Here is a 521,666-nt window from a genome sequence, read left to right as displayed (position 1 = left end):
ATGGCAAGTTCCACAAGGTCTGAAAGAGTGCTCTGAGAAAACTGTATTCCTAGTGGAAATGCACAGGTCAGCCTACTCCTAATTTTATTTATTTATTTTGCTATTGAATTTGACTTAGATTTTTGGAAAACTACTGAAGCTAATCAATTGTATACTAAGACTCAGCACTACTAAAGTTGACGCTATGGATCACTTTCTGTAGTTGGGAGCTGTTTTGCATGTTGATTATTGTTTACAGGGGGAAAAAAAAAGGATGTGGAATTCTGCTTCCACTGAAGAACTGTCCACCTTGAGGGCCAGGGATAAATGGAGCACACATAATATTAGTAATGTTCTTAGTTATAATTACGTAATTTGAATTTTAGCATCTGCCTCTTTTTTAAATTGGTAAATTACAACTGATACAAATTATTATGACAATGACAGTAATTGCAGATTGATGAATTAGAGGAACAAAGATACTGAAACTAATTTGATCACTCCCCTAAATCATCTCAGGCTGCAGTTGTTGAAACGCCGCCATTTCTTCATTTTGTCAAAGTTGTTTTTTTCACTTTCAAGCTGCTTCTCAATATTCTGAAATCAGCCCGTTATTATCTTGGCATGACATTTGGCCTGCAGTTCCCAGCTAGGAATGAAAAAGGCTATCATTGGCCCTCACTGCACAAAATAGCTGGGCAGAACATTTCTGTATACAGGAACTGTTATTCTCACCTTTTGAAGAGCAATTTTTTTGACTCGGAGAATCTTTGACCTTCAAAGTAAAAGCTGCAGGCAGTACAATTTGCCTTTATAGCAGCTGTATGGAGTTTTTTTTTTTTTTTTTTTTTTTTTCCCTGCATGTCTTCCTGGCTAGTTTTAAGAACGATCTTTACTGTAAACTGTAGTGATCCTTGCTGAACTGGTTAGCTCCATGCGGACTTAAGACAACAACTGGTAGAAGGGAACAGGTAATATTTAAGTAAAATTCCTTCTTTGGAAAGCTCATCTAATTCTATAAAGCCTCTTTAGAATTTTATAAGGAAGAATCAAGTTTCTTGTTGCTCATATAAAATGTACAGTGACTTTTTTTTTCCTACTAAAAATCCCCTATTACAGCTGCTCAACTCAGAACTGAAGTAAGATGAATGGATGGAAAACCTGTACGAAGGGTGAATGCAACTCAACTGCAGGTCTCACTTTTTCTTGTACTTCAACACACTTGCCAACTGACAGACAAAAAAGCTCACCTTTCAGAAATCTGAGGGTGGCTTGTGAGACTGGTCAGTAGAGAGGTCAAAGCAGACCCTAAACTCTCAGAACTGTTAGGGTGCTGTTTGTTTATTGCTTTCTCCTATCAGAGGAACTGAAGGAAAGAGTTCAGTGGAATTTGGATGTATTGTTCTTGGCAAACTTAATCTGGAATTTGTGTTTCTAAATTCTTGAGCACATTTGAAAAACTTTTCGCTTATTTTGAAAAACTCTGGAAAACTGTAATACAAGCAGACATCAGCGATTAACGATACTACAGTTAGCAAAGAACGTTGTTCTTCTATTCAGAAGATTTTCCACTAATGTTCAGTGATTTCACAGAAAGAATAAATATTTAAACTTTGCTCTGTATGCCATTCTGTCAACTATTGAGCTTATTGATGTGGTCTCTAATTTTGACCCAGAAAATTCAATACGCTGGGCTGGGAGAATTAAAGGTTCACAGATGCACACCGCAGGGAGTCAAATTACTGTATCAAGGCAGTAACTGTTCTTTTTTGGGACCATGGTATTTTCTATGAGAAGAGTAATTTCTAATGAAAATTATGGTTGGAAAAAAAAACAGGGACTAAGCTACATAAGGAGGACTGCTTATTGTGCAATGCTTGTCTGTATTGCAAGATGTATATTAATATATACTTAAGCTAATACTAAGGTTTCCGTTTCAAATATAAGCAAACACAGAATTCAGTTTAGTATTTTGGATTATTCTGTCTGAATACTGTGTATTAACAAACAGTGCGTTTGATGTGGGTAGTAATTTTTGTGGGCTTGCTTTCTCATTCTGGGAGACCTTTTGAGGGTAGAATAGGCATCCCAAAGTTTTAATAACTTCTCTGAACTGCCACGGCTAGTTTGCCAAAGAAATAAGTCTGTGAAAGTCTGTAGCATTATTCCAGATTAATGTAATATGGAGAAAAATGTGGGATCTAATTAGCAAAGCTGGGCACAGAGTCTGCTGTACAGTATTTCTGTGGGTAAGAAAAGTGATGGGTTTGTAGGGTAACTCTGCTAGGAATACTGCTCACTGAAGTGTGTGGAGTCTTGCTAGGTCTGTATCACAATAAGTGAACAGAATAACTCTATTTTATTAGTAAACTCTATCTAGGCATATTTTCAGAGTGAGGTCTAGTTATTTGGACATCTGTTTTGAGGAAAATGGCTATTATGGTATTCTTATGTAAAGATGACTTTGGAAGTGCTTTTCCCAATTTGGTACATCTGTAGGAGGCTTGGGCATGAGGCTGAAAGCTGCATTTTGTGGGCTGTGCGTGCAGTGTCATCTGACATTTGGATGCATCTTTGGACAAAGTGGTGAGCTTGTTCTGTGTCTTGGTTTCTGATACTGTGCTCCACGTGGTGGAAGCAAAGTTGATGGTCTGCCCCCTGATAATGTAGTGTGATTTTTGATACATTGATGTCCTTATTTTGATGCAAAACCTTCAACTCTGTTTATCCATTGTGGGAATAAGTGTATCAAGCTAATCAACAGGCTAGAATAGCTGACCTTTGTAGCAGCTGGCAACAAATTCCTGGAAAGCAGTGCTGGTTTTATTCAGTCCCTCCTGAATTGTTTTCATGAATTATTTTTATTCCCAGTAAATTATATATAACCATAGGACAGCAAGTACTTGTTTAAGGAGCGCTAGGGTCACTCACCTTTGCTCACATAGTCTCGTTGATGAGAGCCTGCTGCTTCAAAGTGCCGTGCACCCCCCTCTCCGCGTGGACGGAGGATGCGCATTAGCCTTCCATGAGATTAGGGACTGCGAGAGCAAGTAACTGAATACAACTGTTTACTGCTAAATAAAAACACGTGTTAGTTGTCCCCTCGTATAGAAAAATCCAATTTCGTAAAGCCTCATCCTTGGAAAAAAAAATAAAAAAACACTTTACAGAAGATTAGGAAGAGATTGTGTGGGGGAGATACTCGACGCAGTAAGCTCAGCTTAAAACTGTAAGTAGTATCAAGTGTCTTTCGTAGCTGTGAAGTTATGAGGTAAATTCATAACTACTGATACAGAGGAGAAAGAAAACGTGCACTGGGAAGAGATTTATTTATTTATTTAGGAGTACTTGAGTAGTTTAGTTAGAGATGAGACAACTTACAAATAACATGGTAATGACATTTTGTGGAGTTTAATTACTCAAAATAACTTTTTGTTTTTTTCTTCTGACAAAACCTTATTTAATTTGTAAGGATGGTCATTACAGAACAAAAATCTCTTTACCTGAATGCTGGGGATATGTTAATATTTAAAGCAGTGATTACGCTGTTAGCAAGAAGCCTTAATTACATGATTCTAGCCCAACAAAATTAGTCTTGCCTATGTGCAGTCATGGTCACTGGGAGATGTGCTAAATTTAAAGATAAGACTTCTCCCTGCATCCAAATATTGTCACTGTAATGAAAATGTTTCTAAAAGCATGTACTTGAGGGAATTTGATGTTTGCCCCTGCATACTCCTCTGCCAGGCAGTTTTGTGATAGGCTGTGTGAGTTTCAGCATGTCGATGAGGTCCAACATCTCAAGTACATTTATGTGCCTGGTGCCCTTTGAAAGATAAAATCACCCACACAAATCGGCTGTTGTTCTAGGTTATTTTGGTGGAGTGGTTTTGGGGAAGCGTGAGTTATCAAGAGGTGTAAGTGATGTGAATAGTAACGAGCATGACAATAATGATCCTTTCTCTTTTCTGAGGTGTTAGGGAAAGTCCACAGCACTGTTGGCTGTAGAGCACGAGGTGGATTGGTGCCTCCTGCTACTGACCTGGTGCCTGGCGGCACAAATGGGTGCAACTAAATGCAGCTTACAGCAGCAGCCTTCTTGCTCAATGCAGTGAAGCTCAGCAATGCTTTTGGAACAAGGCAGAGGGCTGCAGCCATTCCTTAATTGCTGTCAGCCACTTGGATCGTGTGCTGTGCCCAGCCTGTGCACTTGCGTGCTCTCAGTTAATCTAGAGCAAGGTAACTTCCATGGGTGGCATACCCTGGAGATAGCAGTTGAATAACATCATTCATTTAAGGAAAAAAGAAAAAAAGAAAAAAAAAAAAAGGAAAGAAAAAAAAACACCACAACAACAAAACCCAACACCAACAAAAATCCTACATGGTCTCCGCTGCTTTTCATTTTGAAATAAGAAAATGATCTTGGCACAGGGCAGTTCCTGGGGATTAATGACTGGCTGGGGTTAATGGCCCTTGGCTGCGCTGTGGGCCATCAACTCCTCCCTGCTGGTCATTAATCTGCAGGAAGCGCCCTGTGCCAAGATCATTATTGTTGTATTTGGGTTCTTTGAGAGCTGAATTCAGGAACCCACACTGCTCTAATGTGTGAGGGCCTGCTGGGTTTTCTTACATTTAGGCCCTACATTTTTATTTTTTTTCCCCTAAGCTTATCTGAAGTTTCCAAATGTTTCACTTAATGGAAAGTGACTGTAATACTTCAGGTCCTCTTAAAAAAAAAAAATTCACTGAGAAGTGACCAAGGCAATGCTGAACTTTATATGGTGGAAATAGAAGTTCTGTCTAGCAAACATTTTTGGGGAAAGTATGTACTTTGGGGTAGCCTGCGCCTTTAGCTTAGCCTAGAGCAACAAGCTGCGTATTGGCCTTGGCACAGGAACATGAAGGTTGGCCTGGCAGATGGTGCATGGGTGGTTTCTGCTGTGTGGGGCTTGGGGTCTTTGTAATCTGTACACTGCTTTTCAAGCAAAAATGATCCCCACTTTTAAGAAACGCATTTTCCATCCTGGAAAATCGAGAGTGAGAGGAGATGCACTGAAAGGGAAAGTTAGCAAGAAGTGGGTTTTTCATTTCATCTCCCAGGATGCTTCAAAGTTCTTAAATGGAATCTGCACAGTGAGCTCATGAAGCTCTGTTGTACTCTGCACTGAAATCAATTTAGGGTTGGATACCACGTTTTTGGGAGAAAAATACCTGAAGTAGGTCAGTTCAATACAACATTCTGGTCCTGAAGTGGCAATTCATGGCTTCCGTTATATTTCTTGGTCAAAAAAGTCTACCAGTCTTTCTCTGGGAATAAACTGCTCTCTATTAAGAAGCTACATATATTTCGTCTTACTAGATCATAGTTAGAAGAGATCTTATAAGGAAGTAGAGCTCGTGGCAAGCAGTAAAGCAATGTTAGCGTACTCAAATGGTGATTAAATTGATACTGTACGTGCATCTTATGTTCCTGGATGAATATTTTTATTTCAGTAAATTACTGAAAACTAGCATTTCGCTGTTTTTGTGGTGTGGGTGTTTTTCTTTAAATTTACTTGGCTTCTTAAAGGTTTTTTCCTTGCTGCTGTCTTTTGTCTCCGATTCAGGCTTGACAGACAGGTGTGTAATGTCTCCTGCTCTTTTCTTCAGAGGCTTTGCAAATAGGCAGCCGTGCTGTCCTGCTCTTGGTTTTCAGATGTACCATGCTGTGAAGCTTCTTTGGGTCAACAGAAAACCTTCACAACATGCATTTCAGAGCCTGAAAATGCCACAGTACATGAGATTTGAAGACAGCAGCAAGCTTAGTAGAGACTGTCATGTCTGTAGACCTTTTGATGGATTTTCTAGGATTTCAGCAAAGAGGGAGAGACATTTCATGAGGAGAAAAGGTCCTGGATCAGGTCTACATACAAACTTTTACAGATCATCAAGTTCTGGAATTTTTGAGATGAAAGTACACTCACAAACGAGTCCTCATGCCTGTGTGTCATTCCCATCATCCTAGAGGAAACTCTGAGAAACTATTCCCTGTACTAGTGAATAAGAACTGTGAGTCTGAGATATTTACCTAGAAAACAACGCAACAAAGAAAAGTGTTGTTAATACCTTGTAAGCAAATAATACTATTATAGCTACTTAAGCTGCATTTTTATTTCAGAAAGAGTAATTCCTCATTTGTCAGTAAGCCTGTAACAAGGAGAAGACAGCGTACCGTGGTCCTAGCTTGCCGTGTGCTTTTTAAAAGTAAATGTTTGTTGTGCCACTTACCAGTGAACTTCATGAAAAATGTCTTCACTGTGAGGGTGGTCACACACTAGAGCAGGTTTCCTGGCAAGGTGGCTGATGCCCCAAGCCTGTTGGTGTTCAAGGGACATTTGGGTAATGCCCTTAAAAATGTGCTTTAACTTCTGGTTAGCTCGCAAGTGCTCAGGCACTTAGAGTAGATGATCTCTGAGGGTCCCTTTCAACTAACTAGTTTATCTCTACTGTATGGTTAGAAAACCTGTCAGAATTAGAGTAAATACTAATTAAATATTTATTTGTGGGCTGCAGTTACTTCTTCAATTAAAATCAATTTTAAATAGAATTTTAGAACTGTTTTATTCGATCTGGAGCCATCAGTATCATAAAACTGGTCTGGGATTTTCTGAAGTATGTGGCTGAGTGCTGATATTTGATGGCTACCTACTGTACTTGGCTGTTGTGGCTTCATATCTGTTTTCAGGAATCATAAAGAGTTTTTGTTTTACCGTAATGTTTTTCTAATGGGCTTAACACATGTAGAGCATTACACATCCTCCAGCTGTGAGGGCAGGACACTGCAGAAGTGTGGAAGTAGGGTGATGCCCCTCTTTTACCTACTTCATGCAGTATTAATTCATTTGAAAATAAATGATGCATTTTTCTTATTATTTTATACTAGAAATTAATAGGCATCTCTGTTTCTTAAATTGTAGCCACTACATTTTTTTTGCCTCTTACTTTGCACCTGCCAAACATTTGAATGTGTTATGTCAATAAAGAAATTGAGTGTGATAGTGGCTTATTAATTGTAGAAAAACAAGTAACTGTCAATAGCACTCTAAAAACTTGGTGAGATACTTGTCTATATGTATGTGTTGCTTAGTTTTGTTGGCTTCAGCAGAAATTTATCATTCTCTTTGAAACGTGGAACATCTTAGAGGAAAGAAAAAGAAAGGCTCTTTGCATTTGCAAACCCCATGATACCAGGAGAACTCAGTTTGCAATCATAAAGAGAAGCAGTTGTGCCCAAGAGACATCACTACTGGACTAAGAAAAATGTTTGCCAATCAGCAATATATAATGAATAATGAACAATATTTGTCATCTCCCCAAAAGTGGGGCATTGCAATGCAAATGACACAGCTGTTACTCTTTAATTGCAGCTGGATTAATAAAATGTAATTTTTACAGCCCATTTGCAATATACCGCTGGGGAATACATTTTATTACCACTTTGGGTATCTTTTAGTTAATAAATTTGTGCCTTTTGAGCATAAGTGTTTGGCTTCAAATCCCAGATACAAGTTTATTAAAAATTGTAATAGTTCTTGGAGACTATAAAATGAAATGAAGTGCACAAAATGTGCATTTCCAGTGCTTGAGTTTAAAACCATTTTTACTTGACTAATTTCAATATTTCTAACACTAAAACGCATTGGATTTAAATAATTATTAAATATTTAACCAACCATATATATAGTATTATCAAGAGATGACATGGGGGAAAAAAATCTGATTTATCTTTGTTAGTACCTGTGGATTCAGAATAGCACTGATAGGATGTGGTCATATCTAATTTAAAAAAAATAATCTTGAGCAATGTTTATGCAAAGCAGTGACACTGAAGGGCGGCAGAACTAATATTTGCAGTCAGAAACAAGAGATGCAGCAGTTAAATGATCTGATTTACAGAATGAGGTTGCCTTGGTCAGAAACAGTTGAAGCCTTTTAAGGACAAAGCGGGTCTCACTGCTGGTTGAATGAAAACTTCCATTGAAGCCAGGGATAAATCAGTTCTTGGCTGTTGGCTAATTTCCCTTTACGTATCAGAGTCAAGCTCTCTGAGCATCTGTTGTACACTCACACCCCTGGACAAAAACCCTTCTACAAACCGTACCACTCAAGCAGGTTTCAGTTACCTCTGAAATTACCCCATTACCTACTGAAAGAAGCACCACTCAGGATGCTGCTCTCTCTTGGATCTGTTTGCCATCTGTCTCAATCCATCATTCCCATTCAGCTAGTCTGAAAATTAGTGGAAATATATTGCTTAATTTTGGAATGCGAGATCTTTGCTTCTACTGTAATCGCTTTCAAGTTTGCAGGATGCAGGGGTAAAAAAAGAACCACAGCACAAATGCTGCTTAGTGACCCTGTAAGAGAGGTGGAGATAAGCTTTCTTCTGCTCTTCTCTAGGCAATCCAACTGAGTAAGTGTAAATAAAGTTTTGATATTTCCTCCTTAAAATTTTGATGAAGTTCCCCTAGAATTGGGACAAAAATCAGTGGACTCTAAGTTGATTAAAGCAGGGTACCTGGTGATTCCTGTCTTGTTCTTTTATAGCTTACTATCATAATTGGTTAAATTGAGCAAATGTTGCTAGAATTAAACAAATCAGTTCTACTGCTAACATTTTAAGGAAAGCTACAAAAACTTTGCCTGCTGCCTTCTATGTTCAAAATTAAGTTAGACATAAATATTCTGGCAAATGGGATTCACAGAAATCTTAATCCAAACCCTGTCAGCTTCATGGGGAAGATCGAGAGGAGGAGGCCTAGAAAAGATGATGCTTTTCATTGATCAGAGAGCCTCAATTTCAGTAGTTTTGAAAAAAAAAGAAAAAATTGATTCTGCTTCTCATTAGAGTAGTGCTTATGAGTGCAGATGAGCCGTATGCACCAAGCAGCCCTGCTTCCTGCAAGGTGTGCTGTGATCGTGCAGCCAGGATCTGGCATCTCTATGCAATTACAAACAACAAGCTAGCTTTTAATAATTGGCAGTATTTAGTGTGGTTGTTTTAGTAGTGACGTGGAAAAACAGTTTTGCTGTTGTGTTTAGCCATAGGTTCATGGTAGCGTTTAGCTATATTTTAGATCTGATATGGTCCTGTTATTCTTTCATCCTTTTTAAATTTTATTCTGAAGACTGAAATTGGTCACAGCCTGAAGCAGAGGTATAACTGCGCAAAGGGAATCATCTCTTGTCCTGTTCACTTTGGTCTTGTCCAGAATAACGAGTGGCAGAGCAGAGGATGAACGCAGCCCCCTTACAGATGAATGTGCTATCTGGGACGGGACTGAGGTGAGAAAGGAACCCAGCTCAGAGCTCACTGAGCATCTGCTGCTCCAGTGGGTCTTTGTGATCCTCTGATGAATATCTTCCCAGAGCCCAGTGTGCCCAGGAAGGGAGAAATGAACCCAGCCCTCAGTTAGGGGAATTGGCTTGAATTGAGAGGAGCACTAGAAGGGGCTCTGGTGAATTTGACCTTTATTCACTGCATCTGTGTCAGGGTTTGAAGGATCATCCACTAATTGTTTTTATGTCATTAAGGATATTGAACTTGGAGGCTCCAACTGAGCAACAGGTATGAGTTAGTTCCTTTTGACACAAAGTATTTTCTCTGAATTTAAATTTGAAGGAGCAAAGCAGAAAATGAGCTAGCCTTAGGACATTACCACGTGTCCTGCAGCTGTCAGTAAAACCACATCTGTCTTGCACAGGCACTTGTTAGTTAGCCTTGACCATGTGAGTCATGGGCTGAAGGCAGGCTTTCAGTTAGACACCCTGACATATGACTTCTTAGCTACTCAACAAAAAATCCATAGTGTTTGATTTTTAATCAGGTGCAGTGGTACAGACAGATGCATGCTGTTTGTATCAAGTAATATGCCAATGGAAATGTTGCTGAAGGATTTCCTGTGAATTAAATTCTCCTGGTATTAACTGTCTGTTAACTTGAGTGTAAGACTTAAGAGAAATTATTTGTGACTATTGCATTACTTGGTAGAGAAGGCTAAAATGTAAAAAGTCCATTAAGCTGCAAACTCATGTTTGTGTCTTGTGAAAATTCTCCCTTCTCCCATCTCTTATTTCTGCAGACGCAGTAGGAATTGGCAGTATGACTTAAAGCAGAAGTGTCATTTGGATTTGCTTGTGCTGTTAGTGATCAGACATGTTTTTTGGTGTGTTCACAGCTGCAGTATTGTAGGATACTGTGAGTACAAAGATGCTTATGAAACGTTGATTAATTATAATTAATTTCACTTCAAGACTCCTGCCTTAGTGTTCAGCTGAGCCATTGTGAATAACCCACAGCATTGAACACCTCTATAAAGCCCTTCCTTTTCGGAATGTGTGTTTGTGGATTCAAAACCTGTTTTGTGTATCTTAAATTGCAAACCCAGCTGGGTTTTCAGCCATTCAGAACTGTCTGAGCGGCTTGGCTTTGCTGCTGTTGGGGCCTGCTGTTTGGCACACAAAGCCCTAGGTCTGTGACCACTCTATAAGGAATATCTGTGGACCTTAACAGTCCCATTTTTAACAGTTCCATATTTATACATATACAAAGTGTTTATATTTATTAAAAAAGCATGTAGATGGCTTCAGTCATCAAGCTTCCTTATTAATGTGTTTCATAACACAATTTCTTGTGTCACTGTCACTTGAACTCTGTGTGAATGAGATTTCTGTAATATCCTTTTAATATTAATAGAGTGTTTTGTAATAAAGTCAGCAGGAAGATAAAATTCAGGAATCAATTTGGCCACAACTAAATTAGGAGGAAAAAGTACAATTCTAACTACTAAATCTAATCTGATTCTTGTTTAAAACACATGCAGTGGAAGGATGTGGCAATCTTCAGGAAGCATAAAATGCAGTTAACCAGCAACAGCATTTAGTCACTCGCTAATACTGTGTGTGATTTCTAATTACTCCTGTAGTTTGTCATTGTTCAACACAATCAAATCTAATTGGCCAGAAAATTTTTCTTGGATCGTCATAGTCTATGGCTATGTTTTTACTGTTATTGTTCCAGCTTCTTTTTCATCACCGCAACCTTTACTGCTTCATTAAGTCTTAAATTAGACTTTGATAATCAGCCCATTTTATTAGATTTATCAAAAGAAAGAAATATACATAGCAAAGTCAAAGGGGAGGCATTGGCATCATATTTTATTTCATGCTTAGCAATTCCGTGAGTGTTACCAAATGCAGCGATCTTTTATTTGTAATTAAATACTCCTCACTTTAAAATCATGACTAATAAATGTCAAGTGTGAGAAGAGGCACTAGTGTTCAGTGAATGTCCTTGGATGTGTTTTAGGGTGAAAATGTGTGGGCACGAAGGCTGTCAGTTTTTAAAATGTTGTAGGGCTGCTTTCATTACAAAATCCTAAAGTTAACCACTTCAGATAAAGCTCAAAAATCATTGAAAAGTTTGGGGAGCTCTTCTTACCCTACAGGAAGCTCTTGACATTTATGGTAATTAAAAGTGAAAGTATCTATTAAATACTTAAGTTTTTCAAATAAACACCAAACTGGTGTGCGGATTTAAGAGTTACATGTACCTTAACTAGAGTAGGTCAAAATTGCTCAGTGAAACTAACTGTTTTTTGGTTTGGTGGTGCTTGGGTTTTTGTTTTAATGAGACCCAAACCCAGACATAAATGCCTTGGGAAGCGCCTGGCATCAGGTTTACTCCTCAGAAATATTCTTGTGGTGGGCAGATCCAGCATGGTTTTTGTGGGGTAAGGTTTGGATGCCTCTTCTCCCCCTCCAGCTCTTGGGTATGCCTTATAGTCTGCAGGAGGCATTCTATGCTGCGTGGGATTTTCTGTTGTTGTTAATGAGGACTTGTAAAAGAGTTGTCCCTTTCATTCCCTTTTCCAAGCGCTGTATCTCTGTGGAAGAGACACATTTCTCCTGTTGATCCTGGCACCAGCATCATGGCCGGCTTATCCTGATGCCGGTTTATCAGCGTTAACTCTCGTTTTAGGATTTAAGATAGTATCTAAAAGAATTGTGGTTAGGGACAAATTTCAAAATGTTACTTTCCTATTTGGCAGTATTAGCAAAGTACAATTTATTGTTAGTACAAATTTAAGGGCTGCAGGGATTAGGTCTAACCTGTAGAGAAAAACATTATTGCTGTTTAACGTACTCAACTCTGTTAGACAAAATTGCAGAGTGCATCTGTTTCCTATTCTGTTCCTGGCCATTACTATAATTTTTGGGTGCTCTCGTGTTATGTAGTGAGATAGTCTCTATTATTAGGCTTTTTTTCTTTCTTTTTTCTCCACTTGAAGAAAAAATGTGTGGATTTTGGTTGATGTAATAGTTGTATCTGGTTGAACTAATGTGGAGCCTGTGCTTCAACTATTGTTTTATCTAGCAATACTGTTGAAAATGAAGTACAGCAATAGCCATATCATGGTAATTGAAAAGGCATTTTCTTTTCAGTGATAAAAATCACTACAACATACTGAACTCTCTTCCTTGTGTGTAGGGAAAGCTATGGCAATTTATCATAACTAATGTATTAAAAAAAAATACGTTTTTTAGGTATCATTCTTAGTTCAGCTAAGAGTTACTTCAAAGGATGCTATGAAAATGTGTTTTCAATGCATTTCAGAAAAGATTCTGCAACTTGTGTTTTCTGATTTTTTTAATTTATTTTTATAAATACCATTGGCAACCTGCCTCTCTTTAGCAAGTGCAAACCTCCGCAGTGTACTTCCCATGCATTAGGGTTTTGATACTTTTCCTCACGTGCCCTGGAGAAAAGCATGCACTTCATTGCTACTCTGAGGTAAACTGGATTTCAGTGTAGTCTGTTTCAAATTAAATGAAATGGTTTATTAGTTTTGCAGTTCTGGAGAGGAGAGGGCACCTCTGGGTTTTTATTGAGCTGCTGTGGGATATGTTAGCCCACACATCCAGAGAGGACTGATGCTAATTGGATTTTCCTCTTTGATAAAGTCCTTGGTGTAAATGATGATACACAGGTCAGCCGCATCTTTTAATTAAAATAAATAAATAACAAAACTCATTTAAAAAAATCTTATGCGGGAATTACCTAAGTGATGAGCAGTTTATATATGCAAGTATGCTCTCTTGTGGTAAACCATTTTATTGAATCCTCCACCTGTTTTAAATTTAGACAAATTTGATTTTAAAACTACCATTTTTCTAATATATTATTTTTCATCACAGCAGTGTTTAGTGTGATACAAGCACCGAGCGGTGGGTGTGATAGCTGTGTGCATTTTGAACTTAATTCAGCTCAGGGAGTGATATTCAGCACTTGGGCAGCACCTGGCTTTTCTGGTAGCACCCATCTTGCTGTGTAATGAGGTGCTGTTTGACTAGCAATGATTGTGAGTTAAGATAATAATCAAGTAATCCAAATTATTCTTGCTAGGTGGCCTGAGCAGTGCTCTGGAGGTGCCTTTCTCTCCAGTCAGAAAAAGATTGCTTGCTGTAATCTATGTGCTCCAGACTTGGGCCTATGTTCCTTTGCTCAGCGTTACAATAGCACTGTCACAAGTAGACAAGTAGATTCAGGAAGCATAAAAACAAATGCATTTCAATTGCTGCCTCTTGAAAAAGTCAGAAAGACTATTTTAATTTTCATGATTAGCCTAACATCCAGGAAGTATAATTTAATGAATATTTAAGGTACATATAATCCTCTAAATGTTTCTCATTGCAGTTGGGATTTCTCCCCACCTTCTTTACTTACTGAATTTACATATAAATTTCCTTACTGTTGCGCCTGGAGGTGAGGATAGCCAAATGTCAGTAAAAATATGAGGTTATGTTCAAGGAAGTAAATCTCAGTCATGCAAGTACCGATATATTGTTACCTTGAAGGGAAATAAGGTCTTAAAGAATTTCAGAGAATGTTTCTTGAAGACCATGAAGCTCAGGAGTCAACTTTAAAACCCGCACACTTTGGGTAAGCAGAAGTGCCATTGACTTCTGGGGAAGTTTTGGCAGCCTGGCAATGCACAGATCACATCTCTGTGGTTGCAAAGGTGATTCGGTGCCTGCTGCTGTCCATGAACATTTAATGTCAAAGCAATCAATTATTCAGCAAGTGTGGGCTACAGCAGAATGATCTCATTTAGCACAGATGTTGGATAATATGTAGGGGAGTGAGAGATGGGATAAGAGCGTGGTGAAGTGATACCTTCCATTTTCTGGAGCTTAATTTAGCTGGAGAGGTGAACAGCATTTACAAAATTTTTTGATGCACGCATGCATATTTCCTTTGATACTCTTCAAACTACAGTTGTTTTCACTAATGAGGACTGAAAAGAGCAACAGTATCATCTAGTTTTCTACTATTTCTACCTAACCTGAAAGAAACAGGGAGTTTAAAAGGTTGAGTACGTGACATGTTGACTCAGCTCCTTATGAGAGCTTAATAGGACCTTGAGCAGAAACCTGTGCTAGAAGCTTAATATAAATATTTTATGGAGAAATTGAGTAATATTTTAAGGGGCAGAAGTTGGTTAAACAGCATCAGCAGTTTCAAACTGTAGAAGGCAAATAAGAAAATGTGCTGTTTACTGTGATTATATGAAAGTTGCATGTGTGAATCTAGAGTATTAAAATAATGCTGTATTACTGTACTTTTATGCATACGCTACTGATGCTTTACTGTGTCTTATGCATACCCTTCCCATGAAGAGTCTGTTTTACCTGTAGCACTTGAGTGGTTTTGGACTTTTTCTGTGGGACTGATTGCTGTGCTGGGCAGTTGTGGGCTCTCTACAGCAGTGAATTTCAGCTTCTTCCAAGTTGTCTTTGATTCTCGCTGTCTCCCTCCATGCTTCTTTCTCCTCCAAGTCCTCATCCACACCTCTTCCAATACTTAATGTTCCAAAACAAAGAGGTTTTCATTTTGAAGTTTCAAAAATTGATTCAGCTTTCTGTAGTATGTGTTTTAAAATATAAGATGGAATACTGTGGGTTTTTTTTCTTCTGCTCTTCTTGGTTCAAGGTGCTCTCTTCAAGCTTTCATTCAGCTGCTTTGTTGTTGGATCAGATTTTCTCTCTTCTTTCTCACCAGAGCATATTGACAAGATAAATAAAGAACAAGGCAACAACAGCTTCCATTCATCCCCAGAGTGGTGTCAAATTAGGTCACGGAATGATGCAGGGGTTAAGTAATAATAAATATACCTGATTGTGTTTCAAATTCCTAGTTGTTCAGTGCTTGACTTTGTAATATTAATACATTTTTGTTATTGTTCAATTTTCTATGCAGGCTGAATAATTGCATTCAATTATGTGACACAGAATTATAGTAGAGCCCACAGAGTTGACCAGCATCTAGCAGCGCCTGGAAACGATAGATCTGGAAGCAGACCCTTCATGCTATCTTTGAAAGAGCAAGACCACTGGTAGTTTGTCTTGTCAACATGAGATAAGGATGACGGATGCACTACTTGTTAGCACAGTTGACAAATGCTTCCAGATGAGCGAAAGAAATTTATTGTTTGGAGTATGTTAGGATTTGCAGTTAGATTTTGGAGAAGATTACTGACCGTGAGTAACTGCTTTCTGTATCTGTTTCTGCTCTTTGGCTTCTCCAAGTTTTCTTTTTCTTCTGCCTCAGCCCTTCTGATCCCAGTTGGCTGTTACTGTGCTGTGAACTCCGTTTCCCAAGCTTTTGGGTTTGTACACTCTGAATTGTGCTGTGTTTTTTCCTGTCCCTGTTGCTCAGGATTTAAAAGTAGGCATGCTATTGCAAAATTCTGTGTGTGTTATTGGTGAATTAATGAAATCACCTTTCAGAAACCTGTGGAAAACATCTGCTCTTGGATTGGGAAATTCAGAATTTTAACCCACAGAACAAAACTCTGGCAATTAAAGGTGTGTGGAAACAGATGTCATGCAGTGATGAGTTGGGCAATGCACAGACAGCACTATCCAGTATGACTGCTAGCCATGTAAGCTATGTGCAAACAGCTGTCATTTTTTTCCACTCTTTTCTGTCTTGTTGAGAGTAGAGTTTTTAGGTGTCCAATGATCAGAACCTGCATTGCTTTGTCATTTTTATTTTCATAACATGATGGTGAGCTTCACAGTTCATAGTGCATATTTTTTCTGTCTAGAAGAATAACTGCTCAAAGAAGAGGGGGTAGGAACTCTCAACAGAAACTCCTTTCTGTAATAGATTAATGTATGGATTAATAGTAGGGATCATGTAATGTTTGGGTAGAAGGAGAATCATACAGGAGTTGTATTGGTATTGCAATTGAAAATGTCTTAAGGCCTGAAGACCTATTTTAAATGGATGATGTTTTATATCTTCTTTAGACCCTGCATATTTATTTTTACCCTTCAAAAGATGGAAAGCATCAGTTAACCTCCTGTTCCACAAGAATAAAGTTACTTTGTGCTGGAAATAAATAGCCAGTCACCAAAGCTAAGTTGGGGATTTTCAGATAACTAATTGGTTTAGCCATACGCAGAATACGCTGGTCCTTGGGAGCATCCTGTTTTTTTGCACGTCTACTGGCAAGGTTTTCTGTATGTGATCCTTGAAACAAATTTCACATTTCAATTTTCCTAGCCACGCTTACCAGTTTGGCAGCAGTTTGTTCCTGAGCTTGATGCTAAACATGAGTACTGTAAGTTATGAACTTGCTTACTGTAGACAGCACAGACCTCCCCAAATCCTCTACCAAGTGGTGTGTGGATCACAGGGTGATGCTGCTACATATATTTAAGTGACATGCTACTTCTCAGAAACCATCTTGATTTTCGTATTATCAAGAAAGAATACTGTTGGTGTGGGAGGGGATTTTTTTTAAGTGTTCCTCTTGTGAAGGAAATTATTGAGCATCTGGAGTCCCTAATGTTTCATTTATGTCTTTTTTTAAAAATTGAACTGTTTCTCTTCTCTGATCTCGTAAATCAATCCCTCCTTGAAAAACATGTAGAAATAACTGCTTGTTATTTGTATTTAAAACAACATTTAGAGGCTCCAGCTGGGGGCTGGCGCCTTTTGCGTTTGGTTGCTGCACGTTCACAGCCCAGCTCCCATCCTGGTCCCTACACCAATGAGCCTAAAATGGCAGCGATGGCAGTGCTCCTAGCTGGGGGAGCGCCTGGTAGCAGCGAGATGGCTGGGCTGGCACAGTGAGCGGCCATCAGCAGCCACTCACCTGCTGCCAGGGGTTTCACAGGCTTTAGAGCAGAAATGGGGTCATATGGGGCAACCTTCCACGCAGCCCCGTACAACAACTAATGCCTCCATCAGCTTCCTCCTGAGAAGCGCTGGGTCAAGGCAGGCGCTGGCTGAATTTTATGGTATATCCCCATGGGTGGGCCCGGTGGGGAGAAGGACGTGTCAGCAGTAGAGCCACTGCTGCTGGAGGGAGTGGGGAGTATGAGTAAGGCCCTCAAAATCTTGAGGGGAGGAGAAAAAGGGAGCTAGTTTTTAGTTTGTTTATTTATTAAAGCTATTAATCCCAATAAAAAAAAAATAGCATGGCATGAACTTCAGAAACTGTAATGTCCATTGGAGAGGGAGAAGAAGGTGCATAGAAGAGGCACCACATACATCTTGCCCAAGGGGGATGTTTGGTGGGAGCTGGTGCTGTGCAGCACAGCAGAGACCTGCCCGCAGGCCACCGGCTTGCCTTGGTTTCACATATTTGTGGCGCATACTGGCAGCCCCTGGAGAACTCAGTATTGATCTGTTTTTCAATAATGCATAATAGGCAATCAGAGCTTTCCTGATCTGTTCACAGACATATTATCAGCGAGGGTCTCAAATCGCCATGCTGCTAGGCTGTGTGTGACCTGCGTTCCACCAGCACAGGGCAGCTTGCTGCCCCAGGCCTACTGCTGGCCTGCCCGGGGAGAAGCAGTGGGGCATCGGGCTCTGGGTTTGGAGCAGTTGTGAACTGCCATTCTAGCAAGACAGAGCTGCTTTGTGTTGAAAATTTCCCTTTTCAAAATAAATTTAGTACATATACTAGATTACTTTTTTCTTGCTTCCTGCCTGAGCAAGAATGTTCTATGTCTTTAGCCAGGTTCTGTCATTTCTTGCTTTCATTTATAAGTCTCTTGTGGATTGGTTTCTAATAGAATAGTTGTTTCGGATGTTGAACTAAGCAGGACTCTGCAATTCTGGTGTCACCTCTATTCCACCTATTGGAACATGGATTTTTAGCGATGTATGCTCTTAAATCAATATGGTCTCCGGCAGTACTTGCTTATGACGTAGATAAGTCTGGCAGCTGCAAACATGCATTGCAGTAATATAGTGGGTTTAATTAGAAACCAAGCTAATGAGATCTCAGAATTAGTTACTGTTGTTTGAAACAACGTGTGATTTTTGTCTCCTGGAACACAGGAATTCATAATTGCTGCTGTAAAACAGGAATTTTATCCTTTGGCTTTGAGAGGATTTGATAGCATAGACTAATAGATACTTGTATAAGAGAGTTACCACTGGTATTGTCTGTAAATGCTCAGTGTATTAAATAGTTATTTGATTATTTGATACTGTGTTTGAGAATGTGCAAAGTTAATTTTTGCCCCAGCAAAACAACACAACAGCAAGAACAGCGAAGCCTTGTCTTACAGCATTACAATACAAGAAGTTGGACCGGCTTCCTTATTTACTGGTTGTTCCTTTTTTTTTTTTTGACCCATAAACCTTTGTTACTCAATAATAATAATAAAAAAAAAAAACAAGAGAAATTTTTTTTTTTTTTTTTTTTTTTTTTTTTTTTTTTTTTTTTTTTTTTTTTTTTTGCACTGGGGTGCTGCTGTCAGGGTAGGGCAGGTGTGACAAATGGGTCCCCTGTCTGCAGCATGGCCTAGGCACAAAACCCTGGGCCAGATCAGGTGGAAATTGCTCTCTTTTTTCCTGTGAAGGTGGGCTGTTGGGCTCTGGAGCAATAAGCAGTGAGGAAGAGGAGCATGACATCCCCAGGGAGTGTCCCTCTGGAGCAGTGCTTCATCAGTTGTGATGAAGGCAGGGGAAAAGGGGCTTTTTTCCCTATCCATTCCCTGTGCGAAAACACGAGATGAGTTAAATAAATCCTGAGTCTTCTGAAAGATTAGCCTAGAGAGCAAAGTTTAGGGCTGGGCAGAAATAGCTAAAGTAATTGAGGATAAGCTAGTTGCCTGCAGTCTGGTTTCATTAGCGCAGCTCTGAGTTACTGTAGCGTGAGGAACATCCCTAAGCCAGCTCATTGATCACTACTTTGTGCACCTCTGCACCTCAAAACATTTTGCTATATCAAAATGTATCAGCCTCTACACTCTTCATCAGCCCTGAGGCCAAGTCACTGTTTCCTGGGCACATCATCCCTGCCTGCATGGTTCCCTGGCTGCAGGAGGAGATCTTCAGGTTGTCAGGTGCTCCCAGATTGTCTTTGCTCCTACAGCCTCACAGCTCCTGGTGAAGCTCCTGAGCTGTGCACGCCCCCAGGGGCAGGTGGTGGTGGTCAGAATTGGAGGGTCAAGACTGAAGATTTGGTAGTGATGTGTATGGCTAAAATGGCAGCTCAGCCCTTGCAAATAAACCAAGAATTGCTTTAAATTAAAAATAAAAATAATAATAAAAAAATTAAAAATAAAAAATGGCAGTTTGCTGGGGCAAGATGGAGAGGTACAATCTAGTTTTTAGACTCTCCTCACTTAAAAATAAGTTTGACACCAAGTATGGTAACTTTCTTTTTGGAAGGTATTTTTTTATTGCCAATTTATAAACTCTGCTGATATAAGGAGTTTAATAAAAATGCTGACAGACCATTATCTATAGTTGTGCTATAATAAACCCTGTTTTGGTGAGGTTTATAACTTAGCAGTTGCAAAATACAACGAATTATTAGATGAAAATAGTTGTAAAGTCTGGAAATTGACTTTTTGCTAGCTTTATGATTTTATCTATTTATAGAGAGAGACATACTTTTCACAACTGGAATGAATCTTGATGAGAATGCGAGTAAATACATATATATGGCTCTATATAAATAAAAATCTGACTTCCTTGCTAATGGAAAAAAATACAAAGGCAGAGCAAAATACAGAAATACAAGCCACAGTTTAAGGTCAAAGTCTCTTTTATTGTTGAGAAATCTGCAATTCCTCTTATTTGCTTTCTTTTTTTTTTTTTTTTTTAACTTGTGTCTGAAGGCACTGAGTGTATGAACATTCCTTCTCCTTAATGGAGAGAGGCTTAAAAATAAAATATGGCACATGTGCCCCCTAAAGCTGATAAACTGATAGTACCTTCCTGATGTAATTTCTGAGGGCATAAAGTGCATATTCCAAAACCTCTTAAAATCAGCAGAAGTTTTGCAAACTTCAGTGCATTTTGGACCAGGCTGGAAGAAAAATGTGTCACTAGGTAAATCATTACAAGTTATTTTGTTCTCCTTCAGAATATTGTTCTGCCTTGGTCATCTTGCACTTACCCACCCCTGCTGCAGCATTTGCTGCTTTGAAGTACTGAAGTGGCCCTTATTCGCAGTTTGGGGTGCTCTAAACCAGCAAATTTCTTTTATCTCGGTATCAAAGACTACACTGTGGCTTTAACATTGGCAAGAAGCACCTGGAGACAGTGTCTGACCTTTTGAAATAGTTTTTTTAAAAAAGCCTCCAGGGAATCCCATTAGGAGCAAAGAAAGTTTCTTTGCTTCTCTCACCCCCAACAGCTCCAGCAATCTGCTGCTTGGTGTTGGAGCCTTTTGTAAATAAAACCAGTTTGTGTGTCCCTCTTTCAATTCAAAGTAGCTGTTTTTGTCCTTTAATTTAAGTGGTAGATTACATATATCATTCTCTGAATATTTAAAGGAAAACTGGAAATTTTTATTTCACAGAAAAAAACGTCATGCCCACTCAGGATCACTGTTTCTCACCATGTAGCCCCTTATTTTGTCTCCTCCTCCTTTCCAGCCCTTTGAGGACTAGAGATGCAGGTGGAGCAGTCGGTGCTGTATTGGTGGCAGCACTGAAACTGTGTGTGGCTTCCTGGCTGCACCCTGGCACTAGTTTCGAGCAGCAGTGTGCCTGTCAAATAGCACATGCTGCTGAAATATGAGTTGCACTTCTTGATTTTGAGTGTTTTTCTCATACGTTTAATATGCTGAAATTTATTTTTTAACTGAAAAACAATTGGAGATGGTTGTCTTTTGGGTGGGGGTGTTTTGTTGGTGTTGTTGATTCTCCATAGAATTTGTCGTTTCCTGAACTTGTGATTCTTTTATAATTGGTTAAATTTTCGTGACTACAAGATGGCAGGATCCTGGGAGACAATTGCTTGTGTTCCAGACTTAATCAATCTTATCTTTAGGTCTTTGAACCTGGGTTTGAAATAATTAACTAGGAAGGCTGATATAAACAGCTGTAGGTATGAGCTGGTCATTTCCAGTAGCAAGGCTGCCGATTTGTTGTGTTTGTTTTTCTGGATGATGAAAGCATGAGCTTGGGGAGGCCTCATAAAAATTAAAAAGATGCAATAACTTCTCATTCATGCCATGTTATGATCTCTGTCGAATTTTCAGATCATTCTCTAGTTGTATTTGCTCAGGGTTTCTAATTTGACAGCTTACAGATGTGGTAATTCTGATTCCAAGGCTGACGTTTCATAAGAAACAGTGAATCTATCCCTACTTCCAGCTTATAGTAAGTGAAGTGATGACAGCATGAAGGAAGGAGAACCTTTCAGTATTTATTATTTGATCTGATTGCAAGTTGGAGATCTTGTCATACATCTTTAATAGAGTATCAAGAATTCAAGCACTGAATGTTGAAATAGCTTTGAGGCTAACTTTTAAATTACTTCTAACACTGTAATAAAATAAATAAATAAATATTATTTTAAGGTTTGGGGTTAGGAAATTCAGATTATTAAGTTCACAAAGGTCATACTTCTTTTTCTTCAGTCATCTACAGTCATCTTGCTTTTCAAGTTTTATGTGCAGTCTTTGGATTGAGAACACCACCTCTTTAGTGGTTGAACAATGTTGTGGGAAAATTGTGGTTTTCCTTAAATTCTTCTTTTCATCAGCCAGGAATAACAGTGCATGGTATTGCCTACAGAGGAGTGTGAGGAAATTGGAAAGATATGTGGATGAAAGGTTTTTCTGTAATGCTTTTCATTGAGAGAGTGAGAGAAATCCATGGTAGTTATCAAAATTTGCTGCAATCAGGCTTCTGTGTTTTGTTTCAAAATCAGAAAAGTAAATGAAAAGAATCAAAAAGGATGTTTCAGAACTGTTGAAAATCCGTGCACGTAAGGCTATTGTTCTAATCTACTTTTAGTTCTGTGTTAGGTCATAACAGTGGGTGAGTAATTTAGATATACAACAAAGCCATCCCATTACTTCTTGGAAATAACAGAATATTTTGAGCTTTTATACTTAGACAAAGACAACTTAATTGCAGTAAGCCCTTCTGCAAAATGATATTTAAAACAAAAAAAAAAAAAAACAAAAAAAAAAAGTCGATCAAACAAGAAAACATTGCTTTTGGAGTCTTTAAAGTAGAGGGTAGGTCTGTATTTCTTACCTGCAACCAAATGTGCAATTTCTTCTTTTAGTGCAGGTACTTTGAACACTAAACGCCACAACAGGGAGCGCAGAGCAGAAGCATATACTTGATCATGCTGATTTGTGAACCGTCTGCTTTTACTGTTTACTTTCTTGGAGGTTGTGATAGCTGCACATCTGGCTTGGGTTCATATTTTAGGGCAGGGGTGAGACTGCCAGAAATTGTATCTGTTATTTTACTCCCCCAAGGATTTCACGCCACACAACGCTTGCCTGACCAAATGAACGTGGCTGCTCAGGGCAGTCACACTGGGCAGAGGGCAAATCAGAGAAGCAAGTATGGAGGAGACATCTAGTGATGAGGTATTTGAAAAATTGCTGTGTCTGCCTGGAACCTGCCTGCTGCTCAGAATGCAGATGTTCCCAGGGAGCAGCTGAAGGTGATCTGGGCTGCTGCAGGTGCCTCGCATCTGCCTGCACAGCTCTGCCCTTACCAGCTGCCTTTGTACTCTGCTCTAACCCTTCTCCTGAAATACACCGGGCGTGTAATGCTTACCTGACAGGGTAGACCCACTTGCTGAAATATTAAATGGCTTGAAATGCCAATGCAGAAAGCTAAAAAAAAATATAAAAATAAATAAATAAAAAGAGAGAGAGAGACAAAGGAGGAAAACAAACCACAAACAACAAAAAGCTCACTGATGTGCTCTAGACCCTACAGACTTTTCAGCAGATGGCCACATGCTGCAACAACCTCTGTATCTCCAAGGTCATGCATGTTTCTCCACGTGTGGGAACACCCTCTCTCATCTACAGTGGTAGGATTCAAAGACCACCCTAACACCTTCTTTTTGTCAGCCTTTTAAGAGAACCGCTTGGTTACTGCTATCGTGCCCCCAAATAACTTGTCAGATGCATTACTGTTCTGTACTAAAGCAGCAGTATAAAACAGTGGAAGTAAATAAGAGTAAGATGATGAGAATAGAAGTAATTTCTGCTAGTTCCTAAGGGTAATCTAGAGACCTACTGCTACCTCATTAAGTACAGTTAAGTGTTGATTGGGCCATGCCCTGTTTGTCAGAGAAGCCATGTGCTACTTTGTCCTGGACGTATTTATTTGTTTCTAAGGTGGATCCCAGCGTCTCACCTGGAAGAAATGTAAGGGGAAAGGTGTTTTTTTTCATCCTGTTTCCAGCAGAATGTCGTACTGAGAAAGGACCCTTTACTTTTTGTTGCTGATTACTTCTGATACTCTGCATCTCTGTGTTTCTCGTTATATTGTGCTCACGACTCTTCTTGGAGTAACATATCTTGATATCTACTGTGTGAAGTGGCATACAAAGAAGCTGTCAGCACCAGCTGGGTAGAAGACAACAGAAAAAAAGCACCAATAACTGTTAAGAAGCAAATGAAAATGTCTCTGCTGCCCTACTGAATTTGACTTTGAGGGCTGCTTTTTCGCGATTTCTTTGCCTTGGTTCAGCACACTTAAATACTCCCAAAGAGAAACATTTTGTTGGCTGCCTCTTGCATGCTCTCCAGGTGCATAGGCCTATGCCCAATTTCCTGTGATGCAGAAATAAGTCAGTTGATTACATTTCTGTTGCCTTTCAGAAGCCTGTAATCTTTAGGCTCTACTAATCTTTAAGGCATACCAGGATAGGTTATATCTGTGGGTCTAAACGTTTTAGATTGAGAATAAGTGTGTAGCTCTTATCAAGAATAATTTACTGTTCTGTTAAGGAGGAAGAATAGGAAGTAAGCTATTACCAAAGAAAATTTCACTGCAATTTCTTTTGCATAAGCTTAAATTCTTAGTAGAGAGGTTGTCAATTAGTGTGCAGATTTTTTTAATTGGCTATAATAAAAAGCTAATTGGTGTTTTGCTTAGAGTGAATTAAGAAAGTGTTGCTATAGAAACTTTGCATGTGTATAATGCTGTTCTACATAACAGTGAATATAATAGTCTAATGACCTTTCGGAGCCAGCTGTATAGTCAAGGGAAAAAGTGTTAAATTCAGGCTTGCTGAAGTGATCATTACGGAGTTTGTAACTTCACCCATTTCATTGCCTGGAAGTGTCGGCGGCATTGTCTGCTTGAATGTTTCTCTTGACTTGTGTCAAGCCATATAATAAATGACGGTCTCAGAAGACCTGAACTCTTGTAAAATTGGAGCACTCCAGTTTCGAATGTGTAAACTGATCTGTAATCTGTCAAGCATAAAATGTACTACTTGGAAAAATTCATTTTCATAATCTGAGGAAGTGTGATGATGGATTCATAAGTGACAACATCTAATCCTTTAGCTGTTGTATTCCTCCCTCCTCTTCCCGCTCTATCTGCTGATTGCTGAGCCTCATGTGAAACATAGCAGCTATGCTTCTAAGTCAAAGGGGATTTCTGTTCTAATTTGCCACATTCTCTTCCAGCAAAACTACTGATCTCCTTGAATGTAAACTTTGTCTGCTGAGAATAGCATAATTTCTGCAAGGTTGTGAACAGGAGTTTTTTCCTTCGACTAGTACTTGCCTACTTAAATTACTTTGGAGTCCCCATCTGTACGTTTTGCTAATTGCTTGAAAGTTAGGTACAGGTGGCATGGACAGAAAATAAGCTGCAATGATTCTGAACATAATCATTGCTACCCAGGAAGGTGGTTCAGTAATGAAATGTGTCCCTGCGTAGCAAAGGGGAAAACTGAAACAAGACTTTTTCAGTTCCCTGATTCTAAATCTCATAATTACTGTGAAAATGGACAAAAAAAAATCTTTCTTTTTTTTTTTTTTTTTAAAGCTTTATATCTAGAAGGTGGAGAGAGGGTGACATCCTGCAGTAATTAGTCATAATGACAGAAAAATCTTAAAATGTTCTGCATTTTTTAAGTAATAGTGTAAATGTTTAAATACGGAAAACCAGGTAAAATTACAATCCATTGACCTTTTTAAATTCTTATTTCTTCTGGTTTTCAATTTAAAAACAAAACAAAACAAACAAACAAAAAAAAAAAACCACCAAAGAAACATAACTTTCTGGATTAACTAAATTTGCCACAACACTTGTTCTTCAAACTTTTAAAAACATTGATTAAAAAAGTCTTGAGTTTTTTTTATTTTTTTTTTTCTTTTCCCTCCTCGTAGATGCTTAAAAGCGAGACTCCTCTAAGTGGGCAAATTTAGGAGAACTTTTTCAAATTGTCAGGAACTGTAAAGTCAGCTTCTTCCTATACCTGTGGATCATGGCTGAATAGTGTCATAACTTAGCGGCTATCTTTCCCTTGATGCACGTATGTAAGCTGTATTAGTGTTAATGCCTTTCTGAAATGCTTCCCTCATATATTCCATATCTACTACTGATGTCCAGATCCTAAAGTCTTATGAGTTGGATGGGATGTGACTATCTCCAGAGCTTAATAGAAAGTTGGATTTAATCTCAGAGTTCATCTTTTGAGCAGTAAAACTGTAAGACAGATAAAATGTTTTAACGTGAAGCTTTTATCTGTGATCTGTGAGCAAATAAGTCTGTAGCTGGTCCAGGGAAAAGGCAGATTTTTTTTTCCTTTTATCTTGCCCAGTAAGACTGCTAATACATGCTTACATGGGCATTTATAGTTTAAAGGCATTGTTTTGAAGAATAGTAGTGCAATATCGTATTTATGACTCTTGAGGAAATGTTCTTTAGAAGTTAGTAAATCTTACTTCATTCTAATTTTTTTTTTTTTTTCTGTTTTACTATGGTTCATTGGGGACCAGGCCTTTGAAGGGCAAAACATAAAGCTACTTCAGGACTGTGATATTTCCTTTTTAATTTTACTTGACTCTGAGGTTCTGAGCATCCTGATCTGGTGTTGATGTCATTCCTGCTTTAAATGGGGGGCAACCAGGCAACTTCCCAGGACCTTCCCAACCCAAATTATTTTACCTATCTCTGACAGGGTTCAAACCTATAATGATAAAGGAGCTATATCCCTGTTGCTCTTCCATTTTGATGAATTCTAGCTATGTAGGGTTAATCTGAAGGCAAATATAATGGCAACTGAAATCTGAATAGCTTTAGTACTGTAAGTTGTGTGTGTGTTTTAATTTATCTCCAGATGATAAATTTGGTCATGTCTTTTTACATCTTATTTTCTAGCTTTTATTCTCCCCATTAGCTAAAAGACAATTTTGGTCAGACTTTTGAATTAATACCTAGGAAAACCATGGAAAACCCCATTCATCTTCCATCCACCTCTTACCCATCTTCCTGTCTGTGCAAAGAAGTTTGTTTCAGTATGGCTGCTACAGCATTACACTGAATCAGTAAAATTTATACAAAACCATACTGTTTGGTAGATGGAAACTGCTTCTGTTTGTTCAGTGTATTTATCTGGAGTAGTGCTGGCTGCAGTCCTGGAAAATGGTGTATTGGAGGGGCTTCTTAGGTTCTGCATTGGGAATGTCAATGGGAGGCCTTGGAAAAGAAGCTGCAGCATCAGCATGGCTTTTTTTTTTTTTTTCTTTTAGGTTTTCCTCCACCCTGATTACTTCTTCATTGCCACAATATGATTGTGTTTGTAGGAAATTACATCAGCACAACTTGGTTACTATTGATCCTTTCTTTGTTTTGTAATTTCTGTAGTGCAGCAATGGAGCATTATTAATGGAGTTATCGGTAGCATCTTCATAATAAGCTTTGATTAGTTCTGAGTTACTTTGAAATACATGGAGATTGCTTTAATGTGTACTGCACTGCCTTATTTTACTTGGAGAAGCAACACATTGACACCTTTTGCATTTCATTGAAAGGAGGAGGGGGATTTGGGGATTTGCATGGATAATAGATTGCTGGTGGGAAATGCTTCCTAAGTACCAGCATGTTTTACAAGTAAATTCTACTTCACTGCTGCATGGTCAGGAAAATGCATCTTCTATCTGTATTAGGAAGTTAAATCGTTGTAAATAGTTGGATTTTTCTTTCAATGGATGGTATTATGAAATGTGATCTGTTCTTTTGCAGAGAATTAATGTCTGGTCTTTGAGGCCAGATGGAAAATATGCCTACATGAGAGAGTCTCTACAAAGCTGATCCTGTCTTGGCTTTAAGGTAAATTAATATCATGTATAGAATACATATTCTAACCTTTTATCCCACTGCAATTGTTCGATTTGAAAGACACCTGAGGATATTACACAGTCAGAAGAAAGTATCCTAAGGCATTAAGTTGCAAAACATACTGTTTAGTCAAAATAAAGTGCAAGTGTGAGCCAATAATTTGGACCAGGCTTCACTAATCAAACAGAATGGCAGTCAGTGGCCTGAATGCATACCGCCTTGGCAAGTGTCTGTTTTTGTCTAAAAATTGAATATGCATATGAAGGAGAGATCACTATAGTGGAATGGAAAATGTGAAATTAGAAAGGCAGCAAAGTATAAATAATTGAAAATCAGGTTGCAGCTCTAGCTTCTGTATTTCACGAGCTCAGTTGCAAACAAAATTAGTAGAATGGGAATTCACATTTTTGTTCTTCTAAATTTTGTTTTCATGGTACCATACTCTGGTGTGGAGAGCAAGGGAGTGAAAACGATGAAGGGGTAATTGAATATCTGCAGGAAATTAAGAGCCAAACCAGACACTAATTTTCAGCAGTCTGCAGCTTTCATTATATATGTACATACTTTGCTTTCTCATGTATCTGGGAAATGTATTCTCTAACACTGCATGATTTTAGTCTTTCTCCTCCAGAACTGTTCAACTAACTGGGTTCCATGGTACAATACAGCAAGCTTGTTTTTTTGTTTTTGTTTTTTTTTTTTTAATGAAATAATTGTAAAAAAGTAGTTATTTTAGTAAATTTCTTAGCTACACTCACAAGTAATTAAGTGTTAAGTATTCTTAATCTCTACTGAATACTTTTTTATCATTGCCATTCTTCATTTGACTGTTTACTATGGCTTGTTCATTCACTGATATCATTCAAATGTTGTGAAACTTTATGGATCTACTTACCTTGCTGTGTCTCTGGAAGAAGGGATTGGTGAGATTACTGTACTCAGGAAAGTCTTAATTTCAAGTGTTCTTTTTTTCCTTCAAATTTAACCAATGCTATGTGATGCAATGGAAATTCAGGGGTTTTAATACTGGGACATGGCAGCTGGAGAGACTAATGTGGCTGTCCTGTCTGGAGGCAGTAGGACTTCCTTGGAATAATTACTTCTGTGCTCAGTAGCTATACTTAAAGCAAAAGCCTCTGACCCTGAAGATTCTGGTGATGGAAAAGTGCTCGTGATTCTAGGAAAGATGCCTGACAGATTACACTTTTGAAAAACACTTGCCCTGCTTATATTTTAAAATTACTCTATTTAGCTTGAGTCTCATGAAAACCAGCAAAGTAACAAGATTGTGAAATAGCAAGAGTGCATGCAGGATTATTCCGTGATTCCGTGGTAGCATTAAGGTGATAAACATGACACTGGAAAGAGCCATATTTTCCCTTCCATCCTCAGCCATGGTCACGCAACTTCCCATGCTACCGTGGATGTTTGAGCTGTGGTGTGAGGAGCTGAAACTAACCTGGGGCTGGGGAGGGGAAGAGTTTTCGTTTGTGCTGTCCAGCTCAGTCTGTAGCTGTATGATTTAGCTGTGGGTGCCTGCAAGTGGAAGTCAGCCTGTAGCTGGGGGCTAGGCAGGCAGGGACACTGCTGCTTTGGAGGTAGTGCATATTTATGTTGATGGTAAGGGCAACGGATCGGTAGCTCTACTGCTTGAAATATTGCTTTGCTTCCACGGAATACAATAAAGATAACACATTTCTGCTTCTGAGATCAATTGCTTTTTATTTATCTTGACAAGCTTTAGAATAGCATTTCCTCGTGTTGAATGCCATTCTTCTAGAGTTAAAAGGCTGTCATCTGATATTATTTATTTATTTATTTTACAAATTCAAAGGGCATTTCAGTAGCATCAGCATGAAATCATTACTGTCTAATAATAGGAATTTCAGAAGATTTCTATTAATGTCAACTTTTAACAGAGCCCTTTTACTAAAAGAGCTGTAGCTCATAATCAAGCTGTATCTTTCACTATGAAACTACTATCTGAATTGTCTGAATTGGTTAAAACATATTAGCTGTTAAAACTCAAAATGTTACTTTTGACCAGAAAGGAAGTCATCTTGTTTAACTCCCCTCCACCCCCTTCCCGTTCGTATATCAATGAGAGTGTGAGCCAGTGTCAGGGAGAAAAGAAAGGAGACCTGAAAAAATCTTTCCTGTCAGTACAATCACCACTTGCATAATGCTTTGTTTCTTTTTTTTTTTTTTTTTTTTTTTTTTTTTTTTTAATTATTGGGTTTTATTATTGGGTTCATTGTTCTTGTTAATTACTGTTAAAGCTGAAACTTCTTACAACATTTGGCATACTGAAACCTGACCAGCTGTCAAAATACAGTGTGCGTGTCTATGGAAATGTTTCGATGGAAGCTGTGAAGAAGTCCGTTATGTTTGCTAGATAGTTTGTAATTATAAAACTCTGAATAGTCTAGACAAAAAAATCAATGTTTTCCTCTAATCGTGTTTGTTCTGCACAGCCTATTTTCTTTTTCCCTCTGACCCTTTGCAAAAGCAGGCGCAGGATAGCAGCAGCCAACTGTGTAGAGTTACTGCCTTGTAAGTGGAGACACTCAGAAAATCAGGTGAAAACGTTTGAAATGCTTTGATTTGTATAGTCAAAGCCTTGAGGCAGTTGTCATTAACAAAATTGTCTTTCTTCTTTTTCTTTATGTTGTAAACTGCAGCTTCTGACTTACTATTTGTCTTTATAATGGTCTATACTTACATTAGGAGTCCTAAGCTTGCTACAGGGTATTAAGAAATGTTTTGTGGCTTGTGATGATTCATGGGAAAGCTTTGAGTAAAGTGTTCTAGATGGCATTTTGTGGTAACTTTCATTCTAGAGGACTGCTTTGGTCTGTTGCTAAGATTGTTCCTTCCCATCACCTGCACGTTTAAGTATCTGCTGGTACAGGTGTGTTAATTTAAACATAACTGGAATGCTTCAAGGAACGATGTGGTGCACTGGTGTCACAAACTTTGATTCCAAGTATTTGAAATTGTAGCTTAATCTACTATATAAATGAAGGAAAGGATTCCAAGCGTAAGACTCATGAGTGTGTTCACATCTGAGCGTCCAAACTCTTGGGTATTTATTCCCCCCATAATAGGTTCTAAGACAGCAAAATACATTAAAATATTTTAATTGAACCAAGAAGATGAGTAAGGAACGATATGTTTAAAGCAAACAAAATCTTATGGTAGCTTTTCTGTCTCTACAATACAGTGACTTTTTGCTGTTCAGATGGTGCAGGGTGGGGATTATAAATCTGTCCAACTTCCATAATATTATGGGATGTGTCCTTTTATTTACAACCAAATTATATAAATTTAAACTATAAATAACTGTGTGTTTGCAAGCTTTGGTAAGGAAATGCAGAAGTAACATTCGAGGTTTTCAGAATTCTATTGGAACTCCTGCTGACTTCTTAGGAAACTTCAACACTACTACTTATGAATTAGAATATTGGTTGAGAAGATTTATATTATGTAAATTGGGTTTTCAAATGATACTTTAAATCAACTAGTTTAGACACTTTCAGTGTTTCTTTTTCATGGGTCTTCTCTACATTTCTACTGCCTTATTCCACAGTAACTTCTGTTGTGTTTTTGTTTTTCTTAGAGGACTCAAATATAGGAAGTCATGGAAAGATCAACCCAGAGCAGAAGAGTTAATTCTGTGTGTGTGTGCCATGAGCATTATTTGAAACCAAGATTCTGATTCCTTTTCCTAATTACATATACATAGTTAACTTCTCATTTTTGTTTTTGGCTTCTGTGCTGTTTCATTTGCCTTACATATTACCCTGTTTGATACTGAGACAATTTATTGATTAAAGCATATGAAACAAGCGCATGGTGTATAAGCAGGGAAAACAAGCACGGATAATATATTTTAGATCTCATTTCTTCTGGTGGTTCTGTATTAAAAAAAAAATAATCCATGTGAAGATATATTAAGTAATGCAATAACTGCATACTAGTAAATACAAAGCCAACAGATGTGTTTTCCAAAAGTATATCACCACAAGTGGAATTGGGGAAAAATAAAACTTCATTGCAGATTTGAGGAGAAAGGGAGAACAATGCTAATTTACAAATCTTTTTTTTTTTTTTTTTTTTTTTTTTTCTTTCCCCCCGCTCCATCTGGGGAGAAAGAATAAGATTTTTGCTGCCTATACTCTCACAAAAAAAAAAAAAAAAAAAAAAAGCTCCTTTTGGTTTTCAGGATTACTGCATAGACGACTGAAAGATGCAAATAGCAATGAGGAATTTTATTCCATACTAGAAATTCTTTACATGCAAGGTTATAAGTAATTGGAGTAGTTTGGGAAAAAAAAGAAGAATTTATTCAGTCTGAAGCCCAGTTCAGTTGTGATGCATTTTTCCTGCTGTCAAAGAAGGTGCACCAGGCAAGCACTTGAGCCTTAGTTTGTACAGTCCAAATGCCATGTCACCAACCCATATGATTTTGCAGCGTAGTTGTTAAAAACTAATGAGATGTGCTTTGGTACAGACTAATGAGATGTGCTTTATCTGCAGAGGGCTGTAAGCAGACGAAATGCTTGTAAGCAGTGAAAGTGCCTCACTGGAGAAGAGGGGATGGTAAATTACCTCCAGAGTAAGCATGTGCTGAGCTTGGGCTACATGTGTACCTCACGGTGCTGCAGGATTAAAGAGGCTGAGCTCACCTAACAGCTTGTCAGCACCAAAAAAAGCTGTCAAGTTCCCATGTTCTGCACTTCTTTGTGGTCTGATTAACATCTTTAAAGTGGCAGAAAGCAGAAGTGACAGAGAAAGAGTGGGTAGCCTTCTGCTGGTGAAATTGTGGGGTTAGTGAGTTGAATCGGCTTATCACAGCTTCAGAAACCCACAGCTGGTGCAAGTAAGCAGCAAGTCTGCTGGCTATAATAGGAAGGCGTGGGTTTAGGAATATCATTTTAGTGGCAACCTTCTGTCAGTATGCCTCCTTATTTATCAATTGGCATGCATGTATCAAAAGCGTCTGTTGGACAATCCATGCAGAGGCTTGCTGTTTTACCTAGCTGATGACAAGCAAAAGCTGAATCTTCTCTCTTTGCTCAATTCTGGAGGGAGCTCTGCCTGCTTGCAGCACCCGATGTGGTGTATGTGCTGCAGCTCCCTACAAGTCTCAAATGGCTGCCTTGCAGTTAGGTGACAGTCTAAGAAAGTGAGGTAATCTGTTAGCAGAGTGTTTCTCCGAAACACGTGCACACATTTTACTGCTCTTCTGTTGGAAAAATCATTATATTTGAATATTCAATCACTAGGATTCCTTCTGGTTGTTCTATATTTGCTTGGACTGAAGATACTTCTGAGTCCAAGTCTTCGTTGGCTTGACAATCCATCACCATATTCAATCACTATTTTATGCAGTATATTTTTTCACAAAAGTTTACCAATGTGGCTGGAATGCAAGCTGACCTACTTAAACATCAGTTCTTCCCAGCTATTCTGGATGGATCTAGTGGTAGGTGTTTATCTTCCCAAAATCTAAACTCAGGGTCACCCATTGTAGTGCTTTGAAGAGAAACTTGCTCTGAAATATAGAAAAAAGATAACATACTGACTTTAAAAAAAATCAGCTTTTGATTCCCTTTATCAGTTTTTAGGCTTTGCACTTCCTAATGTGATCTTAGAGTAGTAAGATTTACTTCTTAGTTGTGCAAGATAGAATTCAGTATTAGTTAGCATTTATAGTATTAGATGTCTTGCCAACAAATTGGAAAAACGCTTTTCACTCCCTCACTCCTATGCTCTTCTTTTTTTAAGCTGCTTACTTTAATCATTCATTTTATCCTTTGCTTTCAATTATAACTGCAAGATTCATCAAAAGTAAGGGTGGTAGAAATTAATCGTGCAGGGATTTTAAAGTAAAACAAATAGCATATTTAAAAAGTGCTCGTTTAAGTCCAGTGCCTTAATAAATAATTAAGTGGATGGAAGGGCAATAAAAGTTGTCACCCTTTCTACTAGATCTCTTATACTCTGCAATACTATTGGTTGCAGATGCAAATTATAAAGTATCTCCCATGCATGCATCATATTTATATATTCGTTTGCGTAATTTGATTTTGCTTAACACCAAAGAGATGAAATTACAAGGGAAAAGGAGAAACTAACTTTTTTTCTACCTTCTATGAACTGACTTTGTACTGTATGTGTAGCTTTGGCATTTGTGCTCTCATCTCTCAGTTGCTGAAGTCAGCTTGAGCTGATATTTATTTTCGACACTCATCTATTTTTGCATTAAGTAGGATGACTAAAAACAGTAGAAATGAATTAGGAAGCCATTCGTGATTTTGATTCCTAACCTCTTTTTGAGATTTTGTTGCTAAAGCTGCGTGAATGAAAATAGGAGCAGGAACGGATTAAAAACTTTGTAAAGAAACTTTACAAACAACATTTTGACAAAGCAGTTGTTTTCTGTGAAGAGAAAACTACTGTTTTGGAAAGCTGTCAAGGTGTTCTTGTTTCAGTTTTACAAATTCGGATATTGAGTAGTCATTGTTATGGCATGTGATTTCCTCCCTGAGAAAAGGGATCAGGCAAAGCTTGAACTGAGAGTTATCTGTTTTGCTGAAGGTGCTTTTAAAAAATGAGATCCCTGCTCTATGGAACAGTCCTCGAACAAAGCACCCAAGGGATAAAACGTTTATATGGATATGGATATAACCAACACTTGATGGATATGGAAGACCTAATTCTTAGTTTTGTTCTGCCCAAGTAAGTAGGTTGCAGATTCTAGTGGTGTTTTGAAGCCTCTTGATTATTATTATTTTTTTTTTTTTTTCCGGGGGGAACCCTTTGACACTGAACACTTTTTGACTGAAAAAACTTTCTGAATGGAAGACTCATTAGAACTGGATCATTTCACAATAAAAACAGTTGTTTCAACAATGTGATATTTTTCTGATGGCAAGTAATTTTCTAACAAAAAGCTCTAATGAGCTGTAATTAGTGCTTAGAAATAAATGAGAACAAATTGACTTTGTTTCCCATTAAACTCCAGAGTGGTGATGAAGTTATATACCACTGCTGCCTAATAACTGGTGAAAAAACTGTTTACCAAAATCGGAACTGGAAAGCAAAGAAACAACAACAATCAAACCTCAGCCAAGCCAGAGGAATGAATGTGGGATGAAAATCTCATCCGTGATAGAGCAGATTTTTTTTTATTATTTTTTTTTTTTTCCCCCCTCACTAGTCAAACATCCAAACATCTTGCCTGGCCTTGTTACTGTTGGTAGAGAGTACTCTGTTTCCAATAACATTGAAATTATGCATGTACTCATTAGTGACATTTGCAGCATGATGCAGTTACCTATTTGGCACAGTTCTATGTGAAGCATAAGATTTAGCTTTTCGCTCTTGTAGCCTGGAATTACTATCATCATCAAATTATATTTCTGTACATTGTCTTGTCAAATGAACTTGTTGGAATCAAGAAACATTGCGGTTTCTGTGTTGTAAATATACAGAATAACATTCTGTTTTCTTCTACAAGTAGAACAAAGACCCCATTATGTTTCTACATTTGGGCCTTTCTTAAGGAGTGAATGAATTAAGAGTTATTCCTTTGGAAAGCACTTCATTTGAATCATTTCGCACAACTGAGCACAACAAACAGCTTTAGGAGAACGTAAAACCAGCCTGGCCATTTCTCACCATTAGTCACTGTTGGAAGTGTGAAAAATCAGTCCTTTTTGCACTATTCCTGCTGGAATAGTTCTTTGCAAAGGAAGAAGTATTTTCAGCATTATCATTCTCATCTCTTGAATTCTTAAAAATAAATTTGTGTTAATTGAAGGAGATGTGATAAAATGCTGCAACTTAAACTACAAAATATTTCTATAGGTGCTAAAAGCCTGAAATCAGAATCTCGTTCTTTGAAGAGTGTGTTGGTACTCAGTAGCTAAGATATTTTTTGTTGCCTCCTTAAGCTTCTGTTTTATTGAAATTAGTGGCTTTCTTTATATGGAGGAGGACTTCTTGGAATACAACATTGAAGATAAAAACAAATCAGTATAATTTCTCCTGTATTAAGTATTTGTTATAACATAGTAGATTTAAGGCTTGCTGTCTTTGAAGAGAGAGACAGTTTGTGTTTGGAGAGGGCAGAAATGCTTTAGGTGTCTCTGTCTCACCAAATGTATCTTGCTTTGTATTGTAGATCTTTGTTGATAAATAAACTTTTTTTCTTAATTATGTCTTTTAAATGTCGAGCGAGTCAAGATTGTATGTTCAGAACTCGGTACTAGATCATCAACTTCCCCAGATGTGGTCAAGAAGAAGCTTCTGAACTGGCTCCTCCATGGTCCCCAGGAAGAGGGTATGTGCAGCTGCTTAAAATCTGGGGTATCTGACTTAACTTCTGTAGGTAAATTCAGTTATTTAATTATGGCTGAGAGCAAGCTGTGCATGGAAATGAGGAAGTTTCTTAGTTATGTGCACACAGAGTTGCCACAGAGTTGACAATGAATCACTAGAGGACAAATATTTTGTTACTTCCGTCTATGTGATAATAAGCTTAAAGAGTGTTACCAGCTGTGAGGATGTTCTTTTTCATGATTAATGGCTTTGTTTTAATGGTTATAGTTTGCTTCAGAAACTTTACTTTAAAAGTACACTTTACCTAGTCTAGATAAATTTTCTTGAAAGGCTGCCTGTTATTTTCTGAAACTTAATGTAACTGGAAAAAACAAAACAAAACAAACACACAGTAGTGCAGTTTATATCTAAACACAGACCTAATTTCTTCTGTTTTAAAGAATAAAAAGTAAAAAGCAAGTCTAAAGCGATTGATTTGGACCATTTTGACTGTAATCCAGACAGAGGTTAACCTTGTGAAAGCTATTTAGTTCCTGTAAGATACTGCTATGGCTTCTCTTTGATTTCTCTTGTTGATAGTTGAAAATGTAAATGTTAAAATAAAACTAACTTTGTTGGCGGAGACAGGTGTACTTATTTAACAGATTGATCACAAAAGTACCAGAAACGTGTTATTTGACTACTACAGCAGAAAAGAGCAAATATTTCTTTGGAACTCAACTTGAAGTCAGGATAAGATTATCTGGAAAATTTTGTGTTCTTGTGCTGGAGCAGGATGGGAAGTGAAATAACCTTTTCTTTTGTTTATAATCCCTCTCTGTCACGCAGTCAAAACAATCTCAAAATTACAGTGTTCAAATCGAGGATCTTCCCTGTAGATAATCTTTGTGAAAGACGGGGGGAGGGTGTTCTTGTTTTTTAGGTTTAGAGTTCTTGGCAAAGATTTTGGCAGTGGGACCTGTATTGGCTGCAGCCCTTTCTCCATGGTGAAGAACTGTGGCTGCAAAGCTCCCATCCTAGAGAGACTGGCTTGATGGTTAACATTTACTCTCAATTCTCCTATAAAATGCAAATTCAAAGAATCTTTAAATTCGGCTGCAAACTTTCTGCAGGCTTTGGCATTTTGACTAAAACACCTGCTGCGGAAGATAAATGTTGTTCAGGTAGCTTTCTGCATAAAAGTGAAAGTAAAGGGTGGGGAACAAATGAGCAGGAGAGTCCAAAATAAGACAAAGCAGTGTAGCCTGAAGCACATGTTAATCAAAAGAGATCAAAGGATATGATGTCAGTTTATAGAGAAACAGGTCAGGCAAGCCCAGGTAACTCAGGAAGCAGGATACTAATTATTCACAAAAAGTCAGGTATACTGTTACCACGCTGTAGTTGGAAGTCAGGAGGTCAAAACTTGCACAGCAACCGAGGCAACTTGGTAAAAACAGCTTGGCTCCTAACAGAGGAGTTGATCATTTTTAGAAATGGGAGAGAATGAATCTAGTTTACCGAATACGTCCCCACAAGGTAAGAGCATGCAACCTACTTCCATGCTAAAAACTTTTGGGCACTGTTAGTTGCTGCATGTGGGAGCTTGTTTTGCTTTCAGCTATTGCAGTGTGTGCTGCATGTCCACAGAAGTGGACTTGTTTTTGCACGTGCATGTATTTTTGGAAAAATGAGGAAATCCGCATCCCTCGTCTTTGCAATGCATTGTTTTTTAAAAACAAAGCACAGCGAGCAAACATAAAAAAACACTGCACTAATTAGAAAAGTAAAAGAAAGTGCGATAAGATCGTGTGAGTATTTGGCACTCTATTGTCAATAAAGGTTGCTTTAAACAAGGTGATCTGTGGATATTGAGGTTGCTGTTCTGTAACAGTTCAATCTGCTGCAAATATTTTTGGGATAGGAAATGCTTTACACTGCTGTTTTGCACAAACTGAGTACCTGTTGCATGTGAGCAGGGCATGGCAGATCCATAAAGATTAAGGAGGTTCTTTCCCTTGTTCATTCTTGGCTTATTCCAAGTTGTTTTCTTCCTTCTGTGGGCTGTGCCAAGGTAACACCAACGTCTATGGGCTAAATAGCCCTTGTAGCACTTGTGTGGCTAACTGTGAGAGCAGATCTTTCTGTCCTAGGTATTTTAAATTTTCAGTAGAAGCCCTAAACACAACAGTTCATAAATCTTGCTTAGTCCTTCTTTTGCTACATTAATGTCAAGTTTTTGCTTCGAAAAAGAATGTTTTTCCGGTAGTCTTTTTTTTCCAAGAGACAGTTTTAATGTCCCAGGAAATATCTTCCTGAGAAATTACTTTCATTATTTTATCTTCTTAACACCCAGTGTTTCTTTCCCCTGACACTCAACCTGTGTTTTTCTTTTGCTTGGCTTACTAGTCTCTTCTTGGCCTCTTTCTCATGCTTTGCATAATAGCAACAGATAAAGCTTTGTAACTAGTTTGAGCTCTGCAAAAATCTTTAAGCTATTAAAATTTGCAAATGGTTTTGTGAGAGCTGAAACAGTGACTTTCTAGGCATTGGGAAGCCCTCTTAACTGCTTTTCCCCTGAAGTTATTCTTCATGCGTATACAAGCATGTTATACTGAGATTCAAATGTGTGTCTCCAGCCTGAGTTAATTGGGAATAACTTCGTTCGTGCTGAAGCAGATTTCCTTCTTGGAGAGCTTTTGAGAGAGGAAATACTTTTTTCAACCCTGTTTTCCACATTTTTACGTTGTGGTAGAAAGTATGTATATACTACACAGAAAATTCAGTTTTCATCCAGATTTTAACTTTGAAAAAATAACTCATTACATAGTATACAGGTCTAAATACCATTTATGTCATGTGCTGATGAGAGATTTTTAGTGTTTTTTCTTCTTTCTTCATTCAGGATCTGGCTTGAGTTTACAGTGGTATGCTGTTCAGAAACGCATTCAGCCTAATAATGGTCTTTGTTTCCATGTTGCAAGTGAGGAGCTTTTTCACTGCTGCCAATAAAATTATATTGGTAAAACTGATATAAATGAATCAGGCCCATTGTATCACGTACAACTCCTTTGGGGGCCTGTGATCCTGAATTGTACCTTTTCTTCATTAGTGTAAGTGAGTTTAGTCAAATGAAATTTCTTTTGATGGTTTGCATTAGGGCAATGGGATGAGAATTAGGGCTGCACAACAGTGTCTTAGATTAAATCGAAATGTTCTCCGTACATATACACACACACCAGTAAAAGTTTTTTTGGTGGTTGTTTTTTTAGTTGCTGTTAATCTAATGTGCTGTGTTATTCTGATGTGTGCTTGTTTTTAGAGACTTCAAAATCGGTGATTTAGCTGGTATTTTTAAGGGGAAAAAAAGGTGGAGAAATTAAAACAATTCAAGATACCTGTCAAACCACTGCTAGTGAGACAACTTGTGTTTCTTTTCATGTTATTTATTTTTAGAGAACTTTGGGATTGTATGAATTACTAAAGGTGCCAGATTGACAGCCCTGGAGGCTGGCTTCACTTATTCATTAGCAAAAGGGATGCAGCCTGGACAGCAGGTGCATGAACCTACTCGCTGTGCCATACCTGCGTGTCTCTGTTCTGCTGGGGAAAAAAACAAAACAAAACAAAACACACAACCTTTTTCAGGAACCAAGGATTTCAGTCCTGTTCACTCCTTGCCTTTCCCTGCAGCATTTTCTTCTAAGGTCTTGTGCTGATTAGGTTTGTGCACTAAGGACTATGCAGAGATGTTTGTTTGATTTCACCTAGCAGCCGTCAGATGGTGAAGAAGGCTTGGGGCTTACATAAGTCACTAATTCTCGCCATCTGGTCCGGCAGTAAATATAAGGTCACTCTGCCATCGCAGCTCTTTTGTTTTTGCACCAAGTACAGTAGGCTCTGAGAATAACTTAGCTCCTGGTTCGGTTCCATTGTAATCATTTTACTGCTTCGGTAAATACTTCAGCCCTCAGTTCCTACGAAATTTGCAGCGTGGGTGTGACAATTGGAAAGATCAAAGCAAGCCCAGAACAATCGGCCTTTGACTGCCGGCCATGAATTGATTCCTCCTTCAAGTGAGCACACTGAGAGCCCTTTAAAAATGCAACTGCAGCTGACAGGATATCTTGGGGTTTTGTTGCCTTTTTTTGAATGTGAGTCAAGTTCTGTCCCTTCACATGAGTTGTTGTTTTCAGTTTTCCTGTGAATTAAGTACTGTTTTGGGGAGACTATGACAATAGTAGCCCCACAGGATGCAATTACTGTAAATGTTAATTGTATATTATACATGAGTTATAATCGATTTTACACTGTGTTGTGTTGCTAGATGACTGTAGTAGCCTTGCTTGCCTGCTAAGCGTGTACAATACATACTTGCCTCTCTGCCCCGCAGAGGATGGAGCCAAACTGACAAGTTCGCACTGGGGCAGCTTATTCTTGCAGCTCTTGAGAGGCGTTGGATGGGACCTAGAATGGGAGAAGTCATTCAAGCATTATTAATGTACCACCCTGATTTTTTTCAGAGCTCCTACATGTACTCTTTATTAACATACCTAAATCATTTTTTAAATTATTGTCGCTTCATTCTATAAATCCTTAATATAAACACATGATTAAATAAGAGTGTTATTATATTAAAGTAAATTTCCAGCAAGTTCAGTTACTGTCTGTAATTAATCTGGGCTTTGGATCAGCTCCGAAGCTGTTCCTTAGGGTTTGGATCAGTTCCTTAGGACTTGTTCTTGTGCTGTGATGTTGTTTTTTTTATTAGATTAATATATATGTAGTCTCATGAAACATTTACAGACCAAGTCTACAAGAAGCAATGAGGCCTTTTTGCTGAGAAAGGCAATCGGAAAACATCAAGAGCATACATAAAGAATACAACATGTTTACATCAGGACCTAGAAAGGGAATGTCCCAGAAAGTGACTTTCAGAATGGTTTCTTTTCCATCTTGAGCTTCCCTTTTCTTAAAGAGAGGACTTTCTGGCCCCAGGCCTCCTCTACTTGCTCGGCTATTTGAAGGAACAGCCTTGTTTCAGTTTAGTGTTGGAGGGGAGCTTTGAATAGTGTTAACGAACGCTGTCATCAGTTGCAGTTATTAACTGGGGTTCTGTATTATAAGGTGGTAGCTCTGAAGGTCCATTGTAAAAATTTTTTTTCTCCCCTCCTCCACTTTGCATTTGATGACCTCAGCCCTCAGGATTCAGTGCCTGTTTGCTGTCTGGACAATTATCAGCAGAATGTCCCTGGGTCCCTTCTCAGCTCTTTTTAAATGGTAATACTGAGGGTTTTCTGTGACAGCATTTCTTACATAGATTGGCTCTATTCACCAACGAGGTACAGTGACAATGGGTAATTTAAAATAATTCATTTTATTGCTGCCTCCTGTAGATTCTTGACTTCCATTTCAAAGTAGTGAATCTAGAGAGCTAGAGAAGTATGCACTGATCACTGTCCTGGTGCTGTGAAAAATAAGAGATTCAGATAGTCCTGCAGAGCCATCAGCAGCTAGATAAGCACAGAACACTCATTTGACTTCAGCTTTAATCATTCTAATTTTTTTCTAGTTGCTTTTAACTCCTTTATTACAGGTATTCTATTTTTTTTTTAACTTTGATTTTTCCAGTTTGTGTTCATGAAGCAGGGCTTGAAATTTTAGTTCTACAGAAATATCCTCAATAACACAATCATATTAAAACTGAGAAAAAAGTATAAATTGAAGCACAATAAATCTGTCTCCAGTGGTTATGAATCTAATGCAGAAACTTGATATCAAACCAGAGACTTCCAGCTCCCACTCTGCATTATTGTTGTTTTGCTGTTAAAATCATCTCCAGTTTTTAGAGGGGTGTTGCAGATGATTGCTTCCTAATATATATTCCTGAAAATGAAACAAGATAGCAACATCTTGCTGCAATAAATATAGCAAAATTGAAAATGTAGTAGATGTATAGAAAAAGGATGATGTTTGCAAAGTGTCCAAAAACTTTTGCTTGTAATCTTGAGCTACTTTAAACTTTGAAATTGTGCTGAATGGGAAATAACCTCTACTCAGCAGTAGGTTCTATCAGATTTCACGTTTGCAGCTCAGGGAAGTGATCCAAGTGAGGTTGTTGGCTTTTCCCCCAATACATCATTCTTCAGAATGCATGTCTTAGTGAACAGCAGCGAGGTAAGCCATGTATTTATTTTGGCCACTCCTGTACCTCTTTTCTCTGAAATTCTGTCACTTACTGGAGAAAAGTAAAGAACTGAGATTGACGCAGAGGGGATATCAATGTGGTTTTAGCAGTTGAGGCAAAAGAAGACAGGGTTTGTGTAAACTTCTTGTGCAGATATGATGCTAGTTTGTAATGGAGAGTACTCTGCATTCATAGCAGGTCCTAACAAGGTCCCTTTTTCCTCCTCTAATTACTTGGGGTTTTCTGGAAACGCCTGGAAATTTTTTTCACTTCTGCACAGGGATAGGATACCACTGTTCTAATGGATGTTTTTTCTTTTTTCCTTTGCGTGAAAAACACTATCTTCACTGATTTCTGCCACAAAAGAGGTGGTGTAATATTGGGATGCTATCCTATAAACAGGAAGGTCCAACTTGCTGTTAGTTGTTGAGATGTGCTTCCTGAAGATGAACAAGATGGTTTTCTTCATTGAAATATCACTGTGATCAAGGTACTTAGATTTCTAAGGGGTTTGTTTGTTTGTTTTGTATTTCTTTAAGGCCTGGTCTCTAATTAGTCCCTTCATACTTAGATATTTTTAATATCCTATATTAGGCTTAATGGAGATTTCCTGCATGTAATGTAGTATTGTGGCATAGCAATGTAGTATGGTTAAATAATGATGAAATTCTCTCGGTAAAGTCTACTTTATTCTACTTTTTCTACTTCCCAGTGATTTCACGTAGGTATCTTTTTTTGATACTAGGTAGTTTTTTCTATATATTTGTTATTTAAGTCAGATTCAAGGCAACAGGAGAAACATGAATTACTTAGGCTGTATAAAAAGAGTACTGGCACAATACCTGTGCAAGAATGCTCTCCTGGGTAGTATCTAGTGAATTCTGGAAAACTTGAAACAGGCCATTGGAGAACTGGACCAAATCTGCAAACTTAGTTTTCTCGGTTCTCTTGCTATTCCTAGTGGTTTGGGGTGGCTCTATGCATCTTCACATTGTCATAACATAGGTTTTATGCATTATGTAGCCCTCGATGCATGAAGCTGCTCTGTGTTGGCAGAAGAAAATTTTAATGTGTGTTAGTCATTTTCCATCTTTCACTCACATGTTTTTAATCTTAAGGCCAGGCAGCGTATTTGGGGGAGGAGACACACTGCTTCAATTTAGCCTTCTGAAACTGAGTTCTAGAAGGCAGTCCGAGTGTCCTAGACACAGTGTTTTTTGTCAGATCATTTGCAGAGGCAGTGACCGGAGATGAAGTGCATTTCTTTAGTTTTGTGCACTGTTAGCGATGTTGCTTATTGTCATACAAGTTGCAACCATTATTGCAAGCTTCCATATTCACAAGTAGTTAAATTCTACCACGTGCCCAAAAGCTTGGGAGATTTTACAGTGAGAGTGCTGTAACAGTGCTATTTCTGTCAGATGAACTTGAGGACACTCGGGCAAATTTCAAGTGTTCAGATGTTCTTCTGGAGGCATGTCTTTCCAAAAGATTTTCAGAGACTAGTCAGCTTTGGCATCAGGAAATATATTTGAAGATGTGCCCCGGGGGCATGGAAAACAATCAGGTTTACTTATTTTTCCATGTTTTAAGATTGTTATATCCCATGTTTAGTATCTAAGCAAGAAATGGCATAAAGCTGTGCCATCCTGAGCAAGTGTGAATGTGTCACCACATACAGGACAAAATACTGCCTGGCTCACTAAAGAAGAGCATATGTCTGTCAGAAATACTGTGATTTCATTTCATATTATGGTATTTTCTAGAATCCATTGTCTCCATTATTGCTTTTACCTCTGGATTGTATTTCAGCTGGTGCAGAGTCGCGTGGTGCCCTTGGACATGCATTGGTGCGATCGCCCACTCCCACAGAGTGGTGGTGCCGCTGCTTGTGCCCTTTTCCAGTTTCATGTTTCTGGTTATGTTTTGGTAATATATTGAAACCTTTCTTGGTGTTTAAGAGATTAAGAAGCCCAACTTTATCTAAATGCATCTCTCTGGAAACAGCCATGGAAAGTGGAGCTGAAATTTTTAGCCTGAATGTCACCACAAATATATAGTGCTAGACATAGTTTCATAATAGCTGCCTTTGACAACTTGTGTATATATTCATCTTTTTCTTCAAATAGTGGTTGTGTAGAAGTGGCATTCCTGCTGTCTGTTTAAGCTCAGACTTCATGTGCTTTCATAACACAATTAAGTTTACTGCATTTTATTCCAACTAGCTCTGCAAAGAGGGGCTGAGTCAGACTGTATTTGTTCTTGTGCTTCTTCAGCAGAAATATATAACTAACTTCCTAGTTATATTTTATTTGTGAAAACACAACGAAAATAATGGGCTTGTATGGGTATTGGGGAGTTTAGTTTGGCCTGTGTTATGATTAGCATTGATTGAGACGTAGGAGCAGGAAATAATCAAGTTTGATATCCAAGGGTGAGTGAGTATTCAGAGCTGAACATTAGAAAACAAATATACAGCTTTTTGCTTCTAAACTGAGCATATTTGACCTGAAATTCTGAGACATACAGTAATTCTGAATCATGGCAATGATGGTTGTATGGCAGAATCCAGGTTTCTCTCCTCATAGAGGAGATGTGTAGTTGTTCTGGATCAACTGTGCTCTCTCTTGAAGTCTTTTCTCTTGTCCTTTCTCTCTTGAAGTCTTTTCTTACTATGCCTGGGTTGTGGAAAAAAACCACATAGGTATATAGTTCAGATTATAAATATAAAGCCACTCTAATATTCCCGTCAATTAGATAACAGCATGTTTTTTTTCCAGCTACAGGCAGTATTGACTACTCGGATGCCCTGCATGCAATCCCTGTAGTGGTGCCTCTCTATAACAGAGGCTTTGTGGCAGCTGAACTGTAAGGACAGTAAATTCAGTGTTCTTTTAATTCATGGGCATTCTAGTCATCCACCTGGAAACTGTAGTTTAGCTGATGGTTAACAGATAATTATATAAATCCATGTCCTCTACATACCTAAACAATAACAAAATATTTTTAACTGTTGCTTTGCTGATATAGAGAATGCATCCTATTTACTGTTTCTATAGTTACCAGAATACATGTAAAAACAATTAAATCTTTTCTATTATCCATAAACATAATAAAAAAAAATGTTATACTACATAGCTTTGACTTAGTCAATAATTCTAGGCTTAGCTTGAGGGGTTGAAAAGAAAATTATTCCTGTTACAAATTTTAATTATGCCATAAACTTTGGGAAACAGCTATTGATCTTCAGCATCTGGCACCAGAAGTGTTACCTTGTTTTTTGGTTATTTAGTTTGTGAGTAGCATTGCCGCATAAGATTAAAAAAAATAAATAAAAAAACACCAAAGGAGATGATGTACCATATGCAAATGAGAATATTTTGGTTTGTTTATGTACTAAAAATAGTTTATTGCTGAAGAGTTTTTTTGTTTGTTTTTCACCAGATTTATTTTTAGCTATCTCCAGAGAAATTTGCATTTGAGATGCAAGAAAGCAAATTCTAATTCTATCAAAGACACTTTCTCACCATGGGACCCTATAATCTAAACAGTATGCTTCTTGTCTTAGAGGTGCATTCACAACTGCAGTTCAGCTGACTTCTTTTGGTGTGGAAAAAGCATGATCCCAAGGACCAGATGAGACAGCCTGAAAATTAGTGTCTCACATTTTCCTTTCAACATGGGTTCTCAGAAGATGGGTGTCAGTGTAAAAAATATTTAGAGTTTTGTTTAAAGCAGTGAAAATGAAATTCTGATCTGTTGCAAAGCTAGCATTGTTCTTCAGGAGAGTGAGAGTTCTTCAGGGGATTTAGGAGACCTCAGATGTCCCTGTGGTCGGAGGATAGTGTCACTAAGTGTAACGATGTATAACCCAGATAGAGCTAGAACCTCCTTTACCCAAACTGGAATGCTCATTTTTGTGTTGCACATTACTTTAGGCCAATAGGTGAAGTTCACCATTAGTTCTGAGTTACAGATCTCGCCATCAAACGGGGTGTAGGAGGAAGAGTTTTTCAACATATTTGAATTTCAAAGAGCATGTAATGAGTGCAGCGTTAGAAATACAGGCTACCTTTCTTGATCCTGGTAAGGCCTAGAGCCAGTGTTGTTTCATGTTGTGGTCCTTGAGGTTTGACTGTAGGTGAAAGAGAGGAAGAACTGAGGTGATCTTCAAAAGTAGTAATTTTAGGTGACTGGAAGTAGAGCCTACTCTTTCATTACAACTACACATCACATTACATTACAGTACAAAATCCTTGTAGGTGGAGTAGGGTAAGTCTCCCTTTTTTTTTTCTCCTTCCAAAGTGGTCTTTGAGGAGGTGCTGATTTGCGTCCTTTTGTGGTAAATGAAGCAAGATTTCTTTCCTGTCCATGAGAACTGGAAATACATAAAGAAAACTCAGGGGAGGGGGTTAGAGAGCTCCCAAGCACTCTCCCATGAAAGAAGGACGATCGAGGGCACCTCACCATGAGTGTGTTTGCTTTCTGTTTAAGTGTCTACATTGTGTAAAACAAGGAGGCAAGTATGCATGGTTCTGAGGACTGTGCCATGCTAATGATGTTTTAGTTGGCCCAATACAAAGATAGCGAACCTAGTCTTCATGCCAGCTACTGTGTCAGTGCAGATGATTCAAAAAGATAGGATGTTCATAAAGCCTGTGGGTACACTGCTCTGGAAAGGAAACTCCCAGAGCACGTTTGAGAAATACTGTACTGTTTTCCATATTTCAGTGTGGAGTGGATGTTTTTCTATTAGTTCTGCACGTTTGTTTGTTACATATCTTTGTATCTTCAAGCACCCTGTGGTGAGAATTGATACCAAACAGTATCTGAAATACTTCAAGCGTTGTGCACATTATAGTGGTGCTGTAACCTCTTCTTGAAGAGTGAACTAAGTGAAATAGGACAAAGATGACTTCAGAGAGCCAGCTTTTAGGTAGTTGTTGCCAGTTCTGCGGGAAATTGCTCCCTCATAAGGGTATCTGCCAGCTGCGTGTTGCTGCTTGAGCCCTTCCGGCTGACCTTACTCTGCACAGCCTCGATCAAAAGAGGTAGCACAATATCGCTGAGGCTTGCAGGCATCTGAGGTGGCCAAAGTGACAGGTTGCACTCCAGCAGGTAAACGGTAGCCTATTAAGAGCACACAGAGACAGAATGTGTCGTGTGAGAGGCAAGTGTTTTGTTGCCCTGAACTTCAGCGGGGAAGACAGCTGGGGCTGTTTCAAGGACGGGGACGATGATGCGGTTTCTGAAGGCTTTCTATGGCAAGTTTTGGCTTCTTGGCTTAAATATTTTGTTATAAGGCTAAATGCTTAAATCAAAAGAAGCAGATGGATTCTCTGTGGCGCAGGACTAAAGGTGGAGTCTGACTGCAGAGCCCTCAGTAAAAATAACGACAAAAATTTGGCTTCTCTGACGAACCCTAGCACTACTTGAATAATATTTTTTTTCTGTTTTCATTTTTTAAAAAAGTATATATATGTGTGTGTGTGTATATATATATTATTATTATTTTTTTTTTTAACGGGGGAAAATCCATTTAAATACTTTCTCTCTAAAAACTTCAAAGAGTTTGCGATCCTAAAGCTGCCTTGATTTTCTTTCTTCTGCAGTAACCCTCTAGCCATTTAAATTTGGCCTTGTACTCCAAAAAAGTTTTGGATATGTTGAGCCATTTATTTTAGTGACAAAAGGAAGCTTAATACCTTGAAAAATGTAAGCTGGAGTTTTTAGGTACTGTGCATGTCTTCTGGCTGGCAGGTCAGATATGTACCGCTGCCATATGCAGCAACTTAAAATTCACATTGGTGTCACTGCAGTTACTACGCTGAAGCCACCATGCGAGGAGGCTATTAACTTTCAGTTAATGATAACAGAAAATGTTTTATAATAAACCATGAAATAACCTAAACATCTGTAAGAGGTGTAAAAATTTTACATTAAAATGTAATTAGCTTTTATTTTATTTGACTCTTATTAACAAATTCGTTAAGACTTTTTTTAACATGAAAGACTTGCTTTGGAGGGAATTTGTCTTTTGTCTTTGCTCTAACAGTAGATGATGAAATTTTCTGGTGCCTACATGTAGGGAGATAAGCTCTTCTGGTAGGGTAAAAAGCTGTAGCTTTCACTTGTTAAAGCTAGGTGCGGGGTTATACTCAGACTTGAAGCCATGTGTGGGCTAAGATGGAAGAGAACTAATTTCAATTTTTGGTTGAGTAAGAGATTTTCTCTATGGGTTTGCTAAACCCCATGGCTTGGTTTGTGCAAGTCATTTGTTTCACACTTCACCTTAGAGTCTCATTTGAGATACTCAGATAATACCACCTGAGCTCTGCAGGCATTGTGGGGTTAACATCTGTCAGTAAATCAAGAAATGCCTTTGCCTTAGCAAAGGTGGTAAGAACTACTTACAGGTATTTCTGTGGTTTTAAATTGCTCATTTCTAGCAGTAGAAGTGTTCAAATTAAAAAGTGGAAAGGAAAAAAAAATAAATTTCCCAGAGTTTTACTCAGAAGTGAGGTTAGAACATGCTGGGCTATTAAAAATCAGGAGATAGAATACAGCTCTTACCATGAAGGGTGGGAACTGGAAGGTTGCAGGAGAAAAAAGAATGAAATTAAGGTGATGGTTTGTTCAGTAACCACTTCTGCAGTTCTGGTCAGTTAGGAAAACTGGCAGCATCACTCAGCTTCATTTGCATTGATGGCAAAAGGGTATGGAAACCTTAAATCAAGGAGTAAGTTTCCACCTTCCTGAGGATGTTTCTTGTTTCAAGACAGATTTTTCAAACAGCTAATTGGCTGTCCATCTGAAATGCTGTAGGCGCTGTACTAATAAGTGTTATAAAACAGGTCTAAATGCAAGTCTTGATGTAATTATTCTCATTACCTCCTTCCTTTGTCATGCAGAACATCCAGGACAGGCCTCCGGGTGAAGGAGGGAGTAGTTACTTCAGTGCCATGCTCTGTACAGCAGTTAGGTGAACATTGTTCCTTTTTTCCCTCATGCTGTAAAAGCTCCATTTCAAACTGAGCTTCTCTGAGCTCTCTGCAGAGATCATCTAAAAGCAAAGGGTTCCCCGTTTGTTATTTCGGTGTTGGTCCAGCCCCCCGTCCATTTTACATTAGCCAAATATTAACCAAAATACAAATAACCGATTTCTTAAATGTGGAAACCAAGATTTGGCTTATAAATTCAATATATTTTTTATTTTCTATGATATTGTTGCGTTTTCAAAGGCAAGGGGACATATATTGCATGAATGTCAGGAGTCACAAAACCACAGGTACTGATGCTCATGATGGAGTCGGCAATGCATTCACAGGCAATAATCACGCTGGTTCTCCTGTCACCTAGCTTAGTCAAGAAGCCTTTTTTGAACGGAGTTGGCAAAGGTGGTCGAGACGTTTTCTTCTAGAGATCTACCCAAAAGCAAGAGAGAAATCAAATCAAATCAAATCTAAAAAGAAAAGGAGTCTTAGTGTCAACATGTATGCTGCTTTAGGGTATTGTCGTCTTTGGTTTATTTCGTGTAATGAGGAAGGCCCATTGTAGCTTTATTTCTGTTTATTGCTTTGTCTTTAGTGCAGGCCGAAAGGAAATATTGCACTGAATTTAATGCCTGTGTCCCAGTTCTGCAGCATCTACGATTACTGCTGTGTTCTTGCTAAATGAGTGTAAGGGCCAATAAAAAAAAATGTTTTTGTTTTTGTTTGTCTATTTGTGAAGTCAGCTGTTGGGTTTAAGAAATTTGGATTGTTTTTTCCTCTGTTGGTGTCAGCTGTAGCTATTTGAACTGGATGGACTCTTAAAATGCAATTATGGCAAAATTGAAAGATGCTGGAAAGAAAAATTGCCTTCATATTTCTGAAGTGATTTTTAAAAAATAAAATAACACTGTTTTCTATTGTCTCAGGAAAAGACTTTTTAAAAACTGAATCATAAACTTGGACTCAGATCTAATTTATTTAATTTTGTACCAGTCTTCTGTAAATGATCTGCCCTAGGGCCAAGTGAGTAGTTTTCTATGTGCTGGGGGCTTCGAATAGGGCTTTTTTCAGTAGAGAGTTAATATCTCAGGAAAAGAAACAAAACTGCTGATGAAGCAGGCTCAGTATATAGGTATTTGTCAGGTCTTAAAAGATGCAGTAACTTCATCTTGCAGCACATTTCTAGTTGAGTGAGTAATTCGGTTTTGAAGACAGACCTAATTCAAACCAAACTGGGACTTTTTGGTTTCTTTTTTTCAGCTGTGAGAATCTGCGTCCTTGGCTACATTCAGATGCTTCATGTGCACAGCATCTGAGGGAAGACAGGTTTTAAGTGGAGGTGATGAGATTCAGCTGGGATGTTTAGATTGCTTTTGCCCAGATGTGAAGTGGGCCCCTGAGTCAACCTTCAAAACCTTTTCTGAATTTCAGTCCTATACTTTAACAGATTACAGGTATTATAAGCACAAAAATACATGCTTTTTACTAAATCACTTTATCTTATTTGTCCTAGGTATCGTAGTTGTGGACTTGACTTGAATTCTTCCTGTTAAAATTTAGAGATGTGAAATGCATTCATATATTCCTGCATTTCATTTAATTTGTATATTTCTTCTTCAGAATTAGGGGAAAGAGCACCCAGTTACCCATGCCTGGCTTTTGAGGAAAGCAAAGAAAAAAAATGTAGTGAAGCGGCCACAGCTATATCTATGCTGTGAGTTGTCTTTGAACTGGTTATATTCAGACCTGGAACTTCTTGTGTGTGTGTTGGGGAGGGTTGGAAAAGGAGGGAGAAATTGTACCGTCTACTTCAATTATTACCTAAACAATAAATACAAACACACACACGGTTCTGGTACATACATTTGTAATAAGTAAATTACAGTTGATCCTATACTAAAAAAATGAATAATCTTTCTGTTGGTGTGCTTTGGTTTGACAAACTGCTTTTAGCACACTTTTTTTCTTGTTTTCTGCTTTATGGTGTTTATAGGCTAAAAAGTTGTAATTGGCACTATTTTTCATTCTGCATTACTTTTATTTTAGTGTTTGTTTTAGCAAGTTGGCTTGTTTGGTTCTTTGAATATGCACATCTGTTGTAAAGATGGAAAACATAGAGGCATGATTGGTTACTGTAATAGGAGAAAATTAAAATCCTATATTCCATGGAATAGAAGAGAAGCAGGATGCTTAGATGAGGTGTTTGAAAAGTGGTGTTTTAAACCGAACTGGATTGTTCAGTTATCATTTGTAAACCCTGTAACCGTGAGGCACTTCAGCCATTCTAAATTACTAGCGTATAAATGTTTAAATTATGCCAAGTATAGAGATAAACATTTCTATTATGCTTCAGAATTTGAAGATCATCAGTAACTTCTTATTCTTCATAAAGTTCAATTTCATGCAAGAGTAACTGATGTTTTCAGATGCAGTCGGTGACGCTGTGGCTTCAGCAAAGCTTCTAGGTGGTAAGGGAGAAGAAATAACAAATAATTTTGAATAGTTTATGGTTGTTTCACGAAGGCTTTTGTGACAGCATTTTCCATATTGTGTTATTAAGCTTGAGCGTTACTTTAGTCCGTTTATGTGTCATAACTGTATAATTACTTTGTATTATTTTGTATATCCTAGTTTGTTCCTCTTAGCTTTTAGTCTTAAATTATTAAAGGCAGATTTTAAATTCAATGTGAATTAGAATACATTTTTTCTTAATCAGGTCACTTTTGCTAAAGCACCTATAGATTTTGACATCAGTCATTATTACAGATTTTCTTTCTCAAAAACAGCATTTTAAATAGCCTGTCTTTTTATAATTAAGACACAGTGAAGATGTGTTTTTAACTATTTTAACTCCTATGTGAATTTTTCTTCTCATATTGAATCAGATTTCTAGTGAGTCTTAGTACTTTCTAATTTACATTGTTGTTTGGCTTTCTTGCATTTAATCAGCAAGATTAAGCAGTTAATGTATGACTAGGAGTCTGTCAGGAATATGTACGGAGCGCTGACAGCTGACAAGGTATGGAAATTCACTGGAAATGATGGCCTCAGTCCACTGGGGATTTCATCTCTTGTCAGAAACACAATGACTGGCATCTCAAAATCTTGAGGTATAAGATGCAGTAACCCAACTATGACGCGGGGCATTGTGCTTATCTAGCGAACCACCTGTTTTCTGTTTAGATTAGTATTCTGTTCTTATTTTGCTGTCTAGCAGTAACTGGAAGAAATATGTTTATTTTAGCAATGGTTTTCCAAAATGTCCTTTTTTTTTATATTGTTGGTTTACCTGTACTATATTAATAGGAGGCTATGAGTTCAGTTGAATTGCATTGCATGATTAACAGCAAAATGAAAGTTTTCAGCTAGTTTGGAAAAATAAAATAAAAAAGCACTTCCTTGTAAGAACTTATGACTTAACACCAAACTTGTGATTTTTTTCATGTATTAACAAAAGTAGCAGTGGTGCAATTCTGTTCTCCCAGTTTCCTTGCTGTGCTTATTGCCAAAGACGTTTAAACATTGATAAAAGGTTTATGCGTTAAAAACGTAAAATACAAACAAATTTTAGCATTACAATTTTTTGGTAGAAGCCCAGAAACTATTAATGTACTGAAGTTAGAGCAATGATTCAGCCTTCATCTGATCACAGTAATTAAATCCATATTTAAAACAATAACTAGTCATCTTGGAAAAAAATAATAATAATTTCAAAGATCTAGAAGAAACAACAATAAAGTGATTATTCTAAAAGTAAGGTTTCCCATCCTCTGTATGTATTTCTGATAAAGGATGGAATATTTACTGAATGTGGAAAGACTTAACTTTTTTTTTTTTTTTTTTTTTTCACTGAAAATGATGGTAACCATGATCTCTGTGTGATTGTATGTCATTAGCTGTCCAGTTTGGCTGTTGTGCCTGCAAACTATTCTAAATCATAAATATTTGGAGTAGTCTGAGGTTGCCAACTTGTGCAATGCTACAACAAAGACAATTTGGTAAGAGCTGCTAATCCTTGTGGTATTCTCCCTCCCCCTCAATCCTCTCCATTTTAACCACTTCTCATCCAAAAACAAAATCTTAGTTTTCAAATGGAAAATGAAATATTTTGGGGATAAGACTTTACTCAAATGATAAACTCTGTCCCTACTTGTTTGTTACCAGGTCCCTGCCTGTCACACCACAAATGAATAATGAAATTTGAGTGGTTTCATCCATCTGGTTTACACCCTTCTAACTAATTCTTAGACAATGTTACGAGGAGAAATAGAAAAATAACTCCTCTCTGGTGTTGTACATATTCCACAAATAATTAAGGCTTAGCCTGTCATCATTTCTTCCAGTTTAATTTTGCAGCTGACAATATCGGGGCATAAAAACTGTGAAAACTTTTTTTTTTAGTCTTACTCTTACAAAAAGACTTGTTAGTAGCAAACCCTCAACGCCATTTGAAGTTTGAAATGTATTAAGTCTCTCTGCTAGTGATGTTGCTGTGCCCTTTCAGTCCTAACTTTTGAGCCAATTTGGCTGTGTGTTGTGTTCAGAGGACGAAGGAAGAGCTATATGAACTTCAGAACCCGATTATAAAAATGATTATTGTGCACTGCATGCATTAGGAACCATTAAACACTCATTAGGGCTCTGAAGTGTTAGTCATTAGGAGCCTGGCTGCAGTTGGCATACAACTTGTATCTTGCATGTTTTGCTTTGACACAATAACAACAGTGTAAATAAGGGAATGGGAAGATCATAAGAGCAAAGAGGACAAAAATAGCAGTATTTTAAAATCCTTTTCTGGAGCAAAATGTTTTTTTTTTCTCTCTTCATGTTAAGAAACAGAAAGCTAATCCTACCGAAGATGTTCTTTTAAGTGCTCGTGGAAGAAATGGCACCACAGGGACCCAACCTTCTGCTATGGCTCAACATTAATGTGATAACTTAGATTAAAGTGGTGAAGCTGCACTGAATCACAGCTGAGTGGTGTGTCCCTGTAGGAAGGGCAAATATGTGGTCTAAAGTTGTGTGTTTTTTTTTTTTTTTTTTTAGCAGAGTCTGAAGTGACATACTTGGAACCTAACTGGGTTATCAGTGATCTGTTTTCATTTTAGCAATTCATCAGTGCATTAAGGCTCAGAGTTTGTGCTTTGTCAGGTCTTTGCTTGTGAAATTGTGTTTCTGCCCCCTTACGCTTCAGAGGTGCCTTCGGGAGAACCCAGCAGTCATCCTCGTCCAGGCTGCTGCAAGTCAGACCTGGAAACACTCAGATCTGTGAAAGTGAAGTCTTTGTTCCCCTTTTTGCCTTTCTCTGATTTTTCTTGAGTTGTGTTTTCAGTCAGATTTAGGATTATGGTGTCTAGTAAGTGTACTGCTAAGTAATGAACCTGTTCATGTAACTTTAACAATGCAGGAATATGTTAAGACTACTAAAAAGTAGTTAGAGCTGATGTACATATGGCGGGTATAAAGTTGGTTCAAACTCCAGCATCTCCAGGCTGCTGCTATTCAAATGCCTGCGAGACTGTTCAAAGGTCGCCATGGGTTGTTCTGCTCCTGAGAAATGTTTTGTGTGCTGGGTACACAGTATTACATAGACTTTTATTCAGGAGGTGCTGATAACAGACCTGATTTGCCAGTTTGCTTGATGCTGGATCATGCTTCCTGCTTTGCTGTGTAGAAATGGGTCTAATTTACTCCAATTTAAATGTTAATGATCCTCTTTCTTGAAGGAAAAGGAAACACAACTAGTCCAAAAATAAAGATTTATTCACTTGATGATCCCAGTAATAATTTTATATCTAAGAATCTCCTTTAATTACTTGTTTTGCTATTTGGCATTAAACTATTTGTTATATTGACAACTTTCTAAAGTCATTGATCAGAGATTGGAATATTTCAGACTTGTTCTGACAATCTAGCTGCTTATTTGAAGCCAGTAGAATGCCATCGTTCACTTTTCTTGCTGTCATCTGTTTTTTACTAGCTCCATAACAATTGTGGAAACTTCAAAGTGTATTAGGAATTTTGGAGGTGGAAATGTCAGTATGTTACCACATTTAGTGAAGTTTTATCGTATGCTCTATTTGGAAAAATTTGATCATCTATAGTTATATAATGGTATGCTTTAGAACCTTTAATTAAATTGTAATGATTAAAAACGGTGCTACTCTAATACAAAACAATCCTTGCCTTGATGAGCTTCCTTTCTAAATACGTATTGTAGGCAGGAGAATCGGGTATAAGTGGTACAAACAAATGGATGGAGGGGAAAAAAAAAAACAACACAACAACCACCACCAAGCCTGTGTATTGTTAGAAAATTAATAGGGCTTTGGAGGTGTCGGCTTGTTCCCCATGTGAGTGAGCGGCAGTGCCCTGCCCAGAGCACTCGTTCAGCAGTGCCAGTTGTGAGTGTGATGGGGTTGGGACGAGTGTGAGCACACTGTCAACACAAAAACATGAAGGTAGCCTGCAGATGACTGCGTTCTGCTGCGCTGTGAGCAAGGGAGCTGGATGTTAACTGTTTTTCTGGACTGTTGTGATTATTGGGCTCTGCCTAGTGCATTAGAACAAAACTCAGCTGCAGAACTGATGCTGGAGGTGAATGGCAAACAGCACCTGTTATGTTTTTAAAATCTTGAAGGCGGGCTGGCCTTTCCAGTAAAGAAGTTAATGAGAAAGTAACTCTTTTGTTTTTCAAAATGCTCACAGAATTACTGATGTTACATTTGAAGTGGTTGTTGGTGCCTCGCTGCCTCCTCTTCCTTTCCTTCTCGGCCCCGCTCCCTGGAAAGAAGCAGGGGGTTAGGCTGGCTCCAAAGTCACATCCCCTTCTTGTCAGTCACGTAATGAAGAACAGAAATGATTTACCCACTGCATCCAGAAATCATGCTGGATATAATTAGACGAACGAAAATATGAATGCAAGTAATTTACTCTGTCAGGGCTCTCGTGTACCTTTTGTGTCTCTCCAGCATGCTGTGGGAAAATCTCATCATTTTGCTTTTGCAACCTTGTCCTTACTTTGTAATGCAGAGGAAGGTTCTTCCCTCTCTTTTGGGGTCTGTTGAAGTTTCATAGTGGCTTGTAAATTCCAGTCATTTGAGAGGGCTAATTGTTTAGTAATGGGACTGGGTAGGCCTGTTTGGTGGTTGGACTTGGTGATCTGGAAGGTCTTTCCAGCCTACACGATTCTACAGTTCTAATTCTTCAGTAGACAGGTACACATCTCCAATCTTGTATACAGGACTATAAAGTAAGCTGCATGCTCTAAATTAAGTGAATGTGGATATTACAGAAAATGCAACGTGTATTCTGAACCTAGGAAAATGTCTGTTTTCTTTTAAAATGAAAGTACTGTTTCTGTTTATGATAACATCTGGGGCTGCCATTAGTTTTTATTTGGTTATTCAAATACTTTTTATAGGCAAAGGCAATAAGGCACTAAAACTGCTGCAATTACATCACCGCATTTGCTGCTAGGAATATCATTTATTGGTTTTGGGTTAGGTGTCTTAATTATTTGATTGCTGTATCTTGGAATTGGGTAAAAGTCTTCTCGTTTTTGTGGCATTCCAAATGTGATTAATATCAGCAAAAAATATTGAAGTCATTAGCCTTTGGTGCTTAAAATTTTGCTTTTTTTGCCAAGATAGAAAAAAGTGTCAATAATAAAACAATTTTCATTTCAAATGAGTGCTCATAAATATGTAGAAATTAAACAGCTATGAATTGTTTTATGAATGTTAATGGGATGGGATGGTTACCACATTATGTAAAGGAAATAAACGGCATAAATTGCAGTAGCATATTAATTCACATCTTCTTCCTCTAACTAATGTCATGTGTGCTGGTTGTATCTGTGTGAAGCCTAGACAATTCATTGCTGCAGACATTGTGGGTCTTTCCCTACAACACTGAAATTCATCCGTTACTGAACTGGAATATGGAAGCATTTTCAGTGGTGCTGATCCAAGCCACAGCGCTGCTTCAGAGAGGCAGGGGAAGTTTACTCTGTCTAGTAGACAGTGTAGGAGAAGCAACATAACAAAGTACCAACTCGTTAATGCTGAACTGGCATGACTGGGATTTCTCATTACCTTTTAACTACATTAAATTTTTCAGTAAATTAAATAAATGTTAATGCAAAAAGTAAGTAAGTAATGATCTATGTTTTATTTTGTATCTTTCTTGTTGAAAAGGATGAAGTGGTGTTATTGCCTTCTCTGTTTTATATTGGTGGTAAGGATAGAGCGTTGTGTGCAGTCAGTGTGAATTTGTGGATAATGTTAGAAAACATACTACACCACTTGTAATAGACACCATCAGACAGGAATCTTGTTTGTTCCTCTAAAATCTATGATCAGAGCAAATTGTGGTGTTCAATGACAGAATAAGGCAGTGGGTATAGCCAGGCATGTATTCAGGATAGAAAGGTCAGTCATAGCTGCTCAAAAAAAGTAATAATAAAAAAAATAAATCACTCAAGTGTAAGCTCCAGAAATAGTCAGAAGGCTACAGAAAAGCCTATTTGCTGAATTGTGCAGATAATTGTTTCTGGCCAGCTACAGTGGCTTTCTTTAGCTGTGTGGGGAAAACAGGCTCACAGCAGAGTCCTGCTGAGCTTCAGATAGGCAGGTGCTTGTAGGGAGACGGTATAAAGGAGCAGAAGTAGCTTTAAGTCTCATTTCCAGCAGAGGCGTGTTCGACCTGGCAACTGCAGGCTCCAAGTCAGCGGACTGTGTGCTGAGGATCTGTGAAGGTAACAAAGAAAATACAAACTTGTGCCAGTTGGCCTAAGCTCCCTATACAAGAGTCCGGACTACCAGGAGGAGAACTTCAAGGACCAATAACCTGAAACCCCCTGAGTTGGAATTCAAGTGCCCAGACCCATCCTCGGTTTGAATTGCTGGCAGATTAATTACAAATAACTGATTGAATACTAGATTAGTTCCCTACCAACGTTTTAATTAACTGTGATTAAAATTTTAAGTTTAGATTGCACTTCGTACTGATGGCTTCCTACAAAGCTTTATTGCTTCTAAATGATGCCGTGCTTTTTTTGATTAAAAATTTTAATTTCCTGTCAAATAGAAAGCCCAGAAAGAAATCTGTCCAGCTGCTTTTTATTTTAGCCATCTTTGATGGGAAAATTTAGGCTTTGAAAGGTATCTGAATTTTGCAAAAAGCAGAACCTAGATTCTCTAGTGTATTCAAATATGCACAAATGGGCACTGTAGAGCAGGTAGCTGAAAATCAAACATTGTCTCACAGCTATAAAAGGATATCACACAGTCGTTGTACAAGATCCTTTCAGAACTGATTTCATTAAAGTATTAACTCAAGACAGGATTTCAGATTGTTCCTAATTTCAAAGGTAGTTAAAATAATTTGTTAGAAATTGAGAATTGAAATTGATCTATGGATTTGAATTAGTAACTTGCTGAAGTCAGGGGACTCAACAGTTTCGCTAACTTTTCAGGTACTGCCTGGAAATAAACCTTCGTAGTTTCTCACACATCTGAGAAAATATCAAGCCGCGATTTTTCTGTTGACTAGTAAACAAAAATTTGTCCCCAGATGTATTGCTTTGGAAGTACAAACTATTCATTTACCTCCCATCCACCTTGAACAATGCAATGCGGCTGCCAAGCTGGGAAGCATGAAGTCTGCTGCCAGCTTGTCTTTTATCTATTTTTTTTCCTCCTTTCTTTCCCCCGTCTTCTGTGCTGGTGCCAGGCTTTTGCCCTGGCAGATGCTAAATCCTTGTACAGTTGATCTAGCTGCCTGCAAGCTGTATGGACGAAGGTGTTAAGAAATGCAATATCAGGTAGCAACCCGTGAACAGTTCAAGTGGAAGCCATGCCTAGCTGTGAGGCCGGTATGTCCTGCACCAGGCAGTGGCAAAGGTACCAGGTCACTCAGGGTTCATTGACGTGTCGCCATGTCACTTCATATGATGTCAGCATCCCTTTCAAAATTGCCAAGACAAATTTCTTTCAATTAAATGCAAATTTACATAGTGCAGGAAGCAGTGCTACTGGACACATTTTCCAAAAATAACTATACTTTCTTCTAGATATGCTTATAGAAGGAGTCTTTCACTTGAGAAAAACTTTTAGTTTCCTTCTGATGTGCTATTTAAAAACAGATGTGTTTTCTTTGTACATGTTGAGCAAGACCAATAATCAGCTTTGAAGTCAGCGGTGTAAAGGCATTTGTTTATTCTTGCAGCAATTTTCAGATATTTCATTGATTCCTGGTATTTTGGACACATGTTCTCTGATGTCTTCTGCCCAGAGTCCAGCTAACTTCTTATATCAAAACTACTCTCCCTCCTTGTCCTCCTAATTTCCTCTATGCAAATTGTAACCGATAGAAGAATAACAAACATACAGAAGAGTCGAATAAAACAAATCTACAAAGAAAATCTGTTCGTAAATGGGAGACTTAAAATAGACTTTAGAAAAGAGACTGTTTTTCATTATGCTGGTGCCTATTTTTGTGTTTCCTGAAATGGCTAGAACTAATATCAAAGATTACATGCAGTATCAGTAGGCTTGTGGGGTTTGTTTTTAGAAAAGAAAAAGCTCTGCAGCTTAGAGATAAAATGTAATGTAGTAGTTGCTAAGGTAACTGCATGTTTTTGTGAATAGTGGAACAAATTAGGTGAGCAAAACATCTGTAAATTGTCAATAGATAGGTTAGAGCTGCCCTTGAGCTGCAGAAATTAACCTCTTTGGACCTGCTAGTGAAGCCAAAGAAGGGGAAGGAGGACTGGTCATGCTTATCAGTTTATAAAGCTTGTACTCCCGTGAATGCTGTCACCTCTTCCCGGAGGACAGCTGTGGTGGTGGTGATGGGTCTTCAAAGGGTCTGTGAGCGGAGATGAGTCCAGCCTGTGTGCAAACATGAAAACTGACTGCTTTTATTCAGTCCTGAGTGATACCGTGGATTTGTTTGTCTGCTCCTCTAAATATGCTAGTCTTATCTCCTGGCTCTGGCGACTGATCTGGGGCTCTGCAGGTAATCCTGGAGCAAGATGAACTGAGCAGTTCTGCTTTGAAGGCAGAGACCCCGTGGTGGTTGCTGTACCTGGCTGGGTGAGGACTGGTGAGTGCCCTGAGGAGTGTCAGAAATGGACAGTTCTCATCTTCAGCTTATGCTGGCAGTGTTGTCTGGTCAAGTATGCTCATAAAAACAAAATGCAGATTTGGTGGCCTGCACAGACAGTGGTATGGACAGAGCATCCTTAGCCCCATCCATACAGTGCTGTGCTGAGAGTACGCAGCATCTGAGTGCATATAAAATTCCCTTTATTTAACCTCACACTTCTTTTACAGCTACAAGTAGATGAAACCTAGATGTTGTTGCCAGCTGTTTTCTATGCAGAACCAGCTAGCTCTTTGCCAACTCCTGGTGGCCAGCAGGACATGGTTTGTAAGGGGCTGAAACAACATTTACAGGATGAAAGCCTGATTCTGTTTGGCTGTGGTCAGGATGTTTTGTGACTGCTTTTAAATGGTGATGGCTTGTGACTCCAGCAAAATCCAGCCCATTTCTACAGGGAGGTGGGTATTATTTTACTACGGAAGAGAAGACTATTGATTCTTCTCGAGTACATCAGAGGCTAAAGCCTAAAAATGAGAACAGTAAGAACAGCAAATACCTTAATGGTTCTAAATCCTTTAACGATCAGAACGATAGGCCTTGTTGCCATTCAGAGCAGATGTTATTTTGCAGAAGAAAGTCACAAAGTATGTCTGGATCTAGGCTTTTCAATTTGTTTTTATTCTCTGCTAGTGTTTTCAGTGCCTTATGAACAAGGGAAACGTCATGTATTCACGGAAGTGTTCAGGTGTATATGTATATACAAATGCTAAAGCTTCAGAGCAAGGTCTTTATCCCTCCAGTGATTTTGTTTGTACACTTTTCTGAGCAGCTATCTCTGTGTTTAAAAAAGACCTTTCTGGCTTTCTTCTCCTGGTGGTTTGTCTTCCAGAAATTGAACTGAAAGTGTCTTTATAAGCAAGTAAGCTGCAGTCATCTAAGTCTTCCTAAATCCAAAGGACTAGAAAGGAGGTCTTTTTTCATCCTGGGCTCTTGGGGTTAATTGTCCAAACTGCAAAATCATCTGAGTTTGGCCTGCCAAGATTGTCATTTTCTGCCTAAAATAGGAACAGAGGAAATTAGGGGATGAGAGTAATCTAAAATGAAGAAAGAAAGTCTTGTGTAATTCATCTTCAGTGTTAGTCCTTTATAAGCATAAACTTCTTAGTTGTCTGGGATGAGAGGTGGGGGGAAAGACCCAGACATTGTGAACTGTGTTTTTTTCTTCTAGGTAAAAGAAGATAAAAACCCTACAAAATATCAAAACAAGCTCTTAGAAATACCTACGCATCTTCTAGAATTTGAGAATAGACTCTGGCCCTGCATATTTTAAAATATCTCAACTGTAAGGAAATAAAGTTATGTGTGAAGGTATACTGGATTTGGTTCAACCCTGTTAGTGTTCCAGTTTAAACCTGTAGTTTTAACAGGTAATTTAAAATGGCTTTGCAGAAGATGATTGTTATGATATGAGCTTGCAAAAGCAGAAGTTACAGCAAGATTTTGCTGTTGGAATATCATTGTGGAATTTGTTGGAAATGGTAGAGAAGATGGAAGGGAAAAAGTTACTGTGATTGGAGCGGAGTTGATTTATGCACACAGATGTAGTTGTGCTGTACATTTTAGCAATGAAGATGGAGATGTGAACATTGCTTTGGACATGCGGTCGGTCATCCTCACCTTACAAGGCAGGATTCAAGCCTTCTCCTTAGGCACAAAGCACGCAGCTGAGCTGAGGCCCAGGGAGCTCTGCAAGCAATTTCATTGAGCACCCATTGCACTGATGGCTGCCTGGCCTGATATAAGGGCAGCTCGGCCACAGCAGCACCAGATGCTCGGGCTGGCTCCTTTCCTCCCGCCCCCAGAAGCTCTGACTAAGCTCTAGCAGCCCCACCAAGTGCCATTGCTTGGCATGAGAGCAGCTTCTGCTTGGTTGTGCTCTTAATGTCTCAGAAGTCATCGCTGTGCTTGTGGATGAGTAGGTACCAGGAGAGCTGCACCTAATGAGGATTAGATTTAGCCTAATCTGAACACACAACTTCTTTATTCAATAGATCTTAATTGCGTGATGCAGCAGATGCTTTATTGCTAGTGAGTCAGAGTCTTAGTTAAGAAAAGAAATAAGTATGTATTAACTTCATTTAAGACCGTGACAGTAATTACCAATTAGTCATGAGTAAACCAGTTGTAGAATTTCATTATTTGTTATAGATTTGAATTACAATTGCAAAGATTGATGCCATTTTTAATTTTATCTTTTTTTTTTTTTTTCTTTTTTTAAGTTTTATTTTAGGAAACTCCTGCAATTGCAGCTATTGAATAATTTTAATGAGTAAATTTTTTAAGCACTTGAAAATTTTCATTACTGGGTTCTGTATTTAATAGTGCAAAGTGACTTTCGCTAATAAGGCCTGGTGCTACAGGTCGTTAAACTATTTGTTGAATCTGCCTAATCAGGAACTAGGAAAGAAAAAAAGAACTTTAAATTGAGAAACAAGAGACAGATGGAACTACATGAGCTTTGGGTTTGTTGGTCCACACACAGGATCAAGATAGTCTACAAAGTGCATCTACACAGAAAGGGAGAAATATTTTGAAATTAGGCAGGTAGTATTTTATACAGGATTGTTTCGTCTTTGAGTATAGATCTTGCACAGATGAAAGAAAGCTATTTGTCCCAGCTCGGGACAGCTCCCCCACTTGATTCCTTCTAGCTCACTGATTGCTAGAATCTCATTTTGGACACGCTTTCAAGTCTAACCACCTGTGTTCAGAATAGGAGCATGGGAGCCCTAAAGATCTTACGAAAGTGAAAACCATGTTCATCTGACATTACTTGCTTCCGTTCCCATGGTGCTTTCCACTTCATCTAACTAACTTTTGGTGTCTCTTCAAGCTAGTTGCAATCAGAATTGCTTGAATTTTAGACTGAGATTGAAGACCATATAAGAAGCAACATTTTACTAGTAGGGGACCTCATGCAGCCCCATCAATTTTCATCTTCACTTTGAAAAAGTGAGAAGAGGATAATGCTGAGAGCTCTCCCATGGAGGGTAGGACTTCAGGCAGTATTTTTTTTTTTTTTAAATACAGGCAGATGAAGAAACAAAACTGTGTTTCCTGCAGCTCTTAGGTTTTGTTGTTTTAGGTGGTAAATGCTTATTATGTACAGTTCAAAACTGCACATTTCAGATCTCCGTGCCATGTAGTGTGCACTTCCAAATAGCATTAACGGAGTGGAGAGATAAATGCGTTCATAAAATATGGATCTTTATAAATATATTATGGTTTGCTTTCTCTTTTAAAACACATTTGTCCAGAGAATTTACTTTCATGACATCCTTTCTCTCCCAATGAGAACAGATTTTTCCTCTCTAGTCCTTCCTTAACAGCAATGGTTTGCTTTCTTTTCAGTCCCTATGTTCCTTACCCCAGTTGTTTTGTTAAGCATTCCTCAGTTTCCTTCTAAAAATCTCTTAATTAAAAGCCATGAACCTTTAATTATTCTATAATTCTAGCAGCCTCTCTTGAGGAGATAAATCCTGTCAGTTCATGGCAAATGTTGACACCTGCATAATTTCTACAGTCTTTTGGATGAACAGTGATTATTTCTCCAAAGAACAATCTCTAGGCTTTATTGGAAAACTGTTCATGATATCGGCCCCTAACAGGAGGATCCAGGCTGTTAATAGCTGTCAATCTTAAACACATTTGGAGCCTGTCCAGAATATGCACTTTTAGCCTATTAAACAGAACGTATGATTTTAAATGAAACCTTGCCATGTATATGGCAAAACTTATTCAGAAGAGTCTGACCTAAAAGGTGGAATTAAAATCAAGAATTTCCTTTTTTCTTTTCTGCCTTATTGTAAAGTCTATTTGAGATCTGTCAGGGGAAAAGTAGAGTCGGTCAAACATTAGGATTTAGACATATAGTTTAAAAAGAAATTCTATTTTTTTTGTGTACTTAATTGGCATTTCAATAATTCACGGAATCAAAGGAAAGACAGGTGGAACAAACCCACTGCCACTGAAAATGTAGCAGAACGATCGTGCACTGATGTGCTAAATATAAAACATGTGGGTGGAGGTATGGATGGAAAGGGAAGGTGTTTCCATGCCTGATGACAAGGTGCTGTAATAGCAAAGAGAAGGAGTAACAGATACATCTCTCTCCAAATCATATACAGTACCTTACACTGTAAGGGAATGTGTGGTTTGTTTTCCCTTCGTAGGCTGGCTGTAACTACTGAAGTGCCTGGAAGTTCTTTGGGTCAGGCAGATTTTTCTTGGCTTCTAGTATGTAAAAAATAAAAATAAAAATAATAATAATAAAAAAAAATCAGGCCATTAGCCAGAGACATGATAATCATGACAGCAAATTGGAAAAGATGGCAATTATAAGAGAATGCAGATGAGTAGCTGTGCATTTAAACCACAATGAGAATCCGGGCTGTTTCTGACAAACAGGAAAAATAAATTTGAGATGTTTGTTGGCGACATATACTAGAACAAATTCTAGGAAAAATAACTTTGTTTTTGAAAGTCATTTTTTATAATTAAGAATATGAAACTGGAGGAAGAGATACTTAGTAATATTGGAGGTGGGCAGGATTTCAGAGAATTTATCAGTAACTGTGTTCTTTCGTCCTTAACTGGAAGAGTAGTGTTTTCTAACAAAAACACTATTTGAGGTGGAGCCATAGCGTTTATGAAGGCTAAAGCACATAAAAAGTTGATTTTGTTTGAATATAATGTACTGAAAAAGGGATGTTCTTAATGTCTGAATTGGCTGCTAGTTAGGTTCAGATTAAATAAAGTATGTGTGCTTCTGTTTTTCTCTTGATAAAGAGAAAAACAGGGAGTAACAGCAAGGGCATGTTCTGATTCTGGAGTGATATTCCTGGAAATGCATTTTATGTATTAGTAATTGGAAAATGGGAATAATCCAGTAGTATTAACTTACTGACAGGCTGACATTCTATGTCTGATCATTTTATATTGTTGAGATACGTTTAAAAATAGCTGAAGAACTTGTGTTAATAAGGCACACCTGAAATAGCTTTCCAAAAGACGTAGAAAGCTGAGGCCTTTTTGCTCACCATACCATATGCATATGGAGACAAGAATCTGACCCTGAATTCAGGATGCTATGTGCTGTGAATGCAAGAATCAAGTGGTTTAGAATAAGCTCTTGTAGACTGATAGCTATTGGAGACGTATGTTTGAGAGTTGTGATGCACATATGTGGAGTTTGACATCAGTCTTTAATCATCAGTTTAATTTTAAAAGCTGAGACAAACAGGTCTACATGTCATGAACCCAGTGTGTAACTGGACTTCTAATTGCATATGCTCCTGGGATTTTAACAGTTGTCATACCTCAAATCATTGGCTAAAAACGTAGAGCTAAGTGGAGATCGAGATAGGGCTGTGCAGCCTGTGGAAGGACGGGAAGACTGCTTTTAGCTGCAACTGTGGTGTTATTTGTGTTGATGTCCGTATATTGCTGATATTGAGGGATACATACCGCATTCAGAGAGGTTTTGTTGGTAATGGAGGCCCAAGAAACTTGATGGACAGAGAGCAATAACTGTTAGGATATTTAGCACATATTCTTAATAAACTGTCAGCATGGCTATGCAAAGTAAATGGCTTTCTGAAGAGAAATAACTGTGGGTGATAATTTAAAGGAGATTTTAGTGTAAAAGGATATATCACTTAGAAGGCCAAAATGCAGTATTAAATTCAGAATCTCCTCTTTAACTGCTGAAAATTCAGACACCCTGTTGCTTTTCCACTGTTTAATGGCTATCAGTGCCTCAGCTGTTACATTCAGATGCAGTTTTACAGTACATATTACAATGTATCACCTATTTATATTAATACCTTCCTACTACAACGTGAAGCCCAGCTCCTTTATAATCAAACATTCAGTTTCAGGTGGCCTACAGAAAAGATTAATGAAATGCAGACTTTATTAGCCGCAGTTGAACATATAATTTGACTATTGAAGTTACTACTACTGCTCACCTAAACCCACACCTTTGACCACAGGAATTTAATGTGTTTGATCTGTGAGAGTGCTTAAAGAGGATAATTGGCCAACGCAGAGGATAGGAGCATCCTGAGCGAGGTGGTACCGTGTGTGCCACGAAGAAGGTCGGAGGAGCAGTCGCCTGGTGACACGCATCCTTTTCCTTTTTGTTCTGCGGTCCTTTTGACCAGGTTGCGGGTGGAAGCATGCGTCAGATGGCATTGGTAGCCTATGCTGATGCACAGCATCGTGCGTGCTCAGCAAACATCCGCCCCCCAGCCCGCAATTATGTGTTAGTCAGGTGAACCCACGCGCTGCCAAGGAGAATTTAGAGGGGTTAGAAGAAAAGCAGTCAGGCTGCAGTTTTAGTCTTTCCCATGCAAAATTTATAGGAATAACCCAAATATGGCCTTCCAGTAGGAACAGCAATTCGTTGTTTAAATACTGATCCAAGTAAGAAATAGTTGCATTGTGGCATAGATTTCTATTTTTTATTATTCTCCAGACAATACAGATCTTCAAAGACGCATGCAAGCCTGTGTGGCAATCCTTGCTCGTTGTTCTTTTATACTTCCAGGCCCTAATGAAAACAGACTAGAGCAGTAAATCGCTGTTCTGTCTCCTTCTGACTTGCCTTCTGTTTTGTGCATTCTCAGTCCAGACTTTTTAATAAAATGGATTTATGTGGTGAGGCTGTCTGTAGGTGCATGTTTTTGTGTTTAGCAGTAGTGAGAGCAAGCTCATGGTTTGCTCAGGAAAAGGATCCCAACAGCAGGTGGAGCAATGAACTATTTACATTGCTGTTCTGACAGCATGTGCTTCTTCATTTCTTACTTGCTCTGTCTCCTTTGCTCAGGCTGTTCTGATCAATTGTCAAACATCTGCCTGCCAAAAAAAAAAAAAAAAAGTTTCTCTTCTCTGGTTGGAAGATTGTGTTATTTCAGTTATAGGAAATTTACCAGCTCTTGTAGAAATGGAAGGAGAAGGGGCACAAATTCTAACAGCTATTGATTGATAACAGATGTATGTTCAACAGGATGGAAGATAACCCCTCTTCCCATGGCTGTGATGGATAGGGTGCTTGCTCTTTCCTGTTTTCTCGGGAGCAGTGCCGGGCACCTGCGCTTGGCTGCAGTGGATGTTACCCGAGCATTCCCACTGCCAGCACGGCAGTGAGCATGGACCAGGTCTCTGCTGCCAGTCACGTCCCTACTCCTGCTGCTGCTTCCTCCTGCCTTTCTGCAGCAGCAAACAGCCATTTCAGAAGGATCCTTTTTCCCCTGTTTCTTTTATTTTCTTTCTTTGTGTGGGCTGATTTGAATTGATGTATGTTCCTAGAAAAGAACAGATCCTAGAAAAATCAGCCCAACAGGCACAGTCTCTATCAATTACTCTGCTTAATGTTGAAAGTATCCAGCAGAGTGTATAATCCAGTGTTTCAGTCTATTAGTAAATCAGTGTAATCCAAAGCAGACATAAACTGCACAGGGACAACGTGGGGAACGGGATCTTTAAAGCCAATGCTTTAAATTTATGTCTTTAAAGCCATAGCATCAGCCAGCACTTAAGAAGTTATAATGAAAAGTACTGCTAAGAGAGTAAACCAAAGGCTGGTTTGCTTTTTAGTGTCATTGTGAATAAAAGGGACTCCACTTTTATAGACAACATCATGAAAAAGTATCGCTGGCCTACCGTGGTGCTATTGTGATTTTGTGTGCCTTGGCTATGTGTAGTTAGGTAGCTAACTCTACTAGGAAGGAGAGAGGAAAAATACAAAGAGGCGAAAGAAGAGATTGATAGTAGAACTAGCAGGGAGCCTCACAAAACAGAGTAATTCCTAATCTGCTCGCAGAGGAATCCTGAAGCGTTTCAGATTCTATCTGCAGAACACAGGCAGTAAGATTGGTTCAGGTTTTTGTACTCTTCTTTGTGCTTGTCTTGTACAAGTCATTGTTGCTTAGTAGGTTTTTTTTTTGACATGTATTTGATCCATTTTGTTATTTGCTTTTGGATGGAGAAATCTGCATTTATTTTTAAAGGCTCTCTGTCACTTTTCATCCCCGTTGTGTCCTGGTATTTCTCTTCAATTTCACACTGGGTTTATACATAACTACACTTTAGTATTAGAGCAGACTTCTTCATACAAAGGCCACGTTACTTGCAGAGCATTTGAACTGTCATGAGCTAGACAGGAACAGCTAGCTGGATGTTTACTTTTGGTGGGCTGGCAGGTGTTTTCCTGGGTTAGCAATAAGGACTAAACTAACATACAGGTTGTCTTCCTTCAGGAAGTATTGTGCTTTTTTGGTTTGGTTTGTATTGTGCTCAGCACCCCCAGCAATAGCCAGTGGCCCAGCAGTGCAGTGAAATCAGAAGGGCTGGATGCTCTCAGGGCATTCAGGCCCAGGTAAGTCATGCTAGTAATTACTGCAAGCATTCAGTGAATTAAATGCTTTTCCAAACTTATAAAGGACAAATTTAATCCAGATGGCAAGTAGCTATTTGAAATCCATCTCGTCACTGCATGGTGTGGGTTGCGTAGCATTTTTTGTTTGGTGGTTGTTGGTTTTTCTGCTATTGCATACTTGAAAACCATATATAAAGATGACTGACTGCTGCTGGGTTACTGCACCCCAGAGGAAAGACATAAAAAAGAATATCTGATCAGCCTCTGAATCCGTTTTTGACCACATTCCCTGCCAGCTTCGTTTCTGGTAAATGTGCTTCCTTGGTAGCTGCTGCAGCAGCCCCAGGTAGGGTGGCTGAGTCGCGGTGCTCCTGGCTGACAGGCCTGCGCGTGAGGGGAGAAGGCCGCGCGGGGACAGGGAAGTAAATTTGTTCATCTCATCAGTCACATTAAAATTACATAAGTATTGATATTACAACTTCTAAATTTCGGTAACAGTGCAGCTGAAAGAAATGCCTGCCAGCAGCAAGAAGCTAATTTAATGAAATATTTAAGCATTCAACTTAACCTTCTGATGTTGCCCTTAGATTTGGGCACTGCGCGCTTGTTGCTGGGCTGAGACTGCACTTCTGCTACCAGCAAAAAGTTGACTGGAAAGTCAAGAACCGCTCAATCCCTCAGACTTCTGCTGCTGAAAGTGAAGTTCTTCTCTTTAAATGTGAAAATGATATAGAGAATAGAAGTACAAAAAAGTATTTGTTTTAATTTGACATATCATAGCCTGTACAGGATTATTTTCGAACCTGGTACTGTTTTAAAGAATTTTCCTTGTAACTAGAAGCTGAGAAAATAACAGTGGTTGTCAGACTTTAGACAAAGATAAATATTAATGAAATGGTTCATAAAAACTACAGTAAAGCCTCCTTGGAAATTCTGTCACATTGGTTCCCTCAGTACCTGGGAGCTATTTTGTCATCCATGCAGTAGCTCAGTGTTCGGGAGGAACATAACTATGCTTTCCAGTGCAAGTTTCAAGAAATGTCTGTCCTCTGTAACGTGTCTTCTCTAACTCATTTTATAGGAAGAACTCCCTCAATTAATTTTCAAAATTACAGAATTATTTTAAATTGTATGTATTGGTCACAAACATTCATTCTGGTTTAGAATACACATCAGTGAAGGTGGTGTAAAAATCTTAGATATTTTCCATTCATGTACAGGAATGTAATGTACATGTATTATGCATGTGATGAAAATAATTACATTACCTTTAAATTTTTGGGCTTAACTATCTTTGAATGCCTCCTTAGAGCATTCCCATAAGTGTCATCCCAACTGGGTTCCAGCCTGGTATTGTTTAAAAGGTGCTGCCCTATTGTCGATCGCTTGGCTGCTTCATGGTGTTTTTCCTTCTCAGCATATCCATACCTGTACTTTGAAGTTGCATTGTGTTAACTTAAGACGTTGTCTTCTGATCTTTTACAAAGAAATAATAATGAAAATAGTTAAGTCTTCCTGATTCCAGCTCCTCGGGCTAAACCGCCTGCTAGCTGCCATTACCTGAGGCTTTCAATCACTTGTATTTTCCCATACCGCCAAACATCAAAGGAAGTGTATTAAATGCTACTCTGTATTAATGATTAATTGTAAAGTGTAATGTAGTTTCTAGCTTTTCTTGTCTTGCTTAGAAATTCATGCACCTTTGCCTGTTTATTTGTTTAGAAACTTTGACTTTTTTAATTAAAAAAAATAAAAAATATTTTCAGGAAATTCCTATGGAACAAAGTCCGAGTAAAAGTTTTCATCTGGTTTTGGTCAAAAATCTATCCAAAATCTGAATTTTTTCTAAAAGGAGTAATTTTTTAATCCTGTGAGATGTCTCATTTATGTAATAAATATGTAATCTTTTAATTTTTTTTGAGAATGTAAGCAGTATGTATTTGCTTACATTGTTCAGTGTACTCAATCAAAACACACTTTCTTTGTAGGCTGATTCTGGCTGTATCCTTGACTCTGCTTCTCTGTGTTTGATTTGCCTTTTTTTTTCCCCTTCCGTTGTCCTCCCTTCTCCCTTGAACACACATCCCTCAAATAAAGCCTCTTTGTGCACACAGTTAACAGTATTGACAAGCCTGTGTTTTGGGCAGAGATGTGTCCCTTGTACTTTGAGAATGCTGTCATTTCAGCTACCTCCTTCACAAAGAGACCAAGCAGTGCCTTTGCAAGTATGGTGGTTAAAAATCTCCCCGTTAAACTTCAGGGGAATTTTGTGCAAAATGCAATAGTACTCTTGGTTGTTTTATTTGCGCAAATTAAGAGATAACCACTAGGTTTAGAAAAGTCAGGGTTTTTTATTTATCACTTTGAGGCATGTGAAATGCCATTAACTGAAGGAATAAAAATACAAATATATGATTTTATCAGTAAAAAATAAACATGAAATAAAAAGGCTTGTTGATAACTATATAGAGGGAAAGCAGCAAACTGCATTTAAAAAAAAAAAAACAACACACACACACACACAAAAACTATCAGTTTTATCAAGTAAAACACACTTCAAAAGTTTGCGGTGTTTTTGCATCCTAAGATCTCATTCTAAGACACTTACATAGAGATAGGATCAGTAGTACTATAACTGTATGTAGACCTGAATTTAATTTACTGCATTTACATCTTTCATCCACTCATCACTGAGAAATTGGTCCAACTTCCATGTAGTTGTGGTGAATTCAGTTTTTAGAGATAATTACTTTGCCATTCTAGAGATGAAATCGAATGGTGAATTAAACAGGAACTCTGAATTTAAATTGTAACCTGCCTTGACACTGAATGTTGCAAGTCTTTGGAGAGATAAATTTTATCTTTTTTTTTTTTTTTGTCCAGTTTTTATAAATTTCCTCAGGAGCTTTATCTCAAAACTAAAACAATACTGGAACAATACTTCCCAGAACTGGAACGTTTTTTTTTTGTTTGTTTGTATTTTAATTCTTCTTTGGAAAGAATCCCCACTGCAAAGTTGCAATTGTTGCAATGAAAGCTTTTTTGATATCATATATATTTTTGCTTACTTAGTCATCTTTTGGAAGGTCTGACTCTTTTCATGGGATTCAAGATGTCCTCTGTAGTTCTAAAGTTGTTTTAATTTCACCTAAAAATAATAATTAAAAACAAAACAAAGCAAGCAAACAAACAAAAACAACAACGAAAAACAACCACCACCATAAAACTCTCTAGGAGCATAAAATTGAAACTCTTTTCTTACCAATCGCATATACATGTTTTTCATTTGCCTACAGATTTTAATACTAACTGCAAGAACAGCAAGCTAAGTTTTGCAAATGTTTTTAATAATGTATTGAATCAAGTTTGAACCAAAAGGCTGCCTCTATTGGAAATTTTTAGCTTTATAGCATTCAATTCTACTAATGTCCATTATAGCAACATTTTACAGCACACAAGGCTTTTACCAAAATAAGCATTTTTCCAGTACTCTTGTGAAGTATAGCATTTCAGTATGCTGTGTAGAGTGTTGTGCTTTCCGATACTTATATTTATGCTTTTATATTTATTCTGCTTCAATCTTCCATCTTTTGCCATTTGACAGAGGTTATCATTGTTGTGCAGATTGTGGTAAGATTTGTGTGTGTGTATAGCCTGGTTTGCTTTCTGTAGCAGTCAGAACTTCTCTAGAATAGCTTGTTTGTGCCTTAATTCTGGAAGGTTGGTATTGTTGCATTTAGGAGGAATTTTTCATTTCTACATTTAATTTTCTCCTGGTTTCTGTTGGCTGTACCTGATACCATGTTATTTCTTAGATCTCCTATTGGTCTCCTATATTGGTCTCCTATATTGGTCTCCTATTTCTTAGATCTCCTATAATGTTGCTGTTTGGTACTGTCCTTTTGGATTTATCCACTGCTGTAGAGGAGTAACCTAGAAAACAGTCGATGGTAGGTCAGCTTCTTCTAATAGGTGCACAGGAGCCTCAATATTGCTGGAGAGACGTATCAGATCTGAACAGCCAGAGCAGCAGTCACTGAGCATCTTCTCATTGTTAGCAGTGTTGTACGAGCTTTTGGTTTTAGTCTGGCTTGACAAGCTTTTGCTTTTCCTTCTGTTTTTGTCACTGCTGAGCCTTTCTTTCTTGAATATACTCATTACTCTGTTCATGACAAATTGAATTAAGAATTTTTGCTAAGGCCAGACTTGTAATGGTGTCTAAAAATAATTTCAAGACCAACAGTGTAATGTCTTTCAGTAATTGTTAAATACTAGTGAACTGACTAGGCTAAAATAAGAATCAGGCCAATTAAACCTCTGTTTGAGGATAGTGATGCTTGTAATTAGAGATGCACAGGAAATGTTTCTCCCTCTCACTCCCCATCACTTTCCTCCTTTATTTTTTCCCCCTACAAGACATCAGAAAGTGAAGGGATATATATCCTATATATCCTTTTCTTCTCAACATGTCGTTAGCACAAAAGCCTTAACAGAGCAAATGGAGAGATTACTTCTAATTTGAGATCACCTTTTCCTCGTCAGCTACTGCTAAAGCTGTTATTTGTACTTTTAAATATTGTTCACTTAATGAAAATTCACAGTTACAGAAGAAAGGTGAATGGCTTTGATGTAAAAAATAAAATATATTTTATATATTAAATATTATATATACACACACACACACACACACTACCAGGCTTAAATGTTTTATGAACTTGTGTCATATGAAGCCTTGGGAAATCTTGTGCTCATGAATGCTTTCACAAATTATGTTTATCTTGTATGTGCACAGGAACAAATTATTATTATTATTTGTCTTCAGGGTATCTGAGAGTGGGACTATTCTTGCCAGTTCATTTTGAGCTAAGAAATATATCAATAGGACTTGAGACTTTGCAAGGTCACTTCAAATGGGTAGAGTTGTATGAAATTTCTTGTTGAGACTTGAAAGTGGATGAAATTCAAGTAGTTTTATCCCTTCAGTGTGATGTGAATTTCTTACTAGTTCAGGATAAGTAAATAAAAAGACTAGTAGAAGTGTCACAGAAGTGATTAAAATTTTCTTCCAGGTTTTGCTGTTACAGAAAGGGAAAGAAAACCATAGTTTTGGAAAAAGTAAAGACCAATTACATTTAGTTAAAATTTGCACTTTCCTTTTTACCTCTTTCCCCACAGAAAAAGTGTTAGAGTTACATTCTGTTGAATGAGTTGTTCGGAAAATATGAGAGTGAAATATCTGAGCCAGTTACATGCAGCTTAATTATAGCATTATATGTTGGATGCTTTCCAATACTAGCAGCAATGTCCCTGTCCCTCCCAGCTGCAACTCAGGAACCTGTAAAACACAATATCGAGTCATTTTGAATTTTAGGATATGTTTCTTTTTCTGGTTCTGGAGATGGTGCAATTCTTAGGAGGTTTTCTCACTTCTCATCTTCACGTTTCAAAACCAGGGAGATGATCACTGTGAAATAGCGGATTTGGGAAGTTTTTATAATCTCAAAAAGTTTTTGAGATTTTTTTTTATGGTACTTAATAGTTCTAGTGTTTCAAGCAATGACAACAGAAGCAAAACCATGCAGCTATGAGTAATTTGCCATTTCCCAATAACTTCCAAACAGATTCCAGTGGGTTTGTCATAACTTTCACAATGACTTTGAAGAGTATTCAAATGTACCTCTCATGTTGAAACACTGTTAGGCTCAGGTTTCCCACACATCTGCCAGTAGTGTGTCCTAGTTAGTCCTCTGCAGGGCATTCCCAGACTGATGTGTGAGAATTTGGTGGTTAAACCACTCCTGTTTCTCCCATGTGGCTGCCAAACCAGTTGTTTTAGCTATCAACTTTCTCTTTTAATCTTCGCTGTCTTGGTTATCCACATGTACTAAAAAATGCATGTTATTAACTCAGATGATGACAGAAGTACTGAACGTAAACTTGTCTAAACTGGGTATGTAATTTGAAATTTGTAAGGGGAATTTTCAAGTGGAAGCAAGTTTTCCACCAATGCTGTTGTAGGTTCTGTTAGCTTTTCAATCCATATTTGAAAATGAAAATTATATTTTCTCTTCAATCCTGTGTCAGAGGGACTTTTTAAATACAAATAATATTACATTTAATTTATTGCCAATAAGGAAGTAAGATTTACAGGGAACACCATATAAGTGGAATCTAACTTGGTATAACGATATGGAGGAATGCTATAGGCAATAAGTCCTGGAGGATCTGCTGAAAAAACACTCAGCATGACCCCACATATAGACCACAAAAAACTTGCAGTACAAACGCGAGACCTGTAGTAGAAGACCAAATACTGCAACTATTACACGTTATAATGCCAAAAGGAAAGAGCAAAAAAGCAAGGGCATTGTTCTGGTTACTTGCAGTAGAAGCACGTTACATAGTTTTCAAGCCACCCTAGGAGTGGACAATGGAGATGGAAAACGAGAAGAGACATCAGTGCCCTCTGCAAGTCTTGAGATACGTGTTTCTTCTCTATAGCATTGACCATATTAATAAATGTCAAAGGCTAATTCTTAATGAGCAATCCCTAAGACTCACTGCAGCTGTGGGGAGCTTTCTCATTATGATCATGCAGGGCTGTTTCTAGTTTGGGGGGTGGTGAATAAAAGCTTTACTGATTAGAGATCTTGGAGAAAACCACTGCTAGTGAAGGTACGCTGAGCTAGAGCTATCAAACCTTATGTAGAAGAGCAGATGCCACAGTTTCAGTTTAGACACCAAAGGAAACTGCCATTCATTTCAGCATTATTGAAGGGCTTTCTTTTCCTCTCAGCCCATGATATGGCATCTCGATGCCTGTGGAGTACATTGACTGCCTCTTTGCAAAGTAATGGAGTAGATTTAGTCCTTAAAGTAGATGCCTTGTTCAAGCTGTGGGTGAAGCTTTTTTAGGGTTTTGAGAATGGTAAGGATGAGCGAAGATCTTATTTTCCATTAGTTCATTCCAATTGTGTTTGTGAGTTGGCTTTAGCTCAGACTTGGCAATTGTTTTCAGACGTTGTTGGGTAAAACTGCAAATCTATAAATCAAATCTAGGGTTGTTAAAGCTAAAAATATTTTATACTTCCCTTGTGGATTTGATAAGACTACTCTTATAGTCTTTCTTGCTTGCAAATTATATAATTAACTTCGTTTGTGTGATCAGCTTTCTCTAATATTCTTTAAAATCACTGCAAAATAACAGACATAGGAGTAGTAATCACAGAAGTAATGGGGAATTACAATTCCTGTAAGTGTTCTAGCTAATGTATACTTAATTTGGTGATATATCTTTGAAATGTTAGGAGTCTTTTTTTTTTTTAACTCATCTTTTGATATTAAATGGAGAATGTGTCCTTTAAAAATGAGTATTGGTGGATAATAGGAGTAGCAATAGAGGAAACCATAAAATATATGCTCAAGATGCAGTGAGAAAAACAATAGGGCCACAGGTAGCACTCAACTCTTGAAGGTCCATTTCTACATTATTAAACTAAGCATGAGACTAGGCTAAAGTGCAATTTAAACATAATTAATCTCAAATAAATACTTGGTAGCAGCTATGCAAATCTATGTAAATAGGTAGTTATGGTGAATTAGAATGTAATAGTACTGAATGGACTACTCAGGATTTCATTAACTAAAAGAGACTGAAGACCCTCTTTACTAAGAAAAAATACCCTTCTTTCTATACCAGTTGATTTAGGTTGTTAATTTGAGAAGCTAATCATTAATCATAATAATTAGAGACAGATTTAGTGAGTTTTCGTGCATTTTCAACTAGACTACTAGTTATGTAATCCAATGTTTATTAATATAAACAAAGTAAATTAGAAGCATGCTACTATAAAGAGGCAAAAACTTGAGGAACTTTCCGTGATCCTCCCAAATTCCATTAATTTAACAATGATATGTTGTTCTTGGTAGTTTTGCTTTTTCTGATCTGTTTCCTTCCTTTCCACCCACTGCATTCAAAGTGCCACAGTTCAGCCCAGATGCACAGAAGGCTGTGCCATGGTGTTTAACTGTGCTTCCAGTTACGTAATCTGCACAGATTGATATTTGGGTGGAGAAGTGAGTAGAGAGAGCTTATCAGCCATTGGTAGCCGTACATTCTTATTTTGTACGTAGTCCCATGAGTAAGCTCTTGTCCTTCATTCATCTGGAGGCTTTGAGCCAGGATTGCCAGCACATCTAAGACTTGACGTGTATGGAGGCTCCCACCCCAGTGTGGCACAGCAGCCTGCCTGCGAGAACAGAAACGCCGGGTACAGCCATGTCTCTGTGCTGCTCACAGGTAGGGGGGAGTGAATTTTTAGTCTGCTCAAGGTGTGAAAAAGGTGTGAAAGCTAAGTCTCCATTTCTAGCTTTGCTTCAGAGAAGGTGGCATGTGATGGAGTAGTGAAGTGAAGAGGACAGAGGTTTTCTCACACTCGTTAGTGTTTCATATTTGTTCCTTTCCTAAGGCCTTTGGCAGTCTGGGTTTTCCCACTCTGTGGTTCACGTGTCAGATTAGCACTTGGTTGTAGCAAGATGTTCACGTGCCTGGACTCCTGCTTAACCTTTCCCTGGGGTTTGGGCAAAAGTTCTGTGGGTCCGTATATGCATGTCTGCATGTGAAACAGATCTTTCCAGGGGTTTATTGGCCTTGTGAGCTGAAGCACCTTTACTGAGACATGTGGGAAGTGAAGGGGGGGAAGAAAATAAATCGGATTTCTTGAGATTTAGAAGCATTAAGATTTAGAATCAGTTTCTCATTATAAACCTTGTTTCAACACTTACTGAAATGCATGGTTCCTCTGATGGCCTGCTTGACCCATGGGGATTCAAATTCTAGTTTATCTCTTTCATAGTTCTCTTTTTAAAAAAATAGGAATAAAATAATGCAAGTTTCACAAGGTTGGAAGATTGCTGGTGCCTGAAGAGTCCAAACTGAAATAAATTGTAAACCTATGTGCATGTAGCAGCTGGGGAAATCTACAAGTATGTTCATGTCGCTTTCCTACTTCCTCCTCCAAAAATCACAACCCAAACTGATGCACAAATCTGAAAGAGTTGTCTGCTTTTCATTCTTTAAAGTATCTTTTTTTTTTTTTTTCTTTTAAAAATTCCCTTTGTCTGCCCCCCCCTGAAATTGAAGAGACTTTTTTTTATTAAGGGGTGGTTCTTGACATCTTCTCACTTTTTTTTTTTTTTTTTTTGGATATACATGCTTAGCTCTGTATTGAAAATGACATTGCAAATCTAAATACTATTAGAAAACTTCAGAACTCACTTGGGAGGAGAAAGTGTAAGGAAAGCAGCAACTGCTGTATTCATGGCTTTTGAATAGCAGTTTCTTATGATGCAAAATAGTAGACGGTGGTAATAAAGAAAATAATTTCCTATCCAATCCAGCCTCCTTCTTTTAAATCACCTGACAAAAATGTTACGAAGAAGTAGTTGCGTGACATGTGTTCATCAGTCACTCCAGTTATTCCGCAGAAGCTTTCCAGCGAGCAAGTTATGAAATAAGAGCGGCTTTGCAGTGGAAGCTCCTTAGGGTAGGTGGTTTCAGTTTTGCCTCCCTTGATTTGAGTAAGGCAGGCCTGTTTGCAGTCATGAATTCTTGTGGAGCATGCCTTCACATGCAACTTTTTCATACCTTTTTGGATCATCTTGAAAGAAAGAAATACCTGTAGTTGACCTACTTAATCTATGTAATTATTTTACTTTGCTAGGGTGTATGCACATCTTGTTCTCATCTCCATATTTTTTTGCAGCTTGGCAGTTGTTTCATAAGTTGTTAAAAATACCATCTGGCTAGTAATGGGAACTTGGGCTTAGCGTTTCTGCTGTTACAATTACTGGCCAGAACAATAGAGGCAGAAATCAGACTACTGCTTTACAAAGTCAAAGCTCAAACACTGCTTCCTCAGAAATCCTATTGGATTAATTGAGATCTTTTTAACAACAATTAGTAAGGCAAACTGAGTCCTGCTGAAAGTGAGTGAAATGTCAGTGGTTATTGGTTCTAGTTAAAGTGCACACATTTCTCAATAATCAAAGCTTAATGGTGCAGCATCTCTTAATTTATGAATTTATTAAGAGACTTAGATCCAATGACTATCTTGTGTTTCTTTTTTTGCAATGTCAGTTTTGCATGTTTCTTGTTTCCTGACTCAAAAGCAACAATATTATTTAAATCTCCAGAGTCAAATTCTGAATCAAATTGCATCCAAGTAGGGTTAAATAAAGAGGGCGCAGTTGTGTAAAATCCTGTATACCATAATCAAACAAAACTTGCATTAAAATATAACTACTTTTTAGGTATGCAGACTCTAATGGCATCTAGTGATTTGGTTATAGCACTTTTGACCCTGGTGCTTTGCTTCACATTTTTCTTCTAAATGTTGCTTTCATGAAGTTGCCCTAATATATTCTTTCCTCTGTTTTTGAAAGTGTCGCTTTGCCCCTTAGCTATCATAGGGAAACAGCTGTGATTTAAGACATCAGCTTTGCTATTAACATCAAGTGGCTGCATAACAACTATGAATCATTTTTATGAATGTGTTCTGACTAAATCATAGGACTCATTAGGTGTGGATGGATGGGTATCTGAGAAAATGATATAGGTAATAGGCTGTCTTCTAAGATAATGAAAAAGTTTTCACCTTCACTTTCCTTTATATGCTTTGCCCTAGGAATGGTCGCTTTCTAATACAAATAGTTGGAAACACACAGCTGAAAATGAGTCTATCATTTTAAAGGCAGTCATATTCACAAGAAAAATCCATGTGATTGAGTGATAATTATTCACAATAGGGATTTCTGTGACAGAGTATTTTATCAGACAGGCAAATTAAGTTTTTTTGTAGTGTTTTTTTTTTTTTTTTTTTTTTTTTTTCCCTAGTTGGAAACTCTCTTGCATCTGTTGGCCTGGAAAGAATTGTCCCTGGTGTTCTCTTAAGAAGGCATGGAGATTTATTGTAGTGAACTGCACAGAAATGTGCAGAAAACAAATATCCTGAATTTCGGTTTTGCCGTAACAGCCCCTTAAATAGTATGTGTTCCTTCTACATACTGTCTGCGTGGGGGAGTAATCTTTTCTGTGTATATATGTGGGTTTTTTTGTTTGTTTTCTCAGGGATATTATTTTGTTCTTCAGTAGAAGAATCCAAAGATGTAAACAAATTGCCTCTTGGCCAAGACATATCTTCTAACCCAACAAACAGATTTCACCCCCCAAATGAATCAGGTTAATCTGCTTTTCTTGATAATTTTTTGCTATAGTCAGAATGTTCATAGTTGCTCTCTAAATACTAATCTTAGTTTGATAAACTTTTTAATTTGTTTGCTGCAAAGAATGCTTATTTAAAAACAAAACAGAAAAGTCTGAACGCTAACTGCCTCAGGACATCACCTCATTAGAAGCACAAATTCAGATTGATTGGGTTGATACTGATGGTAATGATGATAATAATTGCATTGCAGTAGTGCCTTAGGATCTTAGCTGTGAATGAGGTTCTCACTTGTACAGAGTTAAGATCAATTCCGGGCCTGAAAAAAGATTTAAAAGCAGATGTAAAATGTGAGAAAAATAAGAGCTTATATTCAAGTCCTCTTTTTCTTTTTTTTTTTTTTTTTAATTCTTGTTGGGAGGCGGTTGGGGGAGAGGAAAAGAAAAAGGAGGAGACCCATCTGTATTCTAATCAGATATGTTAAATTTTCTTAAACACCTTCAAAAGAAAAAAAAAAAAGGCAAAGCAAAATATCTGTCAAGATGATAAAATGTTTAAAAGAACTTAAGCAGAGCACTTGTATGAAAGGCTGCCATGCAAGAATATGGCAAGTTCTGCCCTTAGATTTGCAGTAAGCAGTTAATAAAGAAATAAATTAATGCAGGTTTCAGCTGTATCAATGCACATAGTGTTAGTAATAAGCAGAGAGTACATATGCCTGTTTGAAGGATGAATTGGGGTTTATACCGAGCTATTGCTTTTACAGTCAAGCAGATGTCAGTGGCTTGCTTTACAGGATATTATGATATATGAAACTGAAGGCTTTTGAGTAGTAAAAATTACTCCTGTCAATTCATCTTTGTGTATGGCGCTTTGATATATCATTCATGGCTTAATTATATTGTCATAGTTGAGGGATTAAAACAAAAGCCAGGTTGACTCTTGCTTAAACCTCTCTCTGAAATAATGCTGGTAGGTGAACGGGAAGAAGAAATCCATAAGATCTCTCTAAAATTCCATTATAATGTATTGTGCCATCAATAATAGGTGCCTTCCACGATGCAGTTTCACAAAGTGCAGTTAGGGAGATATTCATCAGCTATCACTCACTACATAGGAGTACAAACTACTAATGTCAGACTTACCAGGGAAAAAAAAAAAAGAGAGAGAATTGTCTTTTGTGCAAGACTTGAAGCGGTTGGGTTTGGGTTGTGCCAAAACCGACTGGAATTCAGGCAATGGAACAAAGAAACAAATCTGTCAGTGCAGGTTTGTCAGGCCTGACTGTAAAAAGGGGTTGATAACCTCGTCCGGGAAGTCTTCGTTGTCACCTGCCCAGAAATGGGGACAGTTAAGGTGGGTGATGGGAGATGGGGCTGCTCAGCTGCCATCGGAGGCGCCAGGAGGGATGCCCGGTCCCGTCCTGGGGCTAAACAGACTTTTTTTGGATATTGAACCGGGTGCGATTTGTTACCAAGGAGACGTTTGGTTCTGTATTTGTATATTAAGTGGAGAGTTAAAAATGACAAAACAAACTCCGTAATCAAAATAAATTGCAGGGTGTCATTTCGGCATGCAGCTTTTGGGGGCTTAATTATTATCAACTACCGTGATTAAAGCAAAACCCAAAGGAGAGTTTTCTGTGTTCTCAGACTTTGTTGGTCTTCTTGCTCATGTATTTTATCTGCATACAATAGGTTGCTCTTACACGAAGGTGATAGTTGAAGTGCAGATGGGTGCCTATTAAAGATCTACGTGGTATTCGAAAACTGTGCATTTATATCAATGCTAGAATTTGTCAAGATGGATTTGGCATTTACTTCTGTAACTCATGTTTCTGGATGATACTGTAATGCAAATACAGCTTAAAGGTAATATTAATGGTTAGTTCCAGATGCTGCAAAAAAATACGATTTTATGCCAGATGAATAAATGTAATTTAGGATTAAGTTAATACAGGTGTTTCTCTTATTTGTTTCACATTTCCTATGCGTGAATTCAAATGACCATCAAGGCACACATTTCACTGGTTTAACAGCCTCCTGCTGTAGCTGTGGAAAGCCCATGGGAGCTTTCCAAAGTGACAGCTTTAAAGGCAGAGAAAGGTTGGTTGTCTTTGAACTTTGGGTTGGGGAGGTAAAGGTGTGGACAAGCAGAGGCGCAGGTGATGAAGCCAAGCGTTCAGTGGTTGGAAAAGATATGGCTATTGAGGATTCTTTCCATAAAGTGATCACTTCCAAACACTGGAGCTGTTTCTGGGGAGGCAGAGGTAGAGCTGCTCTGTATTCATCTGCTGTGGGATGTGGCACACACTGACAGGAGCCTTTACATACATGCAGGCAAATAGACTAATGAAACATCAATAAGAAGTTCAGACCAAATCTTCTTTACTTACTTTACCTGGAAAAGATTAGATTGTCTGTCATAAATTATTAATCCACGTCTTGCAACTGTATCAATTTAATACCTTTGCCCTTCTTTTCTGTTTTAGCTTAATGAAATTGCCATTGCTCCTCTCACATATTAAAGAATCTGTTTAATGAAGTAAAAGAAATAAATGGAAAAAAGAAACCAAACATGATTCTGGACCTAAGTGACTGTAATGAAATAGTTTTGTATTTAACATTTTCCAATATTTGCTTTATTAAAATAAATTGTTTTCATATATGAAAAGTGCCTGTACAATTTCAGTAAATACCTTCTTACCCATTTTGCAGGTTTAAAAAAAATCGTTTCATATGCTATAATTTCTGAAGAGTGAGATAGTGAACTGATAGACAGCCACAGATTGGCTTATAGTGTGTGGCATGCATGTAAGTGAGAAAATCTTAGGAAAGCTTCTGTTTTAAGTCAGAAAACAAATTTTCAGCATTCAGAAAACCAACATTTTAGCATTTTAGGAAAATAAACATTGGGGAAAACAAACATTAGGAAAATAATACATAAAGGGAGGACCTCACAAATTCCCTTTTTATTTAGAAATAACCTGCTGTCCATGAATGCATAGAAGTTCACGTAAAATGTATTTAGCATTTGTTGTGATTTGGGTTCAGTGAAATAAGAATTTATTTTCCAGTACAGCTAGAGACTTGTTGAGAACTGCAATCTTTTTTTTTGATAAGCTTGAGCTTTTCATGTCTTATCTTACTATTTTAATTGTCTAGTGGTATGTCTGTATGCAAGGATTCATTTGTCTTTCCTATAATAAACTTACATAGGATGCTGCTGAATAATATTGTTAGTGTGGAATTGCCTGGCTTGACCTGATGGTACTAAAGCTCACCCAACCCAATAGGCATTCTCCATCTGACTAAGGCATAATAAAATCAGTAAATGCTTTTTTTGGTGTGTGGGTAATTTATTTTTTTTAAAAAGGAAGAGGTGGAGTCCAGTGTTGTGAGCTGATGGTTGGCATAGTAATATTTTTGTTCCTTTATAAAAGCATTCACTGGGCATGAGACCAGAAGCAACAGCTTACCTACTATTAATCTCTCTGTGTAATATTTAATCTTCTGGTTTTTTGGAGGGATTTGCTAATACAGTGGTTCGCCTGAGTAAGCAATGTCATCTGAAGGAAAAATAAACAGATTTGTTTATCTGTAGCAGGTGGTTGAGATTTTTTCCTTTTCCTTTGTCCATATACATTTATTATACTTCATATGTAATAGGTTCTACATTCAGAATGTGACATTACACCATGAAATTCATTTGATTTGTAACTTTTGTTTTAAAATTTTGATTTCAGAAACCTCCTGCTATGTATGTAATTTAAGGTGATGAGTAATTTAAAGCCTTGAGAATTGTGGATTGCATACAGCTTCAATGCGAACTGAAACACCACGTGTGCAGAAAGCACAGTTTTATGTAATACAGCTATTACATTAACATGGGTTAAAAAAAAAAAAACAAAAACAAACAAACAAACAAAAAAAAACACGAGGCTGTGTTCTTAAGACATGGCTTTCAGCTTACAATGCTTTTGTTACTTGATTTTTGGCAACAACTTGACTCAAAATTCATGATGATGATGATAAGGACTCCTTTGGGTGGGGTGCGTTGGGTTGTAGTTGGCATAAAACTCTGTTGACTTGCAATGCTAGTTTGGAGGTAGGAGAACTCAGAAAGAAAAATCTGTTACTCTAATTTGAACTTGAATGCTGGTACACAATGTGGCACTCCAAATTTGTGTTTTGTCTGCAGAAGTGCGTGATATGAGACAAACACCTGCTGGTCCACTAGTTAGTGATAATGTCCTTTGCCATTAGGCTAGCATCCATTAAGTAATGGGCTGCATTTTGACAAAAAGCTTACATTTGCCTAATTCTTTTTTTCCAAAAAGAAAATGGCTGTAGAGTTTTATGGACTGTATGCTCAGCTGTTTGTCTCATGCTGTAGAAATAACTGTGATTTTATTTGCATATGGTGTTACTTATGAGAATACCTATTGTTTTGTGTATCTGTCGTTCTTTAAGGTATTGCTTTCAGTACTTTGTCTCTCTCTCTTTTTTTTTTTTTTTTTTTCTACTTTCCGTTCTACCCTGGTGGATGCTAAAGGAGGCTGCTGTTTGAAACACAACTTGCATCACACTTGACCAGCTTTGCCAGTCCTTCTTGCGTGCCTCTTTGGGAGGTGAGGAGATAGCATGAGTCTGGATCTGCTTGACCCTCATCTCAGCTGTTTACCTGAGCAAAGGCTAGATGGTTTGAAGGCTTTGGGGCTGGTGGAGTATTTTTTAGTTCAGGTATTGCATTAGCTACAGGTGAAGGAAGTTTGGGACTACTTTGTCCAGAAGTGATCTGATCTATCTATTTCCTTCATGCCACACCATCTTTTGCAGATTTGGTTAATTGTGTGTTTGAAAGTCACTTTAAATATCTCTTTTATAAGTTACAAATTAAATAATTTTCTAAAATATTCTTTCTGATACTATATCTAGGTAGAATTAAAGGTTCTTAGGTGTTGTTTAACTTCACTGTTTAGTTGTACTTTGTAAAGGGTCATGTTTGTTTCCCTTTTGGAAATCTTATTTGATTATCTTAAAGTTCCTATGAGTTTTAAATCGTAATGTGATCCTTCTGATGTTAGGTTGTCCTTGCTGTCTGTGGCCCTATCGTTTCCTTTTTTTTTTTTTTTTTTTTTTTTGAATAATGGAAGATGAATAAATTTGTGTCATTTTATAAGTAACATCCTTGATTATTTTGATAAATGAAGTATTTCTACTGTACAAGACTTCAGTAGAAATTTTAGAATAGACTGAAGTATAAACAGTAACAGTAAACATTTTGGTGGCATATTGCAGGTTCTTGCGGGTTACGTAATAGGGAATCTAGGTTCATCCCAAAGTTTGCCCCTAAACTTTTTGGTGAGCAGATGGTGTAGCCTAATTTGCCTATAGGGTCAATGGAAGTACTAATCTTCTCTCGAAAAAAAAAAAAAAAATACAAAAAAACAACCGTGATAGTTAGCAATATTTTCAGATATTGAGAAGAAAAATAGATTGTTGTTGTCTGGATACACTTGCAAATTACTGTGCTTGTAAATTACTGCGGAACTGCTACAGTGAATTACTGCAATGTAAAATATGGCTTCTTAGTGGTTTAGGAAGATTTTTTGTACATGCCTCACTTAAAGGATACTGTAACATTAATCAGATTTATTTGAAAGGTATTATTAGATTGTGTGTACTCTGTACTGAATGGTAGCGTATCCTTAGCAATGATTACTCATAAATCCTGCAATTATTCAAAGAATAACCTCATGATTAGTAGCATTGACTGTATTATCCTGTGTTATTACAACAGTATGGAAGCATTTTCATAATAACAAGGGATTTAATTGGTATGAGGACTTATTTGCAGAATACTAAACACATTGGTAAGTGAGGCATTTGAATTGTACATTACAGGCGCCCGGAGTATTATCAGCTAATTAGGTACTGGAGGGGCATATGTAGTGTTCGCTAAGGCTGCTCAACTTTCCAACACAGTTGTTTCTCAGTATTAAAATGATTGGAACAATGATTGGAAGTTTTATGTGACTTTACATATGTTTTATTACCTTCTGTGAACTGTTTTTAAAATGTGCTTTTGAGCAGTTTTCAGGGAACAGCGCATGGTTAAGTTTTGCAATGAAGCTACTGATCTGTATCTAGAAAATCCTGTTGGGGAAGTGTTTACATCAGGAACAGAATGGAATAAATACTTAACTTGTTTCCAGGAAAAGCTATTTTTCAAACTAACAGCAGATGTATTTTGTCAGGTGGTGGAGAAAGCATGAATGTAGACTGACTTGCCCAGGTAAGGTGGAGATGCATTAATGGGAGTTTGATACCCTGGGGAATTCTTCGTTATGGATCCACCAGTCCTGGCTTCCATCTGAAACATGCTTATCAAATGCTAGTGACAGTCTAAGCTTTACTGTCACCCATAAACCTTTAGAGAAAGAGGATTTCCTCTCAAATCTGGTCCATTTCTTGCACATCTGCTAATTATGCATACTGATCTATTGTGTTAACTTGTGCTTCCTTCCAGGCCGGTGTTTTCTACAGGTTTTAAACTCCGTGGTATTTTATCCTCTTTCCTTGCACTTCCTCAGCTTTCACAGAATTTCTTTGCAGGTTTGGTAGTCCACACAAATACGTTATCATTTATTCAAACCTTTGACGGTTTATGACCAGTCAGCTATCAAACCCATACATCTGCTGGCATGCAGCTGAAGTTATCCTAGCTAGAGGGAGAGTTTATTTTTTTAAGGAATTAAACATTTTATCATATAGGTGTGGTGTTGAAAGTAGATAAAAGATCTATTATTAATGCTTCACGGAGAAGGAAAACTGTTGCTAAGCAGGACAGGGTAGGTGGTTTGTGTTTTCAAGAACAAATGCCTTTTACTTAAGTGTCAGTGCGAGAGACAGAGGTGACTCTCATTGCCCAGAAAAACACGGGACAACACCGAGTCCTTGCCCTTTTGGGAGCACAGCAGGGACGTGACGTGCCTGATGCTCATGTGGAGGGGACTTGGTGAGCTGGCTGAAGAGGCATGTTCCTCTCTCCTTTCTGTTCAATGAAGACTTGACTTGAGCCAGCTCCCTGTTATCATACTCAGCTGAGGACCTGGCTGCAGCAAAGCCACTAGCAAGCTGCTGCTGCCTCTGCTTTGGCTTCCCACAGAGGGCTGCCTCTGGTGGAGTTCGTGCACCACTACTGCCCCAACACCACGTGGTTTTTGAGCCTCATCAGCTTGTCACTATCCCAAATCTTAAGCAGTGCACTCACACGAAAGTACCCACTTAATTTATTTTAAGACCTTTTTTTTTTTTTCTCTCTGTGTACAACATAAAGAATAACCTTGAAATGCCTGAGTTAGTTCTTCATTGTGATGTTGGTGGGTTTACTTGTCTGAATGCAGCTTAAGGAGTCCTTTACTTTCCCATACCCAACTTGCAAAGGCCTTTTTCACCATCAGACCATGGAGTGCTGATGGAGAGAGATTCACAAGTACAGCTGAAGGTAAATGGCTGACAAAATGTCGTGCTATTGTGTTGCTAGTAGACCTCACTGAGGAAAGATCTCCCAGATTTAACGTTTTTATGTTCTTTCAGCACTTGCTGTGCCAGCCTTTCAGGGCATTGTGATACAATTTACATATCTAATATCTGTAATTAATGTGTGAATGCAGTATCATTTTGTAGATAGAAGATGATGAACTGCAATAAGGAATTTTATTTTTATTATGTATAGGACTCCTTAGTGAGATTTTTCTTAAACCCAGATGTTTTATGACTTTTTGATGATAGTATAGGGTGTTTTATTTGTGGTATTAATTGGAGTTACATTTTATAAAGTAGAAATGCATTCTGTTCTTCATTAAATACGTTAAAATCGCACTATGTGGCAGTTTATGATTCTAGCAGACTTTTTTTTTTCTGAGAAAAGAAATTTGTATAGAAAGAAATTCAAATTTATGTCCTGTATGTTGCTAGTCTGGGACAGCCATAATTAGAAGGCTGAAACATCACACACAAAGCTTAGCTTCTTGCTAGAAAATAAGTCCAAGACCAGTATGTTTTTACTATTTTGATTGAAGAAGCTATTAACTGGTAGTACATGAGAGAGTTTTAAAAGAAATTGATTTGCTTACTAACAGTGTTTTCTTGCCTGAATAAGAGTTTAATCATATTGGTGGGAAACAAAATTGATGAACCTTTAACATCAGATGGTACAGAAATAGTGATTAGAAACCATTTGCCTACAGTTTAGAAGACAGAAATTTAGATTAAGCACAACTGAAACATTAATTTAATCTAATTCTGTTGAAGTCATGGGGAAAATCTGCTGCTGTAAAATTAATCTTACTCCTCATTTGCAGTTATCAGAAAAGTAAAATAATGTTAGTATAATTCTAGTGTGAAAGTTGCCAACATGCTTTTTTTTTTTTTTTCTTCACACCTGATGCAAGTGTGTTTCTCATTTACAAAACCTCCTCCTCCTCCTGTCATGTAGCTTGCTTTCTGCCATTCTCTGTCAACAAACAGTCTAGATTTAGCTTTCCAAAGCCAAGGAAGTGAGATTCCCAGCAATAGAAAGCCTGCTCAGAACAAAGTTTGACAGAGAAGAAAAGTGTCTGTCCCAGCTGGTCTTACAGGCTCTAGCAGGAAAGATGGATCACGGTGTGCTTGGAGCTTCTTCCTGAAAGAAATGCAGAGAAGCTCACATCACATGTGGTCGTTTTCCTCTTCTGCCAGGATTTTGGTCTGGGCATCCACATCACTCAGACTTGAACTCGGGTTGCATTTTCCCATTTTTTCACTTATTCCATAAACCATGGCTAGAAGTCACTTCACCTCAGTCTCTTCTATGGATGCTGTTGTGTGTTGTACAAATACTTCAGTACTTATTGCACTGTGTAGAGAAAAAGTGTTGTTTAATTATTTTTTGAGAGAAACTCTTGCCAATTGAGTCAAGCGCTTACTTGATGGGAGGGGCACTCTCATTCCATGGAGAATTCATTTCTGATTCACTGGAAAAATGTTTATGGCTGCCAAAACCAATAAGAAAAAATTAGTTCAGTCTCTGAACTAAAAATCTGTTACTGCATACTTTATTATGCAACACCAGAATGAGTGCTATTGGCTCGCAGATTTCAACCCCGTCCTTCCCACACCTGTGCCAGTGGGTCTGTTAGAGGAACCCTAGCAGTGACCAGGTATAATTTACGGTCACCTTTTCCAATAGGAGTCCCAAGAGACATCTGGTGTCTTATAACGCCCGTGAAATCAAACTATTATTTCTTACTACCAGCCAGATCAAATGCTGCTAACATTAGTAACATGTTTGTACTTAGTGTGCCAATCTGTCCTTCTGTCAGGCCCGTGAGGTCAGGCTAGTTGGACAATTGCTGTTCCAGGCTTGTAATTAGGGGTCTATAAACCACTTCCACATAGATTAATAAGGTAGGCGAGTTTTTCACTGTGGTTTAACCTCCTCTCTCCTAGTCCCAGTTCAGCAGCTGCTCTGAGGACAGTCACTTATATACTTGTGTGCAGAACTTCATGTGGTCATCTTTTAGCAAACCAGCAATTCTTGTAAACAGCATCTACTGGGATGTTGGAAGCTGTTGGTGTGTGTTCTGTGCTGAAGCATTTATTCAACTATAGTGGGATGTCATCCTTCTAACACCTGATTTATATTCAGTTATGAGCTTGTTCTAGGGTGTTTCTTCAAGCTTTCTATGAAAGCTTACAAACTCAGAAGTCTGATACAGTGATAGCTTTGGAACAGACATGGTGAGAGCTGAAGTGTCACTGGTAAGTTAGCTACTAAGCAAATAAGCCTCTATGTTGTTTATTGAAGGTCTACCAAGGTTTATGCAAGATACTTCTAGTATGGAGCAATTCTTGGGATAGCAGCAATGTATCCAACAACTCATACACATACCGAGGCTTACTCATTCGCTGTGGGTTAGCAGAGATGCAGTAATTGTGCATGTATGCACAAACACGAAGATATTTGAATTAGCTTAACCTGAAGAGAAAGAGGGCTAAGCTAATTCACGTTTCCTTGCATTTTATGAGCTAGGATCAGGTGACTGGACACTTACCATGGCTCAGTTGATGTCCATAATATATTAATCTATGATAACTTTGTCATGTGTCTGAGGTCCCACTGCACTGTCTGACTAAATACCTTCTCTAGTGTTTGCAGTACACTGTACAGACTTGCATACTAATGTCTGGTTTCCGGGAGTCAGATCCATGGTAGATTATGATGCCTATATATACTGGTACTAGGGCAAGTAAAAGTTAAGCAACAATAGCAGCTTCAATAATGCTGTTTGTTTTTTACAAACTGAATGCTTTTGTGTTTGAGTGGAAGTTGCATTACAGTAGAAATTGTGCCCGGGGAGTAGTCCAGAAATGAGATATTCTAGCTCGCTAATGCCAAGGCTTCCTGTTGATGATGTCTTTCATTCTGTTGAACAGAGTACCTTCATTATGCATCTGTTTTGGGACTTGAATCCATGAAGAACTTACCTGCCAGCCGTGCTGTGTAGTGCTTTCAGATAACTTACTGATATGGATGGGTTTGTTTTATGTACAAAAACATATCTCAGAAAAAGTATATTGTTATAGTAAGACAGTGCAGTTACTCATCTATGAATTGCATCAACTGTAGAACTCCTTTAAAAGGAAACATTATCTCATTGTTCTCATCCACCAAAAAAAAAATAAATAATAATCAATGTGCCAGGATAATTAATTTTATAAAAACTTACAGTCAAATACAATGCATTTACTCCCAGAGGAGCACACAATACTTGTGAAGGTCACCATTTAGCTGTACACCTGCTTTTATTACACTTTCTAAAAAAAAAAAGGAAAAAAGGTGGGGGGATTGAAGGCTGAGAACTCAGATCTCTCTAATGCTTAATAAACTTAACCTTTAGCATGGTATTGAACTTGACGATCCTGCCTGAAAGAAGAGTGTGTGCTGCTTCAGAGGCATTTGTGCGGACTGTTAGTTAATCATTTTTATTTGCTTTATGGATACCACGTGGAATATTTATTAAAATTCTTTGGAGCATAGTAAATATAAAGAGATTAAAGCAGCAGAGCAGGAAGAATAGCTCCTGTACAAAGAGGATGTACGTGGATACCTATGACCATAGGGGATGTTGACTCCAAAAAGATTTCTTCATGAGCAGTCATCCTGATGTCTGATTCTGCACATACCTAAATTCTTAAGTACAGAGAGAGCTAGATATTTGATTTATAAAATACTTGTATGGAGGGCTCTGCACTGTAATAAATGGTTAAAATTTGAAATAACAGAAAATAATTTATTTTTTTTTCTGCTTGTATGCTTATATTAGAAACTTATATCAGAAAGGCTGTAGAAAAACAATAGTTTTGAAAAGAAAAAGAATCTAAAATATAATACTTAATGTAAGGATGTTCTCAAAGCCCATCAAACTCAAAGCTTTCAAATTTCATCTCCGATCAGGCATTTTTTATTGCCACATTGTTAGGAGTTAAGTATCTTTGCTCAAGTACGCTATAATTCTTCATCATATATGGTATGCTACGTTGCTTTAGGAGGTAACTAGAGAATGTTTTTTTTTTTATTGCTGATCCCGAAGTAGTGCCCAGAAACTCATAAGTTCCATAAGCTTTTCTAATGATCTGTTAAAATCCTGCTAACCATGATAGATTGTAGGATGCCATGTTTTACGTCATGATCCTCATCTGTACTAAAATTTAAGTTCTTGTTACCATAACTGAATATTAAATTTACTGTATTCCTTAGAAGACTAGATCCTTAGCAAAAATAGATCTGGGTTTTATTTGCATCAGATGCTGATCTTGCCCCCAGTACATGTCCTTGTTATGGCTCTTCTACTGTACTGACTGTGCAATACATGGGCACAACCGCAAGCGTGTCCTCTCCTCACAAGGATAAGTAAATTTAGAGTAGAAATATGAGCTCTTGGAGGTGGAGGAAAGCAGGGAAACAAAGTTGGTATTTTTTTCCTCTCCTCCTCCCTGCCTTTCACCACTGTGGTGGTTTCTTACAAATAGGGCAGCAGAAGCATTTGATAAAAATCACTTAAGTACATTTTCTGATAACCAAGGATAATGCAAAAGTGTTGTGGTGGTGGTTTTTGTTGTTGTTTTGTTTCTTTGTTTTTGTTTGTCTTGTTTCTGGAAATATGAATAGGTGATTTCTAACTTCAGGCAACGTTTTGGTCTTCTTGGATGTAATCTGCTTTTCCTTTTCAATACCTACTTCATTTGTGTAACTCTCCTATACATGCCCGTACTGTCCTTGATATATAATGAGCGTATCTTTTCACAGAGCACCTTACCAACCAATTGTAAAATAAATAAATAAAATACATACAACCAATAAATTAGAGCAGATAAATAGTATCATCTGATATGCCTAGTAGTAGAGGTTAATTAAAAATAACAGATACCTATGAGATACAGGAGGGAAGGAAAAGATCATTTAAATATGTATACTTGAAAATGTCTGTTGGGAATAACAACTGAAGGCCTGATTCAAGAAAGCATTTCCACATCAGCCAATTTAACTCCAGTCAGGAAAGAGATCCCCTCTCCAGCAGAAGTTTTTGCATTCCCAGTATATGCAGGGGAGAAAACACTTAAAAGAGAACCACAAATCCCCACTGTTCAGTAACAGGGTTGACCTTGTTCACCCTCAGCCCTTCTGCCCTTTCCAACAGATTTGTCTCAAACTTTTCAGAAAAAGTTTCATTTTGCGACAAACCGAAGCCTATTGTGTGGCTTTGATCTTGATGACGCAACTGAAATGTGTGTAAAACCTGAACTGCTAATGGCGGATCAGCTGCAGGAAGGTGCTTCCTGTACCAGGGAAGGATTAGAGCTCTGCAGGTAACTTCTCAAACGATGTGTACCGTCACTCTCAGTTGAGAGAAATGTAAAAGGTGCCAAATAGTTTTTTTTGTCATTTCTTGTGTTTTTTCCCTGAGAAGAGAGAAGACCAGGCATTGCTGAAAATAAATGGAGAAGAGATGGTGGAGATGACAAGAGTGCATTTACCAGGCAGTAATGGAAGAAGGAGCATAAGAGAGATAATGAGTCTCCTACAATTTTGTTGCTTTCTTGGATCTGCCTATGGTTTCCTCTGTTTTTGCATCTTTTCATCTTTTCCAGTCTTGTTTTTCTTTTCCATAACACTGGTATATGTAGTGAGCAACATCCCAGCTCAAGAAAGCCTGTTGGCTACTTCAGGCAGCACAGCATAACCCTTCTTGATAGATTCAGGATGGGAAGCAAGTGCCAGGAGGGCCAATGCTGGCAGTGGGGAAGGCTAGGCAAAGAAGCAGCTGTCCTGGCAGCTGCCTGCAGCAAAACCAGTTGCTGCAACAAGTGTTAAAAGATCCTATCAGTGATGGTAGCGGTTGCTCTTTGAAGATGCCCCACCTCTGTATTTGTTTTAGGGATGTCAGTCGCAATGTTTGACTCAGTTGCCAGTTAGTACCAGCCTTCCCAGATGCACAGAGGACTGGCAAGGCTCCTTCACATTAAAGCCTCTTTTGTCACTGTCAGTTTAGGTACGGAAAACATCCATCAACACCACTAGTGAGAGGAAGTTATGCTGTCTCTGTCAAAATCTACTGCTCCTGGTTAGTGGATTTTTGTTGTTGTATTCCTGTGTTCCCCCAGGAAACCCATAGGATCACCTGTCTGACACTGCTGGCTTCCAGGGACGTAACACGTAGCTTCCTCTGAAAGCTGTAAAGCCTGATGTTTGCTCTCTTCAGAAGTCAGAAAGCTGCTTCCTAGCTGAGTTTATTTTCCTGAGAAATATGTGCAAAACTTTTTGCTATCTCGCCTTCCTTTGTAGATGAAGTAAAATGTGCTGGCAATAGTTGCTTTAATTTTTGTGTGGGCAGCTGTTCCATTTATGTAAATAGTACTCCTTTTGAGAAATGGCTAGAAGATATAAAAGTTTAAGTTCTCTGCTGGAAAATAATTCTAGTGCTCATAAAAGACTCATGTCTCCCAGCCTCTGTCAGCATGCAATGCCTGTCACTTGCGTGAATGTACGTTGCTGCTGTTTTCCACCAGGCAGGCCTTTTCCTAGAAACCTGGGGAAATAAGTTGCAATGGCAGTGTGCTTAATGAGGTCATCTGTCAAATCCCAAACAATCTGTTAAACAGATTTAATATTACTGGCAAGAGGAAGAAAGGAAACATGGTAATATCTCAATTTGGGATGTTTGAACCTGACTGCCAGCCCCGATGGGTACACTGGGTGCATATGCCTAATATGCCTACAGCTTTGAAGGACTGCTTGAGGTAGCTACCTCCTCTACAAACACCTGCCTTGTTTGTGTTTTGGAGCCCATTTGATGGGCTATGTGGTACCTGGTGTTCAGTGCCCAGCCTGTGCCATCCAGGCCTGGGTTTCGCCACAGGTGGCTCTGGACTGCTGCCCTTCAGGGTAGTCTCATTTCCTGGTAGCCAGATCTTCTGTGAGCTGCTCCAGTTCTCTCCCAGATCCTTGTTGCACATCCTTCTTGGTTTTATTGCAGTGTTTTTCATTAGCTGTGCTCCTGCTGGTTGAGGGCACAGCGGCACTGGTCGGCCTGTCTCACGCCAGCCCTGCGCTCATGCAGTGCCCTGGAACAGGCCCCCAGCCTTTCCTCAGCCCCACTAGCACAGAAGAACAACTCACTGAATATTTCCCTTGCTTATTCAAAAGAAAATGCAAACCAGACCCACCACTTTGCAACTAAGCCAAAGCCATTCTCAGAATCCTGTTTGCCTCTCAGTGTATCCCCATTACAGCCTGAAGAGATCAGTTTCAGTGACATGACAAACGTGGTTGTTTCAGGTGTTTTTTTTCCAGACAGAAAATTCACTAAATGTAAATGCACATGAACCCATTTGGGCCTGATCCAACTGTACAAATTCCTGTTGTCTGGTGTCCTCAAGGAGGGCTGACTGTCCTCTGCCTAGTTCCCACCACAGGATTTATGCAAACCGTGTCTCTGTTGTGGTCACGGCTAAAAACAACTTTGTTTGAACTTTCTGGATGGCAAATGTATGTGATGTTTTGCTGGTGCATTAAGTGCCAAGTGGCCTGTGTTAAAAGCAGATAGGAAGGCCTATTATTTTTGAGGTTGCCTTCGGTGACTTAAGGGTGATGTTATTGAACGTGTGAAAGAATTAAACTGATAACTGTGAAACTGGAAATGTGTTTTTCCTGTTAGATATTTGGGTATGCAATTAAGTGGCTGTTTATATAATAAACGTTTGAGTAACGTCGTTAAACATCATTGTGTCCAGGCTTTATGTAAACGGACTAATTTTTTTCTAGAAAGGAACATACTTATCAGAGTGAAAGCTCTGCAAAATGTGAACAATTTGTTTGTAACTTTCTTATAAGGAAAGGTGAAGCTGACTGCATGCAGAATATACTTTTTCATCTGCTGCAACTATTTTATACAACTCTGGCTGCCAGACATCAACGGCTTTTTCCCATGGCTTACTACTTATGTGAATAATCAGCTAGCAGTCTCTTTTGCAGTGGGTTTGATTTTATAAAATTCACTACTGGAATGGTATTACAGCTTGCAAATATTTCAGAGTCAGCTTTAATGTAATTTTTATACTATGCTAGAGTGAAGCTGTGGTCTGAAATAATTTTACATCATAAGTGGTTCTAAATGAAAGTACTTGCAGATTATTTCCATCACATTTGTGGAGGAAAGAATCTATTTCCGCCTAAATAATATTTAAGTCCATTACCTTATGAGAAAACAGTCATTTCAAGTTTTAGCACCTGAGTGAACTTCACTGACAGTAATAGGTAGGTGAGGGTGTTGGAGAACAAAGCCACTGCCTTTTCAGGAGAAACCGCTTGTGGAACAAGCCTTGGGAGTCCTGCACATCGTCCTAGAGAGGTATGGGCTGAAGCTCTGAGGCCTAATGATGCAGTACCTTGCTCTACCTAGTTCTTGGATGTGTATATAAAAATTGTCTGTGTTTGTTTACATACACACATGCATATGATAGCCATTCGTACAGAAGTCACCAGTGTGGTTTTGTGTTTTCTGAATCATAACCCTCACACTCAAGTCTTTGCCATGGAGGGATCGGGACAATGGGAGCTGGCAGAGCGGAGTAGGCTGGCCGCGTATCTCTCCCGTGTGTTGCTTGTGGAAGGTGCCACTGATCTGGTCCCTCTGGGCTTTGAGGGATTGTGCTGGCAGATGGGGTAGCAGCCCTCTGGAGTTGCCTTGGTTTTGTTCACTTCATGAAGTTTTAGGCTTAAAACCTCTGCAATTTTTGTGTGTTTGAAGTAGGTTAGGTCTGGGTCATGGGCAGACTGCAAATACATCTTGTATATGGATAAAAGTCGTAATATGTAAGGGAGAAATTTTATTTTAGTTACCTCTTCTTTACGTGTTTTTTTTTTGTTGTTGTTTTTTTTTTTTTTTTTTTTTTTTTTTTTTTTTTTGTCTGTCTTGCTTTCAATCTTTTTGGAGAGAGGATAGAGCAAGGAAAAGAGAGCAAGGACTGTTATGCATTCTTGCTAAGGACATTCATGCCAGAAAAAGTTTTGGCAGGGGTGAAGAGGTTTCTTTTCATCACTTATTTCAAGGGGGCAAGTGCTGGGCAGATACCAATTCTTTCTTTGTCACAGGACATTGTCTATGTGTGTACTGACATTCGGAGGAAGCTAATTGAATCATTGGTCATTGGAAAAATGACCAAGCAATACAGGCCCAGTTAGAAATTTGTTTATTTAAGTTCATGTGGGCATTTCTGAGTTGAGGTTGGAGAAGGTAATCTGTGTTTGTGTGTGTGCTCAACTATTTATTGCTGTGTCATTAAATAAGGTTATTGGTCACGGGCTTTCAGGTATTCTGAGCCACACACCACTGTATTTTGAGATTGGATTTTTTGCAAATGTCTGTAATTTTCTGTAATGCCAATAATGGCAGTGGAGAGGGAAATAGCTATTTTTTTTTTTTTTATAGGATTTGGGAATTCCTGAATGAATCTTGCAGTGCATCTTTTAATAACATTTAGGATTTAATGCAACTAAGTATTGAGGTGTGGGATTTTTTTAAATTTTTTTTATCTGTCACGTGGTGAAACCAGTTCTAGGGAAACACCATCACATGCTTGTCCTGTTCTTTTGCTGTACTTAACCACATGCTATTGGCTCCTTTACAGGTTGTACACGTATCTGGCCAGAACTGCTACAACTCCTGTATTCTTCCTGGCCTGTTGTGCTCTCTCCTATATCTTCTTATGAGGGCTAGGCAGGTTCTGAATTGCAGTCGTGGCTTTCTGAAAAGTCACAACGTTCAATTTAAGGTATCAGATTAATTTTGTCCATTTTCAGCATAGGTATAATTGCAGTGTATTTTGGAACATTGCTTTGTGTTAATAAAAAAAAAAAAAAAAAAAGTATTAGAGGTAGCAGAGCTTTAATTTCTCATTATTTTTTGTTAATCATAAACCAGAATACAAAAGCAATAGAGGGTAATAAATAGTTCTAATTAAGGCAAGCAAGGTCTTCATTCCGCATATGAAAGCTGAAACAAGCTTTCTTAGATATTCAAAGTTTTAAAAACTTGACTATCTTAAGAAATGAAAGAATACATGGAAAAGATGAGATTTTTTTTCTCTCTTTCTGTACTTTTGTTTTGTAATAGCTGCTAACAGGTTGTCTTGTCTGACAAAATTATATATACGACAGTAAAAAGTGCAGGCTTTCGGTTGTCAGAGCAACCTATATATTTTGGAGCAATGGGTAGTAGGGTGGATCCAGTGAGATTTCTAAGTGATGTACAACAATGAGTGAGGTGAAAATTGAGCCAGTGTTGCCACCCACATGAGACAGACAAATGGATTTTAAGGAATATGTTGTGTTGTTTTTTTTTTTTTTTTAAGTGTGTTTATTAAGGTATGAGAAAAGAGGAAAGTGAGGTGTGTGATACCTTTTAAAATTATATAGCCTATAAGTTTTTAAAAGCAGTATTTCAAAAATAGCTTCAGGACATTATTCTTTAACTTTCTTTTCAGCCAGTAATGATGATTGCATATAATTCCCTGTATCTGAAAACTGTCTTTAAAAGAGGAAGAGAAACAAAAGTAGTGTTTGGAATATCTCAGCTGCACATGCCAGGCTCCTTCTTTAACGTCTTTTATTGGCATCTGCAAAAATACTTTATACATGTTCTAGAAAGTTGCCTTTGAACTTGCTGGCACAGCAGCCCTGGCAGAATTTAGCATGGTGCAGAGCCACCGAGCGAGCAGTTGACCCTCAACCACAGCACAAGCAGAGCGTCTGGTTTTTTTCAAGGCTTTTTGGCAGTGGGCTTGTTACTGGTGCAAGACCTGCACAAGTCCTAAATCATCTTGTTTGTGGGGAAACATCCATTGGGGGATACAATATTACTGTGAGAATTGGCTCTGGAAATGGGGCATTCTTTCCTATTAGCAAAGTTGCTCTTTTATTAAGTCTTTGGGATGGGTCTTTAAACTGTAATTTATATTTTTCCCCTATCAAATATCTCTGAAGTGTTACATCATCTACTTGGGGCATGGAAAAGCTGAGTGAACAAAGGAAGGTTTAGGAAATCTCTGGTGCACATACGCTTCAGATTGAGTGAGCACTTCTGCCCACACTTTTCTGTTCCCAGGCTCTTACGATCCTCCCTTTACATACTAAAAACCTGTTAATTACGCTGGGTATGTCTGTATTGCACAATACAGCATTACATATCTGGATGGGTAGCTATGCCAGTTGCCCTCCTGGCCCACTCGCACAGCCCGCTCCCAAACATGTGAATGTGTTTTGCTGATATATAATGGGTGTATGTGAAATCTGCCAAGAAGTTTGTGCTGTTTAGTATTCTTAACTTGTAGTTTGTCCCTACAAATGGGTATGTCTCAGTTTTGGATTTGTCTTGGTAATATGAAAGTATGAAGATCATATTAACCTATCAAAAATACATTTTTTTAAGATGCGACGCTTTTTTCTTTGTCTTCTCCAAATATCATGAGAATCACTGGAATTCTATTAAGTGGCCTCAGTATTTTACTGTGCTTTAAAAATTACATTTTAAAGAAGAAAAGAGGCTTACTTGAATTCCCCTAAACCAAGGTAACATTTACTTTTTCAGAACTTAGTGATATTAACTACTCAACTGCCGTATTTAAAAACAAACCAACCTGCTGTTACCGACTTAACTATGCCCCATCATATCCAAAGCTAAAACACTGAAGTAAAATGTTTTTCCTTATTTCTTTATGGCATATAAAGAAACATATTCTGTGTGAATATGGAATGGTACTAGTCTGAACATGTTGTTTCACCATGAAATCTCACTGAATTTCTTGGACTACTGAAAGGGCTGACACTGGGCTTTTGGGGGCGGTGGTTTTGTTTTCTTGTTGTTTTACAAGAGCATGGTGCTTTTTGAAAACCATTTGCTGGGTTAGCAAAAATGAAAAGCTCTGGATCTGTAGACACATTGCCAAAAATTGCTGCCCTTGTTGCTGAAATATTCCCTTTCATGAAAGTGAATATTGGTTTATTACTCCAGGAGTTCTTTTGAAGATGATCAGTCAGTCAGATCAATTGGAAAATGTCCTCATCCATATAGAGTTGGAAAGATATGCGTTGGTCTTCAAATCTCGTGTTTTGATGAGTTTTCTTGAATCCTCCCACTCCCAGCTCAGAAGGTGGAGGACTGAGGAGCTCTTCTGTGATTTTAATTACCCCAGCATCTTCTGTTTGTTTGTTCAGTGTTAAAATGGGTGATGTATGCATCAACATAAAGCAACTCTTGGATCATGAGATGTGACAAAGTAATAGTTCTAGTCCTGGAGCTGCATGAAAATCTTCTTGTGAAAGGAGATAGTGCAAGTAGTTTTTATTGCTCACAAAGTATAGCTGCATGTCCTGCTTACATCTATTACAAATAGGGATGCTCAAGCTCCTTACCCACCTTTTAAGAACTGAATTTGCCTGTTTTTCTGCAATTAAAAACATTGTCTTTTTTTTTGTTTTTCCTCGTGGGATTCCCAGTAAGTATTGCGGACAAAAATATCTGGTGTTTGCTAAGTATAATGCATGCAAATTTATGTAGAATATATTAGTACTGGAGAACCATCGTGTTCAATGCAAGTAAGTTGCCCACATTCATATCTGGAATGTGGGCAAAATTACATGCAAGAATATTAGAATGCATTTTGCTACTTCATGTTCACAGTCACTGTTGCAGAGAAATTTAAATAAGATTGAATACGATAACAGCGTATCTTTTAAAAAGTCATGATGGCATTACAGCAATTGTGCTGTATGCTATTTTTATCACTCTTTCTTTATTTTCATGTTCACGTGCACACAATTCTAGAACAGTGTGCCAGAAGGGGATACAGAAATGTAGCTGGTGTTCACAGGAGCAGCGCAGCATAGCGCAGCTCAGCTCCTCATGGAGCTCCAGTGTGCTCAGTCCTTCCCATGCTGCCCCAGAGGCTGTGGATGCCTGTGTTAGTGCAGTGTAAATGTTAACAAACATAATAAGGAAACATTGAAACTGTGTGTACATAACTTTATTTATATATATATATATATATATATAAGCTTTTTAAAGTCTGTTGGTTATTTCCATTATAAATGTTATTTTGAGAAGTTTTTTTAATGGTTCAAAATGCTGTCCTTTAAAATTGCACCATGTTTCCTTTATGTGCAGAGCCTCTCTGCTCCTAGAAGGCTCCTTTGCCCTCAGAGGAGGTAGCTGCCTTCCTCAGCTTCATCCCCACGTGCCACCTCTGACCATTAATGCAAATTGGAGGCCGGATGAGAGTTGCTCTGGATTTAAATTGGTGCAACTTAAAGCAGAATCTGTCTCTAGTTCACGTTAACAACTGCAAGCGGGAGAAGCCGCTTGAATGGATAGAGAGCTCTAATGAGACCGTGCTCCTTCACCCGTGGCCATATCTGTGCCACCTAATCTCTCTTCTATGCAATTAAATGAACTTGATTCAGCAGTTAGTATTTTCAGTTAAATTCAGAAAAGAGTGGAGATGAGAACAAACGAGGAATCATATTTGCATGTTTAAAAGTCTTTCTCTCTAAAATCAGTGCGTGCTTTTTTTCTTGGCAATTGCACTTAATCGTTCCGTGGCATGCACGGCTGCCCTTCAGGGACGATGGAAGGCACTCTGTCTTTTTAGTCTTGCTTCTTGGAGCACCTGAGGCATTACAATAACACACGCCTGCTGATGCCTTTTTATTCAAAGGAAGTTCAAATAAACACCAAGAGATTATCTGCTCCTCCAGACAGCAGTTAGTGGCAGAGTGAGATTTCCACGTAAAGGCACTGTCTGTCAGAAAAGCAAATAGAGGATGCTGTGATTTTTGTATGCTTGACTAAGGGCAATATTTATTTCATCATTTGAGAGCTTCCATGAAGGACGTTATTCCCATTGTGAGTGTCAAAAGGTATCTTCAGCGTCTTGCAGCAGATACCCTAAACTCCCTTCTTTGATAAAGTACCTTTTGTCAGCAAGTGTGTATGTTGAAAATTAGCAGTTCCTTCAGTACTAAAACCTTGACATTGAATATAATTGAGGAGGTTAGTGTCAGCATGTTCATAAGTATTACCTGTCATTTGAAATATGACAGCGCTATAACTGCGGGACCTTGGGGACTTCAGTGTGCTGGCACTGCCATCTGACTGCCGTGGAGTCGGTGAGACAGCCTTCGCAGCGACTTTGACCCTGAGATAATTAACGTGGCCCTGGAGGCTTCTGCCTTTTGCTTTTGTGCACTTGTTGTTTAATAAGATGCTTGTTGCTCTGCTCGCCTCTGATGCGGTAGTGTGCCTTTAGGGACACGGGGTCCTTCAACTTCTGCCACGGTGGGTTCAGGTAACGTGGTCTGTGCATCCATTTCGTTCATTTCTAGCGAATTAAAATATTATTGTCAATTAGCCAACTATACTTGGTGGCTTGCTTTGTTTCTGAGAGGATGTGTATATTTACGCAGTATGAAAAGGCAAAGGGGAGAAGGGAATGTTTGAAACCTGAGTTGTCTTCTGGCACTTGACTCATAGAATGATGTCGGATGGTAAAATGGCATAATGGGATCCTGAAATGAAAGGCCAAACGCAGAGCTTCAGGGCAGGATGAGTGAGGTGGTGGCACTCGCTGTCCTAGCTGCATGGCCTCGGGGTGGGACGCTATTAGCAGCCTCTGGCATAGACATGTCTTTAATCACGGTCCTTGGTTGGGACCACAGACTGTGCTTCATAAATTCTTTTGTGGTGCATCACTGAAAGCAAAATGAGCTCTTAACAAAAAAAAGGCTAAAAAACAGAGCTGGAAAGTTTGAAGTATCTATGTGAAGAAAAGCTGAACAACAGTGGTTTTTTTTTTTTTTTTTTTTTTTTTTTTTTTTTTTTTTTCCCCTCTTCTGAATACTTTTTCACTCTGAAATGGCACTCTGCAAAGGGTTTTGCAGAATTTGGCTGCGTTGTTCCAAATACATTCATGCTAATACATCGACTCACACGGCTGAGTTTATTTTTGAGTATCTTAAGAACTCAAAGCAACAACAATAAATCTAAATAATCAATTTCAGTGGATGGCATTATTGAGCTAGAGTGCTTTCACAGTGGTGCATTTTCAGCCATATCAAAAGCCTTGCAAGGTCATCTTGCTTTTGGGGATTTTTTTTTCCTCCCCCAGTTAAACAAAGCTTACAATATTCTCATTCAGTTACTTTAAAAATCTACTTTTTAAAATGTATTTATATCCAAAAGATACAGCAAGTACAACTAGTATATCCTGGAATGTACAACACCCGAGAGCTGTGGTTATGGTGTGTAACTTTGATTTTATCAAATAAGAACAGACAAAACTGGAAAGATGTCTCATTACACCCATTTGTTTTGAAATACTTCTGATTTGCCTTGCTTGTAGGGAATATCATTCATAATTAGAACTGGGAATCAATGGAAGGTAATATTGAACTGTGAATTTGGCCATTTTAGAGAAATGCTTTTAGTAAAGCAGCTTGGAAAATACTATCAAATAAATGCAAATACTGAAAAGATTACGATATAAAACACAATACATCCGCAAGGACTGGCAGTGTAGTAACATATTTCAAGTTCCTTAGTGCATTATTTCCATTGTCGTGCATGATACAGAATGAAAGAGGGAAATACAGCAGTCCTGTTCTAATAATCCAGCGCTCGTTCAGGAGTTAAAGCCAAGATGACTGAAAACTACAATATACTAAAGACTCATAACACAAAAGAACGGCAGAATGAATATAAATATCTTTTCGGTTATAGACATTAGGCTTTTATTGTATAGTCCACCATTAGGCATAAAACATATGAGAAAACTGTCTACATTAGGTTATTGAAATTGTACTGATTTACAGCTCTTCTGTACTCTCTTTTGCAAATATTAAAGGAAAAAACTGAAAGTGTATTGAGAATTTTATGTTAGTACATTCGTCTTTGACTTTTGCTCAGGACTGCTGTGTGTTTGGCTGGCGTGAACTTTTTTTTGTTTGTTCTAAAGCACAATTCCAGCATTTATTGTTTAGTTGTGACTTGGCTGCCTAGAAAAGCGGGAGTGTGATGCATCGTTCTTTCTTAATATAATGCTTTCATTTCCCCTTAAGAATAGTGCTGTAGGTTTAAGTATACATCTTTAAAACTTTGGCTCATGTGGAAGAGAATACACTGAACAAAAGAGTTCATGTTAAGCGGGAGTGTTGGTAAAATAGAGTTGACTGAAAAAAAAATCTAAGTATTCGAATCATTCCAAGTTGATCCCTTTTTGCTGAAAAACTATTTTATTTTTTTTTCCTGTGAAGGTAATTATGGGAAATAAGTTGATCAACTGTGGCTAATTGAAATTAATTATTGCTTGGATTTCAATCAGCAGTGACAGAAGACTTAAATGTTCAAAAGAATATACAAACTCAGGGTCTACTGGACCTTATCCAAAGCTCATTGAAATTGGTGGGACTGTTCCCACCAGGCTCAGTCAGCTTGGAGCCCAGCTGCTCAGCCATCTCAGGTCGCACACTGCTTTAATTCTGCCTTGGCTTCTGTTCTGAGGCTGCAGGTTCTTTAGTGGGGCTTAGTCAAATAGATAAAGAACATCATAGGATCTCAGAGGACTTCCAGTGGTAGAAAGAAACACTGTACTGATAGATGCTCTTTTTCACAAAACCGCTTATCTTTTATTTATCTGAAAACTATGAAGTTCTTGCTATTTTCCCAGTAAATGGTGGAAAATAGCTAGAATTAAATGAGTAAAATTAACAGTAATAAAGTTAGGGAAGCATGAAATTAAAAAAGTGATTGCAGTAATAAGGTGTAAAAGTTTTCCAGAAAGAAATAATACCCTCTTGATTTGGTGAAAAACAATATTAGTACTACTTATTAAAGAGGAATGCATTTATATTATCAGTATCTCATCTCCAAGGTCTATATACTTTTTGGATTTACCTGCTCCGTTCTATTTGACTACCTCAAATTAACACACTTAACAACTGCTAATCAATTTGTCCTCCTCATTTTAATAATAGGTAAGTATTGCTTGCTTTGTTTTAGAGTTGAGGCTTATGAGAAAAGTAGTCAGGATCTGTTAAAAACGCTTTAATTTTAGGTGCTTGAAGTAGTGTAGGCCTACTGGTTAGGTGCTTGCCATTACATCAAATACCTTCGTTTACTGCAGTGTGCAGTCTTATCCAGTGACACCTCAATGCAAAATATGTATGCAGTGCTTGCAACAGGGCCTCAGCCCCTCAAGGGACAGCATGCTTCCAAGGACACAGGGAAATGCTTATTCTTGCTTTCTCACTTTTGCCCACAAATACTGATGTGCTCTCCACAAAGCAGAATGACTTTAACAAGGGGTGGAGCAGCATGAGTGAAGGAAAGGGAGTGTGGGGCAAGGCTGAATTTAGAGGTTGCAGTTTAGTAGTTCATTGTTATTGCAAGAGATGGGGTTGGGTCTGAATTTGGCTCTGCAGAAACCAGAGAACTTTGGGGGCTTGTGCTTAGGTCAAGAGAGAAGCAAACCAGCTGAGGGAGATCCTTGTCTCCATCCGTCCTAGGGTTGTTTCAAATGGCACCTGGCATGTCAATCCTGCCCAACTGTAACTTCCCCCGACGATATCTGGGATTTACCAGTGGAAGGATCAAAGTAGCCCAGTGAAATTTTGGTCCGAGAATGGTCAGAAGAACAGCAAGAAAATCCTACCTTGTGTTAAACAAACCGTGTGTCTTATGGCAGTGTTAGTTTTTTGTATACAAACATGATTGATTACCGTTTCACTAAAGTAATAATAACTGAGTAACTGCTGAGATTCATTTTCCCAAGGATCTTCATTAAAATGCAGATAGAAATATCCCAATAAACTTAGAGAAGATATTCAAGGGAGTATTATTTTAATAGACTGTTTTCATGAAAATAACTTTTCCTTGTGAATTAGCAATTGAGTTCCCTTGAGATGCTCTCCTTTTACAGCTCTCTAGTTGGCTGGTTCATTTGGTTTTGAACAGCTCTAACAGATCTGGAGAAGTTGAAAAGCTTGATAAGGTCAGAATAGTGAATGCCTGCTGAAAACAAGTCTTATTCACTAAAAATGCATCTAGTTCTTTGAATGCATTTCTATTCATCTTTTTATCTCCATGTTAGAGTTTCACATCTTATATAGAAATGTCATCACATATTTTTTTTTGAATATTGAGCTTTGCAGAGCTGATCTTTATTATTTTCTTGGTTCTTGCCCTTTTAATAACCTTTAAATATAGGTTCACTCCTTCCTGGCATACCAGTTACTTTGCCATGAGGATTTTAAAAGGGACTCTTACAGAAGGAATACTGTGTTCTGGGCAGCCTTACATTTCCTGTGTGCTATTATCTGAGTCGCATCAGCTCAGTGGCACATTAAGTAATACACTGTCATATTCTGTTGTTATGGAGCAGTTCCCATGAACTAGCATTAGTTGTATCTTATGTAATAAGCCTATCTTTAGACTGATGTGCAGGCTTTCACATTCAGAGCCAGGCGGGAACATAGGTGATGTTTCATTTGTACCATTATGTCCATTTTTTTATGCACATAATGTAATCAGCACTTGGGAAGTGAATGCTGTCGCTTTTCACGCGTGTTAAAAGAAGATAGCATTTCTTCAACAAAACGTATTCTGAAAAAAAAAATGATGGAGAGAGGCAGAATGCTTCCATTTGTGCAATTGTAGTGGCCCAAGTAGAGATCTATATGTATTTTTAAAATCCTAGTCTGTAACAAAATATAATAGCTTGCTGCCATGCAAGAGCTCAAGACTTTTCTTAGATATCTACTGCCATTGGCAAAAAGTAGCACAGTCTGTGTGACCTTTGCAGATCACTAATTTCTTTGTTAGAGTGCAGAGGGCATAGATGTCATAGAGCACTTTCTGTTAAACGGCACATATTACTTCAATATCAATGTCACGCTGTCAAAAAGTGGCACTTTGTTAAGATAATGTGACCTTTAGAATAATAATCTTTCAGTCCTTTATTCTGTCTTTAGTACTGTGAATCTGTACTTTGATTCTTAATGCTTTTGATAAAGTAGAAATAACACAATTGAAGTATTTTTGTTATTTTCCTTCAGCTATATAAGATACATTTCTTCATAAATGGCACAGGTGTCATTTTTGTGTGTGGAAAACTTTTGTTTGCTTACTGGAAAATGTGCATCTATTCTAAAATGTAAATTGTGTAAGCATTTACATTCTTTAAAAGAGAGGGGTGGGGGTGGAATCTCATCTAATAATGGGTATCAACTGCCTTCTGGTTTTTATGGAGAGGAGAGAGGGGCCAAAATTGCCCTGTGAGATTTGTGCAAGGTTGTGTGTTGCAGGAACAGAAAGATGCTGTGCTCAAATGGTAGGTATTTTAAATCAGAATATGAGACCAGGTCCGTGTTAGACATACAGGTTTGACCGAATGCTAATGAATCTGCTATTGTTTTTAACATTAATTTCCAAAGGTGTTTTTAGTGCGTTGTGGTTATTCTTTGAGTAACCCCAGCTTTAAGATTTTTGTCCTTAATCAGTCCTGATTTAGCACTCTCTGAGTCAAAGGTTTGGCTCGGTTGATTTCCCATTTTCTTGCTTGGAGCTGCTCCATTGAGCTTGAATCACACAATATGCTTTGGGTCAAGGAAGCAGACTTCTGTGTTTCAATATATGTGTTGGTTTTATAAGGGTGTCCCCCTGCCCCTCTTTTTTTTTTTTTTTTTTTTTTCTTTTGAATAACAACCAAAAAGACATAGCTGTCTTGCCCTGCTTATCTGATGAGACTTGTATTTTAGTAATTTTTTCCTTCTATTATGAGGCCTATAGTCATAGAATAAGATCCTACTACTAGAAGTAGGAAGCAGAGGTATGCTTGATGAGTTCTTCAACCTCGATGTGGTGATATAATTCCAGACGAAGTAGAAATACAATAGCAAAACACAGGTTAGTAGCTGTACTTTTTAATTTTTTAAACAAAATTCTAGAAGTATTCACATCGCCGGAGATAAAAACATTTTCAGAATACAACCAGCTGTTTAAAAAACATGGTTCTCTGCAGCAATGTTAAAGTTGTTTTGTTTTGTTTTTCAAATCTCATAATTGTACATAGGCCTTAAATTTCAAATGCAAAGATATTTATAAGCTGACATTTAAATACCATTCTGAATTGTCACAGAATCCCCATATAAAATTTCAGCATTGTTATTGTACTTGTGTAACTGAGTAAAAACTCATGCTGAAATTTGAAAAGCATATTTTGTTCCTTCTCAAAAATGTTAAAGAAACAAAACCAAGTATAACATTTTATTTTGTGCGTGCATAAAATTTGAATGTTGGGTCATATGTTTAACAGCAGCTGTTTAAGTTTTACATGACTTTGACACTTGTTTTTTCCCTTCAATATGTAGTAAAGTTTAGTAAGGTTTCTGAGAAAGACATTCACTTTTTAAGCTCCTTTATGTTTTAAAATTACGAAGATTTACAAAGTTGATCTTGTATTTCAGTATCAAAAACAATCCCCACAAGGATGGGTTCCTGAGAGGAAACTCTGCTAAGCTGTCAACAAAAATTTCAGAAACAAAGCTTATCAGGAACCTTGATTTTTTATTTTTTTTTTATAATTTATTATTTTTCCAAAGGCAGAGAGATTATATAATGCAATTCAAATACAAAACTTAACTTTTTTCCTAATGGTTATGTGTGTGATTATTGCTAACAGCAAGCTTTTAGGCCTTCTAACATCTTCGATACAAAAAAAATCTCATATCTGTAAATGTTTCCTACTGTTTCCGAATGTATTGCAGGACCACAAAAAGTTCTGGAGAAAGAATAGGCATGAGTAATAATAGCTTATTCTCATAAACCTTTTAATATCTTAAACAAAAATACTGGACACCTGGTACATGTATAGATTTTGTGAAACGTAATATTTTAGCTCAGGGAACCCATTTGGCACTTAAAGTGAATCTCCCAGATGGTAACAATATCATTTAAAAATTCATCGTATAACCACTGGACCTGCCTTTAAAGACTTTTGAACCGCTGAGGCTTTCTAATCGTACATTGTTGCTCTAGTTCACCAGTGAAGCGAATCCAATGACTTTTTCAGCATATGGCCTACTTCTGCTAATGAAAGTACAATTTATTCACTTCAACATATAGATTGTAAAACTAATCTTCTGGTTGACACATTATGCTCTTCCGCATGTTTAACTTACACTTCTTTGGCTTAGTGAAGATACAGTAAATCAGAAGAGACACATCGATCAACTAGGCATCATTTAACATGCAATTAGTGTTTCGGACGGGAGCTCCGCCGGCATCGGGCAGTAGGCCGTGCCGCTGGGCCTGCACCGGGCATGAGTTTGTTCCCTCATGCTCTGTAGGGATCTTTAGTATTCAGGGGCTAAGAAACAAAGCGACAGAATTACGAATAATGTTGTTTTGAAAAAGAAGCCTGTTTATTATTTTCATCTTTTTGAAAAATATTTTTTTCCTCAACTTTTGTATCTTATTTTGAAAGAAGGCAGATCTTACCTCTTCCAAACACTCTCCGGCTGCTACTACTTCCAATGTAATCATGGTGCATCTTCTTGTTTTGTGATGAGAAATATAGTTGTGGCTCTTGAGTGCTTAATCCAAATAGTTTTTGAAACCTTGGTGTTGCTATTTCATTGTGTGTTTAAGGTCTATATGCTACAGTAGAATCTGCTTCACCAGTTCCTTCAGTTTAAAGGTGGCCAGCTTTCAATTTCAAGGTTTACACAGCATGTGATAAAACCCAGAGTGGGAATGAAGTGAGGAGTGTGTGTAACCCAGTCCATTGCCTCACCATTCCTCCATCAGGACACAGCAAGCATCTCGTTTGTCGGAGTAACAGGCGCTCAGGCTATTGCCAATGGGGAGAAAGGGAGAAAACTGGCAGGCTGAATGGCATCAGTCATCTGCTAAAGGTATAGGAGGCATTGGAGAGACACTTTAGACTTGGAGGTAATAGGAATTGCTTTTTAGATATTGTTTATTTTCTTGGTTTAGGGGTAGCATTACCACTTCATTACCAATTCATTCACTGATGGAGTTTTTACCTTTGGGCTTTCTTGTTCCTACTTACTGCTATTCACTTTCCTGAAATAACTTTAGGATGGTGAAATTCATCAGAAAACACTGGGACCTTCATTTGTATTGGACCTGTCGGTGCTGAAGGTGGAAAAATAAATCAGCCACCTCTTGATTTACTTTTCACTCACTTTTGTGGGCAAACTAGCTCATTTTGGCCTCCTGCCACAATAAGGTGGTGTTGAGGCTGGTATTGCAGCCAGGGGAGCAAAGATGCCATCAGCCCCGGTGCTGCTCTTTGGGCTGCGTGAGGGACGGTCCTTGCCGCCTGTAATGCAGCTCCACTGGGCATAGGCTCCTCACAAATAAACCGTGTGGCTTCATGCTAGGAGGTCTGTGTGTCCTGTTGGATATCTGTATTTGCCACAACTGCCTATATTCATATATATGTATATCCTCTACATAGGAGTCTCGTACTTCAGTCCTTCTGGAGAAGGAGGCTGTTTCTCAGCCGGCTTTATGATAGAAAGCACTTCTCTTATCCTGTTCCTCTGCTGTCCGGCTACAGCAGCTTTAAGTGTGTTCAGGGGCATTGTAATAATCAGAAACACAATATGTTAGCACTAAATACTTAATTCTAGCAGTCGTTACTGTCAATATTATGTCTGAATGAGGCATTTGTTGCCACAAAAATAGTTCAGCAGCCTTCGTAGCTTTTTAAGTAAATACGGAATAAATACAAATTATCTGATATATAGTTATAGAAAATGTATGCATATAGTTGTATATAAATTTGTGTGTACTTCAGTAAATTGAATAATTTATGCACAAAGTATCAGACATTCTTTTTAAAAAACAAACAAAGCACAGCACAGATGCAGCAGGACATGCAGAGGGTTCTAATTAGACTCTCTGACTTCAGACTCTTGTCTTTTCACAACACTCCGTTGTAGACAGCATTGAAAGGTAACTTAAAGGTTCATTAAGCAGCTTTCAATTAAAAAAAAAGCTAATTGTCTTACGTGGCCAATGCACCATTACACTCTGAACTAGTATGTCATATTTATTAAAATTTGATGTTCACTGCCTTCCTTTTCAAGTCACAAGTGTAAAAAATAAAATAAAAAATACAGAATTTATACATCTTTTTCATTGGGAGGTTTATTTTAACATATTTTTCTCAGTTTATCTAGCATTTCAGGCTACAACTCATAAACCTGCCTGGAATACCTCTGGGGATTTTGATGTTTCTACATCAAAGTGACCTTTTCTGATGGTTTTCCCTTCCCCTTCCCCTTCCTCTTCCACTTCCCCTTCCCTGTTTTTTGTTTTGTTTTGTTGTTGGTGGTGGTGGTGGTTTTTTTTTTTTTGGTTTTAACTTATAGGGGAACAAGCTGTAAGAATCAGAACATAAAATTAAAGGAAACAGTTGTAAATACTTCTTTACCCCACTTATTTTATGCCATTTACATATACAATAAAAGCTAGAAGAAAACAGTGTCACAAAGGCAAGGTGATGCTCCAGTCCATTGTGCTGCTGTTTTTCTTCTGTGTATTAAAAAAGAGAAGTAGAGGCCAAGCTGGAACTGATTGGGTGCACAATTTGGAGTTATCTTGGATTATGAAATTTAACATTAAATAACAAAATATGTTTAATTTGATATTTACAGTATTCCACAATCACAAAGTCAACTTTTATAATCCATTTATGTTTTGGAGTTTTTTGAGAAATGGAACTGATCAAAAGTAATGCAATGAAACTTTGCATGTTGAGCTATGTAAATCATAAGACTATTTTTTTTATTTGAATCAGGCAACCAGTTATGGTATTTTTAGTCAGGATTCAATTAGTGACTTTGTTTCATAGATAAATGTCTCTATACATAGTATTAGTAGTAATTTGTGAAAAATAAATAAATAAATATATTGCGGTTTACATATAATGGCCCTTGAAACTACTTGACCTTTGAATAAAACAAAACAAAGCTGTTTTATTACAAAATATAAATACTATGTGTATGCTTATATTATTGTGGGATAAACATTTGGCAACCATTAATTCTATGCTGTCTTCCATCCATTTTTTTGTGTGTATCTTAATGTCTTAGAATACATAACATAAAGCCAGCAGTGACTGGGACATGCTATCTTAGTCTCACAGTGCCAGTTCCCTGAATATTCAGATTCATTTGCATTTACTTCCTTACACATTTATGCTTCAGTTTCGGCATAATGCAAGGGCTGATTCATCTGTGACGTAATTCCAAGCCCTTAACCTAAGATGACTTCCACTGACTTAGCATATTGCCAGTCAAACCTTATGTATTTTATCTCAGCATCTTTGACTTTTTTTTGAATTAACAGTTTGTTTTCTGAAACTGTGAAGTTGCTATAACAATCGAGATCCCGTTTTCTCCTTCAGCTTTCCTTTCCATATGTAGTATGTTCAGTAGACCAACACAATCTAATCTTATTTTATTCTCTTATTTGCATCTGTTTCTTATTTATCTCTGGTATCATGCTTGTATCATGCTTCTGCAATATGATTTTGTATCATTTATGCTTCTGCATAAATGAAGAATTAAGATGACTAACGTTTCTTTAATGCTTTCACACTTCAGCAGTATCAATGGTCTTTTCTGATTCAAGGTCATATCTTGTGGATACATATTTCTGACCTCGTTGTACCTGTAGAGCTAATGATAAGTTTTCCTGTTCAGTTACATAATTATAGTTATTTTCTTGTCTTAGAGAGCTTGTAGTTTATGCTGCTATTTTTTATTTTATTTTATTTTTTTGATACCTGAAATGTTTTGATAGGAATAGAAAGTGGTATAAAACTTCTTGTTTATTGCTGCTTCAAACTATACAGTGCTTCAAACTACACATGTGGAAAATCATTGCAAATTCAACAAAAACTATTACACTGCATTTAAAAGCTTAGGCTGGACATTGCTTGTTCCCTCCTTTCTTTTATTTGGAACATGAATTATATTTTGCTCATGTTTGGAATACTTTGTTCATGTTCTAGGAGTTGCGTAATTAAATTATTACCTGCAGTATCGCCATCTGCTTACGTGTTTGTGAACCATTTCTAACCTGTGTATGTACACTTCATGGTTTCAAGGAAGTGCCAAAAAAGCAGCGAATGTACTCAGCAGATGGACTGAGCATCTCACTCCCTCAAAGCAGTCAGTCTTGACTTTTCTGGGTGTAAGTAAGCATATTCTGTATGAATCTAATTATTTTCTTTCAAAACATAGTGTGGAGGTTTTTATAGTTTTAAAAATAAAATATACCTTCTAGGATGAAGGCACATTCAAGTTCGTCAGTGGGTAAATGTTTCAGAGGCACACAGTCAAGCATGTTGTCCAGCAAAAAGAAGTGCTTGACTTTAGTATAGAGGAAAAAAAAAATACAGATATGAAATCTGCATGGAAGAGGAACACGAGACATAAAATCTGGCTCTAGTGAAGTAATAGAAGAGCACGCTCCCCAGCTGCAGTACAGGTGGTGGTTAATTGTATGTCTGTAGAGAGCTGTTCATGAAGATCTTTGGAAACGTCTATTGGTTCCAGGTCTGTTGCTGAGTGAATTATGGTTTATAGGGGTATTGTTGTAATACCAGCCTGCCTTACAAGGAAACTGGATGCTTGTTAATTGACTGAGTACTTGCTGCTTGCAAAATGCTGCATGTGTTGCCAACAGACTAAGACTTCAGTCTTAAGTTACATCTCGTCTCAGGCCAGAATCAACCTTCATTTTTCATTAAAATTAAGAAAGTAAATAGTGAAAAGTCTTGGTGAGGATAGGCTTATTAGTTTAAGCGACCAAAACAGAAAACACTTTCAGTTGTTAATTATAAAAGCTGTGATGCATAATGGAAAATTATTGCTGGGTCAATTCTGCTGGACTTAGTGTATGGCTCAAAGAAACGGGGCGTACTAATTTCCCTTAATACTGTCAAGAGTTAAGGAGCCCCAGCTCACAGGAGGAGTTTGTTATATGTCAAAAACAAAACATGATCATCTCAAACATACGTGGGCTAGGAATTTCATAGATCGGGCAACCTGTGGAGGAAACATTATTAATCTTGCACCTTAGACCCAAACTGGAAATTCTTAATTGACTCACTAAGTGACAATTAATTCTGTTTTTTCTTTGGCTGTATGAATAATCTAAGTTGTGATGATGCTGTAAGAGGTTTTTGGTCACAGTACTCTGTTATGTAACACGTGCAATTTCTTGCTCATTTTGCAGTCATTTTGACCTTGATAAAACGGATGCTGTTTTCAAAGCCATCGAGCCCTTTCTTTCAGTGCTGTATTTAAAAACTCTGAAGCTAATACCCTCTCCATATTTCATACCCTTTATATTTATTTTTCAGTTTCTCATTAATTTAATAGATTGAAGTCCTCCTTTCCTCTTTGCCTCACTATGGAGGACAAGCACCTTTTCACTTTAATGCCTAATGTTAGATGTGTACTTACAGGTACCCACTCAGTAACAGTGCCTGAAGTGTTCTCCTTCCCCACACACAAAGTTCCATATGCAGTCATTAAAACTGTCAGGAGTTTTTTGATAATCTGCATCTATAATGAGAGAGTCATCTCTTCATTTCAATGATAACTACAAAATGCTTTTAGAACAGAGGTCAATGTCTTTTATCCAATTTAGCATTTGAGATCACCCAGCAATTTAACAACCAGCCTGGATATAAATTCCCATTTTCCAGCTCTTTGTGGTAGTCCACTCTAGGTAGCAAAGCTTATGGGCAATTAGCCAACCATCTTTTGAAGTGTTGCATCTGCCTGTTTTGACATTAATCCATAAAAATAAATTCCATATGTAGCCCAAATACTGGTCTTTGTGGGTCCCAAATTACAATGGGAATAATTAAAATATTTACTTTCATGTCCCAGATGGTAACTGTGGTAGATAATTTCATTCGCTGCAATTATTTTCGACTAAGTTTAGCAGTGGAAGAAGAAAATCCAGGATAGTTTTGTAATGGCATGCAGCCTTTAATTGGCTAAACTGGAGGCTTAATTATTTCCAAGATGTAAAAGCAAAGGAAAAACAGAAATGGATTCCAGGTCTGAACAGGTTTATGGAGAGCTTATGCATTATTTGCATGGTGATGTGACATAACGGTTGCTTTGGTGTTAATTGTCTTTATGTTCAGTGTGGTAGCCTTTTGGTGTGACCGTAACAGTTATATTTGGGACTTTTTTTTGGCAAAAATTATGAAGATAGGTAATGGTACTGACTGTTTTTGTCCAAGTAGATTCTGACCATGCATTTTAGAGTAGATAGCTGTGAAGTTAGTCTTTGAATCTTTATTCAATTAAATCAGGCAGAGTTGTAATTTCGATGCGTTTTTAAAGAGAAGAAATAAAATACTAAGTAATGTAACAAATATACGTGAAAGGTAGTGTAATTGTAATTATTTTGTTCACATTATTGGAATAAACCAAGTTGTTTCAGGCTGTGTTTTGGTGGTATAAATATTTGGTGATGAAGCAGTGGTTAAAGACTTACTGAGTTTTACATTTGCATACCTTTTGTCTGACATTTAGTCTCAAAACAGTGCTATGTTTAAGTGCTATTGAAGGTCTTTTATTTTTAATAATGTCCTTGTTCATCAATAAATTATGAAAGCCATGAGCTGTACTTAAAATAGCTCACTGTGTTTCTATACACAGAAAGTATAGGTATGCCTCTGTATCTAAAATAAAGGGGATTGAGTGTGTACACTGCTGGAGAAAAAAAAAAAAAAGCATTCACATTTTGCTCTTGAATTTTTCTTAATATACAAACTGCTTTCTAATGTGAGTTCTTGCTTCATCTTAATTATAAATTTAGTCATTTTAAATTTTTCATTAGCTTGGGTGACTTTTCACTGGAGACTGATTTGCCTCTCTCTCCTTGATGTAAATCATGGAAAACTTTGTAGTATGAAGCTCAGTGGAAGACAGTTCATTGCAAAAGCCAGCATAAATGAAGAGAACACTTCTGTTTTTTTAAATAGCATGGCCTGATCCTCCTTCCATGGAAGCTCATGGGCATCTTTTGACTTCACTTTTTTCTGAGCTTGAAATTAGGTCACGTATAAATAAAGCCGATGAAGTTGTTTCATGATGGGAACATTTTCTCTAAAAAATAAAAAATATATATATATAAAAAAATAAATCTATTTCATCAAAATGCATATTTTTTATTTATAAGAGGAATAATTGACATGTAAAATAAAGCAAGGGATGTTCAGTTTTGAATGACATTTCTGGGGAAACTAAAAATTAGTTTTCTACTTCTGAAGTTGAAGAAAATATGCATAAAGCTGTAGAATTGTTTCCCTCTTTCTATACTTTTTGTTCGTATAGTTATATTTCATAATAGAAAGAAAAGCTCAGAAGACCAGGGTCTTAATAATAATAATAACTATAACAATTGATGCAATTTCTCAGAAGCGGCCTGAAAGACTAAAGAAGTATGTGAATGATGATCAGTTACAAATTTATTTATTCTATGAAGTCTTTTCTTCTTCCTTCAAGAAGAAACCTAAGTATTGTGGTAGAAAAGAAGTCAGGCAAGGAGGCTATTGTTCATATTCTGATACATATATATATATATATATATATATATATATATATATATATATATTTTTTTTTTCTAACATTGTGTAAATATATAGGAATTTGCAGAATTTAATAGGTTATATTATTCAGCCTCACTAATAGCAATGTTTCTTGCACTCCTATTCAGTTACAGATAATATTTTTGGTTTTTGTAGAATTGTATCCTTTGGAAATTGGCTTATTGATTCTCTTTGTTTTGTGGATTGTTTTTTGAGAACATTGGTTTCTTAATGGCTCCTAGCTCTGTACAAACGGTGATTTGAGAACTGGTGATTGAGATGATGTAGAATTAGGCTGGGAATAAAGTCAATAAAAAGCGTTACAGATCTAATGACATTGAAATTCCCTTTGAAACTCTCGAGTGTTTTTAAAACATGCTTGTCTCGAGTAGGGAGAGTTTCCATCTGTTCCTGTCACTGGGAAAACACAGCAGATAAAGCCCAAGCTAGGAAGCAATTAAATGTATTACTGCCAGATGAAGGAAAGCTGAAGTCCTGATTTGTTTTCCTCCTCCTACTGGCTGAAGGGTTCACTTAATAGGGCTTCCTTAAAAAGGAAAAGCTTGCTTGCTCGAGTCTAGATCCAATCTTGTTAGACCTTTGAAGAACTGGTATATTCTCATACACAAGCCTGCTGAGCTGCTGCAGAGTCCTGGTAGGAATGCTTGTATTTCTGTCTTCTTGCTCCAACCCTGCTGAAGTTACTGAAAGGCTTTATAGAAATGTAGGAGAGCAATAGCAAAGTATTATACAGGAAGTTTGTGTGACAAAGTCTGAGTAGACACAGTCCTTACTTGTTTCTTTATTCTCTACTTTCTCACATAAAGATGCCACGAAGGGTATTTTGTACACATTTCGGTGACGTGTAAATTGAGTCAAAGGCTGCAAATAATATTAACCATGTAAATGAAATGCTTCCCCTATTCGTGGTTCAGGAAATCTGCACCATTCATGTTTTTCAAGGGTTACAAGTCAAGCAGTTTTTAGCAAACTCCTAATCTGCTGTGTTTGCTATATAGCTCTAGTTGCTTGCTATCCCATGAGTTTCTGGCAAATGCTCACACAATCTGATTACCATGGTTCACGTGCAAAGGGCGCTGGCTTGGGGACTACCTTGTCTCATTAATGGAAATGAATTTTGTATGCCATGGCTGTTACGTCTCTGTGTTAAGGCTTTTGTTTATGTTTCCGTTTGTCTTTTTTGTGTTTTTTTTTTTTAGGCAGAAATGCCTGCATGGATTTTAAAGGCTGGTTCTATTACAGGTTTAAGGAGTTTTATTTTTGCATTTTTGCGTAGTGGTGTTATTTTTAATAAGAAACAGATGTATGAGCAGTAGAGAAAAAGAGAGAAATTGCATAATCCATGTTCCTATTGAACCCTTTAGCGCTGGTTGCATGCTCAATGAGTTCAGCGTAAGGACCAGGCGCTTCAGCGTGCTCGTGGCAGCGGTCCCAATGTGAGTGGGAGGTGGGACCGGGGGCGCCCCAAAGGGCCCCGCCAGCCAACGTTTCTATGATCTGGGGACTCCTGTCAACTTTTCCACGTAACTTTCCAGAATTAAGAGAATTGGTGTAACTGATGCATCATCCCATCTTCTTAAGAAGCTGTAACACGTTCTACTGTGAAATGAGTGTGTTTTTTCTTGTTATTTTTCTTTGTCCCAAACACAGAGAAGGTAGGACTTATTCTCCTCTCATGGCTGTCATTGGAAAATTTTTGGATTAATGTTGCTATCTAAAGGAAAATCGAGAGGAACTAATTGTACATGTTAGCTGGTATGCAAAGTATTCTTAGTGACTGGCCATTCACTGCTGCTCTTTTGTGGCTTTTGCTATTTAAGGATTCTGGTATCAGCAATTTGTCACTTTTTGATTCACGCTGCTTTGTTGGAATGAAACGTTGTACAAGAACATACATGTTCCTGAACATGGGTATCCAGCAACTTCTCAAAGACCACCAGCACACATTTAGCTGATAGTATAAAGCTGCAGTAGTGCAAACCATTGGTCCTTCTGCTCATGCACTATTCTTGCGATTTAGGTGGCAAATGTTGTAGCATTTTTTAGCATCAGGATCTGTTATGCAGTTATTGCTTACTTTAACTCAGTATCTGAAGCTATATGTTTCTAGAATATTTCGTTCATCTTAGTACTTGTCTTAATTCACACTGCTTATCTTCAGTTATCAATGTCTTTAACTGAAAACCAAATATTACTGTGTAAACATTTTAAGTTTTAATAGCTATGCACAAAATGTGGCCTACTCTGAAAGATCAAGGTTTTTGAAAACCTTTTCCTCTAAAGGAGCTGATATGTTTATTTTACATTGTGAAGTATTTATTATGCTCTCTTGAAGGCTTCTCTGTTTTTGGTTAAGTACTGTGTTTACTTTTTAAGAAAATATGACTTTAAGTTCGTTAGAGCAGACTCACAGTATTAATAAGAACTGCTCAGAGTTCAGTCTAGTAGCAGTCTGAATTTTGCATGTACAAAAGTTGATCTGTCAATTTGTAGGTGTCAAAAGTGACTACAGCAGTCAGAAATGGACAACTGAGAATTGAGGTATTTAGGATAATGGGCTTCTCTAATTTATTCAGTGTAATTACCCTCATCTTCATCCATCTCAGCAAGGCTGAGAAATGTGTGTAAGTGATGACTGGGAGTCCATAAAATAGAGGCCAAAGACAAAATAGTGAGCAAACTGAATACCCTGGAAGCAGCTGTCTCTCTTCTCCCAGGGCTGTGGTTATAGCTGGGTGGAGCTTGGCAGAGAAGAGCATCAGGTCCAGCTGCTTTTCGTGAGTTAAATCTGGAAGGGCTAACACCAAAGTGCAAAATGCACCTGCAAAGGTACTGCAAGCATAGATACTCCTGATGTATAGAGCTTTACATACAGATTCACTTCATCATAGGTCTTAAATGTGTTTGCAAAATGAGCGATCTTCAAGCTAAGCGAACAAGTCAGTTTTTAATGTAAGATGTTTCCACACTGAACTCATGGCTGGCTGGTATGGAAGGGCTGCGTCAAGAGTGTGGCAGAACTGCCTAACAGGTGTGGGTGCAGACAAAAGCATAAAGAAGGGATGCTTGCTTTTATTTTTTTGTTCCTAGGGATCTATTGAGGATTCCTCTGTTGACCTGAACTAATGCATCTTGGGTTTTGCTTTAAAGAGAAATCATAAACTCATTTCAGCATGTAGACATTGGCGCATTCAGGATGCTGAATGTCACACCATGTTGACTATGTGTGAAATAACACGTTGTGATAAATTCACAGGAATTGTACACCATGCAAAATTACACCTCCAGGCAGACTCAAATGACCAAACTCTGACATTTCTCAAACTTGACAGCTTATTTCAGTGGAGATTTAGAGGAAGAAAAAAAAAGTCAAAGGACACCAAACATATTACCACTCCACTCTTTCCCTGTAGCTATAGTGACACTAAATCTTCTAATATTGCATCATATGGCAAATTAAGGTCTCCTTCTTGAGGTTCTACAAACAAGAGTAATGGCTTGAAGGGTTCATGCATGGCCACGATATGCAGAAACCTGGCACTGTGTCGTGCACTGGGTTGCTACAGCTGGATGGCTTCAGCAAACGTCGTCCTGCCTTGCCAGGAGCAGGATAAGGCCCGATAACAGGTGAATAGGTCGATTACCTTCTGCCATGTTTGTGGAGTGTCAGTGTGCCTCGACACGTGTGTATGGGTATTTAAATGTGCTTTCATAAATACGTTCCCATCTTGGTTTGCAGAAGCAGTTGCTGTGGCAACCTTACTCTGTGTACTTGAGCTTTAACATTCACGAGTTCACCCAGAAAATAAATTTGGCGTGATTGTGAAGTAAACTTGCTTATTTTCTGAATTCTTTGGATACAGATTGTTCAAAAACGCAGAAAATTATGGTGCTGCCTTGCTGTGTTTTCTGCTATAAACCATGCACAGAATCATTAAAGCTGTCATTCATCAAAATATAGAAAAATCCCAATAATGCTAAATTGTAAATGTTGCCATCTTCAGCTCTGTAATATATTATTTGTAAGGGCTCCATGTCATTGTTGAAATTGATAAAGCTCAGTAAAAGCCCACTGAGCAAGAAATGGAAAAAAAATTATATAAAATACACTCTAAAATAAGCTTTTATGTCTTTAAGTACTGACCTACCTTTCTACAGCAACTTAGAAGATCATAGGATGGTGATAATAGAAACAGTTTTTTGTGTATCAACCTTTTAAATATTTCATTTACAATATGATTTATCCAAAAAACTACTCTTAATATACAATATTGGGGCTTCATATGTCCTTTATCTCCCTGATTTGCAGGTGAAATCTTACTGATAAGAAGATTTACATTCAAATAGGATTTACTTACTAATTTACTTACAAAGATTTGCTTACTAATAGGAAGATCATAGAACCTCGATGAGATTATGATATATCTCCTGTGACCAGGTAGATCTGTGAAATTCATCCTAAACTCTGAGAACCAGCGTAGAGGAGCTGGTTTTATGTTGTATCACCAGGAGTAACAGGGATTTTGTAGATGGGCTCTGTTCTGCCCTCCTCCAAACCACTGTCGATTCTGGTTTTACTTTCTGGTCTTTGAAACTACTCACCATCTTCAGCTGGAGCCTTAGCTCGTTTATGGGAACAAAAATTATAGGAGCTCAGTGACACATGCAGGTTTCATAGAGAAAGCCTCTGTCTGGAAAGTTGTTTTTTAAAATAGATTTTGAATGTTGTCTTACTGGGGTTAATGGATACCTTCAGGTGATAGACTGAAGTTGTAGGGCTGAATCATGTCCACCTCTTATCTTTGGACTATGTTAAGGGCCCAAAATCTTGGATCCCAGCTGCTCAGGGGGTCATCTTTTGTGTCTCTTCCCCCTCAAAAAATGTGTTAATATTTTCATTGCTAGACTAAAACCAGGAATTCAGACTGTGTTGTTTATGATGTTGTATCTCATCTGTAAAAGTGACATTTTTTTCCTGTTAGCCAAATTTCCTTAAAGTGTAATAGCCTGCAAGCGTACAGTTTTCAGATTTTTAAAGTTAAAATTACTAAGTTATTGTTCAAGAAAAAAAAAAGTTAAATATGACCGACTGTAATTAGAGCAAAAACTGTTTGGGGAAAAAAAAAAAAAAAAGAAGTGAAATATGCCCAAGCAAGTGACTGGCAAAATTAAGAAAAAGAAAAAATAATCTATAGCACATATTAGTCATATAAAATTAACTTTCCTAAGAAGTGCTATAGCCTCTTATTGCAGCTATTGCTGTCAGCATTTTCAAGTTAAACACCATTTACAATAATTTTATTTCACACAAAATTCAACTGTAAGCCTAAATGCAAATACCCCAATAATAGTTTTTTTTGTCTTTGTAAAGCTTTGTGTACTTTTTTTTTTTTTTTTTTTCTTTCAAAGGCAATTATTATGTCTTGGGAAATGCGATGCAAAATGTATTATTGATAAAACCTTGAATCTGAAAAACATGTTCAGGGAAACTGAACATTAGGTTAGCATATAGGCAGTTTGTATGAGGGGAATGGTGTTCACAGAAGAGTTCTGAGTGGGTTGCTTCTTATGGGGGAAGAGGAGGTTGCTGCTAGCCCCCCGATCCCACTAAGAGCAAGGGGCGAGAGGTGTACAGCTGGTGGCTTCACCCTGGACCCAGTGGTGGCTGCATTTAAACCAAATTACGGCAAGGACTGGCTGAAACACAGACTTGATTTCTTCTTTTGTGGGCAACGTTTTCTTGTTGGTAGGCCCCTTCCAAATATATTTTGTTTGTTGTGACTGCACAATGTCTCCAAGTTCCTGAAATGCTGAGCAGGGATGAGAACTACAGCACTTTTGCTCAGAGGACCCCTTGGTGTGAGGTGAGCTTTTCCCACCTTGGAGCAGCAGCTCCAGCAGTAGGCAGGGCTCCGTGTCCGCGGCTTCTTAGCAGGGCTGGGGTTGCTGCTGGTGAGCACCCCAAAAACTGAGCCAGAACCCACCAGAAACAGGGGAAAGCAGTTCTGAAAATGGAAGCCAAGCAAAGGCATGTACGACAAGAAGTGCACAGCCTCTGTAACTGAGCCATTTATACCGATCTGCTTAAGCTGAAGTTTTAATAAACCTCCTAGGTAGGCTCTGTGTATTTCATGGATGCTGTTAGCTCCTGTAAGATCAGTAAATATTTCTGAGTTTTGTTTCACCAGATACGTGTTTAAAAACTAAACGTGTCAGAGTGGAGAAGATCTATGTTAGTAATACATGCCCAGCATATTGGAGACCACACATCCTCCGCTGCCTCTGCTTTAGCTTTGTGATGCTGAGCCAGGAGGAGCTTCCTGGCAATTCTTCTTTCACCAAGCCCCAGGACTTCAGAGGCTCTGAAAAGGCAGCAGGCTGACAAATAGGTTTTTGTCATTTGTTTTTTATACAGTTGTTGTGCGGAGTGACAAAGAACTTAATTTTCCTCCTGTAACTAAACTGGTTGCCAAGCATGTATCCCAAACATGAGGAAACGAAAAATCATTACTGCGGAAAATTACAGAAGAGATGATGGAAGTATGACATTTTTTTGGTATTAGAGTGTAGTGTAATGTTGCTGTTGACAAGGGCATCATAATCTCTTCTGCAAAAAACTTTTTTTTTTTTTTTTCAGGGACTTATCACTAGAGAAATTTGTCTGGGCCTGAAACTTGTCATCATCTCATTTAACAAAGTACTAAATTGTTGTCAAATACATTTGATAGACTTGTAGGTGTTGTGGGTGTTGATTTCTGGAACAAATGCAGCTATTTGCCCTTCCAAGAGATGATGATATATCTGTTTTGGGGGTTGAACACTCTGTATAGGGAATACCAAGAAGACATTTAAAATGATAGAGAATCATTAAAATTGAGATTCACTAACAACCCCAGATTTTTCTTTCTGTGACTATACAGAAAAGTCACAACTCATTTAGTACATTTTGGAGGTAAAAGTTGCCTTTTTGGTAACAAATGCTAAATGGCCCAAGAAGGCGTTCTCATGTTAACGCTTGCCTCTCTGCCTGCTGTGAATGAGCCTGCTAATTGTTTCAGCTATCTGTAAGCTGACAACTACAGCACCACGCACAAAGCTAGGGGAATTTACCATAACATATTCATACTGGTCTTTGTTGGTTTCATGAAACATTCGTATAAGCTGATCTTTCTGTTGTGGAGGTATTAGAGGTGGTGATACAGATGCAACACCTTTCATGTAGTCCTTGTTAGATTGTTTTCAAAGGCTTCATTGATAAGGGATTCAAGCAGGAAAGACATCACAAGAGGCTTCTGATGGTTTCATAACAAGATGTACCTATCAGGTATGATATAAATGTGTTATTTTAAGATCAAAGGCATGTAGATAGCTTTGAAATGGACTTGCTAAGGCAGTAATGATCTGTTATTGATCTGTTAAGGTTGACTTTCTTGATTTCATGTGTATGCCTAATTGAAAGAATATTTAATATGATTAATACTTCGCTACAAACATTCTACCCACAAATAAGTGGAAGTATAGAAATGGACATCAGCTTTATTGGTCATCAGCTTTGCTATGTCCAGTATTCCACAATTTACAATCCCCTTTGCTGTCCCTGTAAAACAACTTTCAAGCTTGCTTTGTGCACATTCAGACTTCCGGCATTTTGCAATTGCTCTTTTATCTTATAATAAAACATGTATTTAACAACAATTAAATGTTGAAACAGCTTGCTGGCAGATGGGTTGGGTTTTCTGTCTCCTGAAATTTTCAAAAGTATCTTTCAAAAATATGTTCTTTTTATGGTCTGTGTTATTGGGAAAACTGAGCTAGAGCATCAGAATAGCTTTTCATGACTTTACAGTTTATCCATCCTTCTATTGTCTTTAATGTTGTTATTCTCTGTGTAAAGTTTTCTTTATCTTTCAAATTCTTACCTAAGATTACATTTAATACATAATCTTTAAGTCATGGTACCTCCTTAACCAGCCAAGTAGTAAATAGGACTGTTAATATAAGAAGAATATATGTATTATTCAGAATTAGGAGACCACTTTCTAAAATCACTGTTGGCAGAGCTATACACATTATGGGCCCTAATCTCCGTTTTTCTTGGTAAGTTGTGTCTTTACACTCAAATGATGAACTTGGCAATATTACTAGAAAAATGAAGACATTAACTGCAGCTTGCCTTCTTCGTGTTCCTTAACTAAATCAGATGCATTGCTAAGCAGATCCATTACACCAAAGACTGGTCTCAAATACAAAACTGAATTAAATTATTATTTCCTTTAGTTCGTTTAGCTTTTTTTCCTGACGTTTTGTAACTGATTTTGGTGCTTTATGTGAATAGTGAATTGCTGAGATTAACTACGCTATGGTTACTACTTGTCTGCATTAACAGCCATTAAAGAAATTTCATAGGAATTCTTATTATGTGCTTATGTGTAGAGATTTAAATAACGTTTATTAACGCACTTCATTGAACAATAACATATGTTTTTAATATGTCATAAATGCAGAGAAATCTTAAGTACCACTGAAATGCAATGGTCACCATTTATACGCTCAGCAAGATCATTTGCCACGCAACGGCATCTTAAAGCTGCCTTTAATTCCTATGCTATGGGTAATACCGTAGTAACCTGATAAGAGATAATTCATTTGATTAAAGCCTTGTGTTAAATGACTGTAGGAATTCTAGAGTCAAAATTATGTAGTAATGATTTTTGCAGGACAAACCACTCTTTCAATTATTTTCTAATAAAAAGCAGTATTAAAATGGAGTTGGAAAGATGTGGTTGTTGAGCAGTTGTTATCCAATAGTGACCTCTGTCATTCATGGTCTGCAAGTTAATCCCTTCACCAGCAAAGAAGGAGAAGACAGAACGAAAGGACAGATAAATAGTTTCAAGATTGGTTAGCCCAGTTTTCCAAAGGATATTTTTGAGGAAGAAGTTGACCCATTGAATTGCAGAGCTACAGTTCAGAGAGACCTTCCCAAACCTGAGGGTTGAGCAAACAGAAGCTTCTAAAAGTTCAGCCAGACCAGCAGGGTTGTGGAGCAGGGCCATCACAACCGGTCCATCAGCGCAGGTGGGCACCTCACTGAGCAGCAGATAGTGGTGAAGGACCACTACAGGAGGCATCTAACTGGGGGCACGAGGCAAGCGCTGCACTTGTGAACGAGTCAGGTAGCTCATGGGCTACCAGGATTATGGCTCAGCAGATCTAGGACAGCTTTTGCTCTCCTGTACTCTGAGGCCGCAACTGAAATGTTGCATCCAGCTTTGGATTCTTCAATTCAGGAAGGATATTGAGAAACTGAGGCAAGTCAAACATCTGATTTGAGCCTTGTTTCTTCTGCCGAAAAAGGGAATCTGATAGCAGCAATAAATCCCACTTTGAGTGAGATACTGGACAAGATAATCTCCAAAGGTTCCTTGGAGCTAACATTTTTATGAATACATGATTCTATTCACCTGAAGGAATTAAGCATGTATTACTTTATAGCACTCTAGCTATATTTTTTTTCCATTTTTTTCTCTGATCTACAAAGCAATGAAGCATATGCATAATTTTAAGCATGCATCATGGCAAGATGCACAAAAGTACCTCAGCACTGCAGTACTTAAGTGATTGCTAAATTGACCAGAATCTTTAAAGATCTGAACTATCTACGTATTTTCAGGCAAGATATTTTTGATAACAATTTTTTGATCCTTAAGGACACTAACATGATTTTGAAAGGTTCCCTGTGGGTTTTCCAGCAACACTTGGATAACATTCAAGGCCATGGATTCAAATGTGCTTGAAATTATGCAGTGTGCTTTAACTTTTTGCACAAAGTTTCACTTCAGGCACTCTGCTACACCAAGGGCAAAATAAAAGCTTTACAGATTTAAGCCGTTTGTTGATTCAACTAGAAGTTAGATATAAACATTTTTTTTTTTATTATTTAAATAAGTTATTTGACTTAATCACACAAAATTGGATGCTTTAGTTCAGCTTACTCTAAACTCTTCCATTCACTGCATATAGAAGAACTGAGATTGCAGGTAGGGAATTGATTTGCAAAGTGTATACAATAGGTACCCTGGAAACACATACCTCAACTAGATGCTCTCTTGGCTGTTGCTGGACTGCCTGACAGTTATAGACAGGGGATATTTATATGGCTGCACAAGGATCTGTAAATTGTGGAGAGCAAGATAGTCTTTCAGTGGACAATAGGCTGTTTCATTATATCAGTGTTTTCTAATGGTTTGTTCTCTTCAAAGAGCTGCACAAAAGCTAAATTCTACTTTGCTGTTGAGTAGCTTAATCTATTATGTGGCCTCAATAATGTTATCTGGATGTAAGTCTTAGAGAAAGAAAATGCCTTAAAATGTAAAAATGGAGGGATAATGTGGTGTTGTAGGTGTCAGTTTGATACCTATCACTGCGAGAACTTTAATATCTTAATCTTCAATTTATTCTAATTGATGAGTCTGCCTGATGTTTGAAAAGCCCTAAATTACAGATGCTTATGTGATGGAATAGCTATTGTCGAAGTATGGAGGAAAATGGCACCCTATTGTTGCAGTCCGTTGAAAACGATTTGTTGAAAATTGACTTTGAATGTTTGTACTGGAGGTCAGAGTTCCCTTTAGAGGGTTCATGCTTCCGTAGAAATATCTAGAAGTGCCACAGATAGTGCCTTGCTATTAAAGGAATGATTTTGATATAAATACGTACCTGCCAGTGGTTTTGATTCATTAAAATGGCAAAAAATAAGTGGAGCAAAACAGCTGGGACAATTTCTAAGTAAATTCATCAGTCATTCAGGAGCTATGCATTTAAAATAGCTATAAATAATAGAATGTTCCATCTAAAAGGAAGTCTTTTATTGATGTGTAAGTACAGTGTCACCCTGAAATTTCTTTTTTAACTTAGTGTTTCCATGTGTTTAGAATCAGATCAGGCAAATTAGTTATTTTTATTTTTTCAACTTTTTTTTAACAGCATTATTTTGTATGGTGTGTGCAATGAAATTGATACACGCAGTTAAGCTTTAAAATGACTTTCAGGTGATAAATAATTGTTTTAGAAACTGTGCATTCGCTCAAATTTTTATTACTATCTTGGAGATTGGAGACTGACAAAATAATGGGCTAACTTTTCTGTTTGCTACTGGTACTTGTCAATTCCCTTTCCTCATATCCTTGCAATATATTATATCCCTTTAAATATCTTATTTCCTCACTGATGATTGTGTGACCACTGATCCTACAAAGGTTAATAGGAGGATGGAAATGGGCAGAGTGAAACTGAGAAACCAGGTTTTGTGTTTTAATATGTATTTTCATTTCTCTGAGGTTTACAAAGGAGACATAATAAATTGTTTACGTGGACATAAGGAAGCAAATGTTTATGTTTCTGTGTTTGTTTTTAATTTATTTTAATAGATAAAAAGATGGCCTATCACAAAGTGAATGCAGACCAGAGAGCACAGGGGCACTCTCCATACCTTGACAACGATGACCTCCAGGCCACAGCATTGGAACTGGAATGGGACATGGAAAAAGAGCTGGAGGAGCCTGGCTTTGACCATTTCCGACTGGATGGTGCAGTCCAGCATCATCTGGGAAACTCACAGAGCCCTGACCTTGATCTTGAGCCCATCCAGCCATCGACTTCTCCTAAAGGAAGATTCCAGCGACTTCAGGAAGACCCCGACTACATCTCACACTACACAAGACAGGCACCAAAGAATAACCGCTGCAACTTTTTTCAGATACTGAAAGTATTTTGCACTGCTTTGATTGTATTTATTTTTGGAATTGTGATAGGATATTATTCAGGCAAGAAATGTCCTTCTCCCCCAGCATCTCCAGAACCAAATAACCCTCATACCTACCATGAAATCCTCAAGGAAATCAAAGCTGAAAATATTCAACAGATTTACAGGTATGTACCTTAGCATTTTTTCTCTACGTGCCTTCAGGTGCTAATATTAAGATTTGCTTTGATTTGTTTTACTTACAAACCTTGAATTTTTCTACATGTGTTCAGTAGTCTCATGATACTTGGGGGGTGAGAATGAAACTCAAATGATTTTCATAGTGGTGTGGATTTGTATTAGTTGCACTGTTATGGGATTATTCTTGTTTTAAGAGGATGATCTTTTTTGCTCCAATAATGTCATGTTGCTGAATATATTAATAGTACCTTTAATGTACAGGAATTGAAAAATGCAAAGTGAATATAAATACAGAAGGTACCAGCTTTCCTAGATCTTGTCAATCGTCAAATAATTTTGAAAAGCAAGGTTATGGATTATGACTTGCAATATTTGGTGCTTTCAGAAATTTCCATGTAATGTCTGGCAAATAAGTGAATCCTTGCTTTTGTTTTTTTTTTCAGCGTGAATCCTTGTCTTTGTTTTTCAGTCTATAAGGGGGAATTAAACCTTTACTCTGCGTGTATTTAGAGGGAAAATTGAAGTCTGAACTGTGAAAGATTGCTGTTTGTTTTTAGAACACAGGCAGATAACTCCTTCTCCCAAATAGTTTAAAATAATTGCTGAATTGAAAAAGCAATGTTTTAATCCATAGTACCTATTTTATGGATGTGGATCTGAAGTGTTATAAAATGTCTACTAAAACCCTTAGCTGGGTTTTACCTTATTTTTTTCTTCCATACAGAACTTTTCCACTGATTTGAAAGTTTATAAAACACTTTGATATGAGTATGAGAGTACACTTTTATTTAGCAGTGAATGGGGATAAAACTAGATTCTTCTGTTTTCCTGCCAACTTTTGAAAGTGCGGTCTGTATGAAGGAGGAGTTCAGCTTATTTCTGGCTTCTCAAAGTGACCCAGAGCAGTGAAACTTCCTTTTTTACGGTAAAGGAAATGCACTGCAGATTTTTTTGATCGGTATCTGTTCAGAAGTGGCAGAATTTATATACTCAAGATTAGGAAGGATTGCTGTAGAGGATATCCGAAGAGTTGGTCTGGATATTTCAGAAGTCAATTGAAAGTAACCGATGAAGTATTCTAATATAATATATTGCCTTTATTTTTGATAAACCTGATTTGAAATCCTTGAAGGGGTCAGTACCATGTTTTGAGACAGCACTGTTACTAAATACAAGTTAAAGGACTTTGTCAGTTTTCATGTGCTGATCTGACTCTACTTTATGGATCCTTTTTTTTTTTTTCATAATGAGAAACTTTATAATGTGACAAGCAATGGTTATTTTGAGTGATAAAAATTTAACCTTCTCTGCTCAGAAAGGAAAGTAGATCAAAGTCTGTCATTAAGCTTAGTCATGAACAAAGTATTTAAATAAAGTGGATTCTACTGATGGAGTATTATGTGAAGATTACAGAGAAGTCTATCAGTCTTGGGATAGTATTCCAATACTTTTGGTTTTGATTTGGAATCATTTACCATTTTAGTATTTTGAGAAGTCATTTAAAAACATTCTGTTGTTTCATCTCTTTTCAAATTACTTCGGCTAGGGATTGAAGTGTTAATAAGAATCTCAACTTATACGAGTTATATAAATACTTTGCATCTTACAAAACTGACATAGTTGCCAACATTTAATTAATGTAGTTTGTAGAACTTGGTTATTTTTTTCAACATAATAGCATGATTTGCGCAAATGTAATCAAGAATTGTAATTAATTTCATTACTTATCAGTTTTATGTATAAGTATATAATCAATGTGTTTAGTATACTGCATTACCTACAAGATTTTTTCTTCACCCAGCATTTTGATCTGAGAAAGGTTTTATTGCATGTTCTGTTAAGCTGCTTTCCCTCAACATCTGTTTGGCTAGAATCAGAGCTGTTGCAATGAAACCTGCATATATGTAGCCCCACAAATATAGAACCTGCAACATATGTTTCTTGAGGGGGAAAAAAAAACAATTGACAAGATCAATATATGTTATTGTAAAACTTCTTTCAAAGTAATATACTTTGAATTACTAGGAATAAGTGGCAGCTGCTTAGCTTGCAATTTCTAAATGTTACTGAGAATGACATTAATTTAATTTTCTTAGCTTACTACTTAGATCAGACTCAATAAAGGTAAGAGATTTTGCTAACAGTCCTGATAAAGGACTGGGAAGAAAAATGCGTAAAAGACACAGCTGTACCAGTCCTATTACCCAAGTAGACATCAGCTTAATGTGCTTAGAAGTCTGGAGTGGGAACTTTCTGCTGAGATGAACTCTGCTACAGTCAGATGATGTTTTGAGTATTGGGCTGTAAAAGGCTCTAGGCTATAAAAGAAGTTAATGAAGTGCACCAGGGGACTTCTTTGATTTTGCTGGGATTTGGACTGGATTCTGTGCAAGTTGAATGGAGGATCACATAGGGTGACAGTAGTTTGTCTACAAAGTTTGATGAAATGGGAGATATAGGCATTCCTGCCATCTCCCTTTTTGGTTCTTTGTGAGAGCTCATTTGCTGCTCCTCTGTCAGTCCCATGAGCCATTTTTTCCTGCCCTACTTTCAGGAAAAGACAAGGGAAAATGAGACAACGATAATGTGCTGGTCTGGAGTTAGAGGGAAGATCATTACTAACTTCAACGTTGCTCTCATTAACCAGCAAGATTTTGTTCATTAGAGGGAAGATTGTCACTAAATTCAATGTAGCTCTCATTAACAACCAATATTTTGTTCACCATAGATGTGAAGCATTTATCTTTAAGAACGGCAAACATTTGAATTTTGTGCAAATTGAACTTTGGTGGGTTGTCAGTTAAGACTTGAGTTGAGTATTATTAACAAACTAAAGGGATGAGACAATGAAAGCACAAAAAGGAGCATGAATACAGTCTCTCCAAAGACCCCTAGACTTATAAACTACTACTGACATCTTTTTCTTAAAGAAAACACATTGTTTAACACTTTAAACAGTACAAAACACTTCAATAGGGGAAATAAAAAGATGGTATTTTTATTTTTGAAAGAAATCATTTTAATGGTGTTGCTCCAAAGACAGATAAAAATGAGAGAAAATCCTAATTTTCTTGGGAAATATAGGGTTGCCATATTTATTTTATTGCAAGTTGTAATTTTTGGGTTGACTTCTGTAAATTAACTCCAGAGAGGGATTCATGTTGAAAGGTAAGTGTAAAGAAAACTGTACGGTTGTGTTGTTGTCAATTATAATTCTACTTATACCTTATTTATCAGATTAGTTAATTCTCAAACACTTTAAAAATTCTCATAGCCTTATGATGCTTTAATGTGCTGATCCTTTCAATAGTAAAAGGTCTCAGTTACTATCAGTTTTGCAGTCATGCTATGGCAAAAAATGGGTATGTTTCTCCATGATTAAGAACAGAGGCCTATAGACAGAAGACTTTTGCTCTTCTCTTCATCCAGTCCATCAGGCTGCTCTTACATTTTAGCTCTGTGTTTCATTCTATATATCCTCTCTCAAATGCTTTCTTCACTACGATTTTTTCTCCCTCGAGCAATAGGGAGGTTTAAATCCCTTCGTAATGCATCTAGTTACAACTAACTGTCCTTTGGAGACATATCTGTTCCTTCTTCCAGCTGGTAATATCACCTGCGGAATCTCACAAATCCATCTCTGGCAAGAATTGATTTGTCACCTGTGTCTGGTGCTATCCATAACTTCAGCTTAATTCTTCAAAGGGCTGCAGGAAAGTAGACAGCAGCAGCTCTCCTACACGGTCATTGCCAAAGAAACAAAAGTTCCCTATGCGGTGAGAAAAGGAGTTTATCTGAAAACGAGGTGGGAAACTTCTTTCCACACCCAAGTGTTTGTTGTCCCTCAGTAGTTATATTCAGTGCTGTTAAAACCTTGGAACATCGAGCCTTTTTATTGCGCCAAGCCTGTGAAACACCTGGGAAGCAGAGACCAGAACTTCTCAGAAAAGTTGAATTGTCGGTATCTGGACATGAATTAAATTTCCAAGCTGCTTCTTGGAAAAACTGAATTTGTTGTTCCAGGAATGAGAAATCAGGCCAGGAGTAGACCATCACCTTCCAAAGTGAAGTGTGTGAGGGGAAAAAGGAGAAATAACATCTTGTGCTCAGGGGCTCCAGTGGCTGCTTCCCCTAGCAAAGGCCCATTCCATCCCCACTGTTAATAGCTATGTGCTGATGTATTCATGGGTAAATAGCAGGCCTAGACCACTGCTTGCTTTACCTGGGATTTGCTGTTTATGCTGCTGTCTTTCTGTCCTCTGTATGCAAACAAATTCTCTGATTTTTGTCATGCCAGCAATTGAGAAATGTATTGCAAAAAGAAAGTCCATGGGAACTCGTCCTATTTGCGTCTACGTATCAGTCTTGGATATTTATTACATTGTTAGGCTGAATCTGAAGTCCTCCGTACTACATCTTTAGAAATTGATATTGCCACATTCCTGGGTAACCAGGAGCTGAGCGAACTCTGGATTTATGTCCTTCCCACAGTTTGTGTAATCACTTGGGATTTTCTTTATTCACATGATAATTTTCAACATGTATTTATAAGTACAAAGACCTTTTTGAAAGGAGATAAGAGTGACATCAAACAAGTGAAACCCTTATCCTCCTGCTACCTCACCAGTAAAGAATGGCTCTGAGAACGTGGAGAGGTATCTTTTGTGCATGAAAGATGCCCTGCATGACCTGAACTATTGTCTGTGGAACAGTAACCTGATAAATTTAGGCTTCAGATACCCACTTAGGTCTAATATGATTTTCCCCTTGCCTCAAAATAGTTGGTATCTGTACTTCAGAAGTGTTAATAGAAAAGCTTGTCTATTTTATAGTTTTCATTGGTTTCACTTGATTCACCTTTTTTATTTTTTTGAAATTGATGAACATAATTCTTTCATTTGTTTTTCTGTAGATGGAAGAAGGATGCATTATATTGATATATAATGCTTGACAAGGAGGTGTAAGTTTGTTCTCTTAGTGTCAGTTACAGCATATGCTTATAAAATTCCTTCCTCTTGGAAGAAACGTCTTAGCTTATGGTTTATTCAACATCATAAGGACATATTTTATGTCTCAAGTCCACTGTGTGGTTCACTGAAAACAATTTTTCCTCTCAGTTGATTATTTTTCTTAATGGTAACCATAAAAAATATATTGAATTTGAGATGTTTGATTTGGGAAATCATTTACAGTAAAGCATGATTTTTGTATTATAACTGTGTCCTTTGTAAATGAAGTACACAGTGTTGCTTTAAAATAATTTTTCCAAGCAATACACCAGTGTGATATAGTAATGAATTAGATCCAATAAACTGTATATTCACATTGGCATAATAAGTAATGAGTCCCTTGATAAATTTCCTTATCTGTCACAGCCCACATGAATGGCTTCTGCCTTATTGCTTTTCTCAAAAAACAACATACAGTTCTGTACTAGGAAAAATAGAAAGAAAATCACAACTGCGCCAACTTGCCAGTTCAGAAACTCTTTGAAAGACAAAAAAGTATTTTATTTTGTCTTTGAGCTGCAAGGAAATGAGAGAGATTGCCAAACCTTTGAGACCTTTTAGCAGAAGAAAAGCGGCAAGATTTGTGTGTTGTGTATGATGTCCTGCACGGCTACAAACTGAAAACTGAGAATGATGCTTTTGGGCATTTTCTTATAACAGTATCATTCCAGGATGTTTATTTTGTAGAAATGTGTAGATTAGCTAATTGGGAATTTCTGAAGTTTTTTTTTTTTTTTTTTTTTTTTTTTTTTTTAATTATTGTTTTTTCTTAAATGTCTTTTTTTTTGTGGTGCAGCCTCTGTTTCAATGCAACATTCACAGGCTCAGGGTGGAAACCTGAGGGGGGAAGATGAGGAGCAGGCAGTCCAGTCCTGGTGAAACATTACATGGGGATATGAGGGACTGACGGTCACAGTCCTGCTCTGCTTTCATGCCTGAGCGTTGGTCCGGTGCCTCACATTTTCTGGTAAAAAGCAACACCTGTTTATGATAGGCATTAGAGTGGAAATGAATTTTACTCTGATGACTTCTTTTTGGACTGTGTAATCTTATATTTTAAAATTAGAGGTTACCTTGCCAATTTGCCTTGAATTCATTAAAAGCAGGAGTGTGGTTAGGGTTTAGAGAGAAAACCAATTTCCATGGCCATTAGATATCTGCCTCTTTACCCTGACTGCTGAAAAGTGGGGGGCAATTTAGACCCAATTAGAAACAGCAATTCCGAGCAGTGACAAGTACTACTTTTTCTAATAGATGATGAAATGAGCTGTGCCAGCATGGGCGGGGGAGTCATTTGCTTTTCAAAGGTTTAGCATACCTCACTCTACCCTGCTCAGGCTACCGGATGGAACAGGGGAGGGACTCACAATTCCTTCAATCTTCCTGTTCTCAGATTTTCAGGACAGCCCAATGTCCCCCAAGTCTTGTGCTCCTCTTTACCTGCAGCTGTTTGGTAGTCTTTTGGAAAGCTGAGGATTTCTGAGGGTTGTTTCTGTTGCAGCATGACAAACTGGAACAGACTGTAAATCATCCATGTATCATGAAGCGGTATCAGTTCTTCTACTGTTTGGTGTACCTTTTTAAAAACTTCTGGTAAGTAGTAGGCTCAGTACTAGCCTCTACCTGAAAAAGTAATTGACTAGACGTTTCTGAGTGATGCTGACACTAACGCTGGCTAAAAGGCAATATTTACAGGCAAAAATCTTATTTATGTTGCCACTCATCAGTTTTATAGGCATAACCAAACCATACTTCTTTCAAGAGAAAAATTCTGAAGAAAAGAAATCATTCATCCTGTTGAGATGACAGCCCGTTTTTATTGTAGGCCAATTACTTCCAGTGTGGAAATATAGGGGATGTAGAAATTGGACCAAGTACTTCTTCAGTGCCCAGTATTTGCACCTTAATACAAGGAGAATCTGCAATTTTGGCTAGTGGTCCCAGGGACATACTTACAGAGATACTGAGAAACAAACATTCCAGAACAAAAACTCTTGACAGTTTAATTACTGGCACTAGATGCGTTATCTACTAATTGCCTGAACAACGGGAAGAGTTTGTTCCTGCTGAGGTAACTGTATTGGCGCTCAACATCTCAGCGTGATGCTGTGCCTGGAGGGTGGCTGTTTTCTCCAGGGAGAAGACAGTGGCACAGGGCATTGCAAAGTCTAAATTTTGTAAAATTTCTAAAGCACCAAGCACTAACAAATTCCTGTTTAGGATGCATCTCTCATCAGCACACTGTAAAACTGAAGTCTATTGGTACTCTTGAGATGCAGGATTTGAGTGGAGTGCTGCAATTCCATGGTATGCACTGCAACAATTAGCAATTAGTTTCCTGCCTGTACACATAAATCAAATTAACAAAGCCTCGAGGGGAAAGAGTTTTCTCAGCCCTGTTTGGTGGTGCTTTGACATCCAGTTCCCTACAGTCAGCACCTATGACAGCTATTTACTAGAAGCCTGCTAATAAGTCAGGGCTGTTACCAAATTCACTGAGACCAGCAAGACGGCAATTTGTTGTGCAGTATTGGGTTACTGTTCATGCAGCATTCATAACTGAAGGCTGCTAAGGAGCAATGCTAGGAATCGATCAGAGATAATGAAATTGATATTGTCTGAATAATAATCAATTTTAATAATCGTCTTCTACAATACTCTTGCATTAAGGGGCTTCTATTCTCAGTGCAATTCTCTTTGAAAGCTGATGAGTTTCTGAAGTGTTGTAGTTGCTGTACAAAAACAAATAAAATGTATTAAAAAGTTCAGCCTTTTCCCAGTAATATTGGAACTTGCATGTTGTTAGACTTTCAAAATTAAACACATTCATGTCATGGTGTTTTTTTGTTTTTGTTTTTTCCAGAATTTCTTGAATACCATTTATGGACAAAAAGATAATTTAGGAGGTCTATATGTATGCTTGGGTTTTGTTTGTTTGTTTGGGTTATTTGGGTCTCATTAACAGATAATCTTTAAACATGCATGAAGTCTCATCCTTCATATAAGCTAATCTTTCCCTTGGTCACATTTAATTGACAAATTTAAATACAGATGATTTCTTGATGAACTAGTGCCTGTCCAGGGTAAAACATTGTGTCACAGTCCACTTATTTGCTGACAATTTTTTTTTAAAGGGTGAAAAGGTCGAAATATTCCAGTTAGATGGAAATTTCCCAATTCTTTGTTTTTTTCTTGTAGTACAAAATAAAAAAAAAAAAAAGTGAAAAACAAACTCAAGTATCACTATAAAAACAGTATTCTAATGTATCAGTAGTAACATTGTTTGGAAATCATGAATTTAGTATTTTTATTCCTAGCTGGGAATTTTGTATGTTCACTGATATTTCCTACCAAAGCAAACTGGTCTTCAAACAGCTTAATGTCTTAGTTTATCTTATGTGAAAGTAGTTGTTTAAGAGAATGGAGAAAATTTAACAACTTCCATCTTTTCAGCTGTTGCAACGTTTTCTTTTCCTATAGTTTCACATAGACTCCCTTCTACCAGTGCTATCAGAATCATAAAAGCTCAATATATGCCAGAGTCTGCAGGTTTTTCAATTTTAGTGATCAGGTTAACATTTGAGGGGTTTGTTTAATTATTTTTAATAGGTGTTCAAACTTCGTTAGCTAGCAGGCTAATAACGTAGGTTGTGAGGCTTAAGGGAAATGGTGACTATGGCTGTGATATATACTTAATACACCCCTATAGTATGCTCTGTGCAATAACACATTTTGTTTTTGTTCAAATGGTGAACTGGAGCCTACAGACTGGAGAAGCCCAGGGGTTCTTCAAAACGTGAAGATGGGAGACAGTGGGAGGAAGCACTGATAGTTTAAAATGAATAAAGAGTCTGTGAAAATGTCACCTTTCATGGAAATCATTTTCTTTATTCCAGCAGGGCAGCTGCAATTTAGCAGAGAGCTCACATATTTATGGTTATGATTGTGGCCAAGGCAGGAGCATGTTCCCAGCGGTTCTGGAATCTGTTTCCTGTCGAAGCATACGTGAGCCAATGCTGATGCAGTGCAGATTGAGACCATTTAATTATTTAAATAACTGGGTGAGTGCAATTTTGAGCAAAAAGTGGTAGCTCTGGGAAATTGCTTGTTTCATGGCCATTTGTTAGCAACAGTTACTGAATGCTTTTACTTTTAATAAATGCCAACCTAGGTGATGGGCCTGGTGATGTGCATTATTAAATACGTAGACAAGCTTAAAAAAAGGCCATACGGTCATGAATAAAGTTACCATTCCCTGTCAACTATTTAGGGAACAAAGCAAGAAACTGAATTATTCATAATATGCTCAGTGTAAGGCAAATGGAACCTGCTGCTGTGTTGCTAGCAATGCAAGGAGTGACTTAAAAATACAAATGGTTTTCTTCTGTATCATCATGCTTGTTTTTCTTTGCTAATATTTCTAGAAACTATTTAAGAAAATTAAACTGTAACAAAAACGAAGAGTTAAGTCTCTGTAGTTCCTCAGAATCCTAACACAGATCCTCTAGGGGATTTTGTTTCTGAATTATTCAGCCTACATGCTAAAAAGATAGATAAGACATCGTATTTTGGAAGTGAATACAGTTATTCCTTTTGTTCACATGGAAAACTTGAAAAATTTTTTGAAATATGTTTTGTAATGACTGTTTCCTATAGACAGAAATGTAGACATATATCACTACCTATTTGTATATGAGGTTTTGTGTGTATGTGAACACATACATCTACTTTTGCATAGTAGCTGAAGTTCTGTCACACTCAAAACTTTCATATATTTATTCTAGTGTTCAGTATCACTTCTGTCTGTGGTTGTGGCTGAAACCTGATTTCCATTCTAATCCCAGGCCCAGAGGTGTTTCAAGTATTTATAAGTCCTTTGAAACTGCTACGATGATTGTGTTACCATAGTCAGAGGCCAGACTGTTATTAAGGATACACTTCCGCAGAGGAGGTTAGGTCTCAACTCCTTAATTCTTTCATTTTTATTTTTTAAAGTTGGTAGTATTTGTTTAGCACTAGATGAGAAATAAGTTGAACATAAGTTGAGGGGCTCATCTCCTTCATATTGAAATGGGTATTATGTAACATAAAATATTAAGTGCAGAAATACTTCCTTGTAAAAATAGATATGTGGGCTCCTTTGTCTGGTGTGGGAAAATAATATAGCAAGAACCAATGGGTGAAAGAGGGAAGTATTAAATTAAAAATAGAAATAGTAGAATCGTAGGAAGTCTTGTGTTGAAAGGGACATATACATTTATATGCACATCAAAGGCTTAACACTACAATCTCTGCCTCTGTTTTTTGTCATTTGTGGTCAGATAAGATCAGATTCCGCAATTTTTCATCAATTGGCTTCTAAAAAAAGGCAATGAGAATTCTCTGATAGAGGGTGTTAGCATTAAACTTCTAAATTTTTGGAGTTACTGCTTATTTTCCTTTATTATTAAGCTACTTTAAATAGGTTGTCTGAGAAGGTTCGATATTAATATTCTCTTTTGATTAATAAACTGTACTAGAACAGAGGATTTGGGGCTTGGCAGGAGCAAAGCTGAGGCCGAGCGCAGTGCTGTCACACTTCTGCTGGAACATGCACAGAGCTGTTTATAGCACCACAAGGCCTTCGGGGCATTATCTTGGATTTGCAGCTCTCAACTGGCAAAACTTTTTTTTTTTTTTTTTTTTTTTTTAAAGAAAAAACAACAAAACAGACACTGTTAAAACAAGAATCATTTGGAATTATTTCAGAAATACAAAGCTAAATAAATTAAATCCTACTTCAGTCTTACGGATTTGGAAATTGGTTTTACATGCTTTCGTCACATCCTGACTGGATTAATCTAACTCTTTTTACAGTTCTGCCAGCATTGCCATTGCAGAAATTGCAGCATGTACAGATTGTGGCTGTAGCAATGATCTGGGCTTCCCTGAGGAAGAGGCTCACAGAATTTTAAGTCTCTTTTGTGTGTGTCTCATTTTCTCCTGACTTAGTATGTCTGGAAGTTAAAAAGGTCTCACAGTCTGAGAAACAGTTAATTGGATCAGGATGAATCATTCCCTGGATTAAATGTTGGAGGTATGTTTGGATCCTATCCCCTTTGTTAATGTAATTAAGGCTGACATGAAAGACCAAATTATCCCTCACAAAATTAGGGCCTCAGGTAAGTGAGAAACACTTCAGGGATTTTCCTGTGTAGTGCTGTCCTTGCCTTGCTGAGAAGGCCTCGAGAGCCCACCAGAAAAGACGAGACCTCCGTGGTGCCCTGGCCTGCAAGGCTGTCCTCTGAGGTTCAGGCTTGAAACTTGTGCCATCCTGGTGCCTGAAGCGTGCACGCTGCCATCACTGAGGCACAAGGTGCACGAGGACTCCCCTCAGGGAGGCGTGTTGGCTAGAGCCGCCATGCCATCACCTTTTTTCTGCTCATCGTCACAGACAGGGATGGTGTGCTGGGACACAACAATGAGAAGATTATTGTGTTATCTTGTAAAATCATGAAAAGCTGTCCTAGCAGCCTAGTAAGGTACAGAGAGAAATGTTTGCTGAATCCGATGAGTGTAAGGGGCCTCTCCCATAGGGACCTGCTGCTGCTTTGGCAAATTGGCGATGTTCAAGATTGTTTTTTGTTTGGGTCAAGTTTTTTTTAGTGGAAATGAAGCATTGCCATTCCCAAATTTAAATATCTTGCAAGTGGGCTGCCTTTTCTCGTCTACTTGTTCTGACCCACGTCAGGGAAGACCTCAGGTCTGTCCAGGGTGCCAAGGCTGAGTTCCTCCGTGGACAGGGCCAGCCACCACAAGGGCCTCAGAGAGGCTGCTCCTGAACCACCTCTGCCAAAGGCTGTTTGTTTTCTCCTCAACAGCAGACTCTTGAGGTCCAGTCCTGTTTGCTTCCTCTCAGATAAAAGCAGCAAACATTTCCACACCATCTTTCAGCTTGGAAAGGTAAATTTCTTTATAAAATTACCCAGAAATTATTTTAAATTCAAAAAAAAAAAAAAAAAATCAGGATATTTGAGCTTGGGTTAGTTAGTAACAGCGCTTCAGTCTATCCTCAGAAAAATGATGTTAAGATTAGGTTATGTACTGGGTCTTTTCGTGGATAAGAACATTTTAACTTCTTTTATATGTTGTATGTTAAAAGACTGGTTGCAGGTTGCATTATATGATGCGATTCTTAGGTCAGCAAAGATACAAAACACATTTATCAAAAGATGAATAAGCATTTGTTATGTATCGTGCTATTCATTAATGTCACGAATAATGACTGGGATGAGAATGGTGATATTCCACCAAAAAATGGAGGTCTCTTACCTCAACGAAAAAGTTGTTAGTTCTTCTGGAGTGAGGGGAAAGTGATTTTACACAGAGACATTTTGTAATAATTGTTATAAGGCTTACTGTAGTTTGTAAGCAAACCACTTCCTGGTTTCTTGTGGAGAACTACAGTACAGCTTGTAAATAGTTCCGCTGAAATAATAAAAAGACAACTTCAAAGAAATAATGCTGCCTTACAGAAAATGACAGGGAGGTTATTTGAGAAGCAGTGAAAGTGTATCATAATACTGCTTAGACATAATCCTTTAAATAGATGACTCAATAGTAATGGAAAATTAGTGTTCTTTTCTAGATTCAGCTCCAGCTAAAGGATGAATCTTTATGCCTTGTGTATTGCAAACAATATATTAGCTTCTCATTAATTGAGAATGCTAAATGAGAATTAAAGGTTGCCAGAAAAAATCTTATTTATCTTTGTATCTCCCCCACTCTCATACAGTTTTTCAAATCATGGAAGTATTGAATTTAATCAAGTTTTGTTCATTATTATTGTAGCTGTAAGGGAGATGATCTATTACTGTTAGCATATGTTTGAGGCAGTATTTAAACTGGCCTGGTAATAATTGAAAATACATGGTAAAATCAAATGATTTTTACTTGCACTCTTATTTGAGCCCATAAAGCTAGCACTAACTTTGAGAGATACTGTATTCTATTAGATATGGAAAATTAAAGTGAATATTTGCTTACAGATAATTATATGGCTCTGATTTTATGTAGTAAGGCTCTGCAGAGAAGTCCTTATTTGATCTTGAAGGCAATGTAACAGAAATTGCTTTTCAATTGCTTTTTCTCTGTTTGTCAAAAGAATTCCAGACCTACTGTAAATGTTACATCTTATCAACCCTGAATACGTGAAAATGTTAAAATACAACTTAAAATAGTACAATGGATTTAACTTAGTTCTCTGTTGAAGTAGATTTAAACATTTGGTTTTGATTCCAGTTTCTGGTTGCGTAACATGCACTTTGCAGAATTTCCCAAAATTTCTGAATTTACAAGAGCATAACTGAGATCAGTCTCCTATTTCAATTTTTCAACTTTAATAGTATTTTTGGTGTAATGGTGTGGCCATCCAGATTCTCTCCCCCCCACCCACCCCAAAAAAAAAAAAAAAAAAAAAAAAAGGGGGTAGAGGAGGAAAGCCATGACAGTACATAATTTTGAGACAGGTCCCAGGTAGAGCAAATCAGACGGCCTTTAACATCGGTATGTGATTGTTTTTTGAAATCTTTAGAAGAAGAGTTTCTGTGCATAGAAGGACAGAAATAACTAAGACCATGGAAGTACGGATTTTAAAAGTCTGTTTTTTTCAGATATATAGGCTGTCAACTCTGTGGTGGTGAATGCTTTTCATACCTGTACATACAGTGGCTGTTCTTACAGAGTCTTGAATTCCAATTCTGCTTCCAATTTTGAAGTCCTAAAATGCCAACAACCAATAGTAATGGTGTCTTTCCTTAAGAAATAAATGGCACATCAGACCTCATTTGGTGATTGTGAAAAACGCTCTGGGACAAATTATAGAAAAAAACTTTCTGTAAATGTAACTGTCCTGCTGCATGCTGGTCAGCGTGCTGCTCATGTGGTTCCCAAAATGTTTCTGCACCCCTGGGGATCCAGTGTCTTACCGAGGAGGCCAAGGTGCTCTGTGCACTCCTGGGAAAGCAGCAGAGTGGCAGGACTGGGTAGGCAAAGGAAGGGGTGTCCCAAGCTGACATGAGCAGAGGGAGGTGCAGCCAGGTAGGAAAGGGAAGGCTCGCCTCTAGCAGGTTCTGGAAAATAAAGGGTGAAAGAGTCGTTCTGTATTAAACCTCTTGATTTCCTAGCTGGGGAGAGTGACATCAAAAAAGTTCTGCATCAGGAGTGCTTCAGGCATGTTTTTCAAAGATTGTTACCCTCTGGCTATGGTTAATTTCATTTTAAATATGTTTATTTTTACTTTGACAATTCAGCTAGCATTTGAATTGCTTCCCAGTTGAAGATAATTTGATTTCAAATTGCGGCAGTTTAGAGATGCATAGATGGAGGAAAAATTCTTCCATAAAAATTGTATCACATACAAATCAGCATACTCAGGCAAAGAGTTTGGTGCTAAGTTACAAGTTATGTCTTAAGAGTGAATGATTTATGGCTTTGATATAATATTTTCGAATTCTACTGCACATGCCTGTTTTTTAATAGCTTGTGTGTCATCCCGCTGGCAAAAACTTCATCTGGGTACAAAAGTGAATGTTGAAGTTAAAAACAAGTAACCAGATCCTAACGCAAGAATTAGACAGAAATCAGTTTTCAGAAACATGTAGTGACATTAACTTTTTTATGTCAGACAAACGCTAAAAACTGATCTGAGTTCTCAGTAGGCTGGCAGAAATGTCATTCCCAGTCAGACTAAAGTGATTACGTTGAACCTGTTTGGATATGATGCATTATTTGCTGATGCTGTTTTCTTGTTTACATAAGTGGATTTGCATGGGTTGATGCTCCAAATATTGGGCTACTGAAAACCACCTGCATCTGCTGAGGTATCGAGACAAAAACTCTGGAGGCTGGCCAGGTTTCTGCAGTGCTTTTGCTTACGTGTTTGACAGTAACATCTGGTAACGCAGATGCTGAATTCTAGAGAGCCATAATTATTTTGAGAGTAGGGAGAAGTTGTCACACGTTGTTATTATCATGCTACTATCACAGGTATTAGAATCAAAGAGATCATTTTGTTCTTTGCTGACAGCATATGTTTTCTCAGCTTTGGAGAAGTGCTATTTTGATGCCATGCAATATGCAGATTAAAAATTATCTTGTTTTTAAGCTGCTTGAAGGTTAAAGAAGAGCAAAAAAATGTAAATGCAAAATGTTTTGTTTCTTCAGAATATCAGTTCCATTGCAATTGTGAATGCTGCCAAAATATGTCAGGCTGTGTCCCCCTATTTATGCCTCTCATAAATAATACTGTTGGATTTTGTGGAGTAAAAGAAAGTGTCTTAGCTCTGTTCGTCTCAGGTGTCAGTTTTTTGTTTTGTTTTAACTCCCTGCACATTTTCAGGCACAGTATTATGGGAAAGAATGTGACAGCTGGAATGTGGGGAACTTACATATTTACAGAGGCATTGTAACAAATATTTGTATCTTTACTGAGAGATTTAAACTCTATTAGTGGAATAATTATGGATTTTTTAATTCAATTAGCCAGTTTGATAACAGGAATTTCCATCCAATTGTACTAGAACCGCTTCTCACTGAAAACAGGAAAAAAAATTGACATTTGTTACTTCTTGATTTGTTTATAGTAAACAGTGGATTTTCTTCTTAAAGCTCTGTATTTGGACATCTGCACGAGTGGAAATGAGCATCTTGTGAAATTTCTCAAGTCTGGTCTGATGCACGGTAATGTTTTAACATTTTTTCCAGGCTTATGTTTGCAGTAATAACATTTAAAAATTTCTTAGATGAGACAAGTTTGTAATGGGGCTAGGAAAGAAATGCAGACACAAACTAAATTTCCTCTCTAGGTCTAGGAACTCAATCAAGGGTACTTAAAAATCTTTGCCCTATCTAGGACAAATGTGGTTTGTCTTACACCTCCATCGATATAAAGAGAATTTGATTAAATGGAATTGAATTGAAATAAGAGTCCCTGGATTAAGAATATAAGTACTCTAAAGTCCTCCTAATATCTTATTCCACAGTCTCAATCTGAAATTAGTAGTAAGAACAGTTTTATAATAATTGTATTTATTCAGCATTAAATGCTTCATTTTCTTTGAAATACTACTTTAAAGGTCTTAAGGAAAGTGGACATTCATTTGAATGTCTGCATCATTAATTTTGTTTTTCTCTGATCATGGTCTTTCTGGTTTTAGAGTATCAATCCAGATCATGCCATTCATCTTGTTCTCTTGCCAGCTGTGGGAAAACAGGACTTGCTGCATTGTTGTATTTCTTGTAATGCTTGTGGCTTTGCATGTGGGGAATGGTTGTAGTCTGACCCCCCAGTCCCTAAACACATGCACACTCGTAGAAAAATGGCTTAATTTCTTCTGAGGTTTTTCTAGCCTACTTTGAGAGCTTGGATGTTAGTCATAGGTGGGACATGACACAGGACAAGAGTGGAGATGCTCCTAGAGATGGAGAATGCTTTCGCTTGTGCGTCCTTTACGTGCTCAGACATACAAAAATTATTCCAGCGCTGGGAAGTAATTTTCTCCTTGGTCAGGGTGCTGGGGAACTACTTGTTTGTTTGGGCTTTTCATTGCACTGGAGAATGTGGGCTTCTGGAGTCTTCAGGGCAGACTCCTGGGGTCTCAGTGAAGAATTTTATTTTACCAGTTACCAATTGTGGCTAGGAATCACAACGAGTTCAAGCAGATATGATCTGAGGTGGGCTGTCTCTCTTGCCTCCCCTTCCCAGTGTCCTGTCCACTTTCTCCCTTGTGCTGGCACCTCACTGTGGCAATTTGGCCAAATGATTGAAGGAGCTGATCTATCTGAAAACTACCTTTTGGTTAAAGTTACTTGCAGTATTATTTTTCAAACTCATTAGCTTTCCTATCCACGTAGCTCTGCAACTGCTCAGGTGGCCAAGAAGAATGGGAAATCATGAAGATGTCATCCCTTAGTTATATTTACAGTTATCTTATTATTCTTTTTTAGCATTTACATCTTGATCTGTGAGGAAGCATAAGCTGCTCCTGTTTCTAAAATCTTAGCTATTCATTTTAACAACAGATTCAATGTACATATATTGAAATTGGATTATAATCAGAAGTATAATTTTTCAATTTCATGAATATTTCTGAAATTATTTTAATTACCTTAAAATTCTTCATTTATGGATGGTTAAACTTCATTATACATAATAATTCCTTACCTTTTCCATACAAATTTCAATGTGGATAATGTCAGTTTTAATACCTAGAAATATAAACAATGGTTATTATACTCAGAAACCCAGAGCGTTTTGTTTGTTTGTTTGTTTTTTAGTGATATATTTTGAGATCATAATTACAACCAATACACCATTATCCCATATTAAACACTTCTTAATTTTTGGTCACTTCTTTAAGAAGACCACACCTGTAGGAAATAAAATCCTGTACTCGTACCTTGAAAATTCACATGTTTCTCAACTAACAAAAATGTTAATCATTTAAGATGGTTTTTCTTTAGATGGTGTAAGGTAAAGCTTTGGCAACGTGATTATTTCTGCTATGCTATTTAATTAATCTACTGCCTTAAAATATTAATCTATTTTTTTTCTATTTTCTTTGCTTGTAATAGAAATCACACAATGACCTGAAAGTTGCTTTTCATTAACCTAGTATAAATTTTGAACATTTTTCCTGGAGTCACTTTGGAGTCACGATGGAAAGAATTTATACCACCTTTATCCTTTGGTATCTGATTGCTGCTATAAATATTGGTTATTTTTGTGCTGTGTATAATTGTGGCCCATAAAACTTTTTTTTTTTTTTTAATTAAAAAAATATATATATTTTCCAGGTTTTTTGCATTTGTTTTCAGCTATGTCTTTTAGGTTATGTTGTCTCGAGCGGACTGCTTCTTGCAAATCAAGGTGGGAGGGGGCACTTGCTGAATTCTGAATGTGCATTTACTATTTTAGTTGGGAAGTGTGAAGAGCATGTTTATTCTTGAGAACTGTGTGCAAATTGCCAGTGAAAATGATGTAAAAACTCTACTATGAATTGCTCTGTATCCGACTCCTTGACAGAGAAGCACAGTTTCACTGAAGAGCATAACAAAACATAGCATTGTGCCCATTCACTGAAAGTAAGTGGAAAGTTAAAGATAGCTGTATATCTTGGCACATAAAGCAGTGCCGCACACTTCTATGTATATGGGAATATAGCCTATGCAGTTTGCTTTGATTTACAATACCGGCTTTGGTTTTCCTGCTTTGTTCAGGTGCGCAGTTCAACTATGTTTTTTGCATGGATTAGGAAAAGCGGCTTTTTTCCTTCCTTAAGAAGATATTATTGCAGATGAAAGCAAGTGATGAAGCTTTGAGTCATTGTATTATGTGCTTAATCCATGTGTGGCATCAAAAGATACAGTTAAGCGATCCCGGGCGTTGTGGGATTTCTCCTTTGAACGATATAAATTAGGTCTTGATCGCGGATGCGTTTGTATGGGGTTTAATGCATCCCGAGAGGGAACATGGGCAAAAAAAGGTTACATTGCAGCTGGCAACTTGTATTGAGAAATGCCAGGGATCAAATTCTGCATGTTTTTGAGGTCTGATCATGATGAATCAGTTGAAGAGGAGTAGCGTCACTGTTCTGTAGCAGGACAGGAGAATTCATGGCCATTTTGTAGCTTCTGAGGAAGTAAGTCATGACTAATGGTGGATAAGCATTTCTGCTTACCAGTGGAACTGCAGTGGAACATTACTATCCTGTGCCTGCCTTTACTTGCCCTGCTATTGCAGACAAGGATGCTGTCTTTATGTGGATAAAGACTTGCTGAAGTTCTAAGTATTTTGTGTGAGTCAATGAAAGAGTTGTCTTCTGACTTGGGCTGCTAGGAGCGTATTACAAATGAGTACCGTCTAGGCCTTCTCTCTACTTTTGACTTATTTATTTAATTTAGATTTAGATTTACATTTTAAGCTGCACTTAAAGTAATTTAGATTTACGTTTTAGGCTACACTTACTTGCCTGATGAACACGGTGAGCTGCAAAATGTGCTGGAAACTTGCTGAAGTCATGGAATACTCTTCATCTTTTGGAGATGATGCCCTTCAGTAGTTAAGATGGCTTTTTACCTACTTTACTAACTCATCAGTGCTCTAAGTTTCTTGCTTTTCCACTGTGGTGTCTGCACATTGTGCTGCTTTCTAGTGGTTTGCATTCCTCACGTACTCATTTCCTTGTCTGCCCACTGCCAGTGCCCAGGTTTCCCAGGGTGAGTCATTATGTAGGTTGAGTTTGGCTTTGATGCCAGTGTTTTATTATTTTGCTTATATGTTGCATAGGAATGGTTACCACGAGACACATATTTTGTAACTTCCTGATATGGTTTGTTGATGCAACAAGCGTAAGCAATTTAAAATCGTTTTCTGCCCTCTGGTTTTACTGTTGCTGGATGAAAAGGTCTGTTTAGTTTTATTCTCCTTTTTTATTTGTTGAGCACCTTGTCTTTGAACTTTACTTATGCAGTGCACTGGGTCAATTTTTAGTTTTAGATTCTTCTCAGTGGCTCTGATACAACATCAGTTAACCCAGGAATAAAAGAAACGTGTCGTTTTTACGTCTTCCACAGAACTTTTTTCTCTCAGCTGCGTTACTGTAGGTAACCAGGTGAATTCCCATGCCACCTGGCTGGCTGGCATGTGAGCATCCTCTGGGGACGATTTTCTTGCCCCAGTCCACTCATGGCATTCTCTGCCGGCTTTTTCTCCTGGAAAGTGTAGTGACCGTTACTTAATTCTGTAATAAAATCAACATTTGCTGAGCTTCTATTATTAAAACACTGCAGATAATTCCTATTCTACCTTTCTTGAAAATATTGCAGTATTTAAGAAATACATGAAATGATTGGCATGCTTATAAATGATTGCACATTTATATTTTAATAACTGCAGATAAATTATACTTGAAAAATGATCCCAAAGCATCATTCATAATGTGTTCCTGTGAATTACAGGTGTGGTTGACACCAGAGACTTCCTTGTGTCAGCATGATTCAGATATATATTTCCCCATTTCCTTTTTCCTTTCTTCTTAGTTTGGCCTTTATTTCTGACTTGGTGTTTGAAATGTTCTTTCTGCAATGGAGAAACAGAACAGCTCAATACAGCGTCAGAAGAGCTCAATACAACTGCGACCTCACCAGCGAGCTGCTCAGGCAGTTTTACTGGCTGGCTGTAGTGCTGGAGTTTGTACTTCTCCAGAGAAAATTTATATTAGAATTATTAGTATTTAGGTCAGAAGAAGTTGTTTGTGAAGCCACTCTTCAGTTTGCATATTGGGTTGGGTTGAGCTTTGCTTTTCACTGTAGCCAACAGATTCAAGCCTTAGAGTGTGATCTGAAATACTTTATGAACTTGAGGCTTCCTGTGAATATATTTTAACCAGAATTGGGCAGGGTTTTTGTTCTGGGATGGCACTTACTATATTACAAACATTTTTTGAAATACAGTAGGAGTTGCTTCTGTGCAAACTTTTTCATGTATACCAGAGATTATTTGAGGGCTGTTTGTGAAGACTAGATTTTGTCGGCCTTGCTGCAGTGGGCCTGCTAATTTATCAGTTATCCTCCCTCAGGGGTATAATTGCCAGATGCTGTCTGACAGTCATTAAACTGGAATCAACATCCTTCTAAAACCTACGAACACGGACTGTAATACTGTTACTTCAAATAGAGGAAGAGCTGTCATCAGCACCAAGGCATGTGGTGGCTATGTCACAGCAGATGTGACTGCAGTGGTCTTCTATGAGAAAATGAGGCCTAGTGAAGAAAACACATTTTTCCAAAAGCTTTAAAAAAAAAAAAAAAAAGTATTATTCTTTTATATGAGAAAATGTGAAGACGTTTTCAACAGCAGCAATGTTGAGTAATTTTCTGTAAATTGTACCCAGTGAGCACTGATCTTTGTATTGCGAGAGGGAAACGCAAGAGTCCCACTTGCCATAGCTGCAATTTCAGTCTCAGTTATGGAAGGCACGTTCTGAGCGTGGGGTAGCAGAGCAAGCTCTCCTGAAGCCAGGCTCTTGGTTGTTGCTCACTTAAAAAAATTTTCTCATTTAAGACACAGATTGGACAAGAATCTTGAAGCTTAAAAGATAATACAGGATAAATGTATGTCAATATCTAACTTTTTAAATATATTCTACTTTCATATACGACAAATGAAGGAAATAAAAAAATTAGAGATAAAATTTGAAACACATTTAATAATTTAGCTATGTCTATTAATATAAAAAGGTGCTGACTCCAGTTTAGCCACCCCATAACACTGTTAATTTATTAACAAGAACAGCAGGAATTAAGATATATGTTAGACAATTTCAGCATCCTAACTATCACAGTTAGGACTCTGTAAGTTAGCCCCACTTCTGAAAGATCAATAAACTTCACAGATCGGGCGTGTAATTGAATTAGCTTACTGCCTCCTGTTCCGTGCCAATGCCAAATGCATCAGAGCATACTGTAAGAATTCACAGTCAATAATTATGGCACAGTTAATGGTTGTATTATGCCTTGAGGTAAAGTGTTTGTGACTCTTCTGCAAAAATTTTTATTTTCTATGAGGTAAACACATGCTTTCACTCACCATCTAAATGCGTAGATCCTTCCTAAATGTTGCATAGCTCCTCGTCACAATTCTCTATCATCAGGGAGAGGTCCTCTAAATGCCACAGTGTTCTATATTTTATAAATATATATATGTATGTATATATATAAGCTTTAATATATAAATGCTTTCATGCATCATTTTTCTGATAATTCTGTATAGAGAGATTATTGGGTGGAGAGGAGTAAGTGTGTGCAGCTGCTTGCAGTGGCAGATTTGGCATTTTTGGGTCTGTTGGCACCTTGACGTAGCCCATGCACCATTTGTGGTTACAGGTACCATGAAGGAAACCTCAGAAATACTTCCTTCAGAGGAAGTTTTACAACATTGGTTACCTAGCCTTTATGTGTATATATTATATATTTAGTTATTATGTACGTATATATAAGTATATTTATATTATACGTGTGTGTATATATATATAATTATTTTATCATCCAAGCATTTTCATTCACCAGGGGACTGGTTTCCGTTTTCATGCTGACATGCAGCCTGGCTTTTGTTGGAAGCAGAGAGATGTGAGCGGTGTCTGAAGTGACAGTTAGAAATTATTTCAATGTCATCTGAAAATCAACACACAAACCCAGTAAACCTGGGAAGAAGGTGAAATATGTAGTTAGTGATGATGAATAAGATCGGTTGCTCAGAGGAAAGCACATGCATGCAAGCTGCTGCACCTGTGCAGGGACATATGTGGTCAGCTCCCTCCAGGGGCTCTGGCTTCCAGCAGATAGAGCAGGTGAAGAAGTGAGCCCCTCCTGGAATGCCTTTATGCTACTGACAGATTTATTTAAAGATCTAATCCAGATAGATCTCTCAAGTATTTCCTTCCAGAGCTTAGTTATTTTAGGCTTTCAGGCTTTGGTAATGATAGCAGTTTAGCCATCTCCCTTTGCTTTTGCAAATGAAGCTGGAATTGCAGATCAGAGAGAATCATAATTTAATAAAGAACACTATTTAATAAAACAAACTTTTTCATCACTGACCTTGCCATATTCCTTTAATATGAAGCTGTTCCCTTCTAAAGCTCACAGTGGTTCTTGTTTATTAATGCTGTTTTAAAAAGAATACAAATGTCATTCTTTCTAAATGTAGCTTACAGCTTCAATTCAAATGGATTATTTAAAAAGAAGATGAGAGGCTATTTATTGCACGTTCCACTCGTGCAGTAGAGGATGAAGGAGCATTGTCTGCTTTTGAGTTAGCACTTGCAGGGCAATCAACAGCACAAATCCTGTTCATTCTGTCTAAAACTGGACTGCGTTACTAAAATCTGTGTGCTTGCACGTGGCACATTTTGGCGCAAAACTTTTAATTGAAAAATAGAGAATGTTCAGTGTATAACAGCATCTGCGTTTAGGGTGAATGTGTTTTTTCAAGTATTTGCTTGTCCATGCTAAGTCCAAGAGGCTGCCTGTTTTGATGGAAACAAACTTTATATGGTGTTTTGAAAATTTGTTTTAAACTATTTTAAGTATAGTTACTTTTAGCAATGGAGATTAGATTTTTGTGGATTTCAGAGGGATTTGATTTTGTTTCATAGCTTATAATGTAATTGTTAAACTGCCTTTGGTGATCCATAAATCTGAAAACCTGAGATCTTTTATCTCCTTTTTCTGCCTTGAGTAATATTGGCACTAAAGTGAAGAAAAGAAAAAAAAAAGAAAAGAAAAAAAAAAAAGAAAGCTTAGTTTAATGAATCAGCGGAGCTCAGGTGAATAAGCTTGAAAATTTTTCAGCAAAGCACACAGCAATCAGTTGATATGTCATTGTAATATCAAAATTTCAAATATACGTATTGACAAAACCTAGGTTGATTGTTGCATGCCCTCTTCCAATTTTAATCATAGGCTCTCGCTGTATGTGTATAAGTTGATGTTCTTCTGCTATTAACTTGAATAAAGTAATTGTTTTTAGGTAGTACATTCATTGAAAGCTTTATTTTCATTTTATTTTTTATTATTTGTTCAGTGATACCGAATGTGTCAGACTGACAGCCCTAGAAGATGACATCCTCTACTGTAATTCTGTGAAATTGGTTGTTATAGTTAATGAGTGGCACTACTCTGAAAGAAACTTTAGTCACCAGAAGGTTCAAGGATAGTTTTGGTAGACTTTTTTTCCCTACTTCTTGATTCACTTACATTTGTCTGATGGTCTTTTGAACTTAATGGGCAATGAAAACCATTTTGTTGACAAAATGGCTTGTCAGCCTTGCTTTTTGTAACTTGTTGGTGATGTACTGAATATTGAATTCACTGTCAGGCTATTCTGGAGTAATTATTAACCTTTTTAGCAGACTTTGTCATGCAGACTGATTTTTCTTTACCAAAGACCATATCTATTAAGCTGATACTGAATAACTGCTTGTTGTATATGAAGTAGGGATAGAATTTGGATGGAGGAGTGCTAGAACTTTCAGCACCTAAAAATCCGAACAGGCATTGATTGTTCAAACCCTCTTTGATCTCCTGGGTTTTTGAAGGTAGAGCCTAGGTTTTGTCAAGACATCAGATATCAAGACACTCATTTCACTGATGCAGAGAATAAGGAGCATATGTGTAAGAGCTTTGATGTGATTGATCCTGATTTCCAAGAGACATTTGGGGGTGGAGAGGGGGGGGGAGGAGAGAGGGAAGTGTTCGTATTTTTTGACAGGACTACTCTTATTTTTCTGCCTGTAGAAGAACTGATGGGAATTTTCAAAATTTATATATTGGAGAAAATAAGTGAAAAAGGATAACGTGTCTTTTTAATAATGCTCAGTTGATATTTTCAATTCAGATATTGATTGAAATGAAGAATTTTGTCTACCCTTTGGATCTGGACTGACTGAATCACTAGCTTTTTCTGTCTGTATAAGATACACCGTATTGATAACTAATATCCAGTGATGCTCTTAGGAAAGGTCACAGTGGAAATCTTCATGTAAAAGTAAGAAAACTTTTTCCAGTTAGAGTCCTTAGGAGTGTTCAGATGTAGTTGTACATATCTTTAGCTCTGGCGTGCTTTCAGTGCAGATGTCATAAAAAGTGAGGCAGAACCTGTCAGACACCTGCATTGAGGATATATCTGCTTTTGAAACTATCAGTCTGGAGGAGACTGATAAGGCGGCCAAAAGTAATCTTGAGTTGAGAAAAGACAGAATAGTAGGATTTAAGATGATAGGGGAGAGGTGAGGTAAACAAGAAAGACAGGCTCGTGGATGACAGATTTGTACTTTTAGTGTTACTAAATAACATCCCACATAACGTGGCAAAGTATATATCTGGTAATCCTGTAATGACATCCTGGGAACCTAGCCTAAGTCCAGATGCCTTTTTCCCTGTTGGTGGCTTTTGTTCTCCTACCACCTCCCTCCCGTGGCAAGTGCAACCAGGTTTTTTTCAAGGTTTGGACATTTTGTCATCCATACTGTGCATCACATTGCCTGTACCAAACTTCCCTGCTGCTCTGCTGCTTAACAGTAGGCATCCTGTCTGTGCCGAAGCTCCGATACCTTTCCAAAGGCAACAGACACCCAAGCAGAAGAGCTATCTCCGTGAAGGTGCTGGTCACATTGAGCAGGCACTAGCAAGTCATGATGGCTGGAGAGAAACATAATCATCATCATCATATACTCCTCTGATCCTTATTTGCTTCAAACCATAACACCAGTCCTGGAGCTACTTGGACAGTTTGTGATCTGAGGTGGGATGTACGGGACAGTGATACAAGCGACACCTGTGCTCCGGATGAGGCTGCCTCACAGATCCTCAGGGACTGTCATCTCCTGCTCGCTTCCAGGAGGATTTCCTCAGCTGCCTCCTTGCAGATCCTGAGCCTCCTGAATGTCTCAGGTGTGTGACACCTAAGGATAGTGTGGGATTGCAGACAGTGTTTTATTTTTCTAATCAATTTCTGTTTTTCTCCTTACTCCTTACTTAGTATTTTAAGTATTTTTGTGTTGCTTACGTTTATTTAATGACTAGTGGTGAAACACTGTCTTGTGCTGTCATGTCACACCTTTTAAAAAATAACACTTGTTTCTTATAGATAAGGCAAGAAACAAATTACTCTGGAGTAGCTCTCTGACATTTCATATGCCTTCCAGATTGTGCAAGGGTAGTTACCTTCATGCCAAAGTTAATTATGGACAACTGTGGAATTACTTAATCTGTCAGAAGCAACAAGAGAAAAAAACATCTGTTTGCTGAGCCAAAGGGCCGGGTGAATATGGACTGGACAGTTTTCTCACTCCTACCTGTATGTTCTGCTGATTTTCAGAGTTCCTGCTGAAGTTGATGTGGTTTCTGCTTTCATCAAAATTGCCTGGCTGTGTCTTAAATTAGCAGGGTCTCACTAGCAGACAGTTGAAGAGTCAAACTTTTCCTATTTTCCACAGAAAGTTTATTTACAACATGTACAGTGCCTACAAGAAAACTATACCCTCCTTGGGTTACTTTCCCTCTGTTTCAAAAAGAAACTGCTGCTCAAAGGAATAAATCTTGTGTCAGCTGGATATCTTCTTGTAATCTAAAGAATGTAACAGGTAACTACAAAACTTGCTGTTATATTCTCAGCACAGTTTCAAATGAATGACTTCATTCCTCTTAAAACTGTATGTCTTTTTCAGCAGTAACAGTTTTTTGCCGGACCTCTTACTCTGTTTATGCTGGTTTGCCAAATACTTCCTTCGGTTTAAGTGCAGACAGTAGCTTTGAGCTGTATTTATTTGGAACGTGTTGAAATCCATACACGGTTTTGTGGTTTTCATTGGTCTTTCTCCTGTGACTGTCACAAGATGTGAACTCCATCTGGTGGCAGAATTACAGCGGAAAAGGAAAGGATTGGTAATGCACTTACAGGAGGAAGTAAAAGCCTTTCACTGACTGTTGATTTAACAAGGTAATATCTCTGTAGTCAGAAATTAAATTGTTAGCCTGAGGTTTTTCCAGAATAGGCTTCTTGTTGCTTAGAATAGTTTTCTTTATATTACAGCAAGCAAGTAGGGCTTAAACATATCTGGTTATGTCCTTTTCCCCTCATCAGTTTAAATCAAAGTGGTTCATGGCTCAGTGTTCATAATACTCTGGATCCATTTGTTTTTCTCCATCTCTTTTCAGAGATATAGATCCTGTGGTGTGGCATGCAGCAGCTATCCAGTCAGCATGACGTGTAGGGTATTTCTATTTCCTATACTCCTTTTATTTATGGTAATTGGGATCTCATGCTTGGTCTAGAGGAGTGTGGCTGTTGGCAGTGCCCAAAACAGAATGTATTGAACATCACCTAGTGCATCTGTGTTTGCTGGAGCCTCTGAGCTGCCACCATGCTCCTGCATGGATGGGACCCTGTGGGCAGCAGAGCTGGCTGGCAGGGAATTGTGTTTCTGCCTGGGCCCTGCAGTGGTGGCCCCAAACCTCCCCTCCTTGGCTGGGTCGTGCCACTGCAGCTTGCAGAGCATCATGTCAGAGAAGCACTATGAGGTGGTGACACCACTGTCCTTCTGTGTGACTGTTTTTCCATCTTAATCTATTTTCATATCACATAAAGCAGAATTGCCACCACCACGTGGCAAAATGATTCATCTTCCATTGTCACTTACTTAAGCAATAAAAGTAATTATATTAAAATAGGAGTGCATTTTTAATTTGTTAGCTGACTGCCGAGTGTTCTTGGGTCAATCTGTCATGTTCTCCTTCATAAAACGAAAAGGTAAAATATTTTTTAATAAAAGCTGAAAATCTGATATCATCACAGTACTCCAGAAGCTAAGGTTTGAGATAAATGTGAATTATATTTGCATGGCCAGAAATCTTTTATCTGTTGCTGTAGGTTTTTCTATAGGTATTAAAGAATAAAGCTGGGGGGAATGATTTGTTGTGAACCGTGTATATAATTTCAGGTAGTCCTTGCTTTGTTCATTAAATAGTAAATGTATTCTATAAAATTCCTGCTGATAGTTTATTGCTGAATAGAACTTTTGAGGGTAGATGCAGGATGTATTCTAGCATGTTTGTTTGCTACAGTCAGGAAGGGTCCCCAAACCCTCTAAATTTTTCAGTTTTCATTTCTTCCTGTGAGTGCCTGGGTTAGGAGACAGAAAAAAAATTGCAACATTAAAATTCATGTTTCATTGATAGTCTCCTGCCCTCAAAAATAACTAATTACATATTGCTTCGTTATGATCGTTTGTATGATGTCATGTTTATTATGCATTCATCAGCTGAAAACTGCAGCCATTAATTTTAATAATGTTTCTAATGCTATGCTTAGCAGGAATTATTTGATAATCCAAGCTATAATAATTGGAAATACTTTCCTGGAGGTGGGTAAACAGATTATGTTCATCTAACCGTCTGTTTCAGATTTTTTTTTTTAAGCTCTTTATATAAGTGACTTCTATGATTTCAGGTGTATCATTTCTGTGTTCTCAATTATATAGGGAAGATGCATAACAGCTTATGGAGTAGCCTACTGAAGGGGACTACTGTAAGAAAAGATTTTGTATGTTATTGGTCCAAGTGTTTTTGGAGAGTGGGGAAAATACTGGTTTGGTTGCTCAAAGGAGCTTTGTACAATAAAGGTTCACACATGTATTTACCGACAGAAACAGGTCTCTGAATTGAGCACTTCATAGGAGTAGTGCCAGAGCAAATTACAGTTGTTTTCAGCATTAGAGGATTTTTGAAGCATACTGCAAATAATGCTGTCCGTAAGTGTTGACATTTGATAGAATTTTGTAACAGAGGCGTCTTTGTCAGGTTGTGGAACCAACAAATATGAAGTTTGTATTATTTTTTTTTTCACTTGCATTTAACTTTTCACCCTGCTGGACAGTAGATTTTTAGTGGCTCTAAAAACGTCTGTGTAATTGTCTTAGCTCCAGAAGATATGAAAAAGCCATAACTTAAATACCATCACTAGACTCAGCAGTTTCCCAGGGTCTTGGATAATACAGGTCTTCAGTGTGTTAAAATATAAATATTCAAGGAAGAAGAATCTTTGCAAATGAGAGAAACAGGTGATGCTTTTGTTTACTTAAACTTTTTAGTTAATAACAAAACGTCTATTCCGATCTGCATACATCTCTGACAGCTGTGACCCTGCAGACTTAAAGTGGCATTTCACAAAGAAGCCTGGAGAAACAGGTGAGTATGTTTACCCAGCAGGCCAGCCTAATGTGTGTTTTTCCCTCTGTAATATGGGAGCTAACAGCAGCTGGAAGCTGTTGCGAGGCTTTCTCCCAGGCTTTCTCCCAGGTGAATGACACTGAGTGCAGACAGCTGCCCGATGGAAGGAGCAGCCCGTTGTAGCTGTGTCTCCTGGGTTTCATGCTTCATCTAGCCGGAGACAAGTTCAACTGTAGTTAGACGCGTCCAGGGGTAGAGAAAGCAGGTTGTGTTCCAAACATCTTGTTTGTTCACTGTCATTAGGAGTTGCAGTGAACTCTGGTGGTGTTCCTGCAGTCAGCTCTGAATTGGAAAATAACAGATGCAGATTAAGCAGTTGTCAGGGTTCTTCCAGTACAGCTTGCACTGCGTGTACACGCGCTCACATACATGCTTATGTATTTGTATACTCCTCTCTGACAAAGAAAACATGATTTTTAAAATTGGGTTCAAAATTGCATGTTTATGATCTATGTAAGAGACTTGCTAGTTTACAGGAACAAAGGTAGTTATTTTTTGCTTGCAGTTTAACAGTTTGGGGCTTTATCCTTAATTCAGCAGCATGTGGAAGTGTGGATATTAACAAGCATTATTTCATGCATCATTGTACTTCAAATATGAACTAATAGAAACAATGCGCCTTTGAATTTCTTTAACTGTTTTCTTCTCTTCATTCAGCAATGCAGTTGTATCTTTATTGTGAAAGCACGCATGGGTTCTTGAAAGCTGCTTTAGTTGCAGGAAATGGTGTACGTCATTAAGTCACATCTTGTCTCATGTTATCTTTTGGCTACTTAGGGAGCCTTTAACCTGGTTGCTGGAGTAGTGCAGTTTATTTTACCTTTAAAATAGCAAACCTTTAAGGAGGTATGGCCCATTTGGCTAAAAAATGTAGATGTGGTGACCTCATTTCAGGAAACAGAACAGCCAGTGCTTACTATGGGTACAAGAGAAATGATGGAAGCAGACTTGTGTTGGATGGTGGCTTGCCAAGAGATTATCATTACTCTTAGGGATAGGGCTTCCTACAGAAAAAATATTTTGGTAGCTGGTTGATGAGCTTGGACTAACAAATATGTAATATTTAAAATGTGTAAATAAACCGAGCTCACTTTGATTGAGGTCAGTTTGTTCATTCCATCAGCAGAGCTGAATAAACAGTAATTTTTAGATGGAGGGCAAAGGAGTCAGGGAGGGCTTGGGACACTGATGATAATCCCTTTAGCTGAAACAGCTGCAGCTGGAGAGCCACATGAATTTACGGGGTGAATTGAGATTACTGATAAGGTGGCATATTTGAAGGCAGAATATTTGGTAGTCTCTTGAGACTAGGGCTCAGGCCTGAGTAGGTGGAAGAGGAAAAAAAACATTCAGGTGCCATTCTCTGTGAAATGTCTTGTCCTCAGAAGCACACAATGCTGCTGACTTGTCAGTCTTACACGAGAAGGTTTTATAACCGAGGAGGAAATAGGCTTCTGAACCAGATTCTTAACTCTTTAACAAAGCTCCTACGTATGTAAACTAATTTTCAGTGCTCATCATTTTATATTCCAGATTTTATTTGTTTATATGTCTAAATGTGGATATGGGATTCTAATGTTAACCATCCGTTTAAAAAAAAAAATCTTGGCTGTGGATAATTTGATTAATTCAGTTTTCCCAGGTGCTGATAGGTACACTAAATATATATCTGGAGAGAGTAATTTTGTTGATGATTTAAGAAGTGCATCCTAGCAACATAGCATAGTAAGCTATAAAGCTATTATTGTCTTCATATAAATGTGTCATTAAGCTGCATATCCTAATATAGTGGCCAAGGTGAACAGAAGATGAGATAATGCAGAGCAAGATTATTCTCACTTCCTATTTCTTAACTCTGGAAATGTTAAAATCTTACTCTAGATAAAAGACTTAAACAAAATCATCTCATAATGATTATTTTTTTTCCGAAACCACCTGCTCTTTTGCCCCTTCAAACGAGCGGTGGCATATTAGTCATGAAGCATATGAGTAATATTTTAAAATAAAATTTAGAAACTAATTATCATGGTGGTAAAAGATTTCATCCATTTCTATAAGCATTTGTGCATTTGTTAGCTCAGAGAGCAAACTTGTAGACACAGAATGCCAAATCATCTCAGGTGATAACACTTCTCTAAAATTTTAAAACCTGTGTACAAGGTGACAAAACACTTTCCTAGGTTATTCCTCTCCTGACTCCCCAGCTGAATATCGTGACTAAATTATTGTCATAAGCCCATGTTTCTGGGGTATTTCCTCTAAGTGCTTTCTCTTGTGATATGCAGGACAAGGGCTGGGGGAGATGTGGGGTCAGTTTCCTTATCAGATCAAATTTGTCCTTTCTGTCTTCACTCAAGATCCGATTGTTACACCGGGTGTTTCTTCCATCCCAAGGCTCAAAGACATCTAATTATTTGCTAATTCTGTCTGCTTGGTACGTAAAGTAACACATTATGTTGGGAGCAGTGGGTTGGAGTTAGCAGGGGACACTGCAGGGGTGAAATGTGGTAGAGGTGGAGCCACCCAAGGCTTAGGTTGCCAAAGTATGGTTTGTAGTAGGACGAGGAAGATGTGGGGGAGAGACCCTTGAAAAAATCTAACAAAGAGCAGTGAAAAGAGTTGAGTATGCAATTTATATGTTAATGTCACAAATACTTAAGAAACTTGGGATGAAATGCTGTGGTTGCATAATCAATATAGGTAGTTTGTTACTGGTAATATTTGTGTTAGTCATGTTAATAACAAATTGAGCTTCTGGCTCCTAGAGTTTCTCCACCTAGGAGACAGATGATGATCTTTATAGGAGACATAAGAAGTAATACCAGATGACCATGCCAACACTTTTACTTTCTGCAGTGTGTCTACATGACCACGCTCAGTACATGCATACCCAGTGAAAACCTGCACTTACGCCGAATTTTGAACACTTGTTTGTGTCCTCATGTCTGTACGTAGCTTATTTAACACCACGTTAGGGGCAAGCTAAGACTCAAAGTCATAATATCTTTATGGGGAGAGAGACAAGAAAATATACTGAAATTTACCATTGATGTGTAATGATTCTTCTTTGTATTTTTTTTTTTTTTTTCCAAAGATTTAATTGATACTGCAGCTTTGGAATGGAGCACTTTTCTCTTTACTGCCTAGCAACAGCCACCCCCCTCTGGCCTTCAGGTTTAACGTTGCCATCCTACAATAGCCCATTTGTACTGGCAGTAAGCAATTCAGGTGATTGCACATTAAAGCGCACGGAATACTAGGGGGCATTTTTCAGCCTTGATTCTAATTCCTGAACATCTGCATATTGCTGTTCTTTTTGTCTTTTATTTGTGCTTTTTTTCACTCAAAATTGGCTTTGAAATTTCAGTTGGAACAGAAGAGATGCTGAAAATGAATTAGAACATCTAAGTGTTACTCCATGAAAACACCACCTACTGTCCATGAGATACTGCACTTTTTAATTTCATTTTCAGCTAAAGAAGGGCCAGGATTCTGAGAGAAATCTAGAGCAGGAAAGAAAATATTGGTGAATAGGTTGCTTTTGGGGAATGAGTTACTCTCTGGGGATTGCAAAGGGAAAAAAAGGGATGTTGCATGCTGAAAGTCTAGAAACAGAAAATGGTGGAGGGGAGGAGAAGGTTCCTTGTGACTTGTTTTGGAAGACTACATGGTTGCGCCAATGTTTTGCCATATACACATAGGCATTCTGAGGCAATGTGCTTTTGTGAGTATATTTGATGCTCTGGGAGGACTCACTTCAGTGAAAGTACACAGGCAGAGCTTCCTCAGAGTTCTGGCCAGGTTGCTGTCTGCACATACTGACGTATGATAAATATGGTGTGAGGCAGGCTTCAACAACTTTGTATCTCTTGCAATTAAGCTTACTTATTTATATGGGAACTGATTTTTTAGGTGAAAAAAGATACCCAGTCCTAACAGTAGGTTTTCTGCACTTTGAAAATCTGACCTATTTTCTACAGTATATAATGATGTGCTCAGGACCATTCTTTCTTAAAGTAAATGAGTAATGAAAGAGGAAGGCCTTTTTGAAATTTGAGGTCAACAAAGCTGAAGGACTTTGTGAACTCACTGGAAAGCTATATGGGTGAAATCAGAATAAGGACAGTTGAGGAATAATAATTGACTTCATGAAAGCAAACAGTAATTAGATGCTAATTATTCATTTTAAATGCATGTGACATATTTGCAGAGTCCATTTTGTGGAACTGAATTTCAGGAGGATTGAAGCAGACCAGGAGATCAGGGAAAGCCATCAGATTTCAGGGGTGGGGACTCTGAGAAATGGATGAAAGAATGTTTGGCTTAAAGTGAGATGAGGGAAGGTGATAGGGGCAATCTTCAGGTCTGGGAGGAGATAAAAAAAAAAAAAAATGCAAAAAAATAAGAGATTAGTCTATTCTCAACATCAGTGGTAGAAGGGAGGACATACAGTGTGCTTAAATGTAGCAGGATATCAAGATACAGTGGGATTATTTAGGATGGACGGGGACTATACTTGGAACAGGGCAGGAAAGCATCTGCCTGCAGGGACAGCAGGGTGAGCTGAGTCTGCCTTGACCCAAATGTGGTCTCGTCCAAGCCTCTCTTTTTTTAAGATTTTATGCTTGTTCCTTTGTAGAGAGCATTTTGTATATCCACAAGCAATTTGATCTGTGGTATAGCATAAATAACTTCAGAACAATGTTTTAGTTATCAGTGGTGATTTCCTCAGTTGTATATTGGAACTGAAGGGTGAGTTCAGAGATGTAAGTATTTTAAGATAAAACAAATTCAGCTGAAACAGAGTTTGGCTGGTGAGATGGTGATTATCTGAACTAAGCCATGTGATATGACGCTCATGATAACATTTTTCTTGCATAAATATGTAAAACTGGTATTGTGCCCTTTCTCCCATTTTTTTTATCTGCAGTTTTCATTTTAACTAATACACCTGACTGGACTTGTAAATGTTTCCATAAAATGTCTAAGCTAACACAGCTAGAAATTTCAGCTAGAAATTTCTTCACTTCTAATAGAATTGCACTGGTAAATTAACATACAGAGATAAGAAAGTGAAGCTGGTAACAGAAAGGTTACATGGCACTGTCTTCTGGTTGGCTGAGGTTCTCCTGTATGTAGGGTTAACTTATTGAGATCCATCAGGTAAAATGAAGCTTTAATCTTCTTTTTAGTTTTAAAAATTAAACATTTATTTGGGGATTTATCTAATTCTGTATCATTCTTAATCTTCAAATAATGGATAGCTTTTCTAAACATTGACAAGTTTTTCTAGGATTTCAGGTTAGGATGCTCTCTTAATTCCTTAGTATCCTTTGGGAAATGGGATTTTATTTAAAAATTGAATCATATGGTTTAAATAAAGATGTCCAGTGCTGTCAGAATAACACTTAGTGTTCAATCTAATTGCTTTTCAGTTTGTGGTATAACACAATGATTGGGAAATGAAAGGAATAAAATACTGCCAGTTGGGTAGTATTGAGATTTTTTTTTGATCAGCAGATTATATAAAAAGCAAGGTTTCAAGTTTTTTGATCAATAGGTTTTCCTTATAAAAAAGCATTAGTGAAACATCCATTGCTATTCACATCCATATAGAATTTGTCTTTTGCCATGAGTAAACATGATTGTCTCAGACAGTAAAATATATCACTGGGGCTTGATTATGCAGCTGGCCCCGTTTTATCGAGATATTGGCATATTTCCTGTGGTCTGTGAAGAAAAGGAGATTATATCATAGTGAAGTTTTGCTGGGTCAATACTCAACCTGTGAAAACATGGTTATACGCAGCACTTTCAAGGTGGGAGACTTAATTTTTTGGTGTCCTTCAGCTGCAGTATGCCTTGTGCTCCACATCGTGACCTGTTAGAAGATGCAGGGTACTAATGTTTGGAGCTTCAGGCCTGGATTTCCTGTTGCATTGGGAGAAGAGTACTAAATCCCTCTGTAAAAAAAACTAGACCTATAAATTTCAAATAAAATGATATTCCCTTTGCTATCTTTAAAAGGAAAACTAAGATATCCTTGTATGTCTAACATGAAGGTTTAGGTTAAGGCATACAGAATACTGTTGTATTTTACGACATAGTGTAAATTTATTTAAAATACTTCAGATAAAATTGGATGAAGATATAGATTGTGATGTTTCCTCTCACTCCATATATTATAGAGGAAAACCTGTCTTTTGTGCCTGGAAACTAACAATTATGGAAGTTAATAGGAAAAAGACAATGCTGCTGATTTTACTGATTTTGAAATAAAATGGCATTATTTTGAGAGATCTTGTAAACAGGATTGTTTAATGAAAAAAAGAGGTTTCTTGTCTATGTATCTCCATTCTACATACACTTAAAAATATTGTCATTTCATTTGTAGAAAATAATTTGCTATATTAAAAACAATAAATACATGAAGGAGTGGATCAGTTCTCTTTGTGGTAAGCATTTGAAGACAGAAGATTCATTTACTTCCTTTCACCTAAACCTTTCTGTAAACAAGAGGAACAGTGAATCATGGCAATGAATTCTTTTATGCTGAAGTATGCGATTTAAAAGGTAACTTCCCACTCCGTTGGCATCTGGCATTAACGGTCTTTGGGATTTTGAATAATGGCCTATTTCGAGGGTCTGGATCTGTCACTCTCCAGATTAAGGTTTCTGTGGTTCATTAACTATTCTGAAAATGGATAATGATCACCATCCTTTTTTTAGTGTGTCTCCAGAATGATGGGGGAGAAATGCTAAATGACATTCACATCTGCCTCTATGCTAGTTAATTAAGCAAGGTGTGTCATATAAAACTGAGTGATTAAAAAAAAAAAAATTAAGGAGGATTTTAAATAAAGTTTAAGATACTTCTATAACTGAAACCCTCAAGTGTGAATCAGGCAACTTGGTTGGTAGGTCTACTTCTGTAATTGCCTACCTGTTTGTCCTTGAGTGATTTGCTTATGCTAAGCATTTTCAAAAACTTTAACAGATTTGTGTTTTTCAGTTCTTAAGCATCTGGCTTAAAATCAAAGTCAGCTGCCTTTCAGATTTTGCAGACATCATTACAAGTGATCAAAAACTGATAATTTCTTATGTTATTGCATGGCAGCAGAACTTTAGCTGATTACTTGTGACTGTAGTCCATTGCTACTATAGTAAAATGAGCTCAATTAAACAACCTTCACTCTGGCCAATGCACTTTACTGTATTTTGATGAGCTCTGTTGATAAACCAACTCATTTGTAAAGTAATGCAGTAACATTGATCATTTGCTATCCATTTTCTGTACTGCAAGTAAAGCTAGTATGAAGGTAGTCTTTTTTTTTTTTTTTTTTTTTTTTTTTTTTTTTTTTTTTATGTATTCAGAACAGATTCTACCAGATTTATAACCCAGATAACACATTTTACATATATTCAGATCTTTTTGGCTGACTTGTAAAGAATGTGAATCAAGTAAACTCTTCAGTTCTTTGCCCAGCAATTTCTGCACTCAAACACTAGTGTACACATGCAGTATGTTTTAGACTCTAAATAAGAGATGTTTATAATTGGTATTTGCTGATACTGATGATTCATGAAATACTGGGAATATTAGCTCCATTGCTGTAAAAGACTATATTTAGGAGAATAGAACAAAAGCCATTCTTGCGCTGGGATGCAATTTATTCCTACAGTTTCCTCTGAAATCATGACTGTGAAGAATTACTAAAAGTAAGAGTAAAATGACTCTAGTTCCAAGTAGATATAAACTCGTATGGTTTAAAACACCAAAAACAAAAAAACAAAAAGTGCGTGCTCACCATGTAATGTAATATATTTGCAAATGGAGTACTTGGCAGATACTTAGTTTTCAAAGTTTGGAAGCCAGTGGGGGTGATTTCCACAAATGTCAGCTGATGATTTGTTGGTGGATCTGGCCACATACTCTGTGGCAATTTAACTCATGAAATAAACTCATAAGTCATATGATGACTTTAGCTTGTGTACTGTTCAATAACTGCTCTCACCAATTTTCTTTCTCCATCAATAAAAAGATGCAATTGATAGTTTTCCATTAATAGACCATTAAAATATGATTTTGTGCATTAAAAATATTTTAAAGTACTGTTACTCTGTTTGTCTGATGTTGGAATCAGTGAGGCATTGGGTATTGCCACTGGTGTTTATTTCCACAGTGAAAGATTCCACAATAAAATAATTGCTGTTTGTTAAACAAATAGGTCTAAGAAGAACATGTTTAGCTTAAAATGGCATATTATTGCTGAAAATTAAGGTGAATGCTCTCAAAGAAGTCACAGGTATTCAGAGCTATAGATTACTCAAAAGTCTTCTAAGCTTAAAATAGACTAGAATAGCAGTAGGGAGATTTTGTATGTGCTTGCCATGTTTTTACTTTTTTTCTGAGCAATCATTTGATGGGCATTTACTGGAAGTAGTATTGGCATTCTTATCTTCTGAAGCATTTAGAAGATTTGGATGCTGGCTAGATTTCATATAAATGACAGCCAAATCTCTTAGAAAACTTTGGAAAGCTCACCTACGGTCAATTTATGACTTTGCAATGTTTAGTGTACAGGAACAATGAATTGCTTGTTTTGCAATAAAATGTAGAAACACGGAATGAAAGAATTGGTCATTTTTCAATGCCTTTCACCATCTGCCTTGAATGCAAGTTTGGCTTGCATCCTGATGTTGGCAAGTGAGGTTTGAACTATCTCCGTTACTTTTATTTAAAACATATAAAAGGGATTTGACTGTCTGTTGCAGCAGGGAGTAGCAATATGCTTAGTAGTCCTGCAGTGAACAAAACAATGTACAAAATAGCCACGTTTGGAAGCCAGCAGGGGCTGAGATTTGAGTGTCTCCAATCCCATGACAAAGAATTCGGCAGAAAAATGAGAGGTTTGACCTGCAACTGTTGTGCATGTAATTATACCATGATAGGAGAGGGTACGTATGCTTGGGTACCCCTGCAAAAGTTTAATAGCGAGGTGGACCTAGACATAGGACAAAAAAGCTGTGAAGTTTTGTTGAAAAGTACTTTTGTGCTTACTCATGGTATCATATTCTAAACAGATGATGCAAATCCCCCTTTTTTTTTTTTTTGTGTAAATATGCAAAAGCCATAGTGCATATGATGTTAAAGTAAATGGAGAAATAAACACTTCTTTTTGCTATAGAATTCTATGGCCACATCTAGAGCTGGTATTCTATTGTTACATGTTATGTATTTTAATGGGTTTATGAATTACTTTTATTCTGTGGAGAATGAACTGTCATTAAAATACTGCTTCATGCCAATAGCATGTAGCACCTCTGTGGTGCAGATTACTACTACTGTGTAGTGTCCATAGACACGCTGGTGCAGATCAAGAAGCGCTTTGATGGCAGAAGTGATAGATGGCTACCCAAGACTTGAACATGCTTTTGGCTGTCCTGTTAGTAGGACAGTCCAAGCATTTGTCACTGTATCGAGATGAGCTGTGTGTAGGTCCATCAAGCAGAGCAGGTTACAGGGAGGGACTTAGAGGTGGTAGGTCCTGCCTGCAGAGGCTGCTGCAGTGGCTCATCCACCCAGCCAAAAAACAGGCGTACATAAGAAGGAGCATCTTGTCATGTAGTGGCTGTATCTAGTGTCCAGCTGTTATGTTTAGCCATACCTTTGCATTGTGCTCATGCTCTCGGCCTGCATCACCTTGTCTGTGTATGATTTAGGAAGTGGTGTCCCCATGGTCACTGCAGTCCCCATCGTGTGACATGAAAGAACACAGCACTGCATTTCTTGTGACCCATGGCTACCGCAAAAATAATGTCAATATCACTGTGAAATATATGCCCAGAGCATGCAGAATGTAGAGTGATGGCAGATGTGAAGAGAACGTGTCATGGGACTGCTTCAGCAGCTGCTGGAGGCCTTGCAAGGTCCCCTAAAGAACCTGATATGGTTCTTGGTACCTTCAGACAACTGCATCCCCTCTGCACCAAGCTGCCTGCAGTCAGCTGCTTACACCACGAGAATGTTTCTCTTAAATAATTTAACATGCTGATAAATATTTTTCCTCTCTTGTACTTGGAAGTTTTCTTTTGGAATCAGCAAATTTGTGGCAGTCAGTCTGGACCACGAGAAATGCGATTGGGCGGGCTGGAGACTGGCCAGTTGAACCCACCTAATTAACAAGAACATGTAATTAAAATGCAGGCAGATGTGGCTTGGGCAGGTGGTATTTCCTGGAAACATTTGGGTCGCTGTGTCTACACACAGTAAACGTGATGGATGCAAACAGATACTGTATCAGCAACTGGGAAAAATGCTTGTGCATATGCTGAACAGTTGGTCCACGCGAGTGCTGTGCACACGTCCAGCACTTTTGAAGCAGCAACATCTCTGCTTGTAGCGGAATGAAACCACAAGAAAATATGAAAATATGTACTCAGCATATGTACACATTTTTAAAACTCGGCCTGGACACGTTTGCAGGTAGGAAAAAAAGACATATGCATGGAAACCTATAAATATAATAACCCCATATGATGTGTTTCTTGCATTCTTTTTGATCATCTGCTACCAGTTACTGTTGTAAACAACATATTAGCTGAGATACCACTTTGATCTGACATCGGTTTGAAAAAAAATCTTGTATAGTGAATTCGTTGTGACCCCCAAACTTTGAAAACAGCTACCCAGACAAAAAACTGGCACATAAAAACTCCAAAATTATATTTGTTCTCCTTCTTAAACCCTAATTTCAGCAAACTGGAAGGAAAAAAAAAAAAAAAAAAGTAACATTTAAAAATCGTGAAAATAAAAATTGGATACACTTCTAACTGGAAAAGTGGAACTCAAAGTTGTCCGTTAATAGGCCAGGAAACGTAGGCAGATATTAGTCTAGACATTAAATCGTTAAAGAAAAAAAGCAACTTTTTCATAGAGGAGTTTTTCATATATGAGGGAAATTTTTCTCCCTGGAGATTTTTAAAATTAAATTTGTAGAATTCTGCTGCAGGCTTAGACTTGTTTTTATTTATGGATTGATTGATTGCATTGGGTTAATACGATTGATAAGGAGTGGTTGTACTATTAAATCGATCCATCTTTTGATTCTTGCAGTGACCTGTTGCAATTTGTCAGTACCTTTTTGAATGGTGTTCTGCAGTGTCCCAGTATATCACCAGCAGCAAGCAGCTGGTTTGTTTGCAGTATATTGTTCTCTTCTTTAGGAAATTCTTGTACAAAATGCTCTAACAACAAATGGTTCTCCATTAAGCTGCTTCAGCTCCATGTTTCCCATGGTTACCAATTTTAAAATGAAATTTTTGTATTTTGTGCCTGCATGTGCCTGTCCTCATTTATCTTTTATAATCATCTGTTAAATATTGGTCTTTTGAAACTGCAGAGGCTGCGGAAAGAATGGATTCATTACAGATGTATCTTCAGCTTATTTCAAATTATTCCTGTAGTTACAGAGCTTTGAACCTTCAGCAATACTGGCGTGTTTGTCTTAACTCACCAGGACATTCAACTGATCAGGCAGTAAAATAATCTTGTTTATATTGGAAGTCAAAGATTGTGTCTTCAGAAACGTTTTCTTCATCTTTTCATCATATCAAAGTGGAAAACTGTATCGGAAGTAAAATAGTGTATGCTTTCAGAGTTAAGTGCAATTATATTCTTTTTTTTTTTTTTTTCTTTTTTTTTTCAATTCAGAAACCAAGCATACTTGAGATGGAGCAATACATGCATGAAAACAAGTTTATGGTCCGTTTTGATCTGTTAGTTCAATATCTTATCCAAATCTGATTTGTACTAGAAAGTAAAAGAAAATAACTTGTAGAAATCCCTTGGAGAGCATCAGATAAATACACAGTATTATTCTGATGGTTATTGTTATTAACATTGATTCTAACTTGAGACCAATTCTTACACCCTTGGTGGCTCCACTTCAATAAATTATGCAGATTTACAGTAACTGAGATCTGACTATTAACTTTGCGGTTATTCCCATTGACTGAAGCTAGACACATAGCTGAATAAAGGGCTGTTTTAATGTGCGGGAATACAAAAATTTGGCTGAAGTTATTAAAGGTCATACTGTAAATGGAAATTGGCAATCACGTTGCTATTGATTCCTACTGAGTATGCTTGCAGAAGTGAGAGGCATAATTGTCTTCAGGGCCTGTTTTGACTGCTTAAGTCTTACTGCTATGAATCTTAATGCTCTGGCAGTTTTAGATGTAAGTTATGGGACATGATGTAGAGACTGACTATGAAGTGTGTGGAAGTGTTGTGTTTTTTTGTTTTTTAGCAGCCAAGATGGACTGGCAGACAAACTTGATGCTCTTCTAAATTTGGTCTGTCTTAGGAAATACTGTTTTTACATTGCATTTGTTGTTGAGATGGTATGTAATAAGAATAATGGGTTAAATTTGCTTTGGGTTTTAAGTCCATGAAGTCAGCAGAATTATATCAAGGGTAAGTGCAGGACAGTCATTGTAGGAAATCTGTAAAACAACAACCCTTGGTACTGTGTTGCTTGTAAGAGCTATCAAAATAGTCTTATATGTGCTGATTTATTTTAATATAAGGTTTGCTTGTGATTTGCAATTTGATTTTAACATCCTATAAAGAAATTATGGAGTGAACAGTTAATGTGCTCATTTCTTTAACTTAATCAGTTCTGTTGTCGCAAAAGTTTCAAAGACACACTTACTTAATTACAAAGTAGAAAGTAACTTTGCTTGTATTACTGAGGGAGTAGCTTCGTTATTGTATCCCTGTCTTCTTTCAATGCTTAGTTCCTTTTATTGAAACTGGTTCCTTCTTGTTGCAATGTGTTATAACCTTTTTGTCCTGGGATAAGATTCTTGAAGTTGTAAGTTATTTATCCTATTAATGGTTCCATCACCAGTGGGATATGTGAATGTTCTGTTAATGATTGTTAATCAAACAACTTTCTGTGTTTCTGCAGTGCCCAAGTTTATGTCATTGCATTAGTGGGAGCAGATGAAATTGGAAACTTGTAATATACTACTGATTGGTTTAACTTGTTCATTTTCTGTAGATTTTTTGAAGACTTATTTTACATAATTTAAAAATATAATCTCTGCAAGAATAACCTTTGCCAATTACTCCTCCTGACATGATCTCTGAAGTCTTTAACATAAGTCCAGGGTTTTTGTAAAGGCTGTGAACTTCGTACATTGATAACCTGGTTACTGTGATGCAGGCAGTGATACAACACAATTCTTTAAACTTAAAGAATTGAAATTTATTTTTTAAATTTGTTTTGTAAATCCATTGTATATTGGAATCTTTATTTAATCCAGATTATGCACACCGATCACACTGGTGTTTTTTGAGTGTTTTGAAGGTTATAACATATTTTAAAACTTCACTTTTTTTTTTTTTTTTTTTTTTTTTTTTTTTTTTTAAGGCTTTGTTGTGTTGGGGTAGATGAGGATTCTTTGTGCTTTCTTTCCATCATAATTGTTCCTTGGTGGTGTATTCCTTGGTGCTGTTGCAGACCCTGGCATGGTCAGCCTGCTCTGCCCTGCCTGCAGTTTCTGCAGCTCATGGCTCAGTGTCACAGGGTGTCTATAAATGCAAGCATGCACTTGGTGGGATTCTCAAATATCTATCACCTGCAGTAATGGTTTTAAAATGAATATACATTATCAAATATTGGTTTTAGTGTGTGCAGGATGGCTGGGGTACTTTTTAAAGTTCTAAGGGTTTTTTGAGGATGGTAAAGCATCTAAATATCATTTTGAAAATCATCTTTCTGTGAAGCAAAGTTTGTGAACAGGACTTCCTGGCAGTATCACTGTATTTGTGCTTGAAAACCATTACCTTTAATTTTGTCCCTCAATCCTGAGAGCTTCCAATCTAGCAATATCAACAAAAAAATAGAACATGTTCAAGAAACTCAACAAATATTCCTTAAGTTTTTGTACTGCATTTAGATAGCACATTTTTTTTGAATAATGCTGCTTTTTATTTGTGTCCTACTTTGCTTACGTAAGTAAGTCATCTAAAATTATCCATAAAATACTTTCTACATCTGGGACTTTCTAGCACTTGCTAGCAGGAGGATGGCCCTTCCATGCTGTCACCATTTTTGTCCTACATGTATGATCTGTCTGGTAGCAGGTGTTGTACAGTGATACAAGCCCGGTAGTGATATAAACCCAAACCAACCTACCTCAAGGCCCTGTTGGCCCATCTGGTCAATACTGCCAAATTAATTTTTAGGCTCATGTTGTGTGCATGCCAAGCTGTTGGCTCAGGTGGGAAGTCTGAGGAACGCCTTTGCACAACTAACACAATATTTGGGGAAACAGTTTCATTCTGCTTAGCAAATATGCGTTACTTGATGATTTTAAGCCAAACATAACTAATTTTCCACACCACTCGCTCCCTGAAGTCACTGAAATATTACTTCAGACTGCATTCTTTTCTACTAAATGGTTGATTAAATTGATGGTGTCAGAAATTTAAGCAGATCCATGGAGATGAATTTTGAAACAATTGTTATGATAATTTCCATTGATTCTTTACATTTCAATTGGGTGTGTTTCCTATAAACATTTTTTCCATACTTTGATTTCCCCCAAAGTGGTTATGTTTGCCTTTTAAATGGTAAGAAATTATTTGCAAAGAAAAGGAAAGGTGATTCATTTTTTATGCACGTTTGATGATCCATCATGAATCCCATGTTTCATTCAAGTAATGTAGACTGCTGCATGTTAAGGTGCAAGTGTCTTGGTGGGAAGTAACGTGAAAACTGTTTGCTTGTTTGTTCCCCAGAGATTTGTTACCGTTCTCTAGAGAAGATGATGTAGACACTGCAACGAAAATTCTGGTTCAATGGACTTCTTATGGCCTTGAAGATGTCCAGCTGGTAAATTATTCTGTTTTGCTTGACCTACCGGGCTCTACTTCAAACACAATAACTCTGAAAAACAGCGGCGAATGCTTTTATCCTGATGGACAGCAGTGCAACAGAGGGACCAAAACTCTTCATAGCCAAGACCTTCTGTACTCATATGCAGCTTACTCTGCCAAAGGAACACTTGAGGTAACGCAACTGTTTGTCATTTGTGTTGAAATAGTCAGCTTCCATTGAACTTGGCTGGCAAAGTAAACGTGACAATTGACCAGCCTTAAGTTAACTGTGATAAATACCAGTAAAAATCTCAAGTCAAACTTAAAAAATAATCAAACCTGAAGGTTTCTTGTGTTGGTGTTAGGTTTATGTTTTTTGTTTGTTTGTTTGTTTTGTTTTTAATAAGTATCTCAGTTGATGAATTGGTACTTGTTGTTTGGGTGTGAAAATATGAAAGCTGTCATGATCTACATTTTCTGTCTGAGCATAAACCTCAATGTATATTTCTGAAATATAAGAATTTCAATGTAAATGTACTGTTGTATTTCTCCTTTTTAAAATACTATATATTACCTTCAGTGATGCAGGGGGGTGTGAGTGGTGACTATGTCTTAGTTTTCTTTATTAGTTTTCTTTTTTAGTTCATTTTCATGACTTAAAAAGTTAAAAGACTATGTAGGAAAAGTTGGTCTTGATTTTGGAGGGTAGCTCTTCCAAAATATCTTTATATTTTATGAATATTTTATATTGCATATCAGTTACTGAATTTCGAGCAGTAAAATTCAACTGTTATTCACTTTGTTTTTGCTTGTGACAGTGTTTGCCCATAATGTTTATTGATAAAATGTAATGCATTGTGAAAATCTTGGAATGAGTAAAAATGGTGAAAGTTGCATCATGTTAACCAGCCCATTTTATGGACTACTGACATCATTTTGAAATTTGGACATTCAGAAATTTGAGGGCTGGTAGAAATTCATATCCTCCAGTTTCTCATCCTGCTTCAGTTTGTCCTTCTGGAAAGTATCAAAGCCTTTTGGTCCAAAGGATTTAGTCCAGAGACAAGGAGGACTGGAGTTCTCATTTTCCTCTGGGAGAAAGACTTCTCTCCATCTTGTGGTTTTGTGCACTGTTTTCCAGATTGAGTTTCATGCTCATTATCACCGTAGAGCCTCTGTACTAGGGCTCTATCAATGAATAAACCCATAAAATAATAACTTCGTATTGAGGCTTGATGTTTAGAAGTGAAATGAAGTAAGCAATGGTAAGTCTTAACTTGCATCGTGTACAGTTCAACTTTTCTGTGGGCAAGTAAAAAGTACTAATGAATGGGTTTAGCTTATCACATTTATCACTCAGTATATACTTTCTCACAGTAACCTAATAAGAGTAGCTGTAATGAGATAAAAGTACAGTTGTGGCCTTTGAGATTTATTTCATGAAAATAAATGCGTTGCTAGCAAATTCATCAGATTAAAGGAAATTGAATGTACTAGGGAGAATCTTTGACGTTATTACCAGCAACACATGTACCACTTCTAGACACTTTTCTCTGTGATTGAATTCTGAAGAAATGACCACATACACTGCCTGTATACTATCAACAGGGATGTTCCTTGGCTTTGACAAAAACCTTGGGAGCTTGCATTTGAGTCAAAGGATGGCTCCCTGTGCACAATTTTACAGTCAGTTTTTGAGATACCTAGCACCCTCAGAGATGTTTTCTTCTATTCTTTGAAAAGTCTACCCTAAATGTCTTTAAATCAAATTTTGTCTAAAAGGGAAATTTGCCTGTTTATTTAGTCTACAGAGAAATTAGTAGCAATCTAACCTTTGTTTTTTTTTTGTTTTTTTTTTTTTTGTTTGTTTGTTTGTTTATCATACACAATAATCTTTACTATTTAAAGTAATGGAGGTAGAAAAACTTCGAATGAGGTGTAGCAGGTGGTGTCTGTTGTTGGATTCAGCCATCAGAAGGTGACTTGATTGCTTGCAGTGGAACTACAAATTGTGTATTTTGAATATGTTGCAGTTGGTCGTGATTGCAAAATCACGAGGGTTTTCCTGCAAAAAAGATACTCTTGTAACAGCTACTCATAATCTGAATAATTTTCTTTCAAATGTGACACATCCTTAGTAGAAAATTTCTATTATGTGTCACATAATCAGGTTGAATTGCTAATATTGCTTGAATGCCGCTGCTCCATTGTACTTCATTTGTATATTTGGTTTGCAAGAAGTTCAAGCACGTAAAACCATTAGCTCATTGCAGTCTGTCTACCAGCAGAGGTACAGCTCTACTTTCATGTTGACAAGGTTATTTGTAGAATAGCGGGACTCATTTTCTTTGACGACCTGTCATGTCCATTCATCACATGGCCATTGTATATGAGCCGTCCAATTTGTGCTTTCTGGTAACAGTCTAAACAGCATTTGTGATATCTGAAATCTACTTCAAAAACCTACTTAGTGCCATTGTGATGGATGGTGCACTTTACTACTTCTTTATAATTCATTGGGCCCTGAAAAGGTGACACTGTTTACCCATCACGGTGACAGGCAAGGCAGCCTACAGTTCTGGAGAGAGCTGTCTTGTCAGTTTTAAAATAGATATTGCAGTGGTTATGTAAATAATATACCATAGACCAGGTCAGCCTAAAGAAAGAGTGATATACCTGAAATATATTTTTATGAAAAGTTAAATACCAACCACCTTTTATAGTGTTTAAGCCTTTTGTCTGCTTAATGAAAATGGGAAAGCCACTCTGGCCCACAGTGCATAAAAAAGGGACACTGCACGGCATCGAATGTATGCGTTAAAGGAAAATGTGCTGTCAAACAGCACCTAGCCAGCCTCCAAGCAGGTGCAGCGCAGTGCATCTGAATGTGCTGTTCCCTGCCTGTGTTGTGTGATCATCCTCACGAGCTGAGCCGTGTGTGCTGTCCTTGTTAGGTGCTGGAAGGACAAGCCAGAGAGCTGCTGTTGTGGTCCGAGGAGAGGTTTGGGGAACCTGTGCAGACTGTGCGCTTCTTTGGGTACCAAATTTGTGAGTCGTGCCAGCGCAGGTGTGCCTTGTAACCAGCAGGCAGTGGTGATCCTCCTGAGTGCAGAGAAGCATGAGCGCAGTGATGCCTGGGATGGATCCGCGGCAGAAGGTGCATGGCTGCGAGAAGGCCCGCAGAGAATTTCAGGCAAAGACAAGCAGTCCGTGCCCATTCTGCAATGCCCCCTGTTCCTTTAGTAACAGTAAAGAGAATACTGGCAGATGTCATGGTGTGCTGAGACAGTATTCGAGGCTGGACTAATTAAAGCAAAATGAAGATGATCTTTACTTTGCATTCTCTATTTGTAAAGTTTTATGCAAGTTGAAGTTTTCCTCACATTCACTTCAAGGATTTAAAGTTTATTCACTTTTTGCTTTATGGAAGTGTTCACAGAAACTTTAGCAATCCTAAATCTGTTTTAATATCTTAAACAGATATTTAGTATCCTTTGTTGTGTAGCATTACCTTATGCGCTGCTGTATTCCTCTAATTCTTCAGGAAAAACATCTCCCTGTGGGCTGCACCAGCTCCCTGTTAGGTCTTTGTTGTTCCTGTTTTTATTTATTTTTTCATTTTTATCATGGACACTCTCAGCAAGTCTGGGAAAACATTGCTTTCCGTTCCTTGGACCTCACACCCTGAAAGGACCATGCTGGTTCAAGAAGCAGGGGCAGATGCAAGACCAGCACAAGTATTGGCACGTGCTGCGTGAAGAATCCTTGAAACGGGAATATAAATGTGGACAGGAATCTGAAGACTTTGTGGATGGAAGTGAATCATACCCATCTCCAAAGCAGCTCTCCCAACACCCAGCACCTCTCCTTTATGATTCAGCCTCTCCTCCATCCCTGTTCCCTGCCTGCTTGGACTCCAGTGCTTCACCTTGCTTCCCTGCCATCATTCATGTGCTCTGACTGACTACCCATGTCTCTGTTCCAAATGTCTGCTGCTTTTAGGCATTTTTGTTCCCAGCTCAGCCAGCAATATCTTTGTTTTGGAGGGGCAGAGAAGTGAGAATGCCGACTGTTTGCCCCTGTGTCTGCAGTATGCAGAAGAGATGCTCTACATCTGTTGATAACATATCAGCCTGCTCTGGTTCATTTGTTTCAGTGACGTTTTCTCAGCTAAATGAGAACCCACCACAGAGATTAATGCAACCTGGAATGATACAAGAAGTGCAAACCCATATGTTAAGCTCATTTAGTGGTGATCTCACCATTTTTCAATCCTGGAAAGGCAGGAATAAGGGTAGCAGTGTGCAGATTCCCACCAGATTTTGCATAAGGAGAGGGGGTTTGCTCACTCCATCAGATAACCCATTTTCCCATGGCTGTGCTGAGATTTCTATTTCCCCATCCGTCCCTTTCTTTCACAGGTTCTCCACTCTGTGCAGGAAGATGGGAGTCTTCGTCTCCTTGGACACCAGTTCCTCTAATCTTATTGACTGTGTGCCCTACAGTCCCCTTCTCTCTCTGCTAAGTCTTTGCAGTACTGCAGCACTCCTCTGTTGCCTTGCAGTACTTAAATTGTCTATATTTCTAGCTCTGTAACAAAAAGTTATGAGTTCCTCTGGAGGGACAAAGCATCAGGAACTCCTTGACCCAACAGCTTGCTTTCATTTGATTTGGTTTCTTTGTGCTGCAAATGTTATTAGTGCACCCTTATTATTTTTTAATCTTCCCTCTAGCTAATCAGTAGTAATTTCCTTAACAGTATTTCTGAATTAAGATTGGTTTCAGCAGTTTGGTTTTAGAATATTTTAAAAATATTCCCAGGTTATTTTATCCCCAGGCAAAATTTCCAAATGAGCCTTCTGCAGCATGCTTACTTGCACTTCTTGAATTCCAAAGGCAGAGAGTGCATATAATTCAGATTAAATAATCACAGCATCTCACCCTAAGTCTTCCAGTCATTTGTGATGGCACATTGGTGAAAAATATCAAGCTAGGGGGAATCTTGATACAAGTGTATACTTAATTCTTTTAGGCATGCCAATTTAGTTCATTATTATCTTTATTAACATTTTCTAAAATTTCTTCTCCAAAGAGACATGCACTAGCTAAAATGAATCCCTAGCAACTGCAGTCAATTTGCAGATGGCTAGGGCTATAGGTTGAATAACACATGCACACAAATGAGAAGGATCCTGTGATTTTTGTAACATTTAGATGGTTTAGAGGAGCTTTATTTATCCTTTATTTATAGAAGAGTTTCTTAGAAACCTCTTCCACAAATAATCATAATTTAGACCACTGCTCTGCATACTAAGTAGATACAGCAAATTTTCAAGACAATCTCACTAAGAATATGGATTTTAGAATAGACTTGACCTTTAAACAGAAAACAACAGTCAGCATTAACTACAGCATAGCTGCCACTCCATTTTAATTACATATAGAAAGCTGTGAAACGCAATGTGAAGGTTATATAATTTAAAATTGCAGTCAAGAACTACAGAAATGATCATTGAAGAGATTTCCTGCAAAACATCCTGTCAGTCTTCTGGCATATATCATATAACCATTCATAAATAAAGTTTTACAGTTCCCTAAAATAATAGTGGTTTATCACGCACAAGAGCTCAGTTAATACTGCTGCAAGACTTTTGTTATCGTTGAGGGGTAGGGTTTGAAAGATGCAAATGGCTACTGCTGCAAAACCTTCTGCTGTTTTATAATTAAGTGAATGCTCTACTGATGTTTTAGTAATAAAATATTAGTAATGGCATTTCAATAATAATACCAATAATAAATGAGTATTTTAAAATGCAAAATAAAGCTAAAGGTGTGAGGCATCTTGACATCTACAGATATAACAGATCACTGAGCACTTCCATGCCATTGCACATACTCAGCTAAAGGCACTTTTCAATACATACTAAATTTGAGAGGGACAAATATCAACCATAAACATTATGTTATATTCCCATATTGTGGTAAAAACTAAGGGGCACAAACAGTGAAAACATGGGAAATGGATTTGGTGCTTTATTTGGGTTTCAGTGTATGTATAACTCCTATTGAAATTCATGAGAATTGTATCGTTTTTAACCAGAGTTGAATTTTGTCTGTTGACAAAGCTGGTGAGGGGCCTGGAGAACAAGTCCTACAAGGAGCGGCTGAGGGAGCTGGGCTTGTTCAGCCTGGAGAAAAGGAGACTCAGGGGTGACCTTATCGCTCTCTACAGGTACCTCAAAGGAGGCTGTAGCGAGGTGGGGGTTGGCCTGTTCTCCCACGTGCCTGGTGACAGGACGAGGGGGAATGGGCTTAAGTTGAGCCAGGGGAGTTTTAGGTTGGATGTTAGGAAGAACTTCTTTACTGAAAGGGTTGCTAGACATTGGAACAGGCTGCCCAGGGAAGTGGTGGAGTCACCATCCCTGGAAGTCTTTAAAAGACGTTTAGATGTAGAGCTTAGGGATATGGTTTAGTGGGGACTGTTAGTCAGAGGTCAGAGGTTGGACTCGATGATCTTGAGGTCTCTTCCAACCTAGAAATTCTGTGATTCTGTGATTTTAGTCTTCAGTGCAGCATGATATAACAGTTAAAGTCTTCACAAAATGTTTTATCTTAAGAGTTACCTGTATCTACCGGTGTAACTTGTACGGTTGAAATTGGACAACATTTTGTCAGTCTTAAAAATGCATTTCTTGTAATGTGGTTTCAGCTCACTGAACGCTTTTCTGCAGCATGGTTTTTTTTTTTTTTTTTTTTTTTTTTTTTTTTTTAACCGTGAAGATCTTCTTGAAGTGTTTTGAAATGAAATAGCATTGAAAATCCAACAGAAGTCTCCAGTTTTTCTTTCTCCGTCTTAGGATGTTGTGATATGAAGTCCAAATACAGTCTTCTAAGATGACCACTTGAAAACAGTGGAAATAAAAATAATAAATAAATAAACATGCCTGACATGGTTAAAATGTAATTTAAGCTAGTTGAGGATAAAGCTTCATATAATACGAAAAAATTGGTAAGGACAGATTTTAGCTAGTTTTGTGAAAAATCTTTGTTGAAGACTTGTGGTGTAAAAGAGCAAAGAATGGACTGTTTTAGAGACTGCTTTCAGGAATGGTATAATCCTGGACACAGAGCCTTAATAATAAGAAAGACCAAAAAGCTTACAAAATCTCTCTTAAGGAAAACCCTTTGAAGCAAATGCGTTTTGAAAGCCTTTCAGAGCTGGATGAAAAAAGTCTGCAGAATAGTTTCAGCTCTGATACAACTGGTTCAAAAAACACAGAACTGAACAATGACCTAGTTACTAACCATAGGCAAGTCTATGTCTGGTATCCAGGTGCGATTGTAGAAGTGTATTATGTATGTATGTGACCCATCAAAATGCCAGAGCCTGTTTCTCTGGCTGGGCTAAAATGTCCCAAGAAAAAGCTTTCATTCAGAATTTCATTTTTGAGCTGGTTGGAGTCACAGCACTTGACTGCACCCAGCACTTCAAGCTGCTATCCCAGGATCCTTATATTTTTAAGTATCCCCTTAAAATTATTTTAAAAATAACAGTTGTGAGCTAAACAAAGATGAAAGTAAATTGGTCTTCCCTTTTTCTAAAATGAGGAATTTCTAGTTTTTTGTCTGATGTGCAGTCTCTTCCACTAAATTTAAATACATCTAATGTCTGACATCTCACGTAATATATATTAGTTACTGTGTTTATCTCATTCATTAAGACAGCCTTAATGTGAATTAATCATGAGGAATATCTGTACTGTCCTCATAATTATTTCTTATGATCTTGTGCTCTGCAGTTCAAAGAGAAGGTGAACGATCAATCACCAGCTTGTGACTGGCCCAAGAGTAGGTGTGTGTGAGAAAGAAGATGCTTCAAGGAATTTATCTTCCTTCCACTGAATTATGTTACCATATAGAGTTAGTCTTGTCTCCTCTAAGATTCACTGCTTTGCACTGATATCTTCAAGGGGCAGACAGAGGTGAATGAGGATAGAAGAGGTCTGGCAGCAGCTTCCACTGTCACAGAGCAAAGCTTCTTAAGTATGCAAGAAAGCTCCTGCTGCGTTGTCATCAGGGAGAGATGTTCCTCTACTGCGGGTCACTGCTTGCCAGGCACGATCTCGGCGTGTATTTTAGAAGGTGAATTAGTATGAAAAGCTAGAAATAATATTACTGGCAAATGAATTTTTGTATCATTCTTTTGATCAAAATTTTTTATTTCAAATTTTTTTTTTGTCACGTCTTCATACATGTTGTCCTTTCACCTACAAAATTCTTGCATCGTAAGACTAGAAGAAAATCTTACAATTGTGAAATGGAGAAATTTTATCAGCGTGGACAGTGTTAGGCTCAGGATCTGATGGGCAAGACTGCCTGTTTCTGTTCAGAAGTATTCCTGGTTATCTTACTGCTGTTGCCTTAAGGCACGTAGAGCTGCTCTGCCTGGAATGAGCTTTCGTAATTTTTCAATTTTCTTCACAGACAACAAAGATAATTTCTTCACAATGTATATTGTTTGTAAAATAGGTACCAAAAACGTAAAGAGAAATGAAGCAATGCTGAGGGGAACCTTTTTAGTAGATGGTACAAACAGCAATACTTTTTGAGGATGATGATTGTGCATTTTTTGTCTTGTCTGTTGAATTGTGTTCATTGAAATTCCATAAATGAGTCTCTTGTTGGAATAGCGAGAAAAACTGTAGTTGATTGAGAGTGCATGCTGACCTCTCAGTTTCTAGGATGTTTTGTTTTGGTGGTTGTTGGCTGTTCAATATCCTGTGCAGGATAAATCATACCAGGGGAAGAGAAAGTTGAGTGCAGATTTCTGTAGCATCTGGTAGTTCAGTAATAATGTCCTTAACTGCTTTTGTTGAAAACTATACTGTAAAGTACTATTACTACAATAATACCGAGCATCTCTCTCTTGCTGTAAAAGAGGCTGACCTGGATCCCAGGCTGTGGAAGATCAGGGAAGCTCTGTTCAGCTCCAGAGCTCCAACAGGGCTGCAGCGATGGTGAAGCTTTTGTGGTACCATTGAAATCAGTTGTATGATGCCAGAGGCCAAACTACTCCATCCTCTCATCAAATTGCCCAGATTCCAGTTTCCCTGCAGACTTTCCTATATGTTTTTGGTAATTTAAACATTTTTCCATCTTTCCTTTTGAGATACAGTTTAATGGGACCCCCCTGTACAAGCTGAACAATTCACAGGTCCCTTTTCTAAAATAAAGCAATTCCCATCTTTTGCACAGCATCTCCTCTCTTTCTATAGGATTTTCTGTCCCTGCTGAGAGCATAGGAACCAACTTCAGAAATTCTCCATGGTGTTTCTGCTGACACATAACAGAGATGAATGCTCAGATGTCTGTGTGAAATTTGGCTCAATTCAGAAAAATCATCACCCTAACCTTTGCAAAAGCAAGCTACTAATTGCTCTATAGTGAGGATGCCTGGCAGGGCCCTATCCTAAACTCCCATTTAATTACTGCTGTTTTTCATAAAAATAAAACTTTTTAAAAATGAAGGGTAGCTATTTTTGAAACAAAAGATAGATGGAGCTGCCATATAAAAATCTTCAGATTACTAAAAAGTGCAGGATATAGTATCACAATTAACGATCCACTCACAATTCCAAAGTATCGAGTTCATTTAAAAAAATAATAATATCTGAAAACCTGGAAGAATGAAGAACTTGTTTTTCTTTGTGGTACAATTTTATAGTATCTGATACCTGAACCACGTGCTTACCTGTCTCTTGTAAGGGAAGTTTGATTTCCAAAATGCTACCTACTTGAAAAATAGAAATGTCTACTGATTTAATCACAGAACTATGGTATTCTTATATACTGCCTTTTATTTATTTATTTATTTATTTATTTATTTCAAATAAATTTGTGTAAAGATTCAAGGCATCAGAACTCACATCAGATATGAAAGATGTCATTTTCCTTTTCACGACTGCATGTTCACTTCTGCAAATTAGATAAAATGCTGCTTTAACTCTCTGATGTGTTTACAGCACTACATGATTAGGCATCTCTATGATTATGTTCAAGTGTGTGATGTTTGGCCAAGTGAAGGCTACAAGTACTCTGTAAAAGAGCATTTATTATACTCTGGAAAATTGAGTTCTCACTGACATTTCAGAAAGTTCAAGTGTTCTCTAGATGCAGTGGATGACCTCCTCTTGGGCCTATATTTGCTCATCTGCATTTTTGAGGTAGACGTCCACTCATCTTCCTGTGTACTTGCACTAAGAACAATATGTTTTATGTTTGTGTAGAGCAAGTGTGCAGAGAAATAAAGCCAGTGTATGTAGTTGAGTGCACTATGCATGTACAGGAATGCAAGTTGATTGGGAAACAATCTTCTCTTCCATTTAAAAATTGTGCCGTTTCAAAATGGCAAAAATTGGAAGCCTGAAAATTGTAAGGCTATTTTCTAGATATATTTGTCCGTGCACAGCCAAACTAACTCTAAAGATGAAACAATTTAACAAAGTTGAAACAACATACTCTAAGAAATTAAAATATTAAATATAGTTATAAAAATTAAATATTTGAATTGCTCTTGAAAAGATGCAGAAGCACTTCATGTAATATTTCACGTCAGTTGGCATGCACATTTTGTCTTTGATAGTGTTTGCATTCTTATGACACCGTTCTTGATGAACGTTCTTGACCTGCAGGAGGGAATGCCTGCTTTTCTATTCCCTATATTATAAAAATCCCATTGAAGGAGGACAGTCTCTAACTTCTGGATATTCATATTTGAGACAAGCCAATAAAACCTTTGCTTTGCTGCAATATGGCCTTGAGAATTTTGGGGTTCTGACATCATGGGAATGGATTCTGATACAAAGGAGTTTCATTGAAAATTTTAAAACCAGGTTTGAATCGCACCATTCTAACTCATTATGTACAGAGGTATCTAATGATTTATTTTTTTTTTAAGATGTAGCCTTACAGGTGATCAATTCTGTATGTTTTTGTTAGTTTTTCCTCAGTCGGAATAATTTGTAAATGTGTGTTTACATGAATAATTATCCCTGAATAAGCTAAACTAAGCAGGTTGGTAAATACTGATTACTGTTTCTGCTTAGAAAAGTATGATCATTGTGGCTTTATGCTTTAGCAACTATTGCTAATATTTCCTGTACAGGAAAGAAACATTAGAATTTAAAATTTTGTCACTGTCGAGTTTTGTGAGATGACAAGTAATCAGCATCACTTAATGACAGCTTAAAATAATGAAATTTCGGATAGGATTTTAAGCCATAAATGATGACGTGTCCTTCAATGTTTTATAAACAAATTAATATTCTTAGAGACTTTAAAATAAATACCAATTTAATATGCCTGAAAAAAAATAATATACATATATATATATATTTCAGGATACCCGAAGAACTAGAGTAGCATTTTAATGTAATTAAAAAAGATGAAAAAAAAATAGGTTTGCCTCACAGGATATCTTGCTGAATATCATGAATTACGAAGTTGCCCTCATATTAGTTTTGTCTTCTGCTTAAGGGAAACTGGAAGAATGTGATTGGGGGCAGAGGGGAGAAAAAGTAGAAATGAATTAAAAGAAGGAAAAATAAAGTTCAAAATAGATATAGAGGGAGGAGTCTACTGGATAAGCATTATCAACAGGGAACAGACTATGTCAGCTCAGATTTATCTGGGGCTCTGTAACCATAAAACACAGAAGAGGTTCTTTTCTGTAGGCTATAAAAAGGCTTCGATCTTAATTCAGTCTCCCTGGGAGATAGCAGGGAAAGAAAAAAAAAAAAAAAAAAAAAAGTGCTATAAACTGCAAAAAGCAAGCAAGGAAAGAAGTTAAACTCCAGTGTCTTTCTAAAAATGCTGCTGGAAGAGCAAAAGCAACCTGTAGGAGAAGCCTAACCTGAACCCTGCCTGGAACAGAGATGTGTCCCCATCCATGGGAGAACGGGCAGATGGGCATGGCAAGGGGAGAAGAAGCACGTAAAGTATGTCTGTGACTAAATTTGCTCTGCAAAACTCTGAGGTTAAGGGACAGAATTGTTCTCTCCCGTTTTGGTATTGCAGCACTTCAACAAATTACAGTTTTAGATGTCATTGCAACACAGCATGCAATTTTATGTAATAAAAACTAGACACAAAGAATCCTTTTTGACTGTAAGCTGACACTGTAAATCATATTGAATTACTCCAGAATTTCACTGCGTGAGTAGGAATATTGAAGTAAGAATAGAAAACTTCTAGAGTAAGGTGCAAATAACGATGTAGAAAAAAAGTAGAGAATCTATCTGAAGGAGGATAAATACTTCTAGGTAAAAAGAACTAGTTATTTAATGAACAAGTAGGCATTTATTGATGTCCCCAAACGTACCTCCCACTGTGTGAAGCAATATTGAAATTCTGTGATTGAAGTCTGCCTAAACATCACGTGTAAGGTGCAACTCTAAATATCATAAGCAAGGTAAAATCAGCTTCAGTTAATCCAGATATGGCATAATTGCTTTTTTGGGCTCAGAGAGCATCTTCAAATTCAAATTGCACAATTCATCCATTTTTGGTTTGCCTCGGATAGGATAGGATAGCTGCTTGGAAATGCATTAGGTTATTATTTTGCAATATTATTTTTCTCTTTCCAGTTTCCTAGTAAGACAAAAAGTAGCACGGGATTGCCAATCCTTGAGCTTCTAGAAAATAAAGTCTGGATAAGCAGCGTCTGAATCTGGCCAAGAGGGCAGGAGGATTTACATAGTTTGTTTACTTGACATAGTTTGTGTTTTTTGCAGGATTTCTCAAAGACATTTCTGTGTAAGTACCCCAGAATTTATTTACAGGGATTCCCTGATGACTTGGGAATGTCCAGGTGTCATGGGACACACAAAGCATAGTAAGTAATACTTGCTACTGAAAAACAGCATGCTTGGGTTTTGAGGCTCTAAGCCAAATTGCTTATAAAGTAAACAGACAGTGGAAAGCTCACTGGGGATTTTGAAGATAGTGTCATTTGGAAACTCCTGTAAACAATGGATATGGTGCCTCGTCTGCATACAAACCAAGTTTTCAAGAAAGGATTTTTTGTTACATAGTAAAAGCAGCTCAGTAGGAAATTATTGTTTCATGTGAAAAAGAGAACTAAGAACTCTCCAAAAAATCACTGTCATCTGCATCAAATTATTTCCTGATTTGTTCCTAGCTTGTCTCTGACTTGTATGTATTTTACTAAATGTTGAATTACGCGGTCATGCTGCACTAGTTCTTGTCTCGTTTTGGTAATACTGAACCTAGTAACAGCAACAAAATTTACAGCAGTTACTCTTGGCTCCTGTGAGTCCTAAGCAGGAAGGAACAGACTGACAGATCCTACTCGTACCAAGTACCATTGCTGTAGAAGTGTTTGAACTGCACATTACTTTCTTAGTTCAACCTTCAGCTCTTTAGTTGAGCTAGATGTGGTAATCATGTCTGCCACAAAACCCGTAACACAGAAGGTCTTGTTATTCTCTCTCTGCCCTTACTCTCACCACCTGTTTACTCTTGTGTGTGTGTGCCTAGAGCCGAGGGAGGAACAGAGTTTGAAAGAGAACTCTGAGTATTAACGTTTTTGTAGTTCCTACCTTGGGTGGTAGGAATCTCAGGCAGACAGCTGTGCTCCCCTGATTATTGGCCAGGCACTTTTGGCAGAAATGGGAGCAGCAGCTCCTGTCAGAAAGCATAGCAGAGTGTACACTAACAAATGATTTAGCATACTTGGGCACAACTCCGTTATCTCTCGTTTTCCTTCTTCCTTTTCTCTAATTTTAGAGAAGAGCTGGTTTTATGTTTGCAGAATTTTCTTTGCATTTGTGGTTGTCCAGCTTTGATCTACAGCCAGCTTGAGTTTACTTTTATGCTCTGCTGAATGCTGCCTTCAGCCTCAATTTCAGCGCTGTGCAAATAAATTATAGTGAAGTGTTTAATTAAAGTTAGGCTTGTGTCCTGATCACAGACTACTGTCTTCTCAGATACAATTTGCAAATATATTTGGGAGTTTTTACTTCAGGCAGGATGAATACTTGAAGGTTATTTACCTGTGATGCATCACACATTGGATGTTTCTGTTATGTCAACAACCAGAAAACGGCAGCCGAATGCTGAAGGACAAATGAAGGGCATTGATCTGAATGAAAGAAGGGGCTGTAGTAAGTGTAAACAGTGGTGTTGAACTGAGGTGTTAATGCTTCTAGAATAACCTATCTGCTCTTTGGACAAATCCTCTTGATTCTGAGGAATAGTAGTTCTCAATAAACTGCATTCATAGCGTTTAGTTTTCTAAAATACGGTAGAGTTTCTTCTATTTCTGTCATTCCTTGATGTATTTCTAATTGCCATAGTATTTGCAAAGAAGGTGACACTTTAAAATTGCATACACCACCTTCAAGACTCCAGCTGCCACCTACTTCATACAGCTATTCATACTTTTCCTTTCCAAGTCATCTTTCTCTTTTTCACCCACGCCTGGATGAAGTATGGTGTTTTATTCTCTTTAATTCTGGGAAGAAGCAGAAGAGACTGCGAAAAGACCCTTGACTGCCTTGATTGGGACATTTTTTTTAAGTCCTTGATTTCTCAGGTTTTATGGGATTTTTATCATAATTTCTAAGATAGAATGTTTACAACTCATTGAGCATCATCTTGGGGCTTAGAAACTAATAATAAGTCTAACATAAAATGATTACTTTTCCTAAAAATGTTTGTTTTATTACCTACCCCTACTTCATTTCATGCATGGGGGAATACTACTGAACACCATATTGCACATCGCAATTTGTTCCTAAATAGTTATATCTTTCTAACAACATAGCACGAAACAATTTGAAGAGTAAGTACCCAATTCAAATGGGTAAAACAGCTCATTGTTTAGTCATTTCCTAGTTTTAGGGTAAGAGGATTTACCCTTCCATATCTAAATCAAGTACACAAGTGCTCTTTTTTCAGCACTTGATACAAATCCTTTTATCTCCTACCAAAGGAAAGCACTTAATCAAATTTGGGTGGGGTATTTGGCTTTCTTAAATCTGGAATGCGTAAGATGAGAATTATGTCACGTTGTAAACATCTCTAAAATAGAGTAAGAAAAAAAATATTTGTTGTTTTTGGAGTTATGAATGTTGTGACTAAAACAGAACTTCACACACCATAAATAGCCATTTCTTGGTGGATTATTGAGAAGGCAGCACTCTTTGGATTAATATAGGATTATCTAACATTATTTTAAAAGTATACTTTAAAATCTTTTATTTTATGCTAGAAATAAAGGATCCAATTAATTGAGCCCCATTGCATATAGTAAAAACAAAACTGACTACCCTTGAGCTAGTGTTCCTGTACTGGATGCAATAAGATGTTGTTACTAAGTACTACAAAAAATATTTTGCTTTTTATCACAAATTTTACTTTAGGTGTTCAAGTGTAGAAGAAAAGAAGGGATATGAATCTTTTTTTAAAAGTGTTGTTATAAATTTAACGTTCATTAATTTAATAAATGTAATAGTTTCTAGACTGTCCAGCCAAAATGTTATGATTTTGTTCTAAACTCTTACACTGAGTTAGTTCAGGAGGGGAGGAGCCATATGTAGTTTTACTCGAGATAATGTTTTATTTTGGTTCTTTGCAATTTTAACTGAAGTCTAGATCAGATTAACCATGCAAACCTCCAGCAGCTATCAGTAATGTTACCAGACTGAACTTGGACACATACATCATATGGAAGATGTGTAAACTCTTTGTTTTATAGACTCAGCTGCTTTTTCATTTTTTAATGACTTCTTGCATGTAATCTCAATATATAAAAGTATTTGATAGCTTTGATGTTGGGATTTTTAACATTTGGAGCAAAGAACATGGCCTGCAGTGTTTGGGGTAACAAGAAGTAAAATTTGAGTTCTCACTGAATTAAAAAATGAGCTCTGTTTTTTTAGGGCCTTTTATTTAGTCTGCTCTTGTCAAGTGCATATGTTGGCTGGGAAGGACCGGTGAACAGCTCTTGAAGAAGCAGTTTGTATCCATAAATTAACAAAGAATATCCAAGGGCAGTTGCTAAATGTATTAATAATTGTGCAAACGTAGTTTTCCTGTTTACAGAGTGGTGGATAGCACCCTGGAGGAGCAGCTAGCAAAAATGATGCAAAGAGAAGAGGCACATAAATGTGGGCAAGCATCTCATTTTCACACAGGCATACTGTAGAAGCAAATGGTTTGATACTTCATTATGTCATATCTTTGTGTATTGATTTTGCCTCAGGAAAAGTCAGTGTAGGTTCTCATATGACTGATGAAAGCTCTGATTTTCAGTTTGCTTGAGGGTAAGTGGGAAAGGCACTGGGTCCAAAGGAATTAGATAAGAGGTCTCCCCAGAAATCATCCTATGCATAACCTCTCAAGCTGTAAGACTTTTGAGACTAATAATTATTACGCTCCAGTGTACGTATTGATACAGCTGTAGGTACAAATTAAAATAAAGCTGAGATCTACAAAATAAAGCAAAAATTTTGTCAACTTCAAGGAAGTATGCCAATTAATTCCCTTTCCTCATTTGAGATGAACTGTGTATAACCAGGTTACTTCTGTGAGATCTTTTCGGATAAGAGTATTAAATTAAGTAAAATATAAAATAGTTTCCAATAGTATAATTACTAATTCTCTTGATTTTTTCATTCATTTCAGATACAGTAATCACACAGGAAAATTTATATTGCATTTTAGCCTATAGTCATCATTTGAATTTTATATGAAATAGTTTTCATGTTCTTCAGACGTTAAAACCCCGTATATTTATAAAATAATAATAAAACCCTGTATGAAGTGCCAGATTTTATGTGCCTATGTTTCAGTATTTGGTGTTAAATCGGATGTTTGCCTGTTGCAGAAGCGTTTTATTACTTTGGCTGAGCTTTCTGAATATCTGGTTTACACAGTAGTGATGACATGTTACAGACTTAGGAACTTCCTAACTTGAAAATTTTAAAGAATGCATTTAAGTACACAGACTTTGGAAAAAAAAAATAAAAAAAAATAATATATATATATATATATGAATTCATCTTAAATGTTAAAGCACAAACTCATAATTGTCAGATAGAATTGTATAAGGATAAATACTTTCCTAAAACACCCATCTTTAGGAATCTAGTAAAATTTCGCACATCCTACATAGCCAGAATAACTGTTGCTAGAATTTAAATAGCTTGTGTGAAATGTCCAAAGCCAGAACTGTTGCCTTTGGCAGTGAGTCCATAGTTACTGAAACTGAACTGAAAGAGAAGCTTTTCCATCTTGCACTGCTCATCTCATTTTAAGTTTTAAACACTCATGTAAGATTCTTGTGTTTTCTTGTGTTTGTATTTCATATGAACACTGTGTAAGGAATTTAGAGGTACCAGAATTTCGTTTATGATGTACTGAAAACTTCACAACATTCTAAAAAAAAATGATTATCCTCATACGTGGTTTTTGCCAGAATTTAGTGCTATAAATGTATGAGAAAAATGCCCTTGGTGATTCTTAAATTTTGTGTGTATATTTATTAATCTATATGTATACTTACATATTTATAAATCTATTTATGTTTACTTGTAAATCTATTTATGTATACATATTAAATCCTTGAAAACTCCTCTTGGAGTTTTTTTTTCCTTTACAGCCAATGCTTGACACTGAATAATAACTTAGCCTACATATTCTTGCGCTGTCCAAACTGAAGTGCTGAACATCTTCATGCTTTAAAGATTTTGCAGTTGGTTGGAAGTGGTTCTACGTTAATATAAAAAAAAAAATAAGTATTAATAGAAAAGTTTAAGCATCGGAGTGGTGTAATCAGTTGTAAATGTGGTTATCTAATGCATGGATAACTGATAAGAAAATACGTCATCAATTAAGCAAGGTTGTTTAAGGATCATACGAGATCCCCTAATTAAAACTTTGTATTGGTAGAGTGTGTATCTTTAGATGTTGTCACATGGTCTGTATAAACATTCACTCTCTCCTGAAATGCTTTACAAGACTCCATCTCCTTTTAAGAAAATAAGTAGAGGTTAGTTATTATCTCTTACGTGGTTTTAAATGCATTCCTGTAGCTAATGAGGGGAAATTTTCATCATAATCAGCACCATTTATGGGGGGTGGGGGTGGAAGGAAGGTATTTTCTTTCACAACTGAGGAATTGTGATTGAAAACCAGAAGGCAGCAATGTATCTGTCAGATTTAGTTCTCAAGCTCTTTGCTATTACAACTATTGCCATAACTAGGAAATGGGATTAAGATACTCACAACTTCAGTTCTGTGGAAGGAGCACCCTCACTGATGCATGGTTGTAGGCATAATCTGAATTTTGTCTTCTCTTTACAGGCAGAACTTGTTGATATACAGTATGGGACCGTAGAAGACTTGATCCGGATTCAAGCCATTACAAACGTGACCAAAAAAATCGCACTTTTGAAGCTAGGACAATCACCTTTACTTTATAAGGTTAGTCTTACACTTGCTGTATTTTAACTGATTTATTTATTTCTTTTTTGAGTTTCAAACTACCAAAACTAGCCTTTTTCATTCTACCCCAACAAGTCAAGATTTACTAGCATTCAGATTCTTTGTTAATGCTAGCCACTTGGATTCACAATGTCTCTTACATGTTACAGTTACTTATTTTGCTGCATATTGTACAGTGCCCCAGTACGATGCTGTATTTTCCCACGTGCCCTATAAACCATTTGGCAAATAAAGAAATCCTATGGGGGGAAAAAAAAAAGGCAGCTGTGATTAGGAGTAGTTGGATCTTTGTTAAAACTGTACATGTAATACTGTGGAAATCTTGTTTCTACATTATTATATGTGGTGCTTGGCCTGCTGGCTGTAGGTTAAGCGTGCTGGGAGAAGAAGCAGAGCACAGTGTGTGCTTTCCTGACCTTCGGCTTATGGGGTCTTTCCAGTCCCTGTGGGCTGTGTCTAAACCCCAGTGCTTTTGGTCTCATGACAGATACATATATGCTGCTGCAAGCACTGAGATTGTGAAGTTGTAAGCAATAGAAAACACTACAGGAGGAGTAATACTGTTGGTTATGGATTTGTTAAAGAAATTACATCAGAACCAGATTATAGTTGTGCTTCGTGGAGCAGGTGCTATTGCCTTCCTAGCTCTTTCTGCCATCCTTACCACCTCAGAGGGAAGAAAGCATGAGCTGGAGAACAGCACTAATTTCTGTGGCGTTTCTGCTGTGTACCCTGAGATGCACGGATAGACATTTATCCTCCCTGCCATGAATGACCAGGCACTCCTGTAAAATCACAGGGATTTACTGGTCTGTGGATGGGCTACCAGCAGGTCAGAATGAGCACCGTTTTCTTCTTTTCTTTCACGTTCTTTGGTTGCAATTATGTGGGGAGGGCTGCATGTGTATGTGTCTGCTCATTCTTCTGTAAGTCCAGCCCTGGCAGACAGCACAGAGGTTGAGCTCAATAGTCCACTGGCACATTAGATATAATAGACTGAACATATAAAACATTTAAACTCTGAATGTCAACGGCCTTCTATTGCTAATATTTTATAAACAGAATGCTGTTTTGCCTTTCAGAAAATACACTAGCCCAATAAATAATTAAACAATTCATTCCCAATCCACAGAAGCAATTATAAAACAACAATAACTCCAGATCTTATAATTAACAGAATTAGGATCTGCTTTGTCGGCCATAGAAAGCCCAATCGGGGACCACAACACAGGTTCAGAAAATAAGCACTTAATATTTTTTCTATAGGAATAATATTTGTCTCAATAAAAAATGCCATTTTCAACTGAGCAGCTTTAGCTCTTTGTCTAAATTATTTAGATGCAATCTAATTATGCTCGTGAAAGGTCAGTTATCATTGTTGGAACTTGGCTGTTGTGCGTTATTTCCACCCATAGATCTTGCACTGCATTTCAATGCTGACTGACAAAAATAATGAAATAGCAGTTGGGGCTCATAATGTAGGAATTTGATAGAGATGCAAAGTTTGCTGTAATAGCATTGTCTACAGTGTCTTTGAAATGGACTTCTTACCAATTTAATTCTGTTCCTGTATGTACTTGTCAAGTAAGTACTTGCAGGACTGAATTACCAAGTAGTGCAGCTGAAGGAGGGCAAGACTGTTGGTGCTGAGGACTGGGCACATCTCAGGAGCTTTTACTCTGGATCCGCTGCAGTCTGGTCCAAAGGAGTAAATGCTAATTGGTAGCTGAAGTAGATGAGCACCATTAGTGCTCATCTACTATTCCAAAAGCATCCATTTTGCATGTTCAGAGAGTGTTAAGCAATATGAACCAACGTGTGGGGAGTGGTGATGATCAGAAAAAGTTCCTGATCTGAACTAAGATGGCAGGGCACCCAAACGTATTTGATGTCAGTTTAATAATGCTTACTGGAGTCTTGAGGAGAAAACAAACAAACAAACAAAACAGCAATCCCTCAAACCCATGTTTTGTGTTCTGCTCATGCAGGTGGCAAGTTTGCCCTTTATTTGTTATTTCTTCTTTTTGAGGTTGTAAACTGTCTTTTTTTTTTTTTTTTTTTTTGGGATATAGATTGTGTCTCTCTGGTTGTGAAATGGCCATAATCTTTTAAAAGTATGAGGAAAATATGTGGAGGATAGAAATAGTCTTCTTTCATAAGGAATATTTGAAATAAAAGAGAAAGATTGCATTAAACAGCAAGTTCTCCTAGTCTTAGTGGGCCCATATCTCACCGCTGAATCTACTTTTTGTCTCTTTTCCCCCTAAATTTTGTTTCTGTATTTACCGAGTCTATTTTAGCAGATGCTTCCCTCTGCCTATATTTTCCTTATCTCTGTAGTCCACGTGCTTGGTTTTACATCACATTAAAACAGAACACTACTTCATAGCTGAGCTGTCACTATATATATATATTATTATTTTTTTTAATTTTTTAACCGGTTTACTTTCCAATTTCTGTATTTAACTTGCATCTTTCACATTTTAATGCTTTTTAATTTTTCATTATTATTACTTTATACAAATATCTTACTTGGGATTTGGGTCTTATTTTTATAGATGCTGCACCGAGGTGCCTAAAGAGGTTTTTATCTTTGAAACACAATTTCTTATCTTGTCTTTGTTTTTCAGTTTTGCATTTTCCTTTGCATGGGCATGCCTTTTGCTTCTCTCTCTTTTACTGCCTTCTAGACTGTTTTTCTGTGTTCTTCCTATTCTCACCTTTTGTTTTTTCATTTTATTTATTTATTTTTTAAGTCTCACCTATTCTTTCTCTCCCTACTGTGTCCATTGGAAAAAGGCTGAAAGAAATGGTAAACTGCTGCTGACAGAAAGTTCACCATGAAAACTGAAGAACACTTCAGTGCTTTTATCATGTATGTGAAAAAAAAAAAGGCATGTGGTGGTAAAATAAATAAAATAAAAAACAGCTATCAAGGGGATATTTCATAGAAATATGCCCAAGTGATAGAAATTTGAGTATTTTGGGATAAATACTGGCAGTATTTATCATGTTTATTTTAAAATGAATGCTAAAACTGGGAGAAAAGAATGATGGATGTGATAACCCTTCCTCAAGGGCTGGAGAAAGTTATAGTACGGAAAAGGCAGACTCATTTTCAAAGGTAACCAAAAGGTTTAGGAATTTATGACTCCCAGCATTTGTCTGGATGCTTTCCTGTAGCAACACAAGAAAAGGCAGCTGACTGAAGAGGGGGACATACAAGCAGTACTCGCATGATGTGCTACCTTGGTATGGCTGTGATGCTAGTAGTCTTTTGCTACCAGGCACAGCACTGAGTAATTGATGGACAATTTTTAAACTACCATGGCTACTCCTAAAGTGATTTTGTGGCTACAGACCGAGACACTTTTAAGAGCCAGATTATTGCTGAGTAAAGAGGGGAATGGATTTGGAACAAGAAAAGCTTTCTTAAGGAGAAAGCTGAAACTAGACAAATTTAAAATGGAAATGAAGCTCATCTTCTGGAACCAGCTTTTCCAGAGAAAAGGTGGAATACTTGTTTTCTCACACCTTCCAATTCAAAGTGACGGCCTTCTGGCATTCTGGCTATAAGGAAAATGTGCCACAGTCACAGAAATTATGTTCTGGTGGAAGTCAGGGTATTGGGGTCACTGGTGAACTTCAGGAACTAGTTACATCCAGTAGTAGGTCAGGGCACACTCGCTATGTCCTTGAATAAGAAGAATCCATAAATGTGGGGGAAGATAATGAAACTTATTACCAGTGGTTAAGCAAATCACTTTTGTGATGTAAAATACCTTCCTTGGAAAGAGCAGCTTGAGCTGCCTGCTGTGTTTGTAGACAGAAACATCCTCTTCCAATAGCATAAAATGTGTGGTGACAAAAAGACTGATTAAACCACCTCACTAGCACACAGCTGCTCTGCCCTAAAGCTTGTCTGAGTATATGTCATGACTGTGAACACATAAAAGAAGCCAGAGGAGGGTGTCTTTTTTCAGGAAGAACTGCACAGTAATTTCAATATTCACCCTCTGGAAATATCATGACTGGATTCATTTTTTGAAGAATGTGGTGAGTCTTGATCGTGATTTAATCTTTTGGTTTTGGGATTCGAGGAAAAGACATAATTTCTATCCTAAATTAACTTTTAATAGAGTAACAAAAGCCCTGAAGGCCAAACCACTTCATCTTTAGAGTGTTCACATATTAACATTTTTTTCACATCCATTAAATGAAGACGTTGTTCTAATGTGTAAATATCTGTATTTATTTTAATAATTTACAGTCTTCATAAATATTCATACAATTGATTTTTATCTGTCATAAAGTTTAGAAGCATGGATGCTTGCATCGTTATGCAGAAGTTATTGGTAGGCATTTACAAGGATTTAGGAAATGGAAAAGAATCTTAGAGTAAAAGCCATTTGCAAAAACGTTTCTATTTAAAAATTGCATTTTAAATCAATTTACTTTGGAAAAAGTCACTGCACATTTCTACTGTCTACATTGTTTTATTTCTTTTTTCTTTTGAAGTTTGTATTTTTCTATCTGGCACGTTTTATGGCTAGCAGATATAACTGTAAAGATGACATTTGAAATTGCCATTTAACTGAGACTCCCTCCCTCCCTTCCTTCCTCCCCCCATTATATACATATGTGTATATGTGTATCCATATGAATGAATATACATGCATGTGTATATATTTATAAACTACGTAGTTTTTCAGGGATTCTAAACACCTGGTATATGTTTCATTATAAAGGATGCTGGTTTTTTATTTTGTAGGATGAATTTTTTTTCCAAGGCATATAAAGAGTTTATATACCTATTTCCCATGTGAGTGCTGTGGGATATATAATGATATTATATCCCTTCGTGAAGCCCTTCTTGGAAATTGGGGCCAGAGGTGTAGGTAGTATGAATAAAAGTTATAGAAGAGTATAAAACTGGACCTGGCGATTTGGATTTGAAGCATTTATATAGTCCATTCCTTAGGGGAGATGAGCTTGTATCTCATTCCGGATAATTCTTTATCTATTTTAAGGATTTCAAGTATAGAGATCTGATAATTTTCCTCAGTAATGTTTTCCAGGACTGTACCATGCAACAGTGCATGTGAAGCCTGTTAATTTTGCCCTTTGTGCTTGAAATGTGCCCAGCAGGGGTTTCCACTAGCCTTTGTATGCCCTGAGTTTATAGGAGATACCCTCCTTCAAGTCTCTTGCGTTTATTGGTGTTCTTTATCCCTCCTCCCCCCAAATACTATCAGGTTTAGATCACTTCTGTTCCTAACCTTCCCGTTCTCAGCTTCTTTCATCCATTAGAAACGCTGTAGTCTAAAGAAAGCTACCTTTCATTTTTTTCTTCACTTCCTATACCAAAAAACCTTCTGTTCCAAGGTCTTTGCAAAATTTACTGGAAAGCAGTCTGTATGAAAAAGCAGTTTATGTAATTGAGTTTTCACACTGCCATCAATCCTGCTCCTGATGATGCTTTTGGTCAGCTATTTACCTCTTCCTGATGTCATGACTCATGGAATGATAACACACAAGCTATTTTGTTCCATGATTACTGAGAAGTTTTGTTTGTTCTGAAGAAAGAGCATGGCTCTTCCTTCATCTGAAAGTGTATCAAATTTAAATGATTGATAGATATACTTCAGTTATATTCCTCCTGCTTTGACTGATAACAATACTTCCTTGTTTTTGAACAGAAGGGACAAGCTGTAACAGCTAATTAGAAAAACGTGGAGGCGCCCTACCTTGATGCCATTAATCTGTTCTGGGTTTGGGTGACTGAAGAATTCGCCCTCAGCCCATTGAGTTACACATACCTGAGGTTAAAAAAAAAAAAGTATCTCCACACAGATTTACCACTTAATGTTTCAACCTGAAGTCAATAATTTTAAAATATTATTTGCAAACTTATTTTAGAGCAGCTTAAAAAATACAAATATGAAATATTTGACAAAACTTTGCTCTTATCTCTTTAGTCACTGCAGCAAATAAAAGTAGAGAAAGAATTCCTTCTTTAGGCAGCCAAATTGGGGGAAAGTAATTGACTCTTGTAAGCAGAAAGATGAATATGTGAGGGGTGGGGTAGGAGAAGAGCAATCAATGTCCAGGAGGAAGCACAACTGTAGCACAGCTTGTCGATATTCTCTAGCAATTAACATTTTGGTTGCATCAGTAAAAGGACTTCGGGTTACTACTCATTTCATTTTCATTACAAAACCCTGGGTATGTTTGAGTGGAAGGAAAAGTGTTCTATTAGCAGAGTAAACAAGGAGGCACACAAGTTAATAAGAAAAGGTAGATATTGATTATTCTGCAATTCTGATGCCACAGAATTTTTCCAGAAGGTTTTGAGTTGTCGCTGCTGTTTTGCATGCATACGTGTATTCCCAGATCTAGTTCCCATTCTCTCTTTTACTTCTGGAGTGATACAGAAGTTCCTGAGCTCCCAGGGCTGAATCAAACACTAAATTCTTAGCTATTTTAATGGCTCTGTAGTTCTGTTATTTTCAGTAATGCTGACCATGAGTTTTTCTCTTCTGCAAATGATTCTAAATATTCACATATTAAATTGGCTGTTTAATTGCAGAATTAAACAGCCAATTCATCTGTTGAAAAATTAGTCCATCTCCTATTATAAATCACTGCTTCGTGAGGGAGTGGGATGACCATTTTATAGCAGGTCTCATCCGATTAATACAATACGCTTAAATTGAGTGAGAGTGTAAGTGGCTGCCTCCATTAAGAAATGGAGGATGGCTGACTCTCATTAAAAAAATTTGATTCTGGGGTCTTCTGAAGCTCTTGTCGGATTTTAGAGGTGTGAATCCCAAGCATAATTTTCTATTTTATCAAGCCCTTAAAAAGTGAGTAGTAAATGCAATCATCCAATTTACTGAGTGCTGTGACCTGATAAATGGTGCAAAGTCAAGTGAAATGGCTTTGCTGTGAGGCAATTGTTCTGAAGCAAAGCCGAGCAAAGAAATCCATTGCCTCAATTTGTACCTCACAGCCTTAGATCCACACAGCTGATCAGCCGCTTGTATGCAGGGCAATAGGAAAGATGTACACACCTTCTCTTTCCATTATAAAGTCTAAACCTTTCGCATCTGGTTTTCTGCAGATGCAGTATGCACTAGCCAGACTTCTGCAGTGGCCTTGGACTTTTTCTGCTGCTCATATATAAGGAATTCTAGGTCATTGATGTTTTTTTCTGCCCAAGCCACTAATTGAGCTGGCCCTTCACATTTGTTGAACTTGGGCTTCACAAAAGAGCCACTGACAGACAAATTATCTGTGCCTATTTTCATCTCAGGTGTTTCCAGGCCATACTGTTTGATTTCAACAACAGATGAAAAAGCGCAAAAGAAAGTGGGAGTGTATAAAAGCTCTGAGTAGAGATGAGGAGTGAATATACAGAGCCTCATTCTGCCTGGCCTAACTGCCTGGAGGTTCTCTGAAAGCACCAGATACTGACGGAGGTGGAGCAGTGCAAACCATGCCCTTCGTCATCCCAACCACCCACCCAAACAACTCTGCAAGGGATAATTACAGCCCAGCAGTGTACATGCTGGTTATTTCCTAAATTTATGGTGACCAGAGGACAAGGTTGTCTTTCTTCAGACAAGTTTTCTTTTTCTTTATAAGTACACCCCTCATTGTACATTTGCATTGTACAACATGTTCTGTAGTAATTACGGGTTTATGGTTTTATTAAAAAGAGGTTATGCTGTTTAATGGATGGCCTTTTCAGGCTTTTTTAGCCTTTTTTTTTTTTTTCTTGTTTCAAAGTAATTATTTCTTCATAACCACTTTCTTCATTTACATATCTGAGAATTGATTTGAAAGGTATCAAAATCATTACTGTTGAAGAAACTATATAAAACTGTTATTTAACAGAGTACGGAATTAAATAGTTCTGTTTCTGGTGTCAACATTTTGTTTGATAAATCAGGACATTGCAGATTGCAGATTACTGCTACTTAACTACTCATGCCTTGTTGCTTTTTTGCCTTTTTTTTTTGCCTTTTTTTTTTTTTTGTCTGTACTTTAAAATTCATCTAAGTTAACATAGTTAAGCAAAAATTGTTTCAGTAAGCCTGAGGGTTCTGTGAATAGAAATAGCTTTGAAGCTGGTCCTACAGTTTAGGAAATGTAGCCAGGTCCAGAATTTGGCTGGAATGGCACTTAGGTTCTGCATGGCTTTAGAAATTCATCTGTGAGAACTGGTTCACAAAATCAGCACTCGTGATTTATGTATGAAAATCTGAATTCTGCCCTTTCAAATACACCCGTAGTTTGCATTGTGATCCGAACTTTGAGTAAAAACGCGGTCTTGCTGAATGCTGATAGCCAACCTTTTCATTGGTGTCAGTGGGATTAGGTTTTTATACTTTATATTCTATAGCCTATAGAATTTTTTGATTATTTTCCCTAGGGTTATTTAATGCACTCCTTTCAGATCATCTGTAGCTGAATTTTGTGGAACATATCTGGGTAAAATACATAACTGCTTGTCTGCAGGGTTTTAGGAGGTCTTTTTTTTTTTCTTCTTTCAAGAGGTGGAAGGGTACTTTTGGCATTCTATCTTTTCATTTGTTCTTTCTTTCCCTTGATGGTGCATTTCAATATGAAATTTTAATTCATATTGGATTAAAGGCAATTTATATTAAATTGCACTTTAATTTCATCTTTAGGTCTGAGTGGTTAATTCCCAGACAATAACATGCCCAACAAAGTTAAATTTATCTTCTCTGTTCCTCTAGATCCAGGTCTAAATAAATGGCAATTTGCTCAAGCTTACATGTCCTCCTGCTATGTTTTGATGTTTCTAAGTGGGTTTGGCTTTTGTGTTTTGTTTTGTTTCTTTTGTGCTGTTGTTTTTTGTTGTTGGTGGTAGATTTTTATTTTATTTATTTATTTTTTCCAGTATTGAAGCAATTCTAAGCAACCTGCTAAACACAGTCAATTCTCCGTATTTGAAATTGAAATTGTGATAATTCATGGTGATATTGTATGAAAAAAAATAAAATAAAAATCCAGTGTTTTTTGATACAGACAGCCAACCATGAATGTTGCATGCAAAAGGATTCCTGGGCTTCCTGATGTTCATTGGGAGATGAATATAGAAGTTGCATCAGCACAGTCTCTGTAATGTTAAGTTAAAATTGGTGGGGGCTGCTTCCCCAAACTAGCTTAAGATTCCATACAATAACAAGTAACTTTTCATTGATAGTTGAAAATTTCACATTGCTTTTACACTTCAAATTGCTCTAAAAATCAGGTTCTTGATCGGGTTAAAAAAAATATATAAAATGTTGTTGCTGGTGATAGCCTTGTAATTGTAAATAACCCTGGTATGTGCGTTGGCCAAGGTTTGTCAGGGTTATGTCTAGATACAGGTAATAACTTAAGAGTAGGACAGAATATTTGCATTCTGCGAAGGTTGGAGGAGTGCCTGCACTGATGGTCCAACGTGTTATTTATGGTTTTCCCCTGCAAATTGCTATGCAGCCATCATGAGAGTTCCTACCACGCAGCCTCAGAAGTGACCTTGGGGTGACCTAGCGAGACCACCCTTTCACTAGCAGGAAGCGTATTTTTCATTTCTAAGTCAATCTTGGTTTTCCTGAGAGTAGGAAGTGATTATGTTGCCTTTTATAGCTGTATTCAGTTATATGTGATGGTTTTATGATATAAACTGTCCACTGGGGAACTGACCTGACAACTCATTTCAGTCTGGCCTCCTACTGTGATCTCAGAGTAAAAAAAGATAGCACTTAATCCACTTAACCGCCCGACCATGTCCCATCCCTGTTTATCATATTATGGTGTGTAACAGAAAAAGGCAAGTCCAAATCTGCTGGTTCAGGTGATTCTTGGATTCCAAGTTTAAGAAACCTTTCTGACAGATTATAAATTAGCATACATCTGCCTACTGTAGATGTTTCTCTCTCTCAATAACCATGCACTCCTAGCAATGCAAGGTGTCATGGACACGTGTGGTATGCAGGATCTGCTGTTTACAGGTATCAGATGCAGGTTGTGCCCAGCAATGTAAGGTGGCTCCAGAATAAGAGACTTAAAACATGAAGCTTAAAAAGTGAGATAAAGGGAAGACATTCATTCTGCATTAGGAGAATTGTAAACTAGCCTCCTTTTTCATGTGAGAACTACATGGAACAGCAATCCAATTTAATGTTGTGTTAAAAGATCCGAGAAATCAAGTATTTTTTGCACAGTACTTCACTTGGCTGTAGGGGGAGCCTTAGCCTTTTGCCTTAGCCAAAGTGTTGGAAGGGTGGGTGATACAACATCTGGTAACAAGAAATTTTCACTACAAAGTATTTAATTTTTATTTCATTCCTTCTCAGTGTGATGCAATTCATCACAAATTTGCTAATTATGAGAGGCTGAGATCCTATTAATATGACAAAGTTTATTTCTCAGTAGAGGAATAAGCTTTATACTGTGAGGCTTCTAGCATTCTGCTTTTGCTTCAGAATAATATAGAAACATAGCCTTAACCTTAAGGACATGAATATTCCCTTTATGTGACATGAGGAACATAGTTAAGTGTGTTGTTTAGTATGTTTTACAGGAACAATTCACCTTTAGCAAAAGAAACCATGTCTTCTGTTTTTATTCAGGTAAAGCTCTCTGATGATAATGAGGTCATGACCATAGCATAGTGCTGTTACTGGTGAAATATTGCTACCTGAGACTGTGCAGTGAAATGCACAGACAATCACTTCATAAAAAATGATCATCTGCTTAGTCTTCTGTCATGAAGTTTTTATTAAATTGAAAAAATTCTCCATCATTTATGATGAGAACAGGGAAAAAAAATGTTCCCTGTCAGCCTGGTATTCTTCTCCGACATGAACCATATGCATGGTTCAAGTACCCAGTCATCTTTTCCTTTGGTATGCCTTTACCAAAAATGTCAGCCTGTGGTGGTATGACTTCCTGAAGTGGAGAATGTTAATCTGGCCCATCTTGTTTAATTATCATTATGAGTATTTCATGGACTGGTGTATTCCACTTCTAAACTTCCACAACATCTTGTGGTGATGAGTTCCACTACATACTGATAAATGATTTCTTGATACAGAATTGCACACCCAGGAAAGCAGGTACTTACAGTTCTGGCAATGTTTTACCACTTATTACAAACCCAAAAGAGATGTAACAGCCTACTCACAGAGTATATCAGACATGTAAATGATAGAAGTCAGAGGGTACCAGGTATATGGTAAGCACAAGTCTTTTCCCTTTAAGAATCTTAGAAGAATATGAACTTTTCCTCCTGGTCTCAAGACTAAGAAACAGTGTAATAAAACTCAGTGCTTCAGAAGTCTGTGATCCCTAAATAAAAAACACGCATGTAAGTGGATTTTTTAAGCTTTATTTTTCTGAAATTATGTTAGTTGATGTCTCATGGCCAAGTTGTGTTATATGATGAATGGCTTTGCCTCTGAAAAAGTTTATAACTACTAGGAAAAAGGATACCTTTAACGTTGCTATTAGCTATTATCATATTATTTTACTACACTTCAAGAGGGGAAAAAATCATATTCAAAGGCAGATGTGTGCTTTATGCTTGAAGAAGAAACAACACTTCCTTGTAGATCTCCTGGTGTTGACTTAAGCCCTTGGAATGGTGCCTTCTTAACATTTTGGTCAATTTACACACCTTCATTTTGGAAATCAAATCTTTTTTTTTTTTTTCTGGACAAAGCTTATGTATCTGGGAATCCATGTACTTCAATTTCCTAGCTAAAACCATCTGGGATTTTTATGCAGATGAGTAATACATGATGTTTATTGCTTTATAGAATTTAGAGGAGAAAGGATGACATGAAGTCATAATGCAGTATTACAACTGTGATAATTTATAATAAATAAATCTAATAAGTAAAAGAGTTATATTCAGATAGTAAAATTCAAAGCCATATATTAAGTTGAACACAAGCTGCATATAGACATAGAAAGCATATGGCTATGGAAATTAATGACTGAATAAATAAGCAATATACCATAATTTTGGCAATATTAAAGAATATAAATAGAAGAAATGTCATTGGCAAAATATTTTTTAAGTTAAAAAATGTTCTTTATATTCTTTAATATGTACTTCATCTACAACTTCTGGAGACAAATAAAGCAGCAGTTATTCTCTTCTTAAAGAGGGATCTGTATATTGTTTAAGGTATGCACTTATTAACATAGAAACAGTACAGTTCAGATCCACCTCCTACACAGTAATGAATGCAACCTTCAAAAGTTCATATCTTCTTTTTGCATGTCTCAAAAGTGGGGCTGAGGGAGAGACTTTGGAAAGACCTCACAGAATTTTCTAGGTTGGAAGAGACCTCCATCTAGTAGATCCAGATTTGTAAATTTAGATCTGAGTGTAATTGAGCAAATGGCTTGAGAGGATTTCTCAGACTTTGTGTTATCACCTGATCCCTGAACTCAGATGTGTATTGCTGCTGCTTTTGAATCATGGATGTCACAGAATCATTAAGGTTGGAACAGCCCTCCAAGGTATCTTGTCCAACCACCCCCCAACCACCATCACCCACTAAACCATGTCCCCAAGCACCAGGCCCAACCTTTCTTTGAACACCTCAGGGATGGTGACTCCACCACCTCCCTGGGCAAACCATCCCAGTGCCTAGCTGCTCTTTCTGAGAAGAAATGTCGCCTCATTTCCAACCTGAACCTCCCCTGGCGCAACTTGAGGCCATTCCCTCTAGTCCTATCGCTAGTTACCTGTGAGAAGAGGCCAAACCCAAGCTCCCCACACCCTCCTTTCAAGCAGTTGTAGAGAGCAATAAGGTCTCTTCCTGGGAGAGCACCATGTTAAGTATCCTCCTTGAAATTAGATGTTTCAAAATTTAAACATTTAAAAGAAACATACAATATTTAAATGTGTTCTTCATGGAATGTCACGTGAACATTGTTCATGTTGTCTACCGAAGCCTTGTTTGAAAGGGCAGTTTAATAGGTGCTGGCAAAAAAAAAAAAAAAAAGTTTGAAAATCATCATCTTTAAGACTTGCAACAGAACTATTCAGCTGTTCAGCATCTCCTGTTGGCATATAGGCCCTTGTTGGAAACATGGACATCATTATTTTGTTTCTCTGAGTAGAGTTTTTTACTCATACAGTTGGCCATTCTTTACATTCTTGTCTATTTTAGGATTCACCTTTAGCATGTACTATCAAAAAGAATTATAACATATCAAGTATTTTCCATCTCCTGAGAGTGTAAGGTTCACAACACATGTTTATAAAGCCTGATTCTTCTGGTTTCCTGTCAGTGTCAGTTTACTGAAATTTAGCAAGTTAAATTGGTGTAAAGCTGATGCAGTTTTATGCAGACCTAAGCCAAATTATGTAACTGTTAAAATATTAATGTAACTATATCCTAAATATAATAGATGTAGTTGTACTTTCCATTAATTAGTGATGCAAAAGTAAGGTTGCTGTTTTTAACCCTGAATTGGCTTTCTTTTCACCTTTTTGAACAGTTGCAAGCAATGGTAAGTGCAAAGATTACTCCTCACTGCCAATCTGTCACCAGAGAAAAGGAATTAATGGGTGAGAACAGAAATTTCTATTTATGCTGTTTTCACTCCTTGCCTCATTTGCAAAGATGCTGCATGAGAAATTGCTTGTCTGAACTTGGAACCGTTCCCTGTTTTTCTATATATTCCTATGCTGTGCTAAACACCTGGGAATATGTCATCTTCATTTCTGTGTCAGACCATTCATTCATTGCATGGCCTTGCAGCATAACATTGTGTTGTGCTTAAGCTTTTGTTTGTCTGGGGGCTTGTTGTTGTTTTGTTGCTGGTTTTGGAAGGTAATGTATGCTTTAAAGGCTTTTACTGAAAGTTCTGTCTCAAGAGAAAACAGGGATGTAACAGCAATTGATTGATCATGGGTTTCACTATTTCTTTTTCATTCTTCTTCTCAGTACAGTATTCCGTGTTTATGCTATTTAGAAGTCAGTTTGGTGGAGTTCTAGGAGCTGTAAGTGGTGCTAAATCTTTTCAGTGGGTCTATTACAGAGAACTGTATTTGCTTTTAACATGGAAGGTTCTGAAAGACATTTTTTTTCAGTCTTTCCTTACCTTCCCCAAGTAATTGTCAGAGAAAGACAAAAATGACCTAGTCAGTCTCTCATATGAATTTACTGTGGCTGCTATCCGTGACCCAGCTGGGGAGAGGAATGACGGGGAGCAATAGCGTTGCTCATGTATCTTTCTTAACCACCCTTTGAATGACCTTGTTTTGGTATTGGGGTCTTCCGTTCCTAATCGCCACATAAAAAGATATTTATGACGATAACTTGGGCAGATTTTTTTTTTTACCTTTTTATATTTTTCACTCCATTTTTTATGACAAGGCAAGGGCATCATTTTGGATTGATGTTCTGGAACTAATTGTATACTAGTCTTACTGCTTTTTTGTTGTTTTTGGAGGGTTTTGTTTTTAAACTGATGGTGAATGAATGACTTTGTAGTGCTTCGTGATTGCCAAAGTAATACAACTGCCTTCCTTGTTCTCATCAAGTACTTCAACCTTGGACCTCCTTCATGTAGCTCTTTCCACTATTTCATTTTGGTGAAATGGGCTATTTAGCTGGTCACAGGAGGAGCCCAAGCTCTGATTTACTGATGTGCTGAATGGAAAGTAGTGAGAAAGAAAGGACCTCGGAAGAAAAAAACAAACAAAAACCCCTGCATGTGAAATGTGAAAATTTTCCATTTGCAAAAATGTCAGTCTCTGAGGGGAAAAAAAATAATAAGGAAACTAGCCTAATTTTGGATTTGGGGACTTCCAAGGGAGTTTAGGATTGGAGGTTAGTACTGTGATATTTATAGGAAACTTTTATTGCTAACTTTTTAAATAACTTTTTATATTTATGATAAAATAATATACACTGGGACACATTCTTTATGATCATGTCTTTTATCGTTCCTGGCTTGTGACTGTTTTTCTAATAAGGAAGATAAAATAAGTTCATTTCAATTACTGATTTACTTAAAGGGATGCTAACCAAGTAGTTAAACACTGCTCTCTTCTATGAATGAAAGTAAAATATTCACCAACCAATTAATAATCTGTAGTTTTCCAAGATTATATAGATATATGCGTGAGGCTTACATATAGCATACTTTGTATCATTATATGTTCCACTTGGAGACATAAAATTAAACCAAAATAAATTTAAAAATACCTAACAATTGTTTTATACAATGTCTAAGGAGACTGTTACATTATGCTCAAGGCATTTTAATCCATAAAACCTGATACAGTGTAGTGCCCCGGAACATACACTCCATGAGCAGAGAACATGTTTTGCACTTTTGAAGAAATAATGTAGCTTTTCATAGAATCTCCCAGGACAGTAATTGTGAGAATAATAAAATAATTGAAGACTTTTTTTTTTTTTTTTTTTTTTTTTTTTGCACAGGTCTAATGAAGGCAGTTGTATTTTAACAATCTAGCAGATGCCCTGAGATGCAATTACTGAAGGCAGCAAATGTGCCTTAATTAAAAATCTACGACTGATTGTTATGTGGGTTGTGAGAACATCTGCTAATATCTTGATAGATTCAACATAACATCCATGCTCACAAAGCTAGCTATGTCTAAATCCTACTTTTATCTTGGAGATGATTGAGCAGAGAATGACTTGGGCTGTTTGCATTTCAACATTACTAACTTTGAGTACTGAAAAATATATACTTGAGGCACGCCAAGGATATCCCAGATACGGGCTTCATCTCTTATACAAATTGACAAAGATTGTTGAGAGAATCAAAAATTGCAAATTTGTATTGGTGCGTAGTTCAGTACAACAAAGTCATAATTTGTGCTTTCTTAAGATTTCTATTTTCCTGTGTGCTGTCCAGTTATCAGTTTTAATGTGATGGTTCTGTGAGACAGATGCCAATGCACTCTAGGCAGGATACAGTCTCACTCTTTTCCAAATGGATAGTGGATGTTCTTGAAGAAACACCAGTTGGTGTGAGGGTATTGTACCACAGTGGCATTACTGAGGCTCTGTAGGTTGCTGTGGGTTTGGATAAATCACAGAATATTTTAAGTTCAAAAATAGATATGTTCTCAAAGTATCTATTCCTTGAAGGACAGAAAATTCTCCAAAATTAAATATATAAATTCCTCTTGCATGGAAGGTAAAAGTTAAATGGATGAGCACCTTTTTTTTTTTTTTTTTAATTTGACACAATATATTTAATAGTCCTTACATTAGAGACAGTAGAAATCCCTTAAGTGCACCTATCTGCACTTTTTTTGTGGTACTGTTTACTGAGGTTAAACTATTACTGCTCATGAACATGACAACTTCAGTCTTGAATTGAACTTCTGCGTTCAGTTTGGATCTGAAGAGCTAAATTCTGAGCCGCTACCACACGCGCTGGGAGTTCGCTCCTGCCCTCTGTGCTGACGCACAGGGGACATCTGCTTATCAGCCCTTTATAAAGCCCCAGGTATTGTGGGCTAATCTTGCCACTTAACAGTATGGAGTTAGTATGTCATTATGGCAATGGTTGGAAGGACAGTAGGACGGAGGAAAACACTGCAAGCTGAGCAAGCTCGTTTTCTGACGCCCCACTCAACAGCGCTGTGGTACCAGTGCAAGAGACCCCAGCTGAAGCTTGGTACTGCAGCGTGCAGCCAAGCTGAAGCTAAAAACCAGCATCACATAAGTTGTCAGGCTTTGTTCCATGCATGCCGTGTCTCCTGGCTTCCACATTCAAAAATGGTGAGGAGAAACAGCCTGCAGAGACCTGAGGCATCCCTGCAGGAGTGGCTAGGTGCATAAAATGTTTGCTGTGAAGAGCATGGCCACTAAAGGAAAATCATGTCCTCCTTAACATAGAAAAACCTCTGCCATTCGTGCCCTGGACAAGGTGCATGGCAGTGGTGTACACTGGTCAGCATGGCTTTCCATAAGCGAAGTGCCCTGTGCAGGGGTATAGTATTTACAGATTACGTGCGCTGACTTTACAGCATCCTTTTAGAGGTAGCAGAACAAAAAACAGACAAAAAAACAAACAAACAAAAAAAGGAATTACACACAGTTGTCTCAGGGCTGTGGTTGCATTGGTGGGTGGATTTGGATTAAAAGTTCTGGAGAACGCATGAAAAATAACCTAGAGTCTAATCAGTATATTCTCAATGATTTACCAAGATTTTAATTATATGCTTGTGTAATTGTGTTTTGTATGACAGATCTTCAGCTCTGTTCTCTGTGTAACAGAGTCTAAACATAGCCTAAAATAACTATAAATGTCATCAGAAACAACAGTTTCAGTATGAACAAGGAAAGGATATTGGCTTTTTGGAGGTCACTTATCTGGACATTCATCCAGACTGTTTCTTATTTTTAATGTTTACTGAATATTTAATGATACTTATTATACACACAGTGTTTTTCTACGTGCTTATTTAAAAGTGAGCAGTATTTCGTGAAGATGTAGGAATGCAATAGCAATAGGAAAGCCTTGGTGTTATATGCTCATCAAATAATGAAGCATTTTTTTTTTCTGGACTGTAAGCAATTCAATTATTTTCTTTCTGGAATAAATTAAGTAAAGCTTATTGAGTCCAATCGGCCCTTGTTTCTAGGGAATTGTAGTTCAATTTCATTTTTAATTAGACTGAATGTTGTGAATTTCTTAGCAGTGGTAAGCAAGATCTGGCAATAAAATATGCACTCAATTTGTATTAAAAGTTCCTAAAATCTAGTGCAGGGAACTGGCAATATATCTGGCTTATGTTTAATTGTCCAACTACACTATTGTGAAAAATTTCTTTTTTAGAAACGGCTGTGTAACTAATTACTTTTCTCTGATAAAACTGTATTGAAGATGAGCAGACAGCAAACAGGAAAAAAGTATGGGACAAAACATTCAGTTCATTTTAAACTTAATACCGTATTTAAGACCATATTGTTAAAATATTGCTGTGGAAGGACTGCAGGATTAAAGCAAATTGCTTTTGGGTTTGGAGATGGTGGCGAAAAATAATCTCAAGAGGCTTTTCAACTCTGACTTCTGTCTTAGGGGCTAGTGGATGACAAGCTGAATTGTAATATCAATGCTTGGGAGCTCTCAATCCACACAGATCTGCCAGTTTGTAGTAGCTCTGTTTTTATTCAACACTTTATCCCTTCTCTTCGTGTGAGTTGCTCCCATCGTAGCACCAGAGAAGCTGCTGTTCTTTGTATGTCTACTGTGATTCCAAATACTCATTGCCAGTCTTGCTTTCCTTTTTCTTTTGCTTTGTGGTTATATAGCATCTTATCCATGTTCATACAATGTTGATGGACTTCTGTGTGAAATTTGAGTGCTCTAATAGCGCCATTCCTTAGAACAGGATAGTTTTGAGCTGAACTGGAAAAATACATTTATTTCATCATCCCCTTGGAGTCAGCCATTAAACTGGTTATGTCCTCCATCTCATTTACTATCTTAATACACTGCCTTGAGAATGGATCAGCAAAAGCCAAAACTTCATGGGATGGTATTTTGCCTGTAAATTATTTTCACCATTGCTCCTGGACCTCTGACGAAAAATGTAGCAGCATGATTAAACATGGAGTAGTATTCAAAAATTAAGCTGAAGCCAAAATGGACCTTTGTTACCTTATTTGTTAGAAATATGGAAGTTGGAAGAGCTGTATAAAAATGTAGATGTGTATCTTTTTTTTTTTTTTCCTAGAGTCTTGATTGTGGTACCATTGTATCTTCCAAGTAGCCTGTATTATTGTAGGTAATTGAGAGGACAGTGGCATCTAATTAAATCTGCAGTATGTGAAGTCGTATTTTTCTACTCAAGCAATCTGCTTCAGAAATAGAAATACTTTATGTCAGTGAGGTCTTCCAACAGTTTAAATGGCCCTTTACCCTTGCTTGGTAATTTTACTTACTGCCAATTAGTAAAATGAGATGGGATTTCCATTCAGAGTCTCATGATTTTAATTGGAACTTCAGTAGAAAAGAATAATTAATAACTTGTAGCCTGTCCAGCTAGTAAAGCTGTGTCTCAGATTAATGAACCATGTCTTCTGCACATTGCTCTACGAATCGAAAAATGCACTAGTTAAAAACTGGTTAGTTATTTCTCTAATTAATGTTGATCATTGCACTGAAATATAATTACAATAGGAGATACAGCTCCTGGTAATATGTATGAACAAGTTTGATTTTAAACAGAGAGTAGTTTAAACAACTTCAGGAAAAATTGAAGCGTGTGTGAGGTTCTTCTGGATGCTTATAAAAGGTTAAAGCCACAAAATGCTAACCTCCTTTTTTATAAGATACATGTTCTCCTCAGTGCTTATTGAAGGAGCTATTGATTCTTGGAAACAACTCTGAGTTATTTGAATATTATACAATTGTATTATTCCAACTATAAACACCATACTCCAAATGTGTGCATAATGATGAGCTTACTTTAAATTAAAATAAAGGTCTATGCTTTTAAAATTTAAAAAGATACATATTTTGATCAGTCAGGATTTTGTAATAGATTGAATTGTGACGTTTTTCATTTTTTTTTTTTTTTTTTTTTTTTATAATTCCTCAGAATGTTTTGCCTCCCATGTTTCACATATTTATCATCTCCCGATTGATAATCTTCATGCAAATTTCTCTTCTGGTAGAAAACTTTCTCTTCTGTAATACATCACAGGTTCATATATGTTGTTTTTCCTATTTCTGTTATTTTCTCTCTTATGCTGAAACATGGTTGTATAGTGTGTATGGAAATATGTGAAAACTAGATCAAGAGGAATCTTACCTGTATGGAACAGATTTATACTGTTCTATTTACTGATACTTTTTAAGCATTATGTAATGACTGAAAGCCTGTAGGCTTGTGTAATACAGCTGAAAGCAGAATTAAATCTAATAAGAAAATGTCAGTGGATTCAACTTGAACATAGTATTGAGGAGAAGTAAAAAGTAACAGAAGGGAACCTATAGCAAAATGAAGAGATCTATTCCATGTTTTTCCAGCACCAGTTTGCTTTATCACATGCTGAAAAACTCTCATCAGTGTATATACAAACTGTGAAGTGCACTTGAAAGATGCTGTATTTTAAATTAGCTTTTCCAGATATAGCGGTAGTACCGCATCCTTTGAATAAGGGTAGAATTGTCTGTGATGCCAAAGCCAGTTTTTATATGGCATCGTAAGGCAGTATGGCTGGTACTCAGCTGCGTTACCTTACATAACGTGTCCTTTGAGGAAAGACCAGGGTGTTCCATGGGTTGGTGAACAGGATTTTCACAGCTTTGTTTGTCACGGTTGGATTTTATGGTGTCTACTTTGTGGTCCAAGTTTCTGTAGTCTTTTCCATCAGTCACTCTTCTTGTGATTTCATATGTCTTTCCCTGTTCCTTTAAGGAGTGAATGCCAACTTCTATTGACACCTTCTTAGCGTGGTGCGTTAGCAGGATCTGCCTCTTCTCTACTCAGTATCCCATTTTCTGTGAATTTGCGGGCATATACTGAGATAGCTCCTCAGGTGAAACAAGTCTTCTGTGCCAACTGATCAGTTGTTCAGTCATTACTGTGGTTCAAGACTCACAAACAGGCAAGCATAGAAAGCAAACTAAAGACATACAGGGAAGTATTTATGAGTAATGGGACTGATGCTATACCCTGTAAAGCGCATCCATTGCAACTTCAGGGGAGGGATAAGGGTGGGAAAGAGAACTTTCACCAAAAAACAGAGGAAGACAAAACACAGTGCTGATACTGTAGATGTCTACGTATGTCAATGGACAGCTGCACAGGAAGGTTCTTGCATAGTTTGGCCTTATTTGACACTATTATTATAGGAAGAATTGCTAATAATGAGCTATTTTAACACGTAATTGGTTGGTTGGTATAATCCAGTTACATACATTATCATCTTTTTTTTTTCTCTTGTTTATTCATAATCATCAGTAACCATCTTAGGTAAAAGAAAGACTTCCAAAATCACTAGCCACTACTTAAAATAAATGTCTTTACACTGCCTCAAACACATCATCTTTAAAAAGTGATTTAAGGATGCCTTACCAGGTGTATAGTTTACAAGGCTGATCACCATCCCCAGTAACAAGGCAGAGCCTTTGATAAAGCAGCATTTCATACTAGATTAAACTGAGTCCAGAACATTTATGGGGCATTTTAATACACTGGATTGAAATAGTTACTTTTTTAATGTGACTCTAAAGCCTTGTATAAAAAGGAGGATGTAAGCAGCCATAGACAACAAAGGAGTTATCCATGGGCACCAGCATCTGATTTATCTTCAAGTGTTCTGATGTTTCCATTTTATTCTGAGACGTTTGTGGCTTTGGAGAGAGAGGAGGCATACAACGAACATCATCAGGGGCAAATTCTGCTGTTAGTTCCTTCTACAATCTAAAATAACCCTTTGCGTTGAGTAGTTGTGTAACAGTTTACCTGAAAGATTTCATCTACAATCTTTAGCCATGTGAAAAACACAGCACCTTCCTGAAATGTTTTGTGTTAGGACACCTTATGGCTGTTACAGTGTTGATTTATTTAAGATGAAAATGGAAAGAACCGTAAGTGTTTCTTGTTGGCATAGCTGTGGTGTCACTGTTGGAAAGTTAAAAAGCAGTAATTATAGCTGAAATCTGAAAGCTGTTTTATCATCTCACATGTACAACACAACTTCTCAGTAGAGATTGTAGCCATGGCAACATTGGTTGCTGCATTTTGTGAATAACTGTAGTTGCCTTCTCTGAGTGAAACAGGAATTCAACAGTGATTTTTATTAACTACAAAGTTCAAAAAATATATATATATTTTTAACTGCATACTTTTTTTTTTCTATTATCTGTGCTATCAAGTAAGACTACAGATGAATAAAATGGATGCTTGAAAGGAAAAAGCAATTGATATTTTCAATCCTGACCGTTGTATCACTTAGCTACAATGCATCTTCCTCTTCTTGTTGTGTCCCTACCCTTTTTACTGTGCTATCAAATTCTTGCTGAATATCTGAACATGATGTGGGAACAGCATGATACAATAAACTGACCTACCATTTTGGAAAATTGTAAAGCCTTTAATACATTTTAACCTTTTAAAAAATCTCTGCTAATTACATTCTCTTTTTGCACGCTTGTATTCATCTCAACAGGGTTCTCAAAGTGACTATCCCTTATCATCTAGGGATTGTTGACTTCAAAAAAAATACATAGCATTACACAAGATTCACCAGTTCACTCCTGTGTTTATCCAAATTCAGGCTTATAGTGTAGGCTAATGGCAGTATTAGATATGTTTCCTTAGAGATGAAAAAAAGCAGGCTGCAACTTCTATGCATTTTTTGTCTCAACTTTCAAGAAAAGCAGAACTCAACATGAAATGTTTTTGAGGCTTAAACCAAATGCTATATATTCTTGTAATTTGCATACTTGTAAAGCCAAAAATAACTATGCATAAACCTTCCTTAAAATCTATAGCTAGGAGATAAATTGAATATATATATTCAGGATGGAAAAAAAAAAAAAAAAAGAAGTATAAGGCAATTGATTTGGGAAATTGAGGTGTAATAACAAGATATCAGGTTCCTTCAGAATCTGAGCTGTGTAGTTCGGAAACACATGCAGTCATTCCGCAGACTTCATAGTAGCTGTTTGGAAAGTCATCAGTAGAGCATAGTGAATAGTAAGATAATCCTTAAAAGCCAGCATTACCTCTGTCTGAGGAATTAATGTAGTTCTGTGCCATTGTTGTAGTCTTCAGTCAATTCCAAATATGCAGAGCATTACACAGAACATTCCTTTTGTATCATGGGGATATTTGCCACATTACATTTCAATTTCATCTGATTCAGAATAAAATCCTTTTATTTTTCAGTTCCCTATGAAAGGGAAAGCCTGAGTTGTTTTCAGTCAAAATTGATCTATAGGCTGCTTCCAGCTTTGGTGCTTGGATGCTTTTGTCCTTGACTTTGGCAAAGTTTGCCCGATTTGCTGCACCAGATCTATAGATTTTCGGAAAGGCTAATTACCATTACCAACTCAAGCTGTGATGTTCTAATGAAACAGAATAAAAGCTCTGTCTGACAGGAGGCAGACTCCAAGATTTGGGTAAGCTAGGCTATTTCATTTTTTTTAATGACCTGTAAACTCCTTGTGTTTTCTTGTTTTATTGGAGAGATACTGTGTCCAGAAATCCTATGCAAGAGTGATGTCAATGTCCTTGAAGAAGTAAACTAACCAGGAATGTCATACTTCTAGTAGTGTGGAACAGTAGTTTGGAAAATGTGGAAGAGCTATTTAAGATGTGTTAAAGAGATTAGTTTGAACACCAAGACATTTTCAAGTTTATATCACGTATCAGGGTTGTAGGTCTAAGCAAATGTCCAAGGATTAGGGAGAAAGATGGCTCCGCTCACATCTCTTTGTGTATCTAGCCTAGTCCTGGCCAATATCTCACCTGAATTTAAACTCCAGTACACCAACCTTGTCTGACAGTATCACCATAAAAGAGGTAAAGGTGTAAATCAGTGGCAAATCTCAAATGCAATTGTTACTGCTGTGTTTCCTCAACATGCTACACGTCATTTATAAGTAGGAGTTATTTGTGTTATTAGGCTTTGAAATTATCTTTCGGCATTACCTGGGAAAGATGACCACGATTCAGTCTTGTTGGATTTTGATTTTGTTTTTTGTTGTTTTTTTTTTTTTTTTCAAAGGGTAGCTGATTTATTTATATCATAAGCAGTTTGGAAATAGACCTGTCTTGAATCTATTTGTCTAGAGTATCTACAGTGAGAGCCTGATGCATGATAAAGCCACTATCTCAACATTAATTAAAACAATAATGTGTTCTGACATTTTTTCCTAAAAGCCACCCATGTTGTTTTCTTCCCTCAGCTTTCTTTGTTAGAAGACGCAGGATTTGGTGGCGTTCTTCTTTACGTTGATCCTTGTGATTTACCAAAGACTACAGATCTTGCTGATAAAGCTTTTATGGTTTCCTTGAACAGTGGAGGAGATCCATCAACACCTGGCTATGCCAGTATTGGTAAGTACTGTATAAGGCACATTCAATCAATGGACATTTTAATTCTGCACAGATCATAAGCATGGGAGTTAAAACACTAGATCAAATCCTGCTGGAACTGGAAACCCAGAGTAAGGGAGCAGCACAGCTCAAATGGTAGAATCCAATCTCAGAAGTCCTTTACTCCAAAGTCTGCGTGCAAAGTCTGTTCTCTAAGTAATTTATTTTGTCTCTAGATGTGTTTCTACACAGTGTGCCATTATTCCTGCCTGCTTATTCTTACCCCCATGAAAAAAGTTATGAATTACTGATGGTAATAGTGGTGGTTTCTGAGCAGGTTCCATTGGACCTGTTAGGAAAGAACACTGGAAAAAGTATTCTTTCCTTCATTTTGTCTTGCTCTTTCATGTTATTGGTAATGGAAACTTCTGGTCAATACATGTAAGAGCAGTGTAATACAAAATGTATATTTGAAAAGATTTAAGAGCATTGTTTATAATATATTTGTGCCATTACCACCTGGAGAAGTTATATTCTTGTCTCACTTCTGCCTGGAGAGACTCAGTTATCAATTATGTTAATTATTTTCCTCTAAATAAATGTACATTTGAATTATGGAAAATAAACTGTTTTTTTAAAAATTAATATAGTCTTTTATTTTAAACTGTTTAATGGTGAATTTTTTTGTTTTTGATTTGTTTTTGTTTCTTAAAGCAATACTAACAATAAAGAGGCCACTTATTTGACTTGTACGCTCTGCTTTAATCTCCATTCTAGCAGTTTAGTGGATGTGTGTTCTGCCTGTCTGCTGCCTTTTCAGCTTTACAGCCTTTTTTACTATCTAACTATTTGGAAATGTATTAAGCGGCAGTCTGAGTTTGTGACAAGGCTTCATCAAGAATATTTGGTCCAGTTACTAGCTCAGACATCTGAAGTCTGACTTGAATTGGCACTAAATCAACTGAGGCAATGCTGAGATACTTCATGACTAGAATGGCAGAAAATAGAAATATTTGCCTGGTTGTCAAAGAAGGGTGTTAGCTATTCACAGCATGAATGCCTTGACAGCTCAGTGGGAAAGAAATTGCACATTTTCTCAGTGTCTCAGTGTACCTGACCCAGTGTTCTTAAAAGTGCCCTGGGAGCTACAGAGGTAAATATAACACTCTTCAAGCTTTATTTTTGCTCATTTCATGGAGCTATTTGAAAAACAGTTTGTTGTTTATCTGTCTGGCTGACTCCTTAATGTTTTATTTACCCTACATGAAAAGTAAAAGCTAATTAAAACATATACACCAACATGAAGATGCCACTTCAGTGTCTAAACATTATGCATTGGTTTGTTGTCAGTAAATGATCTCATTGACTGCATGAATTCCAGTCTCTAGTTTGAGAAAAAGAGGCTTGATTATATGGAAAATGGTGAGATCTTTATAAATGCATTAACAGTTTTCACTTGAATTGTTAGCATGTCTTATCTGTGATTTTAAATCTCTGATCACCATTCATAAGCAGGAGTAGGCTGTCATGTTCCTAAATCATTTATGTTTTGGTCATTGAATGCAATGATGTGCTGGAAAGGACTCTAAGGAACACTTGGGGAAACTTTTTTTACTGCTGTCACTGGAAGGTACATCAGATGGAAGTAATTTCTGTGGTTTTGATGGTGGTTTTCTTCTCTGGGGATACTGAATAAATTTGGTTAGAGGTAACTTATGCCTGGGACTAATACAAGGAAGCGTGGAGCACAGACTTTTGCCTGAGGGATGTGATTGCATATAAGGTAGTTAAACAGACAACATGTAATGTAAAAGTGCCAGATACCCAGGGTTACCCGTATCACTTTGATTCACAGACTGTAACATGCACTGCAAGAGATTTTATTGGAAGCTCCTGCTTAAGTTATTGGCACGTCTTTGGTACCATCTGCACTTCACACATTGCCAAAATAACTGTTACTATTACAATCTTGGGGACTACTCTAACACCATTCTCCCTTTTACTAGAAGTGCCTAGTGATATAGCAATCCCAAGGTAGTGGTTGAGATAATCTTTGTGATAATCATTGGTTTTCTAAATAATGTTAGTAAATAAACAGTTTGTATTAGGTGAATAAAATGCATGAGACGTGTATTTCCATGGTGCTGCCTTCTGATTCTCAAATTCTTTTAGTCTGAAACCAAATTTCTCTGTGGCTTCAGAATATTGGAGTACTTAAGACATATTCCTAAAAAACAAAACAAAACAAAAAAAACTTTGGGAAATGATAAAGCTTTGAGATATCTTCTCAAAGTTGAAAAGATGGGGTTTATGTTATAAAATGGGGTTTATGTTATAATTCAGAGAGGACTTTAGAGCTTTCATGATTTAGCTGAAATCTTCTGTTTCGTGAAGATAAAATGCTGTGCTTCTCAATACGAATTATTTTAGAAGATACAGAAATAGCTTGAGGGTGGGTTTGTAATCCTACTATCTTATGAGTGGAATGATTTTTGATCTCTGTTTAATAAATAGAAAACAGTACTGATGTGAAAAGAAAGTCAAATGCACTTACTAGATTTTGTCACCTTATTTGATAATTTGATTTTTCTGCTCTTAAGACTCTCCTCATCCTATGTCATATCAAACCTAAAATAATCCCATGAACATAGGTTAGCATAATTTTCTCTTCCTGATTCTGATTTCTCAAGACTTGGATCTGCCCTTGCTAGAGATCTTTCTTCTGTTTTGCTGCTTTTGAAATGAAACTGATCCAGTGGTTGAGACTCAAGGAATTAAGGATATGCGATTAAGAAGCTTGAGAGGGTGATAAGAGACTCACGTGGCAAAAAGTATCCTGAAAACAAAGTTTAGAATGGCTTGCGTGACTTTTCCCACTTACTGTTTTGTTGTTTTTTTCCCCATTTTGACTTCCTGAATGTTGCACTTGCTTTCACCTACCTTTGTATGGCAGAGATGCATTATGTTTCTTCCTTTCTGTATTTCAGAGCTGTTTTAAATCAAACAAGTTTCCACACAGAAAATAGCTTGATAAACAAAACTATGCATAGAATGTATATAAACAGAAAGGTGTCATTGCAATAAGCTTTGTCCCTGAGGTAAGGTAACTCATAATAGGATCTGTATCCGTGCCATTGTGGAATAGAAATTATATCAGGTAAAATTCAGACAGCATCATAGTAAATGCTGTGACCTTAAAAATGTTGAAATCTAACATCTCTGAAATATAATCTTCTGCTATCATCTTGTGTTTCAAGTGTGATGTTGTTTTAGAGAATTGCTAAGCAGAGGTTATAGCAGAAAGGCAAAGTGGTATTTTTAAAAATTGTCTTTTGGTAGTATTCTATGCTTCAGGTCACCATGAGCAGCTAGTTTTGTGAGCAATAATAGATTGGGTTAAAATATATATATATATATATATATATATTGCTAAAACTGTGAATAGTGAACCTCACATTCAGGCAGGGAAACTGACACCAGCATTACTCAAACATTGCCGAAAGGGTTTGACTTCAGAGGAGGGGACAAGGAGTCAGTGGATTTTTGGTCCCGTACTTCTGAATGCTGTTGGGCCTCGACGGATCTTGTGCTTAAAGAGAGTCTGAATAGTTCTCACACTAACCTTTATTTTTAACTTTACTTCAGTAATGTAGAAATGGAAATGGCCTTGGAAGTCTTCTCTTCTTTTCTCCAAAATTTGTGTTTACTTTCTGCTAGCGACATCAGATGAATGACGTGTGAAGCTAAGGGTACAAAATGGCAGTCTGTATTCAGAGGATTAAGGACTCTGGGTTTGTTCTAGACTAGACTGAAGCTGGGGAGAAGCAGTTGAGGAGAAAGAAAAATTTGCAGCCCCCTATTTAAATTAAGGGATGTATGTTTATGTGTGTTGATGCATATTCTTGATCATTTTGTGACATATTTTTGCTGGTTGTCATCATCCCCCTACGCTTTATGATTACCAACTCCACTGCTCTATCAGATACACTGTGTTATTTTCTGCATGAAAAAAAAAAATCCGTGGTGGTGCAATATTGAGGTAAATAGTTAGGAAATGCTGAGTCTTGAATAGTGAGCATAGTAAGCAACAATTTCAGCAGATTTTCCGTATCTCCAAGACTAAGTATTCAAAAGGTATTCAAATCCACAACCTGCCTCTTGAGATTTGGAAGGATAAAATAAAACAACTAAATTTGTGTTTAAGTACCAAATTATGTGGTCTGAATTTTGGTGGGTGTTGTTGTTTTCTCCCTAGCTTTCAAATTAGGCTTCATGTACTTAAAAACTCAGAAAATTAGGTGGTCATCAAGATGTTTTAGGCTCCTAGGTTTGAATGTGTGGACTTGCGTATTGTAAAAACCTGATATAATTTTATCTTTTATTGAAGCAGCCTGCAATTTTAGATTGGAAGAGGAAAAATATTTTGAAAATGCAGTGATCTTATCAATTCAAGTATTAGTAGGAATGGGGAGAAATGACTGCCAATGGCTGCAGTAGCTTGCTGGTAATATTTGCATCTTCAGACTCTTGCAAATGCTGAGCCATATGGTAATAACTTGTCTCAATTTCAAACAGAATTATTTTTTTTTCAGTGAATTTAAGTAGTGGAATGTGCAAGTGGAAAACACCAAATTGCTTAAAAACAAACAAACAAGCAACTCAACAGTTTCTTTAATGCAGAATTAGTTACGAGGAAAACATACAGCCTAAAGACTGACGCCTCTTCTATCAGAATACATACATCCAGTTTTCCATCCAGACTATCATCAGGATTGTGGGGCTGTTTTCACACTTAAATTGGAGAAGGCTCCACAGTATTTTTGACATTTCAGACAGTTTCAAGCTACCAAACAGCCTTGACTCCCTACAGAATGTTTTCTAGCAAAGCCACTTTGTCGCTCATCCAACAAAAATAGCATTTTAAATGGTGTCCAGATTAAATTTTTGAAGCTCCACAACTCAAAAAGGAGATTAGCATATTTAAATCTCTTGTGCAATCATGATTAAAAATAATCCTTTCATATCTTGACTGACAGCTAGCACATCATATTTCAGCTCAACATAATTTTGTGCAAGCAAGCTATTACTTTTATTATAAGCTTGTGAAACAGCCGACAGCGCTGTGTAGCAGTAAGTCTACCCTGGTGGATTGGAATCTACTACGAGAAAACCACGTGTGTCTGCAGAATCTAGTTGAGATCAGTTGTCTTTCCATGGGTAGGGAATCTGGGATGAGGGCTGGTTTTGCAGCATCTAAGGGGGAATAGTGTGTGTATGTATTTGCTCATGTAGCAGTATATAATGTTATATTTTAAGAACCAGCTTAGCTCTGAACTGACTGTCAGCTAGAGGCCAATTTTATGGACCACTTGTTCTGTAGCCACTCATTTGCTACTTAACTCCCCTCTCTGCGCATTACTGTGCTTTCCCCTAATGCTGTTTCACAGCCTTTTCTAGTGGCTTCATTGCATTTTGGGTAGGGACAGTTTGCTTTCAGAACCTGCGTGAAGTTAGGTTGCTACACATTCTTTCATCCAGCAGTGGGTAGCAGATGGGCAGGAAATGTTATCAATATACACACAAGAAATCTGAATTTATATATAAAAAAATAAATAGAAAGCAAAAAATACACCTTTTTTGTTTGTTTGTTTGTTTGTTTGTTTGCCAACTAGCCTAACCTATTGCTAACCCGTGCACTGCAATCAAAACAGTTGCTTAGACTGATCTCAAGTTCAGGTTGATACTTCCCCATGGCAAGGAAGCAGCAGTGGTGTTGCTGGTGTTTTAGGGTCCAGAAAGGGCCTTCTTTTTGCAGGCTCCAGAACTTCAGTTCTGCAGCAGGGGAACTGGAGAGAGAAAAGTTACAGAAATATAACACAGGCTTCAGCTCATTCTTACTTTCTCCAAGATGTCTATGTATGAAACTTAAGCCTGGCAATAGTAAATCTACCTCAGTGTCCTAGGCCTATTTTTCCCTTTTACTAACAGTTGAGTCTTGTTATCGCTGTTGTCACGTTTCAGATGATGGTATTGTATATTCTGAAAAATGATACTTGTCAATATTTAAAGACGTCTCTCTCAATATGACTGTTCAGGAAGGTTAGATTTAAAACTGGCTTGTAATTTGTCCATGAAGAATTAAATTCACTTAAAAGAAACTTTGGGAGGCAGAATGTATTTCTGAATTCAAGCTGAATTTATTATTTAGTTTTGTATTCAGAAAGGGGGATTTTAAAAGCCATTCTTTCAAAATGGAAAAGTTTAAAAAAACAAAACCAAAAAACTTTTACCTTCTAGTAAGTTTAAAAGTTGATGAAGTATAGGGAAGAGAGAAAAGGTTTCAGTGGTAGCATTTTTATTTTGTGTGAAATGCAAGTGTTGCAGAATGAACCAAAGTGTATGTGTGATTTTCTTCAATGCTAAAAATGCTGACATTTCAGTTTTGGTTGAATGTAGATCAGTGCTTTTTTCTATGTCTTTAATTATTTATTTTACTCATTAACCTGAAAAATAATTTCTGCATTGTTTTCTGTTAGGTCCAATATTATTATTATTTTTTTAATTTACCCAAATCAATTTATTTTTGTTTTAACAAGAACATTTTGAATATAATGGGTCCAATTCATTGTTACTTATGCCTTTTTTCCTAATGTATATGCACAAAGCAAATAAAAACATGGAATTTGGGGATGACTGTGTTTTACTCAAGTATTTTGAAGATAATATCTCAGAGTATATGGCAGGCATTTGTGGTAGGTGCTACTATTTATTAATGCTGCTGTAATTGCCAGAAATACAACTGTTTCAAAATAAAATGCCGTTTGTCATCAGATTCAAGAAATAATTTTGAGCATGTAGAAGCTAAAGAGAAAAATGTCAGAACTAGAGCAGCCATAAAGCAGTTTAATAGCCCTCTTAGGAAGATACCACAGATAGTAGATATATATGTACAGATAAAGGAATTACATTTACTAATAAAGGTTAGTTAATAGTAGCTATATATGTACAGATAAGGGAACAACATTTGCTAATAAAGTTTAGTTAACTTTATTAACATATACTAACGTTTGTATGTAACATAATGGTATTTTATCTGCCTAGCACTCCTATGCACAAGTTGAGATATTACAAAGTAGCTCTTACATATTGCAATGTTAACACCTGCAAGTGCACCTGCACAGTATCAAGAGCACTGTAAAGTCAGCTGGCTGATTGTTTAAGCAATTGAAGATGCAATTAGTTTTATAATTGAAATTTTGCTAGTGGAGTTTGAATACTGCAAGCCAGAATAAACCAAACCATCTTTAATTCAACATGATCTCAGTTCCAGCCCACTGCTAACCATGTTCAGCATCTGCATTAAAAAGATAATAGTACCTCTTCCTACTTTGAGACAGGTAGAAACTCCCCCTGAAGAAAAACTAATCATTGTGAAATGGAGATGTGGAAAATTCTTCTTCATTTCATGAACGTGCACTATTCATATTGTACAGTATTGTTCTGCAGAGTGGTAAGAGACAAAAGTAACTCATCACAACTTGGTTTGGGCCAATTTTCAGAAACATTCGGCTTGCACGTTTTCACAGGTTTTTCAGACTTGTGCTGAGAGGGAGAAAAATGGTCTACCCAGGGGGACTGAGAAATGGTCCCTTTGCCAAGCTGCTTTCCAGCCAGTCAGTCCCCATGTACTGCTGCATGGGCTTATTCCTCTTCCATGCAGGACTTTGCATTTCTCTTTGTTGAATTTCTTGAGTTTCTGGCCACTTGTTTCTCCGTATTATTGAGGCCCCTCTGAATGGCAGCACAGCCATCTGGTCCATCAGCTACTCCTCCAAGTTTTGTGTTTTTTCAAACTTGCTGGCCTTATTGTAGACGGCTATCAGGTTGGTCAGACATAATCTCCTCTTTGCAACTCCATTCATACCACTCCCAATCACCTTCTTGTCCTTCATGTGTTTGGAAATGGTTTCTATGATTATTTGCTCCATCATCTTCCCAGGGATTAACGTGAGGCTAATACTTGCTTTGTTCAGCTCCTCGTGGACTTCTTCCCATTGCCTCACAATGATGTGACTCCTTCATCACTTGGTGGTCCCAGCCCATCAGGGCTTACCCTGATGGGTGAATTTACATCTATTGTACCTAGTGCTCTCTTAGGTGGTTTTTGCCCTTAGCTATGTTTCTAAATATCACAAGCTAAATATCTTCCTTGTCTCTGCAGCTGGATATAGAAGAATAGTGATAGATGATGGTAGAATGATACTTTCTATGGCAGCTTTACAAATTGCATCTGGAGCAGTCAAATGGGGCATTGCATCTGGTGATGTCCCATGGATAATAGGAGCTTCCCCTCTACTTCATATACTGTTACTATTAGAATGTTGCAAGACTTTTATGTAAGAGACTGCATCTGTTTTAATGCAAAACCGTTCTCTCCCTTACTAAAACAATTTAAAATTCTCTGATGATTGTTCTGCGAAAGCATGGAGCTTCATTTTGGGCAAGGAGCAGCACTGAAAGAAACGTTTGGGGATAGAGATGGCCAGATACCAGCTGTGCTGTACAAGAAAAATTCATAAATGTGGGAGGAAGTCTGTGACAAATGTGTTACACAAGGAGCTCATCGGGGACATGTCAGCGAAAGAGACGGTCACAGCTTACAGAACTTCTTTCTTCAGAGCTTTTGGAGTAGTCCTGTGTGCTGGGGTGCCAGAGAGTATTTGCTGTCTGATGGGTAGTGCCAGAATGAGGAATAGTCAGTTTGTTGCCAGATGCTTTTGTTATCTGACATGTTTTTCATGTGCAAAACGAAGCTACAAGAATGATTTGAATAAACCTTTGAAACTTTCATAACTGTTTCAATTCCAATTAGGACAAGTATGTGCACAAAATGTGTGCAACTTTCTATACTTGCTACATATTAATTTTACATAGCTAACAGGTGGGTCTATTGAGTTCATGAAAAAAGAGTGAAGCCTCTTGGGTTATTTGAAACCTCGTTGAACTCGTAGATGTTTTAGAATATTAATATAAATGATTTGCATATTTATTCATAATGGTGTGCTATAGGGACCACCCTTTACAAAATATGTAATGAACAAATGCCTGTGCTATCTACTTGGGAGGTAATTTTTTCTTACAGCAGATGTCAGCTAAAGCTGACACGTGGTGACAATCTATTCCTATTTGGTATAATGCTCATAACAAGGAGACTAATTTTAGAACAGCTGGCCTGCTCATGTTTTAAAGTGCTTAGGTTCTTTTCCTGATTTCCAGAATCAGCAGTCTTTCAACTTGTCCACTTTGCGATTTCTGCCAACCCTAGTTTAATGCAGGACTGCGAGGGACTTTCATCAATATTTCACATACTCTGACAGAACTGAACCACGTGTTGTTAAGCCTTTAGCATTTAAAACTTGGACAGTAGTAATTTTTGCATTGTGTAAAATCTGTTGCATTTTTCATAGCAGTAAATACAGAATAAGGGTGAGGTAAAGCTTAAGATCTTGTTCCCTTGTCAGTTACCTCTGCTTCTTCTCAGGATTGCTGTATTAAATGTGGTTTTGAGTTGTGCTGGCAAGAGGCAAAATATTCCTCTGGGCAGTGATATGTGCTACTAATCCACTGAAAAAACAGCTACATCACCTGGCATGGACTATCTTCTGGAACGTTTTAAAATTTCCCCAGAATGAGAAATGCAGGCTGTGAGAAGATAGTATGAGTGGAGTATTTCTTGAGTTAAAATTAAGTGATTCAGGTCTAAGGAGAGTTGTATAAAGGTTATATAGATAATTTCTTAAGACTATTTTTAGCTTTTCTTTGCAAACCTAGAAATGCAGCTTGACTGCTATATAATTAAAAAGTGTAATAATCCCCAAACAGAATGCATAAGAGGAAAACCCTTATAGATTTTAAGTAGGTTTCATAACTATTGGGAATTACAAAAACTTTCTAATTTATTTATTTTTAATAGTACAAAACATCAAAGCACGGAAAAGAAGCATGTTTAAAACACTTAAGCAGGAGGAACAGTCTTAAGCTGGTCAACATTTTCTAGAAGTTACAGCTTCATTTTTATTTTTTGAGTTTATGGCTATTTCATCTTGTGAGATGAAATGCATTTGTGTTTTGAGAGTTTGGATTTATCCTTTGATTTATACAATGGACCAATAATTCTGAACTCTGAAACCCTGATTTAGAAATCAGTGCTTTAAGATAGGATTTAGTTACATCCTTCATTGGCTTTGTAAAATGAAAAGTTGAATTGCAAATCCTATAATAGAGACACAAATCCTAAAGCAGATGTAGAAATACTGCAAGAGATTTAAAAATCGTAACATAAATCTTAATAAAGTAATTTTTAGCCATACAAATCTATACTTATTTCTAAGTCAAAAGCTCTCTGATTCCTGCAGAGCCCATTCTGGAATTTTAATGTCTGTTGTGTTTTGGTCATGTTTTTTATGACTTCTACAAAACTTTTTAAAATGTTTCTTTGTCTTGGTTTCTTCTTCAACTTTGTAGAATAAAAGCAATTGGAAAACATTTTTCTCTCAACAGAGAAGTTGCTATTCACTGAAACTATTATAGATTTTTTATATTCCCTTTGCCAAACTTCACCTTCCCAAAACTCTGCACAAGAGAAATTAGAATGGGAATAGATGGGAAAGTTAAACAATTTCATCTATCCAATAACCAAGTCTTGCCATCTTAGTCATTAATGTTTCTGAAAGCTTCATCGCTGCATTTGCGTTTGTTTACTGGATGATACCGGAAACATACTTTATTATTTTTTGTTTATGCAGATATAATTTCATTATTCTTTGAGGTTTTGCATGTTGTGTTTCAGTTTGTCATTAATCAACAATGTCTAAAAGGAAGCATTGTGATATTAAGCAGTTATAGAAATGAATAAATAATGATTATGGAAGACTGATTTTTAGAAAGTCAGCAGAACTGCTGATTATTGTAATATTCTGATTGCTTGAAGGACTCTTCAGGGTACAGGTTTGCATGTTAAGCAAGAATCAAAATAAGCATAATATTTAGAATGTCAAGTATATTAAAAAATGTCAATGAAGAATCAAACTTTTATGATTTATCATTTCCTTAAAAAAAAAAAAAAAAAAAAAAAAAAAAAACTAAGTGGTTGACTGATACTCTCAGTAGCAAATAGATGATAAGCCACCAATCCTGGCTTATATATCTCGGAAATGTTGGAAGTAAATAAATATATATAAATGCAATTTTGAACAATTATTGACATGTTAATAGCATTCTTCTGTCAAAATAGAAAAGTGCCTTGTTATTGGCTGTCACATGTTTAAAGAGCAAATATTGAAATTTCAGAATTTGTGAATAGAAGAAAGAGATTTTTGCTATTTTTCTTTTACGAGTTCATCTGAGAGATGTGCAGAGAGAGGGATTTTTTCTACCCACCCAACAGGTCAGTCAGACACTGATTTAAGGAGTCATTGGTTTCTGTCCATTGAAATATGCTACTTCTCTTTTGCACTCATGGATTTGCTGCGTGGATTTAGAGAGATTATGAACCTGGAAAAAGAAGACAATTGATACACTAGTTGATATATTGATTTGTCCCTTTTGTGGTTTTGTGCAAAAATAATTTTAGAACATAATAGCAAACCACCCTGCCCCATATCTTAAAAGCTTTAAAATATTTGATGTTTACAAGAAAAAAAAAAAAAAGTTAAAAGGAAAGAGGCTATTAAAGTGGGTATTAGTTAGACCTTAGCATCTGCCATCTCCAAAGTTACAGCATGACATAATTATTAGGGTAACAGGAATGGTATGGGAAAGGACATAAAATTGTCAATTTCTCAAAACCATTTCTTTCCTGTGACTTTTTTTTTTTTTTTTTTTTTTTTTTTTTTTTTTTTTTTTTGTGAGAAGACTGGGGTTAAGGTATTACTAGGAGATAGCAGCTCTCAATGAAAGTGATAATCTTTAATCCATTTGCTACCTGTCCATTATTTGACCTGATTTTGTGATGATCTGTGATGCCTTGGTTTTCTTAATGGACCCCTTTGTAGTATGTTTTTTTTCCACTGTGTTCTTGTGTTGATTGTTGTGTCCTGAATTTGATAGTGAAGCTAAAGCACTCTCCAAATAAACTTTTAATTAATTTAGTATACCAGTAAAACAGAGGGAAGGACAGTTCAGAAGGGTGAAAACCTGCTCCAATTTCCACCCTGCAGGATAGAAACGTTTTGTTAAATCCTTCAAGGGAACACTCCTTGTTAAAAATAATCCCATCCACAGAAAGCTTTATGAGGTCCTCTGGGATGAAAGTATTTCATTCCTGCTGCAGCCTGAATTGTTTGAAGAGTAAAATTATGGTGGGTGGTCTAGGGCTAAGCAAACCCCAATATATTTTCTCAGAGTTCCCGGTGGTGTTCAGAACAAATTCTTCCTCAGTCCTCTCACTGAGCAAACTGTAGCCTTGAGGATTGCTCAGGTGGATGACAGAAATGCCCAATCTCCTATTTAGGTTGCGTCAGTAGATTTACAAGGTGACATCTTTTGCATTCACTGGCCATTAGGCTGAGCAAACATGTTAACTAGCAGATTTTTTTAAAACGTACAATTGATGGATTGTTTTTGAAATGTTCTGTCCATTGACAAGATGAACAGAGCATGTTCCTGAGGTTAAATCAGTTAGATGGACAAAAAGGACATATTGAAGCCAGGTATAATCTGTACCAGTCAAAAATGGAATCAATAGTGATATTTGACAACTGGCTGACAAGAGAGCAGAAAAAGTCTTAGAGGCACAATCAAAATGTTGTCAGCAGAATTCTGTGGTGGTTGAACTGAGCTTCAGAGGCTCTTCAGGCTTTATATAAACTCTTCAAAACTCACCTTTCCAAGAGGAAGACAAACTGCTGTAATGTTAGTTTTCTTCTGGCCTAGCTCTCTCCCTCATGGTCAGAACAATTCCTACAAAAATGTTTTTATTCCTTTTGTAGTCTATATTGTATGTTTTCCTCTGTCAAACAATTGATACATAATGTCATAAAAAAAAGTCCCTAAGTCATCTACTATCTTACCCATAGTTAATCATCCAAGATAAAAGCAAATAGTAAAAGCTATGTTTTACTAGTATGGCACGTAGTTTTATCTCAAGTATATAACAGTCCTGAGATGACTAATCCATAAATTTGTTACTGAAGACAGTTCTTATAATCAGTTCAACTGTACTTCAGTACATCTTTTGAAATTAATTCCTTAAAACTCTTTGTATGTGAAATGTAAACGCTTTTACAGTTTAAATTTAAAAGTTGTAGTTTTCAGCAGGTTTTTTAGTTGTGTTTGAGATTTTTTTCAAAAAAACTGTATTCCTTTCACTTCTGTATTTCAAACAGGAATGTGCATAAAAAAAGGAGGGTTCTGCAAGAATTTCTTAAAGCAAGTCTGAAATATTTGCAAATTCTCACTGAAATTCCTAATTCAAAATATTACTGATAAAATAGTTCATATTTGATCTTGTAGGCTTTTGACCCATTCAAAATACCTTTGATAGTCTAAAACGGTTACATTTTTGCTTCCAGGGAAAAAATTGTATTATAACAAGGGAGATCTTTTCTGATTAAGTATCTGAAATCACGTACCTTTGGCCATTGAATGAAATCTTTCTATGCTTTCTGCTCTGCTTTTGTGTTTGAAGTTTGTGGGAGTTTTCAGTTGACTTTAGGGTCAGAGTTCGGTCAGTGTTTTTCCACTTCTAAACTACTGCTAGGTCAAGTGAATAGAGATGAAACCTGTCACATTTGTGTAGCTGGTGTAACAGCATTTCAGAAAACGATTTGAAGCTGGGTGTTTGAGAATTAATTCAATTTGCCAATGCATGTCCACACATCTTTTTCTGCTGTCATTACTTCTGCTTATATTTTTTTCTTTACTATTATACAGAACCTGTCCTCTCTTTGGATCAGGTACTGTTTCCTATCTTCGTACTACCTGGTAAGACTTAGTTTAATTGCACTGAAAGACAGAGGGAACTCATTCTTCCTTCTTTGGTTAAGTTGTTGATAAACACTGTTTGCAGTGTTACAATACATCTGTTTTTAACCTAATATTCAACCAATGTTTTGTATATAGTTGACTTATTTTTTACACACATATATTTTCACTGCTAGTGGTATAAAATATTTCAGACTCTATGCATCCGTCACTACTTCATGGAGCCTACAGTGTTACAACAAGTATGGATAGTAATCTCTAAGACCCAGCTAAACTTCTTTGGTCTTGTTAACAGCAGAACTGCTGTCTACATTAGTCTCTGTCAGAGTAGATACTATGTTAGTTGAACTGTGCTCTTCCTTATACAGCTTGCTTTTGTGTATTTAAAGCTTTTTCCAGGAAGCATTTTTGAAGCATTGGCAAAGGCAGGCTCATTTTAGCCTGTCATTACAAACCGACATTTTGCTATTTATTGTTCATTACTTGTTATTTATTGTAGGCTAAGTCCTTCAGTTACTTGAAAGGGAATCATGTACTGCTGTCAACAGGAGTATTCTCTGTAGAACAAATTTTTTACTGCTGCACCTGCTACTTTAATCTAAATTTACTTAATGAATAGTAGTGCTGCTTTGAAGAGAAAGCTAATGCCATTGTAGAGCTAGTGCCATTACCAGTACATATATTTTGCATACAAATATACTTTTATATAATTTAATGATTTCCTAATGCAAGAGCAATACATTTTTTGTTAATCTACATGTAACTTGTGTTTTTTAATTCTGATTTCTTTATTGCATGCAGAAAATTGTCAGTTGTTCTTTAGTAAATTGCTTTTATTCCGAAATGATGAATTAAAGTAGTGAAGCAAAGGGAATCACCTCTGCCTTATGAGCTGCATGTAACCTGGAATAACATTTATATGATAACTGGTAGTGGTGCTATGCTGGTGCAAGGTAATCTTGAATCCCTTGCTTTAGGAAGGAGCAGCTCTAGAAATTGGCATTGCTGGGTCATATTGGAATACATGTATATGTGAACACCTGATCTTGCTTTGTTTCCATTTAGCCATTGTCCCTGTTTGTTATCTGTAAACCATTCACTGAAGTAACTGTTTATGAAAAAACTGTTTATGAAAAATGAAATACAGCTCTTGGTCACAAAAATAGCTGTATAAGTATTAGTATGCAATAATTTGTTATCTGAGAAACATTATGGCTGTTAGGAACAAAAATGGTTTCGATATCAGCAGTATCTTGGTGTTTTCTATTAATTAATAATTAAGTACATTAATTTAAAAGTACATAATGGATGCTTCAGCATGTCTTCTGAGTGTTTGAACTTTATTATTCTGTATTCTCTGAAGATCTTTAAGAAATATTGAATATGCAGTGGTGTACCTAACTAAATCCTATTTTATCCAAGTCCTGTATGTTTCAGTAGGGTCATGTTGGAAACAACAGAAAGAACACACACACAAAAAAAGTCACACTTTATATTTATAATGAGTGCAAATAATGTAGGAGACAATACTTAAGTATAGCAGTTTAACACCTGATTGCTTGAAATCTTTCCTTTAAAAAAAAAATATATATTTGATGTAGATAATCCCACTCTGCCCCTATGCACAATATTGCAAAATAATTAACAAATCTAGTTATATTCAGTTAACCTGCTATTTGAAAACAACCTGTGATGATGTTGAGCTTTAGAAGTACCAAAAGTACTTATCGTTTTGTTGTAGTTCTGTGGAGATGATAATTTTGAAAGTATAATGAAGTTCATGTCTGAATGTCAACCATAGAGTAATTATGTACACAATAAGCATAACAAGTAGATATTTAACTCAGGGTTTTGAAATACGATTAACAATTTACCATCATTTACAGAAAATCATTTTTAAGTCCTTATTTCACTGAAGGTTAACATTTCTTTGAAAATGAACACTGCTCAGAACATTATAGTCTGAACACCAGACTTTTCAGAATCTTGACCTCAGAAGGTTAATAATGAATATTTGTTGTCAGTAATAAGCTGGTGTAAACTGACTGCAGTAAAAATATGATAGTTTGTAATGGTAAATTATCTGGTCCTTTGACTGTGAATATACATTTGGATTATACGGTTGTTGTAATGTGACATTAGACAGTATTACTTGGAAAGGAAGGATTGAAGTGAGGCCCTGGAACAGGTTGCCCAGAGAAGCTGTGGATGCCCCATCCCTGGAGGTGCTAGAGGCCAGGCTGGATGGGGCCTTGGCCAACCTGGGCTAGTGGGTGGCATCCCTGCCTCTAGCAGGGGGGTTGGATTTAGGTGATCCTTAAGGTCCCTTCCAACCCCAGCTTACCTGGTATAGCTGATTGCATTATCTGGGTGTCCTAAGAATAGTTACATAAACCTTCCAGAAGTTACTTTATAACTGAGTGCAGATGAGCTGCATGTTAATTCTTAGCATTAGATTTTAATTAGATTTTAAAATGCAGAGTTTTGTTGAAGACTGAGCTCCCTTATTGCTGAAAAGGTTGCCAGTCTTTTGGGATCCTTGTTGGTAACTGTCAGATGTTTTATTCTAATCACATGACATTAGTGTCTGATTAAACCTATGATTTTTAGGCTGAATTATCAATAATTATTAAGTTGAAGTAATTAATCATTTTATCAGCCTATGATTTGACAAGAATGTCTCTCAGAATGTTTTATCTTTTTTGACATCAGATACTTGTCCCAGAAGAACTGTCTGTACTTTTTCAGAGCCAACTCTTTGGCATAATACTGTGCGATATGCTTATTAAAAAAAAAAAAAACACACAACTACCTGCATGTGTAAAGAATTGCCAGAGCAGTTAGAAGCAGTTAGAAGTCTAATATCATCATAAATAATCAGCACTGTAGTTGTCCTTTATTTCTTCTTGCCTATTCAAGATACATATGCACTGTTTAACAGAAATATTTCTGTGAAATGTTAGTGCACAACTCCAATTGTCATTGCAAGACTGACTTCCTGCATACTCCAAGCCAAATAATTGTGCTGTCAAGCTGATAATATATTTTCAAAATGCATTTGGTCCTAAGTGTTACTTTTGCAGAGTCTCTGAATGAATTCTCTTAGTATTTTGTATTTGAAACAAATACCTTCCAGTAGTTACTTGCAGGTGTGTTCCATATACAATGGCTGCATCTGCCAAGCTCAGTCAAACCTCTGGAATAGCTTTCAAAAAATGTCTTTCTAAATTGTGTATAGACAGGAAGCACTACAGATGAAAGTATCCTTGGTATAGAACTTCACAGAATGATGTTAAAGCTAATGAGGGGTTTAGATTTAGAAAAGTTGCTCTGAAGAGGCACTCAGAGTTTCAGAAATTCATCTGAATTATTTCAGTCTCCTGATTATTCAATGGACTATTTACTTTTCTTAACCGAAGAACTTTCCAAACCTAGGATGCCAGCTCAAGTTCAGGTGTAGCTGACCATTGTTGAAAATGTTGAGTTATCTGGCCTTAATAAAATGAGTTTATCCTGAGAGAAAACAAAAGGATTTATGTCAGCTTGTGCAAAAGATGCAATGTGTGTATCTCAGCATATTTGTCTGAGAGATGGGCTAAGGAGGATTCAGTACAGAATTTGTCCTTTCCATGAAGGATTTCTTACACATCAGTCATATCTTTAAGGAGTTGCTCTAAGTTGCCTATACGGCTAAGCAATACTTCTTTAAAAGAAACATTTTTCCAAAACCTGTAGGAAACTGTAAAGATGATTTTAAGAAGCTTTTGATCTACATTGAATGACTTCATAAAGTCAGCCCTGGACATGATCTGTATATTCTCAAGAAATTACATGTTTAGTTACAGCTTTGAAAAATGCAATTACATGCAAAATACAGAGCGCACAACAATACGAAGGACTTCAAGTTAGGTGAAAGATAGTTAAAAACAGTAGTAATTGAGCTCCTGTATGTGTGTGTTTGTAGAGCTTTGTATTGTGCTGACTAAGAACAGCACAGGAACAGAAGAAAATTAGTTCCTTTTAAAATGAAGTTGCCAGAGTTGCAGGGAACCCATAGCAGCAAGCATACTCCAACTAGCAAGAGAAAAAAATACCAGTTTTCACTGGATTTTAAATTGATTTGTCTCTGGCTGCTTTTATTTCTTTGGACTTAAGCTAGTGGTTAACAGACAGACTTTGAAATATCAGCTCACTTACAGCCTGATAAAATTATTGAACAGATTTTAAAGGGAATAGAATTAACCCAATGAATCTAAGGCCTTATTTTTATTAATCTAAGTGTCTTATCCTGTTCAATAAGTTCTGATGAGAAAATTATTATTTAAACAATCAGGTTTGCATACATAACTCTAAATCTAATATTGTGATTAAGTTATATAGGTTCATAGATACTTGAAGTATCATCGATACAGGCCCTATTCTGTCTGATTATAAATACAAGATAATTCTGTAAGGAAATTAAATATTAGCCTGTAGCAAATTCATATTAATATGTTAAAGAATTTGGGTGATTGATTGTTTCAGGTTTCATTTTTCTGGGTTTCCTCTCAGCCCTTTAACAGTTCTCAAGAGGCAGAGACACTTTTTCAACTACTACCCATAAGTAAGATTGGATTTATGACAACAGAATCAAATAAAGGGGCAATTTTTTTAATGAACTTTATTTCTTTCATTTCTGTTTCCTCTAAAATCAACTAGAACACAGTCTTTTATATACACATCTATTTAATTAAAATGCATTTGTCACCTCCTCAGCAGCTAGATTTGTGACACTTTACTCAACACTGATGGGTGAGTAAATCTCTGCAACTATCAAGAAAGTAATGGAACATTTTTCAAATGCCTTCTCTGGACTATGTCTTCAGTTGATTTTTAGAGGCAAACAAATCTTAGAATCGCTTCACCAGATTTAGCCAAAACTGAATAAAAATTAATTTTAGTTAAAATATAGTTGTAAAAATGTAATTGTGCTTTTTCACCTAGTAAATTTTGCTTGTTTCACAGTATTTAATATCTTTTCCATGTAATTATTATATTGGTGTTTGTGCAAAAGTCATATATGAAGTAAAGGCTCGGTAAAAAACTCAGAGCTATCTACAGACTAAAGGAGTATTTTTGCCCTCTGTTCTGTTATTACTTAAATATTAGACTTGTTTACTGCAGTTGAACCACAGGCAGTAAGATGAAATTATGAATTGGTAATCTGAAGTCATGTGAAGAAATACTTGAATTTTGGCCTTATAATGAACAGAGACGGAGAATTAAACTGTTCAGTCAGTTCTGACTCAATGACTTAAGTGCTCTCATACAGCATAATATTTTTGAGAATGAAATGTTGTTAGCAGTGAGTGCATGGAAAAATAATATTTGATCTCTGAGTGGCTATAAATATTTTTTCTGAGCAGAAAACAGATATTTGAGGACAAATTGCAACTTTCTTACAAGCCTATTGACACAAAATAGTTTACTATACAACTGCAAATTCTAGCTTGAGCATGTGTATGAAATACAGTACCTGTAATAATAAAGAACAATGTTATGTATTTTAGGGGTAGTCACGTAATGTGTCAAGTGTCACTTTCATGGAATAGTGTCAACAGAATTTTCAATTATAGCATCTGTTTATTTCTACCAGTATTGAGCAACATATGAAATAACATGGCATTAACAATTGTGATACATTCCTTTTGTGCAAATTACTGCTTTGACCCATAGTGTTGTAATAACCGATGTGTTTTTCTATTTGTATTCCTTGGTTTCTTGCATTCTACTGTATTTCTATATGTGTTTGTCCCTTTGCCTATGAATATGAGGGAGTCAAGGGCATCTATTATCTACTGTAAAGTTGTAGTAATAGCTTACTGACTTCATTCAACTGTAACTTCAGGCAAAAATCCGTGAAACTGAATTGTGACAATAAAGTAATAGAATCAGAATAGAGACGACATTAGGATTATATTTTCAGACGTTTTGAAATAAGTGCTGAATTAGATTTACACTAATGGTTGAGTGATGTGGGTAATACTGTTGTTTTTTGTTTTTTTTTTTCCCATTGAAGAAATCCTGTGCAAGGCTAAAGGCACAAATACAGCACGCATGAAGAGTCAAGGAAAAGTATTTACCCCATTTTTTATTATTATATTTATATTATATATATATATATAACATATATTTATGCTAATTTTATTAGCACACATTGGAAGCTAAATTAAAAAGAGCTTTGAAATAATTTGAGGAAGAGAAAATAGAGGTTTCATTCTTTTATTTAAATCAATTGAGATTGGTAACCTTTGGGTTCACCAACTTAGGAGTTCCCTTTTGTATCAAAGCAGCTCAAGTATTTTATTTTAACTTATCCAATAAAGAATTGAAAAGATTTTTTTTTCAGACTGTTCATTTCTTAAGAACCTGAGATCACAAAATTCCACTAAAAGGTTACTGCTGAATGAATACATTAGTTCATACATAACTAAGTTTTCTACTAAGTGAAATGGAGGTTAAAAACTACCAAAAAAAAAAAAAAAAAAAAAAAAAAGTGCAGTGACTGTGTGATAACTCTGGAAAAAAAAAGTTTAAAAACAAAAAAAGGTATTTTTTTCTAAAGGGTAAGTGTACAATGAAGGTAATTTACAGCTGTGGAAAAACAAACTGTAGCTGGAAGTCGCATGGCAAATAAGATTTGGGTACATATTGTTTTATACCTGTGAAGGTTTCTTTAAATTGGGTAGGAAATATATTTTATGCAGAAATATAATAGTCATCAGTAAGGAGTTGCTGTAATTCAGAGAAGGCAAATGTCAAATGATCTCTGACTTTTGGTATAAATTTCAAAATATGATTTAGATGATCAAAAGGGATACTTTCCATTTAAATTGGATTTAAGTAATAATTCAGGCTGGTTACAATATTCTTATTTTCTACATACTTTTAAAAGCTATTTTTGACAGTAAATAATCTTCATTATATTTGTGTAATTGCTGATTTTAATTATTAAATACTTACTTTGAAAAATAAGACCAACTGGCATTCTTCAAAACTATGTGTAAGAATTTCTATTTATCATTGCCTTACAATTTAAAACAAGGATTAAATATTATATTCTGAAATGATGCTGCTACTCTACCCATCTTACCAAAACTTTTTTTTTTCAAGAATAGCCCCATTTTATGTATATATATATATATATATATTTTTTTTTTTTTTCTTTTGTGATGATCTTATTTCCTTTTGATCTTGCTAACTCCAATTGTCTTTGAATTACAGGGGTTTTAGCCTAAATATTAACTAGCTTCTTACCTCTGGTATTGCAACAAATTCAATCATTTTGCATGCTTATCTTGTGTTCCACAAGCTCAGTTGTGTAAGTTACCTTAGTAAGGATGCAAAGCTTTTTGCAAGAGGTGGTTCAGGAATTACACAGGGCCAAGGACTCCTTCATCCAAAGTTTTGGATTAATACTCACATATAATGTGATCTTGTGCACACAGTAAAATCCAGTTCTCTTGGGTATGTGTAACAGGCTTCCGAAGCTGAATTCAGCAGTTACGGTAGTCAGCATGAACACATTCAATGTTTCAAATACTTAAGCAACTTATTAAGTAAATTAAATACCAGTATTTGCATCTCTTAGGAGCACTGTAAATAGATTATAGCTTGTTTGTCTCTGTTCTGTAATCCAAGAAACAAAACAATACATGCAACAAGGATTTCCATAGATTCAAAATTTTGGGATTTTCTGAGCATAGCTCTTCCTTTCACTCTGTAGTAGAAACTGGATTAATGACAGGTCTTGAGAACATCTATATCTTCATTCTGGAAAACTGTCATTTGTGCCTGACTTGCCAGGATTTTTACCTTCAGTAACTGTAATCAACTTATTACTGGTACATGAGCAAATGTATCCATTGTAGCTAATCTTGCAAGTGAAAGATTAATGAATTTAAAATGAATTCGGAACTTGGAATACTTCCATTCCAATCTGTCTTTTTAAAATTGTTGATTCCTCTTCTCTGTATTTAAGCATAGTTCTCTTTAAATTTGGTGCAAGCCCTTTAGAATCAGATATATCCAGATAGAGGTTTGGTTTTTGTTTGTTTGGAAAACTTTTCTTAATCGGTGGGGAGGGTCAAGTGCTGGAAGAGGTTGCCCAGAGAGGTTTGGAGTTTCTGTGCTTGGAGTTGTTTGAAAGCTGACTGGGCGGTGTCCTGGGCAGCCTGCCCTGGGTGGCTCTGCTTGGCCTCGGTGATCTCCCCAGGTCCCTTCCAGCCTCAGCTGTTCTGTGGTTCTGCCATTGTCCAGACTCCTTTCTTTGTTTAGGGACCACTAAGAGCCTTCGTATAAGATCTGTACAGTGCCCTCTGTTTATGTTTCAGTCTTTTCTGGTAATTTTATATGAGACTATTATCTTTTCCGTCGGGGATTATTTTCATAAGTTTTGCAGATGATGGCATATTTGCAGTTCAGAGTGCCAGGATGGAAACTCGCTAATTTCTCTGAGGAGAAGCCTAACAGATGGCAGTCAAAGGAGAAAGTAAGGGGATTTGTCTTACTATTTTTCTCACAACTGAAATGCTAACTAAGTATCTGGAGTTACGAATGAAGAACTTCAGAACTATTTTGCTGATAAAAAACAAATGTGGTCGGGTGGGGCCACAGAGCCATGCGGGATGTGAAAAGAAAGCAACGTAGGCCATCCTGATCTGACATTCATTAGCACAGTATGGAGACAGAGGAGAAAAAAAATAAACCCAGCTGTGTACCTTAATGCCAGAATGCAGCCTGAATGGTTACTTTCAGTCAGAATAGCCATACAGAATAAATGTAAATACCTCACACACCACTGCAGAAATGTTCCAAAATACCTGCTAAAATCTAATCGCTACGGAGGTATTAGTCAACAAAGCATATGTAAACTCCCATTTTATTACATATTGACAGACACATTGATTTGATAAAACCCTTGTGGGAAAGAAACAAAATATGCAAAAAAGGCTGATTCAGTGTGGGCCCTGAGATGCAGTATTTAAACTAGTCCTTGTTCTGACAAAGACGTTCTTGTTGCTTTTGAATCTGATGACATATTTCTGTGCATGGAAGCATCTGTCTGGTAGGATCTGATCTGTGATTAACATCTCATTTCTGATCACTCAGCTATTACATGGTTTTGTTAGATTTATCAGTTCTCTTATAAACCTGACCCTAACACAACAACAAAAGCTTTTATTTCTGTGTGAGGATTGGATTATCAGGATCTGTGTGAGGATTGGATTATCAGGATCTATTTTATTAAATGTAAGGTGACATGGTGCTCCTTCACAAGTCAAACTAGAAATTAAAGGGAAAAAAATTGAGAAAGTTAGAAACCACATGGTGGTTTTTTTTGTTTTGTTTTGTCTAGTTGTTATTTGTAAAGCTGTAAATAGCTTTTGAATTGATGTACAACTTTACTGTTTCTGTGTCAAGAAACATCATTTCTGTGGTTCAGAGGATGAGGATATCCTGTGTAATTATGGTTTGACAGTACAAGGCTTTAGGAGACTTACCTTTTGGAGGAATTCCTGCCACCTCCTAGTCCTGGTTTACCTCTTTCTCAGCTGATTTATCTGCTGAGAGCACTGCTGTGATGCAGGTTAGGGAACTGATCTAGCTTTAAAGAGCTTCAACAAAATTTGTTGATCTGGTTCGCAATATGGTCACTGAAACAATCATGTTGGCACAATTAATGGCACTACTGTGCGAAGAGAAGAATGATTAAAAAGCTGTGGGAAAAGGGGGAGACTTCAGAACCCCTTGATGACCCCATATGTCATCACGACAAAGTCAAGATGTGACTTTTCATAGCTTCAAACAAATATGGACGAATAAATCAGAGATATATATTATTGTAAGAGAAGCATAGCATAGCTACCTGCTATACTGCAGGTAGCATACACGGTTTTACTTCATGTTGTTGACCAAATATATACAGACAACAGGCGATTCTGAATCATTGCAGTGTTAGCTGCATGCTATAAACAAAGTAGCTGGTATGCTATACCTGTCACTTTCAGTGCTTTCTTAGTGATTTCCTATTTCCATTCCATTCCTTGCAGAACGTTACAGGCCTTTTATTATTTTTAATAATAATAAATCTTATTATTGTGGGTAAACAAGACTCCATGCTTGTTTTTAGCCAGAGCAGTCATTTTAAGGATAGTATATGTAACCTGCTGTATATTTTAGCTGATGCAAACATCACTTTAACAAGGGAGTTATTTCACTACTTGTAGTCCTGATCATCACTGAAGAGAAGGAAACCTGCATCTCATTTCCATGTTTGGTATTTTTTTCTTCTATAGTGGCCATCACCAGTGTAAAAGAACAAGGTTTATTTCATGAAGGATCAAGCTATCGGGTCAGTCCATTAACTCTTGAGAGATCCTGAAGTTGCTTACATCTTGAAGTGGTGAAATGATTCGTATAGGAAGTGCTTTGTGTCTTATCTGTTAGTGTGACTTCACAGTTCCACTACCAAGTCAATGCACTCACTTAGTGGCTACCTGGATCCCTGGAGGAAGCTTTGGTTATGCTGGATTCTTCTGGGCAAATGTAAAGTACACTGACTGATACCAGTTACTCCTTATTCTCATCATTGCATTTCTGTCAGTCTTTTGAAAAGCCCAAGAGGGCTTGTTACTTGCCAAGTACTCTAACTAGCTGTAAACTAGAGGAAAGCTGCTTGCTCGCTCAGAAGACCAGAGCTGCTTCATTATTGTCACTGCGGGTTTTCTCACTATGGACTGCTGCCAGACAGGAAAAGGAAACCAGTATCAAAAACTGTGTAAGGTTTGGCTAGAATATGCCAATGCAGTTAGAAAAGGCAGTTCTAAAAGGTATTATAACATTTGTTTTAAAAGAAACACTTCTTACCTTGCGGGTACACAGCATTATGGAAGTGAATGTAAGGTACTGCTGGTCAAGAACAGCATCTCTATAAACTATATTCTATGCTATGAAGTTCGTAATGGGTTTCATGCCACTTACATAGTACCTTACCCATTGCATACTTTGATTTTTTCAAAATTCTTGATTTCAAAAAGTACTTAAGGGAACGATCCAGCCTTGCAGTAGCAGAATGAGGGATCCAAAGTCTGCTGTGTCCGTTCCAAAAGAGCAGGCCAGATTCACCTGTAGGAGAGCCACAGTTGAGGGTGTAAACATGAGCCAGGGTTGTAGCCAACCTGTTCTATATGAACAGAAGGGATGTACCCAAGTATCTCTCAGTCACAGACCAAAGTGTGTTCTTTTCAGTGAAACTGGTATCAAATTCCATAACTTGTTTGGGACTTAGATTCAAAATGTTTTGCATTTCAGTTTTAAAAGCTTCCACTGTTGATTTGTGTTCTCTCGTACACACACACACACACACACACACACGCTTCTTTACAGATTCTAGTTCAAGAATAGTTGTAACAGTATAGTTAATAGCCTGGGAAATATTTTCTGGGAACAAATAAGTACGTTTCAAACATGGACTTGAAGATATGCAAGTTTTACCTTAAGAGAATGATTTTTTAAAATAATGAGAAGCAGAAGTATATGTCTGATACTAACACTTACATGCAGTAATTCTCCCTTTCTGTTTTCTGTTGTTACTATGATATAAGAATATGCTTTAGCTGCTTTTAATATGTGGAAGAATTGTTCTTCCCTTTTCAAGACTTAGTGGTGACACCACTTCAGAACGTGTGAAAGGAAAAAAATTACTTCCATGTCAACGGGTTTAAAAGAAATGTTATATAATTTTGCTATATTTTGGCCACTTACTTGTCATTTTAATGATTAGCCACTATAACAATCTAAGTGGAAAGGGGTATTCAAAGTGATGAGAGCATTGTTAAAAAAATGTGTTTGTTTTTTTTTGTTTGTTTGTTTGTGTTTGTTTTTGTTTTTTTTTGTATTCTTGCCATATTTATTAAATATTTTTAGAAGGGAATGGGGAGTAATAAGATGGTTTTGCGTCAATGTGTCAAAGCAGTTTTGCTTTTGCAAAATAAATGGAATCAAAAAGCAACACATTTATCTTAATGAGAAACAAGACTGACAGTACGTTTAAAGTACGTTAAGTAGGCAGTAAGACAAAGTGATTTTTAAAGAGACAGGGGAGTAGCTTTTTTCTTTTATATTGATTACACACATGTCCTTGAGAGGAAGGGGAGAAGATGATAGTAGATTCTGAAGGTATGTTTTCTTCTCATATCAGCTGTAAAATTTGTAGTTTTATTTTTAAGGACAACACAAATCTATTCAAGGAGACAGTCTTGGGTAATATATACCCAGATTAGCATCCACTCCATTGATTAAATGTTATGTAAACAGAATACAGTGCATATGCTTTAAGTAAAGTAACATCTGTATGTTGTTTTCTTTTTGTAAGTATTGATATATATATTGTTTTTTTAACTGTTGGGAGTTTATCTCAGGTTGTGTCATACATTTTTCTTTTAAATTCCTTAACTTTTTACATGATAAGAATGTGAAAGCTTTCAAGTGTTTTTAAACAAACCTGTTTGTCCATCACCAGCATGAACATACATTTTAAAATGTTTTTCACATGCTCTCTGAATACTCTCAGTAACTTGTTTTCTTTCTGGCTGATCCTGAGTGCACCTACATTTTGTCTTTTCAGTGTATGTGCATATACCTTTCACAGATGCCAACTTTTTTCTCATCCATATCTGAAATCTGTACATAGTTTTAAGCGTTGCTTGTCCATTTGCGAATCACAGAATCATGCATCATGAAATGCAAGCTGCCACAATGCTGTTATAATTGGCAGAACAGTTCATCATCTCATACTTCATTGCCTGTAAAGCTGCTTTGCAAGTCCTGAGTTGTGGCTGCTGTTAAAGTCCCTGGTTATGGAATTTCAAAGATTTTTATTTTATGTTTTTTACAGAAGAGAGGCAAATGTTTTTCTCTTCCTGCATATTAATACCAATGACTAGTGAAGCAATGTACTTTTAAATTGATGTTTTTCACATTGTAGTTCTGGTGGATAATTCACAGAGAACCGGATAAAGACATAACAGGAAAATACTTGTTACCACTTCTACTGCATAGACGTCTACTCAAGGTTGTGCTTGTATCTTGATAACATTTTCCTTCACCAGTTACTTTTCTCATTCATGCAGATACTTTGAGCTTATATCTCACAAGATACCCTCCAGATCTTAAGCTACCCTCCTGTCCATTAATAAAAAAAACAACATTCTTATTTCTGCTTTCAGTGTCATAGGGTGATCAGCGCCATTTTTTGTACACATAAGTCAGAATACCAGTTTCCATAAAACATTACTTTCTTTGCTTTAGAGAAATAGAGGAGGAGCTATAAAGTTGACTTTATGTACAGAAAATAATATATGTGACTTTTGATATCCAAACACTGAGCAGATTTGAGTTTTCCCAGATTTTTCTGTACCGAAGTGCTTGGAGGAGAACATCATCATTTTTTTCTGGATTATCATTCTCACTATATCAATTTACAGCAAGAAGGGGCAGCCAGAAATGGTTTATTTTTCCTTCTATGTTCTAAGAGTGAATTTAGAAAGGAGAAGGAAAAAATAAAATCTTATTACTGCACTCAGTGAGTTTGCAAGCTGTAGCAGATGGGAACATTTTTGTGTAAGAGGTTGGACTGGATTTGAATTCTAAAAATATCCTTCAACCCAAACCTGCAATTTGGTATAAGTATGACTATACTCATACTAATGCCATTGGAAAATATACAGAAAGTCATTGGGACTTGCCTTCTGAGAAAGTGGGACTTTGTGGAGCTATTCATTGGAAGACCAAGGTGCAAAAATAGCAGGAGAAAAAAAAAAGAAAAGCCATCTTTGCTTGCACTGTCAACGATGTGACAGTGCAAGCCTTTTCTAGCAGTATTAATTGGAAGTGTGATGGGCTGTTTTTGTGTTTTTTTTTGTGTGTGTGGTTTTTTTTGTTTGTTTGTTTGTTTTTGATAAGAGAGAGTCATATCTCTATTAGTAGTACTGCTCATGGACAGCATTGCAAACAGCTGTCACTGAAGGTGCAGCAAAATAGCTGCTGCACAGCAGAATTACGATTGACAATAGTGATGCTGTTTTAGTACCTAGAGCCACTGATCAACTGGTGGCATCTCCCTGGAATAAGCACTCCGCAGTCCCTTCAGTTTGGGCATGTGGTTAGATAAACCACAGATAAACCATACGTAAACTGATTTTGCAGGGAAGAATAAAGAGATCATTGTGACTAGATTTGTGAGATTCAGTGGAAGCCTATTGACTGTTGAATACCTCAGCAAAGCAGTGTGAGGGTTTATACATTCTATGTATAAATGATTCAAATGCTTATGATGTGTCAGTTTTTATGTCTCTGTTTTGGTCGTGGTTCGTACACTATCAAATGTTGACAAAGGGCAGTGCAGAAGATATGCTGGGAATGCATAAATGGCAGATTACCTCTTCCACAGAAATGCATTGAACTGTTCACTCCAGGCAATTGAAAGACAGAGCCATCTTATTTGACCAAATGCACTTTATTCTGTCTTTTATGCTATAATTTATTCTCATAGTGTTCTGTGAAGTCCTGCTTGAAGTTTCTCTTCCCAGCATAAAACTGTTTGTCAAATTTCCATTAGGCTTAAGGTGAAAAATTAATGAGCCATTCACTTCAGATATTTCAAAACTAATACTGCTCTATTATTAATGCAGCAGAAAGTCAAAGATGTGGGTATATACAATTATGGTTCAGTGTTCAGTCAGACTTTACTTTTTTGTTCTGTAAATTTTTTGGAGAGATCATTAAAACAGTGTTTCAGGTCATAGAAGGAATTACTGTAATGAATTTTATAAGTAAACTTTTTAGACAGTTTTATTTATTAACTTTTTGTTTTATCAGATTCTGGCAGAGTTACTTTAATAAGCAGATAGTGATGAAATACTGTCCATTTTGTCCAAAGAAAACCTCAACCTGAGTCACTGGAAAAGTAGGAGTATAGTCCTCACTTTCTGTGTCAGAAACTTTCTAAAGATTACCTTTTTTGTGCACCCAAAATAAATTTAAGAATTGATTAGCATATTTTTCTAACTACATTCCAGCGTGTTCTCCAGAGTCCTCCTTGAATTAATACCAGTTTTAGGCCTGGCATGGTTGGATTGTTAGATTTGCACATAGTAAGGAAGTCTGCTGCTTAAATCATTTTACTGCTATAAAACAAAATTTTAATTACAAGCGAAATCTCAATTTTAAATTATTCTCAAAGCATTTGCTGAGCTCACTGATCCCGAAAGCACTATGCTCTCCAAGGAGCCTGGCATCCAGCAGAGAAAGGTCAAGTGAGAACCTCACAAAGTTCTTCCAATATGTTGGTTTCCTTGCGAAGTTGAGCTACACTGTTTTGTCCTTGGTACCAGACCAAGCCCGTAACTACTTAAAAAAAGACTGGAAGATTGTGCTTTAACTAGTAGCTCTGGAAATCTCAATTTTTTTTCAGTATGAACTGTGTTTTACTGGGGAGATTGGTCTTGGATCTTTTACTTTTAAGTCCTGATCATGATGCAGATAGCTTAGCTCATATCTCCTAAAAACAAAATACTCTTATGACAGCTAATACATGTCTGGCAAAGAGAAAGTACTCCTTACGTTTTTCTTTAAACTGCTTATTAATATTAATTTCAATGCTTTTTATGAAATAGATCAGACTGTATTCTTTAAAGGGGAGGGTGTGTATTCAGATGTTCAGGCTTCTGGGTATATGCAAGGAAGCACATCTCATCAAGCTGTCATACATCGTCAGCACATGTCCTCTGTGTGTGTTTCTTTTCGGAGTTCTCACAGAAGCTTTTTTGGTGTGATCCCCCACCCCTTAAACAGTGTATTGCTAAGTAGCACAACTTTTGTAGTATTTAAACATCTGTAATATTCCAAATCTGCAGCAAAACAAACAACCTTATGTGTAGCAGCATCATTTCATGCAGGTAGATACTTGGATTTGATTTCAGGCAGTTTAAACACCTGCCTTTTCCCAGTACCACTGTATTTGAGACTTGAATTTGAGTTATTGCTGATCAGTAATTCTATTTTTTATGGATTCCTTTAACCAAACACTGATTTCATTTTTTTGTTAAGTCACAATCTAATATCTGCTTGAACTCTGACAAGTTTCTTTCTGGCGGAACTATTCCCTACACTTTTTAATGTCTATATGTAATTTTGTTGTATGTGTTCTCGAAGGAATTTTTTTCGGTAAGGTAAGAACAAAATAGTGGCTGATTATCTAAATCCAGATTTCTTGAGCTGTACTGTAGATGTTTGGGTTACTTTATTTTGTTTAGGTCTTATGTAGAAATCTTTAATTGTAATTCACTAAATTGCTGTTTTCTTTTTGTTATTTAAGATGGAAGCTACAGACATCATCGACTGAACCTCACAACACTGTTAGTGCAACCAATTTCTGCAGTACTTGCCAAAAAACTCATTTCTGTACCTGAGAACAGTGTCCGAAAAGATAGGTGTGTCCCCCTTCAACTGCCAAGTACAGGTAATAATTTTTAAATAATTTTTTCTCCTAAAAATGAAATTGTCTTCAGGTATTCCACATTTGTTTTCTCTAACAGTGTATAGCTAAAAGATGTAGCTGATTATGAGTATGCTTTGCTTAGCTGCTTTCTAAAAGAGATTATAAAAAATAAAAATTCTGCTCCCAAAAACTGATAGATGGAAGTTGTGTTAAGGGGTGATAAATATCTGGGAATTATTACAAGAGAGCCATTTAAAAAAAAAAAAAAAAAAAGTATTCTTTTATCTTTAGCAACCTTACTGTAGTTAGGTCTAACTTTCAGAAATTATCTCATTTGCCAGCTTTCAGCAAATAAGTCAATATCTAGAGTACAAAGTCTCCTTCTTAATGTAAGGCATTAAGCTCTAATTCTTGCTATTGACTAAAGAAATCCCACTGTCTTTAGGTATCTTCACTAGGGAGGTGTTACTAGGGCTGCAGTCCTTTGTTTGTTAGGCCTAGTCGGACTACTTAAACATTAAGGCACCAGGAGCAGTATTGAAGTTATTCTGTCTTTTTTCTGTCTCTAAGGTAATGCTATAATTCTAAACAGTGATGTGTCTTTCTGTGTTCCTTAATTTGTATCTGCCATAGAATAAACAATGCGTTGTTGTCTGGACCTTCAGGCATCTTTTTGTTCAAATTTCATCAGGAAAACAGTCATCATGATAAGAATGAAATACGTTGAATAGAGCTAGATGTAAAGAAAGAATGCATTCAGCTTATCTCTTCCGAGATAATGCTATTAGCAAAGTCATACAGATTATAGCTTGAATAAACTTACTGCTTTTGTGAGGGGAAAAAAAGTGAGAATAGAGTCTTCCAGCAAAGATGATGCACAGTGTTTCAATGAAGGGAGAAACACTTTCCAGATAACATTCCAGAAGAGATGCATATATAATTAGTAATTCTTTCTTGTTTTTTTTTTTTGTTTGTTTGTTTTTTTTTGTTTTGTTTGTAATAGTCTTTCACCATTAAAAAAAAAAATGCAGAAAAAAATGTGCCTTGTGCCTTTTATTATAGTGCCTGTTTATTTTAATTGATGTAAAGCAATGGTCTTGGAAGGGAAGAGGCAAATTAAAGTAGCCACTTATCCTGCACTAAGTACAGTGATGATAATGGTAAAAGCAAATCTTCAGGGCAACCATTGTACTATCATATATGTGCTGTATCACTTGTTTATTGCTTTTGGAAAGTCACTGTGGAATAGGAATACAATAAAACAAGACATAAAATAGGTTGGTTAATTTTATGACTTGTGTTGACATTTGTAGTTATACATATCAAATGGAAAGGCAGCAAGACCTCGTGCTTCATCGCTTAAGCTGCTGTTATCAGGACAAGTATTGGTCTCCATGTATGGCTGATTAGATATTTTAAAGATGAGCTGATTTTCCCCGCAACCAGTAAACAAGGATGATATAAGCAGGAAAAGGGCTTTTTTGGAAGAACAAGAGCTTAACCATTCCAAGTAGGATGTGTGAAGGTTGCTAATAGCGTACGGGTTTTCAACAGCTGAAATTTGTAATGTAAGACACGAATGGGCTGGAAAACTCATTTTAGAAAGAGAAAAAGCTCTGTTGAGTCTGTTTCTCAAAAAAAGCTTGCTTGGAGGCTGCAGTATAGAATCACCTAAAGGACAGCTTATTCTACTTTTATGCAGTCTAGCAGTCTAGAAAGAACTAACCCATGTCCTTCTCATTCTGGGTGATCACAACTTGTTTCTGATTTCATGTAACGCTTCTTAACCACAATAAACCACGTGCAAATCTTTATTTTTTACTCTTAATTTATTGAGTAAAGTGGCTTTATAGTAACAAGCCTTGCTTAATTCTCTAATGCATTTATGATATATTGTGCTTTAAAATAATTCTATATACTGGAACATATAGTTTGCTGAAGTGCTCAGTAGCAGCCTTAATAGTAGAGATAAAAGACTGATTTCATGATAAGAAATCTTGTATAACTATCTAATAATAATAACTAAAGAGAATATGCCGAACAGAGGCATATGAGAACAGTGAAGGCTCAATTTGCAGTCTTCCTGTTGATTGGAAGAAGCTTAAGAGAAAGATTTCACTTCTGACGTAGAATTCATCATTTATCTGTCAAAAGAGATGAATGTGCAATTCAAATGATTGGTTGGCTAAAAATTTGTTAGAATAAAATTATCATCATTCTCTCATCAGTATGTTTCAAAAAGCTGAGCAGCAGATTCATCAGTAATGATTAAACATTTATATATAGTTTTCTCACATTGCCTCTTTATTCCCTTAGCCTTGCAGTTTTCAAGAGACATAATGTGACAGAGGGAGTGGAAGGGTATGGAGAGAGACATCTGAGATATATGGGATACTTAGAACCTAGAAAGTGTAGAGTGGGAACTGAAGTTAGTTGTTAGTTTTGTGGTAGTTGAAGTTGGTAATTAGATTTGCTTTTTCTTTATTATGGTGTATCATCATTAATCCCCACTAATCTAAAATTGTGCTCCCATGAACTTTTTCAAAAAATGGGCAATTAGAGTATTTTAAGTATTAAGTGCTTTTCTTCATTTAAAGACCTATACTTGAACCTAATTGATAATCAATTTAAAATAGAAGTAGAAAAGATTTGGTACTCAAAATGACTTGTGATGAAATACTATGGACTATCTAAAATACATTTTTCAAAATCAAGTAAGATTTCAAAAACATAATAACTATACAGTCTAATATGGCAGTAGTTTGGAATTTACTCAGATTCTCTAGAAACTGTCTAATGAAAACGAAGCACTTTTCCAAATGATTGGAAAATCTACTGGTATATAAACATTTTAACGTATTTGCATCAAATGGTCTTTTTAACAGGATATTCTAAATGTTATGTACAAGTTCACATTATTCTGTACAGTACCACCAATAAAATAAAAGAAATCTGTAATCTATTTGATTATCCATTATAGGTAAATCAGTTATGGTGTTTCTGAATTGAGTGTTGTTAGTTCTTAGTGTTACATCATGCTCTATGATACTTGATATTACCTTAAAGCCTCAGGTCTTGGGGCAAGTAGCTTTATGAAAACTGTAGCTTTTGTTATTAAGCAAATTATTAGCCTTCAGGGAGGCCTGAAAAGCTTGGTAGTGTGTGCCCAGAAAGTTGGCACTTGAGTTATTAGAGCTTGACATAAAGGTTTTTAATGACTTGAAAAAGAAACATGTTGAATGTAATTTTATCCTAACTACCCCAGGTGAATTTGTGCACCCTAAAATAACGTGGCTCTGGAAGTTTGGTGATGTTTCAACGTGTTACTTTAATTGTGATTTCAAAATGACGTATTTTTATTCAGGTGTGGTTTGTGCTGATTTCAGCAGGTTTTATATACGTGTTAAAAACTGACTTGGAATTATTCTATATAGTTTGTTTCCTTGGTATTCTGAAACAACTTTTGTTTGTATCATCTAAGAATTATGCTTTTGGAATACCTGAATTCAGTTAGTATTTAATGCTTCAGCACTTGAGTAAAATGTGCATATGGGCAAATTTTTATGTGTTTATAGCAAAAGTTTGGTCAAATGAGTTCAGTTTTCAAACCTGAGTGACTAATGAAGCTTTTTAAAATCCAGTACTACAAGAATGATCAGACAAGAGGTTGATATAAGTGCGTAGCATGAGCAAGATTCAGAAATTTAACTAATTTGTTTGAAAGTTAATCTCAAGCTCACTTACTTCTATGTTGGTATAAGTGTGGGATAAAGTTTAAAAGAAAAAAAAAGCAGAACTTATTTGTTAGACTACTTAGTTTAAGCTCCTCCGTAGTTCTAAAACTGTGAGTCAAATGAGAGAGAAGTAACCATGATTTTTTTTAAATAGGTAATTTGGAGAGAAGGTAGTCATTTGCCCAGAGATAATGTACAGATTTCAAGTTAAAGAAATAGATCAAAAATACTGACAAAATATAAATACTTTTCTGTGCTTCTACGTCAGTCATAGCTTTTGGTTTACATAAACTCAAAGTGAATAGTCTTAAGCAAAAGTCTCCTCATAGTTTTCCAGAGAATACAGAAAAAAGAAAAAAAAATGTCAATACCTTTAAAGTACGGCATTAGGGAAGTGATGTTTGTTGTCAGCACTGTCAAAAGGGGATTAAATTTCACTTCTGCTGTATTCTCCAAAGAGTGCTTTCAGCCTTTTCATCCGGTGGTACTGAGCCTTTAAGCCGAAGTCACTTTAAGCTGACTAGTGTATTACATGACTATTAACTTCGCTATCTGATTCCACAATATGTGTATTGCCAGGACATAATTTTCTATTTCTTCTTTGTCAGTTGAACACTGCATAGCTGGTGTTGATTAAGGAAAGACAACTTTGCCATTTGTCTTCAAAAAGGTTTATCTTATTTTTCAAATGGGGCCTAAAGAAATACAATGGCTCACATGCCGTGAGCTATTTTCAGATTTTTTTAAACAACCGAAAAAGTTAAACAGGTAACAGTACAGTGCTGGAAGCACTCTGGATTAATATTTTTTAATTAAATATTTTAATAAAATTCTATAATAATATCTGTAGATTTATAGAACAACCAATTCATCATCACATGCTGTAAATAGACTTTCCTTTCTGATGTAAGTTACTGTAAAAGTTAATTAGAACTTGAACCCAAACGTATCCATGACAGATCAAAATATTAAGTTGCTGTGATTAATTACTGCAAAGTAATGTGCTGTGGTTTATTTTTAATGAACTGTGGGTGGCTTTCATATTCTTTGCTGTTACATTCTAGCAAAGACAGAGTTGTCACATGGAGGCTGTTTCTACTTTTAACAAAGAAGGTTTTGTCTGAGTAAAAAATAAAATAAGTATTCTTGGTACGCTTTTATTTTTTAAACATTTCCTAGCTGTTGTTTTGCTTTTCTCAAATATCAGCGAATAGTGAATGAAAACATACTGAATTTTATGTTAAGAGAATTTTTAAGTAAATTTACCAGCTGAAGTACCAGCAAATGAACCCTGAAGAAAAGTTTCATAGAGATGCATAGTTTTTATTTTACATGTTGCAGTAAACTCCCTGCTTGAGCATTCTACATATCTCGGGAGAGAAATCCCAGAAACAAACTGGTAGCAGCATGTCCTGGGGAGGCCAACAGCTTGGGTGACAGAGAGCAGAGTGGTCCACGGGATAGTTTAATTTTGGTCTGTGGCAGTCAGGATGCGGACACCAAAGGAACGCCAGCCCAAATGTGCCTTGAAACACAGGTCTGCCATGGGGCTGGGGACGTGCTCTGGATATAGGGACCCCCCAAAGGACTGGGAGGACTCAGTGCCTGTTGTCAGACCACCGCTAGCATTTAAGTTAGAGCACTTTAACACGGTTTTGCTTTTCTCAGATAGAAGTTATGACCTTTCAGATGAGATGAATGTTAATACAGTCTATTATAATGCAAACAAAGCATTTGAAAGGTATCTGCAGTTCCCTGTAGTTAGATGCTTTGTTGCCTTGCCACAAACTCCAGGAGTTAGAGTGGCTAGCGTGTCCCACCTGGGGGATGGAAGGAACAGCAGGAACTCGCAACAAAGAACTGTACGTTTTTTAAAACTATATTAACTCAGATATTTACTTTTCTCTGGCTAAATCCTGTGCCACAGTCTTAACTGGCGTAGCTATTTTGGCAAGTCTTATATATTGGCAGCTTCTGGAATCTTTTGCCCTTGTATTTACACCATTTCCTCGCTGATACCAGCTAAGCTGTCTGTTGGCATAAATTCACAAGTACATCACCAAAGGCTATGCTGCTATAGTGATTAGTAATGCTAAGGTGTAACTTTTCCTTTCTAATTTAGCACACAGTTCTTGATGTTCTTGCTATTTTTTTGTTTGTTTGCTCATTTGTTTATTTCCATAATAATGTAACGTAAACCAGGGATAATTCTGTGGATGTTATAGAAAGACTGACTTGGGTGGGGGCTTAGGTTAGAGAAACCTATGAAGATTAAGACAACTTTCCTTAACATAGGATTTTGTAAATCCTACTTTTTTGTTGTTGTTGTTTGTTACTACTGTGTCCTGGCAGCATTTATTGGGTGAACTGAATGTTCTTTTTCCTCAAGGAGCAGAAACATCTTTTGAGACTCCAGGTTTAATCCTCACTGCTAAAATGTGTCTAAGAAAATACTGTATTATGTCATGTTTTAATCTTTTATCCCTCTTCATTACCTTTTTTCTTTGTTGTCTCTTTTTTGTTGTTGGAGAGATTTATATCTGTGGTCTGTGGATTTCTTGCTTGAATAAACAACAGTTTAACATTTGCTTAGTTGGTTTTTTTTTTTATTTTATCTTTTAACAGAGAAAAAAATAATCAGTCTGAATATTCAGTCAGTCACAACATACAGGACAATTTCTAATGTTATTGGATATTTAAAAGGAACTGTGTTGCCTGGTAAGTAGCCCCTTATAATTTCTATTGATTGTTTGTTTCACAATGACTGGGACTCATAGCTGGGGTCACGGTTCTACTTTGCCACACAATGTGCTACTATAAAGGAAGGCCTTTGTAGTCTGTGAGTTGATTTCTGAGAAAACAGAACATATGGGTTAAACACAGAATGATCTCAGGAGGTATTATTGTTACAATGAAAGTATTTTCATGAAACAACCAGAGTTTACTTGTAGACCATATTTGTATTTTATACCAATAGCTATGTATGGTAGTTTTAATTTTAAAATATGTTGTATAACATGATTTTATTTAACACATGAGCTGTCTATAGAATTTTAGAAAATGCTTTGATTTTATTGATGATGTTAACAGAACTTTGAGTTAAATAAAATAAAACTCTATGATTCAAATCCACAACATCGCTGGGTAACTCAGCTGTCTCACTGAAACCAGGGTACAGGGCAGCCTGATCTCTGGCTTAGTTAAGAATCTAATATCAAAAGTGATTACAGTGTAGTACAATCTATGACTAAGTTCTTAATCACAATTTCTGCAGCCTTATTTTGTGTTAGAATCGTGCCTTAAGCTAGTTGTATACAATTCTATGAATAATAATTAGTTCTGCATGCCTTAAGAATTAAACAGTAAGATTCTAAATGTAATTGTGATATAAAAAACAACCCCCCTCTCTCCTTTGGTTCTGTATATAGGTAACATAATCAGAACATCATAGGAATCAAGATCATTTTGACTTTATTCTGTCTGTGCATGAACTTGCCTGAAAGCTGAAGGGTTTCTGCAACACTAATGAACACTATTGCTGATTCTTAACATACTGCAAAGTGTTGTTGGCCCAATACAATACGTACTGGACAAACCACATCATCATCAAAATGGCCATCACATTTGCCTTGATTAGTGCTCTTTTATTAGCTTCATAAGAAAGGAGGCAAATTTAGCTACAGTCTGGTCATTTAATCTGTTAAGTGATGCAATGAAGGAGGCAGAGTAGCTTTAAAGTTGATCCCTTCTAGTGAAATAACGACTAAGTTTTGTGTGGGCTCAGTGCTACACTTTTTACCAGATTAGTATTTTTTTAAGCAAGATAGAAAGTAGTCAGCACAGTGGATTTAATTTCAATAAAGGATTTAATTTTGTAGAATAATTTGAAGTTACCAGTCTACTGTCGCTAATGTTTTGCAAATAGCTGTCACAGAATTTGAAAGGTAGTAACTGTCATGTTTAGACACGTTGTCTACTGCATTGTGAAAGAGAACGGAGACAAATAAGAAAAAGAATGCATTGGTATCTGTTTAATAAATTATTTATCTTCTCTACTCGTTATTATTGCATTCTTAGTAAGGAGCTACTTTTTAAAGGTAAATCGGTATACTCTATGTGTATATATCCAAAGGAAGTCAATAGGAATACCCACATGTCAACAGTTTACCCCATAATATCTTGATGAATAAGGGTCATAGAAATTGGCTGCGAATGTAGATAAAAGTGAGGCGTGTAATGCACCATGGACAACATTTCATTCAGGATGAATTAAACCTTCATTTGTTTCTTTACTCTTCCTTGTTGCTATAGCTACACCCTGTCAACTGTTAGAATATCTGATGTTTTCATGGCATTGATTCTCTGTCATTTTGATGGGGTTTTACTAGTTTCACTTACCTGGAATGTTCACCTTTATGTTCCCAGGATTGCAGAGAGCAAGCCAAATTTATCTTCAGTGTAGCTTAATGAAAGACTGGAGAGCATCTCCAAGAGTGTTTTTTGTTTTAGTTTGGATATTTTTTTAAGACATCCTAACGTGCACACACGCTCACCCACCTATGTAGTGGTGATATTATTTGACCAAGACATTAAAAGATTTAAGTGCAGAAGAATGTGATTGTTGGCGGCATGTAAAAATCTCAAAAACATAACATTGATTTTGTAGAACGTGATTGAAAATGGGCTGTATAACAAGAAGATAGTGTAAAGTCACTATTTTCAATGATAAATGCCCATTGTCCAGCCCGTCACTACCCTGAACACTATCCCATCTTGTCACTTTCAAAAGTAATGGATATTTTTTCTCCACATCTAGTCCTTTCTTTCTCTTTTTTTTTTTTTTTTTTTTTTTTTTTACCACATGGTATCTGTCTCTACCTGTTTCTGTAAAAGATTATGAGAAAGGACAGCAGCTGCCTCTTGTAACCATGGCCATCCTTTCTCCTATGCTTTTCCCATAGTCACTTGCTTCAGGGTATTGTGTCTATTCAAGAGAGAGATGTGCAAAGATGAAGAATTTCAAAGGTGGCACCAGCTGTTATCTTATACCTCATTTCATTTAGCTGGTGTCTCCTACAGTAAGTTACTGTTTGTAGCTTTTTCCATTAAAATGTCCTATACTATTTTTCATAAGGTCTCTTTCCATTTCCCTTCATACTCACTATTCACAAGCTGAAGAGATTTAATAAGGGGCAATCGTTGTTCTGGTCTGATCACCCTGCACTTGCTCTAATAATTCAGAATCCCTTAAGGACTGTCTATTCATTTCTGTTCCCAATTGCTTAACATTAAGGAAGTTTAAGATCCTGTGACTTTTCACCGTCACTGCAATCTATGATTGAACTTCTCATGATGCAACAAACAAGTCTAATTATATCTTAGATTGCATTTTGTTACATTTTGTACAGTTAGATTTATATTTTGCATATTTTCTCTAAAGAAACAAATTTTCATTTACATACCTATACACTCCTCTCCCCCTCAAGCAGTTGACTGAAAACATTACAGATACATAGCAGCTCCCCTATTAGTAAAGCATTTTCAATACCTTATAAAACAACATCACCACGTATTTTGTTGAACAAAACCAGTAAAAGTTCAATATCATCAAGAATGGTTTTATAATCAAAGGGTATTAGTGTTCAGTTAAAGAAATCTTTCCAGGCAGCAGTCACTGCAAAAAATCCCCATGGAGTAGATATTTAATTTTATAATCAGTATAAAGTGAGGATATTTTGCCACCTCCCTGTATTGCTACAGTCCAGTGTACTGACATCAGTGAAGAATTAATTCTTTTGGATAGAGAACTAACAGGAAACCAAAACTCTTTATAGTCCTTGGAACCCATGTGACATCCGAAGGTTGTTGCTGATCTGGCATCACTTAATAACTGTTCTCTGTGAATGTCCTGAAATATGGAAAGCGTGCCTTTGAAAGCCTAGTTCTATATCAGAACACACCCAATAGGCAATCCTTCAAAGAGGTTCCCATCATGAATTCATCTCATACACATCTAATAGCTGAATAAGTCATTCAGCAGAACTCTGTGTAGACTTCTTGAAACACGTCAGTCACGCTAGGAGTTCATGTCGTTTCATACCACGTTATCCTTTCAGAATAAAAGATGGTTCTTTACACTTGAGAGTCAGTATTTGTATATTGTATGAAGCTTTGAGAGATGAAGATTTCATTTAATTTCTCTGAATTAGTTTTGTTTTGTTCTGTTTTTCTCTGAATAACTGTATACATGTTCTTTATTTCAGATTGAAACCTAATGCCTTTCATTTTATAAAATACTTTCTTCCAGTATCATCAAAGTTGCTAGGTCTGACTTACCTTTCTGTATCATTCATTATCTTTATTCCTCTGTCGTGTCTCTTCTCTAAACCTGCAGTCCAGGTCTTTTCAATGTCACCTTACCTGGAAGTCTAAGCCCAGATATCTAACCATTCTGGTTACCAGCTTCTCAACTGCTGTTTCTGCAATGTCTTTTTTGAGATAGGGTGGTGAGCACTGAACACAGTCTTCCAGGTGAGGGAGTGCAAATACTCTATGCATTTTCTTCATGTTTCTCGTTGTACTATCACATCTTTTGTTTTCTTTTTTTTTTTTTTTTTTTTTTTCTTTTTTTTTTGGACACTAATATGTATTTAAGGTAGTGTTTCTTGGTTATTTATTTGATTTATTTTTTTTTCAAGAACACTCTAATAAAGCATGGAACTTCTATTAGGTTATCTATATGCAGTCCTGGCTGGGGAGACTAGTAAGCAAACAGTGAAGGAGAGGGCACAGGGATGAAATTAGGAAAGTATAGATATTTATTAGTTCATTTTTAAGTGTTATTCACAGTTTTATATGTTTATATTGTACAATTGTCTTGCACGTGATCGTATAAACTTCTGTTGACAGCATTGTGTTGTATTAATGATATTACAGACTACTAATAAAATTCATCCTTTGCACTTTTTTTTTTTTTAATGTTAGTATCCAGGAGAAGTAAGATTTTCTCTTTTTGGCGTTGTTTTTTTATTTCTTCTTTATTTTTCAGACAGATACGTCCTAATTGGTAGTCATCACAGCAGTTTGAATACTTCCAGTGGGCAAGAATGGGCCAGTAGCACTGCTATCATTACAGCATTTATACAGGCTTTGATGTTGAAGGTCAAGAGAGGCTGGCGACCTGACCGGACCATTGTTTTCTGCTCCTGGGGCGGAACATCATTTGGGAACATTGGTTCATATGAATGGGCAGAGGTATAACAATTTCAGAAGGAAGCATTGCAGTAATTATTATGTTTGTTGAAAACATAGAAGCAGTATGAAATTACCATATAGAAGTTAAATGGTCTGTGACAGCTGTCTGTGTACATTCACATACTCCATAACATCTGTAGAGAGGCAGTTCTTGTGGAACAGAGCATGTGTGATAATGGAGTGGAAAGTTGTTCCAAGAGCACTGGAAGTTGCTCAATGGTTATACACAGCACTTTGTGAGCTGAGTCTGCTCGCTGCTTCGGCAGAGGACTGTAAAGGAGGACATTGCCAGAGTTTGGGGGGAAAAATAACCTCTAAAATGATCCACGTATCTAGGTCTGGCTGGGATGGAGTTAACTTCCCCACAGCATCCCACATGGTGCTGTGCTTTGCACTGGTAACTGGAAGGGTGTTGGTGGCACCCCAGTCCCATGGCAGTGCTGGCACAGTGTCCAGGCTGGGTCTCCAGCCCCGCCAAGCCACGAGGTGGGCAAGAGGTGGGGAGAGGACGTCGCTGGCACAGCCGAGCTAAACCAAGCAAGGAGACAGGCCATGCCATATGGCATCATGCTCAGCAATGAAAGCTGGGGAAGGGGAGGAGAAGGGGGGATCCCACTATGATGGCATCAGTCTTCCTGAGCAACTGTGGCCTGTAGTGAGGCCCTGCTTCCCACAAAGTGGCTGCATGTTGCTTGCTGATGGGAAGTAGAGAATAACGGTTTTCTCATTTTGCTTGTTCATGGCCTTGGCTTTTTCCTTCATTAAGCTGCTCCTATCTTGAACCTAAAATATTTGTTCTTCTTTCCCTCCATCTCGCTCCTGGCCATGCTGTGCCAAGAAGGGCTTTGAGCGTGCAGCCATGTGGCACTCAGCTGCCTGTCAGCGTTAGGCCACAGCGCTAGGCCCAGGAGTGCCTCAGAGGGTGGCTGCTTGGAGGTTCAGCAGTTACTTACTGATTTCTAATTGATAGACTTAGTGCTGGGAGAGCTGAGTCATGAGCACACTGAATAAAAGGAGGAGAACCATACCATGGTTTACATGAATTACATAAACATTTCAGTGTCCTGTGGCTACTGCTGTTTCACTTTTCATGTATTTGTGCTTAAAAGCTACAGTCCAATATAGACAATTCTTTGTGCTCTTTTCCATTCAGCAGAATAGAAGTCAGCTCAGTGAATGAAAATGCCTTGCTGATCATATATAATTGCAGTGGACTTCAGTTGATAAATTAAAGGAATAACTAACAGACAGGTTCATGGCTGCTGAATTAAAACAGTAGATAAAATGAAGAGTTAATTTCTTTTTATCATGCATGAGAAGCAACTAGCTCTCATTTGAAGCTTCCTACATCATCATACTTCCAACATGATTATTCTTCAAAAACAAGAAGGGGTAAAAAAATCAAATTGAAAAGATCCAGGCTGCAAGCAAAATCTGTTTAGTTCCACTTCAAGTCGGCTTTACATCAGATGTAATTGCGTTACACCCCTTCTGTTCAATATGAAGAGCCACTTCATGCAAAAAGTACCTCATTACTGAGAAGGCAAGGGGGATTTTTTTTAAAAGAGATAATAATTGAAACAGTTTGTACATACTATTTTCATAGTCTAAGACATAATAAAATGACAACACTTGGAAAGTTATGCAATTTAAATCTGAATTTGGTCTCTAAAAATTACAGTGCATTTAACTCTTGATAATGATCTCTTTTGAAGTTTGTCTTCTGTCAGGCATAAATGTAAAAGGCCTTCACGTTGTTTCACAGTATGTAATGTTTTCATTTTTGGCCTTACAAGTGTAGTCATTTTTAATTCCTCCTAGGCCTGTTTGCATTTTGTTGAGACGATGTGTGAAATGGAATTATAACTTCTGCTATAGAGAGAAATAACTCTAAGATATCCTTTGAAGTTCTTAACAGCATATTGTAAAAAGCAGTAGTTAAGTAATACTTAGGGATTCACAAAGGACAAAAACACAGAGTGCAGTCTTTCCATAGAAGGAAAGGAAATAACAAAACAAATCTTCATTATAACTGTGTGTATTAATAACCATCGATCTGTTCCTGTTCTAGGATCTCAAGAGAGTTCTTCAAAGAAATGTTGTGGCTTACGTTAGCCTCCATAATCCAGTCAGAGGCAACTCAACTTTACATCCTATTGCATCTCCTTCTCTTCAGCAACTGACAGCAGAGGTTAGAAATATTTTATGTCATGTATGGTTTATGAGGTTACATGGATAATCCCCTATATATTGGTTGATTTTAAACAATTACAGATGTAGGTTTTTCTGTTTAAGTATTTTAACTTTGCAAATACACATGAACTGTTTTTACTAAATAAGCAGGTTAAATTTTGTTGTAGAAAAAATTACAAAGTGTATTAAGAGGTTGTAAAGGATAATTTACTTCAACTGTTCATTATACCAAGTCTCACCACACTTGCATGCCCTTCAGCTTTTACACCTTTTTGCAGCTTTGAAGTAGCGCAGTCTATAATGATTACAAGAACTCAGATTTTTCTTTTCCTAATCTGAACTGTCCAGACTGTTTCTCAACATGCATTTAAACCTGTGTATTTACCAGATGTAAAGTGACATTCGGGTGAGAGTATTACCCTTACTGTCTAATAAATGCTGTCTAAAGTATGTATGTCAGGTTCACAGCTCGCACCTTCGTAACATGTCTACAGTCAGGATATTCCATAGTTCTGCTCATGTAATGCATGTAGGCTTAAAACTAATGATGTTATTACCATTTCTGAGTTTTTGATGCATTTATTAATACTTAAGATGAAGTGGAAATAGTGTAAGATACATACTGGATGATGAAAACAGTTTAAAATAGAGTGCATAAAATGGATTTAAATTTGACTTTCATAAAGTATGAGTTTTAGGGTGTTATTTTTCCATAAATTTACCAAGCTAATTTTCATTAGGCTATTCTGATGTTTCTTTGACTTGCCTCCGAAAACATCTGGTACTAAATACTGCTTAAAGTATCATCTTGAATTAAATAGAGCTTAAGACTGATCTTGCTTGACATTTTCTGTCCAAATAAGTTAGTAAAATGGTATTGGTCAAATTGCTTCTTAGTAATATTTTAAGCACTTCTGTACAGTGATTAGATGATAATTTCCTCATGGAAAGGATCTGGTTTATTCTGTGTAAGTATTGTGAAAAGTGCAATGCAAAATCATTTCTTTTCAGGAGAGAAAAGAAAAAGATTTTTATTTGTGGAAACGTGTTTATACTGTTATATATGTATGTCTCCAGGTGTACTGGATATGTCAGTCACAATCTTAGTACACATTTTAGCTACAGCGTTTGCAAAAGATACTCTCCTCACAGGTGGCTAGCCTTTTGCTATCCTATAATTTCTGCAGTCCTGACTCCCAGAAAACAGGTATTTGCAATTTTACAGGAATAAATATATTACATTAGCTCCTTGACCTACTTCTTTTATTCTAATTTTGTTTCTTTGAATTCAGAATACAATCCATGATGATGATTTGAAAATTGTAAACTGTCTGGAGCTGTGCAGGAGAGAATTTCTTTATAATTTATCTGTCTATCACTTTATTAAGATTTGATTCTTTTTTTCTAATAAAGACGATAGTGAGTGTATTAAAGCCATGCCCTCTATTCTGGAAAGAACGGAAAGGAAATCTCTTTTCCATTTCCACTTTAATTCTGTGGTGCATTTGGATGTGATGTTTGAATATTTTATAATTCTTGTAATGGCATTTGTGTACTATCCAGAAGTGCGGACACAGCATCTCTTTGGAGTCCTACTTCGTACCAGTGAATTGGTTAGTGTTTAGTCAAACATGACTAGAGCTTCATTTTTTTTTCTTCTAGTAAACACCCTCCATCTTATCTCTGATTCTTTAATGGGTAAGGCTGTGTTGTTGAGACTATATCTGTTCTGCATGTTTAACCTGAAACCCCATTTAATAAGGACAAAATGCATGCAAGGTAATCTGTATACTTTTGTTGTTTGTAGGCTAATATTATATGTAATTAATGCAACTGTCATACTGTTTGTGACATTGAAAAGATTTATATGAATTATTGCTTCCAAATGCTGGCCAGAATTCTGAATTCATGCCAAATATTATGTCAGTGATGGAACAGCCCAGCAAAGATCATCATTTGTTCCCAAGGGTACTCACAGTTGGATCAAATAAAGAATACTGATATTACTTTCCAGCACTTGCCAAGACAACAATGTAATTATATATTTACTTCAAAATTCTGATTGTCATAAGATGTGCAAATGTCATAAGATTTGTTGTTTTGGAGGTCATATAATCTTGAAGGAAGTCCATCCATTTACATGAGATTCTTGTTAAAGATGCAAGTTCTAAAGAAATGCTTAAAAAGTCCATCAAGAAACAAATATCATTCTAATTTGTATTTAGTAATTCATCATAACAGTAATTCTCCGTACATAAGTGTATCAGAATAGAAATGCAGATGAAAAACAAATTTAGAATTAACAATATCAGTCTGTTTTAAAATGAAAAGAGAGAATAGACCATATTGTTTGGGTAGATAGAAATCTTCTGTAATTTTTGGATTTGTGGAAGATACCTCAGTGTACCTTTTGGATTCTGTGGTAAAACTCATACTTCCATTTTCAGACTTGCAGAGCCAGCTTGCATTGTTTCTCCTGTTCTTTAACAGTATTACTAGTATTGCAACACAGTTTTGATGATCAAGATTTTTAATGAAATTATGGGCACTCCATCTTAGTATAACAAAAGGAGAATGTAGTCCTAGGGATAATTAATACTTGCTACAAAAGCCTACAAATATAAGTACTAGAATTAAAGGGAAAACGATGAAAAACAGTAGCTTTTCCTGTGAAAGAAAGCTGGAGTGAAAACTGCACTAAATGCAGAGTACTCAGTGAATGCAACAAGGACCATACCTTCCAGAAAACGGTGGGGAAATAGCAAACTGACACGCAAATGCATACAAGAGTGTTTATTCTCTGTATTATGTGCATATGGATTTTCTAAAACCTAGTTTTGGACACTTCACAAGCTTTCTGATCACTGCATATTCAAAAACACTTTCTCTTTTAATTTCTGAAAATTTGTAGGAAAAGTAAGGAAGACATTTTAGATGAAATGTCATTTGTATGAATGGTATAGACTTACCGATAAAAAGAGAAGTAAGGAACCTGATAAGTCAGGTACTATGTGAGATCCAGTGGTCAGTTAGAGAGTAGAGTAAGTTCTTGCATAATTAACAGAAACAGTGACTTCTTAAATATACTTTATGCAAAGGGATTATGTCTTTATTTTAATGGTGGGTTTTAAAAGGGAGCTACATAAGCAGTCTGCAAATAATAATTTTATGTGCCTTTCACTGGGATTCTGGTTGAAACACCAAATTACATGAAGAAGCTAATTTAAATATTTGGATTAATTAAGCAAAGAGGAATTCAAACAATTGTGAGACCTTGACATATTTAATCCAAATCTTTTTTATATGACTATGCTAATTAGTGTCCACATTAACGAGAGGGAAATTCTGCCAAGTTATATTTTTGCCTACTATTATTTTCTATGGAAAATGATTGTCAATTCACTTGCTCAGTTAGTGAATCACCATTTGTTGGCAGTATGTCATTGGTAAATTAAGTTTGTTTTTTGCTGGCATTCATTCTGTGTAAATAAGGCCATTAATGATTTTTTTTTCTATAATTAACATTTCACAAGTAAAAATTTATTATGAAACATATTTATTTCTATTTACTTATAACTGATTATATGACCACTGCTGATCAGACTCCAGATCTGCCATTATTTGTGAACCCAAGAAAATTTACTGCTCCTTGAGCCATTTAATGCTACGGAATTAAGTAATTTCTATATCAGAAATTTAAAAATGTCTTGTCAGAAACACACAGCAAACCTAGTTGTTGTGTATGTGTCATTTCACCCACCATGACTTTCTGAATTCATAACAAGCCAGCTTTGATCAGTGCTTGGTCATTCGGTTATTCATTAGGTGGAATTGTATTCCAAATAAACTTCAGTAACAAAGTTGAATGGTTTAGAAATCACCTTATAATTATAGCGATTATTATATTTTGGTTACACACCACAGTTGTGTTTTTTTTTAGTACCTAGGGGCCTTTATATCTTAACTTTGAAAATTTGTCACTTAAAGCATGTTTAATATGTCTTTGAGTGTTGGTGCACTTACATTTCTTATATGTAAAAACAAAACACTGTTCCTTTTAAGGCTACTAATTGAATTTCTGTATCTATTCTGTTGGCATAACTATATAATAAGTATCTAAAACTCGGGAGACAAATTTTAAAAACTAACAGGTGTAGCATCAGTCACCCAAAGGAAAAAAATACATATATTAAAGGTTAAGAGATTAGGCATCTTTGTAGGCGTCTTTGAGGAATGCTTCAGAAGGTTGTGATGGCCAAACCTTGCATGCAAAACGGTGGTAATTAGTGATTCAAAATTGTGGAAGAAGTGGGAAAAAGCATTCCATATCCATCTACAGGTGACATAGCTTTAATAATCATAAACTTCAACTTGAATAATTGTTGGATTGAATAATCCTCATTTATTGTTTTTTCATGCCCTATTGATCTGTTTGCTTAACTGCCAAAACTTTCTGGTGGTTGTGTCCTGTTCACTGTGAAAAAAATACTAAGTAGGGCTAGAATGGAGCTTTTCAGGACATTTCATAATTGGAATTACCACAAAATTTCGGAACTAATTTCAAGCCAGTCAACTATATGCAAAAAGTCTCTCTCTATCTGAATCATTCACAAGGTTTTAATCTGTAACAAACTTTTAATCACATTTTCATTTAACAAGTCAAAGAAACGTAATTCCCATAATGTTACTTCTCCTGTCTTTAAATGCATACATAATTTTACTTCATTGAATAAAACAGGGAAAAATGTACAGCGTGTTTTTTTTTTTTTTTTTTTTTTAAATGAGAATACTCACATTTTTCATTGAAATGTTTTTTTATTTTATAAAGCTGAACATCAGGTTCTAAGTTATTACTATTGATTTTTTTTAATAGGCTTTTGAGCTGTCCTAGATAATTGTTGTTTTTCATGTTTAAATGGGAAAAAATATTTATTAACAATAATAAAAAAAACTCTTGGTTTGTGTGAATAGAGATATAGCTGGTCTTCCTGCTGTTTCATTGTCTGTGATGGTAAAGGAAGGAATGTTTACATCTAACCAGAATTCTTAGGATTACCTACCAACTTTGATAAATCCAGTTAGACTCTGGAATTCAAAAATATGTCAAAACATTTGTTGAAAAGTTAATGTTAATTTATCCATGTTTTCTACCACTAGTAGTTATTTAACAAGTATCTGTTCTGAAATTCAGTAATACTTGAATAGCTTTTAAAACATCTCTTATGAAACAGATGTCAAATATATTTTTTAAAATCCTGTAAGTGTAACATGTTCATAATTCATACTTTTCTAACAAATTAAGGAGTTTGAAACTCAGTTGAAAAGTAGGCATTTAAGCTACTAGGGGACATACTAAAAGTTAATACACAATACTGGAATTTGTTTTGTTCTTTCAAAGGGGCACTAGGGTAAGTGAAATCTTTTTTAAAAAGTACAAGTCATTTTAACTCTGAAATTGTAAAGATAGAGTCTACCAAGTAATAATTTCAGAACAAAACAGAAGGTAATGTTATATGGAAGAGACTGGATTTGGAAGCCAGTGTGTATGAACTCCATGGTAGTATCACATTTTTAGGTATCTATCTTTCATACAAAAAAATGTAATTTGATCTTAGATTCATTATTTTAGAAAAGCTTGTCCTGTATGATACATTTTATTGTTTGCATTGTGTGTGCCACATTCGGTCTGCTTATCAAGCTTTGTGTAATGAGTAGATTTTTATATAAAACAAACAGCAGTAGTTATTTACAGTTGTCACTCACAACATTTAATTAAATCCAAACACCACAAAAGTATCATAAATCACATTTATATAATACCTTTACGTAAGGTTATGAAACAGTTGTATGTGTAGCTGAAATGGCTATGAATGTTTGGAAGTGATGGTGCTTTGGAACCAATTACATTGTTGTAGATATTTCAGGGCTCTGGGGAATTTGGGGGAAAAAATCATGTAGAGTCATTTTCTCCCTGTGAATTAATGGATTATTGCTGTAAGTTAAATACAGAGGTGAACAGTTTTTGTTTTTGTTGGCTTGTTTTTATTCTTTCTCTAAATTATATGAGAATTTAATTTTACCAATTCTAGACATAAGTAACCTAATGTGTGTAATTAATGTTTGGATTGTATTTTTCAATTCAATTTGGTGATTAGTGCATATCATAGGTCTTCTCTGCATGTGGTTTGTATCTCAGTAAATTTCTCATTAAATAAATAGATCAAGCTTAAAGATACTTACTCTTTTCCTTCTGTAACCAATTTCCCTTCTTAAGAGTCTCTTTAAAAAAAAAAATAATTAAATAGGCCTGGTGTTCATCTTGAGTGGAGGACTGAGCAACTGCACCTTTGCTGAGCTGACACACTTCCATGAACTATCATGAATGTATCAAATTAATACCTTAGCTAGATGTGCTCCTCAGTGCAGTAGGATTTTATTGTTGATGGTGGTAATATGGTGATGTTTTTGTTTGTTTGTTTTTTATCTGAGCCGCACTCCAATTTAATGGGCATTTCAAACATAAGAGTCAATGGGTCATTTTTTGTGGCTCATCCTGTTTTTTAGATAATCTAAAGACATTTTGTCCTTATCTAATAACTATTATTGTCAGTCAACACCAGTTGACTGCAGCGGATACTAGACAGATCTGTGATGAGTAAGGATTTCTTTCATTCCCAAATTTTTACTTGCCACTTCATATTATTCTCAAGGTCAGAGAATAAGAGAGCCGTTAGTATCTCAGTCAGGTTCAAGATGAGGAAATAGTACTTCTTATAAATTACTATCCAATCCACTTACTATTTTATTATTATTATTATTATTGCTGCTGGTATGATTAGTTGTGATGGGTAGAAGATGAATAAGGTAGCCTCAGGAAAACTCCCAAATGATCAAATTCGTTCTGATATTAACATAAAGGAAAGTGGATACATAAATCCCTAAAGTTTTTGATTTAAGCAAGAAAATTATACACTTTACACACTGAATATCTGCTTCAGAGAATTGATACATCTTCCTCAAAGTCGGTGTGAATTTTAGTATTTCATCAACTTGATTTTTTTGCCACTTGAGCACTTGCTAGTTGCCACTGGTATTCAACTTAGTGTCTTACAGTGAGTTAAATTGGCAAAAAAATGTATGTAGAGAGGAAGTGAGAATGATAAGCCAGAAGAAGGAAAAAAAAAAAAAAAAGTATTTCACTTTTATTTGTTGTAATCTTGTATTGCTCTTAGAAACAGTATCTTGATTTGTTATCCTTTGATTTAATGCCTCTTCACAGCACAGTAGAGTATTTGGAAAATGTCTCTGTAACTGAAGCAGCTGACTAGCAAGTGGATCTGGAACCAAAGCATTTTAATAAACTCAACTTGAACTGAGGTCTTGCTTCTATTCTGGTAGAATCCTGAGCATCTCTACTCGTCTGCTTATTCTGGAGTTCCCAAAGTAGGCCTGCAGATGCATGAGTTTGATGCTCTAGTATTTAATCCCACATTTAAAAGAAAGTGGTATATAAATAATCATGTCTATGATCAGCTCTTCCTTCTAACATCCTGTACTTCCCTAGCAGAGAAGCACATCTACTATGCAGCCTTACTCCATGCAGATTTTGCCTTAGGCCTCGGTGCTTATAGTAAGTAATGCTATAGCTTAAGGCAAAATATTCTTGACTTAAAGCCTACCTATGACCTTTTTAAAAGAGATCTGTGACAGTATTTGAAAGGAATAGAGCTCATACATGACCTTTAATTGGGACAATGTGTTTATGCTCTGCAAAGGACACACACTGCCTTGAGCTTCAGCGTAAATATTTTGGTCCGCATTCTGATTTTCTGCACACTAAGAGAAATTTTATGAGGACTGGTGCAGCTATACTGATGTAAAAGTGGGATAATACGTGAGAGAGCCATTAGCTTTTCCTGTTAGTACAGAATTCTGGATTTCCAATGGAGTTGAATGTTTTCCCCTAAATACTCTCTGACATAGAGCCTTCTTTTTGAGATACACACACGTCTATACATGTATGTGTGTGTGTGAGTGTATATATATATATATATATATATATATATATATTACTTCAGTGATTATTTTGTGAATAGTTGCTTAGGTAAAAGAATTAAATCCCATTACTGTTGAGTGAAATACCCTCCAATCATTCTAATTTTGCTGAAGTAGTATGAAGGAAAATGCAAAAATACAGAAGGAGTGTCTACATCTTTAATTTATTCAGACAGCTCAAACTCAGGCCCTAAGATTCTTCCAGAAATTCTGAAAACCTGCTGTAGTAGAGTAAATCATCACAGCACATGTTCTCATGTTATTCTGGAAGAATTCGTATTTGTCTTTGTGGCTGTTTCAGCAGCCATGCTTTCTTGCAGCAACAGAGCCATTAATTCCTTGCCGAAAAAAATCTGCCTAGGATATTCCCCTTGTAAATTGCAGAGCCAGCCATATCAGTTATATTAGCATGATGATTTCCTTTGGCCTTTAAAAAGTTTGCCTGTATCAACATCTCTAACTGTATGAACTCAGATCTGTATGAGTTTTCCCTTGATGTGTGTCGTTCCTTCCCCCCATGTTTTCCACTGAGCCCAAGCCCAACAAGGATCTTCTAGAATTTGATGAAATCCTCGTCAGAGTTTTCATCAGTATTATCATTCAAGGCCTGGGACTAGAGCTTGTTAATTAGTCAGAGCTCCCTCTGGATCACTGCTTTTGCATCATGTATTAATATTTTAAGGTTGTCTTGGGTCTCCTCCATCAGAGTATTTAATTTTAAAACAAATTGATAGCTTGCATACTTTTAGTATCAATGATGTGATAGTTCCAAGTGAGTACAAGATCTGGGTCTAATTATATGGTACTTCAAATGCAAAGGGGATTTTCAAAGAAACAGGTAAAGAATGGTGTTAAACTTCATTTACTTTGGTTGGAGATACCTTCTGATTGGCCTTCATAAAGAAGACAGCTGCCAGAGCAGCCCTGTATTTGAGAAATCCATGAAAACCACGAAACCTGGGGCTTCTACACTGATGGCATATGAAAAGCTCTGAACTTCAGAGTTCTGAGCTTGTGTGACCCTGTGGATAGAACAGAGTATACTCGGAGTCAATCAAGAGGTTATTTTCAACTCCCAGCTCTGCTCCTAACCTGCTTTTTGCTGCTGCACAATTCATTTCACATCTCTGAACCATAGTAAAAGCAGACTGCTTCTCAGAGGTACTGACACATCAATAGTCAGTGGAAGACTCAGGGACTTTTTTTGCCTTTGCAAACCGGGTGTTTGATAACATTACTGGATTCAGATAGGTTCTGGATGTTAAGGTCTGACCAGTTTTGACCTATAAAGCCAACTAGGACAGACTGGCTTTTGATTATGTACTATCTTTAGACAGAGTATAGAATTTAAATATCCACAGAATTTTTGGGAAAGTATTTTTCAATAATAGATAAGTTTATTCATAAACATTTTGCAATTGGGGCAAATAGTCAAATATGTTGGCTATTCAGTCTGCTTTAAGTACTAAGTCAAAAAAGTCATTTACCGTAGTGAAGTTATATGTACACTGCTAATTTTTTATGTAGTCTTCAGACTTAAAAGTGTATAGCATTTGCTCTGTGGGTATTGATATGGTACGTATTTTTACGTAGGGGACATCTACTTATCGTCTGAGCTAGTACTTCATGCATCTCTTTCAAGTAGAAATCTCCTTCAAACCAGTAGCACCAGTTATTATTTCTTTGTGGGTGAGAGATTTAGCTCCAAAATGTGCTTTCAAATGTACTTTGTGAATAGAACCTCCTTACGAGTTATGTTGTAGTGAACTATGATTAATACCAGGCAGAAATCTGTTCGTGCATTGAACTAGGAAATAGTGAAAATTAAGAGCTGATTATTTTTAACCTGTAATTCTGCTGTAGGCATACAAGAGGAAGGAAGTCCTAGAATCTCTTGATCTAAACAATACTAACACTAAATAATAGTGCAAACTGTGTTAAGAATTTGGTGCTTTGGCTACTTGTCTCTTAAAATGGTAGTCTCAGGTTAAGATAAATAGAAAAAAAAAATCAACCTCAAGCTGAGTTTTGGGTTAGTTTGTACTAAATTTTGTAGCAGCATTTTTCAGATTACCTAATAAGAAATAATAAAAATTAGAGAAAGCAATATAGTTTTATTGTTGTTGGTTTATTAACCAGTCACTGCATTTTTAAGTCTGCACAATCTGTAATTGGTAGTTATTAAAGAGCTGATGGCATTCTTTAGGGGAATTGAAGAAGGAGAAAGCTGAAGTAATTTTTCTGTAGGGTCTCCAGATCCCGTAAAGCAACAGAGCCCTGAGTATCAGAAGTGAATTGTATGCTATATGAACGATATGAACTGAATATGAGCTATATGAACTGAAATATGCCAAATAGGGCATATTGAAATGGCGCCCATGAAATATGGGCGCCAAAAAGACTGTCGTGGTTTAACCCGACCGGCAGCTAAACACCACGCAGCCGTTCGCTCACCCTCCCCCCTCCCTCTCTGGGACGGGGGAGAGAAATGGAAAGTGAAGCCCGTGAGTTGAGATAAAGACAGTTTAATAAGACAGGAAAAAAAAAAAAATAACAAAAATAATAATAACAATAATAATAATGATGATACAATGGTGACAATACGAAAGTAATAATAGTATGTACAAACAAGTGATGCACAATGCAATTGCTCACCACCCGCTGACCGATGCCCAGCCTAACCCCGAGCAGTCCGGCCCCCTCCCCCCGGCTAGCCACCCCTATATATTGTTTAGCATGACGTCAGATGGTATGGAATACCCCTTTGGCTAGTTTGGGTCACCTGTCCTGGGTCTGTCCCCTCCCAGCTCTTACTGCACCCCCCAGCCTGCCCGTTGGCAGGACAGAGCAAAGGCTGAGATGTCCTTGGCTTAGTATAAGCACTGCTCTGCAACAATTAAAGCATCGGGGTGTTATCAGCACTCTTCTCATTCTAAGCCAAAACACAGCATTCCACCAGCTACTAGGAAGAAAATTAATTCTGTGCTAACTGAAACCAGGACAGAGGCTAAAGATGTTCCAGAAGCTAAAAGTGTACTAAAGCTGAATCTGCATGACAAAGGAGAAGTACAATGACATGTATAAGTGTAGATTGATTAATAAACGATAGCATAAGCATCAGAAACTGGAAAATAAATCCATATAGATTTGAATGTGAACTATAAAGCACTATTTTAACGTTGAAAGAGAGTACTTAGGAAATGATGGATTATTTAGTCTCTTAGTGTCTTTAGATGAAGATTGACTTTTTTCCTCTATATACATGTAATTGTGTTTGGCTTCAGACCCGCAAATCTTAAATTACTTCAGAAACAATATTATTAAATACAGCTATGTTCTTGCATAGTAAGTCTGATTACTATTAAGTACCAACCATACCAACAACCAGTAAAATGAAAATCATGTCCTGAAACTTCCAGTCTATTATTTATATTTTGAAAATGTTTGTGCATATATGTGTGTGTGTGTGTATACATGTATATACATGCATGATTTTGTGTCTATGAATAGCACTTCTGAGCTTAGGGAAATTATACAAATCTGTAAAGTTATTTGCATACGCAATTACAACAGAGAGGCCAGAGTTGCAAATTGTGTAATATGTAATGCAGAGAAGAGATTTAGTAGTTAGGAATAAAGAAACTCATGTTTATGTGATTCAATAGCTTTAGTCCATTAATAAATATTGGGTTGTAAAGTAAATCTTTTTCCACATTACTGACTAGAATTTGTACTTCTGAGCGTTCATGTAGATGCTGTAATGTGTACTATTCTCAAAAATCTGTATATGTGGCTTTCTTTACTTTGTCTTCCTGTCCTGATAAGAGTGAAAAGCTGTAAATTGCATTTTACTTGATGTCAATTTATTTTCACAATGTGTACAATGTAAACATTTCTCTCCTATACTATGCATTCATTGTTTCAGAAAGTTTGGTTTAATTCCTGGTAAAGTAACTTCTGAAGGTAACTGCAGAATTAAAACCTGAAACATAATTTAATCTGTGCTTTTCTTAGATTATGTTGATTGTTAGACACTATCAGTTTTCAGCATTTCTGGGATTTGTTTGCTTATGAAACAGTAGTCATATATCCTTGGAACTTTTTAGACATTTAACCACAATGAAAAAGCCATTTGGCTGTACTCGCACTACAGCTTTCCCTGCCCTAGCCTTTCTCTTTTGCTTTTCTGCCTTTTTTTATTATTATTTTCTGCCTCGCACAGAGGCAGTGATACCAAGGATACTTACCCATAGTGTAAGCAGATAAGAGCTGGAAGAATCCAGTCAGAAAGGCATCGAAGCATCACAACCGATGACAGTTTACAGTGGTCCATTTGTCCCAAATTTTTTTGCACCACTGCTGTAGAAAATAAAATTATATAGCATCTCTTGGATCATTTAATTTATCTTGCAGTGGAGCCTGGAGAACAATATTTGTAGTGCTGTCTGACACACTTTGGTAAAACTGCTTCATGATGATTGTTCTGAAAAAATACAATTGATACAGATACTTGATATCTTAAGAGCAAGTAGTGTTACTATTCCATTTGCTCAATTCCTGCTGAAGTCTAGAGGATGTTTTTTTTTTTGTATAGAATACGATGGTAACTTATTGACCTTCATGCTCTGTATGGACTAATGGAAGTGACTTTCTGTTTCAAGGAATGAAAAATATTTTTTTGTTTGTCACTTGAAAGAAAGTGATTTGTTCATGCATAGTTGCTATCAAGAAGTTTAAATGTCAGACCAGAGGTTTCAGGGCAAGGTAGAGCTTTGCCAGCAGTAAACTGCTTTGGCTTTATTCCAGGGTTGTGCCATTAGGGGAAATTTGCCGTAGTATAACAACGTGGCAATAGAGTTCCTCCAAGGTATTGTGTGTGATTTTCTATGTTCTGTTCCAAAAGAGTTTATTCATTTATGTATGTTATAATTGACCTCGCTCTGGTCTTCAATTACAAAGATGAAAACAGATTTTTTGACCTCAGCTTTCTCCTCCATGTTAAAAAACTGACTGTTCTACTTGTAGTACTGTTTTTATTTCTTTGTGTGTCTTATCTTCAGTAATGTGTAGTTATGGCTTTGTCCTGACTCTTTTTGTGTCATTAGAGATATTGGGATATGACTACGAAGGATTCTTAGGTTCCAAATAAGAGCTATATGATATTGGGGGTAAAAAAGGTATGTTGAGCAGACAAGGAAATGTGTGGAATATAATATGTTCTCATCTGTGACAGCTAAATTGCATAAATTTTACATGATTGCATAATTATATGATCAGCTAAATGTAAATATAAATAGGCTGAGGCATGGTGGTCTATGAAACATTTTATCCTTAAAAATATAACTAAAACAAACAAACAAACAAAACATGAGTGAAGGCATCATAATCAAGTCAGAAATATAAAAAAGAAGGGATAGGCATGTGGATCTTCATTAGCATAACTCAGTGTGTTAGCATAGGTGAAAGTGTAGTAGATTGACTCTCACTGCAGATCTGTCTTTCTGGATTAGGTAAGGCTCAGATGGGTGCCTTTGGTGAACCAATTTGCTCTTTGACAAGTGTTTTGGGGAGAGTTGTGCTGGCAAACATTTTTGGTAGAAATGCAGAGAGTACTGCCTAGTTTAGAAAGAAGAGTGAGACATGGATGCTGATAGTTTGGAGAAAGGTGGAATAGTTACTAACAACTGTGGTGTCTGGACTGCAACTAAGCATTAAGTCCTGGAAAGTACTACTTTTTGTGTAATTTGATAATTTTAGTAATACGATCGTAAGCAGTCTTCTGAATTTTGCCATAAACAGAAATATTACTTTGAATATTGAGGCTGAGCCTATGGAAAATGTCTTTGAAATTACTTCACATGCTGGAGAGCTTGGTTATGTCTGTAACAATAGAGAAATATGGGAGGGCTTTTCTAGTTGATGCACATAGGTGTCTGGAGTAAGGTGATACTCTGGAAGGACACAGCTATCATAGCTATATTTTATAATTTCCTAATTACATTTAGTAAACCTAGTAGTTCTCTATATTTTTTCAGATACTAAGATACTTGGAACCGTTGGTATTCCGAGTGCAGTCTTGCCTCTTATATAATTTATCCTATGTAATTTTAGCTTTAAATATTTGATTGCTCTGAAATTCTCTTATCAAATGGGAACATACCTATTAGATTTTTATCTCCCTTACAAAAGCCATTGAAATTCCTAACAATCTGTGCTGTTGGCAACAAGTGTATCTGAATTAATAAGGCATATGAATTCAATTCAGGTATAGGAAGGATAAATATAATTCAGTATCATATAAAAAGCACCAAGAATCAGAGAGAGACTGTCAGCAGATAAAGTTAAATGAAGGAAAAGTTCAGTGAAGGAAAATGAATTTAGAGTATATAATTTTTTAGTACCATGCTTTTGTATTTACTACCAGTTTGATGTATATTTGGCATCTAAAATGTTGTTCATTCCTGTGAGGTCCCATTTATTATAATGACCTTGCACTGATGGCTATATTACAAATAACAAAAAAAAGGTAATAATATCAAAACATGCAAGTGCAGCTTAACAGAAAAGAAATCATAGAATATCTGAGCTGGAAGGGACCCACAAGGATAATCGAGTCCAAATCCTGGGTCCCAAAAGGACTGCCCAAAAAATCAGCCCATGTGTCTGAGAGCGTTGTCCAAACCCTTCTTAAGCTCCAGCATTCTCAGTGCTGTGACCACGTCCCTGGGAAGCCTGTCCTGGGGCCCGACCACCTCTGCGTGAAAAACTTTTTCCTAACACCCAGCCCAACCCTCCTTTCTTGCAGCTTCAAGCCATTCCCTTGGGTAACCAGAGAGAAAGTCCTGAACAAGCAGTAGACTTATGGTTGTCTGATGTTTTGTAACTGTAAATTACAAATTACAATTATTTTTATTTAAAGTAGTACAGTATATAATATTGTATTTCATTGTTTCATGCCAAACATATATACTTCTCCATGCTCTCTTTAATAATTGCTGGTATTCTAGATCCCTATTTTTTTCTTTTGGAAATTGCCATCAGAAGGCCAAAATTATTCTAACCATTTATTTATTTATTTATTTATTTCCTGGAGCGGTATAACTGGAATTTTAAGTACAATACTTTGTGTTGCGTAGTTGAACTGAATTTTCCTTGGCTCAATGGAAATGTGAATACAGTGTCAGAACTGAGACTTGGCTGATCCCAATTTGATCTGCACTTCCATAAGCGTTGTAGTTGTCACTATTTTCAGTTTTGTTTGCTCTCCCCTGGATCAAAAAGGTCTTTTCTGTCACGCAGGATACCTGCATGCTTTTTCAAAGAACAATTTTTTTAAAGCTGTGTGGTTTATCTGAGAGGCACTTTATGCTTGTGAAGATTTAATAAACTCTTCCAACACAGGCTGAAAACCAGAATCCTCTTGGAATTTGAAGATGCAGTGCTTTTGTAAGGAAATGCAGAGTGTGTTGTGGGGGAATTTCTAATGGGCTAATGGTGATCCTCTGGCACCTATAGTGACCTGTTTGAGAATCATCTCATCTGCAGTGTGATGGGAATCAGAAGAATAGCAGATAATGCTAAATTCTCTAGAGATATTCTTTGTCCCCAATATCTTTGAATAAATACTGTTTGTTCTTGTGGGATGTTTTTTGGTTTTGTTTTGTTTTCCCTGGTGACAAGACAGTCTTCTGAATGCAGTGTGAGCGCGTGTGTTTGTACAAGGAACATCTCTCAGTTTACTGTGAAAGTAGTGAGGATTCAAATTATGAAATTTTCTTAGAGGTAGATGCATCTTTTCTGTGACTGACTTTGCAGTTCTAAAGGATGGTTTCAGTAGGAGTTTTCATGTTGCCATTACAAGCTAATTAATGGTGTTCAGATTTCAGATATTTTCAGTAAAACCTCACATTCATAAGCTGGAAGGAAATAACTGCTGAGAAACTAAGGACCTAATATTTTATTTCTTTTTATTAATTATTTTATTCTAAATACAAAATCAATTAAAAGCAGTAGTCTTTAATCACTGTCTTATAAGATCTCTTGATGTTTTAATCATACCTTATTCTGAACACTTGTAGACTAGGTCTAAAGAACGATTGGTTTTTCAGTGTTCATACTTGGCTTTGTTATATAAATGTTGACTAAATATGCTAGCAAGTAGAGTGAATATCATCAGATGAAGCTGGTTGTATTTGTGTCTCATATAGCATCAAGAAATCAAATATCATTGTGAAACTGGATTGTAAGTGCATTTTGAACTTTGCCATCATTGACAAAAGAGATGTAAAAGACATGCGTAAGCATTGAAATAACTGCTTTCACAATACTGTTCTCTGTACTAGATAATTGTCCCTTTTTAAATATTTTATTAAGTTCCTAAAATGATGTAGGTAATCAGATGATTGCAGTATGCAGATAGGCTTATATACCACACGAGTGATATGGAATTTTTAGGTTATTTAAATCACAACTATTCTCTGTATATAGCATATTAATTATCATTAGCACATTTAGGTTTTCTTTTTCTCATGCAGAGAAAAAATGAATGGATATAATTTTGAATTATGCTTATGTACATACTTGAATTATGACAATTTGACAAGGCAGAATATGTAGGATCAATAATCAAAGAGAGAGAGCAAAGCAGGACATTTATAGCCAAAACAAATAATAAAATGGGAGAAAACTGTGTGTTTGCCATGGAATTAATACAATTCCTAGAAACTCCATGATTATTTCATTAGATTTCACAGTCAGGGCAAGTGAACTGCTAATAATATTTTTATGAGCTGTCAAACCTTCCTCCTCCAGTGGTTTGTTTGTCAGAGTGTAGCAGGGATGTATACTTGCGAATATTTTGCTATGCAACTTCTCTGGCCTTTCCAGTCTGTTGATGATGATTGAGCATAACATGTTTACAGTAACTAAGATGCTAATCTGTTGCCTTGTAACAAGGAGAATCCCTTTTCTTGTTATCCCTGTGGGCTTCCTCCATAAGTTCTGTAGTACCTGTTTGGTAACAACCGTGCCATCCCAGATGAGGGGATGACACAGAACTACGTCCCTTATTTTTATCTTCCCCCACAGAATACACTTCGTATGCAATGGACATTAAAAGAATTGATTCTAATTTTGAGTTTTGAACTCTTTTCTTAGGTTAGCCATGTGCAGAACAATTAAAACCATTGTTTTTAAGTAAGCACTGTTTAGAGAGTGGAAAATTACATCATTGGGTTTCAATACTAATTCAGTTTTGTGAAGTGTATCTGGGAGAGGGAAAGGGAATAGCACTTCTGTGGTCTAACATAGTACATCTGTGGATTTTTTTTCCTGCATTTTTCCATGGTCTGTGATTAACTTAATAGATTCTGTAGCTATTTTTAAAGGTAATTTTACTTCATCTAACTTGCTTCTGCTTCTTAAATGCACTTACCTTGCACCAGTTACTAGCACAGGCAGCCATTCAACTCAAGAAATAGAGATCAATTATTCATGACAGAAAAGCTTCCTTGCTGAATGAAGATGGGATCACTGACACCTTATAAGAATAATTAGCTATTCTTTATTTGTCCCATTGAAAACTACTTTGACATTTTAATCAATCTTCAAAAGCAGCTAGGGTTTTAACTTCATCTGGAGTCACTTAAAGGAAAGTAGGTGACCAGAACCTGACTGGTATATGTCTCCAGGTGGAAGGAAGGTGAACTGTGGAAATATACAGTGTTTTTTTAATATAGGCTTTTCCTTATACCAGCATCTTAACATTGCAGCAAAAGGCACTTATGAATGCTTAGCTCTAATCAGTGGTAGAATAAAGTCTGCAGTGAAGTACCACTTTATTATACTTTAGATGTTTCGGGTCTATTTTATAACATTAATACAGATTGCATGTATTTTATGGGCCATATGGTACTCTTCATTTTCTCAGATTTGTAACAGGAGCCTGTAACATGATACTGAAAAACAAAATGAACTCCAGAGAAATAAAATTATTCAATTACAATTAACACGCACACCCTTGCATGACATGTACCACTCATCGATTACTCTCTAATCACATGGCTTGCTTTCCTTCTGACCTAAGTGAGGATTGCCTGACACACTGGTGACCTGCCTGAGCAACTGTGAGTGATCTGAATAGTGCTATTGTGTGTTTTACTCAGAGACTAACCAGATATTGCGGCTTGCCTGCTTTACAACAGGGAGTTGGTTGTTACAGAGAATGTTGTTGGTAGTTTATTCTAGATGCATTTTTTAAATAGTCCCACCACCTAGTCATTCCCATCCCATCTCCTCTCCTTCGCATGTCTCCCATCGTTCTTCTGCATGCTAAAAGTATCTAATTTTTGTGTTGTAATCCTCGATTTCTTTTCTTATACTGTACAAAAAAGGAGAGTGGAAGAACAGACTTGTTTTACTGATTTTTTCAATGTCTTGGCACACCCCACTCTGTTGTGATCTTCCAGCTTTTGCTGCACACTGTTTTTGTTCTTTTAATCTTCAAATCCCTTTTTAATTTTGTAATCTTTTCACTTCTTAAAATGAGGAAGGATCCATCTCCTCCACCTCCAAAACCCAACAGTCCTTCAGACCATGACGGCTCTTCCTTGCTTTGGTTTGTTGTTACTTGTAGGATAAATGGCATGCTCTATCGTGGGCTGTTTGTTGCTCTTGCATGAACTCAGTTAATAGCTTGCCTCTTAGTTCAACAACATTTCACTGATGGAAAAGTTTTATTAATTATAGGACATTATTATTCTTTATCTTAAAGTTAATTGTATTGGGAAACATTTCATTTGTTTGAAGAATGCAAAACACACTGCATAAACTTTACAGTCATTGCGAAAACTTGGAGACTGCTGATGTTTTAGAATCTTCGTAACAATAAAAATAAATTGAAAAGAGCAGTATCTTGTATGTAAAGCATACTTCCATATTAGTGTAGTGTTAAATATTGTTGAACTAGCTGAACAATATTATCAGAACAGTGAAAGTTGAACAAAGCAGTTAAACTCTTAAGATACTAGCACTATTGATTTGGACATTATTTTTATAAAAATATAAATCCTATGCCATGGAGAGTGGTGATTTAAAAATGAAAAAATACCATTTCTCACTGTGTTTTTAACCAAAGCTTTAAACATTTCATATATAAAATTTCATACATTAAAATGATTTCATCGTTGCTGTACTGAGAAAAAAAGTAACAGATTATTTCTGAATAGTTGAAATGGAATGTAGTAAAGTGTTTTCTCATGGGCAAAACTCTGGCTAAAAATCAGGCTTGGGTTTCTGAAAAAGGAAAGTATCTCTTTTTTCTGTGGTCTAGCAGAAATGAGGGTTGGTGTATATTTAGAAATAACTGATTCTACTGTCATTTACCCCTCTTAGAAACAATAAATAAAGAGAAACAATATAATAATATTCTATTAATTGTGAAGTGTTATTCATTGTGTGAAACCTTCTGCTCTTCAATGACATTTTATTTCTTCTCAGACACGTGAATCCCTTTATTGTTCATATAGATTCATGTCTGTAAGCAGTCTGCTTAAGTTTCTAATTTCTCTCACAGAGACAAGCTCCACTTATGACTGCATCAGTAGCTATTGAAGTGAATGGAAACTTTTCCTTTAGCTGTTATGTGATTTTATGCTGTATTTGTGTTTTATCTGAAATTGAATATTGCCAAGATGCATGTTAAATTATAATTAAAATGTCTGAAAATATCATATGCAAGATAGGTATGAAAGAAAGAGGGACTAGTACTTTTTTCAGTTCCTTCGTTTGACATTCTGGTCATATTAACAGAATCTGAATTTGAGCAAAGATCTTTACAAGACAAAAGATTTGTGTCTGATTTGTATAGTATGTCCATAATGTTGGAACAAAAGTCTTTCTTCCAAGCATACCATTTCAGAGATGACTTCCACAATAAAACATATACATGTATAGCTTTGTTTCTATTAAATCTAGTATTATGAAAAATTTGAATCTGCATAACAAAAACTGAAAAACAGGAATGCCTTGCATTCAAGTAGGGTAAATGCATTAGCAATTTAATAAATGATAAATGGATGACCTTATCTTCCTGTAGTAGGTCATAACTGATTGAGGATGCATGGGGAGAAGATCTAGTGATGGTAAAGGTAAAATATTTACCTAATGTAAATGTAATGCTATCTTATGCAAACATAATAAAATCTGAAAGCAGTGCAAACTGTCTGACCTGTACGTTAGAAAATCGAGCCTTTTCATGTATGTCACTTGCTTATAGGGCATTACAGAGTCTTTTCTGCTCTGGTTGTCTATTCTCATGTTGAATTATTTTGCACAACTGTTTTACTGGGCTTAATTTGGTCATTTAGCTTTTTGATTTCCTTCAGTAGGTAACTCAATTTTTTTTTCCTATTTAACCCAAAAGCTGCATTTCACATCATTCAGTATACTTTTAAACATTAAAGAAAGAACGGACTACTCATCATTTATAAAACTTGACCAGTATGAGGAAATTAGTATATATTCTAAGCTACACTTAGAATATATAAGTGTAATTAGAATAAGTACATTTTGATACTTAAACATCTGATCATTCCTGAAAGAAGCAATCATTTAAGAATGGATCCTTTTTTCAACTATATGTGTAAAATTATATACATATATTTATGTATGTATGTGTGCTGTACAGTATCGTTGACTTGGATATAATGTAGAAGATAATATGTGGTTATTTAAAATAGCTTTTGAAATGAGTATGCACTTTGGGCTTCTGTTTCTGTTGTATCTTCAGTATTTCAAATACAAGGTCACTGACTTTATTGGGACTGTTTGGATAGTGGGTAGGTTTGTATGTCTTTGAACAGCCACAATGACGTTGTTAAATGACTTTACAATGCATTTGAAAACTCAAGAGCAATTTAAAGGGGGAGCTGAGTGAAACACGGGAATAGAAATTATTAAGGTGATGACTTTCAAGTTGATAATCTTTTAAATAATCTATTAATTTAAATATTAAAAAAAATACCCCCATGGCAAAAAAAAACGTACACTTTTGACTGCAATGTTTTTAAAACCATGAATTACAAGTGACACCTAAGATTAATGCTACCCAAATGTTTATTATTATTATTTTTTTTAATGGCATGGAGAGACAGGATTTGTGCTGTATAAATCATGTTGCTCCATGGATATCCTCAAAGGCGATACTGTTCGCTAGAGGTGGACAAGAGAAATCTCTTGTTTCTACTTTGACTGTAATATTGATCTTTTTGGATGGCCCTTGCACAACTCCGAGTGTGTGCAAGAAGGATGGGAGCAGAAACATTTGATAAAAACAAGAGAGTGGTATAGCTGCCTTTGAAAAATACTTATAAAATGGAAGCTATTTCTTGAAGATGTTTTAAAGTACTTTGAATGAGAATCTGCAGCCCACAGTGGATTGTAATGCATTCGTCATAGCACTGAAGTGAAACTGTGAAGTAATTATGCTAATTTAGATATGTAAAACTATGAGGGTTTGCCTCTTTATAATTCTTAGAACATTTTCATGTTAAATCCAGGAACTTTAATATGCAGAATGTGCTATATTTTACTATTAAAGGGGAACTAATCTTGCGGTTTTCTTATAGTAAGCTGGCAGGTAGTAATTTAGCAGGCAGGTATGAGGATCTCTATGAACTGTTAGCTAAATGCAAATAATCTCTAGTCCTTCAGCCTAACATTCTTGAAAATAAACCTAGGTAGCTTATTTCCTATAATAGATCTTGAAGGCTTTCGTACCTACTGTTTATTAAATGTTTAATTACCTGAAGTATTTGAAAGCTACATTAGTATGTTGCTCTCATACTTGGTCTTGGGGTTATTTTCCAGTTTTCACCCGATATTTATTGGCGTTCTGTTGCTAAGATTTCATCTTAAAATAGTTCTGTGAATGAAATACAAACATATCACTGACTAGAATTTTTTAAAGCAATTACTTAGGAAATATGTATTTATGTATTTTCAGTCTTTTCATTGTTTTGCTCTTAACCCCTGCTCTGTAATTGCAGCAAATACTTTACATTACTAGCATATAATAGAACATGGATGTCTTGAATATCGTGATCTGATTCATCTTTTTGCTGTTTCAGAACATGCTATTAACTGAAAAAAAAAAAAAGTGCAGTAGCTATCAAAGTTCTCCGAGCACACTTTTAAAAGGCACCTCTAATCTCCTGCCTGAATAGCAAATTTCACATGCTTCCCAAAGTCGTCATCTCTTCCCCTCTTATCATTTCAATTAGACATGACTTTTTGTTGTCCTTTGAAAGTCTCAGACATGTTGCAGCATATTCTGCATTCTGTGTTTATGTCCTATACCAAACACTGAAGTATATATCAGCAGAGAATGAAAGATTTATAGACTCACTCTCACTACTAAGTATGACTCAGCTGATACCTGCTTGCGTCAGTGCAAGTTCCAGACTGTTCCTAAAATGCTTTGAGTAAAAGGGTGCTGCATCCATATATTGGTATGAGTTGTTATGAGTCTGTTTGCAAATAAGTGGAATTTTGATTTGTGTTTGTTTTTCAGAGTCAGAGCTTCAACTGTGTGGAAAAGACTAAGTGTCCAGGATCTAATGTGAGTTCTGTGCAGATACAGGGAGATTCAGATTATTTCATCAACCATCTTGGAGTACCTGCCACGCAGTTTTCTTACGAGGACATCAACAAATCAGAGGTAGTTAAAATAAAAATTAAATTAAAAATTAACAATCTGAAAATAGTTACACAGAGTAATTTAATATGGATTCCTTGTTGTTTATGTTATCAGTTGTATTGATTATTACCTGTCCCTCAACACATGGGCTCATTGTCTCATATAACAGAATCATAGAATGGTTTAGGTTGGAAGGGACTCCCGAGGATCATCTAATTGCAACCCCTCTGCCATGGGCAGGGACACCTCCAACTAGATCAGGTTGCTCAAAGCCCCTCTGAAATTCAATTGTAAAATATTTCATGTTAGAGAACCAAAACAAGCTGCTTTAAAATTGTATTTATTTATTTTAAAAAAGAACTCAATTTCTCTGATACCGTAGAATAGGGCCTACGGTACTATGAGGCACATTTAATTGAAATCTGTAATACACTTTTCGTAATCAAAGTGATAAAGCCACTGCACTCTTACTTGAAAAGTTTAAGTTCTTCTGCCAGTTTAGCTTTTTCTTACCTTAATATTTTTCACACATTTGCATAACATTGCATAAGCAATGCTACCATCTCAATGAAAGGCTTTAAAGCCTAAACATGGGAAGGACTCTAGAAGAGCAGGGTTTTCAACTGGTAAACATTTTGTTTAAATGTGCAAATGTTTCAACTTTTCAAACAGTTTTGGAATTTCATCCATGAACTTTTCAAAGAATTTTTTTGAATATAAATGTCATAACAGTGAGTTAACATGGAAAATACAGCTTTATTCAGCAGTATAGATTAGCTGTACTGCTGAGACAGAGCAACATAAATTTCTTGGGGAGCTGAGGGCTTTTTGCCCAATGCCATTTTAACTGCACCAAAGGCATCCACTCGTGTGAAAAATACATAATTTAAAATATAAGCTGTTTACACAGCTGTTGGTTATAGAGATAGTGATTTCAGGCAGCATATGCCAAGAAGGGCTATGTGCACTGGGGTGTATTTTGATAAAGGCTGCTTCCGCCTGCTTATGATATCAGTTGTTTAAGGCCGCTTTTCTCTTACATGTGTTATTTGTGAAGGAAGAGAGGCAGATTCCAGAGAATCACTGAAACTCTGAGGCAAAATAAAGTATTTTCTAATCATACGTCTTTAGTGGCATCATCAAATGTGGACAGGAGAAGAAAGATCCTCCTGTGCCATCCCATACTTGGGATGGAGACACATGGAGGGAGTAGTCCTGCGTACTGGTGTAACTGCTGAGTGAGCTCACTGTTTCAAAGAACTCTCTGCAGATTTATTTAAAACAGATCAACATTAATTTTATATCTTTAAAATATACCTGCAGAAGATATGGCACAGCTTTTGCAGTAGCATGTCAAGTGTGTCTCTAGCCTTCTCCAGAAAGTTGACTGGCATACATATTTCATTTTTGCACTACATTTATTATATTCATATAATATCAGTATCAACAGAATCATGTGGAAAAATTGTGGATTTTGCTGTCCCTAGCCATGATTTTACCAATCAGAGAGACCATCAGAATTTCAGCTGTTTATCCATACCTTCTCTTTTAACCTTCTTCTGCTTCTCATTTCGCTCTTCAATTTCTTTGTTCTGCTTTGTTCTTTTTATGTGAGTATCACCCTGTATTGTTTTCCCTATTCTTGGTGGAGTACCTTAAAAATAGAGTTTGCTGTGATGGATTCAGCATTTTAATCTGATAGCCACACTGACTCTTTCTCCTTCATGAAAGGAGACAGAAGAAAGAAATTTCTGAAAGGTCTATATTTGGAAATGTAGAAGTGGAATTCTTTGCTAAAGAGAGGAAAAACCCAGCAGTTGCAAGTTAATTCATTTTGATTGTCTTAGCAGTTTATAGCTTAGTTGCTGAAGAACCAGAACATAAGTAAATCACAGGGACTGAGAAAAATCACCTTGCTATGGCTGCCTAATGTTTGGCTACAAGAGAAAATATAATCTGGATTTGCTGACGTTTTAGAGATCTGATTGTTTCCTGAACATTGTAAATTAAACGACACCAGGCTGTTCAGCATTTTGAAGCCATTCTGATCACTTGCAAATGTAAGCTGACAAAGGAATTTTTTTCCTATTTTGATGGAGCTATTTTGAGCTCTTTTTCATGATGTAAATGTACTGCTACTATACCATTTCTGTGGCATTGTAGTCTACAGTTTTCATGAGGCATCCAATTCTTTTAATTAGAGCTAGATGATTTTCTGTGTTATCTGCATATTATTCATCGTCCTCAGCACATTCCATTACTTAATGATTTCTGTTTGATAACACGGAATTTAAATCCCTTCTGCAATAATGTGACAGGTTGCATGAATGGTAGCATTATCATTTTGAGAAAACGAGTAAGTGCACAAATAAAGCAAAACAAACACACAAATAAAAACAATCAGAAAACAAAAACATAAAAACCCCCAAACCTTCGTACTGTTTTTTTTTTTTTTTTGTTGTTGTTGTTATTTATTGATGGGCACATATTTAGCATGAAATATTTTATGATAGCTCTCCCAGTTCAGGTATGCAGGGCTTACAGAACATTTACTTTTACACCTAGACCATAAAAGTTGTTTTCCGTATCTTCAGTCAAACTTAAGTACAGGCATGAACGATAAAAATTACCTGTCACATTATTCAAAGGCTAGACCAGGAGAGTGTAATACCATGGACCACTAAGCTAATTTAGAAGAAAAATGAAAAGAAGTTTTTTTATAGAAGGCGTTTGTATGTAATATATGTAGAAGAGTTTAGAATTTTGACAGTTTGAGATTGTATCCTCTTTAGAGAGAATGCATAATGATTTTTATTTCTGTTGAAATATGCATAACTTTTTGAAGGTAACTTTCAACTTTCATTAGAGCCTTTAAAAATGAGTTTTGCCCACACTGGTGTAAAACAAAAGCCACTAAATCTTATCATGTCAATGAATGTTTGCTTCTCGCTCATTTTTACCATCTATTTCCACTTCCTTTCACCACCCTGGCTCCTGCCCTCTTTTCTTTTCATCACTCTTCAGTGTAGCTTACTGCGGTTTCTTGGTTTCAGTATTTACATGCTTAGGTTGACATATCAGGCACTTCTTTCAAAAGAAATCAAAAGCTCTGCAAGTTTTCTTTGTTATCACAAAAGAAACAGAGGAGCTGTCCTTGATGGAGAGAACTTAGTCTAGTTTACTGAGAAATAACTCCCATGTCTCATGCTACTTTTATCTCTTTCATGTGTTAGTGTGTAGGGAGGGTTTAAGCAGTATGGAGTGCTCTTCTGTGCACTTATGTATGTGTGTGTATCTTAAAAGAGTGAACGGGAAACTGGCGTTTCTACCTGTTTTTGTCTGTATGGGACCATCACAGAATGTCTGCAAGTTCTGGGGTGTTAGTGATCAAGGGCTCGGTTTTAATACTGTGTTATGTCATTCTCAGCTGAATTGAACATACAAATTCATGGAAATCAGGGTAGCATGGGGAAGTTCTGGTTGCAGGCGGTGTGTGAAGGTCCAGGACTGCATCCCATCATCTGGGTAGGCTTCACTAGGACCATATCACAAGTATCACCTGAAAACTGGGTGATTCTGTTCTCTATCATTATTGATTCACTGATGTGTGGAGTCAATTCCAGTTATGATCTTGACATGTTATTTATATTACTTAATTTTAGTTCAGTGAAAGTGCCTAGGTAATTGTCCTCAGTGAGTTCAGTTTAATTTAAATAGAACTTGTAGAATGCATTCAGAGTTGTTTTTATTTTAAAATTTGCAACTGCATTATCAGTAATCCCAGCATAGCTAATTCAGTAGTTGATGTCCACTGTCTCTACACTGGCTCTATTTCTGGGTGAATACCTACGTCCATTACCATTATAACATCCAGCACTCTGTTTCTTAGAAATCACAAAACAAGAAAAATACAGCTCATTTCTGCCTATCAGTGAGCTACCACTATTTCTCTTGCTTTTGGAATTTATCAAAAGCTAACGTTTCTTTGAAGGAGCAGTTCTCTGTGTATCAGATACAGAATGGAATGTGTATGTCAACAAAGCTGAAAATAACCAGTAAACAATTTTGTAGCCTTGTGAGAAGGACAGGCAAACCCCAGTGACAGACACAAGGTCTGTCTTCCAGCTACACTGTCTAAGCTGCAATTTACCTTAAAAGGCAACATGTATTCTAATGTTAAGCATCTGGATGTATTGCCAGTATGTGTCACTATTTCTGACGAATGTTCTCTTATCTTTCCTCTAGCAAAGTTCTTGTAAAGCAATATAAAGATTTATTTATGTATTTATTTATTTATTTATCTTGCTACATATACATGTATAAATACATGGTTTTGTCTAGTAAACTCTGGATAAAGCAAGAAATCTAACTGAGCACCCTTGGATACACCCTTGGATAGTTATGTAACTGTGTTTTGTCTGATCCATGATATCTCTATTGAGAAACATTTCTGTATCATAATAGTGGTTCAGTGGTCAAACAGTAGCACTGCTTAGAATCAATCAATTTTTATGATCTAATGTTTCTGATCTCTATGTTCTTACTGCAGTTATCTCAGCATTCCGTATCCCATCAATAATCTCACTGTTACTCCATAACCAGATCATTTTCTCCTTTACTTCTGGTATGTCTTCAAGTTCCTTTCCAGACAGGACAGAATTTTCCTATCTCAAGATTAACTATTTTGATGATCTACAACTGACCAGGCTCTTCTGGTAAATTTTATGCTGTCTTCCCTCTAATGTCTTGGACTGTGTCAACCAGTACCAATTAATTTATCAGATCCAACTATATTTATCAAGAAATTCATTTGCATGAATCATGGCATGATTTTCTTTGAAGGATCAGGGCAGACCATATACAAAGGCCTGCTGCATTTATTTCAGCTCAGAGCAGAACTTCTGGATCTGTAGCTTATGCTTGAATGTCCTTAGGAAAGGATTAATGCCTATTGTTTTACCTTGATATTTCAAAGAGGTGTCCACCAGAGAGATTCCTAATTAATGGAAGCCAGGTTTCCCTTTCTATATCTAGACTACTAGGGAGTTTGCGTATCTGGAAGCCTTTCCAGCTAAAAATATGGCTGTGCATAGCTCCCCTCCCCTCTCCCCTACTTCCTCCTCTCCTTTCTCCCTGGTATATGTTAAGTCTTCCAAGGAAATACACAGCTGGTAGCTGCCAATGGGGAGTTATGGGAGACTCATGTATTGCAGGAAAGAAACAAAGTACAGGTGTGCTCAGAATACCAGAGAATAGAAATTCTTTGCAAAGGCACAAATGTATATCAGCCTCAGAATTGCAAGTTGCTTGGGAACCCAAGATTTTCTTTTTTCTAAACTGTCAGTGGAGTTTGGTGCTGCCACATTTACTGCTGGGAAGTTTTATGAACTTTGTAGTAGAACTTTATAGTCAACAAGGTTCAGCAACAGGAGTTAGAAGTTTCAAGGGGAAGAGAGGTTTTGGTTCTGTTCGCCAACAAGCAATGAACTGTCAGTGTTTAAGGACTACTCATGAAGGTAGGTCCAAGCCATGGCTGCTTCTGTGTCTTGCCTTTCTCACTCATGGGCTATGTTTTTATAATAACTATGCTCTTAGCTATTTATACTGTATTTCTTTCTGTATTCTCCTTTCTGTCTGTCTTTTGCTTATAGCAGTGCTTTTTAATTTCTCAGTAAATTCAGGGGTTATTCAGTTTAGTACTCAGCCGTCATACATTAATGCATTAGTCCATCTGTTCACTTGTACGCTAATGTAGTTGAATTTGGTAGTGAGAGCAAGCTGAAATTGTTAAGGTTAATGACTCAGTGTTTTACAAGACAAAATACATTTGACGTTCAATTGATTGCATGAATTGTTTTATTGAACAATGTGAATATTAAGCTACTTAATGTCATGGAAGAGCATTTTTGTTATTCCAGTAATGTTAGTGAAACCAATGATGTCCTCATCAGTCAGATACATTGCTCTGCTCCAACAGAGTCTATTTGGTCTCACAAATCTTAGTGCTTTGATATCCCAGACATTCCGCAGTGCATCCAGGAAGGGAAAAAATCTTTACATAAACAGGCTGTGCAGAAACAAAAGTGTACAGCTTCCTTAGCATTTGCACAGCATGAATACAGATTTGTTGCTGTAAACTTGTCCTTGCAGATTCTGTCTGGCTCTTCGTTCACTTGAAATTGACTGAGGGCTGTTGAAAGTCAGTGGAAGAAAGGTAGTCTGGATTTTAACAGGGTCAATGGGATATGGGAAAACAGGAGAAATTTACTTAGACACCAATTATTGCTTCTATTTAGTAGTTTACTCAAGTGTCTAGCTACTGAGAACATCTATTATCTAAGGACAGAAGGCACTGAGTTATCTGTCCTCCCTGGAGAAGTAAATGGTGTGTTCCATTCAAGATAACATTTTAGCATTGTTGTTCTGAGTGGCTAAATTCAACAGACAAGCTAAAAGTCTTCTGTCAGAGTACCTGGAAAAAGTACGAGAGTTGTATTAGTCATGTGGCACTCTATAGTTTTTTCTTTTAATAATTAAAAAACTAAAAGGGGTCAAGATCACTGGACTATCAAACAACTGTGATTTGAGTCACTGATGCATCCTCTCAAATAGAGTTTGCAAAGTTCGTTATGTCTTACCATGGCCATTAAAGAATAAATATTATCTTAGAAGACATCATTGTTGGTTTACGGTGGGGGAGGAGGTTATTAATGTCAGTTTGTATTTTTATCGACAGATGCAAGCAGGCTCTGATTTGAAGGCTGTGTAGCTTCAGTAACAAAACGGTTGTATTTTGCATTAAGTTTACAGACAAAGCATCACTGCGTAGTGGAGAAGTATACCTTTCAGATCAGCATCTGCTTGCATATAACTGGTTTAGGATGGACACAAAGCAAATTCTGCCTTTTAAACTGTGTCCTGCATTCCCTTTGTGATCCAAAGCAATCTGTGAAGGGGAGGAATTAGTAGACTTACTAGTTCTCATGTAACTAGCACCTTCCCAGGTGGAACCTCTATAGCAGGAAATGTGGTCTTTATTTGATGAAATACAGTGAAGATAATGCATTGCTAGAGTATCTGTGATCCTTAGGACTGCATCTCATTATGGTGAGTGGAAAGCATCTTAGAATTTTTTTCACTGCCAATAATACAATGATAGAAAAATATTAAAAACAGTTTCACTTTCGAAACTTTGGGTCCTCTAATCGTTACCTGAAAGACTTGCTTTAGACTTTAAGATAAATGACAATCAGTTGCTGTTTCATTAAGAACATTAACTGAACTGAAACTGTGAAGGCAATGTAAAATATTGTATGAGATCTGAGAATTCTGCATATTTGTAGTTGATTTTTTTGAAAAGTGCAAGATATGTAGGCCTTTAAAGTGACTCAAAATACAAACTAATACTTTTTAAATAATCTTTCTAGCATTCCTGAAATATGCAAAAAATTCTTTGCCCATGCTTTTTTTGTGCTTTATAATATAAAGTAAATCCTGTAGGAATCTTCTCTTCAGTATTAGGAATACTACTCAGCTTTGATACTCAAAAAATAAATACATTCATTTAGTTGTGACTTTTAAAATTAAATTTAATTACGTTTGTAATGGGGAAGTCTAAATGCACATCTAATACATCTCATGTCATTGTTTAAAAACCCATTGCACAAATAGAATGCATGCAGCATTACAGTTACTTTTCTTGCTTGGAAGTGACAGCATAATACAATTGAGAGAGATATCAGTAAAAAAAAAAAAAATATATATATATATATATATATATATAAACTATACAAAAAAAATAGTTGTCTTTTTCCCAATTTTTACAGTTGGCCAGTCTCGAAGAAGGAACTCCTTTGAAACAAATTTAGAGATACAACTAAATGCAAAGAATGAATTATTCCCCCATTTACACATGTATTTACTGTTCTTAGCAAAAGTCAGTGCTGTTTCTTACTGCAAAATGGTGAGCCTTCCATCTACCCGGTATCTGTCCAATGGATAAATGGATTAGATTTCTTCATTCAGCATAATAATATAAATAGTTTTTTAAATAAGTAAACATAAAAACTGGAAATAGGATGCGTTGAATAGGAAATGAAAGCACTGTGCTTTACAACATTGGTGGTTAGGAAACATTGTCATTAGGATTCATGGCTTATAAAAGTACATCGTTAGCATGACCTGCTGGCATCTCACTGGCACTGCTTGTTTTCTGGGTAATCTGAGTGCTCACAGTTGATTCTAAAATGCTACAATCCTTCGCACCACACGTCTAAGAAGAGGTGTTCTCTCTTGCACATAGTGAATTTGAACTGAGCTTCCTCTTTCTAGCCTTCTGAAGCTTTGGGAAGATCTTCCCTGAGGTTTTCGCTTTCTGGCTTGGGCTGCTTCCTCCTACTGACACTGCTTATTGTGCCTTCAGTTTGCAAAGCAGGCAGGGAATACTCAAGGGAGGAATAATGCTATGCAAGTATCACAGTATCTTAAAAGCTGCTTTCTTCATGCTGTGGTCTGTGAATTTACAGTGATTATTCAATTCACTTACAAATGCAAGGAAGAAAACATTAACTTAAAGGAGATGAGAGAAAAATGCATATATTCTTTTCCTGTCTGATGACTGCTGGCTTGAGCTTTATCTGGCTACAGTTGATTTGAATAATAAAACAAATCGTGCAGCAGTGATTGCAATTCTATTTCTTCTGTTCTCTGTGTAGTCTCATTTGACAGGCCTTGCTTATTTTGTCCAGCATCTGATGACATCACAAGGTCAGTGCACATCTTTACCAGAATGAAAAAGAAAAAAAAAAAAAAAGATTTGTTTCTCTTTCTTTATTAAAACCTCTTTAGTCAACTGAAACAGTAAAATTATTTAAGGAAAGTCTTGTCAGAAACTCCCTCTGCCATGCCCATTTTCATAGGGCAGGGTCATTCTCACTTTGAGATTTTTGACACACATTAGGCTGTGGCAACTGCAAAGCTTTACTTTTTAAAAGTAATTGAAAAGCATACTCATTTTATGTCTTTAGTTTCATTTACGTAATAACCAGTGAAAAGTAGCTTTTAAATCATAATCCTTTGTGGATTTTGTGAGGGAATATTTAATTAGATTTCAAGAGCATTTGCTAGAAAGGGAAAATTCAGTCTCCTGGTAAGATGGAGAGACATGCACTCTCTTCTGTGATGTATTTGCAGACTTAAGGGCTTTTATTAGTGTGAAATCCTATATGCCATACCTTAATGTCAGATGTGATCTAAACAATTCAGTTTAACACACACATAAGAGAAACGCACCTTGGCTTCAGTATGTTCTATGCTACATAATCCAGTGTTTCAATACATCTGTTTAAAAATCTGCTTCAGTTTACTGCACCTTCTCAAAAACAAACAAACAAAAGTTTTCCAGATAGCTGATTAGCTGATGATAAATCATATTTTAATCTGAGATGCCTTTTTCCGTTACTTTCTTTGACCCTTATTCCAGTGAAACCTCTCCTCTACCCCATCAGGGAAAAAAAAAAAAAAAAAAAAAAAAAAAGGTCTTTTAGCCTATCTGAGGTGAAACACCTGTTTCACAAATAATACAGTTGTATATTTGCTGCCAAGATGCCATATGCCAAATGCTTGACTTAGGGTAAAATGGAAGAAGGAATTAGTGAAAGCCTGCAGTGCAGATTTCAAAGGTATTTTTGTTCTGCTCACTGCTTTCTCTTTATCTTTTCTTCTGACGTGGTTTTCTCCTTCATGCTGTGACAAATTCTTGGCAGTGGTCATGAATACAGATGCAGATAACTCCTCATGCAACTGTAGGCCTCTCTGGATGTCTGGGTAATAGTTTTAGACACTGGCATAACTTTATAGTGTGTGCTCTGCAGGTGAATTCAAAATCTCAACTAAACTTGTTTCTCAGGTTGATTTTGAAGGTAAGCACTGCTTCCTTTCTGCTTTATTGTCCAGACACTGCATGTCTGTGTGTTCCCCTCAGGCTGCTGCAACTCAACCCTTCATGCTGTTGTATTACAAAAAGGCAGAAAGAGTGAAATAGGTTAATAGCTTGTGGACTAGATCCAACATATAGACATGGACAGGCATGAGATTATATTCTCACTCCTGATGCAGCAGAGGCTTTATACCTCTACCAGACATTATTCTTTGATCTACGTGAAGAAAATAAATGTCTTTCTCTTGGCTTTCATCCCTCTTTTTTGTATATGCTTTGCAGACATTAGGACTCATGGCAGCATTAGGCTATCATGATTATACTGCTTGGCCTAACTATACGAACTGCCAAAGGATTTTTGTTCTCACTGCTTTCCCTCTATTATTCTTTCATAAGTGTGTGTTGCTTTTGTGCTGTACAAAATTGGAGGTACAAAAGCTGTGAAGTGGTGAAGGGTGAAGCTGGCCCAAGTGTTGACAATATTGACAAATATTGACAAGGGGGAAGTCAAACAGAAAAAAGAAGGCTGGTGCAAAGACCAGTTTTCCAGATGGTCATTGCTGAGTCAAGAAACCTCCACTGCATGTTACTTTCAAAAACAAGTAAACAAAAACCAACCACAAAATAACTATAAAAAAGCTAGTAATTCTGAAGGGATTTGTGAATTATTCACCTGGGTAAGGGGAGAGGGATACTAATCATATATTTTTTTTCCAGAGTAACAGTCAAGAAAACAGGAATCCTGTTATTGTAGATGCAGCATTGTCTAATAAACATAGTCATAGTCTAGTAAACAAAACTGCTTGTGTTTAAAACAGAACTATTTCCACCTCTAAGACAATGTGGTAACATTTGTTGTTGTTTTGTTGTGTGTTTTTTTGTCTGTTTCTTTATTATTATTATTATTATTGTTTTTCAATGGCAGAAAATAGACCTCTAAGATATGTTATGGTATTTACTGCTATACATTAATTCACCAGAGGTGCCATGAGCTTTTATTCATGACTAAAAATGGATTAGATTAAATTTGGTACATAAATTGAAAGCACAGTATAGGAAGGTACACAAGGGATGGCAAGTTTAGAGCCTTTAGAAGGTGGACCATTCTGTTCATTTTATTAGTTGAGGAAGAACAAGATAAGTTAGGAAAATGAGTCTAATAAATCAGGAGTGAATTTTAGTGTCCATCATAAATAAACAAGAGAGAGCTAGGTTGGGGGTTTTTAGATTTTTCTTTCTGCATTTTCGATCCCCATTTAATCAATTCATAAATCAATTAATTACTGTCAGGAGAGCTGAGGACAGCAGGAAATTGGGTTCAAATTAAAAAGAAAAGGAGGCAATTTGTTTTAAGATTGAAAGTTGGATGTTCAATCGAAGTTTAATCAGAAGTGACCCATTATTTGAGAAGTAGAACACCAATGTCTTTCTAATTTCACAGAATGTTTCATTAAATGAGTGTTGAAAAGATCAGGTTAACTGATATTTCCAAAAGGAAGATGAGACAAAGGGGATTTTTGGAAGTGAGCTTCTAATATATGTTATATATTCCTCTTCATTTCTCTTCTGAAGAGACTGTAGTGAATCCTAAAGCATTATACTGGGAGTTCAAGGATTATTGGCACTGTCTTTTCCACAGGTTATGCAGATTGTGTAATAAAAATGTAGCTTAATATCAGAAAAGCAAACATTCTTAATCCATTTGGATAGCTGTGGAACAATTTACAAATGACAACAAACAGTGAAGAGAAAATTTGTAATTGAATGAATGGAAGCTGGGCTGCCTAAATTATAGGGTGTCTCACGGTGGTCTGACCTTGAGAAAGTCTTTCCATAAATTGATATCATCATGAGACCTTTCAGCTCCATAATATATAGAAAATTGTGGACATTGTACAAAGTGAGTGCTGATTATGAGCTTGCTGCTGCATGGAAGGCAAAATGAAGGAGCTGTTAGAAGTCTGCCTCACCCCTGTTCATGCTGCCAACTCATTCCTTGCTGTGAGCAGCGTCATCTCCATGCAGTGAGGTTCTGGCCTGACTTCCCCAGAAGTGAGTTCAGATGATAATACGGAATCTTTGTCTAAATCTAACATGGTGCCTGACTAAAGTGAAGGGAGATTAATTTTGTTTAGGAATGGAGTGTGGGAGAGTGAGGGCGGCAACCATAGCTATAATTCCTGCTGCATAAAAAAATAATATAGTTGGCTTTAATGTTTTTTGGATTATCATGTCTTTTTTTTTTTTTTTCCTAGTGTACATTTACTAGAAATTTGCTTGGAAAGGGCTATTAAAAATAAAAACTAACACAGGCTATTATGAGCTCACTGAAAGAATAAATGAGGAGGCTGATTCAGTTTCTCACTGTAGGAAAGTGTTGCTCTTGCTGTTAAATGCTGAGAGATACTCTTGAAACACCATCTAGAGTCGTATCTCTGCCGTGTGCTCCCTGGGATAAAGAGTGGGCTTCTGTTATTTGGAAAGTTCTTGCAGCTTTCTCTGGTTAGCATAGTGCTTGAAAGACTATAAAAGGTAAGAGAACCAAAGTATCTTTGCCTCTTTTGAAGTTCTTTATGGAGCCGTCTTTTCTTTCAGAACAAAACAACTGTTTTAAACATTTCCCTTCAGAAGGGTAGAGTAAGATATTTCAGATGCCAGCAAGGTATTTCAGAGAGTAATCTTGGATTAAATGTTTGCAGGTATTATCTATGTATATGCACATAAAAACATCTTGCACATAATAAATGTTATATATGAATATGTATAAATATATAAAATTGTAGTTATCTGCTCTGTTTTATGTACATGCCATAGCAAAATCATTGTTTCCTGGACAGAAAACTGAAGTGCAAAAATACTAAAGCCTGCTTAAAGCAGTGATTCTGTATGACTCCTTTTTAAGATCTTAGCAAACAGAGTTGATTCCATCATGATCAAAGAGACTTTCCACTTGTGTTGCCAACATGTGTTTTGAGTTGTTTACTCATTGTTACTTGCTTATGTTGTGTTCCTTTAAAAGTCAGTACTTAAAAGGAGGCAGTAGCAAAGACTACCTGTTGGCCTTGCCCAGCTGCTGTGGTCTCGACTAGGTTGGAAGCTTTTGGAAGGAGGGTTAATTGCTCAGTGGCATCCAGAGAAAGAATATATCTAGGAGAGTTCTTCTAAGCATAGATGTGGTCTCATTCCTCACATGAAGGAGTGAGTAACTGGGCCAGTATTCATAGCCTGACCACAAGAGAGATGGGGAAAAATAAGTTCTGTTCTTGGGATCCAAGCAGGGGCTGTGCTGAATTTGTTACACAGTGGAAAGTCACTGGAAGATTGCTGGGCTGAGGAAAAAAAATCTAAAAATAACAACACCCTGTGTAGAGAAACTTCATGTCCCGGATTCTGTTCTCATTCTGTTCCTAGTTTTGAAGAAAAATGAAGTTTGCCATTTGAGGTATTTGCATTCAGGAAGATAACAGGGCTGATCTGCATCAGAGCTCTAGCTTGCTTGGGGTTCAGTCACACCACTCACCTGTGTAATGCAAACACTTACAAGCTAATATTTCCTTCCACTTGAATTGGGAGGGTAGAGGGGAAAGAAAAAGAAAAAAGCTAAACCTGCTCTATGAACAAAAAATTATGAAATTAATGAAATATGCTGTTCAAGGCTTCCAGTAGGTTTCAGCATATGAAAGATGAAAACACAGGCCTGTGAACTGAATGAATAATAAAAGAGTCACTTTCTCATTAGCAGTGAGGGAGAAACTTGACATGATGCTTTAAATTCTTCTGAATATTTACTGTAAGAGCTTGGCTACTTCCTCGAGGAACAAAATTTTATCTAGATGTTGGCAGTGTTTTTATTGATCAGTCTCTATTAAAGTCAGTGTCAAAGTCAATTGGTATATGTCTGTCTTCCTTTCTGCTCAGGCAGTATAGTAGTCTGGAAGTTTAGGGAGAAATCTGTTGGTATCAGAAAAGCACTTTATATCTGATGATTTTCTTTTCCTTTCTAAGGAAAGGAAAAAGGGCAAAATATTAAAACCAAATTCAGTCTAACATCAAAGCAGGCTTTTCTCCAGATTACTAGTAACATAGCTAGTTCTGGTAAATTTTCCTCTTTCAGTTATAATACATTGTATCTAAGTAATTAATACACAGGCATTTTAGAAATTTCCAGAAGTTGTTTTGCTTCCATTGTTATGTGGCTTGTGTCTGGGAATGGTTTGAAGCTGTTTGTATCAGTCCTGTAGTGGCTGGTGTTTTGCATCAGTTGCAGTATGATAGCATTTTATTTCTGTAATCCTGCTTGAGACTGGGAGAGCTTTCATAGCTTGCTGATGGTGGATGCTGATCAGAGATGTCATGTCACCAAAGAAGAACATGGGAAGTTTCTCTTGTTTTTCTCCAGGAATTACGGATGTCATGTGCCTCCAATTTCTGCTGCCATTTTATATTCTTTTGTAACACTCATATAAACATATATTTTCTTAAGCTGTTTGTAATACAGAATAAAAGTAGGGTAGATTTCGTACGTGTGATTTTGAAATTGAATAGTAATTTGGTTACATTGATGGTGCCACTCCAATTAAGGTTTGCACTAAATGCTTGACCAAAATTATCAAAAAGGCTGCACTGAAAAGCATATGTGGGAGTTTAGAGGAATAGTCTTATTTTCAAAACTGGTAAGTGTGAATAAAATATTTTTATCTTCAATAGAGCTGATGGTCACTTTGAAGTCACTTTCATATTCTTTCTGCCCTTTTTTTTTTTTTTTTGGTGATGTTATTATATAGATAATCATTATTTTTGTATTGGTTATCCTTCCCCATTCATAAAACATCAAAGCAAGAAATGCACTTAGTATAATGACTAAAAGATTGGTGTGATTAATATATGTGGTAGTAAAACAAGAACAGCCATCAGAGCTACTGATAACCTTCAGGAGCTGCTGTGAATTTCACCCATGTGCTTTTCTTTGATTCATGGTACATTAGAATCCTGAGGATTCCTTTCTTTGGGAAAATGAGCAAGCAGAAGATATTCCCATATAGGGGATGAGTGAACTGATCATGTTTGTAAATGAGTAAACTTCACAATTAAAGGGAAAATTCTCGCCTAGCGCATCATTTCTAAAAATACAAGCCATGATTTCTAAGAGCTTTACAACATGGTAATAACCATCAAATGATTCGGTCTTAGAAAGATAGATACAAATGTTTGAATTCATTCCGTATAATTAGGTGCTTCAAGAAGGCACCTAAATTAAAAGAATGTGTATGAATGTATGAATGAAACACTTCCCGTGTTTGTATCTCTGCTATTGAATGTGTTATGAATGTAGAACTACTAGAATCCTAACCTGTGCTCTTCAGGTATGTGCCTAGAATAAGGTGGGTAAAAGCATGTTAAGCAGGGTTTCCCTGTCACGCTTGCATCTGATCCATCGAGTTCAGCTTCCAAAGAAATAACATTTGTCTAGATGGAGCTACGGTCTGATCTTGTGCAGCAAATCTAATTCAGTAATCATTCCCTTCACTGACTCTCAGTAAGGTACTAAAGAAAGAATATAAATAATGTAACTGTTTCTACATTATTGATTGCAATTATGCGAATGATGATGAACAGCATTAGCACCACTGTAGCAGAATGACAATCTTCCTCAACCTCCCCGCAGTCAAATGACATGGCTCTGTAAACTAGTGCACAAACTTAAAACAAAGATTAATAGATGTAATGAGTTAATCTTGAAGTATGTATTTTATCTTTATAATAAATGATTTTGTGCATCTTCTCCCTGAAATCTTAAAAAAAAAAAAAAAAAAAAAAAAAGTTTTTTGAAGGGAAGAATGACTTCATTTATTATTCTGATGTTTCTGTGACAAGTTATACAACACAGATGCGTGACTGAACACAAGAATTTGTATGAGTGAGGGCTAATTATACCTTGTATTTATTTATTTATTAAGAAAGTGGTGGAGGCTTACAACCAGAAATAGTTCTCTGGAAATGCATGGAAATACTGATATAATATTCATCATGCAGGCATTAATCTGTAGAAAAAATTAACAAGCAAAATTACCAGCAGTGTAGCTATCTTTCTCGAGGCCTACCTTTCACTGAGCTTTCTATGAGACACGTCACACTATTCAGAGAGGCTGAAGTTAGCTGTAACATAGTAGTTTAGGAGGTGGACTGAGCATCTGTAGGGAACTAAGCCTAAATGGAGTTGTTTTGAGTAGAGCATATTGGCATATCACACCGCTGATATGATCATAGTGCATTTGTGTCCCATGCTAGTTTGGTTAGACAACTAACAGTGCCGTGCCACTGTAGTGCCCCAAACTGGCTCTTGGTTCCATGTGATGTGATGTCCTGGGTGATACAAACACAGTTCTGATGCAGCTGGCACGGATCGGATACCACCACTTTATCCCCCAAGGGTGCATGAGAGAGATACTTTATATTGCTTAAAGAGTGGGGTAGGCTTTTTCTCTACTTCCTTTTAACGTTTGAATTGGAGCTAACAGCATTTTTTATTATCATTATTATTTATTTACTTTTTCTCAAGTACAATTTTTCTTCAACCTTTGTATGGCTTGGAACCCAGCATGAGAAAGAGCAAAGCTCAGTCACATAAAGAGAGGTTGTACAAGCCAGAACAAAGCATCTAAATTGTTTGTCTCTCTCATTTGCTTACTTCCCAATGTTTAAAACAATAAGTCCTACAGAGTGTTTTTAGCAAGTGAAAAGGTAGTGAAGTGCAAACCTTACAAATCAATTCTGTTAAGCTCAGATCAGTTTTAATACTTTTTTACCAGAACTTTATTCAGCTGCTGCTCAGCATGAAACATCTGAATGTAAGTAACTCTTTGGCTGTTAAAGAATGAGTTGAGCATCATTACAAGGTTTAATACTCCCTAAAAAAAAAGGCTTCACTTTCTGTATAGACAAACTGGGGGAGGGGGAAAAGAGTTTGAGTATAAAGATAAAACCTATTGAAGATCGGTGTATACCAAGAAGAGAAGAAATGTTAGTCTAGTAGATGCAGGAAGCTGGTAATTGAGAAGGATGTGATTCCAAAACACTGTCAATATTGCCTAACAGTCCAGGATATTCTAGCTAAATACAGTAGTGTTATATTCAGGTGCTTGGCAAATCAAAACGCAGAATAAGATTCATTAAAAATTTAGGCCTTCTAAAAGGAGATACAAAATATTATGATGTTGAACTTGGTTGCCTAGAGATAACCAGAGCCTGGCACAGGGCTTGAGAAGATTTTTTTTACTCTTTCACGACATAGGTAAGTGAAGCAGGGTTGCAGAGGATTTGTCTCTGATTATCTGTGTCAGAGTTCATTTTGAAGAGTATATTTTTAAAAGAACTGCTTATAACTAATAATTTTTAGAATGGTATGATACTCATGCACTTTCATATCCTTCTGCTGATCTCTGAAATAACTTTGGCTGTGGTTTCTGTGGTCTTGTCTTCAACTCATTGCTGTTGGTGAGCAGTACATGTATTCAAAGTATGCTTACCAAGTGGGCAGAGCACCGGAGTCCATCAAGCTGGACCTCTGTATTTATTTTTATACCCAGTGGGGTGTAAAATGGGCACTAGATTCCTAGCTGTTCCAGAAGGGCCAGCTCTAACCATACCTAGAGGGCAAAACTACAGGCACTTAACAAAAGTAAGGATAATTTCAGGGTGCATGCCTCTGGGGCTATAGGGATGTACAGAAAGATTTTTCATTTTAGTTTTGTTTCTGGATTATTATACTGGGTTCACAAACACAGGCTCAAAATAATTCCCAGTTTCAGGCATCTGTGTACATTTGAGACCTGGGGTTTTATTTTCGTTTCTTTTTGCTTTTTTTCAGTCCACACCTGGGTATCAGTTTATTGTTTTCTTGTGACAGCAAATATGCAACCTGCTTGCTTGCTTTCCTGCAGTATGAGACACAAACGTTTTGTACAAATATTATAAAAGAGTGGTAAACCTAGAGGGTATAATTCTAGGGAACTGACCAAACCCCCATCTTATGCATATGGTATTACTTTATACAGAATTAACATGTTTGCAGAAGATAAAAGTATGTTCTTTGAGTATTTTGAGTATTGAGTTCTATTGAGTTCTTTTGTGTTTACATTTATTCTGAAGAATGAATTATAACTCATTTATTAAATGTTGTAATGCTGGCACATTTTTTTTCCTCTCTGTAGAAAAATTCTTTGCTGGGTTGGGAAACATAATTACAAAGACTACTGCTATTCCAGAAATAGTCATAAAACTTGGGCGGGGTTGTCTCTTTCAAGGACTTGGAATCAGTTAATTAGATCAGTACAATGAAAGCTAATAATCCACAAAACTTAAGAACAATTGGAAGAGTTCTGAGTCTCTGAACAAAACCCAATAAGTATTTGAATGAATAAATTGATGTAGAATCCTAAAAGGGTGTTTCTTTCTTTCTCACAGAATTCTAGCTTTCTCTCCGAAGCTCTTTTTCCTGTACATGCAACAAAAACTGAAGAGCTGGATCCCTCGTTCAAACTGCACGAGACCATTGCAAAGGTAAAGAAATGGAGAGATCTCATTTCCATTTACTGTCTTTCACAAATTTAAATTTGTGAGTAATATAGACAATTTTGGAAGGTGACCTATTTTTCTTCCTGTTAATACTTGTTTTGTACTAAGAAGTATTGGAGGATTTTTCATTGAGATTCACCTTTTGAATATCCTCTACTGTAATATTTGGTCAACCAGCACGATCAAAAGAGCTTTTATGTGTATATGCTTCATTTTACGTATTCAGTTGTATTTCTAATGGTTCACATTAAGCTTGTTATCGGCATGAATGCAGAGCATTGAGCCTCACTAGATGGCAGGAAGTATCAAGTTTGTTGCTGTCATTTTTGACAGCGAAGAGGGCTCTGAGGGCACCTTCACCTGCATGGACAGTTTTATGAACCGTCACAGCGTACTCCACCTGGGAAGAAGGGGTTGCCATCCTAAGAGTCTTGAGATTGGCCCACACAGGGGGATGTTCCCACAGTTAATGTGTTCTGACTTCTCTCTCATTGCTCCAGTTTAGTTCTCCCTCCATGTTATTTATTCATACAAGCAAAATTACTCCATGCTTTCAAGTGCTCTTTGTTCACTGTGTCCTCTCATCAAGCCCTGGTTCTACAAAGATACGTGATTGCAAATGAGTCCTCATTCATGGATTAATACACATGCACTCAGGCTTCTTATAAACTAGAACTATGTAGACCTCACTAACTGATTTATGTGTTTATTTGGATTTATCTCTTTTGGAAGAGCAGCTGCTATTGAAACGCTTCTTTTGGCAACAACAAAAATTAATTCTCCAGGATCAGCAATGTGCAGATTTAGCATATAGGCACATCAGCAGCTTTGGCAAAACAGCTACTGTTCTAATTTTTTTTCTCAATTTGTTTGGATTATAGTTTTTGTGTTTTTTGTGTGTGTGTGTGTGTTTTTTTTTTTAATATAGTGATTTTTTTTGTTTTCTAAAAGAAAAAAAAAAAAAAGGAAGGAAGTACATCTTCCTACACATGGTTTTTGAAGCTTGACCAGTTAAGGAACAATCACAAGAGAAAAGTCGTCTTTGAAGCTTTTTAATAGAATTTATGTTTATCCAGTCCTTAATGCCAAAGTGACTGAAAAGATTCACCAGGTTTTTTTATTTTTTTTTCCAAAGACTGAGGGCAGTATGTATTTGATTAATTACTGTATAATTGATTTTGTGACTTACTGGGCCATGTGTAATTTGAATAATCTGTATTTAAGTATTTGCTTTAGAATTTTGACTAACACGGAAAAATGCTCACTAGATAGTATGACTTGAAGCATTTTGAAACTGTTTAAGTTATTAGAAATTGTTACAAATAATTTTAAGTAGGTTCACTGAGCATTACAATTGTCTTTTTTAGAACTTGGTGAAGATTGCAGTAGGATACATTTATTTCCATTATGCTTTTCAGACTGTAGCCCGGGATGTTTTTATATAGATAAATAATATGTGCAGCAATTGGGTGAGATCCTCAGCCAGCGATTTTTGTCATCTTTAGCTTAGCTTAATTGATCTACTTCAGTAGTTTTCTGAGTAGATAGAACAGGAAGTTTTCTAAATTTAATTCATTGTTTACTCTTCCTTACTGATAGATAATGTGGGCACTTCAACTTCATTAACACTTGGAAAAGGAGATTGATGAATGTAGTAAGTAAAATGAATGAGAGGTGTTCATCTATGAAAGAGATAGATCTATAATATGATTGCTTAAAAGATCTAATTTGCCAGAACACTTGTCATCAATTTATGTTTGATTTTGGCACTTTAAAGGTGGATTTAGGGCAGATTGCTGCAGTGCCCAGTCATATTGCATTTCAAAATTTAGTGATATTTTAAGTGGAATTTACAGACCTTGTAATCTGAAGTGTGTTTTATAATACATATATCAAGTATCAAAATGGAGAAATCTTTGCCTGTGTGGCAGAGAATGAATTTTTCTATCAGACCAGAAGAATTCAGGTGAAACTCTATTGTTATTAAACACATAAAACTCATAAAAGTATGTGCTATTGTTCAATAAGTTCTGTCAGTGTTACTCAGCAGCCTACATCAGTGTTTCATGGTAACTAGTCAACTGGAGGTATTAACAATAAGTTTGAAAATACTTTTGTGTTTTGAATTATGCTCACTAAAGTAGCCTAATAAGACTCCAGGATTACACAGTTCTAAAAGCTTTAATGGCAGTTCCCCAACAGGGAGTGCCACTGGAGCCACTTACCTAATAACAGCCTTGGAATAGTAATAACCTTTTATTGATTTTTACTTTGGCAGGCACCAAAGTGTTGAAAGGTATGCCAGAAGTGACATAATTGGTTTTATAATGAGTTATGGGTGCTGACAGATGACTCTTGAGAAAATTATTAGCGATCCTGATTATTCCACACTTTGATTATGGAGCTGCATGAAGTTGAACCAACTATCATAATGCAATTAGCTTCTAAAAGTTACATAAAACAGCAGTAGTAAAGGAGATACCTTTTATTTTTCTCTGTAACACAATGTAGGTTGTTTTTTGTTTGTTTGTTTGCTTTAAATAAACACTTCCGAGGATATGACAGGCAGATTCTTTTCTTGAAGCAAATAGAATAAAAAACACTGGACTGCAGGATGGTTAGTAAATGAAACCCACATTTTAACCACAGATAAGGTCCAGCACAGAAATTTTGATATGAGGAATTCTCTAACAGAATTGTACTGTCCTTTTCTTTTGAAGCATAAGAGGGATATATATTCCCATTTACCCATTGTGTATGGCTATTAATTCTCTAATACAAGTGTAGGGGATACCCTTTCCTATTGCAAATGCAGTGATATCCATATCTTTGGTAGTTCTTTTCTGTATCATCTGCCTAAAGTCAAATTCTGTGACTTGATGCATGCTAGCTTTGATAAATATTTGGGTAAGTGATTCCACTTTATCTTCATGCATGGTGCTTGTGAATGAGCTCTTTTTTTGCATGCTTCTGTATTGAAAAAGTTAAAAGTAACTATATGTGTATATATATATATTTATAACCTATATATAATATTCCAATTAATAATTGAAATATTAAATTTATTAAACAGAAGATAATACAACGTATCTAAATTAACATGAAGGAGTCAAAAATCTTAATATTCTGAAGTCTAATAGTGCATATGTTGAATCAGTGGAATAATACTGTAATAACGCTGTATCTTGCCAGAGTTTTAAAACCCAAACAAAATCTCGTTGTAGTCAACCCACTTCAAATTTCTTTACATATCACTGAAGCACCTGTTGTATTTTTGGCAGGGATTGCAATCTCTGTACCATCAAGTGGAAACACTTTCACAAACCACGTACAGCATGTTGCAGAGTTTTACCGGAAACATTTCTCCCAACACGTTATTACTGGCATAGCTACTTCAGCAAAGTACATTCGCGTTCAGGTCTTGTTCCCACTACAACACACCCTTTCAATATCTGGCTGTTCTTTGAAAAAGCTGTGTGGGATTGTGCTTATGCATCCTTGTGGCATCTGTTTCAAGACAGTTCTGCATCTGGATTTCCATTGATGTGTCTTTCTTCCTCATATAAAAATTTCCTTGGTGTAGAACTAGAGGATTTGGCAGGATGGTTCATGATTTCTAGACAGCAGAGACAGTGTATTACTCCAATCAGAGTTACAACACATATATCAAAGTGCTGCGCATGCAGAATGAATCTGAAATATTCACAAAGCAAAAGTCTGATGCATGCAAGTACATTGTATGTCCAAACCCAGACCAGTATCCTTTATGCTTGGAAAGCATAGGCATATATATGGCAGCCTGCTCCTGTATCATCCTGTGGTGTGCTAACTGGAATTTTTTGTTGTACGCTATGAGTTACCTTGTGAAAATGTGACACTTTGAAGTGTCAATCTCCACGGGTAAGTTCTTCAGTTAACTTTTTTCAGTGATCTGTTTCTTTTGATGTCGTTTTTAAAATTCCTGTTTCATTTGGGTGTACCAGACTTTCACATCAGTTATTGTTCTCTTTATCATCATACCTCTGAAGACATTGCACAGACCAACAGAACTATCTTGTCTTTTTATATACAAATTACATTATGATTTCATACTTCCAAACCAACTGCAAAAGCCTCCAGCCAGCAAAGAGGAATGCTGATCAGGGTAGGTGACAGAGATGGTGAATGAAGTTAATATGCAAGAGGCACTGTTTGGGGTGTATGAAGTGAGAACCAAGCTGGAGAACCAGATTAATATCCGTATTTAAGAAAATCTGCTGTTGATAGCAGTTTTTTAGATGTAGAATTTGACCTTTCTTTGAAGACATCAAAATAGTCTGCAGTAACATTTGGATGCTCTGCTACACATAAAAACATCAGTGTTTTGTGTGTGTTTTTTTTTTACCTGAGAAATTGCAAGATGACTTGGTTCATATCTTGATTTTTCCATTAGTCCTCCCACAGCTGACAGTAATTTGTAGTATTGCAGCAGATCCCATCTGCCATAAGGTGATACAATAATAAGAGGCAAATTTTGTTAGCAAAATTTGATAACATAGGTGCAGCATAATTCTCCGATTGCCAGATAGTCTCCCCATAATTTACATTACTTGCTTTGCTTTTTTAATCATCCTCTCGTATTCTGGTCCTGAGCATCTTAATGGTGTTTGAGATGTGCAAAGTAGAACTGTTGTCTGTGGTGACAGTCTTAGTGCATTCACACAAAACCAAACTTGTCTGAATTTTTCTGCAAAGAAGCACAGTGATATTTCACAGAAATGGTTTGATTTAGCACATATTCTCTTAAGCACACAAGTGAGAGTTTTCATTTTACCTTTAGCCTTCTTGCATGAAAGAACATATAATCCAGTTCAAGCAGAGGGTAAATATAAACCTGCTGAAAACTCCCTTCTGACAGTATGTATTTTATTCTGTACCTATTGTGAGCAGGAAAAAAAAAAGAGAGAAAAAAAATCTGGTGATATAAACTACAGCTGTAACTTTGGGGATGCTGTATGACTTGTTGGGAACAGGGAAGTAACAGTATACAAAGAAAAAAACAGTTTGGATTTTCTCAACATTAAATGTGAAAGAGGTGGCTTTGCTGCTAAAGACATGACATGTTCTGACAGACAGTCAGACTGTGTTTGGCCAAACAGCATATTCTCTATGAGCTAGAGCCTAGCTAGTATAGATACATTCGGAATTTTTCAGTAGTTCTTTTGTGCTAAAAGCAAATAGCCTCAAGGACTCTTGTACTTTATACTTGAACGTGGATGGATAAAAACTAAGTAATAAAAATGAGTTGAAAACTCAGAGCCCCTGATAAAGATTTGATGAACCAACTTCACTGGCCAACACAACTTCACTTGGTTCGGTCAGGTATTAAAAAGCAATGGCACCTCCCAGAATTTTCCACATCTTTTCCTCTACTGTCTCCTTCAAAATGGAGAAAGAATTACAGGACAGAACTAGTTCAGTGTGCTCCTGTACCATTTATTTGTGAAGTTAAGGAAAAATCTCATGACTCTTTCTGGGCTTCTTTGGAGTGGCTGGAGTTTAATATGCTTTCAGCTTACAGAACTCTGACAACTAGGAAAATACCAAAATAACCAGGCAACTGTGGCTCCGTTAAACAAGAGAAACTGAATGAACAAGAAAGCACAGCTATTGTTAGTAGCATGCTTTATGCAGATACTATTCCCATGGATTGTCTGTGTACAGTCCTACCTGTCCAGTGCTCTGACTGTTAGGTGGGAATTAATTCTAGATTTCTTAAAGACATTTATTAAAAGTTATTTTCATCCCATTTTCATATCACAGCAATGCTGTATGTTCTTTAAACAAAGTTAGCATTGGCTTCTATCAGAATGTTTCTTAACCAGATTGCTGTTTAGAAACATATTGTTCCTGGACTTTTCTTTTAGACCTAAATTTACTCAATTGCTTCTAAGATTCATCTGTAGGCTGTCAGTAGAAAAGGAAAAAATCATAGCATTATTTTTCAAGGTAGTGTTGCAATTTAAGTGAAGTAAGCAAATACACGTCGCCTTCATTTGATTCAGTCACAACACAGGGTAAACATATAGCATATCAACATACATAATATAACATCTTATAATGGAAACCCAAGATTGGTTTTCTTAGTAAAATTTGTGGAAGATATTTTACTCCAATCTACAGTAATCTGGCTAAATAAAAGAAGATAAGGTAGGAGTGAGAGGAAGCATTTTTTAATCCCCATTTTATATAACATTAAAAGAGATACCACCAACCATGGTACTTAAAGCAACTGAGCAATTACTTCATCTCCTCACCTGAATTCATCAGAAATCCACAGAATCAAGTGATCTGTCTAGGATATAGATAAAGGCTGGGGCATAGTTCAGTGCTGGGGGCTGTATTTCTGAAGTTGGTATTTAGCATCTGTGTTTATTTGCTGTAATTTCAAGTACTGGCAATGACCAATTGGGCAGTTCTGTACCGTATACATAAGCCTTGGGAATGCCTATGTTGGTGGGAATTTGCTGACTTGGAAGAAGTTACACTGCCTACGGCAATGCCTTCATTTACAATGCCTTTTTTTGCTAATGTAATCCAATTGCATCTCTAGGTGGTTACTGAGTGCTCCATTGGTGACAGATGCTCAGCATAGACATTTATGACAGGCGTCTTCTTTCTTTTTTTTTTTTTTTTTTAAGGTGGTTGATAATCATAAACGTACGGGGAAGCCACTTCATATTTATTGCATGTCTAATGATTGTTTTCCATTTTGTCCTGTAGTGGCTTTGTGCTGTGTGATGGGACAATTTATTTTCCATCAATTGCTTTTACTTCAAAAACTTAAACTCGTTATGAGACATATCAAATAATTGGACATGAGCATGCATTTTGTACGGAATGTCAACACGTATTTATATTCAACAACTGAAATCCAACAACTCAAAATGTGAAGCTTGCTACTCTAATAGGTAGGAACATGCCTCAGGTTATTTAAATTTTCTCCTATGATTCCCACTGTCCTATTTTCACACAGTTACTGAATTCATCAGAGTATAATTTTATTAAACCATTCTTCAGTAATAGTACTACTGTAGCATTTGCTACTAGTTAATACTTTAATTGCCAAGGATTCAATCTTTATTGTAAGCATACATACATGTATACTGAATTTGGTGGCTATGCAAGGAAGATACAACTCTTCTGTTTTATTAACAAACTGTTATCTTGTTTATTTTCTCTTCCTTGCCAAAAATAAAAATAAAAAATCAGCGCTTATGTGTCATGCAGCATATAAGTAGATTTTAATTAACTGCAGTTTATATTATGAACCTGTATAGAACTCTGTCTTCTGAGGGAAACTATGATCGCATTTGACAAAAAAGTCAAATGAGACAATCTTTTCCCCAGAGTGTGCCTCTTAAAACATTGTTTCTTCTAACAGTAATGTAGTAATAACTCTTTTTTAAATTTAACATCATCCAATTTGCATAGGAGTGGATACGAGGTAAAGTCAGAAAACTTAAATATCTTCTTAAGTGCTTTTTAAAAAGAGATGCAAATTAGCTGCTTATATACTGTGAATAAATTATTTGGTATTGCAAACAAAAAGTTCTTGTGGAACCTTTGTGCAAGTTGTGAGACAAAGCTAGTAAATACTTACAAAAAGTATGCTGAGTCAAGAAAGAACGTAAGCTAAAGGTATTACAAAATCCCAAGAAGAACATCTTGTTTATTGATCTGTTTTTATTAGGAACGTGGTCCATAACAATAAAAAGTACTGCCAGTTTGCTGACACACTAGCATTCATGAAGCTAAGATTAGGCCAATTAACATCAGACTAAGTACAGGCGACTAGCTGTAAGCCACAATTATAAAATAAGTACAAATGTCCTTCAGAGAATTGTGGACTGAAAGATCCTATATCAAAACCAGAGGAAAATACTAACTAACCATTTAGGTTATTTCATATCTTCTTATTTCAGTAGGTAGCAGGGAATAGATCACCGAATAACACCACAGATTTTTCTTTTATGATGCGTTCAGCACTTTTGAGAGGAGTTAGTGACAATGAGCAGGGAGTTCTGTCAGTCCCCGTTTCACCTCTGTGAGCCTGAAGCCAGATCTTAGTCCATTTGAGCTGTAAAAGCTATTAGTTCTCTGTTCACAAATAGTGATAATTGCATTGAAAGAGTGTTGTCTAAGCACTTAGTTCAGAAAAGCAAAACCCACTTTCTTGAGTGCATTCCTACTGAAGAAAGGTCACTAATGACTGGATGGGACTTTCTGTTTGTCAGTCATATTGTGGATAAGAATATTCCCACAACAGGAAAGGACATAGGTAAATAAGCTTGGCCTTCTACTGGTAAATTTTGCCTCTGGCACTTAGAGTTCAAGTATGATCCGTTCCATTCCTATTCTGATTCCAGAAGAGTGGACTCAAGCCCATGGGTATGAGACGTAGGCAGCTAACAGGATCGATCACCCCATTTTATTAACCAATGAATGAAAAGCTACAATTCAGAAGAAAGGATAGAAAATGTTCTAGAGTAATGCAATAGTATAATCTAATGTGCTGCACCGTTTCCCTCCCTTAAAATTATGTAGAAATAGAGTTTTATTGTTAACCTTATTTTAAAAAATTGTGCTTCCTGAATGGTGCTTCCTTGGCAGAATCATTCAGGATGATGTGGTGTTTTCTTATAGCCACTTGAGAACTCTTGAATCTCAGGTCTCTTCTTTTTAGGTGAAAGAATAGTTCATGCAAACTTTAGGATTTACCTTTTTCAATGTCTTATGACATCCACCTTTCATGCTAATGGGCTAGGAATGTACACGTTTTATTATGAAATGAAAATTATTTACCATTTACTATGGTAATGAAACTGACAAATATTTAAGTGAATACTGACACAATTCTTTGATATGTATTGTAGTCAAGGAGAGTAATTTGCCCAAAGATCATGGTTTCTCCAGCCATTTATCTCAAACTTCCCTGGACAGGGAGAATAGCATGGCTGATCCATCTGAATTCATGAAAGCTCACTGAAATTTTTTAACATCCAGTATGAAAATGAGCTGTGCATTCAAGGTAAGATGAAAACTGACGTGTACTGGAGGGCTGATACAAGTTACCGTTGTCAGAAATTAATGCTTGTTTCAAACGTAATTAAAGTTAGTACAAAAATGGTTGAATGCAAGCTGAGTTTTTTAGTGTGAATGTGACATCTTGTTACACTAAAGAGCCCTGTCAGATCAACAGTATTTTATCAACAAAACATTTTCCCATTTGGACTGAGGCAACCTGACATACTTTGCTCCATATTTGACAAGTATTCAAAAGTTCTGATACTTAAATAACACAACTATGTTGAAAACATAGTGACTATCAGGGAAATAGGCTTCCTTTATTGATCACTAGCCCAATTTTCTTGATAAAATTACAGCCAATAAAAGGACCATTGGTATTGTCCATTTGCTATTCTTTGGTTCTTTTCTTTTTCTTGTTCTTTTCATCACAGACATAAAAGTATTATTGTTGGTCTTTGATTTGTCTTAACAAGTTTTTAAGTGCTTTTTATAAAGCACTGAGTTCGCAAAAATCTTCCTTTTACTGGCTTAATTGAGCTATGTATACTGCATGGACAGTTCAAAATCCAAGTCATTTTATAGAAAAATAGTCTACTTATTGATATTTTCTATATGTTTTTATAAGGTATTTTAACTGTAATACAGATATATGTAAATATATGTATATATATACTCAAAAACAGAAAAGCTAAATTTTTTAGCCCAACATAATTACAGTTCTATGCTATAAAAATTGGCAGGCTTTTTATCACACCTTCCTGTAATATCCAAGGCAACAAACAAAAATCAGACTTCAGCTCAATTTAGAATATTGTTGTAATACTTTGTGCTTCTAAGGATTTTATTGCCTTTTTTTTTTTTTTTTTTTTTTCTCTCCAAAAAAATGGTTTTAGAACACAAAAGTGAAGATTGTACAATTTTATTTTTTTTCTCTGTGGGTTGTTTCCCTGGTATATCCTTCCGAGGAATCTAATTTTAAATAATATTGGTGCATATGTCCAGGTGCCAGACTGTGTTAATCATTTAGATTTCCCTGACTAGTGCTATCTGTCAGATAAATGAATATGATGTAAACAGATGAGCCCAGATCTAATTTCCATTATAGTTCTACTCCAGTGTACTTCGATGGAGTTCACTCTGATTTCAACTAATATATGAGCCAATGGTCTACACAAAGTGTGCATATAAAGTAATATATTGGTCAGATTTTGAGCTGCTCGCAAAGCATTTGAGCCTATAAGTACAGATGCACTCTCAGATTTTCAGGTGCAAAATGAGAGGCAGCAGCTGCAAATATGAATCATTATATTTCAAAACAAATCTGTAGTTTTGTTCTGCTTTGTGAATATAAGACCTATTTGAAAATTAAATTATAATCCATATTCTGCATCCCATCAATAACCATCTAGTAGTATATCATATTGACATTGCTGTGCTTGAGAAGGGAATTTAGCTGCAGTAGTTAAGAAGAAACAGCGGACTACTTTGAAGACAAAAGAGTAAGACTTCTCTATTTATGCAACTGAAAAACTTCATTAGGCTCGGTGGAATAATTGCTCTGCTACAGAAATTCTAGATATCATTAAAAAAAAAAAGGATTTAATCAGTATAAAAAGATAGGAACTTTTTTTCTCCTCATTTTTTTTACTTGCAATATGGAGAACATTCCCTTGTGTCTGCAGCACTTACGGCTCAGCGTGCTATGACTTCTGATTGGCAAATGAATTTTTGAATAGAAAGTCTGTAAGTAATATACAAAATTATATATATTAAAATAAACTGTAATTTATGTAAGTATTTAGAGAAAGATGTAACCTTAATAAACTATAAGTTACACGTCTTGTTTTTAAGGTAATTTGTTTGCCTTAATGTGGAAGAACACTACTACAATTTAAGTTTTCATCTTGATTTTATCCACATTTTTAGAAGAGACTAATGAGTTTATTTTATTTTTTGAATTAAAAGAAATGTTTGCCCCTTCCTGGCTTAGATACATCACTTCTCATTTACTACCCTTCCTGTCACCTATATTCACCTATATGGATCTTTCAAAAGACTTGAAACTAATGTAAAATCTAAGATCATCAGACGTATCCATTGGTTTTGTGCTGCTGATTTTATAGGTTCACAGTTCCCCTAAGCCAATTTGAATGCTGCTACAAACTGAGCAGTTCAATCTGACTGAAAAGTAATCATTTGGTTTTGTTGGTGATTTTGTTCTGGGGATTTGTTTGGTTTTCAGTTCTCAGAACTGATTTGCAAATACAAGTTTTAGTGCCCACATACAGATGACAAGAAGTGCATGCAGAGAGTAATGTAGAATCAACTATCAAAAATTACACTTCTGTTGAAATAGACTTTGAATGTTAAACTTAAAGGGTGTTGAAACTGACCCAAGGAAGATAGGTTATTTGTGTACAATATTGCAAGTTGATTCTTATCAATAAGAATCAATCCTTCAATACCTGTCATAAATCTAAAAAAGAAAAAGGTCATTTCCAGGTTTGTTGTTGATTTTATTTCAGTAGATTTGTGGAAGCATCGTGGCTAAGCTTTCCAAAAAATAACAAATTGCTACTTTTCAACATACCTAGGGCGCATTGTGTCTGGAGAGTGATTTATTCTGAACTTTGAATGAAGACAAGAGAAACAAATTACATAGCCTTTTATGAAACTCATTATTAAATCTGGACTTCAGGAGCTTACTGTGCAAATTATTATTGGAATTTATAAAACCTAATTAAGAGTTAATGCATAAGAGCTGTATTTTAATTTTGATGCTAATGGCTAAGTACCAAAATTCCAATTTATAAATAAATATATTGCATGTACTGTATACTGCAATGAAAAAATGTCTAAATCATAAAGGTGTTTTTTTTTTTTTTTTTTTTTTTTTTTTTGGTTTTATTGGCAAGATTTGCATATATATTATGTTTTTTACAGAATTGTTTTAGGGTTTGTAAATATGCTTAGGATCAGTAAATCCATTTGGACACTATTTACTGAAAATGTAAGGGTAGTATATTATTTGGCTCATAAGGAATTATAGATTTTAGTGAGATTCCTAAAAATACTTCCCCATTTTAAAATTCTGGCAGTATTTGTGGTAAATTAATGAAAAGCAAAGCAGATTTGCATCTCCCAGTTTTATTAGGTAGCCATTTTGTTTGTTTACCATTAATAAACTTGTTTCATAATGCAGCTTTATGTGTTGCTCTGTACCTAAAGAAAAATTAGTTCCTATGCTCCCTGTTTAAAAAAGCTCTGCTTCAGAATTAAATCAAACCACAAATCTGGTCAAGCTTGAATTGTAGAGGTGTTTGCTATTACTCAGACTCTAGTAGTTTGTTGTGCTATTAATTTTTTGCAAACTATTTTGCTTGCCACAAGCTATGGTTTAACGATCAAAGTTTAACTGGGGAAATTTTATAAATAAATAAACGTATATATCTTTTTTTTTTTTTTTTTTTTTTAATTTAAACCTTATAAGCTCAAAGGTATATCGTTTTGTCAGGAATTGCACTGCCAGCTAATCATTTTCTACAGCCAGTTTTTATTTGATAGATAAAAAGAAGAGATTACTCTATATAACCATTTAAAGTTTTTACTTTTTCTATTTTGTGTAGCCAAGAAGAGGATTTTATCCAGAAAGACTATGTTTATGTTTACCTTCTGCTATGCTTTTTCCCTCAGACTGTTTATAAGTTTGTAAACAGAGTGCAGATGAGTTTTAAACCACCTTTATGAAGTCTCATGATTTATAAGCTGTGTACACCAGTAGTACATGCTTATGTGTTTAATAATTGAATCTAAATATGTGCTTGATTCAGACATCAACATTAACCAGCATTTACAAAACAAAAGAGCAAAGCTCTTTGTTTAACCTCTATGATTCTTCTTGAGAAATAGACCTATAATACTGAATTCCTAGCTTTTACTTTAAATGGCAGAAAATGAAGTGCAGTTAGTTGAGTACATGATGAGCCACATTGCACAAGGTGTCACCGTGTTCCCTGGAACCGCAGTACACGGTGCTTAAAAGTTCCTTGAAAAGGCCACATTCCTCTTTAGTTCTCTCATGTGAGCTGCCTTCTTGAAGAAAGATCTGTGATCCTAGAGCAGCACTGATCTCAAATGGTCAATATTAATTTTATTTTGACATTAAAAAGAAAATCTACAGTCTCAAATATTAACAGTTGCCATTCCTAGCAGCTCTACTGTAATAAAAAAGACAAAGATGATAATGAATAAGAGATTGTAAAATTATATGAGCGTATTAAAAAACAGAATAGTTCAGTTGGAAGGTAGCTACAAGGATCATCTATCTAGTTCCACAGCCAGACTTCAGAGCTAACCAGAAGTTAAAGCATTTGGATATTGAAGACAATATCCAAATGCCTCTTGAACACAGACAGGCATGAGGCATCAACCACTTCTCTAGGTAGCCTGTTCCAGTGTTTGACCACTCTCACAGTAAAGATATTTTTTCTGTCTGAACTTTCCTTGACACAGCTTTGTGTCATTCCCATGTGTCTTGTCCTCAGTGACCAGGGAGCAGAGACCGGCGCCTCCGTCTCTGTTTCCCGTCCTCAGGATGTTGCAGCGAGCAGTGAAGTCGCCTCCCAGCCTCCTATTCTCTAGACTGGACAATCCAAGTGTCCTCAGCCTGTCCTCATGGGATATGCCCTTTTACCAGCTTTGTTACCCTCCTCTGGATGCTTTCAAGTATCTTCACAATGTTTTTATATTGTGGAGACCAGAACTGCATGCAGCATTCAAGGTGACACCACACCGGTACTAAATACAGAAGAGGAATCTCCTCTTTTGGCTGGATATGGTGCTGTTTAATGCACCCCAATGCAGCTTGCTCTCCTGCCTGACAGGACACACTGCTGGCTCTCACTGAGAGAGACTGATAACTCTCCAGTTCTCCAAGATATCTAGATCCCTCTGCAAGGCCACATCCCTCCAGAGAGTAAACAGCCCCTCCCAGTTTAGTATCATCAGCAAACTTGTTAAGTTTGCATTGATGCATTCAATATCAAGCCATGTTCTCCCTGGCCAATTCAAAGTTGAATACTATTCATTTTTTGTGAAATGGTGATCCAAAAGAAAGTATTTCTCAGCTAAGAAAATAGCACATGAAAAGAAATACATCTTGGAATCACTGACTGAACGTCTTTACATAGTGCAGTTTGATTTCAGGCTAATTGCAGGACGAGGTTGGGCCTTTACATAAATATCATCAAGTCTTAAAGTGATGACGAAAACGGGGCACAGGAAGATTCTGCTTTAACTGATATAAATTCTTTTGAACTTAATGTTCTAGCCATGGCAATCCTTTGGACAAGGATTAAGGCAAAGGTAAGGCAAATTTTAAGCTTTTTTCCCTTCTTTTTTCTTGAGATAAACTGAACAAACTTGTAGCTGACAGGAACCTCACATGAGATCCTAATGAGGCAAAGAGAATGAAACGTTTCTTTTTATGCTGAAGTATCAAAGTCATAGTGACATTTTATCATATTAAAAAAAAAAAAAGCATGTTGCAAATTGATAGATATTTTTCAAAATGTGGAGGATAGAATGCTGAATATTGAGGATATTAGTTAATATAAAAACTTGTCTATCTCCTCACTTTATTCCTCTTCCCATACGAACTTGTGTATGATAATTCTTTCTTTCGCATTCACTTTTTCTTGCAGTAGAAAATCTCTATCCACACTAAAATCTCACAGGGCATTGGGAGATGCTGATTTGTTACATGGAACTTTTTCTACTTGTTTCCTAAGAATTAATTTTTATCTTTAGATAAAGTGTTAGAGATTTGTTCAAGTGATTTTTCTGAACCAGCTTGTCTTAGAAACTATATGTTCTAAATGCTTCATTTACATCATTGCATTTGAAATAGACCATTAGCCTAAATGAGTACGTTCTTACTTGCTATTCCAAAGAGCACTGATCTATCAGTCAAACCCACATAAAAATAACGAAATGTGAGAAAATAATTTAAGGAAACTAGATATTAAATAGATGTTCTTAGAAGTCATCAATTAGAAACAAGCAAATGAAAAACAGAAGAATTTACTTCCAATCTTTAAAACGTCCTTCACTGGCAAACTTCAAACTATCTGTTTTTTTATGTTTAAATGTTTCTTAAAAAAATAAAAAATAAATAATCTAAAAAATTCCCATTATGCCTTACTCTATTTACCTGGCAATGCAATTCATGACTGTTAGATACATCATTAAGAATATCCATATATTTCTTTGAAAGGCTCTTGTTTCACCCATTTTCTGTTGAAAATTAGGTCACTCCTGTTTATGTCTAGAGTTTTGAAGAGATACTGCTGCATTCTTCTGTACTGAATTACAGGTAAACAAAGTAACTCATGAAACAGTCACGGCAGGAAAGAGAACAAGATCATTATAGTACATATGTCTGAATTAACTTCCCACCTCTTCATGAACATTAGTACCAGGCCCCATAAAAATGCATACATCTCTGCAGAGTGCATTCTGATAATGTTTGTGATGTGCACTACATGAATTACTTGTTACAACACCTCAACAAAGCTGTGAAAAAGTTACAGAATGATAAATAATGTGTTAATGTCATGGCATCCAGTTTTGCAGTATTGGCCACATTTTTGTAGATACTGCTGCATCACATATGACAGAATCTATAAAGTATTTGATTATAGTCCATTTCAACTTATTTTTTTTCCAAAAGACAATTTGGAAGTTGGCAAATAAGATGAACTTTCAATGAAAGAATTCACTACTTACATTTAAAATCTAGTTTGTTTTATCTGGCATAGTTTTGAATTAATCTGTTTTCTAGAGAAGGACAAGGATACTCTCCAGAAATTTGATTTTTTTTTAACGAAACAAGTAAACAAAAATGATGTATTCAGCAAACAAAAATTTAGTAAACAAAAATCTTGAGATATTTAGGTACAGTTTAGTTCCTGAATCTACAGCAAATACTTTTATTTCATCATGCTGTTAGAATTATATCATCAGTCTCTTATTGACTAGTTGTCAGAAAAGACAGATCCAGAATATTTTTGTAAAAGCAAAACTTGCACATACCTAGAAGATGTAATTTTTCTCCTCTTCATGCCTCCTGCTGGGCTTTACTGTCACTGGTTTCCCACACCTCATTGCAGGAGGTCTGAGGATTCTTTAAAATGGACTCAGCTGATACGCTTCAGCTTTTTAAGTACACCATTGGGAGAGACTTGTCCTGTGAGCTGGAGAGGCTTGACTTTTAACTTACTCAGCAGTTGTATACTGACAGGAGAAATTATTTTCTTACTTGCCAGAGAAAACAAGTTCTAACATTGGCAGAAACACCCAAATGCTGACAAGCTTTGGACAGTTGTGTTGTAGTTATGTAACAGAAGACTGTATGTATGTGGACACATTTTTAAGAGCTGAGCTTTAGTTCCAAAATAAAGCACTATACATCTGGGTCCCACTGAATATTTTAAGCATTCAGCTTGTCCGGAAACAGATGAAGTTTTAGTGTTTACAATCTACTTTTCAATTTCCATTTATATGCACAATAATTTATTTTTTCCCACAAATTTTAAAATCAGAAGAGATCAATACTTAAACATACATGCACAGTTTTTAAAATAGCAAGCCCTTAGAAAGCACTAGTGTACATAAAGTTGTTTCAGAATATATTCACTAGTAGTGAAGAGATGCTATTTCTCTCTGTAACTGCCTGTCCCATATCTCTAGGGGAAAGTGAAGCTAAAGACAAAAAACCCTTCTCCTCAGGACTTGAACATAGTCATTTTGTTGTGTTTTATGTTGATGACGGAGCTCTATTGTGTGCTGGATTCTATTCTTGAACACAGGTCTAATAGCCCCAAATGGCCAGAGGTAGGACTTAAGTGAGTCTATATGTGGTATGTAACCTGTTTTAATACACTTCTAAAGCGGAAAGTTATGTGATGGTTTCTATATATTGACAGGCATGCTACATGCTTTTTTTTTTTTTTTTTTTTTTTTTTTTTTAACTAGTCACCAGTTCACCAGTTTTGATAGTGCTAGCTATTTGAAGATATCAGCTGTCCCAGATGCGCTATGTACACAGAAACATTGTGAGCACCTATCTGGTAGCTTTGATTATTTTTGCTTATTATTACATTTTTATGAAGATTGTGGTAGATTTTGACCATGAATAAGTTCTGTCTTCACTCTTGGTGATTCTGACAGTGATGGAGGTGCTTCGAAAATGGATTAGAAACCAAAGCAAAGAAGTGAGAAACCCAGATATGGAAGCATGGTTTTGCTCAGTGCATTCATTAATAACATTTTTCTGGTTACACTTCAGGCTATGTACTTTTTCTTTATTCTACAGTTTGAGAGGACCAAAAGAGGCAGAAATTATAACCAAAATAAATAAATAAATAAATAAATTTCACCATGTTCTTCCACTAAATTGAGAATTCAGTTGTCATGATTGTGTGGAGATACTTTGTTCAGTAGCCATTGCTGTTTGGGGATAATTTTTCTACCTGTTAAGTACTGTTTGATAAATCCAGTATCCATGCTGGTGGGTAGTCTCTAGGTTTTTTTACTATTGTTTCAGAAGCCTGTCAAGAAACATTTCTTCAAAGGCCCAGAGTGTCTTCCTCCATTTGCTGCAATTTTCACCGTTTCACCGTGGTGAAAACAATAGAATTCTGCTTCTGTTTGGTGTTTGTGCTTTCTGTGTCTCAGTTACTAGTTACTAAATCTGACATGCAAATTTGAGATCATTATAAGCACATATGAAATGAAAAAATTGTTTCCAGTCAGTGCAAAATATACATGTGCTTACTATACTGCTTAGAAGAGCTGTGCCTTACAGTACTGAAATATGTTTCATTAAAAACCTTCAAGTTTTGTAGATTTTGACTTGAATTGCTTCATGGATGTGGATCATAGAAATCGAGCTGCTCTTTTGAGAATATTGTAGGCAGAAGAACAACAAAAAGTCATTTCCTTAAAATACACCCTTCACTTGTCCTGACTTTCTAGTATCTCATTTAATGCTATTTATATCATTATGCTTTCTATTGTACTTGGGGGGGGGGGGGGAAGAAAAAGAGGATTTTAGCGAAACTTCTTAGAACTCTACTACTTTTTAGAAGACAGGGACATAATTAAACGAAGTAACTCTATCACAGTCACAACGTAAGACTATCACAGCTCTAAAATCCTACTCTCTAATACTTGCCAGTGATCATTTCCTGGATACCCAGCCTATGCAAACTGGAAAAGCAAGTCACTATTATGTATGAATTAGACTTAAATCCATTTACTCATTATGTGAGACTAAGATGAGTCTCCAGATTCAATTCATGTCTGGGAAATTTGTCAACACGGAACCTGAGATATTGCAATCTGGTGGTATTTTCTGACTCCCTAATTCACCTACCTACAGCATCTCATACTGACTAAATCTTTCAGGGCATTGCAAAATCTTTTCATTGAAAGTACTTAAGTAGGGCTCTTTGGGTGCTCTTAGGAATGCTTTATAAGCACTTGTAACCAAGAATCTGCTAACACGCAGTTTCCATATTCTCATTCCCTTTTTTTTTTTTCCAACTTTCACATTGTCTAATGTAATCTGTTAAAGGTGTGTAAATGACTTTTAAGCAGGGGATTGAAATATATAATACCTTGCGTAATCATGTGATCTTCTCTATTATTACGTAAGTTATTTGCAAGTTATGTTCCAGAGACTTACATACATAAAAGCAATTCAGTCTGTACTCTCACCTTTAATTTTAAACAGCTATTTTAAAGGGGCATACATGTAAGGGACCCCTCCTCCTGGATCTCTCTATTATGAGAGATTGTTTTAATTTAATTTCTCTGCCAACTGCATAAGGTATAAGTTTACTTTTGCATTTCTTTTTATTTAGGATGTGTCTTATCATAGTCCTTTTCATGTATGTCTACGGTTGTTTTAGAGGCTGTTAGGTCACCTGAGGTGCACTCCACTTCAGAACTCAGCGTTTCCTCCGTCAGAGTGCAGATCTTGTGACTAAAGCAGTAAGCTAAGGATTCATTCTACTTCATAGATGAAATTAGTATAGGCCACTAAATCACATCTTAGCTTATTGATTTAGAACATCCTAAATGTCCTCACAACTACTTACATGTCACAGAATTCCCTCTCCATCTTTTATCTTAAAATTATGTTAACATGTGAGTCTGAAACAACACTGTCAGTCACAAGACTATGTAAGTACTTTCATATAAGATGATGTGGGAATTTGGACAGTTTCACTTTTCGTGCCCTTCATGTTCTCCTTTCATCTTCACTACGGCAATGTAGAAAAGTAAGATTAAGTCATTGGTCAGTTATTTAGTGTTACTTACATGTCTGACTGTACATGGACTACGGAAGCAGCATCACAAGTCATAAAGCACCTTATGGTAAAATGGGGTTCATCTGTTACAGAACAGGTACTGGTAACTTGTGCTTAATAAAGAAGATCTGGAAGCTTTTGAGTCTTAATAATAAGTGACAAGGGAAGCAAGAAAACGAAGAAAGCTTAGATCTGGGGTAAGCCCAAAAGGCAGAATACAGTGGGTAAAGGCACAAAACCTGTCCCATCAGCAATATAGCTGTGTCTTTCTCATGAAAAACAGATTATATTAGCCTGAGGAGAACACTCAGTATGTGGCTATATCAACTACAAGTACTTAAATTAGCTTTGATATTTCTGCATCACAGAGTTGTGCAGCCTTCCATGAAAACAGGACTGATCAGGACGACTGTGCTTATGGAGTGTGCTTAATTCCCATTCCAGAATGGAAGGTTGCGAAGGTTACATAAATAGCACAAACAGTATATCTCAGCCAGGGAGTATTGTCTAGATACCATGTGTAGACCTGTGGTATCAATTTGATACCACTATTGCCTTAAAATGTCTCTGTAACTGAAATTCACCATTTTACGTATTTGGAACTTAGAATAAGAACTGATTTTTTAAAAAGCTATCTGTTGTTAGCATGACTGATTTGAAAAGAAATTAAACATGGAAACTACCTTAGGATTTGATGAAGGCCATGTCCATAAGTTGTAATCACACAGGAAAAATTCATATAAGGCATAGGAAAAAAATGGAAGCAGTCATGAAAAAATTGGAAAGTAAACATGAAGAAATGTAGTCATTTGATTTACAGGCTAACACTTCTCATTTTCAAGAGAATGCAAGGAAATCAGTGAAATTCAGAAGATTATAAGAGCTGAAGTGGGTACTTTTTTTTTTTTTTTTTTTTAAGTTTCTATTCTCAGCTTGAACAATTCCCTAAATTTTCATAGAAACGACAGGAACCACATCCTTGATATTGAGGTAAGTCTTTCTGCCAACTGTTGAGTTTTAATCAAACAGTTGAAGCAATTTAAGCTATTCAGAAAGAAAGTCACCAAAATGTAATACTGACAGAAGAAAATTGTTTTTCTAGCTTGCTCTGGGTTGAAGCATCCCAGACACGAGTAGAGACTGGGAGAACTCACTGAGAGCAACCCTGCAGAGGACTTAAGGGGGGAATTCTGGTGGTCAAACCCCAGGTAGATTCTTCTTAGCAGACTATAAGACAGAATTAATTCTGGATTTATTTTTTTTTTTATGTTTTAAAGTGAGGTTTTGGTCACACTGTCTTTTTCAATAAGTTGCAAGAGAAGATACTGAATGTTAAGAGTTCTCCTGACTTTGAGTGTTTAGGATAGTGCTCGTACACAGTGTAGATAAGTACAAGTAGTTCTCTTTATTTGCATTAATATAGGTGTAGTTCATGACATAACACACTGCTGGCTATCTTTCCCCTTAAATCTGAATTCCAAGTGGAAATAAAATATTGTGGATGAGATACTATGAATCATTATGGTATCCATGCTAATTGAAGTCAGATTTCAGGACATATAAATTACCTCTCCTTGCTAGCTCTAGATAAAGAACTTTCTGTTCATTTAGTCTATTACGTGCCAGTGTAGTACAGTACACTTCCTTCCCTTCTTTCTGGATTCTATTTCACTTCAGGAGAAAGAGCTTTTGCCACTTTACTTTATAGACTGTTGCACATTTCCATGTGACTACTCGCAAAGTTTTTTCTTTCTATTATTCAACAAAAATAGTTTTCGCTTAATTACATTACTTAACTTTTGTTTCTTTGAATTCTTACTTGGAAACTTGAATTTCCTACAGCTAACATGTTCTTAATTTCTTTGGTAAAAGAATTCTTTATTTTGAGATCAAAGAATTCTGATATACATTAGTGCTTTAATTATAAACTACAGAACGATAACTGAATGAATAGAGCTAAGGCTCTTTTAGACTAACAGGACTGACAATTAAAAATGACTTCTTTTTTTTTTTTTTTTTTTTTTTTTCCGTGACTTGCAGCATAGCCTATTCTTTTTTGTTTAATATGGCTATTATTGTAATTGAAGATTGATAATCACTAATAGCTACTGGGCTCTTTTTAATGTAATATTCTGCACAAATAAAAGCCTTTGCTCATACAGTACTCATCTCCCTTCTTGCTCTTCTTGCTCCCTGCTTTGCAAATGGCAGTTGTTACTGGAGCAGAATAAGCAGAAAAAGCTGTGAGATCTAGTGAAGATAGATAATTAAAGCTCTACCTCAGAGACATATATTTTTGGGGTGAAATGCTTAAGGACTTGTCGGCTGTTCTTAGTATGCAAGTTTAAAACTTTTGGGAATGCACAAACACGGAGATCCTATGTCATCTCCTGGGGCAACCTCCCATTGATGTTGGACGGCAATCACTGAGGATTGTCATTAGAACTCCTAAAGGCCACGAGTAAGAACGGGGCTACTGTCTCCATAACAAGATTTAGAGTGTCATTTCTTCTGTTTTCAAATATTTTAAGAGGTCAGTATTTATAATCTATAATAGAGTTTAAAAGATGTTAGAAAAACTTTTTTACTTGCTTTTGGCTAGTGAGTGAATTCTAAAATCTGTCTTTTTCATTAGGTCCATAAATGAAAACGATACATATTTGTTAAAATCCACTATGAAGTCTGCATTCTGACCACAGAAATGTCCCATGTCTTTATTGGATGAGACTTGGATGAAAATGTGCTTTGTGTTTCTGACGTACCATGTACATAGAGTGCAAAATGTTCTATAAATGTCAGTCTGTTGTCAAAACACTTTTGAAGGTTATTTACAGCAAATTTAAAGCCATTCAAAATACATCAAATGCCTGTATACATTGCCTTTCTACTGCAGGAAAAAAAAAAGACAAATTATTAGAGTCTACAAAGTCTTTTTTTTAGGTCTGAAAATCTGAATGTATGTATCTGTTTTCAATTTTAACAGAAGAATTTTGAGATGAGTTTTTCTCTTTGATCTTTGTATGCAAGTACACTTATACACACACATGCATGCATATATCACTTTGGGTGCTGTCAGCACTCCCACTAATTTGTTGACTGTATACATCAATGCCCCATTCTGCCATACTTTTTCAGCTTGAGGAACAATTTATCTGAAATTTTATATAGTATGAAGGAATTAGGTTGACTACACACCGATTACAGTATGCTAAAGTATTTTCCTCTGCTCCAATTTCATTTTATAGTATTTCTAAAAATACATTCCTTTCTCCTTGGTGTTGTGGTCAAACCACTTGTCAGCATTGTAACCTTCTTGTGTCTTGATACGTTTTCCTCACAAGTCTTCTTTCTTCCTGCAAGCCATCTATAGTGTTGCTGCTGAAATGATCTCAGCTATCTTTTTAATCTTTCTCCTCTCTTTCAGATATTCTTAAAATTCTTGGTTATATTTTGCAGCAAATTCCAACATGTTTTTCTTTCTAAATCTTTTTTGCTTTTGTTTCAACCCTGATTTCTTCTCCTCTCCAGTTTCTTCAGCAATGTCCTTTTCATCTTCTTCAGTACCATCATCAGAGTTCCATCTCTGATGTCCTTACATTTGGGATTCTCAGGCAACATTTGCCTTCTTGTCTATTTGCCCAAATTGAGATCTCTTCTGATGAACAGATTTGTTCCAGAAAGTTCATTTAAAACTGGAGACAAACAGGCATTCAGCTAAGCCAAAACAAAAGTTACAGAATCAACAGCAAGACCAAAAATTGATAAAAACATGGTGCTTACCACCAAGGTGTGTCCTGACCTTTGAGGTGTTCTTACAACAAAGCTTGTCATATAGTCTCAAGTAAGCTGTATCTTTTCTTATGCCATAGCCCATTTCTTTGATTCTATCAGATAAGCTTAAGATAGTCAATGAGCCTTTTAGAGTAGTCTTTGTTTTTTTTAATTGTTTTCTGTGACATATAATGTATTTATGTTGCATAGACACTCATGATGATTGTAAGTGATAAGATGTTTAAAACAGGAAGTTTCTGAAGCAACAATGGTGTAGTACTGGAGGTAAACGATGATTTTTTATTTTCTTTTTTTACAGTAACTGCTGTTATTTGAGCACGTAGTAACATTTCATGCAGTGTTTTCAGATTTTATGCTTTTAAAATGTGCTTCTCTGTTTAATCTTTGTTGTTGCTACTGTATCATGCTGTCTTTATCATTTTAATACAGATCCTACATAAAGATAGGGTGCAGTGGAATTAAATGGCTAGCATAATTTGACTATTGTAGTAACAGGTGTGTTATAATGGCCCCAACCATGGTTATAAGTCTCAATTCTAACTTCAGATAGCTTTAGAGTTTTATCATTAAGGTTTCTTATGAATTCTGAGGGCCGTTCTGTAGCATGGTACGTTTTTCTGAGTTTTCTTTCCCTGGTTATATAAATACTCCGTGATGAGAAACATTATTTGTTAGGTCATTATTCATTGTTGTTCAGGGACAAGTTTGAAAGGTAAGAGAGATTCTTTTTCAGGTAAATTGGTATCCTCAGGAGCATGCCAGATAATTATAAAATACTTCACTTGGTTCAGCAAACTGACCTGAGATTCCCTACGGCTGAAAGAGTTTGTCAGACTTGGCATTTTCCTCAAGCCTGAGGGAATCTTGCTCAGTCCCAAACATATTCATCTTTAATTAATGTTTTCTTTTTAAAATAAAAAATCTTTCACCACCTTTATATTTTAAGTTATATCATTTAATTACAGGAGGAGGTATGAGATCCCTTCCTGAGATTTAAATTTCAAATTATTAATGTAATTCAATTTAATACTTCTTATTCTACGTATCTTACATGGTATACATTGAAGATTAAATATTCCAATTTGAAAAGTGGTGTGAAAAATTCAGAGAAATTACATCTTTCAATTATGATACCAACAAAAAGTTTAAATACCTTGCTAGCTTAGTAACTACCACGTGAGTACATCCAACAGTAGAATTTAATCCTTATTGAAATAACCACCTCACAGACAAATTGAGCCTCTGTGGGTACTGCAGTAACCTGTGTGTTTCATATCCTGGCATCTGGGGATAGTCTCAGTATATTATCCATCCAATTCTCCCCTGAAGTGGAATGTGTCTGTTAATGTTTATGAGTCTTTTCTGTGAGCTATATACTAGGGAAGTATGGATTTTCAGCTTCCCTTGGATCAACACTGTGGTTCACTAGTGTCTCACCCTTAGGGCTCGTCTATCTTCTTTAATGAACTGCCAGTGCTCCAGTCCTCACTGATTAGGGTGACCTAAATGGAAAAAATTGAGGTACCTGTGCATCAAGAGGTTGCAAGAGAGGAAAGAACAATATTTTCTCTATATAACTAGTTAATATCTTGGCTTCACTGAGTTAGAGAGTATGGAGGCTTTAATATGTAGTGTTCTCATAATGCTTATTCTGTTGAGTCTGTGCTGAATTGATTGTCCCAAGATTTCACTTCTGGTCTTCAAGGAACCATTGCCTCACTGAAGTTTTTTTTCAGCTTCTTCAATTCCTAGAGTCAATTTCTTCCATCCATTGTCCCTGGTTCTCCCCAAATCCCATCTGTCTTTTGCTAAGGCCTGACTGCTGCCTGGTGTACATTCCTCATGTCCACAGAGAAGACATAATGATTGCAAATCAAAGATCGTATAGTTTAAGGTTCCTGTTACAGCATTCCCTCATCCTCTTCTCATAAATATCCCGACCGAGTCAGGTCTGATACATTTTGAAGGTCATGCTATGCAATGAGTTTTGGATGGTGGAATATAAAAGCATTCCAGTGTTCTGATATCATGATACATTAACATTGAAAAGTACATAAGTGAAATTGGGATAGATGAGAGAAAATAGAATAAAAATGTATTGTCACAGTAATGGAAGAGAAAGGAGGAATTAGGAACATCAAGGAGAATGACTGTTAGATACTGAAGCAGATTATATGCATTATTTTAATTAAGAGGGCCTAATAGTACATATGGTTTCCTTTGAATAATAATTGCATGCTGATGAAGTGTGATTAGAGACTTTTTTTTTTTAAGGAGTTCAATTAAATCAAAACCATTTCTGTAAATGGGGAGTGATTAAAAAGATGATATCGAGGCCTAAACTGAAAGCTATAGTTGAAGCTTCACATTGTCGATTTCTTCATTATTGCACTTCTCTGATGACTATTATCTGTTTTTTTGACAAGTCCACAAGTTTCTGGTGAGTCCTGCAGATTCAGCATTAAGAACTGGTGTTACAGACCAAATGGGAGTATTTGCATGTCCCTGAATGTATGAAAGTGGGATTGGTCCTAATTCAGGAAGATTCTTGGTTCATGCATGTATCTTGAATCATATGAGAAGGTACTTTCATTAATTAAGACTGTAAGAAAACATGATGTTTGCTGTGCTAAAATTTGTGTTATTTTAGGGTGCTTCTGAATCTGGGTGATTTAATGCAAACTTGCACTGTTGCTTGTTTTATCTGCTAGTCACTATTGTCTGAGTTGCAAAGCTCATAGACCAGTAGGACTGGCCAACTGTCTGGCAGCCATTAACAAAACTATTAATTATCTTGCTGATTCCTATCATCTTGAGTTTTGATTATCCTCTAATCTAATGAGTATGGAGGGCAGGTTGAGCTAGCATCTTCACTGGAGTCTTAAGGTACTGATATTCACTAGCTGGTAGCAAACACAGTGGAGGCCTTTAATAGCAAAGAAGAACATGATGTTTTCTATAGCTATGTACCAGTGCCTAGGAATCTACACTGATACATCTTGTCTTCTATTATGAGGTGGCATTTGCTTTCTTTACTTTAAAGTTTCCTTCATGATTTGAAAATACTCAAAATTTCTTGTCCTGCAGTTTGCAGTTAGCTAGGTGTGTGTTCTGTCCTTGGAATGCCTGTATTACATGTGAAAATAAAGAAAACAATAGGCTACGTAGCCTTGATTTAAGGTAGTAGAGATCTATCCAAGGTGCAATTTCTGTATGTGATTATTGTCATTAGGGATCTTTGCCTCTGATGTGTGCAAATAAATTTCATTTCATATTTTATTACATATTTCTCTTTCTACCACAATAGCTAAATCCATTTCCTCAGGACTGCCTGTAACCAGCTTCAGGCAGTTAACATTGTTTCTTTCAAAAGGATCTTTAAAAAGGATGCAGTTTCCCACTTCTCTTGCTATACCTGAAGTGGGTCAGAGAATGCAAGCATTTAAAAGGTCACTTTGTGTGCAGTGATGCCATCCTTGTTTATGGGAATGCTATATGCAAATTATTCAGCTCTAAAACAAAGTTTTCTGTATTTGTCACATTCAAAGCCTGTAGCTGGTAACCAGAGCAACCTGCCTTTAAAGTTGGAGATAAAAAAGAATTAATGCTGGAACAAACTTTTAAAATTCTCTTTAAGAAATATAGTATGAAGGTTTGTAATGGTGTAAAGATTTATATCCTTGTGATGTGAGCACTTCACCCAGTGCTCGTGAAGCTCTTCGTGCAGAAGGGCATCTGTTATATCCTTTGGCATGCTCGTAACTACCCACACTAAAGCAAAGTCTGAGTGACTTTAAGCTTTTTTTTTTTTTTTTTTTTTTTTTTTTTTTTTTTTTTAACCAGAGGCTTAAATTTAGTGGCCCGTCTAGAATTTGATTCATCTGACACTTTCTTTGCACCTAGATACCACTAGAATTTGACAGACATAAATATGAAATACATGATTATAAACTCATCTCAAGATTATTGCTGCTTACCTGCATACTTCAAAGATGTGCAATTTGTGTTTATATGTAGGAAAAAATAAGAACAAATCACTTCAGTGACTCTCCCTGTCTAGCTACAATTCTGCACTGCTACCCTTCCCACACAGGGAACTGTGCTTTCGCATCAACTTCATGGTTCCCTGTGTGAGCATTATCACTGTATCTTCAGCACAGGCATGAAATGGCTCTGCCTCGGTTCCAAACAAACCGGGTTCATTCATGTGGTGCCAAGCCTAAGTTAAGCCGTTATCTTGGAAGTTGAGTTACCGATCCCTGCTCTCTGCTGCTGCAGTAACAAGAGCATGAGAACTGCTTTAACAGGCTGGACTTCAACCCTGTTCCCAGTCTCTGACCATAGCTACCAACAGACACTTCAGAAGTGTGTTTCCCCTGTGACCACAGCTGAAATTAGAATCTGGAGCATATTTTTTAGTAGTCAGAAGTGCACCTGCCTTGCGTGAGTCTGTCTGGTCCCGTCTGGGACCTGTTTGTGCTCCTGGCATCTGACATATCCCATGATGAACTCCTGAGCGCATTGGTGCAGGACTCGAAGCACCTCTGCTGCTGTGAAAGGGAGGAGGACTGCTCCCTGCCACACATGGAGAGAGAGGTGGTGACCCCTTGATGTCCTCACACACATCCTTTTCATTGGTGATCAGGTTAGAAGGTAGAAGTGGGTGAAAAGAAACAGTTTTAGTAACTCTTAACTCCGTATTACCACACAAAGTTATAACCTGGGGCATGGGGTAGTGCTGCTCATTAGAAATCCATACAATTTAAAATAAATATGTTGATTATGATTCAAATAAATAGTTTAATATGCACATAATTTATACCTCCATGTAATTTACATAAATATTTGAGATGTAGGAATTTCTGCATATACACGGAAAACAAAACAGGAGTATGAGTTTCTTTGAAGTGCAATTAATTTAAGGCACTGGGCTAAATGGTCCCTACCAGCTGTGAATGAAATCTATAGGTAATTTACTTTCAGTCCTCTAAGCAATGTACATTAATGTCAGCCAACAAATTAGGTATTAAGAAAATTAATCATTTAAATAAGAGAATCCTTTTGATCTTAATCTGTACATGTATGTTCTTCAGAATTGCATCAAGAGTCATGCAGCAAAGGTAGCATATGACTGTAAGTCAAGATCTGTGCTCCACAGAAAGCTGCCCAAGCTACCATAATTCCAGTATATTTTAGTACCGAACTTTGGGTTGATGCTGTGAGCCGCCTTAATCAAGTAACTTGTGTAGTTTGCTACACACAGGATACCTGCAAAGAGATCCATGCTTTGTTCATTAAGACTTTTACTTCCTGGTCAGTATTTCCTGTATTGAGAGTAAATAAACTATTAAATGTTGGAGGGGGTGTTGAAATAAGATGTAATATTTACAAGACCTCAAATGTGATTTATGTTTCCCTTGGTTAGAAACAGCTATCTGTTATGAATTACTATGCTCTATTTCACCTATTGTAGCCACAGACTCATCGTACTCTTTTCTCAGAGAGCCCTCTACTGACCTAAAATGCAGTATTTTGAACCAAATATCATTTAACCCAAAATTTCACCAGATCGGTAGTGTAAATACACGTCCCAGTGCTGAGGTGAATATCAGTAAGAACAACAACAAACAAATATTGTGCTATTGAATTTTTTAAGAAGTTCTGAATTTTCAGAAGTTGACAATTTTAGTTCAAAGCAAACATGGTTGTGCACTCGTATGGCCAGATTTCTGTTTCTTTGTTGAGGTAATATTCCTTTAGCAGTTCAGAAAAATAGTCAAAGAACTGGTCGTATTCTCACCCTTCTGCCACAGGATTCTCCTTTATGACCTCAAGAAACTCAAGTAAATTTTTTGGGGTGATAAACATAAGAAAAAAAACTGTGAAGACTGACTATGCAAAAAAAAAAAAAAAAGAAAGTGCATTGAGATCTGTGTTAAAAATGCCTATTAATTTATCTTGAGCCTCAAAATTACTGCCATTTGTCCAGTAATACTAGGATGAAATTATGGTATAGCTTGGAAATCATGGATTTCATTTAAGTAGACTTGGTTTCTCATTCTGGATTATAAAAAAAAAAAAAAAAAAAAAAAAAAAAAAAGATAGCTTGAAGGAAGTCTTTAAAAAAAAGCAGGAAGCAAATTTGGGAAATCTGTGTTATCAAAAATATTTAATTATGCATGATGGAGAGGCTGGGGAAGGCTGATTGTTTTAACATTTGAGATTGCTGATGTTGGGATTCTGAGAGAGGAACTTAATGTATGCAGGGATTTATTCCTTATTTACAGGAACTATTCAAGTACTACATGCAGTGGGTCTCTTCAGTCTAGTCAGGAATCTGCACAGGTAGCCTGTGCCACCTTATTAATTGTCTGCTTGCTAATGATTGTCATGTTTTTGGTAGTTCAGCTGCCATGTGTATGCTGGTTTTCTCTAAAAGTGCACAGGTATCAGTAATGTGAAGTGTTTTTAATATGCATAGAATAAAATTATATATAACAAAAATTTGGAAGTGATAGTGTAAAGGGAAGAAAAAAAAGTGTAGAATCATAGAATTACAGACTGGTTCGGGTTGGAAGGCAACTTAAAGCCCATCCACCTATGCTGTTTGTAACTTGGCACATGAGATCTGAGATGTCTCTTTTGAGTTTAGCACTCGCAATGTAACCAAAAATGTCCTAGAAGCTTAGCACTTACACCCACTGAGCTTTACATAGCTCATGGGCTAGATACTGTGCACAGTTCCAAATCCCACTAGACCAGAAAAAAATAAAAAAGTGGCATGTGAACTTCTGTGCTAAAGAAAGTGCCTGTACACTATATTCTAGCAGACTGTTCCCTATCATGCATAATATTTTCATATCATTGTATCCACTAAAAGTGTTTATTATCATGCAAGTTTCTGCACATATGGTAGAATGGAAGATAAGTTGCCATCCCTGCACTGTCCATTAAAAGTGGATAACATTTAAGATGTATCCCTGCAAGTCTTGACCAAGAACAGCATGCCCCAAAAGCAGAACTGAATGTGTGGAGGAAAAAAATAAATAATCACGTTTTTGTATTCTGTGTTTTATTTTATTATTATTAATTTTGCATTTCAGTCAAAGTGCTTTGATCTGTTAGGTAGGTAGTTTTTATATTTGAAGGATTAAGTTACCATGAAGACTCAGTTTAACTCACTGGTAAAACAGGTGTGACATTCACACACACAGACACACACACAAAAAAAAGGCATTTCCTGTGATGAAAGCCCTCCATTTTAATTTTCTTATTTACATTGTGAGAGAACTAATAAGATAGAGAATATTTCTAATTTACATAGATAAACATATTACGTGTGTTTCATTATTTTATGGTCATACAGTCTTTTGGAGAGTGATACAGATCCACGTAAAGTCCTTGTGAGATGACTTTCATAGCAAACTGTGGTTTATAACTTGCGTAGAATTTCAAGAAGACGTAGTTTCAAAGTGAGTAGGTTACAACACTTTGGAGGACAGAAGAGCCAATGGCTGAATTTAGGAAGTGTCATGGGATACTAAATTGTCTTTAACACCAGCATTTTTGACAGAGCTTTTTTTGGCTTTTGAGATATGCATGGTGTCAGACAGGTAGAGGCAGGGACAGTCATTATTTCCTTCCTAGAAATATGTTTATGCTGTAAGGTAAAAGATCTTGAAAAAATGATATCTCACACAGTTAATAGTTATAAACCTCTGTTGCATGTTCAGATTTATTTTGTAGTGTACTGTATAACTCTACCATTATCATTATGTTTTATATTAGTATTTATCTTTAAAGTTCATTAAATGCCTTTTACTTTACTGAAGAATACCTTTCCCTAAGTCAAGTGTGGTAGAAATGTTATTTTTTTTTCTTTTTAAATTGTTAATGAAAAGAATTTCAGAATCAATTAGCATTTGAACTACTTTTTTTCTTTAGACTGGATAATTGTGCATATGTTACATCAATTACTGTGTGCATTGTGTGTGCATCATTATGTATAAATGTTACTTGAAAAGTTGTCATTAGTGTTACAATCGGTTCAGTATGGGAATAGAATCAATTATGTTGCTTTACTGTTTCAGTTTATGAGAAAATAGTTGCATTTACTCTTTGCTAAGTTATTCTTAAATTTAATAATTCAATAGTCAGTCTGAACCATTTTTCATTGGGGAAAGGGGGGAAGAAGTTTGTCTTTATTTTCTGTGTATATTCAGTGTTGTACTTGAGGGAATGGTATATCTGAAAATAATACTGTAAATAAGAAATCAGTGGCCTTTTCTGTCTTGCTGCATTATGTGGGTTTGATATATGCTTCTGCAGCATTATTACTTTGTTCAAATCAATGCTCTGAGCTTTCCTTCTTGTGATTGATTTCTTATAGATTAGCCTAAAGAGTACATGATTTAATAAGCTCTGCTGTTACCTGTTCACTGACACACAAATGTCGGTATTATTACATGCAGAGCTACTATAAAATTTCCAAAATGCTTTGGTCAGTCATAACATTTTGGTGGTATAACTTTATTTGGATAAGTAAGAAGAAACAACTTGAGTAGTCACAAAACAAAATAAAATTGCTTGGAAGAGATACAAAAGGAAAGAACTCAGATGAAAAAGAAAAATGCTTACCGTAGCATTCTCTTTAATATCGCTTTGGTGCCTCAGAAAGAAACGTTTTTCCTCCATACTCTTGTGTTCTTATGCATTGCAGTAACAGATTAAAAAGAATCAATAGCATGGTATAACCATTCATGTCACTAAAATGCATATCTTTCATATAAATATGTATCTTTCATTATGGTTTAGTGAAGGTTTTTGCAGAAATGGTGTATCATGGAAGACTTTAAATGTAGTAATATTTAGGATTCAATGGGTTTGGTCTCCATATAGAATGCCTTCTGCTTAATAGGATGTTATTTCATTTCTGCAGTTGCTTTTCTGTAGCAACTTACAGGTTATTAATATTTTGGGCAGTTGCATATTGGGGGAGTTCAGTGCAGGACAAGGAAGAATTTTGCGTGGTGTTTGGACATTTAAGAACAAATTTTTAAAGTTGTTTATGGTTGGATTACATGAACCTGTTTTAGATACAGTTATGTAAAGATTTCTGTCTGCCCTAACGTTTTATTTTTTGTATTTCTGCAGTACCATTCTTTTATTCCTAAGACCAGTGTTTCTTATTGTTTTTCCATGCAGTGTATTAGCGCTGACAGAAAACGTAATGGCCTTCAAACATTAATGTCCCGTGCAGTTAGGATGTTTGGAGAAAAGTCATATAAGAGTTTTCTGTGTAATACTTTAACACAGATGTCCAAACATTGTATTTTTCATCTTTCTCCAAGTTCAGGCTTAGTTCTTTAGTTTTCCTGAAAACATCCTGACATATCACCATTACTACCTACTTTTTTCTCACTCTATGTATGGTGAACTTTTTCTTTGTGTCTTTGGCAATATTTTCTAGAAGTAAATCTCAGTAGTTCCAGACTATGTCTCTGCACAGATGTAGGTTGCAGTGTAATATACAGCATGTTCCTTCAGTCTCAGTACAGAGACTCAGCTCAGTCTGTGGTCAGGTCAGAAACACTATTTCTTAAATGCATTCTTAGAAATGTTGTTGGAGTTCTATTAAACTTTCTCCAGGAAAGTTGTCTTCCTGCTAATACCCTGTTTTCATTTACTTTCCTATCACAGAATCACAGAATCACAGAATTTCCTAGGTTGGAAGAGACCTCAAGGTCATCGAGTCCAACCTCCAACCTAACGCTAACAGCCCTCCACTAAACCATATCACTAAGCTCTACATCTAAACGTCTTTTGAAGACTTCCAGGGATGGTGACTCCACCACTTCCCTGGGCAGCCTGTTCCAGTGCCTCACAACCCTTTCAGTGAAGAAGTTCTTCCTAACATCCAACCTAAAACTCCCCTGGCTCAACTTAAGCCTATTCCCCCTCGTCCTGTCACCAGGCACGTGGGAGAACAGGCCAACCCCCACCTCGCTACAGCCTCCCTTGAGGTACCTAAAAAGAGCGATAAGGTCACCCCTGAGCCTCCTCTTCTCCAGGCTGAACAAGCCCAGCTCCCTCAGCCGCTCCTCGTAGGACTTGTTCTCCAGGCCCCTCACCAGCTTCGTCGCCCTTCTCTGCACCCGCTCAAGCACCTCGATGTCCTTCTTGTAGCGAGGGGCCCAAAACTGAACACAGTACTCGAGGTGCGGCCTCACCAGAGCTGAGTACAGGGGGACGATCACCTCCCTAGCCCTGCTGGTCACACTGTTCCTAATACAAGCCAGGATGCCGTTGGCCTTCTTGGCCACCTGAGCACACTGCTGGCTCATATTCAGCCGACTATCCACCATCACTCCCAGGTCCTTCTCTGCCTGGCAGCTTTCCAACCATTCCTCTCCCAGTCTGTAGCTCTGCTTGGGGTTATTGCGCCCCAGGTGCAGGACCCGGCACTTGGCCTTGTTAAACTTCATGCAGTTGACCTCAGCCCATCGGTGCAGCCTATCCAGATCCTCCTGCAGAGCTTTCCTACCCTCAAGCAGATCGACACACGCACCTAACTTGGTGTCATCTGCGAACTTACTGAGGGTGCACTCGATGCCCTCGTCCAGATCATCGATGAAGATATTAAAGAGGACCGGCCCCAGCACCGAGCCCTGGGGGACGCCACTAGTGACTGGCCTCCAACTGGACTTGGCTCCATTCACCACGACTCTTTGGGCCCGGCTATCCAGCCAGTTTCTAACCCAACGAAGCGTGCGCCAGTCCAAGCCAAGAGCAGCCAGTTTCTTGAGGAGAATGCTGTGGGAAACAGTGTCAAAAGCCTTGCTGAAGTCAAGGTAGACCACATCCACAGCCTTTCCCTCATCCACCCAGCGCGTCACTCTGTCATAGAAGGAGATCAGGTTCGTCAGGCATGACCTGCCTTTCATAAAGCCATGCTGACTGGGCCTGATCGCCTGCTTCCCCTTCAAGTGCTGCATGATGACTCTCAGGAGGATCTGCTCCATGAGCTTTCCTGGCACTGAGGTCAAACTGACAGGCCTGTAGTTTCCCGGGTCTGCCCTCCGGCCCTTCTTGTAGATGGGCGTCACGTTTGCTAGCCGCCAGTCGATTGGGACCTCCCCCGATAGCCAGGACTGTTGATAAATGATGGACAGTGGCTTGGCCAGCTCCTCTGCCAGTTCCCTCAGTACCCTTGGGTGGATCCCATCCGGCCCCATCGACTTGTGCACATCTAAGTGCCGTAGCAGGTCACCAACCAGTTCTTCATGGATAATGAGTGCCACATCCTGTTCGCCATCCCCTTCCACCAGCTCAGGGTACTGGGTATCCAGAGAACATCCGGTATTGCCGCTAAAGACTGAGGCAAAGAAGGCATTGAGCACCTCCGCCTTTTCCTCATCTCTTGTAACTAAGTTTCCCCCCGCATCCAGTAAAGGATGGAGATTCTCCTTAGTCCTCCTTTTTGTGTTGATGTATTTATAAAAACGTTTTTTGTCATCTTTAACGGCAGTAGCCAGATTGAGCTCCAGATGAGCTTTGGCCTTCCTAATTTTGTCCCTGCACAGCCTCGCTACTTCTTTAAAGTCCTCCTTAGTGGCCTGCCCACTTTTCCAAAGCTTATAAACCCTCTTTTTCCTCCTAAGATCAAGCCACAATTCTCTGTTGAGCCAGGCCGGTCTTCTTCCCCGCCAGCTCGTCTTTGGGCACGTGGGTACAGACCGTTCCTGCGCCATGAAGACTTCCCTCTTGAAGAGCGCCCAGCCTTCCTGGACCCCTCTGCCCTTCAGAACCGCCTCCCAAGGGACTCCACCAACTAGTGTCCTGAGCAGTTCAACCTTCCTAGGAGGAGGGTTTCTTTTTCACTTGCAGTAATATTGTTTTTATTATTATTTAGAATTGTTGTCTTTTCCCACTACTTCTTATTGTAGAATTAAAATGCTACTTTCAGCACAGCAGCTATCATATTGCTTCTGAAGGACAGATATTATTTTAACATCCCCAGCACCTAGGGAAGTATTGTACAATATGATTTTGTTCAGTCCACATTTTTATCAACGTGATCACCATCACCTGCAGCCATCATTCCATTTTAGAGTGCAGTCCTACAGTGATTTTTATCCTTTTTGCAATATCAAGATACAAAGGAGATGAATGGAAGTTTCTTGCATGTTTTTGTCAGTTTGCTCTTATAGCTCCCACAAGCAGTGATGGACTTGACAGCCTAGAAACCAAAATAATCTGATTAATCACAGGCTAGGTGTATAGTCCATAAAAAAAAAAAAAAAAAAAAAAAAAAAAACCACATTTTCATACATAGCTCCTGTATCATGTCTTAGCCTTGAGCTGGAGAGTGTATCTTGTATAAATGGGGAAAAAATAAAAATTAAAAAAAAAAAAAAAATCATAAAATACTCAGCCTAGTCAGTACTTGGCCTCATCTCTGAAACTGTTGAAAAGAAGCATTTATGCCGTTGGGTTTCATTGGGTTTCATGACATGTCCTAATGTCTAGTCTGGGTTGGACTGAGAGTTCACTCATTTGGGTATTTCAATCAGTAAGTTACTAAGAAAATTTAGTGTTTTGTCCAAGTTGGAAGTTGTGTATCTCTGTGTATCAAGTTGTTATGCATCTCCTCAAAAGATTCTAAGGTTTAAGGTCAGCTTGAATTTAGCCATATGATTAGCCAGGGGCTTGATCTGAAGCTCTGTCAATGTCTATGATTTCTTCCTTTTTTTTTTTTTTTTATAAATGTGTATGCTCTTAAAACCTGATGACTAAAAGCAGAGACCTAAAACAATAAACCTCATTCCTATTCTTAGAAAATTGAGATGTTTTATTTGCAAATGAAGCACAACTACAGCCCTTCAGAGACTACTGTAGTCTAGTGTCCTAGGTCCAAAGAAAAAGTACTGCACAGAATTCTTATGTGTAGTCATAAATTGTAATCTCTTAACATCTTTTCATGTTGTAATGGAAAGACAATGGGTCTAGGTCAATTTCCTTTTCAAAAATATGTGCTTATGGGATATTACTAATTTTTCCCTGAAAATCCAGTGTAATGAAACTATGTTTATTCTATGAGAAGTGCTGGTTATTTAATCTGTTAGAAACTATTTGATGTTGTTGTGTTTTGTTTTGTTTTATATTTTTCAGCTAACAGGACAAGTGACTTTACAAATTGCCAATGAACCAGTTTTGCCATTTAACGCCCTCGACATCGCACTAGAAGTTCAGAACAGTCTTAAAGGTAATTCTTGTTAGAGGAATATTGTTCTCTATTAATACAGAGAAAAAAGGGAATCATCTAGTCCCTTAAATCATCAACAGATTTTTAATTTCCACTTGAATGATAGCCAGTGATTTTACTAGTTAAACAGTGTCATTATATAATGTTAAATAAAAAAGGTTTTGTTGGTAAATAAAACCATAAACTGTTTATATTTAATCTGATGTTATTATGTCAGTTAAGCAATAATTACTATTAAAATCTCATAATTAGAGTTAAAGATAACAACTGCTGTGACTGTACTCCTTGATTTTATTTTCCTTCAAGACTGTATTTGGTACAAGCAAGAGAGGGCTTCTAATCCCATTGCCATTTGTCTCTATTTTCAACCATCATCTTCCTTGTTTGATTACTGCCTTAGCTTACCCTGGTGGATCATGCTGACCTTCGTTTGTTCACAACCATGAAAAATCACGATGATTTATCAATGCTTATCGTCTGTATTTGAAGCTGAATGATCTTGATGCATTTTATATTGTGTGTTGAGGTTAGGAAGAGGGACAAGACAGTTTCTAGTTAGAAAGTAAACAAAACTGACTGATAACTTGCATATGATGCAGATACAATTGACTCTGGGTTTGGCACTGTTTGCTGGGTGTAGGAAGAATGCTTTGATAAGAAAGTGCTCATCAAGATTGTGGAGCTGTTACTAATATTGCTATGTCACCTTCTCACTTCTAGGTCTTTCTGTTGTCTTGTGGCCTTTAAGGGCTTGATAAAAGAAAAAGCATTCTGCAATCTTTTTGTATAGAATTGATAGAAGAGCTTGTCTTGAGCTGTTTAAGGTAACACAGTTAAAGGGCACAGCTGTACGTTCCCTTTGCTTCTCGGGGCTGTCCTTTTCAGTTTTGTTTTCCTTTCTTTTCTACAGTTAGTAACTGGTGTGTTGTAAGAAACTTACTCCATTGCATGTTACTAAGATGTCCTCAGAACTTTGCAGAAGAACAATAAACCCTCTTGCCAATTATGAAAAGAGTCTGTTTTAGCTCTAGTTCCAAGGACTAGGGAGGAAAAGGAAGTCTAGGATCATTCACTATTCAGTGTCACTTGACTACGTAAGTGTTCTGCTTAAGTATCATGTGTTTTCATCCTCCCATTTTTGTCCCTTGTCCCTTACAGTTTCATCATATTTTGGTGTATTGATAGAATCACAGAATGGCTTGGGTTGGAAGGGACCTTAAAGATTATCTAGTCCCAGTGATTTTGCCCCGCGGGCAAGGATGCCAGCAACTAGATCAGGTTGCTCAGAGCCCCATCCAGCTTGGCCTTGAACGCTTTCAGGGATGGGGCATCCACAGCTTCAGGCAGCCTGAATAAGCAAATCAGGTAAGCTCTAAGCCATCACTGGGTGAGAGAGGCCTATCAAGACAAAGTTAACTGGGGGTGAGAATTTCAGTTTTGACCTATATAGGAAGGCAGAGGTTGTGATTTAAAGCTCTTTAGCTGACACAGTGTCAGTTGTCTGTTGCTTCCAATCTATTAGTCCCTTTCTTTTCCACAGAATGGATCTTTTACAGAAGTTACAGCAGCTGAAGTACTTGTGGTGATAATAGTAGGCAGTGCTAGCAGAAGTTTAAAAATAATCTATTTTATGATAAGCCATTTCCAGGAAAGTCTGCATGACTTTCCACAGCCCTGGCTCAACCCATACATTTCAAAACATCATTCTGAACTCTCTGTCCTGAGAAAAATCAATACAGAAACATATCTCTGTCATTTACTTGATGGCTGCATGCTCATTGCCTGCAGCTATCTGCTAATCTTCAGCTTGGGAGCGTTTTACCCGCTTGACCATATTTCCCTGATCACTTAGGATGCTTTTCAGAGTTGCTTGCTCCATCTCTCTGTAATGTTCAGACAGTTTCCCTCTATTGTTCTCACCCATTATTCTTGACTCCTACGAATGTGAAAAATGCACAGTTAGTTATCTATATATATGACAGAAATACCTTCTTTGCCATGAAACACTGACATCTTGTCTTCAGTATCCTTTCACGGATATTATATATTAGTAGTGGTAAACCTTACCATCAGGCTTATAAAAAAAAAAAAAAAAACATGCAAAAATGCATTTTCTGTGCACAGAGCATTTGATGCTGAAGGGAAAGGATGTGTATCTATTCTGTAGCAGTACACTATATTTGCTTCAGTAGTTCTGTACTAAGTCATAGATAATTACTTCTGTATTGATATGTATAGTTATATATCACGACATCTTTGAAAAGAGACTTGTAGTAGCAACAGCAGATTAGTTTGTTTGGCTAGTAGCAGTCATGGTAGCAAAATGGAAGCTGATGGCAACATATTCTTTGCACTGAGGATGTACTTGGATTTATGTCTCTGCCCCCTTTTAGTTTTTACAAAGCTTTCACCTTCAGATTTTTCACTGCCAGATCTGATCATCCAGTTTTGCACAATATGAACAATCTTGCCACTGAATATGACTCCACACCATACCCAGTCCTGAGTGTGCAAGTTAAGCAAAACCTAAAGCAATTTCCCTTCTCTCTTACATGCAAACACATGCGCATGGAGAGTGGGTGTCATGCCTTAACCTGCTGATTTGTCTGGGCCCATTTTTCTGTAAGTATCCCTAGGCAGGTACATTGATACCAGAGAGCACAAACACAATTTGAGATGTTAAATCACTAGCAGTACTTTATCTAAGAGCAGTTGGTTTCACAAGGAAAGGCTACTGTATTCAATGTGTGTGTGTGTGTGTGTGTGTACTTGGTATAACCTGTTCCCTGAGTAAAATCCAGTTACATTTAGCAAGTGTAATGAAATTCAACAGTGTAATTCACTGATTGGGAGCATATATACTCTTGAGTCACTTTCTTGTACTTGTAATTTTATTTATTTAACAACTAAACAACTAGCTCAGATGATTCATCATGATTCATAGTGGAGAGAAAAGGACAAAGAGTACAAAATATAATAACATAGCATTGTTTTATCTTGAGGGAAATTACACTTGCTTTTTTTTTTTTTTTTTCTTCTCTCTGTAGAAGCATCACAAGATATTTAAGACATTATTAGTTAATGTACCCTTTTCTTTGGGAATCATTTCCCCATCCACTACAAGCTTCTCAAGTTGAGTAAAGCATACATTGCAGTTTCTGTTGGCAATGAAGTTCAGTGTGCTGTGATAAAAACTGCTGCTGCCCTTAAAGCAGTGTCAGTAGTTCTCTATGGTAACACTAGCCAGAGACACTTATAGCTTTTGTACTGAAGTATTAAAAAAGGTTCTGTGTGTTTGTTTTATAATGAATTCTGGTTTAGAGTGTGATGTAAACTGTGCTTTTAAATCATAAATGTAAAGGAAATGTAGTTGGCTTAGGGGCAAAAAGCATGCTATGGTGAAGTAGTGAGAGCATTTACTGTTTTCTTTTTTATTTTGTTAGTATAAAAGAGTGGTGGTGGGTGGCTTAATTTCCAAATATACAATTGATGTATTTTGCCTTTATCTCACATTTTCTGTTGAAAAGACATAGCTGACATTTACAATTATTTATGTCATATGCAAAATAACAATTATAAATATTGTATGTTGCTTGGAGTATGAAGTTGAAACAAAAGCGTTCCATCTAATGGTGATTTTAAACCTTCCCATATTGACGTGTCCCAGGATAAGGTATGCACAATGCCTGGATTATATGCCCAGCAATTGTAAAGTCTTCAGCTACATAGGATCTGTACCTGAGATTTGAAAATTGATGATACTGATATTTTGCAAATATCCAAACTGTACCAAGGTTATATGCTTGGAAAATGCTCTTCTGAGGTATCAACGTAACTCACTCAAACTTGAAATTACTCCATACTCAGTCAGGGAGATACCAAGCCTGTGCATCAAGATACTACAGTGCCTGTTATCCATTCTAATTAGGGAAGGGTGAACTGATCAAGAGCCATTAACAAAGTAACTTTGTCCGAAACCAAGACTGACATAAATCGTCTTCTCTCACTCCTGTTCACACAGGGAACTTCCATTCATTGTTGAAATTCATCCTGATAGCTCAGAAAGTCTGTCAGTTTCTCTCAAAGCAGCATCTATCTCTCCGTGACAATGTATTTTGGAACATCTGTTGTGCTAGATTGGAATGGATTAGTCAGCTGAATGACAGGAATGCATATGAATCTATGAACAACTTTATCTTTGCTGAAATGTATCCAAAAACAATTCTCCTTTTCCGTATGAGAGGGAGAATATAAAATATTCAGGCACTTCCTTGAATGTCTTAGTTGTATCTATTTGTTTTTCCATTCTTTTTAAATACTCACCTTTCAGCTTCCACCCATCCATAGTTCAAGAAATTGGTTGAGTTTCTCCCTTTAGTATTTCTGATATCTCCATATATCTATTAGGCAAGGAACTTCAGCATTCATTTGACTTCTATCTTGAACCTCTTTTCTGTATTAATCAACTCAGTCACTAAGGTAGTAAATGCACTGAGATTTGTACCTCCAACTAAAGGTCAGCCAGCTTCTAAAGTTAAATGGTTTGTTTTGATTAAATCATCATTTAAAAGATATCTTAAATCGTCGTTTAAAAAGAGGTGAATTTCTTGTCCTTAATAGGCAAAGTGAATCCTGGCCTTAAAGATCATTTCTGCATCCTAGACATGTTTTTGCTGGTTGATACTGCTTTGACTTTATATCAGGTTCAGACACTGCTTTCTCTCCATGACCTTGTATAAATTTGGTCCATCTTAACGCAGTCTACGCACACACTGGGAAAGGAAGGCATGCTCTTCACCTGCACTGCAGATGGGAATGTATTGCATGTTCACAAGTCTTCAATACATGTATTGCTTTTTCTTTCTGGGTCATGAACCAGGAAATACAAAATTGTCATGTGTTCCAAAGTGATGGGGTTTTTATTCTTTTAGTGTCTGTAATGGATTAAAAAGTAACAGTTAACACTCCGAATTTTAAAAGTTTTGAAAATACTGGCTGATTTAGAATATAATTTTGTATGTCAGTTAAAGTGTTAGTTGGCTCATTGGCATACGATTTAAGTGATTAAAAGAAGCAATTTCATATCCCTTCTAGAAGTGTTGTTAACCCTTAGAATTTTAAAATGTTGAACAAAATTCAATTAAGCGCTCTAGATTACAATTTTCTATATAGCATCTAAGCGCACACCCTTCTCTTTCAAACTTGAGAGCAGTAGCATCCCATGGAATTGACCAAACACTATCTTAGGGAGAAATTTTACAGTTACTAGTAGTTAAACATTGCTTTCTTCATGACTGTTTTTTCAATGGTAAGTTCCAAGCTGTACCCAAAATCATTCCTCACAGCTTATGAGATCTTAAAATGTCACAGTCTAAATTGATCCTCTTTGAAAAATAGATCACAACATACACACAATGATCTGTGGCTTTCCCTGATCTGTTACATGATTTTTACGAAGGAAAAGAATTTCAGGCTCTAATTCCACTGTTATTTTTAATTTGTAAGCAAGATTTATAAATAATGCTATTTGAATTACAGGCAAGTGTCTTTCTCTTAGTGCTTATAGGTGACAAAGTAGACGCTTCTCAGCTGCTTGCGGTGGCATCACGACTGAGGGACACTGCAGAATTGTTCCAATCAGATGAGATGCGCCCAGCTAATGACCCCAAGGAGAGAGCTCCTATCAGAGTCAGGATGCTCAATGATGTGCTGCAAAGCTTAGAGAAAAGCTTCCTGGTTCAGCAAGCTCCTCCAGGACTTTACAGGTATGGTGTTTAACATGCTCTCCAGTTGAGCTAAAATTGTAATCGCACACTGCTTGGTGTTCAAAACTGTTGTACACTTACAAAAAAATCTCAATGAGTATCCAAGATTAAAGCTATTTTTTTATTCCTCATCTTCTCTGCAGAAAACATAAGTTTATTACAATACAAGTGGTCATTAGAATACAGCACTGTGGTGTTTCTGTCATGACATCACAGCTAACAGTACTGTGTGGTGGCAACTCAGGCAGCATGACAGATACTTGTGTTAGATGATACAGTAAGCTTTAAAAGAGGAAAATATTTTGAAGTCTTACAGTGCTTGACAAGCTCCACCTATATTTTATTTAACATTTTTTACAGTTCATTGAAGATTCAGAATTATACAAGACCCTATGTAGCATTAAAGTATTTAATTACATAGCATTGTTCTTGGCTGGTTCTCAATCAGTTAAAGATAGTAATAAAGCATTAGTCAGCCACCATTTATGACATCTTGTCTCCTATAAGAATTATTCTGCAGTATTTATTCTGTAGCATTGCCTGGGTTGATTTTAAAATATAATCATTCTGTCTTTCACCTTTTAAGAAGGAAGTCTGCAGGTCTGTTTCTCTAACCATAGATTCCTCTACCTAAATATATAAATAAATGAATAAACTGTTGGTATTTTGTAGCTTTAAAAAAGTTTTCAAAGAAAGAACTGGTCAAGTCTGCCCTGTGTAATGCCAGGCTTTCTGGCTGCTCAGGAGAAGTAATAAAGTGTCCTTCTGCACAAAGTGTCTGAAGCACTTTATCTCAGTCCATCAATGTAGTGTTTTATACAAGGATATGCTTTGCATGCCCTGGGCTATAAAATGAGGTCATATATGTTGTTTAAGTTCACCAGGCCTACTGGGACAGTTTTGAAGGCCTATGCAGCTGAAGGAAACCAATGGCTCATCCATACTGACTATTAGGAGGGGTCCCCAGGTAGAACTGTCCCTAAAGCTGTACCCAGATTTTACTTTAGAGGAAATTGATTTGTATGTTCATGAAAGTGAGTTCAGAAGTGAGCTAGCATACATACACAGGAGACGGACAGAGGCCAGAACAAAGAAGTGCACGAAGGATCTGTGTTATGTGGGAATATAAATGTACTTACAGCCAGAGCCAGCTACAGTAATAAAACAATAATATGTTGCAGGTGATGGAAAAAAAAAATTGTCAAAGGTCTTGTTCAAGTTACTGCAAGTGATTGTTTCCAGTGGTTATAAAGTAGACAGATGGTAGAGGTAGGCTTTGGAAGAAAAGCAGAAAGCTATGGCATCAGGAGGAAGAGATTCTTCCAAGTGTTAGGAACGGCATAAAACAAATGCAGTCACCTTTTAACAATACCAAGAGGAAAAGAAAAATAAAAGGGTAGTTGTGATGAACCCTACAGTGTCAGTGAATAAAATCCCCAGAGAAATACAGAAAATATAATGATGATATTTGGGAGGGACTAATTTGCTTCATTCCTGCCATGACTGGATTTATAATATAAAGAGATACACTGAAGTGTAATTAAGGAAAGTCTAATATTCCAGGTTCAACGCTGCTATCTTTCTTGTTTGAACTGGTATGGTGTTGCAAAGGATCCTTGAAGCTGCTGAATATAATCTAATGTGTCTGTGTTGCATCACATCACATTGTTGAATTTGGCCCAGTGTATGCATTTGTTTTTTATTTATAAAAATAAATTCCATGAGAATTTAGTATTTCAATGTTTTTTTGTTTTTTGTTTTTTTTTTGTCTTAATGAGGACTTCTAATGTTTAAATTCTTGCAGTGTTTGCAGTATTATGTTTGTTATTCAGCAAGATGTAATTGCTAGATATACAGGTAGAAGGTAAATTGAGTTTTTCACCTTCCTGCTCACAGCAGCACTTCAGGACAGAGTGCAGTATTTACACTGGCAAAGTAGATAATGTGAAGGTGAAAGTTTTGTAATTTTCCCCTACTGATTTCATTAAATTTAATACAAGATTTAATAGTAGATGATAAGGTTACTTCACAGTTTGAGGGAAGTATTTTTTAACTTTTTACTCTGAGGTATTCTACCTAATATCATCTGTAGTATATAGCTGTAAAGTACACCTTGTGTATCAGTTAGATGATGATCGTTTAGAAACTTATTTAAAAATAATGCATTCTTTGTACTGTTCAAGGCATGCAGGTGTAGGCCCACCTTTAATGCAGACAGAATCAAGGACAGTGGTAGATTTCTGAATTCCTTTCCTGACATTCAAAATCATTGATACATTTTCTTTTGAAAAATTCATCTAGCAGTATGTCTTTATTTGGGTTATTTTTCACCGTTTCATTATTAAAAGTCCTTCCATTAACTGATGCAGTTATACAAATGTATTTTGTGTTCTGAAGCTATTATTGAATAGTATGACAGGAACACTAGAAATATTTGAAAACATCCGATGTACTTTTTTGCTTATATAACTTCACACTTTTCTTTTTGTAATTTGGTAAAGAAAACAAAACAAAATATCGGTCTCACAGCCAGGACCTCATATGCTGTGTTTCATCCCAGTGGGAAGATTGATGGGCAAGTTATAAACCCCTGAAATAGGGGTTTATAATGGAAATGCTGGCAGCCCTTTAACTATAGCAGCACAAGCAGTGCAGCAATAAATACTATGCTTCATCTGTAAACAGAAATTTAGGATGCAGTTTGCAGCCTTGACCTTCAGGCTCCAACTGTGTTTAGATCATTAAGATTCCATAAATACTGTAATTTACAGCCTTCTGAAGGAAGAATTTGTGTGCACAGTAAAGCACGTATTCTTCATGAAAAAATGATTGCTTCCTGTATACCCATTTGGACTCATATTCTCAACCTCAATCAAAGTACTTGACAAATTTGCTGAAGTTTAGGCATCATTTTTAGGCTTGTGTTTGTCCTAATTCACAGTTCTCTGGATCTATACTATGTTTTCTATTCTAGAAGTTGAATTAAAAAGAAAAGTGGACTTTTTGCTTTATTGCAGGAGGTGGGTTGCAACCTACTTGTGCCTGTCTACTAAAGGGAAGCTAATATATCTTTTCTTCAATTTCTTTGTATTTTGTACTCTCATCGCCATAGCTGTAGTCTCTCGTTGTGTACATGTACTGTTTGTATACTGTATATACATAGATTCCTTATTCCAGTCATTGCCGTAGGGCAATTATTGAGCATAATTGATACATTATTCTGCTATAATGAGCAGTAAAATTATTATGGTTACTAACACATCACTATGTGTAGTTTCCTGCTGGGGATGCTCTATCTCTATAGTCTGGTGCTTCAGCAACAACGGTGCTTCAGCCATAATTTGACAGAGATTGAAGCAAAGACCTAGGACAGTTTCCTGTTTCAAGTTTCATCTACCTTTGTCTGCCAAGTTTATACTGTCCATTAAGTTTGTATGCATCTGTCAACATTTTTATGGAATTTTTGCAAATCTCATTGTGCTATGTCTAGTAGAGAAAATAATTGAGTGAAACAAGCACTAATAAGGTGAAAAGTAAGGACAAATAAATCTGTGTTTTCAGGAAAGACCTCCAGCAGTTTGTCTTGCTCATTTGTGCAAGTTTAACTTCTTCCGTTTGATTCTTTTTATCATAAATACCCAGCTGTGGCATTAATGCTCCATTGGGCTAAAAAGTTACAACAAATCAGTGCATTACAATGCAATGAACAAATACTCAATGGAAGTGATGATAGATTGTGTATCCTGAATTTGCCATAATGAGATGAAAGAAGAATACAAAGATGCTTTTAGCACCACGCAAAAAGGTAATTGGCATCGCTGCTAATCTCATGCCACTCAAGTGTCTCATGCCAAACAAGTGTTTGTTGTTCACTAGAACAACTGTTTTCCTTTTGGATTGAATTCTGTTATATATATTCCTTACATATGTACAGAGTCTACTGGATTTATTTCTGTTTTGCTGATAAACTGCAGCAGATTCTCAGGTGTCAAAATTCACATACCCTCAGACTTAAATTTCTAGAGATACATTTAAGTAGGAAAATTTAAGTCCTTATTAAATCTCTGTGTGTAAACAAGCTGCTCATTGGCTTTACGTAGGACAAGCATTAAAGATGCAAATATCCTGCTAATCTTAAACAATGACATAGGTAAACATGTAGTGCAATGTCATTTGAAAAAAATACTAGTCTAGTGTTTCTACAGCAGGCAGCGATTCTCTCTTATTGTGCAGACTCTGCAGATTTCCTTTTTCACTTTGAACTCTCCATTTGTGGCCTCAAATAGAAAATATTCTTGTATACTTTGCTGTAATGGTTGAGACAGTTTGAGACATTTTTGACTGACCTGAACCAAGGATTTTTATTTTTTTTCCTGCATTGTATTATGTGGAACAGAGGGTGATTTGATATGGTGCAGATAATCCTCAGGATTGGAAATCCTGCAACAATTCATGTTGCGCTGGCAGTAGTTGATCACATTCTGTATTGTTATATTATCTGTCATGAAAAAAATTTAAATACAATACTGGAATGATGTTGTGAGAGAGGGATAGATTTGTGTACTGGTTTTAATAGTGTATCTCAAATTCTGCCATTCAGTCAAATAAATTAATTTTCTTTTTACTGCACAGCAGGGATTTTACATCTGACTTTTCACCCTAATATATTCTATGTTTGAAAATTTTCATCTCTTTTTCTTCTATAATTGTTCCGCATCTTATAAATGGAGTTGTGATAAGTGGTATTACTCGTTTCACTTTCTAATTTTTCAGTGGTGTTTCATGGTTCTGTCAGTACTGATGAGTTTCTTTCCTTCTCATGCTCAACCCTCCAGGAAAACTTTGTCTCCTTTTCTATACATCTCCAAACTCAGTCCTGCTGCGTCTTATTTTGTACAATGTACTTATTTTTGTCCTTCCCTTTTAATCCTTCTTATTGTCCATGTCTTCTTTGTTGTGGCTTTACATCCTGTATTCCTTATTATACATGTATATCTGCCATGTTATTAACAACTTCTGCCCTTTTTCTGTCCATTTCTTGCCTTATGAAATATAAGTTCCTAAGCCTCACTTCCAGTCTTACAGAAACTTGTACCATAGCTTACTTTTCTTCATCTTTTTGTACTGATTTTTTCCATCACTTGTTTTCTACTTATCCTTTCATTTCCTCCCACTCACGTTTGCATTTTCTGACCACTGCAGTCCTTGTTCAGCTCCCTTCTCTCCGACAGGCATTTGTCAAAATGTATTTCATGCCTAAAAATTCTTTCTTTCTTCTGCCTTCTTCCTTCAAACTCTCAGTACTAGTGCAGTCTAATTACAATTTTTGTCAGGATAAGTTAGAGATGATGAGCTCAAATATTCAAGATAGAAAAAATGACACACAGCATCTCTAAGCTTCTGTGTAGTTCATTTTTGGATCTACTAATGGGGGGAAAAAAAAGTCACAGGCAATATTCCTGGAACAGTTTTATGTTAAGAACGTTGGAAGGCAAAAAGAAATTTCAAGAGAGAGGTGAGTAGTGGCAGCTATGTACTGTCAGAACACCTCACATCCTGTACAGTCCTTGGTAAATCTTAGGTTAATATGGAAGATGATTTTTTTCTAGTCTGCAGTAGCAGACACTGACTGAGAGGATGAGGTGCTCTGTTTCTGTGCTTCTCTAAATAAAAGTCATGTGCCTTGATCAGATTTTTAAAAAACTGATGACAACCATATTATGCATCAGGGAATGAGTTTAACTCATACTCAAAACACCTGATCTGAGCGACAATTCAAATCGTTTCTCCATTAGAATCGCAATTATGTATATTGACCATGATGTAATGACTGTATTTGTAGTCTTGTATACTTTTACTATTTTAAGACCATTTGCTGCATTAAGTAATATTGAATTAGACATCTGCAGAGATGTAATTATGGTTAACTTTAAAGCCGACTTAAAGCGAGCATGAAAATCTTTTCATGACACATGCAAAAGCAGAAAACTGCTATAATTAAGGATTATGTCATGCCTGGAAACCAGCTTTCTCATTTCCCTGGTATGAATGGCAAACCCGGGTGTACATACCTTCGTTTATTTTTCCCATACGTACTTCTTGTGAATTTTCTTCCATTCTTTTAATTTGATCAATTTTTACATTTCTAGAACTGCAGTATGCATCAGACCTGTTATGTTTTTGATACAGTGAATATTAATATGTATACTATAATTTAATATGCATTAGAGGCCCTGAAGATGAGACTTGATCCAGGACGTACAGCTCCTCATGCTTCCCACAAATGTGCATGGTCTTGACCTTGCAAAGAGTCTTTTTGTTGTTGTTTTTTTTTTAATATAATGACATTTGCTAATATCTATGGCCTTACTAGATTTTTAGCCCATTTCACAGTGGTTGTTCGGCTACCTGTAAAAATCCTCTCACAGAAGGCTATTCAGTGAGGTCAGGGCAGAGCTATCACACCAAATCCTAGCAACTCTTTTGATTACGTTACAGTTTCCATTCAATTTCCATTGTTGGCAGATCGTGCTCAGATCTGTGCTTATATTGTTAAATAGACCAAGAATATTGGGTTACAGAGTAAATAGGCTATGATATCTTAAAGTTATATAAAGAATTAGATTTAGAGTTTATTACATTTGACAGAAACTTAATATTTCATACATTATTTCATTGTTCTTATAAACAGTACGGTCAATAACATTTTTCAGATCCAAGAACTATATGGTCTCACATTTATGGCCATGACAGGTAAGAACCACATAGTGTTAAATATTAGCCAGGAACATTTCTCAAATCTAGTACAAAAATAAGCAGAATTAATAGGGGAAATAGTTAATATGTCATCCTCCCTCCCAGAATGTATTACCTAGGCCACAGGGCTTAGATCATTAGGGCTTAGGTGAGATCATTAATAGGAAACTTACCTTTGTGATTTAAAAGTGCAAATATTGTGTGTATGTATGCTGTAGAATGTAATAAAATAAAACCTCAGACATTTATTTAACATACATATTATGATATAATTAATTTTTAATCCATAATTAACTCTTATGATAATGACCCTTCTGGTTTTGATAGCAGTTTCACATGCCACGTGGTATAGAGTTACTTAAGATGATAAAGTTAATTGGGATGAGAGCTGGAAATTGAGGTCAAACCAGTTTAATAAATCAAACACTGGACGCTGCCTTTTGATGCTTTGTTTGTAAATGGCATTCCTTCTTAAGAATCAGATGTTTTACACAATTTCTAAATAAAAATCACTATGAAGCCTTTAGAACATCAGCTGTGAGCCATTTGGGAATAATTGTATTAATTCACTTCCCTCAAGTCCTTTGAAATAGTAGCACATCTGCTTGGAATTTGACTATTTCAGATGAGACATCCTTAACAGAAAAATAGTTTCCTCCAAATTATCCAGCATATGTTTCTTTCATTTGAAAAACAAGTGCATCTTAAATCAAAGAACAACGTGCTTACGTTTGTTACCAGCAGCTACATTATTTGAAATTACCAAAGTATTTTTCCTAGTAGTTCTTGCCAGCAAATAACAATTTAAAAGTACAGTTAATATGGTTCAATGCATACATCGCTCTTAGGTCCTTGCAAGTCCTTGTTCTGAAAATTTAGAGAAAAAATATTGAAGGATTTTCAGGGAATATTTTATGTGTAGATGGAGTATATATTCTCTCATCAGTTGCATATAGAGTTTGAAAGCTCTGTGGAAAAGAATCTAGTAGTGTGTTAAGTTTTGTGACTTTTTCAGGAATTTCTAGATAAACTTGCTTAATTAGTTTCTGTAAAACCCTAGAGAAGATCATGCCTAATTAATTAGAGGACTGCTCTTTAACCGTGATAAATAATCACTTGGAACTTCTAAAGACAAATTGCATCCTAATGTTTCTCTTTCTTCTCACTTCTGTTCTGTGAAGTCATTCTGTACTGTTAAATTTGTAGAATTGGTTCTTCTTACTTATTCATCTTATCTACTCTGAAGTAGGAAAGAAATAAGTTTCCTAAACTGAGCAGATTTTCAACAGTGAAACTGTGAGGGAAAGGCATGGTTGATGTTCAGCCCTTGCAAGCAGGTGTATTGCTGAAGATGCCATTTCACTTAAACTAGTCAGACTTCTTAGCTCCATTATTCTCATTTGCGTCTGTTCCAGAACACTCAGTCCTCTTCTGATTAGCAACGTGCATCCAGCTTCCACTTCCTCATACTTATTTTGTATCAGCTACTAGAAAATACTAGAAGCTGTTATGCTATCATGAGCCACAAAAAAAAATATAGTTAAAAAAAGAAGAAATTAAGTAATTACTGTTTATATGATAAAAGTGGAAAAGTTTAGCTACAGGTTGTCATAGATACAGTCTCCCATTCGAAATCTTTTCTAAGCCATCACAGAGCACTGTCCTATTATCAGAAAATCAAGACTAGCACTGTTAGCTCTATTTTATGTCAGTCATTTCTGTTGACAATAATTACTCAACTATCAAAAACAACAACAAAAAATCATTTTCTTTAATGCATCAGAACACAAGTGAAAGTGAATGTTTTCTGTGAATGTTGAGGTTTGGTCATAAAAAATTCCTAAAGCAACCTTTACACAGCTTGATTTTTTAATAGACCTTTTTCTCTAGAATTCTGAATGCTAATACATGCAAATTGGATCTACCAGATGAGTCTGTAAAGGTGGGAATGTCTGTAGTCTATAGGTAAGGTTACATTTAGGGTGGGGGTTTAGCAGGGTGCACCAGGCTGAAACTTAAACTAGGTTGGGTTAAGCTTTAGCTATAAGAGATTAATGTTTTATGACAATGCATTTATTACCTTTAAAAAAGTACTGTAATCAAAGATAACTGTAGGGAAATAAAAGATAATGTGTCTTGCAACCAGCTATTATTGCAGTTTGGCTTCCTTTTTTCCTTTGCTTATTTGGCAAGCAATCAAGCCAAATGAAGCCTCAAGACACTTCAAAGATCTGCCAAAATCAGGATTTATTTTTTTAACACGGCCTATTCTAAATTGGCCTCTTGGAAATGGATACAGATCTTGAATAATTATCTCCTTGTCATCCCATGTCCCAACAGGTTTTTATTAAACACAGACTGACCAGAACCCCCTTTGCCTTAACCAACTCAACTAAAGGTGTCTCAACTCTGGTCTCTTATGCAAGGTAAAGTTTTGTCTGGTAGGGATGCAGTGTATCTAGTTTGCTACCGTAACGCAGCTGTGCCTTTGAAATGCCTTCCCTTTGGTTAGTCTTGAGTTAGGTTTGATGCCTGGATTATCTGTAGTTTATCAACTGCTGATACATATCCATCTGGCAGATATTCAGCTTTGTGATTACATGATTTCAATATGTCACTTTCTGTAGTACATACTGGTAAAATATTTTTCAGTCCTATAAATGAGAGCACTAAACAAAGGCAACTGATGGCCCTTAAAAGGCTGCGTAGGAAGCAAAAGTTAGGAACAATGCATTACAAATAAGGGATCCTTAAATATGACAGGCTGAATTTGTGGGGACTGAGGTCAATGAAGGAATAGACTGGCATTTACAGCTAAGTTGCCCTAAAAGGTTGGCTGCCATATCCTGTCTTCCCTGGCCACGTGCATGCTGTTGTTCATGTGGTCCCAGAGCTAGCGACTTTCACTGTTTGATCCAGCAAGAAATGAGCAGTGCAGAAAAAAGCTTTTCCTCTGGATCATCCATAATGACATGTAATAACAGTTCACTGCTGCATACATTTTGTCCTGATAAAAGAGAGTCTTATGTGGCTAGCAGCTATAATCTTATAATAATCCACTTCTGTCATAACAATGCCGTGAAATAAAATAGGTAACCAAGTATATGTGCATGTCAATAAAGTTTAAAAAATAAGAAGAGGAGAAAGGAGAAACACTGTTGGAGATCCAAAGGACCAGGAACCTAGAAAAAGAAGGGAAGTTTTCTTATAACTTCACCATAAAATTTTGTGAGGTACAAACTAGTGTAAACAAGATAAATTGGCTCATGCAGTTTCCGGAGAAGGAGAGTTTGTAATATTTTATGTCCTGCTATAAATAAACACTGTGGAACTGGAGGTCCCAACACGTAAATAGTATTAGAATGCATTTATTTATTTATCTGGTTAATAATAGTTTGTGTTTTACAAGCTTGAGTGAAAACAAACTCCTAGAGCTTAGAAAAGTCCATTCAAAACTGAATGTTACCATGAGAAATGGAAATGCTGAAAATCTCTGTTTTGGTACTTTTTTTTTTTTTTTTTCCTGGAAAATATGAGAAAAATAATTCAGGGATTTATAAAATTCAATGTGTGAGGATGCTGAAGCAGCTGTAGTCACAGCATATGGGGTTATAAATGGAATAGAGGGTGCCCATAGCATTTATCTGTAAATGATTTTAATGTGATTCCATTGAGACAACCTGAACTCATTTCTTATGGGACCATATACAGGCTGCTATGTCCTAATGATTTAATAATTACTTTTCTTTCCAAAATTTCATACTGTATCTCTTAGATAGTAGGCTATGTGTAAGTACCTGAATAATTCTGCTTATATCTTGTACATCACCTACATGTAAACTTTTCTTGTAAGCTAAAACATCCTTTTTCATGGCAAGAATAATGTAGAAACTAGTTTTGTCTGTACTGGTCTGTAATTCTAATGTAATCTTCAAAATATTTTGAGTTGTGTTAGTCACTGTATTATTTAATTTACTATTATTTAGTTTTAGTTAAACTATTATTTAGTTTTCTCATTCAAGAATTTTTCAAATGCGTTTTGGTTTAGTGAGGGTGGCATCACATCCCTATTTCTGATACTATAACTGTAACATTTAACTGTAGTTGGCATTAGTTTGATAAATAATTAATGTTTATGTTCCTCGGCAGGCAAAGGGCTCATAAAAGTTATAAATGAGGTCCTATTAGAATCTATTTCATAAGTTTCTTTGCCTTATATTTCATAAGTTCCTTTGCTTTAGTTTATTGAGGTTCATTCTTTTGTGTGGAGACTCTTTCAGCAGTAGTGCCTGAAGTTATTTGCTAGGTTTTCTAGTTCAGTGTTATGCTTTCCAGGTCACTGTGATGTGTCATTGAAACAAGACCATTAAGATGAGTGATTTGTGTTGCAATTTCATTAGTGGGATTAGTACTATACTACACATCACTGTTTTCTCATTTTGTATGGGTCAAGTTGACTGCATGCATTATATTTGTAGGATCAAAATAGTTAAAGACAAAGGTAGATACTTAAGCAGTTAGGCCAGAAGCTGGAATCATTGTTTTAGAGGTGTACAAAACAATTTGTATTAAGGAATTGTTTAAGTCTTAAGTATTAAGGAATTTTTTAAGTCATTGAATTTCACAGTATAAATTAAAGAGTCTTAGGATCATTATGCACATCATGGTCACATGGCAATATCTTGTGCCAAAGCAATGGCTGTTTTTTATTTTTCAGTCCATGTGTAGTTTTTAATGAAAACACTTTTTTGACTTGTAAAGGCATAGAAGTAATAAACTGGACTAGCTTTGTGTTTTTATTTATTTATTTATTTATTTATTATTTGATGAAGCTTGCACTGAGATAAGTAAAATTGTATAAATTGATTCTCATGAACATGCATAGAGAAATCATTTTACGCAACAAAAAGGGTGTTATGGCATGCCAAGCAAAGATAAGTAATTTGAAAATAAAAGATCCTAGTAAGAATCCCTAGCAGAAAATCTGAAAAAAAAAAAACAGGTACTGCATAATGGTATTATTATTTTAAAGTATTTGCATACATTAAAATAAAAAATAGGTTCTGTCATACAATGCAATCAGCTATGCCTAAATCGTATTACTATTGCAAAAGTTAAGACATTCTGTTAAATTATGATAGCTAAATGCTCATCTCTTTTATACATCAAACTGCTCAGTTTTTCTCTAATATTAGACACCGATTTGTACTGTAGTCAGGTGGGGTGGGCAGGGAATATTTATCTTTTACAGTAGATCACCTGCCATTGCCATTGGAATCACAGCAGTAGAATTAAACTCTTCTATCATCCTTTACTCTTGAGATAGACCTTTTTTTTTTTTTTTTTTTTTTTTTTTTTCCTTTGTGCCTTATTTACAGCACTTTGGAAGATGGGATAGGAAAAGATCAGTTTCTATTCGCATCACTTATTTTCTTGGGAGTCCCTAAATGTTCCTGTCTTCAGATCATCCTCTCTTTAGAATGATTCCTAGCAGTCTAAATTAGTGTTGTTCTGCTGGTGGGTTATTGGCCTATTACATTCTTATTTGTTGACATTACCCACCAGTAAAGAAACAGAGGAATCCTAATATAGATCATATTGCCAGTGTTGTAGGCATTTGGAGAAGAACCCTTGCTCAAACTCTCCCAGACACCAGCTACCAGGTAGGACTGTCGCATACCTCCTGAAAGTAGAAAAGTAATGTGATTATCTCTAGTATTGCCCCTGCTGTTCAAGGGCTTCGAGGGGTTGTGAACAGGCTTCTGTCTCTCTGTGAACTGTGGGTACAGTAGAGGAGAGTTCTTCAGAAGCCTGCTTCTCCTCGTACTGATCTCAGCAGGAGTCCCTGATTGATTTCAGAGGGAGCAAAATCAATCCCTGCTTTGAAAGCTACAGTATTTCCCACAGCACAGCCTATCCTTAAAAACCAACCAACCAAGATTTTTTTCTGGTTCTCAACATACACAGTTTTCATTTACTATATCACAAAGAAGCTTTAGGGACAATCCATAATATAACTTTAGTCAACTTTGAGTGTAAGTTGCATCACATTCTGAAGGACAAGTAGTATCAGCTCAGAACTGAGGAAGCCGGGAGATGTCCTCCTCTGGCTGCTCCAGTGCAAGCTGAAGTTTTTTCCACATCTCCTTGTTACTGCCCTCTTGATGGAGGCCTCTGTCCATGCTGTGCTGTTCCTGTAAGTGTTCCTAATCTGTTTTATGCTAAATGATTGAGGTCAGTGATGACCTGCTACTTAAACTATGTAAGCTCTCTTTCTACGGCAATGTTGGAAACCAACTGTTGCCCCCTTATATTTAGGATTGTGTATTGCATTGTAGAACACTTGAAATGGATAGATGCATCACTATCAGGGGATAAAAAGCTTACGATTCATATTGCATGGTGTTAATGTTTTGTTGCTAGTCTTAGATATATATCCAATACAGAAAGATAAAAAATTAAAGACTGAAAAATTGTGTTATGAGGGTAGGAATTACTTCATATCTTTGTAAAAAACAAAACACCTTTTCAAACTGAAAATCATGGCAGAAGATTGTAGATGTTCTGTGATGTTATTTATTGTGCTTCTTCATCACCATTCCCCCTGACAGACTAGCAATTAGATGACCGTTGTAGTAATAAGATACACTTTTGTGCTCATCTGTCTTGTAGGTACTTGGCAGTTTTATTACTAATTGGAGTTGCCACTGGGCCTGTCCTGTCATGCAGTTAGGTTACTAATGGATTGTCTGAGTTGTTCTGCTCACTTGCTGGTTTCATTCAGTGAAACAACTTCCCCACTGCCCTCAACTCTTGCATTGTGTTTAAGGATAAGGTGTTGCACAAGATCACTTGTAGCATTCCTGCTTCAAGTTTCACTCACTTCTGTTTATAATCAAAGGAGCCCCTGGGTGGAGATTTATGATATTTACATACTCTTCTAATTAGGATAATGATTACACCTGCTTTTAGATAATATTTACAGCCTGCTTCAAAAGGTCTCAATGAAATCAATAGCTAGCTTTGAATAATGAGCCTTCAGCACCTCATACATGTACAGATAACATGTCCAAGGATTCAGACATTGCCTTTGCATGGATTTTGATACATGCCATTAAAAAACTGTTGCAGTTATTATTATAGAAAAACACTGATTTTATTTCATAAGGCTTTAGCTGTGCATTCCATTTATTTCCTTCCTCAAGTACATGATATTAAAGATGGGTTACTCTTGTTCTGATGCCACAAAGGATTATTGATGAAATAAAGGTGCCACTGAAGGCAGTGAGAGTTTTACCATTGACTTCAGTAGCTAGAATTTCACCTCTGAAGTGTGAAATAAATAACAGGAGCAGATAGCAGGGAAAAAAAAAAAAATCCATGCCTACAGTCCACAATAATAACCAAACTTTTCTTTAGAGGGGAATACACAGAGTCCAGCTGAGACATAAAAAACTTCACAATGGGTATGATGAGCTTATGTTCATGATTTTGATGAAATTTTCAAAGACCAAAAAGGAATTTGAATTTTCTTTGACAGACTTTTGTGAATGTTTCAATGTATTTACACATAGATCAATGGAAAGATCCAGTTTACAAAGCCGCAATAAATATGCAGTTGTCTTTCAGTCTGCCATGGGTCAGCTCTACTGTGCATAATATGTATCATCTATAAGATGTGTCTGGTACTTGCAAAGATTCTTGATGATTTTGGAAGATTGTTTTGAGTAAAAAGTTTACCATTCTCCATTGTTCTCTTTTAGAAATATTCTTTACAGACTAGATGAAAGGACAAACCAGTTTTCAGTACTGCTAGAGGCACTGGAGCACTACAAACTACATCAGTCAAATGAGACCATTCAAGCAGCCTTGTCAGAGGTGCTGAACAGCATCAGTTCAGCTCAGGTTTACTTCAAAGCAGGACTTGATGTGTTTGAGACTACCTTAGCTGGAAAGAAATGAGAGAATTCTCTGCATTCTAAGACGTTTGTTTACAACTCGCTAAACAAAAGTTCGACTCGGACCAGAATTTCTCTGAGGATGAAACCTTTCTCAACTTTTCTTTCAGTTGGCGCTAAAATGTACTGCAATGTGTGTTTTTATAAATATAAAACAGTCTTTTGCACTGTTCACAGTATATCTCAAATATCTGTTTCTGAATGTATAAAACAATGGGAGGGACTAACACTTAATGATTTTTGGAAGGACATCTGCTGTATTTTTATATGTAAAATATATTTTTATGACTAAGAGCTCAATCTTGCGAAGTACCAAGCACATCCTGCAATACACTGAAGACCTGGTTCTGAGACACCCCAGATGTATATCCAGGTGAGCTTTCCATGCCTACTCTGTCAGAAAAATATGACTTAAATATACTTTTGTGTTCCTTAACTTCCTCAGCAAACTCATTTTCCTTACTCCTTTCAGAATTAGTTGAAGGATATGGCATTTTCTGGGGTATGCAGTGCTGAAGTTAATCTGGAAATGCTCAAAACACCCTTATCAGTGCAATCTAACATCTTTATTCCTGTGGAACAATAAATACCTCAATTCTGAGAATACAGATAAATGCTGATTATCATATTTCTGTCTGAAACAAAATTGTTTTCTCTACTAATTATTGGAGAATTTCTGTGATGATTACAAGTGATTTGAAATGTTTGCGTCAGTAGTTAAAAGTGCAAAAAACTTTGAATCTTTATGTTAAGTAAAAGAACTGCCTAGTCTAATTAAGCTACAGGCCTTGTAAGCTTATATGTTACTGAAAGAAGCCACTTCAAAGTCTCCCTAAATTTTCAGGGAGAAGTACGTAAAAATAAGAGCTTGAAGTTCTGGAAACATTTCTGAGATTCCACCACTTGGCGACACCACTCACTATTCCAGGGTGGACCATTCCAGCTGTAGTGCCCAATTTGTTCACTACCTACCACAGAACCAGCAGTTCACCTCTGAAGACAAATCGATGAAGCATACTGCAGGGCTAGTTTGCATTGGTGGAAGCCCTGTCCAGAGGCTGTAATCACACCATTACAGCATTGACTTGAAGTAATCTCTGAATGAAAGGATCAGGAGGTTCAGTGTCCTAAACCTCTAAGGGGATCATATACACACTTGAGAATTGCGTCTTAATAATATGAATACTTAAAATTTTTAAACCCAATTGGGTTTAGAGTTTTACAATCCCAGATGCTTCTGGGATTAGAGCTTAAAAAATAATTTTATATAGATTCTTAGAATTAAAATGTAATTTATTTGATGGAAACAATAAATGTATTGTTACCAAATTTGCCATGGAAACATTGCAGAAACATTTCAGGTATCTATGAATGTAAAGAAATGCCTTCAGGAAAATTTCAATTTCAAAGTGCGTAGTTTGGTGAAAGGGTGAAAGCTTATGGAATAGCTTTTGAATTTAGAATTTGTAATGTATATGTTCACATAGCGAGAAATTAGAGTTTTTGGATCTGTGTTTCTGTTTTCCCAAAGACATTGGCAAATGGGCCTCTATTAGCAGTGGCCTAGGACAGGGTACATACAGCTATGTTGTTGCTACATTTCTTTACAAGTTTTTATCATAACATGCGCAAAAGCATCCCTGTTCTGACAGTGGGGCTATGCAATTGTACAGCCACAACTGAAGTGAGAATATGTTCAGTAACAACTGAGACAGACATAATTATCTCCTCATCTTACCTGGCATCCGTTAAGAAAGAGCATATGATTATTCCCTTTCTAATCCTGGTACCAAGTCTGTATACTTCAAAGAGAGTTTGACTTCTGAAGAGTAACATTTTTTTTGATAATCCAATGCTTTTCTATCCCCTTGTTTCCATAATTTTTATTATAGTAATACTTAAATGGTTGGAATATCCACATTTGAGTTTTATGTTTCTTTTGTGATAGTATTTAGGAATGTAATACGCGCACTACATGTGAATTGTCTTTTCTAATAGGAATTACTCTCCTAACAGTAAGTTTAGTAACGTTTTCTTTAGCATGCTGACTCACAGTGGAGTCAACGTTTATGGTTTTCAATGATATAGGCTTAGGTGCCATTAAGAGACCAAAACCTGAGATGAACACTTCCTTTAATTCTGCCAGGTGAATTTAATAACTATTTCCTGTCCAGCAAACCTTCCCCTAATGTAGCCCAAAGCGTACTCATGCAAAATCAGGGAAATCAGTTGGGAAGAGTATCTCTCATGTATGATTTCTCAACCATGTAATTCCTCACTAAAACATTTATCTTGTTTTCTCACTAATGTCCTTCTATAGCACCTTTAAAAACAGCAGACTTCAAAGTACTCCACCACAAAAGGTATTGCTACTATATCGCTACCTGTAAATTCTAGAGACAATCATATATTCTTGTTGTAGAGATGAATCAAATGAGCTCTTTAGGGACAAAAATGCATTGATTTCAATGCCATCTCACACTTGTACATCTCTAGGTTTTTATTTCAAATGTTCAAATCCTATGTATATAAGTGAGTGCCCAGTGATAATACTTGCACCATTATAGGTTTGGAAAAGGCGTTTTTGAGCCACATCCTTCCATTGATTTTTAAATCCTACCCATTGACTTCAAAGAATTTATATCAAGTTAAGATCCTAAATACTTGGATTAGTTCTAACAGAATTTTTTAGCTGTGGAACAACAGCTAAGGGAAGGCATTAGTAAATCATAGTAGCTTACCCAGACTGAATTCATTCCTGTATTGTGTTGAAATGAATAGAGAGCCCTTAAAGGCTGCAATATGTTTGCAAATTGCCTGACTGATAGTAAAAATCTGTCACCTTTACAGAAGCATCAACTGCCAGAGACAGTATAACAAATGTATTGATTACTAAGTAATCTAGAGTCATACTCTCAGTGACCAGAAAATCCTTGCAGCTTGCAATATTTGTATGTTGAGATGGTTGATAATAAAAAGCTAATAAGATTTTATTAGTGCGTATTTTAGAGAGTACATAAAGAAGCTAAAGTATAATCAACTCAGATGAATAATAAGTACATGGGAGCTGGATTTTGAGTACTAACCTTAAAAAAGGCAGTGAATTGTTTTTATCATCCAAGAAAAACAAGGCTCTCTTGATATACAGTATATGTGCAAATATGCAAACACACAAATATGCAAATGTCTTGTATCTTCAAAACACTGCAGAAATATTAATTTACTTGCAGTGAGATGATACATCTGCACAAACACTGATGTAAATAATAACTACATGAGAAAATTAGCATTTATTTTGCACTGCTTCACTTACCTTTTAAAAAGTATTTCAGTCTAGATGTGTGAAAGAAGGCATCACTGATGACCTAAGTTCCTGAAGCATTAGGTAGGGAAAGGCAGTATTTCTCAGGTATCACAGAAGGTACCTCTGGAGGCCATCTAATCCTTGCTCAAACAGGATCACCTTGGGCTGTATTCCTGGAAGGGGATACATCCAGATGACTTTTAAATATCTTCAAGGATGGAGATTACACAGCATCTCTGGACAGTGGCTTCCAGTGCTTGGTCACACCCATAGTTTAAGAATAAATAAATAAATAAATTCTTCCATACATATAGTTTCTCCAAATTGCTCCCTATATTTTTAACTGTTAAATTATTAATAGTTTTAATTACATACATTCAAAGGATAACCATCATTTCATTCAGTGAAAACTCTTGGCCAAGGTCTCCAGAATTCCAGGGTGAATATGCTGGAAAGTTTGTATATAGAAACTTGTACTGCTCACCAAGAGGTTTATTTTTAAGTTGTAGAGACTAATGCCTTTATCTTTTAAGGTTGTTACAGTGCCTGGTTCACAACCATAAGTTTTTGGTATACATTACAAGACTCACTGAGAACAAAAGATGAGATAGAAAATGCAGGAAGGAAAAATCAGCTTATGGGCAGCTATATGCTATAGTAATTGTATTTCTGGCTTTAAAACTAATAAATACTATAAGCATAGTTATATGCATATGCATTTTCAAGAGAATAGTTAAGATGTTCCTCAAAAGTTTTCTGTGGTGAACTGTTATTTGTGTTACCCAGAAATGGGTACCTTTGACACAACACATTGTAGACACTATCCATAGCCTAGCGTGGAAGATGTTCATTCTCTTTAGCGCTCTCCTGCATTTTATTAAGTCTGAGAAAGGTGAAAACAGAAGCAAAACTTGGCCACTGTATCACAGTGATTAAAGATGGCAAGGACTCAAGCCACATGCACAAAAATGTACTTGAATGTGAACACTTGAACCAAGGAAGTGCCTAAGAATAATGAAGGCTCATTTAGGAAGCAGATAGGTAGCATATGATTTAAGAGTATCTGAATTGGACTGTACATTTTCTAAAACTATGGTGCAATCAGACCTAACATTATTTTCCCTAATTTTAATCCCATTGCTCCTGGTTGTATGTAGTATTGCTCTTACACACTCAACATAACTGGAGAATACGTACAAGTGTACAAGTGTAGATTTAGGTCCCCTCAATCATACTGAGTCAGTCTGTTTCTTTTGATTTTACCATAACTGCTTATCAGGGTGCTATACTACATGAGTAAGGTCAGCAGAATTTGGCTACTGTTTGTGGAATTTCCCAAAAGATGTTATATCAGAATATTGTTTATTTATGTTTAGTCTATTCTCTTTAATCTTCTAATATATATTATTACAATCAGGAGTACATTTTTTTCAAAAAATGGGCAGGAATCTCTTGGTCAATGCTAAGTATACACAGGCAGTATGCGCATGTACAAGTGATGTATTATAATTTAGTATTAACTGAAGAGTTGCTATAAATGTTGGCATGGATTAATGCACACATTCTCTTATGAGCTTCACAAATTGGAACTGATACAAGGGCTTAATTTAAGAAATGCAATCAGAGTGTAGGTGAGGAACATTTGCTACATAAATGCAGTATATGCTTACTCGTCTGCCTAATCCATTGGGTTAAAAAGATTATGGTTTTGTTTAAACTACTTTGATTTGTTTTCTAACAAGCCTTTGAAAATGAAGTCTTGGTCTTTAGTTTTCTTTTAAATTCGTGCTATCTTTAATGTTTATGGAAAGCTTACCATGTGTTAAGACAATGTAAGGTCTTCCTGTCTGATCATTCTTGGATTTTTTGGTAGAATTAGAGGTTGTATTTCAAAGCATAGTCCTTGAAAGAAGGTCACTTACGGAGCTGTTAATATATATGATACAATATGCTTGGGTGCCTGCCGTTGCCATGCAGTGGTATAGGTATGCAGTATGATGCTTTCAGGCACTTAAGAGGACAAATATGTTTTTATGATAGTATTGCAACGACCTACTAATTTTCCCCTATTTGAAACTGTTCCAGTTGTAGCAAACTGGTAGTACAGCAATGTAACACTGAGTTCTCTTAGCACCTGCAACAAAATCTTTCTACAGGTGGAATGTCAGGGTGTCCTCTGAGCTGTCAGTGTGCTTCCACAGTTTTCAGTTAGTGTCCCTTGTAGCCCCAGTCAGCTGTTTAGTACTGCAGGCCTGATACTGGTCTGAATGACACCCAGGTAGGACAGATAAGTCTGACTGAGGCATTTGTTTGCTACTGAAACCATGTCCTTAAAAAGTTAAATATAATATTTTGCAAGTACTTCCCAGACTTTGGGTGTTTTCAGTCTTTGTACTGAAGGTTCTGAAGAAGTATACTAGAACACTGTTGTTTTTTTCATGTAGTCTCATTTTCTGTTCTCGACAGCTGAAACATCTTGTAGTCTATGAATCCACTAGAGGAGAAATAAGGAGATGCTTAATATTTCATACTTAGAGCAGATAAGATAAATACAAATTCTCTTTGTTTTCCATTTGCAGTTTATGCAAGTCGGTATGCAACATACTCTTATCACACACATTATGATTTGGTATTCTGAGACAAATGGAAAATGAATATAATTCTATATCCAGAGAAAGTATAATGAATTCAGGGAATGCTTCACAGTCAAGTGTTTCAACCATTTGCCAAAAAAAAACATGAGTGAAGATATTTGGAACAGATACTCTTGGGATTTTAGTACAGGTCCGGAAAATAATGTTCTTCTGCCTAAGGCCAGATTTTAGCATTGTGTTCATACCTAGCTGCATGGTAATGTGTTGTGTGTCAGCATCGCTGAACCTTTGAGGATTAAGGCTCAAATGCTGTTATCAGTGATCATGTTAGTCTCAGTATGAACTATTATTTTTATGTCACATAACACCTTACAGATTTTAACTAATCAGATGGAATATGCAAATATTTCTGCCTTTTGTATGCAAGGGAGCAACTGTCAAGTTGTGTTATCTTTGTGAAGCTTTGACACAGAGTGTGAGACGCCTGCATGATGACTCCTTCATTCTGTCTACATTGAAGTTTTCGTGTAGTAAAATCAAGGTACCACAACTGATAGCTAGTCAATTCTGAATATTAAGTAACTAGTTTTTTCAACCATGCAGTAATATAAACTTGATGCAGTGATTCCGGGAAACCAATAAATATCATATTGTGTGGAAATGTGCAATGAACGGTTGATTTTTATAATGCATTATAGAAAGTTGAGTCTGAATACAACAGCATATTTGCAAAATTAGTTTACGTTGTATGAACTGTACTTCTATAACATACTGTAATGAAAAGGTAACATTGACTATTAATGTAAGGAGATTCTATGTACTTTGATTAAAAAGTACACTTATCTGTGCTACGAATATGATATTTGCGGTCTATGACAGTGTTTGTACAGAGGGCACCGTGGACTGGAATTCAATAATAGACAATTAGTGAAAGTGGTTGTGAAGTAGACATTTTTTTTCCATTGTTATATTTTTGCTAGAAATCAAACTGGAATATGAAGATATGTATGATGTACATTGCACTGAATGATTTGAAATTATATTCATTTGCTTTTTTTTATTGTTTTTACTTTCTTTTTTTATTTGTTTCTGCCAGTAAGCTCTAACATATGCCTCTCAAGCTGCTGATTCAGTAACATAGATCCCAGTGCATTAAAGAATAATAAAAATTGGGAAGAAGGAGAAAAGTAAGAAAAATACAGCTAGCCAGAACCTCAGAAACTGGGATCCAATAATTTACTTACAGGTAAAATTTGAATCATACTTATTTTAGATGCTGGTAGATAGATAGATAGCCCAGACATTCAGATAATTGGCCTTTCAGGTAGGTGCCTTTGTATGTTTTTTGGGAATCAAGATTTTCAGAGGTACATATTTGGGATCAATCTTGAAGTATACGATCTGAGACTCCTACAATAAATAAATAAATAAATAAATAAATCTATTGAACAGCCTGAATTCCATCTGAAGAAAGAGACCACTCAGTTTATGATTAAGTAATTATCTCATGAAAATATGAAATCCATGTTTTGTTTATTATATATAAATAACTTGAAGGTTTTTCTCTACTCATGAAGCACTTGAGAGGTGTAATGAAATATTTTCATTGTAAACAAATGTGTATTTCCAAATTTTATTTCCATTTTGTGTATTTTTGTTTGTTTGCCTTTTTTTTTTTTTCCTGAAACTGCTTTCATGTTCACCAGATTAAAAGTAAAAATAAAAGTGATACATTCATAATGTTTTAATAATGGCTAGAACATTAGTTTGGTACGTTAGCTCCATACAAACTGCAGCTCTTGACTAGAATATCTCATGGAATGTTAAGGACTAATTTGTGAAACATATTCATTCAGAATATGTTTTCTTTAAGCCATGTAAACATGTGCCATGAAAATAAAAGCCAGCTGTATATCAACCATTTTATGCAAGTATCTGATTTTGAATTCCTGCTGATAGATCTGTACAACTCCATATCACTGAAAAACGTCATTGAAGCCAAACGCTCTTTGCCTAGGTATGAAAATCTTCTGTGGCTCTGCCCATGAGATTGGACCATTATTTTCTTTCACAGAGTTTTTTCTGAACAATAAAGTTTTATATATATGTGTGTGTGTGTGTGTGTATATATATATATATATATAAACATTTGACATACTATTAACAGTTTCAAGTAGTCAGGCTTGGTATTGAACAGATTTGTCTGAGAGAATGGGAATATGAAAAAAAAAAATCACTGTTTTCTTTTCAGATTTTAATAGCATCTTTTGCTCCTGTGTTCCTTATCAAATAGTAGCATAGAGATCCATGTAGGAATGAAGTCTACATGTAATTATGAAGGCATTTTTATTTTATAGGAAGTGTAGATATTGTAACCATGCAACTGAATTGAAGAATGATTTGACACTATCACAATGAAGTTTTTTTGTACTATGCTTGTGAGCAGGATGGGAGCAGAAACAAATTCTGGCCAGTGGATCCATAACTGCCTGATGGGGCCACTGGTGGGTTGCAAGTCCTAAGAGTGACAAAAGTGGGCTCTGGAAAAGCCAGGTCCTGGTAAGAAGATTTCATTGCAGCCAAAAACATGGAGTGGAGATGTGACGCTTGCCCAAATAACTCTGATGACAGTTTAACCAGCTCTGAATCTGTTCAGAATTTGCACTAGACCAGGAAGAGCAGACCAGCCTCACACTGATTGGTTTAGTTTGGGAAGGGCAAGGTATGAGATTGGTAAAACTACTTCCTAGACTAACACTAGAAACAGTAGCAAATCCTGTCTTTGAAAGAGAAGCACAGGCTCTTGGGGGCTAGCTTCTATATTCCATCAGCAGAGAATACAAAAGGGACTCAGTGGCTCTGGGAGCGGAGTCAATTTTGAGACACTTGGGAACAACTGCATCAGACAAGAATGGGAGTGGATAGTCCAAGGACTTGGTAAAATAAGCAAGATCTAAATGTCTGAGTTTAAAAAGTCTTAAAGCCCATGTTTATGCAAGTATACAAAGGCATCAAAGCAAAGATTTCTTGCAGTAAAGTGACCTTGAACAGTCCATTGACATTATTTCTAACAAACTTCAGTCTCTTATAGTCTTCTCCTCTCAGCTGAAGAGGCTCTGGGCAGTATCTCAAGTGATCTCAACCAAGATCACTCCTTTGAAGCTGTCAGTTTACACCAAGTGAAGATCTCATCCACTTGTTTGAGGCTGAGCTACAAATCGGAGAAGCACTTTCTGACATTGTTTGACAATCTCATTTCAAGAGAAATCTAATAAGGCTTCTAGCCAATGCCTTGAATTCATCTTTGATATATTTCAGCAGAGGTCATTGCCATGCCAAATATGAATTACCCCATAGGGTTAAGGGTTGCTTTTCCTGCACAAAAGAATGCACATCAGAATTAATACCATGTCAGTATTCACCTCCTTTTAACATCAATGACAGTTTATAGTGGCTATTGTACTTAAAATTTGACTTCTTCCTTTAAAAAAAAAAAAAAAAAAAAAAAAAAAAAAAAAAAAAAGTTATCTGTCATCTCTTAAGAATAAGCTGCTTTTAAACTGTACAATACAAATCAGTTTCAGACAGCATTGTTCTATACCCCTTAGCCATGATTACAGAAGGTGATGATGAGTACAGTGCCCTACCAGAACTCTGTCACTATCCCTTCTATGAGAAGAAGGGAAAATAGTGGTTAGAGATGTACCTTAAGAGCTGAAAATATAGAAATATAAAATGTAAATTGTAAAATGGTATTAGTGTTCATGTGATTGTTGGTCATACATTTTTGAATGAGAGTTAAAGAATGCATATTTAAAGTGAGGCAACATGGGGAAATTTTGTGTCAATAATAAAGACAATGTCTGAGAAATGTCTTTGCATTAATAGAATAAACCTGTGGAGGTTGTTACAGAAGACAGAAGGAAAATCTTAAACATTGCGGTCTAAAACCAGGTAACACAGGTATGTGTAAGCTGTAACATGAGAGAAGGTGTACTGCCATATAACTAGTCAGACAGTGAAATGTCTAATAGCAATCAAAAAGGAAGTGTTGAATTCCAAATTGGAATGCAGTATCCAGTAAAACAAGGAGAAAAAGAGACTGCTGTCTGCAACTACTACAAAAAGGTTGACATTTCTAAGTTTATTTCTGTGTTTTTCCTCTGAATAATAATAGGGCTCAGTGTTGGAATTCGTAAAGATGGATTTGTCTAGCCCGTGTGACAGGCAGGTGTTTGTCAGCGTGGGACTACATATGAAAGATGGCCGAATTAGCTGAGTAAGTTTCCACATATGTCATGTGTCACTGCATTTCCTGAAGTGAAAGATCACTGTGTTATCTAAAATGAAGGTGCAGAACCGTGATGGGGGACCTTGATATGCAGATGTTACTTACACAGTGAGCAAGAAAAATTAGATCATACCCCCACGCATGAAGATCGCGTTTCAGATTCTAGCAGAATGACCCTATAATGAACACTGACTGAGTTCACTTTCAGGACTCTGCCATTCATAAAGTGCTTGTCATGCTCTCCTAGCCTAACATAATCAGGGCCCTATGAGTGAGTAATAGCCTTGTATTCATAGCAAGACAATTTATTATCCTATATGTAAAATGACAACTTCATTATCACTCACTATTATAAAATAGCAGGGAAAGCAGCAGTTTAAATAAAAATGCAGCTTTTTAAATAATTCTTTTTACAGTACAAAAATCCAATACATAAATTTGTGGCGTGTAACATTTTTATTAATATATGAAGAATTTAGCTTGATGGTCCATGGCAAACACCAGTGATGTTTTATCATTAGATTTAGGGAGAAAAATTTATAGTGGCTGGTTGCAGCATCGTGGCTTTTTATTTTTTCCTTCCATCTAACAAAGCAAAGAAGTAATGCACCTCCTACTGTGCATTTTCAGATTGGCAGGATTCTGCCTCAGTTACTTTGCTGGCCATCCAAGGCACTGACTCTACGCCGCGCAACTTTGTAAACTGCAAAAACTTATTTCCATGAGGCCCTCACCATCCATGTGCAATGAAGAAGTGTCCATCAGCTCCTGCTGGTTGTGTTGGCTTTTTAGGGTGAGGGGAACAATTTATTGTCAGAATATTTATACTTACCAACTTTTATCTATTAATATTTCTGAGAAAACATCATTTTCAGAATATATTAATCTGCTTCAAATAATGAATAATCTATATGGTAAAGGCTAAGACAAAAAGCTGTTGGACCAGCAAATAAATAACGAAAAAAATTACTCTTTTAAATGCATGAAAAGAAATTGCTATGTTGTTTAATTACAGCAGCCTCTGAGGTGATCGGTGTCACAACACCTATTGGGTGGGACAGATGTGAAGGGAGTTTGCAAAGAATCAGGAAGGCAGGCATATCTGGAACCTCCTGCATTCCAGCAGAGAGCTATACCTGCTTGACCATCCTTCCTAAGCCTTTGTCAGAGGGAGAGATTTTTGCCAAGACAAATTTCTCTCATCAGAGAACAGTTACTTTTTTTTTCTTTTTTTTCCAAGAGGACATATGAAGGCTCAGGAATTCTCTCCCTGACCAATTGTATGACACTTTGGATAAATCTTTATATGCAATAATACTCAAGGACCTAAGTAATATATCATATTTGATCTGACCAGGCATAAATCATTTATTCATGATATATCATTCATAACTTGATTCATTGACTCATCTTTAGACAAGACAAGGTCAGTAGAAAAAAATGATTAAGCTTTTTGCCTGCAGGAGAAAAAAGCTTAAACAACAAATTCATCTTCACATCTGACCTCATGGAACTTGACAGAGAAGACTTTAAAAATAGAAGTAGACTTAAAAAGCCAACTTTTACTTCCAATTACACTGATTTAAATCTACAGTCACTCCACTGACTACAGAGTAAATGGGAAAAGCCTGTACAAGTCAGTGGAATCACTCTGGATTTCATAGCATCAGGGAAGAATTTGACTGAAAGAGGGGAGATGGACATTTGAAGTTGAAAATTACCTGCCTGAATATTTTATTGGATGGCAAATTTGACTCTGCCAAAGATGGCAGGTCAGGCTCTGTATCCACTCATATCATTATAAATCTGTCAAGATGACTTGGAATTTCAGGCTAGTCTGAGCCTTTTAACAAGCTGAACTAAACACCATCCTTGATTTACAGCTGATATTTCTCCCTGTGTTACTATTAGAATTTCACTTCAATGGACCTTGTGTCTGCTAGAGTCTCCTTGATAGCAGCATCTTGAGAACAGGTCACTCTTTTCTAAATCATATCAAATACAAGACCATCTCATTCCTCTTCAATGTATCTATGGTCTTAGCACTCTGTCCTGAGATATTTGCTAAGCCTTTGCTCATAGAAGAGGGCCAAACTTTCCCCATAAAGTTTTAGTGCAGCACTGATAACATTTGTTGTGGAACAATTATATTAAGAGGAAACAATGCCATGATTAAGATAAAGTAAGGCAGATGCCTTGAAGTAATTTAGAATTGTGTGTGTGCTTAAGTGTCCAGAGGGCACAGTGAAATTCAAGTAAGTGTCTACGCATTTATTTTAAAATGAAGCAAACTGAAGCAAAATGTCAAGGTTGAACTTGATTCCATTCGGTAGAAACCTCAACTCAGTTTGCAGGTCTGAGAGTGACCAGATGCCATTATCGTCCACTGAAACTGATAAAAATGGAGGCTGTTTAATAATACGTTAAGCCTTTTGAAATTCTATTCGTTTTTAATAAATAGAGATGGAAAAGTGTAATTGTGAAAATGTCTGTGATCAGCAGTTTATATCAGTGAACCTGGAAACAGATACAAGTAAAACATAATGATACATTAGAAAAGAAACGAGTTGCAAGAGAAATTATGGGAGGTTGCTTTAGGGGAGTTCAGGGGGCCTTTATTTTCTTTTGGCTTTTTGTATTTCAGGCAGTTGTATTACATAGTGGCCCATCAAACATTACAATTATAAGTGTGTGCTGGAGAGTCCTTGAGCAGTGCATCTCCCCTACATATCATTCTAAGAACCTGTGCTAAATAACCTGGTGCTGATTTCACATCTCCAGTGTTCAGTAGCCTTTAAAATTTCTCATTTCTTTGCTCTGTGATTGTGCTTTAGGCGGTAGCATAAAACAGAAATATATCAGCTCAAGGCACATAATGGTATTTTCTTCTATCACAGTTCGCATAAGGAGCACCAGCTATTTTATTTTGTTTTATTTTTTAATATAAATTCACATTTGCTTATTCTTTAGATAATTATTTTAATAATTATTTGGGCAAAATTCCAACTAGGTACCTAGTCTACACTCAACACCATCCACAAAAAAAAAAAAAATAAAAAAAAGAGTTTGACAAGTAAAGCATGAACTCAGAACAAGGAGTCCACTCTTATTAAACCCATTTAATTTGTGGACTTGCAGCAACAGGTTTTGAATAAATAGCCACATAGAAAGCAGACATAACCACACCCAACACTCATGACATATCCAAACCTAGCAAAATAACCATCATGTTTCTCTGACCATATAAACACATTTGTATTAAAACATGTTTGTTCTAGTTAGAAAAAAATGTAACTTCTTCTGATATAGCTAATGTGATAGCCTCTTCATGGTTGTAAAAGACTGATGTCTGGAATGTAGTAATTCACCCTAGAAAACACTCCTATGTTAGGCAGCATTGACCAAATGTCATGTGGATGAACTGTGCAAAATACCCATGTGAGTTGTTCAAGAGGAAAACACAGATGGGAACCTTATCCAGCTCCTCAGGGCTGAGCAAAGAGTGGACTGGGGCCAACTTATCTCAGAGAGAATTTGGAAAATGACCCAGAAACAAATTGTTAAAAATACTGGATTTTTTTTCCTTTGCAAATCATGGTAGTCTCATTACCTATATGCATAATAATCCTAAAGGAAGAGAAAGCCAGTGGCTCCTAGAGTTAGCATGGTTACTTAGTGATTACTACCTGGTTTCAAAGACGTCATGGCTTGACATGATCCTAATGACACTTTCCATTATTGTTTTTCTATTTCTCATCCATACAGATGAAGTATTATGTTGTTAAATAGTTTGAATCATTTTTTTTTTCCTGATAAAGTTCCACTGATTTTGTCCAATAAAGCATTTCTGTGGTATTGTCCAGTTATATTTCATTATCATCTCAGGATGAATTTCTCCAGCATAAAGCATTCCCATTCCTTTCCTTGTGGTATTCTTTTTGCCAGTGCCCAGGGATATCCTGGTGAACTGGTGCTGTATTACTTTAGCATAGGTGTTTCTGCATTCTGGACCAGTTCCTTCTTATCCATTGCATTGTTCCCTTTCTTCCCAGTATAAATATTGTATAAAGTCACCCTCTTGCCAAGTTTATTTGCGGTATTTCACAATAATAGAATTTTAGACCCGAATCGTGTTTCTTTAGAGTTGAAGACATGGCACATCTTGAAAAACTACCCATACACCACCCTTTAACTTGATGCATTTTCTTATTTGAACTTAGCTCTGTATTTACTTTATATATATATATATTAAAAAAAAAAAAAGTTGTGAAAATAGGAAAATTGCTGCACTCATCACCTTCATCCAGAGATGCATAATTATTCCAATTCAAGCATTTTCTACCATTTTAAAAGCATAGAGGAAAGCAGTTTTGCATGTCAATATTAAATTTATAAAATCACAGCACTAAGCACATGTATTCAGTGTTAAAAGAAATAATAATAAAGAAATAAATTGTTATTATCACCCTTTTTCATACTGCATTTTTGAATGAGTAGAGCCATTAGAGTCATGCTGTATAGATAGGAATATATCATTCACCATGTCTGTCTGTATTTCCCAATTGCTGTTAAGAACAAAAACTATTAATACTAAAACACAGTGCTCAGTAGATAAGGTCAAATTCATTCTGCAAGTGTAATGACGTTATAATTTATGAGATATGTATATGGCAAGAAAGGAGAATATTGACCCATTAATACGCATTTGAAAATCAAAGTCCATTCATCTCCTGGTAATTCTAGCACGTGTTCAATGTTACATGATAGCAAACTTTTTTTTTTTTTTTTTTTTTTTTTTTTTTTTTTCCACTGTAAATGAAGGACAGAAAAGCTATTTAAAAACTAAATGTAGTTGAATCTATAGGTGATACTTGAAAGTCTGAAACTTATGGAGCATTATGTCACAGCAGAAGGAATCTCACAGGAGCACAATATCTGGAGCAGCTGGAAGGCTACAAAGAACTATTATGGCTGTTGGGTTAGGTAAGTGCTCTATCACATGCAGTAAGTGTTATTGTTCCATTATACATTTAGAGAAATTAAGTCTGAAGTGCAATGCCCAGAGCCATTCACAAGAACTCAGAACAAAGCCCTCCAAGATTTCTAGTCCACTGTTCTATTCAATATAAAACCAGGATGGACTGTGCAACCTATCGATACTTTTAAAATCACCAGGAAGGTGTCTTTTGCATTCTGCCATCAAAGGCAGAGCCCCAGCAGGAGCAGCATGGCATGAGTGCCAAACCCAGATACCCGTCTGAAGAGGCTGTCAGACTGGGAGAAGTACCCATTTAAATGCCACCACCTGGGAAGGTAGAATTCAATGTCACAGTTCTGTGGGGAGGGAGCCCAAGGAAAGCAATAAAAAAAACTGGTGCCCAAAAGAAACTTCAGAGCCTAAATGTGTGAATACTCACAATTTGAGCTGCTATGGTTCTTTCAGAGGGAGAATAATACATTTTTGCTGTGTTTATGTTTCTGTGCTATGCTCATCATGGCTGTATTACAGTACCTAGTTTGAGTGGAAAAATATTAACTCTTACAATTTGTTTACTATCTTTGCATAGCATATGTTTGTTTTTTTTTTTTTTACAGTTTTGCTAGTTGACTACATGTTTTGACATGCAGTTATCCCACAAGTCTATGTGAGACCATCTTCCTCGCTGTAAATAGTCAAACAAGCCTATCTTAAGTAACTTATGATCTCACTTCAGTAAGGTATAGTATTTTTCATCATTTCTCCAAAAAGTTAATAGACCATGTCCATGATACAGTTATATGTAATAAAACAGAGCAAAGTCTTCTGTGACTACTTCAGAATTTTTATCTTGTGTTTGCGTTAGTCTTCCCCGTGGTATGTTCAATAACAGTAACAAAACCTCCATCTGTTTTTTTTAAGTGCTGTTCCATACAATATCTGAATCAGATATCTAACTCAAAAATCTCTCATGTTGCACCAGCAAAAAGAACAACCGACAACTAAAATCCTTGTGAATGTCTTTTGTTAGTCGCAAATTGCCACTGTCAAGAGAAGAGGAATGGTTGACATTTTCTAACATCGTTTCTTTACTGAACAGATTTCTGAAAAAATATTATTTTTTTCCTGGAAAGATATCAGTCTTAAGGGTCTTTAAATTCGGTATTTTAAACAACTCTTCAATCAATCTTAAGGAAAACAGTCATTAACAAACAAGGCATTTTTGCATGCTTTAATCCAAGCTGTGAGAGCATGCAGGTAAGAACCTTTTGCATTCTATAATCACAACCTAAGCAGAAACATTGGCAATACATTTTGGTCTAGCTGAGATAAAACAAAAGGGAAAATTAGTTGTTTAGTTAATTTCCCCAATCTTTTTTTGTATGTAATGGTAAATCACATCACTGCTTTTTCTGTGCTTAATTTCATCTTGAAACTGGTTTGTCACGTTAAATATTTGCTGATTTCACAAGAATCGAAATGTGCAATAAATGTCACAGGGAAATAAAATATCAGCTAAGTAAGCATCAGTTAGGCATTACCAAGTTGCAGTGAAGAACTGGCTTGTGGTCTACAACAAACTGCATTCTGTGCTAGACTGTCAGCTCCTAGGCAAAACAACCAACACTGGACAGCAGCAGCTGCCTGTGAGACCCTGGGGAATCCATCAGCATTCAGCTTCTCTAGGTGCTGCCCTCTATACAACCAGTGCCCTTCCTGAAGCTCTTTTGGGAAAACCTCAGATTAAATTGAATTTTCCAAATATTGACAGTTAAATCTGGATGTCAATGCTGATTTTATAATAGTAGTTGCTTCCCATGGCAAATAAGTACATATTTCATGCAGTATTTGTCAGGCTTGATATTAAGTAAATGCAAGTTGTTATCTGTTTGTTAGTTGTTGTTGTGTGTTTTTTTGTTTGTTTGTTTGTTTGGTTGGTTGGTTGGTTGGTTTGTTTTTCTTGTTATCATTCTGTTTCCCTACCCTTTGTCACAAATGAAGAGGAGCAGCCAGAACACTAAGATGAGAGAAGGAACTAAAGAAAATCACTTCCGATCTGTTTTCATTTCTTTTTCTGTTTCTCACTGTTTTCATGCAAGTATAGTGTAATCTGCAGGTTGATCAGCACTGAAAGATACATAAGTTGTATGTATATATGAAGTATGATTTGTTTCATGAAAAACAGTAATCTATTGCAGCTCCAACGGAAATTAACCAAGATATATACAATTCTATATGCAGTGTGTCTTGCATTTTTCTTTCTAAAGCAGGCATAAATTTGCAGTTATGTTGCCACCATTTGTGCATACTTAATGTAATATTGCTAACCTTGACCAGGCTGCAACTTATAGCAAAATGTAAAGAAAATATACCTTCCCATTAAACAAAATCCAATGCCATTTTCAGGTTCTGTGCTGTCAATGTAGTGATAATGAAACATATTTGTCCTGTATCTTTAAAAATTTTCCTGACTTGGTTGCAATCTTTCTGCTCAGGCTATGGTTCCAGTGGCATTGAAACTGATTAATTTTCTTTCCATACATTATATTTGCTTTTAACAGGTTTACATTATAATACTGACATTTCTGTTGTAGGCAAAATACTTGTGTGACATTTTAAAGCCACACTTTTTCCTAATTGAGAAATGGACTATAATATCCGTAAAAATATTCCAGATATTTAAAATATTTGTTTGTTTCCTAGAAGAAGCAAAATGTAAAGCTTTCAAGCATGGCACCAATCTGGATTTCTCCTCTGAAGGGGTAGCTGAATGGAATACTAACTAGTATTTGCTCAGTACACTGAAGAAAATGGTGAGTTCTATACATAAAATTGTGAGAGAGAGCTCTGCCTAATGCCTTCTCATTGAAGAATTTTGTCACTGACCCCATTTATATAATGAAGTAGCATTTCATAAGAGGAGAGTTGTGTGCCTTAAAGAACAGAAAAAAATTCCCATATCAAACAGTTCTGAAAAGAAAATTCGACCCTCTCTATAGTGTCACAGAGAAATAAGAGGGAGACTAAATAATACCTAATGTAAGAAAGCTGTGACCTCATCTTGCAGAGAGATATGAAGATGGTCAATATTCTATGCTAGAGCAATTGACTAGTGATGATCAAGAAGAACTACTCTATAGTGGGACAAATTTTAGCACATGTCTGCAGAATTAAGGCAGCAGAATAGGAAATATCCGACCATTTGTAAAGTAAAAGTAAACACTGAAAGCCTTGTCTGAGATACTGCAACTCAGTTAGCTAATTAGAGTTCAGGCTAGGCTGTGGCCAGGTCAATATGGGTGAGAAAATGAGGTGAGAAAGGAGGGAACTGTTATTTCATCTTTTGCACCTGTGAAAGGCCTGCTTATCACTGGTATCATAATCTGAAATTTCTCCCAAAGTTTATTCCCCAAGAACCTGTCCACCAGACAATGCTGTGGTTCAACTATCAGTCTTATCTACTCCATGGATGTGATTAATAGTTGTCTCAAGTCCACATAATCACAACTTAACCCCTAGTAGCTGTTTTTGCAAGGAACTCTCTTGGGAGCCACAAACCAGTTGAAAACACAATTATTCTTCGCTTTCTGTTCTGCAAAGGAGAAAAGAAAAATTAATAATCAAAGCTGCATAATGAGCAGAATGCCAGCTTACTTACCGAAGGTGCATTTTCATCTCCAGCAAGTGAGGAAGAAATGATTTCTGAGAATACAAATGAGGGAAAATCAAATACCTCAAAATCTTTGGGAGGAAATTTTGACTTATCAGATAATAAGCTAGCTTTTAGTGATGAGAATGATAATGATTCCATTACTAATACTGATAATAATAACAATGGCAGTGTATGAGCTTAGCAACATCAAATAGTTTGCATCTGCATCTGGTGGGAGAATAAAAAGTAATATAAAAATAAAAAAAGAGACATGAGAAGATAGAGATTTTTTAAAAATACAGTAAAGGCACAATGAAGCCTAACTAATAATAAATTAAATGAAGAATATCTTATATAATTCATTAGTTTTATTTACAGAAGCTGGAATAAAATTGTCAGGTTGAGGAAATACATTAGCAACTTGAATTCAAACCTATCCTACTACTATCCTTGAATGTGAGCGCTGTGATAAATTGGCAGATGACCAGAAAGTTTGTTGCATGAGCCACTTTTTCATATCCTGAGCACTTCAGGCTGCCTAGAAAAAGAAAAAAAGGGCCAAAATCGGTGTCCTTGTTTTTTTTCTAGAGCTGAGAACTTTCCACTTCTTTATGATGATCCAATCTCAGCTACCAAAAGCAAGTTAGAGAGGCTGAAATATGATCTGCTTTCCCTTGATAATAACAGAGCCTTCTAATAGACATCAATAGAGATTGGAATGGAACCAAAATGATCAAGAAGACTGATAATGACTAAACTAATTAGGATAGTTGGTTATCAAATATACACCTTAAACTGTTTCATAAATCACAGCCTGCCAGATCTGGCCTCAAGGGAAGGGTCTACAGAGTCAATATGAGAAGTTATGTTGATACAGAGAATATTATCATCTGCTGACATTTACCTTCCATCCCTTTATCAAAAATCATGCTTCTATTCATTCATAATCTATGATAAGTAAAATATACATTAGAGGAATACATTATATAAGCCCTGTATTGTAATTTCCAGCCAAGCTAGTCAAAGCTACAGTTTTAATGAACTTCAAGTTCTAACTTAGCACTCTGGAGGGAGGCAATCAATGGACTGATTCCCATGGCCATAAGATACTGCTTCTACTGTTGAACAGAATGCCCTACTTCATGTCTCATCCATAGACACTCACCAATAACATTCAGTGAGGGGGGAAAAAAAAAAAAAGTTTATAACAGGCTAAACAAATTGTTGGTTTCCTAGAAGCATCACCTGATGCCTTTCTTATCATGGCTGTAAGAACAGCTTGGGCCTATGGCTTACCAGTTACAATGACTAACATACTGCTTACTGAGAATTTGGTCATATGTGAACAGCTTCAAGGCAAGATGGGTTGGCTAGTGAAACAAAATAAGCGTATGATAAGAAGAAACAAACAAACCACAACTCAGTTTCTTGTACTCTTTTTCCCTGTTAGTTCATCATGACAGAGGCTGTAAACAGATTTAGCGAAAGAGACCGAGACATGGCAGAATACTTGTATTTTCTCTGTCAGCTCTTCTGAACACATGCATTGTGTCTTTATGTCAATTTTACTTACTGTTACGCAACTATCTCAAGTGCCAGACTATAAAAAGCCTGTGAGTTATCTTTAATGTAGTTCTGAAATTTCCTGTCCTGAAGAAAATTGATGTGCAAATGTGGAAAAAGTAGTCCAATAGTTCAGAGGATTTATTCCAGAAAAGTTAGTCACACTTTCACAGTATAATTTACTGAGTGTGAAAATATAGTATTTCCTTCTTTTAGTTATAATATTTGATGGATTTTTTGAATACCAGTGAATGAAAGTTAGTTGTTATAATAGCACAGGTTATGTGACTCCAAATGATGTCTAAAACTCATGCAAGCCATATGTGTCCTTTCCTTGGCAAGGCACTGTACCAAGACACAGCCTTAATACAACTCTGCAACTTTTGTTGTGGTCATTCGGCTTTGGACTGTGACGAGACACCCACACAGCCACCATCTGACTTCCTCTCCTCAAAAGTTCAGAGGGGAAAAAAATCTCATGGGTCAAGACAAGGAGATCTACTGCCACACTCAAAACAGACGCAACTCAGGGAAAATTAAATTAACACATTACAAATTAGGATAGGTTAGGATAGCTAAAAATGGTGACAAAAATGGCTGACAGGACTGGGGGTGCCCTGAGGTACAGGCGCTGCAGAACGCATGGGGACAGGCCTGGGCAGCCCAAGCCTCTCCCCTCACAGAGGCCGCTGACCACATGCACGCAGCCCAGGTGTTGAGGTGTGGGATCCTTACATCGGTGACAGCCTTGCTTCTGCATGATGGAAGTCATTGTTTTCTGAAGAAACGAGGACAGGGGGACCAGGATGAAGAGAAGGTCAGTCTTTGAAAAAGATCGTGAAGTCTAATCTGCTAGTTGTACATGTAAGGTTCGTTATCGTCTCTGTCGATAGGCCAGCAATGACACAATTTTTGTGTTACTCTCTTTGTATTTCTGTGTATTCTACATTAGCTCTAATTTTGATCACAACTTATTTAGCTAGGAATTAGGAATTTTTTTAATTTTTTTTTTTTTGAAGTGCATCTGACTGAGGTAGTTTCTATATGCAGTGCCAAATGATTTCACATAATGGTTTGTTAGTGGAGAAAGAGGGGATTTGATAACGTGTTACGAAGTGAATAAAGTGTAACTACATGAAGTATGTAGGACAGCTCTTTAAATCTTGTATTGATTAATAGCTTATATAAATTTAAGCATAGTAGTACCAAATACAACTGTGGTTTAGTAATGTGTATCTGTGAGATGGATAACCATAAGTAATCAATAACAATAGACAATTAGGATACTGAGGTAATTACAAGAGTGGCAGTGGATAGTAAATAGTCTTTAACTGTAGACGATAATGACAGTGGACAGCTGTAACAAACTACCCAATACAGTCACCAAACTACCAGCAGCACAGTGTCATGGTTATGATGAGCATTCCCAAACCCGGGGGTCTCCAGCCTGTGGTGGCCATGGGGCACCTCTGTGGCTCCTCAGTCTGGGCTGGTGTCCCGGACGGCATGCTAAGGGCTCCTGGGGATGGTGTTTGCTTTCCTAGCAGTATATTCATATCTGATGGGGTATTTTAGTGCTGACCTGCTTCGGTAGATGCCATCTTGGTGGTTTTCTCAGGTGTCTTTTATCCCCTCACGAATCCATGGCCTGATGGCCTTCCATTCTTCCTCAGTTTTCCAGGCTGGTAGTTCATTGTTTCTGCTGAGTGATTTCCCCAGTGCAGAGGTATCTGGTCACTGTGTCCTTTGGCCTGCTGTTTCTCTGGGAAACTCTGAAACAGACTCTCATATCTTTTTTTAATATTCCATATAGAATTTCAAATTCTATATTCCAAAGGCGGTATTGCTTTCAAATAGTTCCTTTTCCCCTCATTCTGCAGCTGTCTTAACTATGCTGTTACTGCATTATTTTTCCTGTGTGCTATTTATTGTGTTAAATCAGCCATTTGTTAGTTCAGCAGTTCCGCTGCAGTTTATAGATATTCTCAGGCCTTATAGTTATGCTAAATCAGCAGTTTGGTTAGTTCTTGTCTCACCACCAGTAATGCCAAATGTATTTTCGCAGGGTTAGCAAAAATTATACCAAGGCCCATCTTGGCTTTAATGGTCCCTTTCTGCTACTATGGCACAATATTATGTTAAGTCCTATCCCAGCTCATTGGTTCCCTTCACCTGAAATAGCAAATTATGCTGAAGTCTATCAGCCTGTCTTGGCTCACTGGTTCCTTCCCCCTGCTATGGAAACAAGACATCTTTCTTGTTGTTAAATTTCCCCTTACATCACTTCCATCAGGAGAACACTTAAAGAGAACTCACTAGCAAATTCCACAACTTACACAAATTGTTTTAGCCTTATAGATAAATAGAAAATGTGACCAATAGCCTGCAAGTTGCTCTTTATCCTCTTTGATATAGTTGTTGTTTTTTTGTTGTTGTTTGTTTGTTGATTTTTCTTTTATTGGAAATACATTAGTTTTAGAATTATTTTTTCAGGAAAACAGCAAAAAATCATGGCCCCAAACATCATTTCTGGTTTTATCGTACACATATATAGTATTGGATGTATGTAGGGTAAAATGGCTTATTAGATGTGAGTAAAAAATTGTGGTAAAAGAATATACTTTATGTTTTAGCTGATAAGCTACCTACTGACTAAGGTGCACAGGAAAATAATAATTAAAAAAAAAAAAAAAAAAAAACTATACTAGTTCCTCTGTAATCTCTAACTTCAAAGTCTTTGCACTTTCTGCAAAGAATGAAGCTATTGTGGGACACAGGATATATAAGTTAATGAATTGAAGGTATGGTCATTTCATTAATGCCAATGAAATGGTGATGTTGGTATTAAAAAGATTATGATATTGTTATTATATAGGCTAAGATATATTTTTATTATATAAAGATACAGTCAAGGCAGCCAAAGTAACTGCAGTTTTAAACAGAACCTAATTTTCATTTTCTTTTGAAAGCCCTTGTTATATTTTGTGATCATACTATAAAACGTTTTGTCAGAACAAAACCCAAGGGATGTTGGTACATTCCTGCTGTTTGTATACTTTCCTGTTCTTGTGATGAACCTGTTCTACCAAATTGATAAGTACCAAGTTGATTCTTGACTGGTGACTTGGGAGTATGCCATGGCTTTTGCTAGTACAGGCATGATCCTACAGTGTATTATAGATGAATCCCTGATTAAGTTCCTCCTACCAAAGATCGTATCAGTAAATATAAAGCACCTAGTACTTCAATGCTTGCAAGATCTGTTTTAATTAAAACTCTAGAGGATTAAAATGTTCAGCTAATAAATTTTCCAGATATTGTATGGACGTGGGAGTGATAGTCTCATTTTGGCAGCATGTATTGTCACCAGTGGGCTGTGAGCAGCAAGTTACCTGCAGAAGTTAGTGCAAACACGGCCAAGGCTCTGTTGAGAGAACAACATTTCTGTTTCTTGAAATTATGTCAGAGAAGCCACCATAAAGCAACAAAATAAGGTATTAATATATGGTACTGGATAGAAAATAGATGCACAGGGCCTTCCTGAATGCAAGAATGGATTGATGGGGTTTATTTCTGACATAGACATAGCAGCCTGAAAGGACACCTCTTGGGATGACCTACTGCTTCCTTGTGATGGAGTTTTGCGTATACAGTACGGCAGCACAGGACCATAATTTGACATATAAAAGCTGAAAATTACTGCTAATCAGAAATTAAAAAATACGCATATATATGTATACATCACATACATGTATATGTGTATGTGTGCACACACGTATATATGAAAACATACACCTCCTGTGCTTTAACTTTGTGACTTTTGTTTTCATGAGTAAGGCAGGACATTAATATATCTGTGAATCTTCTTGAAGTGTTTTTAGGAAGGTTCCAAGCAATTTATTTCAGATTCTTCAATAAATATAAATTTAATATCCCATTAAAGTGTAATAATTTTGAACAACCAAGGAAGGAAAATCAGTGTGAAAAACAGAGCTAGCATTTAAAGCAGATATAAAATTTTTGTTATTTCCATATAGTTCTTTACTACTGTGTACTGGCTGAATTAATGAGTTAATTTGTTACCTGTATATGAGTATTTATTGTTGGTGTCATTATTACGTGACTGTAATTTTAATTAATTCTTTGGCAGAGTGTCAGTGATTTCTGTGTGGATCATTAAGTGTCAAATTGACATTCTTTGTTGCCTCATTTGTAAGTATTAAAGTAGCTATATACAGGAAAAAGATATTAGTAACAAGTAGGAAGAAAAGTTCACCAGAGAGGAAAAAAATAAAAAAAAAAAACAACTTAATGTTTGTACTGTTTTGGAACCTTTCTTTAAAAGTTAGACTGCATGGATGTGATAAATACAAACAAAAAATCTGTGTTGGAATGTATCATTCCTGTATACATATATTGAAGCTCTAAGTAACCACTGCAGTATGTTCTCACCCTGTAATCATAATGAAGTTGCTTAAATTTCTTGTATTGGCCCAGCATAAAAAATTATAACCAAATTAAACAAGCTCCTAAATACACTTACAATATTTTGGCAGAATTGCCGGTGTTGCTTTCTGAGGTTGCTGAAGGCATTAGTCAGCATCTCTAGGATAAAGCTATGTCCAATTTTTATGTGGAAGTATTTGGTAGTAAGTTATGATAGGAAATTTTTAATTTCTGTTCCGAGTGGTCATCTCCCTTTGATTGATTATTCTAGCTTGTTAGAATTTTTATTATCCAATTAAAATACTGTATTCTTACTATCAGTTGAAATTTAAAATAATAGATATAAAATGCAGGTTGGTTAAGACAATTTAATTAACACTAAAAATTGAAAACATACATACTTAGAAGTCTAACCATCATTTTGGGTTGGTGAGGTAGCCTGAATATAATTGTTTTTATATCCTATGTTTTAAACCTTGACATCATTTAAATAGGTGAAATCTATTAATCTTAATATCTAATTGGCATCTTGCACTTACCTTGACATAGAATCCAGGAGCTGCCAATGGTTTTGTATAATAATGATTACAAGCAAAATATTATTTCTGACAACAGATAAATGCATCCATATGGAATCTTCTGAGTGGTCCAGATAAGTATCTTCTGTATTAATGAAGCTCATTTGCATGGTAAACATTCTTATTTTGTGTTTTCCTTTTTCAGTCTCTTATCTCAGCCTTTCATTTGCAGAATAAACAGGCAACTGAACATGGGATTTTTTTTACTGCAGAAACTGTTGTGGTATTTCGTGGTTTTGTTTTGTTTTGTTTGTTTGTTGTTTGTTTAATCTAAAAGCATTACAGATCAAAGTGCTAATGTTTTATGAATTTCCCCATATGGATGTTCTTATTTTATTACAACACGTGGCTTAAAAGAGGCCAACACAGGTGTATTACAGTGTTAAAGGGAATAAGAATAAATTTCTTTAAGCTCTCACAGATCTCTTTTAAGGTTGTTCTATGAAGAGACAACAAACTTGCCATAGGTCCCTGGAAGAGCTGATGCCTTCATATTGATTTCAGTGTAAGTACTTATTTTTTTAAAAACTTCTGCAAGTTCTGAGCCACAACTCTTTCAAGACTTGCTTATTAAATGGCAATTTTAATTTAAATGGGTAATTAAATGTACAAATCCACACATGTATAAATGTTTAGAGAAGTTCCAGTAATGGTAGAAAAACAGAGCTGGCCCTGTATGACACTATCCATATCTGAATTACTCATGTTAAGTTCACAAATGTTAAGAGGAACAATTTTAGTCATTCAGCCTGGCCCTCCACACAATGCAGACCTTTGAGCTTCCATTAATTAAGTCCAGTTTGACCTGGACACAGTGTCGTGGTAGTACTTAGTTCCCCTGCAGAGCTGGGGGACCATTGTTCTACACACAAGACCTGCATGTAAGAGATCTGGAGACCAAGAGAAAAGACCTGTTACTCATATCCACATATTATATGTGGAAAACTGAATCAGAGAAAATGTTACAAAAAGCCCATAAATGTCAAGGAAAGGCTACCAGGGACTTCAATGGATCTATGACACTACATCAGCTAAGCAACTAGAGAAATTCTTAAATGATTGTCTGACTCTAAGGCCTGCTCCTCAAAGGGTTTGCAGAACAGGCTGAGAACAGTACTTCCAGTGCCACAAATCCTCTAGTTTTGCCAAACAGTAAATCAGTTTGTGAAGTCCTATTTGGCCTTTTCATCAGTTAGATCATCACTTATGTGGGGAAACAGGCACCTCACGTTTCAGTAGAAGACCAAGGATCTGATTTAATTTCTTCAGTAGACTTTGAACAGTGGCCCCAGGGAATTCTCATCATTGATACAAGAATTCAAAATTGTTCTAATGCTTAAGAAAAGAGTTCTTCCTTGATAACACAGAAAATACTGTTTTTGTAATTTTCTGTCGGCCTCGGAAATGCCTTACTCACCCTCTGAATAATTCACAGTAAAGTAGGTCATAATCTGGGGCATCTGAAATATCAGTTGTAGTGACTCATGCACACAGCAGCCAAGGGCAAGTTTCCCCCCACCAGTGCACTCTGCAGATCTCCACTGCAGAGTCTAAATTCAGACTCTTCACTGATGTCAGGAGTACAGATTGTGCAGGGAAGGAAATGGAGAATCGATTGGGGAGTGGGAAAGGAGCAATAATAAAAATGAGAGGGTAGCAAGTTATTGAAGAGAGGTAAGCCTTTTCCAACATAGTAGAGCACCAGATCCATATTCTGTTAAGGCAGCATTTATTAGCATCATTGTAATGCTCAGCATTATTAATTAGGTGAGGAAAAAGAAATCAGGCAATGCATAATGACAAAAAAAAAAAAAAAAAAAAAAAAAAAAAAAAAAAGGATCCTCCTGATCCCAGCCTGTTTATCGCCTGATATTTTCATTTGGCCAGATGAGATTTTTCTGGAGTAGGAAAATATGTTTAAGTAATAAAATAAGTCTAAGGCACCAGTTAAATCAGTGGTTTTGGCTAGAGCTACCTGTGCTTATGCTGTAAGAGGAAAGAGGAAGGAAAAAAAAAATCAAGGTTATAATCCATTGGCACTCTCACAAGGAAAGGGCATAGCAGACATTCTGGCAGCCTTGATAACTGGAAAGGTGGAAGGGAAACAGATGACAAAAACCACGACAGGGAAGTTGGCTCAGATGGATTCTGAGCACATTGCTCTGTTGAAAATCATTTCATGGGAGAAAGTGTCTGAGAAACAACTACATGGCAAGCAAGGGATGGGAGAGAAAGTGCCATGGAAACTGAGCAACCACAGTCTTGAGTTCTGTCCATGAAAAAGAAATACTTTTTCTTCTGAGGTCCCCATTGCTACTAGGAAGGAATACATGAATGCCTTTTCTTCAGCCATCTGATGATCACAGTAAGTGAGAAACTGGCTGCCACCATTCAAAAATCTAGCTTGCCTCCAAAATACATATCATGTTGTGTTATGTTAAAATTGACACCAAACATGAGTGGCCTGAAGCTCTAGGTACCGTCAGTGCTACAGTGTGTAAGCAGAACTGATTGCATTACAAGTGTGGTCTCAGCCATGACTGAATTTTCTTGCTGTCTGGACTGAAGTGGAAGCCTTACCATCATTGTACTGCTTGGATGCATAGCAATTATTTAAGAAAAACTTCATCTTGCAAGAGGTACTCAAGAATTAACACTGTAAATTTAATTTACTTAAAAATCACGTTCATTATTGGAGACAGATCAGTAGGAATGCATAAGTAATCATTTTTCAGTTTTACAGCAGGTAAATAAAAAAATTTTAATGTTTTTATTTTGAAAGGAACATTGTTCCTGTGGTTCATTTTTATCATAAAGATGATCTATCAGTTTTGCCTCAGTCTGTATTGTGTGTTTCTCCATTCCCTGCTCAGTGTTGTTGGTCAGAACAAGACCTGCAGCCAGTAGCCCTATTAACTTGTATTGGCAGTTCTGGTTTGTATCCTTACCTGCTTCTGGCATGGCTGTTCATTCTGTTACTTCTTTGCAGTTATGTTAAGCTCACTACTAAAACACATGTAATTCCCCAGTTTCCAATGCTTTATTTTCTCATTTACAAATCTCCCATAATTGTCAATCTTCATTAAAAATCCTCATCTCTTGTTCTGTGCTTGGATAAAGTCTGGACATTTTCACATTTTAAGAAATTCTCCAAAACACGATATAGAATTCAATGATGAGCTTCTTGACCTCTGAAGAAGGCCTGGATAAATGTCCTCTTAGCCTGTTTGAATTTTATGAGTGCTGCTGGTTGGTGAAGAAGCACTGCTGAGGTTGAACAGAAAATGCCTCAATTTTTATGAGTGTATTAGATAGGATGTAACCTCCTTGGTTCAGAAAAAAAGTCCTACAGGGTCTGAATATTACTTTGTACAGGGTTTCAAAACTGCTTGAACACATCTGCATTGCAAATAGCCATTAATAACAATTTGCGTTAATCATGTAGAACCTTTAGCTGTTAAGGGAAATTTATAGGAAGCTGGAAACTTGGGATTCAACCAGTTTTGAGACTATCCCTACTCACTAAAGGGCGAAAGTCATCTTTTAAAAGAATTTTAAAAATATACATTTCTTTTGACATGAAAGAGGTGGAAAGCAAGGATCCAACTTGTTTGGATATATGGATGTTCAGAGATTTAGCTGAGTGTTGTATATTTAAACCTGAGGGTTTATGGCAGGTAACATGCAGTGTGATAGGTCAGAAGATCTTTGTGGATAAGCAGCTGTGGTGATGCAGCCCTTGAGGGAATTCCGCCCTAGGTGGTTTTCCCTCGGTAGCAACAATGAGACCTTTTGCTAGAGGGAGGTGCTGTGAGGTGGTGTGGAATAACCAACACTGCCATCTTGTGAGCAAAACCTACCCCTACATATTAAGAAAAGAATTATTTTAAGAGGAAGGCAGTCTTTACATGTCTATATACATACGTATATGCATATATATATATATATATATATGCTGGTTAATTTTAGGAGTACCCAGGTCTTTCTGAGCAGCTAACTGTTCAAAATCTTAGGAATTTAGATTGTTTCCTTATATGAATAGACTCCCATACTAGCCCTACCCCTTGAACTTATAGACAGGATCGTTTGGTACTCTAAATCAATCCCAGCTGTCAAAAGCAGTAGTACATAGCAGTATTTTACCTTATAGTGTCCCTGGTGACCTTTCTTCTTTGCTTTCTTATTGTCATTCAACAAGTAAGAGTATGCAAATTCACCATGAAAGGCAAATAGTAGTCAATCCTAGTTTATAAAGAATGATTTATGATATTATTTCTGTTACTCATTATTGGCTCCATTCCTTGAGATGATGAAGGAGCTATCTTTATTAACCTCAGCTAGCTGAAAACATTTCATCTATGAGTTTTTTTTGAAGAAATGCATCTCAGTAACTCATGATGGAAGGCATCTGTGCTGACCCATCAGCATTGCTATGGCTTTCAATATATTATACTCAATAACAAATAAACATCCTTAGCCAGAAACAGGATTCTGCACTGCAGCTTGATTACATCTGCAAAGAACAATGATTGCCCTGCCTATATGAATACAAAAACACTGGCTGATAGCCTGCAAATACAATCTGTTTAAAGCTATACTGGTGAAATACCTTCAATCCCCAAACCAAGGGATTATTATTATTCCAAGACGGTGTGTACTTCCCACCAATTGCAGCTGTTGTCTCTAATCTTTCTCCCTAGTTGGGGAGAAAGCAAATATGGTGGCAGTTTCTTCTGGAAAATGAAGCTGAACCTTTCAAAATAAAAATGAGGTAAAATGCCCTCGTAAAAGTAGTTGATCACTGGAACATGCAGTCAAGAGAAATAGCCTTTGTGGATTTCTTGATGTCAAGGCTAGATAAAGTCTGAAAGATATTGTTTGGTCAAATGTAACTACTGTGCTCAGGCAGAATGAATGTGAATAAAAATTTACTATGATAAATTGCTGTTATTTGCTTCTAAATCCATTTTAAACGACCAATTGCTACTCTTAAATTTGGTTTTAGGGAAAATAATTAAGAATGAACAAAGGAATTGTAAATCTTAGTACAACAGACTGAAGCCTTTGATGACAAATTTATTTTAACTTAGTTACATGAGTAGCCTCTGTATTTTGAGGGACTATGTGGTTCTTAGTAATATTGATTGATTTGGTGCTCTGGATCTGCAACAGGTCAGACTTAATGGACCCCTAGAAGATAGCACCTGGGAGGTCAGTTTGTACAGTACATGTAGCACCATTCAACATCAAAGGCATACTAAAGTCTTCTATGAGAATGTATTGATCACAAATAATTAAAGGATTTCTCTGCTATTTTATTAAACACGATTCATGGCATTGCTGAAGAAGCTATTCAAGTGTTTTAACTGTTCTGTTTTTCTTGTGACCAGGTTATTCGTATGGTAGTGTTGTGTTCTGGCGTAGACAGCAAATAATTTTCTTCATTAGTGCTTGATTGAGTTATACACAAACACACGCATATACAGTATATATAGCTGATGCAATACCCAAAGGGAAACGGAGTAGCAAAACAGACATTTTGGTGTGTTTGTTGTCAGAAAATGTCATGATTCATCTTTCATGAGCATCTGCAAATATGCATCTGCCAAATCTATTTTACTAAAAGCTTGTTTCCAGTCAAACATATTCTTACCCCTAGAGTACAACATTTTTGATTGACAAGTAGAAAAGGATTAATGATTACTTTAATGTCTCTACAGATTCGCACATTCCCATTTTCCGCTCCACAATAGGAACAACTACCATGATTCACTCCTCACTGTCACATGGTAGGAGTGACTTTAATGTCTTTTCAGTTCTGTACATATTCTTTGAAGTGACAGAAAGGGAACCAACTGTTCCTTACAGGACTTAGACAAGGACTCTCCCTCAGTGGTAAACTTTGTCTAATACTTTACTTTAGTTCCTAACCACTATTTCCAGATTATTGTATTACTAATGTAAGGAAATTTATGAAAATAGGTGTAATTCTTGCTTCTGCTGTCAGTAGGGTCTACACCAGTCCAATGCATGGATCTGCAGTAATCTGGCCATAGTTCATCCTGTGTCTTTCTCTGCATCTGAGTTCATCCAGCTCTTGCTCTCACACCTAAACAAAATTTCTCTTAGAGTTGTGCAAGGAAACTGTAATACATGTTTTAGTAGAATGAATAATGCGAAGATTGTCCTGAAACATTAAACTAAAGTTTGTTATTTACTGATAAAAATTCTCGTTGCCATTCTGTGACCACATTTCAGTGGTCACAAGACTCCCTAAATATTACAGAGTGTATGAGGTTGCTGCCAAGCTTCCTGACAATTTTGAGCCATAGTCTGTTGGCTGTCTTGAAGAGCAGGGAGAGAAGGGAGAAGGCTTGAGGGAGAAACTGAGGCTTGCTAAAGCTTCTTTATTTTGGCTTGTGAACTTCTTTAACATCTGAAATCAGCAAACAGCAAGCCTGAACCAAAGATATTAACTTCATTTAAGATTACTGAAAAAATATTTGTCCCATGATTAGGATTAAAACTCAAATATCTTAACATTCAATCCTGCTCAAGGTCTTAAAACCTGGCTCACTTCAATACAGAAATGAAATCATACTCTCAAGACTGCAACTAAATGTGGATAATATGACATCATGGTTTGCTTAAGAATTATTTTTGGGTGCTGTGATATAGTAGAAAAAGATCGTCAATTACTTCCAAGTACCATTGTGTAGTATGAAGAGTTAGGAATAAAAGAAAATACCCAGTTTCCCACAGTATTCATTGACTTTTCCTTCATCATCATTAGTATTAAATTAATAGCATTCTATTTATTTATATTGTGCGTCCTTCCTTGCCAGGTCCATTTCTGACTTAATCTGTGTTGTTGTTGCTTTTGCCAGAGAAAATACTGTGATTAGACTCATCTTGTTTAGTGTTTAATTGTATTTTCATCTTCAAATTCTTTCCTTAGCTTTTCCCTTTAAAAGTAATGAATAATGAGCAAAATGAAGGAAAAATAGTTGCATGCAACTTTTAAGAAAGTTTTTGCTGGTACAACTGTCACAGTTGGAACATATCTAATGAGATACACATAAGGACACATTAAAGAGTAGAATATTTCATCTGATGAGTAAGACCTCTCTCTGTACTTCTGCACGAGAAGTTGTAGTAATATATTACTAGTCCATTTAAATCAGTGACAGAACAACAGAAGACAACATGACAGTGGGGTGTGTGTGGGGGAAATCAACAATTCTATATCGTAGTCATGAGGCAAAGAAAAAGCAGTCTTACCCACTGTAATTAGTGTGGACTAATATAACTAAGTCTAGAAAGGGCGAGGCATTCACTTTTCCTAGAGTATTAACATCTTCGGATAATCTCAAAAAGAGGTGAATATTACAAACTACATTTTCTGGAAGAGAATTGTAACTGACATCAATTATCATCTGTGAAACAACACCAGATAGATAACTCTTCCTCCCATGGTGAGAAATGCGTAGCCTGTCTCTTTGTGGATCACATCAGGAGTTATTTTTTAACTTCTTTTTCTGGTTGTTATATCCCACCAGGGCAATAAGATCATAATTAGCTGCTAGAGAAATTAAGAAGGAAGTTTTCCCCAAGAGGAAAAGGGGAGAAAAAACACAGAGTAAGTGCACTAAGGGAAGGAAAAATATCTGGGAAGTACAGAGTCCATTCTGCAATAAAAGAAGTGGTTTGGGGACGTGTTGTGGTCCATACAGCCATTAGAAAGATTGTGCCTCCCCCCCCGCCCCCTTTTTTTTTGTCCATTTATCAGAATAAAAAAACATTCCAAACAACAACTGAACACTGTGTGGTTCATTTCTTTTCTAATGTGGGATGAATTTCTGAATGTACTTTCTGCACTGGAAATGCAAATGCCTGTTTAGGCTCACTCCCTCCCCATTCTGCAGCCCACCCTTCTGGGCCACATATTAGAGAGATGGTCTCCTGCATATAAAGGATAAGTGAGTTAATAAAAAATAAAGTACATAGGAGGCCAGAGTAAATGGAGCATATAATTTTTTCATGAACTGGTCTCTTAAGTTTCATTTTGCAGGGCATCATGATTTTCTGCATATTTATGAAAATATGAAATAGTGAACTTGATGCTTAATGCAAAACCTACTTAGCAATTTTCAGTAAGGCTGTATCTTCATGTTTTCTCTGTCAAAAAAACTGGTATCTCTTATAGGCACTGACACAACAGACAGAAAAATAATGATATTTTGCTGTTATGAGATTCTGTAATAACACAAAACTTCCTTCAAAACCATTTGTCTTACGAAACAAGTCTACATGCCAGCTAGTTCTGCTTGGTAACATGCAAACAAAAACATTATCAAATTGACTGTTAGGGACAGAACACAACTCTCTGAGAATACCCGTTACTTAAGACTGATATTGTTGTATAAACATAGAAAAGTACAACTATCAGGAAACATGGGGGAATACTAGCTTTTGAAAAACTTTTGAGATAAAGGTGTTTATTCTAGCATTTAAATGGTGTTTTCAATTTTAGAGCTCTAAAGCAGTTTATAAAGATAATTAGGCATAAATGTCCCCATTTCACAGCTGTGCAAACAGAGGGAAACTGTTCTGTAACCTATTTACCAAAATCTTACAGAGGTAAGCAAATCTTGAGGCACCAGATTGCAAGCACTGGTTCATTAAGATCTCTTCTGTATGTCTACTCTGTTTTAGCTAAATGAATTAATATTGATATATCAAAGAACAAAAGAAGTTCTGTGTCTCAAGCTTTTAATATTACCTGTTCCAATTCTATGTGGTTTCTACATTTCTTTGATAAGCATCAGAGCAATTTGGTGTATTTCAGTTCACTCATTGCTATCTTTGAATACTACCAAAATTTCCAGTTATGTCTGTGCAGGTGTAAAGTGAGAGCTACCTGGCTGTATCATTGCTGCAGCATAATGCCCAGGCACAGTCCAATGAACTATACAGGTAATACCCTAGCCACCAGTTGCAAGGCTTTCAGAAAAGGTGCTTGTAAACAGATCTGCTCTGCAGTTTTCAAAGCAGAGAGCATATATTCTCCTGCATTAGCAATATCTCCATGACAACTGCTTTATAATTCATGCCACATAATATATAACTTTGCTGTTAAAAAAAATAAAATAAGAAAGGAAAAAAAAAAACTTGCAACAAACTAACAAGGCCACATTCTTAAAAATTAAATGAGTCTGAAAGATTTTTTAGTAATCAAGTAACCATTAAATAAAGCTTAAGGGACATTAGAACAGTAAGACTGACAATATTTATAGCTTTGATGTGATCATGAAATCTCATTCCCTGCTTCTCCATCATTCTCACCATTGCAAATACCCATAATTGGTACTGATGCAACATTTCGGTCAACAGCTATAAAACAGAATGAGGAGCATAAAACGGCTTTTTGGCATTGAATGAGTAAATAAGATGGCATGATGCTTTGTATTTCTGTATTTTTTTTCTAATCAATCTTGTTTTAACTTCAACAGTTGAAGTGTTTGAGGGTTATCAACAGGTCTGGGGATCAGCACACAATAGAATCATAACAAAGATAATGTAAAAATGTTTCCTAGCATGGTTTAGATCATTAAAACTATTAAAATGCCTTTCTCAGCTATTGCTTCAAAAACAAGTTAACCAATTAAATAAAACTAAGGCTATAAGACTAATAGGCATTCTGGCAGGTATGAAATCCAATGTAACTTCAATTTTGTAAATTTACAAAGAAGATAGATGGATAGATAAGTAGAGAGAAGGAGAAACAGATATCAGGATGACAAGTATTTACTAGCTGGAGTTAGAATACGGAAATAACAGAGCAAAGCATATCCTGCTTAATGGATTGTGAGCATCCTATCTGTTTGTTGTTACAGCTGAATTGATGTCTGATTGTTTTAACCTAGTAATTTCATTTTAAACATCAAAGCTAGGAGATACTGGGATGCAGGTCTTGGCTCCTTCCTTGGCCTTCCAAGGGGATATGAATCCATCATAAGACTGGTCAGTCATTTTTATGAAGACTTTTTTTGCTTGAACTTTCTTTTGTTATGATGTATATATACATATATATATATGTATTATAACAGTTACTTTCAGGACCAGGGTACAGAAACTACACAAGGTATCAAATAAGCAGGTATTACAAATTGACAAGTAAAAGATTTCTGTTGGGTGACAAACATCAAGTTCTCTTAAAGAAACTGCAAAGCAAAAAAACACTTTACAGAATTAGAAACTCTAGTTCAAAATACAGGAACTTCATTATGAATCTGTTTAGTGACTTAAGTTTACAGGTTTAACCTAGTAGCTACCAAAAAAGACAGATATGATTCCCCAGTGAGACCTACTTAAGCAATGACATTAGTGACCAAACAACAGCAGCTGTGCAGAGCTAATCCCAAAGCGGGGTGCAGCTATATTACAAGCACATGATGGCTTTGGCTGTTTTCCAGGTGTCTGGTATGTTTACTGCATCTCCTCCAACAGATGAGAGGAGAATTGAAGTGAAGTAAAAAAATGCAGCAACCATTCAGAATGGGACTGATACTTCATGTCTTTTTTTTTCAAGCTTCCAGGTATGCAGGATTATTTTGAGATTTAAATGACTTGGCAGCAGAATTTTAAGTTTGGTTTACTTAAGCCAAAGTTTGGGTTAGAATTTGGGACTTTAAATAGACTACGTCTGGTGCTAAAGTTAGTGGAATTGAAGAAATTCCGTATCTCACCTTTGAAGGAGGTTTAGGGGGCATATACTAATGTATATTGGGGGCTTTGTCTGTAGTGTCTGTCATGCTCCTTGATAACTAGGTGCTAGGCTTCTGCAGGGCATGCAGAACTTGACAATAGAAGAGGAACACCTTGTGCAGCAGGACAGCTTAATTTTCTACAGCTAAAAATGATTAAAAGTTCCCAGACTTTTTTCCTTTTAAGCAACATCAAGCAAGAGTCTCTCAGTAGTTCCTGCATGGCCTGTGGTCAAACTTCTACTTTCAGCCCTAGCAGCAGGTTGCACTAGGAATACTTAAAGGAGGCAGTTGGGCACAAGTGATGGTAGTGGAACAAAAGGCGATGGGGTTCAATTTTCTGGCTGACAATTCCAGCTGGAATGACTGGGGGCCTGGGTAAAGGAATGACTGTGGGTTGGGCCCTGCAGGGGTTTATGTTCTCAGTATTAGCAACATGAATTATGGACCTCTCTTCTAGTTTAATTGTATTGACTTTGAAAAAATATTTCTTTCCCTTGACCCTGTCATTGTCTTTCAATTGCTCATCTGGACCTGTATATCTATCCTTTCTCCCTATCTACAGTCTATTTAGTTCTGGCCTACTGTTTGGAGTATTTCTTCCCTTGTATATTGAATAATCACCATGGCAATCCTTCCTTTTTCCTCTTTGCACTTAGAGGCCCTGATATGTGGAATAACCTTCCTATCACCCTCTCTTCAACTCTTGTCTTCCTTTCTGACTTCTAGACTGCATGCTGTCTGAACAGAGCAATATTTGTATGTTGTACAATGCCAAGAATACCAATGTTTCATAAGTAACAGTACAGGAAATGCAGTCACTGTAAGGGAAATCAACAGCTCAGGCAAAAATTGAGATACTGGTGCTTCTGCAACAGTTACTAACTGTAAAGTCTGATTTCTAAATAGCTGTTATTTTTCATGTGTGTTGAGGAAATTGAGTGATGACACACATGCAGATGTTTACTTTCTGCTATGCTGGTAAGCCTTGGTATATATGTATATCTTTCTGGTGCAATGTAAATTCCTTTCAAGATGCCATTTAAGAGGGATGTAATCTGTACAGAGCACAAACAAACTGAAGCATGGTGGATTTACTCATTTAAGGGAATTATTCATTTAATTTTTACCATTTAGTATTTATATTCATTTACCATTCATTTATTCCCTTCATTTTTATTCATTTATTCATTTATCAAATATTCATTTTAATGGCTTTCATTATCACTACAGTAACTGTAGGGACAGATTTGCAATAATTTTATTCCTTAAATAGGTTTATTCGTGAAAAATCTACAGAGCAGGGAAAGGCCACTTGTTATCTCAGGTTCATTCCCTTTTCCTTTTCTCAGAACTGCTCATTTTTTCTTTACTCCCTTTGTTTCTTTAAAGCGCTCACTAGGTTTCTTTTGAATTCCTCTATCTTTTCTATGGTAACAGCCCAGTTCAGCGATATTGGACCAAGTGCTTGGCTGATGTAAATTTTTGGGATCAGAACATGTTATTCAGTGCTTTGGGCACTGATTTGGTCTTCTTGTTTCTCCATATGTATTTTTTTTCCCTATATGATGGCTTTTCCTCTAAAATTTATTCTCTTTTAATGCCCATTCTGTTTTACCATTGATTAGTTACCTACAATCCAGGTGTCAAAGAACTTTTTAGCAATAAATGCTTTGATCTATGATAGGAGAAAGTCTACACTTCAGGAGAGATTAGGTTTTATGTATTAATTTCAGATTGAACACAGGAAATTCAAGTCTTTATTTAAATAAAAAAAACAAAATGAGTTCTTTCCCTCCATGAAAACACTGGAAGAATAGTATCTGTTAACTTTAATGGGCATCAGATTGTGTTTTTAATGAGGAGAACGAGTACTGCGTTATCTGATGTCTGTTGTATATGACCAGTGCTTCTGAGTTAAATTACAGCTTTTCATTTTTAGCTATATAGGCTGGAAAGTACTTATGTAGTTCATTCCCCGAAGTGTATTACCAGTCATCTTAAAGGATATCTTCTTATGGGTAGTGAAATTTTATCCCCTGATAGCAGGATATTCATGGATGAATATGTGCCTGGTTTTGGTGAAGGAGTAAGCTATTTCATTTTTTGCCCTTCTAACTTCAGTGAACCTTCAGTTTCATAGGAAACTTCTCCATGACTATTTCAATGCTACTCTGCATTACAATTTTTTAAAAATAGTAGTAGTTTGTAGTCTCCCACTTCTTAATTTTTTCTTCTTTAAACAATCAGGGTATTTGAAACTTAAGCTGTAATCTTCAGGCAACTCTAAATTCAAGCCACCCTCTTCCCGTAGTCATTCACAGCATATCTGTACCCTGAGCTGTATCACAAACTTTGGTGCTATTTCAACAACAGAAACCCAGTTGAAATAGTTTACCACATCATGACTGGCTGAACAGTACCTATATTCAACACTTTCAGTTTTGTTATTTTGTATTTATGGAGTCAGAAAATAATAATTTCCCTGTCTTTGTAGCAAGCATCATGAACTGGGTATTCCATGATATTGTATATTCAATAAACCTAACTGCTTCAGATATTTACATTCTGAAGGTTATCTTTGTTGCCAGAAGAGCTAGAAGTAATTTCCTTTACAATGAGATCTTAAGTTTGTAGAATGTGTTGTGACCCAGCAGAAAACCTCTTCACGCCCCACCCTAAAGCTGCAACTGTAATTTTAAGAACCACTGCTCTGGAAGCTTCTTATCAGCTCCAAAAATGTCTTATCTCCAGTTGCTTTCAGCTGCATAATAAGAGGTCATTTGAAATAGGTAATGTCTTTGTAAGGGGCTATAATCTAAAGCCCACAGTTGTCAATGGAAAACAGCCACTGATTTCAGGGACACTGGATCTAGGTATTTATTCCATAACGTGGTGTTTGCTTAGTAAATTTAGTAATAATAAGATATGAGGAAATTGGGCTGCCTATTGAAGCCAAACAGAAATATTCTGGTGGTATTTACTTTGCAGATAAAGCCCTGAAAATCCTCTGATTTTAAGTATTTCCCAGTACCATGCCTCTAATTGACCTCTACCCGAGAAAGAAATCCTCTTTCCAGCTCACCTGTCCAGCCCCTCAGCATCCATGCAGCCATGGAGAGGAAAACCCAGTGTATCTGGGGGCTGCAGCTCAACTCTGGGGTCACAGTTTGGAGGGCTCTATTGTGGCCCTGTTGCTGAGGCTGGCTTCTTTGGGGGTAACCAAAAGGCTGGGTGGCTCAGACACAGTGTTTGGGGGGGGGGAATATACATATCTAGATCATTAAGAAAAATGACAATTGTTTTACGGTAGAGATAGTTGTCTTCAAAATAGTGGAACTTCTTGTTTTAAAAAAAAAAAAGGATTTTTTGTTTTTGGACTCAACCTGCTCACCTTGCCGAAGAAAATGTAAATTCAATTAAGAGAGGAAATAGTTTATACTTACTTCCATTCTCATCTTGTCTTGCAGCATTTGAATGAGTTTTCAGTTTGAAGGAGCCCTCTTGCCCTCCCAACAGAATCTTAAATCAGTGTGAAGAAGGCTGATGTGTGCTCCAACCCTCTGGTGTATGTGCATTTTTTTCATAAAATCTGAACGTTAACCTGATGGCCTTTAGGCATGATACTTTCTGAAAAAATTTAAGTGTGCTGTTTATTGCTTGCTCCAGTTCCTCCTGCAAACACTACAGGGACCTCATTTAATTCCGGGGCTATATTATCCTCCTTCTTTATTAAGTTTCTTCAAATATACTGCCATGGTCTAATGTCTTCTCTTGTCAGCTTCATTCCACTTTATACACCTGAAGGAGACTTTATTGTTTTCGTCTCCTTGCTCTGAAAACTTTATTCTTAGCCATTTTTGACTTCTCAGGATTTTTTAGCTCATCCTTCCACTGTGTAGTTTTTCTATTTGCTTTATAATATCCTATGCTTCTTTGGCATGACATACTTTTTTGTTTTCTTTTATTATTATTATTTAAATCTAAATAAGGTAAGAAATATAGAGGGTCTTGGTAATCTTTTCTGTTGTCCTATAAAAGAGAGTACTTGCAGCAATGTGAGAAGTCCCAAAACCTGGGGAAACATTAGCTTTATTTTTAGGAAGCTAGTAAACCCGTGGTTATAAAGGGTGGCCCAATCCACTGGTGCATCCTAAATGTTAGAGCCACAGCCAAAGTGCCTCTCAGATTGTACTGAGGTACAACTGTACCTGTTAAATCAGTCTTTGTATTGATTCTCCCAGCTCTTACTTCCACTGTAGCCTCTTTTGACCTATATTGCAAGCATTAATATTGCAACAGAGGTGCTTTTGGGAGGAACCTCTGCCTATTATATCCAGTCTTGCCTCAAGTATTGTCCTGCCTACAGAGACAGAATTCATCCTTTAACTTGGTTTTTGCACTGGTTTCATGATAGCTTGTTTTACACACTTCACCTGAGCTGACTGTTACTTCCTCACATTAGTACCAACCTGTTGTTACTAGAGGAAGGCTTGTTGGGTGTTATATCTTCCTCACTCTTAGGGACAAATGAACACATGAACCTCTCTAAGTAAAATTCAGGACACTGGAAAAAAATATTAAATAGTTAATAAATAAATTCAACTGATACATACACAAAAATTATTCCAAGAAAACATTATAGTAAAGGGATATTACAGAATTACCTCATGCAGAGCCAGCACAAGACAGCAGAGATGTGTCTGCATATCAGCTTACAACTACTTACGATGCTCACTGCTCACTCAGCACATCCTGTTAAACAAAGTCAAGTATGCAAGACTAATACCAAATCAATTAGAGCTACTAATGTGTGATGCAACTAGGGAGCAGAAATGTTGAGTTGTTCATAATGTTCATCACAGGTTGTTGTCTGATAAAACCTTTGGATTTGTAACCTGGTGTGTGATCCATGCACCAGGTCAACTATTGTTTATTTCAGAGCTGCACAAGTTGGGGTAACAGGTGGTTTCCCAAGTTGTCATGCCTTAGGACTTTCCATGCCACTCTTTGTACAATCCCTTATGAATGCACTCACGTGTTTGTACAGTCCCCTAGCCTCCGAGGGGTTATGCAGGTAGTGCACTGCTGCCATGGCAGAATCATGCTGCGCATCCTCAGAGAGGAAGGGTTCCCTGTTGGGCCAGGGTCTCCCAGCCTAGGGGCATGATTTTTATTATTATAACAAAGATATTTCACTTTACTATCTACTGCTATCAAGGTGGTGATAAATTGGTGGTAATTCCAGCTCCTGAAATCAAATAATTTGGTAAGGTTCAAGAGAGAACATACCTTAGGGTTTTCCATTAGTGTCCCTACCATGCTGAAGTAAAAGTTAGATAATTAATGTTTTACAGTAGCTTTTGAATATCCACTGTCTTACTGATCTAGCAAATCTTCAATCTGATCTTTCAAGAACTGTCACCCTTAATTTGAAAATATTTCTTAGAGAAATTGGAATTCATTATGGGATGTGGAACTGAGCTTCTTGAATGATTCACAGGAGTTTATTAGGAAAAATATATTTACAAATGCAGAAACTATCATAGCAGGAGGTGATCAACAGTATTTCAGATTTTGTTGTGGTGTCTCAAAGGTTATTTTCTCAGCCAGTGAAATACTAACATTAACAATTACAAATAATTTCAAACTATATGGTTTTTGTTGTGAGGATGCTGGAGCAATGCATTGCAAAACAAGGGCTGGGTGTAAGAAACCTAGGGGGTGAAGCAAGGTGAAGAGGAAAAGCAAAAGACAGAGCTGGGTACCACATTCTGGCGGTGTGAACACACAGAGCTGTGTGGGCATGAAACCTTCTACAAAATACAATACTTTTCATCTGCACCATGTATTTAGAGCTGCATGTTTTCATGTCACAGTAGGCAGCAGTGATCATATATTGATAAGTATACGTGGAAGTCCAGCAATGCTGTATGTGTGACTTGCAATGCATTCACAGGAATCAGACTGGAAATTTGCTTTCTTCAGTCAGAGTCAGTTGCTTGTTTGTTTACGGAGTAGACACAAAGGACGAGCACTGGAGATAGCTTCAGGCAAGGGCAGATCTAAAGCAGAGGATGAATCTGCAGCCATCTGGTGTGTCAGCTCACATGGAAAATCAGGGACTTTGAGTGCTGGGCCAAATCAGCGACACCTACTAGAAACTCATGACGATGAGAAGAAGAATCTCGCTGGTTTTGTTACTACTGTTGGATTCCTTCAGTATTCGGTGAGAGAGGATGAAAAAAACTATTATCCCACCTTTTAAAGTACAAAATAAAATATTTAAGTCTTTGTGGCTCTGGAGGACAGAAAGCAGAATTAGCATTTGTTTTTAACAATTTATCTTATAAAGCTGGAGGGTCCCATGCTACCATGCTGATGCAGTTAGAGCACAGTGATGTAGCTGTGCATAAAATGAGAACTGATGTACAGCAGTTAACAATATAATCTGAATGCTGCACCCTGACAGCTGTCTGTATAATTTAAATGCTGGAGGTTTTCATCTGAGCAGTTATTCTCTAAAAATGGGTTCGGTAAAGATGTTTTCTTGTGTTTTCTCTTGTGTTAGACCATTTTACATTGTGGAGCAGGAACGTTCATATTTCTAGCCTGTAGTAGAAATGGAATTTTATAAAGCCTAATATTAGGATTTACCTTCAAGAAAACAAGAATAACAAGAATGTAGCTAGTCTCTTTAAAAAAAAAAAAATTCTTTTCCACCGGTGACTGTGCTCTTACAAGAGATAATACCTTCAGTTATTTGTAGTCTCAGAGGGTTTCCAATAGAAAGCAAATGGAGTTAGATGAAAAGAGTATATCAAAAAGTACAACCAATAAAGGGGGGAAAGGCACTTGTAAAACCTTAAACTTTTCAAGGAGTTGAGCAGTTGACAGAGTGCCCAATTCTCCAGCTGTATTAAGATGAAAGTGATACGTGTGGTGCAACCTATTGTTAATTAAGTGGCCACCATTATAGAAAGATAGTTATATGCCTTAAAACTAATTTATTTTTTTTTTGTACCTGAAATTACCTATAAACCCTGCTGTAAAATGTGAGTGGCTGAACCCCTGGAACACTTTGCAAGTGTACTATTGCTAATAGCCTGTGTGGGCGCTGGGCAGGTGCTGAGGTGTCCCTACCACCTCCTGTGATGACGGGGGCCTGTAGCAGGTGGTGGGACAACTGAGCCATCCCTTACAGCTCCATGCTAGGGATGATTTATTCAGAAGCTTTCCAATAAAATCAATGTGCATTTCTAGAAAGTCACTTGAGAGTTCTCTGCATGGACAGCTTGATAGGGTTTGATTTTCTTTACCTTAATTGCACCACGGTGCTTAAAAAGGGTAAGTGTTTAGAACAGGCTGAATATAATCCATAGGGCTGCACAAATGGATTGTATAATTGGGGAGTGGAGAGGGCACAGTGAAGAGCTTTATTATATCCAGTTATTTGGCTTAGACATCCTTGGGGTACCTGCTGTAATCTGATGCATCCATAAGGCTCCCATCAGGTATACCACTAATACTCGGGGATCACAGTCTCTGGGCTTTGATGCTCCACATTTATCAGGGCGGTCTTTCAGGGTGGGACTTCCAGATTTCTGCCTTTAAATCCAAATGTTAAAGAGCTGACCACAGTTATGGTTTTAGGGGTTTCTAGAAGTAGCTGAGCCTCAGGCTCTGAATCATCTCAATTGAAACAAACTCTCATGCTGTTTCTTCTACTGCTGCCATTGAGTGGACATGGGACAACACTTGGTGATTGTCTAAGAGCTTCCAGGCTCCAAGAAGACCCAAAGATGATGTACAGAACTGACATCATTTTAAGGTTTAGGTCCTTAATCTGAATCAGAAACACAATGTTGTTTAAGGAATACCTGAAATTTGTCAGAGAAGCTTAATTTTCCTGTCTGGAAAAAAGATTTCCCCACTTTATTGCTCATCTTAAAATAAATGTTTTATTTGCATGTAAGATTATTCTACCATTTGTGAGAAGTCTCAGCTTCTTTCTCAGTTCTGCTGTGTCTTTCTTTAGGGTTTTCTTATAAAAATAACTTAGCATATGTGCACCATAACATAAGCTTTTAATGTAGATTTATTTATAAGCTCTAAGTAGTTTAAGTTCATATATATATATAAAATTTCATATATAAAATAAATATATATAAAATTTCATATGTGTGAATATCTGTTGTGGAACTGAACCGTGAGGTTAAAGCACTAAAGGTCCTGGGCCTTCTTTACAAATCCCTGACATGAAGTTTGGCACTGTGGTGTGGATAACCTGAATCTGTCAGCAATACTGCAGTGAATGTGTGAGAGCGTGTTTAGCTCATTCCCTGGCGTGACACAGTGTAGAAGTAGCAGGCTCTCCAACAGTCTGTCAGGAATTCAATCAAAAATATGCGTGAATCTCAGAGAGAGAAACTTTGGGCAAAACATTTTGGGTTTAGTGAGTGGCATTTCCTGACAACACTGCTTTGTTGTAAATGTTTTCCAACCTAGTTCTGCTTCTCATGAAACTAAACCTTGTTGTGACCAACTGCTGGATTGTAATTTACATTGGAGTAGGCTGTGACATTGCAGTGTCTTTGTTCCTAGGGAAGAGAGGAATTGTGTCCAGAACAGGGAAGAGCATCACGTTGTAGGTAGTACGGCTGGCTCTGTCACTGGTATGCCATCAGTGTTTATCCACAGTTTCACTTGAAAAAATTTCTAGCTATGAAAGAAAGCAAAACTTAACACATTCCCAAGCACTGCATTTCTTATCTTCAGGTTTTTAAGATACGGTCATCCCAGACTATTGAGTTCTCTTACACACTGGCTGTCAATACAGATTCTTCTGATTATTAGACTCATAGTTCACTTTCATAGTTTCAAGATTTATGGAATCATAGTTTCACTTTATGCTAATGTAAATAAGAAAAACCTTGTCTGAAGTCAAAGAAATTACACTTCTGGTTTTATCAATGCAAATAAAAAGAAGAATCAAAACTCTTATTTGTTTTATGCTTGGCTTAGCTTTCAGCAAATATCCAGGTGCTGTAAATACCATAAAAAGAAAATCCATGCTCCAACACTACTAACATACAAACCAGCAGCAAAATATGGATTTCTTTCTTAGTTTCTTTGTAGCTTAGTGTATATATGAAATTAGTACAGGGCTGCAGAAGGATATGAAAGGAGAGAGGTCTACCCAGGGAGCATGTAAACAGCGCCAAGCAACTGGTGTTGTACTATGCTATTTGCTGTGCCTTATTTTCACAGACAAACAATTTCTGCAGCCAAAAATGCATGAAAGTTCAGAAATTTCAAGAGCCCCAGTGGCGCTGTGAGTTGTTTTTTTCCTCTTCTGTTGTTCAGTGGTGCTCTCAGTTTCTCCTAACATGTGTGGGCATAAATCTCTTTTTTTTCCTAAAGGAGGTTTCTGTTCTCTGAGATGAATTTCTCTGAATTTCAACAGGATCATATTAAAGAAGCTGTTACCTGCTCCTGTTTCTGGTTTCCTGAGATGTAACCCCTTTCACTTCCAGCCTTGAAGGCAGGGGGGAGACCTGTGTTAGTACTTACTAGATTATACTAGTTATAGTAGATTATACTAGTAGATTAAGTTAGTTTAGTTAGTACTTTAATATCTTCCATAATTTCCAGTACATATTTCTTCAAATTGGGATCAAGGATAATAAGTTGTTAAGAGGTGTTTCCTTGTGTATGCTGTAGATGATGATTAAGTTACATGAGTTGACCCTTCTGTCCAGCTGTAGCATTAATAATGCTAAAGAGTTGCATAGTTCTGAGACTCCTCCTATACAAATTTAATTACAGGATTACATTTTTAGTTTCTCTTCCCTCCTTAAAAGGTTAACTATGTTGTTTGTTGCAAGTTTTGTGCTGCTAGGCCTAGCAGACATTGGCTTGTGACTGGAGCAATTTAATAGCTGAATTTCTCTCTTTAGTTGTCATATTTACCTAAAGGCAAAGATTTCATAGTGGTATATACCCATGTTAACCCAGCTTCTTGTGTACAGTGTATTACATAAATAGCGCAAGATTTACAGTCTCCCAAATCCTTTATCAGCTGGTAGCACAATTCTTTGAAAATCCTTTCCTAGCTTATGGTAATATGTTACTTTTTATGATGAATCCACTCACGGCTTTGCTAAGAGCTTTGAGGTGAAAGACATTCTATGAATATAGAAAGTGAAGATTTTTGGTGGCATGGATTAGATGGGTCTTCCATGAAATTCAGTGTAGAAGAGGCTCAATGGAAGGCTGGGAGGTATAGTTGTTGTGTGCAAGGTAGGCTGCGTGACTGCACTTCTATTGGTGATAACATTTATCCTACAGTGCAGCACAGGACAGTTCAGACACTATTGTGTATCAGCTTAGTCAGTAGAGTTATGTCAGTGTACTACCTCTAAAGGATTCTGTCCATGTTAAAATAAAGCTTAATTCTAACGTCTGCAGCGTGAGTCTTGCAAAGTCTGTTTGTTATTAGCAAGTTACTAATGGCAAAATGTCATATTCATCTGGAAAAGAAAATTCTATTCCTAACAGAAGTTCAAAATGTTTCTAAGGAAACCATGCTACTGAAAGCGTTTTCTTGTGTTCTAACACGTGGCTCAAAGTTCACCTGGCTGAGTGTGGTATTTTTCGTTGTCCTCTGGTTGAGCACGTGTATGCACACACAAGCAAAAGTATAAAGTCAGAAGTTACAGTAAGGAGACAAGAACAAACAACATTGTCTGCTGCTTTTCTCCTGTAGTAAAAATCATTCTCCTAAATATGAAGTCTGGTACTCTATTGCATTTTTGTCTTGCTTTTGGTGACACATTTATTAATTTTTTTCCCCAAGTACTCATAGCACAGTACTAGGGTTGAAGGCTGGTGTACAGAAATGAAAGAAACCCTGTATGTTGGTGAATGTCTAGGTGAGCTCCAAAATCCTCTTCTCTTTACCCTCCTAACACAGGGGCACAGCTGTGTATCTAGGCCTCGGTACTTAAGCAAAATCCCAGACCGCTGAAGAATTTAGTGTGAGATTGAGTCAAATGTACAAGCGTATGCAAACTTCCTGCTGTTCATGTGGGGAGATCTTAATTTTTCCCTCTAGTATTTCACCCTTAAAGAGTTTTGTTGGAGCAGAAATGGAATGGAGATTAGCACTGCTGAGTGTTGCTGGTCACCTTTCCGAATTTTTATACAGTAATGTCCTTCAGGCGTGATCAAGTGGGACCATTCCCCATCTGGGAGGCTGCTGACCGGCTTGTAAGCTTAGCTGCTAATCAGCTCTGCAGTAACTTACTGTGAGGTAAGCGTTCTCCCATGCTAGGCTGGGGAGAACGTATTGTTTCCTTAGTATACACTGAAAGCTACATCTGAAATTAGTGTAAATATTATTCCTCCCACAGTTTATCCAAGCACAGAAATGAAAACAGTATTATGCAGTTCATTAACAGCTCTTGCTCTTTATGATGTACAGAGATAACCAGCCACTCCAGCAGCAAGGAGGGAGTGACTTTTGGGAAATACTTTTCAGGACTACATAGATAATCAGTGAGGGAAAAGAACTTTTTGATAATGTTTCACAAATATTTTCAAGAGGAAAGCAGTACCTTTCTGTTAATGTGCATTGCACAACAAATGATCTGTAATTAGCCTTGTCTGGCTGATTTGGGTTTGAAATTTAGGAAAGGATTTGGGGCATAGGATAGGAGGAACTATTAATTTATTTTTTTTTTTTTGAGGTATGTCCTAAAAGGAGTTCAAAACCTTATTTGATCTGAGAGCACTTTCTTCTTTAACTGGTCTCCACTGACATAGCTGGTTAATAAAAAGAGTTGCAGAAATACTAACAATTAGCACCGACAGCTCTGTGCATCTAAGTACATACCAGAAGTAGAGTTTGTCTTATTGTTTGCCCACGAAATGATTCCCTTTCTCGCATAAGCACAGCTAATCAAATGACTTGCTAGATCACACACTGAATCTGAAACAGCACCGTGGAAAGAAGTTTAAGGGCATGAAACTACAAATACTTAGTATGAGTAACTTTTACTCTTGGGAGTATTTTAGTTGACTCCAGGAGGGATTATGTAGGGTAATAAGCTTTGAACTTCATGGAAAGTGTTTGCAGGGCTGATCCCCAAGCATACTCGGTTGCAGTCTTCACATAAAATCACATAAATCTGTAGTTAGGGGCTTTTAATAAACATATTCTATGCCATAAATTACTTTCTGAGAAGGATTTTTAGAGGCATAATTTTACAGCATTGACCTCCAATAGACTCATAACATTCTATCATGTTAAATGTATATTTAATAGCTTCAAACCTTTTTATTTTAGAGGTCCAATGGGCCTGAAGGACTAAGGACTGCAACAACCTATTGTGTCAGTGGGTATTTAGAGAGGTTTAAAAAAATGCAGGTTATTGACTTTACTATTGATGCAGAGGAGCCATTATAGCCTATCAGGTAATTAAATGTCCTTTCATAAAGAACCCATTGCATGGAGACTGAATTTATGGAAATGATGAAACTTAATGGCTCCATAGAAATGATTGCATCGGGTCTGAAACACTTTGGGGGATATTGTTAATATTCACTTTCTTACTTGTAGTCATGAAAAATTCAGGAATTTTGTAGTAAATTACACATAAAGATGTATAGGTAGAGTATGTATAGTATATATCTATAGATGTATAGATACAGAGGTTGCTGTACTAATTTAAACAAATGTTAATGGGAAATGTTGCATCACTTCCTCCTTTCTGTAGAAGCACAAAGTTAAACCAGCCCAGTAAAAATGGACAGCCATGATTTGAGAGTTTTTGTAAATCCAAAATGTGACAGGTTAAAATTTACAGTTTTATATTCATTTTTTTTTGGTCTGATTTATGAGCACTTAGCCACAGTCCAGCCCTTTCTAGTACAGCCATCATTTTACACAGGTTATTCCAGGACTTATTTTATAGCTAATGAAAGATTTCGGGTGTATCCACATACAACATGGCATTGAACCTGGAAATTGCTCTGCTGCTTTTAGCACTCAAGTTCCTTGTAAACTCTGGCCTAAGTTCGGCCTCCTACTGTAGTCTCTGTAGTTTGCATTTTTTTCCTCTAAATGTACATGCTACTGCCCAGATTTGTCCCCACAGGTGTTATTACTCAGACTTTTTTTTTTTTTTTAATACTTTTAAATTCTCAGGACTTTAAAGTTATTTGCTGTTAGGCACGAAGGCACAAAGGAGTAACCCTAACCCCAACCCCAACCCCAACCCTAACCCTAACGGATCTAACCCCAACCCCAACACCAAACCTAACCGCAACCCTAACCATAATGGCGGATCTACCTCTACATCGACCCCTACCCCTACCGCTACCCCAGCCCTAACCCCAGCCCTAACCCCAGCCCTAACCCCAGCCCTAACCCCAGCCCTAACCCCAGCCCTAACCCCAACCCTAACCATAATGGCGGATCTAACCCTAACCATAACCCTAACCATAACCCTACCCCTAACACTAACCCCAACCCGAACCCTAACCCTAACCCTAAACCTAACCCTAACCCCAACCCTAACCATAATGGCGGATCTAACCCTAACCATAACCCTAACCATAACCCTACCCCTAACACTAACCCCAACCCGAACCCTAACCCTAAACCTAACCCTAACCCGAACCCTAACTCTAATGGCGGATCTACCCCTACCCCTACCCCTAACCCTAATGACAGATCTAACCCTAACCCTAACCCTTATGGCGGATCTAACCCTAACCCCTAACCCTAACCCTAACCCTAAATTCAACCCCAACCCCAACCCCAACCCTAACCCCAACCCTAACCCTAAACCCTAACCCTAACCCTAACTCTAATGGCGGATCTAACCCTAACCCTAACCCTAATGGTGGATATAACCTAACCCTTACCCTAACCCTAACCCTAACCCTAGTGGCGGATCTAACCCCAACCCCAACCCTAACCCTAACCCTAACCCTAACCCTAACCATAATGGCGGATCTAACCCTAACCCTAACCCTAACCCTAACCCTATATATGGGAAGTGCCCAACAAGAAATGCCCCAGAAGAATTCTACATTTTCACAACAGTTTGTTTCCTATTCAGGCTCATGCACCATATTTCTGACTGCACCCTTGTCAAAAATAGCCACAACATTAAAACCCCTTGGTCAGCACTCTCCAGTACTGAACCCACCTGAAGAGCTGTCCCACAGCCATCTGCTAGTGTGGTCCTTCAGCTGGTGCTTTGTAAGGATCTAGACAACTAGGATTTCACACAGCCCGTGGCAAAGAGTTGGCATGAAGCAGGTGTGGGCATCTGCATTTTGCGACTCTGAAGCTGCAACATGTCTGTTGCATGCCCCTCCATGCTCTTGTTTCTCTTTGTGGGCTGACTGTAATAGAAAATCTGCACAGACGCTTGAAGATAAAAGGTGTGATAGCTTTGGATGTTCATACTCATATTGTACCTAGGTCTATGTAACCAAGAACAATAGAGACTATGCAGCTAGGGAGTCTGCATTTCTGTTTCAGAGTCCACAGTACAAAATTATTGTTTTATTTTTTAGATCAGCATTTGCTTTTTCTTATGTTTTTGTTTGTTTGTTTTACCAGAAATTTCCTTGTAGCTCCATTTAATCTCTGCTCTCTTTTCTCTCGTTATTTGCCAAAATAAGAAAAATCAAGCAAGTTCACATTAGTACTGCCTGTGCTGTGTGGTTTATGGGTGGATAAAATGTTTGTGTCGACTTCTTATAATGAAAAGAAAAACATTCACTTATTTTCATATACTTATGAACTCAAACATTGGCTTTTACCACTGTCTGAGTTTGTGCTTTTGGGCACAGCCATCACATGAAAGCACAGGCATGCTGTTGTGCTGCCAATAGCACTTGTTTGCCCAGTGCTTTGGGCAAAGTTTTGCTAAATATCCTCATATAAGTAAAATCAGTGTTACCCTGAGTTTTAGAATGTTTTAGAATGTCCTCAGCTCTGTTATGACTGATGTATACTGACACTTAGGTGTCTTGGTAGAATCAGTGGTAGCATTGATTAAAATAAAATAAACTGTGATTCACAAACTGCAAATTTAAAAGAGTGTGTGAGATCACAACTTTAGGAATCTTTTTAGTTTCCATTCAAATCAGTGAGAATTATTCTTAACTTTATCTTAAATGCTGTTCTGGGAAAGGTTTTTTGTAGAATAATTAAATATATATTTAAAGGTTTTTTCTGTTTTCTACTCTTTCTTCAGGTTTATATGTAGGATAATAATAATGCTATAATTTAATATAGGTATTTTCTCTGTTTCTGCAAAGAAGCTTTATACACCAGTACAAAAAGATTTAAGGCTCTTGAAATGTTTATTTTCGACTCTTTCATTTTAATGTTTTTAATCAAAGTTGTACCATAACTAAAACACATTCATTTGTAGGAGGCTGTAGAGAAGTCCCTGAAGTGCTTCCCTTTGAGGAGCTTTGTTATTCCACATAGAGGGCTCTATAAGCCACAAACATTATAATTACCTGATTTTTCTCTTGTTGAAATCAGTGGCAAAATCCTTACAGGTTGCAATGGCAGCAAGACTGAAAGGGACTGCTGTGCTTCAGCTTATTGTTCCATTTTCTGATTAACGTCTTAAACTGCATTTTGATCATGTAGCTTCTACTAACGGAGAATGCCTGATGTTTTTTTTTGTTGATTTTCTGAGAGAACAACAGCTCATCTTGATGCTCAGCCAAGGCATCTATCATTTAGCTGTCCCTTTCAGTTACCGTGTTGAGAATGCAGCACAGCCCTGGCTCACAGAGTCTCCGCTCCATCTGGTGACCTGTCAGAAGAGCTCTTAGACCTCTTTCCATTCAGGATCCAGCAGTGAATTTTTTATGCACGGAACGTGTTTTAACTTCTTTTGTGCTGAGTACATTTAAGAGGTCAGACTCCAAATGCTGTTAATATCATTCAAAAAGTTATTGTACAACAGCTTGGTCGCAGTCGCTGTCCAGAAGAGATGGTATTAGCCTAAATAAAAAGAATAGTGTCACTTAACTGTCCTAAAGATCGGTGTTAGAGAATAAATATGCCATGTTACCTCATGTTTGCTGCAATGACTAGTAATGGACAAGTGCTAAAGTGTAGCTAACGCGTACCCATGTGAGCCATTTCAGCATTTCTTCCCATTCCCTGTTCTCCTAAACAGATGTTTTCTCCCTGCTATGCATTTTTTTCCTCTGCTGTTTTTGGAGCTGTCTCATCTAGCTCTTGCAAATACCACATGGTATTCACATAAGCATTCTGCACATAACCTCGTATTGCAATTAAACACAAATGAGAGCAGGAAGAAAATGGCAGATCTGGACTAAGACTTCTCCCAGCGATAATGGGAGATAGATGCAGACATCCATTCTTTCTGTTAAATTGCATGATTAATTTACTACGGGTCTGTTTTAAACAGTGTACCCCCCTTTCTCCCTCAGTTTAACTTTCATCATTCATTTCTGCCTCCTGCATGTTAGCCTATGCATCCTGCCTCTGGTGGGAGATACAGTGATTATGGGAGTGTAAACAAATAAAGCTCATGTGGATCTCATTTTGGGGATACTAGGGTCTGTCACTGTGTGAATTTTATAAGTCCCTAAACACTTTGACCCTTACTTCCCTCTTATGCTAAGCTTGTCTGGTGCATGTGTCAGCCCCAAGTCTAGCAGATGGGCACGTGAGCCTGAAGAGTATTGTGGAGGAGAAAGTGAGGTCCTGGCTGTCAGGTGATGTCAGGAGGCTGTGGGGGGGGGGGGGGGGGGGAATTGACTGAGTCACTCTGTGCTTCAGACACCCTTTTTACAATGATGAGTGACTCTTTTTTGTGTTGAAAAACAAATTCAGGAAACACATTATTGCCTTCTCATTTTCTGAGCAACAACTCTAAATATTCTGTTGGCTGTTCCCAAGCTTAGAGACTGACACTGGGCAACTCAGGCTGAACATGGAAGGGACAAGTATGAAAAATGTTACAAGGCCCGTTACAAGGTCTTGTTCATTCTGTTTTCCAGTATATGAAAACTAAATATTCCTGTCTTAGAATTATCCAGATAACAAGTTACTTGTACTGTTCTTACTTTATCACTGTTGTCCTATGGCAGACACATGAGTTAATACTGAATGCACAACAGTACACTACTCCAGTAGTACATTTTGGAATGAAGGGTGTTACACGCTTGCGATTGCTGCAAAGCAGCCAGCGTTAATTTCAGATCTGAATTCTTCCAAATGAAATTACAATAATATTCTTGCTCTGCATTGGCATTGCTGACATCACCTAAAAACATTAATTCTAATTACAGGACTGATTTGGTCCCTTATTAGGCATTTGTTCAGGGCTAAATAGCTTGATAAAGCAGAACACTGTAACACTTCAGCAAAAGTGAAGCCTTCTGGATAAAGTTCCTACCATCTATGTGCCTTCCCTGGTGATGATGAATGTGCCCATGTAGAGATTAGATCATTCGCTTCACTCAAGTAATAAAATGTTCTGTGCACTTTCTTTTTAGGCAGCTTGTTGATTCTGAGCAAGTGGGACTGGGCTGGTCTTGGGATTCAGCTAATGTGATACTGGAAATATTTGAAACTTGGAATTGACCGTGAGCTACATTCAGTTTCATACATTCGATTATAGCTGTTAAAATACTGTGTGATCTTAAATTTATTGCTGTTCTTTATTAGAAAGAGCTGTACCTGAATTTAAACAGATGAATTGATTTTATTATTTTTTTTTCAGTCTGAATTTCATGAGGCACAGGAGCTCTTCCTTTATTGTAACTTGCAGGTTAACACTTTGAAACCTACGCAGTCTACTTCTTTTATCTGGAGACTATTAGCTAATTAATATATAGTGGGTACATATAAGCAAAGGTGTGTATTTCTGATACATATAAGCAAATACTTTTGTAGAATAGGTGATATGCAAAAAAAGTTTTGTCTGATTTGAAGCATTTGCGAACTCAGAGTTGAATCTCATTTAATTAAAATCTAATCAATTAGTTTGTTTTGTATGAGAGAATGTGAATTGCCATTTCCCGTAAGTACTCCCAAATGACTCTGTATCGTATCTCTGTGTGGTCTTTTTCTCCTTCAGTTGAACCTGTTCTACTCTGTGTAACAGCTTATGCATCAGAAACTGTGAATCACATTTTCCACCTTTGTGGTGAGTAATCCTAGTAGTTAATTGGTCTTCTCCACTGTTCATGACTACCATGTTGAGTGGAAAAGCTTCTCCAGGTAGAGCTGAGCCAGACAAAGGTGGGCAGTAGCTAACTAACAGCACAATGGTTTTGGGGCCCTGAAGAGTCTTTGTAATTACCATTATGTGCCTGGGACTCCCTGTGATTTCTCCCTGCATTTGCTGTGTAGTTCGGCAAGCAAACAACAACTCTTGTATGCCTCAGCTTAATCTTTCAAAATAGAGGTGTTACCTGCTGGAACTATTACATACTCTGTTGCTCATGAGCTTCAGGCACAAACATTTATTTATTTATTTTTATGATGTGTGTTTTCAATCTTAAGAGTAGCAAGCTGCTAGTTACTGAAAGTAAAGGAGGATGTTTGATTTAGTGGAATTGGCACACACACATGCATTGCCTTGTGTGTGGCTGTTCTTTCAGTGTTTTCCTGTACTGGCTACTTGCTGTATTCTAAAATAAGCGAAGCAGTCCTAAGTTATATGGCTGTCCTTTATGCATTGCACAGAAGGGCACAGAGTAATCAATGTAAAGATTAAACAACACCGTCAATTAATCATTAAGCTTGGAAGTTCTTAGACAATTCAGCAAAGCTTTTGAATATCATTCAAGAAATGATGTAGGGCACTGCAATTTTCCTAAAGTCAGTCTGTATGTTTCTGCCTAATTCACGTGGCATTTTATTGATCCACCTTCTTGCTGTGCTTTAGAGATGTGAAAGCTGCATTTCTGACTTATGCTCAGGTGACCTGTATGTGATCAGGAGAAACCAAAGATGTGTCCCAGATCTGCAGCTGTTGGTGTGTGGTTAAGTTAGCAGGCTGCTTGTCTCAGTGCATTTTAATTAACAGTGGGAAATGTGGCAAGTGTACTGCATTGGCAAGATAATAATGTTGTACAAGTGCATTGTCCTGTGATAAAGAGTAATGCTTTTCTTTATTCTGAAATCTATTCCATAAGGTAGCTTGCATGAACATTATTGATTTAAAATGACTTTAAAAGCAGGCTATATTCTTCTTAAACCAGAGTGCCGGTGCCTTTCCTGCATAGCTCCATGGCTAAAGTGCACCTGACCACGTGCCACAACACTTGGTTGTGGCTATCAAGAGTAAGCAGTGCTGGTCAGGGTGAACAGCATGGGTGTTCACCCCTGCAAGCAACCTGGTGTTTGTACTCTCTGGTCAGTAGCATATAAAACCAAGGCCTCAACTGCTTGTCTAGGTTTTTTGGGAGGGTGGGGTGTAAGGAATTCAATACCATATGACAGGGAAACAGCAGGACTCCGTTGCTTCTCTAAGCAAGGAGAAAAGATGGTAAGATTTACATTTAGGGATGAGGAACTTTTTTCAAAACTTCTCTTTACAATACAGTAGTTTAGGAAATATATAATAATGAAGGCATGTTTACTTTTTGTAGAATTCATGGCATAATGAGGATAATAAGACCCTCCAAGGCAATAATTGCTTCACTGTAGGGTGCTCCTGCATCTCAAATTGCTCAGCATCTGGGTTTTAAATCATTTGCTCTCCTGGTGGGTAAAACTGCCAGCTAAACAGGCAGGCAGACAAGTAGCATTTTTAAACTTACACAGCATGATCATGGCATGTGTGCATTTAGGGCTGAGCTTGTTATCATCAGGAATTGTTATCTAAACCATGGAGACAGACACCAAAATAGATTCTATATGATGCTCCTCTAATAAATTGTTTTCGTAGACAAGAAGAACAGTTGGCCTATAGTTATAGACCTATAGTTATAGTATTGGTTTGGATATTTCTTTCTGGCAGATTGTTCAACAGGAAAGCATTGTCTGTGGAGCTCAGAAACCATGTAATAAATTCCACAATTCATGGGTGCTGTGGTGGGCAGGTGACTCTGTGACCACCTTGCTGAAGATAAGGTGGTTATAAGCAGGAAAAAGCTTTGCTGTATTCAGAGAACTACTTTACTAACACATGAAGGCTTTAACTTGGTAAGAATTGAGGCCATCCTGTGTAGAGGAAAGCATTTTTTTGAAACAGAATGTGCTTCATTTTTATTTGGGAAGGGTTAGACTGATGAATATTCTGCCTTTGGCACATCGTTCTCTATGGGAGTTTCTGCATGTTTATTAGGTGTTTCCTGATGCAGGCTTTCTTCCATCCTCTGACCTTAAGTACACTGAGTATGTCATAGTACAGATGGGGATGAGTGATCTGGGCTCTGTTCTAGAAGATTGTGCTTTTGGGAAGAACTGCCTGAGGTGGTGGAACAGAGCTGGCAAGAAGTCCAGCTTGAAACAGCAGGTATGTGCCACAACTATCTGAACAATGGAGGTGTTGCAGCAACAAGAAGGCTTGTGCCCAGGCTCAGTCCATCCCAATTTATAGTTTATCACCCTAAGTTCATACCTGTATTGCTCTAAGTCCTGGATTTTAGACTGTGAGTTCAAATCCTGCTGTGGCTGGTGTCTATCGTGGCCCTGTGATAGGACAGACATGGGTGCTGCTGGCTGTCCAGTCTGCAGGTGTCAAACAAGATGCCCATCTGGCCCTTCTGAAACCACAGGCTCAGGAGAGACCCTGGTGAGGCTGTGATATGCCTGACATTTATTTTGGCACTGGTGGTAGCTGCTTTGCGTTTTTCTTTTTTTCTTTTTATTTATTTATTTTTCCTGGGTTATTTTTAACCTGGATCAATTCCCTGGTCTGATTCACCTCACATTTGCAAAAAAGTTGTACAGGCATAACTGAGGGAGCAGCAGGAATTAGCAGAGGGAGTGGTGCCCGCACACAGCAGCTTGTACTAAAAGAAAAGCACCTTTAAGTCCTCTCTAACTGTGTCAATTTGAAGTGCTCTTGTTCTCTCTCTGTCACAGGCTTTTTGTTGTTGTTGTGGATTTTCCTTACTTTGTTGCTACATGTTTTTCTCCCCATACAACATGTTGTTTCAACTCTGCCAGTACTCATCTGCCATCTCGTTAGTTGTCTGTTGACTACTGCAGCACTTAAGAAAAGGAAAAGAGAAAGGAGAAAAAGTCTTTGTAGACTTCTACCAGGCAATGGAAAAATAACACTAGGATGAACATCACCTGGTTTTAAAAAGGCAAAAACAATAATGGCTTTCCTGACCAAGAAATTCTGGCTAGAAAGCTTGCTTGCTGACTCAGGAACACACGCGGAAGGAGGATACCCGCTTCTTGAGGGCCTTTTTCCCCTCTGCAGTCAAAGAAAGAATCATTTGCCAAGCAAGCACTGGTGAAGGCATGCTGCTTTAATGTTTTCCCTGGTGGGACTATCTGCAAGGTAATGCACATCAGCGTATTATATGATGATCCTGAAGGTATTAATTATGATTACTCTTGGTGGTTTGTTTTTTGGCTCTTTGCCACTTTTTTTTTTCTTCCTTGTGTCTGAGAGTGAAATAAAGTAGAAGATGATGTACAGGAACCAAACCTTATCTTTACAGAATCCTCTAGTGAAACGTAGATATGCTGAAAGCTTCAGTATTCCTGTTGCTATTTGTTGCTTTTTGCTTTGGTAATGTGTGGATTCAGTGCGAAATGGAGGTTGATTGGTAGCTGTGAAAAACAATTGATTCATATGAATAATGGCTCAAATTGTGGACCAGTTGTGAACAGGGGCTTGCAACTGTGCACTCGAATAAGCAGCTTTAAAATAGTGTTAAGACTGGGAAAAGTGCTTGGTTCCTTGCTGTAATCCAGCACTGCACAGAGAAGCTATTGCTTGATTTTTGGGGCACCAAAAAGCTTGGGCTGTACTTAATCTCCAATTTTGTGTTCACCAGGAAACCAAAACTCTGACAAAAAATGATAAATTTCAGCAAAGGGAATTTTCATTTAGTCCAGTCCGGTAGCTTTGGCTTCCACCTGAAGGCACAGGAGACTCAGTTCTTCAAGATACACAGTACACAAACATGAGACAGCTTCCACCATGGTAATGAAGTGTATAGAGACTTACCTTTGAAGGAACTTTTTTCTGCTTTTACCCGTATAGGTCTAAGGCAATTAATCAATAAGCAAGAACACAGGGTGGAAACATATGGTCTTTGATATTTAATAAATGGATTAACAGAGTCCACCGCTTAATATTCAGCCTCTGCCTTAGGAGTATAAATTAATAAGCATTAGGTCCTTTTTAATGAGGAATTTTCCCTTTTAAAACCTGAATGAATTATCAAAAAGAGCTCTGGCAGAATTTCAAAGACATTTTCTGACCTTCTAGTATTCTGGCCTGCATGAATTTTTAACAAGATGCTATATATCTGGAAGGTCTATTAGAATGCGTCTGCATGAAATCTATCTGCCCTCTAGCCCCCCACCTCTTTTATTCTTTTTTTTTTTTTTTTTTTTTTTTTTAAATCAGACAACTGAAGCAGAAAAAGGAGAAGTATCTGCAATAGCAAGGGAATACTTAATTTATGTAAATGAAGTTTTAAGAAAGAGTCCTTATTCAAGTTAATAAAACCACACACATTGCTTTTAAATATTAATGGTGGCTGGCAAAAATCCTTTATTTATAGTGACATTTTCATTTATATTCATTTTTGAATAGTATCAACAATGTAAAGCATTCCAAGATCTGTTTGAAAATGCGTATTTTAAAGAGCATAACATGCATAACTTCTAATGAAATGCACATGGCTAGGCTTTCAGTCCTGTAAAACATTTTTATTTTTTTTCTGGTTTCTATTCCAGAAAACCTTTAAGAAAACCTTTTTGATTCCTAAACTTGTTGACAAAATAAATGCAATGGAATAAAGCAATTTTTAAGTATTTGTAGCCTAATTTTCAGCATTTTGAAGAAAGCTTACTGTATATTACTTGCTTAGTGTTTTATTTTTAAAGGATTGTTCTGTGACATTTTGAAAATGCAGAACCTCCTTTTTCATAAAAGATTGTAGTTATCTGTGCAAATTTTTACTGATGATGCTTCGTAATCTAAATGCCACTTCAGAAAAATCCTGTATACATTAATGAACACTGAGCTGTTTCACTTCTTAAAATTACAGCATCAGTTGGCCCTACAGATGGGGCAGTCCATTAGCAGGTTCTTGCTCTGAATCGGTTTCAGATTGCACGCTTCAATAGCTCACTTTTAACTCCTATTCACTACCATGCATTAGATGCCTCCTCCTGGAACCACCTGTGGATTTTGATCGCATCCATCTGGAACCTGCTGACTAAAAAGCCCTTGGGTCCCCCCTTGCTCCTGAAGGTGATTAAAGTACTGTTCCTCCACCACAAGGATCAGTGCCTACGTACTAGGAAAGAAGCAACTGTTAGGTTTTAGTAAACATACTATGAGCAAGTGGTTGTCTTCAGCCTGTTAATCAGTTATGCCAGGAACCACTAATAGGATTTCTGTGTCACTGTTTCTGTTATTTTACTTGTTTCAGAGGGAAGTTCCCCTTCCAAGTTAATCCTTTTGAGCAAAATGCATCCCTGGGTAAACCCTTGGGAACCATCGCAGTCAATAGAGTTGCACCTCAGATGGAGCTGAGCCACTGAAAGTCACTGAATGCGAAGCTGGGAAATGCAGTGCTTTACCCATCCAAATACTGACTAGTCTCCTGAGTCTGGTGTTTGCTGGCATTCCCCACCCCATCTCTTGATTAGGACCACATGAGAGTAGAAAATGATTCTAAAAACCACAGCTCAATAAAAGCTGGCTAATTATTTGTTCATGTTACTTTGTCAGGACAGCTTAGCTCTGGAACAACTCCACTGTGGCTTGGTTTTCAATAGGCAGTGTTGAGCGGGCATAATATCGTGTTTCTAATTTTTCTTTGTTGGCATGAGAGATGCGCACAGTTTGAGGATTTTTTAATTGTTGAGAATAAGGCCTGCCATAGCTTGTGCTAGTGCTTGTGTACTTACATCAGGTACTTTCAGAGGTGCAAAGTGAAGTTGGATGTGTCACTGTTATCAGAGGTCAGTAGGGGTCTGTTTCCCTGTTGTACCTTTCAATTTGTCATTTGCCATTTTTTGTCATCATTTTATTTTGTCATCTAGTTCTGGGCATGCAGCAGGCAGCTTTCTGAGCTCACTGCCTTCCAGCGACCACCTGACAGCTCCCACCCCAGGCTCTGTGCAGGAATGGCAGGGAGATGGGGTGGCACTGCACAAAGTGCTCACCAGTAGAGCAAGAGGTGATACCTGGTGTGAGAAAGAGGCTCCCATGAGCCATAGGAGGAGTCCATTTATGCTCACTTTAATGTGGAGCACATGGGTGTAAGAAGAAAAAGGCAATTGGACTGACAAGGTGAGAATCTGCACAAGAACAGCATTCCTGAAAATAGGTAGGGGAACTAGAGAGGGTCAGAATAAAGCCTCAGAGCAGGCAGGTAGGTGGCAGGAGCCCTACGGGCACATAAGAGTGCAAAGGAAAGACTACATTCTTTTAGTCTGTCTTTAGCTAAACCTTTGGTCTTTGATTTTAAAATGCATCACTTGATCTTCATTTGCTAAGGCTCAAAGTAAAATAAGCTTGAGACAGCTACAGGATTTGTGCTTTGGCACAGGTTCCTCACTCAGCACTGAAGGGTGCATCAAGATGATTAATGCCTGTCCCCCAGGGTGTTGTATGGGACAGGATGCATGACGGCATAATGCTGTACTGAGAGGCTGGCAAGCAAGCTTCACAAAATTGATGTTAGAACTGGTACATGAAGTGGTCTGGAAGGGACACAAGTTTGACAGTACAAAAACAAAGAAGTTTGTTTGGTAAATCAAGTTATATGTCTAAGGCTCCACATCTTTTCTCAAAGTTCTGTCTTTGGTGTTGCACAGTCATCCTAAACAGTCAGTGAGTCCTGAAGTCCTCACATGTAAGAAATCAGCGATCAGCGTGCCTGAGGAGGTGGTGGAGCAAAGGAACAGTGGAACTGAAGGCAGGGTCCAAGTGATGCCTGTTAGTTTATGCCATGGAAAGAAAATAATTGTGGGATTTTGAAAAACACAGATGTTGATCGCAGCACAGTGCTTGGGAAACACTTCTGCGTGTCTCAGTTCAAACAAAAAGCCCATCGATATCTACTCAATTAAGCTGGGTCTCTGTGACAGTGCTATTGACCACAACGGAGGGAATGTGCTGTGTAGATGATTAATGGTGGAACAATTAAGAAACTGTTGTTCAGATAAACTACTGTCTGCTCCCTGCAAAGTAATGAATGGGGAGCCTGTTAGGATACAAGTAGCTCCTGCACATGACAACCACGGGTTAGACTGGAAAAGGGGATAATTCTGTGAACCATCATGCTTATCTTTAAGAATATAACAGGAAGTCTATGCTGTGCATTACATCTGCAGGTTGCATAGGACCACGTTTGCAAATGATGTTTTCTCTGAACGAGTTCTAGCACCCAACAGGACTGATCTGTATTAACTCATCTAAATGAACAGGTACCTGCTTGGATGTGGAGAGCACAGACCAAAAGGAGCTGGGGAGTGGAGAGCACTGACATTTGCATACTGAGCCAACACTTCTCAGAGGTAGCCAAGTCTGTAGCCGAGCATAAACAAAATTAAAATGCTGTTTTCAGGTGGCAAGCGCAGCTGCTACCTTTGAGTTTGCCTTTGCCTTTGTCCTTTCTTTATATGGCATGACTTCTGATTTACACCATGTGACAGAGGGCCTAATTGGTTTTTCTGGAGTTTAATATGGCTATTGGGTTGCACGTTGGAAAGAGTAAATAAAGCTGGGTGGCACAAAGCAAGCTGCCTGCAGTCTGCTGCCTTGGCTGCCCTTTCTGCGGTGCCACGGGGCTGAGCCTTCCAGCAGCAGTGGGGTGTGTGGATCAGGCATTGCTGGGTCTCCCTGTAGTCCCTTCCATGTACTTATCAAAAAGCTTTTATCAAGGAGAGGACTTAGATATCTGTTCTTGCAAGATATTTATGGAAAAAAAAAAAAGTTAAAATTTAATTTTGTAAAAAACTTGTGTGTGGTGTAGTTTATTTCTGTGGCATGTTTTGGACATTAGCATGGTATCTCTGCTCATCTGTTGCTTCTGTTTTTTTCTGAGTTTTGACTGATGCGTCTGTCTAGATGACCCTGAGCATCCATAATGGAATTATTTTGGTGGACAAGAGTACGTGCATGCTTAAATGTTTACAGAAACACGAGTTTTTGTACTTTTCATCAGATTGGCTGTTCCTTACATAGTCACAGGATATTTGCAATGTATTTTTAAAGGCTTAATGCTATGTAATATGAATGCTACTGAAAAGTTAGGCATACCTGGAGGGAGTTGATTTCTCTCTATAAACAAGGTTGCATTAACTATGCATGGAAAAACAAAACAAACTTAACAATAACTGGGTGTCTGAGTTCCACATGTGTATTGTAGGAGAAAACGGCAATTTTATGTTAGGGAAGAGAGAGGGAATGACAAATTGTTTCTAATTCTGGCTCAATATGTGTCCATTCTGGAGCCATTGCGTGTTCTCAGATGCTGCGCTCCCTCATCTTTCCTGCGTTTTGCCTTGTCTGAATCTATAAAGTAGTTGAATTCTGTGATTTTTATTTTTTTTATTTCTTTTACTTTTTTTTTCCCCTCCATGAATCATGTTTTGAATTTCAAAAGGTTTTGCTTTGAAACTACCATCACCTTCTTTGTTTTTGCTTTCTGCATATGTTCCGTGATTTTGCTGGCAGGGAAATTCATACACAGCAAGTTTTAAATAATTAGGGAATATTAATAAAGGGTGAATTTCCAACTAGTGTATATGGCATTTCACACAATCTATTCTAAGGCATATGCTCTTCAAGTCGTGAGCTAGAAATTTACTGTGTAATTTATGATGTATGCCAGATGGACTACTTCACATATTAAATATCATCTCATAAATAGTGAATACTAGCATTCACAAATATTATTTCTAGAAATTAATTAAAATTAGTAATAGATCTGTATACTAATTGTTGACCTCTGCTGGCAAAGACTGTGCATATGGAAGAAACATCGTTTTCTTAACAATTTGCTGCACAATTGCTCTAATAGATACTCTGACTAGCAACTGGAATACTCAAGCTTAAATCAGGCATTGAGTATAAAGCACTGTGAAGGTGATAAGCACTTTTGTTTGTTTTCCACTGTGGTGACAAGCATGTTGCTTCTATACCTTCAGTTCCAGCAGTCAATTTTATTGAAGAATCAGTAAATTTTCCATGAAAATTTAAGTGCTTTCTGGGATGCAGTAGCAGAATAGCTCCTTGTTAGTTAAACAAATGCAAAAATTCACATATGAATGACTGCAGATGCTCTTTCATTTAAGTGTATTGATACACGATTATATAAACCCTTGGGACTTTTTTGAAAATTCTGATTTGTCAAAAATAAACCCAAGGGTTTATTTTTTTCATCTACATTTTTTCCATATACATTTTTTTCATCTGCAAACTCAGATACCTCTTTGAAGTTAGAAAGCAACTTTCTTCAGAAAGTTGTTTGCTTGCTTTATCAACGCTTGTTTCAGGATGCCTTACCCGTGAGGAGTCCTGTTGTTTTTAAATTGCATCAGTCCTTGTCTGCTGGTACACCTGACTGTTTGTGTAAGTAGTGCCATTTATGTTCAGAGAAACTACTTGTCTGGCTAACAGTTACCTCTGATACGAATCAATGGAACAGCTTTTTAATAACTTTGTATATATCAAGCACATGCTGTGACTGAGAAGTGGAACTGGACTCCCATCTTCTGACAGACTTATCATTAAAGAGGTTAAATGCATGGCTAACTTAAAGCATGTCTGCAAGTCCTTTGGATTGCCTTCCGTCTGTCTGTGTGATGTTTCACTTATCTGTAATGGAGGGGGACGAAACAGACATTGCCACTGTTTCACCAGAGAGCTGTGGTCCTGAAATGTTATTTGTAAGCTGGTTGGAGATGCTTTGTAGGCAGGTGGCTGAAAAATGCAAAGTGCCACTACTGATCAAATTTAGCTGTTACTAAAACAGTTTGGGGGGGCCTTGAAGAGTTATGTTTGTTGTTCCCTTAATGCTCCCCTGTTTAGCTGAGGGAGGTTTTCAGGCTCATGGCTTCAGGTCTGCTTCACAGTTAATTTCTCTTTCTCAGAGCTATCTCCGATAGCTCTCTGCTCCCTTGCAGTTGTTTATATGAGCAGCAAGAGTTTTGCATGAGGGAGGTGTGGTTGTAAGGTGGTCTGAATCTTTAGATAAATAACATAACAGACATTTTAACATGGATACAGAGTACCAAAGGGAAGAAAAAAATAGCTCTGTTTTAGTCTCTCTGCTGCAGAAGACTTCATTGTTCCTCTGGGCTAGAAAGGAAGTTCTTAGCACACCTAATTGAGTTGAACTTGGTCTCTAATCATGTATAGATCAAAGCTTTCCTTGATAGTGGCCATTAACACCTTCCAGTGAAAGAAAAATAACCTTCAGTTGTTTTGAAATATACCAGGAGATGTACATGTATCATGGCTAGTCTGTTGTTATTGTTACATGCATTGCTAGTCATCAATTTGTTTTCGTTTGTTATCTTAGTTAGATAGTTAGGTCCTCAGCTGGTAAGTGAACTTGTTAATTTGAGGAACTGAACATGTAGCTCAATATTATTTGTCTTTATTTGGTTGCAAAACAAGCAAATTTTTTTTATTTGTTGATATGTTTTTAGAGAAAGCCCCTGGAGAATCAAGTAATACATGCATCATATAATATGTTTCTTTGTACTGCATAGTTTTATTCTATTTGTAATTTGTTAGTCATTCTGTTTCCTACTAGCAGTAGCTCTTGTTTCACTAAATCTACTGGGGATAGAGAAATAAGATATTTAAGGAAGCAGACATCTTTCTCCAGGTGCTTTACTGGATTAAAGAAGAAAAATAGTGGATCCAAAAGGAAAAGGAAAAGAAATGCATATTTGTTCTCGAGATAATATGTTAACATAATTCCATTATGTCTATTTATCTTCAATCTGTATGACTTAAAAGGTTTGAATATAATAAACCTCTGGTACACCAAAAACAAGAAGCGATAAAGAACATTGTTCTAATATAATGCATTTGACAAATTACCTCAAAGACCAAAAAAAAAATTTTTTTCTTTCCCAATAAAGAGAAAAAAAAACATATCCTTATCACTTTACTTTGCCTTGCTAACTTTGTTCATAATTAAGTCTGTGTATCTTCCTTTTGTGTGTGTGTGTGTACTGGGAGATGGTGTCAAAATGCAATTCAACTTGATTTCTGTTAGATCAGGAGTAAACTTCAATTTTTTTTTTATATCTTTTAAATTGAATTCAAATAGTGTTTTGCCGATGTGTGCTGCCCATTGGTACTAGTGCACTTGCCTGGTTTTGTTGCCTTTGGTTCTGCAGTATTTTAATTGGAAAGAGGAAGCGTGAATCCCCTCATAGCCAGAGAGATCTTATTCACATCCACACAAACAACTTCTCAAGGTTAAATTTCAAGAAATGAACTGAATCTGACATGGGCAAGGAGGGGGATGGAGGAATGGAAACAAAACAACCACAACTGTAAGTCAAATTCTTCTTGATGAGTTAATGTGAAACCTGCATTGTCTGCGGAGGAGCTGTATCAGGTCTGTCCTTGGCTTCCATTTTTTTTGTTGTTTTTGGATTTTAAAAAATGGGGTGGGGACAGGCTTTTCAAATTGACACGTAGGCTTTTAAAATTTGCTCCATTAAATTAAAGTGCTTGTGAGACATAAAAGGACACACATTGAGGGATAATTCCAGTGCATCTGCTATGTAGAACTGTAACAGTTAGACTAGTGTAGCAAGAGCAGTCATCATTGCAATGGCTTAAATTTGCTGAGTGCCTTTTGCACACATGGAATTAAACCAGCTGCTAATGAAATGTCAGTTCCCCAGATAGCCTTGTGCATTCTGACATAGGTTTGCAACAAGGCCAGGTCTGTATTAGATCTGACATATCAGAATCCTCACTAGGTTAAGAAAGCAGTTTTCTACCCCAAGTAAAGATGTAATGGTATTTTAAAATGCCCTCTTTGAATGAACTGGCAAACCAGAAGTTCAAGATCATATCAGGTAAATCAGCACTTTTTTGTTGTTTGTTTTGTCTTATCGTTATTTTCTGTAATATTTACTCTAGACATTTGATCTTATTATGAAGTGTGAGAAAATGCACTGAGTACCAACTGTATACTGGGTTGAATATCAAGTGTCTGAAATAGGCATCTTCCTAGTGTGATTCAGGACAGATACAGTAAAAACCTCTGGAACTAGTCCTTATCTGAACCATTTAGACACAAGTTAGCATTCATGACATTGTTTGAATAATCACAGAAAATCCTATGTGCCTGTAGTAACTTCATATCTTAACAAAACAGACCTTAATCCTCTGTCCAAGTATGTCACAGCCTACTTCACAATACACTTGCTGAGGAGGAGGAAAGAGAAGGATAAACCATGCAAACCAGTGGATGCTTCCTATCTTTCTGGTATGATGTATCTCAACCTGTGACTCCAGAAGGAAGAAGATGAGAAAGGCAGTGTAGATGAGTAGTGCTGGAATGTACAATCAGTTGACTTTTTATTTGTGTTCCTCAGGGTTATCAAATATCTCTTCAAGAGTTAGGTTTGAAGAAAATTCAAAGAGCTATCATTTCTTTGTCCCACCCTGTAGTCTGTAGGATGACTTCTCAGTTTGGCTAAGTTCCTGAAAGCTAAAAGTCACTTACACAGACAATTTCTGTCAAGGACATGCTTAATAATCTGCACTCAGGTAGGAGGTAACAGCAGCCCTCTCCTGGGCTTTGTAGTGAGTCTTCGTGTAGATAAGCAACACGGTCCACTGGCAGCTTCAAAGTGCCTATTCTGTTTGAAGCAAACTCCATAGACTCTAAGCTATGTTCAGAGGTACTTTGATAAATGCATAGCTTAAATATTCTCAGCCAGAGAAAAGTTTTTAAAACTGGTGGACCACCTTTTCTAAGGTAGTCAGAGCTTCATATCATTTGCCTCTTATTTCTGTTTTTTTTTTTTTTTTTTTTTTTTTTTTTTTCCTCCACATCCAAGGCTAAAAGACTAAAGCCCATTATACTTCAAGAAATGTATTTTGATTCCTTTTATGTTGTCTTCTTTAAATATGGATGTTATATGACAGTATTATTGTAAATCTGAGAGTGATTCTTTTTCCTTTGAAGCTGAGATCTATTTTTCATTTTAATGTGTCTACTAGCTTCGTGTTGCCTGCTCTGCAAGATTCCTGTGAAGATGCAGTGCATCTGCTTTTGCTAACTCTGTCATCTTCTTTTCAAATGTAGAGTTGAATTTAACTTTGATATAAGAAGGGCTTAGAGAAAAAATTACTCTCTGCCACGGGCAGTTCTTCCAGTTTTTGTTGGTATCCTGTTTATAGTCTGTGCTTTAGTATTACTGCATTCTGTTTGACTCTTGGTGAATTTTCCACCAAGATACAGGTATTTGTTTGACTAACTTTGAGCAATGCTTGCACTTAAAATGTTGCTGTGTCTTCATAAAGGTACCTAGGTAATGTAGACAGTGGAATCTTATTCTTTTCCCTTTCTTCCTATTTGTCTAGGAAATATCACTGGATAGTTACTTGATAATTGTGGATGCGTATTGGATTTTTGGTAGCAACCCGAGTGGGCTTTTCATGTTGATATACTGATATTTATTAGCCAAGATTTCCTTCATGGTTTGGTTTTTCACTGCTTCCCTTCATATGTTTCTGATGCTAACAATTTTAATTGACTGCAGAAATTGCTATATCACCAAGGTTGGAGGGAATAATTCTATTGTTGTTGTCTCATGATGGTGCTTCTCCATCTTGAAAAGTTTATGTTCAGAAAAAATATTTATGTGGGAGTATAAATATATTGATGGCGTATTTTCTGAATGTATAGTTGTTAGTTTTCTTGGACAGTGGTAATGGATTTGAAAGGATTTCTTCCAGAAAACAATTCAAGACAATACATTCATTTGGGCCAGTTAACTGAGCTTCTATGTGCAGATACAGGAGCATACTGTATCACACGATCTGGAGGAAATCCCTGTAACAGAGACTAGTGTGACCTGCTTTCTTCCTTTGGCTTTGTCGTCACTGTGTCTCAGGCCAGATGAAACCTGTGTGTGACTCAGCTTGTCTCAGAAATCATGATGGCAGGAATCCCTGTGCTTGGCAAGTTTGCAGTAGTTTGGGTAATGGAGACGGGGGAGTTGTGGAGAAGGAGAGGAGGTGGTATCTCAGATCCTCACTGCAACCAGCAGATGAAGTTCCAAAACCAAGAAGGTTGCTGCATGTGCCTGTCTGTTTTGGGGTGAACTCTTCACAGGGCAATTGTTTCTCCGTGGTCTTCTAAATCGTCATCCTGCTGACCTCATCATTCTCTGCTTTCACTGGGTTAACTTGTTTCTTCCACACTGCTGGTGTTTCTGTCAGGGTGTCAGCTCTCCTAAAACAGAGCTGTCTGCTCTGGATGATGAGGTACTCAGCCGCATAGCATTCACATGCTTTTGATACGTGAACCCCATGATGTCTCACTGTGCCTCCAGTAGTTTGATGTAGCTGTCAAAAGGAAAATGACAAGGGAAGAGATTTCTCCTGTAGTAGGATATCCACCATCAATAGTTTGAGAGGATATTTATCTATGCAGTGACTTGTTCCAGAGTACCTTATTCTTTCTGCCAATTAACTGCATTTTTGAATGGTTTTATTCCTTTAACTCATCCCTAATTGAAGTGTGTTCTGCTGTAAGCAAGGCATAAGTAATAGAATATTTGGATGACTCTCTTGAAATGGATGGATTGGCTACAAATACCATATAGTAACATTATTTTTAAAGAGTTAGTAGTGTACCTTTCTCTGTACAAAAACTTTTTCTGCATGAGTTTTATACCAGCCTGAAGGCTTGGCCCATGCATTGAAACCAACGTTTGGCTTTCCTTTTCTTATGTATAATTCATTTCCTACATCTGGTCTTTGATATTGACTGTGTTCTTGTTTCTAGCAGGATATGGATTTTAACCTTCATGGATATTTCCAAGACTTTCTTTCAGACTTACATTCACAAAGTGAAGGTCAGAGAAATTGCCACAAGAAGTAAATAAGTACTATATGAAACTTCTTTAAATTTTTTTTTGATAATCTAGTATTTAAATGGATGATGTAGTGCTCAGTAGCCAATAACTGCTACATTTTACATATTGGCAAATAGTCAGCCTGTGATTCATTGTTTAAACTGTTTTTGTCAGGTGGTCATTTGGCTATCTGCAGTACATATCAAAATTAATTGCGGATGTTTCTCACGTGTGCTGTATCCTGCAACAGTGGTTCAACCTGGTGGTGCCCTTAACCAGGTTCAGGCATGTACTGAAGTAGACTCCAATCTAGTAAAGCTCTCTACCAGCTCTTCATATCTGAGGCCTAGCTCAAACAAAATAGCATTTACTTTGTTTAGCCCACAGGGCTTTCCCCCTGTGGTAGAGGAACAGGTTGACTTTTTTTTTTTTTTTTTTTTTTTTTTTTTTTTTCCTATCAGCCTTTTAACTCTTTGTCATAGCTAAGCCTGAATATTCTTTTGATACTCCTGCTTTGATGAGAAGACTTGTATGCTAATATTATGAATCGGCAACAGCCAGTCACTGGGGATCAGTGCTACTGATTGATCGTCATAAGAACATTCTCACTGTATCAGTCTGGTTCTATAAAACAACCAAAATGTGCCTGAAACCATGTTCTGACAGACGAGGTAGCAACTGAGATAGTAATGAAAATCATGATTGATTATACCTTGTTACTACTGCAGGAATTATGTTTTGGCCTTCTGACTTGTATATTAACTTTCTGTACTTTTGATGAGTTTTGCTCAAGTGGTTTTTACTGTCTTTTTAGTATTTAAGCAAGCAAGACACTAACTTACTAATTTCAAACCACCCATTTCCTTGGATACAGGTATCTATGCAGGATTTTGAAATCATTGGAAACCTCTCCTTTGATTTTTGTCAAACTTGTATGAAAACTTAATTTGTAAGTAATATCAGTTGGAGTTCTGTACATGAATCTTTGAAATAGTGCAGGATATAAATGCAGATACATTGCTGTTGGCTCATCACACAAAGATGTTATTAATTGATTGTGTTATGGTTCCGTCAGCTTTGGCCCCAAGCAGTGGGAATGGCATCTGATAGTTTCTACAGCTGAGGTTTTGCTACAGGGTGTTTGAGGTTCATTACCTTATTGTTGCTGGGGGAATAAAAAGGTTAAAGTAATATCACTGTTTATTATAGCTTAACTGAGGTGTACAGTATCTACAGATAGTATAAGAATAGTAAAAATGTCTATAAATTCCTTTGTAGCCTTTTAATGAGTTATGTATTGCACTAATCAATCCATAAGGGTATTTTATGTTTGTTTTCAAAGAAGTTTGGGCCTGGATGTTCCAAAGACATTTCTCTCCTTTCTGTTGTTCTTGGTTTATGTCTATAGTTCTTGCATCAACACCCATTGCAAGCATTTGTTTCCTGTGTGTGACTGCCAGGATTTCAGCCTGTGTGAGCTGTGTCACTGAGAGCAGCCTAATGTACAGACGAACCAACCCTGACTTTTTCCATATCAAGTGTCACATCAATACAGATCAAGCATTTATACACCATGTTTTGTGGTATATAGGTAAGATAGACAGGAGATGACCCATGTAGGTCTGCTCTATATGAATAGAGCAGTGAATGAATGTATGTGAATACCATACGTATGTGCAATGTGCTTGTGGGGATATTTACCTGCAAAAAATGAAGTGAGATTGTTAGTGGCTAGACAGTAGTGCAAAATAATGGCATAAAATTATTTGTCACAGAGAGAACACTTCAGTAAAATCCAGTCTGAACTGAATGAATGCACTTCTGCAAATAATTGCCTTTAAATGTGCCTTTAAAGCGCGTGCACACAAAACACATTAAAATAAATACAAGTTAATTCCCCAAGAAACTTTTGCTAAGAGCCAATGTAGGTTATCTTTGCAAAGAAAATGGAATCTAAAAATATCAAACACTAAAGAGCATCTTTATATCAGCTTCTTGTCACGAAGTGATACTTAAAAGCAAATCACTTCTTCCTTTTTTTTTTTTTTTTTTTTTTTTTGTTTGTTTGTTTTGTTTTTATTGGTGTGGATTAAAATGCGTCCTGTTTGGGTGGTCATTTCTAGTGGCAATTGAGTTCATTTCACAGACGTGGGCATAGGTATATTCGTTCATTTTCCTATGCTACAAAGGTCTGCAAGTCAATAGTTATAACAAGTGTTAGAGAGTTTCACATGCAAATAATGACATTTCAGTGATAAGTGGTTCAGTTGGCAGTATAAAAATAGGCACTTCCTGATACCTCTTTACCATGTCCATGTCATTTATTATTGTATATTAGCATTTGTGAAGTGTTAAATAATGCTCTTCAGAGTTACCTATGTGGCTAAGTGGCACCTCGAGCCAGAACAGCCTGACAGGCCTCACTGTCCTTCCGCTGAAAAGCCAACGCTTGATGCAGTATCCCTGAAAGAAGCAATCAACAGATTCACAGAATGACACAACGCACTGACGTTACTGCCTGTCCCCAAATCATGCTATTAAATTATGTGTTAAAAGGATATTAGGAGCACAGTGTTTGGAAGAATCCAACTCACATCCAGTTTGAATTAGCATATAGATGAGCTGAAGTCTCAGATGAAGCACAACCTAGATGAGTTTTCTAGCATTATGCTGCTTTGTAAGTTAGATCTGTCAAAACATAGATTTGTGACTATAACCTTATGCACACATTTTTGAGGTGTTGCATAGAAAGTGAGAAAAATGTAGCTGCAGACCCACGAGAAAGCATTCTGTTGTCTCTGTATTTCCATGCTTCCTTATCGAAACAGCCTTGATACATGCTTATGCAGCTCTGCATCATACAAAGTAACTTCTAGCTAAGACAGGTCAGTAATCTTTGTTTGCTGTAGTTACAAGATGCAGCAATACTTAAACATTCCTAACAAAAACTGTTAGGTACAGTATAACTTCTGAAAAATTTTTTAGAGTTGCAAATGTCCTTGTTTGCATGATTCTACATATTCAGCTAGAACATTATTCAGTGTACCAGGAACCTAGGGGCTGGATAATACTGGAAAATATTTGTAGAGAATCTCATCAAATTAAATATATGTGAAGCATAAACACATTTTTACGAAAAGACAATGTTATATTTGCAGAATCTACAAATAGTAGATTGGAATTAGATGGCCGTGAATTGCTGACAAAACCTAGAAATGGGGTTGTTTGATAGATTGTGGTAGATTTGTTTGTTAGGTGGTGTAAGCCTGAATTGTACCTGGCAAGGCACTGATACTATGGTTGTCTGTTAGATTTGTTTTGGGTTGTTAACTAGTCTTGATTGTGCAATTTGAGAAGTATGGGAAAAATGTGTATATCTCTGGGAACATTTGAGAGAGCAGTAAAACAGGTGGAGCAAAGAGTGGTCTTCAATGCAACTGGCATCAGCATGAGAACCTGTACTTGAATGGAGCTTTTTTATTTCAATGTATTTTGTAGCTGCAAAGAAGAGAACATCTTTGTGATAGTGTGTGATCATTATTCAAATACAGGAAAAGGGGGTTCTCAGAAAGGCCTTCTCCCACCTGACTGTTCCATGTTCTCTTCTGGGCAAGATGCAAGCAAAAAGACATAGGTTTCTCTCCATATGGAATATTAAAGCAAGTAGCTGGACTTGCTTTCCTCTCAAATCTCCAGAAAGGAGATTTGAGAGGAAAAATTACTTTTCTGAGTACTGTTGGCAGAGGTGAAGTTTTTATTACTAGTTTCACATCATCACAATAAGAGTTAGAAAAGAATTATTAGGTCACTGACTGCAGAGTAATGCATTATTAATACAGAGTAGTTTATAAAAATTAATGTTTACTTCTGTTTGAAACTCTCCTGTTTGAGAATGTGCCGAAACCATAAGATAGCTTTGCTGATTCAAGACTAATCAATACCTGTGGGATCTATTAAGGTCTTAGTGCAGACAATTAGGGTTGTTTGCAAAAGTCTTGCTGAAGTCAGAACACAGTACTGGGGCCCCTGTAGGTGGATGAGAGCCTATTTACTTGCATTCACTTTCTTTTATGTTTACACCAGGGAAGTAAATATGACTTTGAAACCATCATTGCTTCTCATCCCTCATCCTTGCAATGTATGCTATCAGACTAAGCAAAACTAGTGTTTTCTGCCTTTTACTCTTACTTAAGAGTTACAAACAAAACAAACAAAAAGGAATGGAAAAATCTAGCGCTTTCTGCATTTATTCTCTTTTTAATATACATGTACGTAGCTATTTATCACACCTTTTACCAAGGATTTTAGACAGGCTGTGAATGGATTTGCATTCATGAAGCTACATTCTGTTACCATATATTTCTCCCCAAATAGTACAGCTGACTCAAAAAAGATGACTTTGCCTCATGAAAGTTATAACAGTTCCAAACCTAATTAAAAGCCTCTTTTGCTGTACCATACTACAAGCCTTGTAAATACCAAAGTACCATGCTTCAGTGTGTTTGTGGGTGACCACCTGAGAGGATTCCAACAAGGACTTTGAGACAGCTTATTTTGAGTTGTGTTTCTGTTTGACCAAGCTTTGCTGACTTCCAGTTACTTAAGTATTTGAACATCTGTCTACTGAGATGGGATTTCCAGGCAGGAATCGACACTGAAGGGGTGCTGTCATGGGCTTGAGAAGAATGTTATGTTTTATAAGTTATAGCTGAATTTTGTTGCAATGAGAATAATGCAGAAATCTTCTTGATGTTCTTACATTGTGTTGTGTTTTTAAAAATACAGCAAGTTTGTTCAGTCCTTGATCCTTGAAGGTATTTAATTGGCTAATGAGTAAGTCAGAGCAATACATTTCATTGTCTTGAAGAGTAAACTTACTTTGATTAGCTGTGGTGCAATTTTAGGTAGAGTAGAAGGTGAGAAAACAGGTGTTACCCATACGAATGTTGATAAACAGCAAGCCTGTTCTATATGCTCTGATGATAACCCTTAAAAAAAAAATTTGTGAAAGTTGTAATTGTTTTCAGCTGTTTTCTTCCAGAAATACATGCTGAATTGTCACATATGTAGAAAATCCATCTCAGTATTTAATCACTTTAGAATATTGGGAAGCATAAGAAAAAGAGAAAAAATGAGCAGAAAATAGTATAAATTGTATAGTGGGTGTGAGAGTGAAAAGTTAGCCTGACCAATGCCCAAGACATCCACTGTACTGATATGTTTTATCTTCTGAATTTTAGCAGAGAGTTTTTGGTACTCTTTTCCATATATAGCTTGCCCTGTAGATATGAGAAGGTGTTTGTTCCACAGGAAACAATAGCAACCAGAAGTGGAAATTACTGCCAGCTCATCAGATGCAATTGAATAATAATGAAAACTAATGCAAGACAACATCCAAGGTTATTTTTAAATCTTTGTAAAGGTCAATGTATTCAATGGTATTCAATTCCAACTGCTGAAAGAGTTGCTGTGCTTAAATATATTGTCCTTGTTTAGGAAATAAGAGATCTATACTAAGAAGGGTAAAAAGGACAATGCCACCCCTATGTCTTCTCTTCACTGTATTTAGGAAAACAATGTGAGAAATATCAACCACTGTTGATTACTTTCAGTCTCAGGAATCTGTGTCCTTTTCCCTCCATCTCAAGCTGCTAAATTTATTACCAGAGAAAGAGCAAGGTGCCTCTCTTGTGGACCTTTTCTACTGTGGATATCCACAGATAGGAAAAACCGTCTGATTATCCAGACTGCTCTAACCTCCGCACACTCTTAAGATGTCATTAGGTAATCCTTTAGCCCCTGTAAAAATGTCACCATGTAAATGCTTTAATGTTTATCATCTTCTGTAGTCATGACTTCTGTCCTTTGCAAGATTTGTTATTGTGCTAGTAGCAGGAGATTTAAAAACCAACAAAGACTGAAAACACCACCACCACCACCACCAATAAAACACTCAAAAATAGAGAAGTGAGGAGGAAAGAAAGGAGGGAGGAAAAACTAGCCAAACAATCTAAAACAGCAGAGTAGATACGGATGTTAACTAGCTAGAGGTGTGTATGCTATCTCATTTATGTTGTTAACTATTGAAGAATACTACAACTGTTCTCCACAATACCATGTAGAAAATGCCACCACTGCATCTTGAAGAAGTGTCACTGTGGAGCTTCACACTAATGCAGAATCCCTTCCCTGTAAGTGGGATGCCATGGGGTACCACAGCATCTCTCTCAGTGGCAACAACTGCAGTATGTTGCTATAAATTAGATGCTTGCTGGCTAGGTGATCGTACAGCCAAAAACCGAAAAGGCAAACAAAAGCACAAATGTGTAGATAGGGAACTCTAGAGATTTTAAGTTTAGAAATATTTATTCCTAAGTTTGTGATTTTTTTTTTATCTTTTTATAATTAAATATAATAAGAGTAGAGTTATGATGGCTATAATCCATGAGCTAGAACAATTTAATTGCAACTCAATTTGTTGCAAAGTAAGAAAAATCATTAGAGAGGTAACTTAATGTTACACTCACAGCAGATGATCCTCAAGTAGTATAAATTTACTAGGCTCCATTTGAATAGGAAAAATGTTTTTACATGAAGATTTAATGTCTTTGTAACATAACACAGGCAAAGCAGTTTAATTAATAATGCCAAAAGACAGCTTTGCATAAATATTTAGTTACCAGACACCCTTTTTTCTAATGAGAGAGAGGCATTAGATGTGTTTTGAAGACATGGACCTTAAGATGAACTAAGATGGTCTAGTAATTTACAAACTCACTACTTTTTATTTTTCAAATAAACCATCTGGATAAAGGTTAGGAAAAAGAAAGACTCAAGAAAACCAAACAACTGGATGGCAATGGTCATATTAAGTCACAGAATCACAGAATCACAGAATTTCCTAGGTTGGAAGAGACCTCAAGGTCATCGAGTCCAACCTCCAACCTAACGCTAACAGCCCTCCACTAAACCATATCCCTAAGCTCTACATCTAAACGTCTTTTGAAGACTTCCAGGGATGGTGACTCCACCACTTCCCTGGGCAGCCTGTTCCAGTGAACAGTCTGTAGCTTTGTTTTTGCAGCTTGTTCAGTGGAATTTCATGAAGAGATCAGATATAAGGAAAAGATGAACTAATGAAGAGGGTTCAGAAACAATCAGCTGAAATAACAGGCATCACAGAGGAAATCATTCAGAGAAAAGTTTTTACTCTTGTGATGTCTTTCATGTATACACTGGATTTTGATGTGTCTTGCTCAAATTTGTCTGGTTTTGGCGAAGAAATGTTTTGAGTTCTTGGATATGCCAGGTATTATGATTCTTTACGTCCAGATACAGGCAGACAGACATGGAGTGAGTAGCAGATGTTCCTTTACTTTATAATTTGAAAGAAATTCAGAAAATAGACTGAAAATAAAACAGGAATTATGTAGCTTTAAAAAAAAAAATAATAAAAAATCATCAGTTGTGATGTTTTTGTCATTGTTTGAGGGAAAATTTTCATGCAACAGATGGATAAAGCAATAGGTGTGATACATGATTGCTCTCCAGCGTAAATTTATTTGACAGGACCCTCATTTGTTCTGCTGGACAGTTTAGGCCAATGGGTGTCTCACTGCAAATATCTTTATGCAGCTTAGGAAAGTTTGCTCTTTCATATGTAATTAAAAATCAAAATAAACAGTCAAAGAAAGTTGAGATCCAGAAGCAAGAAGGGTAGCGGATAAAGGAAGTTGGCATTGGTGGATATGTCTAAGAATCTGTAAACTGAAACACAATAAGCCTCGCTAGCAGGGGTGTGAGGAGTGAGGGTGATGCTTCTCATACTACTGGTGCTTTTATTTGTGATTAGAAGCAGCTTCTCTTCCAGTTCCTTTGGAAGAGGAGTCAAGACTAACAGAAAGGCAGGATTTTCAGCAGCAGTAGAGTGCCGTCCTGTGGCTCATCACTGCTTGAAAGTCTATGGGAGGCCTTAAATCACAAGGTGATCAAACTGTCTTGAAAGTATGCAAATAATTGAATAATATTCTCCAGACATCCTTTTAAGGACTATTGAACGTATCTAATTTACACATGGGATCAAAGTATGCCTATTTGCTTTTAGAATTCTTGGAATTGATACGTTTGGGTATTCGCTTTTGCGGTTTTGTTTTCTTTTGGCTCACTAAAGCACGTGTACCTGGAGACCACTAAAGTAATCATGGAAATTGCTGAATAGCATTTCTTTTCCCATATGTGGTTGACTCTCTGCTGTTGTTTTCCCTTTTGTGTTTGTATAAGCTTTTACATTTCAAATCAGATTAAATGGATTTATGAGAGCAGTGTTTTGCTATTTGGTTGGTGTTTGAAAGGATTCCTTTATTTTAGGAGAAGCCTCAAGAAGCTTAGTTGAAGAATCTGCCCAGGCTGTGACAGCTACATTAGAAATGAAGCTATCAGGAGAAGGATCTGATTCTGATCACAGCTAATTCAAGGATTTCTGGATGAACCTTCAAAGAAGAAGTTGAGACAATATTTATGAAAAAATGTCCTTCTCAAGCCAGCTGGCTGCATCTTTTGCATCTTTATGCGCTTGATTAAAGTTGTTCTAGATTATACTGAAAAAAATCAGTTTGAAGAAACATGAGTAATACTGAAAAGGGAACACTGATCCAGAAACTTGGGGGGAAAAAATAAGTACAAAGTTTAGAAAAGGCAGCCACTGATATTAGACTACAAAATTCTGACCCATTTAAATGATACCTCCTACACCAATTATACATTTGTATCCCATTGAAAACTTTGCCCCACTCACTCCGTTATGCTCTTTTAATTCTGCAGAGGCCCTGGACAGAGGACTGCTCCTGGCTTCGCATTTGTTCAGAGTTTCCCATGTCAGGTTCCTTGAATTCCTACAGACATTAATTTTGCTGGGGATTAGAGTTTTTGTCAATGTTGCAAAGTGTGCTGGTATTTATGGTGAAAAGCATTATACAAATATCAAATATTCTTAATTGAATTGCTGACCCGATTTGGCCAATTACAATGTCAGCAACACTCTAAATTGGTTATGTCCTGGTCTATGGTAATATTTGCATCAAGCTTGATTTCAGCTTCTGTTGAGTTACTACACCATTAAAAACACATCTCAACGTGAACATAGCTGTGCCAAAATGTTAGTTGCATAACAATGTCTCAAAACTCTGCCCATAAATCAAGAAAACTATAACAAATGAAAAATGCAGTTTTTCAGGTTATTTATGTCCTGCAGCATGCTTGTATTAGTTATATCAGACATGGGACCTCTTGGGAGCAGCCTTTGTGGTATAGACCAAGGGTCTTTACTGCTTTTCTTTTTTTTTTTTTTTTTTTTTTTTTTTTTTTCCTCCCATCACTGTCGGTTATTAAAATTTTGGATTAATAGATTTGTGGAGGTATGCAGTTTCACCAGTAGTGTACAAATACAACAGATGCATTTATTGTAAGAGGTATATTAATTTATTGTAAGAGAGATATACTAATGGCTGGCTCTGGTAACTAATCCTGGTAGTTGTGCCAACCTCAGCCACATAATGCTCCATGCATAGTTGGAGAAAAGAGTGCTAAAGGGTTTTTTTAGATATGTTGTGACTCCACTGGTTGCAACAAAATGATTATCACCAATTAACTTCTGTCCAAGGGGAATTTGTTACAGTGTTTTCTACGTATATCTTGGCAGGTTTCTTCCTGTATCAAATACAGCAGTGTGAAAGAACAGCATCATGTCCTTAGAACTTACTAGTAAAGAGAAAGTATTTACAACATCCCTCTGAACAGCACTGCATGGATGATGGAGCACTTCTAAAAGAATATCTGTGAAGGAAATAAAGCCATTAATTGAACAGAATTATTGTGCACCAAAGCTACATGTTTGAGAGGTCTCTACAGTATTCAAATAACTATTGAACCGTTTGGCACATCCCTAATAAAAACCTTTATCCATTAGCCCCATTGGTGCATGCTTAGGCAAATTAACTCTTTTATATGTAGATCTACAGAAAATGGTGTGTTATAATTAAATGATTCTTTTGGGGGCAGTAAACGTCTCTTCAAACAGCTTGAATATTAGTGCAGTCGTTTTTCTTTCAGCCCTACTAATCACAGCAAATTTAGCTTGCACAGCCAGAGTCAGGGTGCATGTTACAGGACACTCTGGTGGTGGTGATGAGCAAATCCCGTAAGCGCTAGTATTAGGTTTAGAAAAGGATGTTATCTGAAGTTAATGTAAATTTATCTGGATTCTTGCTGTCCGTGAAATCAGGTTACTGTTTTAAGGTATCTGTTAATTAAGATATGTGTAGGTCAGAGCCAAACCAATAGAAACCTGTTGTATGATTGACTTTTGAATTTGACCAGGAGATCTAGATAATATATGTCAATTATATTCATTACATTAAAAAAAAAAAAATCTAAGTCACTCAAGGTTTTTCTCCCTCATTTCTCAATCAATTCAAACTTAAGTCAGATTTTGAGCACTCCTTATGCTGGGTGGAAAGAGGCACCAGATACTGAATCAAAATGGCACAGACCCATACGTGCCTAGAAGAGCATTGAGGCCAAGAGCTCCTGAGGTGGCTACTGATTGCTGGGAGCTGTTACTTTTAACCATGCCCTGTTTACTGAAAGTGCTGAATACCTATTTTGTGAAACCTGGGCTCCTGACACTTCTAGCTTCACCGAAGGTAGTGAAATTAGGATGACTTATCTTGTGAATGATTATATTCCTAATTTAATACAGTTTCCACTTCTTTCCATCTTTCCAAGCCCTTTATTTAAAAAAAAAAAAAAAAAAAAAAAAAAAAAAAAAAAAGCCCACCAATTCTTTTCTGGTGTGTATTTAAATTTCTGCTACCTTAGACTTTCAGGATTATTTCCACCTAGGAAGGGTGGTTTTGGTTTGGCACTGATTAACACTGTGTGCTGATTTTAATTAATCTGCTTAGATTCCCAAAGGTGGTAAGAGATTAACTTTCAAGAAAACTTAATTTTTTTTTTTCTTGCTCATTGATTTCATAAGATGAAAATTTAACCACTAAAGATTTGGTGAAGGTTAGAAATTGCAGAAACACTGTTACTAATCAGTAATTGATTTATTTCAGTGCTCTGCATGTTGCTGAGGGTCATCAGTTCACTTTTGGGGAAGTGCAGCTTATCTCCAGATGCAATTCATAAGCAGTGCTTCAACTCTTAGCATCAGTGGGTTGTTTAACCTTGAGGCTACTTACTGTATCAGTGGCAATGCCTAATGTGCAAATGCATTGTTTTTTAATGCAGGGATTGTGCCTTAAATGTCCTACCTTACGGACTACATTAAGTTTTCTAGAAGGTGAAGCATTATTTTCCACATCTCTCCTGGGATGTATAGAAAGCCTGCTGAATTCTTTAAAAAGTTGGCATTTAGCTTGCTTACCATTCTCTTGCTTTGATCAGGTACCAATAAAATAAATAATGTAACATGCAAGAAAGAAATGTTTCGACGTTATGTAAAAATCATTGTTTTTCCACCTGCTTTGAGGTGTTCTTTGAATGTCAAAAATAGTCCTTTGACATCTTTTGGATGTGTTACTTAGTTCCACATCCAAAACCATTTCCTGGTAATGGCCAGAGAAGAAATAGTCAGGAATCACAGCTGCCAAAATGTGGGAACAGGGATATTCAGAAGCAAAAATGAATTTCTTCTTTTCTTCCCTTTCCCTCAACTCCTAAAAGAAATATTCACCAAGTTCTCATCGGAATTCACAGCTCAGACTCAGACAGTGAGCAGGTTTTACCATTGCACAGTTGACATTGCATCAGCTAATGATGAAGAGCCACAGCAGTTTTAGCTGTTCTTAAGGGACTTCAAATTGGAGCTAAAAAGCAAGAAGCAGCTACTGTTAAAATGGCTGGAAATCTTCTGATTGGCCTTTGTTTTAAAACAAAGGTGGTTGAAACTGAAACATGTAGAAATCGGTTGAATCTTTGGAAAAAAAGCTCAACCTGATATAAAGGTAGATTCATGGTCCTTGAAGTTGTTAGCTAGAACTAGATGGGAAGGAATCTCTCTAGTTTCCTTCTTCCATTGATGCCTGCTGGAGGAAATTGTTGCAGTGGTTGGGAAAGGGACTTAACTCTTAGAAGTAGTTTTTCTGCAGTTCTGCTCTTTAAAATGCAGTTCATATTCTGCCTTTACTTTGACACCTAACAAATTTTACACACGATTTATTCTAAATGTGAAAATTTCTGCGTGGGGGGTAATTTTTGCACAACTTCCAATTTTTAACTTTCTGCACTAATTAACAAAGTGACTTCATTATATTCCCATAAACTTTTTACTTGTAAGCATTTCTCAGGGTAATTAAACTGTTTAAGTAATTCAGCTGATAGCGTACATAGTTTTATTTACAATGTAATTAGGACCTCTACAAGAAGAGCATGAGCGAGTAACAATTTAATCCTAGTGGAGAATCTTTTGAGTTTTAGGTTTGTGGGTTTTTTATGCTTTTAATTCCTCCACATCTATTTCTTCAAGAGTGAAGGTAAATGAATACACAAATTATTTAAGATTATTTCAAGGGGAGGGTCACATTTTGGAGAGCAGAAATGACTTATTCACCTAGGTTGTACACATAATTTTTTCTTTTTTTCCTGAACTAAGCACTGTCACTTTGTCTTTCAGCAGGTACTTGGGATTCCAGGTTTCCTCTTCCAGCTTAGACATTGATTCACTGTCTGGCTTTAGCTAATCTATTATCACGCTTTCAAATTTATGTGCCTGTAGCTATGTTCAGATACTTGAATAAGTGACTTAAATGACTTGCTTTTCAACAGTCCTCATGTAATTTTGTAACTATGGAGTATGGCACCAGTTCTGCAAATGCTGAGGATGCCTAATTTTACACTGATTAGTGTTGTTCACTTAAGCATTTGCATAACTCCTAGTAAGAAGGGGACTAGGTACTTGAGTTGAAGTAATAAATTATGAATATTCTGTCATTCTCTAAGCATATTAGTTTATTCAAGTGTAAAATATTTCTACTCCTACTGTATCTATGATGCTACAAAGATTGTTTTTTCTCTATTAGCCAAGTCACCGGTAATTACAATGTCTGCTGAATGTGTGCAAGTAGGGAAAAATTGTTTAGATAATGAAATGATAGCATAACAGCAATTGGTAAGAAAAAGTAATCAACAAAGTAAGAATGTTATTTAATTAAAATGTATAAATATTTAGGTAAAAGCTACTTATTGAATAACTTCTTGGGAAAAAAAAATACACCTGTGTTAAGTATCCAACTCTGCAGCTCCCTTGCTCTCACTCTAACAAAAAGCATTTTGAGAAATGTTTGGAAAATGATCCTGCAGATTAAGAAAAAAACACAATGGACATTTTACACATTTTCATAAAAGTAGGGGGAGGGGGAACATGGGTAGTGAATATGTATGCCTTTATATCTGTATAGATAACCTTGCAAATGATTTTCATTTTTATCCTGAATGTAAGCAAGTACCATTGGCCAATGGTGCTGATGTAGACAGATAGGATATGATATTGGAACAGTTATTTCTGAGGTGGAAATGCTGACCATCCTTGTGTGAACAACTTCCATCCATTCAATCCATCATGTACCTATTACAGCTTATGCAGCTTTGACTAAAATTACATGTATGCCCTGCTGCCGTCTACATCCCCTTTGCTCCTTTGGTTCATTCTCAAGAATAGTTCAATTTTTCTCTGGGCTTAAGAATTAATTTATACTTTGAAATGATCAGAGTCCTTCCCTTAAAAAATATGACTTGATTTAATGCTGTGTTTTCTGAAGTAAGTAAAACGTGGTTCCCTGCATATTTGAAATAGTGACCCTTTCTTTTAAATTGCTTATGATGGTTAATCAGCAAATCAAGACATCCTTCAACTCTAATTAAAGCTCAGTTGAAACGCAGAAGGGTAATGGCTGTAGGATAGGCAATCATCTGAAAATTGAAAAAGTACTATATTACAGAAAATGTTTATGGCACATTTGCATTTTTCAAAAGGTAGATACAGTTGCTTTTGCTGCATCAGTTATCAGGAGTTTTAATAATTAGCTGCAGTATAATTAACCATTAAATCAAGGAAGTTGTAGCCTTGTTTCCTTGATAAGAGGTTTCAACATTTCTGTATTCATGGTATGAAACAGCTATATCTTTGTTTTAAATTACTCTGGTAGAGCTTATTTACATTTCCAAGCATGAGTACACTTGTGCTGTTTTTTATGATCTTCATATGAGTTTCTGCCAAAAAAATGGAATCCTCTCAGGTTTGGCTAAAAATTTTGTTAGTTTTTTTGTGCATTGGCCCAGGCTGACCCAGCTGGTTGGAGGCCATCTGGCTTCATATGAGTTGTGCCTTTCACAGCAGATAAGTGTCAGGCCTGCTCTCTACCTTCTGATAAGTCATCTTAAATGTGCGTTTTGGCAGTTCTAGATGGTTCTGAATCATTGAGTTGTTGCTGCTTCAGCCCTTGAATTATTAGATGTGTACTTTCATTTTTTTCCTATTTGTGTGATTAGAGTAGCAAACATGGTAAACTGTATGTGGATGGATTTGTTACTAGTTTAGTTTCAGTAACTTACATTTATTGTGAATTTGGCACATCATGCAGGAAGATTATGTAGTGATGGGCAGGATTCTTTTTCCACATATATATGCTTAAATTTATCGTGTATATAATTATATCCTATATGTGCATGTTTATTATTATTATTATTATTATTATTTGTTTTTGTTTTTGTTTTTTTTAGCAAAGACAAATTTGTTTCATAGATTATTGTGGAAGGAGGTGTGTTCTTGGTCTCTGTATATATGAAACAGATACTACAGTCTCTTTAAAGATAATTTAAAATTTCTTTCCATAAACATTTTTCTTTTGGATTGGTATTTGTAATATATTGTTTCTGCTTGGAAAGGGTTTCCACCTCCCACCTCACAATTCCCTTGGGAAATTTTTGACAAAATCCATTTGGTTTGTGAAGAAAAAAAAATCCAGGAGATTGAGAGAATCTGCTGAACTCTAGGATGTCTGGGCTAGTGCGCAAGAGGCATGTACGAGAATGCCAGGAGGTTAGTCTAGTTTCAGGTTCAGTTTCTGACCCTGATGAATGATTTGAAAAATGCCATTTCTGGTTCCTCTTTCAGTTAAATTGAGAGGATATTATGGACATTTTTAGCATTAGTTATCTGAAGGCTATTATAGTATTACTTCCTAGCCATTTGTAACAGCTTTCAGGGTTATGCAAGCCATCATAGCAGTGGATGGACAGCCATTGCAGATGGTGAAAGAGCCTGTTGCTCAGAAAAGAGGTCATGTGCTGAGTCCTTTCAGGGAATTAGGATGAAAGGAAGATGCAAGAAAAAATTTAGAGGCATTTTGATTTCTAAGGATCTTGCCCAGTCATTTCTAACTAAAATTAGCCATGTTCTCTGTGTGGTGCTGGACATTGTGGGTTTTGTGTTGGTGTTTCTTTGGTTTTGGCCATTTTTAATTATTAACAATTCTGCTGTTCTGAAGCTCCCTGTCCACAGTAGGTGTATATTACAGTGAATGGAGGGGATGTTTTTGCAAAAGACATCCCCTCCATAACCAGGAATTGTCTAGTAGCTCCTATTCCTGGATACGATTCCAAAGAAGATTTGTATATCTTACATAAGTAATGGGCAAATAATGTTAAAATAAAACAAATACACACATGGGATTCTTGAGAAATTAAACTTCTCTATTTTTTTCAGTTCTTATGAACCAGATAATTAATGAGAAAAACACTTATTGACTAATTAAAAATACTAACTGGTTTAAGCTTGTTCTTGAATTTATTTGAGTTATTTTACCCCGTTTAAAACCTGCATTTCTCATCAAACCATCCAAATGCAAGGAATATCTTACAGTTATTAATAATCTGAAATTTGTGTTTCAAGTCAATGGGCATAATTAACGTTTGCATATAAATGTAATTCTGGGTGATTTCCTTTTGTTGAAGTTAGTTCACCAGGAATTTTTCTGGAATTCAGGACTGATGTTTTTAATTTGTCTTATGCTACAGATAATTTGTATTTAGTAGATGGAAGGACTCTGAAGAATGTAGTACTGGAATGACACTGAGAATCCAAGAGCTCTTGTAATCTGTGAGAAGTAAAGAGAAATTGTATTACAGTAATTGACTTCACTAAGATTGAGACTTTCTTTAGCAATTCCATGGGGCTTTAGGTATTTTTTCAGTCTATTTTAAGACATGTGCACACTGGTGGAAGTAGTGCTTCTAATCAAAATGGGCTATATTTTATTCAGACCTTGGAGACCAAGTAGGTAGAGCTAATTGGCTTATAACTGACCTGCTTAAAGGATGTCAAAATTGGCTGTTGGCTGTTCCTTTATAACATTAGCTTGATTGACTAAGAGTCTGCAGCAAGATGTGAAATATTATGAACCCAATTCATTAAAATTGTCTCCATTTTAGATCATTACATATTTTCAGAACAAATGGAACATACTTACAGTATAAAAGAAATGTAAGTATGTAAATCGTTAACCCTTCACCATGTCCTTCCCCCTCTATTGCACTCTATAGAATTAAAAAAAACAAACAAACAAACAAAAAAAACTTGATCAAGGGAGGAGCAGTGGGACATAATTTTTTTTTTCTCATGGCATCATGGAAAATGTGTTTTTTGGTTTTGTTTGTTTTCAAATCTTTAAAAAGGAGTATCAAGAATTTGACTTCCATTATTTCCAAGTTGTCTGGTTGCCTGTCATTGAAGGACTCAATGCAAGAGCAATATGGACGTGGATCTATAATGACAACAAAATTTCACCTCTCTCCTGTTTATTACACTGAGAGTTTGTTTGGATAATAGTTTTAGTTAACCCATTATAAATTATTAACTTGCCACAGGTAAGATGGCATTTAAAAATTTCTGTTGGCCACCTCCAACCGTGTTACACAATGTCTTGTATATATTACTGTAATGTATATATATGTATATAGTAATGTATATAATCCTATATATTTTTTTCATTCTTTTTGGATAATTCTAGAAAATTCTACAAGGTCCAAACCTCACTGAAATCCTCATTACCTCTAACAGCAAATGATGCATTGAGCATCTTTAAGCTGAAAAACTTTCTTCCTTTTTCTTTCTTTACAATTTAAAGAGCTGTTTCAGGTTGTATATTTGAGCACAGAAGGCACAACATAATGAGCACCAGTCTTCTGAAAAAGGCAGCATGTTGGGGAGGATTTGCCTTTTGTGTCCTTGTGGTGATGATTTTCTCTTTTTTTCTTTTTTAATTTGTTACACTGCAATTCCAAATGTAGCAGGTTTCAGAGACATTGCTAGATGCTTATGTTCATATGTGTTCATTAGCAAACACTCTGACAGTTGGTAAGGTGAGAATACCATTCTTTCCTTGTGGCACACTTCTTCCATATCTATTACCCCCCCACATACACAAAGTGAAGGCTGCAGTCACGCTGCATTCATGCTCTTTCCTTTCAAAGCTCTGTTGGGATGCGGGTGGCTGAGGTAGAAGTCTGGCATCCTTTACAGGAGTCTTGTAAGCGTCATGGGGGAAAACAGTAATATGATTAAAATAATGACCTCTCTTGGTAGTCCAAATTTAATGTGTGATAATGACTGAACATTTGTTGCTTGTGCTCCATGTCCTGCACTGAATGGTTTTCATATTATTCTTTCCTGCAGCTAACAAAGCCACAGCAGGCATTATTAAGCAGTGGGTTCCTTAAACACAAGAGATCAATCCTTCTTTATTGGCAAGCCTTCATAGCCAAGGTGAGGCTTTCCTTTTCCTTGCCTTTGGTTGGAGACATACTATTTCCATGTAGTTCCATGTTGAACATTGAAGCCAGGCTCTGGGAGACAAAGGAGGATTTGAGTCTTTGGTAGATGCTGGCTGTCGTACGTTTCAAACTGCCCTTTCTAGCACCTAAATTAGTTGCAATGTGACAGTGTTGTAGTTTAGAAGGAACAAGGTATGATTCAGACCATCTGTTCTATGGAGCTCCTGGACTTTCTTGTATATAAATAAAAATACTGTTATGGGTAGAAGTAGCTGTGATGAGGGACATGGCAGTAGAACCCCTTCAGATGTTGTAGTTTCTTACAAGCATGTAAGTGTATGCAATACGCAAAGGAAACTTGTGAATTGTTTAAGTCATTTTATATATAGATTTTAGATTTATTAGATAGATTTATACATAGATCTATAGATAGATTAGAATTATTAGATTGATTAGATAGATTTTAGACCCTGATACTAATCATTATTTCCTCATATTTCTCCACATCATCTACCATTTTCTTTCAAATTCCACCTAAATCTCACCTATTTTTTTCCTTTTCTCAGCACTCTGCACATCCTGCCTTAACTGGACTGTCTTTTTTTTCTTCCCATTTGTCTTTTGTATTTATGGATTGGAATATGTCCTTTGCTATACATTAAATCCTTTGGTGCTCTCTAGCCAGCCTTGACTGTGTGAATTTAATGAGGGTTGTGTAGTGGTTGGTGTCATAAGTTATCTTAGGCTGATTTTTCGACTGTCCTCTGTTGGACTAGTTTATCACTTCACATAAGGATGTCCTGAAGGCTGCTACTTACAGCAACATGCTCATTCCACAAAGTCTATGGTTCATCTGGACGTGGGGCTGCAGCTGCATTCCTCTTAGGTATGGTATATATTACAGGGTGGTACATACATTGGGGGGGGGAAAAAAAAACAGAGGGCTAGTGTCTCCTGAGCATCTCCATAGTGCTCAGAGAAACACCCAGCAGCAGAATATTAGAAATATATTTTAGAGCTCCAAGTAGTCTACCCCATCTGCAAACTGAGGAGATTATGAACAGGGATGATTGTGGTCCTTACAGTTTCTGGACCGGTGCTTTGAGAGTGGACTGCAAATGGAGCTTTTGTACTGAATGCACAAACATGCATCCTGCTGAGTGAATGCTTCTGCACAGGAATGGCTGAGGTTCTCTTGCAGTCTTGGAAATTGTTCATACTTAAAAATATGGAGGAAGATCAGAACAGAAATTTGAAATTTTATTAATCATCAGGTAATCGAACCTAAATTGGAAAATTCTGAAACTGTAGTCACGCATAGCAAGAATTTAATTATACATCTTCGCACAGTGTAGAATAAAATCCCCATGGGATAATTGCACTTTTTCACAATCTGCATTTGTTCCTAATTTCATTTAAATGGACATCACATCAAAGGAAGCTTTTTCTGGAGCTTTCCTTGAGTCCTTGATGTACCTTGTAAAATCCTACCACACAGCTGAGGCACAAATCATTCCCAACATGCTTTATGGCATTTTCTGCACGTCTTGAAGGTAAGTTGGGAGCCTTCCATGGGATAATGAACTGCAGTATCTCCAGCCAGCTCATTGTTAGAATGACATCTGTTTTTAGTCATTAATAATAACAGATGATGTAAGGCCCTGTATAGCTTTCTTCTGACTGTTTCCAGGCATATTTATCAGAAACACTGTGCACAGTTCCCAGATTTATGGTAGAGCTATAATCAGATAATTTGCAACAAAAAGTGTGCTGTCATGCATGTTTTTCATCTATGTCCTGTAAAGCTATCTTGTGAGACTGTAGTTAAAGAAGCTATAATACTTTTCAAAGTTGCGTTTATGTTCAGTTGCGCTATATAACTCTGTAGTGGGTTACCAGGTTATAATCCTATTAAACAGTTTTTATCAGAAGGAGCTGATACCATATCTAACATAAATATTGGTGCAGTTTGCATGATTGTAGTGTAGTTAATGAGCTAGCTTGAGCTGGTCTCCATGGTTTTTTTGAGGGAACAATAGACAGACTAAGAATTCAGGATGTTGGGTCAATCCAGTTTTGTCTGAAATAACTTCCATAGATAGTTTATTTCATGAACTGGTTGTTGTTCACTGGGGACTCCTAATTGTCACCGGTGTTTTGCAGGGTTAGCATTTTAGTAAAAAAGTGTGCATAGTGTCCCTGGAGAGTACTGTGAGGAGGGCGTCCAGGGTGTGTGCTTTAGTAGTGGTGTGTGCCTTAGTATGGTATGTGCCTTAGAATGCTTAAAGGTCCCATGATAGCACAAGCTGTCCTTCACTTTTATTCAATGAGTGCAAGTTATTCAGTCCTTAAGTGTGGGAGTTTTTTTCTTTGCACTTCTGTGCACTCATCCAGGTGGTATTTAGTTACTTGGGTCTTGCTAAAGCTTGTAGGCTTCTGCCTCTCATGCCTTCTGTCATGCAACTGCAAGCATTTATGTCCAGAATGATGGCTTTAGTGACCTTTCACAGCACCTGGAATTCTCAGCTGCTGCGTTGCTTTCTGTTGCTGCTGAAAGATGTTAAGGCAGGAATGGTACTGCTTCTCCACACGCTACTGACCCCAGGGCCACTGAGGAAATGACAGTACCAAATATCCTCATCTTTGGCAGACTAGAAGGCTAGTTCAGTTGAGTCCAAATCTCTTCCAAGCAGCTTGACCTAAACTTTCAGATGTAATGTGAACATTTGCAAGTAAATGTGTATAACTTCTAATAAATCAAAGCACTTGTAAGCCAAGAGGCCCCAAGGATTTACAAATCTTTTCAGATTTTCCTTTTTAAAGTCATCTTTTTTACTCTCTACTAAAGTTGCCTGGAAAATCTCAAGGTAGTTACATTCAGCTGAGGTGCCGTGGAGACAGAGAGAACACCTCCTCTGATTTTTCTTTCAGGATGGTTACTTGTCTTATTTCATGTCTGTGAGCCAAACTCTGTTCTTGAAAAATTGAAAGACCAAGGGCAACCAATTGTGGATTTACAGTGTCAAGCATAAGATGCCCCATTGCAATGGGACAGTCTAGAATCTGTATGGCATTGTGAGAATACTTCACTGAATCAGTGTTCAGTATGTGTGTTGTGAGCACACAGGTTTTGGTAGGCTCAAATGACAGATGCACTTATAAAATAATCTGGCATGACAACCTGCTTAGTGTAAACCAGTAGAGTTTGATAAATTCTTGAGCTAGAGAAGATTTTTCAAGATATCAAATGATGAAGCATCTCTGTATGCCTCATTTAGTAGTTAATTATCCACATTAATTCTTTAAATGTATTCTTTACACCTAAATATAGAAGGCTCAGGTTTTCAAAATCTGAATTTTGAATTCTTTATGATCAGAAAACCACTCACTTCTCACTTTTACCTTATATAGGACTCTACAGAAGAGCTTTCCATAATGTTTCCAGTTTGACAGCAAATTTTCTAAAATATATAGTGGGTATAGTGTTACAGGAACAGTGCCTTTATCTTATGGTATGGAATGGTACTTTTGTGTTTCCATTACTACACTGTGCTTACATCCTGGTTTTATCTCTCAAGGATGATCCGTTTCACAGACACTGAGGTGACTTCAAAATACTCCGAAAAAAGTATGGATTTAATTAGAATGGTGGGGAATTCTGATGCAGTTACTGATATTTCACTGGTCAAGCCAAATGTTTGGATACGCAGCTGGACTCTGGAAGAAAAAAAATGTTCCGGACAGGTTAGAAATGAGCAGTAGTGTGAATTTTCACTAGCTGGATTTAGATTAATGTGATGTGAGAACTCTCAAATCCCTCCTTCAGTGTTGGCTGTGGCTTGGCAAGATCAGGCTTTGACAGTCTTGAATAAAATAATTTTTTCCAGAGAAGCTAGTATAGCACAGAGCAGCCCCAAACCTCTTCTCCAGGCACGTTGGAGGCAAAATCCCTATGAGGTGTGGGAGTTATGCTATATTTGTACTGTATTTGCACATCTCAGTGGCAGCAAGCATTATTTCAGGAATCTGTTCCATTAGCTTCAGGGTCAGATCAAAGCCAATGTGTTAAACTACTATGATCATGCATGTATAATCACAATGTTCAGCTTTCCTAACAAAACTCATAAGGTGCCTTTTCTTTCCATTAACCACTTATTGAGAATTTTTCTTGTTGTATAATTACTGTGTGTTGAATATACCAATAGATATATTCTATTACAGTTGTTATCTCTGCTTCCCTTTGCTTCACCTTTAAATACCTGTACTTATGTATGGAAAGAGCCTTTCGTTCTTAAACTTACTTTAAAAATGGCATTTGCTGTACTTCATGGAATAGTTAGGCCAATTAATTTATTCAAGATAATGGTACTCTGAACTTGTATCTATTTTTGGAACATTAATGATATTCTGCAATGCTTCCTGTGGAAAATCAGAGATGGATACAAGCATTAATATGTGTTAATTAAATCTAAATTAACACTATATTGTTGGTCAGAGCTCTGAAGTGTATACAGAGGCATTTAAAATGGTTAATCTTTTGTTATATTATTTAGCTTAGTTGCAATTCTTTATTATTGAAATGTAATATATTTTTTGTAAGTAGTAGATAGAATTTAATTCAGTCAGGTCAAAATTTACTTCTGTCCATGTTGTCCAAGATCAAACTCTGCTTTACACAGAGCAGAAAACATGGTTAATTGTTTTTTCTGTATCTTGGGGGAAGATTTTTTCCTTAAAAAAGTCAAACCTCTAAAAATCTAACTTGTTATTCAAACCCAAGTATTTCAGTTTTCTACAGTTTCTACCTGAATGGATTTCTATCATTATACTCCTATAATATCTGTGCCTTGTTTGATATTGGTCTGTTTGCAAGAAGAGAATATCACTAAACTGTTGGTTCATTGCTGCTGAATATTCCTACTTTGAAAGTCTAGTTTATACTTAGAAGAAGAGACCTATGTTAATTTACTCATACTTAGAAAATGAGACCTATGTCAATTTACTCATGGTGTGGTCCTAAAGCTAATTTGTTAGATCTTGCTGATTGGTTCAAGCAGAATGTCTTGCACAGACTTTGCATAAGCAGGTTCAAAAAACATCTGTCACTGCAAAAGTAATCAAATATTCCTCACATCAGACTTAACTAAGCAGAGGAGGGTAAAATGTATAAAGTGCTAGTGATTGCCATCCCCTGCCTTCCAAATACTGAATAACTTACAGCTATTGCATGTTCCTTCTACAGTTCAGTATAGAGGCAGAAAAAGAAAATATCTGCCTTTCATCGTTAGCTTAATCAAGCCAGCGTATCAGTAACCTGCCGTGAGACTGATTGCAGAAGAGCATGAAGAGTTGATGTCTATGTAACATGATTTTGAACCTTAAACTTCTTGAATTTTATTTAATTTTAACTGAAGTTTTTCAAACATAGGTATTCTCTTTTTGTGAGAAGTGTTAGGATTTCAAAAAGACTGTTTGGGAACAAAATTTGAACATACTTAAATACTAAAATTCCCCTGTTCCTTTTTCTTCTTTGTTTGTGGATGTTTGTTTGTTTGTTTGTTTGTTTTTTCCCAGCGTGAAATAGGAATCCTTGCCCCTTGTAAAAAAGGGGATTCTTAAAAATCCAGCAAGCTTCACTGAAGCAATGGGCTGCAAACGTTCAGGGCCTGCTTTTTGCCATCCAACGCTCAGGCTGCAATTCAGGACTGCTTTTTTATTGAAACAAAGTTCTCCTGGCTTGCAAACTCTTTATCATGGAGCTGAGAGCCAAAATCCAACATCTGGGTAGAATTAGGGCTTCAAGATTTCAGGCTATGATGGAGGAGTGTCAGCCAGGGAACCCAGTCTTAGAGTCCCAGAGACAGATACTGAAAGCAGGACGATATGGGACCCTCTGTTTTCAGAGCTGCAGGTTAATGCTCTAAGTAGCAGGGTGGATTTGGCTGTTCTCAAATGATTATTGATCTGATTGGAAGCAAATGGGATGGTAGCAGGAATTAAAAACTGCCACGGGTCAGTTTGAAAATATGAATGACAATAATGGATTGTCATTCATATTAGATATCTGCATGGAAGTTACATAGATACTTGTTTGGAGGCAAAAAGTTGGAATACAAGAATGAATTTAGGGGCCCATAAAAACGTTTCCTTATCCAAAGAATTTCAGAGTCTTGGTTTGTCTGATTTTTACCCTGAAGTGTTTCATTTTGAGGTGATAAAGACAGTAATGGTGCATAGTTGTTTTGGAATTCCCACCTTTCTATAGTCTTGTCATCTTTTTCCCCCACCTTCGTTGAGATGCCCTGTGACCTCTTTTCTTCTGTTGTCTATCCTCCAGATCTTGTTTTGTTTTGTATTGTTTTCCTTTCTGGAGTTTTTAAAGCCCTCAGGTTAAAAAGAGTGAAGAAAGCAAATCTGAAATGCTCAAGAGAGTTCACATCATGTAAAAGCAGAAGTGAAAGTCAAATGGGGGGAAAAAAAAAAAAAAAAAAAAAAAATCACAATGCATGGGACCAAAAGGTTGAAAGAATACTTGAAAAGCTTCAAAAACAAGTTCTTCCCTTTGAGAAATATTCTATCAAAATGTTCTTTCAGCTGCTTTTATCTCTTGGGTCTTCAGTGAATTATGTTTTAAGATTGAAATACTCCCTTGAGCATATGTAAACTCACAAATGAATTGGAAACTAAGTAGAAATGTACAGAGTACAGTGTACAAATTCTACTTTGTACACTGGATTCCTCCCCCACCAACCTGTGCTTGATATGCTGGATTTTTCTAGTTCAGAGTTATACATAGTTCTGGAATAGCGGATAATGGCTTTTATTTCCCATGATAGAATTGATTCTTTGCACATTTTGATGCTTTTAAGTTTTTCTCAGTATCAAGTCACAACAATTTACTTCACGTTTTATAACGCCTATAGCATAAAATGCAAGAGTGCATCAGGATGATGACAGTTTAACTGACGAAATAGCCAAGGCACTTTGGGGGAGATGCTGCCAGAGATGACAAGGATGAACTCTAAGTTTATGAATTAAAGTTATAGGAATATAAAGTATATTAACTAGACTGATGTATTTACTGTGAGAGAGTCTAGACTGGTCCAAATTCTGCACTGTTTTATTTTTTTGTTATGATTCCACTACGCCAGATTCTGACCTAGATCAGATAAATATCAAACCAGAGTAAGTAGGTAGAAATGAAGCAGTTTATAACCATGAGAGATAATACTACAAGATGTTGATGTCACTGTTGGTGCATCTGATACAGCTCAGTTTGGACTAAAGAAAGCATTAAATACTTCCATGCTCCTATTCTATAGAGTGCTCTAGTTGTGAGCTTGAGCATCCTCCGGTATGTTTCAATGCAGAATTTTATTTGAGGAAAAAAAAAAAAAAAGGGCCTTCTACGGTTTTTGTGCTAAGTTATCTAACTTATCTAAATAACTTAAAATAGTCAGTGTTTCATATGCCTTGCTTAAACATGCTACTGCATTTGGTGAGGTTTGAACAAAGATTGCATTTACATAGCTAATCTTGCTTTATAGCAGTACTAAAATATTGAAAAAGGACTGCAGCTGATGGGTAGGCTGATGGAGACTAAGGATGTCAGAAGACAAGTGGACACTGTCTTTTAGTTGAAGGAGTAGGGATGCTCTACGTGCACTGAAAGTGTCTAATCCAAGAACTGTATCCATGAGTTTCAGAATTTGCCGCATATTTTCAGTATTTTTATTTTCACAGAAGTGAATTACAATTATTTTTTATCATAGCTGTACTTCCAGCTAATTTAAAAGTCCTGTGCATATAGAAGTTTAGAAGGGAAAAATTTTTGTCTGGTGTCCAAATAATGTCTGGAGCAGCCTTGCATTCAGAGCTGGGTTGCAAATAAGCTCAGGTGGGGCTTCATTCTTCAAAACAAACAAACAAAAGTAGAGTTCTAAGATCACAAGAAAACATCTCCTGTTTTCTTCTTTACTTAATGAGACGGTAAAATAAAAAGGAAGTGGTAAAATGTTGTGACTGAAGAAATGACAAGGAGCTGAAGGGATGATACTCATTCTTTTTAGCTGTTGGATAAATGATGCTTGCTAGACACAGCCTCAGTTAATGGGTTGGAATCACTGGATTCCTCAGCATGTAGGATATAAGAAATGGCAAGTGTTTATTGGGTCAAACGCTTGATTTGCATTCAAAGAGGGGTGAAACAAACCCCTTGTTTGACTTCCCAAGTTATTGAAGCCTAGGCTCTTTATTTATCAAAGTGTCTCAGTCTCAACATTTCTCTCATCGGTCTGAACGGGCTGTAGGGATTGGTGACAACATGTTGTGGGGCTCGCCTTTCTGCTTAAGTGCAGGAGGATCCGCAGACACCTGCACCCTGTGCTGCTGCAGGGCACCTAGGCAGGTCGAGTACCACAGATCCCTGTGAGATTGCATCTCACAGCATCAGCAGTTCTACTGTTACCATCAAGGTCTGAATTTGAATTCTTGCTACCAAGTTTTTCAGAATTTCTTCAACAAGAAAAATTTAAGCATACATTTGCAAAAGTAGACCTTACTGCACAAGGCACTCCGTGGAGATGGTCAGGTGAATTTCCCTGGTGTGTAAGTGAAACGTTCAGATGTCTTTTACCGTAGTGAGGGAATCATCATCTCATGCCTTTAAGCACACCAACCCCGGAGCTGGCATGCACTTAATTCTGGCAGTGAAGATCAGCTCTGCAGATTAAACAAGGAATCCCTGAAAGTCATGTACTGAGCAAGCTCTCCAAGTGCTACCTTACAGTGTGAAGTCTGCAGTCACATTGTTCAGGAAGGTGGTAGAATCAAAACACTTTTCTGCAATATTACATCGATTCTCCACGCTACATCCTGATGAAATTCAATCAGTTTTTTCCCTCAAGTGATCACTGATTAATCTAAAAATCTGTGAAATTAAGTTGTTTGAACTAGGAATTAAAAATTTCCAGCAATTAAAAGCAAAGAAACAAACCAAAACAGCCACCAGCATTAGAAAGTGATTAAACATGACAACAACTGAGACGTTGAAATTAGTTGTCCTCGTTCCAAAGGATTCGTAACTACTACGATGTTTTTGAAGCTATTAAATGATAGTTAAACTGTGTTATTATTTGTAAAGCAGCTACTTTTGTATCCTGGGCCCACTGAGTGAATGTCTTGCACAGCAGGAGGTTGGAAGATAGCGAGCCTAATCATTGTCATTTTACTGTACAAGAGGCAATTTTAGAAAATGATTCCTTAAATTATAAGATCCAAACAAAGACAAGGCTCTGCAGCTGGGAACTTTGGTTTTTTCTTTTTTTCTCTTGTCTTTTTTTTTTTTTTTTTTTTTTTTTTTTGTCATTAAAAGTGTCTTTCTTTTTAATGTTGTCAACTTGGGGTGGTTTCACTATTACTAGTTTAAATATAGTAAAAGATATTTAAAATTTGGCATATTTAGTCATCTTTCTACTACTTTATATATAAAGACATGGCACACTAGTCTAGCTTTAAGAATTTTCTGTACAAAGGGTACTATGCAAACAATGAGCCTGTTTCTCTCCTGAATTACCCTGGCTTGGCTCCAGTGTAATTGTGCTGCAATCAATAACATTACACTGCTGTAAATTTAAAATAATGTAGAAGAGAATCAGATGCAATGAATCTAACGTTTTAGATGAGAGTTTGCAGATAGCTTATACACGTCTAGTAGTCTAGACATTTAGTCATTACCCCAGTTATGCAAATGAAATCTGTTTTACTTCTGCTATGTACCGGTTGGAAGGCTTTACGGTGCTACCCACCATAACCTCCTGATCTTAGTCAGTGTTTTGCAACATATGCTCTCCTTATAGAGTATATTCCTTTTCTGTGTGTTTAGCTCCAATCTCATCACCGTAGATTTTTTTTTTTCCCCTGTATGAATTTCATAAACTACTCATTGAGCTCCTAGTCATTCAGATTACTTTAAATATTTTGTCACTGTCCTTTGTACTGAATTTAACTTTCACCCTTACCAAAATGTCACCTCCAGCTGGAATGCGTTGCTTTTTCTATCTTACAGAAAACACATGCTATCTCTGAAGTACCAGTATGTCCCATTCTGTTGGTATTTTTTCCTCATTTTTATGTAATAAAATTTTACACCCATGTTGCACAGATGCAGGTAACTAATGCAAGGTGAAAGGAAGTAAGAATTAGTACAATGTATTGAGAGTCTCGTGACAGAAGTTGATGACGTGGGGCTTCCACCATGTCTTTTAAACTCACCTTTTGCCAGGCGTTCCTTCCAAACGCTGTTGGTATGGGAGAGATCTGTCACGTTCACAGATGTAGCATCTCTCACTGTCAGCAGTAAAAATGAAATGAAATCCAGGAGTTGCATGAGGAACACAGACAAATAATTTATCCTGCTAGTAATCTTCCAGATTTGCCCATTTTTTCCATTCTGTCTTCCACTTGCTCATCAACATTCTCTTACAGTATTCATTGCTGCTATCACCAGAAGGTGTGTGTGAAGCTGCCTGGTATCTTTAGATCACCCATTACATATGCTGTATTGCTGCTGATTTATACACCCAGCAGGGGACAGATGTGAGAAAAGACTGCATGCAGGGCCGAAATCCAGAACTCTGCAGCTGTGCATGGGGATCAGTCTGACGGAGAAGCACAAAGGATCAAACAAGTGCTAGATATGCTAGAGGGGAAAGTTTAATGACAACTTACTGTGACACTTATGACCAGACTGATTATGAAGACTGCATAAATCTATGGTATATTTCAAGAGTGGTACTGCACAGACATCTGATATAGGGGTTGCCATGGCAAGTACAGATTTTCTATTAACCAGGAAGGTGAATAGTCTCATAAAACCCATGAAACCTGTTAGTGAATAAATTGCATATGAGAAGCACCTCTATTGACCCCTATGGAAATTTAATATTTTCAAACAATGCTGTAAAGTCTTCCCTTGGTTATTTTTAAAAAACAGTCTGTGGTACTGTCAAATCAAAATGTTCACGTTCTGGTATTCCCCATGTCTTGGATGACAGCTTAGACAGATTGGAAATCATCTCTGAGCTAAAAATACTAGTGTGGAGGAAGCAGGGTAAGAAAGTAAGTTAGTGAATACCATTAAATAGGACTTGCTCTTCAGCTTTGATACTCAATAAGGTTAAGTTTCTCAGCATTCCTACCTGAAAATTAAATATATATCTATTCACACACACATGGACTATTTATTAGATTTCATAACTTGTGAGGAATATGTAAGGAGACCAGTATAAATAGGAAAAGTTTGTTAATGCAACCTGAAGTTAAGAAATTGAGCAAAGAAAAGCTCATCAAGTGTTTAATGATAGCTCATGCACATTTAATTCCTCCCTCCCTATTTTGCATGTGCATAGAAGAGTTCCCCTTGTTTACACATTATAGTCCCACAGAAATAATGACGGGGTGGGGGGAGTGTAAAGGTTTTGGGGTGCCTTGCTTAGGCCCAGGCGTGCAGTCACATATGTCGATGCAATTTGCTGGTTAAAGCAGTATGGTGGGAACTTTGCTGTGCTGTTGCCATCTTCTGTATAGTTTAGCACTGCTTTCTTCCAGAGCAACTTTGGCTTGCAGAAGAACCACATTGCTAACAACTATGACTTTCTTGCTTCTCACAGTATAACTTGTTCAGTAATTAGCAATCTTGGGAAAGTCCAGTGGCATACAGAAATTGCATTAGTATTTCACTAGGAAATGGTCTCGGTGGCAAGGACTTGTGCACAGCACATTAGCAAAGGGTCATGTCAGATACTAACCTACTCTAGAGGGGAGTGTGTTGCTGCTGTGGATGTTACAGCTGATTTGAGTGTCTGGAAGTCAAAGAAGACAAAATCATCAGTTACGTCCCCCTGTTGTCTTTCGCATTCACGCCCAGAGGGTTTCTACTTTGACTTCTTTCCTTGTCTGTCTTAGATGCTGGTGGCCCTTGTCTCACATGCCACTCAGGGCATTGCAAGTGCAATTGCTCAGGCAGAATAATAACTACTTGGAGAGAACAAACACTGGGTAATAGCATTCAGTGGGGCCTGACCGCCCAGCAGCACAAACCTGAAGAACAGGAGTTAAAGCTTTCTCTTATTTACCACAGCTAATTTCTTATTCACTACATCAGGTATATTTGTCTTCAACCATCTTCAGTTTTGCACATTCTTCCTGGTTAGTTATTTTAGCCACATGTTAAACACTTCCTTTAATAATTATCAGTCTCATGTATTCAGTTCATACTATATCTCTTTTAATGCTGTAAGTTCATATTTCCCAGTCCACATATCTTCCTCCAAGCAATACTAAGGTGTTTCGTTTAGACCTCCGTTAGTCCTTTGAACTACAGCGGTTCAGCTTGTTAGCCTGCCGTCTCACTTCTTATCAGTCACATTCGCTTCTCATTACTCCAGTTGCACAGCTACCATAATTAGATTTTATATTTTTAGGCATTCAGAACATTGCTTTAGTGTATGCTGTGCTATCAGAAGCATTTTAGACAAGCTGTAAGACCAAACTAATTAAATTGTTCCATGGAGAATTTTTAAAGGTGAGTTACTGCTACTGGTAAATTGGTAAATTCATACATACACAGATGTTAAAGCCAGAAAAGACTGGTGGGACAGGTCAGTCAGACCTTCTGTGTACTGGAGGTCACAGGACATCACCCCATATTTGCTTGCAGTCTTAGATGCATTATATCTTTTAGGAGAAGATAAGCCAGGCTGGCTTTAAAAAGTTCCCCCTTTCTGTCTCCCCTCTCCTTCACATAAGCTTCCCTTTTCATTCCTGGAAGTTCTCCCAAAAGCTAAACAGAGATCTAGAGCTTCTAACTTCATTCATCAATAGTAACATGTAATTCAAATGCATCTCAGAAACTGCAAATAAGGTCATACATATTCACAGATCGTGTTTTCTAATAATTATGATCTTCATTTAATATCTGTAAAAGTTTAATGTGAATTTGAAGTTTAGGTTCTACTATCTTTCATTGTGGTGTTTTCTATTACTAGTAGTCACATGCTGGGGATTTTCTTACCAAAGGTACAATCTCTGCCTTTATTCACTTTCCTTAAGAGTTTCATTTTCTTTCTCCAAACGAGCATCTCTTGTCTTGTTCTTCTTCTCTAAGGATAGGAATGTCTCAGTTAATGATGGTCTGAAGCCCATCTGGGTCTTTTCACTGTATAGAGGATATCTCTAGCTAGATTGCATCTAGCATGGTCCTTTGTGACAGTAAGGGAAATGGGTCTGGAAAAGACCTTCCGAGGTTGTGCATGCCTGTAAAATACAGAATTATTGCTGCTGCTGTTCTGAAATGTGGCTCTGCAAGAGCATTTGCCTCATACTTTACAGTATTGAGATGTAGCTTATCCTATTGCGCTGTCTCTGTATGGAGTGCATGGTTTTGAGATGAGGACAATTTTATCTACTGGAAGCTGTAAGTATTTGCTGAAATATTTTGTGTCTCTGTGTTGAATATAATCTGAGCTGTTGAATTTCCTTTGCTCCTACAGTAATATACACAGCATACATTTCTTTTTAACTTACACTTTGTATTTATAACTAATAATTTGTAAACATTCCAGTTGAAAAAAGAAAAATGACCTGGTATTGTGGTAGGATACTCGTTTCCTTGGGAAAAAAAACAGCTTCTAGAATGAAGCTTACTTGGAAATGAGTTACAGCAGGTGTAAGCACTCTCCATCCTTCCATCTAAATTATTTAGTCTCTGCTAGCACTATAAATGGCTGCTTTGTGGAAATTAACAATAGTGTATTCTACCAACGTAAACATATTCCTCTGTCATTCATTTACTTATTTTAGAGCTAGCAAAAAAAATTAAAGGTATATTTTACAGGAAGAACTCAATTACTGAAATCTCTAGAGGGAGCAAGTAGCTGTAAATATGGGACAAGTATATGATAATATATAAAAATTACTGTGGTGCAAATTTACGTAAATAACCATTTTTCTTTCAGAATCCAAAACAGTACATTTATCTTCCCCTTCCTTTCTAATGGAGTGCTTGCTGTTGGATTTCCATAAATATCAAAAGTAGTTTGTATGGCACAAGCATTGTCTTTGGATTTTGAAATACCTGAAACTTGCATCACCTGTATTATACCACCCATTGCAACTGCAACTGCATTATCAAGAACATCTTTATAAACAAGGTAGAGGCTGCACATTCACTAAAGTTTCATTGGTTTGTGTTTAGAGTTTATTTCTTCAGTGGATTAGGAGCTCCAAACTCAAGGGTTTTTAGGATATCATACCTTGAGATATATATACACACAGACGTATACTGGAATTGTAGTATTGTTTTCACTTGGCAAAGTACTCTGTATCCTTGAGCATAGATTGGAAGGTGTCCACAAAATACATTTTTGTAGTAGGTTTTTGTCTGCAGGAATCTTTCTAGAAACAGAGGTTTCATTGTCAGCTGATAGTCCTTGTGAAAAGGAAGCAAAATCTATCACTTGTACTTCGTGCATCTCTGGAAAAACATAGAGGTAGACCATATCTGAATCTGTAGATGCACCAAAGGAGTCTCTTCTTTTGTGCACCATAAAGAGATTGATGTTGTGCTCACAGTAGAAATGCATAGATTGTTAATGGATAAACAGCTGGGTCATACAACCCTGCATGAAGAGTGCTCCAAAGGGTTCCTATAGGCTGTGTGACTCATTATTTTCATGGGGTAGCATTTAGAGAAACCTCAAGTCTATCTCAGTGTTTTTATACGCTTAAAGCAATAAATAAATTGGTGCAGCTTTTTGCTGGCTACTTAATGGGCTGAAGTACCCCATCCACGCACCGTCCTCCCCAGAGCTGTTGACAGAGCAGATGGATGAGACAGCACCGTCTGTCAGCTTGGAGACCATCCCACACAAGATCAAGACAGGTAATAACTTGCTCCTGCTGCAGATTGGATGTTTTCACAAGTATTTACAAATGGCAGAACAACGCTTACTTGGCGTAATAGCAAAGTGCAGGCAAGGAGAGAAGTAGGCTGGAGGAACTGAGGCAGTGTGCCGTGACAAGGCAGAACAGATCCCTAGCACTGTCAGCAACAGGGAACAGGCAGATGTCATCTGAAAACTGTCACAGTACGCCTCTACCTTCCAGTCAGATGGTGCAACACAAGGGACTAAATACGTTCATCTTTCTCTAAGAAATCTGAGATAGGCAAGCCTTCAGTATTGGTATCTTCCTCCGTCTGTCCCTTCCCCTTGAAAAAAACATGTATTGGGGAAGAATCTGCAGAACTCTGGCTGGTAAAACTGGTCTGCAGGTACGAGAGAGGTTTGTTCAAAGCTAACTGTGAAATATTTATAGCAGTAGACAAGTCTGGAAACCAAGAGAAATGAAAGCAACCAACACCCTGTTTTCTGAATTTCTGTACAACCTCCCGCCCCCTGGCAGGGAGTTGGAAGAAAAAGGTGATCTGGGCAACCTGGTTAAAAATCACACAAAAATAGTTATGGAACATTCATCTTTCCAGACTGCATTTTGCTTTTTGTAGTGGTTGGAATATTTATTTAGTGCTCTTCTATTTGTTCTGTTGTGAAGATCACGTGTAATTTTCATTGTGAACTCTTACAATTCAGCCTCTTTGTCTTGTAGTTTTAAACTGAGAAAAGACCCTCTGTACTGCAGTGCTAAGTAGTGTTTTCAAATGGGGCTAACCACATCCTGTGCACTTATTCGGGACCCTCACACATGTTGCATTTTCTCATTGTCCTCCCTTCTTATAAAATGAAGGACTCTTTTCCTACAAACGGAGGGTTTGCTTTGTCTAACAAAAGTACAAACTTCCATTGTTATTTTGGCCTTAACAGCTCAGCAGAGGTTTCAGTCTATTTAAAGATACTTGTAATGATTTCAGTGATTTTTGTATGTGTACAGGGGGCATTTATTGTTGTGTGAAAGGCAATACCTGGTAAAGTGTCAAAGACCAGAAGAAAGAAACATGCCAATGTATGTGGGCTTTCTTTATAAATGTTATAAGCGATTGTTAATTATTTTTTTTGTTTTGTTTCTTTCCTTCTGTAAGAAATGTTTCTAAGAGTTTGTGTGGCCTTGTTTAATCCAGACATGTCTTTCATACTCTTTGTCCACAGTCCTGGTGATGATAGGAATTTTTATTGTCATTTCTACAAGAGTTTGGGTCAGGGTCGATGTGCTGGTTCTGGTTCTTCAAGTGACTTCCTCTCACGTACCATCTATTTACAGGCTTTTCTCCCTGTATTAGCCGTCAGTTGTTCATTTAACCGCTAAGTTACAACCGTAAGTTGTTCATTTAAGTTGTTCATGAAAACCGCTCCCTTTTCTAAATCACTTGTCACTAATAATATGCTACTGCTTGGAGTTTCATAGCCCCAAGTCTTCACTGGGGGCCAGCTTCTGTTATACAGAGACAAGATCGAGAAGCTGGAGTTCGTCCTAGAGGAGCTGTGATCTAGTACAAGCAGGAAAAATATAATAAAAATACATTAAGGTAGTGTAACAAAGTAATAAGATAATTATGGTCACCTTGAAAGTTGGTGTTATCGGCATAGCAGGAATCTAACAGGATAAAGCATCTTGTGGCAGCCTTTTTTTGGGCTCACTGGTGCAGCAGTTTGCTGGTATGGACTGTGTCATGCTTGGCCCACAGGAGCAAAGGAGGTGGTGTTACCACAACATGGTTTCTGAAAGGCTGTAATTTGGGTGTCAGCTTGGAAAATGGAGTTGTACTTGGCATGCTCAGGACACCTGGGGGACATGGCTCTTCCTTGACAGTCAAATGTTCCTCAGGAATCGTAGTTCTGTATTTCCATCTCTGAATTTTGAAGAAGATAGGATAAAATTTTTTCTCAGAAGTATAATGGATTTCTCTTCATCTATAGTAGTGCAGTCATCCTTTCTAGTGCAAGGAAAATGATTGGTGAACCAGAAATAAACCTTAACAATAAATGTCCTTTGAAGAATAAGAGAAAATAAGAAGCTTAAAGAGTCTGGAATGAGCAAGTGCTTTTCTCTTTCAAGTAGATTAAAATCACTGAAAGAACAATTCCATCTAATACTGGCATATAAGCCTTTCAACCAATGAGGTAATATATTCATTTTTTCTTTCCTTTCTTATGTATGGAAAAAGCAGTGGAAAAATCGTGGTTAACTCTGCCCTCTGACTTTATATATTCCGGTTGAGATTCAGTGGACCTGACAGGCTATTCTCTATGCTCAGCACAATTTCAGACTGTCTGCCATGTTGCATCTAGTTAACTAGGTGCAGGCTGCAGCGCACTAAAATGACTTGGTTCTTGGGCTGCCCAGGATTGGGACCTGGCTATTTCTACATGTTTGTTGTTCACAAGTAGAATGTGTCCCCTGAAAAATTAAGGTGCAGCAGAGATTGATGCAGTATTGGATCTTGCACTGAAGCAGTGGTAGCTATGGTGCACGTTGAGATGTTGCAGCCTGGTGCTGTTTGCTGCCAGAACCCCCAGCTCCCATATAACCTTAGATGCTATTATTTTTCACATAGCACAAGATCCCTTTCAAAATGTAATGGGAAATGAATAAGAAATGAAAATAATTTAATGTTACCCTTCTCCATTTCTAGCATATTAAATGCAGACTAACTCCCTTTCATTTGGTCACATACCAGCCAGGGATTTCCGAGGCTGTGTCAACCAAGGTTTAATAAACAGTGTTATCAAAGCAACAATTCTTTTCTTTTCTCAAGACAGTTAATTGTGCTCACTGCCAGAACAGTTAAGGACATATCTGTTTATCTTATTAATAGGCTTGCCGCAGCTATCATTCAGCAGTTGCTGAAAATCTTTGGAAAATAGTACCTGTGTAACAGACATAAATTTAACACTTCACTAAGACTCCCTTTCAAAAGTTTTAGCCCATATTTTGTCTCATTGCTTGTGGATTTTATTTATTTATTTGAGTCTGGCCTCAGGCAGAAAATCTTTTCATGGATTCACTGTGTTCTGGGTCAGCAGTGCTGCAGAAGTCTTTGAGGTCCAAGCCACCCCTAATATATTGAATTTGTAACTTCTATATATAGGTAATACCTTAGTTCCACAGCATTTCTGAAAGCATCCTGAAAATTTACTTGGAGCATTAATTAAGCTCGAACACTTACACACAAAGTTACGCTTCCTTCTCAGCATTACAAGAAAGCAATTAGTTAACACTGGAGGCAATGGCTTTTGCTAATCAAAAGAACTGAGCTTAACTCATGTCTGCTTAAGCAATTCGGTTATAGAAACATGGGGGAAAACAGCCATATTACTGGACTATCTTTTATAGTGAAAATGTGCAATGCAACACAATTCTGTTAAATGCTATAATCTTACTTTAATTCAGCAGCTCCATTCATATTGCAAATATGTTTGGAAAATAAGATAGCTGCTACTCAGTCTTCCAGTGATGTATTATATGAATGACTTTAGATTCAACACTGAAACCTTCTCTGTTAAGATAATTTTTGATCTAAAAGCATATAGATAATAGATATTATATTTTAATCATTTTCAATTCAATCTTACTTTTGACAGTCTTCCACCTTGACTTCATCATCACATACTCTTCATCTTCCACAAGCAAAACCTGGTGAACTTTAAATAGAGCCCTCAGGGAGAGAAATGTTTCTATTGCATTGCTGGGTTTGACTGAATAATTGTTCTTTTTCCTCTTTCCTTTCCTTTTTTTTTTTTTTTTTTTTTTTTGGCTGTGGTAACATTATAGGACATAATGGAGTTCTGAATTAACTTAATATTCTTAATATTTTTAAATATAATAAGCATTCTTCATGTTGCAGACAACAGGCACCATACCTTGGCTTTATACATCCAGAGCTATAATAGGTCTCATTCAATCTTTATAGAAAACATCCCTACACAGGTCTTTTTACTACTGATCTATAAACTGCTATTAACGAAGCAGCTGTCCTGCAACTTGTTAAGATCCAAATTGTATTCCCAATTTTGACAGTTTTCTTGTTTGTCCATGTGAAGTTTCTATATTTGTGTACCTGAGACAAGTTCTCTGAAGAATGGTACTCCTATTTTTCACTCAGCCTCTGTCTCTTTAGTCCTGACTGTAAACTACAAGCACCAGGGTTTATCCCTTGTTTGTAGTATGTGGTTCTTATTCGGGATTCACTTCTTGTTTCTGAAACACAAATGTGGTATTTATTACTATAGAGTTATTTCTATGAGAACAGTCAAAACCCCAAACCAATATTTAATCTCCTTGAAGTCTTCTGCTAGAACATTTGTCTTCTGTTGAATATAAAGATCTTTGTAGTTTGGCATATACTCTTTAAAGGCAATGGATGATTCTTCATGGTAAATTCACTGGGGAGAACCAGCCATTACAGAGACAGACAAGTAAGGAATTGCACCCAGTTCTTAATCTCATTTTGGGACAAAGGGATGGACCGAAAGAATTCTTCAAGTCCTTTCCCGCCCTATGTTCATCTGTGGCTATAATAACCTATCAGTCTTTGTCTAATGTTCTTTATTAAGAGGACGAAGTAGTATCCAAGAACTCAAAATTATTTTCCTATAGTCTCCTTATTGTCTCTGTCGATTAGAGAGAAAATATATAATCTAATCTTTTGCATAAAATGCAGTCTCTGCTTCCCAGATTATAGAAATAAAGGAATATTTTTCAGTCTGTTTTCTCTTTGTAATCAAGTTATCAATTTCAGCGCCCCCCCCCCCCCCCCCCCCCCCCCCCCCCCCCCCCCCCCCCCCCCCCCCCCCCCCGTCCCAGTCTGCGTTCCCCACTCCTCCCCCAATTTTTTGTTTGGCTTTCTCTCAGAAGTACAAAAGGAACTGGCCAGCTTTCTTCACACTGTGAGTGACAAAACCTCAAGATAGTGTTAAGCTGACATGGACTGTGCTGCTTTGCCAGTCTCTGAAATGTCATTGCCTGGGCAGCCTGCTGGGCTCAGCTCAGAGTCATGGTGCCAGGACTCTTAATAAAAAAGAATAAAGGTTAATGAAGGAATGGGGTTATTATCTGAAATAAAGTTGCCTGCTTTTTATCTGTTCCAGGCATAAGGTTCTGATTTTTTTTTTTTTTTTTTTAACACTTTCACCTTCACATTTTTTGTATGTAGTTTGTAGTCTGAATCACAGTGGATGCACAGGATACACTCTAGTGTCTTGATTTCAGTGTGGTCTAGCTGTTTTCACTGGTAGTCCTTGAAGTGGAAGAGTACTAATGGTACTGACCCTGCATGATTACAAGGCAGAAAATGATCTCTTTTATGTCTAGAGGCCTCTGTTTCAATAAACAAAAAGCCTAAATATGCCCAGAGCCTAGCTCTTCTATTGGAGCTGCCTCTTGCCCCTCCCAGTTCAAGGTGTTATGAAAGACACAGAAGATATTCACAGAAGATATTCACATCTGGATTGCCATGTCCAAAAGAGCTGAAATATCAAGATCTGTGTGAGTCTTCATGAATCATGTCCACGAATCTGGTTCTCACAAAATCATAGAATATCTGAGTTGAAAGGGACCCACAAGGATCATCAAGTCCAACTCCAAGGTATCCTGGTGACCTCACAATTTTTAGAGCATGGTTGGCACAAACCCACTTAAACTGTATTTGAGAATGAGGCAATTAATTGTTTCTAAAGGTAAGGTTTTTTTTGTTGTTATTTTTTAGAATTATAAAAACAATTTGTTGCATCTTACCTCCCAACACACTTTCCTATAGTAGCCCTCTGAAAAGCACACTGGGAGGCTGACAGAAAAAATCTGCACAGCAGAAAATAACAGGTTGAAGTCTGACAGCTAGAAAATATTCTGAGCTCTAAGTCATACTTTTAGCAGTGGAGATGTCTGAAAAAACTCTCCTTTTTTATTTGTTAAAGTGCTGGTCCCAACATAGGTGATTACTGTAGTTACTTGCATCTCCTCCTTTTCCTGCAAACTGTTGTCTTTTTTGTTATTGTTGTTGTTGTTGTTGTTGTTGTTGAATGAGTGAAAAGAAGTAATCACACAAAGTACAAAGTTGAAATTTGTGTGGGACTGGAATATAAATGTATAAATGGATGTGCATATAAATATATCAGTGCATGCACACACACCCATCAGTGCATAAGATACAAATTCTTCTATAGTTATGGATTATAGAGTTATCAAAAGACCAGGGCTTGTTTGTCAATGATTATTGAATTGGAGGCCTCCCAAATTTGGAAAAAAAAAAGAGCTACTGTAACATGAAGTAACTAAGTGGTTCTCAGAATTTGCCACTTAAGAGTGTTACTTGAAAAATTACATAAATTTACAATTATTGCTATTTAACAACAACAACAAAAAAAAAAAAGTGGGAGGAAAGGAGGCTATTTTTTAAATCCTCCTGTACCATCAGTACAACATTAACAACAAAGAAAGTAAATCTCTTTTTAAAAAGAGAAGTTACACCTTACTTAAAGAATAGAGGGCTGGGTTTTGGATGGTTGGTTATTTTTAATGAAATTCTGTAGAGTTAAATAAAATACAAAAGTAAAACACATGCTCAGCAGTAAAGGGCATTATCCAACTTCAGCTAAGGCACTGGAAATCCTCCCATTGACAATCACCGTGGATTGCAGTGTTAAAGGCGGAATACAAGATGAGAGGGAAAATGAATGTAATCTAAGTATTATGTGTAGCTATGCCCAAGTGTTATATAAAATGATTTCATGGGGTGTTATATGATGCAGTAAAAATGAATGACAGTAAAATATAACTATGGTTACTATGTAGAAACAACACCGAAATGAAATAATTTAAAGGAGGGTAAAAGAAATAAAAACAGATACTAAGATGAAAATAGAATGTGACAATGAGGAGGAAAAGACCATGCTAAGATGGGGTTCTGGAAGAAAATAATTTAATATAGGGCCTTATATTTTCACTTCGAAAAGGACAATTCTTTAGAGCCTTCTGCAAAGAACTGTGAGCATTTGAGACTGGAACAGAGGAACTTTGAAACAGAAAAGCAAATCTCCCTTGAAGGCAGCAAGAGCTTTGATTTGCTTTGGAGCAGCTGCAGCAACACTGTTCTCACAGAGGTCTTCCCCTCCCTTAATTTTTATAGAGATTTTCCACAGTCTGCCCAGGGGAGTGTCACTGAGTATACTTTTCCAACCCCTGTTGTCAGCAGGGCTGTTAGCTGTGCTTTCTGCACAGAGTTGGGTAATTTTTCAAAGATGGGAGTGTGGTTGCTCAGGTGTACAGCGATCAGTGTGTACTGATGCTGCACCCTGTGTGTCGGATCAGGGATCTAATTGTTCTCCTTGTGCTTTTATAAACTCCTTGCAACCAACTCAATAATTGTTACTCATATTTGCAAAAACACTAGGAAAAAAAGCTAGAAACTTACTTGTGCTGGTGCTGTATTATCTGGTTATTGGGCTGATAAATTGAAGGCTGGAGAACACATTTTCCTTCTCTCTCTGATACCTGTTCATGAGGATATCAGATCTAGAAGGGCTGTATATTTTATCAGACCTGAAAATGGGACATATAGAAAGCCCCGCATTGCCTAGGGCAGGGTATAAAAGAGTGAGGCTTATGGCTCAGAATAATGTCTCCTCTGATTTCCATCGTTAATCCTTACTAAGGTACGGGGTGAAATGGTGGGTAGAGAGGGGATCAACTCTCATGATTTTTTGGTTCACACCCAGGAGGGAAACTCAGTTTTAAGTATATTTGTAAAATAAAAGTTTTGTTCCCTTCATTAGCTCTGTTCAAAAAAAGCAAAAAAGGAAAAAAAATATGCTTCATTGATGTTCAGTGCCTCTAATTGTTATAAAATTTCTGGCAACGTAGCACTGAGTTTGTACTTAAAATTAAAGAAAAGGATGACTTGTACATAGGGGAAGCCTTGATTTCTTTTGACTATGATTTAAATTAGGTAGTGGATATTCATCCATGCTCTCACACTAGCTTGTGGTTTCAAAAGAGGAAGGAATGAATATATCTCTTGGTTTTATGATCTGTACTTTAAAAAACAAAACCTTGTTTTGTTTTAGAGAGTAACTTTTAAGGCTATTCTTGAAATGCAGCTTTTTTTCCATGGGTTATTGAAACCACGGAATTAATCCAGAAAATTAGACCCTGCATCAGTTTTGTTTGTTGTGGGTTTCTTTAGTACTTTTCTCTGTAGCAGAACACCTATACTTGGTAGGAACCGTTCCATCAGGGATCTTATGCATGGGACATGTGGGTGGTAAATCCTTGTGTAACGCTTCTCAATCCTGCTACGGCTGCAGATGGGAATTCCTTTCTGATGAGCAGTTGATTTTCCTCAAGGTGCTGGAGAATCATAGTGCTGCAGGGTAGAATTAGTGTCTTCCAAATGTGAGGGCTAATATATGCCACTGGCTCAAAGCAGCTTTTCTAAAGATTGTTTTTTTCCTTTTAAAGAGAACTGAATCTCTCGTGAGATCTCTCTTACAAAAATGTCCAAGATGAATTTCCTAACATTTATCCCAGCTGCAGTCCAACATCTACTACTTCACTGGCAAGAAAAATTGAAAGTGGTATTCCTAAAAGAACTGTTGTATTTCCTTGTGAGGCTAAAGGTCAAGAGCAAAATGGATTTTGTTGTGCATGCCATACGTGTAGGGTAATTATGAGTAGACCTGGGCTATCCCTGAGAGTGCAGATGTTGGCACCTGAAGCATGGGAAAACCCCATGCACAGACCACAACTGAGTGTGGGCTCTACCAATTCACCTAGCATCCATCCCATGATGTTTCTACCTTTTGTCTTATGAGTGAGCACAAATTACTACTCTTCTGACTTTCTTTAGCAAGTTACCTAATAGCAGATCAGATCCTAGTACCATGAAATAGAATCCTATTTCTCAGACTGTCAACCCAAAGTTGGAGCTAGAAAATACACTTTTTTTTAAGATTGGCAACAATTTTGGAAAATTAATGTGAATCTTCACTTTCTGCTGCTGCACAGTAGACTCCTAAATATTTAGGGATTCTTTGAAAGGTGTGCACTTGCACTGAATTTGTATTGAATACTGAATAATACTGAATTTGTATTGGAAGACCATACGCACTATAGAGAAAAATTAAAAACTGGTCTGGATTAGCATTGTGATGTTCAAATATCCAATCACCAAGACAAAAATTTGCAATTGATAGAGCAATAGAAAATAAAAGCTGATTCCAGAGGCAAGACAGAAACTGATGGTGGTCCTTCTGTAAAATATGTAGTGCCAGAATGCAGGTGACCCAGGGTTCAAATGCGTAGGATGGATCCCTTCAGGTACCAGTGAATATCTGTAGAAGGAACCTCTTTACTATCCACTGAAAGGAATGTGAAGGGACTGGGACTCAGAGATTACAGCCTGTATAATCAGGTCCTTCATAATAAGAATCATTAGAGATGCTTTAATAAGGCTATAGAATGAATGTCTGTCATGCTGAATTATATGCATTCCTGGGCAAGGAAAGGAACCTGTAAAGGTGAAAGTGCAAATATCAGTCCCAAAGATCCTAATTCTGTATTTTAAATGTGCTGGTTGATTTTCAAAGATTCTATGGAATTTGACATATGGTTTTATTAGGTTAGCACAATTATCCTGAAACCACTTACGGCCATCGCTGACAAATACGGCTTTTGGAAGTGTAATCATGAGAAGACGCTCAAAATTTCTGAAGTGCCTTTTTTAGTAGTACTTGAGCAATTGACACCATAGAGTAATAAGATATTTCCAGACTATGAAGAATTAGCCAAACAATTATTTCTTGAGCTCTAGTTCTGTATAAATATTTAGGGGCTTTTGTAGTGCAGTCACACTTTATTTCATAAAGAATAAGCCATGACCATTACTGCTCAGCAATGGGTGTATTTATGTGGGATCTTTCAGGCAGATGTTGGAGCACTTTGCCAGGCAGATGTGATGTTTGTTCTGCTGAAGTGCCAAGCTGGCCAGGAGCCTTATGGCTGCAGCAGTACAGTGCTGAGTGAGATAATATACCCTGCCTTTCAGCTGGCCTTATTAGCTCGGGCTCAGTGCCATGCTAACTGTGGCTCTGCTCTGGAGCTGACTTGTGCCCAGCTGGCTGGGAGTATGATGAGAGTTTACCTCAAATAAAATGTAGACTTATTCAGTATCTCTTTCTATCCCCAGCAGTCCAATCCAAATCCCAGTGAAGTCAAAAGAATGATTCCCACATATCTCAACAGTCTTTGGATCAGACCATGTTAGAAGAAGGGATTTTGCCCCAGATTTAGAGTGTGCTGCCACCCGTCACTCACATTTGGTACGAGTTTACCCTGAGCCACACTGTTCTAATATTTTATGCCCTACTGAAATAAGTTAACTTCTTCTCTGCAATTGCAGCTACTACATTGTCAGCCCACTTTAGTATTTCATCCATGACTATTTTGAGTCAGTTTTAACTTCCTTGCCTACCTATGCCTAATAAATTCTGAACACCTAGTTTTTATCAAATCTAACATGGGAGAGGTCATCTGAAAGTTAAGTTGCTAAAACTTTCATGAAAATAGACAGCCAAGGTAGAGGTGATGAAAGACAAACCTTGTGCTTGTCAGAGAAGGAGTAATGGCAATATTATCTCAATTTGCTGGGATTAAAGCAATCAACATGAGGATACTCGGAGAAAAAGAGCAGCTGATGAGGATTTATTCAACCTGGAGTAATCTGAGTATAAATCACAAATACAAAAAAAGCCAAACTTCATAAATTTTGCTTTACCAAAACTACTTACCTCTGTAAATTTTCAGGAGCCAGAGGCTGATTTTTACAGGACATTAACATAGAAATGTTTGTGGGTAGGGTGTTTTGACTTATTTAATAGATCTTTCTGAAAGATATATTTCTGGTACTCTGGTACTTCTAGTACTTTTATTTATTCCATATCTACTAAAGTTATGTTAGGACAGTGGACAGCTGAAATAAATTTTGTCCAAGCTGCTAGAAGATTCACCTAGTATTGCTCTGTTCAATTTATTGTATGGCCGAAGCTGGTGAGGGTTAACAGTGTGACTATTTTTCTTTGTTTTTTTATTTTTTTGTAAGTAGAGTGTGTCCTGTGTAGTCTTGCCACCCACAAGACATAACTTTAGAGTTAACTGTTCTGAACCTAACATTTCACCAAAATTGTCATTTGTAAAGCCTCTACCAAAATTTACAGTATCTCTGTGTGCGCTTGTTCCAGCAGCATGCAGCTTCCAGGAGAGCCAGGCTGTGGTTCAGAAGTACCCACCACAATTTCTAGTTCTCAGCCTACCTCAAGTCTGAACAGGAAACCTGGAAGGGGTACCACAGTACTAATATAGGAGTCAATTAGAGCTGTGAATCAATTTTAATTAAAAACAAATCAAATCAATCACTCTGAGCAAGAGCCATGGGTACAGTATGACAAACTCTTGCCCGGAGTTAATGTTTATGGCTAGTTTTATAAGCTGCTGAAAACCAGGACATATTGCTACAGCCTGAAATGTAATGGTGTCAGTGACTGCTGGTATAATAAACTGCAGAGCCTCCTCCCAACCTTTTGGATTAAGTAATAAAAGAAAATGATTAAGAGGGCAATTCCATCATTTTTCTTTTGTTGAATAAAACACTTTTTTTCTTCCTGACTTGCTAACAGAGACAGCCATGAAAATGAATGATTTGGCTTCACCCAAAATGATGGATAATCCTGCTAGAAGAGCATGACAATGATAGACAGACCTCTTCTGAAGGAAGAGGTAATAGAGAAGACTGACACTTTGATAGGCACCATGATGAACAAGCCCTCGGGGGCTGTGAGTTAATAGGTTAACAGAAGTGTTCTGGCGCTCTCAGCCCCTTCCATCTCTGTGCTCCCTTTAGAGCTCCTTCAGCATCAACCTAAGAAATGCATTGAACTCAGGACCTATGCATTTTGTAACACAGCCAGGTGCTTTTTGCACAGTTCTTAACATCGTAGTAAAGCACATAAAGAAACTACTTTCTTTACTTAAGTGCAAATGCCTGCTCTGCCCAGCTCTATTTGGTTTTGCCTCTTCCATCTCTTAGACATTGCTTGCAGGTAATATAATGCCCTAAGGATATTGCACATGTTGGGTCTAATCACCTGTGAAATATATTGTCATAATGTCCTGCTGAAGTTGATGGTGGGCCACTTTCTGAGGTTGACTAAACCAGAAGCTAGCCCAAATTGTTTCATTGACATCAACAATGCATGTGGCTGATTTCTTGAAATTCACTGTCATATCATTTCTCTCTCCCCCTTTTTTCACCATCACCCTTCATTTCTCATTGTTAGAACTCCGATCAACTCCTAACCCAAATATTTCAATCTTATGAAATTAAGAAACTAAGATTTAAATAAATGATTTTTAATTAGTTATAACATTACTTTTTTTTTTTTTTTTTTAATTTTATTCCTTGTAAACCTGCAACATTTTTTTCTGATAACACAAGTCACTGATCTATTAATGTATATTTCATTATTTGTTGCATATCTTGGTTGTTTTTGGCATTAATGTCTGTTAAGAAGTTATGGTCTTTGCAAGCCTTAGTCTTGACCTGGTAATTAAACTAACATATACTTTGCCAGTTTTTATACCATTTGCATTATGCAGTGTTTTGAATTGAATGAACATTTTCTTGTCTGGTTTTCAAAACCAGCTGGAAGTGTACATTTTGACAGGAAAAGTTTGGTGCAATGAGTTTGAACAATTTTATGGTGAAATTGTTAATGTGAGTCAAACTAACGTGAAAAATAGTAACATAGGTAAAAGCATAATAAGGTAAATAAATAAACAGAAGCCACTATAATGTCAGTAAAGCATGCTTTACAACTAAAAGAGAGTAAGTTAATATATTTCAGATCAAAAGGATGTGAAATCACAGTTGACAGAAAGTCCCTCTGGGACTATAATGAGAAGTCATAATGATATACTTGTTTGTGTTGTTAGTACTGAGGGATAATATATGGTTCTCTGTGTAGGAGAGCAGAGGACAGATCAGACAGATCAGCTCCCTGCCAAGCTGCACGAACTTGGACATACTAAAATCCTTCTCTGTACTTATCTTTTTCTTTCCTTATTTATTTTTAATGCTCTCAGGCATAGATGGTCAATACATCTCTGCCTTCACATGACACATTTCTGTATATCTGTAGTAGAGTATTAATGTAATCCAAATAAGCTTAAGGTGTGTATTTTAAAAGCACATGACAAATGCATTTATTGATAGATTTCTAGTCTGCCTCCAGGACACAGTCAAGTTGATATAAAATACTAAGTTCATATAGAAAAGACATGTACTAGAATTTCATTAGTATAACTAAACTCTGTATTCGAATGGGAAAATGTTTATCTCAACTATTAGTTTTTATGTTGTTATTCCTTATTTAAGAAAATTTTTTAAGTGTATCTATTGCTTTTCCTCCACATACAAGAATATTTCTGAACTTCAGTAGGGTGTGTGGGATTTTATGTTATTATTTAAGAGTATCTATCTATTATATTAGTTCAGAGTAACACAAAGTTAGTGCAGACCAAGTTGGTTTAAATTACTCTCAGGTATTACTGGATTTTCTAGTGCACAAGCCTCATAAAGCTCAGAATGATACTATAGAATAAGATCCTTTGAGAATCAAATCCCATTACCATGACATCCTTCAAGCTGATTTCTCTATACCAAGCATAGGGTTATATGTATGTTAAAAAGGAGTCAAAACACTGTCAGAACAAAAGCCTACACAGCACAATGGGTGTCTCTGTTGAGAGAATATGGGAACAGACCACAGGTCAGAAAAGGAAGCAAAGTTGCTTCTTGTGCTTTTGTTTCCAGATGATTAAGAGTGAGAACACAGCAGATTGTGAAGCTCGGTCTGTCTTATTTCTTCTCACGAGATACTGTATATTTATTTTAATTCTTTATTCTTATAATCACTAAATTAATACTGTGATACCACACTTTAAAGCCCCTGCTCCAGGGATTTTATACACTATATCAAACATCACACCATAAGCAGAGCATACAGCCGTGTGCTGTATGGATAAACTGCCTGGAAAAAGCATAATCCAGAACTAGACCTCATCCCTGAATTTCTTTCTAGCAATGAACTGGTTAATTCTGCCTTTCTCTTGTAGAACCTACAAAGAAAGGTTCATGTTAAAGGACTATGCAAACTTGTACTACATTAGCTAATGATCTGTTACAAAGAGTAGGCATCTATCCTTCTGGAGCAAGTTGCTACATGTTTTTGTACCTTGGTTTTCCCATCTGTAAAGTACAAAGAATGACACTGAATTTCCTTTGTAAATTGTTTAACAGCTGCAGAGCAAGAGGGAGATGCTGCACTCCTGTAGCATTAGCATGGATGCGCTGGTATGCAGGTCCCCACCATGGAACAAGGGAAATGCAGAAAAATTTTGTTGTAGCTCATTGCCTTTTTAGCATGTGCTGGCTGTATGGCAGTGGCTATCCTGGCATGCCCAGTCCCTGTCTTACTGGCAAAGAAAAGGAAATGGAGGGGTTGAACCAGCTTTGTGATCTACTACTGCCAGAAAATGTGGAGCTCAGTAATACTTTTGGCTTCACGCAGATACTGCAGGGCTGTGGAGAATTTTCCAAGTATGCTTCATATGTATACTTATTTAGAGCTTATGCTTTTGTGCTATTTTTAGCCTAATAGGTTCATGACTGGGACTTGTAGCTATAAACACAATTCAAGTAATAATAGCATTGAGTTGAAGATGTCTCTGTTTTTACAGTGCACTAGCATATACGTGACCCGTTGATACTTGAAAACAAAAATGCTTTTGGAAAAAAAAAATCCCACGCGACACCTTTAGTCCAACACACTTCTCAGATCACAGATTGTCCATTTTTTTCCACTTGTACTATGCCCTCAGTACCAATTATCTTCATAGTTTACTGTTCTTTCATACAGAAAAAGCCAGTTGACATTAAGCTGTGTTCTGAAAGAACAGCCTGATCTGAATTTTAAACTGATACGTGTGCACATATATCTCTATTTTAACTGCAGGCAGATATTTCAAAAGTACCAGAGGATTTTGTCATTTACGTATGAAAATTAATTCATAAATCTTTTTTGTATTTACAGCAGTCCTGACAGAGCTTATCAAAAATGAGTTGCCTTATGGAACTATCAATGGATTAATAAAAAGAATCTGATCTAATATTCATGACACGAGAGACAAATGTAAACGGCCAGGCAACTTCATCTTTTTATTGTTAGTGAAATGTTGTTTTTTTCATAACTTTTCCTTGTAGATTTTGTTTTCTCATTTCATAACTGCTTTAACAAAAGAACTGTGCCATCAATTTTGCTATATTGCATTATTCATGTGAAAGTATACGCACCAACTTCAATCCACAAAGGAAAGAAATACAAAAGAATGTACTATATTATTATTCATATAAAAACAAGAAAGCTTTCAAACTCATGTTGTCCTGTTATATTTATTACCCAATAATATTTTTCAACTGCACAGTTCTTAATGTCCAAACACATTCTGCTGCTGTGTTGCTCAGAGGAAATCTTAGTATCTAATTGTTTATCCTAATTACCTCTATCACTTGATTTTGATCTGAGACCCAAGCATCCAATAACTAATTTGGAGAAAGGATCATCTTTACTCACAGGCCTGTGACCTGAACTGCTGGTTATAATGGAAATCATTGATTTATTATAAAGGAATATGAAAGTAAAATAATACTATTATGGGAACATTTGTAGCGATGCTAGGTTCCAAAGATGCTTGTTGAAGGATGTTTTTGTGTTGATGGTGTTGATCTTGGGGTGAGCTTGGAATGAAGTGTCCTTAGCTCAGCCCCAAAAGCACTCCTGCCTGAATTGTAGGATCTGCTGATCATCTTGTCCTTGTTTACCTGCTACCTGCTCCTTTCCTACTGTGAAGAAGGGAGCTTCAGTGCACCCAAAGTATATTCCTGAAACCTAGCAATCTTATCTAGCTGGGTGCCTGGAAGTTAATTGAAGTCTGTGTTTCACTACTGGATAATTCATGTGCTAGCGCTTAATAACATTTACAGACCAGATTTTCATTTTCAGAAAAATAGCACAGATGCACCTTTGCTGCACCTGGAGTTCCTGCCCTCGAGTGGTCACCTTAGAGCTGGTATTGCTCTTAGGGTACAGCAGATGCAACGTTAAGCCTTTCCAGTCACGACTAGTGTGAAGTAGTCTGCTCAGGTAGTGTTATCTTCCATTCGAAAGTAATTAGTGTCCTCAGTATTGCAGGCATACCATTTACTTACTTTCTAATTCAGTGCTATACTAAGGACAAATTACTTTCCAACAGTAAATGTCAATGGTTTCATAGCAACCATGAGTACCTGAGAGCTTTCTTTTCATATTAAATCCCATCATAAGGGTGTCAAGCCTGGTGATTTCTGCCTTGTGTTGGTGCTAGAGACTGACTGCTGCATCCAAGCAGCAGAGCAGGTCTTGTTCATTTTTTTGTTGTTGTTGCGCATGCTAGAAACAGAACCTGAGAGGCTCCCTGCTTGTTCTGCCGAAAGTTGGGTAGCTTAGTTTAATAATTTCAACAATGCTTTTATAAGACAGAAGGCTATTTTAAGTGGTTTTTATCATCAAATCTTTTCTTTTGTGTAATGGCTTGATTTCATGCTCAGAGACTGTGAAATGAGATGTTACTGAAAAAAATCAGTCAATATTCACCGCCTTCCAACTACTTTCCTACAGAAACCCAACAGAAACCAACAGCACAGTGGGGTCCAATACATACAATTTGAAATGAAAGCATCTACTTATTGTTTTTTTTATAGCTGTTGGAGGTATTGCACCCAAAGATGCCTCTTTTTGCCATACAACACTCCATTTCTGAACTAGTGTTCTGCTAGGGAAAAAACAGGCTCTTGCACAACTAGCCAGGGCTCAGGGCTGTTCAGTGGTGCAGAAGGCAGGTGAAAAAGAAAAGAGGTGGGAACCCACTGTGCTGTGAGCCGTGGTATACCGCTGGTAGGCATGCACCTTTGAGAGTGCATTTCCTTCCCTAGAAATAGAAGTGCATTCAGGAGAGTCCTTCCCTGAGCAACAGCAAGAACAGAAGCCTATCTCAACACATGAATATTCTCTGCAGATATGCAACCAACAAAAGCACAGGAGCTTGCAGGTGCTTTGTTTTGTTGCTTTTGAAATATATATTTTTTTCTCAGTACATCATACAAATTAACCATTTAGTTCAGGTTTTATTGACTGAATTTCTCCAATTAAGATTTTTTAGTGCTTGGACATTTTGAGAAGTCATTTTAATGAAGAAAACAGGAGGGAAAAAAAAAAAAGATGATTTTCTGACATCCTACTTCTGCTTTCACTTCTTTTGTCAAAGGAGAGACAGGGTCTCAATACACAAATCAGAACACAAAATAAGAAATCTGTCTTTGTTAGGCTTTGTATGTGGACAGGAATAAGCTTCAACTGATATGGGATTTGGTAAAATTAAATATGCCCACTGGGGAAAACTGTTATTTGATTTCATAAGAAAAGATTGATTTTGAAAAGCTCAGACTGTCATATGAACAATCACTAAAATCACTTTTTCTATACAGTAAAGGTATAATAATTCCAATGACAAAGTGAGTTGCTGTTTCTTCATGGAAACAGGTTTCCAAAGCAGTCTGAGAAGAACGAGGTAGTTGCCCTAGGGTTGGCATGGTGATGATCCTTTCTTTCACTGTACACCTGAACAAATGAACGAATTAAATTTGCACATTACTTTACATTGCCAGAGCTTTTGTTGCATTTTAGCCATCTTTTTTTCAGTATCCTTTTTTTTTCTTTCTGAACATGATCTTATTATCTTAAATGAAAGTATGTATTTCATACTGTATCTCTGCTACTGCTAAAAGTTTCATTTATTCACTTTCAGCTACTCCCACTTGTTACGCGCTTATAAAAGATGCTTGGGCTACAGTCATGCGGACCCTGTGTATTTGGATGTGGAGAAAATGATTTTTTGCCAAATTAAGCATCTCATAGCAGCAGACTGGCTGTGAGGAAATAGTTTAAATTTTGATTGTCCTTAATATAGCCTGCAATATTTTATTTATTTATTTTTATCTGAGTCAGAGCTGGAGAAATGGCAGATTTGGTCCAGTATGCTTTCATCTAAACCATTATATTTTTGGCCACAGTAGGAATAAAAACAAACATTGAAGTCTTTGACTGGCAGGTGTACTTAGCTTCAAGTGCAATTATAGATTATAAAATAACTACAGATCTTTAAAAAGTATTTTATGAGTTGTAGGTTTGCATGTCAGACATCATGCTATTTTTATAAACTCAAAATTAGAATTGTAGTCTGTGACTGATAATCCATTTTAAAAAAATGCAGATATTTAAGATTTCTAGCAGAATTGAAAGATGAAAGTTGCAGACCTGAAGCTTATTTTTGTAAGAAAAATAAATCCACAGAAACACAGATTACTGTACAGACAGAGATCAATATAACAAACCAATAAGGATGATCAAGGAAAAAGGTGGCCATGCGGAGTAAAAGTAAAAATTATGTGAGTATAAATTGGTAAGAAACAGAATGAGAGAATATAAGTATAAAAGTGAACTTGAATATTGGTACTTTGTCAGGAAAAAAAAAATTTCCCTCAGGCTGTTGTCCATCTGGTGCCCAGTCTGTGTCATACAAACCAAGGTCATCTTAGCAAACATGTAAGCATATTCATAGCTAACAAGATTTGTAACCTGCATTGTTTTTTTTTATGTTTATATGATGTTCATTTAATTGGCTGTATTCCATTAAAACTAAACTGTGATTTCATAAGCTTCTGAATCTGTTCCACTTCTATGATTTCCCTATCCTTCCTCCCAGTATTTTTAACTATTTCTGGTGACTAGCAGGTGGAAAAGCTAAACTACTTTAAACTACTCAGTATTGGTGAAAGATTAATTGATAGTATTGTTGGTCACCTATGAAGTCTACGTTATGCTGTTGGGGAACAGTACATTTATGTGATCACCCATTTGATGCTTGGGATATTAGAAAGATGCTATCATTACTGTAAACAAACGCTAGGCAAACATGAAGACCAGAATTTTATAATTACTATAATAAGTTAAATTGAGTTGTCTTTTTCCTTCTTTTCTTCCAGATTTTTCCAAAATATGATTTGTTGCAAATCATGCTTTTTATGTAAGAAGTGAATGCTTTATTCCAGTGCTATGAAAAAACTAGTATGAGGGTTGCTTATACATCTCTGCTATTTTTATATGCCTTCTAGCCTATTGTGCTCTAAATCTGACCTATTCTTTTGCTTTCTTCAGTACATTTGCATGTATTCAATGCCTCAACTCTTTTTCCTTATGATTTCTAAATTTGCTCAGGTTTCTTTCATGGCAAAGATTTCACTAAGTTTCTGGACTGAGACAGGTTTTAAAGTAGTGGTGTGATTTTAAAGTCCCTAAATGTTACAGGTGAATAGTCAAATACTGGGAATATTTCTGCAATTCATACTTCAGAAAAAAACAGGCCATGTACAAGGAGGTTTTGGAGGGCAGAGAAAATGCATTCCAGTGAGAGATTTCTGTTGAGCTTATCAAAAAGAAAGTTAAGCCTGTATAAACACCTTTCTGCTAAGAAAATATAAAATACTAAAGGGTTCTTTAATCTATCAAAGAAATGTGTAGCAAGAACCAGTAGCTGGGAGCTAAAGCAAGGCAATTTCAAATTAGAAATAAAGCACATGCTGTTGGTTTTTTTTGTTTTTTTTTTTTTTTTTTTTTCCCTCTGTTTCACAGAGACGGTAATTAAACTTCAGAGTAGGCTACTTTGCAGTAGAAAACGGTAGATGACATCTCTGGAGGCTTTCAGATACAGTGTATCTACTTTCTGAAAGTTATTTTTGGGCTGAACATGAGTTATGGGGGCTCAATAGCAGAGGTAATTGGATGGAATGTGTCTATGAAACAAAAATTCAGTGTATATGAACTAATCTCTTCTCCTGGCCTTAAATTTATGAAAATATAGGTTATGTTGGTAGAATTTGTTTGTTTCCTATATCTACTTTTTTTTTTTTTTTTTTTTTTTTTTTAATTCAGATCTCAAAATATTTTGTCATTGCAGTTTGCATCCTTTAGGAATTCACAACAAAGTTCCTTACCACTTGCTGAATAGTTGCATACTGTATGTCTTTGAATGTGCAATTTCCAGTTCCTGATTAGCACCAGGAACACTGTCAAGGATGACAGAATAACATCCAATTTTGTTGATCTCTACTACAATTACAACAGTCAAAAGCTGCATAAATGCTATTCTACAACCTAATCTCTTGCAGAATATTCTACAACCTAATCTCTTCCAGAAAGACTTCTTGAAAATGTTACATCACAGGGATTATTGATGGAAATGGGGTGATTGCCAGAAAACTTTAAAAAGAAATCCTCCTAGGATGCATTTACAGTACAAAGGTAATCCACAGACAACGGACTTTGCTGTCTTTAGTGTAAATCTGCAGACAGATTCTCCACCAAGCCCTGGGCAGAAGATGCCATCAGATGGGTGCAATAGCTCCTCTCTTGGAGTGAGGAGCTTCTTTGATCCTAAGGTCTGTGTGCAGATTTTGATCTAGAGTTTCTGTGTTCTGCCTGAAAGACTCAGAAATTGCACTGAGATTGTATCCAATGCATGACAGTGAGACTGTTCCAGGATTACTGGTGGGATGGTGTTAAGCCATACACTAAACAAGTCCAAAATGCTATTTCAAAAAAACAAGGATCATTTCCTGAGAGGAGTGTCAGCTACTGTTGCGTCAATGATTTAATACAAAAATGTATGCACCTGTTATGTCTGCCCTAATCCCCACTCTTCCTTGTTATGCTGAGCTCTATTCATCTTTCTCAGCTCTACCAGAATTCAATTGGTTGAACTCTTTTAAACACTTTTCATCTTGTTTCACTTTCTCATTTTGCATTTATCTTATTGCTATTTCTGATTAACGCTGAAATCCTTTCTCCCAGAAGATATATTTTTTCAGTATTTTTTTTTCAGAATGTATTAATATTAGTGTGAGAGAAAAAAATAATAAATGACCGTTTTTGACTGTTCACTACAATAAAATGTTTAATAAACTGTACAACAAAGATTTCAAGAAAATGCTGTCTCCTAAATTATTGTCTTTGTAAACAAATCAAGTATGCTGGCATAAAATTTTCCCAACTAAGCTACTATGACAGGCATTGAGAATGTATTGCTTTGGTTACTCTCAGTTTGAACATTGTCAGATTACTGACAATTGGCTTTTCCCAGCTCCTATGTGTAAAGGGCTCGGGATTACTACTGGCCTTACCTCTGTGTTCTCATTGCTTCTGGTTCTGTTACATACAGGTACATCATGAAGAGGAGGGAAAGGCCTGCTGTGCTTTTATTTCCCCTCCGATCTTCACTATGGAAAGCAAAACCATAACAAATCAACGCATCAGTCCTGACTGATCAAACCCTTCAAGCTAAACCATTTGGCAGGTTTGTCCTGCTGGCTGGTGGGATGCCTGAGGGTTCAGTAAAAGAGTCACAGTGTCCTCAGGTCCTGGATGGCTTTTCCCAAGGAGAATCTGAATGTGGAGGTAGGTAGTGCACCTGAGAGTGCATTCAATTTTTTTAAACTCTTCATAAATTTAAATCTTAGGTTGCACATCTTGTTTTGAATTGAATGCATTATCTCTTCTTTCCACCCCATCCTATTATATAGGTACTTTTAGGGTAAGAAATCATTGTTATTAGCATTTCTATCATGCAGAACAAGCATTCTGTCAGTGTTGGCAGCTCCTTTTACTACAGGTCTCAAATGTGAATTGAATTTTGTATAAAATTCATGCTGCGACTTAAAGTGTCTCTGTTGAAGAATGACCACCTGTAATGCTCTCTTTAGTGAAGTCCTCAAAGAATCTGAACTATAGGGCTCAGTAATGGAAGTAAAAATCAAGAAGTGGATTTTTTAGTGAGAGAACATTTTATCCAAAATCTTCTCTCACAGTAATTTCAGCTGTTTCCTTCCTCAGGAGGAAGGCTAACTCTGTTTTTTAGAGTGTTGGGCATTTCTGATGTTCTGCATTCCTAAATATCAGATCCCAGGTGTGAAACTTAGCACTAAGTGATTAGATCATTCTGCTTTTGAAATAATCTTTAAAATATGCTTCACATATAAGGAGGGATAATTCTGGAAATCCATCAGTAACACATATGGCATGCCAGCTGTGTTTCTTCTTATACATGTTATCCCTATAGGAGACAAAGGAGAAGTTCAGGAGAGTTTTTCAGTGATTCTAGTGCTATCTAGGATTAGGACTATTGGTATCTCACAAAAAACAAAAACAAAAACAAAACAAAACAAAAAACTGTTATTAGCATTGTTCCCAGCAACTATTCTTTGGGGGGGCGGGGGATGGAAGGGGGAAAAAAGATGTAGTTCAAAAGCCAGCAAGTCCCCTCTCCTACGTTGTCTAGAGACAAGGAATGACAAAGTTGTTGAAGGTATATACATTAGAAAATGTTGTGATGAAGCATTCTGCAAAACAATTTTAACAGCTTTTATCATCTTTACCAGTACAACAGCTAGCACAGAGTTGCAATTATGTTCCTTGTTAAAGAGAATTAAGTTAATTCATTTCCATGTTGTGACCTGCAATAGTTTAATTTACCTTATACTATTCTGCTTGTTAATACAGGCTGGACAGAAACATGATAACTTCCATTTATGTTAACTATCTGATTTGTGATGCAGTCTACCTCTGCAATGACTGCACTGTTCAAATTAATTAATACCAGATCATTATCTTTAGATGGCAGGCAGATGTTGAGGTTATGGTGTTTGTGAACCCTAAGCGCATTTCTTTTCTGTGCAGATCAAGAGCAGTTGCTATATAAATTGAGGATCCAAGGTCTAGGCCTTCTGGCAGTGAATTGGTTTTGTAATTATCTTAGTAATAGTTCTCAATTATTATTCAGTAAAGGTCGTCTTTCCTCTGCTAATGGGTCATGGCACCCTCTAGGGATCCATAGATGGGCCAGTTCTCATTTTTCTCATGTAAATGACTTGCCATCTGTGTGCCATACAGGTTCATCTAAGGCAGTTCTAAAAACACTGCTAATTAATATCAAAGTTGGAGGCTCTAACAAGATTGTAGAATTATTTTAAATACTTTAAAGATGGGCTTTGTTGTCTAAAATTATCAAGGTTCTGTTAAATGTTGTGGGCAGATTAGATGCAATTCTCTTGATGTCATACAATGATTAATAATCCAGGCTCCGATCCAACTAGATGATATATATTCTACCTGCTCATTTCTACTTTATATCTTCAATTTGGTTCATAAATTTTATCTGGAATGTATATTAAAAATGTTTTCCTTTTGAAATTATTTTCAATCTTTAACATCAGCATTCAGAGAGATGCCTGACATACATGGCAATCTTCCCATCTTGTGGAATGTTTAAATATATCCAAGTTCTTTATTTTAAATCATGTTTCAGGCTTTTAGTATGTGTTTTATGCCAGCCAGTGTGACTCCTGTATTGAATTTTCATTCAATAATATTTTGTTCTTCTTGAGTTGAAATGTAAGATCTTCACTGTTACAAGCAAAGCTTTTCTTTTTTTTTCAGAGAAGTTCATGTTTTCATGTATTGAAGACTACTTCTCTAGAAAAATACAGACTTACACTTTAATAGAAGGGGGTTATGCTGAATTTTCCTGCTGTGAAAGCCATCATGTGTGTCCTTCTAATTAGCATTTCCCATAGTCCAATGATTTCTGTTGATGATATAAACTCAGACAGGCTTTGAATCAACAGATTTAAAAGATACGCACTACCTCTGCCCTAGACACACTGACAGTGCTGTCTGGGTCCTGTGCTATAGGAGGTGTGAGGCTGTTACCAACTCTGCTAAGTCCAGCCCTGGCATTGCCTCAATGTTTGAATCACATGGATGGATCCTGCCCTCCTCTGTCCCCATGCGATCCTGCTATTGCCATGCCTAGCATTATTTCTCCCTGATGATGTTGCTGTGCCTCTCCTTCCTTTCAGTAGCACTGTCAACAGATGTTACCAAACACCAATAGCCTTCTTTCTGCTCCATCTTATTGCTGACTTTCCTGCCTTTTGTTCTGTCCCATTGTATTTAATTCTGCTGTGTAAGTAGCTGGGAAAGTTACTTTCCTATCCAAAATTGTTAGACTTGCACAAAACTTCTTCATTCCTTTCACTCCATCATGTTTACATTGCAGGCAGTGCTAACAATGAATAAAATGAAAAAGTTAACTAAACTGATAAAGTCATCATTTGCTTCTACTCTATCGTAATAGCCATGCTGTAATAGGTACTGTTTCATATAAAATTACCATATAAATTATGCCATCCAAATCTGCAACAGAAACAGCAACAGTACTTACAATAAATGGCAAATCCCTGTTAATTATTGATAGCCTAATAAACAAACCATTATAATTCATTCTTATTATTCATTATTATTAATAACTCTTATTTAGTATTCATTGCACAAGGATCAGTTATGATTAACTGTTCCAAATATGAATGGTCCACATGAACATTTCTAATTCGGGGTCTTTTCTGTTGAAGAAATGGCTTTCTGTATTAAATCGCTTTGTGCAGTCAACAGGGCAAAACATGACTATACCTAAACAGCCAGTCCAGTGTCCTTGCCCTGCTGTCTGTAAAAAGCTGGTATAAGCTCTGTCAGAGGAGAATATTGTGTATCTGGTGCCAATTACCTGCCTCTAACTTGGATGGCTTATGCCTTAAAGCATGCTATTATGTAAAAATGTTTGTTTGTTATACCTGTTACCTGTCCGTGATGTATTCCAATCTGTATTTGAAATGTTTTGATCCTTCAGTGTGGGATTCAGGTGACTGTATGAGCAATGTAACGTAGGCACATACGAGTGGTCTATTTGCTGTGTGCTATCTTTATACCAAATAAAAAATCTAGTCAGTGCTGTTTAAAGTATACTTCATGTCATCCTAAAGTAGGTGCCTGCATTTGGCCAGATGGATAGTACCCAGGAGTCCCCTGAATGTATTACCTTGATTTCTGTTTGACTACAAAGGGAATCCAGAAAGCTGGCTTTGATGGAAGCAGCTGTATTTTGTAAATGTCTAAGGTTAAATAAGATCAGCTTACCCTTACTAGCAGTGATGTTCTGCTTTACAGCTTAGCAATGTCATAGTGAGCTCTTTTTAAAAAGCTCAGCCCAAAATTCACCGAGGCATGATCATAAATCCTAGCGGCTTCAAACCTTAAGTGAGTTGGTGAAGGAGGCTGGATTCCAGGAGCTGCAATGACAGTGCACCCTTGTGCAGATTTCCAGTGACTATCAGGTAGAGTGCCAGTGAAGCAGTCTTCTCCAGAAATGATAAATGAGTCTTGTCGTTGGTCTGTTGTAGCTTTTGTATACCTGCAACCAGTCCAGTCTTTCTAGACTGCATCACTAGAGTCATGACTTTTGCCATCTGAAGTTCAGCTGGAAATGGTAGTGTCATTACCAGCTGTAAGAAGAACAGAAGAACAAGTCTCAAAGTACCATTAACCAGCACTATAGATGGTCTTTTTTTTTTTTTTTTTTTTTTTTTTTTTTTACCACACTTTCTATTTTTGACTTCTGTTCCAGGTCTAGCTAACTGCCACTAACACACAGCAATAGAAAATGTTGATTCTACTGGATTACTACCAGTTGCCTGCCTTCTTTGTTTCAATTTTTAAGCTTCTGACTGGACTTTTGGCTCAGTTTTTCTTTGTCTTTCTCTTTTTTTTTTTTTTCTTTCTTTTTTTTTTTTTTTTTTTCAGGTTTTTGATGCACTAGGACCTCCATTGCACCTCCTTTTAGGTGCTAGTTGCTATAGCTCCATCTATTATGAACCATGCTGAGAATATCAACTGGTACCTGCAAGCATACATGAAATGTTTTCATAAGGGTGCCATATGCATTGGAAGTTCCCTGAAGCTTTCATGGTGAATTTAGTTGAACACAGCAGAAATGTTTAATCACTGCATGCCAAGGTGAGAACTCTTCTATTTTTATTTTTCTCCAGAAAACACTGTATTTCAGATATTTATTTATTTATTTATTCGGGGGGGGGGGGGGGGGGAGAAGGGAGGAGGGAGGTGAGAAAGAGGGTAAAGTACATTGTAGATAGCATTATAGAGGTATCCACAGTTCCCTGGCACACAATAATTTCACTTTTTGTTTGACAGGGGTTCTCCACTGCCCTTCCCTACTGTCCACTTCTGAACTTAAAATACCTGACGTGTTCTGTATTTTTCCATGAAGTGCCAGTTCTCACCAGCTGTGGTTTTCTAAATACAGTGATGCACTATAAAGCAGCCAACTAACTTGTAAGAAGAAATGAGTTCTTGTGCCAAGGAGAATTTAGCATAATGATTCAATTGCAAATATAGCACATAATTTCAAAGAAGGAAGAGAGAAGAAGTTCAAAATGTATATAAATATAATATACATAAATATTTTGCTATTTTAGAGGCCCAAGCTTCATTTTTTTTCAAATAACATCTTGCTCTGCTGTATATATAGCATCCATCCAAGACATACTAAACATTTGTTGTTTTTTTTTTTTTAGCAGATAAGCAATGATTCATTTAGTTTGTGGACATAACATAGCACATAAACCATGTAGTTCAATAAATGCTTTGTTTCCAATGTTAGTGTGCATTACACAGCGATACACCTTGAATAATTCCAAAAAGTCATTATAAGATGAATTCTAGAAGCAGAACAAAGCTGGGGCAGTTATCTGAGTAATGCCGCCTGTCATCAGCAGCTCGGACAGGCTGCGTGATGGTGGCACTGGTGCCATAGTGGAGGCTGGAGCATCATTAATGTGTGCATGCTTCATGCTTTGCACCTTTCCTGAGGTTGTGCAAGGCCATACTGAAGTGTCACTTCTTAACCGCTGCTTTCGTTGCCCAGGGGAGGTGTCTGGCATGCTTGGTTGCACAAGTCACACTTTCATATCGAGGCGCTGACACATCTTAAATAAGAACAGAATTTGATCTCTCTCTAACTCATCAGTAGCCCTTTACACAACATTGTTAGGCAGTTCTGCCAACTGCCTCACGAGGTAATTAACTATTGATCTTGCCCGTTTTACAGATGACAAAAATTCTCATGCTGTGTTTCAAGAAATGATCGCTTTTAACCAGTCTGTTATTTTTCCTGATCATGTAAACAAAATACACAACCTTAAATAAATGTATTTAAATTTAGTTTTGTCATACAAATTCTAAGCTCAAGAGTTTGATTTGAGTTAGGGTTCATGATCAGAAAGAGTTCTCAGGGCAATAGTTCTCTGTCATTCAAAACACCCTGATTGCCTGGGGATTTTAAAAGAAGGACATGCTCTGCAGGCCAGCTGATTATCTGTGGCCTTTGTCTGGTATGTACATCTGTAATTGAACAACCTTACAGTTTGCATACACCCAAACTCCACACCTTTCATTTCTTCTTCATCAAGAGAATCACTAGACACTAATAACAATAATCATTTTTACCAAATGGTAGTTTACTGTCAAGGTGTTTAATTTTCTAATCTATCTCTAACTAACCCTTACTAAGTATTTCTGGGGGGGGGGGGAAGGCAAACAAACAAACAAACAAAAACAACAAAACAGAGCAGAGCTATATAAATAATATCTGTGTGTGAAACTGGGACCATCTGCTTTTACTGAAAGCAGTCCTTGAAACCATTATGCTATTTTAAATGCATTTTCAAAATGTCAGTGATCTAAAGAACACAAGCAAGAAGCTGCTAACATTAAACACACTTCTATTATGCAGTCTAACTATAAAAACAATACTCTGCTTAAAAACAAACAAGTCAAAAATGAAAGATTTTGATCATAGAGAAATCAGCTTTACCATGTGCTGTAAATATTATTGAGGCAGCAGCATGTCTACATTTCAGAAACCAGATAATGAACAAAATGAAGTGAGGAATATCATGAATCTTAATTTTCTATAGATGCAAAATATTCAATGTACTTAGTCTCTTTTCTTTTTTTTTTCTTTGTTTTTGTTTTTAAGTAAGGAAGTACATATATTTTGATCACTTTGCTGAAACCTCAAAACATGGAAATAAAGCAACAATGAGATGTGAAAGCTACAGCAATGCCTGCTGGAAAGTGTTTTTGTTGCTGGGGCAACAGCAAGAGCTTTCACTATTTTTTTTTCAACAACTAACATTTGCAGTATTTCCCACCTAGTGGAGGAAATGGTAGCTGTTTTACATAAACATATATTTACGGCTTAAAAAAAACAACTTTGAAGTTAATCCGTTACTGTTTGTAGAAGAACTAGAGTGTCAAGACAGTAGCTTCTTGTTCATCAGCTTGCTATGGCAAATCTGCTGTTGAATTTAGTGAGATTAATCTTAATCTTTTACTCAAGTTGTGGCTAATACCATATAACTCTGGTGCAGTGCACTCCTTTTCTGTTTTCCACATTTTCTTCTGTGTAGGGTATAATTATGAGTTTCATTGTAATAACCCTTGCACTTGGACATTTTACATATCTGAAAGCAACCTGGGAGATATTGTATTTACAAAACCCATTTCCTCTGTTTAATAAAAAAAAAAAAAAAAAAAAAAAAAAAAGAAAAGAAAATCACATATTGAACATAGGGTGGCACCAGGAAAATACCAAAATGTCTGATATTTAGATGATAAATAGTGTGATACACCCTTTTTGATAAATGAAGACTAGTAGATAAATGAATGCAACAAAACTACTAGTTAAGCTCAATATATTTTTATTTGACAATGTAATGACTAGCAATTCAATAAATATTTGCTTATTTGTCAAATTAAACAATAAAATTAATCTTCATAACATGGAAATGATAGCTATATTTTTCTTTAACTTCACTTTTCCATTTAAGGCTTTCAGATAAGTAGATTTTGATAATCGAGGAAAGCAGAACTGCAATTTGTGAATGTCTTGGGAAAATAATAGCACCAAGGAAGTATTTTAGGTTCTTACTATAGAGACAAGTTCAATAACCAGGTCAGCTTTCCTGGGAGGGAAAATAAAACAACAACAACAAAAATAAATCCAACCTCCCACCAGGACTTAATTTGATGCAGATGAATGAAACATCAGTAGGCTTTTGCAAATAAATGAATACGAAAAAAAATAAAACAAATAAAAGGCACTTGTCTTTGCTGTGAGACTTTTTTTTTTTTTTTTTTCTGTTTCACAATTTTAAGATCTGAAATCCTCCTGAAGTAGAGGAGCTCAAATATAGGTCTTTGCTTTAAAAATTATGTTTATCTTTTATATCAACATAGGAAACTTTGGAATATCACATTTTTACTGTATTTGATATTAAAAAATAATAATCCATAACTTTATATGCTCTATTCCTGTGCCATATACTAGTTTAATAGCAGTCTGAGAAATTCATCATGCTGGTCTCAAGTATATCTGTTACTTTTGTTGTTGTTGTTTTTCAGTGATTGCATGTCAGTAACGTTTTACTAGGGATCCTTTTAATCATTCTTTCAGCTTCATCCTTTCAGCTCATGTAACTGGCATGCACAGTTACATCTGGGAGAGTTTTTAGCAAGTCTAAATTGAAGATATAAGTTCAATTTTCCAAATTTTAATTTTAAATAATTTGATTTTAGGAATAAACTGAGTCACTATTAGACATGTGCTTTCCACATGTATGAAAGCACATGAAAGCACATGGATACATGTGCTTTCCACATGTATCCTGCAATTCCACATATAGTTGTCTGACTTTTTCCATTTTTATTGCTGTGAGAATCAACAACTTCCTAATTTGATGAGAAGAATGCTTGGTTTCCAAACTGATGAAAAACTAAATTCCAGACAGTCCTCTGCAGGTTGGCTTTGTGGTTTCAGACCTAAGGATTGCCTGCAGTAGTATGATGATGGCTTTGTCATAAACTAAACATGGTTACTAATCCTAAAGATACTAAAATACTTCCAATTTTTCATCTTTTCTTGGAGGCAGGCATAGAGGGGTCTAATGTATCTAATGGGAGGCAGGGATGGAGGGGTCTAATGTATCTAATGTGAAGGAATATTTGTGATGGGAAATCACGTTATTTTTAAATTATTTTTGAAGCTCTTTTTACAGAGCTGGGAACATTTTTCTATAAACCTCATGATGTTTTATTTACTGTGAGTAATAAGTATTTGTAAGAAAATAAACTCTTCATACAGCTCTGGGTAGCAGCATTTTCTTCCTCACAAACATGAATATGTGTATATATGTGTGTATATATAAGTAAAAGAATTATGCCTGACCTTTATCCACACCTTGCTAGACAAGTGGGCTTTTTTGATCTGCTGAGCAACATGTCATCACGTCATTCATAAAAGCAAGATTTTTTCTTTAACATTAAAACCACTGAACTGGTAAATGATACATTCTGTTTGCTAGCGATCAACTAAATATTATATCAGAATGTGTGTTTTCTCATTTTTTGATAATATTTATTCTCATAATGTTCCACTGTGCCTTTGTCTCTGCTTCTGCCTCTCCTTGCAGCCAGAACAGGTTTCGCTTGGTGAAGCATCACTGAGAGTGGTCCATGGTGCTACCCTCCTCTGGAGGGCTCCTCTGCTCTCATTTCAGGGGCAGAGCAGCCACAGGCATTGAGTTCTGCATTTCTGGGTGATGGAAGTGAGAAGATAGCGTGGTGTCAAGGGCAAGTGAAAGAGAAGAAGGTCCTGAGACTGGAGTGGCTGATGGGATCAGGCTGAGAGAAGGGAAGAGAATAACCGTAGTGAACACCCACGTACTTTTCAGTGTAATCTTTAATGAGAGACAAAGAATTTCAATGGCAACAGCTGCATCGGTGGGGGCCAGGAGTTGAACTGAGTGGAAAGGAATTGAGGGATAATTTTATTCTTTCTGAAAACCCAGTTACTCTGTGTACAGAAGGTGCAGCAGTATCACACACGATGCTTGCAGGTACTGTGATATATTTTATAATATTCACAGTGGGAGAGAATCAAATTGATCCCTCTTCACTCCTGGCAGTATGGAAGTGCCTACAGCAACCTGATCTAGTACAGAGGACTGGATATGAAAACAGCAAGCTCAGACTCAAAATACTCATCTAATCCATAGTCATAATGAGCTCATCCACTGCCCCGAGCCTTTTTAGCAACACAGGTATGCACAGCGTTCGGCCCGCTAAACGGTACGGTTGGCTGCACTCACGGTGGGTGCTTCATTACACTGACAAATGACCTCAGGGACTTAGTTAAGCAAGAGCATGAATGTATACTTTCTAACACTGCACACAATATTTTGTGTGCTTTTAATAGTGTAGCCAAAGTGTAAAATTGGACGTAGGACTTTAAAAACTTCTCGGTGAAGAGAAAACATAGTTTGAAGCCACGGAGGCTGTGTATCCGATGGCAGAGCAGCTAATGCAGTTTGCTTCTCCAGCATTGCCCTGAAGTATCTTTAGAGATTCATATATAAATGGCAAGTACATAACCCGCTGTAAAAAGCTACAGTAGTGCTAAAGAAACCTTTGAGTTTCTGTGGCCTGCAGAGGACAATTATATGTGGAATAGAAGTACAGCTCCAAACTGAACCTTCACACAAATGCCTCAGGATCTATCCATCCTAATTAGAGTATCCTTGAAATCCTGATGTGGACTTTGACATTAAGAGCCTAATCCAGGCTAAATTTAGCAAAGGGGAAAAAAAAAATCTAAAAGACACTTTTTAAACAAGGGATTTAGATACATAAAGAGCAGTGTCAGGCCCCCTTCCATTCCGGTGCTCTCCTCCAGGTCCGTCATGCAGCTGGAGATGGGAGTGAGCCAGAAGAGCTAGCTCTTCATGGAAATGTGTCTACAGCAATGGCCAGCTTGGAAGCATCATTTTGTGTTCCAGCCAAATACCAGACAGAAATGGTCATGGCTTAAATGTTACATTTAGTGAAATGTGCTTGGGCCTTGTTTATTCATCATAGTTAACTACAATTAGCTTGACAGGAAAGCATGACTTTTAAAATCTGTTCTTTATAGGTAAAATTTTGAATATTCCTATGCGGTTCTTAAAAATACCATGGTTCCTGTGAGTACTGTACAAGAGAAAAAAAAGAGATATCTGCATTGTATAGATGCTTCCACAATGCTTTAAGATAATTTTGTGATTCTTTAGGCATTTACTAACGTTTTTAGTAGAACCACGTAGTTGATGCTATTAGGTCTCTTTGTTGGTCTGTCCAGACTAAACAGTCTTCAGTCATGGCTAATACATGAGGTAGTCACAAATGTTTAAAAGCAATGACTTGTGCTAGAAGAATTACGGTGTTTCTGAGTTATTCATGGAAACACATAAGTTTTAAACAAAGCTTTAAAGCGCGAACTTGATTGTTCCACTCCAGGATGGACTTTGCTGGGGAGTTTAAATGAGAAGATAAGGGAGGAGGGAGAAAAGAGATCTAACAATTAGTGAGCTCAGGATGCAGAGGAATAAAATTCAAGTATCATTTATGCAAACAGAGTTTTGACATGTACACAGGAAAAGAAAATATAATTATACGTTACAGAAATTACTGCATAAGAAAATGAGCAATTTGATACAGATTTACTGTGTAAAAATTGAGGTGCAATATTTGTAGTTAAACATTTATATAAATGAAAGCTGTGTGTGTGTTTCTATACAAGTGATGAAGGTGACCCTGATTTAAGTCATTCAAAAAAAGAACATTTACATATTTAAATCGGAGATGAACTAAGTTGAGGGAGGGTTATCAAAAGTGCCTGCTATCTCTGAACTTGAACATATGCTCATTATGGTAATTCAGTAGGCTCTTTAGATCAAATGCTGGCAGATTTCAGTATTTTGCATTACTTTAAAATTTACTTCTGATTTCATCCCCATTTTCCTTTTTTTATGTGATTTTGTGTGTGTTTTTTTTCTCTCTCTCTCTCTTTTTTTTTTTTTTTTTTTTTTTTTTTTTCCCTATGATTGAGTAGCAAACAAAGGACCATTTGAAGAGAAAAAGTCTTGCTATATTCCTCCAGTAGACCTTAGATGTTGCATTTTGCTGGTTGTTGACCTGGAAACTGCACAGAAGAATATGAGGCCAGAACTTTGTCACCCAATAATCTCATAGATGCATTTAATTTTCCACAAACCATAAACCTCACTTAAATTTTCCTTTAAACTACATGTCTTTAAAACTGATAAAATGAGTGACCAATTTTTTTAATGCATTGATGTCTTAAGATTGTTGGCTACATCTCTTCAAAGACTAGTCAGTCATTACTTTAGGAGATGATATTTGCCACAAAAGAAAGCACTGCCATTTCACTGCTGGAAGCAAATCCCCTCAGTTCCTGGTTGTGCAAGAAACTTTACTGCAGTTTTCTTACACATAATTTGCAGAAATAATAGGCTGGATGTTGCAATGATAGGAAAAAGTTTAACTGCTTTAGTATTAATCTCATTAGCATTTTTTTTTCTTTAAGGAGAGGGTAGTGTGGTGAACATTTATGTTCTCATTTCTTACATAATCCACAAATCCTTTTTTTCTGTTAGTTTAAGTGCTTGCATCTCTGTCTTTGGTGCCCCACATGAGCTCTTTCATTAAGGTGTAAATATGTTCCCTAAATAATGAAAGTGCTGCTATCACCCTTTTATTCATTTGGTTGCCCACGACAGAACTGAAAAGGCATTTAGCTAGAAAACATACTTTTGCTATAACGAGATAACGTTAACATAAGAATCTCTGCAGATCATTAGTCTGATTGTTCTCTAATGTATACTCTCTTGATTTTTTATTTTATTTTTTCCAGAATACAGTGTGGGATAAACGCAGGCATGTCAGTGAGCAGACACTAGAAGTTTTCATTCACTGCTCACCATCTCTCATGACACCCAGCCTGGGCTGATCCAGCAGAGTATTCATGTACATCCTTATCTCCAAGCTGACGGATAGCCAGTGTCTTTATCCTGCATGGCTGAATCCCTCCAGAAAAGAACAGGTCACTTAGAACTAAATGAGTGCTGACTTATGTTTGATGAATAAAAACCACAGGAGGCCTTAAACATTGTAGCAAAGATCCCCAAATTCTTTATTTTCTACAGAGTAGGCAGCTGAGTCACGGCTTTGCTTTACATTGTCCACACTGTGTTCCCATGAGGCTCCTCCTGCACTGATGTGAGCATGGTACATCATGGGAAAAACCCTGAAATAATCTTGCAAAAAGATGTCAGAATATTTCAGCTAGGAAAAAATGTTCTGATCTTTTGTTCTTTGCAGGATGACAGTATTTTGACTTGTTTTGAAGAAAATATTTTAAATATTTGCTCTTTGAATGATACGAGTAACCCCCAGAAGGATTTTAGGTGTGCAGGAATCCTAGGCAAGTTGTCCTGCCGGTTAGCTACCTGTAATGTACTCCTTTTAATTTGAATATGTCTAGTATCAGATTCCAGCCATTGCATGAAGTTATACTTTTTCCTTCCCTCTATGACAACCATAAAAATGTACATCAGTCTCTGAAAACGTTACAAGAGATGTCTGCAAAGTCAGCCAGGCTACTAGTTATTATACCAGTGCTTCAAATCTGAAAATGTTTGCAAGTAGTTATTGATCTCAGAAACAAAGATAAGGGTTATTAGGAGTGGCTGTGAAGCTTGCCTTTGTGGCATGGACTCCGAGTGCAATTTTGTTACCAACCCATATGCAAATGAAATAAAACCAATAAGCTTAAATATAGACTCACAGAACCATAGAATATCCCGAGTTGGAAGGACTCACAAGGATCACCTCCAAACAAAAATCTTAGCTCTGATGGTCTGTTGTTCTTGTGCTTTTTAACTAGAACTGCTAATATCCCTTTAACACAGGGTTGGTTTTTTTTGGCCGACTACTGGGCAGTCATTGTTCTTTGACCAAGATTGCACTCTAATCTTGGATGCTATATGAATCTAAAGAGCTAATGAAGATTTGTGGAAAATAGCTTGGCATTTTTCCATTACTGCTAATAGGATTAGAGAGGTGATGAATCCCCTGCTGGAGGTTTTGATAGCTCTGAATAAAGAAGACAACCTGCAAGCAATACTTGTAGCTCAGTCATTGCTGTTTTCTCTGTGTTCTGGGCTCCACAATGCAAGAAGGATTTAAGGTCTGGAACAAGCTTCCTGGCAAGATGGCTGATGCCCCAGGCCTGTCAGCGTTCAAGGGGCATTTCAGCAATGCCTGTAAAAATATGCTTTACTTCTGTGAATGTTCTAGCTTGCACTAGCTTATCCAGCACGTAATACTTAACTAATTTACAAAATATTGTGGCTTCACATCCAAGCTTTTAAAAGTTCCTCATGAAAACAGCATTTCATATGTTTTGAATAGTTTTCCTTAGTATGTTCATGGATAATAGATGTGATAAGGAGAAGGAGATTTTTCCCATCCAAGAAAAAGAGGTAAATTAATAGAGCTATAGTTGGTCAAGACCTTCTAAATTACACATTTCTTGGTCAAAATAACAAAAACTAGCATATTAAAATCCTGACATTTATGAAAAGTAGTCTTGATTATTTTTTTTTATTTTTTCCAACTCTGAAAACACCTTGGAAAAGATTTCAAAATGATCATGACGTTTCATTATGAAACTTATTAAAGAAAGTCCAAAGCATGAATTTGGTTTTAATTTTAAGCTAAATATGTAATGTTGTTTACAGAGAGAAATACTCGAATGAAAGATTTTGATGTTATTAAATTACATATGGGTTATTTCATATTTGACTTCATATTACTAAGAAATTGGGAAATGTTCTTCCATTTATGCCCTACTTTTAAACAGTGATGCAGATGTAGTGATACTAAAATAATTCAGACCATTATTTATGATGTGCAAATGCTTCTACTTAGTCATACCAGAGAGGGTCATTTTTCAGTGGAAGTCCTGAGAAATTGGGTTTTCTCAGGGGAGAAAAAAAAAAAAAAAATCGATATTTGCTAGTCTTGCCTTTTCTGAAAACGTTGACAATGTTGACAACCAAAATAACTTAGAAATTTTGTGGTAGTGTCATCTACATATCTATGTCAGTGTAGTTAGTGCCTTCTTTTCTTGCCTATGTCTTTCCTGCCTGCATTGCAGTTTCCTGGATATTTCATGATCCTACATTTTCCTTAGCTACTGCTACTGCATCATAAGGACCCCTATTCTACAAAAGACAGGAAAATCTGCTTTATACAAGGGAAGGGTAGCATGAAGTCACAGTGGCCTCTTTTCTTTGGCCAAACAGTTGGACTTTATGTTTTTAGGTATTAATTCTTTAACTTAAAATTTGTTTACTCATTCACAGACAGCACAAACATCATGAAAGCAAAGAACTGAACCACAAAGAAATGTCCTCAATGACCACAACCACAAGTAAATGTCTGATCACCTTTGATTTTTTTTCTAGCTACCCAAAAATTTTCCTCAGACATCTGTGAGACTTCTGACTTTATTTCCTTTTCGATGCACTGAAATTAAGAGAGGACATTTAAAAGCATTTTCACGTAGGTTGTCAGGTACTTTTGGTGTATAAATCACTGGCTGGCACAATTCACTGCCTGTCCTTCAGTGTCAACTGACAAGTGGTATACATTTAGATGTAACATAACCTGTAGAAATAAATCAGTCCTGGTTCATCACAAACATCTCAACCTTAACCCTGGTGTGAAGTACTCTACTGAGACACAGAGGGAAGTTTCAGGAGACCCCTATCACCACGTAGTGTATCATGATGTAAACTGATCCTTTTGATAAGGATAGGATCAAAAACCAGGAGCAATGGCTCGGTCCGCTTAACAGAATAATTTAAAGAGACACATAACTAATTTTCACTACCACGTCGTACCAGATCAGAAAAGTAGCAGAAGTAACATACACGTCATTGATTTTTATCCCTTTCAGAGCAGCCTGTCTTGGTATTTTTAATGAAACATTAAATGATTGTAATGTAAAGTGTAACAGAATGGCATAGTTTTATACTTTCTTAATTGGATGCTAATATCCATGTCAGTATTTGCATGAAAAATGGTGTACTAAGCCAAAATATCAAGGTTTTTAAAGCTCATAATCATTCTTCCACTGATACCATCTGTCAGTTTAATCTTCACCTCCCAGAATTCAAGGAAGAGGGTGCCTTCAGGGAAGGGAAAAGGGAAAAATTACTGTTGTGAAAGTACAGTAAATTGAGTTTAGACGATGGAGTTGAAATCCCATTTGATTAGATAGGACTTATTAGTTATTAATTGTCGAAGTTGGGAAATAATTAAGAATTACTGCTGGGACACTGTCACTCATCCTCCCTGAAGAAGCTACAGGGCTCCCTGGAGCTGGAAGCAGAGCAGAGGCACAGCTTGCACTGCAGGCTGCCTGTGCAGGAGTTCGGAGGCTGCCTCCTGGAGCTCCTCGTCCAGCTGAAATTCCTGCATCAGCACTGAGAGTGTGCGTACCCTCTGCTCTGCCTTGGAGAGCGGTGCGTGACTGCATTGCATATGCAGCACTGCGCTTGGTTCTTCTTGAGCTTGGCATTTTTATAGCATCCCTACGTGTGTATAACCTGCATATGGCTATTGCTTGGGACAAGCCGCTTCTTACTCGTCATTCATAGGGTATAATCGGGTACCCACTAAGCAGGCAAAAACCTCGGGGGGAAAAAAAAAAAAAAAAAAGTGGAGGAGTGGAGCTGGAGAGCAGATCACCTGCTGCTGTTTATTCTGAAATTAGAACATATGTGCAAAGCAAGCGCGTATCTTCTCCGAGATTATCTCAGATCTCTGCAATACTGCAGGGGCTACAGGCCAATTCTTCCTTAACAAAAGTAAGAGGGTGCATTTTCAAACAACTCCAGCTGTTAGCAAATCCTTTGACATGCAGCTACTTTACTAGATTGCCCTAAAGAAATTCAAAAGCTATTGTTCTCGCAAAATGTCGCTATTATTCAAATTTCAAAGACAAACAAATGCATCAGGTCTTTAATGTCTGTGCTTGCACAGCAGCTGTGCCTCCGAGCTTCCACTGAGCTGCTGGGTCCCTGCAAACACGTAGCTGGAGGTAATCCCTGCCCATGGGACAGCACAGGCCAGGCCTGCTCTGTCTCCATTGCCAAGTGTTGCACTGCAATAGGAGTGAGTCTGCAGAGCAAAGCAGTTGGTGCTCAGGTCTATATCCTGCGTGGTAGGGGCTTACTCTACATTAGCTCTAGCCTGATCCTGTAGACGAAAGGCTCCTTGGTGAGTGGAGCGTGTTGGGAGATCTCAGGATGCATCCTTCAGCTCAGGCTCAAACAAGAGGAATCTGCTTCGCACAGTGAGGGAGCGTTCTGCAAGTCCGTGCACAGTAACCGAGGAGACTAGTAAGAATCACTTCAAAGGCTCACACATAATCCAAATTAAATAAATATGCTTTCTTTCTTTCTCTTTTCCTTCTTTGCTTTAAACCAGTATAAGCTCTGAAAAAAATATACAGGGCATTTTAAAATGAAAAGTTATTTCAAACAAAGAATTCAAGCTGTTTTAATGTTGAAAAGCTTCAAATTAATCTTTTTTTTTTTTTTTCTTTTTTTTTTTTTTTTTCTTCCCCCCAAGGGAAAACCTGTAACTTTCAGTAAGGAAAGCTTTCATACTGCTTTGAATAGCCAGTCAGAGGAAAAGGACAAAGAAAGTACTGAGCTACTAAAAGGTACTCCACTGCCCTGTTAGCTATGCTAGTTATGATACTTTGCTTGCTTGGAAATATAGGCCATAAACAATTAAGAAAAAAATGCATAAAGATGTAAGGGGCATGTAGAGCTTGGCATGTGCGTGAAGGGTAGCAGTTGCAGCTGTGAAAACTTTGCTTCAGGTTTTCCATCTGGGTTGGGAGGTAAAGTGGGAGGGATGTAATATGAAGAAGAAAAGGCAGGTTCTTTGCCAAAATTATATTTTTTCTTATGGAAAATTATTATTTTGGCAAAGAAAACCAAAATTATTCCAACAAAATCTTATTCCAATATCTGAAACCAATTAGTGGCTGCCAATGCCCAATGCCATGCCCCTCTCCACGTCTTTTTTTCAGCTGCTTCCCCACCTCTCAATTTAATTATCTGAATTATTTTCTTATGTATATGTTTTCTTATGTTCTTATCTGTAATCCCAGAGTAACCTAAAGTGGTCCTACTGAGCAAATTTCCCAAAATTAGAGTCCTCAAATTTGCTTTCTGCTAATGCAACAGGAAAAAAAAAAAAAAAAAAAAAAAAAAAAAAAGTTTTTTTCATGTCCTTTCCTGGTTTTCAATATTTAAAAAATAGGATCCCTATTTTTCTTTTTCTTTTCCTCTCCATTTTTTCATTCAATAGATAATTACCGGATTAAAGGGGGAGAGGAGTGTTTCATGTATTCTTTTGTAAATAGTTTTAAAGCTCAAGTAGTTTATCCTACTTCCATTTATTAATACAAGAGACTAAAGTACACACAGACACAACACTTATATTCATTTAGCAATGACAGGTTAACCAGACTTCCTAAACAAAGGGTATTAAACACTGTTCAATCAGTGTCATCCTCCAGTTCTTTGTTTGGTCCATTATCTGGGATCTGAATGAGGAATTAAACTCCTGCATCAGATAATAGTCAGTCATTCTGATGTGAAAGAATTTCCATAATTTATCCTCCAAGGGGAAATCCTGCCCTGAGCAGAGGATCAGTCGGAGGCAGACACCACTTCAGTCTAATGTAAGTTTATTGAAGCCTCAAACACCACATAAGGCCCTGTGCTACTCCTAGCAAAGAGACATTTTTCTCTGCAAGGCATCATATCACCTCCCTTCTGGAGAAGTTAATTGTGGTTATACCAAAGGCCAAATTAATTTCATCATCAGCTTACAAATCAAAGTTGGGTCAATAAGGGCTATCATAGCACTTCAAATAAAACAATCCCCTATAAGGTGAGGAATTATTTGCCCTCCCTCTAACGTATTTCTCTTGGGAAATGAAACGGAGAAGGGCAGAGAGTGGCAACTCCATCTATTTCACACATTCTCAATGTCCTCTCACATACATGAGCCCTAAAACTAGAGATTCCTGGCTTTTTCTGTTGTTTAAGAGGTGATTTGAAACTTCTGTTGAGAACATGCTGCTCGTGGTTGTGTGTGTCACTGACATATTTCTCTGGAAGACCTCCTAGCCTGGACTTTAACTCAGGGCCTGGCAAGTGATTTAGCACTTATTTATTGAAACGTGCATAAGCCTTAAAACCACCAGACAGTTCCAGCACAAACATCTGTCTTTTCAAAAGATAACACCCTGTCAAAATGCCCTGGAGCAGAATCTCTTCTTTTGGTTTGAAGTTGAAGAAGTAGCAGCAACAGTAGTTAGACAGCAAGTATTTTTGGAGACATGACAGCTGGGTTGTCAGACATTAATGCTGAATTACACAACGTTTGTGTGTTACAGCACAAATGTAATAAGCAATTATTCTTACATTATCATATATAGGGCTGCCAAATTACTGTCTGTGAGGTAAGATAAAGGACTTGTGGTCTGTACCACTTCTATTGGTGTTAGGGGGTTTCCATCAGACATAAATGATGTTAAGTCTATTTTCACTCTTGTCATTTGAGGGAGTATCAGTTTAAACATCTGCCATAGAAAAAAGATATCAACGAGCAAAATCTCCAAGGCAGATTTTCCCTTGTGTGAAGAAAGCAGACAAGTTACTTACTGTAACTGCGAGTGATGAGAATTTAGCTTCCTCATCAGTAGATTTCATACACAGAGTAAAATCATATTTACTTAATCCTCAGTGTTGGAAGACTCCAACAAAATTTCATTGTATTTCACATATGTCATTTTTACACAGCGCTACTAAGAAAATCACTGCATTTCAAAGAAACTAAGAGATCTCTGGGTGGTACTTATTTAGATCTTTCTTGTCTTGAGACACAAAATAAAAGAACACAAGTCAGGGAGAACGATGAGAAAACATTGAATAGCTTTTTTGTAAGAAAAAAAAATAAAAAAAAATAGAGTTGTCTTTTGGAAAAGAGTTGACTGAGGTTGCTATGACACAGGTCTGTGCAATCATAAATGAAGAACTTAATGGAGAAAGTTGTTCATTGTTTCTCATAATACAAGAAATAGGGGACAAAAATGGACTGACCAGGTAATAGGTTCAAAACGATCAGGAGATAATTCTCTAACATCTAGTTAAACTGTCAGTTTAGATTAACAGGTTGACATCTAGTCAAATTCATGACTACGAGCCAGATATGCATTTGAGGTAAAAAGTCCACTAGCTGAACTGATGGAAGAAAAAAAAAATGCATCAAAGACTTATAAGATATTATGCAGAGCAGTTTTCACATGGGCAAATAGTGATAGGACAAGGGGTGTGATTTTAAACCAGAAGAGGGGACATTTAGATTAGATACTGGGTGGAAATTCTTTGCTGTGAGGGCAGTGAGGCCCTGGCCCAGGCTGCCCAGAGAAGCTGGGGTTGCCCCATCCCTGGCAGTGCCCAAGGCCAGGCTGGGTGGGCTTTGGGCAACTTGGGCTGGTGGGAGCAGACCCTGCCCATGGCAGGGTGTGGGACTGGGTGGGCCTTAAGCTCCCTTCCAACCCATGCCATTCTGTGAATCTACAATAATCTCTGCTTCAGTTTCCAAGTCTTATTATCATCTTTTTCTCTAGGTCTACACTATTGGTCACTACTGGAGAGTGGCTAATGGTCTAGAATAGACCTGATGTGACCCCTCATGCTCTAAATCACAAGGCTAGAAGCTCGCTGAAGTGAGCTGAGCTATGCAGATTTATTCCAGGGAGCTGCTGTACAATTTTAACAAACTACTACAGAAAAGGAGGAAAAAAAATAAAATAAAAATAAAAAAGAAGAAAAAAAAATAAAGAAGAAAAAAAAAAAAGAAAGAAAAAGCGCTTTTCAAAAGTCTTTTTATCACCTTAAGGTATCAACTATTAGCAATTCTATTTGAAATACTTCTATGGTTTTCCAAAGAGTAACATTCAGCAATGGCTCTGTCTTGCCTCCAGATACAGCTTAGATAAGAGGAGCAGTTCACCAGACATGGCTCTGATAGACAAGGCAAGGCATCAGTTTCAGCCAAAATCTTTCTCCAAAAGCATGTTTGTTTGTTTTTTTTAAATCCTAATCTCACAGCTCTGGTTTCTTAGCTGCCACCAGATCAAGCAGTAACTCAGCTGGACAGGACATAAAAAAAATTACTTAGGTCAAAGACAACACAAAGAAATAAATTCACAGTCAAGTCAAGTCATATCAGGAAAAAATGGTACATTTTTCTGTCCATGTGGGAATGGTGCAACATGAAACTGCCCAGTTGCTTCTTGTTAGAATGAAGGTCTTCGTGGACAACAACAATAAGCAGAGATATTGCTTGAACTATCACCTGAGCCAGAGGTTGCTGAGGCCACCTGGAATCAGTTCTATGTGGCATTAGCACGTACATATGCAGAAGTCACTAAATGTTTTCTTCTGATGTTAAGCAGGATCTGCTCCCCCTGTTTCATTACGGAAAGACCCCTCCACCCCAAAAACACACAGACAAAACCCAAACAAACAAAAACCAGAAGATTCTGCTCCATGACCACTTTCCGACTGTAGTGAGAGATGTGTGGCGTAGGAGGCTGTCCAGCTCATGGTTCGGAGCACAGATTCTTGAGACCTCCCTGCCAAGGCACTGCTTCTCCAGCTGGACTTCAACTTCAGAGGGGTGACACTTCCTCCAATGACAGCCACATAGACCAAGCCTTGCCTCACCCATACAAGTGTACCCATAATGGATTCCTGTTGTAATTCACATACAAATGTACCCATAACAAATCCCTGTTGTAATTCCATCAGCTGTAGCAAGTCAAGCTAAATAACATGAACATCTTATGACCAAGGCAGATTAAATACTACCTGTGATACAGATGAATGTTTTCTGGGGTGTGTATTTACTGGTAAGAAAAATTGATTAGAAGGATACCTCAGTCTTAGAGCATCTATTTAAGCACATAGGTGCATTATACAATTGTAGTAACTATTTTAAAAAGTCATCAAAAGGCTACAGTATTACACGAGCTTCTCTGGCAATTTCCTTTCTCACATCACATGTGCTTTACTTTTCCCTTTGTTTTCTGAGGCAGTATTATTCGTGTAATGTTCCTCTGTGCTCTAAATAGTACTCTAGTTCCTTTCTTAGGTGAACTGAGAATAAAATTACCCTTTATTAAGCAAACTCTCTTCCTTTGTTGCCTGAGAGTCTCAATTTCAGGTATGGTGGGGAAGAAACGATCCCCTGCTCCCTAACTCCTGCAAAGCCCTCCAGGGAATCCCTGTCACATTTAATCTTGCTATAGTTTCCTGGTTCTCGGGGGTGCCTTCTGAATCACAGCAGTTCTGTCTATTTTATTTGCTCCCTCTCTTACACGCGTGCAATTTAAGAAAAGTAATTGAAACTATAGCATTTCACCTTGCAGTGTCTGTGCGGTTTGAGCAGGTAGAGATAAAATTACCTAGAGATTTTATCTAGAGAGAAAATTTCTGCTTATCAGCTGCATAAATGTGCCCCAAAGCCTGGAGAAATCAGGGAACTCTAGGAGTTCACTTGCTGAGCAGGTGTTTGTGATGCATCACAAGAGAGCTGTGGGACGGAAATAGCTTCTTACCTCTCCAACATGAGCAGCTCTGCTCTAGTTCACACCTCTGGACTTACCAGTGAGTACAGTAACATCCCAATTTCTCTGAATTAGACTGGCCAAAACAGAACAGTGAGGCATCAAGAAATGCTGTGTTTCCTGCCCAGGTTTTTCTATTGACACAAACTGCATGATGCTGCAGGAGCCACACTGCATGCACAGCAGCTGCAGTGGGACCCTCTTTCCTTGGCACTCTTAGGGCACTTATTGTCTATGTTGTTGTCAGCTTTATGAACTTTTTTGTTTGTCTTAAGTAGAAACTCGAAACTTAAAAAACAAACAAAAAAACCCACACTATATATATATATATTACCATTGTTAAGCTCTCTTCTATAGAAATTAGACAGCAAGCAGACTGCTCAGACCTCATCAGACAAAATAGACTTGTGTTGAAAAAACAACAACAACAAAAAACACACACCACCATTTCCCAGAAAATGAAATATCTATCTCATGAAAAACATCTCTGCATCTGCAAACACAGCTCTAAGCCATGGTTTATTAAGCATCTAGACTTTCTTCTACAAAACAGAGTCTGGTAGCCCTGGGAAAGGCTTTGAAGCACTTCTGGCTCTGAGGCTGCTTCTTCCTTGAGGTGCTTCAGGTTGGACTTCCCTAACGCCTGTGGGCAGCCCTGCCTGCAGGTCATTCTGCAAAGCAGTGGCTGGCAGAGCGCAAAGCCTCTGCCTGCATCAGCCTGGGAACCTCACACACCCAGAAACCTGACCTGTGTGTGGCTCTCTGTCTGTCAGGGAGAATTGTCACCAATTTCTTTTTATTTTTTTTTTTAGGTTTTGTGATTTTTACGTCACTGTTCTTTAGGTTATCTTTTTGTGTTGTGGTGTTTTCCTGGCATTAAGAACCTGGAAGAAACAAATAAAAAGACTTTTTTTTGTGTGTATTCTTCTGGTGGTTCAGGTCAGCAGAGCTGTGAAATCACTGGAAAGAACTTTGGAAGTGTCTCTGAGCTGCCCAGGATTTTGGAGAGTACATTTCACCCTTAAAAACATACTTTGCTCCTTCCAAGCCATCACGGAGCAAAATTTGGTTCCCCAAACCAAGGGCATATTCCATAGCATATGGTGTCATGCTCAGCACTAAAAGGTAGGAAAGGGGGAGAAGAAGGAGGGTTCTCACTATGAAGATGCCTGTCCTCCCAAATAACGACTATACATATTGAGGACATGGCTTCCCAGGACATGGCTAAACATCGCTCATTGATGGGAAGTAGAGAATTTTTTTTTCTTCCCTCTTCTCTCCTGCATAGCCTTTGCTTGTATTTTTTCCTCTCTTTCTTTTCCTTTTAGTTAATTTACCCTTATTTCAACCCATAAGCCTTTTTTTCTTTGCAGTGTACTTTCTTCTCACCCCCATCTTTTTGAGAAGGGTGAATGAGAGAGTGGTTGTGGTATTTATCTGCCTAGCTGAGTAAAACCACCACACGGAGCCGCTCTTGTTTCTAATAGTGTGTGCTTACATTGTCTCATTGCATTTCTATTGACAAAGAGACATTTAGAACCTGAAAGATGATTTTTTTTTAGCCTAATAATTGCATGTTAGACTCATGAAAGTCTCTTCCAGGGATTTATGCTTTAATTTTATTCTCAACGTCTTAGTCTTATTAAGTGACAGTGATCTTGGGATATTAAAAAGTCAATTACGTGATAATTTTTACTAGTCCCATCTTTTTTTCAGAACTTCACAAATTACCATTTTGTTATTATGGTCTGTGGTGGAGACCTGTTCATGGCGTGAGTGATAAGGCAGCTGTTTGTCATTTAGAAGACTCCAGGAAAGGTATTTTAAGGTAGTACTTAGCATTGTGAATTAAGAGTTCTCTAATAATTGATGTGAAATGTTAAAGAAGATTTTTCCATTCAATTATAAAAATAGACTAGGGAAATGATCGCACAGTTTCAGGACTGGATGATGACTTTATGTCTTTTCATGGAGCAGTTAATTTCTGGCTATTTCTTTTATGACAGCAGGATGAGACCCCAGGTGCTGGCCCTTTCCAGAGGCAGAACTCTAGACACCGTGTCAGTGCTGAATGACACTGACCCATGGGGTGTGTTGGGATCAGTCCCTCAAGCAGGTCTTCATCCTTGACAAGTGTGCGCCGTCACTTGGGATCTCTGTGTGGGAGGTTTCAGAAGGAAAAATGAAGAATCACAATGACACGGCAGCCAGAAAATGGATAATTAAGGGGTGGAAATGCTCTCGTGTGCCATCTCTGACTACTGCACTTCCTCTGCAATACACTTTCTTGTGCTTTTGTCCAGCTTGTTTTGTGTTTTAATGTTTCCAATTAAACACATCTGACTGTTTCCCTTGGGGAAACTATAACACAGCAAGCCCACAGCACTTGCTGTCAATCATTTTCTTTAATGTTCGTTTGGTTTCATCACTCCTACTTAACCAGCACTTAATAGTTATTTTCTGTGTATTTCAGTGCTAAGAATTTCCCATGCAAACACATCCTTCAAATATCCACTGGCTGCTTTCCCTGCCTCATGTTTTAGCCAAACTATATCTAAGCTATCTTGAATTTCTTTTTCTTATGTTCAAATTCTACTATTAGGGTTTTGCATGGTGGTTTTTTTGTTTGTTTTTTTTTGTTTTTTATGCTGGTCTTGGTCACATGTCTCACCACCGCCACCCTCCCTTAGTGGACCCAGTGGGGTAGGATAAAAGCGAGCAGTCAGTGCTCTGCAAGAAGCTAGAGTGGTGCTTTCACTTGCCTACAGCAGTTGACTGTATGTACACTTTTTGTCTGGAATGCCCATTTCTTTGATAGAAATCTTAGAATGGGGCCTCTTTTTAAGGGCTAATTTCTTATTACAGTCGATCTGTGATCTGCAAGTAGAGGTCCAGGCACAAGAACAATTTGCAATTATTTCTTAGCAGTCAAAATTACAATAATAGTTGTGGTACCTTTTTTTAAGAAGCTTTCTCACTCCTAGTAAATAACTGCAATTTAAGCTACTGTTCCTCAGATGTAAGGTGTGTTTTTTTTCTGGTGAATTCTATCATCAGGAAATTGGAGAGCTCTTTGGGTAAATAATCCCCCTTTTAATCTCTTTGTCCTTGCACTTGGATCATTTACTTACTATAGATATAATCAGAGAGATGAGAAACCTGCAATATTTCAGTCTTTTAATTGGCAATGAGGTTAATATAACACAGGTGGCCTCTTTTCTTCCTTCTATTTCAGTTTGGGGTAAGGCTAGTGGGTGGCTGTGGTGGCCAAATGATACTGCCATGTGTCACCATACGAATTTTTCTAAAAGCAACAAGTCTATTAGCTTTCTTCCTTTTTTAAGCTATATGTTTCTAGAAGCCTTGGGAAGTTTTACCTTTTCAGAGGGGCTATGAATATCTGCTTCAGTTAAAATGTATTTGAACAAAGGTCATTTTTAAATAAAGAGGTTTTTGGTTTTGTTTTATTTGTTTGTTCTAGTTAATGGCTCTTTTCTCTCTGATTAAAAATAAATAAATAAATAAATAAAAACCAGGTTTCCTAGCAAACAAGAGATCCACAGATGAGGTCTTGATAATATGTAAACATTAAAGAAAAAGCTTACAGAGTCAGAAATCAGAATCAGTAATAAATTGTATTTTTTCTTACTTTGCAACCAACTCTACTAAATAATAGAGTGTTGTGATAACTTACCCTATAAATGTCTTTAGGTAAATGCAACTGACTAGATGTATTTCCTGCCTGAGATTTTGGATTGGTATATAGGCTGAAATATTGCTATATTGCTTTTAAAAAGTAGAAAGCCCAAATATTATAGCTGTGCAGCAGAAGTGATGGGGTACTTGAGAATACGACTGGTAAGCAGTTACTCAGATTAATGAGCAGGATGTCTGCAGTCCACTAAAGAGCACTGAAGGTGACGCAGACACCTGAGATACTTACTGCACAATATGGATTATCAGACAGAAAAAAGTCCAAATTAAACAGTAAAAGATACATCACAGTTTTTTTCTGATAAATATAACTTTGTCACACTCTGTATTCATAAACTGATTATGAAAGGAGAGTAAGAGTGGAAGGTGCATGACAAGTGATACAATCAATAGGGAATACAAGTAGTAAAATGAGTGAGGAAGTGATTAAACAGGTATTGGGGGGATTATAAACCGGACTTTGACCTTGCAGTATGCTGCTTGGATGGCACTGCACAGTGCTGTACTGCTCATGTATGTTCTGCCTGCATAAAGGGGCCTGTATGGCAAACCCAGTCCTGAAACAGGTATTTACAGGTAGCTGTGTGAATGAATCTCGTGTTTGGTGTTTAATAAAGTTTTATTCCAGGAATGGAAGAGGAGCCAACCCATATTCCTAGGTTCAGCCTCAATTAGGTGACCTTTCTGCCTTTCAGTTACCTATATCTTGAGAGAGAGCAGTTGTTAATTTGAATAATCTACAACCAAAATAGCAGGGCATCTTCATATGAACAGCCATCAGGCAGGTAAAGGCATGGGGCTTTATAAAGTTGCCAGCGTTCCTCTAGCTAGCAACTGCTCTTGATGGAAGGTCCCTGACCTGCTTAAGGTGTATTTGAAATACATTTAAAAAGTGTTTGTTTTCTTTTCCAACTAGCTCTAGTTTGAGCATGAGGTCATGTCAATGTCGAGGTGTATTTGTTAATGATCAGTGCTGGCTGTGACGCTGAGCCTTGAGGGATAAAACAGGAAAGGGGGATTAGAACTAAAATGGCATATTTCTGCTTGTCAGGGAGAGAAAGGCAAACAGAAACTCCCAGGCTGTGGCAAGGCTAATTTCCCGTGCTTGTCAGTACATCTCACTCAAAGCCAGAAACAAAATGACTTCATTCACACTGAAAAGATGATCCAGTCTTCATGCTTGTACGGCAGCTGATATTAACCTCCACGCCTAGTTGGGCTTCAGGCTGTTTCTGGCAATGCTAAGCTGGTTGTCCAAATTTGAGGTTATTTTCCTTAATCATCCACTGATTTGCTTCATACAACAGCTTGTCAAGTGACAGAGTGACAAGTTTTGGATTATTAAATATAGATGGCCAAATTAATTCTCAATATCTCTGCATTGCACTGTGTCAAGAGGCAGAGGAAAAGCACCTTTAACAAACACATTTTCAAGGAAATTATAATTTTCTTTGTGTTATGAGTAATGCAATATTAAGCACTTACCTCAGCTCTGGAATTTTGTCTGCATCTTTGATGTTAGTGATCAAATATTCATTGCCTTGATTATTCAAATAATTAGACATTTTATCAGTTTCTTTGAAAAGTTCAGAAATAAAAAGGCAAATCCCTTGAAGGGGTGTTCAATATTTAGTTTACTGTCAGCAGAAGAGTCATTAGGCAGGAGGATAGTGTGGCGGGGGAAAAAAGTGTTTGTTGCAGGAGGCCTCTGATTTTCAAAGTGAATGCTTTGAAACTTTTGCTGCATTGTACCTAGTTCTTGCTCAAAAACTGCAGGCAGAGCCTCACCTGGGGATGTTTATTGCAGTTCCAGCAGCTTTAATGGAAGAGAACCAGGCCACGCTGGGGAGTGCGGGCCTTGGATGAAATTCATTACATAGCTGAAGGGCATAGTCCAGCACCCATTCTGCATTGACTTAAATAGTGTTTAAAGACAGTACCAAGAGGAAATTCTGCATGTCACCCTTGCAGAAGGGGTGAGAAATATGCATAAAAATAGACTTAAAGATCATGTATAATTAAAAGTAGATAAGTAAATTCCTCAGTTTCTTTATGAACAACAAACATTGACAGTGGTGAAATCCCCTCATTTTTAAGGTTATAATTTAGTGGTAGCTTAAAAAGAAAAGTAGGATATTTAGGTCTTTATTATACTTAATTGCTTCAAGCTTTCTGACTATTGTATGGAGGTTGCAGAGCATTAGAATAAAATCAGTTCAATGCTCATGCATAATGTGCTAGAAATTTTTTGTTTGTTATAATTCCTACCCTTTCACATTAATTGTAATCAGCAGAGAATGCAGGCTCTAGTTGTCTTGCTAATGATAAATACAAATATAGCAACAGTATTTTCATTCTCTTTATTTATTTATTTCACCCTGGATGTACCCTGTGCAAGGCATATCTCTAAAAAAAAAAAGAACAATAGGAGCTTGTCAGTGTCTGTACACTGTAGAAATGGGTGTGTTTAGAATGCATGCATATTACATTTATTGAGGGATAAAATAGAAAAACACTTTGCACCACTTTCTGCTATGGATTTTTGTTATAGCTTCAAATACTTATGTAAGCATGCAGAAATATATTACAAAAAAGACATAAGTGGCTAGAGTGGCAAATTCTTTATTGGTTCAGTTGTGTCAAATATTATCTGTAAAAACAGTTCAGCACAAACTCTTCAAACTAAAATATTGCTGTACCTTTACATTAGTATATGTAACATTTTTGTGAGTATGTAAGGAGTTTAGAGAAGAAACTGGGAAATGTACAAGACTCGGTAAGTCTATCAAGTCATTTCTATAACTCTTTTTATTTTGGGACAGTGCATACCCATTATAGCTAAATCATGGATAGCAGAATAGTGACAAGCAGGACAAAAACATAACTGAAAACATGTTTACATGGTATTTCTGACCATATCAGAGGCCGTGGAGGCCTGGAATCTCATCTTACCTTCTGTAATTTTATTCCTAATGGATCCACAGGTTGCAATACTGCTGGTGAAATGTGGTCAGGGATAGGGATGGCAAGTCCTAAACTATCCCACAGCAATACTGAATTATACAAAGAGTTAAACAGACAATCACTTTTGTTTTTCTTTTTAATAAATGTGTTTGAGGTACCATTAAAATATCTAAATAAGTAATTTCTGAAGAAAACACACACTCATCTATATTCAAGCATTACATTTTTCAAGAGGCTCGTCTTTTTCTTCAATACTGGATCAGAAATAAAAAGATTGCAGTTATTACAAAGGAGTCAAGGAGAAAGAGGGCAACTGGGAGCATTAAATGCAGGCAAGTGGTTCTATTTTCATTTTGTTTTTGTTACCCTTCAAAGTAAGACCTGACCTCACTATGGTTCTTTCCTTCAACAATAATTTTCCATTCACACAGATAGAATCCAGGATTTCTATCAAGCTCAAACAAGATGCTAAAATAATTCTTTAAGCAATATACAAAAAAATCTATTGTCTTACGAAGGCGAAACAAGTTTGAGTGCCAGCAAAATAATTCACTGTCTCTCTGATGGACTTTATTATTGCTGAATAGCTTGGGTTCTTCACAGATGGTATTAATTGCCAGCAAAATACAGGAAATGACTGGCTGGTATTAAACTGGGCCATGCATTGAAAGCACTCCATGTGAGACAGACAAGATAGATACTAAGTCAAAGACCGCATTACGGAAAGGCTCACTTGCAACACAGCCCTACCATTGACTCCATTATAACAAAATCAGAGCCATATGGTAACACTTGGTGTCAATTCATATCACTCGACACGAGGAACAAAGTCAAGACACCAGATGAGTGGCTCATTTATTTCAGGTGTTTGTAGCTCCTTTGTAAACCGTCCATCAATAGGAAAGGTGACAGTGGTGAACAGAGATTTATTGTACATTCTTTGATTAGGATCTGCTTAAGATGTAGAAGCAGAGTGTTTGCTGATTGCTTCCAAAGCAAACTACTGAAAACATTTTCTTAATTGTGGCTGTGTATATCCTATAACCAGAGAAGACCAAAGAAGAAGGAGGGGAGGCCCGGTGTCTCTTGTAGCTTGAGGAAATGGAGCAAAGAACAATTATCCTCTAAGCCAGCCTAAAGAGGAGCTGGGTTTCTGCACAAAGAATGCTAAATTGGTCAGGCAGTCAAGGCAACAGACCTAATCCCAAAAGAACCTTTCTGAATCAGTTCCTTGTACAGTCCTTAGTCACTGCAAGAAGCCTACAACATGAGCAAGAAATAGAGCCACAGAAATATTCTGCTTGAAAGCAGTCAACTAAATATGTAACTCTTTTCAATGTGTAAAAGTAAATAAATTAAAAAAAAAAAAATCCTAAATGGAAATCCTACATCTTTTTGTAATATTTCATATAATAAAATGTAACCTTCACAGTTCTCCAACTGAGTGTTTAGAAGGCTGCACACATAGTTCTAGAACAGACCTTGTCCTACAGAAACTGCTGAGCACAGCTTTTATATTGTTGTATTAATGCAATTTATTTACTGTGAAATGTTCGCATTATTGAATCCTATTTTTCTACCAGCTGGTCATACTGTGAAAAGCAAACCATCCAGCTTAAATAAATAAAACAATACCATTGTGCTGGTAACTCAGAAAGTAGGCTATTCTGTGTAATGGAAATGCAAATATGGACGCAATTGTTATTTCATGGATAAATGGAACTTACAGAAAGGTGGTGCAATGTTTTTCCCCTCTTTTCTTCATGCAGTTGTTAGGTCACGTACTAATCCATCCTTTACTTGCCACATACCATACATTTAAGCACAATACTGTTGTAGAAGAATGGAATTTCAAATGCGCTTATGAACATTTCTTATTTGACCCAGTGGTTTGGTGACAAGAGATCGAGGTATTGAATTACCAAAGGCCTCCAAAAGTTAGTTCACAGACACATCCTCAGCTGAAGATTACTTGAGATAGTTGCTGTTTTCCTGTGGGTCTCTTTCTCTTGTATTCTCAGTGCAGTGTACTTTGCAGGCAGCTCTCAGCTCTCCAGACTAGCTGACAACTATACTTCTTACCGTGTCCTCTATTTTTGTTCTAATTTCAAGGTTCAGGAATTATATTAATTAAGATTAAGAGTGAACATATAACTAGAAAAACAAAAGATTACGTTCCAATAAACATTTTCTTAGTTTCTAACAGACCAGTGAATATTTTGCTAATGTTCCCTTCCCTTCCCTTCCCTTCCCTTCCCTTCCCTTCCCTTCCCTTCCCTTCCCTTCCCTTCCCTTTCCCACAATGAAATGTGCAGCTGAAGTTCAGGAGGAGATGAGGGATTCTAGGTTGGAGAGAGTAGTAATATCAGAAGAAGAGGATGCAAAAATTCAGTGTAGCTGGAGGGGGCACATAACTCTTGGGGGGCAGGAGCTGAGGCAGGCTTCTGAGCCACAAAGCAGTGTAAAGTGGGGGTACTGGAAGCGTGAGTTTGATGGTAATTATGGTAATCCTACCTACTTTAATGCTTCTAATATGTACCCTGGCCTTGGAGGGGGCACATAACTCTTGGGGGGCAGGAGCTGAGGCAGGCTTCTGAGCCACAAAGCAGTGTAAAGTGGGGGTACTGGAAGCGTGAGTTTGATGGTTATCATGGTAATCCTACCTACTTTAATGCTTCTAATATGTACCCTGGCCTTGAAGAAAGGGATCTGTGTACAGAACCTTGCCTTCCTGCTTCCCTGCCATCCTTGACTTTGCAGCTCTCAGACGTATGGGAGACCCGCTTGAACAAGCAGCTGCATTTCTTGATGCTTATCCAAGGCAACTAAAACTGAAACTTCTGCAGATCACCTTTCACATTAAATCTGTTTTCCTCAGGAAATAAATTCTCACTTCAGCTTGGCCTGTGCTATATAAGTATACAAATCAAGACGTTTTTCTGATTGAAAGGGCACACCAAGGCTATTAATACCATGCTTGTGCAGAATACAGAGAGATAACCAAGATTTTATTTTGCAGAGCTCAAAACTGGTAATGCACACCACTCAAAGAGAGCTGTTTTTCCAAAGCAGCACACCTTCATCAGCACTTACTCAGGCAACTAGTGCTTTTTTATATTTTTAGTGACATTTATGAGGGTTCCCACTAAAAGATGTAAAGGCAGGATTCAGTTCCTGTATTGAGGCTACAGTATTTGAAAATTATCTGACAAAATATACTAAAGCTATCTCAAAGATCTGTATGAGGATGGCAAAAGATTATCATTTCAATCCAGAGTTAAAGCTGAAATGAAAAAGGAAATTCCAAAATAGCTTCCAACCTAGGACTTTTGTGCTTCTCTCCTGAATAGCTTTGAATTTGAATTTCATTAATCCTTCTGTATAGTCTGATTCTGCTCCTTTGTAAATGACAGAAAACTTTTCATTAGTTTCAGTGAGGTATCATGGGCAAGGTCAAACAGGTGACTGAGCATTACAGCATCGAGATAGGAGCATTCATGACTCACAGGTGGATGATATGGTAATCCATAGTACCCTAAGGGAGTGCTGAGAACCTGGAGAAGGGCGTTCAGCAGGGCATGTCCTGCTTTGCAGCTGGGACTGTCCCTCTGAGGACATGGCAGCATACTGTGTGTATATACACCCACATCAGCTTTACACAAACCACCCTGGACCAAAACAGAGCTCCGTGCACCAGCTCTGCAAGCACAGCATGCAGAAGGAGGTGGGGTGAATGAGGCTGTGCTGGGTTCTGTGTTGCAGAATGAAGCCTGAACTATTTCAATCTCCTCTTGGCCCTCCTAGGCACCTGAATGGCTCATATCTGTGAGATGATTGTTTTAAAATTCTGTTTCTTCTCTATATTCTATAAAGGGTTTTCTTTAATTCAGTACAGTAGTACCAACAGTGTTACAAGGCACTTCGCCTTTCATGCTTGCTAAATAATCCTTTCCAAGTTGGAGGTAAGAAGGTCTTTATCTCCAGGAGATGAAAGAAGGAGATAGTCCTGTCATACGGATCATGTTTGCTTGCCTGTCTGGAATTTTTATTACAATGCCAGGTCCTCCACAGAGCAAAAGATATGACAGGGAAAGACTGACCAGCATTCTCTGGTGCTTGCTTGAGGTCCTAAGCCTTTAAATATTTCAAGCAGCATCTCTGACTCAGAATGAAAATGGATATGGGAAAACATGGACTGAGTTTTTCAGGACAGGATCTGTAGGAAGAGCTGGGGATGAGATTTATCAGGGTACGGGATAGCTTTCTGGTGAAAAGAGATAGCAAATTAACCTGAATATAGTACTCAAATATATGGCAAGAAGCGATTCCAGAGAGTTATGGCAATAAGCAAAGTAGCCTTTAGGTCTTTTTCATCTGGACAGTTTGGGAATGAGTCTGTGATTGGTTTCACAGCACAGTCTGCAGCTGGCAAGCAAGGAGAGGAAAAAAAAAAAAAAAAAAAAAAAAGTGAATATTTGCTTTTAAAAATGTTCCAAATATTTTGTACCCTGGCCACTATGTCATCCTATTCTCCATGTACACATTATTATTATACCAGCTGAGTTGCCCACTTACCCTATAGTGCTATGGAAACAAATTTAATTGTAGAAAAAAAGCAACAGCAGCTTGGAGGTGGTGGCAAGAAAGTAGGGGACAAAAGCAGAAAGGAAGAGGGTAAGAAAGGCAGAACAAAACAGTTCATCTCATCATTCCCCTCGCTGCCATAAGAGCAATCAGCTCAAGAGCACATTTTTTTCAGGCTGTGTTCAATCTGCTGCAGTTTTAAATGTCTCAAGTGATAGGAAATATATCCTCACTACTTATGGAGAAGTTAGTGTGTCAGTTCAAACCAATAAATATCTGGTTTGACGGTGACATTTACAAGTTGCCTGCTCCGCTGAGCTCAGTGCGCAAGTTAACAGCTCACATTCTAAAGTCAGTTCCTTAATTATCTTGTCTTCCCCCCAAAGATTTGTCAGGAAGCCTGATGATGATATCCCAGATAGATGTGCTATACCAGTGAAGCATGGTTTTGACTTTGACAAGCTTTCTGAGTTACTGAAGATGCCTTGCATGGTAGGAGGAAGTGACTCAGCAGTCACTCCAGTGCTTGTTCTTCCCACCCTGATAAGATTTTCCTTAAACGTGTTACCTTGAGGGGTTATTCAAGCTTCTCATCATACATTCAGCAGAAAAGAAAAGAAGAAAAAAAAAAATCTTCCCCCAAACAATGTTCTGTATTATTGAAGGCAGTTTGAGGAAAAGATCTAGTATCTAGGACAGGGTAGAATATAAATTAACATGGAAAGGACAAAAGGAAGTTTAACACAGTGAATGGAATCCAGAATTTGTGTCGTAATGAAATTCTTGCTTCTTAAATAGACCTGTGCTTTTCCCTTCTTCATAGATTTTTCCACTAAAAATTTTTATTAGCAGTCATGAGGCAGGGAGAGAACAGACCAAAAAACCCTATTGCTATGTGATTTCACATATTTTTATCTCCCCTTCATGAAAAATTATGGAAGGGAAATAGATAGAAATTTTAGGCTCATAGCATGATACCTTTTGTTTATGTAGAAATTAATTCAAATTCCTTCCAATGTAAATCCTTATGATCTCACCACATTAATGTATTAAAAATCACCATAAAAATACCTTCTCATGCAAAACACACAAATATAAAATGTAAAGTAACTCTCAGGAAACAAACAAACAAACAAAAAAAAACAGTCTGAATGAAGTCTGCATTAAACCTGTTCTGTGGATGATTATATACCTTGACAGCTTTTCTTGTTCATATCTACAACCACCTACAATGTCACAATAATAAAATCATCAAGCCCTCCACCTTACTGGCTGCAACCATGGCAAAGAAATTAGAGAGAGTAAAATTTAGAACTAAAATATAGTCTGAGTTTGTTAAAGTATTTTACTCCTGAGCCCTAGAAAGGAAAAACAAACAAACAAACAAAATACCTCAGTTTGTTCTTTGGCAGAATAACTGCCTCCTGGATAAGAGAAGTAGAAGGGGGCATCTATATTTGCCCTGGCAAAACTGCAGAACATCCATATAAAAAAAATGAGGAAATACGTACTAGTGCTAATCAGTGCTACTACCGAGATGGCTGCAAATAGGGTTTCCTAAGAGATCTAATACTGTGCTCTAAAGGTAGGAAGGTATTTCAGTCAAAGATCTGTCAGTTCCTTCATTAAATTAAATGATGGAAGTCTATACTCATGTAAAATCTGCAGTGTACATTAAACTATCAAGGGTAACAGCATTCTTGAAGCCAGAACTAAGATTCAAAATGATCCTGATAAATTGGAAAGATGGTCAGAATTCAATGAGATGACATTCAAAGTGGACAAGTGGCAATGTACTAGATAAAATGGGAATTCTCTGGCCAGACAGTACTATTATTGGACAAGAATTGAGCTAAAGTGCCTGTCAGTGGTGTAGTGTTGTTGCAGAAGCATAAATCTCATTTGGCTGTATGTTAGCAATATCATATATGAAACATGAGGGGTGATTATTCCATGGTACTTGGCACACTAGAGCCTAGTCCAGATAATTTCATTCAGGACTGTCTTATTTTAACAAAAAGAAAAAGAAAGAAAAAGGATGCATAGGTAAATTGGCAAGAATTGAAGAGCCTCAAAAATGTCAGGAGTCAAACGTTTCTGAGTAAAGAGAATAAACTAGAACTTTAAATTTTATTTTATTTTATTTTATTTTATTTTATTTTATTTTATTTTATTTTATTTTATTTTATTTAAGAGAGACAGATAAATGGAAAAACAGAGACAGAGAGATATAGGAAGATAAAGAGAGATGGAGCAAGCAGATAGACAAGGGCTAGTGTTCATCACCATCTTCTGTATTCTACTATTTGCAGTGGAGGAAAGAAAAGGAGATATCACTGTGATTTTCAAATTTTGAAGTTGGAAATTAGCAAACATTTTCAACTCAAAAAATATCCAAGGACTCTAATTTTTGGTTGGTTATTGAACTGGAAGATGGACAAGATATTAAGTGTGAATCATGGGCTCCTTGTCCCAGAATGACATATGGCAGTGATGGGGCTCCTCCTAGGTGTCCAGGTCAGACAGGGAAGAGCCAAAGGAAGTCTGACTGAAACATCATTTTTAATCTTTATTTGTTTAATACAATGACTTGCTGAGATTGTAAGGATTTATCCTGGAAGAAAACAAAATTATTTTCTGTATATATACAGGCAGGAATAAGTGGAGCCAAGGGAAGAGGCTTTGGTCTTCCAGCTCCCACTCACCTTAATACCAGTCCCTCCAGCTCACCAAGGTGAGACTGTGCTGGGAGGATGGAGGAGGCCATGCTCCAATTTATTCTCTTTACTCAGAAGTAGATGAGAGGAGCCAAAGCAGGCACAGGTACCTTTAGGTGGCCACTATAAAAATGCATACTGGACACAGTTTCTTTAATTTGAGGTAAACACAAGGTTAAACAAACATCAGTCAAGGTTAAAGGCTACCAAGACCTTTCTCAGTACAAGATGATAGGACTAACTCTGTTCTTGACACCCTTCCAATTATTCTACAGTCACATACAAGATTAAATCATACCTTGCAACCTATAGCCTAAGGTGAAAACGATGAATATAATTATCCTGAAGTAAAGCCAAAAGACGTTTCTAAGAGACAAAGACACTTGAGATACTGAGAGTACATGACCATGTATGTTTTTAAGCTGAATTACATTGAGCATCTAAAGATGCAACTGAGGACAGATCTCTGCTTAGGCCCTAGAAGACTGAAGACTGTAATATCCTTATTTTACTTAAAAGGTATTTTAAAAGTCTTTTAAAAACAAACCGCAGCAAATGCAAGATAAGAACTGTAATCCAGACCTTGTTCAGGACATAGTTCTGTACAATTTTTTGCTTCTGAAAAATGCCATGGCACTTGTACAGAGCAACAGGAAGCTAAAAAATGGAACTGGCATTAATCATACATTATTCTCCACTTCAAATGTCCAAAAAAAAAAAAAAAAATCTACATTATTCACAAGGTTTGACACTTGCCTTAATGATCAAACAAAGCCTATTCTTTCTTTTTCAAGACTCAGCCTACAAAACCTCTCTCATTACTGCTAAGGACAAGACACAAGAATTATGATAGCATCCAAACTCCTCCAACGATAAGCTCCACACAATTCTCTCCAACCATCCTTTCCTGCACTTCTGACACACAATATAGGCTGAGAGATTTAGATGCTGAATCCCATGTAATGCTGTTAACCACAGCAACAAAGTAACTCTGCTGACATATTTTAAAGAATTTTCAGTCACAGCTAATAAAGCTAGGCAGTCTTTACTGGATTTAAAAAATAAAAAATAAAAATGCTTGAGTTAATATTACAGGGTTGTGGTTTTCCTTTCATTTTTCAAAAAGGGATGATTTATGTATTTAATGGAGGCACTGACTGAAAATCAGAAAGCCTGTACCCTCAGTGGTGAAAATGAAATGCTATCTGTCTTTAGATCTAAGCAAATTAGGAACGTAATTCCTATGGGATCTTACAATTGGATATTTATAGTGGATTTGGGAACACAACATTTAGCATGTACCTGTTTTAGTAGTGGTCATAGCCGATGGATGCTAAGGCAGAAGGAATTGAAAGGCAACATGGAAACGTACATAGAATTTTCTGTAGAATTTGCCAACAGTGTCTCAGTGTCTCTGGTCTTACTGAAAAACTCTGGGGTTGACTACCTAACCGCCATTCATCTGGAAATATCCCTAGCTTTTGGTAGAATTTTTGCAAATAAATCCTGTCTTGGATATCTTAATGTTTTACGCAAAACTGCCAGGGATGATCAAGTTAGTGGTCCTGTTAATTAATCTTTGAAATGCATCATAATGGTAAATATGAAGTGAGTATTAGCAACCTTGATTTTGTCCAGCTTCACCTCTGAGTGAGTAGCACTCTGTGAGTAAGACTGTGAATTCCTTGCCCAGAAAAACAAAAATTGTTAGAAGAGAAGGCTGGAGAGTGATTTGGATTCCTAGGAAAATGAAACAATGAAATGTTATGGGGAAAGATCGAAGAATGGATGACTAAATGGCAACAGAGAACAAAAGGATAGGATACATTCACAGCTGCCATCTGAAATTCACGTGCTTGCTTTTTCTGCTGAGAAAGACTATAGCTTAGCCAGAAGTTAAGCTGCTATCATTTATCTCTCTCTCACATCAAGAGAGAGGTCCAAGCAGTATTTATGCTGTACATGTGTATGTTTTATGCTGTGTGTGTTACATCAGCGCTACAGTTCATTACTGAGGCACTGCCAGATGTGCTACAACAGGAGGTTTTCAGTTCATTACCTGGGAGCCCTCTGCAAGCCCTTTCCCAAATAAGGGTCTCTGTGTTATTTAAGGGTCTGATCCAGGCTCTGGTGCTGCCTGGTGAGTGCTGCTGGTGCCAACTGCTTCAGGGCTAGTGATGGCAGTCCTGGCAGGAGTTTCAGCCCAGTTTGGTGTGGATGAAATTTTTCTGTAGAACTGTGTGCTGGAAGTCCCTCTCCACAGCATTTCTTGCCTACATTTGTCCTCTTTTCTCTTCTTTATTCCTTCTGTCTTTATATTGTCTCTCCGGAGCCACAGAGCTGGGTGACCTTCCATCAAGGCCCAGGCCCTGAAAGGACGTTGCATACTGCACTGTCTCTATACAGACAGGGCCCTGGTACACCCAAAAATACATCCAAAGAACTACACGGAAGCTTCTGTCTTTACACTGAAGAGTAGACTTGTCGAGGGCTTCTTTCATAGAAGCATTTGTGGACAAAGTACATTTTAGAAAGCAAAAGAGATATTTTGAACAAAAACAATTACATTTTTGGCAAAAATAAACCCCCTGCTCTCCAAAAAATGGCTTTGGGAGCAACACAACTGCTTCTTCCTGCAGGCTTCCCTATTTTTGGTCAAGTTTCTATCTCCTGGCAAGAGGTTTTGAACAAGATATAACAATCTCATCTCATTTCAGAGCTTTTCCCACAGAAAACATGTTGCTTGGTCTTGTTAATGAATCTAATTAAGTCAGAGTCTGCAGGAAAAAATGTGGCCAAGAAGAATTGAAAACAATTCTTTTCACACCACCTACTGAAAAAAAAATGATCCGGTTTAAAATAGAGAAAGCAACAATGCAATGGGGTTGTCAGAGATGCTTACAGTTATAAAGCCCCCATAGCCATACACTTCACAGTCCATGTACAGCAACAGCAAGCCATAAGGCAAAGAAAACAAGGCTATTTTCTGAAAACAATTCACCCTCAGCGCTGGCAGTGAAGCTGTCCATAGCTTACCTAGAGCGAAGAGAACTGTTTTTTGTTTAATGCATGCTCACTCCGACTTGTTGCCAGACTCAGCCTCTGGTAAGTTTTGTCTGCTATTGGCACCCCTGTCTTTTGAGGATGGAGGAAAGGCACAGTGACTGTAACTAATTCTCTTCTCAGCTCTGCCCAACAGCACATGTAGACAGCCTCTGATATAGCTGTATTTGGCCCAGTATTTTTATTGTTTTTAACTTCTTTTCCTTGGTCAAGATGATGAGATTCAGCACCCTGTGGCCAGTATTTAAATATGTTCACCTGTTTCTACCCTAACCATTTAGGACATCAGCTTTTCACAAAATGTGCTGTCCTTTTTTAGGTATTTGCTTTGTTATAAAACCACTCAAATTATGTGTAGAGAGATACCGACTGATAAATTAAGAGCTCAACTGACTGCTTCTTTTTCCTTTATTTTGTATCATCTTCTCCCTTCTCATGGTGCAAGAAACATCAGCACCACCCAGAGCTTGAATGCCATCCCACTGAGCAGGGAACGTTAGACAATAATGAGAATTTAGGTATTTAAACAAAACATCTAAAGTAACATTGTAATACCTGAAGGGATATTCTCCAATTCTTAGGATTAGGTACAGATAATTCAATTATTCTTTTAAACGGACTGAAAAACTAATTATTAATTGAGATGCAATCTGTAGCAATCCACGTTTAAAATTTCATGAAGAAACCAAGTTTGAGAGGGAGCATTCATACCCACCTTGTTTGTGGCCAGCACTAAATTCAGTTTATCAGTAATGTATTCAAATTAGTACAAAGTAAACCAGTACATTTACCAGAACACTTATTTTCTTTTCTGAAGCTCAAAGAAACCAGAAATTAAGAAGAAGAAAAAAAAAAAAATAAAAAAAAAAAAGTAAAAATAAAAAGTAAAGTATTAGACTCAAATTTGAGACATAAGATTTTTCTCTGTGCCCACGGTAGAAATTCAACACACACACACACAAAAATAATAACAACAGAAATCTGACACAGGTTGCCACTTCTTTACACATTCACTCAACTAAATCGTTCTTTGTGCTTTGATCATAAAGAGGACCACCCGTCAAGTAGAGAACATGGGAAACACTGACATGTCTCTCCACAAGTTGGAACCGAAACATTTTTGCCTTGAGCAACAAAGGACTGGATAGAGAGGGTTCATGGAAATAATTACAGAACATTACAGCTACTCGCTCTTTCGATGCTAGTTTAACCTGTAGCCTGCAGGATTCCTGTTTATTTAAGACCTCTGAGTGTCTGCATTACTCTTGTCAGCAGGGGTTAAAGACACATAAGAACAAGGAAGAACAGAAATTCACAACCTTTGTGAGCCAACCTCATCTGCCCATCAACCCAGCCTTGGTCAGATCTTGTGGCCTAAAGAATGAGTGCAGGACCTCCTAGCATGGAAACTAATGCCAAGGAAATAGAAATCCTTCCTAACATCAGAGGGCCATGTTACCTACCAACCTTTATCCTTATTGAAACAAATTTTATCAGGGGAGTTTTGCTCCCCAGCCCACCAACTTAATCTCATGTCACTGTTCAAGGTTCCCAGGCACATTAAGTAGCTGTGGTAAGTTCTTTCACCTGTCTGTTTATGGACTCTTTGCATATTTGGCATTTATTTTCAAAGTTTTTGTAAGTGAAAAACATGTGGTTCTATAGAACCTGATATAACGTGGCCCTGATTTAATTTGAGTTTACTGAAGTACAAAGAAATAACTAGAGGGATCCTCATTTCAAGGATGTAGATAAGGGTTGAAATCCGAAGTACAACTGCCAGTCCTAATTTCTGCCAGTACTTTTGTTTCTTAGCTTTTCCTTTCTTTAAGACACAGTCAAAATTGTCTCCTATTGCAGTGTTTAGAAGAAATCAAGCAAATAAGCCCAGCTTTTTACAACTGGAGAAAGTATGCCCTATAAAAGAAAAGCGGTATGTATTGAAACAAAGAACCAAATTCAGTTGATTATTCTTGCAAGAGCACAATGACGTGCTTCCAGGAGATTATTTACTTTCTGAAATATTTTTTAGAAAGTGTATTATGGTCATATTCACAACTGGCC

At 36.9% G+C, this 521,666-nt stretch overlaps 1 protein-coding gene across 1 annotated transcript; it reads left to right on the top strand.

The window, feature by feature from the left end:
* The first annotated feature begins 35,462 nt into the window (after positions 1–35,462).
* NAALADL2 (N-acetylated alpha-linked acidic dipeptidase like 2) lies at positions 35,463–363,933 on the top strand. Its single transcript, XM_032193291.1, has 15 exons — positions 35,463–35,535; positions 35,870–35,971; positions 127,658–128,159; positions 171,817–172,087; positions 190,282–190,401; positions 214,378–214,528; positions 244,908–245,051; positions 251,390–251,482; positions 255,813–256,018; positions 258,090–258,209; positions 280,836–280,982; positions 299,362–299,457; positions 335,880–335,973; positions 341,531–341,738; positions 356,258–363,933. The coding sequence occupies exons 1-15, from the start codon at positions 35,463–35,465 to the stop codon at positions 356,454–356,456; spliced, it is 2,526 nt and encodes an 841-aa protein (XP_032049182.1). The 3' UTR covers positions 356,457–363,933.
* Positions 363,934–521,666: the final 157,733 nt, after the last annotated feature.

Source organism: Aythya fuligula, chromosome 9 (assembly GCF_009819795.1).
Source record: "Aythya fuligula isolate bAytFul2 chromosome 9, bAytFul2.pri, whole genome shotgun sequence".
In the NCBI taxonomy this organism is placed as follows: Eukaryota; Metazoa; Chordata; class Aves; order Anseriformes; family Anatidae; genus Aythya; species Aythya fuligula.
This window is presented reverse-complemented; position numbering and strand designations above follow the sequence as displayed.

What these genes read in the sequence shown, in the direction of transcription:
- NAALADL2 (XM_032193291.1), top strand. Translation starts at nt 35,463, where the DNA reads ATGCTGCAACTTAAACTACAAAATATTTCTATAGGTGCTAAAAGCCTG. An exon ending in GTTCATATGAATGGGCAGAG is followed by an intron (nt 256,019 to 258,089) that starts GTATAACAATTT and finishes TTCCTGTTCTAG; the next exon opens with GATCTCAAGAGAGTTCTTCA. An exon ending in AGGACATCAACAAATCAGAG is followed by an intron (nt 280,983 to 299,361) that starts GTAGTTAAAATA and finishes TCTTTCTCACAG; the next exon opens with AATTCTAGCTTTCTCTCCGA.